At 43.4% G+C, this 463,729-nt stretch overlaps 2 protein-coding genes across 7 annotated transcripts; both read right to left on the bottom strand.

The window, feature by feature from the left end:
* Nucleotides 1-22,379: 22,379 nt before the first annotated feature.
* FNDC3B (fibronectin type III domain containing 3B) lies at nt 22,380-376,429 on the bottom strand. 6 transcript variants are annotated; one of them, XM_090051042.1, is made up of 27 exons: nt 376,265-376,429; nt 333,837-333,935; nt 322,556-322,694; nt 300,335-300,410; nt 195,980-196,056; nt 183,312-183,555; nt 178,873-179,232; nt 139,106-139,164; nt 127,109-127,266; nt 125,800-125,859; nt 119,025-119,163; nt 118,374-118,427; nt 106,099-106,223; nt 102,409-102,583; nt 101,247-101,333; nt 97,220-97,358; nt 95,261-95,332; nt 94,029-94,147; nt 93,161-93,266; nt 89,300-89,472; nt 87,750-87,863; nt 86,727-86,876; nt 82,767-83,047; nt 66,770-66,982; nt 44,970-45,136; nt 41,577-41,704; nt 22,380-24,723 (listed from the first exon to the last, which is right to left on the bottom strand). In XM_090051042.1, the coding sequence occupies exons 3-27, from the start codon at nt 322,664-322,666 to the stop codon at nt 24,412-24,414; spliced, it is 3,699 nt and encodes a 1,232-aa protein (XP_089907168.1). In that variant the 5' UTR covers nt 322,667-322,694; nt 333,837-333,935; nt 376,265-376,429; the 3' UTR covers nt 22,380-24,411. The 6 variants fall into 6 exon arrangements, with proteins under 6 accessions (XP_089907168.1, XP_089907166.1, XP_089907171.1 ...); XM_090051040.1 differs by lacking the exon at nt 333,837-333,935; XM_090051045.1 differs by lacking the exon at nt 333,837-333,935 and having other exon boundaries at nt 94,029-94,144.
* A 74,507-nt stretch (nt 376,430-450,936) lies between these two features.
* Nucleotides 450,937-463,332, bottom strand: TMEM212 (transmembrane protein 212). The gene is made up of 4 exons (XM_090054169.1): nt 463,174-463,332; nt 455,509-455,568; nt 454,607-454,930; nt 450,937-451,511 (listed from the first exon to the last, which is right to left on the bottom strand). Exons 1-4 carry the CDS (start codon nt 463,330-463,332, stop codon nt 451,494-451,496), a joined length of 561 nt encoding a protein of 186 aa, XP_089910295.1. The 3' UTR covers nt 450,937-451,493.
* Between the last annotated feature and the right edge of the window lie 397 nt (nt 463,333-463,729).

Below are 463,729 nucleotides of genomic sequence, written 5' to 3'. Positions count from 1 at the left end.
TGACCAGCTAGGATCTTTCCCTTAGGCACTCTGCTGTGCAGCATGCCGATCTAGAAGTTGGTCACAACCATTCTCTCCCAAAAAGCCCAGACCTTTGTCATACAGAGAATATCATCAGTTTGTTCATAATAATACAGTGCCTATGAGACAGTTGCACAGATCCGATTCCAGACAGAGAAATGACCCGCCTTAAAACTGTGCTAGTTCATTACACCGTGAAATCCTGCATCAGTCTGACTTACTTTCTGGAACAGTTTTAAAGAATAGGACCTTGACATTCCACCCAAAATCTCCATTAATGCACATACACACATGCAGTTTCCCACCTAATCTTTAACACTATTCAATTCCATTAATTTTTGTAACTCAGGTCTCTTTTTCTAGTACTGTCCATCTTTTACGCATGTCTTATATTGTATCAACATACAGGTTTTATTACCCATCTAATACAACCGTCCATGTAAAATAGTACATTTCTATTTATTAAGTCCTCGTATTTATTGCTGGCTGGCCCACAACATGTTCTAGCTAATGGATTATCTGTTTTGTCCAAAATTCCTATAGATCTGAACCGCATCTTAAAGGTAATGGGCCTTCGCCGTTCTGTTACACGGTCAGTTAATGGAACTGCTCGTGTAGCACTGGAATCGGAAATTGGCCTTTTCTGTATATACTCTATGTTCTATGCTTTATATTGCTTTGTTAGGTCTGTAAAGTTAAAATGGTTTATTTTAAATGTGGAACCTGAATTTATTTTGTGGCCTGATCATGCATTTGCTGAAGTGAGTGATCATAATGATGTGTAGGGACTCAGTGCAAATGTGTAACTGGAGGGACAAAGTCAGTTTGGGTTTATAAATAATTATTAGAGATGCAAAAGGTTAGCAAATTAACAAGGCAACATCATTTAAAACTCAGAAGGGAAGCAAGCCTCCAACTGTCAGACACCAATGTAAGCTTCATTTGTCTGAGACAGTAGCACATAATTCAGACTGCAGTACAGGAGTACCTCCAGTTTGCTCTCTAACAGCATCTGTGCTTTTTTATTGTCTTCATTCCCATTTATTCTCTTCATTTTCTCTTCACCACAAACAGGGTTCTGATTAGAGGCATCACACAACTCAGGGAAAAAGGAACTTGGGAATCTAAAAGAGATATGCTCTGTAAAGATATAAGCTCACAAATGGTGTTACCAGTACTCTGTATATGAACGGAGCATGCACCTAACATTAAATGTTTCAAAAGTTAATTGTGTCTGAACCATGACCAGAGGTTTTAATAAAGCTATGAAAAAAACTTTACAGTTCTGCTGCTTACATACTTTCTACTGCATTGCTTTTACATCCAGGATAAAATGTAATTATTTTGGGACTAGTTAAAGTGATACCATTTTGCACATGTATGAGGCCATTAAACCCTTCATTTTTATCACATATGTCTTTCAAACAGTTGGACAGGTTCCTTTTGTCTTCCTCTCTTTGGGTGGCTCTGTACATCGCCCTACGGTGTTGCTGTTATGGCACCGTGCTTTCGTACTTCCTTGTGGAAGTACTAAAGCGCGGTGCAGTAACCACTCGCACAACACGACACATGGTTAGATTTCACCACTACTTTGCTGCACTAAAACGAGGGAGTGCACCACTATGGCAAATTAGTTGCTGATCACGTGTAGACTCATGTGATCACTATGTCACCGTAGTGCACTGTATGGCGACGTAGTGTGTTGCTACAGAGACATAGGGCGATGTGTAGATGCGCCCTGTGTTTCTTATAGTTGTGTGTGGCACGGAGGCCTTGCTTCTACAAGGCACTGAGCATTTAGGTCCTAGCCTACACACAAGCACGTGTACTTCTATTAATTAGACAAGTGAGAAGCTTGATCTGAATCTACTTGGGCTCCTGAAAATATTTACGTTCCTCCTGGGCACTTCTGGATGTTTAACACACACAATAGCATAGTCACTTCCATACTAACAGTAAACCGTCTCATCAGCTTGGCCACTCACTTACTAGTAACTTGGCCACTCACTTACTAGTAACTTGGCCAGCTGTTCATGCAGAAACTCCAAAGTCAATGACATCAGATTATAGTCTTACATGAATAATAAGGTCATGTCTTTTTCATGGAGCATAACACAATTTTAATCCAAGGAAAATTAGATCCTTCACGCTGAATGAGATCAGATAATCCTTCAATCCTGTAGCCTGTGACCAGAAGTGGCCAGAAAAGGTTCAAAATCCCTCAATATGCATAAATATGGAATAGCTTGCCCATAAAGGAAGTTATTGCCTATGTTGGGTCAATTAGGTTATTCCTTCACTGCAAAAAAGTTGTGCTTTTGTGGTAGTTCTGCCAACATAAAAGTCTAATGAACATGGTTTTAACCTCAGCATGACTAAAGTTGAAGTTAGCCCCAAATGGGGTGGAAAAGACTGACCTCAGTAAGATATACAGGTAAAAACTACTGGTGTGCCTTCTCTCCCCAGTGTAGGATTTTACACTGAGGTGCTGATCCCGTGTCAGCATAACATCCCATTCATTTGTACAGTAAAGACAAAACATTACTTGTTAGGCTCAATCCTGAAACATGGAAGGTTTTACCTAAAATCAACTATGACATTAGATAAGAAAACTGCAGAGAAATCTAAAGCTGAGTTTGTTTCAAGTACCAGTCATTATTAAAATTTGATTTAAAAATAGCACCAGTTAAGAGTGAACAGCCAGTACAGATATACTTCTGAAAAAATAAACAGTCCCAGGGTTAGTTGCAAAGATGTTTCTCAGCGACGGGCAGAATTACGTATACAGAGAGGATGGCAGTCAGCAGTTTCAGGCCTGCTCCTTGCTAGCAACAGCTCCCAGCATAATGAAATCGTATCTACAGAACAGTCCTTCTGCCAGTGTAAGTTGTCACTGGGAGTACATGCTCCACCGGCAAAAGCACTGCCCGTTGACCATGTTCAGATGTGCATTGTAATATTACCAGTGTTTCAGCAGTTGCAAAATACAGTGCTATAAAGGGTGCTCAGATAACCAGAGCCTCTGGCTGGAGCACTACAAAGCCATGCTCGCCAGTCAGCGGGTGACAAGGGATTGATCCTCTGCCCCCCACCCTCATAGGAAAGGGGAGCTTGTCAATGCACCCAGTCAGTGGGCACATCTATGGTGCCATTGCTACTGCGCCATCTTTTAGTCATTTCCTTTTGGAGGTACTAAAAGACGGTGCAGTAACAGCTGGTACTGGGCTGGGCGCACCACGCACAGTTATTTTTAGACACTACATCACTGTAGCGATGCACTATAACGGGGGAGCGCGTCACTACGGTGATGCAGCTGCGGCACCACGGGTTTTGCCCGTGGGCGCTGCGTTGATGTAGTGTCTCATGCAGATATACCCACTTTCCCCTGCTAGGGAAGTGGGGGAAGTCTGTCACCGATTGGTGGGCAGCCCCTGTCCTTGCCACGGGATGGCTCTGCTGCAGGGACAGCCGCAGGCCCTGCTACCCCAGCAGCTAGAGCTGCAGCCACCGGTTTGACTGGACTCCCCAGCCACGCGCCCAGTGCCTATTCAGGACTCACTGACCGATTGGCTGGTTCTAGAGCAAGCAACTACCCCCGAGCCGCTGCAGCTGCACACTCCCTCTCTCCTACACTGGAAAGAGCAGAGCACAGTGGAATGGCTTGGAGAACAAGAGGTCCCCTATAGCGCTACCTGGCACTGTTCAGATATTACAAGTGGTACAACAAAACGTAGTGCTATGGAGAAGTGCTTGTTTCATCCAGGAATGTCCCTGTAGTGCTTGAGCCATTTTTGCAGGGCTACAAGTGAGGTGCATGTCCAAACACCCACTTTCTTACAGTGTTACAAGGGCAGGCATAGCTACAAACATAATGTCTGCACACAGCCTTTGCTTCCATTAGGGGGATTTACCGATATCTGTCTCTACTGGTGCACCCAGCATACTTCTTCTTGTGGAGACAGGCAAAGGAAACTTCTTGATGGTCTTCCAAGGTGCAATCCTAGCTCCCAGTTCCTCTGGAGTCCTCACTCACAAAACTCAAAGAAAGTGCAATAAGGTTTGCTGCTTCTCCCAACCGTCTGGCAATACCACCTGGCGGGTGGTGTAGAGCTATAAGAACTGAGGAGACTCCTACCTTGTGTGACTTCAGTGGGCTTTTTGCACCAGGATATCCAGGAATCAGTGAGGAGCAATAGGGTAGGGCCGTCGTACAGAAACAGGACATTGTAGGGGCAGCCTTCTGCCTACAACTGCTCCACAGGCTGAGTTGGCAATGCTGCATCTTCCATCTGAGAAACAAACTTGGCCATTCTCACTGGAAAAAAATTGCCAGAAAATCATGCAAGCTGAAATGCGAAAGTTTTCTCACTTCTCTATGTGAGAAGAACCCATGTAAAGCATAATTTGACCATTAGCTTGAAGGTCTATTCATTAACTGATCTAGATTTTAAAAGCTTTTCTCACTACATTTTCTATCATGATTTCATAAATAAGCAGGTACAATTTGGTTGCATTTTATTTCTTGGCTACATATTAAATTGATGATGGATTAAGTCAAAAGCACTTGTGAAGTTTCATTTATTTGAGAAAAATACCTTTAATGGAGTCAGCACATTTGGAAAAATGAGGTCCCTTTATTTTTTTTTTGCCAAAAAATAAAATGTTCTATAAAAATAGTGTGTACACATCATTTGTGTGTGTAAATAGATATTTAAAAGTTATATAAGTGTTAGGTCAGAGGGGCGTAAGGTGTGTAGGGTTAAGATTTTTACATATCTATATGTAATATAATCATGAAAAAAATGTAGATTTTTTTTAATACAAAAATTGGGGATTTTTTTCCTCCAGAAAATAAATAAGCTTGGCAGAATCCCTGGAGATAAGTGTCTTAATACCTTTAAAAAAGGGGTGTGCAATTATTTCAGCTGGCACGCCACTTACAAGTTTTGGTGAGCTGCCCGGGGCTGTGCACATAAAATCTTTCCAAAGATACCATTTTAACAAATTATAGATACAATGCAAATCATATACTAAAAATCAAACATCTGCTGTTAGATATTTTAATTTCATTTCAAAAAATATTTTTTGTCCTGATTTATAGGTTTTTTTAGTAGTTTATATAGCCGTGATTGCATAATGGAGTCTTACTCTTGTATAAGTGTGTGGGGGTGGTGGGTAGGTGTGTCTTGTGTGTAGGGGGCTGCCGCACACTAGGTCCCAGGAGCCAGCTGGGGGTAGGGCAGGGCACATGCAGCAGAGCCCAGTGTGGTGTAGCGCAGGTGCAGATACAGATGTGGTCCACCCCCCTCCCCATTACACGCTGCCTGCTGCCACCTGGGGCAGGCCACACCCTGCTCCTGCCTGCACCCACCGATTGCCATGGCACTGACTGGTGCACACAGCTTCCTGGCAGTCACCTGGGGAGCCTCCAGCAGCCCCTCCTCTTTCTCCCGCCCCTGCTGCACTGCTCCAAGCAGGGGGAAAGCTGCAGCTAAGTGACTCCTGCCCCACTGCATAGGGCTCCAGCTTCAGCACCTGGATGTCTTTCACCCACTTGGCCGCCCGCAGGTGGTGGCTCATCGCACTAGGTGGGCAGGGTGGGTGGAAGGAGCCAGATTCCCATGCACTGGGGTAGGAGCCACCCAGCTGCAGCTTCCCCCCACCTGGTTGGGAGTGTGGTGCCTGGTGTGTGCCCCATATTCACTGCCACTTCCTCCACCTACCTGGTGCCTGGAGCAGTGCAGCAGGGGGAGGGGGAGGGGGAGCCGCTGGATGCGGGGGCCACCAAGCAGCACCCAGGCTGCTGCAGCAGTAGAGGGAGCAGCCTCACTGGGAAGCTGTGCACCTGGCCAGGGCTGGGGCCATCAGCAGGCACAGGGTGGGGGTGGGGGTGGGTGGGAGTGTGGTGCGGGCTGCCCCAACGGGAGCAGGCAGGGCTCGGCCCCATGCGGAGGACCACAGCATGAGCTGTAGGCCAGATAAAAATCAATTGGCAGGCTGGATCTAACCTGTGGGCCCTGTTTTGCTTTAAAATGTGGCCCTTAGTAGCTGCTTTCCAATTGCAATTCTAAATTCAGTTGAATGAAGGCAAAACTCAACCTGATGGCTGATGGTGAGGTAGCTAGAGCTGCATTTTCCTGCATTATACATTTGTACCCAAACTAAAGTATTTCATGCTTCTGCACAAACAAGCAGCTGCCTTTTAGCTCATTTTTGTTGTTAGGATTCATCTTTTCCTATTTAAGAAATTGAATCGGAATAAGAAGGATGATCTGAGACTTACTTGTTTCCATGTTCTTCTCTTAGGTACCTATATGACCCCTGTTGCAAGGGCCTCGGTATCTCCAACGTCTTCAGCTTCTACACTCCTGTAACACAGGGCAGTCACCTAATCTTTGTTTCCTAGATAAGGAACAGAGGCGCAGCTAGATAAAGTGACTTACCAAAGCTCATAGGAAAAGTCTGTGAACCTTGCTCTCCTGAAGTCCATGGTAATGACCTAACTACTGGACCACGCTTCTATATCCAGGCTCTTTAGATGAATTGGAGAGTATAGGACACATCTACACCTTCTATTAATGTGCTTCAGGCTTGCTGCACAGTAAACTTTCCCTGGGAGCACATCTACATGTGCACCCTGTTGGGAGAAGATTTGCTCCCACCGTGTTTTGCCTCCCCTGCAGCAGCCAAGGGAGCTCCAGGCTCCCCTGGGGGCTGCCAAGGGACATGGGGGCTAGTCCTGATGTGCACGGGGCTAGGAAAGCTCTGCCAGCTGCAGTGGCAGCTGTCTCCTGGCCCCAAGCACATTGGAAGAGGACCTGATGTGTACACTGCTAGGAGCCTGCTATCACTGCAGCCAGGCACATCAGGATACACAGCTGCCAATGTGCCCCCTTGCCGAGCGGGGTGGGGCATAGGGCTCACCAGCAGCTGCCCTGCTCGTGTGCCCAGCCCCGCTCGCTCTCCGGAGCAGCTCTGTGCGGTGCGGAGCTGGGTTCCTGACCGTACTTGCTTTCTGAAGCTCCTAGTCCTGCACTGGGAGCCAGGAGCTGGCATGTGGGGCAGAGCTCTTCAGTCCTGGCACTGATCAGCTCCTGGCTGCTGCAGGGAGCCAGAACCGGAGCAGCACCAGGACCAGGGACAGATAACTGTGGCCCTGTGGGGCCCTGCTGCCTAGGCTATAGGGAGCAAATTTACTCCCAGTCAGCATCTACAGGTGAGTCCAGATGAGTGGGCATGTGCTTTCCTTGGGGGCAAATAGCATGAGCACATAGTTGTGCCACTGCTACTTGTCCCCAGGGAACACCTGGTGCATGTATGCTCTGATGCAGGGCAAGTTGCCCTGGGTGGAGTAGGGGAGGCTGGGTCCAGCCCTTGGGTGGCTGCAGCAGCCTTACCTGGGACCCTGGGGCCTCCTGGGGCTGCAGTAGTGGCAATCTGGCAGCAGGGAGCTCTGTGACTCCTGCCTCCCAGGCTTCAGTTTCAGGCAGCACATGCTGCTGCCACATGCACTGCCCTGCTTTTTTGACACAGGGATCTCCCCGTGTCAAAAAGAAACAAACCAAAAAACCCACCCTGCACATATAGGACAAGTGTGCGGTGCCTGCCAGGTTTGCAGTGCCACATACTGCATGTCTGTGCTCATCTGGACATGCCCTACAAGTGCAATAATGCACAGTGTTTATAGGGACTAGCTCACTGCGCAGTAGCTTAATTTACTGCACAGTAAATGCCCCACGTGTAGATGGTGATGCTTTACTGCGCAGTAGATTGGTTTACTGTGCAACATAGAGTCTCATGTAGATGCACCCACACACGACCAACTAGTACATATTAAACACTTGCTTGTTGTCATTTCGTCAAAATAACTTGAAGCCAAATTTTCAAACAACGGCCACCCCAAGCTGGCACCAGAATTTCTCTCATTTGAGACAGTTAAAAAAAAAGAGCGAGATTTTCAAAAGTATTTGGTACCTAATGTTCAGAGATCTTTTCTAACATGGCCACAGATTTGGGACTCTTAGTGGGAACTAAGCATTTTGAGGAATAATATTATTACAGGTAAATTATTAAAGGATTGTCTTAAATAACTCGATATGGGCAATTTATTCTTGTTTACGATGGAAGAAAACTCTTTGCTGCCAGCCTTGATTAAGATCATCGGAGTGAAAATTGCATTAGCATGTCAGGGTATCTAGCTACACGGAAACTATTTTATTTCACAGTGCAGGGAGAGACTGGAAGCAGCCGCCGTTGAGATCGGTCCTTCAATCTGCAAAGATGGGAGCAGCTGGTTGGTTATACAGAACTGCTAACTTTAAATAAGAATGAAGCAGCCCAGACAACATAATTAATGAGTCAACATAACCAATGTCTAAAAGGGGGTTTCAAGGCTCCTACGCCGACAGTCCGTCATACTGGGCTTCCTGCGGAGTCAATGGGTGTGCTGTGGGTTTTGGTCACCCATGGGAAGACTCTGTACTTTCTAGGGGTGGATCCTGTCCTCTCATTGTTAAAGAAATCCATGTACTTAAGTCAATGTATGGAGCAGTTGCCTCTTCAGTTTGGAAGAGAGAAGGCTGATGGGGGAATATAATAGAGGTCTTTAAAACCATGAGGAATGTGAACCAGTTGTTCATCAAGCTCCAGAATACTAGAACAAGGAGGCACTGAAATGAGTAGGTGACAGGTTTAAAACTAGAAAGAGAAAGTACTTTTTTTATACAACATGTAGTTAACTTGTGAAATTCATGGCCGTGGGAGATAGTGAAGGTAGATAGCATAGCCAAGTTCAAAAAGGGACTAGATAAATTCATAGATGATAGATCTATTTATGGCTATTTACCAGAATGGTTGGAAACGCTTCCCCTGGCCTTTCTGAACCAATAATAGTGGAGAGTATTAAATAGGGGATAGGTCATTTTAGAAACATCTGGTTTAGTGCTCTCGCTCTATAGCATCCACTTCTGCCACAGACATAGGATATTGAGCTAGATGGACCATTGGTCTGACCCAGTATGGCACTTCTTATGTTTAACTTTTCACATATACATCATTTTGCCACATAGGTAACATAGATAATGTTTATAACTATGGTATGGAAGGCCTCATGATCATTGGGGAATCATTAGCTTTTAACAAAAGGAGAAAGTGGTAGATCAAGTAACTTGCCCAAGTCTGGAGTCTGTGTCTAGGGCAGGGGTTGAGAGCAGATCTCCTCGCTCCCACTCCAGTAATCTATTTACTAGGTCATACAGGTCTATTCATTGTTTTTGTGTAGACATCTGTTTCATTTTTAAAGGTTTGGCCTCTGGCTACAGACTTCAGCTTTTAGCACATAGACATGAGCACATTTGAATCTATATTTACACAATCTTTTGTCTTCTGCTGGCTTCAGTCTGACTTCCCAGTAGAAAAGAACCATTTCCAGCCATTTCTTTAGTGGTCATTAGAACCAGTATTGATGGTCTGAGATAAGCATTATGTGAGAAGTAAGTAAAAAAATAACCTTTGGCTAACGTTACAGGCTCCACATATCTTAGCCAGCTCGAGTCTGATGAAGACGCATGGTATATAGGCAAGATTTACAAAAATATGCATGTGTATGGATATATTTTTTACCTACTACTATGCACACCCTACTAAACAGAGGTGACATGTAGTAGGTGCCTGCACAGTCTTACAAATTCACACCTAGCTGGGCACATGGACATCCCAGGGCTCACCAGATACCTTGTATCCACACATACACTAAGCAGCGACACATGCACATACATCACATACCTCCAAAACATCTGGCCTGATGTACAGCATCTGCTTCATTTCTCGTCTCTGAAACCTGCTGTTCCAGTCAGTTACACGTTGCCCAGCAATAGCGTAACCACAAAGAGTGCTGTGAACATTTTGAATTCAAGGCAAAGGCATCAATGGTACATAGCGGCATCTTTCTCTGGGCTGCTAAGGTTTTTTGGGGGATGTGGCATTTCCTTTAAACATGTTGGCACGTCAAATCCACCAGAGGACAGTCATACATGCTTCATACATGCACTCGCCCCGTAGCACCAGCTCCGCACAGAGATTACGGAGTTCACGGGAGTGAAACTGTCCACTCGGGCAGAGACGGTCCTCCGGCAGGAAAACAACGCGCGGCGGGAGATGGGCAGAGCCAACAGTGGTCTGGATCTAGATCCCATTTTATCTCACTGGACGGGAGATTTGTTGGATGATTGGTTATGACTTTGCCTTTGTGATCTCATGGTAAAACAAGTGCTGTTCTAGTTAGGAAAAAAAATTAACTCTAGGGTGTTTTGGGCGCCCCTTTCACCAGAAGCGTGTAAGAGGTCAATGGGATCTTTCAATCCTAATAAAGCCATTGTGCTATTTGAGCCGTGGGACATCTCCATTAGTTTCCCTCGAGACTTCTTTCTGAGAGTGAGGCAGCCCCTAGAGAGCTGGGAAAGTGGGGAGTGCAGCAGGCCTGTAGGAAGCAGGGATCTATGCAAGATACTGGATACACTGCCGTACGTTCAGGGAGGACTAGACAAATTGGAAGTTTAAACCAAAAGCAATCTCACGAAGTTCAAACAGGACGAAGTGCAAAGTCCTGCACTTAGGATGAACAAGCCCATGCACCAGTCCAGGCTGGGGGCCACCTGGCTGGGCAGCAGCTCTGCAGAAATGGACCCGGGGGTGATAGTGGACAATAAACTGAATATAAGCCAGCAGTGTGTCTTTGTTGTGAAGAAGGCTAATGGCGTCCTGGGCTGCATTGGTTGGAGCGTTGCCAGCAAATCAAGGAAAGTCATTATTCTGCTCTATTCAGCACTGATGAGGCCACATCTGGAGCTGGGTTTTTTTGCCCCCCTCCCCAAAAAGATGTGGATATTGGAGAGAGTCCAACAGAAGACAACAAAAATGGTTAGGGGCTGGGGGACATGACTTATGAGCTAAGACTGAGGGACCTGGGCTTATTTAGTCTAGAGAAGAGAAGACTGAGAGGGGATTTAATAGTTTCAACTCCCTGCAGGGAGGCTCCAAAGAGGATGGAGCTGGACTGTTCTCAGCAGCGGCCGATGACAGAACAAGGAGCAGCGGTCTCAAGTTGCAGCAAGGGAAGTTCAGGTTAGTTATTAGGAAGAACGGTCTCACTAGAGGTAGTAAACCCCTGGAACAGGTTACCCAACGGGGTGGTGGAAGCTCCATCTTTGGGGGGTTTTAAGACCCAGCTGGACAAAGCCTTGGCTGGGATCATTTAGTTGGTGTTGGTCCTGCTTTGAGCAAGGGTTGGACTAGATGACCTCCTGGGGTCCCTTCCAGCCCTAATTCTCTATGATTCTAAGTATTCATGTTTTAAATCTTTTGCCCCCCTCCATGAGAAATGGATGTACTGGAAGCCATTTTATAGATGTGGAAACTGGGGTGCAGGGATCAAATGTTTCCTAAGACAGAAGTGGACATGAGCCCAGTATCTCCCGACTCCAATTCTTTCACCAGAAGAGCCACATGCACACGAGTCCATGGAGTCAGTCAGCACAGGGTTTGCTTTGGCTGGAGCGAGACAACCCGGGCTCAACGCGCTTCAGTTCAAAAGATGGCTGTGGCAAACGTGCAGCAGGGATACTGCAGGGGAGCGTACCAAGTCTCATCCTTGCTCCGTCCTGTGTTGGGAGGCACGCTCCCTGCTCCAGCGGATGCTTCTGACGACATGGCACCAAACAGCCTGCAGGCTCAATCCGACTCGCTGATCAGGACCAGACGTTTCCCTCGGCCCCATCGGGGGTGCTGGGGCTTCCTGCAGCAGCAGCTCGTGCCCCAGCGGGAGTAGCCCTGACCAGCACTGGGGCAGCAGCTGTGCCAAAGACCTGGCTCTGGGTGGGTGGTGGCTCCAATGCCACTGTTGCTGCTTGTGTCCCCAAGCTCTCGCCAGAGCGCTGGCTGCTGCTGTGGGTAGCGACGCCACCTCCCAGAGCCCTGCTTCTAGCCACGGGGGCTGGAAGTGCTCGTGGGACCGCCGGCGCCCTGGCCCTCCCCGGGATGTGGCCTGTTGCTTTGGTTACTACCCAGGTTTCCAGTGCCCAGTCCTCCCCCCATGGCACCGTAGCCAGATTTGGCCATGGTGGAGGAGTTTTTGCTTGAGGTGCTGGTGGAGCTGCCCTAACCCTGACAAAAGCTGGGCATCTTCCTTGCAATACAGAGAGATCGCTCCGTGGCGATGGATCCTCTGAACAGGACAGTGTGGGGCCTGCCTGTGCCCCAGCTGGCAGCAGCCCTATCCCTGCCCCATGAGCCCCGTGGTGGAGCTTTGACCCACGGCGCTGCTTGGGTTGCCAAAGCCCCAGCTTGCATCAGGGTGCTGGCTACCACCACAGGAAGCGTGGCCATCAAGACCACAGCTGGGGCTTTGCCCCAGTGCTGCCAGCACCCAGCGCTCATGGGCTACGGGCCGCGCCAGGGCACATTTTGCCCCAGGCACCTGAAAAGGAGGGAATGTAGCCCCCCGGCCTCTTTGACTTTGACACCCCTGGTGTAGAGCATGCTTTCTTCAGAGCTAAATTCAAGTTAAATAGATATTTGTCAAGAATTATCTATGAAACACCAGTAGTCGCATCCTAAATACTTTTAAAACCTATTGCCTCTGGAGTTCCTCGCACAAAAGAATTGGTTACAAATTTTCTCCAAGCCAGGGAATATATTGATTTGGTTTCCACTTTGCTGTTTCCTGTCTTACGTCTTTGTGACAAGGCCTTTAAGAGGATTCACAGTTTCATCAGCATCTGACAGCCCGGGCCAGGAACGCTTCTGCAGCCCCCTGCTTAACCCGGAGAACGTGGCGTTGCAGAGAAATCCCAGCAAGTGTCCTCTGAAGTAAATTGCCAGGGCCTGCTTGATTCTGGGTCATGCTTTCCCATTCAATATGGTTTCACTTTTATTATTTATACAAGTTCCCTAGAGAGCTGCATGTCATGGAGTAGCGCAAAGGGACGGGTTTGGGCTGGCCACGAGCCTTCAGGACAAAGCAGAATCAGTCCCCTTCAATCCACAGCCACACAAAGTATTGCTGGAGAGTTAGAGAAGCAGAGATGTTTGTTCGCTCGCTCGGACACGTTTCCAAGTTACTTGCATGCCACTGTGACAGGAGAGGTGCAAAAACCTAGAAAGCCAAGGAGGTGAATATGGAGGATGCATGAAGCACAGGCAGCCGCAGCTTCACGCTTCACTACCACGTCCTGCCAGCAGGCCTCAGACATACCCAGCGCAGCTTGGTCTCCAAGTTCATTTAGCTTTTGGTGCGACTTCCAGCAAGGCAGGGAACCTGTAGTTTTTTGGGATGTGGAGCCCCATCCATCAGAAACAGGTTAATTTGCAGAGAGCAAGAATGAACAGTTCTGATGAAAAGCTGTATCTATAATTTAGGGCCTTGGCTCTTTGGGCCAGGTGCTCTCTCCTGGCAGGCACAGCCATAACGCAAATACTATTATTGCCAGTACTGGGTTCTTCACACAAACAAGTTGGGATACTAGACTTTGAAAACTAGCAGCACAAAGACAAATGCAGAAGATACAAGTTGTGCAGCGACTATAATGAATATTGCCAGTGCTTGTTCAATGCTGACGCGTGGTACATACGGGAAAAAGTATAACCAAGCAGCTAGTGTTCTTCGGTGGGATCTGTGGCCCATGCCATATCCCCCAGGGGTCAAAAGTGGTGGGAACAAAATCTGACCCAGTAACAGAAAATGATTAATTGAAGAGCACTTGGGACTTTACCAGAAAACCAGAGAGCAGTGGCACTCGCCCTCTGGCCTGAGGGCTGAATCTGGCTCACAGGGCCGTGTTATCCAGGTCGCAGGGCTCCGCGCGGGTCTGGAGGTTGGTCAGAAGAGGAGCACTCATTGCTGCAGCTTCCCTACATGAAGCCCACACTGGCACGTGGAGTCGCTCTGTGGCTAGGTCCTGCCTGCGGGGTCAGTGTGTGGCCAGATGTGGTGGGCATAGCCGGGCTGGCACCCTGGATTGCACCTGCAGATAGATCCCTCCTGCCAACCCCTTGCTGGATCAAGCCAACCCTGCCTACAGATTGGCCTCAAGCTGGTTACCCAGCCCATAGGGCCAGAAGTTTGAGCACTGGGATGGACTATTTAAAAATAGAAAAAAAGATGTTTGGAAGAAGCAACCAGAAACCTAACTTGCTAGAGCAGGTCTGAGCGCTGCCTCAGCAGCATTCACCTGCATTAGTCTGGCATGAAAGGAAAAAACAACTCAGCAGCCTGAGGAGAAAAAGAAGAGTATAGCAAACTAAATCTGTGGCTCTTTTTCCTTTTTCTCACATTGATATCGATTTTCAAGTTATTTCATAGACATAGGCATCAACATCATCAGGGCTGGAAGGGACCTCGGGAGATCGAGTCCAGCCCCCGCCCAGAGGGCAGGAAGTCAGCTGGGGTCATAGGATCCCAGCAAGATAAGCATCCAATTTACTCTTGAAGGTGTTCAATGTAGGTGCCTGAACCGCCTCCGCTGGCAGACTGTTCCAGACCTTGGGGGCTCGGACAGTAAAGAAATTCTTCCTTATGTCCAGCCTGAAACGGCCTTGCAGGAGTTTGTGACCGTTCGACCTCGTCCTCCCTTGGGGCGCTCTGGTGAACAAACTGCTGCACATCAAAATGAAAGGCTCAGAGGACTCCGGAGCAGTCAGTCATGCCACCCTTCTCTTTGCCATCTCATTCACGGAAGATAGCCAAGTTCTTTGAATCACCCTTAATTAGAAAAGAGATGAAGAAAATCTATTGCTTCAAACAACTGCTGCTGCTAGTACATAATATGGAGAGCAATAAAGCATATAAGTAAGTAGCATTAATATTCTGACCTTAATATGAAGATGCACGGAAGAGCAAAAGGCAGCCTGCAAAATTCAATTCTCAATTAAAACGAACTAAACCACTGATGAACTTGGATACTGGCTTAGATCCAGTTTGGCATCACCAGTCAGAGTATGGTTCGTTATGTGAAGCCAGCTAAGTTACGGCAGAGTCTGCCAGGTGAGGGTGTTTCGTGCCATCTTCTGATTTCTTTCCTTTAGCTTAAGAACAAGTTCTTGTTTAGGGAAGACCTGCTCTGCGTGACGGTCGGGTGTCATGCGAAGTTCTCACCAGAGGTCTGTGACCAGCAGGAGGGTTTCCTGCGCTGGTCTGACTGGTGGCCCTTCCTGAGCCAGAGCTGTTTGCTCTCTAGAAACCGAGCATTTCATAGTTTCATAGTTTGTAGGGTCGGAAGGGACCTGAGCAGATCATCTAGTCCGACCCCCTGCCACGGTAGGAAAGAGTACTGGGGTCAAACGACCCCAGCAAGATGTTCATCTCACCTCCTCCTAAACACCCCCAGGGTAGGAGCCTGCACCACTTCTCTTGGAAGCTGGTTCCAGACCCTAGCCGCCCTGACTGTGAAGTAGTGCCTCCTGATATCTAACCTAAACCTACCCTCTGCCAGCTTGTGACCGTTATTGCTGGTCACTCCTGGCGGTGCTCGGGGGAACAGGGACTCCCCCAGTGCCTGCTGATCCCCCCATTTGCGCTGGGCGAGTTCTGGAAGGCACGCGGTACTGCGTATGTACACTCGGATAACACGTCAAGGATTTCGGCCCCTCTAGAAAACAAACCTGCAAGGCTCTGGATGTCTGCTATAACTTTCAGAACAGTAACAGCTGGTTGTCCCTTTCCATGGGACAGCAGACAGATGTTCACTCGCACAGTAAAGAAGGCGGACAGCTCTTGCTTGCAACATCAACAAAGGCTATTATTACGTCATCACTATTAAAACTTGATTGTTTGATCCTGATTTTATTCACAGCACTGCAAATCCAGAGCAGCTTTGTTAAAGTTAAAGGAGTTGCATTGGTATAAGATGGTATGAGACCAAAAGCAAATTCAGTCCCCTCCGGCCAGGTTTGGGGCAGGAGCATGTTTGTAATTCACTGTTTCTGCTGTACCTGTTCAGAAAATAAATGGGGGTTCCCCACCGTTATCAACACACCTTTGATTTCTAAAGCACCAACTTCATTTCCTTTGTATGGGTATTTTAAGAGTTGGGAGGAGGGGATGGGAGATCTCCAATAGAACAACAGGATTCGAGAAGTAACTAACCCCAAATGAAAACCATACAGTGAATGGCAAGTCTAGTTATCCCTCACACACAGCAAACCAGAGCACCCACATTTTTTAATGCAGCTGCCAAAAGCTAGAGATGAAATACCGTCATATACCTGTAAGCAAACATGCAACCCATGGCACTGGACGGACCACAGATCCAGATTTTCTTCCTCTCTCTCCCTTTGCAGTAGGCTTTATGCGCTCTAGTAACCTTTAATGCGCCCTGTACCCAGGTACACGCATCTCTTCTAACCCATAAACACACACTGTTGAATTCAGTGGCATCACCTTTAATTCAGAGCAGTTCTGCCAGCAGAGTTTATTATCTACCAGTAATATTGGAATATGCAGTATTAGTTAGTCATCCAATCTGAGGAATTTTGCAATGAGCTCACAAACATTCGGCAGCTAGAAAATGGAGTCACATTTAATACATAAATTATTCATTCTGAATTAGTTTCTCAGCTCCATTCATATATTAATTAATTCTCACAACACTGCTGTGGAGTGTACTGTTAGTCCTGTTTTACTGAGGGAGACTAACAACTCCCTTAAGAAATTCAGGGAGGGAGAAAAGCCAGGGCAATTGCCAAGGACCATAATTGCTGAGCAGGTTGGGCTGTGTATTAATTTACTACTAAAGTTAATCCACTGTAAACCTTGTTGATTGCTTCACTGCCAAGAAATTTATACTAATTACTAAAATAATGACAAGAAACAATTACACAAGTGAACAAGCAGCACATCACTAACCAATAGCCCATAAGCTAGAGCATTTGGGTTTGGAAGCTACAAGTGCAATTTAGCTTTTTTATTCTTTCATCCAGCCAAGAATCTGCAGATTGTCAGAAGAGTCCGAACACAAGTGGTAATTTAAACCTTCTTTATAGGTAGGAAGAACCAGCCATTTCAAGGGTTTCTGATGAGCTTCTGCTCATCCTAACAGGATTCAGAGACTGTCCAGGCCTTCCTTTTTCTATCTACATCTGGTCCATATCTACAGGGAGAACTATAAATGATATCTGCACCATCGCTCTGCATCTAGGCAAATGCTAAGCATCTGGAATCCACACAAAATTTCAAAACCAGGTTTGTTTGTTAGACAGATTGAGCAAAACTGCCAGATTCGGATGAGGATCAATGACACTACAGGGGTTTTGTTGCATCTCTACAATAAATTAAGTTGTTCAGGCTTCACTTATGCCTCGAGAAATGTCCCAGTTTTGTTCTGGGTGAAAGGCTGTTGCCAGGATCTGTTTTCTAAACCTGGTTCACCTTCAAACCCCATGGATTCACTCTTGACTATGCAGATGGAAATTCAGCATAGGAAATAGCTAATAGGCTGATGGCCTTGTTGCTGCCAGAAACAGCATGAGCACCATCAGTTTCTTTTCACCACCCAACTGCAGAGCTGCACATGTCCAGTGGAGTTTAGTATGCTCAGCACCTCTCTGGAGCTGCTTAACACTTTGCAAGGTTGGGGACTGTCTTACCATTTAGCTGTTTAAAAATTCACTTCCATGCATGTGCCAGCTATATTTTTAAGGCTCGCCTCTGACAAGTGTCAGACACAAGTACGAAAGTGGTTAGAGAGAAGTGCCAGACAGCAAACCCAGCTCATGAAAACATAATGGGGGTGTTAAGGTCTTCAGAGCCTCATTGACATCTGTGATTTGTGCATGGATTGTGTTTAAAAAGGAAGTGGAAATTTGCATGGAAAAGTCTAACGGGATTCCCTGCTTTTCCAATCACAGGTATCACTTATCACAAAGCTATAACTGCCTCTTAGAAAGACATGTCCCCTGACCAAGCAAGCCCAAAGTGGTCTGCTAAAACAGCTTTGGCTGAAATTGCCTGTTGGAGATGGAAACACAGTCCGGCAGTACTTCTCAGACCTGTTTCCCCAGCTCTTACGCAGTGGCAGCACGATGTACTGTGTAGCCGTGGCAGCAAGATGTAGTCTGGACAGTGTGGAAGTTTTCCAAGTTCAGTTTTACTTCTTCAGAGCATTTCTGACCTCAGTGGACACAGCTGCTGAAGCACCAGGCTTCCACTGCCGTTATACGGCCCCACGCATCAGCACTGTGAGGACAGCTGAACTTTTATGACTGCTGATATACTTCAAAGAAACCTTTTCTTTCTTCTCTTCAGAGGGAATGAGAATACTTGCATGGAGATAGTTTCCTGAGCTCAATCCAAACTCTGGAATAAAAGGGCTGCTCTGAAGTTATTCAACCTGGTTTTCTTCTGACTGAAAAAGAACCACTTGTGTTAAAATATTGATCCAGCCCTGATGGGTAGGTGAGTCGATGCAGCTTTGCATGTCACATCGGTGACTGGCTTTTACTAGGACTGCACAGAATAGCCTGCTTCATTTCTGGATCCTCAAACTATCATATAGATTAGCTGCTGTTCGGTTTGGAAACGCACTGCATCTGCTTTAAAAGGTCTCACAAGAGAGCAGAGCATGCTGTGATAGGTTACTCTGCTTTTGATTAAATGATCTTCCCAGGCCTTCTCTAGCCAATGGGATGCCACCTTAAATTGCCCCTACTTTGGTGAGAGAGTATGGAAAGGTTTCGGAGTGAAGGACTGACCAGGCAAAGACAAAGTAGTATTCCAGAAAAGTTTGCAGTATCAGCTGTAGTTTTGAAGTCCAATTTCCCATGTGGGTTGCTGGCCTTGTGCACCTGTGAGTCTCTGAACTCCTGCTAAGGGCCAGCAAAAAGGAGCTATGCTGCTGTGAGGGACCTCTGCTCCATTTTGAAACTCTCAGAGGTCACTGAGTCTTTTCTCCCAGTCTTAGAGTACCAAGAGCAGCAACTTTATGCAACACAACTAAACAACTACAATTTGGTTAGTATTTCCATACCCAGCTCATATTTTCTTCTATCCTACCTGCTCTCTATTTCCTGATCCACAGGGAAAGAGGCTTAGAGCTGCTAAAAAAGACAGTAGCAGCACCATAAAACATCATACCACGCCATCTTATTAGCAAATCAGAACCTGCCATTTTACCCTAAGCCCTCATGATAATAATGTAATGCAACGTTGGGATGTATGTTCAACAAAAAAGAAAGTTTGATCCTTCCTATAAAATACAATGATTATTATCCAGTTGAAAAATCTGAGCCTTCATTGGTACCATCTTGGTAACAGCTGGGGAAAGGAACAAGGAGAAAATGCTGAGAGGTCGAATGAAAATAAGTGGTTAGTTTTTCTTGAAAAGGGCATACATATTAGGTAAATTGCAGTAATGAAAAAATACATATAAAATAAACCGTAGCATTTATATAGTGCTTTTGAGCTTCAACACACAGTGTAAAAGATGCATAAATTATTTCAAAACAAAGCACAAACATTTATAGGGAGTTCTTTATAACAAATGAGCTAAATTCTATTTAATTGCCAATTCAGTGGGAAGATCCAGCCCTTCTTAAAAACACCTCCCCCCAAAAAAGTCACAAATACCAATGTACTTTCATATGCCTTGTCTCACCCATTCTTCAGTATTTCAGAAAAATATTAAAGCAAATAAAAATATTTATGAACTTGAGTTTTAAGATTATTTGCCATCAGCTTTTGATTCCTAGTGGTCAGCATTTACTAGAACAGAATGGCTGGGGCACTGGCTACCAAAATATATAATCGATGGGAAGAATTTAGCAGAATTCATAAAGAAGGTATTATGGGTAACAAGAACATCCAGAGTCTGAGATGCCCTTTCACGTCAGAGATAAAACCAAAATTTAACTTCAAGGGATCCAGGAGAGACTTTCTGCAAGGACAATTCTCCAACTTTCTTCCACTCACCTAATTCTGACGAGGAGACCGGATGCTGGGCTGAACGGACCGATGGTCTGACCAAGTGTGGTAACGTCCATTTTCTGGTGCAACACAAACTAACCTTGCCCTTTAGTTTGCATCCTCCTGCACACACAAACAGCATGGATGGTGTGACAGCGGCCCTACCGCTGGAAAAAGGTTTCATAGTAATTTATCTTCCTCCCTTAGTTGGCAAGGTATCTGGCACTTCTGGGACAGGTTTTGAGTGCGTTTGGTGAATCGTAGCACTTGTTCAGCACTTCACAAGCCCAGACTTCATGACACAGGTCTGTATCGCTTCCAGTTTCACACAAGGAAGCAGCACAGCGGTAAGAGCCCGTATTTTAAATGTGGATGTATAAGAAACGATATGCACCCGAACCCATGCTTCTGAAATTAAGGGCCTAGCTTTAACACCAAATTTCAATATTTTGACACGCCCATATTTAAGGCATTTCAAACTAATCTGACTTCTTGACAAAGCCAGCTGATGTCAATGGCAGGCCTTTCACTCCCATTAATAGGTGTATTAGATCAAAGCCTTAAGGCACCTAAGAGTCATGATAAAGAATGAAGCCCCATTTGGAAATCTGCCAACAATTTGCTTTTCAGTGGAGAGAAGGAACCTGCAGTGTGTTCCAGGTTAGCTTGAGAAAGGAGATCCCATGCTTGGAAACGAGGCTTGACCCCATGCTCGGGGAGAGGTATCTGCATTTGCTCAGCTACCAGAGCCCAATACACCTGCTGCTGATTTGTCTGATTCATAATCACGCCATGTCAAGCACGCTGGCCAACTTTCCAGCAGACTGGTCAAGAAGATACAAGAAGGTGGAACTCTTCTACTGGGAGAAGCAGTACGAGAGACACAAGGGGATGGGACAGCATTCGCTGAAAAACAAAGGAAAAAGGCCAGAGTTCATCCAGGTTGCTCATTTTTATTTTAGTGAGGCTTGATTAACCCAAGGCTGATTTTAGTGATCTGGTGGGGTTACAGGATCCATTAGGATACTTACAGAAAGCTAACGGCCTCTGACAACCACTTAACATGTACTCTCCTAATAGCTGGTAAAGATAATCCTGATACGATCACAGGAGAGGCTAACTATCATACTAAACTTAAAAGGGGAACATGAGCCTTGCTCAAAAATGGAAAGTCACTGAATTTTCAAACCAGCAATCTACGTAACTTGATTTACAGCTCTTTATGCTAACTTTATGAAACTCCATTATCTGATGGGAACAGCGGGAAAAAATGTGAATGGATGGAGAACTTAGTCAGAAATCATCTCTGCTAATGTCAGAAAGAATTAAACCATTTATTGGGCATAAATATATTACATATACACTACAGATACAGTTAAGTCTTACATACATAGCGTAGTATTTGCAAAATCTATACATTAAAATTGATATGGCAGTTTTAATACAATGCTTATGAAATAGTCTAAAATTTACAATACAAGAAAAACTTATGATTATTTTTCTCTTAGAGTTGAAAAGCTTGGAATGTATGTTCCCATAGTGAGGTAAAAACATTTTATTTTATTTTTTTCAATTTAAAGAATTGTGCAAGGATAACATTCATACACATTCAATTAGGGCACTTCTCAATTGTGACATTGAATACTGAACTACTGTAGCCAACAAAACAGATTAGAAAACTACATTTCAAGTTCATAAAGAAAAAAGGCAGATAATATAAAATGTTTCTTTCCTTTTTAATAATTTTTAAAATACTTATTTTTCCTTTTTTTTTCCTTTTTTTCCTGTAACAATTTCATGAAGAGCAGAGGGCTTTGGAATTTGGTTCATATGATGAATATTTACTGGGCTGAGGAAGGGTATAGAGACAGAGGAAAACCTGAAGCATCAGTAAACTGCATTAATTGGTAATGGAAGTACAAAGAGGAAAGATTTAAACCTGTAACACTTTATTTTATGTTTACATTAAAGATGAATTATAACAGAATTGCTATGGCAGTATATACAAAGTCAATAAAGATTTAAAATTCACTTATGCTGGGCCTGTTCCAAATCCCATAAAAGTCTTTCACCACTACCTTCAATGGGAGTTGAGCTGGATTTTTTGATTGTTGTCATTACAATGAGATACCAAATGAATCAGTCGTGTCAGAAACACTTCACATAAAGTGTTACAGGTTTCTGTTCTCTACACTTCTGCTTGCTGCTACACCCTATATATGCAACTTTTTGAAACAAATTACCTAAAACACATTTTTAAAAAAAAGTATTACAGTATTAAAAAAAAAAAAAAAAGACGCCAGGCCTGGATTTTGTAGCAGCACTGCTAAAAGAGTATTCCAAAATAAAAAAGGGATAAATAATTCAAACGCGAGTTTCCAAATCACTGTGTTTTTCATTGTTTTAAAAAATACACCTGATCTCCCCCTGTTGAAAACAGTTGCGTATGCTTTGCTCAAAAAATGTAAGGCAAGGTCACAACATTTCCATATCACAAATAAATTTAAATAAAATGTAAATAAATTTGACAAGCCATGACTTTGGCAGAAACAAAAAAATATATATATATATTTAGTTCAATGTTATTAGTTTGCAAGGCTAAATTAAACTAATTATAGTCATTAACAAAATACCAAACATTTCTAATATTTGCTACATCTAGAGGCACACAGAAGAATTCATTGATCTTAGCACTTTCTTTCAAGAGATGATTATGCTTTTTGGATACATGTAAACGTTTCAATCACTGATAATGGGGTTTTTTTGGCATTGAATGCACTAGATGCTCCCATCTTCAAAAACACAAGAAAACATAAGAAGGTTAATAATACTAGGAATGCTGTCGGGTGAAAAAGTGGACCTAAAAAGTACGACAGTATAAAACAGACAAAATATAACATGCTACAAGGGGGAAAAAATTAGTACATAAGTACACTTTTTATTTTTTATTTTTTTTTACAATAAATAAAAGATTGCACTGTAATTGGCATTTAAAGTACTGTATGCAGTATATAGTATAAATAAACCTAAAACAAAATAATGTTGGTTTCCCCATTACTTTGGTTAAGGGAATAGTATGCTAGTACAGGACACTGAGTCTTAGACAACATAGAGCACGAAATAGCTATGACAAAAGCAAAATCAAAATATAGCAAAAATATACAAAAACAAGAGGCAGGGAAATACATGGTGTGTGTCTGTTGCACCCTTTTGGAATTGATTTGCACCTCCAGCTCATTTAAGTCCCTGAGGTACTTGCACATTGTTGACTTCAATATAAATAACCCAAATGACTGTTAAAAATCTAGTATCTCCATGAATTAAAACATGTATGTCTGGGCCACTGCCGCCAGAACAAAAAAGATAAATCTGGATCACTCTGCTCTGATTTTTGCAATGTATCCAATATTTTGATGCAATAATAGGAATATAGGCATCAGATGAATTATCTGGTCTTATAATGGATACCGCCAAGAAATGGAGCCTTCTTCAAACGTGACTGATTGACTAAAATGCTGCTTGTGGGTGTAACTCTTACATGATCAGTAGAGGCAGTAAGCTGTCACCAGCTCCAATTACATAAATCAGGCTGAACGTAATAGAATACAATAATATCTAGCGATTAGATTAGGAGTAGTTATATACAATGACAAATAACAGGGTCAAGCAGCTTTTAACAGCTGAACATGGGAATAACTAACTATTGCACAATGCCCTCTTAAAGTTACTGCTATGAATCAAAATGATTAAAAAAACCTAATGCTTCATAATTTATATGCAGTTTGGCTTTGATTTCTTACATAGACAATTCATAGTGTTGTAACTGTAAAAGTAACAGATCATTAAAAGGTTTTAGACTGCAGTATACTGTTTGATTTAAATGCACTAAGCATAGTTAAAGTGAGTGTACAATGCATCTTGAAAAAAACTGGGGCAAATGTATTGTAGTGAATAATCATAGGTAACATTGATAATACTGTTCAACGAAAACCTGGTACTGCTGACTAACACTTCATTCTAGCCTTACCACTATACACACTTGTGATTAATGTTTACAGATAAAGAAAAGTAGTGACTGATGATTATAATTTGCTAAAAAGTAACAGTACAAGAAAGACTGTAAGGACTCCTGTGATAAAAAAATAAAACAATGTAACAGCAAATTGGTGACAATTCTGAAACTGTGAAGGAAAAAAAAAAAAACGTTGCTTTTATTATCTGGTTCATTTCTCCAGTTTGACCACTTCCAAGTTTTGAATTTCAAAAAGGTGCATCAAAACACTGATTTATCTCTCTCTTAGCTAGAACTGTAAAAACAAGAGAAATATATAAAATGCATGGTAGAACAAAAAGATTTCAAAAAGGAATATCTGAATAAATGTGTGGATTATAATGCGTAGCATTAGTTAAATTCATACTTCAAACTGTCATTGGATTCTCTACTTCATAAAGAAGTACTGTAATATAAAGGCAAATACAATTGACAAAGTTGCAAAGCCAATAACAATTAGGGCTGCAAACTGTTCATCAGTAGGCATCATGCTCTTTATCTTAGGATCATCTACACTTCCCATTTCCCCTGAAAGCATGAGCTCACTTCGCTGGAGTAGAAAGGCAACAGATGGGCTGAAAGGTCCACTAAGTTCCTGTGAGGTATCCAAGCATCGGCGGCATATGCAGACACGGAACCGGTAGTCTGTGTTGACCTGAAGGCCTGAGATTTGGAATGTCGTCTCATCTCCCTTGTACACCTTCAAAAACATTTAAAAAAAAAAAGCGTCAGTCAACTACAGAAAGCAGCAATAGCCTTTCCTGTGTTAATGGTTTTCTCATCTCACCATCAAAAATACCATGATGCTATCCGGGACAGAACATCATTTGCGAGAGCTCCGGCTTGCAAATATTTGATTTCAGATGCAATCATCAACGTTTTATGAAACCTACTGCCTTGACTCAAGACTCAGTCTACACCCTCACGTTCAAAGAAGACAGGGAACTTTTTGGGTCTGCCACAATTTTGGCCAGAGCTTTGAAGGGGACTGCAAAATCTGAACCCATTTAAAAAGCATTCCAACTACTTCTATGGAGATTTCAACATGCCCCGAGTAGGTTACAACACCGAGAACGTGGAGCATAGGGGAGTGCATAAGAAATGACCAAATATGGCAATTCTTATACTATGCTACCCAAGAATATATTTTTAAAAACACAGAGGAAAAAAAAAAACAACACGAGGAGAAGAGATTTCAAGCAGTAACTCGGTCTCAGGAAGCAACTGTTTGTGCATGAAGGAAATAAAATGAGCAACATTAAAGTCAGGCTTTAACAGAACAACAATATAAATTCATATTTGGGACATGTTCTACCTACCAGGCATCTGACTCACAACTCTGATGGCCACACTTGGCCAAGAAATGAAGAAAAATCACAAAACCAATTTACTTAAAAATAGCCTTAGACAAATCCTAAATTTGTTACAATGCTTGCTTCCATGCAGTCATTTTGCAGTCACTTTCTTCAGATTTCCCTTAAGAGCCAATGCTTGACCTAAACGTAGCATCTTGAGAATCAGCAAAACAAGAAAAATCTCCCCTCCACTGCACTGTATCCAATCTCGTAACGTACCCAACACTTCACCCATCTATGCTAATATGATTCAGGGAATTCATGACTCAGAGTGTGTGAATCACTGCAAGAGAGAATACGTGAGTCATGAATCTGCACACATACCTAGGAGCAGGAACTGAGACAGAACTGAAAAAAGTGAAGGGATTTCTTTGTGACCTCTCCAAATAAAACAATACATGTAGAAAAATTGGTAAGACTGAAATTTTATTGAATACTGAAATACAATAAATATGTTCCATGGTGCTTAAATCTGAACAACTAACATGTTTCCTTCTCCTCAGCTCTTGAAGATCTTTTCTTGCCTCCTTTTTAACCAGTTTCCTTTTTTCCCCTAAAACAGGAATAGGAAGCTGCTAATATCCTCTGTTCTCTTGCAGAGATGAGTTCTAGTTTCTCGATGGAAAATAAGAAGAAAAAAATGCAAAAATGGACATTTTCTTCCATGTAGATTTAGAATATGAAATAGAACATCAAACATCCAAAGAAAGGGGAGTGCTCAGGCGAGGAGGCCTTCATTTCAATAGCGCTCTCATCCTCCAATGTGTTCCCAATCCTTCTGTTCTGAGCTGTCTGCAAACTTGCCCAAGAAGCTGTCTTAACATCCAAATCGTTAATAAAAATGTCGAACAGCACTGGGCTCAGAACAGACCCCTGTGGGACTCCACTCAAAACCTGCTGCCATTTTCACATTGGCCTATTAATCATTAGCCTTTGCTTACAGCAATTGAGCCAGTTATCTATCCACTTCGTAGTAGTTTTATCCAGCCTGCATTTTTCCAATTTGTTTATGAGGCCATGCAGGATCTTGTCAAAAGCCTTGCTGAAATCCAGTTACACTATATCCACAGCATTACCTACCCAAGTAGTCACTTTATCAAAGGAGGAGATCAAGGCTTGTTTAACATGATGTTTTTCATAAATCCATGCTGGCTGCTTGTGATCGGTCTTTCCTCCTCCAGTTACTTGCAAATGGCCTTCCTTTGGATATGCTCCAGTAACTTCCCTGGTATTGAGGTGAGGCTAACCAGTCTGTAGTTCCTTAGGTCCTCTTTCTGGCCTTTTTGAGAGGTACTACATTGACCCTTTTCTAGTCCTCTGGTATCTGGCCCATCTCCCACAGCTTCATGCAGCTCACTGTAAGGGCTCCGAGGTCCCCTCCATCAGCTCCTGCAGGACCCTGGGATGAGGTTCACCTGACCCTGCCGACTTGAATTCATTCAGATCCAAGAGAAGGTCTCTGACTGTCTCTTCTGTTATCTCTTCCCTCAGCTTGCCCCCTCCCTTATCCAGATAATACCTATTAAGTGTCTGGCAGCTTAATTTTTTGTGAAGACTGAGGCAAAGTACTTGCTGAGTAACTGCCCTCTTTGTGTCTTCAGTTAGGGGTTCCCCCAGGTTGTTAACAGAGGACCCACAGCTTCCTTCATAGGTGGAGGAAGAAAATATGATGGGGGCGGGGGGGGGAAGCACAAGCACATCTCCAGCAAGCAAGTCTGTCATGGGGAAGGGGTGTGGGGGGAGTGTGAAGGGGCAGACCAAGGCCCCCCGTGGTGAGGGAATGGGTCAGGAGCAGAGGCGAATGGGGCCCTGGGGCCAGGGTAGGTTATGGGGTACATGGAGCCCAGGCACCTTGTCTGGGGTGTGGGAGGGCTCCCACCACTGCATGCACCCCTGGGGCAGGCACGGGGGGGGGGCATGTGCCCCTGATCTGTGCATGGGGTGGAGGTGGGCTGCTGCTGAGGGCTGCACTCCGCACCCTGCTGCTGGTGCCCCAGGAGCAGTGCAACGCCACGTGCCTCCCGTGCGCTGGCTGTGCCGCTTGCCTGGCAGTGGGAGGCATGGGGCATTGGGCCGCTCCTGGGGCACTAGTAGCAGGGTGTGGAGTGCAGTCTGCAGTGGCAGTCCACCTCCACCCCATGGACAGCAGAGATTGGGGGCATATATCCCCTGTGCCTGCCCTGGGAGTGCGGGCAGCAGCAGAAGTCCCCCTGTACCCCTGGAAAAGCCGAAAAGCCACCCGGGCAGCAAGCATCCCATGACCCACCCCACAGCTCTATTCACCACCACCCCATGGGAGCCTCAGTTGGTCCCCTCCCCACCCCGCACCTGTTTTCGTCCACACATTTACTTGCTGGGCACTGATCGGTACACAGCCAGGCCGGACCGATTACCTGGCCGCCTACAGGCTCCAGCTGCTGGTCTTTGTTTGTACACCCCCCCACCCCACACACACACATATGCAGCCACCCGAGCCCACGCCCAGGCTGCCTACATTTGAGGGGGACTAAGCCCCATTAGCCCTGGCCTTCCGTCACCTATGGCTTCCTTGGTCCTTCTTTTCTGGCCAACATACTTATAGAAACCTCTTGTTGTCTTTACCTCCTTTGCCACCCGCAGCTCACTCTTTATCTTTGCTTTCCTGACTTTGTCCCTGCGGGTTCTTACTATTTCTTGGTACATGTCCTTGATGACCTGACCATTCTTCCATTGCCTGTATGTTTTCCTTTTGCATTTGAGGCATTTTGGAAGCTCCTTGTGCAACCACATTCATCTCTTGCCTTTCTTCTTATGCTCCTATCATCCTGCAACAGTTTCTTGTTGGGCTTCCAATACTTTGCCCCTTAGAAGTTCCCAGCCTTTCTTGGAACCTTCATCCTTCAATATATCCTCTCATGGCACCATTCCTATCAGCTCCTTGAATCAGATGAAATCAGTCTTTTGAAATCTAGCACCGTCATTTTGCTGACCTCATACTTCCCCTGTCTCAGGATCTGGAATTCTAATGTATCATGATCCCGACAGATTGAAAAGTTGGGCCAACACGATGAAGTTCAATGAGGACAAATGCAAGGTGCTACACCTTGGGAGGAATAAACAAAAACACAAATACAAAATGGGGGCCACCTGGCTGTATGGCAGCTCTGTGGAAAAGGGCTTGGGAGTCCTGGTAGACCACAGACTCAATATATGTCTGCAGTGTATGCAGCTACACAAAAAAGTGAACGTGGCTTTGGGCTACATCAATACAAGCATTGCATGCAAGACATGGGAGGTGATGGTGCCTCTCTACTTGGCACTGCTTAGAGCTCATCTGGCGACCTGTATGCAGTTCTAGGTTCCACATTTTAAAAAAGATATGGAGAAGTAAGAGAGGGTCCAGAAGCAGGCAACAAAGATGACCAAGGGCTTGGACGACAAGTTATATAAGAAGAGGCTGAAGGAGCTAGGAAAAGTTCAGCTTGTGAAAAAGGCACTTGAGGAGACATGATAGCAGTCTTCAAATACTTGGATGGATGCCATAAAGAAGAGAGAAAGCACTTTTTCTCTTTTGCTGCCGAGGAGGATGAGGATTAATGGCTTGAAGTTGTAGCAAAATAAATTTAGATTGGAAAGCTGGAGAAACCATCTTCACCATGAGAATAGAGAGGCAGTGACCAGACTCCCTAGGGAAATTGTGGACTCTCCAACCCAGGAGGTGTTCAAGAAGTGGTCAGCCAGAAGGAGCTGCCAGTGCCTGGGCTACCTAGAAAGCCAGCCCAGTTGCGGAGCTGCCCCTAGCCCCACTGCGTGCCCAGGGGTGGCAGGATGCGCCACAGCCGGGTGGTGCCTGGGCCAGGCAGGACCAAGGGAACTACCGTGGGCTGGACAAAGCCCCTCCACAGGCTGGATACAGCCTGCAGGCCTTATTTTGCCCACCCTTGTTCTAGTTGCTCTTGCCATTAAATTAACCACCTTGAAGACATGGCTGAAACAAAACAAAAATCCAATAAAATCCCAACGTGAAAACAGGAATGTTATGTTGAAATAATGCTAGGGCTTGGATACAAGCAAATAATCCTAATTTTTAAAATAATATACAATTAAATGAATTCATTTGGTTGCTTGTCTCCTCCAATAAGAATGGAGTACGCTGAGGCAACTAGAGGCTAAATATGGTTAAATCACAGTTAGAGAAAGACTCAGATCTTCTTTAAGGACTAATAAATATAGATGACAAAGAAAGTTCAGTTAAGCTGGATAAATATTGGCATTTCCCAGAAACAAATAAAGGACCTGGAAATGAAATGAGTACTTCTTTAAGGAACATTCATTAGGGGAAAACACACAACTCTGGGTCAGTATTAAGTTAAAGACAGAGTCCTCTTTTGATAAAGACAATTAACTGGCATAAACTGGCGTAACTTCACTGATTTAAATGCTGCTCAACTGCAATGGAGCTATGCCGATTTACACCAGCTGAGGACCTGGCCCTGTAAACATGACAACAGGTGTACTGACAACTTTTGCCTTTGCACAGGGAAAGGAAGTGGCAAGTTTGACACAGAAGCTAGTCGAGATCTCATCAAATGCAGGATGTAATGAACAAGTGCACCGGTTTAAGAGCTAATATCTTAACATTTGTAAGAAAATTAAAACAATGTAGATTTAACCTTCCTGATTAGCAGTTTTGCCTAATAATCTTCTAAGAGAATAAAGATAGGGTTAGGGTATTAGCTCTAGAGCTGAGGGCCAATCTCTCACTTTGCTACAGACCATATCCAAGTGCCTCAGCTCCCAGTATGTAAAATAGAGTAACATCATTTTCCTGCGTCTGAGGAGACGCTATGGCCATGTAAGTACCCGGGGTGTCTGTATGTGAGCGTGGAGGCTGCTCTGACGTGCAGCACATTGGAGCAGATTCGATTAAGCCAGACTACTGGAGCGTGGTAATGACTGTGCTCCAGCAGGCTCTCATGTATCAGCATCCCCGCACTTCAAAATGGCAGTGGGGGCACTTGGACTAAAGCTCATTTGGACTAAAGCACCATTCTGAAGTGCAGGCACGCTGATACGTAAGACACTGTGGCACTTTAATTAGAGCAGTTCTCAGAGCCACTCTAATTAAAGAGCCACCCCTCACACTCTTGGAGCAAAGTGCCCTAAACCTAAAGCTTTCACAGGTATTTGTACACTATGTAGTATAGTGCCTCAATCTTCTACAGGAGTCTTTGGCACTACTATAATATATAATAGGGGGTGTCAAACGGGGGCATGCATACCCCTGGGGGTATGTGGGAAGGCCATAGCAGGTACACGCGGGTGGGCAGAGACAGAGTGCCACCGCCTCCCAGGAGCGGCGGGGGCGACAAGGGCAGCGGTGCCCCTCTGTGGTCTGCACAGGCGCTGCCCAGCCAGACACAAGGAGGGGGTGTTGTTTGAACCCCCCACCCTGGTCATGCTTGATGGGCAATTTGCTAGCTTGGTAATAATGCCCCTCTGTGTGTTCCTATGCTCCCTGACTACCGCAGCTTTTAGGTGTGGTTTTGATTCTGGCTGAATATTAGAGTAAACACAAAGCACATATCCTCTCTCCTTGCAGTGGGCAGGCTATTACTGTGTGCCCCATTAAACTGCACGACTGCAGCATTTACGGATAGCTGGAGTCTGCATATAGACAACACATGTCACCGACTTGACTGGAAGTTTGCCCAACTTCCTTGGGACTCAGAGAAGTCCATACACAGCTTCCTTAATAACAGTGATATGTATTTAGTTGTCAGTTTTGCCATTTGTTACAATGCTAGGCAAACTGGCACCACCTCTGGAAGGGATTCCCCAAAAGCTTAGTTGTCTCCACTAATAAAATGAGGGCCATATTTCCCTTATGGAGGACAGACTAAGTACTGCACCTTACCATTTCAAATTGGAATGAGTGAAGTTAAAGAACATTCAGGGTTCAATATGGTTAATAATCAGGCCCATATTTGGACATAATTCTTGCTGTCATTTAGGCCTCAAGGGTCATCTAGTCCACTCCTCTCTCTCTCTACCCTGCCCTGCATGCAAGTGTAGGATGCAGTACTAAATTACACTCTCTAGTTTAAAGCCTGTTCAGCATCTTGAAAACCTCTAATGAGGATTCTACAGGTTACCCTGTGTAGCTTGTCCAATTCATCCAACGGTAAAGAAGTTTCTCTGAGATTGTCTGAGGTGAAGAAAGATGAAATGCAGCAAGAGGAATGAGATATGGAATGCTAGCCAGGGACAAGGATATAACACTGGTTGCACTCCTACTTCCCCCAGCAAAGGGGCATTGAATCATTAAGCAGAGCCTTCATTTTTTTTTTGGCACCTCTTGATAGATTTTTAAGACTAGTCTTGGAAGCTTTTTTCCATACAGAGGGATCACTTGGTAGGTAAGGTGATGTATGAGACCGGAGAACTGGTGGAAGGGAATGGCCAGCTCCCCACTCTCTCTCCCATATACACCTGAAATACTTCCCAGGCCCAGTTTCCTATGCATCCAAGTTTTCTATTTAGGGGGAGCACCCACCCTCATTAGCATGTTGGAAATAAAAAGTGGAGCCTACTGAAGATACAGGTTACAAACGATTCTGAATAGAAAGGTAACATTCTTCTGAGACTGATTAGCCGTGCTATTTTTAACAATTTCAATTATTTTGCTCCTATTTACCGCATATTTCCTTGACTTGGATAATATTATACAAGACATAAATCACATGACAGAACAGGTATTTTAGATAAAGTTACTTTATTTTGGATAGCAGCACACAAGGGTGTTTTTGGAGAATATGCCATGTTTGTGCTACCCTCATTAAGATAATGCAGGAGTAGAAGAGCAGCCCAAAACCAGCGGGGTCCCCAAAAGCACTTTTTATATTCTTCAGAATTATAATTTAATACTTTTAGTATGCAACTGAACTGTTTTTATTCTATAGTCAATGAAAAAGGTTTCTGCATGGGCTCATACAAAGATATTTCTGATTCTGGTACAGAAATGTATGGAGCACCACACTTACAGAATATAAAGAATACCACATACAATACCAATAAACTTTGGCATAGTGCAAAAGCAAGTTGTGCCTTGGAACTACTGAGGAGAAATGGCTATTTTTGATTATTGAACTTGACAACATTGAACTTGACAACATTTAAACAAACTGAACTTGACAACATGGAACTTGACAACATTTAAACAAATTTCACAAGGTTACAAAAATGCACTAGGGCCCTAGGACAAGACTGCATTCTACACTTCAAAGTCCTGTAGACCACAATAGAAATATTTGGAGTCTAATAAACGACGGCAAGACCTATTCATAAACAAAAAGCAACATGGGATGGTGATCAGAGGAAAACCTGTCTCTGAATTTCTTTTTAGAAAACATGCTCATTCGTGAAAGTTTTATTTCTTCTAAGAGGGCCAACAGACCTCTTGCTGAGAAGCTAAGCTCTGGATTCTTATTATTTCATTCTTATTATGTCCATTCTTAATTAGTTTTACCAACTCCATTGCCAAGGTGGTCATAAACAAGCAAGGCTGTCCTCAAGAGCCTTAATATTTAACAAACCAGATAACAGTCTTACATATAACCAAAAATATTCATGAAGTCAGTCACACTGTAAACAAGTCTAATAAAAATGAATGAGTATTTCCCATCTCATTAAGCAAAGCTGTAGGAGAGGAAGAAAAAAAGTCAGGCAAGGTAGCAATGGTGACAGAATTTTAGTGCGTACGGATAGTGCTATTATATTGTATATTGTCATCCAAGCATTCCAGTTCAACTGAGTGTCCTGACTTGCTATTTGACAAAAGAAAAATGAATGTCTGCCAATTAAAAATTTACACAAATTAAATTCATCCTTAATATAACATAATGTTTTATGCAACTATAGATCCTGACACACAAACATAACCACAGACATTCAAGGTTCAAAAGAACAATTCAAGTACCTCAGTCTTTTACCAAACGAGCTTTAGCTCAAAGATCCCCAACACCATTTTTCAGTGAGGGGACACTGATACATGAGACGCTGGAGGCTGTTGAAGCGTGTTAATTCCCACTCTCCAGCAGACTCGATTCTGCTCCAACGTGCTAGAATTGCAGCGCATCGGAGCATGCTCCCTGCATGTGTGTAGAAGCCCCACATCCCCATTCCAGGTTGAAATAATCAAAGTGGCAGACCTCCTATTACCTCTTTTTAGAGACTATACTATGTTCTAATCTATCATTTATTTTCCTCTCTCATAAACTGTATTATAGGGTTGCAAATTAGAACACTACACCCAAGATGCACTTTTGATGGCACATAATGAATAAGCATTGTCCCCCTAACTCCCAAGAGCCTTAGAGGTAGTATATTTTGCTTTGGTAGCAAACAGCTCCCATCAGCACATGCTACTTGGATTACATGAATATGCATGCAACCTCAAGTGGCAGGGCACCAATGTACATAAGACACTGGTGGTTAAAAACTGAACTGACAAACATCAAAGCCCTAACTGGCAAATTTTGCTGGAGGGCTGGGGGTAGGGTGACATGTGTTGGGAAGTACTGCGGATCAGAAAGTGGGGAAGGAGGATAGAAATAGGGTGTCATTCTTACTTGCCCAAGGACTCAATGACTCCAGCTGCTGCTGCCACAGCATGATCTCCCCTGCTCCCAGCTGGTGTTGCTGCAGCCCAGCCTCTGCAGGGTCCACCAGTCAAGTGCTCCCTCTAAATCAGCATTCAGGCTGGGTGCCCTGCTTACCCTTCCCTAACTGCGCTACTGAAGAAACATCACCTCCTACCTCAGTATCTCCAACTCCTGTACCCTGTTTATTTTAGTAACAGAATTCAAGTGCCAGACTTCAGAAAACAGTCACATTGATGGCTCCTCAGTAGCCAAGTACTTTAAGTAAGTGAATTAGTGACCTGACCTGCAGAAGTCCTTAACCCCTAGCAATTGCTGTTGAACCCAGCTGACCCCTCAACAATTTTAAAAATCAGGGCACTGAATTAAGAACCTAACTTTTGGCTTCTAGGCTTGGAAAACCTGGCCCACATTTCTATCACTGTTGCACTACAGCTACTGAAGTACACCCCGAGTTCTCTTCTGCTCTGCACAATTACCAGACTACTGACAGCTGATTTCCAAATGCAGATTTATCACAGCTGAGGCTGGAAGAGGCGGCAACAACAAGTTTTTGACTGTCAGCTCTCAAGCTGTTTGCAGCAGTTTACCTTTTTACTTGAAACAAATTTGATAAGCAACATCATAAAGAATAAATGCAGGCCTTGTGGTGTCACTGACTGCCACTCTTCGAAGAATGACTGCTCTTTATAGTCACTGAATAGCAATGCTCCATTATCTTCTTGAAATGGGAAAAGTAAATGCTTCACTTTTATTGCATGGTTTTCAGGCACCCTGAGGACCTCCAGGAAATAAAATGCTCTGGATAAAATTCTAACTGGAGGAGTACATAAATCCTGAGCCCCCTTCCACTTGCCAAGGGAGGGGAGAGCATGGTCACGCAGGTTCCTGTCTAACTCGTTTGTCACACCCTCTGCCGCTACAGGCAAAGTAGACAAGAACTTGGCAGACCCAAGCGTGAGAGACTGGAGAAGAGCGTACTGTTTCTTCCTTGGTTCCTTTTGCTTTCTGTCAGATCTGCCACGAGGTAAAACTCAGTTTGCTTCCATATGAAGGAAGACTGGTCCTGGTGTTGTTAAGTTCTGGGGCTGGCAAAGTCTGGCCTGCGGGCCAGATCTGAATTGCAGTGGACTCCATTTCCCAGCAGCCCCTCCTCACATGGCTGGGGCCAATCGACATGGAGACCCCAGCCACAGCTGTGCTGTGATAGCACAAGGCTGGGGTTGCCACGGAGCCCAGCCCCAGCCGGGATGGCAGGACACACAGCGGGGCAGAGTGGCTGCTCTCGAGCTGCTGGGATCTTGCGGCAGCAGTAGCTTGGTCCGGGGCCAGGGCAGAGCCGCGATCTGCAGCCTGCATGCTCTGGGCAGGGGCAGGTATGCAGCGGATCACAGCTCTGCCCCAGCTCCTTGCAGTGGTGATAGCATGGTCCAGAGCCAGGGCAGAGCTGCCACCTGCTGCCTGCGTGCCTCTGCCCAGAGCATGCAGGCTGCAGATCATGGCTCTGCCCTGGCCCCGGACCAAGCTGCTCCTGCTGCAAGATCCCAGTGGCAGCAGAACAGCCTCTCTGCCCTGCCAGTGTGGCTGGGGCCAGTCCCCACGGCAACCCCAGCCTTGCAGTACAGCTGCAGCTGGGGTCTCCATGTAAAGTGGCCCCAGCCATGCAGGCAGGGGCTGCTGGGAAATGGAGTACAGCTGCTGGCCAGATCTGCCATTTTGCCCACCCCTAACCTAGAGTAAGATTTTTTTCTAGTAATCTGAATACAGTGAAGTTACTCCACCGATAGGAATGTCTACCTCACAGGATGTTAATGTGTTCTTTCAAAGATAGGGTTTGGATATGCAACACTTTTACACCAAAGTAATCTGCCTTTACACTGGCTGTAGACACAGACTCTACAGATTCCACATTTGTAAGTCACTGTAGTCTTGTGTAAAGTCACATCATAAAAAATGTAGTAACTATATACCCATGTAAATTATACTAGTAGGATGTGCTGAAGCAGTACATAAGTAGTACATAAACTGCAGTGGTGTCTGCAGCTCTAATCAGTTGGCTCTTTGCTCAAGCTAAGGCAAGGCACAGTAACCTCTCTTTACCTATGGGGAGCAGGTGCTCTCAGCAGCTACAACCTCAGGATTTAAAATGAGCAGCAATCCTACTTGGCACACTTCCTGAAATGCCTCTCTCTGGAGAGATGTTTCATTCTGGGATGCAACCAAACGCTTGCAGCAATAGCTCACAGTTAATGCTAATACCGAGTACAAGTCTTAAAAGATTTCATAGAGCTACAACTGCCTAAAGGATAATGCTTTCTCTTATTATATCCCACTGATAATTTGCTTCACAGCCCATTTGCTCTATTGAGTCTTGCTGAAAAACACACTGGGCAGGAGCTGCAATGTCCCTGCCACATTATAATGCAAGACATCTAGTCCACTGAAGTCAATGGTGTTATTCACAAATCCTAGAACTGTTCAAGATGAGGAAGGGAGGCAGAATTGATCCACTCTAATTCTGCATATGTGCTCTACTTTTGTCCTTGTGGCACAATAGAAAGTACATTGAAGCAGAAGAGCCCTTAAATTGCCTAGGTAATTTTGCTGCTTAATAAAAAATAATAATACTGAGGCAGCAGCAGCAGGCCGCATGCTGCCTCCTCAATGCAGGTTCCTGTATCTTCCTGACAGCTCATCTCAAATGCAGCTTCATCTGTGGAAGCTGATTCTGTCAACATGGAGTAGTACTCCATCAGCGGAGTTCATGGAGACTGTGTGTGGAATGATGCATCACTCATAAGAGCCCAGAAGAGACAAGGGGGAGGAAGAAAATTCCTTACTTAAAACAACCATAATCGTTGAAAGTTTCAGATGCGGATGCATACTTGTCCTACTTGTATTCTGTTGATAGTCGAGTCTATCATTTTGTTCAACCCTTTTTTGATTTTTAGAAGATGCAAATCTAAGATGACAAACTGATGCAAAAACCAAACCTAACAAACTCTTACTGTAAAAATGATCAGGACCATTTAAAACAAAGTGAATGCCATCCTGTTTTGGAGCCCAGTGAATTTTTCATAATGTATATTTACCTGCATAGTAATGTTTTTACCAGAATTCCTGAGGAGCAAAGCCCCCGTATGTCAGATCTCAAACTTGCTCCCATTTGCTTAAATTGTGATCTTGCAAACAGTTTCCCATAAGCATGAGGAGGTAACAAGCACTTTGCAGTCCAATTTGGTTTGTTCTATGCCAGCTGAAGGCGTCTCTGCATGAGTTCGTGTACATGAGCTTTTTATTGTCTTTTTTCATTGAAAGCAAGTCCTTGAGATTAAAGTTAAATGAGCAAGGATGTTTTGGTCATCTGCTAGTAATGCTCACCTGAAATAAATCAATTGGCAGCAGCCAGACAGCTGCTACCCCATGGACTTACACCATGTTTTCCCAATTAAAATGTCCAGATCCTGCAAAATGAGTGATCTCCTGGCAACTGACAGCATTGCTGACTGGTGTCACAGGGAAACAGTTGTACTTTGGTTGGTTGAAAAAACATAAATAGGTGTTATCACTTTAAAAAACTGTTATAAAACGTTTACTACTCGTCTGTTTCAAAGGTTGTTTTACAAAATAGATTTCCGTCACATCTTTATGCATATACCACAATCTTGAATATTTCTCTGCTTCTGTGATCATCCCTAGTAATATTTTTCTTTAAGCGAGAACTACAAAAAGTGCCATAATCAAGACTGAAGACCCCACTATGCTCCATAGACTTGAGGAGCAAACCCTTACAGTCTGCCCAGTGTAAAGGGATGTGGATGGCTCTGCTTCTTCCTTGTGCCATGAGGGAGGGATAAACCATTGCAGACCACTTCCAGGCGCAAATTATTTCTCCCTCTGCTCTAGTTCAGCACACTGGAGAATGAAGACAAGGCTCTGATTATCCTTGCTCATCCGTGTGGGAGGGGAAGGTAGTAATCTATTTAAGCAGGTAACCATGAAAACTGTCCTTGCTTCAGGGAGCTTATAGTAATTAGAGGGTTTGCACTGGAAACAGTGAATCTTGGTCCCCAGCCCCAGGTGTGCATTACTGAGTTATGAGGACCACGCACGCTTTGTGCGCGAGGAGGACTAGAGGGAAATCTTTCAATGGTGCTACTTCAATTGCTTATAGCAATAGTGTGAACATGAGTGTAGACCAGCAGCTGACATGTTTGCCAGGCCAAAACAGCTTAATGCTTGTAACTAAAACTTTACTCAAGTGCCCACTGCACAGAAATGCCCTTAGAAATCCCATAACAATTCAAACTTAACATTTCTCTTTGAAATGGGATTTCCTGCTTGCTTTTTCGCACCTAGAATCCTACTGTGTAGGGTAACTGACGGATGGCTTAAAATAATCAGAATTTAGCTCAGTAGCAAGCACTTCCAAGGGGATTTGCTGGACTCTGTTCTGATACAACTCTGCAAGTTATTAGATCCCCTTAACTCAACACCAGAGATCAGATTCTCCGCTGGAATTCACAGCACGAGGTAGAAAACATACTGCATTGGGCTGGGGAGTCTTAGTAGTTTTAGACATGGCATATTCCTACACCAATCCCCTGCAGAGTGCACAGAATAGGTCATGTAAGAAATATTATCAAAGTGTGTTGTGCTCTGCCAGTCTGGTCTTGAACAATGTCCCTTATGGACACCTAGCATAGTGTAGATAATAGCCAGCCTAAAAATGGTCTCACGTCTACTTGGGCTAGTATAAAACCAGTCCCAGAACCAGAGGATTGATTACCAATGGTTCCTCTGGGCTCCCATCCTGACTCAGACTGCATCCTGTAGGCTAGGGACAGAAAGTGCATACAACCCAGACCTGCATGCATGAACAAAAACCAGTTCAACCAGTTCTGTAACACAAAAGAAGTTCAGTGCACATAAGCTACTTTCAAAACGGCCACCGAAACCAGTTTAAGATTAAACCTGGATGGATACAGTATCAGACTTTACTGACTTAAGTTAAAATCGGTTTATTGAACTTTTGTCTCAGATCCCCTCCAGATTCACGTTAACTCACAGTCCCCCAGCATCCCAGGATGCTTTGCACTTCTCCCCCTAGCAGGGTATGCAGGTTAGCTTTGGCTCAAGCCATCTGCTCCAGCCCAGCAGGAGGCATGCTCTAGCGAGCCCTGCCTTCTGATCTTGGCCAGTGCAGCATGCAGCTGCACCTCTGGAATCAAATGTGAATGCCTGTTCACTTGTTTTATCAGTTCAATCTATGTAGCTTAGATGAACCTGCAAAGATTCAACTGACACAGGCTCAGGCTTTTTGACTGTCTGTACTTAGCTGCAGAGCCTGGACACAGCCTAGAATCTGAGATCACATAGGCAAGTTGAACAAAAAGAAAAGGCTCCACAAAGCATATAGTCAGCTTCAAAGCTATAATTAATATAAAAACAAGATAAACAGAAATGGGGCCCATTCTTTGTTATAGTTATTTCTTTGCCAACAGACCTTAAGTTCACTTAATGCTGTTACTGATCTGTCTCCCACCTCCTACACTATTCACAATTCTTGGCAAACACACTGGGGGCTGCATATTAGCACCCAACAGTTCAGGTATGGTTGATTTCTATGGATGTTTTTAGCAGTCTTCACTTCTATAGTGCCTTTCATCTGTGTATCTTCCAAGCAGTTTACAAAGCATTTCTTTATAATATGCCCCTGGAGTCAGAAGCAGTCACACATACCTAATGAATACTGCACTTACAAGAGTGAGTAAAACAGATTACTAATGTAAACTTAGAAAGCAAACAGCATTTGTGGTGAGGGTAAAGTGTTTTGAAGAGTAAGGTTGTTTTCTGATTCATTAAGGATGCAAAATTCACCCTCATTTGTTGCTTATTATTAGTCATTCATAATTACTTAATTCAAAGTTTCAAAATATCAGTTTTGGAACCTTTGCCAGGAGCTTTTTCCAGTGCGTCAGCTGTGAGCACAACAACTGAATGCTCTAAGCATCATCAAGAGCCTAGATTTCATGTTTGTTTTATTAATGAGAAATGAAAACCTTAAAACATAAAATGCCTGAAAGAGTTTTCTAGTTTCTCTGCTTTCTTATACTTCTGTCTTTCAACTATAACAATTGAATTACTTGATTATCACAGAAACAAGAAGTTTCATACTATTCTCCATGAAGGTGACCAACACTATGGTTAATACTCTTTTATGCTGAGGCCACTTCAGAAAGGATGGTAGAGCAGAATGAGATAAACCGTTGGTTAAGTGTACTATAACACCAACAGTAGCACTGCTCTTGAGCAGTTTCTGGGAAGATGTCAAACCTTTGGCTTCAAACATCTGAAATGACCCAAATGTAATGTCTGTATATGGCTACATGCATTATTTTTAAAATAAAAAATGATAAAAACATTCATTCTGCAGCAATGGGCAGAAAAGATGTGGAACAAATAACAGCATTTTCACAATGCAAGTACAGCCTACAGGTAGATATGCATGAACTTTACTTATCTCATTTTTTAATATTTTTGTCCATATGATAATGCAAGAATAAACCAACAGAACAAAGTAGACTGGATACCCTTGTGATGGGTAAGGTAGAAGACCTTAAATAGAATGGACTCACTGTTTGAATCCATTTTTTTAAGGCACAAGATTATCAAACTCTTGCATAGAATGTCTTGCAGTCTGCCATGGAAATCCAGCAACTGTTCAAGTAGGTTAGTTCTGTGGCTTAACATGCCCATCATCTTGACCCTAGCAACAGTCAGCACCAGCTGCTTTACGCAAAGCTGCAACAAAACCCAACTGGTAGAAAGAAGTAGGGGAATCTGCTTCCCATTCCATGAAGGTCTCATTACAGTTCTTATTCATGATGAGCTAGAATTATTCTATAGAGGAGCACAGAATCATGGAAAAGAACTTAAATAGGCCCTTATCTGTTTATTGGGAGAATATTATAGAACTTAAGTACATCAGCTACCAGCATAAAGATTCTATTAGTTTATGAGATCAGTTAGTCAATGGTGCTTCTCCTTGGTAAGTATAGGTCTGCATCACCCAACTCTTTGGGGCTTCCAGCTAAATGCTCTTTTCCACCCCACTGTCTTTGGTCTAGTTCTAAATCAGGGCTCCTGAGGCAAAGGTGATAGGATACTTTCAACACAGAACTACATTTCTCAGGCCTGATTTTCTATTAAGTTCAGTACTCAAGCTGCTTCTTTAAATGCAGTTGGCTGGGTTTTTATGCTTGTTTTTTATTTTGTTTTTAAGAAAGAATCAAGGACATACAGAATTATTTCAGTGCTCATAAGTGTTAACAAACAATAGGACCTTTTTACTTTAATAAATATTAGATTGATATTTCCATGATTTTAATCAGAATGGAAACGTAATAGATGTGCTTCCTCTGGTCATCATAAAGTGAACAGGAGTATACAGTAAGTGATACGCAGATCCAACTCAAAGTACAGTGAAGGAAAATGTTAAACAAAAAAATCCCATCACATTATCAGTTAGTTATCTTAACATCAGGTCATTTTCCTACCTGTTTATATTCAGATTCTCTCCCAACCAGTACCTGCAGAACATAACTGATAGGGTCTCCTTTCATAGGCGGAACCACTTCCCAGGTGATTTCACAGGCATTTCCCTCTAGCTGCGTCACTCGAGGGGCTAGAAAAAACATGTATACATCAGACATATACTACTGTAAAATGCATTACAAGAGAATTATGTTCCTGCTTTATACACCAATTACAAAATGCTTTTAGAAAGAGAACTGCAGGACTTGGTGAGCAATAACAGTATTTTGGCAATAGGAACACATTTAATTAAACCAGAGGTCGAGGGAGTCTTTATTTTTTGTAAACTTGGGGCCTGTTCCTTTAATTTCAAAGGGAGTTTTCCCTGAATAAGGGATGGAAGATGGGACACTTAGTTACAAAGTGAAATCTGAATTGGCTTCTGATGCCCTTTGAATTGACCTTCTGAGAACAGCAAGTAGTATAAAAGAGACCAGATCCTTGCTCAGAACTATATGAACTACTGAAGCATGTAAAGTAAAAGCTATCAACTTTGTAACTCAACTGAAATGGTATCTATTGTGCTTCCCAAGTGGAGAGTTATGAGATGATTGACTATGATTGCAAGAGCTGAATTGTCACAAAATCCTGTAACACAGGACTGAGTACTCTTTTGGGCTAATAGAGCCATTTTCATGTCACGGCCCACTTGTGAGGACCCCAGAACATAGGCACAAACTACACATAATTGGAGTTTGACATGGAAGGGAACAAAAGAGAAGACAAATACAGATTTTTTTGCTATAGGAATTGAAGTTCAGACTCCACTGAGAGCAGTGGGAGTCTTGCCATCGACTTCAATACAGAATGGGTTTCATTCCACATTCTGGTTTCCTGAAGCTTTCAAATACTGGGATTAATATCTAATTAACACTTCACAGTTTGTTGGGGATCAGATTTGAACTTTCTGGTCCCATCGCAAAGCTTTCACTAGCATTTACGGAAAACTGATTCATCAGCAGCCAAAACCCATCTACCTTGCAAAGTGGTTTTTTCATCAGCTGAAAGCCAACAGATATTCTCTGCCCAATGAGAGCAAGATGGTGAGTCAACAGTCCACAGAGTTTTAATTGACTGCAATATGTTTACATGTACAACTGAGCATCTGTCCTGTGTGGATATCAAACCAACCAGCGGCAGACTATGAGAGTCTGCTGTTTGCCAGACAGGGAGCGAGCATGCAGCTGAAAAGTGAAACTGTGGAAGGATCTACAAACACGTGTTGCAAAACACCTCAGCAAGTGGTTAACGTGCACGTGCAAGGACACATGCATTTGCAAAACAATGTTTCACAACCTCAGGGATTTCTAGAAACAGGACAAGCCATCAAAGAAACAGTTGTTGCTACATATGCTGCATTAATCCCAAATTAATTCGCCACCACCTAGAAAGCCACCTGTTTTAGACCAAAATTCTCCACCAGGGTGCCGCAGCACCCTTCAGTACTGGGAAATCCTTTTAAGGATGCCACAGGGTGCAATGCAATAGTAGCACTGTTACGTGTCAAAACCATTCTGTTGTGCTCTGAGTGGTCTGCAACAGAAGAATTTCCCAATTTTTTTTTTTTTTTTTTTTGTGACTATGGAAAAATAAGTGAAAGGTAAGTGCTGGTTTTTTCTGAGCGGTGCCTTGAAACTAAAACAAGTTAAGGACCCATGGACTAAAACCTAGGTCAGGAAAACAAACTGTCCTCCTCTGAGTGGCTCTCAGCACTGAAAGGTATCAAGAATGACCCGTTTTGTTATCTTCCTGACAGGACACAATTCTCTGCTCTCCTACACTGCTTTCAGATTGCAGGGTTTGCTGCTACGGTTTGGGACGTATTGCTACTATTATGCCTCCCACTCCTTCCCTTCCCCTATACACCCCGATGTTTGTCAAATACCATAACTGCCTTATATTCAGCCCAGAATGTGAATCACATTTAACAGGGATTGAAAACCTAGGTAAGGTGGTCATTTTCCACTTAGTGAAACCCCTACTCCCCAAAGAGCTGTGAGCCAATTACACAGTATATCACAGCAAAATAAAGATGTCACTGTTGTATGTGCTAGCACAACGGTTCTCAACCTTTTTTGTACCAGGACACATTTGTAAACATTGGTGGCCAGTCCTGACCCAGTGCCCCTCACTCCCAACCTGCTGCCCCCCACCCCCAGCGTATGGGCCAGGAAGGCCCCAAGCAGCCCCTCGCAGGCTGGAACTCTGCCAGCCTGCAAGTGAACAGCCACAGTTTCCCACGTTTTTCTCCTTTAAAGGAGAATCCATTTTTTAAAGTTTGTTTGTGACCCTTTCATATATTCTTGTGACCCACTTCTGGGTTGCAAGGCATGGCTTGAGGAATGCTGTGCTAGCATACCTGTGGAAGCTTCAGTCTACCCACCCTGGGTAACAAACAACTACAGTGACGCTGCACTAGGCTTGACCACATACGTGTACTCGGGGTCTCTGGACAGTTTGCACTTTGGTTGCTACCATTAAACATTCAGTTTGTTATACAGGCAAAAACGGCATGCTTTTGCTAGAGGGAAAGGGCAAAAGTGGATAAGGAGAACTCTCCCCTGGACAAATATTGTTTACACTTGAATTCTGTGTCAAATAAACATAGAAATCTGTTTAAAATAATGCAACCATGGTAAATGTTAAAAAATCCTGGTGAAGTCCTTGAAAAGGTACCCAATAGCCAAAGGTTATGAATCAAGATATCAGCTGTATAGAAAAAAAAAGTTAAAAACAATATATAAATCTTCATTCATTGTATATGGACTTCACAGTTTTATTTCCATTTAAATTAGCTCTCTCTCTCTCTACCTAATTTAAATGGAAATGAAACCGTGAAGTTTTCATATTTTATATATGTATATAAAATTAGAGGGACAGTGTTATCTAGAGCAAACCTGTGGAATTTGGTTGTCACTCTGCCTTTTTCCAAAGCAAAACTTCTTAAAATGCATCTGGGTATTGTCTTCCATCACATGCATGCAATATATCAATGACAGTTTTAGGAATGGAAGGAAAACGAAACTCCTAAGCATTCAGTGAATGCTAATGACTGAACACAGACTACACAGCAACTTAAAAGGTTATGCAACTCACTCCTTTCCAAGTATCCTACGTGTACAGATACATTCTAGAATCTCTTTAAAAACATTCTCCATTAGTTCACAGCAATGGTCCCTGTTTCTATAACAAAGTTACTATAAGTCTCAGTGTTCCTATGTTTCTGTGGAATATGGGATTTATTACAGTTAACATGGGACTGTCTTGGGAGACAACGATCTTCCTATTATAGTTTCCTCTTACTAGTCCATGGCAACACACAAACATGTATACATTATCTCCCTGCTACTACATACCTTTGATGGCAGGTGGGATAGATTTGGTGGTGCAGAAAGTGCACAGTTCTGAGAAAGGCCCTTCTCCAGCATCGTTGACCGCTTGTATTCTAAACGTGTAGCAAGTCGATTCTGTCAGTCTTTGTACCTTATACGTGTGACTTGGTCCTCTGTATATCGGAATAAACCTAGAAGCAAGTACAGACAGAACCCAATTACTTGTGCTTTGCCATAGTAATAGCTGTTCAGTTCATATAAAGGCCCTTTCTTACTCAGCCATAGGTTTACTCTTACTGTAAACACCTGTAGATAAATGTCTTGTCCAAAAAAAAAATCAAACATAACTACAAAAGTTCAGTATGAAAACAACATATAACCAGTCTGTTATTGGATATTAAGACGATCCACAGCTCAATAGATCCTCTTCAAAAAATCCATAACACTCCAACTGTATTCAGCAGGAACTTTAATGATGTTTGCTTACTATTTATCTAATCAAAAAGGATTCAAGTTTATTGTGATACACTCCTTCAAGTCCAATGTGTTGATAGAGTACTTCTAATTTACAGCACCTAAAAAGCACAGAAGTGACCCAGAAAATCTTTGCTCATGTGCATATTTTTCCTTATGTAAAACAGCCCTTCGAGCCACCTTGCTTGCCATCTTAAATTCAAGATAGCTTTATTTATATCAGCTTGCCAGGATTTCAAGTATTGGATCCCTAGATCAGACATTTCTCATAGATCTGAACACACCTTAGACAACACAAAAATAAACCATTCAAAAAAGAATTGGTGGAAGGATACTGACTGTTATTATTGATTATTGGTTTAGAAGAAAAAAGTGGAGAAAGTTTAAAGAGACAGGTATTAAAGAGAGGAAGTACCTGGTGGATGAAGGTAGGAAGCACACTGGAGTGGAGGCCAAAGACGAGAATGAAGATAAAGTGCTTTGGAAACGACTTCCAAAACAACGGCTCTGGTAGGGCCAAGACATACAAGAAAAACCCCACATTTGACAGTGTAACACAGAAAATAATCAACTCCATTTAATCCCAAAAAGCAAACAAGTTTCCAGCTGAAGAGAATCTGAGTTCTGCTTTACGCTGCCGTGTTGAACAGGTGCGTTTCAGTAACAGTCATGGCAGACAGTAGGGGACAAGAGTGCACAGAGCATAACAGGAAGCGCTCAGCATCTTGCTTCAAAGGAGGCTTGGACTCTTTGGTACTTCATGCATTTGCCATTGAAATCAGCATCAGTGTAAAGTTTCAAATGGCTAAAGACAGATCCTACTGTTCCAAGGTAATAGGACAACTGTTAAAGAACTCAATTGTGAGAAACAGATTCAGTACATGACAGCTGACAATTTGAAACTGCTGTAGTGTGCACATAGGGACAAAGGGTTTCTTAGTCACACTGTGCACCCCAACCAGAGGGTGAGCTCTGGGAAGTACAGGGATTGGTGGAGCTAGTAGCTGGGTGTGCCAGAGTACCCGTGTTGGGTGCCTGCTACTGTGGCGATACAGGTTCCCCCTTCTCCAACTGGGGTGCGTATTCCCTGGAGCCAAAGGGCATCTCCCCCAGTGCAGGCTGGACTACAAAAATCACACAATCTTCCCCTTCAATTATGGGTAAAAGATGCCAAAAGTAAAGTTTGGAGTAGCATTAAGAAGTGATCCAGGAAAGCACTTGAATGTGTCGCGCTCCAAACAGTTTGCATTTTGGCTGATGACTCACCAAATCTTGCTGCACTTTGGCTCTAATCCCTTCCTCCCATAGGTTAGAGGGCCCTCAGCATTCCTATGTGCAATTTTTGATTGTGAAAAGAGAAGGTCCTGCAAATGTTCTTGCAAAAGTACATTTGCAATGATTTTTATCACCCAGCCCACAACAGCTTTAGTCAGTCAAGCAGGGAAGAGACCGAATTCCATGCAACTCGGGTCACGCAGCACTGACGGCACTTGCCAAACCGATAGTGCAACAAGCAGAGGTCCAACTGGATACTGAATTTTGTTTGCAAAGAACGCCTGCATAATTTTAATTCAAGCCTATATTTGTCCACTGAAAATTGTAAATAATTGGCAATGAGAAAGAGGGTCCTATATATATGTTGAAATGATTGGTTTTTGCAATTTCACCCAACTATGTTCAATTCTTGGGCTACTCTGGAAAACTCTTTGGGAAGTTAACCTCCACATAAGAGTGGGTTTCTACTAAGGGTTTAAATCCGAATGTCAGTATTTGTTCCAATTCTATTTCTTGCTTCCATTTCTATTCTGAATTTCCAGGAGTGCTCCTTCTTCCGTTTCTCCGCTGTCATCTGGAAACCAACAATCATTCCAGTCACTCCTTTCTCCATCCCTACTCTATTCTTCTTTTATGTCTCTCTCAAGAAACATCCATCACAGAAAGCAAAAAGCATTCCAGGAAAAGCTGGCATCCTTGATGCAATGCACCAGGCTGTATGGCAGCACATTTAAACCTTTGATATGTTACCATCTTTTCTTATGAAGATGACTATTCCAATCCTAGAAGAAAAAGGCTGCTTATTAAGTCAATCAAATTAAATTACCGCTCAAAACTACAATGACAACAATGGATCTTAATTATGTTGGAAGATGCATACTGTGATTTAAGAAATGAAAACGTTTCATCTTGATTTACAAACATTTAAGCTTCAAAACACAGCTGACTTTGGTAATCATGAGGAAATCTATTTGAGCATGCAGCAGCCACTTTCTATTTCTGGAAGAGTTACATTACAAGTAAAAGCAGCCTGTTTTTCATACAATGCCAAAGATTCTGGGGACCACAATCTGTACTCCTTACTCAAGCAGAACACCTGCACAGAGCCTTATATATCAGGAATCATACAACAAACATGGTATACTGCAGGGGTTGGTAACTTACAGCCTGCAGGTTATAGCTGGCTGGTGAAGTTGTGGGTCTCTGGTGGCATTTTTGAGGTGGCCTTTGCCTATGTGGCAGCTGGATGGCAAGGAAAAGTGATGGCAGCTGTTGGGGCACTGGTGACTGCAGCTGCAGTAGCGCAAGCCAAGTTGGAAGTGACACGCTCAGAGCTAAGCTCTGTTAAGCAAAACAATCAATGATTGATCAAGGGAAGATTAATTCCTTTCCATAGGATTATTGGAAGTTAATTCTCAGAATGTAGAGTCCTTATCCCCCCTCTGTTCCTTCTCCCTCGGGAGCTTCACGCCACCTCCAGCAGAAATTCCAGCCCTCATCAGCTCCCGTCTCTGCTACTTATACAGAACCTCACATGCCTCTTTCCACACGGCTTATTAAAGATAACCCAATTTTGAGCTCATCTTCAATTCCCCCATCTTCTTCTACCTTTTGCCCACACATCAGTCTGTCCTTTGACTGCCCAGAGATGCTTGCTAAACATCTCCCCATCTCAAATGGCTATATAGCACTATAAACCAAATATCACTATGAAAACTCAAGATCAAAGGATGGCAACTTTTTGGCAAGTGCGCCAAAAACACCCGCAACCAGGGGCGGATGGTGGGGGAGCTGTGAGGGGCCGATCCTTAGTGTGGTAGTACAGCTCCAGCCCCTTCCCTGCTGTCCTCCCCAAAGAGCACATGTCAAGCAAAATGCCTTTGCATGCCATGCTCTGGCACCAATGCTAGGAGTTGCTTACTCCTGCTCCAGGTACCACTATAAACCAGCCTATACCAAATCTACCCTTGTTTTTCTGTTGTGTATGAAGACTTCACATTCAAATAAATGCACTTAAAATTGTTTGTTTGTTTTTTAAATAATACTTTATACCAAGGCAACAATTTTCTTTACAATTTCTGGTGGCTAATGAGTCAGCCAGGAGAGGTGAGAAGCTCATGCAAGCACACAATCCTACAGGTTCTTTTCAGCTCATTCCCCCTGCGTGACTCCTCGCAGCAATGAGTCGTTCGCATTTGTTTCTTCTCCGAGCTCCTATCCCCGCACAAAAATGTCACAAAATGAATTCATTAACCCAAAGCTTTAGAAATCCCAGCAAAATGTGCTCACTGCCTGAAGGCTCTTCCCCTCACCCACTCTTCTTTGTCATGCAAGAGTTAATGGCTGAATGGAGTGAACTGATACAAGCTCTCTGGATATCAGTAATGCATGTTTCTCGGAAAAATACTTGTGTATATAATTCCTACAGGTTAAGTTATGAACAATGCCCCATAGGGATTCAGAATTGGTCTGAAGTAACATAACCACCAAATCCTACCCTTTGGAAAATGTGTGGATTTAAATGACAGTGAAAAATGGTCCAGCTTCTCAGAACATTTGTGGGAACCCAAAAACTGGTGAATGAGGTTTGGAAAGCTTCCAATATTGTGAGAATCGCCCCCCTCAATTCATAAGGGAACAGATGGTGCAGTTTAACATTAGTCTTTCTGTGCAGATGACCAGCTTTTCTGGGATTTTGTTCAGAAGTTCAAGAGAAATTCCAAAGAAGTTCACCGTGGCAAGGTCATTACAGCATGGAGGAGTGAACCTTAAATATTAGGGTTACTTTTTAACAGGGTGTCATACTGCCCTTAAATGCACAAGAGAACATGAAAAGTAAAGTGACTTTCTGTGGAAATGTTTCCTAGAGAACTTTTCTCTCTTCTCTTACTTTAGTTGCTTTTATTATTCTTTGTTCAGGGTATGCTACCGTCATAGAAACATAGAAGTCGGGTCGGAAGGGACCTTGTAGATCTTCAGGTCCGACCCCACGCCTGGGCAGGAGAAAAACTGGGCTCAAATGACTCCAGCCAGGTAGGCATGCAGCCTCGTCTTAAAGACCCCCAGGGTAGGAGCCAGCACCACTTCCCTTGGAAGTTGGTTCCAGCTCCTAGCCGCCCTGACTGTGAAGTCGTTCTTGCGGATGTCTAATCTAAACCTCCTCTCCAACAACTTGTGGCCGTTATTCCTTGTCATGCCAGGGGGCGCTCGGGGAAACAGGGTCTCTCCCAAACCCTTCTGGTCCCCCCTAGTGAGTTTATAGACGGTCACCAGGTCCCCCCTCAGCCTTCTCTTGCGGAGGCTGAACAGGTTCAGGTCCCGCAGTCTTTCATTGTAGGGTCTGCCCTGCTGTCCCCAGATCATGCGGGTGGCCTCCTCTGGGCCCTCTCAATGTTGTCCACATCCCTCCTGAAGTGGGGCGCACAGAACTGGACGCAGTACTCCAGCTGTGGCCTGACCAGTGTTGCGTAGGGGGCAGGATCACCTCCTTGGCCCTACTTGAGATGCATCTGTGGATGCACGACAAGGTCAGGTTAGCCCAGCCAACCGTAACCTCGCATCGTCGGCCCATGTTCATCTTAGAGTCAGTAATGACTCCAAGATCCCTTTCTGCCTCCGTGCTCTCAAGAAGGGAGTTTCCCATTCTATAAGTGTGCTGCTGGTTACTACTGCCCAAGTGCAGCACCCTGCACTTGTCAGTATTGAAACGCATCCTGTTTTTGTTAGCCCACCCCTGTAACCTATCCAGGTCTTGCTGCAGTCCTTCCCTCCCTACTAGCGTGCTCATCTCACCCCACCCCAAATTTTGGTATCATCAGCGAATTTAAACAGGGTGCTTTTCACCCCATCATCCAAATCACTGATAAAGAGATTGAACAGCACAGGCCCAAGGACCTAGCCCTGGGGGACTTCGCTGCCCACTTCTCCCCAGGTTGAACATGACCCGTCCACCACCACCCTCTGAGTACGACCCTTCAGCCAATCCGAAACCCATCTGACTGTATAGGCATCAATGCCAGTCACCTAGTTTTTTAATGAGGATCGGGTGGGAGATGGTGTCAAAGGCCTTGCTGAAGTCCAGAAAGACTACATCCACGACGACACCTCCAACCAATGCTTTTGTGACCTGATCATAAAAGGCAATCAGGTTGGTCTGACATGACCTACCCCTAATGAAATGGTGCTGGTTACCCTTGAGCATCATCCCTGAAGCTGGCCCATCGCAAATGTGCTCCTTGAGGATCTTCTCAAAGAGTTTCCCTAGAATTGAGGTAAGACTGACGGGCCTATAGTTGCCCGGGTCCTCCCTCCTCCCTTTTTTAAAGATGGGGACCACGTTGGCTATCTTCCAATCATCTGGCACCTGGCCCAAGCACCATGAGCACTCGTAAAGCCATGCCAAAGGCCCTGCAATAACCCCTGCTAGCTCCTTCAACACCCTGGGGTGGGGAGCATCTGGACCCGCTGATTTGAACACTTCCAGCCTCTCCAGAAGCTCTCCAACCCGGTCCTCCCCAGCCTGAAGTCTGGAGGCGTTCCCCTCGAGCCTGTTTTGCATCACGGTGGGGAAGCCCCGGTCCCTGCACAAGAAAATGGAGGTTAAAGAGGTCTGCTTTCTCCTCTGGCACAACTACCAGATTGCCCAGAGGATCTTGCAGGGGCCTCACATTTCCCAGTGCCTTCTTCATCCTCCCTATATATTTGAAAAAGGACTTTTTATTATCTTTGATCTTGGACACTGGTCCTAGGTCTATGTCCGCCTTAGCTTTCCTGACAGCACCCCTACAGGCCCGAGCAGTGGAGGTATATTCCTCTTTGGAGATAGCAACCCGCTTCCACGGGTTGTATGCCACTTTTTGGCAATCAGGCGTTCCCGGACACCCTTGGTGAGCCTGGCCCGAGCACCACGGACACTCCTGCCCCCCTGGCTTCTTGTTGGAATGGCCACCCCTTGGGCCTTGAGTATCGTCTCCTTAGGGAACGACCACTCATTTTGGGCACTGAGTTCCCCTGCCATTGACAACCCCAGTGCCTCTCCCACTCATCTCCTCAACTCGTTGAAGGTGGCGCTCTTGAAGTCTAGGGCTACCGCCTTGCTGCAAACCCTTGACACCCTGCGCTGGATGGTGAATTTCAGCAAGTGATGATTGCTATCACCCAGGTGATCAAGGACCTGGAGGCCTCTTACCAGGTCGTCGCCTGTCAAATACAGAAATAATGTAATTATTTATACATGGTGGCAAGAGAGAGAGAACAGAGTGTCCTAGAAACCTTGTTTGGGAGAGACCATTGCTGTCATCAATACCCTTTTATCCTCAATAAGGATCTTCTTGGAAATGGTTTGCATGTCACAGCTATTTTATTCCCTTGACTTAAAGCCCATCCTCCAATCAAACACAGGATTATGACCATGCCTCAACTGTACCTTCATTCACTAGTTCTAAACATACGTAAAATCAGCTGGCTCTGCTCTTTTCAAACTCTTTCAAGTTTTGTTTAGATTTTGGAAACACATTTTGTTCTCCCAACAATTTCATTTAAAAGAAAAATCTCATGTGCACAGCACTAAGACAGACAGCAAATCTTGAGTAAAAGTACAATGGCATAAATAGGAACCTGAATGATCCCCTTCTGTCACGCTGAAAAATGCGGCAATCTGTGACTCCATTAGACTACAAAGAAATCATTAATATACCAATGATTTAACCTGCTGACCTGAGGCTTTTCTCTCCACAACACGGGCAACTGTATAATTTAAAACCAAGGTTCATACTTTTCATGAATCAACAGCTGTTAATATTATTATCCTAACAGTAAAAATGTCCTTGTTTTTTGTACTCAATTATGGCCCCCGCCTCCTATCTATTTTTTACAATCGCTCTTCTACTGTGTTTACAGAACACATCAAACCCGCATCTGTTTATGTGATTTTCTTCCCCCACCAGCAGTTCTGCACACTGAGACAGCACCCAGGGAAGTAGAAGCTGCAAAACAGGAATATAATTCACTGAAGGAGTTAAAGAACATCAAGTTCTTTGCAGTGCTTCAACTGGAAAAACAGAAGGCTGGATCCTCAGGTAGTGCAAGTGGAGGCAGTGCAGCTGCTGCTATTACACTCACCAAGATCTGACCCCCAAAACAATGAAATGGTCCTGCTTCCATGCCGCCGGTGCGAAGTCCTTCTTTAAGGACACTTTGCATCATGACGCTCACACCCAAATCCTGCTCCTGTCATACTTGATCAAACAGGCTTAACCCTTTTCATATCTCCTCCTGCTCATGTGAAGAAGCGCAATTTGTCTCTCCTAAGACAATGGGACAGATGTACCAGACATGATTCACTCTCGTGGAAGGGAAGCAGAGGACAGCATGTGTCAGCAATGAAGAGCAACTTCAGCTTTGCACTTTATGCTCTGGAAGTGCCCTAAGAGCAGAGGCTGGCTGGGAAACATGCTGAATCAGTCATGCACCTGGCATCCTCGTCACCAGCAGCAGAACTGTGGGAGGGCAATCAGGGCATGAAGCCCAGGTGCCCACCTGGAGGGGGGATCCAGACTGGAGCTGTTGCCACAAGAAACCCAGCTTCCTGCTGCCGTTGCTACCACAGCTGGCCAGGACATAGGTTGTTCTTTAAAATGCACCCCTGCTAATCACATCTCTCTCCCCTTTCAGTAAGACCCAGATGGATTCATGCATGACAATCCTACACATCAGACTGGCCAACCATCTGGTCAATAACAATTTAAGAATAGAAGTCAACATATTACATAAAAGAGATTTCCTCTCAACAGTTCTGTCCGAGTTCATTGTCTAATTGTTTTTTAAATGTTTGGCTCCTAAAGAAAACCCTGAGGTCAGCAGCGGATTAACTACACACACATTTTAATTTGGGCTGGTATCATCAGTGCTATATACAATTCCTGAAGAAAATAGTTCCCCCATCTGACCGGAGTGACTCCAACACTACATTTTCAATTCTAGCGTACTCTTGTGCTCTAATTTAATGAGCAAAATAAAACAGCCTAAAAGACTAACTTCCTTCTTAAATGACCCCATGAAAAATATCGCACCCTATTAAAATAGGCAGGTATATCAAACATACTGTTCTAGCTGCCTAATGTGAAATCCTTTTTCCTTCAATGATTTAGTTTTTCCTAAAACCAAATTAAAAGTGTAAAGGCGGAGCTTTCTTTCTTCTGCTTTGTAATTCATTGCGGTTTGGGGGGGGGAACCCAATAATTTGTAGAGCATCAATCCATTACTTGCATGGTCAGGGGGCAGCAGGGCAGGCCCTATGAGGACAGGCTACGGGACCTGAACCTGTTCAGCCTCCACAAGAGAAGGCTGAGGGGGGATCTGGTGGCCTGTTGCAAACTAGTCAGGGGGACCAGCAGGCACTGGGGGAGTCACTGTTACCCCATGCACTGCCAGGAGTGACCAGGAATAACGGTCACAAGCTGGCAGAGGGCAGGTTTAGGTTAGATATCAGGAGGCGCTACTTCACAGTCAGGGCGGCTAGGGTCTGGAACCAGCTCCCAAGAGAAGTGGTGCAGGCTCCTACCCTGGGGGTGTTTAAGAGGAGGTTGGATGAACATCTTGCTGGGGTCGTTTGACCCTAGTATTATTTCCTGCCATGGCGGGGGGTCGGACTAGATGATCTACTCAGGTCCCTTCCGACTCTAGAAACTATGAAACTATAATATCAATAGGCTGTAAAGAGCTCATCCATGCTGCCAAAAGCATCAGCTCTAACTTGCATTCACTAAATCACCCTTTCAGGTGCAGCTGAACAGGACACCAGTGTGATCCATATTAACTATGAACAACAAACAGCAAGTTGTAATATCCTGCAAAAGGAGAGCCCCAGGGGAGGAGGATTCACCCTACCGAATGACAGCCTATTAGAACTAACATCCTCCCTTGTGGCTTGAGCTGTTTGAGGGACCTTTGGTTTCAAGCTCATAACATAATAAAAAGTCCACAGGCAGAAGCTGATGTGGTGCAGTGACACAAAGCATCATCTAATTGCCTCAGAACATAACTTCCCAGGCTAGTTTCTTTAGGACTGTTCGTTCTTTTTAGGATTGCTCTGTATGGGCGGCCTGACAAAGACGCTTGCAGCTTCCCTCTTACGCTGAGCCTTCTTTCCCACAGGACTTTCTAAGGCTGAGATCCCATACAGACACCGATGCTTCTGGAAACTGCTACAAAGAGGATGCAAACCCCACCTTCGACACTTCCTAAAGACTCGGCCCTTTACATGGAGGATACAGTAAGGAATATAGTATGGGTTCCAAATATTTCAGTTCATCAATTACTGGAATAAAGATGGAATTATGATCAAAATATAAACACAGTTTAACTGATGTTACGAGTACAGAGCATAGTGTTGATGGACTCTGGGCCACAATGAAAGTCATTGGAATACCCAGTGTAATTATTTGAATAGTATAGACCCATGCTTGCAGGTAAAAAGAAAAAAAAATACAGAAAGAAGTAGGAGCAAAATCTCTGCTTATCCATACAGGACTAAGGCAGGGAGATGCACTGTCTGTGGCACTTGTATGACTATGGAAAAAAAGTAGCGCAATCACTACCAAATTCTCAGGATGGGGTGAATTTAATCAGTCTGCACCAACTTGCTAATGATTTCACTATCATAAGAGAGACAGCAAATATGGAGCAGAGGATGTTTGGGATTTTGAAAGAAGAGGCCAAGAAAATGGAACTCAATCAAAATAAAATCATATACACGAACAAATGACAAGAAGATCTCGGGTAAGGTACGTAGCAGTTGGTAACCACAGATATCAATAAATTAGCCAGTTTAAACAATGAGAATCATTAATAACTAACAACAGTATGATAAATTTAAGACGTGCACACAGTAGAAACGCTAATTACTTTATATAAAAGAACTTTTAGCCCCAAACAACTACTGAGAAAAAGATGACCGGGGACACTGGTTCCCAAAAACTTGTCTAAGTCTCTCTCAACTATATAGATGGTCCAATAAAAGAGATCACCCATAAAAATCCTTGCTCTCACATTTCTATTGGACCATCACAGCTACTACATTACCTCAACACTACTGAAAAAGACCACATTACAGACATATAAGACCATTTAATAAAGCCTATTGTAAATGGATGCAAAACCTTATTTAGCACTGAGAAGGAAGACAGACAATTTCTTATCTTTGGAATAAAAAACTGAGATTAATTTCTGAGAAGTAAGGGAGAACGATGCATCAGGAAGAAGATTTAATAAGGAGCTGTGGAAGGTCAAAGAACCAAATGCAATAAGCATAGTGAAATTCTAATGATTGGTGGGCAGGATATATAGGTAGGATAGCATAAGACAAATCAGCCAAACCCATCTTGAAAGGGCATTCCTAGAGTGCTTGATCTCTTGGACAATTGAGAAAATGGAAAGGTAATACTGAACATAACATAATTACCAGCTAAGGGGAAAATATGTGCTTGACATAAAGAGATAGAGCAAAATTTTCCAACCACAGGCTAAGTACAGACAGTCAAAAAGCCTGAGGCTGAACCGATTCAGTCTTTGCAAATTAGTCATACAAAGATTGAACCAATAAGCAAATGAACATTCACTTTTGATTCTGGAAATGCAGCCACATGCCTGCAGTGGCTCAACCCACTAGAGCACAGCTCTCTGGAATGGGCTGTGTGTTTGCTTCCTCTTCCTGCTGTCCCTGAGGTCTCTGGGATTTGCAGTCCATACTCACAACGGCAGGACTCTGCAGGGTTGCACATTTCCTCTTCCTGCTTCGCAGGTGTCTCTGGGATTTGTAGTCTACAGTCTCCACCACCTCTAAGTAAGCAGAGCAGGACAGCTCCGTACTCGGGGGAAGGGAAGTTTAACCCCCATCCCTGGCCAAGGGGGGCCAGGAAGCCAGCTAGTGAGCAGAGCGGCAGGGCCAGCCCTGCTCCCTGGAGCAGACAGCCCAGCCCAGCCTAGGACTGCAAAAAGCTGGGATGCTGGGGGACTGTGATTTAACTTGAACCAGGAAGAGGTCTAGGTCAGAAGTTTCATAAACTGGTTTGACTTCAATCAGTTAAATCTGATACTGCATTCAACCAGGTTTATCTTAAACCAGTTTCAGCCATTTTGAAACTGGTCTATGTGCACTGAACTTCTATTCTGTTACAGATTTAGACCAGTTTCTGATCACTTAAACTGGTTAACTTCTGTCCCTAGCACCAGCATTTAGGGAGCCAAGAAGTATTAAAGTACTAAATAAACAGTCAGTTTGGTCAACAGTAACCCGATCTGTGATGCTGAAGGACTGATTAAAAAGTGAAAAAAAAAAAAGTTAAAACAGACTTATTCTTTCATTTCACTAACAACATTTGGAAACATTCAAGACTCATAATACGGAGGTTGATTTTCAACTGTCACTCTCAATACTGGTAATCATTTTCCTAAGATGATAGCAACTGATAGTTTTATAAGCCTTTAATTAAATCTCGTTAGCATGCCACGTTCATACTTATGAGCTGAAATTATATTGTTCCATGGTTTGGATCAACAACTTCACTCAGAAAGCCAAGCTGGTCTCTACTAACAAGGCCAACACAAGGATTTTTGCTGCCTTAGGCAAGAGCCTGAGCCCAACAGAGTGCTGGCTTCCTCCCTGCCCAGAGCACCATTTTTGCTGCCCCCTATAATTTGCCGCCTGAGGCAGCTGGCTGTGTTCCCAAATAGTTATGCTGACCCACCTAGGACACCAGTATCTGCAGAGTGAAGTTAGCGCTAACTGAAATAAAGATAACTCTAGATGTGAATCTGCCTGATTTGCACCTCACACTGCTCTTGAATGTGAACGTATCTGAATAAAACACTGATATGAACAAGATAGTACTGAGAGAAGGAGAGACACCGTCTTGCATTGTCACAGTAGATTCTTTTCACATTTAAAATTCGGTGCACCAGCACACTCAGTTGTACTGTTATAGTATATGACAGTGCAGACTGCACAATATAAGAAAAATCTGTGCCTGGACATGCATTTTTATTGGATTTGGTGGTGGAAATGTATTAAATGTGCGAGTCTCAAAGACTCCCACTGGGAAAAGCTATTAGGACTTCTAAAATAGAGGGCATCTTATTTCAGGCTTTTTACACACCTCTCCTCTCACATTGTTTCAAAGTGAGGAACCCAATGGTAATTCACATATACTATAAAATGTTCACAAAAAAATCTAGAAAAGAAAAAGAAACCAGCCCTTGATCTGTGAGCCTTCATAAATTTTGCATCTGAACAGCACCCAGCACAGCAGGGTCTCAGTCTTGAGCGGAGCTTTTGGATGTTATCGTAATATAAATATTTACTTGTACTGGGAATAAGAGACACAACTTGGTTCAGTGAATCATTACATAACCAGAACCAGGTGTCTTCCACTTTAAAGGCTTTCTGAATGTTAACTTCCTATTTAGTTTAGGTAGTGCAGGATAAACAGAAAAATGCCATATGCCTCAGTCCTAATTATGAATTTCCTTTCATCATCATCTTTCCCAATCCAGAGGACTACTCATGCAAATTTTTAGCATGAATATGTTAATGGAACTATTTTTAAATTTTTTAAATAGAATTTTACAACCCAAGAGGCCAGATGTAAATCAGTAATTGCTGTTAAAATGGGTGCAAATTGTCTTGATTAGATTTAGAGTGTAAACACTTTTCTAATTAGACAGCTTGAAACCTGTAGTAACTAGATAATGATTGTATTAGTCATAAAACACAGGGATTATGTCTAGCTATTCCTCCTTCTGTGCATGTCTATGGCTATAATATTTCTATTCACCTCATGCACACTAAGATAAAACATGTAAGTTTTACTTTAAAGCTCATATACTGTAGAGGAAAACTGGCTATTCTCTAGTGGAGAGAGGTAGTTAGCTGCATTAGTCTGAAGTCAGGCAGAATCCAGGGCAGATCTGCACCTTTGTAGACTAACTAAAGTTTTTAAAGTTTTGATGTCTAGGAACAGCCCCTATTCTAATTACTGCTTTCTATTTAGCAGTTCTGCTGCCTGCAGTCCCTTCACAGCATCTGATGAAGTACGCTGCTGCTGAGGAAAGCTTATGCTATACACCTCTGATTTAATCTATAAAAGGTGCAAGTCTTCTACTCCCTAGTGGACAAAGATCTTGCATATACACCAGACACTATCAAAGTGCCTCACTTACAACGGTGCACACTTTTCAAGTCAGATAGAGAAAATTAAGTGGATAGTTATACAAAAAAATCAATTTGCAGGAAGTCAGTGTAGCCTTGTTCTACCTGACTAGGACAGAGGGAAAGAACAGAAGGAAGCTCTGTGACAGCCTTATAACAATTAGGAAGATACCAGAATACATCCAGGCAGGCCAGATGCTGCTTTCCAAGCTTCAGCCCCTCTTTAGAAAAGCTGAACGTAGCTGCATCTCTCCTGTGCTCTTGTCACAGATTTTTAAAAGGACATCTGTTTGAATTCATACGTGTCCCAGGGACTTTCCTTTCTGGGAAGGCTAGTGCTTCATGTCCCTTCTACTTCGATAACATGAACATAGGTCTTTTTAATGATTCCCGCCCTCCCCCACCTTTCCTTTGTAACAAGCTTTTTTATGAACAGCGAAATACCTGACAGAGACACTGAAAGTACCATTCCTCAGCAGCTGAGTTAGCACTTACTGAAGTAAAAAGGGCAATTTGCATTTCTCAGGTATCATTTTAGACATCTCTGTATCATTTACACTTGCTTTATGCTTTGACAGTTTTCTTTATCAGTTTAATAACTAGGGATTTGAAAGAATGCTGAGACTAGAGAATAACCATGAGGTCTGCCCACATCCACCAGCGTGCTCTCTGTATGTGGACAGATGTTAACTGGTTAGCTACACTGGCATAAGCTTTCTGATATATCTGTGGCCCCTTCTACATGTGCAGATAAAGGGACAATTCGGATGCATGAATTGTGGGATCGTACATTAGATGCAATTGCGCCTTATTGCCGGTGAAACAGAAGCCTCATCATGGGCTCGCACCGCACTGGCAGGAAGCAGGCTCCCACATGTGCATCTGGGACAGTTGCATACCTGACAGGGCTCTCAGTCCCAGCTGCACTGCACCAAGAGCCCCATCAGGCACAAGACTCTTGGTCTTGGTTGCACATGTGGGCAAAGGCATTTCACACACATCCAACCTTGGGGATTGCAGTACCTGTGATCCCCCAGGCCCAGGGGTTTTGCCCTGGGCATGGTGCAACCCTTTGGCTGAGAGCCCTGTCACAGTGGTGGGAGACCCTGCTACATATGAAAATTAAAGCTCAAAAGCAACTTGCTACATAGTATGCATTTTTGAGGTCTAACTTTATAGTTGGTTGAAGCTTTTTATCATGCGATAAATACTTTGCACATGTAGCTGCTCTTAAGGTAACTGAACAATTAAACAGTTAATTTCACAACGCCTGTAGAGGGGGCCTGTAATAGGAGTCATCTGTGCCAGCAGAAGTGGATCAAAACTGGTGCAATATTAAACTCGTTTCCTTATGTTTTAAAGTTACAGCTACTTAGTTCAATTTCTGTGATTATGAATGTAATAGTTCAATTGAAACAGCTGATGGCAAATTCTCCATCCCCTCCTAAAAGGTTTAAAGTTAGATCTGTTTACAGCCTCTCAGTATATTGGGTTGCTACTCCAAGTAGTGCTTTTGTTAGGCAGAGCAAAAGATTACAATAGCTCTTTTCCCCCCTTCACCACACAAATGGCACTTATTACTACCTCTTCACAAGTCCTACTGCTTGCATTTAAAGTTATGTATAACACAGCACCATCAAAAAATGTTCAGGAGAAGCACCAGCCCACTTGAAGTAAATGGGCAAAACTCCAACTGACTTTAACAGGGGAAGGATTTGGCCATAGACCAATTTCCACCATGAAGCATGTCTCTTTTGTGAAACATCTAGATTCCAGGCCCCTTAGCAAAAGAGGTATTTAGACAACAATAACATTTTATTTACAATTATAATTACAGTTGTTAGGTGAATGGTCTTTTATATGGAATTACTCATTTTTCATTTCTTAAAGATTATATATTCATTAGGCAGAGCAAACATACAGTCTAATTATGCACACCAAAAATAATAGATATGAATCATTTCTGTATGTTTTTTAAATAAATACTACATTATTCTACTTAATGCTCAAGGCTATAACTCATTTATTCATGATATTGCTCACAATAAATTCATTACAATTTACACTATCCATTAATAGCTTATCTTTTAGTTCAAATGGTCATCTGTCTCCTTATAAGTTTACAGACCTTTGTTCCAGAATTTGATCAACATTTTTAACCAATCCTTGCCAATGATTCTCTTTTAAAACATGTCTATATTAGTTTAGAGGTTTTCACTATCTAAACTATCTGAAAGGTATAAAATGCACATGTATTGTTTCATATACTACTAGAAACAAGCACCCAGAGAAATAAGTAAGTGTTCTGCAATTAATGTATTTGCTAATTCTCTTATTTCAACACTAAATCATGTAAGCCTTTTAGGCAACCAGGAAAAAGAATAATTTGCTGTAGGACCAGCTGCAAAAACTAGTAACGGGCAGTAAAAAAAAAAAAAAAAAAAAAAAAAAAGATAATCAAAGCACTGCTACAATAAGATTAATTTTTTGGGACTTGGGGTAAAAAAAAATATACAGAATTTTGGGAATTCATCAACATAGTGTTCTTGGCATAACTAAGTTAGAGCTGTGCACAAATAAATCAAGTTTATTTTTTTAAAACAAATCTTATATGTCTATATACTTAAAGGCCAACTGCTCCCAATTTCCATGAAGTACTATACTTAGTAAAAGCACACTTTCCCTTATTTCCACTGAAGGCTGACCACAATTTAAAGGACAAGAGACACTAATTTGATCTTCCTAAATGTCACACAATGGACAGTAAATGAGAGATGTAGCAGGCACATTTGTGGTGTGCACACCTTCAACATTAATCAGTGCCAGAAGATTTCCAAGCATCTTGTTTCATCAAGTCTTGCAATCAATGAAACTTTTACTCTATACATCTTACCTCTCATGCTTCATTTTTGCTATGATGTATTTAGAACAATACTTAGTGAACGATGACAAACAAAAGCACTGGTTATTAGTGAATAATAAATATAATTTATTTTTAATGACCATCAAAAACAAGTTTTTACCAAGGCTCAGAATCTGGGCCACCATTTTTTCAGTTTTCGTACCAGTTTTGCTTTCCTACACGTTACTTTATCTGTCAAACCAAATGCTTCAATGATCTTAAATTATTTTGTGCTGGTGGTCACAAGCAAGCAATCTCACAGTAAGCAAACTGTATGCAGGCTTGCACTGTGGATGAGAAAGGCATAACACTGAAATCAGGAGTTCCCTTTCAAGCATCCAGGAGACCAATAATAGTTATTTTCCTCTCAGAAGAAGAGGATTTTATGGTTCTGCAGAGGGGACAAGCAGCAGTATTTTTTAAAAGGCTGTTCATGTGAGCAAGTCAATCCCCAGCCTCAGGGGTGTAGGGAACTCTGTCCCATAGCCTCTCCAGAAAAAGTTGTGCCCTATCCTACTTCTGAAAAAGGGGAGAAGCCATACTTTTACAAGTCATTCAAAAGATAGCCTGTCCAACATACAGAGATCCCTTCCTCCCACCACAGATTCAGTATCTATACAGGAAATTATCCCCAGATTTGGCTATTAGTAATCAGTGATGTGGGTGCACAGACTGTAAACCGTGGTCTAGATGTGGAGGCTGAGCCCTGTCTGTGAGTGCAGCCTGGCTCGGCGTGCATGGGCAGTGCCTGGCCAGGCAGTGGGCTACCCGGGCCAACTCGGAGGTGCTGCAGGGGCTTGTGGGTCCACAGTGAGTCCCTGTGGCAGGTGGCTGCTGGGCTCTGGGCCTGTCAGTGCCTCTGTGCCAGCCTGAGTGGCCCGCTGCCTGGCCACCCACTGTGCATATGCACAAGGCCATGCTGCACTTACTGACTGTGCTCAACCTCCCCATCAGTAAGCCGCAGCCACTGGGGATGGCCCTGCAGCCCAGCCTGGCCCTGATGTGCAGCCACCTTGGGGATGGGATCACCCTCAGCGTAGGTGAAAGCTGCTCCCTGTACCCAGGGCCGGGCCAGGCAGCACCGCACACAGTCCCCTCCCTGCACTGCGGTGGCAGGGGAGGAGGAGGAGGAGAGGGAAGAGTCCCCCTGCAGCACTACACAGAGCCACCCTGCCCACCCCACGGTGATGTGGGAGAGAGAGGAGTCCCCCTCTAAGGCTGAGCAGTGCCGTGTGCCCGGGTTGCTCCCAGCTGTCAGGGAGCCACTGGGGCGGGCAGAGCTCTCCCTTTCTGCTCCTCCCCTGCCACAGGGACTCGGCAGCGCTCCCTCTTCCCCACCCTCTGAACCTGGCAGGCCAAGGTAGGGGTTTAAACCCCTCCTCAGTCTTACTCAGGCCTGCTGAAGCCTGACCATGCCCCCTCTCCCCCCCAGCTCCTCAGCTCAGCTTCCCTGTAGAAGGGAAGGACTGCTTTAGTGCCCCTGGCTTCTGGGCCAAGCCACTGCAAGCACGTGCCTGCATTTCCAGAATGAATAGGGAATGTCTGTACACTTGCAAGCCAGTTCTATCTCTGCACATTAGACTAATCTGCAATTCAGTCTTGGGCTTTTTGAATGCCTGTCCCTAGTCTTAGAGCCCCACTGTGCAGCACAGGAACCCAATGGAGCTCAGACTGCACAACATTATTTTTCACACCAGCACACACCATTGTGAGTGGCATCTGGCAGTTAAGGGGAAGACCTTATTTTATGGGTGGAGTTTAGGAAACAGTTACTGCTTCCCCTAGCTGAGGGCTGCTTATATTGGACCAGATATGGGCTGTCATCTCTGTTCATCAGGAATGATATCTTCCCTCAGCTTGCCAATCTTTTTCATCTGTCGGAGGGATTTTGCTCTCCTCACCATGGGGCAACTCACTGTGGGGGAGCATCATTAGGTGATGAATATAGGCAGCTTGTCAGGAATGGAAAGCTCTGACAGCCGTCAGAACCGACAGTACAGCAATGCTCAGTTGCATTGCATCTATGTTGGCCGACAACTGATCCAGGCTGAGGGCTTAGCCTCACTCATTTCAGATGTCAGATGAAAAAATTGCCACATCCCCCCCATCAACCTGCCCAAATCAATCAAAGCATTTTGGTGCAAAGGACCAGAGTAATTTTCACTTAGTTGGGAAGAAATAATCGGTTTAACTTTCTCCAGCGCAGACAAGGCTTGAGTAAATCCTGTAGCAACTAGAAAGCCCCCCACACAGAAGCTATCACAGAGCCTGAGACTGTAGGATTAAAAAAACCTCACCACACAAGAAGGAGCAGTGCAGGCAGTACCACAGTGACCATTTGCAGTGGGAGGGATCAATAGAGGGAACAGGACCTGAAAACCTTTCTTCTCATTCTCCCTGCTGCCAGGGGACTATCATGCATTTTATTCTTACAGAGCAACTTCTTATTTCTCTTATATAGGAACAGATTTAAAACAAGCTGGAAGATGATAATCCTTTTACCTGCAGTGCTACATGGAAGGAAACAAAAGCAGCCTGCTAGACACCACTTCCTTCACTGCCTACTTGACTGCACACTGCTGCAGGTGATGGGCTGCTGCCACGCACCGTGAAGCTGCCCCATCATCAGACACAGATTCAAAGGGGCATCTGTAGTCCCCTTTGTTTATGTAGTGGAAAGCATCAACCATGCTGCCACAGACAGGGAGTAGATGCACACTTTCACAAATGGGTTTAATCATTCACAAATGGAACTCCAAAAAAACAGATCCTGAGCTGACAAAATCAGCATCATGCCATTTCAGCGGATGGAGTCAGTCCGCTTTGAACAAGCTAATTAGTGAAGTCCTGTAAGAATTATCTACTCAAAATGTTTGGGTTTATTTTAATTAAATTAGTGAAGGGCTGGTGTTATTAACAAATTACGAGCCAGTTGTGGGTAATCTGTGTGTTGTCATACAGATTTATTAATTTTACTAGTCTGTTATGCAGCATTTATATACTGCGTGTCCTGTGCCTTTCCACCATTTCAGAGCCCACTGGTTTTATCCTAGTCGCCAGGAAAAACTTCCTGTGGAACATACTGTTTAACACCTAATTCTTCATTTCTTGTTGATGAAGGAAAGTCCCTTACAGACAGGAGACAGGAAGCTAATAATGGACATTTCAGGGAAAGGTAAAGTGCTTAATATTTTTAAACTTCAGTCTTCACAACTATCAGATGACAAATACAGTTAGCATCAAAAACAAGCAGCTTGATACTCAGTCTAAAGCAGGAAAACAACAGATTAGAAATTAATTTTCAGCAAGGCCTGATGAGATTTATCCTACAGGACTTAAGGAATTGGGCTAAGTAATTGCAGAGACACTGGCTATTATCTTTGTGAGAACTCATGGAGATCAGGTGAAGTTGCAGAAGATTGGACAGAGAGCTATATAGTGCCTGCTTTTGAAAATGGAAAAATGAAAACCAAGGGAATTACAAACCAGTCAGTCTGACTTCAATACCTGAAAGATACTGGAGCATATTGTCAAAACTCATTGAGATAAGAAGACAGATTTTGTGAATGGAGGGAAGCAGAGGATGCCATACTTGTCAGCTTCAGTAAAGCTGTTGATATCATCTCCCACAACATTCTCATAATTAAGCAAATCTGAACTGTGGAGCTGTCACATCCAGCCCATGAAGCTTCACATGGGCCAGGAAATTTGGCAGCAGGGAAGCAGTGGCAATTAATGCCGCCAACCCTCCCCACCTGCCAAATTCCCAGCCCTGCACAACTGGATCAGGGCTGGGCTACCCCCAAACCCCCACCTGCACAGCTGGATTGGGCTCACCAGTGGGATCCGGCCAAGAGGTGGACTGGGCACTGCCCATCCAGCCTATGGGGCAAAAAAGGTCAAGCACTGCTGCTCTAGATGACAAAAAAGGGGATGCAGAACTGATTTGATAAACATGGATGACACTGTCCTGAGTGGGGAGCTGGTCTGGATTAGAGGTCACAACATTTTGCAGATAGGGGCCCACTTCAACAGAGCTTAGGTCTGAGTGTGGGCCACTTGCAACCTGGCCCATGCTGCTAGATAGTCACTGCTTCCCCTGCAGTGCTATCACCTGCATCTCCCCGCTGCCTGAGCAAAGCTCCCTACTGACAAAATGCTACTGAAGCCCTCTTGGCCCTGTGGGCTAGCTAGAACAGCTCTGCAGGCTGCATTCAGCTGGTGGGCCATAGGTTGCCAACCACTGGACTAACTGACACCTCAAGTCCCTTCCAGCCCTATCTTTCTAGGATTCTTATTCAAGCTCCTAGCTGACATTAAAGGATGCTGGATAAGACGCACAGGAATTACAGGGTAGCTCCAGAGAGAGGCAGCATTTTGCATTGTTTGTCTAATGTCCAAAGAGAAAGAAAATATAAAAGAAATATATAAAAGAAAATAAATACAGACTACGGCACTACCCAGAACTTTCTTTGCTTATTGTGTCATTCACACATTTGTTCGGCTTGTAGCTAGTTTAACAGCACTGCATGCAAATAAAAATGTGTTATCATAATACATAAATACCACTTTGGCAACAATACCACACTACTTTCTCTATTTTATGCTACATCCCAATGAGGGCAAAATAATTATGGTTGTAAAACTAACATACCGAGATTTATGGGGAAAAGTTAGGGCACTTGCTAACTGCGACTATAAACCAATTCTTCAACTGTTTTGACTATAAATTCAATTGTTCCATAACAACAACAGTGTTTGATGAGAGGCAATTATTTAAATTACAGATTAAACTATATATATGGGATAGAGCATTACTGAAGCCACACTACAGCTGTATTTTTATATTCCCATAAGTACAGGATATTCTGGAAAGCAATATTGCCTTGATTGTGATTCACTCTCATAAATGCCTTACAATTCATTCACTTCTCCTGAAATTTAAAGAAAGAACCATGCATCTCTTACCTTTTGTTTCTGTCTTCTATCTGCAAGATATAGACCATGTCATCAGTGGCATGCAGTTTGGAGCTGCTCTCTCCCCATTTCAACTTGAGGCTCTGAGGGCCCGCTGCAGCACACTCTAGCCGAGGAGGTAAGGGGGGCAATGGCCTCGTTTTTGCTTTAATGAAGTGACTAAATGGCCCAGCTCCGATTTCACTGACAGCCTGAATTCTGATCCTGAAATACACAATACAAATAAAGCCTATTTAAAACAGCATGCTTTCAGAGGGCGTTTGATCTAAAAAAGCCCGAAAAGGAACAAAAATTGTTTTTGGTTGCCTATGCAAAATTAGTGTAGCATCAGTTCAATACTTTTTTTTTATATCCATTCTCAGCCGTCTGTATCTTTCCCATTCAAACTGAAGCACTCCTTAATCTAAAAAGTCCTTTCAGCTCTAACTAGTACAGTCCTCTATGCACCACCACAACACTAAGATCCAACCTTTGCAAAACTTTTGTTTGCATTGAATAGCACCTGACATCTGGAACCTGCCCGCTGAGGTCAATGGAACTAATCTTGACAGAAAGATACCATACAATGGGCACATCTACATATGCCACTATGGCACCATTATTACTGCGCTGACATTTAGTACTTCCTCTTGGAAGTATTAAATGACAGTGCAGTAACAGCCTCTACTGCACCATACCGACAGCACACAGTTATTTTTAGCTGCTACATCTCTGTAGCAATACGGCAACATAGCTGTGGCATCATGGTTTGTGCCTGCTTATGCTACAGTGACAGAGTCTTGTGCAGATGTGCCCAAAGTGGAGTAGTGGAGTCGCAACCTAATTTTTATATTTTTGGCTCTTTTCCATTTAAGGCTACCCTAAAATCAGAGCAAGCAGTACTTTACTTGAAGAACAGTCAGGTTTTTTCATTAGGGCTACTTACAGAGTAAGATACTGCTCAGTGCCAGTAAGAATTTAGCTTGTGGCAATTTGGGAAGCATACAATATTAACAGCCTTCAAGACAAAAGCCTAGTTTTCAGCCACAAAATGTAGACAATTGCTGAATATGCATCCTCACTATGAGGAATGGAGGGTCAAACACAAGCCAAGTTTAAGAAAACATTTCTCATTGAATTATGTTGGAAATAATAAAATGCAACAGCTTTTTTTTAGGTTAAAAGTCACTAGGAGCAAGTTATAAACTTACCCAAGGGTATAATTGTCATAAGAAGAAACATATAGCCGTTCCTATGACTCCAGCTGACTTCCTGCCCCTAGGGCAGGGGGCTGGACTCGATGATCTTCCGAGGTCCCTTCCAGACCTAACGTCTATGAAGTCTATGAAATCTATGAAATCTATATAGTGAGCGATAAGCGATTCTAATCGTTTTCAAGACTGTAGGTTAGGTATTAGCTCTATTATCTAAACCAAAATACTGAAATCCATCTTCTTCCTTCTCTCCCTTCCCCACCCAATGATATCCAGTTGTTTATACTTGTGAAAGAACATCTCCTTTCGGTCAAACTAAATTAATCTTAAAAAGCAAGGATCACTCATAATGGGACTTTCCATCATGATCAAAGGACTAAAAGACTGCCCCTACAAGATGACTGTGCTGCCATGACACTCCAGAACACATGGATTCAGCTAATGCAAAAAGACATACATTCTGGAAGCAGGAATTGGAACTTACACTGTATCTGACACTTACTAAGAAGCTAACAAAAAAAAGTTAAGCAGAACTCTAGTAGTAGTTAGACAGATTGTCAATTAAACCTGCCAGTGTTGCCTGCCCCTTGAATTCCATCTGATTAACATTTTCCATCAAAGCTTAGGTATAACCTCACACAAGAACCACTCTTAAAAAAAATTAGAGGGACAGAAAAACCTTCCTGAGCCACCCGAATCAAAATGAATAGCACTGGGGAGTAAGAGAAAGCCTAATGCACTCTGCGGCCATACATGGTAACATCTGGAAAGCAACTGAGGTGGGTTTCTGCACGCTACAGTTGTACTAAGTAGAGCAATCATGACTGTCTGTTATTGTCATGTTAGTTATTCACTTTCATGTGCCTCAGTTTAATTAGTTATATGATGGGGATATCACTATTATGTAACAAAACGTGAAAATTAATATTTGAGACCCTTGAATTTAAAAGCCCCATCTCTGGAGCAAATATTAACACTGCAGAGCGCCAGACATATTCAAGTCACTGCAACAAGTCAGACGTAGGCTTCAAAAAGCTGTTTAATCAATGCAGAAAAAAGAAAACCTACTGGGCTAACAAAATAGTTATGTTTTAGCATACATTGGCATAGTTTAGATGGCTGGACAAATGCCATCTGCTTGGAAAAAAATTGTGTGTGGCAGTCTAAATAGTTTCTCATGGGAAAAGAGTCTCTGAAAGAGACACTGCTTCTTCTCAAAACTACCAGCCATCAAGAAAGCCAGTAACCACCAACAGAAAAACAGCCTCTTACAGAACTGTAACGACTCACTAGAAAAAAAGCTGGAACTAAATGTAACTAATCTCTGCTCGACAATCACTTACTTTGATTAAAGACATGTAAAAACAACAAATTAAACTTTCAAGGGATTTCTGTCTGAGAGGGGACATGGCAGTCTGTCATTATAAAAATCAAGAGAAAAATCATATCAAGTGTAAGGTGCAGGGGGAACAGAACACAAGAAACAAGACACCTTAATTCTCAAGGTAAAAAAGGTCGAAACCCTTAATATATACATCAGTAAAGAGAAACCCTCACTTGCAAGCAGGAGCAGATGTTACTCCATGTATAATATCTATTTGGAGCATTATGCAAGGATTTCTATGGGTTTGACCCTTAGCTTACAATCTAGGCCAACAGTACTCTATCTTTTTGATCCTGAGGCCTAGTACAGAAAATTGTAGCACAAAACCAGAAGTTGAGTACTGTAGCCACCTTTATGACAGGTGGAGGCAGCGGTTAGTGCTGTAGCAAGGAAGTTTTGCATCTGGACCAAAGCCCGCAGAGGTAGCCTGCCCTTGCCCCATGCACAGATCCAAGGGGGCACATGCCCCCCCCCCCACACACCATGCTTGCCCAAGAGTGCATGCAGTGGCGAGAGCCACCCTCCCTCCATCCCTGTGCCCCCTCCCCATCAAACGAGCCGTTCACAGCTCCATCCCGCACCCTGCCTCAGCTGGGGCAGCGCCTGTTGGTGCCACTTTGCTTCGGCGCCCAGGGCAGTCAGCCTGCTTGCACATCCCCCGTTTGCTACAGCACTGGCAGTAGTTATAAGCTTAGGTCTAGTACCATGTGAATGCAGCCACGCTTCTCATTCAGGAAGTACCTAATCTAGCTCTGCATGGTTAATGCTGCATGGCACTGTCTATGGCAGGGGTGGGCAATTATTTTGGGCAGAGGGCCGCTTGCTGAGTTTTGGCAGGCCATGGAGGGCTGCATGACAGGCAGCCAGAAGCAGATAAATATTAATTTTCTAAATTTTTGGGGCCCCGCGGGGCAGATAGAATGGCCTGGCAGGCCGCATCCAGCCTCCGGGGCACATTTTGCCCATTCCTGGTCTATGGGTAGAAATGCACATACATAGTATGTTTGGAATGGTTTCAAATGGGGAACATTTGACAGCAGCTGGTAGATTGTAACTTATGTGCAGACAAGCTACAAATGTAGCAAAACTGCTCCAACTTTCATGGATGATGAAGCAACCTTAAAGTTTTATCGTTCCTAGCTTACCTGCATGTAATAATTAGAACATAACAGTGCTGCCGTTTTGAAATGACTTCAAACATACCTGTGGCCATACCCTATGTCAGCTCTAAGGGGAGAACCTCCCAAATTACCGCAGCTAATTAGTTATGCCTCTCAGAGAAATGCACTTAAATCCTGAAGTATTTCTTTCTGTACCAGTGACATATATTTTAAGACCCCCTCCACTTTACTGATGGGACATCAAATACTAATAAGTTAAATGACTTGCCAAAGGTAAAACAAAACACAGACAGAATTATAATACGGGATTTACTATTTTCCCAAGATGTGCTCTCTCCACAGCTTCTCACTAGGCAGTCATACATAGACAACCTTGCATTTCTTTGTAAACATGTTATTTCTCATTTTCTGTGATACAGCAATACATGGCATTTGTTTTGGCTGGAAGAATTAATGACAAACATTATGCTTTACTAAAGAAACATACTACCTTCCATGCATCGGTGTAAGTCCTACTGACTTCAACAGAAATTACGCGTCTTAGTAGGAGTGACATAAACACCTAAATAAATATTAAACATGCTAAGAAAATGTTCAAATCCCTGCTTTCCAATGCAGCATTGTAAATATATAAGAACATGCCTGATGCAAAGAGAATGCCAAACTCTACCCCCATATTCACTTCTGAACCCTCCCTTCCCTTCTCCATACCCATTTACATGACAGCTTAATTTGGTTTTGAGCCTTTTCCTATGCAGAGTTATAGAATCAATCCAGCAAGGTATCAATGTTTTTAGAGTCTGGGCACTCAGAATTAATTGGCATCTTTACCGTTTATGTGGATATTCTAAATAAGACAAAAATAAACATACTGCATATTTACTGTGCTGCTTCATTTGTGTATTTTAAATCTGTCCTTTGCTGAAACGAATGTTCCATTGCGTAAGCCACTAAAAGATGGTCGAGAAGAAAGTGAAGAAAATGTGCCAGAGGAATATTTTATTTCTTATTCAAGTGTCTCATTACTGTTTTAAAAATGCAGTGTTTCTGACCAGTGCTCATAATATTCATAAATGTTCTGTTGCTATTCAAAATGCATTTAAAAAGTGGGCAGCTTAAGCCTCAGAAATATTATTTCCATATCCTTTCACTTTGTATTTCAGGACAGGAGTTTAAATTAATAGGCCACAAACTGTATATCAAACCTTTACGTCTAAAGGCCTGTTTTTTTACACAACCATAATAAAGAAAAGCTGATCAACCACAGTCACCCTCCATACACCAGTAGTGGTGCGCAAGATGCACGCACACATAGGGAAATGAGAAGACTGGTGAAACCCACACTCAGCCTTGAAAATAAAAGGCATTTTCCCAAATGAATGACCTGGAATGGCAATAGCTGGTAGCTTAAGTCTACCAAATTTGAACTTGTTGGACAGGTCCTCATAGATTATACCAAGGGTTTTTTTCTTCCCAAAACGTTACTGTCCTCATTAGAAGCCAGTACTTGCAACTTCTGGATCAATGTAGTGATGGACATGGGCTTCCTTTCATGCCCATACTTATGTAATAAGAGGCAGACTGCCAAGGACCTTTGAGAAGGTGCATATGAGGAAGTGAGGGCTCATGGGTTTCTTTTTTCTGTCTAAGTCCTATTTCGTTATTATTATTTGTGTGAAGACGGGCAGAAGAAAGGAAAGACTTAGACTAACCGGTTCAGAGAGGCACAAGGTTTCATAACCTACTTTGTCAGATGCTATGAAATGCTACCTTCTGCCTACCTTTAGATTAACATAACTAATTACCTCTCTGCTTTTGTATTAAGATAAAACCTAGAAGCCAGGAACCCATTGTGCTAGGTGCTGTACAAACATATGACAAAGAGTCCCTTATCCAAACAGCTTACTATGTAGCCTAAATAGTCCTTTGGGGGACAAAACGTGCATTGACAGCTTTACCAGGCTCAAAGCTCTATTCTACCTAAAGTATTTACGTGGCCCCCATTACTGAAGAACATGACTGAGCGCAACACAACCATCAGATGCATTTATCCTTACAACTCCCCTGTGAGGCACCACTGTTTCCATTTTACAGGTGGGAAATCGAAGCAAGGAATGATTTAATGATTTGCCCAGGATCATGCAGGAAAGCCTGTAGAGGAGCTGGGAACTGAACTCCTGCCTCCCAACACAAGCCTGGGGCTAGCACTAGATCATTTTTCCTTAACTGTATATGCTGAACTTTCCACCGTCAGGCCACTTCCAAAAGCCCACTGGAGCAATGGGGAGTCTTGATTTAAGTTGGTTTTGTCCAAGGGCCTTAGAGACGTATGACGTTTGTCCTTAGACCAAATTCATATCGAAACAAAGGAGAAAGAGAAGCATAGTCTGTACAAGATGCTTCATGGATAAATCTGATTGAACTACAACCACAAACATTTTCAAAATAATCGTGGGCTCATTTGTGACCACCAACTCCAATCCTGCAGACCGTTACTTAAGGAATGGACAATCATAGGAAGTAGGGTACTCATGGGTTGATAGCGTCTTTCTGGCAGTGCTCACATGAACAGTGAGCGATAGCTAAACTACAGTAACTTAGCCTCAGTAAAAGGTTCCTCTAGGTTTTATTCCTCCATTAAACCTGTTCCAAAGCCCATAGCAATGAACTGGAGTCTTGATTTCAGCTGGTTTTGTCCAAGGCTCTACGAGATACAGGTTTTTCATTAAGGACGAGTTACGGTGGTTTATCTTTTACTTACCGTGAGGTTAAGTACATGCACTTGCCAAAGAGCAGTTTGGGCAGTCACTAAAGAGCAGCTAATGTGCAGAAATAACCTGCTCCCTTTTAACTAGATGTAATTTGTTTTTTGTTCATACCCCCAGGTAAAACTGCTTTGGGGACTCTTGAACAAAAGGACTTAATTCTACACTCTAAAATTTATTTTAGCAATTTTGTTTTATAAGCTACTAAGAGAGATTTCCGTGAACATCCACATGCATTTTCCCTTCCTCGTTTAGAAAGATCTTTACTTGAACATGGTTCTATTTATGTAGATAAGCCTGAGCAAAATGTAATGTAAATCATCATACTATAACAAACATGACTACAGCTGCTCAGAATGATAGCTTACAGGAAAACAAAACACTCCTCAACAAGTCTATCAAGTTGTCCGGGGGGGATGAAATAGTACAGCAGAGAATGACGGAGAAATAGTAGGACAGCACTTGAGAACAAAGTGTATTGAATAGAAAAATAATATAATTGGTTCCCTCACATTCAATACATATAAAAATGTGTTTTTCACAGTTTTCAGCTGGTACATTGTGTCATATCTAGTTACACTCACAGGAAAAAAGAAGTAGAGGAAGTTGCTTTGGCAGAAATTATACCTTTATTGGATAAAAACATTCAGGCTTGTCATTAAGGTATAATGAAGAAGTTATGCATGGTGTTCTATGGTCTCTGATGCAAGCCAGAAGGTGCAATTATAATTGTGTAAAATTATAATTCTGAAGTCTTGAAAATCTATCAATCAAGTGTATAAGCTTTATAAACTGTTGCTATTTAATTCAAAGCCCCCTTTAATTATTGGCTATTCAATAATTGAACTTCAATCAGAATCTTGCTTGGCAAAGTAGTACAAGAAAATAATTCTACTTATGGCTAAAAAAATACTATGAGGAAAAAAACAATGTTTCTGCTGTATCTTTCAGAACTGTACAGCTGTTGCATCATATAACAAGCTAGTCTCTATCATATTAAACACAAGAGTCTAGGACTTAGCTATAAATGGGTCACTAGAGCGAACAGAGCCATCATGTATTGCCTTCTTCAATTAACAAAAAAGCAACCCTCTATTTCTTGAAATCTGCCTATGTGCTTCTGGTGTCAGTGGGATTACTCATCTTGAGTAACGATTACTTGTAGGAGTAAAGAATTCACAAGATGAGATTTACAAATGAAGAGACTTACTTTTTCAGTATTACTGTCAGTGTCTAGTAATTTTCTTTGGACAATATAAAAGACTCACATTTACCCACTTCTTTTTAGTGGGTACTAAACTAAACTAACTGTTACACCCTGAATTTTCTCAAGAAAATATAAGATGTTCAGGTTTTTTACAGATTAAAATATAGGATGTAGAATATAAATATACTGCCTGGTTAGCAGAGCTTCATAATGTTGCTGAAGGACAGACACTTTATATATTACTGCAGTTGGCAAAGTCAAAGTTGACCTTTCTATGTTTTTAATGAACAAATTAGTAAATTTGCAATTTAATGTGTTATGGTTAATACAAGCCACCAGTGAGATGCTGGCTCTATTGATGTCTGTGATAAAGAAAACTATTATTTCCATTCTGCAAGGATTTTACCTCGGATGTTACATGGTATTTAACAACAGATCAACTCAGCAGAGGAGGGATGTGTAAAACTCAAGTACTTTTGAAGGTCTCAAGAATCCTTCCTGGGAAAAACTACTTAGAACAGGGCTGTCCAAGTGGCAGCCCATGATTCACTGCCCCCAGGATCCCTCTGATCACAGGTGCCCTCATCATACCAGCTGCTGCTACAGCCTAGGTATCTGGGCTCCTCCTTTCTCTGGCTTTCAGTTCCCACTCCCACCCCAGAGGGAAGGCAGTGTAGCTCAGTGCAGCACGCAGTGCTAGGGAAGCCTGAGGTTAACCAAGGCAAGGGCTCGGGGAGGAAGGCATCCACCAACCCAAGGGTGCTTATAGCTGGGGAGGTGATGGATGGCCATGGCACCCAACGGTGCAGCCCCCAGCCACTAAGTTGGACAGCTCTGACTTATAAGATGAGGCGGCCCATCAACCCCTAACATTTTTTACTTCTTCAGTAATGATCTTAATCATAGTGGGAGTAAGACCTAGAAACCCCTGTGGGGAATCTCACTCAGTCACAGGGAACGTACGGGCTCACTGATGGGTTCCCCGGAGCTAAGGAGGAGCACAAGAGCTGGCTTCCTGGCTGGAGAGCACACCTTGGAGGGGGAGCTCTTTAGTGCTCCAGCCAGTGGGCTGTGAACACGTGCATGCCCCAACAGCACATCTTTTTTGTAGCGCTACTAAGTGCACCCATAGCTCGGGGGTTAGCAACCTATGGCCCGTGGGACTGTGGAGGGAGGTTTCTGTGGCATTTCAGTGGCAGGGCATTTCTCTGCAGCGGTGGGGAGCAGTGACTGACAGGGTGGGAAGCGGCCTGCACTCAGAGTTAAGATCTGTTAAAGCAGTCCTTGGCTGGCTCCAAAATGTCAGCCCCTGCCATAGCCTACAGTGTGTCTCTTGATTTCAAAGCAATTTTGGCAGAGAAGGCTGCCCTGACAAACTTGTTGTAATGCAGACAGTTTCATGTTGGGATAGTAGTGGTAGAGGCAGCAGATGGGACTATTTCCAACATATTTTCACTGGGAAACTGCAGCAGTTCTATTGCTTTCTACAATCTTGATATGGTTATTCAGATTAGATTCAGAACAAAAGGAAAGCTATTTAATCCCTGACATCTGTGGGCAACTAGTAGTGCCAGAGGAATTAATACACAAACTTTTGTTTGCAGATCATTATGCTTTTATTGCCCATTCCTAGGAAAATATGCCCATTACTGTGGATCATTGCAGCTGGATGTCTATGCTTTGGATTGACTATTACTGTAAAAAGACAGTGGTACACACACACGCTGCCAGATAAAACACCAGTTATCACAGGGGAGGCGCTACAGGTCCATCCCTCCCCAGAGATTACACCCTCACATGAAGTTTACATCAATAAAGTTCCCCCAACAGAATTGCTAAAGCCAGCGCAGCTTTTGGAAGCTTTCCAGACATATAACATTGCAAACAAAAATGAAGTCTAAAAAGGTGGTTCCCTCTTTTATACCTATAAATCCTGGATCATTTAAAGCCAACAGCTGAAGTAGTTAAATTTCACTGGCTTTCTTAATTAATTTGGCTGTCAAGATAAAAACATAAGCACCTAAACCAGTTTTAGCATCAGGCCCAGCCCTCTCAGTCCACTACAGTTAGTCATCAGTCCAGTCTTTAACCGTATGTTCTGGGGGAGGAAGGGTGGTGGCGTGGAACAGCCACAACACAACCTTGTCTGGATACTTCTATCTTGGGATGACATGTGGCCTCCTTTAACCATGAAGAACAAGATCCATGACATTTAGTTGAGTGAAATACAATCATACATCTAGGCATGATAAATTAGGGTCTCACAGGCTGAGAGACTATATGCTACAAAAGTAAGAAGGACACGATGATGATGATGATGAATGAGCTCCTCCTGTGATTCTAACAGAGCTAAAGCAATCCTTGGATATAGAGGGAGCAAAATAACATTGAGGAGGAAGAGGGTGTGTATATATTACCTGGTAAAACCAATACTGCATCCAGTTCTGATGCCCAGGCTTCAAAAAGGATGTTGAAAATTTAGAAGTGTTAAAAAGACTACAAGATTGACTAGAAAAACCTACTTTACAGCCAAAGAGTTAAGAAATCCAATGTATTTAGCTTATTATATAAAAGATTAAGAAGTGACTTTGCTGTGATCTGTGATACCTACTTCAGGAGACTTTTAGTACGGTTCTTTAATGTAGCAGGTCAAAATCCAGTGGCTGAAACTAAGGTTGAACAAACTCATACTGAACAGAAGTGTAATTTTTTTTTTTAAGTGAGGGTGATTAACTTACAACTGAAATAACCAATAAAGAAACATAGTAGGTTTTTCCATCATTTGAAATCTTTAAACAAAGATCAGATGCACTGGTCTTAAAGATCTGATCTAGCTCAACCAGAAGTTAGGGGCTTGATGCAGGATTGCTGAAATTCAATGACCTGTGAAACTAAATTAAATCATAAAAACCCCATATGGGCCCTAAAATCTATTAATCCAGAATTTGAGGTTAGTTATAACTGAAACAAAACATGAAATTTAAAAAAAAGTGCCATGTTTTCCATCCTGCTGGTTACATGTCTAATGTTGACAGATAAGGACTATTTCTTGTAAGGCACTGTGTGTTCCCAATGCCTTATAAGATCAAGCTACAGAAGCCTCCACAAGACAACAATGCATTTATTTATGCGAGACAATAATGCCATTTCCTTTTTAAAAGAAAAGTAGTTATGGGAAGACAACATTATCTGCTAAAATAATTTAAAAAGAAGCCACATTTTTTTTTGTGCCTGAATATTTACAATTACCTATCAATGTTTATTTTTATTCCTGTCTTAACTAGGCCTCCATTCTTGCTTGCACCTTTTCTTCTGAATACATGCAACTTATACAAAGCACCTTGTTGCAGCAATTAAATAATCTACATTCTGGTTACAAAAAAAATGCACGGTAATGAATTATGCCTGTAAAAATGAAGGTTAGTGCATGAAATCTGGCTGTAGTTCTTCAGTAATAACCAAGTGAAACAATGATTTCTATTTATATCGCACAAAAATGTGACTTGCTTTTTTAGATTAGAAGTTCTTATTTCTATTCTTTGTAGAGAAGAACAACATAATATATTACAAGCGCTTTAGGGGTATTCCATTTTACATCTTCTTTCTGTGATAATGGGAAACAAAATATCATATTCATTTAAGCCACCCATTACCATGCAGAGTAAATCTAAATGGTTGACCATGGATTTGCACAGTAAACAAGGGGTATAAAACCATCCATTGAGGTCACAAAATTATCTGGTGCTTAGTGACAAAACACTCTCCTCTAGCTACAAAGAGCTGCACTGAAGAGGAGTAATTTACTCGTAGCTGGCACAACCTATATACGCAAAACCCATAAACAGTTGAACAATGAGAGCCCTTGGAATTGAAAAGTAGTAAAATAAATACTTTTTCCCAGACTGGTACAATCTATATAAGTAATTCAGTGACAAGATAGGTCCGAATCTTCCAAAATCCAATGAGAGGACTGGTCAGAGTGAATGTATAGTGAAGTATCTGCTCATTTCACATGACCAAAAAGTTATTATCAGCAAAGCATACTTTAAGCAGCTAAGCTTGAGACATTCACAGATCTTCACCTGGCATAATGTGCTGCACATCCTCTTGGATTACATTTGTGCCATCTGTAGTGAAGTTATTCCCCTGTCTAATTAGTTTATATTTTAATACATTGGGCAGTATTGTTTCAATGTATAGGTTTATTTAGTAAGCTAGAGCAATAGCAAAATAGCCATTTATTCCAATTTTAGTTCTGGTAGATTCACATCATCTAAAATTTGGTTTGAAACTTTGGGTTCAAACAAACCTAAAGCACTAACAGCAAAACTCAAACAAAACTAAATAACTGACTTGAAAACTAAGACCAGCTTTAATCATGGTTTGATAACCTCAGAGAACATGCTCAACCTTTGGTTTTGTAATACAACCTAACACCAGGGGACTTCCACTTGCTTTTGCTGTAAGATGGCTCACATGGTTTACTATAACCCTATACCCTACACATCATAAAACAGCCCACTTCACAGCAGCTTCAAGGGATTTGCAAATGGTAATTAAACCATTTCTGCTGCCTGCCCTGCGCTCTATCCTCACTCTGCTGTTCTGCTCCCTGCTCTGCCACTCTGCTTTCCTTATATGCTGCTGTGTTCCCTGCTCCCTCTCTGCCCCCCTCCACGATCTGGTGCATGCCACTCACAGAGGCTGTGCATGCCACAGGCTGACTACTCCTGGTCTACGTAAATACAGTACACAATATTGTAGGGCTGGGCAAAATGGTGGATCTGGCTGGGGGCAGGACTCCATTTCCCAGAAGCCCCTGCCCACATTGCTGAGGCTAGTTTCTATGGAGACCCCAGTCACAGTGATGCTGTGACAGCGAGGGGTCAGGGTTTCCATGGAGACTGGTTCCAGCAGCGCTGGCAGGGCATGTGGCTGGGCGGGGAGCAGCTCCAGGGCCAGGGCTGGGATCTCACAGGGGTGACAGCATGGTGCGGAGCTGGGGCAGAGCAGCAATCTGCTGCCTGCAGACCCCTGCCCAGGAAGTGCAGGCAGCGGATTGCAGCTCCGCTCCAGCTTTGGACCTCACTGTCGCTGCTGCACGATCCCAGCTCCCTGCTTAGCTGGGTGCCCTGCCAATGCTGCTGGGGCTGGTCTCCATGGAAACCCTGGCCCTGCACTGTCATGGTGCCATTGCTGCTGGGGTCTCCATGGAAACCAGCTGCAAAGATGCAGGCAGGGGCTGCTGGGAAACGGAGTACACTGCGGGCTGGATTTTGCCCACCCCTGGAATAATGGTGGGGGAGGGGGTGATACCCAAGAGCAGAGGAGACCACATAAACTCCTGCGAGACCGTTTCAGGCTGGGCATAAGGAAGAATTTCTTTACTGTCCGAGCCCCCAAGGTCTGGAACAGTCTGCCAGCGGAGGCGGTTCAAGCACCTACACTGAACACCTTCAAGAGCAAACTGGATGCTCATCTTGCTGGGATCCTATGACCCCAGCTGACTTCCTGCCCTCTGGGCGGGGGGCTGGACTCAATCTTCTGAGGTCCCTTCCAGCCCTAATGTCTATGAAATCTATGAATTAAAGGAGTACAAAAAAATAGTTTCTCTTGTTGCAATTTTGAGAATTACATCCTACCTACAAACCATGGGCAGCACAACCTGATCTGCCTCTGTATTTTAGCTTTGGTCTCTGGCCTTCCAAGACAGCCTTGAGATATTTTCTGAAAATACAGGACAACTGCTCTGCCATTATATTTTCATACCATTTTTAGAAGCCTAGTCCAACAGCAGTCTTCGTGATCCGTTAGTCTGTGCTTAAAATTTCATTTTTTCATTCACATTAGAAGACATGCAGCCTCCTAGCCTAAAACCAAGTAATTTAATACGGTGCCTTAGGAAAAGTACAGAAGTTAGAACATAAACTTAGACATAGGGCATAAATCATAGTAAGAGTACTATAAAAAGGATGGTATTGTGTAGCTGGCTTGTTGGAGTGGTTTGCTTGGTACTCATAGCTTTTTTATTTGTTTTAGCTATTTCAACAGCTGATTAATCACATAATGAAAAGGAAGACAGCCCAGACCAAGCAGGGATAGTACTTGGGGAAACAAAGCTGCAGATCACAAGAAGTCAACTTTTTTCCATCCTCCATTTGTGTAGTCTCTTAAAATTTGCAAGTGAATTTTGCCAAACAAAAAACTATTGGACAGACAGCCCTAGAAAAAACAAGAAGAAAATTCCACTGTCCTGCCTTTTCTATGGACCACCCAAAGGCCAGGTGTATTCAGTCCACATACTCATTCAATGGTTTTTCTTATTATTGAGACAGTGAAGAAAAACACCAGTCCTAATGGTGATGTCTGTATTATTGACATGGTCCATACAGGATTCCTTTGATGTTGCAAGCTCATTTGATAAAAGTCACTGAGATGCCTTTAGACAGCAATTGTTATTGTCCACTCCAGCTGGATTTGAACTACCTACCTGAAAATGAAAAGTTTCATAGTTTCTAGGGTCGGAAGGGACCTGAGTAGATCATCTAGTCCGACCCCACGCCATGGCAGGAAAGAGTACTGGGGTCAAATGACCCCAGCAAAGTGTACATCTAGCCTCCTCTTAAAAACCCACAGGGTAGGAGCCTGCACCACTTCTCCTGGAAGTTGGTTCCAGATCCTAGCCACCCTGACCGTGAAGTAGCGCCTCCTGATATCCAGCCTAAATCTACGCGCTGCCAGCTTGTGACCATTATTCCTGGTCACTCCTGGTGCTCGGGGGAACAGTGACTCCCCCAAAGCCTGCTGGTCCCCTCTGACTAGTTTGTAACAGGCCACTAGATCCCCCTCAGCCTTCTCTTTTGGAGGCTGAACAGGTTCAGGTCCCGTAGCCTGTCCTCATAGGGCCTGCCCTGCTGTCCCCTGATCATGTGAGTGGCCTCCTCTGGACCCTCTCCATGCTGTCAACATCCCTCTTGAAGTGCGGCACCCAGAACTGGACGCAGTACTCCAGCTGCGGCCTGACCAGTGCCGCATAGAGGGGGAGGATCACCTCCTTGGACCTGCTTGAGATGCATCTGTGGATTCTTCAATGGTGTAATGGGGGGGAGGTACTAGGGGCAACTGTGCCAGGCACTGAATGGATGGGGAAGAGAGAGAGTGAAAAAAATGCAACTGCCACCAGCAGCTACATCTTCCAGCTTGCAATTGCAAGCTGGAAGTCGCCACTTCTGCTTTGCCCCTACATCCCTACTCTGCTGAGCTCCATATCCCAGTAGCAATCACTGAATCCCTCAGTCTCAGGTTTCATTCCCACTTAAAAATTTACAGAAGGCTAGAACCTTATTTATGACTTGTATTAGTTCTCAGCAGTCCAAGACACCTGGCACACAGGATGGCCCCTTCCAAAAGTAGCTTAAAATCTATTTGTAAGACAAGCAGCAATAGCACAGGTGCCACTGTGCTAAAGTTTTAGAGGTGGGATCATTCTACTTGAACTCCGTAAGCCTTGCATGATTGTGAAATCAAGCTTGTGAACCTGTACCAAGACTAATTTCTTCAACTGTAGCACCAGATTTCTCAGCATCATGTCTCTTTTAGAATAATTTTATAAAAGAGCTTTGCTTGCCACGTTTAATTCCAATGTATACGCTGTCCATCACATCTGCTTCCTACTGTTTAAGTTAATTTGATTCTTGCAGCAGTTAGAAAAAGACAGAAGCCTGAAAATCAGGCTAAAGACCTGGAGAAACCGTTTCAGAACAAAATTTGCAGCTTATTTTATTTAATCCAATATTTCCTTTCTAGATTTTGCTTTCACGTGACAATAATAAAAAAAATTCAGAAGTACTTAAATAAAAACAAAATTGTTAGCAGTATACAATGCATTAGCAATGCAAAGGAAACACCATAGTAAATGCCATAGAATACTTAGAACAATATAGACTGATATGGGGAAAAATAATACATTGCAAGAAAATAATGATAAACTCCTATTTCTTGAATGTAGTTATATACTCCACTCAGACTAAACTTCCTATAAGAGCTAACAGATTTTAAACACAAAAGACAAGAACCCAGATAAAACTTGCAGGAAAAAAAATAAGTTGATAAGGGACATAGGAAGGAACCAAGTCTTACAACCTGAAGTATTCAAATTCACTGCTTAAGGCATTGTGATACAGATAAGATACTTAAAGGAAAACGTTTGGGTTATTTTGGTAATATCTTAAATAGGCTCCCCCTTTTAAAAGTAATTTACGTGATATCATGCATTTCTGATGGTGTACTAAGGAATATTAGAGGATAATGACACTCACCGGTATGAGGTTTCTGGAAGCAGATCATCAATAACATAAGTTGTAACACTGCCCACGGGAATGCAAACGTCACCAAGGTCAATGTTGTAAGACGTGATCTCAGACCCATTATTGCATGGCTCTTCCCAGTTCAATACAAGGCACACAGAGGGTGATATCTGATAGGCATCCATGTGCTCATCCTCCAGTACAGAGAGGGTAGAGACTGCATCAGGTACTGATGCTGGGGTTCTGCAAGTTACTACATCACTATAGGGTCCAGCTCCTGCTTGATTTATAGCCTGTGGAACAGAGAATTTTTTTAAAGAGAAACTAATACTTGATTTCACATAAGAATCAAATAAAAGTTTAAAATAATGAAATTCCCAGTCAGTAAAAAATAGATACTTATCCCTTCAACAGCTCATTACTTCATGATGTGTGTTCTCTCTCTGCACTCAGAGGACAATAAATACCTTTCTCCATTACCCTAAATGTCACACACAAAGTTTGAAGTGTCTCTAAAGATTATTTATCTTTTCCTTGCATAAGCATTTCATTCAAACTTAACAGTAACTTTTATATTTGCAAGAAACTTTTTTTGGAAAGAAAGTGGCACATAATCATGCTGCCAGTGACTGTTCTTAATGAACAAACTGGCTCTTCCCAGATTCCAAGCCCGTCTCCATCAAATCCTCAAGCCCGCACTTACTTCTATACTGTTTTGATTCCAAATTCTTTACTCGGGCTGAACCACCCTTGACATCAGCTGAGACTACGTCTGTTTAAGGATGACTATACTGAGTCTTAATTTAGGACAGGGGTTGGCAACATTTTTGGCCGGTGCACGAAAAACATCCACAACCTTGATGTGTCAGATATTGTTACGCCAGGGGTGGATGGTGGGGGAGCTGCAAGGGGCCTGACCCTTGTTGTGGCAGCACAGCCCCGGCCTTTTCCCTAATGTCTGCCGCAAGGCATACATGCCAAGCAAAATCCCTTCGTGTGCCACAAAGGCATGTGTGCCAGGGGTTGCCTACCCCTGACTTAGGAAGTTAATTTGCTAATTCCATATTTAAAAAAAGAACTTTGTTAAAAGGAAACATTCACTCAGCATGGTGTATGCTTCCTCCCAAAAATCACAAAAACCATCACAAAGAGGAGCAGGCCACTCATTACGTCTAGCCTCTCATCCAGAGTGTGGTCTCCAATACAACACCAGTACAAAAGTCTAAGGTTCAAAGTTTCCAGACTTACTAGCTGCTTTAATTTCAAGACATCCATTTCTAATTGTGTGCAAAATATTGAGGTACAAGTGAAAAAGACAGAGAAAACTGTGGTAACAAAGTAGTTAGGCTTCGTTTGTATCACAGTTCCGATTTCATTCAGTGGAGGGCAGTTGTGTGCCATAGACAGTATGCAGAATTAAATGAAGGACCTTCCCTGTTAGCCAATGTTTCTGCAGAGGCACAATGCCTTTTAGGCACAGGGCTTTGAGCACCATATTTCTCTCATGGTGGGGTAGGAAGCGCAAAGCCAGCACTCCACACCAAAAGCAGGATCTGCAAAGGCAGAATTGGCAGTCTGTTAAGGGGGAGCAGCATAGCCCAGGGAAGGCAGGGCCTGCAGCACTTTGTTTTGCTGTATCAGAAAGATTTTGTTTGCCGTGCAAGGAATAAGCAATTTTTCCACGAGGTGTTTTGCTCAGTTAGTAAGCAGGGGGAGCAGATGATAAAGCTGGGTTTGTTGAGCTTTTAAAAGCACTTCAAAACAAATCCTGCTCCAGGGACAGCTTTTATCTAATGAAGCGCTCTACAGCTGTTATAGTGAGCCTCATTTTGTGGTCTGTCAATGATATTATTTGTCTGCCTCTAAACCAGCGTTTGGTGCTCAGTATCTTGCCCTGAGCAATTTGTTTTAGTGGTACTTATAACTCTTTCATTGGACAGCCCCATCATTATAACTGATGGGCACTTCATTCTTGCTTGATTACCAGTTACATGTCTCCTCCCTACCCAGAACAGTATTTCCTTTGGTTAAAAGGATAGAGCTTTTCAGGAATTTTCATTAGTGTTACTGACCTTTTTTCCCTTCTCTGTAAAAACAAGCTGGTTTCCCTCCAGTCACTTATGCCTGATTTTCTCTTTACTTAACCAATTTGTATAGATTGATATAATGATACCAAGTGTTTATTAAAGGAAAGAATAACAGAGAAAATTCTTTATGCTTACAGTGTTTTAAAAACAAGGCTTTTCTGTTATTGTCTTTAATAGTCATGAAAGAAAGAATGGATTTGTTTCTGGTTTTTCCACTTTGTTATTTTGTTTAATAAAAACACATTCCCTATGCAAATTTCTATTAATTAACATTTCCCCTTACCTGTAACCTCACACCTTATTCTCTTCCTTATTACTACTGAAAATTCTGGCATATAATTTTCAAGACAAATGCTCCTTTATACAAGGAGAAGTCCAACTCCCATGACGCAGCTCTAGATCTGTGATGCAGAGATTGCTGGTGGATGTTTAAAAAAAAAAAAAACTTATCTGTGTGGATACTCTGTATTTTTCTTAGCTTCTCTCTCTTGTCAATGGCTTAAACTACAATGGATGTGTTAAAATGTTTGTGGAGCTGTAAAAAGTTTCCGTAGTGGGTAATCTAAAATAAATGTCTGTTCCCAAGCTGAATGTACTATGCAGCTGCCTGTTTCCATTTTTAACATTAAAAACTTGAGTTCCCCTTTCGCCACAAAACTGGTACTACGGTCTCTTCCCAGGCCAGTGGACTCTAAGCACTTCCCTTGCTGGGCAAATGGAATGTGCTTTCTGGCTTGCAGTTCCTCTCACACATGCTCCTCCAGTGAGTTTGCCAAACCACTGACAATACAAAGGATAGGACCAGTGCTAATGGAGTCTGCAGAATGCAACTGAGTATGCCTGAAGGCAGGGTGCAGGCATGATTTGAGGCTCTCTGGCTTTGATCCAACTGCTAATGAGCTACAAAAAATGTCTTACAGGAATCCTGAATTTAAAAGCTCAAACAGAAACACTTGAGCATGAGGTCTCTGACCAGAGAGAAGAAACCTTGGGTGGTCCAAGCTAAAAGACTGCGTGGGGGAAGAAAGGGGAGGAATTTTCCACACCTTGCTAGCTGGATGGGCACATGAATTTTTGGCTGGATTTACTGCATATGTTCTGCTTTTGCACATAAATAAGCTGTGTGGAGGAGCACCCAGACCTACGCAGTTTAGACACAAAGTTCAGCCTCACCCCTCCATTTCCTGTGCCCCCCAACCCAGGGGTTTGATCAGGGAAACATCACATTTCAACTATCGCATTTATATTTTAACTTGCTTTCCTTCTATTGAAAAGAATAGGTGAAGCATAAAGATGAAAGAACAGGTGATCATCGCAGAGCTACACAACAAGAGGTACACAGCAAAGGGATGAGGCAAAGATGATGAGTACATCATCCTGGCAGCTGTAGCCTCCTACATACACAGGAACCTTTATCAGCTGCTCAGATGGTTTGCTTTACTTGATCAATGTTGAAGATTATTTAAGCCATGGGAATTCTTCAACATCCATTTGGGAGGTAAACAATGTTTACATACCATTTCCAAGTTTGGGGCCAGTGGGAAAAAGAGAGAATAAGGATTTTGAAAATAGTTTTAAAACATTATTATTCTATTTTAATACCAGAGGGCAGGGAGGCTTGTGGGCTGTTAATGGTGTTACTCGCTGAAATTAAAGCTTGTGACAAATGGGAGCAATTTTCAAGAGCTTAAAGTTCTATTAACTTCCTCTGTTCATCAATTTGAGTTGTTTAGGATCTAAGCTGTTTGATTATATCACCATGCTAGGCATGACATTACTTCTAACTTACAAAACACCTGCTTTCATAGCAGTTATGATGGAAATAAACAAACAGTATTTACATCTTAGACTGTAATATATGCAAAAAATTAATAGACTTCTGTACCTGCAGTCTGCAGCAGTAATGTGCTGCTGCCGACAACTCTCTTATTTCAAAACAGGTATCTGTGCCATTATACACAAGTTCTAGAGTTTTCTCGTCTTCTCCCCACTCTAATCTGTACTCAGAGATGTCAGCACCAGAGCTTTCAGGACTCTGAAAAACAAGCACGGGCATTTTATAGTTCAGTTTAAAGATAGGAGCTCTAGTTCATTATGCTTGACTAGTGAAGGAAAAATGCATAAAAATGAATTAATTTCTTACTGATAATCAGGACCACTGAAAAATATGCACACAATTAGCTCACCCATGTAGACTCCAAAAACCAGACCTGTTAAGCAGAACTATGCCAAGATAAAATGAAAAATTACTGACAGAAATGCAGTTTCAAACATTTACACAACACATACAATATGCCTCAATCCCACTGGGACATTCGCTATAAAAATATAAAAATCCCTTGTCTCTCTGCTGACGCGCTAGCAACACTGCCTGGGTTTAGAACAGGAGAGAGGAAAGCAGGGAAGATTACTTCCTCCAACTGACAGTAGTTATAATGTATTTTGGAATGGCCTTATATGTAAAAGCCGCGTTATCCAGCACCTTACAAGCCAGCATGCTCTACTAACTGGCATACTGGCTTGTAAGGTAAAGGGAAGCCGGAAGCGCCCGCTGTGGCACTTCCAATTTCTCTGAGCCCCCACGGCCCAGGGCAAAGCAGCCTGAGCTGCTGAGCCCCAACAGCCTGGGGGCATAACAGGCTGTATTGGGCCTGCCTCCATGTCCCTCGGGAGGGGCGGCGATGCCCTGAACGCGGCAGGAGAAGTAGCGGCCCGAATGGGCGAGGACACCTGTTCAGGCCGCTCAGTTAACTGGCATATTTTGTTATCCGGCATCCCCCATTCTCAAAGGATGCTGTATAACAGAGCTTTACTGTAAGTGGTCTTGAATTAGCTTCCATGTACTGATGATGTGTTTTGTTTGAACAAGCAAGAGAGAAGTGAAATGTACAAAGAGCATTTGTCTTACCTCCCAGCTTACAAGTACACATGTATCAGAGAGAAAGGAAAGGAAAGGTGCTTTGCACTGCGCAGGTGGTCCTGCTGCTGTGGTGATTTCGGTTGCTTCAGAATATGGCCCATACTGAGGGAAAGACAGATATATACATACGCACATATTACACATTATACAATGTTGAAGGTTTTCATAAGATGCTCACAGAAACATTTTTAGAATAATGAATTTTCTTAAATATAGACTGAGTCTTCAACGTTAAGCACCTATGATTAATTTACTGGCATACTTCACTCCACCTCCCAAATTATACTAGCAACTTTGCTTAATAGGAACACATGCTCTCTCAAAATTGAGGGCAATATAACGGCCTTTTTAACTGGCAAATCAAACCTTGATATATGTACACAATTAATTTTTGATGATAAGTAACAACTGCATATCCTAGAAAAATAAACAGAACTTTCAAATTGATCAAATACCTAATCCAATTTTTAATACATTTTTCCCTGGGATCTGAATTATTTAAAAGCTTCACATCATTAAGCTCATAATGAAGATTGCTTGCAAGCACTTTGACAGTCAACTAAGCAATGTGTTGTACGAGTTCATACTACAGAGACCATGGTTTCAAAGTGCTGGGAGTGATGAGCACACAACGACAGTCAGAACCCAATTCAACACCGATTAAAGTCAATAGAAACCCTTCTATTGACTACAGTGAGGCCTGCATCAGATTTTCAGTGCTCTCACCAATGCAGGTAGGTCTTCCAAGGAATTAAAACGAACAAAAAAAAGTGACACTGGTGAGTATTTCTACATGTGCTCCAGGGGTAGGGAGAGGGGAAGTGCAAGAGCCACTCTACTTAAAACATCCGCTGTGTCTTGTGTATCAGCGTCCCTGCACCTCAAAATAGCATCAGGGTCACTTTAACTAAATGAGCTTTAGCTAAAGCACCCCCACCACCATTTTGAAGTGTGGAGACCCTGATACAGAAGATGCAGAAGGTGGCAGGAGTGCATTTATTATCATGCTCCAGCAGACTCAATTAATCAAGTCTGCTCCAATGTGCTGTAACTGCAGTGCATCGGAGCAGCCTCCCTGCGCGTGTACAGGCACCCTTAGAGACTAACTGGTTCACAGTGGCATGAAATTTTGTAGGCAACAACCTATCGTGTCAGCTGCTATGAATGCTCACAGGAAGTAGCTCATTTCCTACAACAGTGCATGCCTCCGAACCACTCTTTCCAATGTGCCACTGCTCTGTCTATTGCTTGACTTGAGACTAACACAGCTAATCAACTCTATGACTGCAGCATACGCTGGCCAGCCAAATCACATTTAAAAACAGCTTAAGAGAAACTGTGTTTTAAACAAAATGCTTCTCTCAAGTGTGCTTTAAACAGTAGTCTTAACTGGTCCTTTTCAAAATCTCAACATTGTATCTGTTCTTTGCGTTCATCCTACCCCTTTAGTAGTACTTTAGTAATACTGAGGAATATATTAGGACAATAAAACTTCCAGAACCCTCTCTTCAGATGCCGCACCGGACATTACATCTTACCCCTCCATCATTCAAAGCCCTCACTCTGAACCGATATGTTGTTCCAGGAAGAAGGTTGCAGACTGTGCACTCTAGATCAGGACCGTGATACACTTCGGACGTGACGTCTGCGGGTTCCATCATTTCTACACTGTACTCTGAGACTTGACTCACACTTTCTGATACTGGGACATCTAGACAAGAGATATATCATATATCACTGTTGAGCGCCATAAATAAGCATCAAGGATTAACAGGCATTGATTTACCTTCTACTGCAAGTATGCATCGTCTTAACTGATTTTCTCTCAAAGTGTCTCTCACCCACAATATATATCAGTCATGTTGGGATTTACTCAGGGTGAGTAAAAGTACTTGTATTTTTAGGTAATCACAGGATCAGAGACAAAAAGCTTGGAGTAACAATGGATCAGATGCTGCAGTGCTCTAACCATTGTGGAAGATTCAATACCTGAAATAAGCCCATTCATAGCAACAAGCTATTCATGGCAGTAGCAAGAACTAGCCCCACAAAGTTATTAAACGATGGTGGCTGGTATTACCTTTGGAGAGAATGGGTACATCTATTTAAAGAAACAATAAAATGGTGATAGCATTTCCATTCAATAAGGAAAAATCCCACAAAAATATGGTTGAAAGAAAACAGACATAGGCTGTCTTTTTAAATAGCTTTAAAATAGGAGAATGTTTGTCAAAGAGCTCTGTGAGACTTACTCCACTGTCCAAACGCATGGCTGCGTAGATCAAACCACAGAACAGACCCATAAATGATTATATGTAAGGACCTATTCAATTTGTGATTTCATGAAAATAACCAAAATCGGGCAATCTCCACATAATCCACAACCTCTCCCAACTTCCTAAAAATAAAATGCTGGCTCTCCAGTGGGAGCCAGAGTCCTCACAGCTGCTGCAGCCCAGCCATGCAGCATGCGGCGGGGGGCAAGTGGGAGGGGTCCCAGTGCCCAGGGGGAACAGGCAAGATGATGACTGCCCTCCCTCCCGCCCTTCACCACTGATTGGCTGACAAATCTGCCCGTCAAGCAGCCCTGCCCCTTTCTGCCAATTGGTAGCAAGAGCGGGGCCACACAACTGACAGCCCCCTCAACCAATCAGCAGTGAGGGGCTGGGGTGCATGACAGACAGCCCTCTTGACCAATCGGCAGCATGCAGTGGGGCCACCAGAACTCTGCTGAGATAAGCCCATAAAAATGGCATCTGGCCCTCTGCTCGGCCTGTGAAATCAGCCACCTGCCCCCTTGATTTCAATCGGTCCCTAATTATACGTTAATCAAAATAATAATAAGCTCTTCTGGCACGTTTAGATTAAAGAGGTTTACAAGCAGATGTACTATCAACATAACCCCTTTTCAGTTGGAGACGAAGGATCGCTTCTATGCTGAACATTCAAAAAAATCAGAGGGAAGCCAATACCACTTTTGGATGGAGAAAGACTACAAGGATATCCTATCAGCTGCTTCTTTCAACAACTCATTAATATCGAATTCTCCAGTGGAAATTCAGACCTTTGGAATGGACTGTTCTGGGCTAGTTTGTTTCTGAAAATGTTGCATTTTTGACACACAAGAAGCATGGGCAGAACGCAAACTTTTAAAGCCTAAAATTATACTTATTCATCCACTGTTATGTTATTGAATTTCTTCAATTTCATCATTTTAAGAGATACCCTGTTACAGTTTCAATTCAAACAGTGATGACAGACTTTCAGGAAACATATAAATAGGAGGAAAAAACACAAAATCAATAATAAAATTGTAGCAAGTAGGGGTAGAATGAGCCTTGGTGCACGGGTATAGGCACCCATTATTCCTTGTCTTAATCTCAGTGGACGCGGAGATCAACTTATTACCTTCCACTTTACAACAGCTCATTCCATATTTAAAGACTTAACATGACTTTAAATCATGCAGTCTTCTCTAAACTAAATACTGTATTTTCTTGCATACAACACAAATTCCCCATTTTCTCCACAGGTTATCACTGATGATCATCATCTGATCATTGCTGTTGCTCTCTAAAAAGTGCTTTAGGAGGAACTGAACTTTTTGCTGGAAATAGAGGGGGCAGAGTCAGCGGCTTGTAAAAACATAGTCACTGGAACCCCACCCCTCACCATGCCCCAAAGACATCAAGACATCATCTGAGATGAGAGACCTGGACCTTAATTATATCTAAGAAAGGGTTGTACATTTATGCAGTCTATTTCTATTTAAAAAAAAAAAAAAATCAAATTTTTATAAAGCAGGAAAGATAAGAAAAGAACAAATAATTGAACCAGAAAAAGATTAAATGGTACTCTCAAATAACAATAATTGAAGTGTCTCTCTCTCGAAGGAACCAAGATGGATAAGGACAGAGGTCTAATAAAGAAGTACATTTCAGGGAACAGAGAGGAATCTTCTACTGAGATGTTACCACAGAGACAGAAAAAATTGGAGAACAAAAATAGCCATATAAGAGGGGCCGATCTGTCTGTGCAGAGCTGCCATGGATGCCTCAGTACAGGCTGGTGGGGTCTGAGAGGGAAGGGCTAAAGGGCAGAGTCTGTCTTTGTCTCCCCACCATTCTGGCTGGTACATGGAGCATGTTGGCTGAACCAAAAATAAGGCTGATGCTGGATGTCCCTTTTGAACCAGGGGTATTTACCCTTTTGAATAACTCCACATACATTAATTCTGGTAAAGGTCACAACTGAGAGGCAAGGAAGATGGAACTAACTGCATCCCTCCCAACAGCCTTTACTACAAGTGACGCACAGTAAAACAAAGGCAACTCTAACATTCAGACTGCACTTTTTCAAAACCTACTGCCATGGGTTATCCAGGCTCTGCCAGGGTGGGGCTTGGCAGGGGCATGGGAACCAGTAATGTGGTGCTACATTGCATTTCTGTGTGCTGCTTTGGGCTGTACCACGTGGGTGCAACTGGAGCAGCTAGCGCAGCCCCTTGCTGACCCCAAGTCACTGGCATGCAGCTATATCAGGCAGTACCCACACCAGCTGCCTCCCACATGACCCAAAGTGGTACACAGTTACACAGTGCAGCACCAGCTCAGCCCAAGTAACCCATAGCTCATGGCCCCCTTCTCCCTGCATGCCCTCTCCGACTGAGTCCCTGGCACACAGCTGGGCCAGGCCAGTGCTGCACGGTGTTCCTGTGAGCCACCTCGGGCCACATGGGCGCAGCTCCTGCCTGATGTAGCTGCATGCCAGGGACTCAGGGATGGGTAGAGAGTACAGAGAGGAGGCGGCTGGGAGCCACAGGTTATCTGGGCCCAGCTGGGCCAGCGCCACTTTGCTCGCTGCTTTTCCTTGTACCCCTTCCCCGAGTCCCTGGCATGCAACTCGCTCAATTAGAAGCTGCTCCAGCTGCGCCTACGTGGCCAGAGGTGTTGCTTGGGGACACAACTCAGTGCTAGCTTGGCTGTGTACTGAGGACTCAGGCCAGAGGGAGTAGGTGCAGGAAGGAGGAGGGAACAAAGGTTAGGTTTGCCTAACCCAAGGGTGGGCAACTATTTGGGCCAGAGGGCCATTTACTGAGTTTTGGTGACTCGGCCCACAACAGCTGACCAAAACTCCCTAAGTGCTCCTCCATCCCCAATAATTGCCCACTCTTGCCCTAAGAACACCTTTTTGTTTGTATTAGGTTGACTACAGCAACTTCAAATTCTGGACTATATCATGTATCCCCAAAACTGTTTCGCTAACTTAAGATTGTATCTGTACTCCTCATACTTTGGGGCTCTTTACATTTACATATCTGAACCACAAACACAGGTTCCCAATCAGCTTTAACAACAGGTGGTAAATGTAATTCTTGTGGCAAGTCTTAGATCACTCACCCCACTGTAGCTGAACTTCTTTGTGTTTGGGTTTCCCCAACACTCGCGGTGGCCGACAGTGACCTGGTGCAACACTTAGCGTACGGACAGGTAAACTTTCAGAACACTGGAAAAGAACAGACAAGCTAAGTCTTAGGAATCCTGCTGGAAACACATTTCCAACCCAAGACAAGCAGGGGAGAATGGGCCAAGTCTACTGCAGCAGCCAGTAAGTTAACTACAAAGGGTCAGGATCATGTTGGTGTTATGTAGAGAAACTAATATAATAAATAGCACGTTATTGCCAGAGTTCAGATGATACCTGTCAATCAGAAACACACATAGATACAAACGGCAACCAGCCAAACAGATTAATCCATAATGTTTTTTGTCAGGGCTTAAAGCATCATCTCGTATACCAGGAAGTTGATAAGACAGATTACTTTGAAAAATATATATATTTTAATAAATAATAAACCTAAATAGGCAGGCTTCTGAATACAAAGGAGAGCCAAAAACTATTATGCACGAAGAACAAAACTTAAAATGGACTTGATATTCAATTAATTAAGTCAAATATTATGTCAGATGTCAAACTACATAAGCAGAAAGGGCCATAATTATATTATTCTCTGAATATTTAGGATGTTTTTCATCAGAACAACATTAGTTTTATTTTGCTAATAAGTTCTGGGTAATATATATGTCCAAAAAAATCAGTATACTACAACTGAGCATCAGTTTATTAATTTTATCACACTCAAAATACTAATGTTTAGGTAAAAACATCAACTCTTTGAAGCAGAAGCAATTTAGCAGATCTAATATGAAAAGCTAAATGAGGCTAACATAGCAGTTACCATCATTTTCACTACCCAACAATTCTTACCTGACTGTGTCCACCAGTGCTGATACAGCATGCCCGGAGTCTATACAAAGTGCCTGGTTTCAAGTGAGTACAGGTATATTCTGTAGCAGACCCACTATAAGCCACTTCCCATTGACCTGCTGTTAAATGAAATGCTGCTCAAAGTAAATGTAGTTAGAAAACAACACACACTTGTATGGTATGGTGTTATTCTTTAAGGAAGTGACATGTGGTACAGAAAAATACCATAGAAACAAATTAACCCCTTGTCTGAAAATACATTAACCTATTACCCTTTTTATGCATTTAATATTATGACAAAGAAAAAAAATATAGTTTTCCATTGGACGGTAAATATAGCCCAGGAAGTTTATATTTCATCTATCCTAGAGAAAGGAAGTGGAAGGGTGCTTTAACCCTCCCCCTGACAAACAAAAGTCAATATAATCTCCTCTGCAGCGGAGGAAATACCTTCCAGGACAGGTGGAATTTTAAGGCTGCACAACAGCACATATGCATGGCTCTTACACAAGCTACAGAAGTGCAAGAGATGAAACTCTCAGAGATGCAGCTCTTGTATCCTTAGTACCTGCCCCATAATCACTCATAAAAGGTGGCAAAATCTAGTTTTGCTAAACAATTACTGAAACAGTCCAAGTATTTCTGCTAATAAATTGTGGTATAGTCTTTCATAAGTGACTCTACTTCAGTTTTTCCATGAAAAAAAAGGAGTTTAGATCATGTATCTTAACACTTGAAGATTTAGGATAATGATACATAAGAAACACTACACAGTAGTAGCAAATCTTAGTAATAACATTCTTTCATATTAGTAGCATTGATTAAATAGAAACATCTTACAGATCTGCAAGTTTGAACTAGGCACAAATATCACTTCTATTATGAGTGGTTTGGAAATCCAAATTAAGAGCAGTTATTTTTGTTGTCACTAATGAAGTAAAATAAATAAATAAACACAAAGATTTTGACTAAGGTTTCCCCTAGTTTGTGCTTTAATTTTACAGAATGTAAACTGTAGTACTGGATGTTGCATTAATGAAGGGTACATACAGGAAAAATGTTTAGACTAAACAATTTAGCTAAAAAACCCCATCTCTGATATTGGTGTGTGATCAAAAAATTATTACATCAATACTTTTTAAAAACACGTAACACCTGAGTAAGTCACTTCTCATTGTTGAAAATGTATAACTACAAGGGATTTACAATACACAGAGCAGTATCTAATTTACCTTCAGAACTTCCTTCAGAAATCTCTAAGAGATATTTTAGAATTTCTGAACCACCATTGTCCTGTGGAGGATCTGAAAAAACAAGCACACTTCTGTTGGAAAATCAGGTGACAAGAATAGAAGACTTCACCAGATCTCAAAGTGTACAGTGACTGAATCTCATCCTGCCAAGCCACACATGCATTTATGGAGGAAACAACCCTGTGGTCAGCTGCACGGACTCAATACTTATCCTGTGAGACGGTGGGTGTTTTCAAATCTCACAGAAGCCAGTGAGAATTAAAGATACCTGCCCAAATTTAGCAGATTCATTAGGGCACATGTTAATTAAAACAGAGTTGACAGCAAATATTTAGTCTGTAGAAGAATTGCTGCTTGGCTGAATCAACAGAAGTAAAGCAGAAATAAAACACCATTTGCCAACATACTAAAGATGGTGTTTTTAAGATCCACATTCTGCCTCTATTAATTGCTTTCCTGACAGCTTGGTGTTGATTTTTTTTTTTTTAACCAAAGAACAGCTGGTTTTTTTAACTTATATTTTACTCTTGCTCCATAAATGAATTTAGGAATGAATTCTAGAAATATATAGAATATTTTCACTCAGTATGAATCTAGGATTTCAAATATGATGTCTAGGATCCCTCACCACTATCAACATCATAACATATTATTTTCAGTTGCTCAAAAATATACTCTCGGCCATATAGATAAGTCAGGTAAAGACACGATTCCTGTCTCAAAGAGCATATAACCTACCTGCAAAATGGCACATTCAGAGAGGACGTCATATTACACATTCTGGTGTGAGCACAGCACTGGGCAGAACAAGGTGACAGTAATAAGACGGTATGGATGTGCTCTAACTATTGCTTTACATGATTAATTTAATCTTTTGTCCTACCTGACTTCTCATAGCAGGACAGCACAAATGAATATTTAGAAACATCCACAGTTCTGGCTCCAGAGCCTCTGCTCTGTTTGAGAGGGAACCAAGGCAATGGGGCGACAAGGGACATCTGTACTGAGCAGAGAGGGGCAGTGCTGTTTTCCATCCCACGTTCCTGACATTAGGCAGCTAGGTACTTTTGGCCTCTGACGCCCTGTGAAGTTCTGGCCTGAAGATGCCTCCTTGTCAGAGCCCATCACCCCGCTGCAAAGTGGACAGAGTTTTTCTTCAAGTGCCCCTTCCTCTCCCTTTATTGCAGTGTCATTATTTACTGTGGTGAGATGAGCTCTCTCTGGCCTCTGAGACCAGAGACTGGCTTCTGCAGCAACTGGGATTACCAGGTTTCTAATGACCCTCTCTACTGGCATACAGCTTCCTCCATTAAACCTGACATTGGTGACAGCTATTAATATTGTAAATTCACTTTGAATTTTGAATTCTGGAGCTCTAAGTTTTACTCCGAAATAAATGTGCTCATTCCAAAAGAAAAAAAAACAAACGTAAACCCTTGGAAGAGATCTGAATGAAATGGAAGAGGTGATGCTGTAACCAGGTACATCGCTGTAAACTCAAGCAGAGCAGAGCATGAAAGATGTCAGAAGGATATGTGTTGCAGGTATTGAGGCTGGAATCACTGACAGAGCAGACAGGACGGAGTAAAGAAAGGTTACTATTATGGGACCTTCAAACCTAAGAAAAAGACGTCACTGCTACGCAACAGGCAGTTAGTGAACTAGCCAAAAATGTATATGGGGTGGTGGAAAGAATACAGAGAACCCACAGGAGGTGAATTTTGTTGCAGCCTGTAAAAAGATCTTAGATTACCAAAGGCTTGGGGCCTTTTACCACATGCTCAGGAATCTCAGAGTGATCAGATGCAAGGTTGTTAGACTCCAAACCCCTGAACTGAGCAGCAGCATAGCAAACACTGCAATATGATGTGTATTCACATAGGTTTTAAATACACTTCATTTACATTGTGCCAAAGTAAAATAAACAAGCAGCCTTACCCCATTTAACACTGAAGCCATGAGACGTTATTGGCCCTTTAATAACAGGTCTGGTAGGAGGTCCTGGCCGGTCTGGGCTTGTTGTACAGACCAAAATTTCACTTGGACAACTCTTCCCTTCCACATTAGAGGCGATCAGCTGAAATAACAACACAACACGACTACTTAATTATTTTGTATTCTCCTTTCTAGGAGTTTTAAATGAAATACTCTAACAGTTCATTTGACTGTTATTTCTTAAGACAAAAGTGCGTGTACGTCAAGTCTCAGCAAGTTGTGCACAATGCCAACAACAGGCGTTCGATCACAGCACTAGTCTCATCTGTAAGCACATTCTGAGTTTCTCTGTGGCCCACCAGTAATGTACTGTGGTAAAATCTGATAAAGACAATTCTCAATGCGCTTGTAAAAGAAAGTGTCACATGCCAACCCACTGCTGTTTACTCATAAAATATGTAAATAATGGTAGCCAATTTATAAGCCCATTTTGGAGGATTTTCCAGCTGCTGTTCAAAAACAAAATACTTCAGAAAACTAAAAGCAACACAAACTTCAGAAAGATTAGAGGCAGATCAAGTATATGCTTCTGCTTCAAAAATTGCCGATTTGAGATACAAACTCCGTGGGCCAAAACTTAACATCTGTCGTGAGGAAAACCTCATCTTGACCCTAGTGGAAAGCATTAGACTAAGTTTAGGCTTCAGGATTTGGCCATGTGCTTTTACTACGGGATTGTATATGGTATTAGAACAGCAAACCAAATTCAGGGAATCCCTGTAACACACTAACATTTACAGGGTCATATTAATCCTTGTGATACTCAGGGACTTTTATTCCATCAGTCTTAACACACTGCTCTAAACACAGTGCCTAGAAACTAAATATTGAATTAATAATTCTGAGAGCTACTGGTTTATACAAACAAGCAGGTGTCTTTTCTCCTGGAAGTATCAGCTATTCCAGGTAACCCATTTCCATCTTCCTGTCCAACAACTGCCTTAGATTCCCTTGCGACTAGATAATCTGGGCTCCTACAAAATACAAGATGTATTAATTCCTTTATGAACTATAGTTTCTCTGTTGGAAAAGCATCAATCCTGATTTAAATATTGCCGGTGACAAATAATCTGTAAGAATCCTTGGTAAATTGCTTTTAAGGTTAATTAACCCCAAAAAACTGTTTCTTATTTTTGGTTTGAGTTTGTTTAGCTTCAAATTTACAGTCAGCAGAACTTGATATGCGACACTGAAAAGACCATTATCAAAGTTTTGGTCCCCACAGACAAACTTGCCATTCTAAAGGCTTCTCTTTACCTTCTCTCTGATAACCTAAATAACTTCAGGCTCCTAGAGTTTTTCACAATCAGGAAAGTTTTCCAATCCTTTAATCAACCTCACTGCTCTTCTCTGAACCCACTCCAAATAATCATCATCCTTCATAAGTGTTAACACTAGCATGGGGTGCAATATTCCAGCATGTGGTAATATCAACAATGCTAAAGACAGAAGTAACAGAAATTCTCTACTGCTGTGACAAGCCCTCTCTTTAAACAGTCAAGGACTGCAAAAGCCCTTTTAGCTAGGGTGACCAAATGGGACAATGTGAAATCTGGGACACCCCCTCCTTCCTCTTGCCCCCCCGCCTGGGACAATCATTTTAATTTTTACTGGCTGGTCGGGACTGGCCTCTGAAATCTGGGACGGTCCTGCCCAATCCGGCATGTATGGTCACGCTACTTTTAGCCAACATAGAACACCAGAAACACGTCCAGTTAATCATCAACCATTCCAACAATATCTTTTCAGCTTCCCGGGATGCTTTCATCTTCTAATGTCTTTCATATGTACTGTTTGTAAATTGAAACCTTTACGTATTAAAGCATGTATTCTTTGTGCGTATCCAGCTGACAAAAGTAATCCAGGTTGCTCTGAAACAGAGGCTTGTCCTCTTTACCCCTTTATCACTCCCCTGATCTTCATGCCCTCTGGAAACATTATTAATAAGCTGAAAGAAAAGAAAGAATCCTCACTGATGAGTGATCCAAGAACTGATCCCTGGGGACCCAACTAGAAACACTGCTACCTAGACTTCCCATTTAATGTGACATTTTGGAACCTGTGTGATAGCCGGTGTTTAACATGTGGCATTCTCATCTTTCCTTAATCAAAATATCTGAAAGAAACAAGTCAAATGTCTTTAAAGAAGTCTATTATAATGCTAATCACCACTACCAACCAAACTTGTAATCTCACCAAAAAAGACAGCAAGTTGGTTTGGCAGCATGTATTTCTCATAAATACATCCCGACTAGTAGTAAAGTTATTACCTTCCTTTAATTATTTACAAGCTATACCATCATGATGCTCAGGGTCAATGTCAGCCTGACAGACCAACAGTTACCCAGATCATCCTCTTTACATACTATTCACTTTCTTTAATGTCTTCTGGAACCTCCCTTTGATCTCTAGAGCCAATTAATGGCATTCCCGAAAGACTGTGCGCACATGTAAATGTGCCCGTCCTTCTCACAACTGACATCAACTCAATTCCGGACTACAAATACTGCCACCTGATTATGAAGAGGTGGCCAAGGTCAAAATTTGTCACACACCTATCCATCACTCCCTGTTGGATTGTGTCAACTGCTCTGTCAGTCCATCCTTGAAGAGTCCACATTCACAACAGAAAGTGACTTACTTTTCCAGGAGCTTGAGTTTGGCAACAGCCGTCCCCTTTATTTATTTAGAGAGAAGGAGAATCTTAAACTGTGCTAAGTTTAAAAAGACACAATATCTTTCTCTATACTGTCTTACTCTAAAGTTCATGACATTTCACATATTCTTAGACAGCATCAAACAATCTTCTGTAAGATCTGAGTCCTTTAATGCGTGGAACTATTCTCTGTACAATAAAGTTTTGTTTGTTTTTTAACCTTGACGCATCTATCGTGTATGTTCTTGAGCTGAAGAAATTTCACCCATGCTCAGGGCTTACAATATCCATATAAAAATAAGAGATATTTTTGGAAAACTAATTGTTAAATAATAATTGCGTTCTGAAAGTACAATGGTTACTAACTTTACAGGTAACAGCTTAATTCTAGTAATATATAGGATCCCTAATAAAAAATGAATGGAATGATGCCACCTTGTGGAAAAACACTAAATTTACAAGCAAAGATTTTTCAAAGGCCTGACAATCTATACAATGAGTTGGCCAACAGGAATTTAGCTCCTCTGTTGCTTAAACTTGCGATTCTGGGAATGTGATGTAAACTCCATCAGCTTGATCTCTCTAAAGCACTCCCCATCCTCATGTTCATGCTGATAACTAACAAGCGACTTTTCTGAATTTTGCAAATTTGTTAATAAAAGCTGAAAAAGATTTCTTAAGGAGGATTACAGTCACAAGAAAAAAAGAACATTAGCTGTAGTTTTCTGCTGAAAAAACAGAAAATTCACTGAAGCTTCCAACTAGGTCAGAAAGCCTTATGTTAAGGCAAGTGAATACACACCTATTCTCAAAGCTTGTCTCAGTGTCCTTATAAGCTTTTAAAAAAAAGTGATTTTCATAACAGCTGAAGACTGGCCACTTGGGGGAGCCAGCAATAGGTGAATGAAATGCATCAAGGACCAACCACTGGAGTCCTAGAGTACGCTGGCCTCAAACCATCGTAAAAGGCCTCTAAGCATAATCTATCCCCTCCACAAGTCCTTAATTCAGCACCTCTTCCCCAAACAGAACAGAAGCTTCACAGTGAAACCTCCAAGACAAGTCTATGGCTCAATGTACTCCACCTGTCTAACACAAGCTAAGCAATAAATCATCTTTGAGGTAACCATATTTTCAATATAGCACTTGCATGTGTCAAACAAAAGACATTTCACATTAATGGGTTTTCATTAAAAAAAAGCATTTGCTTGTATCAAAGGCAGGATTTGTTTTTAAAGAACTTGATTTTTAAGGTACAATTATACAGAGTCCTCAGAGTGTACATGATGAAAGTCCCTGGGGAAGAAAACTTACCCTAAATTTGTATTGTGTGCTTCTTCTGAGATTTTTCACAGTACAGGTTAGGTCTTCTCCAGTGTACTTTGTGTGAAACACACTATCCTAAAAACCAGAAAAAAAAAACACCTATACATTTCCAGGTATCATCATCAGTATGCGTATGTACCATTCCTATCATACAGCGAAGCTATATATACCCAACTTCAGTGTAGTTTTTAAAGGTTTTACTCGCTCACTTTTTTAAATCTCCTATTATCATAGTACTTGTTTTGTAATTCAGACTAATTGATCTGAACAACATGCTATTTTACTATACCAAAGCAAAATATAATCTAGAGTTTGTAACATTCTCTTTCTCTTGCAGTGGTGCTCAACCTTTAGACCCCACAGGCCAGATGAGGGGCACACAGCTGGTCTATGAGATGTCTAGGACTCCTCATGCCAGGACAGGGCCTGTGGGCCCTATGTTGCCTCTACACACCAAGATTGGGACTCCAGGGGTCCCACACTGCCTTCTTCCAGTCCCATGTGCCAGAATTGGACCCCGCACTACCCCGTGTACTCAATCTAATATACAGGGCCTTGGACCCATTGGGAGCCCCAAGTGTTAGAAAACAGAGCCCCAGGAGCCAGATCTGGCCTGTAGGCCATGGGTTGAGCACCTCTGCTCCAGATTATTTTTCCACACATACATTTATAGTGTGCGTGTCTGTCCAGTACATATAATCTTGAGTACTTATCTTGGTAATATAAACCTACGTTTAATACAGGTTACAATCTATCCCAGAAAACCAACTTTGTAAATAAAGTTAAGTAGAACATGGCAGACCAAATTCTTTAAAGACAAAATACTTCAAGTCCTTCAAATCTTTGTCTGGCAAAACTCTTAACAAGTTTCTGAATATCCATACATCACAGACTTGTGCCCAACTTTGCTATGAGCATAGGGTTTTCCTTCTGGTGTGAAGCAAAACTGCAAATCACCCTCACTAACCTTCTGAACTTTGAACAGATGAGCATGAACAACTCAGCAAGTTGTACACTCTTGGGAATTCAGTGAGTTCTTAAATACCGGTACAGGTATTTCAAGAACTCTTGAGTCACAGCCTCAACAATGAGTTAAGCAAAAAATTATTTTGGTCCACTTTCTGCTTGATCAAAGCAATAGAGAACTTACATTATCCTCTTCTTGAATTTCTAGGGTGTAAGAAATAACTTCTTCAGGCGTACATCCTTCTACCTTATTCCACTGCAACGTGATCCATGTAACACCTGCTCGAACAAGTCTTGGTGCAGAAGGGGTCTGAGGAATATTACCTGCTGTGTAACACACTACTTCCTGGCTGTACCCGCTGCACAGAAAGATAGAAGGGAAAGAAATGTGCAAAGTAAATTTAAATTAATTGCTTGAATGTATCCCGATCTATACAAGGCCTATAACAACGTACAAAACACATTTACGAAGCGTCTTGGTTGCAAAATAAACACTCAAACTTAGGAAATGGTCAAAGGAAGGATGCCATCTAAAATTCAGACCACTGGGGTGCATGGATGAGTAAATGTTTAAAAGGATTATATGGATTTTTTTCCCATGGAATCCATCTCATTCTGTACACCTAGGGCTGACATTGCTCAAAGAACAGGCAGCTATCCTACAATTTGCTCTACCCTATTTGTGCAGTGTGTGGCTCAGAGCATAATTTCCCTATTGCGTATAATCCAAACACTCCAAACTGTGGGATTATAATTGCCTTATGGACATTATTTAATGTTGCTCATCTCCATAATTTTAGAGCTCCTCAAAGAAAACATGAATTCACCTCTCACTGTGAGGAGTGGAAATATCATTATCCCTATTTTACAAATTAGAAATGAGACACAGATAAAATTATGCCTAAACTCAAAAATGTGCCCTGCTTAAAACATGCAGTGAGTGATTTTGTAAAGGGTCTGTAATTCAAACACAGTGATAATTTCTTTTTGTTATGCTTGTGAAAGCTCAACTGTTCACAAATTTGGGTAACTCCAGATGGGCTTTTTGGACAAAGTCATGAATACAAACGGCCAGCTGTGAAATCATGGTTAACAGGTTCAGCATCACGTAGGAATTCTGTGGCAGAGGTGGAGATGACATCAGTTTGGTCCTCCAGGACACTTAACTACCGTACCCACGAGCACATAGCGAGCTGTATTAGTCCCAATTTAAGCAGAAGGCAGGCCAAATTGGTATTTTAGGCCCCCTCTTCATGTCATGTTTATACCATGATTAATACATTAATCACAACATAAATATGCTGGGTGCTACATGTGCACCCAATTTAAGGCACCATAAAATAGGAAATGAGCCATAAAAATGTTGCACATTAGGTAGAACATTTTTATGGCGGACTTTCATGATGCACTGAATTTAATATGAAGCTGTGGCCAACAGTCAGCTGATTACTGGTTTGGTCAAAGGCTGGAAGGATGGAGACAGAAACAGCTTCTCCCACTGAAGACTTTAAACTCTGTACACCTGGCAGTTCTGGTTAGGATGCCAGGCACAGAAGGAGACGAGAGAGGCTCTTGGCAGGGGAAGATTTCGATCCTCAATAGAAACTTCTGCCATTTGAGCAATGGGATAAATGGTAGAAGTAGTCGTCTGTTAGCCTGGATGTGAACCAACACTATAACACACACTTGGCCAAAAGGTTTCAGAGCTATCTGCTACCAGAAGAAGAATGCTCATACTCAGGAATGCTGGGGTCAATCCAGAATCTGGATAAGCCTTTCCATTCCCATCCTCGACATGTATTTTCCTCCCTAGCTCCAGCTGGGGGAGCATTTAGCTCAGAGGACAGACTGTCTCTCTGCTCTTAGGTTCAGCATCCAATGACAGCAAAACTCAGAAACAGTTGTAGAAAAAGTTGCAGTCCTCCCCAGAATGGAGCATGCTCAGTAGGCTCTAAGAAGGTGCAATGTGCTCAGTGGAGAGGGAGTGTCTGGTAAACTCTGCATTTTCAGGGACTTGTAATTCCCAAATGTTGGGAGATTTTCAGCAGAAGGCCTCTGAACCCCAAATAACCACGTGTTAATATTCAAGATTCAGCCCCAAAGCAAGTAGGTGCTTAAGCTTCTCCACTAACTGACTTCAATACTGTATGTGCAAAATACAGCCTGAGATAGAGACCCAGCACAGAAAATATCATCCTCAACAGTTAGTCTGGCAAAATTACAAGCAGCTGAAAACAGGGTCTTATAATGGGAAGTGTTAGGTAACTTTAACTATGGGAAATGCTGCCAGCATTGCCTATAATTATATATAAATATAGACCCTATGTTCTTGGTGCCTGTCCCATGAATTAAGACACAAAATAACATAACAAGATTGACCATGAATAACGCCACCCAAACCTCAGCCCATTCCCTCCCCTCAATAGCCTGAGAAAAGAAGGGTTTGGTAGCATGCCCAGAAGTTAAAAAAAACCCAACAACCCTGGGGTATGGCAAACTGTTGGAGAGGTGGGAGGTTATTCCAAAAGGCTTCCAAAACCGAAGACCCTCGACACACCCTTCTATAAGCAGCTCTGCCTCGTTTACACGGACTAGCTCTGGTGCAACCACCTCTGCTAACTACAGCCGGGGAATACTGCGCAGGTTGAGAAGGAATCCCAGGACGTTTGGGAACCCAAATGACTGCATAATAAACTTTGTAGAATTGGCCCACGTTATCTCAGAGGAAGCAGTTAGACATTAAACAAGCTTTATTAAGCTGCAGATGTTGCTAGGAATTTTGCATCTTTGGGACTCTTACATCTTTGGAAGAATCTCCCATAAAACTGTACGTAAATCGCTCTTCGTACAGCTGTATTTTCTCTTTCATCCTGTTATTTCTCTTTTAGCTAAGAAGAAGATAATGAATCCATGAAAGAAAGGGCAAATTATTTTAATATTTCACAGCAAATCTTTGCTGCCCTTCATTCAACCAAATGATCACTCAATTATCAATCAACCTAAAATCCCCATGAAGAAGTGGTCTTTGGCTCTCTAAGTCAGGTATTGTATCATAGCATCTAACAAAGTAAGCTGTTGCACATGAAAGCTTATGACTCTCTGAATTAGTTAGGATACAAGGTGCCACTCTGCCTTCAGCTGATATCATCACTCCAGTGCTATCTAACAGCCTGCAAATCAAGGGAAGCCTAGTAACCTTATTTTTCCACTATCTTCACCTCAAGCAGTGGAAAGACAGGGAGCATTTTGAACCTGATTTGCACAGGTACGCATTTAAAGCCAGGTGCAAGCGGTAGAAAAATCAGGACCTGCCTTGCTAAAACGTCCTTGAGGCCTAGTTACCCACTCTTGCCCCTGCTTTTCCATTTCCTTTTCTCTACTAATGGCGGATCATGAGTCTTGCCAAAGGAAGAAGTGAGCACAGATCATACTATGGTGCTGAAAGACAGAGGGACATCACTTCAATGAAAGAGTACCAGGATTCCTTTCAAAATCTGCAACTCTTAACTTCCTTTTACTTGTTTTTCTTGGTTCATGGAAATCCCTAGTGGGGATTTTACATAACAGATGTGTTCTTTTTGTATTAAAAACAGGCCACAAAACAGCATTTAACACCTCCAAAGGGGCCCATCATCTTAGATAAGTCTCTTCACTCTGAAAACTCCATGTTAGTTCCCTGTGAGGTGAGTGATGTTGCCAGGAAAGTCCTCAGGGGATCTCTAACACACTATTTGTAGTGCAATAAAACTTTAGTCATTTAAATACCCAGCCCAAAGGAAAAAAAGAGCAGCTTCTCTATGCAGTCTGTTCTGTAGTTACATCTTTTGAATGCCATCACCAAACTAGTGATTTTGTTGGAAAAAAATTGACTTACCTGGTGCCTATGTCATTCTGAGCTGCTAACCTGAAGGTGTACCCCATAGCTGGACAAAGCTTAGTCAACTTGCAATGCTTTTGACTCCCAAAGTAACATTCTCGGAAACTGTTGTTTCTTTTTCCCTACAAAAAAAAAAAATTCATCGTTTCTTTTCTTATCATAGCTAATGAAACAAATGCATACACTTCTTAGTGGTTACTTTAATGCTTAACTTCTTAAATTTTTTTAAATTGCAGATCACTGACAGCAGGGGAAAATCAACACACATTCAATCAGCTGTCAGACTCCCTGAACTGTTGCAATTTTATTTTCATAATCTATTTCTTCCAGCTTTGTCTCTCCACTTCACTTTGCAGCTTCACTCCTACAGCTACTCCTATAATATATCCCTTTTATAAAACAAAATTTATATTAAGTATGAAGCCAGTTAAACATGCAATTTCCCACCAGTCTGCTTCTTCAACTGAACAACTACACAGAGCCTCCATCTAAGGTTCCCTGTTGACCGTACCTTCTGATCTTACCTACAGCTGTCATCCCCTCTCTATCCCCTAAAACAGAGGTATCAAACATGCAGCCTGCAGAGCCTCCCAATCCAGCCTGCGGGGCTACCAGTGGGCCACCGGAAGCTGGGAGGCATGGCCTGCCATGGAGTTCTGGGCCCTTTGGTCCTGCTGGCCATGGCCATTGATGAACGGGGCCCACTACTGCCGGACCTCCTTCCTGAGACCTGTGGCCACTCCCTTTGTCATTGCTGCTGCTACCACAGCTGGGCTGGAGCTTCACAGGCTGGATTCAGCCTGAGGCCCCAAGTGACTTAGACATCTCTGCCCTAAAAGAATAATTTTCTCCAAAAGTGGGCTCTTGCTCCTCATGTTCATGATGGCAGCCCTAGAAGCACACTAGTCATAGTCCAGAAGAAGCACCAAGGACACATACTGAGGCTGAGCAGCACATAACAGAAGTCTGCCCTAACAACGGAGGATACATCTACCACGGAGGATTCTTTGGTGGCACAAAGTTTTTAAATCTGGCTCTGAATCACCCATCTACCTCTCTTCAGAATGAGACATATAATGTATTCAGATGAGTGGCGCAGAGCATAGGCAATGATACTCCAAGACACTAATGTTACAGCTGAAGGAACCATGATTTGAAGCACTTTTGAACCTGCTCCAAGCATTGGCAGGGGTCATTTCAGACTCTGAACAACCCAGGATTGCGATGCAGTAAAAGGATGTTTAAAGAACTCTTGCCACTCATGTTTCCCCTCACTACGTCAAGTGTTTCACTGCAAATGAGAACCGAGTCCAGAAGCCTTCTTTCTTCCATCCATACCTCTTAATTCCAAATCAAAACCTCCCCTTAAATACTCAAGTACATGAAAAAAAACACAGCTCAACTTTATACAGACTGTAATGCCTTGATATCCTGGACTTTCCCATCGTAAGCAAAATTATTTGCACACCTGGTAACAATCTTCTTAGAAATCTTTTAGGCTCTCAGCGCTTTAAGTGGACCTGAAAGAGACTGCTCAGCCCTAAGTAATGAGATATGTCTGCACTAAAGTAGTTCTGAGAGGGCTTTTAAGCTCTCATAATCCACAAAACAGTATTCTTGATGAATTTTACCTTAATGTATTGAAGCAACAGTACTCAAAAGTATGGAAAAGCTGAATCCCCTACCTAGGGAAAGAACAGTTAAGCCACTGCTATAAACCTAGCCCACGAACCTAAATTATCCCAGTTTCTGCAAGTACTGCCATTCTATCACCTGATTCTAGGCACTTTAATGTATTTTTTTCTTGAGATAAAAATTCACTGTGCAGAGGGAAAGTACAAGATCTTCACATGCAACACAACAACACGAGAGCTCCACGCTTCTAAAAATCATACTGACTCTTGAGAAGGGAAACTGGTTTAAGAGATGTTCCAAGTGCAGCTAGCTTTCAAACCATGTGCACACATGCTGACTTCCTGTGCCCTCTCTTTCAGAGCCACATTTCTTATTCATGGCAGTCCACTCTTCAAGTTCAAGGTGTCATTACGTACCATTTAGCTCTAACATAAGGTATATCTATCTTCTGGCTGGCAACTCTGCAGGTGGGTGAATTTCCCTCTCTTTTCCTTCAAGTCTCCAAACACAAATTAAATCATGGGAAAGAGAAGACCCAGAATAGCAATTTCTCCCTTGGTATAAAGGCTAAGTAGGACTTAGTACAGGACCTTGCCATAATAAAGTCACAGGGATAGAAGGCAGACTGTCTGCTGGATCTAGCTGTAGGTCCATCCATCTTTCATCCATTTCTCTGGTTCCAGAGTCAATCTTCTAAAGTGCGTCCCAGGCAGAGAGAAGCCAAAATTTCTGCCACACGGGTACAGTCTCTATGCAAGGAGTTTCCCTATGGAGTACTCACTCCCTACTAGGATAATTAAATGCTACATTTAACTATAAAGACCCAAGGTCTTTGCAATTGTGGAGAAAACTAGGTTTTTCCTGGAAGCAATGAAAACCCATAAAATTGTTAGCACTGGAGTCATTCTTTCCAAAGAGTCTACAAATTTATACCAGCAGTTTCCTCAGTTGCTGAATAATACTGAATAATAGCTGACTATTCTTCTACTACCCCAAGTCACAAGGATCTGTACAGATTAGTCACTGAAAGAAATGGAACGTCTTACACATGCTGACCTCACAAAGCACGTCAATTGTAACCAACTTATTCACAGAGCTATGTTTGCCCGCTACATATTTGCATAATCACAGCAGCTTTCAAGAACCACCTTTCTGGGGTGATACAGGATGAGGATTGCAGTCCCACTGTAGAGAGACGGCCTAATTTCTCAGGATTTTTTTGAAGTTATGAGCACTGCAAGATTAGAATAAATCCACACAGAGTATTTACACCAAGCTGAAAGAGTCAGCCAGATATCTTGCATTGCCCTGCATCTTAAAGTCAGGAAAGGGGCTCTCAGCCCCTGACAAGCAGCCATAACTTAATTTTTATTTGTACAGTGCCATTTTCCACTTGCTCTACAACTCAATTTTGTGTAATCTATTTAGACTTTGCTCAACTGCTCTAGCTGTCATTCTGCAACAGCCAAGAGAAATCAAGGAAATAAATGTTTTAGGGTTCACAATCCCCCACCCCACCCACAAACTAACACTTAAGAAAAAAAAAGACACTTCTAAATGAAAAGTCATTTATTAGATATTAGATCCTTTGACAAGGACAGTTCTTGATAGAAAACATTATCTTGGAGAAGAAAGGGAGGTAAAAGCTCAGAGGCAACATGTCTCAGTATCCAGGTTTCACAAAACCCATTTCCCATATCCATCCTCTTAGCAAAGTGGTAGTTATCAACGCAGCATTACTAAGACAGGGGCTTTTTTCTTTTTAGACAAACTCATCAGCTTTGAATTATGATGATTTTTTTTCTATAACCTTTTTAACTTCCCTTACTTTACTACTTTTGATGAAGTGCTTGCAGCAATAGTGCTTGTCTCCTTTCCTGCATGTGCTTCAATGACAAAAATAATCATTATGATATATGATTTATTACAATTTTTATTATTATTCTATACTCATCAGTAACAATATTGACATATGGAGCGTTACACAAGCTTTGGTTCCATTTGATACTTAGCGCTGCTGTGTCTGCTTCTCTCCCAGGGACCTGAGGAAGGGTACGGTGACACCTGAAAGCTCCCCTGTCTATCCCAAGAATACAGTGGGTTCAATTAAAACAGGGGTGAGCAATTATTTCAGGCAGAAATAATACTGAGTTTTGGCAAGCCATTGAGGGCTGCATGACAGGCAGCCAGAGGCAGATAAATATTGATTTTCTATATTTTTAGGGGCCTCGCAGGCCGGATAGAATGGCCTGGTGGGCCACATCCAGTCCGCGGGCCGCATTTTACCCACCCCTGAATTAAAAGATAATCACCCGCAAGAATTCCTGCCTCTTGCATACTTCCTGGACCATCACAGCAACATCACCTCAATACTAGCATTAATACTCATATCTGATTAATCGATGAGAATAGCTAATTGGCTACTAGAAAAACTAAGGCCTGAATACAACATTCTACCTCTTGTATTACCCACCACCAACCCCACATAACCCCCCTACCCCAACCAAACAAAAAACTAGTGGCTGCTGTGACCACAGACTGAGCTGATTAACATCTACAGTGAGGATGACAGCTGGCTGAAAGCAGAGTTGTGGGACAGTGTCAGCAGCAGCCTCTCTTTTACGGTTTCTGAACTAAGACTAGAACAAGAGCATTCCATTGTTTCAGATCCAGGCTGCCCAACTGCATCTAGCCCACGGTTAAAATGTGCTATCCAAGCGGCAGAGGAGAGCTGAACTGCTTGTGTTGCTCACACAGCTGGAGAGAAGCAAGCCTGTCTGCATGGCTGGGGAGAAGGGGGGAACCCACAAGGTGTGCATGGGCTGTGGGCCTGCAACCCTCTGCTGTCCAGAAGTTGGACAATCATGTTTTAAGGTGATGAAAATAACTGCATAACATTTAGTCAAGTAACTGCAAACATTTGGTCAAGCAGTATCCCAAGGACTCCAAGAATCAATGACAATTTTCAACTTTCTAATAAATACGAATCTGTTACTATAGACACGTGTTAGTATTGTACACCACCTTGGCTTAGTTGGGGGGCTGGCTGGTATTTAAAACTACTGAGTCTGGCTAGTATTTCAGATTCGACTGGCATTAATTGGAGAGGCTGGCTGATATTTCTAATTATGCTGGCATTAATAAGCCTGGAAATAGTCTTTTTTCCCCCAAGGTTTATGAAAGCTTTAATGTTGGCATATGAACAACTGGCATGCTAGTACTGGCTGCTACCCAGAAATCTCAGAATCTTCCCAGAATCCCCCTTGTCAGTCCCTTAAATATTCAGACCCCCAGGTTTTAATCTTATAAAGATTGGTAAATAAGTTACTGGTGACATACCCCATAATTGCCTTAAACATCTCCAACCCATATAGTTTCACACAGAGAAACTATAACTGGCTCTGATAACTGGGTGTGATGTCTTCCTGACACCCCCTGTTCTCTTGTCTTTCTCCAGTCCTTGCATACTCATATCTGCTGCTGAGCTTCCTAGTGGCTCTCTCTTCTGCAGTTAGAATTAGGGCCTGCTCATTGAAAGAGCAACTACAGAGCTCTAGCAGAAACTGCAATACTCATTTATAATATCAACTAACTGACAGAAGTCAAGGATTTGTTTGCCTACTATTGCATTTATATTTAAAATAAACATTTGTTCCACAAGCAGGAGTGCCTGCATCTGTCAAAATGCAGCAAGAAGGCCATAATGAGATTTTCACTGGACCCTTTTCTTCTGGGCAGGACCCATGCAGCAGACTTTACAGTATTAAGGCTGAGCCATGGAATAAGCTCAACAGAAAGTACGTGTGACGGACTCAGCCAGAACTACAGCAGACTCTCTCAGAGGATTCTTCACTGCAGAAAACAAACACGAAGTAAAGCTGCCCGAGGACATGCTAGTCTTGTTTGCTCTCTCTTTGGCTTGCATTAGGAAAAAACAGGGCACATTAAACAACAGGATAACCCAGGACCTCAGAACCTAAGGGAGATGGTTGTTAAAGCGTTTATAATTTGGAACACTGTTGTGGGAGCCTCATTATTGTTTCCTTTCTCTTCCTCTTCTCACCCTTATCTTCCCCTTGGGGCAGGGACTGTGTCATCTTATGTGCTTGTACAGTTCTCAGTACAAGTGGGTCTCTGAACACCACTGAAATATAAATACTGAATAGAAATAACAATGACAATGACCCTTCTCTTTGTGGAGGCCTAACAGCCAGAGAAGAGACACAGTAACATCCTCTTTGAAGCTTTGGGTCTGCACAGGACAGCAGAAATGAACCCAGCAAAATAGCGTAACATTAAAATAAATGGGCCAGACCAGGGGGTAGGCAACGTTTTTGGCTGGAGTGCTGAAAAAACCACAATGTCTACCTTGTAAGGTGCCGGAGTGTCGGCATGCCAGAAAAACAAAACTGGGTTGGGGGGTACATGGCAGGACACACTGCATATTCATATAGTTAATAATCATAAATGTTGCATTTTTGAATACAGTAAATACCAGGTTTTCTAAAAACTCTAAAATAAAACTTTACATACTATCTTTGTTGTGAATTCTTTTTTGTTAAGCATGTTGTGATGAGAGAGAAAAAAAGAGAAAGAGAGAGAAAGAAGAAAACAAAGAAAAAAAGAAAAAGGAGAGGAGAGAAAAAAGAGGTAAAAAAAGAAGAAAGAAAAGAGGAGAGAGAGAGAAAAAGAAGAGAAAAAAGAAAAAGGTCAGAAAAAGAAAAAATAGAAAAAAGAGGGGAGAAGAGAAAGAGGAGAAAGCAAAAAAGAGAAGGTGAGAAAGAAGAGAACAAAAAAATGAACAGAACAAAGAAAAAGGAAACAGGAGGAGAGAAAAAGGAAAAGGAGGGGAGATAAAAAGAGGAGACAAGGGAAAAAGAGAAAAAAAGAAAGAAAGGAAAGAAAAAAGGAAAACAGGAGAGAAAAGGAGAAGAGAAAAAAGGAGAGAAGAGAGAAGGAGAGGACAGAAAGAAAAAAGGCAGAAAGAAAAAAGAAAAGAAAAAGGGGGGAAAAAGGAGAGAAGAAAGAAAGAAAAGAAAGAAAAGAGGAGAAAGAGAAGAAAAGAAAAGTAGAAAGAGAAAAAAGAGATAGAAAGAAAGAGGAGGAAAAAAATGGAAAGAGAAAGAGGGTGTGTCCTTTGCCATCCATGTCTCCCACTGCTACCGGCTGCAAATCAGGCCTGCTGGTCCAGGGCACTGTCCCATGGAGGGAGGCAGCAACAACCCAGCAGCAGCCGCTAGAGCCAGGTCGCTCAGGCCTCCCCAATAATTCTGCAGCAGGGGGAGCCCAGGCGCAGGGCTGGGAGGGCGGGCCTGACCCGAGCGCTGGAGAACCCCAGCGGGTGCGTGAACCCTGGGCTGAGCCAAGGCTCCGGCAGATGGATGCCCCCATCCCACCCATAGCAGCACTGGGGCACTGAGTGCTGGGACCAGGCGCTCGGGGCAGGAGCTGGGTGGCATGGGGAGAAGCAGGGGTGAGGGGAGGCACCATAGGTAAGCCAGCCCAGCTGGGCCCTTGGGAAGATGGCAGCTGGAGGAGAGTGGGAGCAGGTGGGAAGCAGGGGCTACCCCAGGGCTCCACAGGCTTGGGCCGCGGTGGTCAGGAGGGGGCACTTGGCCCAGCCCACACAGCTCTGTGGGGTTGAGCCACAGTCACCGTACTTGTAAGGGGATGCTGCCTGGCTAGGGCAGGACACCGGGCTCAGGGAGGCTCAGGGGTCTCCCGGGTTGGCCTTCCTGTGCACTGGGCACAGTGCAAGTGGGGTGAAACCGCCCCCGGTATGAAGGCCTGGATGTAGAAGCCCCCCAGACCCCAGGAACAGCAATTGTTAAAGTCAGAATGATCACAAATCATTTAATGTCCAGTCAGCTACTTCAATCAGGCCCTGCGTCTTACAGCAAAGTCAACAGGAGATGGAAAAGGCCATTACTCTTGGCTTCTTTAGGGTGAAAATGAGAAAAAATCCTTATGCATACAGTAAAAATCAGCAGCACTCAGCCCTTCTTTTGTTTTGGATTCTTTCTCTGACTACAATATCATCCCTTAGCTTAGGGCTGTTAGCCAATCTTGGGTGAAAGTGAGACATAAGAAAACGTGAGCCAGAAAGAGCTTCTCTTGATACTAGCGATGGCTGTTAACCTATCTTACAGTGCCTACCTCTGGTGGTCAGAAATTCAGTACTTCATCTGAATTTGAAAGCAGTTGAAAAGCGGTCCCCAATTCCGATCCTCTTGAAGTCTGTGTAAGCTTTGCCACCAAGCAGAATTGGGTACAAGCTTGGAGCAGCACCTAGTAAGACGCTCCGATCTAGCTAACTGTTCATTCATTATTAACTCTTCAGCTACTTTAGAAAAAACAACTTGCTAGCCAGACTTTAGAACCTGAAAGCACTGAAAAGAAAAAATAAAGGTGCCTCCCTAATGTCTTTTACTCTTTTCTACTTTCAAAATTTGTTAAAAAATAAATCTTAACACCAGCCTAATCTAAAGTGCTCCCCTTCCCAGTTAGTTATGGCCTACCATAGAGACCGTGAGGCTATTCTTTATATACTTCTTGTTTGTCATACTGATAGTAGAGCCTGCTTAAGATCATCCAATCAAGAAAAGAGCAAGAGGAAGGTAAAACAAAACTGGAATACCAAAATATTAAGGAGAATAATGACATCCATAAATTTTTAACAGGCTAGGACAGGTCTCTTGACCTACTGATCCAAGGACACTCAGCAAGCTCCTTCTAATGAGACAGCAATGCCTGAGGCTCCATTAAAGAAAAGAATGTGCCTTATTCGTGCTTTGTCTAAAGCCGATGATACAACAGGGTTAATGGAAGTGTTTCTGGGAAGATGTAGAAAGCCAGATAATAAAAAAAGGCTTCTCAAAAAACCCTGGGAAAATTTGTCTCTCCCCTACTACACCTCTTATGCAGAACCTCAGGTCCCATGCTGGCATGTCTCCCAAGACTACCCCATTCAAAAAAACCAAATATTGGGCTGGATCCTGTAGTCCTAAAATATCCACTAAAATGAAGCATTAAGCTGCAGGACTGGCCCTTTATGTAGCACCTGTTGCATTTATTCTCAGTCCTAGTAAAATAAAACATGCTCCCTGCATAGTTCTTTAAGTCAGTTCTGGAGACCATTGGGATATATGACAACATACATCCCATGCAAGGGTATGCCCTGTATGTGCTGCATCCTGATGATGTGAAAATGTTAACCTGAAATACTTAAACGACACATGCCTTGAGGTTTTAAGGACTGTGGCCATCAGTGGATTAGAGCAGAATCCTCTTGCTGCAGTTTATAGTACCATCTAATCCCACAGCTAAAGAATGTCATATCCATTCCACTGTCCTTTTACAGCAATAGTATATTTTTATACTTGAAAACTGGGTTATTTACATTCCAGGAATCATATTAAAAGCTAAGATGTGCAAGGCTAGCTACCCTGTAAATCAAAAAGGCAGCATGGCTGTGGGTCATCTACACATTGACATTATACACGCCACAAGGTCTGAAACATATCAGTGACAATACCCATTACTGGCTGCTGCTGTAGAAGGCTAGGGACAGAAATTACACATAAACTGGTATAAGTTATCAGAAACTGGTTCAAATCTGTAAGACAAAGTTCAGTACATATATAAACTGCTTTCAAAATAGTTGATAACCTAGATGGCCATAGTGTCAGACTTAGCTGCTTTAGGTTAAATCAGTTTATTGAACTTCTGTCCAAGATCCCCTCCAGATTCAAGTTAGCTCAGTCCTCTAGCATCTGAGTCTGCACCTCCCCTGCAAGCCCCCTTTTGCAGGGTGGGCTGACTAGCCTTGGCCTAAGCTGTCTGCTCCAGTAGAACAGGGAGGCATTCTCTAGTGCCCCCCAGCTCCTGGCCTGGGCCACCACAGGCATGTGGCTGTACTTCCAGAATCAAAAATGAATGCCTGTTCACTTGCTTATTGGTTCATTCTGCACAGCTTAGAAGATTTAATTGATTCCGCTCGGGCTTTTTGACCGTCTGTACTTAACCAAAGTATTAATGGCCTGCTGAACAAATCATTGGTGTGAACAGGCTGTGCGCTTCGGTCAAGAGTGGCTGTGGCAGTCTCTTTCATTTTCTAGGAATGTTGTGCCAGTTCACATGACTTGTGGCCCTGTGGCTTCTTACCTTTGCCCAATGCTGATTCTGTTCCAGCAGTGGGGAGGCTGCAGTCTTCTAGAGGGGAGCTCTACAGGATGCAAAAGTATTCTGAGAGCTTTTCATGGTCTACTCTTCCCTCTATCCCTTCTTATGAAGAGATACAGTTTTTCCAAGGTACGCTCCCAGTCACAGGGCATTCTCCTAGCTTTTTTTACTGGGTGGAAAACTGGCTCTTCACTCACACAAAGCTGCTTCTGGTTTACAATCAAAGGAATTTAATTTCCTTCTGATCACTGATTTTCCTGCGTTTATATTTTATCCTGTGCCCTATAGCTAACGAATGTTGCTTTAGCTGAGAGCTGGCTAAACTTTTTGCTCTTGACTGGAAAGATATCTCGCCTTCTTTCCCTCTGTATTTAGTTTCTTGATTTTGCCAGGACACAGTTCATTACTGTAACAAAGTTGGTGTTTTCACTTCCATGGATTTTATATAATTATGCAAGACGGCAGAGACTACTTGGATGCCATACCTTAAGTGTTGAAATGTATTCCTAACTACACATAAGAGGCACAACTATTAATGTCGCACACAGAAGCCAGTAGCATACAATAGTGGGATGCATTTCCAAAAGCAATAAAGAGACAGATACAAAAACTGGATCCTGCTGAGACAACTGGTTGCTTCCTCCGCCAACCTGTTTTTTAAGGGACCCCTTTCAACCATAATCCTACCTGTAGTTCATACATTTGCTCAGAAGTAAATTTCTACCTCAGAGTATTACAGAAAGGTTTCTTCCAACCAAAATACGACTTAGATCAATGCATTGGCTACTTCACAACTAGACTACTACCATCTTGTTCTGTTTCCCACTTCTATAGTCTTTAAAGCAATCGGAGTTATGTTAAGCCATTAAAAGATCTGCCTAATTAATTTATTGGGCCTTTCACTTTCACAAGCTGAAGTTATATTTGGGGAAATCGCACTTCATTACTGGGAAAGAAAAGGAATCTAACACGTAGGTGAAGGGACCGAGAACCAGGCCTCCGGAGTTCTGAAGCGAGTTACTTAAGCCTCTCTGTAATCCGAACATATCACTACTTCCTTTCTGAAGATGAATAATACTACGTAGATGCAAAGTCTTGTTGTTATTCTACTTTGAAGCCTTTTGTTCTTATGTAATTCTCATGAAGTCATGGGACTTTGGATTCATCTCTAAATGATCCGATACAAGTTTCCTACATCTGTATTCTAATAGGGGTTCCCTGTGGTTTTCTTATGTTGGAAATAGCCTATATTTTTCCTAACTCACATTTGTTTGGTGACATGTTCCCACTGAATTTGATAGGAATTTTTCAGGAGAAAGAACGGAAAAGGTCAGGGCCACCCTGCATAGGGGTGATGTTTTTTGAGGCCAACGGATCAAACTCTCCTGGATTAGATCTTTTCAAAGTAGTGTTTTTTCCAGCTCACACTTCCCCATTCTTTCCCCAGTTGATAACCTTTCCTTTAATTGTCTGTTGTGGGCAACAAGCCATTCCAAAGCTATTGTTTGATTTGTTAGTCCAGTGGGTCTCTCATTATATAGGACCCATTGCTGCAACAGTGCACAGAATGAATGTTTGCACAGTGCGTGGGTCCAAGTGCCACCTGCTAAGAGTGCTGTCATGCAGCAGTTGAACACTCCTCACCAAAAAGCCTTCACTGTGGTCAGCAGCAGTTTTCCCCGCCTGCACAACCGAGCACCCCTTTTCGGCTCTCTAACTCCTGCCTCAACACCTTCTGCCATGCTGGCCTTGGACCTGAAATCCCATAACACAACTCTGAAACTGTTCTCTCAGCCATAAAGCCTACATTCCCTAGACCTAAGCTGTGTTGGCAAAACAATGCTGGCATAAAGGAAGAAAATATAAAATCATAGCACCAGGAGAGTCTTAGCATCTCATACCTTCCCTTCCCCCCAGAACATGCTGTCTATTTAGAAGGCAAGGTCTTTGAGGCAGTGACCTCATCACCTTTCCTGTGTTTGGAAGGCAACCAGCACACTGCTGCCAATACATAGATGGCATTCATTTAAATCAGTGGGAATTTTTTTTTTTAAATGGATTTTTGGAATGAGGTCCTAACTCATGCGAGACAGGGATTTGCTCTGTGTTTGTACAGCGTGTATACAATGGGATCACAACTGGGGCTCCTAGATGTGGCTGCAATACAAAGAAAGAAACAGTAATTGGCAAAGCTCATTAATAAACTTTTGACGCTGAGCACCTGACTGGAAAGCCATTCATCTAAAACAAAGCAGACAAACTGCTGTGCATAAGACCTACAGATGAAAATTAATTCCTGTTTCCTAGTGCATGCTCTACCTATGCCAGCCAGCTTTCATTTTCCCATTTTTAAGTTCCCCAGCATTTAATTGTTTTCCTTCACATGGCAGTTACTTGTAAAAATCAGCATATCATTTTACAAATAATTGTTGTTTCTGTGGCTAGTTGCTGCTTACCTCATCCCATTCTAAAAGGTAGCTGGTGATTTTTGAACCGTTATCAATGGGTGCCTATAAACAAACAACAAACAAAAGGAACGCTTGGAAACAAGTTTAAAAAAAACACACATTTACTCTCAGCCAGATGACTGCAGTTTAAAGTGAAACCAGAGCTTGTGTTTGCACAACACTTGGCAGACTTTACAATGGATAAGAAGAGAAAAAAAGGGAAACTAATTACATATATACACTTAAATATATATGAAGTTAATTCTTGGCAGAGGTTCCTCAGCCCAGTGACCTCAAGCCACTTAGTAGAAACCAAAGGTATCACAGCACTCGATAATTAATGCAGAGGGTCAAAGGTCTGCTGGATCCTTGCAGCCAATTGGGCTAATGGGGTTAAGGCATACCAGCTTCTGTAGCTGACAGCGCAGAGGGGAACAATGTGGCCAGCATCATATGTGGCTGCCTCTGACTTCCCAGCCTGAAAAGCTCAGGTACATTTCAGCTGACTGGGGAAAGTCTTTGGCCTGAGTCTGGCCCCAAGTCTGAACTTGTAACTCTGGAACTGTGAGCATGCATCTTTAAGTGCCCCACCACCAGCCCCATCTATTTAATACAGGGCTTTTACTTTGTTTTTCTAGATTTGCATTATTTGCTACTTACCTTCCATTGTAAAGTTAGTGAAGTTTTGGTCCTGTGTGAGGGTTTGGGTGGGAAGGGACATTCTGGTGCGCAGCTGTGAGTGGTGAAGCCAACTGGCTCTGAACAGGATCCCTTTACTGAATTGTACATTGCATATACCCTGAAAGTGAACACGCATTTACACAGGTTAGGAATTTGCTGACAACTAGAAAAGGAACTATGGACTGCCTCAGCTAGTCTCATTAGCAAAACATTCATCATACAATACACATTTATGACCATTCTTTCACATCCCAGCCTCTCTCTCGATGTTTCATCCAATATGACTGTTCAAAATAATACACAGCAGAAGATGGTGTTTGGTAACTGCTTCCACAGATGGCTGATTTATTGTGTTTTCCTTCCACTGATGGAAGATTCTGCCATGATTTTTCTTGGCCACTGCTTGACACTTTGCCCATGGTGCTATAATCTCCTTCAAAATAAGACTGCTCAGAAAAAGATGTGAATCTTATTAACCCATTCACTGCTGACTAAACATACAATTCTGTTACTGGGTTTCTGTTCAGGCAATGATAATCTGAATATTAGTATCCTTAGAAACACTGCCCCACCAGCTATAAAACTATCATCTTCCTTATAAAAGTGAAACTGCTTTAATGGTAACCACCAGGCTCACCCCCACCCTTTCCCAAGTGACCCCGGAAGGATAATCCCCACCACCGAGATCAGTTTAGGGCATGCACAGAGAAGAATGGTAGAGGGTTGCTACAACTCCTCTCCCCCAAACCAGACTTGCAGACTCTCATCAGTATGGAGGCTGGACTAGAAGACCTCTGGAAATCCCTTTCAGCACCACTTCTCTATGATTCTATGATTTCTGGGTTCATCTTGAAGGTGCTGATATCTAATTTCAATTAATTATTTTTCTTTCCAAAGCTTCAGTGTACAAGATAAACCTTTTACTTCACAGAGCAACTTTTCTGGGGGGAAAAGACTAATACAACAGAACAACAGTACATGGGGCTTGGACTAACAAGCAGAACACTGGAGTTGCAATTCATTACATTTTGTGTACTTGGGAGGAAGACATTCACTTTGCACTGAAATCAGTTCCTACAAAGCAGCTTAATTTACCACTCCCAGACAAGATGCCTCTGCACAGGGAGCTACTAATTCTCCAGGACCTTTCAGGGTCGCTTCATCCGTTACTTTTGAAGAACCACCACCTTCTTCAAACTTAAGAGATTTCTTAGGTGGCCAGGGTATGATCTGAACTTCCGTAACTGTGAGAACGGGGAGCTGTCTCTCTTGCTGCAAGTCTACTACTATGCAGAGCCATATAGAGATACCCAAGCTAGTTCCATAAGCAGAAGCCATATCAGCACAGTGCTCCACATAGACATATTAGCCCTGCTGAGAAGTAGGCTCAGCCTAAGAAGGAGGAATTAACCCAAGTGGCGTGCCTAACTATTATGGTTATATAGAATCAGGGACCTGGGCTAGCATTTCTGTATGGCACAGCTCTAGGGTTTTGGACTGGAGGTGTACTAGCTCACTCAGAGCTAGCACAGGTACCTTCATATAGCACTACACCATGCAGACATACGCTAGCAAGGAACCTTCAGAGGACCTTCATTTTGCTAGACCTTAGTGCTGATTTTAGGGATGCTTTCCTCACTGGGTTAACATAGAAGAGTAAGGATTTGATTCTGTCTGTGAGGATTGAGAGAGAGGGACCATCAGGCTGTCCTGGTACCCACAAGAAACCAAATCAGATGTACCTTAATGCAGCTAGGATCTACTTGCAACTGCCAAAGACAGAAGATGAGGCATTGTTACCTTCCACATCAAAAGCCCAGATAACTGCCTATAGACTTCAACTAAAAAATGTTAACAGAGGTTGCCAAGGATTGGTGAAAAAAAACACAGTTGGATAGTGCTGCAGATTTTCATGTCTCATAGTCAGATTTTCCCCTTTAACTTCACTGTATTATTTTTCCTTTTATGTGCTCTGTATAGCTGTGGAAAAAGAAAATAAAAAAGAGGAGAAAAGAAAGGCAGAACTACAGTGCTTTCTGCTCTAATAATGTTTATCCTGTGACCAGACACTGACCTTGAGGCTGGCTGTAGCTATTGTGCATTTGAATGTGGGGGTTTAAAAATGGGCAATTTCTAAATTTGTTTTTAGCAGATAAGAGCAATTTATGCACAATGGCCATCTACACTGTATTCAGCCTCTGGGAGCAATGTACAAAAACCACTCGTGCTCCTGTGTAACCGCCTGATTTATCTTCAACTAAGAGTGAGAACACATTACATTTAACGAATGGAGTCCCTACCTGGCAGCTGGATTCACTTCATGCATGTATGTGTATCCTGTATAACACTGGAGCCAAGAATCAAGCCAACTTTATCAGCAGCAGCAGACAGCAGTATGGACTAAGTTGGTCCATGAAAAGCATCTTTCTGGACAAGCTAATAAGCAACTGCACTGCATTTCCCCTCTAGTTAGAAACTGTTCTTTGCCTACTTGCAGCTTGCTTCGTGGGTGAACTTATGCCATGGCGAGTAGCTTGAGAGGCTACTATCTACTGTGGCTGCAATGTCTCCTTTTGTAAGATGAGAGAAAGGCAAAGATGTAGTTTCTGAGTGAAACTATGCTGGCAAGACACTGAGCCATCTCTGGGCCTAATCTACCAGGAAAAAAAAACTGTTCACAAGCACTGTGTCTGAGTGAGAGCATGAAAGCCTTTAGAAATACTGCTAGGACTAAACAGCCTTAGGACAGCCTTCAACAGCCTGGGTGTGCAAATGTATTTACTTTACATATTTACTTCCAGATACTTTAATACATGTACCCCATCTCACCAGGGAAAACAGGTAGAAGAAAATACATGTTATTTGATTTTTTTTTAAATGCCACTTGATTCCCCTATTATTTTCTGTGTTGCCACTGTCAGGGCCTACTTTTCTTTTTGGCAGCCACTGATTTTCTCTTAATCAGAGTTTTTCCAACTGTCCACCAGTGATTTGTAATTTGGCAAATGGGCAGGGAAAATATAGAGAAATTTCTGCATCCAGAATGGAAATGACTGGGAACTTAGCCAGGGCACTGGGGCAAATATCCACAAGGGCATTTAGAGCTCAATACTGCTTGTAACACTATCGCTGTTTTGCAAGTGAAGTTTGCTTTACAAATAATGCTCACCTGCTGGCAGCAGGGAGCTCTGCAGTAGTTGATGACTTTCTTCTTGCTACTATCAGAGAGTTTGTATTCCTGGGATGGCTGTTTGGACCCTGAATGACACACGTTCCAGGGACTGAGACAGTATTATTAGTTATTTAACCTCTCGAACCTCACAATTTTAAAAATAATTTTGAGGTATTCCTAGACCCCGGCATTTTTTTTTAAGGAAAGCTATATCACTTGCAAAAAATTAGTGCTTGACTTTTTAAATTCAGAAGCAATTCTTTGCTTATTAGGGTTAGGAAACTGCATGAAACAGCAGACTTGATAGGGGTAAAACATGCTAAACTTTGCCATTGTCTAGAAAACAGAAGGAAACAACATCCATAAAGTGTGAAAGGATATTTTTATAAGGATACGGAGCTTAAACAGACAGGATGTATATTGAAGGCCTATGCTTTTGCAAATTTAATAAAAACACTGATAATAAAAATGGTGTTAAAATAGTGTGCGAAACAGAAGCACATATTAATAGTTCTAAATTGTGCAAAAAAAACAAAAAACCCCATACAGTTCTAAAACCCAGATTAAATATGATGCACCTGAACTCCGGTGCTAATTCAACAGTTTTAAAGCAATGTATATAAACATACTGCTCTGTAAAGTCTTTTATAATACCAAGTCAGCTTTACAGAATATATAGAGCTGTTTGTACAGTGTGTGTCACCCATTACACGGTAGTGTGTGAAGTCTGCATCCTTTCACCATTTCTTGTATGCATCACATACAACACTAGCCCCACAAAAAAGCTAATTTAGCAATATGAGTAAACAGATTCAAAAGAATGTAGACTTAAAAAGAGTCATATTTTTCCTTATAACTGTGTTTCCACATAAATTGTAATATTTCAGATGCAATTTTTTCCTCTCAGTATCTCAGTGCTCCTAATTCTCCATCTCTTCACTCTGTTACTGATTTACAGGGATTCTGGTTTTCAATGATAAAATTGTAAATTCTCTGATTTAACTCTCCCCCCACTAGCTCTGATAAAGACCTCAAAATCCACAATTAAAATGAAGCAACATTATGTAAATATGTATCAACTGCTGTTTTATGGATATATTTACAATTTTAAAACAAGGCGGAAGCCTACCAATGACTCAATTGCTGTAATAAAATAAATTCTAAATACTTATAAAGTTCGATATTTGATTTTGGGTTTTTTATCATGGAAAAAATCAGAGCTCCCCCTTAGCTCACAGAACACAGGTCCAGGCCCCTCACTCCCCCCCACATCCAAAAGCCCGTCCAGCTCTGCTGATGCCCCACACTTTCCCCACGCCCTCACAATCCCCTGGCCCTGCTGATGCCCCTCACTCCCCCCAGCCCCCCACAATCCTTTGGCCCTGCTGGTACCCCCCCCCCCCAGCCCCACTGGTGCCACTTGTCCCTGACCCACAGTCCCCTGCCCCCACACCCCAGCCCTGACAGAGTGGGCTCCAGATGCCTGGGTTATGGGGCCAGGGACCTGGGTATCATAGCCCCCTGCAGCAGTGCCCAAGCCCCGGCTGCCCCGTGGGAGGTGGCAGCTGCTGCAGCCTAGTAGAGCATGGAGCCCTGCCCCGGCTCTGCTCCAACTGTACTGCCCATGGGGAAGGCGGGTGCGGGCTGCTTGCTGCGGGCTCATTTGGGGGGAGGCAGGGAGGGGTGACTCCCTGTTCCTGCACACACTCCCAAGGTGTGTAGGGTGGACCGGTGCCTCCCAGATCTGTGCATGGTATGGGGGCGGGCTGCTTGCTGTGGGCTCAGGCACTCCATCCTGCTGCCTTCTCCTGGGGCCTCCACAGCCTAGCGGGCAGGACCTGGCACAGCAGGGCTGGGTGGGGAAGCCCGTTGCTCCTGCAAGCTCCGCGCTGCCCCGACGACATGCCCCATTTGTCCCGCAGTTGTTTGATAGTTTGTAGGGTCAGAAGGGACCTGAGCAGATCATCAAGTCCAACCCCCTGTGAGGTAGTGACTGCCCCCCCTGCTGCCAGGCAGGTAGGGGACATGTCGTCAGGGCAGTGTGGAGCCTGCAGTGGCAACAAGCTTCCCCACCCAGCCCTGCCACACCGGGTCTTGCCTGCTGGGCTGCAGAGGCCCTGAGGGAGGGCAGCAGGACAGGGAGCCCAAGCCCACAGAGGGCAGCCTGCCCCCACACTCACCCTGTGCAAAGATCTGGGGGGCACAGGTCCCCCCCGCCCTCCCTGAAAGTGAATGCAGCAGTGAAGAGCCAGCCGCACTCCACTGTCACCCAGATGAACTGGCCGCAGCCCCGACCCGCTCCCTGCCAGGGCCCTGGGCCCATGCATTCCAGCTCCAGGCCCCAAGCCCCAGCCCTGCCCAGCTCCCTCCCTCCATCCCTATGGGGGGCCTCAATCTCCACTTGCCCCCCGCCAATCTTACCTGCAGGAGCTGCTCTCCAGGTGCCTGGCGGCCATGTGCATATACATGCACGTGGTACCCTGACTGCCCTCCTCCCGCTCCCCCCAGCCCCTTACAGGCTGCAACCCCGCCAGCCTGCAGGGAGCTCTTTACAAAAGTGCAAAACCTACACGTTTTTCTGTTAAAATGAAAAATCCAGTTGTTCCTCACGTAAAAGGGGAAATACATGGGTTTTTTTTCCATTTCCCCATGGGAAACAGAAAACCCAGATCCCTGATGATTTATCACAGTTAAGTTTTTTTATAGCCAAATGTCTACTATTAGAACATACTTAAAAAAAATGTAATTCTCACTAGTAACCTAAGATCTAGGTATAGCCATAGCCTCAGAACAAACCTAAATTACATGGATACTGGCAGGGGACACACATTTTTTAGCAAGCAGTAAACGTGAAAGAAATATAGGCTGATAGACTGAGAATAAGACATTTCATTTATAAGGTAACTTGTTCTGCTTAAAATAAAACAAGAGAGCAGACTGGTTTATTTTCTACACAAAAAACCCACCATGCTAGTCTGAACACATACCAATCATTTTCTTTAAACTTGAAGTCTCCTACTTTTGCGCACAAGCCCCACCCTTGGTTCTTATATAATCTCTGTTCAGTTGATAGAGTTATTTATCCTTGTCCTCTTCTTTAGTAATGATGGTATAAAATACTTATCTTGAAAAATCTCTCTTAAAATCTATTGCCTAAGGGCGTCTGTACATGAGCTCAGAGGCTGCTCCGACACACTGTAATTACAATGCAGACTATTAATTGAGTCTGCCAAAGCATGGTAATTACCACTCTCCAGCAGCCTCTCATATCTTGTGTATCAGCGTCCCAGCACTTCAAAATGGGATGAGCTTTAGTTCAAGTGCCCCCACTGCTATTTTGAAGCATGAGGGCACTGATACTCGAAAAACTATGGCGCTTTAATTAGAGTGGTTCTTAGAGCTACTCTAATTAAAGCACCACCCCTCCTGCCCCTGGAGCACATGTAAAAGTGCCCTAAGAGACTAAAATAATACTAACGATTATTTAAGGACTTGTGGAGTTAGACAAGAGACCCCCATATTTTCTTTTTATAAGCTTGAACAGATTATTTTTAAGAGGCATTCAGAATTATACCAGCTCACCTGACATGGTAATCTGTTGCTGGCCTAAGGTCCTTCAGGTTATATTCTAATTCTTCTCCACTGCAGAAAGAAATCATCAATAAATCATGAAAAGCAGAACCATACTTAGTACAAGCTATTGAATTTATGGTGATTGGGAACTGAACCTTAGTCACTTCCATGCTAGCTTTGTTATTTTACTCTCATTATTGGAAATTACCTACGGTACTTAAAAATGCTTAATAATCAAGCTGGGGTGACGAATATTATATCAAAAGATTCTAACAACTGTGTGTGGACTGTTGCATCTTGCACTGATATTTCATTTGGGCCCTCATTTCAGCTTCTCTTGCCAATATATGCCCAACTTCAGGACCATAACAGGGTCTTACTACTAAGAACATCATCGTCCTAAGAGCATCAGCACAGCAGCAAAACTCCAACCGATTCCAGCCTCAGATGCTGAAATATTAATTTAAAAAAATCCTGTAAGTTAACTAATACATCCAGGGCCATGTTTACTAGAGGTGCATTGATATATAGGTTCATATCAGATCAGCACTGATAAAAGGAAAATTTACATCATCAGCAATTGGCTTTTTTTGCTCAGCGTAGCCAATAATATCACTGATAAATGCTGTGTGCAGCCACAACATGCATGCAGCCAGAAATGCAGCCTTGTAGCTTGGAGAGGAGCATCTGGTGTGTGAGCCTGTTGGGGCAGGGGGGGAACACGATGACAACAACTCACTCTTGCCCCACGCACAAATCCAGGGGCCACATGGCCCTCATGCCTCTCCTGGGGGTGCATGCAGTGGTGGGAGCCGCCCCTTCCCCACTCTCCTATGCCCCCCAGATGAGCTGCCTGTGGCTGTACCATGCCTTGCCCTACCCCAGCAGGGCAGTGCCTGCCCGTGCCTCACTCTCTCCCTCACTGTGGGAGCCTTCATCACCCATGCCCCCCCACTCCTCCCTACCCATGCCCCTTCCCCCCACAGATCTACCAGCAGGATGCTGGTCTCCAAGCTACTGGGGTGCATATTGGCTATTGGATTGGTATCAGCTGATATGGCTAGTTAATAAATCAGCAAAAAACATCTTTATTAGTGCACCCGTAATCTTTACAGTTTATCAGGCCACAAGTGGTAGGGACTATAACAGACAAGTTTGGCCGTGCACAGCTTGCCCTTCTGGTCACCTGCTCCATAAGGATGACTGGATCTACTGGGAGACTGCACAGTCTATGAAGTTTTCATCTATTGCAAGACAGGACAACTTTTTTAAAAATCAAGACACAAAGAGAAATACATGTGAAAAAGTAGGTTATTACCTGTAAATTATCCTGTATTTTCCATCCCTCCCTTTATCTGATAAGGCAACTTCATAAGTACAGGTGTAAGGCAAGCCATTATTGTGTCTATCTGCATTTAAAAGGCCAGTAGGAGGGGACCATGTGAGTAAAACAGTTCTTGCTTGAATATTTGTAACCTATAAAAGAAATAACAATTACTGGGAATTCTCTCATTAGTATACAAAATATATTTGCTCTTTACAAAGAAAATTACTTTTAAATACCAAGAGCTAATCATGAAAGCTAAATCTCTATCCTGAACAAGAAGCTGGCTAAGAAAAGAGGAACAAAGATCCAGATAGTTTACGATAGCTGCAGACAGCATAGATTAACTCAGGAAGTGGCAATATAAGCCTTCTATACAAGGATGGCCAACGGATGCAGCTCTATTAGACTAGAGACAGAAATTAATATAGTGATCAGAATCCAGTTCAAATCCATAACACAACAGAAGTTCAGTGCACATAAGCCACTTTCAACATGGCTGAAACTGGCTTAAGATAAATCTGGATGGATGTAGTATCAGACCTAACTGATTTAGGTTAACCTCAGTTTATTGAACTTCTGTCCCTTCCATATTCAAGTCAACTCACAGACCCCCACCACCCCAGGATTCTTTGTACCTGCCCTGCAGAAAAACTCCCCAACTCCTTCCCCCCAGCCATTTCATAGATTTCATAGACATCAGGGCTGGAAGGGACCTCGGGAGATCATCAAGTCCAGCCCCCCGCCCAAAGGGCAGGAAGTCAGCTGGGGTCATAGGATCCCAGCAAGATAAGCATCCAATTTACTCTTGAAGGTGTTCAGTGTAGGTGCTTGAATCAACTCCGCTGGCAGACTGTTCCAGACCTTGGGGGCTCGGACAGTAAAGAAATTCTTCCTCATGTCCAGCCTGAAACGGCCTTGCAGGAGTTTGTGACCGTTCGACCTAGTCATCCCTTGGGGCGCTCTGGTGAACAAACGTTCCCCCAGATCCTGGTGGTCACCCCTGATCAACTTATAGGTGGCCATCAGATCACCCCTGAGCCTGCGCTTTTCCAGGCTAAAGAGTCCCGTGGCTCTCAGCCTATCATTGTAAGATCTGTTTTCCTGACCTCTGATCACGTGCGTGGCTCTCCTCTGGACTCTCTCAAGCTTCTCCACATCCTTTTTGAATTGTGGAGCCCAAAACTGGACGCAGTACTCCAGCTGCGGCCTCACCAAGGCCGAGTACAAGGGGAGAATGACGTCCCGGGATTTGCTCGAGAAGCATCTATGGATGCAAGCCAGCGTTTTGGTCGCTTTACTAGCCGCAGCATCGCATTGCAGGCTCATGTTCATCTTGTGGTCAATCATGACCCCCAAGTCTCTTTCTTCTGTAGTGCTATCCAACGTAGCACTGCCGAGCCTATAAGGATGCTGCAGGTTTTTCCTCCCAAGGTGGAGAACCTTGCATTTTTCCCTGTTAAACACCATGAGGTTCTCGTCTGCCCATTTGCTGAGCTTGTCCAGGTCAGCCTGGATCACCCGCCTATCTTCTGGCGTGGATGCTTTGCCCCAAAGTTTGGTGTCATCGGCGAACTTGGCCAGTCCACTCCTGACTCCAATGTCCACATCATTAATGAGGATGTTGAACAGTATGGGTCCAAGGACCGAGCCTTGAGGGACCCCACTGGTCACAGGGCACCACGATGAGTGACTGCCATCAATTACAACCCTCTGGGTCCGACCACGGAGTCAATTTCCCAGCCAGCGGATCGTGGTGGAGCCAAGGCCACAACTGGCCAGTTTGGCCAAGAGGTGATCATGAGCCTGACCATGGTGGGCAGGCTAGCCTGGGCCCACACTGTCTGCTCCAGGCCAGCATGGAGGCATGCTCTAGCAACCCCCTCCCTACTCCCTGGCCAGTGCAGGCATGTGGCTGCATTTCTGGAATCAGAAGTGAATGTCTGTTCACTTGCTTATTGGTTTAGTCTTCAGGGTTTAGACTAATCTGTAAAGATTGAATAGATTCTGCCTCAGGCTTTTGACTGTTTGTTCTTAGCCTTAGTGGACTCTTTACTGAAGATGAGGTTTGGAAAGCACTTGGAGTATTGCACTAACAATGACTCAGCTTCTCTACATAAGGTCCTCCACTACTGCCCCTTTTGACAGAACAGACTTCTGAGAGCATGCCAAGAAAAAACAAACAAACATTTGAATGCTTCTAAGAATCTCTACTTGCAGTGACTATCTTGGAAAGAAAAGTACTGTACTTCTGTGCATCTCTTCTGAAAAAAATTCCTGATAATCACTTTGTGATCCTTGGGGCTCTGCCTCATAACCTCTTGACCTTAAACTTAAAAAAGCAGCCATTCCCCTAAAACTGAAATATCAAAATGTAGAGGTGAAAAACACAACAGCCTAGAGGAAGATCTGAAATTACATCCTACAAAACAAAGTTATGGGTTTCTTATTAATTATTCCTACACTTCAGCTTTAAACTAGTGTTATCATTTTAGCAGAATTCTCTAAAATTCTTGCATAGCAAAAAAAAAAAAAAAAAATCACTGCTTTTTCCAGGTGAGAAAAGACAAATGGTTAAGAAACTTAGGCTCAAATGATCTGGAAAAATTCTCCCAGGTTTGTTTCCCTGGTAGACTTACTCAGAGACCTCTGGAAGAAACATTTAAACGTTAAGCCCCTGAAGAACAGAGAGGTTGCAGTTCTCATGCTGCACAGCCAACGTGCCCCCTTAGTCTGCCCAAAGACAGATGGCAGCAGTCCACAGGGCACCCCGATCGACTGACCCAGACTTCTGGGAGGTGGGGGGCAGTTTACAAGAGCAAAGCTCCTTGGGATGCTGGAGGACTGAGCTATAGTTTCTCTCATAGGAGAACATATCTAGACCTTTGCTCTTCTAGGAGAAACTCACGTCGTTTCCAGGTTATTTTCCTCCTAGAGTGGCCATTTTTGCTCTGGGAGAAAATCCTGGACACATACACAATGTTTTCTCCCAGAACTCAAGGAAAAACTGAATGTCTTTATGTGACCTCAGTTATAAGTTTTCTATACGGTTACTCGAGAATGTGAAACTTCACCCAATGGCAACATTAGTTTCAAGATTAATTTGTGCAACTGTGCTTGGAATTTAACTTAAGAACCAAAATTGTTTGAAAAAGATTAAGTTTCAGTAAGAATGTGGTCAGAATATCAGAGTTTAAATACCTAGGCTTTATACAAGAAATAATTTTGACTATACTTAACATGGAATATTTAATGTCTCATCTGAAAAATGCCTCATTTCCACCTGAAAAGTTCCCTATTTTTTGATATATCAATACCACAAATTCCTTACGAGACCTAAAATCAGAGCTTTTTAGTACTGTTAAGGAGGTGAAAACACAAAGTCTCTCTCATCTTCACTTGCACACACCCTTACCATTTTCAACATTTTAATTTATAGCTGTAAACACAGTCTTGCCAAAATGAAAATCTGTTCCATACCACATGAAAAGTGGTAAAACAAGACATGCTTGATATATTTTTTTTCTTTTCTTTTTTAAGTTGTTGAAGTTTGTCTTATACCAATTTTCCTAGGATTTACTGGTTTATTAGCAATTTTTTGGCATGTGTTGTAACTGTTTGTTTTAAATACCTGGGCTTATTAAAGCTCATGTTAAGATTAGCCAAACTTTTATTTGAAAAAAGCCAAATATGTTAAAGCAATTAAAATATCATAAATGCATGAACAAAATGAAATGATATAAATATTTTATACCTAAAAATGTATCTTTGATATAAATTATGCACTTAATAGGCCAGGACGACCATTGAAAAAACAAACCAAAGGGGGGGGGGAAATATGGACATACATTACTACTATATACCAGATCAACCCATCAACATGAGATTTCTTCTGTTATTATGGACATACGCTTGCATAACTGTTTTTCATAAATTCAGACAGGGACTTGGAACCTGATGTACAAAATATCCTGCCAATGTTCTACTGAAATGTTTTCCTTTATGACTACTAGCTAGGATACACGTATATATGCTTTGCATATGGTAAAAAGCCTGGTCCTTTCATAAAAGTCAGTGACATGTGGAAAGCCATATCTTTTCCTGTTTCTTAAAATAAAAGAAACAGTAAATCTTACTTTCTTCTGGAAAGCCCTTATGTGTATTATGCTAAAAACAGTGCAGCTCTGTGCAGGCTGGTTCCACAGAAGAGAATTTACTACAGCTACCAACTAGAGGAGCTGTTACCTTAAGTCAGACAATTTTGACCTTGTACTAAAGATCCAGGATTGCTGACCCTTGGTGATACTGTGCATAGAAACCGGCTCACAAAGGAACTGTTTATATTACAGTCCGCTCTTGTGAATTCTTTCAGTTGGCATGGCAGCTAATTCAAGGACAGTGGGTCCAATTTTGTTCCTGCAAAAGTCAATGAGAAGTCAATACTCTGTTCCACTGCCTGTCCAGGCTAGAAAAAATTCTTTTGGGACATTTCCTTTCCTGGTCTTAGATGACCGACATCTACTCCAGTCATCTAAAACCAGGCTGGAAAAAAATTCTTAGGGTGCTTGTGGTGACCATATGGCATCCTCTGCCGTGAGGCGTTCATCAATCGGATGCTGGAGAAGACTTCTAGGACTGTGGAGGAAAAAATGCCAGACACAGTGCAACAGAAGAGAAAGGACATGGACACCCAAAAGGGCGGAAGCTGGAGGCTTGTGACTTATGGCAGCAAGCCAAGATCTCCACCTGCAGTCATTCATCTGGAGAACAGATATACAGCCCTAGCAGAAGAGGGAGGCGCACGTTCCATTGGTGGAGAAAGACAGCCCAGACTTCACCAAATCAGGAAGAATCAAGATGACCACCACCAAGAAGCAGCAATGGGTGGTGGTGGTTGGAGACTCTCTTCTGCAGGGAACAGAAGGAGCCATCCACTGACCTGACCTGTTGTCTCAGGAGGTCTGCTGCTTGCCTGGAGCCCAGATCCGAGATGTCACGGAGAGACTACCAAGGCTCAACTGGTCCTCTGACTACTACTGCATGCTGCTCATCCATGTGGGCACGAATGATACTGCCAGAGTAAAGACCCTGGACTTCAGAAATGAAGACTTCTGCTCACTCAGGGAACTTATGGGCAGGAGAGGAGTCCAGGAGAGCTGGCTGTAGTTGAAAGAAGTGTTACTGAGAGTGCAGGAACAAACCATCCTGATGTGCAGGATGGTTGGCGAGTACAGCAGAAGACCAGCTTGGCTTAGTAGGGAGGTCTTCAGTAAACTAAATCACAAAAAGGCAGCTTATAAGAAGTGGAAACTTGGACATAGTAGATACATTGCAGGGTAGGGCTAGGATTCAGAGTGATGCAGACAAATTGAAGGAGTAGGCCAAAAGGAATTTCATGAGGTTGAACAAGAACAAGCACAAAGTCCTGCATTTAGGATGAGCAATCCCATGCACCAGTACAGGCTGGGGACTGACTGGCTGGGCAGCAACTCTGCAGAAAAGGACCTGGGGGTTACAGTGGACAGTAAGATGAGCATGAGCCAGCACTGTGACCTTGTTGCCAAGAAGGCTAACAACATACTGGGCTGCGTTGGTAGGTGTGCTGCCAGTAGGTCAAAGAAAGTGATTCTTCCTCTCTATCCAGCACTGGTGAGGCCTGTGTTTAGTTTTGGGCACCCCAATACAGAAAGGATGCGGACAAATTAGAGAGAACCCAGCAGAGAACAACAAAAATGGTGAGGAGGCTGAGGGACATGACTTATGAGGAAAGACCAAGGGACCTGGGCTTATTTAGTCTTAGAGAAGAGAAGGGGGGCGGGATTTAATAGCAGCTTTCAACTGCTTGAAGCGGGGTTCAAAAGAGGATGGAGCTAGACTGTTCTCAGTGGTGACAGATGACAGAACAAGGAGCAAAAGTCTCAAGTTGCAGCAAGGGAAGTTTAGATTAGGTATTAGGAAGACCTTCCTCACGAGGAGGGTAGTAAAACACTGGAAAAGGTTACCCAGAGAAGTGCTAGAAGCTCCATCCTTGGATGTTTTCAAAACCCGGCTAGAAAAAGCTTTGGCTGGGATAATCTAGTTGGAAATGGTCCTGCTCTGAGCAGGGGGTTGGACTAGACCTCCTGAGGTCCCTTTTCAGCTGTAACTTCCTATGATTCTATGTCCCAGACTGGCTGGCAGAGTCCTGGGATTTTTAGGCTGTCTCAACATCCTGGCTGCTAGAGAAAATGTAAGCAAAATTCTTGGATCGGCAGGAACCTGGGAGCTGCAGTGTCGTGGGGGTAGGGCTGCACTTGTGCAGACACACGGGATCGTGGTGCCTTTGTCACTGGCGCCAGGGCTGCAGACTGGGGGCACTGCACAGGTTCTGTCTGCCTCACGCTGTCTCATGGATGTGACCCCATCCCAGCACCTGCAGAGGCATCTTAGCCATGCATCACTGGGCTGGCCTAGCCACATCGCAACCCCTACACAGACAGCCTAGCTTGGCCCAGCCACATCCTAATCCAGGGGTGCAACACTGGGGCTGGCTGTGGCTGCCCACCCAGAGGGCACATATCCAGGATGTGGCTGTAGGTGCTGGAATGGGGCCAGTCGTGAATCAGGCAGAGTCTGTGCATTCCCCTCAACCTGGGCTCGGAAGTACATGCATGTGCATGTACACACGTGCACACTCCCTAGCTCCCCTCCCCCCTCGGATTTCCCTAAAATATATATGACCACCCTAGCATATGCAGGATATTGTCAGGAAGACGATGCTTTTATTTTATTTCACTGCAAAAACTTACACTAATAATAATGATCAACATTAAATTTATTTTTAAAAGCTGTCCCAATTCCAACCTATCAAAATACAAGATGTCTCAAAACATGTACATGCATTTCAGTCTTCAGGAATACAGAGACATATTGCTTGACAGTGCCAACTCCCTTAGAAATCAAGGAGCATAACTTACAACGTGCACTACCTACTATAGGTATTCAATGTATCTACCACTGAGATCAAGGCATTTATTATAGTAATTACCAACACAGTGATATGAATAGGTATAAACACTTTTGTGAAACCCTTTATTGAAAACTGGAACGTTTCTTTTCATCTACAGGGATGAGTCCCCATTGTGTGCTTATGTAGACAGAAAGGTCCACTCTCAGAAGTATTCTTTCTAGTTGGGTAAGCTGAGCCACTTTGTCCTACAAGCTATTGTACTCAACTTTGTAGATTTTTTTTTTTTTTTAGATTGAGAAGTAATAGCAGAGTCTCTCTCAGAAGGAGTTTTGTATAGCTAGTAAAAAGCACAGCTAATTAGTTTCTGCAAACTTCTCAGCTTACACAGTCAGTTTCTGTTTTATACACACTTTTGAGAAGATGGTGGTACAAATAATTATTTTATGAAAGCCCTTACGAAAGAATCCCAACCTCTGTACTATAATAAAGTTCCAAGACTGATTAGTATCAGTCCCTCCAGTCATTCAGGTAATGAACAAAGTTTCTGTGCAAGACTCATTATCTTCGAAATTTTGGGTTGGCATTCATCAGGCTTTTGTGCTTTGGGATTTTATTGCGTGTGTGAGAACAACACTGAAAGCAACATTCAAGTGTTCCTTAGAGAAGCATTTCTAAACCTGTGGGTCGCAACCCAAAAGTGGGTCGCAGGATGTACAAGGGGGTTGCAAACAAACTTTAAAAATGGATTTTCCTTTAAAGGAGAAAAATGTGGGAAGCCGTGGCTTTTCCCTTGCAGGCTGGCAGAGTTCCAGCCTGCAAGGGGCTGCTTTGCCCTACCCCCCACACCTCCCACCCCCCTCCACCCCATACATGGGGGCTGGGGCCTGGGGGTGGGGGGTCAGCAGGTTGGGAGTGAGGGGCACTGGGTCAGGACTGGCCACTGATATTTACAATTGGGTCCTGGAGCAAAAAAGGTTGAGAGCCACTGCCCTAGAGGGCAATGTTTGAAAAACTTGTGGGTCAAATGAATTCAAGGCTTTTGCTAGGTCAAATTTTCTATTTCAATCCTCATAACTGCTAAGTCAGTCAAAAATGCCAAACATTTCCACACCAGCTTTGCCTGAGCCAGCAAGAACAGGATCATTACTGGAATAAAAGCAGTCTTCATTTGAACTCAGACCCAACACACATGTGGATCATTTCTGGTGTCATCAACAGTAGTGGAAAGGCTTCAATGCCCATTTGAATGTTTCAATAGCCCCTGGGGTATCAGTTGTAGCCATGTTGGTCTGAGGACACAGGCAGACAAGGTTCTTTGGGTAAACCTGTTATCTTTTATTAGACCAATGCATATAGTTGGAAACATTCTTTGCGAGCTTTTGAGTATAAATACCCTTCTTCAGGCTGAGGAAGCACCTGCTGTTTCATTGCAGTGCAATTGAAGCGTGGCACTAGCAGTTTTTTTGAAGGCTGTCTTCCAGCCGCTCTTCTCTTATGAAGTTGACTGGTTCTGAGAATAAGCACTTGGTTTGTAACCTTGACCACTAAAAACTCACCAGGATTTGAATTTAAACAAATAACCTTGTGTGTTTTAAGACACAGAAGCATCAGTGCCTTAAATTGTTGTTGTATATGAGAGAAAACCTGATATGAACATTTCCACCTGAAGTTCCCTAAAACAAAAAACAACATTAGATACTTCAAAATGTAATTTTAGGTATATACACTAGTACTGAAAGGGTGGCATGACTACCAAGCACATACGTATACACTAGTTAGGTTCAGTAGCAATACAGTGAATACTGAAATATGGATTTTAGCATGGACTGTACAAACACATCCAGGACTGTGGCCACTTGCCTATGCTGAAGTCTGATGACTTCACTGCTTTTGTTTCCAAGACTAGCTAGATTAGAGCTAATTTCAGTATATATACTACTATTATACTGCAGAATATAATACAGACATAACCTTAAAACTGCTCTCAACTAATTCACTGTTTCCTCATTGCCGTTATGAATACTATATTTCTTTTAACATTTTTATTTTTCTTCCTCTTTTCTTTGTGTTCTACTGGTCTACTGTTTCTATGAAGTACTGGCAATTAAACAACACATTCTCTAACAATTATGTGTATGCAAACAGATATGCACACATTAAATGTTGAAGGCTCACAACAAGGTATTATTTGCCTGAATCTGGGACAGCTGTATTACTTATGTATGTCAAAATTACAGTGAAGTACCTTTTTTGTACACCACTATGCCTCACTATATAATCAGAGTGTTCTATGTGCATTACCAAACACCTATACAAATATATTTGGACTGTTTCAGAGAACTTTAAATTGGTATTAATATTCTTTGCATCCTTCTGCCTGTAAATATAAGTACCTTAGTTACCATGCATGCAATTATACAGGGCTCAGAGGAAACCACAGACAATTCTAAAATTAACCTCCACTGTCTCTTTTCAATATAGAATATTTTTACAGTTTTCAGATCAGAGATCTTAAGATTCTTAAGTTAAACATTTTGAAAGGTATAACTACCTTTATTGTTTGTCATCTTGAAGTCTTCTAAATACTAATACTGTCAACCCTGGAGACCAAGTTAATGTAATTGTGGAATTCCCTCTCTTCCACCAACATACTCGCATTTGCAGGGGGAAGAGATGAAAGATTTATATCAGAAAAGTTTCTTTTAAAACCGGTGGCATTTGAGGCTAGTCAGGGGTTTGGAATCTTGGCAACAGTCTCACCAGTGATGGACTATCAGACAGGTGAGGCAATCCTTCAAAACACGTGATAAATTTTATTTTAAAAAAAGATAATTCATTACATTTTCATTTTGCCAAACATGACCACTTGAAATGTAGTACAATGTGATACGAGCCTAACAGTTCAGTCTATTTGTACTAATTGAACAAATAATCATTCCCTGGGAATGCTACAACGTGGGTGCATCTACACATCACCGTACAGTGCTGTTGCTACGACACCGGGCTGCAGTACTTCCTTTTGGAAGTACGAAAGCACAGCACAGCACAGGCAGCTACTGTCCCACATGCATGGCACAGTTAGATTTCGCTATACTGGAGGAACGCACCATTACGGCAATGTAGCTGGCTATCATGTGTAGACCCATGTGATTGCTATGTTGCTGTAGCACGGCACACAGTAACATAGTGTGTTGCTACATCACCGTAGGGCGATGTGTAGATGCGCCTGTCATCTAACCTCCTGCTTCATTATTTTACATGGTGCAGTTATCATAGTTGCTAGGCTAACTACATCTCTGATCCCATTCTGGTCTGTCAGAGTACACCCCCTCTTATGCCTCAAGCCTCAAATTGTCACCTGTCTCTAGGTAGAGAGATGCAATTCCCTTGCTTTGTGCTACTGTCTCCCTGATACTAATTTACCTCAGCAAGTCTGATTTAGGCTCAGGCCACGAAGTTCCCCGTTATGAAACGGGCTTCTCAAGGTAGAGTTTTATTAATTTAGAACTAAGCACTTAGGAGATAACAGTTCTTGCAGACAATACACCAGTTTATATGCACACCTGCTTTTCCCTAATTCCTATATCTCAGGAAAGACACATCTCCCTAGAGTCACTTCACCAAACTGCTGTGTTAAGCTGTCTGGCTGATAAAAAGTGTACCCCTTCTGAGAAGAGGCTTTTAACTATTTAATTATTTTAACTTTTGCTGTCTGGACTCTCAATCTGGCAAAATGAGGCTTACATCTCCCTTAGAGACAAGGGAGTCTCAAAGAGAGATGCAAAGACCCTCAAAGTAGAGTCACTTTAGTTACATTTTAAGCTATAATGAAACATCCTTACAGACAAAACTTACAATATGTAATCACTTCACTAGAAAGTTAATAAATGTGGTCTTCATGAAGTTATTATATCTCATTATTCCTACATTATACTGCAATTCCACATCCATTACAATAGTGGACCAATTTTCTTCTGCAGAACTATCCACTGCTCTTCCATACCCACTAATGGCTCATTAATTGCAATAGTACAATGGCGAGGAGCTTGCCAAAGAACAGCAAGTCAATCACGTTCTGGACGCAGCTGTTGCTCACCGGGAAAAATTGTTGTATAAATCACTAAAAACATCAAGGCAGCAAGGACTTAGGACTCCTTATATATTCTGTTATTACTAACGGACTCGTCTTGCAAAGGCGTTGATCAGTGCAGCACCTGAAGCGAGTTGAGTACCTAACTTTACAGAAGCACAGCATCTACACTGGTGCATCTGTTCTAAAGGATTGAGTCTTCACTGCAACCAAAGCATGTTTCCCACATTTGTAAGGTGTTATTAAAAACCAAATTAGACCTGTTCTTGCCAAAGTAGTGGCTTCTAACATTCTATTCATTTTTCAAATTAACGCTCTAAAGGTGAAGAAAGAAGTGATATTAAAGGAATGCATTAAATATATTAAATATAAATAATAAATACAATATTATGAAACTAAATACTACATGCTTAGAATCAAATACTTTCATTGTTGTAACAAGAGTACGGGCAATGAAATTATCAAAATTAAAACATATGTCCAAGAATTTCAGAGTGCTCTGGAAACAGTTTCTAATTAGATTCTACAACAGCTTGCAAAGACACCTGAAAATAATGGCTATTGCATGCAGTAGTGGGTTTACCTCAGTAAGGATGCTGTGGGCACATCTACATGTTCATTAATGCACCTTGGGTAATACTCATTAAATTTAGTACCTCCATAGAAAAAGGCACATTAGCTTATTTTAATGCACATTAATTAAGAACGCTTTTTTTGGGTGATGTGTTAATGCACATTAAAATAAGCTAATGCGCATTAAAGCACACGTGTAGACGCGCCCTCTAATGAAGCATGTGCAACTGCATCCAATAACAATGTTTTCTGATAAAAATATCCTGTCAGCACACTAGCTTAATATGATTCCAAAACACTCCCCTTACTCTACCACCAGACTAGATAAAAAGGCACTTGTCATGCAAGTTATTTTTTTTCATAAATGTGGATCACCTACCTGTGGCTTCTCCATTCCAGAAAGAATGTCTTGAACCCTTTTTGTTTCCGAGTCATATTCTGTAAAACAAAGGAGAAATACATTACCAGGTGACACAAGTGTACCAGTCCTACATTCCTCCATCATGAAGTTTTATCTGGGAAAGAGATAGACCACTTGTTCCTCATCAATTTACTAAAAAAACAATAAAAAAAACTATACACAGGAACTTGGCCATGAGTAGAAAAAATATTTTATAGTAAAATGAGAAAGGGAACTTCCAAGTCTTAATTAACTCAGGTATGGGGCTGGTCTGTATAGACTACTTTCTAAACTGACTATGTTTAGTTTAAATGTAGCAAAAACAGTTTCATTAGAGGCAGCGACAACCCACAAGCTTCCATAGCTCTTTAAATATTAAACTTGTTCCTTATTTATTAACCAAACATATCTTCATTCACCAAAATGTGGATATTGGGTATCCCACCCTTTTACCACAGTGCCAGACTTCTGGGCTAAGCATAGACAGTCAAAAAGCCTAAGGCTGAAATCAATTCAATCTTTGCAGTCTTTTTCAAACAGACTGAACTGACATTCACTTTTCAAACAGGAAAAAGTCCTGTGGTGGCCCACACCTATAGCCGGGGGGAACTAGAGCACGCCTCCCAGCCTGCTGGCCACTGCAGAGAGCTGGACTTCCCCAAGCAATGCCCCCTCCTCAGCCTCCCCGATCACTGAGCAAGTGGGTGGGGGACCCCACCCTGCCGACCTGGTGCCAAACCTGCAGCTGGGAACAGGCCAGGAGGGGGGCAGGGCTTTACTCTGCCCCCTTCTGCCTCCCTGCCCCCAGCTGGGAGCAGGGCTGGAGTCTCTTATCCACCCCCCTTTTCAGCCTCCCAGTCAGCTGAGGCAGCAGCAGAGGGAAATCTGCACCTAGGCTTGGCTCTGCCCCCAGAACCAGGAGCCATGACCTCTCCTCCGCCTGGGACTGGCTGAGGGGAGGGCAGGAGGGAAGCCCAGAACAGGGGGCTTAACTCTGCCCCAAAAGCTGGAAGCTATGCCTACTCCTCAGCCCTGAGGCTGAATGGGGGGAAGCCCACAGCTGGGCTTGGCTCTGCCCCCCACCTCCAGAGCTGGAAGCAGGGCTGGAGTCCCTTAGCCTGCCTGGAGGCTGAGAAGAGGGTGTGACTGAGAGGAGAGGGGTGGAAGGGGGAGGGGGGCTTAGCTCTGACATCCCAGAGCTGGGAGCCATGCCCCTTCCTCAGCCTCCAGGCTGGCCGAGGGGAAGGGGAGTTGGGGGAGAAGCAGCCTGCACTGGGCCCTAGAACACTGAGCCAGAAGCCTTGGCTCCATCCCCCAGAGCTCCCCCTGCCCTCCCCAAGCTGGCAGTACCCAGCTGGGGGTCTCGGCCCCCCCCCTTTCCTACTGGCAACACCCAGCTCAGGTTTTGGTGCTGAGCCAGAGGAGTGAGGGGTTTTTTTCCCCCACCCCCTGCTCAGCCAGCCAAAGGAATGATATCCTGCTAGGGAGCAGAGGGGCAAGGCAGACTCTGTTTGCTGGACCAGACAGCACAGCCCAGTGCTCCAAAGCAGCATGGGATGCTGGGGGACTACGAGTTAACTTGAACCAGGAGGCGATATGGGACAGACGTTCCATAAACTGGTTTGAGCAAAATCAGTTAAGTGTGATACTACATCTAATCATGTCCATCTTAAACCAGTTTTGGGCATTTTGAAAGAGGTTTAAGTGCACTGAACTTTTGTTCTGTTACAGGTTTAAACCAGTTTCTGATCACTAAGGCTAGGGACAGACATTCAAAAAGCCTGAGCCTGAATTGATTCAATCTTTGCAGGTCAGTCTACCCTGGCTAGGCTAAATCAGTTTAACTGCAGACATCTCAGACACGCCTGCAGTGGCTCAGGCTAGAAGCTGGCGGGTGCTAGAGCAGCCCTCCCTTTCCTTCCGCATAGTGCGGAGCTGAGGGGAGCATGGTCAGACCTTGGCTAGATGCTATGATCACCCCTAACTCAGTGTTTATCACCCCATTAAGAAGAAAACGGAGGGACGTTACCAGCTACCTGTTGATTCTACCCGTTGGTTCAGCACAGACCGCAGCCAGCGTGTGGGCTGCTAGCTAATACACAGACACCTCTCAGTGAGGCAGAGGGGAAGGGGGAATTCCTGCTTAGCAGGGAGTAGTGGGGAGAGTTGGGGGAGCAGCCTGCAGTCTGTGCAGGAGCTGCAGCCAGGGAGTCTGATACTACATTCAACCAAGTTTATCTCAAACCGGTTTCAGCCATTTTCAAACTGGTTTATGTACACTGAACATCTGTTCTGTTACAGGTTTAAACCAGTTTTTGATCACTTAAACCAGTTTATGTATAATGCCTGTCCCTAGCCCTAAACCAGTTTGTGTGTAGCTTCTGTCTCTAGCCCTGAAGAAAAGAAAAATCTCTCATGCTTCAGTACCGATAGTAATGCTGGTAAGCTAGTTGAGCAAAGTGGAGACCTGTGAGCTCAAAGATCAGACACAAAGTAGACAAAGATGTCAACTAACCATACAACAGTTGTCTTTTAAAATAAAACATGCAGGCTATCATTTAAGTCACTATCAAGGCTCAAGTCTCTCAAGTGTGAAAGGAATGACTTTTGTCAACCCGCTTCTCTCCATTACTTGTGATAAAAGTCATGCAATCACCTGCTTCCCTTCCAATTTTGGGTCCTGTACTACACTCTTTATATTCATGTTCAAGTCAGCAGAACTACCGAAATTGTTATAGAGAAGCAGGATGCAAAGACCCACCCTCAAAATTGGCAGGGGTCCCTCTGAGCATTGAAAGTGCTACAAGAGTCATCACCTGATCATTAGAGTCAAACCTGAACAAAATAAAAGAAAAACCTAGGGAAGTTAACAGCTCAGAGGAAGGAGGCGATACAGAGTAACTATTCTATGCAGGCCATAGCAAAGTTGTCTTCTTTTTTTTTTTGTCTAGATACTCCTTTAGTGGAAAGTTTGGAGATTTTATTATTTTAGTAGAAAGTTTGTTGGCTAAACATTTTGTGAAAAGGAAAGAAACAAATAGATAAAGTGAATAATAATACCACAGATGAACAACTGCAAACAAAATAACCAGAAACCTTTCATCCTAGGAGAAAGAAACTCTGGCACAACAAGAAAACTCAAAGAAAAAAACTGGCAGGTTCAGATTAAAACTTTCAAAAAACGATAACTCCCTAATACCCTGACCTACTTCTAGTAATCCAAGAATGTGTCTTTGTTTTCATCTACAAACTGCCTTAAAACCCCCAACCCTTTTTCAAAGTTCCACGTGCTAGCATGCCAAAAAATAAAACTGGCTGAGTACTGACAGGCAACACTCCAATATAAACGTCCATCTTTTGCTAAAAGAATGCACCTCAGTGTGTAGTGGGCCTGCGGCCTCCTGCATCTTGAAGTGCTTTTCAGTCTCAGCCACTTAGCAAAAAAATTACTTAAGCTAATTCTCAATAGGAAGAAGAGGGTAATATGACCATTTTTTCCACAGCTAACAACTGGTAGAGTGTGCAGTAAAGTGTGCAACAGGGGCAGGCAATTATTTTGGGCAGAGGGCTGCTTACCCAGTTTTGGCAGGCTGTCAAGGGCCACAGGGGTAACCCCGCCCCTTGACAGGTGCCCCGCCTCCTGGTCTCCATCTTGGGACCAATGGCCCAGGGCCAGCACCCGTGGGGCCCAGAGCAGGACACAGGCTGGCAGGGGTCTGCGGAGCCCGGCTGGGCTGCACCAGCAAAGAGAGAGAGAGAGAGAGAGAGATGGGAGCTGGCCCGGCTCCATAGAGCCCCTGCCAGCTGGGACACGCTGGCACTGGCCTGGGACACCAGTGCAGGCCTCATGCTCCCGCTGGCTCCCACACCTGCTCACTCCCAGTGGCCCCAGCCCCATGGTACAGGTGGGGGCAGCGCACAGCCCCAACCCCCTCCTCGCCAGCAGGGAAGAAGCTGCTGCTGAGCGCAGAGAAAGCGGCCCCTCCCCCACCCCATGGCTGGTGCTCCCTGCTGTAGGCACTCACAGCCCACGCGGGGTTGTCTGGAGCAGGCACAGGCAGCCCCATGCGGGCTGCAAGCAGCTACGGTATGCGGTGCCAGTCCCCAGGCGGGCAAGGGGCCGCTTTTCCCTGCATTCAGCACCAGCTTGTAACCCGACCCTGCTGCCAGCCTGGGACCTGTGCTGGGTCCGGGTTCACCTATCGGGGCTGTGCCTGGTGACAGCAGCTGCAGCCCTCCCGCTTGCCAAGCTGGGCAGTGTTGGCTGCTGCTGCCCACCTGGAGCTTGCGTGTTGGGCAGCCCACAGGTGGCAGTGGCACACACTGCCCGGCGCAGCAAGCAGGGGGCCACAGCTGCTGTCGTCATGCACAGCCCCAGCGGGCGACCCCAGAGCCGGCCACGTGGGGCCAGGTTACAAGGTAGTGCTGAGCAGGCGGGAGGGGGAAGCGGCCCCTCTCTCTCCCGTGGCTGGTACCCTGCGCTGCAGCCGTTCGCCGTCTACACAGGCCTGACCAGAGCAGGCATGGGCAGACCCACATGGGCTGCAAGCGGCTGCAGCACGGGGCGCTGGCCATGGGATGGGCAAGGGGCCACTTCCCCCTCCCTGTGCTCAGCTTTTCCCCAGGCTCCTTCCCTGCCCGAAGTCCTCCCCCACTTCCCCTACCCCTTTCCTGAGTTTCCAGCTGAGGCAGCCATGTGGTCCCAGGCCAGAAGCCCTCGCTGGGGCTTCCGGATGGGGGGCAGGGCAGGGCTGGGCAGGCCCTGCTGATGCAGGAGCCCGCCGGGATTCCCCTGGGTCCTACTGCCCTTGGTACCTGTCATTTTTGACAGGAACCAAGGGCAGATAAATATTAATTTTCTAAATTTTTTAGGGGCCCCGTGGGCTGGATAGAATGGCCTTGCAGGCTGGATCTAGCCCACGGGCCGTATTTTGCCCACCCCGGTGTACAAATTGACACAATCTAAGTATAAGATAATGCTAAATTGAAACCTATAAAGATGGGCTCAAATGAAGAGATCCACATGTTGATCCCAGCAATAAGTTCATAAAAGTTCAGGGGCTTTCAGAGTTCAATGGGCCTTCTAGTCCTAGAGACAGACTTGCACCCCAACATTTGTATCCAGATCTGGAGGTGATGCAGCCTCATTTCTGAAGGATGTCAACATAAAACGGTTTCTACATTTACAGTGTGTAACAGAATACTGCTACTATGCAATTGAAAGTGTATGGTTATTATGTCACCCCTAATTACAGCCCCCAGAAGCTAAGTCTGAATCATTCCTGACCTTAAATCCCAAACATGTGGACTGAATTTTCTCTTCGCTCTCTGCTTTCTAGCAAAGGTTCTACGTCACACCAAATAAGCGATGAAAATAAACCCTAAAGCCCAGTGAAATTTCACTTCCCTCTCCTGTGAAAAATAATGGCTTTGTAAAGTAACTAAGCTTTTTTGACCCCTTGCAGTGCATGGCTAAAGGTTCAAACTCCCCCAAGAAGTAGAACTGAATAATGAGACTTAAGAAACTACAGCATCCCTGGCAATAGACGAAAATAAAGGCATCAGCTTTCCAAACAAAAAATTAACAGATTTCTGGTCCCAAGGAAAACTTCTAATGTCACTAAATAGATAGCACACACAGGTCCCCTACTGCAGGACCCCACAGTTGGAGTGTGCCTGGTGCACAAGTGCTCATAGTAGGCCTGTGCGAGTAGGAAAGTATTCGATTTGGATTTGGCGGACAGTGATTTGATTCAGAGATCGGCTTTGGAAGATTCAGCAATTCGGATCGGCCACAAACAGGAAGGCACAGCCAGGTGGCTGCAGGTTCTGCACTCCTCTGGTGCCTGCCTCTCCCTGGGCGGGGTGAGCTGGGGGATGTGCCCCCTCCCCATGGCTGCCCTAGCGGCTGCATGCCCGCCCAACCCCAGCCTAGTCCTAGCATGTAAAAAACAACAAAACAAAAAAAACCCCCGCACTTACCAGCTGCAGCAGCAATGATTGGGGCCTCTGGGCACTTGTGGCAGAGGCCCCCCCTCCCTCCCGCACAGTGTGGGACAGCAGGGATTGTCTCCCCCCCCACCTGGCACCCACGCAGCAGCTGCCTCATGGCACAGGGTGCAGCGCAGCTCAGCAGGGGGCTGCAGGCTGCCTGGGAACTGGGGCCACTCAGGCTGAGCACTGCTGGGCCCCAGCTGACATGTGGAGCCACCTCAGCTCCCTGGGGAACTGAACCAGGAGCTGGGGAATTGAACTGGGGGCTGGGGAAATATTCAGGTACCTGAACATTCCCCCTGTTCCCAGTTTGACTCCCCAGCTCCCCGATCTTTCCCCCAGCTCACTGATTGCTTCTCCCAGCTCTTCCCGGGGGCCATGGCCCCCCAGATGATTCAGGATGACAGCAGGCTGCCACTGCCAGCTAAAGATGGTGGTGGCTCTGTGCTATTTCCCCAGCTGCAGCAGCAGCCTGCTGAAATCCCAGTCAGATCCAGGGGCTGCGCCCCCCCAGGATGAGCTGGGGGAATAAAACCGGGAGCTCCAGCAGACAGGTGGAGCTGCCCCAGGTCTGGGAAAGCACATGGTGCCCTGCTGAGCTGTGCTGCACCCACACCGTGGGGCAGCTGCCATGCAGGTGCCAGGCGGGGGGGGGGGGGGCAATCCCCACTGCTGCCCACTGCACAGGGGTGGGGGCTGTGCCATGAGCACCCAGAGGCCTCAATCACCGCTGCCAGAGCCAGTGAGTGTGGGGCTTTTTCTTCTTTTTTTTTAAGTGCTTGGAGGCTGGGCCAGGCAGGGGATGGGGCGGGGCAGTGCAACCACAGGGGTTTCTCCTGCAGCTCCTCTGGCTGTGCCTGGCTCTGCCCTGCTGCCACTTGCCCAGGCAGCACTGGGGAGGGGGAACATGACGCAAGTGCGGCTCGCTCTGGGTGGCAGAAGGACATAGCCCCCATTCCCAGCACTGCCGCGCCCACATCAGCACCAGGAGCGACAGGCTCTGCCCTGTCGCCACTTGCCAGCTGGGGTGGAAAGTGAGGGACACGCGTGCGGCAGCAGGGGCTCTGCCCTGTCACCACTTGCCAGCTGGCACAGAGGGTATGGGTTGTGGGTGCACCCACATCCTGCCCCCCTGCTGCACCATGGCTGGGCAAGCAGCAGCAGGGCAGTGCCCCTGCTCCCAGTACTGCCACACCCACATCCCATGCCCCCTCCCCCAAGTAACATGCTTACCCTGCTCCAGCTGGGCAGCTTGTTTTAATCCCAGCCCCAATCCCTCCCTCCCACACATCCCTTCCCTCCTCCCTCCCCCAACCCCAACAGACTTACCAGCTGGAGGCGGGTGTCAGCTGCCTGTTTAGTCTATGGCTGAATCTTTGAATTAGTTAACTCTTTTCCATATTGATTCAGATTCGTCAAATCGATATGGAGCTTTTACTTGAACTCCCAGTTTGATTCAGAGATTCGGTCCCCAAATCGGGCTGACTCTCCTCCAAATCAAATCAGCTACTAAAGCTTCACACAGCCCTAGCTCAGAGCTATGACTATCCATTCCCAGTAAAGGTCAATTTAGAGTTGGAAGCTCACAGAGACTATTTCATCAGGGAATTCAGGGAAGTAAAAAAAGGACAGTATAGCTAGGAAGAGATGAATGAAAGTCTGCAATGCGAATGCAAAGGAAATGAGCTGTGAACTTGGGTATGAGTGAACTTAATCTCTCTGGCCTAGACAGCTTGCTTTTAGACAGCTTGTCTCTATCCCTTCCCCCAACCCTCCTCTCCCCCACTTCCCCCTTCACAAATGTTGGCGACTGTAGCATTTTGAACAGTTCACAGGGCAAAATGGTCTTCTCACTGTAGGAGTCCTAAGAGAAAATTAAAAAGCTAATTTATTTCAACAAATCCCTTACCCCACTGCTGACAGACATTTAACAATAAAGTAAATTCACTTGGTTTCACCAGCATTCTAGAAGACACTGCCCACCACCTCCCCCAGGGTCCTCGCACACCCATTTGGTACCGGATGAGAATGGAGGCTGATTTGCCCTTATAGTTGCTTTCTCTGTTCCAGAGTGTAGGAGGCGACTGGCAGGATCTTGTGGGGAAGGTTGCACTGCCACTGCCTGTGTAATTTGTAGGACCACCAATCCAATCCAATCCAGAAATGACAAACCCATATAAAATCATGCTTTTATCTCTGTTTAATTATCAAAAAACAAGACGCTTCATATTTGAACTTTAAATATTCAAAGTTCTTCTGAAGATGATTAAAACAGATATAAAAACAGGATGGAAAAATGAATTGAAAAACTCATTCATGTCTTTAGTAACTGAATCCAGGATCGTGCAGGGATGAAGCAAGACCCAGGAGGTTAATGCAAGAAGCATGCAAGTGTCACGCCTGCTTTGGTTTTTGGTTGTAGCTGTGTTGGTCTAAGGCAAGCAAGGTTCTTTGCGTAGATGTGATATCTTTTACTAGACCAAATGAGTAGTTGGAAAAAAGTTCTTAGCAAGCTTTTGGGTGCAATCACGAGTCTTCAGGAATAGGAAGTCTCTGCTGCTCTGAGACTTCTCTCATTGCTTGAAGTCTCAGAACCTCCCTAGGCCTGAAGGAGGGTGACTGCACCCAAAAGCTTGCTAAGATTTTCTTCCAACTCCTCATTTCATCTAATTAAAGATATCACATCTAAACAAAGAAACTTGGCCTGCCTATGCCTAGCTCAGGACATTTACATATTCCATTAATGAATTTTACATTAGTCATGTGTGATCCTTATGTTTCTGCAAGTCTCAGCTACTTGAGACTAGTACTCTTACTAGTCTGCTAATACCACAGATGATACTGCCAAAATTATTTCCTCTCTCAAAAGACAACTTAGACAGAAGAGCTGTTCCTCACTTAAACTTAGAGAGCGCTGTAGTATGCACCTTTAAGCCTTACAGGCAGCACTGAATTCTAACGCAAAACAACAGCATTAGTAATTATAACAATCATAACAGGTAATACACCACAAAAATGAAGGAAATGTGCAATTAAAGAGGCAGTAACAACCTGAGCAAAACAGCACCATTTTTTTTAAATCAGGGTAGAGAAATTCTTAAATTATTTCTCCAGGTTTTTGGTCTCCTGTTCTGTGAACCAGATGAATTTTGATCAAGCTTCAACAAATTGTTGTTGCCCGTTCAACCGTAAACAGGAATACCTGCAGTCTTGTCATTTATACTACTGTACTCTGTATTAAAACTAGAGAAGTCATGCAACTTTGCCCAAGCAGGAAGCTGGTTCAGCTGAGCCCCAGACTGAACCAGAATGTCAAAGTTGCTGGCCCTCACTTCAAGCTCAATGCCCTTTCTCCCAAGATAGCAACAAATGGGAGTTTCAAAGACAGCCTGTGGAGGAGGAGAAACTCACACCATTCAACAGTGGCTTCCTCTGACTTAGAAAAGAACCTCAAGGGAACTCCATACAACAGGCTTTCTGCTGCAACTTGGGGCATTAGAGAGAGCAGTGGCTCTACCTAGGTGGCAGAGATCGCATGAAAAACCCTGCTCTGAGCCCAGGATATGACATGTGGAAGCCATCCTTATCACTGAACACCTATTCTAGTACATTAAAATAGCTGCTCTGATCTTTTGGATGGGATATCATACAATGGATTGCAAGAGGGCCAACAGTCAAGCTCTGCTTCCAATAGTCAGCAAACTTTAGAAACGTTACCTATGATTGCTTGGGGAATTGGGAATTCATTTATTTGTTTAAGGGCATCGGGCCTCTAATGGCCAGTTTTGTTTGTTTTTAATCTTTGACCTTTTCTCATTCTTCCCAGCCTGCGTGACCCTGGGTGCCTCAAGTCAGCCAATGAAAACTCTGTGCATGTCACTCCCTCCACATTACAACCAGGAATTACAGAGCCATGGAGCTGGCACATACTGCTCCCCTTGTTTGACACAGGGAACAGAGTCAGGGAAGAGCCCACTCCAACACTTTGGGTTATTGTCCCTTTACAGCTTTTCCCCCTGTAACATCTGTTCCCCACATCTGCAACGGCAAAACTTTTCATCATCGGAGGAAGTTGGGAGTGGGAGGGAAATTCCTTGTGAATGCTCCGTGGAGTTCTCTGGGGGAAAAGTATAAAAACCTCAATTATTCCGTACATAAACCCCCAATTATCCTCTATTTCTGAATGCCTAATAGGTATTATGGATTGTCCTGAGCTATGAAATTTGGTTTTCACGGCATATCTTGAACCATCTCCAAGTTCTGCGGTGTTTGAATCTAGCAGTTTCAATTTGACCTTTTACAGTAAAAATATCAACTGGAAAATCTGGTATGTAGCTTGAGCCATGTTTTTATTGCCCCCTATCCTCCTCCTGCTTTCCAAAGTTTGGCTATTGGTTCTGACCCATCCAGAATCACCAAGGCTGAACTTCCCTGGAGAACAAGGATTATTCTTACTCTGAGAGGAGCACACAGGCAGGGTGACTACTCCAAGATTTCTCCTAGCACAAGTCTCTCCACTTCATCCTGCATGTACAAATATAAAATTCTTCTGCCCTTCCTATATTTTATAAATCATAGAAAGACTAAACAGAAAAACATGAGCCACAAGGTGAGTTTAAAGTTTCCACAAATAATAGTTCACATTTGCTCAAGCAACAGCTGCTTATGCAAATAGTCTGAAACAGTTACAAGCCCCAAATTACAATCTTCCCACTGTAAATACAGTTGACTGATTTTAGGTTTCTTGTGCGTTTTTCCTTTCACAGAAAAGGAAGAGATTCAGCTAGACACTTCACTGCTGGCTACAGAAAGTATTTACTGTTTCAACAGCCCCTCCATTCCAACGCACTGACATCAGCCCTGCTGCCGCACAAACCCTACGTCTAACTCTTAAGCAGAGCTCCGAAGTTGCAGATAGGTCAGTCATAACATAAAATGCTTTCTCAGAATTTGTTCCAGATTTATTGGGGCTGGGACTGGCTCAATAACTCAGATCTTATCAGTCAAGTACAGTGAACTTGTGACTTGAAAGACGTTGAGTTCTCCAATATAAGGAGTTTCCTTGACAAATTCCTCATTATTGCTAAATACTTTAAACAATACAAAAAAGAAGGGCTTCTGAGAAAGTATGAAACACACCATTGCACATGTGTTCACACAGAGGTCCCCCCCCTTCTTATCTTTGAGATTTTTAAAAAATGAAATGCACAATCAGACCCTCAACCATAAGTGCAAAAAATATAGTAGTGACACAGCAGGTACAATGAAATGAGAGACATCTTTCCAGCTATACATGCACAGCACAAGAGACCAGAAATTCAGCCAGCAGTTTTTCCTCCCATGACTACTCTTCAGGTCTATGGGGAATAAAAGAGGTGCACCCCAAACCAGGACGGGGGAAGAGGACAGTAGCAAGCAGTCGATGTACTTGAGTGTATACACCCCTTAGCCTAGTGTTGGTAATTATAACTTCAAGCTAGGAAGTGGATGCCTGCTGTTGGCTAGAATCAGAGTGACTGAGGCTCTGTGATGATAGGGGCATACCACGCGGTGTGCATTCATGTTGTGTTCACTGTGCCTCTGTGCACTTTTACCAGAGTCATTTTCAGAATGGGTCAGACTTGTGATCAATACAGATTGATGTTTAGGAAGGAAATAAGCAGAACCCTTCACTTCTGTGCCATCCTAAATGGTAAGCAGAGTTAAATAGGGAGCAAAGATTATTCCCAAGTTTCTAAAGTTGTATACGCATTTATTTCCAATACTCACGCTTAAATATTCCCGAGCTGTACAAATGACACCGATGCTAACCCCAAAATAACAATACGCATGACTGTAGCTGTCAAGTTTCAAAGCTCAAAGGTCAACTACTCAATCTGCTTTGAAGAATCAACATAGATGGCTTGATTTTCAAAAGCACTGAGCACCCCCATTTCCCATTTCTGGGAGCTGGGATCTCAGAGAAGCCATGAAAATGTGGCCACTCCCTTTGAAGACTAGAAGCCTCACATTAAAATCACTCTGTCTGAAAGCTATGAGCTGTTTAGATGAGGCTCAAAATACAGACACTTCCTAAATGGCACAGGCAGCCTGCATGTGTGGTACACGGTTGATTAGGGAGGGGACTGGCAGCACAATGGCAGACGGGGCAGAGAGGAAAAAACAAAGCAGCAGATCAGGGAGGGAGCACAGGGCAGGAAGCAGAAAGCAGAGCAGCAAATTGGGCGGGGGTAGAGAATCGAAAGGGCACTCATGGAGTGTTTGGGACTAATTTGTGGCATGCCTGCCAGAAAGGGATGGCCCCCACTGCCCTAAGTGTTAGGAAGCATCAAGAAAGCAATGTGAAAAGTGGCAGCAAACATTTTCAGACTGTGATGTGGGAAGAAACTGATTACCAGGATGACACTCGATGACAAAGCTCAATGGGACTTAAGCACTTGCTTATGCACCATCTTGAACACAGATGCCTTTAAGAATACTCTGCAGCTCTTCCTTGGAGCCCCAGTGCTGCTCTTGTTCCTCCTCCCATCAATATTTTGCCACTAGGTGGAAACTGGATCAGGCCCCAAACTGCTTTTTCAGCTCACTTCATGCAATTTATCCCTGTGTTTGAAAAGATATTGTGCATTTTTAATATAAAATTCCCTGCCACAATGCAGGCAAGCAGCAGGCCTGTGAGCAAGTGGGAATTTAGTGAAGTCAAAACAGCACAATTGAAGTGAATTAATCTGTTTAAACATATTTTTTATTAAGAAGAAAGAAAGAAAATTGGTTGCAGTGGAAAGAAATGCTGGATGCAAGGGACAAATGGAGTGTGCAAGTGACGTGTTGGTTTTGTTCTTTTCCATTTTGTTGCTGTGTTCCAGCAGCAGCAACAGCAGCTCCTACTTCACTGGCTGAAGATCTGAGTAAATTCCTGCTCTGAACATGCAAAGGGGCCATCAGAAAGCAGAAAAGGGCTTTCTTACTAAAATGGTGTGAAAAACAGAAGTAGGAGATCTACATGGCAGGAGTTCTATATCGTACTTGTCTCTCACCAAGAGCAACAGATGCACAGCACCACATATGGCTGCAGCTGGTTGTTTTTTTTGAAGGAACACCAAATTAAAGTGACATAACCCACATACATGGATAAAGTACAAGTTAGATCAGCCTGTATGGCTGAATTCAATTTACATACCAGTCCCTTTCTTCTGCTGTAATGAATAAGTACACTTCGCATGTTTGACCTCTCTCAGCTACTTTTCAGAGTCAGAAACAGTCCTTTTATTTTTGGACAGCTTCTCTTATGTTACTCTTCAAAAGCAGTCTGCTTTATGCTCCCTGGGTGTGTAATAGAAAGGTAGATATTTGTTAACAAGGAACAAGGACTTGGAGGAACATGAGGTCATGTGCTTGGTGTGTCAAGCTTTATGAAATATAGCCATTAGTTGTTCTTAATTTTTTTTTAAAATCTGGCTGTATCTGGTCCTTTGCAAATGGGGTAGCTCTCACAGTAAGAGTATATACAAACATTTTAGAGAAGCCACCCACAAATAAGACGTGCCGTTGACTGACACGGACATAACTTAGGTACCAAGGGCTACATTTTCAAAGGACTCTTTTCTATTACGTGTGCAACATCATACAGGAACCTCTGTCTGAGCCATCAGACAGGCATCCGCAGGTATACGGCAGGTAAAAGTCTGCTAAGATGTACTTCATACGACAGGAAAATACCTCTAAATTAAATTGCTCATATAGAGTTGTTCCTAATATACAGTCACTATACTGTACCTCAGGGGTGACACCCTCATCCATCCACCTGGGCTGGATGAGTGGTGCAGGGCCAGAGTGCAAAGACAGCCCAAGTGCCACATCCAGCATTCAGGGCTTGTCTGGTGCGGGTCTCACATGCAAGAGACCAGCCCTGCACACCGGAGGCACCATGAAGCAGTCACAGCCTGTATGCGCTACAAGGTACACAGGGTGGTATGCGGCGTGTACTGCACAAGGTGTGCAGTGTTGGTCTGGGGCATGGACTGCATGTGGCACCTGTGCCAGACCAGTTCTGAGCACTGGATCTGGCATACACAGCCAGTCTCTGTGAGCCCAATCCAGCCCAGCTCTGGATTTAGTGTGCAGGGCCAGTCTGACATGTGCCCAATAAGCTACGGCTGTAAGAGGGTTAACAGGCCTCTGCTCCTTCAGCTTGCGGGGCCAGACAAGCAGCAGCTCTCTTGGCAGCTGCAAGACACGCAGTGTCTGCAGGTGAGCTTCTCTGCCAGTGAACAAAACAAGTTCTCTGCTTAATACATACACCCTCAATTCCAGGGGGTTGATTCTCGGGGAAAAGGTAAGAAAAAGGTATCATCACAAGACACTGGACTCCTAGTCCTGAAATTATAAATGTTCTACCCCTGGGGGGCAAAACATCCAGCCCACAGGTTGGATCCAGCCCGTGCAGCACCATAACCTGATCCCCAGTGCTGCCCGCTGACCCACAGACTGGCCCCATATGCGGTACCTGGGCTGCATGCCACCTGTGGCACTTGCTCTGCGCTGGCCCCACTGGGTGCCAAATGCTTGCAGGCGGGGGTCCGTGGGTTTGCCTTGGCCTGGGGACCAGCCTGTACCACGTGCGTGTACCACACCTGCTCTCCCTGCACGTACCATTCATGGTACAGTACTTTCTATTGCCCAAACACTAAGGAACCGCACCACCTGGTTTGACAAAGACTGTGATGTCTTTAAGTGCTCTTTTACTGACATGCAATCCAGTTTATAGCATTTAAAACATTTGGGTGACCAGACAAGAAAAGGAAAAACCAAGTTATTTTAAACTCCCAGCAGTCATCACTGTCGGGCACTATTCTCAGCATGCTGAAGTAAATATCAACGGTATCATCGACACCCGACTGCAGAATTTACACTGCTCTGACAATCACTGCTGCTCAATTTTTTTTTGTCACACAAGAGGTGAGTGACTATTATTGCCATATGATAATTTGGAAAATAGAGGCACAGAATGCTTACGTGAATTGCCCATGATTACACAGTAATACAACTGGAGAGATAAGAACTGTGCCCAGATTCCCATTTCTCTGCAGGAGACTTTTTGTGTCATTTCACTTATAAAACAGCAGGAGATAACCTCCTGCTAAGAGAAGAAAAGTTCTCAGAAAACCCTCGTGCCCTTCCTTCTATGGCAGCTGGGATGGGTGTCAAAGCATTACACTCGCCTTTAATGCCCATAATTTATTTCTAAGCTATTCCTTTCTTTCCCCCTTCTTTCAGTTCTTCTAATTTATTTTCTGTCACTTTAATCTGTGTCCCCCATCTCCTTCATTAGTATTCAAAAGCCATAGTACAATCTGGCACCAGAACCCCCGAGGCAAGCCTGTCAGTCTGATGAACTGAGGAGTCATTCATGGAGAAGTTAACTTCTGCAAAGATCACTACGTTACTATTACTGGCTGCCTGCAAACAAACAGTCACAAAAAGCCTACAAGTTTCCCCAGCTTCTAACCAGCCTAAGAGTGACAGCTGTGTGGCTAAGATACTGCCGTTTCTTAAACTTGCCAACGGCCTCAGCAGCGACCCACAAGAACTGCTCATTGGTGCTGCCATGAAATGCTGTTGTTTGAACTTACCGACGCAAGATTTCCTTGCTAAAATAAAAGATTCCCTTAAAGCACGGCGACTGGCTTCTCTGCTGCCAGGAGGACAAGAGTTTGAAATCACACATATAAACAGTAAAAGGAAGCATCGACTCCCTGCTCCCCTAGCTACATTTAAATGTTGATGAAAATGAGCAGTTTTCAGTACCAGACTGAAGTCCTCCTTCCTTCACACAACCCTCACAGACAGTTCCCTTGTTGCTTCCTCAGTGTTGGCTCTGCGGGCAGACAGGGAGAGAGCAGCTTTGCCTTTTGACCCATTTTAATCTTTGATTTCTCTGCTGTGGCAGCTGGCAGGAATGCCAACTGCAGTTTTGGTCTCCGTAGCCCCATGGGAATAAGCAACGACTAACAACTTGCAGAAGCAGCAAACTTGCAGCTCTCTGTTGTTCGTGGTTTAGGTGAGAGTCAAGCCTGCAACCCAAAGGTAAAACGGCTCTGTACCCTAGCACTGATATCCCACATTAGCCAGGAAATATTTCCCCACCTCCAGAGGGAAAAGCAAAAGGACATCCATACTGAGCCTAAAATAAAACTTAATCTTTTTTTTTTTTTTAACTCTTCAAAAGCATAAACGGCCCCAAAAGGGCCTTGATAATCTGCCCCATTATGCACAATAGTAGTATGCTATGATCACGTCAAAATAAATTGCAAAATAATCTGCATATCTGCACAGGAAAATGATCAGACTGCACAGTCTAATGAATCCTGGGAAGCCCACTACTTGGTCTGGAGTAAGAAGGCGGTGGTGGCAGCCAAAATTAACAATCTGCTTGGCAGTGAACCTTGCAAAGCCAAGGAGTCTGCTACAAGAACATGGAAGGCATGGAGTACTCTGCAAACAGAAAAGCATGAGCTTGCCTGTTAAAGGCTAAAAACCTTTAAGAGAATAGTCGGGGGTTGAATTCTGCTGCAAGGCCCTGATAGAGTCAAAGAAAAAAAAAATAGGGGAGGAATTGCCCTCCTTGGGTTTTTGATCTTCACCAGTGGAAAGCGCCACCTTGGATGCTAGAGTCTCTCTTTCTTGGTATTTATGCTTGGTTGTTGATCACTTGTTAGAAAGCTGAATGGAAATACAGCTTTAAAAAGCAATGCAGGTCAGTATTGTGGAAAATATTCACTCTTTCCAAAATATCTTAGGCTTGAAACCTAATAGGTTTGCCAAAAGTTCATCTAACAGCACCTGAGGTTGCTCACAAGGCTGGGGTATCCCAGAACTAGCCACACTCACTTCTTTCCAATGAGTGGTACTTCCATGGACATCCAAGTTAAGAAGAGTGTCCCTGGGGTTGGCTACAAAAGCCAGAATTTTTTTTTTTTTGCTCATTTAGTTGGTTCCCAGCTTTAGTAGAACCGTGCAAACCGAACGCCACTGATGAGACAAGCTAAGACAAAAGCTTAAACTATGGAGCTCCATCCAGCCTGCCAGGATACAAGAAGCTGAGGACATAGCCAGCAAATAGATGTGGCCTACTGCAGAAATCGGGAGCCTTCTGGCCTCAGGGGACATGACTCTCAGCAGCAGAGCCCTAAGTGAGGCCCAAGTGATTAGTTGCCCTGTGGTGACCTGGCTTGAGACTATTTGTGTGGCTCCACCATGGCAAGCAGCTGCCTGGCCCATGGCCACTGCTCTACGTTGGATCCCATCTGCAAAGGAGCCCCATGCTCTGGATCAGGCCTCAGGTGAGTTTGAAGCCCTGCTTTAAGCTAATAAAGAACATTTCTATACCATTATTTGCATGAGTTTAATCAGAATCCAATAGTTTTGATGGAATAACCTGTGAGATAAAATGGGCTCTAAAATGAGGAATATTGAAAACATACATTTCAGCAACACTCCTACTTACACATTAGCAGCAATTGCTTTGGGCTTCATGTGGAAAGAGCACATTTCTTACTCATTTTGAGGGCGGGCAAGCAAGCTAAGCAAAGTGAGCTCTGTTATTACAGAGGCTAAGGAGTTATGTGACTGCTGTTCCAGTGAAGATGTTTATGGAAAAATGCTCCCCCCTTTTCTTCTAATTTCTGAATGTGACATTTGGATTACTTAATGAGTGGAACAGCACACTTATTGCAGCTGACAGTCTCTTTGGTGCAGGAGAAACACTGGCTTCAAAACTCTTGTGGTTGCAAAATGAGGACAATGATATAGATGGGATTAATTACTACAGTTGTTGGCAGCAGCCGGCCACTACACCAATTTCTCCGCTTGCCTGGAGTCAGTTTCTAGAGGTCTTGCTTACTTGGTAGCTACCCTCACCCCTTTCAGACCCACCGCAATAGGTCTTTGATGGTGTGTGACACCTTCTGGGAGGTGTCTGTTGTACATACACCTATGTGGGTACAAAACTGTTTTCTTCATGCTTAGACTACAGTTGAGCTGATTAGTAAAATGTAGGAGGCCACCAAAAATATTTACCAATTAGATCAACCCAGAACATGTGAATTTAAAAACACTGGATCTATTTGCCATACTAGAAGAAACAAAAGGCAACAAAGAATAGAAAAATGAGACGCATAAAGTGCACTATATATTAAAGACACTTATTACAATTTGTCCTTCTGGAAATGCTAGTCATGGGTTCTAATTTATACTTAAAACAGATTTCTCCTGTTTGAGTTATGTATGAAAAAAACCTAACCTCTTCAAATTTAAGGCACTGACTATTTGAATTAAGTTCTCTGAAAATGTGCAACTGCATTTGGTAGTGCTGGGCCTGAAAAAGAAAGCCTTAAAGTCAGAAGTCAGTCTAACTTCATCCCAACCATGCAATTAGTACAATAAAAGATTTCGTTAATTAGTTCCAAACTAAATTAAGACCTGTATCTTGCAGTAAGGCACCCATAACTATAGTTCTCTAATGATGCCAACACAACTAGAAGGTACATTTAACCATATCCTGAACTGTTTTTAAAAGGGATAAAGGGCAGGAGGGGCAGCTATGCAGTATGCATCAGCTATTACCATGTAATTGTTACATCTGAATGATCCTTTAGAGAGTACAAGCGAGCTAAACCATTCTACTTAAACCACGAATGAAGCAGGGTTAAAAGTTGCAGCGGCTTCAATACGCTGGTATTGCCGCAGAATACAGATGTAATAGTGCCATCGTGCCAACTGACAGGTATCTTTTGATATGGATACAATCAGTGACATACCGTGGGTGTCCGGGGGCCAATACTTGCGTTCCCCCCGGTCCTTCTCATAGCAATGCTTAAAGTTACATCGCGTGATAAGAACTTTGAAGGGCCCAGCCTGGCGCCCTCCCTCCCCAACCCAGCCAGCGCCCAGGACTGTGGCCTCCTCCCGCCCCGTCGGTCTGCCACTGGATACAGCTGCACCATCCATTTTTTACCCTAAATGTGCTTGTAAGCGAGATCACTCCAGGATGGAGTTAAGCCTGTGCAGATACCTGCACTGTGAATTTCTTATGCTTACAGGAAATCTAAATGCAAGCAAGTAACAATACTTTACATCTAGATTTATAACATTTGAGTTTCAGATACTTGCAACATCCTGGTAAATGTTTTTATGTGCCCTAATAGTACTGATATGTATGTTCAAAACTTAATTCTGTTTAAATACAGTATTCTGTCTGAGATCTGTCTCACAGTAAGGCGAAGAGGTCTGGACCACGGCTCTGATGTGTTAAACCAGGAAACGCAGTTAAAAAGAAGCCATTTGCTAAGGATTGTGAAGGATTTTTTAAATAAACCTGGAACTGACTTATAGGTTGAATAGAGATAATTTGTCCCTTTTCACATGAAAACCATGAGAAATCTCTGACTTCAGAAAAGACAGGGTCACAGGTCAACCTAACTTTGACCAGCTGAACTCATTTAAAATCAACGCAGATTAAATTCATGACTCAAAAGAGATGAAAATGTGCCGCTGGGGCACTATGCAATGTCAGATTTCTGGCAGTAGGGATGACACTACAGCAATGGACACAATACAAGAGAGATGCATTAGAAACACAGGGACAGTATCCAAAACAGCTTGTCCACTGCAGTCATCACACTAATGGTCTATTGAGAGCACAGAGGGGAGGGTTCTGGGGAACTGCCCATTTCACTCAGCCCAAACATCTGGAGATTGACAGGAGGATAGACCCAACTTATTCTCCTATTAATGGGTGACAAAATGGTTTCTCAAACAGTATTCCAAGCATAAATTAAATGCATTCCTGCCTGAATGATAAATGATGACTACTTGAACTAGAACCTATTAAGCGGACCATGCCTCAACAATCAAATTTGACTAGAGTTATGAGCCCAGGAGGAGAAAATGAAATGAGTTAGTTAGAAAGCAAATAGGTTTTGTTCAAAATTTGGTTTATGGCTGAGTTCGACTTCTGAAATTGCAAGCATTCCATCTGCTCACCAGCTGTGTCCCATAATCCCCTTTAATAGCTACAGCTCGCGCTGGGCCATGAGAATCCGGGACGCTTCAAAACTTCACTCCACCCTCCGTGCCAGGGCTGATTTTTAAACGTGCGCCTTCAGTGAGCGAAGCATAAACAAACTCTGCTGACAGGTGCTAGTTTGAGTGTACCAGAGGAAAAAGGGTAACAAATTATGAGGTTATCAAGAATATCACATCTGCACAAAACGGAGACTCCACCAGAACATACGGGTGCAAAGAAACAGGTCGCTGAGTACATCGTTGATTTCACATGTCTAAGCTCGGCCACCAAGCCACGAGTGTGATAATGCAGCTGGCATACTTGACCGGACCAACTGAAAATCCAAATGTTGAATATATTTGCAGATATGTAAGAACCTTTACAGCCATTTAAAGTATTTCGCAGAAATGGACTCCTGAGCACCTAAATTACCAAAAAATTCATTAAAGCTAGGAAAATTCCAGCTTGATATAGATTCATTACATATGTGAAATTCGAACCAAATGTACTGAAATGTCTGTTGAGGGTTGGGGATCTTTCCAGTAACTGTGGGCTTCTCAGCCTTTTGGGTAGGATCAAGTTTTGTATCAATTCAGCTTTTACTCAGGTTCAGCTTGAGTTTTCATGTTCAATTTGCTTTTAAAGTTCAAGTGTTTCTCATTCAAAATCTCTTTGTGAAGCTCTGAGGATGTAATCCCATTAATAAGTTCACATGAACAGATGTGAGCTAGGCTAAGTACAGACATGTGGGGGCATTAGGGGGAGATTAAATCAATTCAAAACGGCTGCCTGATATCAGGTAAATCAGGATGGGAGGGAGGTGCTAACCAAGGGCTTGGGAGTCCAGTAGGCTGGAGGGGATCAGGGATCCACCGAGAGATGGGGGTCAGGCATGACCTGCAAGGGCGGGGGGGCAGGCAAGACCCATGAGAGGGGTAGTGGGAACAGATGCAACCCAGGGGTGGTAGTAGGGAGCAGGTGCGACCTGCAAGGAGTAGGAGGACATGTGATGATATGTCTTAACCAGCAGCCACCTGGATACCACATGAAGAATTGCTTTGGTACAGAAGGAAACCCCCCATGAATCCATTGGTTATGACATCTCTCTCCCTGGAACCTATATAGAAAATCCTCAAACAACTGCACCAGAATGAACAAACACTGACAATCTATCAAAGACAAGAATACCCAGTTACTAGCGGGGGCACGTTTCTCACAAGAAATATCACTCTCTCTCCAATCTCTCAGTTCTAATCCTCAAAGGGAATTTATAAAACACCTTTCACAAATGGGCCTACGAACTTCATTTCATCAACCTACTGGATACAGAAAATCATGGACTAAATTTAGACGTTGGATTTATGACATATTACAATCTGCATAACATCTGACTCCCCAGGTAACCTGTCTGCATTTTACCAGATATATTCATTCCCCTTCTCTCCCCACCAGTCTCTCGCAAACTGACCGCCTCAACTTACATTTTCACTGACTGGCTCTCTCATACATACTGGCTTCTGGCTTTACTATTTCATCCAGGAAGAGCACACACCAACTGCAGATGCTTCCTCAGCCTGATGAAGAGTATTTGTACCTGAAAGCTTGCAAAGAAGATTGTTTCCACCTATTTGAGTTGGTTTAATAAAAAATTATGGATTTACCCAAAGAACCTTATCTGACTTGTGTTTCGACACTTCCTGCTGGCCTAACTCCTCCCACTCTTCTGAGAGCGAACAAGGAGGAATCCCTCCTCCCACACACAACACCCAGTGATCCTGGAAACAACAGAAGGACCGAGGGGCAGCAGTGGGAAAAGCAAAGTTGCCAACCATCCAAGTTTTACCGACATCTCAGTAAGTTACAAGTGCTTTTCCATCAATTGTATAACACTTTTTTTTTAAATAGACAATTGGCAGCTCTGAAGGGAAGAATCCAATAACAAATTAGAGGAAGGGCAAAATAAGAACCATGAATCTGAAAAATCTATGCCTGATTATAATTTTGCTAGTCTTCTTTTTCTCAGATGCTGGTATCAGATGCAATACCCACAAACCAAAATTTGGTGTCTAACCCAAATCAGGTTATTCAAGCCCTTCTGCATCTAAAATATTGTACATTTTTGCTTGAATCAAAAATATTTAAAGTTCAAAGTAAACTTTCAGCAACTACCCAGCGGGGCAAATTCTGCTCCAATTTACACCCAAGCAACCCATTCATTCTGTAGGATTGTACACATATGAGACTAGAATTAGACTATAACCAGAATTAAAAGGTATAAATCTGGATTAATTTAATTAAGCTTTGTCACTCTGCATAGAGTCAGGCCCAGTAAGCTGCTTCTAGTCTGAAACTGGATGAAGAACCTGAAAATCAAAATGAAGCTGCTGAGTTTCTTTTTAGTTCGCACTGTATTCTGTTGCCTATAGGTTTGAGACAAACAACTGTCAGAAGAGCTTTGTACAAAGGCAAAAATAAGGCATGAAATTCAGCCTCCAAAACTTTGTGCTTGCCTACGGAGAGATATTTAGATTTTCAGCCACCATTTCAAAGAAGCTGCACAACATCTGGATGTAGCTCTTCCAGTTTTTCATGTTTATGTTTAAGTGTAAAACTACCCAATTCTTGCAGGATGGTTGGCTTACATACCAAATATTAGAAGGAGCATCTTAAGCCAGGGATCCAGCTTAAGAGTTGCAGTTAATTTCATTTACCATTCTTGCTACCATTTTTGTCCTTACAATGGGGATAATGTATGATTTTTTTTTTAATGGTCCTTATTCCAGAGAAGCAAGCATAATGTAAGGAGTCTGTCCTTCTTTTAAATTGTTCTGTAAAATAATCAACTTAAAAGAAAATAACCAGTGATAGTTAGTAAGACTGAATCCACATGGTCAGACAAAGCCAAACACATTTGTGTCTGGGGTAGGATAGAGCAATATACAAGAAACCAGTTACAAGTATTGGCCCTATGCGTACACCTCTAGGTGAGTACCACTGGGATACTGCAATATGCCACAATTATCCTCTTTCACAAGAATCAGACAGAGGATACTGCTATGCGTATTCTCCAGGATGTGTTCCTCTGCACAGTGTCTATACTAGCCGTTTCAGAAAAACCTCTCAAATAGTCTTCTTGCCAAAACAAAGCTATAACTTAAGTCTGATCTTCAAAAATAGTTGCATGCACGCAGGCTTTGATACAAACTTGAGTGTGCCCCATGTCTGAACTCTGCATAAGATCAAGATATTTCTAATACTTTTATGGGAAGACATGAGTGCACTCAAGTGACTAATTTATGTGAGAGCTACACTAAAATATTCTTGTGTACTGAAGTAACCTAGCGGATAAAGTTGACTTTGAAACATGAAAGCATGCATTTGCAGCCTGTTAGGGTTCAAAAAGTTCTCAATAAATACAGGCTCATTAAAGAAAACAAAAGAAACAATAGACTATTAAAAACAATATGTAGAAAAGCAGCCAAATTTGAAAACAAAATGTGAAGGGCTCCTTAACAATCTGAGGCTTATTCTAAAAAGTAAGGACCCAATGAAGGCACTTCATTAGCATGAGGAATGTTTAATCTGATCAACAACCTCAATGACTCTTATCAATAGTGATCCAGGTTTCCTCTTTCCCATGGAAAAATGGACAAAAATACAGATTTTCCCTTTTAACAGACAAAAACATGGATTTTATTTTAAACGGAGAAATACGCATATTTTCCATTTTTGCAGAGCTCCCTGCAGGCTGGCAGAGTTTCAGCCTGCAAAGGACTGGGGAGGAGTAGGAGGGGGGGGTGGTCCGGCAGGGAGTGCCACGTGCACTCACACATGCATATGGCCACGAGGCAGTCTGGAGAGCAGCTCCTAAAGGTAAATCTGGCGGGACAGGGAGGAGGGATTGAGGCCCCCATAGGGAGGGAGGGGAGGAGTTGGGCAGGGCTGGGGCTGCTGCCCAGCTGGGGCAGTGCATGGGGCTTGGGGCTGGAATGAGCAGCCACAGGGCCCCAGCAGCGAATGAGACAGAGCCGTGGGTGGCTCATCCGGGGGGCAGAGGGTCCACTATGGGCATTCCCAGGGAGGTGGGGGGGCATGTGCCCCCAAGGTCTGTGCACGGGGTGGGGACAGGTGTAGGCTGCCTGCTGTGGGCTCAGGCTCCCTGCCCTGCTGCCCTCTCAACAGGGCCTCCACAGCCCAGAGGGTGGAGCCAGGCATGGCAGGGCATAGCAGGGCCAGGCAGGGAAGCTCCTTGCTGCTGCAAGCCACACACAGCCCTGATGAACTGGCTTCTGCCTACCCGGCAGCAGCAGGAGGGTGCCGTGGAGCTGCTGCCAGGTGGGCAGGTTGCGGCTCGCTACAGTGTCACAGAGCTCCCAGCAGCAGCAATAAGCTTCCCCACCCAGCCCCACTCTGCCCTGCCATGTCCCACATGCTGGACCACAGAGGCCCCGTGGGGAGGGCAGCAGTGGGGGGTGCCCAAGCCCGCAGTGGGCACCCTGCACCTACCCACACCTGCCCCATGGGCTCTACTTCGGCTATGCTGCCCATGGGAGAGAGGGAGCCAGGCTCCATGCCCTGCTGTGCTGCAACAGCCACTGCCTCCTGCGGGCGGCAGCTGGGGCTCAGGAGCTGCTGTGCGGGACAGGGGATTGTGGACCCAGGTCCCTGGCCCCATAGCTCTGGCAACTGGGAGTCCCCTCTGGCACAGCTGGGGGGTCAGGGGGCTGTGACTTGGGAGTGAGGGGCCTGGACCTGCATCTGGGTGAGCAAAGGTTGCAGAGGAAGCTCTGATTTTCCATGATAAAAAACCCAAAATCAAATACCAAAATTTATCGGTACTTAGAATTAATTTTATTATAATGATTCAGGCATTAGTAGGCTTCCAAATTGCTTTAAAATTGGAAATTATCAGTAAAGCATTATGTTCAATTGATACCTATACATAGAATGGTGGTTCATCTTAATCATGGATTTGGTGGGTTTTAAATCAGAAAATTCACAGGCTTTTAGCAGAGAATTTGCCTTTTTTAAACAGAGAAAACCGGGATCCCTACAAGTCATCAGCAAGGAGGATGGAGCAAAACCTTAGGCTTTCAATGTGCTCCATGTAAGCAGACCTACAAGCATGCATAGAGCCCTGCTGAAGTCAGCAAAGCTCTGTCCATACAGATCTAACTGCAAGATCACAATCTACTTAGATTCATAAATTGTAAGGGGCTGGAAGGGACCTCGGAAGATCATTGGGTCCAGCCCTCCCGCACCAAGCAGGGAAGACAACTGGGGTCAGGTGACCCCAGCAAGGTGATCGTCCAGTCTCCTCTCGAAGGTTCCCAGGGTAGGCAATTGCAGCACCTCCGGAGGGAGCTTACTCCAGTCTGGACACTAGTTATGAAATAGTTTTTCCTAACATTGAGCCTGAAACAGTCTTCTAGGAGTTTGTGACCATTACTCTTAGTTTTCCCCAACAGTGCCCTGGTGAACATAGGGGAAGCAATAAATATGTGGAGTGCTTGTATTTATTACAACTTCAGTTTGTAGCTGACCATGGGCAATTTCTTTCAGGCTACACTGAAGGAAGGGGTTGTGAAGCTAGTTGGCATTAAAGTTTCATGCAAAATTAATCATTACCCCTGATTAATATCCTGTGTCTCAGCTTTTACTCCTTGAATAAGAATGCCTAATTTGGGAATAAGGAGGCTCTACACAGGAAGTTAATCAGGAATAGCTATTCTAGAATAGCTCTCTGTAGAGACAAGCCCTAAATATATCCAAAATCAACCTAATCCAAAATCATATCACACACTATTTGTGGGCTAGGATTCAAAATGAGACCTTAAGTTTATGCTTTTCACAATTACAAATTAAAAGATTCCAGTACTTCTTGATCTGCATATTCTTCATTTCCTGTGCATATATGACTGCTATCAGCGTACACTCCAAGTACCTATAAGTTTTAATTTACTAACACAACAACCAGAAAAAGTAGGTATCCAATTTTACAGGTGAAACACTGAGATACAGAAAGGCTAAGTGACTTGACAAAGGTTTCTTTAAAAAGGCAGTTTAATGCTAGTGCTCTCACCACTAGTCCATCCTCCTCCTTACTCTTATAAAACATATTTATCTTTTTTTTTTGTAAAACAAAGAAGAGGAGAAAAAATCTACATGCCCAGTTTTTCTGTACTATCTGCCACACAGTCCATTCAGACATCATTCTTAGCAGAGACCTATTAAGGCGAGTGCTAAGAACAGAAATATTACTCTGGTTTCCATGCTCAGTACTATCATCTCACATTCAAAATGTTTCCTTTATATTTTGGATGAAGATTGTGTTTCTTAGTTTACTACTAAGGGTAAAACTGAAATGGATACGAACTGACATGTTTATTTAAAACCCCAGAGGTTGGTTTGCCTTTTTCCCTCTCGCAATATTAATATGAATCTGTTAGCTTTGACAGTTTGTCTTCAGCAGAGAAATCTGCTATGCCTCATAGTTTCATAGTTGGTAGGGTTGGAAGGGACCTGAGCAGATCATCAAGTCCGACCCCTGCCATGGCAGCAAAGAGTACTGGGGTCAAACGACCCCAGCAAGGCGATTGTCTAGCCTTGTCTTAAAGACCCCCAGGGTAGGAGCCAGCACCACTTCTCTTCGAAGTTGGTTCCAGATCCTAGCTGCCCTGACCGTGAAGTCGCGTCTCCTGATATCTAGTCTGAATCTACCCTCTGCCAGCTTGTGACCGTTATTCCTGGTCACTCCTGGTAGTGCTTGGGGGAACAGGGACACCCCCAATGCCTGCTGGTCCCCTCGGACTAGTTTGTAACAGGCCACAAGATCCCCCTCAGCCTTCTCTTTTGGAGGCTGAACAGGTTCAGGTCCCATAGCCTCTCCTCGTAGGGCCTGCCCTGCTGCCCCCTGATCATGCGAGTGGCCCTCCTCTGGACCCTCTCCATGTTGTCCACTTCTCTCCTGAAGTGCGGCACCCAGAACTGGATGCAGTACTGCAGCTGCGGCCTGACCAGGGCCGCAGAGAGGGGGAGGATCACCTCCAACACAGGAGTTTAGTTTCCCTTAAAACTTGAAGTTGTTTAAAGAAAAACCTGTCAGAATTTCTTATGAATCCCATGCATCATTATTTTATAGAAGGAAATATATTTAAGGGGCATTAACATACTACTGGATATAATATTTTGCCCATCTATGTTGCTGCAACAGACGTATAGTTCTCATTAGCAGGCCCCTAGCCAAGCGAACATCATTTTGTTCTTATCATGGCATTTGCCTCAGTGCTTAAATGGTACACAACTGACTGGGGGCAGGAGGAACTCCTCTTCTGTTAAGCTCTTGTGTATTACAACACAGGAGTTTAGTCTCCCTTAATACCTGAAGTCGTTTAAAGAAAAACTTGTCAGAATTTCTTATGAATCCCATACGTCATTAAAGCCTGACTAGTTACAAGGACATTAAGATGTGAAAATGTATTCAAATCCACAACAGCAGCAGCAGCAGCTCACTTCAAGACCAGATTTGCTTCCATGTAGATTTGCCAAAAAATACCACAAAACCTTTCACAATCCAATGCGACTGGGAAGTTTGGATTCAGGACTGGAAGAGCAGAGAAAGATGAATTGGAGGAAGTTTGCTTGCCATCTGCCTTCCTTGCTTCAGTCCTTCATTTCCCTCGCATGTCTATTTCCTACCAAATTTTCTTTTTACACAAAGATTTATGATTTCTAAAATTCTCAGCTGCCACCTTTAAAAAGTAGTGAGAGTGAGGTGCCTGTACCAAGCTGCCTATTTATTTTTCACTGTAGCCTCCAATGTACATTAGGCAGTAATCATGTCCAATTTTGCCCTAGAGTACAAAAAAAAAAGTGATTAGACTCTATCCAGACCAGTGAGCTTAGAAGTACATGGGACCCAGAAGATAACACCACTTGCAAGGGACTTATGTCTGTAATAAAAGTGCAGTACTGGACCAGGTTGTGATCAAAACATTGACTTAAGAGTTTTAAAATATTTGCAGTTTCATTTGTGTGTGCATTCTATTTGATTGATATTTTTTCACTTTTGAACTGGAAAAAGGTTAGTCTCTCTCTACGAGGCTATGGTACGTTCTTAACTTGCTGGTGAGAATCACTGCATACAGTTCAGTCCTCAAACAAATGCCACTTTAGGTCAATGCATGAAAACTGTGAGATGCAGTTACTTTTTCTTCTTTGAGGTAAAGCAGCTGACCCAGTTCTGCATTTAACTTTATCCTCCTTTAGTTGGCCTGGTGTACTTTTCAGCAGCTACCAAAAATGAAAAAAGTGCAGTTTCCTGTGACATTTTGCTAAGGATATGGAAACTGTCTTAGGCACACTATTTTAATGCTGAAGTAAGAGTTTACCCTAGTATATTCAAATGAATCCTCCGTGTTTGCAGAACAAGCATTTTCTCAAAAGCAAACTTTATATCTGTGCTAATTTTACAAAGAATGTTTTTTATATATAGAGTTTCTACGTCGTGCACGTGGAAAAATGTGGGTGTACGCAAAGCTCACACGAGTAACAAGGAGGTAAAGATTAGTTGTTGCATGGGTGAAACAACTTTGTGTCCACAAATCTAAGATGCAAAACCTTGGTCTGGAAAAATGACTGTTGAGACTAGAATGAAGCTTTTAGCAATCTGTCTCACTGTTAACATTTTAAGAAGCTGAAAAGCTTAAGTCCCATTGACTTTAAAAACAAAGACTTAGGCTCTTACATTATTTATGTGTTTTTTGAAAACATTACCCTGCAATCTCTCGCACAGGTATTATTTGTATGTAGCTAATAGTAAGGTAGAAAGCAAAATTTGAAAACTACCACCTCATCTAATAAATAACTGAAACAATTAGGTGTGAATATATTTTATCAATAGTACATGTACATGCATGTCTAATGATGGAATAGAAAATCTATTGATCTATTCACTGTCTACACATATACTGTACTTTAACTACTAAGGCGCAAATATATTCCATCAATGCTATGTGTGCATGCATGCCTGGTGATGGAATAGAAAGTATACTGATCTATTCATTGTTTCCAGGTACACTTTAAACTACTAAGTCAACTATAATCTCACCAAGTTTTTTTCCTTCCACCCCCATATCGGAATATAATCAATGCTATTTACAAGATACCACCGCCTTACAGCACAGAGTTAGTAGAGTGGTATCCCCAGTAATTTTTCTGCTGTATTCATTACTCCCATGGCAGATGCTAGGGCCAAGTTTGCCTGCCTAGTACGTCTAAACAGAAAATTGTATGACAAGATGCTAGAAACAGAACTATCCAGGCAATAGCTTATCTAAACCAGGTGTCTTTTAAACCATCTGAGGCTTACAACACTGTCCCCCTACTCCCCAAAACAAGTTTATTTGATCTGGCTTCCTGTTCCAGTTCCCAGCGGGGTAGTGGAGGAGGATGTATGCAAGAATTCCACTTCCTGGTTTCTACTTTACTTACTGTAGGTGTTTATTTTTGGCTTCGTTAGTGTCTTAAAATCTTAAGGAAAAAGAAGCCTGCTATTACAGATCTATTTGGCTTACAGTTGCATCAAATCTGAGCAGAAATTGATTGTTTTATTAGCAATGATATAAACACATTATAAACCTTGTAATCAGGTTAGGTTCCCACACTGTCCACTATGCATGCAACTTCTCACAGCCTATCAGATCACTGCTCTCCAAGACCAAGGGGGGGGGGGGGGGGAAGGCATTAACACAGATTGATATAGACTATAAATTACAGAGGGCTGAGAACAGAGCAGGATTTCCCCTGCCAGTCCCTCATACATATTTATATACATAGTAAGGGTCTGTTAAAAGTTCTTCCAGCATTTGAAAAAAAAATCAAAGACCCTACAAACACCTGCCTAATAACATTTTTTCATGCAAAGCAGCACTCAGTCTAACACAAGCCTTTTGTATTTTCAGCATTCTGTACATATTAAAGTAATCAATCATCTTACCCTGCCTGAAAACGGAGAAGACCAACTCCCAGCATAAACGACGTACTTCTCTGTCCCGACAAGCAATGCCTTCTACCATAACACCATGATTTTGCCCTTTGCATCTGCTGTTCATAAGAGACTAGGAGGAAACAATTTAGCATCGCTCTTTAGCCATGCAATTGTACTCCCATATTGCAATTTTTATTTCCCTGCTGGCAAATGCAGAAGGATCACAATGCATCACAGATCTCTGCCACCAGGACAGCCTGACATAGGTTTTATACTAGAAGCACTGACAGATTCTTAACATACCAACGAAGTATGAACAGCAATGTAGCCTGTCATGTTTAATAAAGGTCATAACTACCTTGAAAATCATAGTAATGGGACAGGATTAAGAGAGATTTTCAGGTGCATATTAAAAAAAAAACTCCTCTGGCATCTGTTCTGCATACTCACATTTCCATCACTAAGCTGTAACCTGGCATGTCTCTGAAGGTTCATATTAATGATAATTTTAAGCCTAGCACCAGCGTGTGTCTGCTGTTCATTTCAATGTAGTCAAAAAAACAAATCACAAGAAAAAAGTCAATATAGCTGAAATTTTTAGGTATGTGTTGTACATAACAAAACTCAGATCTGTCGTTATTTCTCACAAGACTCGCAACTATTAAAAAAAAAGCCAAACAAACCTCAATGATGTACTCTCATCAGCATTTTAGTTCAAGCAACATCACCAAACTGGGTACACAAGGAGAAGCTTATCATTTAAATTCAATGCATTTTAAAATACATTCCAACAAAACCATTAAGAGATATGCTTAAAAGACAGCCTGCTCCCCAAAACAAAGCATTCTCATTAGTATGGTCATCTTTCTCTTCAGTTCCAATCTGTCAGGTGGTCAACTGACCTCATGCTGATTTAAACATTTTTAGGTTAGGATTGGGTCCTTCCCGCCCACCCACAAGACATCATCATGATATAAAAGATAACACATGTATAGAATACAGCATACTACCCAGCTTATATACTGTTCATAGAAAAATGCAGGGGGCAATATTAATACAATAAATTAATTGTAGAAGTTATAGTGTACTTTGTAGGACTGTACAGAATGTAGCACATTTGGGGCACTAAATTGTTATTAAAAATCTCCCTTTTGGAAAAGTTACATCAATTTATCTAGATAATGCTGCACATTTTTTTTTTTTTTTTAAAAGGGGGAAAAATAGCACCCTGCAGAAATGATATCATGGCCATGGTTTTAATATGGAATTTTATGGTAGTTTCTACAGAATTATTTAAACTCAGATTCAGGAAAAGAACCCCACTTTAAAAAGAGCTTCCATAATCACATGCTTTCCTGAATTAAGGATATCACTTTGAAAGAAACCAGCAGCTTCACTCCTATCAAATTATAAGATTTTCCACAAAGACTCTCACCATTTCTTTTACTTTTCACACACACGTGCAAGTCCACTTCCAGGTTTGCTTTCGAGCACGGAGGCAGCCCCCCACGCTCCTGTTGGATGCTCCATCTGCCCCAGCATCACAGCATTCACGAGCTGTGCCTGGTACCTCGAGGTATGTAGAAAAACCATTTAAAGCTGCGTCCATGTACTAATTGTTGATTCTCTGAATCGGCATTGAATCTTCAGATTCGGATTCAGCTGAACCAAATCACGGACAGTGATCTAAATCAAGGAATCAAATCACCGTCCCCGATTTGGGCCGAATCCGAATCGAACGCAGTCCGTTTCTCATACCTCTACTGCTCAGTTTCCCTGGCCTCCTGCAGCTCCTCTCCTCATTCTGGCACCTTCAGCTGGGCAGGAGCATGGAGCTGGGGATGGTGGGAGCACAAAGCCCAGGTGGGCAGGGTGAGAGAGAGGGTGAGGGGGTGTGGGCACTCGCCCCATACACTCCCCCCTGCTACCGGTGGCAGCAGCACACTGGGCCTTTGAGGTGCTCATGGCCATGCAGGCACTGCTGCCTGGCAGCCCAAAGCTCCAGCTAGTTCCAGGAGCTGCACATGGCAGCAAGAAATGGAGCCAGGCTGGCCTTCCTCTATCATGCGGGGCTCCCTGAGGTGCACATGTAGTTCCCGGCACTTGCATGCCACCTGGGAGAAGCCCTGAGCGATGGAGTCAGCGGCTTGGCTCTGCTCCCTGATACCACGTGCAGCTGCCGGGACTCCACCAGGAAGCTGTGGACAGGGCTCTCCTCCACTTCCGACAGTCCCAGCAGCTGCACATGGTGACAAGGAGTGAGGCCAGGCAAACGGCTCCATCACATGAGGCTTCCCCCCAGTGGCGCGAGTGCCAGAAGCTGCACATGCACCACAGGAAGCCCCGCACAAGGGGGGGGGGGGCAGCCTAGATCTGCTCCTAGCTGCCACATGCAGCTCCTGGAACTGGCTAGAGCTGTGCTGCCAGGTGGCAATGCCCGCACAGTCTGTAGGGGTAGGAGGGTGGAAATGTGTGGGGGGGTCCCCACATCCCTCTACCCTTCCTCACACCCCACAAACTCACACCGGGTCCCCACAACCCTCCCACACTCTGCAAGATACCCTATACCCTCCAAAACACACAGCCACACCCCCTCACACACCCCACCATACACCCACACACCCCCACATACAGCCCACAATACACCGACAACCCACACACCATATACAAGAGTAAGACATTACATTTTGAGCTATTATGTAATCATCTCAATATACACTATGCAAACAAATCATGACAAAAATATTTTTAAAAATAAAATGTTATAGCAGATGTTTGACTTTGATTTGGGGTTTTTTTGGTTCCAAGATGGCAACCCTTCCCCCCCGCAGGAGTACTTCCGGTGGCCAAGTTTGGGGGTTAAAGGACTTCTGGTCCTATGATGCTGACTAGGGGTGAGGCACCTGTTAAGTGGCAGGGCTACCCTTGTGGCCCTTCACAGCTCACCAAAATACTCATTAAGCAACCCTCCAGCTGAAATAATTGCCCACCCCTGCACTAGAATAACAACATTTGCACAGGGTGCCCTTTGTAGAAGTCACTATACACTGTACAGCACGCATGCGGTGCCATGCAAGGCAAAAGTCTTCACATGGACCTGCCGACAGCCCAAAAAGTGAGCAACCCGGGGTCTGAACTGAGAAGGAGCAGGCAAAAAAAAAAATCCAACTTGAATTCCAATGTAGAACAGCACAGTGCTCCCAGAAGCCAGGTCCCTCAAAGAAAATGACTGTTATTTCACAGACTGCAGCATGGGTCTTAAACAGTGTTGTTCTGGCTCAAAACGGCAGAAACATTCAAAATCCAGCACCTGTGAATTTCTGCACCAGTTATGTATAGGGATCCTAAAGCACCATTCCTTGGCAGCCAGTGTGGCAACAAGACTGTTGCTGTTTAAGTGACAGCAACATGCCTGCCAAAATCACATCACAGACGCTGGCTTACCAGATTGCTTTGAATATCCAAAAAGAGCCTGCCAGCTACCACTTCATATGCACATCAACTCAACTGTGGGCCTAATCTACAACAGCAATAACACAGCACATTTGTAGCTCAGCAAGCTGGTGTATAGAAACCTATGATCCATGGTACTTCTTTTTTAAAAAGCTTCTCTTATTTAAGCTTATACGTTTCTGCCTGACTTCTAGAAAATCAAAGACTAGCAAATATTTGCTATGTCATGACTGAGAAGTATTCTTCTTGTGTGTTAAATGCTTTGCATTTTTTTCCAGGATTTGCTGTCTTCACCCAAAATTACAGCAGTCTCCCAATCAAACGTTTGGCCGGTCACGCATAAGCATCCTGCCACTATCTACTTCTGGCTACCTGTTTTACTTTTGTATGGTGGTTCTCAAGCTTTTTTAGACTCAAGGCACCCCACCAAAGCTTTTCAGAATTTAGCAGAAATCCATTAAAAAAACCTAAATATATTATGAATATCAATCTAAATACTACAATTCCATTATTAATTGGTATGTTATTAGTATTAAGCCCTGGAGCTATAAGGGGTAGAGTCCGGGCATGCCTGATCAGCAGGAACAAAGTAAGGAGGGTGCCGAGAGACTGGGAAAGTAGGGAACGGGCAGGACACAAGGCCCCTGGGAGGATGGACAGGGTATGCCGCACACTCGGTGCCACAGCCAGGTGGAACCGTGCCACACGCCTCCTGCGCAGACAGATCGGGAAGTGGCTGTGGCAGCGGCACGTGCTCTTGCCACAGCCCTTCCCAGTCTGACACTGCAAGGGGTCTCCTACAAAAAGGTGCAACGACCCGAGGGAAATCGCCCTATGCTTCTTTTCAGAAGGCTGATCAAGGCTGCACTAAGAAGTGGCCGCCATGGAACATGGTGCCTGCCTGCCTTACGGTATCCAGGCAGGCACACTGCTTCTGTTGCAGCCCTTCCCAGTGTGGCTCCGAAAGGCCAAGGTACGCAGGGCAGTTTTATTCTAGTGACAGCAGCCTGGAGACAGATGCCACTGCCCTCAGGTGAGCTGTGCCACACACCTCTGTTTTCAGGAGGCATGTCATTGCCAAAGCAGGAAGAGCTGCAGCAGACCCAGAGGGTCTGCCTGCGTCCTGAAACGTGGACTGGCACACCTTTCTGCAGTTTGCAGCACCCCAGCTGAGAACCACTGCTTTAGACACCAAGTTAGTTCACACTAGTCAATTAAGAACTACTAGATCCTGTTTCCAGTTTACTTTTAACTCTCATTAGCTACCGAGAAAGATCATATTTGCAGTATTATTGACAAGTGACTCCCAACAACTCAAGCTGAAGTACAGTGCCTCTAGACATGAAACAATGACTGAAATTAGAGGGGTTTCTTTTACAAAAGTAAATAAAGAACCCAATTTGGGACTCTGTTCATTGTAACTCATTCTAAGGCCTCCATGACTGTCCTTCTGCATCTCTTGCCAGACCACCCAACTGAAGGGGGTGGGTAGGTGTACGCACGCACACACATTTTTGTTGTCCAAACTCCCCAGAAAGTGCTACCATGAGCTCAGCAGTTTCTGTTCCCTGTGGAAAAATACTCCGAGTTCTGTGGGGTTGTTTTTCCTTCCCTTTCCGTAGTGCACAAGTGGTATTTGGTCCATGGTGTTAACCCCAAGTGAATCTCAGACTCACTCCTGAGCAGCTGCTGTTGGGAATGGGCACGGTATGCAAGTTCACAATGTTAGGTGGTTGTCTGCTTTATCGAGTTGGCGTGGTGGTAGTGGGAGGAGTTGCTGAAGAACAATATTTATTATCTACATGGTCTCCTGCCAAGGTTTCCCTCCCCCTCCCCACCAACACACACACACACACACACACACACACACTTTGGTGGAAGGCTCCACGTGGTGCTCCATCATTTGGGCCATTTCCACGTTTGGAGACAGCCCCTGGCCGAGAGTGGACATTCCACGGTCCCGACTTCACGAGTTTCCTTGGCATTTCAAGTGTGCTCATGCTCCTCAGCAGGTCTGAAGCAGCGCAGACCTTCAGAAGCAGAAAGAGGCAACTGTACTGGGAAGAGGCCCTGTGATGACTAGTGCAGATGGGACATATCAAAAAAACTCTCAGAGAAAGGTCCATTTGTCAACAACTTTGGCAAAAAGCGTGCAATTCCCACTGGCCGTGCTACAGTTTCCTAACACAACAGCAGCATACCTATACCAAGGCAGCTTTCTGAGATCCTTCTTTTTCACAAACAGCCCCATTTTGCATGGCCCCCAATAAAATAGTAAGCCAATTAACATAGAGGTCTTCATATTCATTTCTGAAGATCTGTCTCCTTCCAAGAAACTGAAAACTTTTCAATTCTCTCATTTAAAAAAACAAGACACTGAAACCATCTGTTGAAGTCAACGGACAGAGAAAACCGTTTCAAAACAAAATGAAAGAAAGGCTTTTGTCTACAGCCATGGCATGCTACAGCCTATAGTAATGTTAGTCACCGCCATGGAAACAAAGGAAACCACTGTAAGGACAACACAGGTGTGCTGTTTCATAAGCTTTACAGAGTCTACAAATTTGTGTAGGAGGAATAATTGTGTTATGGTAAGACTGAAGGGCTAACAGAACCCAGAGTTCAGCTGGGTGTGACACTTGCACACACCATGTGTATGTGTGTCTAATTTAAGAAGTACTTCAGATATTTCCTGAGCCAAAAGATAGCTAGTAAAAAAAAATGGAGGGGTAAAACTAATTATGTTTTCCTTAGAAACAAAACAGATATCCCGGATGTCTTCTAGCATCCCCTCTTGTTATTTTTCCACCATTTGGGGTCTTTTTTTTTATGCCCGTTGAATCTAGCAACATAGAGGTCACAATAGAGAGCAATATCTAGTGTATGCTCAGACTCCTAAGCCTCTAATGCTAACAGTTCAGCATAAGTATTGTATTAGTTACTCCAATACTTGCTTTGCAGGGAGGTTGGCAGCAGAACTGGGGAAGGGCTGGAATTTTCCCATTCCTCTTGAAGATCTTCCCTGGAAACTTACAGCACTCTGCGGTAATAATGTTCCTGTCTTGTCAGCAACAACTACAGTAGTTATCAATTTGAGATACTCCATATGAAGTAGTGACATGTGATATTACTTTGCCAGCCCAGTATCATGAAGTACTTACTGAATGTGTTGTTCTGCAATAATAGCAGCAGAAAAGTTTCTTTTCCATTTCTGTTGAAGACAGCTGTACAAAATTAAGGGGGCAGTCTGGCAGTCATTCAGCACATGGAGTGACCATTGGCTTCAATGGAAAATTTATGAACAGCATGGTGTGCAAATCAGGCTCCAAGACCAGAAGTCCTATAAGAAAATCTTTCCATATGCTGCCAACCTAATGCACACTAAGCAACGGCTATAAAACTGACACAGAAGTGTCCCTCGCTAGGGATCCATCTGCTACTCCCCACATTCCCCATCTGCAAGCTCTGATGCCTTGATCTAGACCAATTCCTGGTTCTGTTGCTTCCCTCTCTTGAAAGCAATTCCCTTCAAGTCCCGACAGCATGTGCTGCTTCTGCCGACCAGCAAACGGCTTCAAAGCAGAATTAAAATGTCTGTGACAGTTTTCATTGCTGTTCACACAGCACCTGTTTCCCACGAAGAAGAGCAAGTCAGTGAGTGGTGGCAGTAATTTAAATTTAGGACGAGAAAGGATCATCGTAGGCAGGGTTGGAGAAGGGAAACCAAAGCAGACAGGAGAACATAATCCAAAACTCCCTCCATTTCAAGCTAAATCTCCCTCAGGTTTCTCTCAGGTATTCTGGATGCCTTTTTCACTAAAATAATAATCTTCAAATAAGAATCCTTGATGTATTACCCATTCCAAGACACTAGTAAAGCCAGACTAGCTGAAGCTTGTGCATGAACTTTTTTCTTGTATAAAGAGAAATCTGAAAATTGAACTTAAATGCAATGGTCTCAGTTTACCCAATAACTAAGCTAAGAAAACAAATAAACAATCAACCAACCAACTAACCCAGGCCAAGAAAAGTTAAAACATTTCTAATTTTTTACATGGCATATATAACCTCAGTAAATGTTACTTATGTATTTTGATTTATGCCAACATGCTTATTTGGGGCAGTGGGGGAAGCTTTGAACTTTTAATCTTCAAACACAGGACATGCATAATACTCCAACCAAAAAGCCCATCAAGAAACCATCTCAACTCATGTAACGAAATAATCAAGCAACTTCATATGCACAACACAAAGACCACCCTCTGTCCTCCAAAGACCCATGGCTATGCCACATGCTGTGTAGAAAAACATCTGATTATTTACAGTTAGTGTAAAATTCAGCCTCTAAAACAGCATTTCAGTCCATTAACAGTTTGTTGTAGTCTAAATGCTAACACTACCTTCTATTCCAGGACCGATGTCCAAATACAGACTCATCTCAAATTTCTGAGAAGACAAATAGTCATTTGACATCAGAGTTAGCTGCAAAAACTATATCTAACTATCAGTATTATTTTACTGACAATTAGAGGCACCATAAACCTATCAGCAAAAGCAAAATTTAAATTTAGAGGCACTAAGAGGAAAACCAGGCTGTAATCAGTCAGTTCTCCTCTGACTGATAGGTGTTAATGAAACCAAGCAACAAATACCATGCTCCAAGTCTTTCCAAGAATATTAAGACGATCTCACCCAGAAAATAAAAGGCAAACAAGCTAAATAATGGAGCAGTTGCCCTTGGTCAATACACAAAGTAATTCATAACTACATATAGCCTAGTATCATGAACATAGTAAAACAGATCCCTGCCACAAATGAAACTCTCTTCTCAGTTCCAATGGCAGATAAGTATTGTCCAGTTTTTGCTCTGTTACCACACTCTATTGTTGTTATTAGGTTTTCCTCTAAGGCAAAAGAGTGCCATTGCTTCAGTGAGAACTTTTATTTTAAATTTCCTGTCTTAAAAAAAAAAAAGCCCCAAATCACCTAGGTCCCCAACTATAAATGCTGAAATACTTCTAGCTCTCTCCCTTTTTATTACTCTGGACCAACCCATGTTCTTAATTTAATACAATCCCATAGTTTCCATATCTTCAGCATAAATGAGAGCTGTGACTATTTAGCCAAATGCAAGTACGAGGGTGTTTCAGAGAGTAAAAACAATTCTGGATGCAATGTTCTTTTGCTCTACACAGTTGTAAACAATGGGTACATTCAAACAGTCACCATTAGTGTTCTCCATTGCTTAGTAGTTTCTCCACTCACTGCACACAACATGGTTTTATTTTGAAATTGCCATTACTTTCTGAAGCATCTCCTATATACACATAATACAGGGAATATACATGTATGTTATATAAGATACACAGCCACACGCACTGTATTGATGACCCTGCACGACAATCAGAGCTGCCGTTCTATAGATTATTAATACTGCATGTTCACTTGGTTACCAGGATGTTTATTGATAAACATGCTTGCTTAGTTTAACTAGGAGACTGAAAGGAAAAAAAAAAAGGAAGGAAACAGGCTGGATGCCTCCCTCAGCAAAAACTGTTAGAGAAATGCAAGATATTGGGCATGATTTAAATATAACTGTGCGAAGTTTAATGGCCTGTGAAACAAGTCAGATGTAAATGTTCTAATGACCTGTTTTGGTCTTAAGATCTCCAAGTAGGAGGATTCCAGAAGTGGCTGAAAAAAATTAGTGCTAGAATGAAGATTAGCAAATTGTGCCCTTAAATTGGCCAAGATGAAGCATTTTATCCTAGAACCTTTTTTCAATAGCAATTTTGTCCACGCCACACTCTACATGAGACATATGCTGGAACATTTTTGATGGTCTAATATGGCACTCAAGTCTAATACATTTACATACACAGATGCACTGTTGCCAAGACTACTCTTTTTTTTTTTTTTAAAGAAGCCAAACAAAATCAAAGACAGAGTCAAAAAGATATCTAAACAGCATTCTACAAAAGAGAAGACAGCCACACTGTGTCTACATAGCAGATACTCATGAAATCTAGGAAGAGGCTAATTTCCTCTTCTAAAGCAAACCCATCACATCACAACTTAAAAACACACAAACAATATATATCTAAATTCACACTGCAATGACAGTCTTTATATGTGGGTGGTGGGGTGTTTTCTTGGCATATTTATTGCACACCATAGAGGTTTGTGTAAGGCTTGAAAAATGCAATGCAAAGATAAAAATAAGAACCAAAACATATTTCACGTTACCATGTGGGTCTTGTTCAATCGACTTTGGGCTGCTTCTTGCTCTGCGCTCTGGTTTCTTTACTCCTGGTGCTGCTCCTCCTCCACTTCCACCACCACCTCCTCCACCGCCACCACCTCCACCTCCTACTCCACCACTACCACCGCCGCCTCCTCCTCCACTGCTTGCTCCATTGTGGCTCTTTGCATAACCATTGTATACAGTTGTGCAGTTGCTCAGGTGGGTTTTATAGATGGAAGAAGGAGGGCTATTCAGCCGGTTCTGACGGTCAATCGGTCTGTCTTTGAGTTTTTTGTGCTGTGGTTTGCTGTACTGATCTTCCCTGGTAATGTAGCTGGACATCCCATATAGTGGTATGATTTCTGAAATAAAAAGGGTCCAGCCAAATTAATTAAAACTAGAAATAGTCTGCCATTCACAGTATTGCCTTCTCAGCCAGGTCAAAATGGACTTACATAATATTTGTCTCATTTGGGTCTCTACACAACTTAAAAATTAATTTTGCTCATTGGCAGAGTTAATAAAACACCTGCATGTTCCTGCCTGGTCTATTATTGTTTCAGGTTTATGCAATCAAAAGTTTTATTTGACTTCTGCATAGAAATTGAGTGCTTTAAGGTTTCAGACTTCACAACAAGTCCCTGGTAGAATAAAACAGAAGAAAAGATTTCACTCAAATTCACAGCAAGCCTTTTCAAGGCACTGGTTTTGGCAGAAAATGTTTCCATGCAGTGGATTCAAGGTTAGTTACTGGCTACATCTGTCAAAATCCTTTAGTACAGATAAGACCTTGTGCCATGGCCTCAAATGCCACTCCCAAAGGCTGAAATACAGTTTCAGTAAGAAGAAGGTCAGAAGAACATGGGAATTAAAGGATGGAAAGCAACAGATGAAAAGAAAACATGGTTGACAAGAAAAAAAAAATCCAAGAGCAGTATTTTCTACTGTTAAAAATGAAGTTTCAGATAACTTTATTAAATACAGGAATTAATGGACAGGGCGAGGAAGTTCCACAACATTTATGTTGCTGTACAATACGGTTGCACTCAAACTCTGTATTATGCTTGGAGTTTTTAAAGTTGGTTCAAACTCAGGCTCAAAGCAACACTGAACTGAAAATACAGTTTTGCTCAGTTCTACCAACAAGCCACGACATGACTCACATTCCTTTAAGTTCAGTCAAGATTCCTTAAAAAAAATCCTGGCTGCAAGCTTCCAAATACTGCAGCCAGCTCTAGTGATAACACCTGTTTTCTAAGCCGGTATTGCCATGCACACTTTCATTAGAACTTGTTGAATTTTCAGCTGCTTAGTCCTTTCTTTTTCTTCTCATTTAGAAGCGTCTTTCATTTATCTTTCCTTATCTAGTAACATGATCACACTGAAGTGCTAGCATCAAGTGGCTGTCTATATATAGTATTCCAAGAATGTGATTACACTAAATGCAGTCAATGGTATATTGGGGATCTGAGAGAGCTGATGCAGAAGACTTCAAAAGAAGTTGTGGTTTTCAGAATAAAAACAATGAAAAGTAATTATTTCTTGCTAATGTTGGTATTTAGTGCAAAACCCATTGTGCAAAGTATTCTGGGGACTGTATTAAGCATGAATTCATTATGTTGTACAAGTAAACATTCAAAAAATTATTTTATTGCAAGCACATGATGCCACTGGCAACACAGTTATTTTTGCACACGTGCATCAACTGACTGTTAACTTAAAGTTGCAGAAATATACACTATCTACTGTACTCCCAGCTGGTAGCTCAGTGCCTATTTAATATACTGCAGCTTTCACATTAGCTTTTTTATTAAGCAACTTAAGCCTTTGGAAAAGGGAACAAATAGAGTTCCTGTCCTGTCTGATCGGATACTATCCTACTGACTTATACCTAAAGGCTGAGGCAGATCATTTATCTTTAAAAAATAGAAAGCAAGCAAGCAAGCTTGCTCTTCCCCACCCCATAACTGAAATTTTAGTGGATAATTGTTTTTTTGGACCCAGAAGAATGGATTTTGCCAAAAACTCTCAATTTTCTTGGTCAACAACTGAAATGTGCAGTTTTAGGTTCAGACCTAATTTGCATTTGCCTAAATTAGTGGTTTATGGCTGTAGCAGGGCACTAGGGTGCCTGCTACTGGCACTAGGAATAAGGGCTGCTGAAGCTCCCTAAGACAGCACAGGTGCTGGTCGCCAGAGCAACCAGGCGGGTCATATGACCAGAAAGGGGCAGGGCTAGGCCTTTATAAACAGCCCAGGCCAAAGCCTAGCAGCAGGTCCCTTCTGGCAGCCTGAGGTGCAGGAGCTCTGCAGAAGAGCTCAGCAGAGCAGAGATGAGCGGTGCAGCCTGAGCACCTAAGGGGCCGCAGCATGGTGAGGGCAGAGAGAATCCTGACGGAGATGCCTTTGCAAGAGGGCCAGTTTGGGCCTGGACCCTTATGTTATAGCCGGTAGGCTTATTTTGAGTTAGAGCCGGTTGGCTAGTAGTTTGCTTTGCGGTAGGGCTGTTTGTGTGAATACTGGAGGACCGGGTGAGGCTGTAGGGGTGTGAGGAGGCCTCACGGGAGCTCCCCAATAATCCGGGAGTTCCTGGTGCCCAGTAAGGGCACAGCAAGCGGTGCCAGGGTAGCACAGTGATTGGCGCCATAGCTGGCACAGTGGGTGAGCGCCGGAGAGGCGCGGTGTGTGGGGTGTTGAGACCCCAGCCCGTGAGGGCGGTATTTTGCCCAGTAGGGCGTATGACCCAGGAAAGGGGTCTGGGGCCAGGTAAGGCTAAGGGCGCCTGAGCCCCGACCTTGGGAAGCCCGAGTGTGGGCCAAGAGCGCGGGCAGCGCGGCCTAGGCCCCAGGGAGGGCAAGAAGCGCGGCCTAGGCCCCAGGGAGGGCGAGAAGCGCGGCCTAGGCCCCAGGGAGGGCAAAGGGCACGAGAAGCACGGCCTAGGCCCTAGAGAGGGCAGGCATATGGGAACAGGAAGCCTGCTGGAGGCAGCCTCCCTTACAGAACCATATACGAACAAGACATGGCGGGCGAGATAAGAGGGTGCTGGCTTGCCCATGTGACACGGTAAGGGGGCGCTAAGGGAATCACGGCCGCCCCTAGGCCCCTGCCCCGTGACAATGGCAGTCACGCTTTAAGAGCCAGGTGCTATCAATCTTCCTTGCTAGTCAGGTTTTCTTTCTGGAGCACACACCCTGGGATGAACTGCAGTCTCTCCTCTGTGGCTGAGTGGCCGTGGTGCATCATAAGACCCTTCAACTGAAACATTTTAAAATGGAAGTGCCAGAAATCTCAATGCCATTTGTAAATAGACATCTTTTCTTATATAAAAAAAAGAAAAAAAAAATCAGAATTTTCTACAGCATGAAAGCATCAATTAGTTCAACATAAAGCTTGCATATTGTTTGGCAAGAAATCAGACGCACAAGATCTTGGACTCCGTTTAAATTCAATCCTACATTTTTTTCACCACCCTGCTGAGGATATGACCTCTAAGAAAATGTCAGACATTCTACTTCAGCTGTAATTTTAGAATATGCTATAGAAAAATTCTATAAATCCTGGGAATTTTCATAATATGGGTGTACAAGAGAAAAATAAATGAATCTGTGAACATTTTCATGATAACCACCTCACACAGTAATACCTACATCAGCAAAACTATCTGTGTTCCTTTATGATTAATGCACTCCTTCAGACGAAACAAAAGCTTATCTCAAGGGTAGAGGAGACACAATAATGCATAGTTCAGAAAGAAATAAGTTGCTTTCTCTCCTTTACTAAGCTATTTACTTATCCTTTGAGGATTAGGGTGACCATGTTACCCTTGGGAATGAGATAGTGCTTTTCAGTGACCTACTGCAGCATCTTAAGAAACAGATGAACTCGAACATCCTTTAGTTCGGAAAGTCCACTGCAGCTCTGATCTGACAAGAGGCAGAAAGGAGGACTATCTCCATCTGCTGGTGACAAGAGAAAGCCTGCTACTAGCTTATGATGACACTGACTGAAGTAAAACCCTGTCAGACCTAAACCCCATCCCTAATCCTGCCCCACTTCTGCTCCTAAAGGAAAAGTGGCAGAATATAAATATAATGTACACAGTCACAATGAGGAACTTGAATTCAAGCAAGTCATTTGGAACACAGGCTGGAGTACTATTCTCCTTTATAGCGAAAATGAATTGGAGTTAACTTTGTATCCTATAACTTAGAGGTGTAGGACGTAAGAGGCTTGAGTTATTTCAGCCTGGAGTGATTCACTCCCCACCTCTCCCCGATTCTGCAGATGAAAGGAAGAAATTCAGTTCAAAAGACAGTGCCAGAGGATGGGGTGTGTGGAAAAAGAAAAATCACTTACCATTAATCCAAATCCCTTTGCTCTTCCCACTCTGCATACCCATTAAAATGCGCATTTAAAGACAACAACATTTTTTTCTGCTCACCTTGTTCACCATATATTGTTGGGGGAAGATGATGCTGTTGGAAAAACTGGGGTGGTATGTCTCCAGGTCCAGTGACAGGAGGGTAAAAAGCTGTATGAGAGTTGTGAATAAAATGGGGGTGGTGTGTCAGGTATGGAGGTAAATGATGGGTTGGGGAGATAGCAGACGGATAGCTGGGAGGATAGCACTCGGGAGACTGGGGCGTGACCACCACCCTACGAACGCCCGTGTTGTCTTCTATCACCTGCAAAGGAAGGGAAGGAGATTAGGACACGTGTAATTTGAAACAGCATTTTGAAAAACAATATTGTTTATTCATAGTTATGTCACTTTTCCCATTAGAAAATGAGTTCTCCTTGGCTAGAATCAAAACACTCATTTCAAAATGTAATATCACCACACGTCATCTTGGTGATAATGCGGTTTCCAGTGCAGACTCCACTAGCCACACTAATTGCTGGAAGACCAATTGTAGTTAGCTTGGTCTCTGTGGGCAGAAGTGGAAAAAATAAATATTCTGTATTTAGAGCACAAAACAATTAAGAAATTAGCAGAAAGCACATCTCTTACAGTAATGAAGTCAGCATGGCTATTTGAGTACAATTTAATTATAGAAGGAAAACTGACTGGCACTGGAGAATAAAGTAGAGAGTTGATACATTATTGCAAAATGCAACCCAGTATACTGTTAAATCCACAATAATGACTTAGCTCCCTCTGTGAAAGGAGTATGATAGAATAACTTACACTGCTACAGCTCTGTCAGTAAATTTCCCCGCGAAGATGTAACACAAGATGTGCAACACTTGACCCAAAAACATTATAGGCCAAGCCTGAGTCAATTAAAATAATGGAAGGTACAAATGTTTTTAGACTGAAGAATAAATTTTAGGATACAACTTTCTCAATGTAATACATAAGAGCAAACAGCAGTCTAAATTCCAACCAACCAAGAGTTAAAGATCTCCCCCCTTAAAATGTGAACAAAAAAGGCTCTTGCAATTGCTGGAAACAAGGGCTTAACAAAAATCAGTTTTCATTTGAAAAGAATAGATATTTTCAGTTATATTCTAAGGGCAGTAGAAGCGCAGTTGTATTTGAAAAAAGGTGACAGCTGGCAGGGAGACTGTCCTGTTTTATGACCTGTCTCAATAGGTCATAAGCCTGGTGTTAGGTACAACATGACTGCAACCTGTCAAACGTGTAAGCCTTTTAAAGTGTGCTTTGCGGAGATTAATACAATCATGCAGCAGCTTCTTGTGTTCCTCTGGCTCTGCGCAAGCACATGCATATGGCTGAAAAATTCATAGAGTGCTGCCTACTCCCACCTAACACATGAAGGAGAAATCCACAGGAAGCTCAGCGCCGAATGAAATTACAGTAGGAAGGAGATACAGTATTGGACACACAGCACGTCCTGGACAAGTGAATGCATACTGAAGGCAGGGCTCAGGGTCCTGCTACTTAACACAAGTAAAGGAGGTATATCGGAAGGGAGCCAGGCCTGATATCCATCGACTTAAGTACAATACTTGGCATCCTGAAGATACTACATGATGTTGTTCATACTTGTACTCTACACATTATCAGAGGTCAAACAGGTTCATGCTTTAATCCATACAATACCCCTTAGACCAGAAATATGTCCTTCTAATGAAATTTTCACATTTCTAGCCTAAAGCTCTAATCTAAAGCACTGGTGGGAATCAGAGTTCCTTATAGTTTACAGGAAAACTAAAAAAGTAACTTCTCTTATATTTAGTAAACCAAAATGGTATCTGCTTATTAACTTTCTATCAAGCATTGTGGGGCTACAATTTGAAAACTGTTGGTTTTAAGATTTGAGATTTATAAAGCCCCAAGGCAGACAATGAACTTGATCTCAGGCATTTATTTATAACATATAATTTTAACTCTGGTAACTGCAGACCTCTGCTATTTTCTATTATGCTCTCTTCAACTTCCCACCAGCCAGCAGCTTTGCATCAAACTTGGTGAAGATACTTGAGAAAATTTGGGGTAGGGAGCAATCTTCTAAACTGCCCAGGTTTTAAACAGAAATACTTATTTGTGTAAAGGCTTTGGGATGCGATGTTGGATCTATTTATTTCAGGCTTAGATCATGTTCTAATCTAACTGGCTTTTAAAGCCCAAAAACGTTAGTTTGGGGAAAAAAAGTCCTTTCATTACTTGGTTTAAATTAAGCCAAACCTGAAAGAAAACTTGGAATGTCCTCAGCAGGCATAAGTCCTTATCCTCATACTCAGACAAAAACTAATCAGATCCATAACATTATGTTTTAAAGATATTATATTTATGACTATGTATTCATGCATGCATGCATGCAAGCAAGTCACGTTGACAAGTAACCCTAAACAAAGACTGCAGTGTCTTTTTGTATGGCACATGCATCAAAACTTAAACTATGAGCAGGCTTCCAGAAAATGCGTCCTGGAGGCGGGGGGGCGGGGAGAAGGGCTCAAGTCACTTTGAACACCTTCACATGATTTTTACTACTGGATAAGCTAAGATGCATCAGCGCATGTCAACTGCAGAAAAGTAATTTGGGAGGTCAGAGGGGTCAACTTGGTTTCCACCCTGACTCCCATTAAAAGGCTAAGAGAAAGTCTCTTACTCGATTCATCCAAATTCATAAGTGCTGACTATTAAGTGGCACCGATAAACTCTACATGGGCACATACAAACAGATAACTGTTTACAAGGACTAAAGCTCCTCTGTCAATTCAGATAAAGGATTTGCAGGTAAACACATACATTTTTACAGGTAGAACCGAGATGCCTACTTATGACATTTAGTCTTCATTAAAAATACATCTAGCAAATTGATGCAACAGACACAGGCATGGCAGGATTTGATTTTTTAATTGATAAACTTTGATTTCACCTGTCACTCACAGACTGACAGAAAATATTTAAATATTCCTGTTGGTAATCATCAACATTTACAGAAAGGGGATGTTAAAAAAAAAAACAACAAAAAACCAAATTCATCTGGCAAGCCTGGTCCAGCCCCTGTGCTATCAGCAGGGATCCAGGTCTTCCATTTCTCACAGAAATACAGAGAAAACTGCAGATCTTATCTTTTACCAGAGTCAAACACAGATTTCTCATTTTAGTGGAAAAACTCGTGGATTATACAGTTTTGCAAACTGGTCTCTGCAGGGCGGAGGAGTTTTAGCCTGCAGAGGGCTGGGAGGGAGCCGGAGGGGGGCAGTCAGGCAGGGGGCACCATGTGCATATAAATACATGTGGCCACCAAGCTCCTATAGGTAAGTGGGGAGGGGGAACTAGACCCCCATAGGGAGGAAGGGAGGGCAGTGGGCAGGGCTGGGGTTGCCGCTGAGCTGGGCAGTGTGTGGAACTTGAGGCCCAGGGCCCCAGGAAGGAGCAGGATGGGGCCCTGGGCAGCTTGTCCGGGGGGCAGGGTTAGCTCCCAACACGGAGTGCACTCCTGGGGGGGCAGGGGGACCCATGCCCCCCAGATCTGTGCACAGGCAGTGGGGTGCAGGCTTCCCATTGCAGCCGTGGGCTCTGACCCTGCTACCCTCCTCCAGGGCCTCCACAACCCAGTGGATGCGATCTGGCACGGCAGGGTCGCACGGGGATCTCCTTGCCGCTGGGAGCTCCGCGCTGCCCTGGCGACATGTCCCCTGCCTACACGGCTGAAGCGGGAGCAGTGGTGCAGGGTTGTGCCACTCACTGCTGCTGCGTACGCAGGGGACGCATTGCCAGGACAGTGTCGAGTTTGAAGCGGCAGCTAGCTTTCCTGCAGGGGCAGAGGCTTGTAGACCTAGGACCATGGCCCATAGCCCTGGCAACTGGGGGCCCCTTCCAGCAGGGCAGGGCAGGGGTGCAAGGGGCTGTGAGGAGGGGCGAGGTGAAGGGCACCAATAGGGCCAGAGGAATGTGGGACAGGGAGGGGCCTGTCATTTTAAATCACAGATTTTGCAGGGTTTAATCAGAGAATTTGCAACTTCTTAATCAAGGAAAACCAGGATCCCTGATAATCAGAGCTTGCCAGGAGTTTGGTCCCACCCCAATCACACAGGGGCAGCCAGGCTGGGCAGGAGTTCTGGGAATACGGGAAGACAAAGTGGCCACCCTGCCCAGAGTATATGCTCCCTGCAGCCACTCAGGGGTGAACTCCTCCTGGTGGGCACCAGCTAATGGGCAGCCCGGCCTCTTGATGCCCCCAGCCTCCCACCCCTTTGGGCAGTGTAGGGGAAGAGGCTGGGCCCCACACACCTTGAATTTCCTCTCCATCTGAACCCTCAATGTTTAAACCACATCTAGTTTTGATCTACTTCCACATGAAATCCACATAGCATAATGGAGAAAATTAAAGTCTGCTCTTTAGATAAAGGCAATAGTTGCTTTGGTTTGTCAGTTTTGTCTTGCAGGTCAGGGCTATCAAACTTTCCAACAGCTGGAGGCCATATGCCAAACTGTCCACAAGAAACATGGGCCACAGACTGAGTGCTTCTTGCTGGACATGTGATACCCTCCACCTCCCCATGCTCTCTCCTGCCACGCAGGCAGCAAAGCACGTCTCTCCCACTGGCGCACAATGCAGACAGCCTGATCCCCCATTTCCCAGCCATGTGCACTGTGCAGGGCAGCCCAGCTACCAAACACTTGCTGGCCATAACTGCATTCACTGGACTCATTCAAGCCCTTCTCTCCCTCCCCAACCCCTGCCAGCACTGACAGCCCAGCTCCCCCTTACCTTTCCTCTCCCAACCATGCAGCCTCCTGCAGTGCCAACAGTCCAGATCCTGCCTCTGGCACAAATGGCTTGGCCCTGTCCCCTACCACATAAACAGCATGGGCATCCCACAGAATCGTAACAAATTAGGGTTGGAGGAGACCTCAGGAGGTCATCTAGTCCAACCCCCTGCTCAAAGCAGGACCACCCCTAAACTAGGTCATCTCAGGCAAGGCTTGGTCTAGCTGGGTCTTAAAAACTTCCAAGGAGGGAGATTCAAAACCTCTCTGGATAACCTGTTCCAGTGCTTTCCTGCCCTCCTAATTAGAAAGTTTTCCCCCATATCTAACCTCAACTTGCTTTGTTGCAACTTGAGACCACTGCTCCTTGTCCTGTCATCTGCCACCCCTGAGAACAGTCCAGCTCCATCCTCTTTTGTACTCTCCTTCAAGTAGTTGAAGGCTGCTTTAAATCCCCTCTCAGTCTTCTCTATTCCAGACTAAATGAGCCCAGTTCCCCCAGCCTCTCCTCAGAAGATGCCCCAGGCCCCTAACCATTTTCACTAGACTCTCTCCAATTTGTCCGCATCCTTTCTGTAGTGGGGGCCCCAAAACTGAATACTATACTCCGGATGTGGCCTTACCAGTGCCTAATAGAGGGGACGCATCACTCTCTCAATCTACTGGCAATGCTCCTGCTAATGCAGCCCAGTTTGCCATTGCAAAGAAAGCTAACAAGGGCATGCTGTTGGCTCTGCCCCGGGGAACAGGGGCAGGAAGCAGAAGCCAGGGGAGCCTGAAAAACATGGCTGTCGCAGCTACAGCACTGCAAGGAGTGGGGACAGCAGAATCTGTGCTGGGAGCCTATAAGCCACATGCCAACTCATTAGGGGCTTCGTGCAGCCTGCGTGCAGCCAGTTGGACAGTCCTGCTGTAGACCATAAGAGCAGGGATGTTCTGTTAATCTGGTGTCTAGCATAATGGGGCCTCTTCAACCCTGCTACAGCTTACAAGTACTATTAGATAATAAAAAGCCCCCCAAAATTAACTGTTATCAATTCATGTAGATCACAGCTGCTTATTATCTAGGAATACTGTAAAGTCATCATTTGGCACACAAAACTATACTTTTTATTATTTAGCCTGTTTTCAAATTATAAACTAGTAGAAATGCCATTTGTTATTATTTTTGAAAGCCTGCTGGTCTAGCTGGCATGATGCCTCAATGATAACATCATCATCACATAATTTGTGTTCGTTTCATGTTTCATTTTGGGAGTTCAATTACGGGCTGTGGACTTTCAATGGACATTATTTTGACTTAATTATTTTGTCTTCCCATTGGTGTCCCACCAATCAATTTGCCACATTCTTGACAGCAGAACAGCTTTTAATTTTCCACTGCTTTCACTTATGTTGATGATCTCATTCCAGCTCTATGGCAATGGCAGTTCCATCAGGTTGGTATTGTTAACCTATTCTGAAAACATAACAGCTCTGGATGATGACCCCTGCTTTTCTCCACCATACTTCACCTATTTAACAAAATTCAAAGATGTTAATACTACCCATATGCTGTCACATGTTCCAACACGAAATACTGAAATTACAAACCACAAAACAAATGACACATCAGAAAGGGCAACTGGAACTGGCTGACTGGGCAATATTTTACAATGGGGGTTAAACAGACTGTTTGTCAGTTGATACTTTGGGTGCTTCACGAACCAATTTTAAGAATCAGTTCATAAGTCATATATGAATTTGTAGCCAGGAAAAAGGAACAAATGAGCTCATCTCTAAGAAACTTGGTGATGTTTATTCATTTTGATTTACTGAAAGTGCTAAGCCAGGCTCATGCCAGTCCTGACAAATTTTGAGGCTAAAACTTTGGCATGTGTAATTTGAAAGCACTCAACATGACATTTGGACTTCTCATTTGGAATATATGCATGATGATCATGCACATTAGCTGAAATGGCACATAACAAATAATTCTGACTTTAAAGAAGCAGGGTGCACCAAAGTGAATATTCATGAACTAAGAAAAAATGTCTGTATAGCTGCTTATACAAAAGAGAACACAAGAGAAAGATGAGTCAACTGATTTATCACACAGGATAAAGGGCAATTTGATCATGATCTGTAAGTACCTATATTAAAAGAAGATTGGCTAGTGGATAGCCTTTCAGTCTAACAGGGAAAGACATAAGAGATCCAAGAGCTGGACACCAGACTAGGTCAACTTGTCTTCTCTTTGTTATCGGCCATATATAACTAACCAAGCAGAACAAGTGATCCTTAGAGATCTGGTTGATTGTGTATATCACTTAAAAAGTCTTCATTAAGGAGATTCAACTTAAATGTGTCACATTTCCCACAAATGTTAGTTTGATGCAGGAATGAGCAAGTTTCATAGATTTCACAAACATTTGGGCTGGAAGGGACCCCGGAGGATCATCGAGTCCAGCCCCCTGCCCCGGGGCCAGGAAGTCAGCAGGGATCATAGGATCCCAACAAGATAAACATCCAAAAGTGTCTTGAAGGCGTTCAAAGTGGGCAGCAGTCTATTCCAAACCCTGGGGGCTTTTGGACAGTAAAGAAGTTCTTCCTTATGTCCAGCCTGAAACGGTCGCAGAGGAGTTTGTGACCATTCAATCTCGTCATCCCTTGGGTGCTCTGGTGAACAGACGTTCCCCCAGATCCTGAACGTTGAAGTTGTAGGGTCTGTGTTATGTAGAAGGTCAGACTAAATTAAGATAATGATCTAGTTTGGTGTTAAAAAAAAAGGAGAGACCAGGAAGGTATGCACACCGTGTCAAAAAAAATTAAAAAAATATCAAAACTAGTGTTTAATAGCCTTAAAGTACCTGTGGCAAAGGCCCAACCCTAAAAACGCACTAAACAAAACCAAATGGAAGTTTCATGTTAAATTCTGCTCTTCCTTCGAAACCAGGTTCACCTGGAACAATTCCCTCAACGTCAGTGGAGTTATTTTAGTTAAGTAGCTAGAGTAAGAGATGTCAACCACTGACCTTAAGATGGCAGGTTCAAAAAGCTAGTAATATTTTTTTGTCCATTTACTTTTTCATGTTTCCTTAGTGACCATTTTTCCTCATTTAAGAAAGCCACTCCAAAAGCAAAAGCCAAGCACGTCTCAACCCTTAAAAACCACAGTTGGGCCTGGTTTAAGTGATAGACGGTGCTGAAGGATGCAAAAGCACTATCAGGCAACAAGAATTGCCAGAGAGGACCCTGGCCAACTTAGTCACAATGTCACATAGGGAGTGCACTCTACAACTGCAGCAACCCTACGAGCTGAGAGGAGTGCAGCCTGCTTCAGACCTGCGGTAAGCTTATGGACTAACGGACAGTGCAGCAGAGCCTTTCAGCAAACCTCATACCATTGGGTGGTGGCCCAAGTGGTATGAAAAGACCAGGGCCCACGTGCAAATGAAATGAAGACAAGACCTTGCTTTCTCCCCTAAAGTAGGGCACAGCCGAGTCCCTCAATATTTGACGTCTCACAGAAATTATATAAAACTGGTTGTAATGCCCTGCTTTCATGTTTTGCATTTCTATGATAGCGACAGATCTCATGAAGAAGAAATCACAGTGAATTTTTAAAGACCGAATTATAGCTGAGCTTTGGTCTCTCACTAGTTATGCTACCCTTGTGTATATAACTCCATAGCTGACCCAGGTAAGTTGCAGTACAATATGGAATTAAATAGGGCAACATTTGCTCTCCGAAATACTCTTCTTCTCCAGCCCTCACTCACCAAGGATCATATGCATTATGAATCAAGATGACAGCATTACCCTCACATTAAAGGGATACTAGCAATTCAGTAAAGGAGACAAGTAATGAAAAATAAACTACTCTATTTCCCCCAGTTATTTTCCAAGTAAAACTGCGACAAAGGCCATATTTACCTGAATATAAGATGACCCTGGATACAAGCCAACCCCCCAATAATTAGATTCTGTATATGGAAAATGTATATAGCTGTTATAATTTCTGAGGTATAGAATCTAAGTATTGAAGGTCTGCCTTGAATCTGCCCCTTCCAACTATGACAGCAGGAAAACAAATCTGGGAAGGTCAAGTGACCTCCCTACAGAATCCCAAAGTCTTGTGACATGCCAAAAAGTGCACATTTCATCCAAGATGTAGAGATTTTCCTCCGTGTGAGGATCAGACGGGGTGTTTCCTTGGGGGCGAGGGGAAGAGACAGGATGGGGAATGGCATGATATGCCAGACAGATATTTCTTTTGGGTCATGGCAAGAGTAATTTTTATTTGTACATCTCTATTCCAAGCTGGTCTGTTAAGTTCCCATTAATGATGCTTTTTCTAGTATTCATGAGTGCTTATTTACACTGGACACAGGTTATACCCGAATTTGTCAACTTTTTTGCTTTGTGTATCACCTGCTTCCTAAGGCATGTGATAATATAAAATCCAGATAACTTATTCAAGGAGGTGAAAAGATTCCAGCAGCCATCTTCAAGAATGGCAACTCTTTCCATCAGTTTAACTAATGACAATAAGACGAATCATTGCAGAAGTTGTGTACCTAGTTAATTCACTGACAGCACGGGTAAAACTCACCATGAAGGGAAATTTTAGGAAACTAACTATATCTCCGATCCATAATAGTAAAACACATGTTTCATGCTATGCAGGGGCTACTTTCCTGAGCCGGGCTCAACTGATTTGCTGTCATGAGATTTTTTTTGTTTAAATTTACTAAGTTAATTTATAGCAACCAGCTGCTGCTGTCTGTGGTAATATGTCAAAAGGAAGAACACACCCAAGAAAAAATTAAGCCTTCAAGAAATTAGTAGCATAAGCACAAAATAACTTGGCTCAACTCTTCATTTAATCTTGTCCCGCTACGTACAATCCTCTTTTGGGAATTAAACTAGGCCAGGTACAGACATTACCCTTTTACTAGCATAACTGATTGGAAACTGGTCTATACCCATAACAGAACAAAAGTTTGGCGCGCAGACTGGTCTAAGATTTGCACCCCCCAAGGGCAAATGCACGTTCAGTTTGCTACAGATCTTTATAGAAAACTGCACAACTTAGAGTGATTTTGCCTCAAGCTTTTTTGAACATCCATACCTACCCATAATCTATAGTTCATTTGACCTAAACATCAAAAAGATGCAAAGGAGTACATGAGGCAAAGTGATGCTGGCAGTGTGATTCTCTGCCTCTCTCACTTGATCTGCAAAAGAGAGATGGCATTTATTCCTCACCTGAAGCTCTTCAAGGCTTAAAAAAGAAAACCAGCAGAGAAGTATAAACACTAATTTCCATTCTGCACTATCTGTCCCTTTTATAATTATTTGCATAGTACAACTCAACCCTGGCAAAAAAGAACCTAGTAGAGATCTTGTGATACAAAGTGACATGCCTAAAAATACATAAAACTGAATAAAAACACTGGTGATGTAAATGACTTCCGTGATTTTCCTGGACTGCTTCTCTGTACCACCTCATAAGCGTGAAATATTTTCTATATAACGGAGTCAAACCCCACTTCCTAATCAAGGCTTCTCACATAGTCTGTCACTCTAGAAATAGAGTCCAACTATTTTACTACCGACTGCCAGCAAGGTCAATCTTGTTGCGGAACAACGTGCTGCCAGTTCTCTTCCACTGATCATTTGCACTATGCTGAAGAGGTAATAAAGCATCATTTTAATCCTGGGTGGCAGTCATCAGATAGTAAATGTAAATGTTCAAGGCTCATACGTGCAGCTCCAAAGGTTTGGCAATGAAAAATGGAAAAAGGATTCAGTGGCTCTCAATAGGCCCAGAATTCTCCAAAGGGGTATCCACTTTCTGCTCAACTAAGACATGCACTTTGGGGACAAACCAAACCAAAATGAGACATATTTTAGTCATGTCTCAGAATGCACTAATTTGCCTTCATTGTGCCACAAACAAACAATTTAAAATTATTACACAATAAACCTGTTAGTTAACAATACAAAAGAACAAAGGCAAGAGTACAGGAAGGCAAGGAAAGCTATTACAACAACAATTACAAGACAAAACTCACTTGACTGCTACGTGCTTTCAACTGTTTAGCATGGTGTCATGCATAAGGCAAATATTCATTTTCTACATGGCAGAAAAGTACATTCTTATGCTTTAAACCTTTTAGCTTATAGATTTTCCTATAAAATTTTACAACATGCATTTTAATTGCCGCCTTTAAAAGATATTTAAAGCTTCCTGGGGTAGATTATTATGGGGTTCTAAGGAAGTATTTGCAAGCTCAAGAAGGCTAACTGGGTTCAGAAATTACTTGCATTTTGTGGGTCATTACAGATACCTTAAATTTCAGCTGGAACCCAGCCAGAAGCCACAACAGTCTACAGAGCGTCAGTGTAACAGGTTTGGTCCCCCCAAAGAGGGTATAGTAGTGCTTAAGTGACTACGGCTAGATTTACAGAAGAACAAAACATGGCTCTTAGGCATAGGTGCTACCTGAACATCTGGGACCAGCCAGGATTGAAGGCGGCCCCCAAATTAGAACCTGATTACAAAGATCAAGTGCAGTCCCAAAAGTTCTGATCCTGAAAATGGAGCGACAAGGACCAACTTTCCCCCACAGAGGCGTGTGCTTCTGAATCTCTGCAGTACTAGAATCTAACTCAGTACATCCAACAAGCTTGGAGGTCTAACAGAGTGGTAAGGAGCGAATCAAATAGTGCCCTAAAACTTTATACCCACCACAAGCCTAGAATCCAAAAGAACTGGAAGGAAACGAGCTCGCCCACAAAAAGCACACTGATCTATATGGCTAGGCCATTAGACTAGCCTTCAATCAAGTCTTTCATGCAGATCCTTTCAACCACCACACTGATAATCATTTTTCCTGCATTTATGGCATTTTCTCTTTGTACTTGAAAATCAAAATGCCACAGAGCCATTACAGTGATTTGTGGGATGTAAGTGTAATACCATCAACAATATTTCAGACACACATGGCTATTCAAGATTCCATTTAAACTCAACCCACACATTTACTGGAGAGGAAAATACAACATCCAGTCTACTACTATTCAAATATGCAAAAGGGTTTGATAAATTAAAAAATTAAAAGCATATTTTTGCCATTTAATGACATTTTTTAAATTAAATAATTTTAACATGGATCCTTTGATCAGGCTCAAGTCCTGTGAAATGGCCACAGAATAGGCTTAACATATCCCAGCCAAGCAAGGCTGCTTGTCTAACCATTTTAGTTTACAGAAGATGCAAAGAAAGTCTACCAATAAGTATATTCAACCATCTTACAAAGGCCTTATGTGAAATCTAGAAATGACTGTTTTTAAGTGACCACGGACCTGACACATCTTAAACAGTAAAATTTTCTTTATATCCTTGCCTTCTTATGGCTTTTAGCATCACTAAAATAGGCAATTAAATCACACTAATTTTTTTAAACAGCACTTGTTATCCTGCAGCTTTCCCTACTCTAATGGCAATAGATAAGTAATCGTGTCTTTTGTAAATAGTATTTGAGTATTAGCACATAGGCACAGAGACAAGTTATTGGAAGGTAAACTAGGATACAAAAAATGCAGTTGTTACCTAATTCATAGTAACTGTCTGCATGTATGTTTTTAGCCTATGGTAAAACAAGAGGTGCCTGGGCCCTTGTGAAAAAGTAGAGTAAGCTCCCTCAGATTTACCATTGGGTAAGAGCCTACATATAGACAAGCAGGTGACACACTACAAGGGCACCCAGCTTCCCTAATACTAGTCTATATGTCCATACCCTGTATGCCCTGGATCCTTCTCCCAATAGGAAGTAAAGAATATCTTTGGCCAAATGAATCAGTGCTAATGACCTCAGATGCAAACCTACTTCTTAAAAAAAAGAATTAAATTTTTTTTTCTGGATGCTGCTTACCTGCGAAATATAACCTGGAGGCACATGGATAGGTGGGATGGATCCATTGGGTGACATCATGGGAACCTCTGCTGGTCCTAAGGGAATAAAGAAAAGACATTTTTTACAAAATGAGTACAATTGTGCTAAAATAGTGTCACATTAGAAACCTGCAACAATTGTAACTGAACAACCCACATCATTTCCAGTGTATAGCTAATTTCTCTTAAAGCAGTATATTCAGGTTGAGGACACCACTGTATAGCAACTTCAAAAAGTTTTTGCTGAATGAGTGTTTTCACTGTTGCAAAAGAGCTAAAAATATAGCCTCTCTCTTGTTATCCACTGAGCAGCGCAGATATAGTCAGACAGAAACATTAAATGCCTTTCATGGACCACAATTTCTACATCAATAACGTGAATAAATTTCTCTCATTAGAAATCCAAGGAAATTCAGACTGCATAGTTTCTGCCACATTCTAGGCAGTTTCCAAGTAAAGCCTCCAATTGCACTATATTTCACATATATGTGAATGACTGTCTATTTAAGAACACATAAAGACCAAACTAATTATTTCAGCAATTCAGATGAACCTTGCAATTCAGTTACTAATCAAGACGCTTATGGTTTCCATTTCAGAACGTAGCTCTGGATGTGCAAGTTCCATTTCGAGGTACGGGAGTACGACAAAGCAAGTACCATAAACATTAGGCTATTGCAAATTGAACCATACAACTAAAAAAATTCTTAGGTAAAACGGAAAAATTAGGACTCACTTACTCAACATTTTGAATTAATATTTATATACAAGCAGTTAAGACTAGGACAGGCAAGTAATGGCCATGCAGAACAACCACAAGACAGGAAGCTACCCCAGTCAATCAAACCTTCTCAAAGGGGTTTTATTGGATTGTTCTGAAAAAGTAAGGTGAGATGTAAGAATCGTTCTCTTAGGTGAGCAACAAGAAATACTGTAAGTAGTTATCGTACTGGCACCTGCTAGCACTGCTAGAACAGTGTCTAGTATCACAGTGTTTTTAATTCCCAAAAGAACCGAGCTAGCGGTTCTGAACCTTTTCAGATTCTAGGCACCCCTCGGAAAATGCTAGCTCTAGGTTTTCACTTGTTTTCTGACTATGGAATAATACTAGATGAATTTTTCTGTTGCAAGCATCTCAGCAAGACAACAGAAGAGGTTTGATACTGCAGATTCCTATTTTCAGTCTCTGGGTTTATCTTGTGAATCATGTTTCACAGCTAACAGCATGAACATTGCATGGCATCCCACGGCAGACTTGCTTCCCAGCCTTTCTGAGATGAAATGCAGTGGTCATTTAACAGTGCACCCCCAGACTACACAGCATTCTAGAGAAGAGCACTGCATCCAGTGACGATCCACTGCCTGTCAGCCACCAAAAGTGGCCAAGACCTTACTTTCTCATTTCACCCAGTAGCTGAGACCCTCAGTGGCCTCTGATCACCCATTCTTATTCCTCTGTAGCTTGTTCCTGTGTGTCACCATACGTGAATGGAGGAGAAAGTTACACATTAGTGAACAGGTGCAACACACTTTCCAGAAGGTAAAATGGGAACAGCTGGCTGTTGTGCACCTAATAAATGTACAAGTGAAACACTATGTCTACCTTTTGCGCTTCCCTACAGTCTGCTTCTGCTAAACCACAGTCCTGTCTTCTAGTTTTCTTCATGAGCAGAGTTACACCAATGGGCCAGTATGCATCATTTATATGTTTTCCAAATTTGGCATGTTTGTCTTCAATTACAGTTACTGTTATCTGTTTAAACTACCAGCTTACCTTAGGCATAGAAAGCTTTGATAGTTTAGCTATTAGCAAGTTGGCTAATGGTTAAGAATGTGATAAATTAACTTCTGAAAGGGTAAACGTGTGGTAGCCCCATAAAAAACAAGAATTTAACAGAGGGAACTTCAAACATCACCTCTTCTCACCCTTTTCTGTACTTAACCAAGCAGGGGATCGGAAATGCAGCACTTTCCCTCCCTCCCCCAATTAAGACCAAATTCTGATGAAGAAAGAAAAAAATAAAAATAAAAAAGATCACCCATTTAACTATGGCACTATATACAATTTAAATCTAATGCACTCTGGAATTTCTATTTAGGTAACACAACACACAGTAAACTTCTTTTCTTTGATATGTTTCAGGGAAAATGGAAAAAAAACACATGGTCAGTGTGCAATTAATTTGAAGGAGTTATTGCAACCTGCAAACAGCTCCATTTTAGCTCATCAAGAAACATAAAATACTTCATACTGGTATTTTTCAGAGTTGCCATTTCAGTATCTATATTCTTGTTATCTAAATTCTCTATGAATTTTGGGAAATATAAATTTCAATTTTTGTCCTAAACCACCGAGGGCTGCCAACTCTCTCCCCAGAAATGCGTTTATTACAGCGTATCTATAACTACACATACCACCTAATACATACAAAGTCAAATTTTGATCTGGGAATCTGAATCGCACTAAATTACAAAAATGTTACTGAACCCTTCAAAATGAAGCATGTTTAAGTATATAAAAAAAGGGGAAATACCTCAAGTTACGTGAATCCTTCTTTGGTTGTTTTTGCAAGTTTTTTTTAAATACCTGAACAAGTGTTTAAAATATTCCAAATAAATGGAAAACTTCATAATCTGGCATTTACTTGACCAATAATATAGGTGCTGCATTGGATTAAACAAACGTTTCTTAATACAAAAAAAAGTGCATAGCATTTCAAGCAACTGAAGCCCTCTTCAAAACTGGTTTAGTTCCTAATCATAAAATATATACTCAGACTTTGAACTAAATTGAAAGAGCAACACAGTAGGTTCTAATTACTTCTCAGGTAACTAAAAGACAGTTAAGACTCCACCTTCTTTAGATCCTGTTATACTAAAACATCTGCCAACTGCTCATATGGAAGAACAATCTTCTTTCAGGAAGAAATCAAACCCCCCACACTGATACTGTTGACTGTAACACTTCCACTTCAATAAAAGAAGATTGTGTTTTATCATCAAAATGTGCACCATGCAGTCAGACTCTTAGCCTCAGGCATGACCTTAAACTCCTAAAATCATCTGGATAACAGGTTTTAAAGGACTTGGGACAGGTGAGTGATTTACAGCTCGGAAAGGGTCTCTTCAATTCCTTGATTTCAAGGCTGGCCAAATTGCTTTAGCATACATTATTCTCCCATCATCGCTGTTACCAAAACAACTTCAAGGGGTACTGCATAATACAGGGAAACCATCTCCGGCGTGTGATAAGTCCTGGGAACTCTTAGGAGTCCGCTATCTGCAATAAAACTAGCCTCGGTGACCATTAAACACACATGAGGAAACAAAACAACGTTATTTCCAATCAGCTTAAATATTTATAGAATTGTTAAGGAACAAGGGACTTCCAGACAGAGCTCTGCCCATCTCCGTTTTTTAGGATCACACCCACATTTCCTTCCGGGATTTGCACCCCGTGGGTTTCATTTCAAGTGGGTGGCTGGAATCAAACTCCCAAATTCAAAGCAAGGCTTAAGCAAAACAGTCAAATTTCATCTTGTTTCAATCTAATGGCGTAACCTGGCTTCAGGTTGGCTTGAACAGTCTATGACCCTTTCATTAACAAGCTACGGCTGCATCCAGCCGTTCTAGCAGGACAAAGCCAGGAGACTTCTGCACATCTCTGCTCGGAGCACCAGAGGCCAAAATCTCCTCTGAGTTATACTGGTGTGAATTCAGACTACCTCCACCGACTTTCAAAGGTCCGTGCACAAAATGAAAAAGCCAGCCCTGTTCAAAGTGGAGAAGGAACTGGACTCTATATTTTAACTGTGCAGGCCGGGGAGTTGCACAGCAACCACCAGACCGAAGCCTGGGGTGTGTAAGGGGGTAAAAACAGCGAGTGCTCTCCCTTCGGACAGTCACCAAGTGAGGAAGGCGGCAGGTTTATCATGCATCGTAATAAGAATCCATTAAACGTCGGCAACTCAGAGCACGATCCAGTGATAATACCCTTGCAAGCATTCCAGTACCCGCCCCTTTTATAACATGTGGACGCAGGACCGAGCTCACGAGGCTGCGGTCCTATTTGGCTAGCTCTCCTTTCCCATCCATTTCTTTTGCACTCCCTATTAACCGGTAGGTTTAGCCCTGAGGCAAAAAGTTGCTTGGTAAAGTTCATAAATCAGGCCCTACCAAATTCACGACCGAAGTGGGCCGCACGGTGGCTCCTTCCATCTTGCAGGTTCACCTGCGTGTCCCTTCCCCCGCCCTCAACAATCACAAGGGCCACTGGGGCCACTCAGCAACAGGGGGGAAAGACGGGGTACACAGGGGAACCTGCAAAATTAAAGGAGCAGCCATGCAGCCCACTGCTGCCATGAATTCAGTAGGGCCACTATTTATAAACCTTCGGTACTTACGCTAATAGCATCAGAATTTCTACTGCCCATTCTGTTGCTTACGTATTTATTTCCTATAAAAGCACACGTGTAGCTATGGTATAGCATATGTTTCCTACAACTTCACGTCATTTTTTGAAGCTATGTAAATGATAGGTTAATAGCAACACATTCCCTGCTTCTACTTCTTTCCAGAAATGTGTCCAGCTCTATCACAGACAGACAGGCAGAAAGCTTGTCAACTTTCCCGCTCCTCCAAGTACCGTATCATGCCTTGTTTAAGGAAATTCCACCAAATTGCTGAAATGCTAATAACCTCAATTTCAGCCCATGACTCCTTTTTCTGAATTAATTACTGTACAAAAGACTTTTTTGGGGGCAAAAACAAGATCCTTCTTTCCTGTTCCTGTGTGACCTTTTTTATATTCACAAATTAAGTCTCTCCTTAGTTTACTTTCTCTAAATTTTAGAGACCAATTATGGCAAGTTTTTTTTTTCCCCGTTTTCAGTTGCTTCATACTATGCCATTGTACCTTGCCAGCTTTTCTTCCAAGGTAGCAACAGACAGCGTGTCTCAAATGAGGCCTCTCTACAATGGCACTAATTTATATTTAATTTCCGCCCCCCCTCCCATTACACCTAAATGTATTGCTTTCTTCTTTGTAGTGCTGAGTAATATTCCATTATTCAGAGTTAGCTCCAGAATCTGGACATATGTTCTGGTTTGTGCTTCCACTAACCATTTTACTTTGGCTTATTATCAGGATTTGAAACCCACCTGGCTTCATTATGAACTTCACATTCAGACCACATCCACTGAAAACTCCACTAATAAGTTTTATGAATCTCTCAAGAGAATCTAGGCCCAGCCTCAGGCAAACTTGGCCCAATACAGTTTCATGTTGCAATTACTGAAATTAACAGAAAAAATTAAATGAAACCTGATCACTTCAGCTGAAACCTAGGGCTCAAAATATAGGGGAGAGTGTGAGCCTACATGCAATTAGTTCAGTAGACACTGTAGTAAATCCCTGCATGGTGAACTCACCAGGTTTTAGCTTTATAACTAAAATCAGAGCACAAAAAAACCCGCTGAATCCCAATATTCAAATTAAAATTAATACACTCTCCTCCTAGAACACTGAACACATCCCAGGAAATGTATCTGCACTTCTTTTGAGTATCATAAACAAAGAAAGATAATTAAAGGGTAAAAACAGCCTGCAGTAGACAACTGCTTCCCTAAAACAAATGACCCAGGCCTTTTTCAGCAAATGGATCACTCCAGGTCTTGCTGACCTTGGCAGGAATTCAAGGGCGTGTCATTTTAACACCAATTAACAGCTGTTGGAGAACCACTTCCTCAATGAAGCAAGCACAAACAGGCTCTTCCCTCCCTCATGCACACACCTTTCTCTTCCTCTTTCATTATTCTCAAGCGAATCTATAATCTACTCTAAGGTAGACACTGCAGAGAATAGGACTCTTCCATTTCTTTCTCTAGCCTCCAATATGAAGTTGTGTTAAACAACACATTTGCCATGGCATGCCAAGCAATTTAAGTAATTTGATCACAGTTTTGTAGAATTGGTCTGCTCCTCAAGTAACTATCTAAAAAAGGTCCTTTCATATACAAAGCATACCACTATCTTATGGTGTAATTAACAGCTTATCTGACTGAAGGCTGATGGGAGGACACATTCTGAAAACCATGAATTGCAGATTTCCAATACTCGACTGCATTCCCCCTTGGCCCACAGTTGTGTAACATCGCCGTGAAGACATCATACAAGCAGAATGGCAACCCTTTATAGCCACATATTCTGTAAAGACCAAAAAGGCCATGCAAGGCGCAGGGCAATGTCAAAAAAATACTCCCCCAACACTCTTTGCAAAATTATGGACCTTTAAAAAGATCACTGCTCCAGGACCAAAAGTTTGGAGTCCTCAACCTTAGGTGAGAGTAAGCTGGTGTAGGAAGGGAACTTCACATTTGGGAGAAGGAGTAACTTTTGACAGCAGGCTCTGAGGGGCTGGAAGCGTGTGCGTGTCTGGCGGGATGGGGAAGAAATTTCTGATGTTTTGAATGTTAGAAACAGTCCTGTGTCTGCTGAATTAGTGTTAGTGCAGGTGAGGCAGTAAAAGTGCAGCTAACTGCAGTAAGACAAGAGAGACAGAGAGAACATATTAAAAAACCCTCAAAGACAGGGACAGGAGCCTCACAAGCCCCTGGATATATAATCATATAAGCACTTAACATACTAATACGGCACCTATAAGAAGCAGCAGGGGTAAAAGTACATTTCTTTTAGGATTAAAAAGTTATTATCTATCATAATATAGTAACTGTTGGTAACTGCTGAGTTCATTATAAAGAGCTCTGCACACACATATATAAAGTATGCATGCCTACTCCAATCTTGCATACAATATGCATCTCTTCCCCAAAAACTAGATGGCAGAAATTGAAATATGGTAAGAGCAGGTTGTGCTATGTCAAAGTACAGCCCTGGTCCAGCCCAGTGCAGAGGCAGCCTGGGAAGAGCACAGCGCAGCCTTCAGCCCCCACCCGCAGAGGCAGCCTGCCCTCATCCTGAGCACAGATCCAGGGGGCATGCACCCCCCATACCTCCCTCGGGGTGCGTGCAGCAGCAGAAGCCATCCCACCCCATGCCCCCTGGACAAGCTGCTCATGGCTCTGTCCCCCACCCTGCCCAGCTGAGCAGCACCTGCCCCAGCCCCAGCTCCTGCCCCTGCCTCCTTCACCACTAGGGCCCTCAATCAGCCCGGCCCCCTCCCATTTCCCTTCTTATCCAAAAGACTTACCAGCCAGATGCTGTTCTCACATACTGGCAAATCGGATCGGCATCGGCCAATATGGCTCATCAATAAATCCACCAATGGTATCGGCCCAAAAAATCTTTATCGGTACACCCCTACCCAGAACATACTACGCATCTTGTTTCTAATATGCATCTTGTTTCTGAAAGACGGTATGAAGAAGAAAAAGATCTTCCCTAGTAATGCTGATAAGTAACTAAGAACAGCTAGGGGACTGAATCTACTCTACTGCAGTAAGTAGCACAACCCACTCTTACTGTATTTCTCATATATAACATGCACTTCCATTTGCACCAGCTATTTTTTTGGGAAAAGATGCATATTATATGCAAGACATATGCAATATTATAAAAATAAATTAAACCAAAAGTAGTGTTAGAATTAGCGTTTCATTGCAATTTGTCTCTGAAAATTACCATGCATCACTTAGGCATGTAGATTTAATTTACCTGTTCAAACCTTAGATCAGTGGTCTCCAACTTTTAACCTTTGCATTTAAAAGCAACCCAAGATCTACCATGTGTTGCCACCACCACCCCTCTCCCCCACCCAGCAGGTAAGTCTGGAGGAGGGAAGGGGGGTGTAGATCAAAGCAGACGGAGAAAAAATTTAGGGGTGCACCTCTCCAGCAAGTAAATTCCACTTGGCCGGGGCCTCACTTAATTTACCCCTGCTCCTGCCTCTGTGGCACTGTCCCTCACCGTGGGGGCCTCAATCCAGACCCCACCCCTTTCCTCCCCCACAGACTGACCTGCTGGGCTGGGGCACATGCATGCATGGACGCGGGCACAAAGCTCCCCATCCCAGCCTTGGATCGACTCCAAGAGGCTCCAAGATCTACTGCAAGAGGCCCTGAGATCTACTGGGGGATCAAGATCCACTGGTGGGTGACCACTGCCTTAGATGCTATGCATGAGATTTAACAGATAGTCTTGTACATGTGTGTAGAGAAACTGAAAAATCAGGGTAAACTCACTTAAAATATACCAAGAATAAAGACCAAGTGCTTTTTCATCTCTTTACTCCTAATAAAGTATATTCTTTGGCTGTGTGTGCACACTTTTTGGTCGGTGCTATTTTAATAATAATAACTACTTTAGCTGCCTTGGTTACCTGACCTGTCTAAGCACAATAGAAGGTTCAATCACCCTATACAAGAGATGGCCCCAATTTGGAGTTATGCAGTGCTAGGCTATGCAAGTCTATTCTTTTTATAGAAACAAGTGGTTCATAGAAAGAAAGGCATAATTGCTAATACTCTGCTGCTCCCAAACCAAGAACTTCCTTATTCAGCAGAATACTAACCCACAAGTAAGTGCCCTGAAGATATGGTCATACAGTTCAGGATATGTTGTAGCAACTATAATAAAGAAAGCACATGAGTTAACTGGAATAGCTCAGCTTCACTGAACATTTTGCCCCAAAATATCACAATGAGGTGCTTGCTATAAAGAGTCTATACTGCATATCGCAGACAAGGTTCTTTGGGTAAAGCTGGTATCTTTTATTAGACCAACTCAAAAAGCATATCTATACTTAACTGAAATCACAAACTGTGCTCCCCAAAATAGTGAACACTCCTCAGCAGTCACAACACTTACCAGAAATGTGGGAGACCAAGTCTGTCAGTAATTCTCAGTAGGGACCTCAATCCCCTTCATCAAGAGTGCCATACCCACCACGCTATGAGATCCTCTGCAATAGTCTCTTCCCCAGATCTTTTATTTAAGTTGCTTCACTTTGTACAATAGTTGGATATTCATTATTCAGAGCAAAATAAGATCAACTAACTTCTGAAAAAGCAACAAATTAAGGGAACTGGCAGGTAAGGTCTCTTGAGAAAAAATTCTAAGGGAAAACACATTTACAACAGACAGCATTTCCTACAATAGGGCATATTAAAGGCACAACTGCAAGCTATTCTGAGAAAGGCAGAAAAAGCATAGTTAGAAACTAAGATGGCTATAACAGAAACTCTGATGACCTGAAAAAAATTTTAAAAAAAGAAAGGGGACTTGTGTAAAATATTAAAACAAGGCCACATGGCTAAGAGTAGTACAAGAACATAGCCACAAAAATCAGGCTGGTAAATGAATTACAACATTGAAGGAAAAGTTCTATAAATACTTTAGAAATAAGAGAAAGATCAACAACTGCAACCACTAGCAGGTAACATAACTAAAACAGCCAGATGAAACAGAAGGCAGAGATATTTATTGCTTCAACTCCACAAGCAAGTAGTAAAATAAATAAATAAAAAACGAAAATGCTAACTGTCTAGGCCAGAGTACTGCAGAAAAGGATTTAGGGCGTACAAACGGAATACGAGTTAACAAATGACAACAGCTATTTCTATGATGTATTTTTGGTATAAACAGGAAAAAATTCTATTACAGACTGCCAAGGACTCAGCTGGAGCACTGTGCCCGGTTTCTGTGCATCATCCTTGTAGAAAAAAAATAGAGAAGAACAACAAAAAAACCCAGAGGTTTACAGATATGTGACCTGTGAAGGAAGTTTGAATGAACTGGGTTTTGTCTACCCTAGAAGGAAGGGGGAAAAAATTGAGGTGTGGAGATAACTTCAAAAAACTGAAAGGTTATAAAGAGAATATAAATCAACTGTTCTCCACCATCACCAAAAGCAAGAAACCTAGTAATAGTCCTAGTTTGCATCAAGAGAGACAAAGATAAATATTACGAAAAACTTTCTAATTAGAGAGATAATAAAGGTGGAACAGGATGCTCTAGGCCAGTAGTTCTCAAATGGGGTGCTACGAGCCCTCCCACCCATGTGTCCCAGAGCAGCAGCTGCCAGGTAAAAAGCTGTCCTGTACACACTCCTGCTGCATTAGGACTGGGATGAGCTCCCTGGACCACAGCCCTTTCCAGGCCAGCCCCTGCCACATTCCCCCAGAAACAGAGGCACACAAGACTCCCACCTGCCTGCCTCTGTTTTGGGGAGAAGCTAGACCAGGATGGGAACACGGCACAAGGCAGAGGCTTGCTTGCTTTAGGCTAATCCCAGCCTTCACGCAGGAGGAGCACGTGCATGTGTCCCAACCCTTCCTGGACTGACCCTGCAGCAGGCACAGGACAATTTTATCAGGAGGCAGCAAAACCCAGTTGAGAATCACTAAGGTAAACTGAAGCAGCACCAACTATGGTACTCAACAGGGGATGGCACCACATTCAAATGTGGTGGAGTATGGAGTTCAACTTCCTGTAATTTGACATTTTCAAGAGCAAGCTAGACAAACACTTGTTACGAATGGTCTAGATGGTCTGAATCCCCCCAAGAATGCTTGAGGTGTCCTGCTCAAAACAACAAAATAGAGCAGATGCTGTCCGTCAGTGCCATATGTTTCTAGGACTGGTGCAGGGACTTTATTCTTGATTTCCCATGCCCCCTGGCTATTAGAGTGGAGGACTGGGTTGGTTATTCTTGTTTTTAAATCAGAAATTCCACTCTGGTCAAAACTAGAAAGTTGCTTCGCCAGATATATATTTTTTCCTGATGAAAATCTCTTTTATTGGAAAAATTCCCACCTACTCCTGGTGGGGATGATATATTTTGCTGCCCTAATCTGCATAACAAGTTAGCAGAAGTCAAGATTTCTTTTCAACTCCTGCAATAAACCCCTTCAGATGGTTGGCTCATCAGTTGCCACTGTGGAAACACTTGCAAATAATATGTTGCAATCCTTTGAGCATTGAACGATAGGCATAATCCCATGGCATTTCACCAGATGGGTTGCAGGTCGTAAATCACGGCTGTCTAGACTACAAGACAAGAGACAAACATCTGCCTAAAAATCAGTTAACCAGAACAGCTAATACTGTTAAAGAAATTGGAATTACTATCGAAAGAAATTACAAAAACAAGTCAACTGAAAGACATCTGAAATTAGCGAATTATCATGCAAAACCACAGTTGTGCCTGATCAAATTTTTCTCAGCAACATGAAACCGATGAGCTGTTAATTACACGGTGAATGTCAGTACAACGACGTGCTGACTTCTCAAGTAAGGGTGCAGGCTTATTCAGGTACTTCTGTCACCTCATCATCACCATCAGAGAGTATCTAATCGCCACTTGGTATTCATGGATACATCTCAGAAGCTCTGTGTAGAAGAGAAGTATCATCCACATTTTCTCATGAAGTTAAATGACTGATAACAGGTCATACAGGCAGTTTATGGGAAGAGTCAGAGAGAGAGAAGGGAAAATTTGAAAAAAAAAACCCACTATCTGGAGGCTTCTTCAAAAGATGGAGTCCACAGGCACCATCAGTTCTCACACTGCAATCCCCAATAGGTGGTCTTTCCCAGTAATTTTCAGACAGGTAAAGCTTTAAACACCACACAAAGATTGCTGGCTCTGGAAGATTTTACACCAGCTGTAGAACTTTTGTTCTCATTTTAAAAGAAATGGTATTTTAGAAATATTCACAGAGTTCACCTGGAAAACTTAACACATGGACTTTCTGAATTTTGACTGTATCAAGAGGAGCTCCTAGCTCCACCTGTTGTTACACACTGCTTGACTCTTTGTATAATAGAGGCCCTGGTTTTTCAGTTGCCAGTCTATATCAGGAAAAATTGGGACTGACAGAGTAAGGAGACTGGAACTGGATACTCAGGGTGAGTCGAGTGCAAACAATTGGGCAAGGTGACCAGAACAGGGAACCAGTGAGGTGAGAATAGGCGAGAGGCTGCAAGAAGAAAAAAATTCAGCCAGCTGAGCAGTAGGCGCACACACTAGTGATTGGACAAAAAGTCCAGCATACGAGAGTTTTTGCCCAGTACAGCACACCACCTCCAGGTGCTGGGGGCTGTCTGTACATGAGCGTGGAAGCTGCTCTGACACACTGGAATTCTAGCACGTCAGAGCAGATTCAATTAATCGAGTCTGCCTCAGCATGCCGATTGCCGCACTCCAGCTGCTTCCTGCATCTTGCATATCAGCACCTCCACACTTAAGAATGGCAGCATAGGTGACTGAACTATAGCTCAAACAAGCTTTAATTCAATTGCCCCCGCTGCCATTCAGCGCTTTAATTAAAGCAACTCTCAGAACCACTCTTATTAAAGTGCCGCTTCCTCCACCCCCAGAACACATGTAGAAGTGCCCTGAGATCCTTGAATCGCACCATTCTTCTGCTGTCAGCAAATGCCAATAAAGTAGGCAACCATCGATCCCCTAGATCATGGTGTACACATAAGAGGTCCAGTCAGGTGCCTGATGAATCCACTTGTACCTTTGACGGGTATGCCTAGGCAAGAGTATGGAGGGGTGTCGGTTGCCCAAGACCTACCATCCTCCCTTTAGACTATTGAGACTAAGTTCAAAGGCCAGACCGAGTCCAGATGTTCAGTGCCTTGATGGTTGCATCTGTTGCTCTCTGGAAGTATCCAAGAACTACTGCTCACTGTTTAACACCTCAGCAAGGACACGTTTCTGTCTTGGTGATGTTCCTGAGCTTTTCTCCAGCCAAGGAGTACCCACAAGACAGTGGGGGATAGGGTTTTCTGGCACCCTATGTTTGCCTTACTCTGAAGATTACAACATTGTGGTATTTTATAGGAGCTACCATGCCATGAGTAGCCCTGCCACATTGCTACCAGGCCCTCCAGTAGAATGCAGTTTACAGTCACACCCAGGATCAAATATCAATAAAACTCAATGATAAGTGTGCATCTCATCCATCTCAACTGCTGATCCACACAGGAGACAATCTACTACTGCTATCACTTACTCCTTTAACTCAAGGGGTAGAGATCTGAATGATGTAGATCTACAAGACTGCAGATGCTAGTGATGGTTTGTGGTAGAATCTCTTGGGGGGTTTATTATTTTTAATTTTGCTTTTAAAATCCCAGGAAAGTACATAGACATCTGTACCAAAAGAACACTTTTCAGCTTGTAAAAATCAAACAGCCAAAACAAAAAGACAGAGGAAGTGCCAGAATTAAGGTTGCCTAAGCAACATTCATTTAGCTCCCTTGTGTGTCTGCATTATGATAAGTCTTTAATTACATGATCACATATTATTTTTTCCACAGACCCCCTGCCTCATTCAGTGCACAGAATGGAGCTACTTTAGTAAGAAATCAGGGCTGAGAAGCAAAGACACCTGTTGTCCAAAGAATTAGACTAATTTGTTACTTGCACTGTTTACGAAGCAGGGGAAAGGATGTAGAATGTATCGGTTAAGGATACTGAACGCAGCCTCAAGAAACTTCTTCCTATCCGTGCCTGAGCTAGAGGTCTTACAGGAACCTGACCAAGTCACATAAAAGTCACACTTTTCACTAGGGGCACTTTTACACATGCTCCAGGGGTGGGAGAGGGAGCTTTAATGAGCGTGGCTCCTGAAGCTGCATCTCCTGTCCCAATGCCCCTGCGATTAGAAACTGCAGCAGGGTCACCTGAACCAAAGCTTGTTTGATGAGCTTTAGTTCAAGTGACCTGCTGCCCAGGGCCAGATTAACCCTTTCCTGAGCCCTAGGCAAAAACTCATGGGGCCCTTGTTTTTCTTCACTCAATAATTATAATATTTAAATAAGCAAAACTGGGCCCCTTCTTCACTTAGGGCCCTAGGCACATGCCTAGTTTGGCTGTGCATTAATCTTGGCCCGCTGCTGCCATTTTGAAGCGTGGGGACACTGACACGAGACACAGGTCACTGCTGGAGTGCAGTAAATGCCACAATCCAGAAGACTTGATTACTGAGTCTGGTCCAACGCGCTGGAATTCAGATGCGTTGGAGCAGCCTCGACGCTCATGTGTAGGAGCCCCAAGTGAGCACCGTTTTCCTGAAGCGTAATTTGAGATGCTTGGATGTTATTGCCAAAGTGCAGAACACCCATAATGGAAGTAAGTGTGCTTTGAATGCACAAAAATTCTCTAAAAAGCTGTCCTCCGAAAAAAACCTAGGCTTAAGTGCCTCAAATGGAGCATCCAAACTAGATACCTTGGACCTTTAATCTCTGTACTCCCGTTCCTCTTCCGTAAGACAGGAGACCAACCTGGTGGCCTTCTATGACTAGATCACCAAATCCTTATATACAGCGGTAGCAGAGGACAAAGTCTTCCTGGACTTTCGGGAGGCCTTCAACACTGTCTCTCACCCCATTCTCGTTAAGAAACTGGGGGACTGTGGTGTCGATACCCACACAGTGAAATGGGTTGCCAACTGGCTGGAGGGCCGCACCCAGAGAGTGGTGGTAGACGGGTCATTTTTGACCCGGAGGGATGTGGGCAGTGGGGTTCCCCAGGGCTCGGTCCTCGGGCCCGTACTGTCCAACATCTTAATCAGTGACTTGGACAAGGGGGTAAATAGCACCCTGTTCAAATGTGCTGATGACACTAAGATGTTGGGGGATGTGGCCATGCTAGAAGGGAGGAATAGGCTACAATCAGACCTAGACAGGTTACAGGGATGGGTGGACGAGAATAGGATGGGATTCAACACCGACAAGTGCAAAGTGATGCACCTGGAGAGGAACAACCGACACCATACCTACAGGCTGGGGAACTGCCTTCTTGTCAGTACAGAGGCAGAAAAGGATCTTGGAGTCATCGTTGATGCCAAGATGAACATGGGCCAGCAGTGTGGGGATGCAGTCAAGAAGGTCAACCGTACCTTGTCATGCATCCACAGATGCATCACGAGCAGGCCCAAGGAGGTGATCCTCCCCCTCTATGCGGCCCTGGTCAGGCTGCAGCTGCAGTACTGCGTCCAGTTCTGGGTGCTGCACTTCAGGAGGGATGTGGACAACATGGAGAGGGTCCAGAAGAGGGCCACTCGCATGGTCAGGGTTCAGCAGGGCAGGCCCTACGAGGAGAGGCTATGGGACCTGTTCAGCCTCCACAGGAGAAGGCTGAGGGGGGAAATCGAGTGGCCTGTTACAAACTAGTCAGAGGGGACCAGCAGGCACTGGGGGAGTCCCTGTTCCCCCAAGCACCATCAGGAGTGACCAGGAATAACGATCACAAGCTGCCACAGGGTAGATTCAGACTAGACATCAGGAGGCACTACTTTACTGTCCGGGCAGCTAGGATGTGGAACCAACTTCTGAGCGAAGTGGTGCTGGCTCCTACCCTGGGGGTCTTTAAGACAAGGCTTGACAATCACCTTGCTGGGGTCGTTTGACCCAAGTACTCATTTCTGCCATGGCGGGGGGTCGGACTCGATGATCTGCTCAGGTCCCTTCCGACCCTAGAAACTATGAAACTATGAGAAATATTACACCTTCATCTCACAAGGCTGTTGTGAAAATAAATTCATCAATATTTGCAAGGCACTCAGATGTTATAGGAACAAGCACCATAAAAAAGTCCATGAGAAAATTAATACTTCATTCTTCGGAGTGCAGTTTAAATAGCATGCAGAAAATAAGGCACAAGGCTATGTATCAAACAATAAGAAGAAAACAAAATACTGAATAGCTACTCGTTAAAATGACCTCGTCTATTCCTTGACCTAAATGAGACGGAGCCTAGGGAAAAAGGTATTTGCTTGTGTAATTATATACTGTAATTTAATACTGCCCACACAATTATAAGTCCAGCATTTCTTAAGTTTGACTAGTTTATTTTAAAACAACTAAAATAAAAAGAACATTATCAAGGTTTTGTGCGTTTCACTACAGCTGATACACTTGCAAATCTATCTTGTATTGATCCCAAAACAACCGGACTTCTAATTGCACAAAATATACGGTTGAAGGCATGATTGGGTAACATCATAATCCTTCCCAGAAAAATTAATGAGATGGCGCAAATTTAAATACCTACCACATGCATATATGAAAAACTCCAGCCTTGAGAATTTATGGGTTGTTTTTTCTTCCGTTAAGTCCCGGCCTGTTTTCATGAAGAATCTTGAGAATAATTAAACCTTGCCTGTAACTGAGGTTAGGCAAAATGTTTGGTTTTTTTTAAACAGACCCTCCCTTTGGTTACTTATGATACATTAGCAAGTTCCCCATTGTCACAAGCATTTCATTTGTTAAAACTGTAATGCCAATTGATGAACAATATTTGTCCCTGATAGGCTTGGTGGGCTTTTGTTTTGCCCAAATTAGCAGTGGCCCTAAAAGCGTATCTAAGGCTCACATGCCTAAGAAGAGGTCAGGACTCTAAAACCATATAAACAGTGTGATGGAAAGTACCAGATATATATTTTTTTCATTGGGAATCTTAGGTTGAAAGCCACATCTGTGCACTGGAAATTAATTTATTACTACTGTTACCTGATGCCATGGCAGAACAAGATACCCAAACTATGGATAGGGAACAGAAGTGTGTAGTGATGCAATAGTCTTTGTTCTGGGTTTTCATTTTGCAGCATGCTATACAAAATGCTTTCATTTATAAATGTTTTGTTCCCCCTAATGGGCTTAACGTTTGTATAAACAGTCGGCTTTGATCCCACCCCTTTTAAAGATGGCTATAATTATCCTAATACCCATGCTCTGCTCTATTAACAAAACAAGAGAACTACTGCAATTATTATTTCTTCATAATGCAATTATTACATTCCCATGGCAACAATATGACTGTACAATTAGATGGTATATAGTAAAGTAGCAGATACGCTACCAAGAAGATAGAGTTATAATTCCTATGCTTTCTTTAGGTGATAATTAAGTAATGACAGTTATATTATACTCATCTACCCACAGCAGAAAAGCACGCTTCACAAACAGCTAAATCTATAGTTGACTGCCAATCTAATACCTACCTAGCCCAGAAAAGGAATGACTAGCAACTGGAACGGGAAGCTGGGAGCCAGGATTAATGGGTTCTATTCTTGGCTCTAGATGGATCATTTGAAATCCCTGGGACTTACTTTACTCATTGGAAAAAATGAGAATATCTACCTACCTAGCCACCTACATAATGTCATAGAATGAGACATTTAGTATTTGGAAACCACATGTTGAGACCCTACATAAGCATAAATAATTCTGTCAGTGATTACACCAAAGTCACCATCCCTAGAGGAGATAATAAGGCAATCGTAATTATCTGATGCATTGCACCAATCCAAATTCCACAGGAGTTTGATCACTTCTACATCCTTATCTGCTTGCTAGAACAGCTGTTTTCAAAGGAATAGCAAATCTTTTCTCCCATAGGCACATGCAAAAAACTGCTGCTTCCAGACTTGAAATAAGAGGCAGATGCCAGGCACTAAGTTGTTTTAATGCAAAGAATGCATCACAAAACTGCATAAACTCAAAACACTAGAAGCTACACAATGAGAATATCAGAAATAACTTGATTCATGGCACAATTTTCCTGAGGTGCAAGCACAAGTCTCCCAGTATATGCTCCCAAAGTAGGACACTGTTTTTTAAATGTCATTTCACATTTTGTGTGTCACTGTTGGGAGTTCAGTCTCGCAGTTCCATGTTGGGAGTTTAGTCTCGCAGTTCCATGAGAATAATTAGGGAAAAATGCTAAATCAGGATTCGAAGTGAAAAAAGAAATCTAGTGTTCTGGAATCGCAGTTGTCACGGCTTCTAAGACACTGCCAGCTAATTTCATAATTGTCTCTTTCCTTGCAGTTGCAACAAGAAACTCCTCCTCTATTCCAGAAACTGGTTCAATAACTGAGGAAAGCAAGTGCTGAAGCAGTTCACGTGCGACACAGAGAGACGTGATAACTCTCCCCCAATCTGGTCACAGAAAGCAGTCTATAGCCATGACCAATCAAGTACAGGGCTGCAAACCACTTCAAAAATGGTTGATCAGGTGAAAATCTGAACCCTCATTGTACGAGGGGTCAGATGAAGAAGTTTCAAAACAGCGTCTTCTGTAAAACTTGGGCCTGCCTGCCTGCCTTCCAGCCTCTGAGCTGATTTCTGAATGGGTGGGGGAAAGGGAGCAAAGGGAGTTCAGTACGAGGGTTTTTTCAGCCACCGCTGAAGGGTGGGACAGGTGTACTGGAGCTCTCCCAAGGTGGGGGCTACAATTCTAGGGAACCCCTAGGACAAGCTCCCTCTACTCCCTTCCCCCAGCTCCCACGCTGAAAGCCACGTGGGCTGGCAGGGAGGAGGGGCAGTTGCTGGAGGAAACTGGCTGCAAGCTCCCAGCCAGCTGCTAAACTCCCGTCCGACCTGGAACCAGCAGTGAACTTCTGTTTGGTCCAGGTGACCGCTGTAACTCAGAGCAAGGACCCGCGTAAAGACCACCAAGACCTGAACTGGCTGATAGCCCACCAAGCCCTCCCAGTGAGGGGCAACTGAAGCAAACTGCCAAGAAGCCACAGAGAGGCTCTGCTTGTACACCAAGGAGGTGTGCAAGAAGGTAACGTGGCTCTGCAAAGCAGTGACGGACCAGACAGCTGTCAAGAGAGGTGGGGCTATACGGGCACTTCACTAAACACCAGGGGAGTACAGGCACACGAACCTCAAGGTGGTCGACTGTGTTAAATTTCAGTGAACTCCAGGCCTGCTACCAGAAAACTGGCAGCAGAGGAGGCTGGGAATGCAGCCAAATCCACCTGCCAGAGGAACACTTGGCACAGGATCTTTCAAGACTGTCCTCCCCTCCCCCGCCCCCCCCCGCAGGGGAACGGACAGTGACAGCAAAGAGGATGTCGAGACAACCGGATCATAAGACGGCAATAGCAACAATAGCAGTGGGTTCTCAAGTGCAAGAGACAGCAAATGAACTGAGTTTTAAACCCTATATTTGGTGAAAAGACTAAGAGACAAAGGGTTGGAGGGAGAATATGCACTGCGAACGGGTGCGTGGGAGCACCATTACGGGGGTGTGTATATTGTAACAGGTGCACGGGTTTCTATGGTGGGTTAAGGAGGCAGTGATCAGTGGCTGGAAGGTGTATATATGTATAGTGTGCGTGTGTTTGCCTGTGCATGCACTCATGCACGCACACACCACACATGCACATATATAAAAAAAACTTCCTGCAAAGCCTTCTTAGTTACAGTGGAGAGCTACGCTTCTGTCTGCATCCTTAAACACACACACACACACACACAATTTAAAAAAAGTGCTCGGTGTACCATACTTACTCACATATAAGACAACACTGATTACAAGACGAGCCCCCAATCATTAAACTCTGTATAAGGAAAATTTATATAGTTATTATAGTTTTCCAGGTACAGAATCTTAACTATTGGAGATCTGCCTAGAATTTGTCCCCCTCCCACAGCTACAGAGCAAATATACATCTGGGGGTGTCAGGTAGCCCCCTTGTCCTCTGCTCCCCCCTCTTCTCCCCTCCCGCCCCAAGTGTCAGACCCTGCTCTTCCTAAGCGCATAGAAGAGGAAGACAAATTTGCATATAAACAAATTACTAAAGGCTTTGTTCTTCCAGAATTGCAACAGCTTACATTATTTTGAAACTGCTGCGGGTTTTAGCACAAGTACTCCATTAAAACACTTTTAAGCAGCACTTTTGTACCTACTTATATATAATACAAACTATGAGTGACATTAGTCCAAAACCAACAGGCTCTCAATACTACATAGTTCATTGGGTTGGGCCCCAGCAGAGTCCACAGCATTTCCAGCCATGGTGACCCCACAGCTCAGTATGTGCGTGTGTTCCAAATACCCCCCACAAAGGATCCACATGCTAATTAGTTTCCCCCCCACTCACGACTGGAGTCAGATGTTCTCCAGTAAAATGAGAAATCCGTGTTTTCCTCCGGGAAAGAGGAAAGTCCATGGGAAACAGAAAACCTAGATCCCTGCTTATTGGGTTCTGACAGGATCCAAAAACACAGTTCTACCCCGTGGTCCAGCTTTCACTTTCCAGTTCAACATGTCTTTAAACAATACCTTAATACTTACTTCTAATGCCACAATAGTACTAGGTTCTTCACAAATAAACACGAGCACCAAGCATATAGCCTCATTCTTTTCTCACCCTTACCTCTATCAAGCACCCGCTACCATGAACCTGACAGCAAAAAAAAAAAAGCAGCCAGTACAGAATGTGATCATATCCCTTTACATTTATCTTCAATACAGAGAACATGAAAGAATTAACTTAAAAAAACCCAACAAATATTGTTTAACAGTTGCCAAAATGACATGTTTTCAGATCAAAGCTGTGGATCCAGAATATCATTCTCTAGTGACACTTCCAAAAAGTTGGAAACACTCAAGTAGAGAAAGGAGAATCACTTGTCAGCTAGTATAAAAATTAAATATTGACTAAAATTCACTTGTTGTTCCAAAACATTTATCACCTAAGCAGCTTAGCATACATGACAGCTTTTATCCTTGAGAATAAAATTTTTTATAACAGCCTGTAACCTCGCAATCGTTCTTCAGATGTTTACCGCTGAACAGTTTTTAGGAACACAATATTAGTTGGGGTAGGTTTCCTGGGGGAAAACAAGTGTGATAGGTATCGAGATTGATTGATTTATTTATTTTTTATGACTGTATGAGAACAGCAGCTTTCACTCAAGGTTTGTTCATTTTCATCTGAGAAGAAACAACTTTTCTTTTCATGAGAAACTGCGTTCAACTCAACTCGATGGTTTACGCAGAGGCAGTATCATGGAAGTATTGTGTTAATATGGGACTCCCAATATTAGTGAAGTTTCTTGGAGGGATCACCCTTTAAAAGTTACAGACTCAGCTATGACTACTAACAAGGTTAGAGTCTAGAATTTGTAGTAAGCAAACCAAAGGAGAGAGGGAAGAAATGCATCTACTCAGTAAATATTCAAGGAATGTTTGCGACTTCATTATAAAGCATCTCGTTTCAACAATAGGCTGGAACTTCACCAAATGTTTGCATTTCTCAGTATTTGACTTCCATTGTTAAGATTTAAGGTCCTGGTTACCCACCTTAACAAGATAATCTTGAGCAGATAAATGCTAAGAGCCAAACTTTGCCCTGGTAAAAATAGCAAGCAAGGGCCTTTTGATGATATTATTTTATTGGACCCACTATATAACTGGAAGAGGTGTCAAACAAGCTGACCTAAGAAAGGGCACCTCATACCCAAACGCATATTTAACATCTCCCAACTATCCAGATGATAAATAAAACAAATATCACCAAAAGGCCCTTGCTTCTCACACATTTTCAAGACCACCACAACTACAGCACCACTCCAACCACAGTAAGGCCAGACAGGTTGCATCTCCCTTACAGAAGAACTGCCAGAGGCTGCATCTGCCATGGGTGCAAGCTAGCAGACTTTATGAATGAATGAGCTAGCAGACTTTATGACTCTCTCCAATCTGTTCACATCCTTTCTATAGTGGGGGGCCCAAAGATGAACACAATACTCCAGATGTGGCCTCACCAGTACTGAAGGAGGGAAGATTCATTTCCCTTCACCTACTGGCAACACACCTACCAGTGTAGCCGAGCATGCCATTAGCTTTCTTGGCAACAAGGGCACACTGCTTGCTCACATTCAGCTTATTGTCCACTGCAACCCCGGGTCCTTTCCTGTAGAACTGCTGTGCAGCCAGTCAGCCCCCAACCTGTACGGGAGCATGGGATTGTTCTGTCTTCAGTACAGGACTTCGCCCTTGTCCTTGTTGAACCTTCTTTTGGCCCATTCCTCCAATTTGTCTAGGTCACTGAATCCTAGCCCTGCCCCCTAGCATATCTACTACTCCCTCCAGCTTAGTGTCATCAGCAAACTTGCTGAGGGTGCACTCTGTGCCATCTTCCAGCTCACTGATGCAGACATTGAACAGAACCGGCCCCATGACTGACCCCTGGGGCACTCCACTTGACACCAGCTGCCAACTAGACATCAAGCCATTGATTACTACTCTGAGCCCAATGCTCCTGCCAGTTTTCTATCCACCTTACAGTCCATTCATCCAGCCCATACTTCTTTAGCTTGCCTGCGAAAATGATGTGGGAGACTGCATCAAAAGCCTTGCTAAAATCAAAGTACACCACATCCACTCGTCTCTCTGCATCCACAGAGCCAGTCACATCATCATAGATTGCAATCGGGTTGGTCAGGCATGACTTGCCCTTGGCGAATCCATGCTCACTGTTCCTAATCACCTTCTTCTCCAAGTGCTTTAGAAGTGGATTCCTTGAGGATTTTCTCCATGATTTTTCCAGGGACTGAGGGGAGGCTGACTAGTCTGTAGTTCCCCAGATCCTCCTTCTTGCCTTTCTTAAATATGGGTACTATGTTTGCCCTTTTCCAATCATTCAGGGCCTCTCTTGATCGCTATGAGTTTTCAAAGATGGCCAGTGGCTCCGCAAACACAGCATCTAGTGCCTCTTAGTATTCTAACCTATTTTTCTACTACTTTAGATTGTCTGTTTCCCGATCTCTGCTGCCAGCTGCACTCATCATGTAACTACACCTGTGTATGAAGACTGAAGTAAAGAAGGCATTAAGTATTTCACCCTTGTCTGAATCATCTGCAACTACATTGCCTTCCACATTCCAGGAGGGATCTCTAGTTTCTCTAATCTACTTCTTACTTGTAACATACTTGTAGAATCCTTATTTATTGTCTTTTATTGCTAGCTGCATCTCAAACTGCACCTTGGGCTTCCTAATTTTCTCCCTGTGCAATACTATTATATTCTTCCCTAGTACTACAACCAAGTTTCCACTTTTTGTAGTATTTCTTTTTGAGCTTCAACTCCCTGAAGACTGCTGTTGAGCCAGGCTGGTCTCCTATTGTACTTTTGATTCTTCCGTCACATTGGGACAGCTTGCTCTTGCACCCTTAAGAGGGTCTCCTTAAAGTACAAATATACCTCCAAAAGGGACCCGGCTACCCCCTGTGCAATCGCTCGAGGTAGCCCTGGATCCACAGGCGCCTAGTAAACAGAGGCCCGAGGGCACTGGCCCTGCGTTAGTAAGAGGCAGTCCTGAAATGGGAACACCGAGTCCTAGTCCTGGAATGCATGACTCCAGGACAACATTTGTCCCAGATTCCTAGCATCATGCTGGGATCTGGGTTTTCTGGTCACCACAGACAAACGTGGGAAACAACAATTTTCCTTTTGCAGGCTGGCAGAGTTCCAGGGGCTGCAGGGAGCACGACGCACCATGTGCACACGCACACATGCACGGGGCTAGGAATACAGCCAAAGGCAGCAATGAAGAACAGCTCCCCCAGCTGCCTGCATGTAAGTCTATGGGGGGGGGGGGGGCAGATTGAGGCCCTCCACAGTGAGGGAGGGAGTGGGGCAGGGGCTGGGCCTCGAAGCACTGCCCAGCACGGTGGTGCATGGGAGGGACCCTGGGCCATGGGAGGGAAGAAATGGGTGGGCAATTACCCCAAAGATTCGTGCATGGGGCAGCCGCAGATGTGGGCTGCCTGCTGCAGACTCAGGGCTTCCTGCCCTTCTGCCCTTGCCCGGGGAGCCTTGCACCAGCCACGCCGCCATGGCAAGTTGTCCCCTGCCTGCCCAGCAGCGGGGTGGCGGTGCCGAGTTGCATCCCCTGCTGCTACCAGGTGGAGAGGGGGGCACCTCACCATAGTGGTGTTGGCCTCTCAGTGGGGAGACAGCAGGGCAGGGAGCCCCGAGCCCATAGCAGGCTGCCCACATCCAACCCTGTCCCCTCCACGACTCTGCTCTGGCTGTGCTGCAGGGTGAGTGGGAGGGGCCATCATCTTAGGCCCTCCCCCCTCCCTGCCACCAGCAAAAATTAAAGTTGGCGCCTCTGCCTGGATCCACGCAGTCTGAAAGGGAGCCCAGCACACGCAGCTGGAGACGGGCAAGTTCCACTACGGCAGCTGCAAGCCCACTGTTTGAAGGAGCACCTGGCATGTGCAGCTGTGAATCAGGAACCTGATCCCCAGCTGCATGTGCCAGCAGTTGCACTACTGGGATTGGAGGAATTTTATGCCTGATCCTAAACACTGCCCTTCTGGCACAGCAGATTGCACAATTTTGGGGCCAGGCATAAAATTCCTCTTATCCAAATTGTACGATTATTTTAAGTGAATATTGTCTAAGAGTCCTCATTCACTCCCATGGACATGCAGGGAAGGTACATGAGGAGTTAAGATCTTGGGGTAGTTCAGCATTTGGAAGGAAGCCTCCGGACTAGGCCAGAATTCCAAGATTCCCAGTGCTGGCTGAACACGTACTAATAGCACCTTGTGCAACAGTTAGCAAAACAATACATTGGGTCACACAACTCAGCACATCAGCCCTTCCAGCCAGCAACTGAAACAAAAGAAAAACAACCAGGGCCAGTGACTCAGACTTCCCATCGCCAGCACTGGACAGGCATGTTGCTGCAATAGCCTGTGCTGCTGAAATTGTGAAGAAGTATTATTCTCAAGAAACTCTCCAGGGCTTGTGACTCAACCACTTCCACTGTACATGGTTGTGCAACTGCAAATCGAAGTCACTTTTGTTGTGTGACCATCATAACTTAATGTAGTTTAAAGAGAAAATAAAATAAAATAAGGTGAAGTAGAACAGGGCCAACACTAATGAAGGGCCCACTTCACTGAATTAGAAAATCTACAGAAAGGCAAATTTGACCATATTTTTCATTCCATTTGAAGTTTAAGAGAGTTTGGACTCATTAACTCTCCTGTTTTAAAAATCTCTATTCTTTAGCACAATTTTTGATGGAAATTTATTATTAAAACAGATGTGCAGGAACTGCTGCTTAAGTACTTAAAATGTGCATGAAGAAAGTGCATAGAAACTTCTGGTCTGTATTTGAACTGCAGCTTAACTGCAGTATTACTGAAGTCCAAATGCAGGGTCTTCTAGACACAGAGGTCCCTAGTTCTGACCACTGAACACTAAATTTCACCCACAAACACTCATTAGAAAATTGGAAAGCCACAACAGCTACTGCTGTGTCGGTTTAAGAGCACGTTTCACAGGAACAGTTGACTCTACACTACCTCTTTTGCCCCAGTTCACCTTCTAGACTTGGGAGGCAGGCAAGCCTTTCCGAGACAAAGGACATTGCCATGGGAAGCATAAGCAAGTATGACAACACCATTTGCTCATCAATCTTGATTCTTCAGATGTTTGGAAAAGACTGCACAAAAAACTGTTCCATAACCTCTTGAATGACCAGCAGCATTGAGAATAGACTCTCTGGCAAGCTTAAGGAGGTAAGTGAAGCAAATAGGAATTGTACTGGAAATAACAGCTCTCCTGGAGGTCATCAGAGAAAATAAGGAAGCATTTCTATACTCTTTTAATCTGTCTCCACTTCAGCCCTTATTAGAATTCCCAGCTCTATGAGCCTCCCAAGATTCAGCTCCAAAGTTATTCGCCTTTAGCAATGCTCTCTCTGCTCATCTTGCTGCTGGCAGGCCACTTTGAGCAGTACTCAGAATATATTTTTCATGTTTCACTATCATTTACTTCAAAGTGCAGAGGAAAAGTGAAGCTTAACATTTCCTTTATCCTTTGAACCACCCCTGATATCGCACTGCATCCTCAAAAGACCAGACAAGCCAGAAACCAAACATTTCATATTAAATTTAAAACCTCAGCTAGTAGAAAGGCCCCAGCACAGTAAAAATTTGCTTGTAGGTTTAAATGTAGAAAAAAAGTTCTCTCACACCATGTTAACTTGTGGAACTCACCACCACAACATGTTGTGGACGCTGAGAGCTTAACCCACCTAAAAGGGGATGGAACAATTTCAGCAAATATTGAACTTGGCCTCTGAATCAGATCTCCCTAAATCTCGGCATGCTGGCAACTGCACTGGGTGAGGAGCAGGGGGTAGACAATTCTAGACATGCCCAGTTTACTCTCCTTTCACCATCTACTATGCCAATGGGAGAAACAAGGTACTAAGCTTAATGGATCTATGACCTGACAAAGTAAATGACAGTTCTTATGTAACGACTTAAACTGTGGATGGAAAAAATGATGACTACAACTGGTTTGAACTTTAGAGCATCCAACAATTACTACTAAAACTCTCATGAGTTAGGTAAGTGGTATTACCTACTTTTGTAGCAGAGGAAGTTGAAGAGGAGGGAACCGAGTTGCACACTCATACAGGAAAAGTCAGTGGAAGACCCATGAATAGAACCAATACCACGACTCACACCCCCTCTGCTCCAACATCTGGGGAATAAGTTCTTCAAGAAATGAGGAAATCTTTGACGTCTGTGACCTCTGTACCCAATCAAGAAAGCTGCAAAGAGCCCTTCTGGAGAATACATGTTGCTATTGTGCACATTGCAGTTTTTTTTTTCTGAGTTCTATTAACTCAGTAGAGATTCTACTAGAAAAAAGGTGTTTTCCAAACTTAGTATGATGATGCAATGGAAAGTTTACTTTATGCCATGTTTTAAAAGGACTTCCACCCCCCATTCCCATAAATTATGGGAAACTACCATTAGTGAAGCTGTAGCCTGCAAAACCAAGATTGTTAACACAATACATCAAGGTCTCAATATATTCTGTTACTGATTCCTTTGCTTGAAACAATCTTTTGCAGCTGAAACCATTTTGTTGTTTTACAAGTCTAAAAAGCACCACTAACGTCAAAACTTCTCTGCTCTAGAAAGCAAAAACCACATAGACACTTTCCAAAGGTAAGCTAGCACAAATTACATGAACATTTTTAAGTCAGTACAAACGTGATTAGCCCACTTACAGGGTTATATTCAAAACAGTCTCTGGAAAAGTATAGATGACTGCTCTTGAAATGTGGATTTGGTTGGGAATGATACCGTGCACAATTAAACAGTGAGCCCAGTTTAAAAACCTGTACATCATAGATCCTGACACATCCTGTTCACTGCAGGATAGGGTATTTTCATTGCAGGAACTTTAGATTATCATTATAATCAAAGGTAAATAACGGCTCCGCTTCCTGTCCTGCTCTCCTGTTTTCCATGGAGTGTTTCAGACAGGAGTATGTAGAATTTGTTGATGGAAAAGACAGCACTTCAAAACCGACTTTTCCAGCAGATAAAGGATTTCAAAATTGACCCAGTCCCGATGGAAAGATTGTTGGCTGCAATAATGTGCTTCAAGACACGGTCCTGACCACTGGCACTCTCAGGATAAGGCCTTGAACGTAAATTTGGCTGTCATACACACCTAAGTCAGGCAGGTATCCAGAGCTATTTGTGTTTTTGGAACTGGCCTGCCAGAAAATAATGGAAAATACAACACACTCAGCATATGCAAATACATGTCTTAAAGGCATACTCTGAATTAAGATTAGAATTATCTGCATGTACTAGAAATCTGGACTTTAGCCAAGAGGGTCCCAGAAAGAAAGCAAGAATTTTATTTCATGAAACTGGAGAGCTTGTTCAAAACGTAGCAATGATTCTACAGTGCAGATTCAGGAGTGGGCAAAGTACAACTGGAAGGCCGGACCCAGAGCCACCAACTGACTGGATCTGCCCCACGAGCAGACAGCTGCCAATTGAATGCATCCTGCCTGCAGCTGCCCCCACGGCACTCCACATGGGGCCGATCCCCACCCACTCCTGCCTGGGGCATCCTGTACTGCGCTCCCACACACTAATGGACCTGGCCTAGGCCAAGGCTGCTCCCGGTGCAGCTCCAGCTGCCCAGGTACGGCTCTGCTCCCCCTGCCTCCAGCAGCTGCTTCTCCCGCTCCTGCCCCTGCTGTACTGCTCTGGACGGCAGGCAGCGTGGAGAAGGATAGCACCCATGGGGATGGGTCCCAGGCACCATATGTCCAGCCAGGCAAAGAGGAAGCTGCAGCTGGGTGACTCCTGCTCCAGAGTAGAAAGCTTGGCCTCCATCCAGCTCCCTGCCACCTTCCGCCCACTCCACTTGCCCAGCACTATGAGCAGCCACTTGCAATGGGGCAGGAGCCACCTGGCTGCAGCTTCCCCACTGCCTGGCTGGGTGTGTGGTGCCCAGCATGCATCCCCACAGCTGCTGCCCTTCCCCATGCTATCTGCTGTCCACAGTGGCACAGCAGGGGGACCGGGTGCAGGTGACAGCACAGAAAGGGCTTCCCAACGTGGAAGTGGGTGGGATTCAGCCCCATTCAGAGTGCTGCAGGGACAGCCGCAGGCCAGATAGTGGGGGCAGTGTGCAAACTACACCTGCACCACCCTGGCAAGCTCTGCTGCCCGTGCCCCTGCTCCCATGGCCAAGTTCCAGAACCTAGTCCACAAGGCAGCACCCCCCTGCCCGCACCCCCCATCACGCCCGCACCCCCACAACATACACAAGACAGACTTTATTTTCAGCTATTATGCAATAACCTCTATACACACCACTCAAAAAATGTAAACTCAGGACAAAAATACTTTTTAAAATAAAATTAGAATGTTATAGTACTTTTTGGTTAATACACAATTTGTTTTTATCTATAATTTGTTAAAATGACATCTTCTGAACGATTTTATTAGCGCAGCCCTTGACAGCTCACCAAAACTTAAGTGCCCTTCCAGCCAAAATAATTGCCCACCCCAAGTCTAGACAGACTTCAGTGCAATTTTGAAAGATACAGGAAACGCTAGAATTAGATCTGGAGAGCAATAACTTTTTCCACTGTGCTTTTAGCTGCTGTAATTTCTGTGTTTCTAACATTTACCCTAAACAAAGGGTGCTGAAGTTTCACACCAATGAGAGAAGCTAGTCAGAAATTTTCCAGAAGAACCCTTTCCCCTTCAGAACATGTCACTGGGTCAAATGTGAGATGTTCCACAAGAAAACCCAGCGGTTTGTTTCTCACACAAACTTGCCTGCGTTCCTGTCCCTCCAAGTTGGCTCCCAGGGCTTTTGTGCTCCTAGCAGCCTCACTTTCCAAGGCTTACAGCAGATCTGGCCAACTGGCAGCCCGTGAGTCACATGGTTAATTTGCAGTCCTTGGGCTTTCACCTGGCCCCCACTCCCTCCATTGCTCCAGAATCCTCAGGCTCCTTCTCCGTCCTCCACCCGCTACTTCCTACCCTTGCCCCAGGGTAGGGGCAGTGCAGCAGCATGGGGGAGCCGAGGGCAAGTCCAAGTCATGCATGGAGGGAGGGAGAAAAACTGATCCCATACCAGGGAGGGGGAGCAGCAGGGAGAAGGCAAATTGCACCCACATGGGACAGCGGTGGGGAAGAGGCACTCAATGCAGCAATGGGAAGGGGGTACCCACACAGAGCAGCAGAAGGGGAAGCATCCACACATGCACAGACATGGGGCAGCCCTGGATTCCAGGACAGCCTAACAAGCAAGCACAAGTACCCCTGGACGCTTTGGAAACTCATGTGGTGGGCTGCCGAGGAGTCAAACAACTAATTCCCTGGCTGCCTGACCCCCCAGGGTGCCCCATTCTTTGGCTGGCAGTGACCGAAAAAACAGTTTTTCTTTAATTCTGCTCCAGAATGAAGCTGGTTTTTGAGAACTTGGAAATTTTCACAGAAGGGAAAATCTTGCTGCTCCACAACTGAGCTCATGTAACAGAAGTACGGCAATAAGGTTCTACACCTTTGCTGGCATTCACTTCCACGTACCCCCAGAGCAATGTCATTTACTTCTGAGTATTCATCATGTAGCTTGAGTTGTAGAAGATGAGAAACAACAGGAGCCCCTGTCCCGAGGAGCTTACAGTTTGCATGGCAACAACAGAAAGGACCAGATACACTAGCTGTTTCCTTTTCAAAAATCACTTTCTGGGTTCAAACAAATAAAATGGTCTTAGTATAAGTTTTTTCTACAACCTTGCCTCTGATATTATTTTCCATCTGTCCTAGTTAACACTGGAAAAGCCATTTGATTGATATGTCTGCACGAGATGCAAGTTGAAACGATTGATGAAATGATTCATTTTTATCAATGGAGAAACTGGAAGTCAAATGTTTTTCTCAGGGTTATGACAGACTCAAGAATAGAAATAAAAAAATCCAGTCCTCGCTCAAATGATATAATCTCATTTTAAGTCACTTCTTATTCTATAATACTTATCACAGCAATTATGTAAGTTCCACTTAGATTTTCCTGTTTATAATTAACTCATCTCCAGGAACTAAGAGATTGGACTGCATTTTCAAAAGGTACATCTTGTTATTACATAAAAAAAATACTGCTATTCTATCAGTCATACGCATAGAAAATTTGTCCTCCTGCTACTGACAAGTGACAATATCTATTTTCAGCTTCCCATTTTAATGGTGGGGAAAACAGTATTTTAAAAGCACCCTCCTTCATCCCGTTATTTCTACTCTGTCCCAAGTTTATAAATGCAAGGGCTAACAACTAAGAACTTCTCCTTACACCAAAAAGTACTATCTGCAGCTTTCCCTGGTTCTTTCACTCCTGAATTGCAGAGCTGAAAGAAAATTTAAGCAGAGTTTCAAAAAAAATGAATTGCACTTGCATCATTTTCAAGCTATCATACCGAGCCAAACACTAGCACCATTTTCCAGCCACCATACTGAGACAAATGCACAACATATACCCAGACTGTGTTTCAGTAACAGACTGTTTAGCGGTATGCTGCAACACACGGCTTCCCTACACCATGAAGCTTCTAGGGTACAGTGCAAGCCATCACCTTCTCTTCCTACCATGCTCAGAAACTTCGCTACGTTAGGGATATTTTATACCCAAGTATACAACACTTACTGAAAAACTAATCACATCTTCAGTTATTTTATTTCACTGTACACCATAAGTACATACAGTACGTACAGTGTTACATGGATCTAAAATATGTATGAATTCCCAACTACAATTTATATTGTCCAGTGACACACTAATAAACTTGTGCATTCATGTGACACAGCAGAGTCTTTAAAATTAATGCACAGTATTGCAAGGAAGATAAAAGGCATGTGTAAATGCAGTGTTTTCACTGCCTGGACACTGAGCCACGGTTCAGTTTCTTCTCTTCAGCAATAAAATTTAAAGAACTGGCTCTGGTTTATGCCAATTATCTCCTCAGGATCAACTGTAATTACAGAAACAATAGACTTGTCAGGGCAGCGTCTTTTTTCCACAGGCTTCCCTGTTATTGCTTTTTTCCATAAGAGCTTTAAGGTAGCATCCTGAGCCTCAAAAACCCCCCAAAATTTTAATCCCAGCTTTAGGAAGTTTCCACTTTAGCCTTTATTTATTTAGATTAGAGAGAGGTAGTTAGCCATGTTTGTCTGAAGTCAGGCACAAGGCAGGGTAGATGTGTACATTATGGACTACCTGATGCTCTGATGAAATGAGCTATTGCTCACAATCTTCTACACATCTGGCACATGTTCACTTAAAGGTGCCATGGGATCTGATTCCCAAGATCATGCCTCCTATATGCCACTCATTCATGACAGGAGGTGAATTTTTCAGTTTGAGGATCAGATCATAATCATGTGCTTTCTACTGGCCAGTGTCCAAGGAGTCCAAAATTATGATCCCAGACTCCCCCCTGTACCAGCAAGTTGACAGCCAAATCCCTGCAGGTCCAAGGCCATGGCTGACAATCAGTTGATTACTGGCTCCAGGGTCTTGAACTGACCCAAATGTAGTCCAGGGTTGGAGCCAATAATCAGGTTAGTTCAAGACCTCGGTGTGGTTTTGTGGCCAAAGCTAATCCAGATCTGGCCTAGGGCCCCAGACGAGTTTGACACCCCTGCTGTAATGGGATCAGGATGAGGCCTGCTACCCAGTTGTTTCTGAAGAAGCTAAAATGCCTGGAGTACACAGAGCAGGTCAGGTTTAGGATCAAGCTTGTATCCATTAGATCCTAAAAGGACCAGAGAGCCCAGGGGGGCTCCAGATCAGAGGCATCCTTTGAGGGTAATCATGCCAAGGCTTGTAAAACCTTCTCTAGTAAAATTCAACTTAAGCCATCCTACCATTAAGACCAAGAGCTGAAATCCTTGAGTGGCTAGCAAATGCCTTGGGATCTGAAGGAGTTATACTACCTGAACTGCTGACCTAAAGAGTTGAGTGGTCTAGCAACCTGATGAAGGTCAGTGGTGACTACGAGGCAGCATGACCTCCCACTGGTGTCTCCTGAGCAGCGGCAGAGACCCCAAGGTACAATACCACCGGGAGATCCTGACAGTGACCCAGAAGTGGAAGCCAGCAACACAATCTCCGCCAGCAATCCCCAGGGAGACTCCCCTCCTTCCTGGACTGGGAGAGACATCAGCTCCCAGGGTAAGGGGAGTTTCAGACAGAGGCTAAAACTGAGACCAGGGGTGTTTTAATAGTTTAGGTATGTAATAGTAGGGGTGTCTGATAAGGTTTGGATGCTCTCATTTCCCTTTAATAAGGCTTTTATTTTCTGTTTGAGTGAATGGGGAAGTTGTTCCTTTAGGTCCCCAAGTAAAGGTTATTTCCAGGTGGGGGCTTGAACCAAAATCCCCAAATTTGAACCTGGTCCTTATAATCCTTCCGTCAGGCCCTAGATAGCAGTACATGTAGAACATTTTTATGGCTTGTTTGCCATTTTATGGCACTTGCCGTTTAAGCCATGATTAACATGTTAAAATAGCAGTATAAATGTAAGGTGTACAGGAGGCCTCTGATTCAGTTAGTCTAGAAGATGCACATTTATCCTGCCTTCTACCTTATTTAGATTAGATTTGTAGCGAGTCAGAAAAGTAGAAGAAAAATCACTTTTCACTATGTGGGTAGAAACAGTGACATGGAATGAAAAACTCTTCTCTTACTCCTGTCACATACTAAGTTACTGGAGCTATTCATTACAGTGACTATCAATTGTGAACAACTAGGCTCACACAGAGTTCACCAAGTCAAAGGGACAGTCCAATATCTTTTGTATCATAGGATAAGAACATTACTGTAGTAGCTGCACAAAATAAATACATCTGGACACAAAAATAATACTGGGACACCATATTTGGAGCATAGGTCTACAAAGATTACTTTATAAAATACACTCTACCTCAGCTGCTGCTAACTCAATTTCTAAAAGAGTTTATTGATTCTAGAAGAATGAATTCATGATCTCATTTGTTAGAGATATTGAAGGAATTAATTCTGAAAATAAAATGAATGAAAATAAAATTAATAAATATACAGCGCCTGTTCAGGGGAAAAAAATGCAAGACTCTCTGGGTTCTTCGCAGGAGTTGTTTCACTTAAAATCTGGTAACCAATGGTTTAAAAAAGGCATTCCCAGAGTCCCTTCTTTTTGCTTTTTCCCTTCTCTGTGGCCCCTCTGAGAACGTCGCCTTTCGTTCTTATTTGGTCACTAAAGGTTTGGTGAAATTCAGGATGGATCAGTGAAGGCTGAAAGAAATATTTCTTTCTTTTCTTTTTTTAAGTCAGAAAGTCTGAACACAAGGGAACCCTTTCAAGCCATGATGGAGTACTTCACAGAGAGTGCAATATGTTCACAGTTGGCAAACACAGATCTGTTTGGACAGTAAGTACAGCCATCTACTCAGCAAACATCAGCATTCCTATTAGTCCACAGCAAGGAGAACTGTGGGCCCTTCTCTAGGACTCTAGCAACCCATTGGGATAGGCCTCTAAAACAAAAATGTCTTTGTCTGACACTTAGTATTCAATAGGCCCAACAGCTTTTAAAAAGCCATCTCAGCTCGGCATCCATTTTTTATCCAAAAATTAGCAAAAAAGCTAAAAAAAAAAAAAAAAAAGTCAGATATTGTGAAATTATATTTAAGTGCACATTCGGTAACTCCCAACTTCTAGACATCAGTATCAATTTATCTAGGTATGTATCCGATCCTCACCGCTACAGTATTGGGATGTCTTCGAAGCAACAAACAGAAATGTCAATGAACAACTAATATACTGGAGAACACTAGGCCTCATTACAAATTATTAGCTCGTTTTTTAAATCATCTGCAGCCAAAACAACAGCAAGTTTCACTTTCAGAGTCTCTTAAGGAAAGAACAGCTGAAAGTGTTTGTAAGAGCTGTAATGTCCATAAAATCCCCGTTTCTTGTGATCACATTTGCTTCACAACCAAGTGCCCATGGTAACATTCACATATCCTAAAGACTGCAACACAACTGTCAGTCCACCATACTTTATACTCCTATCACTGACAGGTATTAGCTGGCTTTTCAGGCAATGGAATTGCAAAAGGCCTTTCACTTCTGGGATCTGTTCCTTCTCTCCTTACAGAGCATCATGTCAAATCAGCCTCAAACCCCACACCAACCCCTCGGGCATTTGTTAGCACAGAAATGAACCAGAACTTCATCCTGATTTGAAGCTATGAAGCTGGCTCGTGTCACAGAGAACTGAAAACTGTCCTCAGCATAAAGCAAATCCACAGCATAAAACTGTGGATCACTAAGCTTTCATTCACCTCGACAGGAAGGCCCCAGTTAATGTAACACACCTACCATTTATCTCACTTTGAGCAAAACTGCCTTAGGATTTGAAATTCAGGTGGGGAAGGGTTTGGGAGGAGTCAGAAGCAAGTCTGCTGCTTTAGAACAGAGATGCTCAACCCCTAGCCTACCAGTCAGATCCAGCCTACAGAGCCATGTAATCTGTCCCACAGGCCCATAAATTTGGCAACAAGTTGAGAGAGGCAGTGACGATTACCACCATTACCACTCCCCAGTGCCAATGTCCAAGCCCCTCATGGCTGGGTCGGGCCCCACTCATGCCAATCCTATATAAAAGGATTTGGGACCCATTCCTATATGGCTGGATCAAACCAGGGCCCGATCCAGCTGCAAAGGATCAGCTCTGACCGGCTGTTCCCATGGCTGGATCAGAGTGAGTGGGCTCCAGCCCCCTTCCCTCCTACTCACACAGCTCCTGCCCCAAACATGTGTCAGGAAGTGGCTGCTCGCCCACGAGTAGGTACGCGCACTGCTGTTGCTGTTACTAATGCTGCGACAGACTGGCCAGGGCCAATTCCAGACAGCTGGATCAGGCCCTAGCTGAGCCAGCACTAGGCTCCAAACTGGGCACAGGGGCTAGATCCAACCCCCAAACTGGTCTGGCACCAATCATGTGGCCCAGGAGCCACAAAGCTTGGGCATCACAGCTTTAGAAGAAAGTTTAGGTTGCTAAGTTAAGCCCACAGGCAACTTTTTGAAACACTACAGGTAAAAGCCTATTTCCCCCCTTAATTCTTCTCAAAAAGAGACTGAACTATTTCTGATGAAACTGGGAGAAAAAAATCCTGATGGCAGTCATTCAGCACTGGAAAGTTTAGCCCGAAAGGTCAAAGTTTGGCAGCTATAAGTTAGTGAAAGCAGCTGTATAATGGAAAGTATCAGGCCACCTTAAATAGAGGTGGTGCTAACCACTCAGTGTAATTTTTTAAATGAGGCTCGTTGCCAGAGGTGCTATGCTGAAGAGGTAAAAGGGCTTGTGTTTGATGCCTGTGTGTACCATCTCAGTCACACTGTAAAAACTTGGGCTGGGTGAAGCTGATGCAGAAAGAAGGGGAGCAGTCAGCCCCCTAACTTCATGGCAGGCCTGTATGCCAACCAACACTGCCAACTCCTGTGATATTTTAATTGAGTACTGCGATTTTCAGCACTGCTACTGACCTCCCATGAGCTTGTGAGAAGTTCCTTAAAAGTGAGACTTCCCGAACGCCCCAAGTCCTGGCTGCAGCTGCCACGATTGCAAGTTTGGGGCTGGAGTTCCAGCTGCCACCAGCAGAAGCCACTGGTCTGCCAGCTCCATCTGACGTACAGGAACAGACGGGCACTCGTGGGTGGGCAAAGAGAAGCAGCGAGCCAGCTCCTTCCCAAGCTTTCTTTCTAAAGTATTAAATGAGGATGTGAGAATGAGAGGTTGACAAAGAGAGGGAATTCCCAGGCAACTGAGCACCCCCTAAGGTCTCTCATCAAGCCTAGCTGCCCTTTCCAGTATGCCTGGGGTAGCACGGTGAGCAGATAGGGAAAGGAGTGATTTGGAGGAGGGAGTTGGCTAGGACAAGAAATATTGAGGAAAGGAGTGTGGAACTGGACTTGAAGAACAGGCAGTGCTGGAGGAAAGAAGAAGAGGAGCTGAGCAGGGATTAGGTAAGAGCCTGGATAAGGATTCAGGGAGAGAGACGGAATAGAGCAGGGGACTTTGAACTCCCCCTCGGACCCCTACTGTGTCTGAATGCATGTATACAACTGCATTTTACTAGGAGCTTCCTGAAGCACACATCTGATACCAATCCAGGTACAGACCAAAAAACCAGGGTGAATGGAAGAAACCCAAGGAGCCTGTAGCTCATGGATTTCTGTTGGTCTGCTTCATGAATTTTTGAGTGTTCATGACTGGCAATGCTGCTGCTCTCCTGCTCCCCCAGCACAGGGTGGAGGGGTTTATCACTACCGCTCTACAGGAATTAGAGCTCTTTTGAAATGTTTTTTTTTATTTATGGAAAATATCTAAAACCATACTGCAATAAAATACCACCCAATATAAAATTTAAAAAAATATATAATTCTATCTTAAATATCTTTCTCCAAGTGTGGGTTTTGGGGTATTTTTTTAAACATACAGTATAACAAAGTTATTTCCACAGAAATGCTGGAACATTATTCAAACCATCCACATGAATAAAACAGCCCATTTTAGCCAAGTTTTGTTCAAGCTGACTTCAGCTTTCTGTTTAAACAAACCTTAGGCTATACTGACATCATCATCTGCACCAGGAGGAGGCGTTTTTTAAATTAAAACCTTGGGGTCTTAGGTAGAGTACCAAATAAAAAGCGGATTTTTCATCCGTTCGATCCTTTATGACCTGGCTTCAAAGGGTGGATTTAGGCTTCCAAAGCCAGTGGAAAACAAACATCTTTAATCTCTTCACCAACACTGAATAGAAAATAACCCTGGGAAAAGCCTTTCACCCTCATGGCACTACATAATAAAAGAGGGAGATGGGGAAGAAAGCTATTCTAAGTAAGCAACACGGCTCCACTTGCAAAGTTGCTTTCTCCTTCCCCTCCTACTGCCTTTTTATCATTTCCCTCCAACCTTTTCCACCCCCTCTTCAGTATTATACTAGGCAAAGGGTCTCGATTGACAAGCCTGAATATTAAGCATTTGGCTGAAACAAGTTACTGTGAGGTAAATGAAGATAAGAAGATATACTGCCCTAGTGATTCAACAGTAACTGCCTCTAGGCACACTCCTACCCTGCAGTAAGTGTGAATTTCCCTCAGTGAAAAGTGGGGAAGCTACCTTGGACCACTGTGGGGGCAAGAATAACAGGCAATCAGCATATACCCAGGAAGTTACTGCAGAGCGACTAATACACTGGGAGTTCACATCCTAGCTTGCCTCCCAGTTGCCTTTTCATGTAGCCAGAACCCTCCGAATTCAGTCCAAGACAAATTTTCATATGTGGATGCCAACATCCTTATCTAAGGCACCTAAATACCTGTTTTGGGCACTGATGCCTGATTCAAGCAGATAAAAAGAGGACTGCTGCATATCCCATTGGAGTGACAGGCACTCTCCAACAGCAATAAGCACCAGCTGTAGCCCTGGAGGGGAACGGTATTGGACACATTAAATCTTGTGCTAGTCCAGGACTTAGCAGTATGCATGAAAACTGCAGAATAAATGCAGGGGGTGGGGGGGAGGAAATGGTCAAGAGAGAGATTGTAAGCCATTTGTTTCACACACTTACGAAAAAATACAAGTTGGTACTTGACTTTCTCCCTTGAAATAATCAAGTAAATCATTGCTCTTCTACAACAGGAGTATCCATCAGGAAGCTGGATAAAAGTAAAGGAGCCATGACATTGTTACCATCTTAACTGAGCCTGCAGATTTATTTTTACAAATAACCTGACCTTGCATGATGTTGCTGACCCTCAATTTCTATTTCCAGGTCTTGATAGCTCCCAGCAACTCAAAGGGAACACTCAGCATCTCGCAAGCATCAGGTTACATACCTTGGCTCAGATGTTAAAAAACCCCAACAACAAAAGCAGAGGAATTCATAGCTGAGGCAACTCTGAGAACCGTTTTTGTACTTGGGTGTTGCAGTATAGGCAAAGATCACTTCTTCCATTCCCTCAAGAATTAATATGAGGAACAGCACTGGCATGTTCTACATGTCTTCTTGGGGAAACTGACCTAATTATCAAGTGGCGAGGTAAGCACCTTCCATGTATAGAGTTTTCCAGCAGTGTCAATGAACAGGGACTTGCACTTCCCAAGTCAGAACCAGCCCCAGAGTGAAGCTGAGTCAAGTTTAATATACGGAGGATAAAATCCTTCCTTCTGCAAAAGACCTGAACAAGGCATGGGTCTTCAATGGACCTCAAGTTCTGCAAAGGCCTTGTGCTGGCGCGAACTCACTCCTAGCTTCTTAACATACTGGAGATACAAAGCTACAAATATCGGTTCAGGTCCAATTAAAAGCACCCTAGGCTCTTTTGAAAGGCAAGTGAAGCTCTACAGGGCTTTGGATGAAGCCTTCTTGTAGGAGCACTCCTCCTACAACTAGGGTGGCCATCAGAGGACATTCTGGTTTTCTCCTACTCTGTCCTGTATAGGTATGAAACCCGACACCTTTATGTCCTCCATTTTCCTCTTTTACTCACTCTTGTGGGTAGGGTGGCCATCATAGAGGACAGTCCAGTTGCCCTCTATTGAGCGAAACATAGAGGACAAAGGCATCGGGTTTCATATCAACACAGGACAACTGGACTGTCCTCTATGATCGCCACCCTACCTACAGGAGTGAGTAAAAGAGTCTCCATGCATGCAAGAGCAGAGAAACCATTACTCAGTCAAATCAACTCAGTAACACAATGAAAAAGATTCCTTAGCAACACAGCAGCAGGATTAATTCACCTTCCAGGCTTGTGAACAGTTTTGGGAAGAGATCTAAATTGCACTTGCCAAATGAGAAGTCTGAGAACACACGTCAAAGTGCATACAAAATCCCTAAGTGGGAAATTTAAAAAAGGATTGAGCTGACTAGCCAAACCTTAACCAAGCCAGGAGATATTTATGGACTACATGTGTTACAGACATACCATGCATTAGAATGAATAATAAACCTCTAACAGTCTTGAGATTCTAGCCCTGTATTTTGTGATGTATACCATCAGCCATCTCTGCATTGAGATCCACCCTTGTAGTTGACCATAAACCATATATTTGTCCATACTTAGGAAAATCAGATTATAAGTATGGAGAATTTTAACAATCGTTCTAGTAAAGATTATTTAAAATTATACTGAAAAGGGACTAGGCCACAAGTGTTTTATCCAAGGAGTTTTTTTTAAACCCCATAAAGAAAAATCCACAAAGTAACCCATTAATTTGATGTTTACAGCAACATCATACTAACCCACTTAGAAAATGGCTAACATAATACATGGTTTCTACAGTTGCTTCTCCTAGAGTAAGTTGTTTTCTGTTAATTATTTTATCTCGTGGTAGTAGTTGATTTGAAGTAAGCCAAGCATGAAAAGAAGTTAAAGCACATGAGGCAGAGAACACCTGGAACATACAGGTCCTTCTGGTTTCAATTTGCTTCAGCCCTTTTTTTAACGATAGATAAATCATTATACCAAAAAGCAGAATTCCATGCCCCCATCAGAGGACAATGAAAATCACTGTGTCTGCAGGAGTCATTTCTTGTTTTTTGGATGCATAACCCTCTTACTAGCTTACAAATGGGAAGGAGGCAACAGTGAAAGTAAAACAGCTTTCCTATGAAACTTTATTTTAATACTTGATGTCATTAACAGAAGCTCTTAAAGACATGTAGTTCCTGATGTGGTCAACAAAACATTTAGTCGTGTCAGTCATCCTGCCTAGCATCCTTAAATGCTAAACTCTCCCATTTTAAAAAGGCTCTGGAGGGGACACAGGGAACTACAGGCCAGTGAGCTTAACTTGTGTTCTTGGAAAACCGGTAGAAAAGATAATAAAACAAAAGAATTGTTCAGCACATGGATGAACATGACTTGCTGGGAAGGAATATGGCTTTGTCAAAGAGAAGTCGTACTCACCAAGGGTGTTAATAAGCATATGATCCAGTTAACGTAGTGTATGTGGACTTCTAAAAAGCCTTTGACAAGGTCCCACATCCCAGGCTGTTAACTAAATTAGGCAGTCACAGGTTTACAGCAAACATCCACTTGTGGATTAGAAATTGGCTCCAAAATAGAAAGGAAAGAGTGACTAGAAACGGTCAGTTTTCAGGACAGAAAGTAGTAAACAGCAGGGTCCCCCAGGGAAGTGTGTTGGGACCAGTATCTGTTACTTCATCTCTATGTAATTGCTGTTACTGCCTGCTCAGTCTTACATCTACAGGCTTCTTGGAACTCAAAGTGGACTCCTCAAAATCAGAAAAAGGGGAGAGAGCAAAGAAGAAAATGACCATTTATAAACATCTTTGCACCTGCTCAGATTGGGGCAGATTGCCTACTTCAGAACACTGTTGGTTAAATGCACAGAGGTGGCTGATGATGGCATAAACACAGGGGTGGCCAACCTGTGACACTAGTGTCACAAGTGGCACATGTAGCCCCTGTGTGGCACATGGCAGCTGGGGGAAGGACTTGCATGGGGAGGAGCTAGGCAGCACAGTGCCAGATAGGGCAGAGAACAGAAAACAGACCTGCTGAATAGGGAAGGAGCACAGAGCAGGAGGCAAAAAAGGAGAAAGCAAGGAGCAGCAAGATGAGAGGCAGATCAAGTAAGGGGAAAGGGACTGGAGTAGCAATTGTGGAAGATATGGGACTAATTTGTGGCATGCCTGCCACAACTGTTAGTTCCCAATGGCGTAACAAATCTTCCCATTACCATTTTTTCCCCAACTGGAATGTTTACCCAGCAACAGGGGTAGGGTAGATGGTCTGACTTGCTACTCGCTCCAACATAAGATTCTCGGAAGTGGCTGAATATCTTCAGTAACCCAACAGGATAAGTCTATGCCGCACAAGGCAGCACCATGATAGGTCTGAAAAATGCTAGCACTAGGACAGAAGCAGCATCGCCATGATAGTGCAAGGCCAACAAACATACCGCTGAGAAATATTGCACTAGCACAGCTATATCACTTTGACTGAAGAGCTAATGCGCATCTCAGAACAGGACTTCTTTGTGCCACAGACATACTCGTGGTGTCTATTACCACAGAAGGAATCACAAATACAGACTGGGGCAGCTCTCTTTTTTGCTGTTGTGGTACTTCCATAGCCATGAAACCTGGAGAGACAGCCCACGCAACTAGGCTTTGAGTGACTGACGGAAAGCAGGACAAGCACTAAGGGAATCATAAAAATACCATTAAAAAACTAAAAAAAGGGAAAAACACCATGGTAAGAATATGGAATAAAGATGAACAGAGGAAGAGTGGAGGCAGAAGGGGGAGGGAAAATAAGGATACTGGTGCAGGCAGCAGTTTAGCTCAGGCAGGACTCAGCAGGATAGAGCAGGTAGATCCAACCCCAAATCATGAGACAGATGCTGATTTTTAAAAAAGGCTGGAAACTACCGCATTAGCCACAGAGGGCACATCCAGACAAGCGCACACGTGCCTCTCACCCCACCTCAAACCCCTTTGAGGTGGGGCGAGAGGCACGTGCGGGAACAAAAATAATGGTCCCTGCACTGTACGTCTAAAAAAACCCGCTCTGCAATACAGCGGAGCAAGGCACAGCTCACAGCTGTGCCTGGAGCCAGCAGGGCGTCAGTCCTCCACTGGTTTCAGCCAGAGCATCTCTTTGGTGCTCCTGCTGCCCCCATCACTGTCCAAGGTAAGTGGTGGGAGGAGGGTTCGTGGGTGTGGGTGGGTGAGGGGTGGCATGGGGATATGGGGGGGTGGGAAGTGGCAGGGGGGATGTCCCCGGGGCTGCAGGGGGTAAGGACCTGGCCCAGATCCCTGCAGCTCACTAGTCCGGCTTTCCACCGGAGCAGGTCACATGACTCCGGGAGGCACGCACAGGAGCTGCACCTCCCAGAGCCGTGTGACTCACTCCAATGCAAAGCCAGACTAGAGAGCGACATGGGGCTGGGCCAGGTCCTCTCACGCCATGCACAGCAGGGCAGAGGCGGGAGCCAGCCCGGCGCATGGTGACAGGACCCAGTGCAGCACATGGTCCCCATGTGCCACGTTGCGGCCTGCTGCCCGGCCGAGCCCTTCCTATAGTGGCAGGACCTGGCCCAGTGCATGGGGACCATGTGGAGCCACGCCAGATCTTGCCGGCTCTGGGGCTGCTTGTGACGCCTGATGGCCAGGCAGCACAAGCAGCCCCAGGGCCGGCAAGACCTGCCTCAGCTCGGCTCGGTCCCTGCGCACAGGGCCAGGTCCTGCCACTATAGAGCAGCATGAGCAGCAGGACCCAGCTCGGCTCCACCCAGACCCCGAGCTGCTTGTGCTGCTCAGCCTGGCACGCAGCGACCGCCCAGAGCCAAGTTGGATCCTGCCGGCCCTGGGGAGGCTATGCTGCCTGGCGTGGGCAGGCGTCACAAGCAGTCCCAGGGCCAGCAGGACCTGGCTTGGCTCCATGCAGTTCCCGCACATTGGACCGGGTCCTGCCACTATAGGAAGGGCCCAGCCAGGTGGCAGAGCAGGCCAAGAGCAACAGGACCCAGCTGGGTCCAGCATGCAGGGACCGCATGCCACGCTGGATCTTATTGCCATGGGCCCGGCCTGGCCAGGTGGCAGAGGGGCCCCAGCTGGGCCCGGCGCTGGGTCTTGCTGCAGTAGGCCTGGACTGGCCAGGCAACAGAGGGGCTCCAGGACCTGATTGAGCCCGGCACGTGGTCCGCCCACTGCTGCTGTGAAAGGTCAGTTACAAACCCTGGGCGGGGGGGGGCTGGGGCCCTCTAGGTTGGAGCTGCGATGGGAGGGGAGGGGCTCCAGGGTTCCTGAGACCCTGGGCAGGCAGGCTGGGGCCTGTGGGGGATAGGGGCTGTGACCCTCCAGGGGCTAGCTGGGCAGGGCAGGGGGCCTCCAGGATGCCTGAGGCCCTGTGAGGAATAGGGGTTGGGGCCCTGCAGGGGCGAGCTGGGACCCTAGCCGGGGTGGGTGCATTTTATCTGCTGGGGTGGGGCTGCACCCTGTGGGGGCCAGGGGACCCACCCCTCCTCAGCAGCCCCCTCACAAGGTCCCCCACTCCCACAGTCTACCCAGCAATTGCCTCACACCTACCCACAGATCAACCCACATCCCTCCACACACCCACCCACCTTCTCACCCCCTTTCTGCAAATACTACATCCCCACCATGACACACCCATCATATGTGAAGAAAACAAAAAGCAAAAGATAGAACTGAATCAGAGCCAAAGCTTATTCCAGGTTTTCCTTTTGAATTGCAATCAAAGATGGAAAGTGTCTGGTTCTACGGGCCTTGTCCAGATGTGGGTGAAACACTGCATGAAACATTACAGGAACTTGCACTCTAGATTTTACCATATTTTGAATCCAAACTCTAAAACACAGCCAATTTCTAGTCTTATTCAGGTGCAAATTAAAAATATTATTTCTTCAAAAGCTAAATGCTGCAGTCTCAGTTTTTTATGTATTTATTATAATAAATAAAGTTTTTATATACTGCTCACATGCAAGTCACTTGAATCCTTAGAGATGAGGTCAGCAGTTGCTGGATAGATACAGTTCTCAGGCATAGACTTCAAGCCAATAGTTGACAAATTGGCCAGATAGTGTTCATGTATTGATTCATCATGAAAAATGCAGACCAACCAACCACATGGATTATACACTGAGTAACACATTATTGCCATCTGTCACCAAAAATGCTTTCCGCATATGAATTTTAGGACCACTTATATTTTTTACCCTTGTAAGATAGGAGTACAGAGAGTTACAACAGTTAGAAGGTATATTTTTGGGTGTGTAGAAAATATGAAGTCTCTTCTAAGCTTTTTTTTTATACTAACTCTGTAAAAAAATTTTTATAAGAGAACTGATAAAAATAAATTCTTAATTTGCAAAAGGTTAGGCTTTCACAGGTTCTGATTTCAGAATCTGATCTGTACCTACATCCTTCTGAAACTAGTATATCAGTCAAATGTAAAACACTTCACGAGGAAATTTTCCAAGTATGGTAGAGGAGTTCTAATTTTAGATTTTTTTTTTTTTTTTTTTACTTTAAACAGAGCTAAGAACTAACTCATAATTCATTTGCTAGGGCTTTCACAATGCAAAAGGAAAGCTGGGTGTGTTCATGTCACATATAAATGTTAATTTTTTCCTGTAGTCCAGGGTACAGATAGAGTCTTTTACCCTCTAGTCAAATATATTCATGTCTATAATCTCAGATTAGCAAGCTTGATTTTTGTCCCTATTTTTAATAGGTTAGTATCTCTCAGATATTTTAAATAACCAGGTTATCATCATCATATAAACATCTTTTCACAAAACAGTGGATTTTTGCAATTTCTTAACAAATGAAAAGTCCTAGGCTAATCTCTTGGTCTCATCAGAATATGCAGCAATGCACACAAAATTACATTAAAAAAAAAATGAAGGGTAAAATGCAGGGAGCACGGCTGTCAGCATCTGAAAAAGGTAATGAGACACTGAAACCTGATGAATGATTAATCATGTGCAGTAAGCATAGCAGAGATGCTGCAGGGGGAAGTTAACTGGACAGATTCTATAGCAGACGGGTTGAGAGATCCATTTTACAAAGTTAGAAAAAAGGCAGTACTAACAACAACACTTACACCAGCACCTTCAAAGCTAGTCAATCTAGTTAACTGAAAAAACGTAGTTGCAGTAGGTATCAGAACCATCCCTGAGATTTCCAGCCATTTTTTGTCTTTCTTTGTAAATGTTCTTTAGTCTTCACTGCTGTGAAAGATGTGCACACAAACAAGGAAAAGGAGCATCTACAGTTTTATATAAAAGGGGATTAGCATAACCAGATAGGTCATAAAGTAAACATAGCCAAAAACTCCACCCTCTCATTAATCCCTTTCAGCTGTAATATTCTCAGATGCTATTTGTAGCAGTGGTAAATAACGTGCATTTTCAGAGAAATATAATTTCGAGTAGACTAAGTCCCTTCAATCTTGCTTAAATACAATTACTGTCACTTTTCAAAAATAAAATAGGCCTAGCAAAGAGGTACATTACAAATACGTACAACATATATAGCAAATGCTCAAATAAGTAGCGATGTAAGCATCTTCAATAAAACTGCAATAATAGTTTCATAGTAGCTAGAGTCGGAAGGGACCTAGGTAGATCATCTAGTCCGACCCCCTGCCTTGGCAGGAAAGAGCACCGGGGTCAGATGACCCCGGCAAGGTGCTCATCTAACTTCCTTTTAAAAATCCCCAGGCTAGGAGCCTGCACCACTTCCCCTGGAAGCCGGTTCCAGGCCCTAGCCGCCCTGACTGTGAAGTAGCGCCTCCTAATATCTAATCTAAACTTACCCTCCGCCAGCTTGTGACCGTTATTCCTGGTCACTCCTGGCAGCGCACGGGGGAACAGGGACTCCCCCAATACCTGCTGATCCCCCCTGACCAGTTTGTAGCAGGCCACAAGGTCCCCCCTTAACCTTCTCTTGTGGAGGCTAAACAGGTTCAGGTCCCGCAGCCTCTCCTCATAAGGCCTGCCCTGCTGACCCCTGATCATACGAGTGGCCCTCCTCTGAACTCTTTCCATATCGTCCACGTCCCTCTTGAAGTGTGGCGCCCAGAACTGGACGCAGTACTCCAGCTGCGGCCTGACCAGTGCCGCATAGAGGGGGAGGATCACCTCCCTGGACCTGCTCGAGATGCATCTGTGGATGCATGACAGGGTACGGTTGGCCTTCTTGACTGCCTCCCCACACTGCCGGCCCATGTTCATCGTGGAGTCAATGACGACTCCAAGATCCTTTTCCGTCTCCGTGCTGGCAAGAGGGGAGTTCCCCAACCTGTAAGTGTGGTGCCGGTTCTTCCTCCCCATGTGCAACACCTTGCACTTATCAGTGTTAAACCCCATCCTATTCTCATCCGCCCACCGTTGCAACCTGCCAAGGTCAGCTTGTAGCCTATTGCACCCTTCTAGTGCACCCACATCCCCCCACAACTTAGTGTCATCAGCAAACTTGAACAGGGTGCTTTCTACCCCCTCATCCAAGTCACTGATGAAGATGTTGAACAGTGCGGGCCCGAGGACCGAGCCCTGCGGACCCCCACTGCCCATGTCCTTCCAGGTCGAGAAGAACCCATCCGCTACCACCCTCTGGGTGCGGCCCTCCAGCCAGTTGGCGACCCATTTGACTGTGTGGGCATCGACACCACAGTCTCCCAGCTTTTTGATGAGGACAGGGTGAGAGACAGTGTCGAAAGCCTTCCGGAAATCCAGAAAGACTACATCCACAGCAACCCCTGCATCTAATGATTTGGTGACCTGATCGTAAAAGGCCACCAGGTTGGTGTGACAAGACCTGCCACTGATGAACCCATGTTGGTTGCCCCTGAGCATGCATTCCCCCTCAAGTCTTCCTTGTTTGTTAATGTTCAGCTACAAACAGTAAATTCTGCAAAAAGAGAAAAAAGGTGTCATAAATGCTGTAGTTAGACATTTATAAAATCATGGCCTTAAACTACATATCTGAGCAGGTTTTGGTGCCAAAATAGAGCACCAACATAAAAAATGTCTATTATATAGCTTCTACACAAACACTGAGACTCAGATCCCTGAGTCAATATACATATAGACCACTTCTGGGAGGTGTGAGTGGGTTACTTTTAATATGAATAAATAAATAAAAAAGATTCCTAAATCACCACCTGCGACAGTCCATGAGATACTGTACTTTGCAGTGGTTTTCTTTAAAGACAATGTACTTCAAGAAACAAGTGATTCTGCAGTAAGTCCACTTAAATATAAATCATTCAAACATTATTAATCAATGTTATATTAAACACCATTTTTACTACTGGTACCCCTGTCAGCTCTTAAGCACTCCCTTTATTACCAAGACAGCAAACATGTTGGACAGACAGTATATAAGGGGTCCAAAAGGAGGTTTGCAAAGCACTTTAAAACATAGGAGTTTTACTTTTACACGTTCCCCATGCACAGGAGAAAGAAAAAAAAATACCTACGTACCTAAAGGGAAGTTTTATAAATGCTTTTTATTTAAAAAGTGTGTTTGTTTCGCAATTACCCTCCTTTACAAAATACAGCTTTGTCTCTTCTTTGGGTCTCATCCAGGTGAGTAGTCTGCAAGAATGGCAGCTGTGCACCAAATCGATTAACTATTCGCCACTTATTCGTAAGCACTCTTATGCAAGATATATTAGGCAAACTGAAATCTTGGTACTGGTACATCTTTGAAAATCCTCTCTAGTTCATTTCATATTTTAATGGAAATTCTGTGCAAGCTTATGATGGTAACATTAATGATACACAGGTTCACCATGTAATCACACTGAACATTAAGCAATCAAATTACTGTTGCACTGTCCTACATAAATAGTAAAATTCCCTGGAATGACACGTGTATCATATCTTGGATTCCTAGAATTCTTTGGCATCACCCTGCCAGTATCGCGGCAACAGTCACTGAACTCATCAGCAAGTCTGTCAAAAATCTGCTGCAAGCATCACTGTATATCAGGGGAGGGCAATTATTTTGGGCAGAGGGCTGCTTACTGAGTTTCAGCAAGCCATCGAGGGCCGCATGACAGGCAGCCCAGAGCAGATTAATACTAATTTTCCAAATTTTTTTAGGGGCCCCGTGGGCAGGAAAAAGTGGCCTGGCAGGCCGCATCCAGCCTCCGGGCCCCATTTTGCCCACTCCTGCTGTACATGGTAGCTTCTCAGACCGCAAAATTACAAGAAATGAGGACAATCTAGGGCCTCCAAATCAACAGATTATTTCATGGCACAATAAGAAATACCACACAGTCATCTCATGTCAAAAAAATTCACACATTAATGCTTACACATTTTCTACTAATCCTGTGGAAAGCTTGCATGTCTCCTGTTTTCTCCATACAACACAAAACAACATCCAGCTGAAGGAAAAAGAAGTGCCAAGCTGAATGCATGCCATTCACTTTCCTCAACTACTCACAAAGCTGAGAGAGCTGGACAAAGTCTATGCAATAAAGAGTCAATTGGCTGAAAAAACACTGTCATCCTAAAGCTATTCACTACTGCTCTACGCTCTTTAATACTGTTCCCTTTTTATCCTACTCCTCATTGATTAGAGCACAAGCTCTCAGTGAGGATATTTAGGTTCAGCCATCCTTTGTCATCTCAGTTGCGTTCCCCAGGGGCTGGGACTGAACCCATGCATCACACTGCCCTAGTGAGTGCTAGAACCAGCAAGACAGAGGAGCGCTCTCTCCCACTCACTAAATACTATTTGTTTTTCATATGAAGACGAAGAGCTTTCAAGTACCCCACTTCAGAAAATGTTCTCATCGGCACCAACTTTATTTTTTGCTGCTTGCAAACAAAACACAAAGAACAAAACAAAAAACGCAGCACTTTACTTTCAGCTCGGTGCGCTTCCATGCCGAGCCCCACGCAGACCCAGAAGAGGCCATACATTACTTCTACCCAGCTCTGCAGCACCTGTAGAGTTGGTCTACCCTGTACGAAACATGTAAGTTGCAACTGAGACAGAACAGGAGAAAATGAGACTAGCTTGGCGTCTGGTCCTTTCTGGGAAATGGGAGCGCTAATGCCCCTGAAACACAGGAGACTGAATTAACGCCAGGTTTCATATACTGTGGGAGCACCCTAGCAACTCTGCAACTGGATTTAAAGCAAGGCACTGCCAGCACTGGCAGTTTGATGCATCTAGACTTTTCATAGATTTCATAGACATTAGGGCTGGAAGGGACCTCGGAAGATCATCAAGTCCAGTCCCCCGCTCGAAGGGCAGGAAGTCAGCTGGGGTCATAGAAGCCCAGCAAGATAAGCATCCAATTTGCTCTTGATGTAGGTGCTTGAACCACCTCCGATGGCAGGCTGTTCCAGACCTTGGGGGCTCGGACAGTAAAGAAATTCTTCCTTATGTCCAGCCTGAAATGGTCTTGCAGAAGTTTATAACCATTCGACCTCATCATCCTTAGCTTTGCATCTTAAAAAATATCCTCAACAATGTTTTGGGGCAAATAGAACAGTACATGTTGAAATAGATAACATATTTTGGTATTTTCTTTCAGAAAGGAAAAGAGAGTCAACATTTTCTATTTGATCCAGATCAGTTGGGTTTTAACTGCTACAACCTCAGTTCAGACAAAAATCACTAAAAGGTTTGCTAGTGTCCATTTTCATTTCCAACAAACCTCGACATACCTACAGAGTCACATGATAATCCTGTAAAACTCAGGTTTCACATGGCTTGGTGTACATACAAGTGGAATTTCACCATGAACTTTTGTATTTGTCTGTGAATCTTGGTGGTGACTGAAGGTAGGCAAAAGCAAAGGAAACACTCTAATTAAAAAAATCCTATGACAACACAAGGCATTAGAGTTTAAGTCCAAGAAAATGAAAACGTCAAGTCCAAGGAAACAAAACAGACATCTTTTTTTTGGATCAACCTAAGATCTGTTGCTGTAGTGGAATCACCGGATCAATTTAAACACCTAAGCGGACAGCAAAAGAGACAGCAAGATTTGGGCCTAACTCTATAATCCTCACTCACAGATGCTGATTTTCAGAGAAATACACCAATGTATTCAACTGACAAAAATAACACCAAGTTGTATAAGTAACTTTTTCCAAGTTGTGCCCATTACCCTGGCAATGCATAAACTCTCTCACAGGGACTCAGGAGACCCAAGTTCTGTTTACAGCTCTGCTACTAGACTGATGCATAACCACGTGTTCCATCTGCGTGCCGCTGTATCTCCAACTCTAAGTTTGGGATATTAATACAGATTTCACAGACGTTTGACCCTGGAGGATCATCGTGTCCAGCCCCCCACCCCAGGGGCAGGAAGTCAGCAGGGATCATAGGATCCCAGCAAGATAAGCAGCCAAATGTGTCTTGAAGGCATTCAAAGTGGGTGCTTGAACCACCTCTAGCAGCACTCTGTTCCAAACCTTGGGGGCTCAGACAGTGAAGAAGTTCTTTCTTATGTCCAGCCTGAATCGGTCACAGTGAGCTTGCAACCATTCGATCTGGTCATCCCATGGGGGGCTCTGGTGAACAGTCGTTCCCCCACATCCTGATGAGCACCCCGATAAGCTTATAGGTAGCCACCAGATCACACCTGAGCCTGTGCTTTTCCAGGCTGAAGAGCCCCATTGCTCTCAGCCTCTCATCATAAGGTCTGTTTTCCTGACCTCTGATCATGCGCGTGGCTCTCCTCTGCACCCTCTCAAGCTTCTCCACATCCTTTTTGAATTGCGGAGCCCAATACTGGATGCAGTACTCCAGCTGCGGCCTCACCAAGGCCGAGTACAAAGGGAGAATGACGTCCCAGGATCTGCTTGAGAAGCATCTATGGATGCAAGCCAGCGTTTTGCTCGCTTTACTAGCCGCAGCATCACACTGAAGGCTCATGTTCATCTTGTGGTCAACCCCCAAGCCCCTTTCATCTGTAGTGCTAACCAGCATAGTACTATCAAGCCTGTATGCATGGTGCAGGTTTTTCCTCCCAAGGTGGAGAACCTCGCATTTTTCGGTGTTGAACACCATCAGGTTCTCGTCCGCCCAATTCATGAGTCTGTCCAGATCCATCTAGATCATGATGTTTCCAAGATGTTCTTGGAAAAGTATTTTGAAACCCACTGAGAAAAAAGCACAGTGTAATTATTTAATCAATACTATACTTCCAAAAAACCACTTTTGGTTCATGCCTTTACATTCCATAAAATAGTTCTTGAAATGTCTTTTTAAGAGAAAGGCTTAATTAACAATTAATCCTTCAATATAACATGGGATTTTTGTGCAATAATTTTAACTCAGAATGCATGTACTGAATATGCAATTATATGGAGTTCTACATGCAGAAATATGCAGAAGAGACAAATAGCAAGTACACTCCCCCAAAATGGAAAAAGATCATGACACAAATAAGTTAGTGATACATCATGAGTTCAGCTTCCAAAATCCATAACCTGGTGTTTGTTTTGGGGCGGCAAAATTATAAAAACTGAGTAGGTGACCTCACAGTGTTCCCAGGTTACCGACTGACTAGTAAACTTCTGTAAACTTACACTTTCACTGGAGAAGTCTAATAATTCATTTCAGTTTATAGGATATGTATACCCAATGGCCTCAAAATACTGTAGTGAGATTCTAAATCATTCAAAATAACTATTAACAAACAAGAATTCAACAACTTCATTTGACTGCATCTAGTTAAAAACGGTGTCCATTAATGACAATTTTAACTAGTTAGCCTCCATAACTACACATAAATAGGTATTCCAGCACACAGAACAGAATGTGATGATGCCTTCTTGGTAGGTACTTTCCTAATGAAATTGAGCCACCAACAAAATGTGAAATACGGTATGTACAAAGCAGGTTCTCAGAATTTAAAACAAGTTTGTAAGAAACCTGTGACACAGAAGGGAAAGCGACAGACATTTTGTCCTCATTCTGCACTATAGACTTGTCTTGACAATTTATAATGCAGAGAGATTTCAAAATGTATATATTAGGGAGCAAGCAGGAGCTAGGCAGTCCACTTGGCCCTCGGGGTCTGGGAGCTGAGCAGACTGAGCAGCACAGCAAAGCCTTTCTCCTCCTTCTGGGGACTTCAATGTGAGGAGTGGGCAGGGATGCAGCTTCCCACCCCACACACACCTCCTCCAGAGTGGGGTGACTTTCCCAGCAACTTGCCTCCACCCAGGACCACGAGGCAACAAGCAGCAGTTTCTTTCCCTGACTTTCTAAGACCAGGGTAACCCTGGCCTCAGAGATGGAAGGGTGGTAGGGGCAGGGGAGCATGACAGAGGGAAGAAAAGCATTTCCCAGCTGTCCAACCTCTCCACATCCCCAGAAAGAGAGTCAAGCATTGGGAAGTGTACAGGCATTCTCTTCCCCAGAAGAAACTCTCCCTGGAGCATGTTCTACCTGGTTGGAGATGGGCTACTTTTCTCCCAGCACAGCCATTTTTGTTCCAGGGGGAACAGTGTGAACTCTCGTATGCATGGTTTCTACTCAGAGAGCTGCAATTCTCCCAGTAGAAATGTCATGCTGGTTCATAGCCATGGAAACATTTCACTGGCTCCATTGTATGAAATCCCAGTAAAGGAATGTATGCTTGGACACTGCATACAATTAGTATAACTGATGTTACTTAGTAAGCATCCTAGTAGCATAAAAGTTGGTCCCCAATTAATATGTAAAACATCTTAGTACAATGGTTCTCTGTTTCAGCTGGTTTTGGTGTCATTGTCAACCTCTGAAGTAGAACCCTTGAGTCCCAAACCCAGGATTAAGTTTGTTCTGTTACAGATTCAGTTAAAAACCTGGATGATTCAGTTAAAAACATGGATTTATATTTGGTTACCAAAACACATGCAGCTGACTTTTCCATGCATTTATCCCCCTATTCTATGCTATATGGAAGTAGTACAGATGTTGTACTTCTTCCTTTACGGTTAGTTATGAACAGGGATCCTGGTTTCTCTGATTTAAAAAAAAAATCTCAAAATTTTCAGGTTAAAAAAGCAACCCAAAATCCACATCTTTCTGTGATTAAAATGAAACTCCACTAATAATATACATACACATATAAATATACATATGCATATACATATACCTAGTGGCATTTCATTTTGATCACAGAAAAATGTGGATTTGGGGTTATTTTTTTTAACCCGAAAATTGATTAGGGATTATTTTTTTAAAATCAGAGAAAACCAGGATTCCTGGTTATAAAACACTTCAAACACTGCAACAATTCTGAACATTCAATTTGTAGGGACCCAAGTAAGGGAAAAATTGTGAAACTTGGCCAGAGAACTGCTGTTCATTCGCCAGTCTAGCGCTCTCAATTTTGGTCAGTCTCTACCAGAAGGTATTTGTTGGCACAGATGCGTTTTTTTTTTAGATTATAACAAGCTTCCTGTAGGAAAAGAAAAATCAAACGTGTAAATAAAACCACGAACATTAACTGAATGTCTGGTATTCTAAAGCTGGTCTAGCTAGAATGCCCTTTCTTTCAACACTACTTTCTTAACACTTAAACTTGTACTGACAACTTGTACGCTATGCGCAAGTAACTGAGGCTTCCACTTTTCATTTTGAGCTGAGACTTGCCTGGTGAAAAAGTGTTTTTAAAAAGATCTATCAGAGTCCTTTCAAGGGTTTTCAGTCCTGATCAAATCTCACAAAAACACCAGTCATTCTGCTCTGACCTCATGGCTCTTATTCATGAACATGACTAAAGCACAATATGGCTAACCAGTATCAGAGTAAGATGAACACTAACGGCTATATCTGTCCCAAACTGATTTACCAAAGAAAGCGGTAGATAAATGTATGAATCATCACCACCAAATACAGAGGGCCAAATATGGACACTCAAATGTGCATCAAAAGTCATGCACATACATTTTCGCAGACTCGCCTCATTTTATTTTGAAAACTGTGCTTTATTGTCAGCTATTAACAGTAAAACAAATTGAGAAAAAATGTATAATGGCAAAAATGCGCAATAGGTTTTAAAAACATTCCAGTATATTTAGGGAGTACTATATGATGTGTATTTTGTGCTGATAACTCATCCAAAAGATTATCTGAGGTCAGCATCAGCTGCAGAGCCCAGACTCTGAAAGCTGACAGGCATTGCGAGCTCTTTCTTATATGCTTCTCAGTGAAGAGGTCATGCTAATGTAATCCAAATAGACAGGAAGAGCTGCTGGAAGAGAAGCAGACATGATCCAGTTTTCTCTCTACACTACTGGGTTACCAATTTTTTTTCTAAACAAGCACAGGGCTGCCTAGCATTTCAGAACAAACACTTCATTCTATGCACATTCATTAAAGCCCCCCCCCATTAAATATTATTATTATTATTTGGGGCCCAGCAAAAGAAAATTAGCTTTGAAAGTAAAATTTGTTTCCAGGCATCTGTCCACTTAAGTACGTGCTGTAAATAGGATATAGGGTACTTTTACATTCTCATTCAGCAGTCGGGCCAAATGCTGTTTTTCCATTCATCTAGTTTCTGTAGCCAAAATGTTCACCACATGCTCAACCATGAGCCTGATTTCCCACGTAACCTAGGACTAGTCAAGCTTCCAAGATCAGTTCAACATAGCCCCAGGCAAATAGTGTATACAGTGTAAACAGTAATCATCACTGTGTCCATCCTGATATGGAAAAGCTAAATAAAATAGATATTTGGCTGTAATATCCCAGCACATATCAGAAAGCAAAAAAAAAAAGACCTAACCCACTTCACTTTGTATATAAAAGTAAATATAGGTTGTTTAAACAGGTGTTTAAATAACGTAGTCAACATTCTTGCCATGATGGTCCCCAAGGTTAATATAACATTTACGATATGTTACTATAAAGAATATAGTAAATCTGTAGAAAGACTTACAAGAGGCAAGTAGTTTTTGTGATATCTTTCAGTGGACTAATTATCTAGTTGGGAGAGCTGTTATAGAAGCTTTCAGGTGTTAAATGTCCTTCCTCAGGTCCCTATGGATGATGACCCTAGAACCAAGGTAGGAAACCTTTTCTGGCTGCAGGCTGAAATAAGCCACCCCAGGTCAGGGGCAGGCAAGCACCCAATGCTGACATTTGTTCCCACAACCAAATGCCACCAACACCCATTTCTGCAGTGTGGATCCAATGGTTTTGCAGGTCTAATTGCAACATCTGTCTTAGAAAGTTAATATTTCACTCTAGTAATGTTTCACTCTACCTTAATGACAAAATAGAGGCACAATGGCCAAAATCTGTCCACACAGAGCATTTGCGTCCATCTTTTTAATTTTTTATGCTATTCTTGAAACCCAGAAATAAAAACATTGAAGTGTAATGCACTTAAACAAAAACAAACAAAAAAGAAATTGAGTGGCAGTTCCTTCCTTTTATTCCTATCTCTGGCCAGAGGCTAAGGCAATTTTCTGCGTTCAACATTACATTACACATCTGTTACAGAACTGAAGTGTCCCAAAAGTGAAAGCCATTGTATGACGACTCGATATGGCATTCTTTCTGTATTTTAATATTTGAAGTACAAGAATTACTGTATTTCACAGTGTACAAGTCAGATTTAGGACCAATTTTTGTGTCTTAAAAATAAAACCCAACTTCTACACCGAGCCACTTCAAAAAAATAACTGCTGGCAAAGTGCTGCAAGTGTGGGGATGGGCTCCAGATTCGGCTGGGGATGAGCCCCTCGCAGGAGACAGGCACAAGGCTGGGCTTGGCTAACATAGTGCCATTCCCTCAGCAGCATGAGGCCCGCAGGGGATGGGACTGCGCCAGCTGAGCTCCAAGCGGCGCTGCCAAGCACCAAGTCCGGTGCCACCCGCAGGGGACAAGCCTAGTCTCAGCTCTTGACAGTGCCACTCACAGAAGACAAGGTCAGTGGCACAGTCCCATCCCCTGTAAGCGCATGGGGCTGGGCTCGGCTGGCACAACCCAGACAGCACCACTCGCGGTGCCTGTTACACTCACAGGGATGGGGCATCATCAGCCAAGCCCGGTGCCACTCGCAGGGAATGATGCCGTGCCAGCCGAGCATCGAGCCTAGCCCTGACTTACACACTTTGCCTATGCTAATCCTAACTCTTTGCATTGGAAAACTGGAGTCAACCTATACACTGTGAAATACTGTAAATGAGTTTTTTAGATGGCTTTGAACCCAAATTCTGGAGCAGTACTTCTCCTGTAGTTTGGGAAAGGATGATGTATAACTGTTAAAACAGGCAAGACCAAATCCTCAATTCGGAACACCTCAATTCTGGGGAAAGACAAACTAGATGCGAGTTTTGTAGCTTGCTGCCATCTGTAGTAAGAACTCCTATCCTTTAGCATTCCAAAAGGACACGATTATATGTTGTAAAAGTACAAAGTAACAGCTTAGTAGATTTATTGGCATGGCTTTAAAAAAAAGCCATTGGAATGAATGTAATGCAGGATATGCAACAGCCTATAAAACAGTGAATTTTTAAAAGTTATATGGGCAAGTAATAATAAGCCTTTAGAAATCAGTAACATTGCTAGGAATATAAAGGGCCCAACTTTCAATGGACCTGCATGTCTCTGCAGTGACTTAACAGCCTGAACTTCAAATCTATGAAACTGGAACATTAAATAACTTACAATAATCATGGTTTAACCTCATGATGACAATCACGTCAAAGGAAAAAGGTATTCTTTATTGAGATACGTTCAAGCAGGTAAAGGATTACAAGTTTGAGTGCTATTATGATTGCCAACTATTCAGAAACTATTTTCTTAGTTTTCAACTTAAGTGTTTGTGGAAAAATTCTGAGTAATGAATTCATGCCATTGAGAGACACTTTTCTGAATTGACACCATTTGTAATGTAGGCTGATTGTGACAACATGTGCCGTTCTTGGAAAATGCTGCTTCTACATGAAGGTTATAGAAAACTATTAGTTTGCTAATGTTATAAAAAGAAAGTTCATAGTCTGATAAACTATGATGATTTATAATAAAATGGTGAATTATTTCATAGACATCAGGGCTGGAAGGGACCTCAGGAGATCATTGAGTCCAGCCCCCTGCCCAAAGGGCAGGAAGTCAGCTGGGGTCATAGGAGCCCAGCAACATAAGCATCCAATTTACTCTTGAAGGTGTTCAATGTAGGTGCTTGAACCACCTCCGCTGGCAGACTGTTCCAGACCTTGGGGGCTCGGACAGTAAAGAAATTCTTCCTTATGTCCAGCCTGAAACGGTCTTGCAGGAGTTTGTGACCGTTCAACCTCGTCATCCCTTGGGGCGCTCTGGTGAACAGATGTTCCCCCAGATCCTGGTGGTCACCCCTGATAAACTTATAGGTGGCCATCAGATCACCCCTGAGCCTACGCTTTTCCAGGCTAAAGAGTCCCATGGCTCTCAGCCTATCATCGTAAGATCTGTTTTCCTGACCTCTGATCACGTGCGTGGCTCTCCTCTGGACTCTCTCAAGCTTGTCCACATCCTTTTTGAATTGTGGAGCCCAAAACTGGACGCAGTACTCCAGCTGCGGCCTCACCAAGGCCGAGTACAAAGGGAGAATGACGTCCCGGGATTTGCTCGAGAAGCATCTATGGATGCAAGCCAGCGTTTTGGTCGCTTTACTAGCCGCAGTATCGCATTGCAGGCTCATGTTCATCTTGTGGTCAATGATGACCCCCAAGTCTTTTTCTTCTGTAGTGCTATCCAATGTAGCACTGCCGAGCCTATAAGGGTGCTGCAGGTTTTTCCTCCCAAGGTGGAGAACCTTGCATTTTTCGGTGTTAAACACCATGAGGTTCTCGTCTGCCCATTTGCTGAGCTTGTCCAGGTCAGCCCGGATCACCCGCCTATCTTCTGGCGTGGATGCTTTGCCCCAAAGTTTGGTGTCATCGGCGAACTTGGCCAGTCCACTCCTAACTCCAATGTCCACATCATTAATGAAGATGTTGAACAGTATGGGTCCAAGGACAGAGCCTTGAGGGACCCCACTGGTCACAGGGCACCATGATGAGCGGCTGCCATCAATTACAACCCTCTGGGTCCGACCACGGAGCCAATTTCCCAGCCAGCGGATCGTGGTGGAGCCAAGGCGGCAACTGGCCAGTTTGGCCAAGAGGTGATCATGGGATACCAGATCAAAAGCTTTTTTGAAGTCAAGATATATGACATCAATCTCTTCTCCCTTGTCCAGGTGATAGGTCACCCGGTCATAGAAGGAAATGAGATCGGTCAAACAAGACCTACCCGCAACAAACCCGTGCTGGCTGTCCCTTAGAATGTTAGCCTGGGCCAGTCCCTCAAGGATGGCCTCCTTAATAAACTTTTCTAAGATCTTCCCCAGGTTAGAAGTCAGGCTAATGGGCCTGTAGTTAGCCAGATCCACTCTCCTCCCTTTCTTGGAGATCGGCACCACATTGGCCTTCTTCCAGTCTTCGGGCACTACACCAGAGCGCCAGGAGTTTTCAAAGATCCGTGCCAGGGGCTGGGCTATGACGCTCGCCAGCTCCTTGAGTACCCTGGGGTGCAGACTGTCAGGGCCGGCTGACTTGAAGGTAGCCAGCTTTTCAAGATGTTCCTTCACGAGGTCAGCGCTGATGGAGGGTAGGGGATCCCCATCACGCGGATCTCCCTGTCCCATAGCACGCATGGGCGTCCCATGGGACTGATGAAAGACTGACACAAAGTACCTATTTAATAGGTTGGCTTATCTAATACTTAAGTAGTTCTGTAAAAGTCATGTGCGGAGTGCACAAAGACAGATCCAATACAAGCAGCAAAACTATCTGGGCACACAATTTAAATGCAATTACTGCTATCTGCCCTCTTTCTGCCAGCGTAATGACTTCACAGATTTCGTAGACATTAGGGCTGGAAGGGACCTTGTAAGTTCATTACTTCCAGTCCCCTGCTCAAAGGGCAGTAAGTCTGCTAGGGTCAAGAGATCTCAGCAAGGTAAGCATCCAAATAAGTCAAACACCAAATATTTTACATCTAAAGAGTGGTATGGAAATCCCAGCAGAATAAATTCTTACATACCCCCTACTTTTAGCCACATAAGAAACATGCAGAGAGAGTCTCCTAGCACTTTGGCATACCCAGTCCTATTCAACCCCCAGAACTGCGAATTTCAGAACCGGAGATCAACGAAAAGTATTAGGAGACTAATTCAACCCAAGTGCAAATAGAATTTGAGGATGGCTGGATTTCTTAAATTTTCTGAATTGCTTCTCACCTTCTATAATTGTAACAGCCTTCATTACAAGTGTGACAGTATTTTATATCCATACCCAAAAAGTACTGTTGATAAGCCATCATCTTTGCACCTGTTGGACACCAACAGAAGGTGGAGAACATCATACAAGGCAGACATGTACCTAGTTAAGCTAAAACGTGAGCCATTTTTAAAATGCTGATACCACTCTTTAAGAACAATACTTGACACAGGATACCTCTAATCCCGTTTTTACAACTAAATTTATTAATGTAAAGGTATTGACAACAAGATTTTTAAGGGGCCTACTATTATAGATAGGACATTTATATTCTCTTTTGAAAGCCTGGGTATTTCAAAACCAGAATCTAAACAAGATGCAATACCTACACATTTTCTCCCGTAACCTTTTGCCAGCTCTAAAAATCAGTAGCTTGTGAGATTAATGCATTTTCAAACCTAACAATAGAAATGTCCACCATGGTCCTCCACCACATACATGCAATCTGGGTTCCATTAATTAATACTGAAATTTCCAGAGCAAATACAAGGAGGTAGCAAGTTAATATGATTACTAAATCGGACTAATGAGTGTATAAGTCAGTTTTTGAAAGCAAATTTGTGGGTCTTAAAAATCAAAAGAGGTTTATAACACCATGCCACATCAAAAAAATTGAGGACAGGGCTGGGCTCAGAGCTCAGCTGCCATGACCCCATCCCCTGTGAGCAGCACTGCTTGGGCTGCACCAGCACTGCTCACAGGCGATGGGGCCACACCAGCTGATCACCAAGCCTGGCAGTCTCCCGCAAGCAGCAGTGGGCTCAGCGTTCGGCAGCACCACTCACAGGGGATGGGGCTGACCTCGGCGCTTGGCTGGTGCAACCCCATCCCCTGCGAGCCCAGCACCACTCGCAGGGATGTGGACAGGGATGGGCTTGGGCTCAACAGCTCTTGGCTAGCATGGCGTCATCCCCTGCAAGCAACACCAGCAGTGCCACTCACAGGGGATGGGGTCATGCCAGCCAAGCACCAAGCCCAGCCCCATCCCCATCCCCTGCAAGCAGCACCGGGCTCTACGCTGCTTGCAGGGGATGGGGCTAGACTCAGTGCCTGGTTGGGGACACACCACTTGCTGGGGACAGGGATGGGCTCAGCACTTGGCTAATGTGGCTCCATCCCCTGTGAGCAGTGCCAGCAGCACTGCCTGCAGGGCATGGGCTGTGCCAGCCAAGCACTGAGTCTGGTCCCAACTTATATACCATGTCTGTGAAAATCCTTATCTTTCAAAATCAGAAAGCTGCGGGTCAACCTATACACTTGCCTTGACCTATAAACCGTGAAATACAGTATATTTATTTTAATCTAGTTGACTCAGTCTCAAAAACACCCAAACAAGGTTTTGTTCATTTGTTGTGTTTTGAAATTGATCACTTGGAAACATTTGTATTAAAAAGACTTAAAAGTTTTCAAAGGTAACTGAAGATGTTTGGAAGACGGGGAAGGAAATGAGTGGTTTAAAAAATAAGTTTCCATCAGACTTCTTTCTTTACAAGGCTTCTTGCATTCTTTGGCTTTGCCCACACCGTCAGTCAACAGCATGCAATAGATTATGATGGAAATCTTGGTATCTCTGCTGTTCTGTGGAAAAAACATCTCATTTGATCAGCTAAGAGTTTTGCCTCAGTAGTGTACTATTGATTCAATTCTACAAGTTGAAGCAGCTTCGCTTGTAGCTCCCGTGTCCACCATTTTCCTGTAAATCAGCTTTAGGCTGCAATATGACTCCAAACTTATGCCTGAAACTGCTCTCATTGTAACCAGGGCATAAATACTTCAACAAAGGGAAAGAGTGTCAAAATAATACCCATTGGCAAATGCAATTTTAGCTCCTCATTTTGCTTTCCACTTTACATAAAGTTAGCTAACTGTGTTAGTCTGAAATGAGTCAGAAGGCAGGGTCAATATGCTCCTTTAATAGACTAACTATATGTTATGACCAGCAAGTCATTCAGAAGGTCTTGCATAGGCCAAATCATCAACACACCATTTCTGTTGGTTAGAAAAAAGTTAAAAAAAAAAATAATAAATTTTTCTCCTTATTCATTATATTTTATTTTTAGCTTTATGGCAACTTTGTGCATGGGTATTTCAGTATTCACTGAAGATGAAAGACATATCTGGAAAAAATGAAATGCTTTATTCAGATAACATCCTAGGATGAAGGAGGGAACAGAGTGATTTTCCCATAAAATGTTACCAGTGTCCCTATGCACTACCCTAAACTAATCACAATCAGAAGGGTAGAAAATGTAGCCTCCCATCCTGTTCAATGCTCCTGTTCGCTGTCTCAACCCATTGCATACAGGCCATCACGTGAAATAATTCATTCTAAATGGACAATTAGAAGAAAAATGGTATGTCCCACAAGCAAGCCCTTTAATTAGGCTTATTTCCTATTTTTCTGCAACAGCACAGGATTGTTTTTATTGTCAAATTTATTTCTACTGAGGTTCTTTGGGTAAACGTGGTATCTTTTATTAAACAAACTAAATAGTTGAAAAAACAGTTCTTTGCAAGCTTCTGGGCACAAACACCATTCTTCAGGTATTGGAGAGTGTGTGCTGTTGTCTTGGGTGCTCTCCTGGGTAGATTAGAAGCCAAAATGCAAAAATGCAAGTCTGTGAAAATGCAAATATGTGCGGGGGGGGGGGGGAAGAGATGTTGACCTGGTGAAAGAATGCAGCTACTAAACAGTAGAGAGGTTACTTGGGGTTCTTACATGTCAGGCACGTTCTAAGTGCCATAAATCCTATGTCTGTATTTAGTCCATGATATTTTGTATCCAGTAGATATAAGTGAAGTTTGTAGGCTCGTCTATGAAAGGTGTTTTATCAATTCCCCTTGAGGACTAGAACAGCAACTGCGGAAAGAAAATGGTTATCTTGTGAAAAGTGTGCACCCACAGGTAACTGGATATTTTTGTCGTTGATAGATTTTCAGTGTGTGTTTATTATGGTATTCAGTTGTTTGGTTTCTCCTACTACATATTTTCCAACAGGGCATTTGGTGAGCTGGATAAGATGCATTACATTTCTGCAGGGCAGGTGTAAGATTCAGGAATGGTGACGGTTCCATTATGGGGTGATTGTGGGAGTTATGGAGATGTGTTAGCAGGTTTTACATTTCTTATCCTGGCATGATCTGGATCCATTTAATGTAGTTTGGGCTATGGGAAGTTTGCATCGAGTGATAAGGTTGGTGAGGTCTGGTGCTTGTTTAAAGGCTATGATGGATGGTTCTGGAAATATCTCTTTGATAACTGGGTCTTCTTCTAGCATGGGTTGCAACTGTTTGAGGATTTTCTGCATAGGTACCAGGGAAGTCATAACAAATGGTGTGCAGATTTTCTCTGTGTACTACAGCAAACTCTTCACATAGTATCTGGGCAGCTCTTTCAAAAGTGCAATGTACCTCTCTGGAGGAATGTCCTCATTAGGTGAAAGCCCTTTTGAGATTACAAGGTAGTGATCACAGGTATTCTCGTCGGTGCAAATTCAGTGGTATCGGAAGGCTTGGCTGTAAATTACAGTTCTCCTGGTGTGTTTAGGGCGATTGCTGATTCTGTGTAGATAAGTATATATGTATATTTTGGCCCATGGGTTTCTTGTATATGGTGGTTTGTATTTTACCATTCTGGATATTTGTTATAGTGTCTAAAAAGGAGATGTTGATGCTGAAGTATTCAAAAGATAGTTTGATGGAGGTGTGATGATTATTGAACTTGTGATGGAAATCAATCAATTGGAGACTGCAGATTTTTCCAAATGATGAAGCTGTCATCAATATATCTTGGGTACAGCATGGTTTTGATGGTGCAGTTCTTGAGGAATTCTTCTTCTAGGTGAACCATAAAAAGGTTGGCATATTGTGGGGCCATTCTGGTGCCCATGGTCTGGAGGAAGTGTTGGTTATTGAAAGTGAAGTTTTGGTGTGTGGGGATGAATGTATAAATTCAGTAATATCTTGAGGTCTGTACTCTGAGATGTAAACTTGTTCTTGTAGATATGCAAGGCAGGCTTGGATGCCATGCTGGTGTGGGATGTTAGTATATGTGCTGGTAACAGCCATGGTGGCTAGAAGGGTATTCCTGGAAAGGCAGTCTATGTTCCCCGCCATCACAAAAAAAAAACCAACTTAAGAAACAGACCAACGCAGCTACAATGTTATTTCTATTGATGCATTTCTTCACTTACTTTTGTTGTTCTTCAAGCTACGGCCCAAGCAAAGCTTTTTTAATGTCAATCACATGACAGGATGACATTGAACCAAACACACATTTCTTCCCTCTCTCTCAGATATGAAGGATAAACAGCTGAAAAACCTCTTCCAAAATCAGAGATGTAGAAATGGAGCAAGCATTACCTGGCAAGGCTACTGTGAAACAGATGACCTAGCGACACTGGAAATCAAGCTGTTGTCTCCTCTCGTTGATTTTCAAGCATTATACAACCTTCTAAACAAAAAAAAAAAGTCCTTTTGATCACATTAAACTATTCAAATTTGTGTTATTCCATCTTTAAGACAAAAGATTCAGAAAAACTCCAGTAATGAAGCCCCTGTGCTCCTATAGGTATTATACAATCCATGTTTTCCCTCTACTTCTTCCTGTCTTGCCCGATTCTTCAAAAAAAGAGTGCTTTGATAGTTATTTCCCTAATTTAAGATGTACATTGCAATGTTATTTGAAAAGCAAATATGGAATCACGGAGATGATATATTTTTGCTAGACCCGGGAGAAATTAATTCTCATTGCCAATGTTCTTATGTACTTTCTGCTGTACAATACATATTTTCCCATGTGTAATCAGAATAAAATAGTTCCACTTCCAGGGAAAGCCTGGGAGGTGTGTGGCCAATTGTAAATCATTTAAGTCATCTGTTTACCAACCAACAGTAACAAAATCCTAGGAAATTATTTAGAAGCGCCTGGTACACGTTGGGAACAGAACATGTGTTTGCATCCACCAAATGTTTTATTATTAAAAAAACATAAAGCACCAACAAGTCAGAAACATTTTCTTTCAGGATGTTAAAATTTTCCAGCTGACAGATCAGCCTGAGTCACAACATAACTATTCCATAATACAGTTGTAACGAATGCATCCATCCTTCAAGGCTATAAGGCAAACACCACACCTACGAAGTCCACAGGAGCATTACATGGCTTGCTGAAGGTGCCAATATGGGGGAGGGGGATAGCAATCTACTGTCCACATCTGTTTGTTATGGGAAACGTCCATGCTGATGTTTTGTCAAATTGCCTCCATTAGTAATGAATACAGCTGTTTTGCGTTGGATAATCATCAGTGTCGCAACACTACTATGTAAACTGACTCCATAGAAAACCATGCCATGATGTTCATGCTCAGCTGCAACTCTGATTATCAAGGGAGATGCCACTGTGCTTTTAGAAATGTTTAATGCAGCTGTTTTTATTTCAAGGAATGTCAAAAGAATTTGTTCCTCCTCTCCCCCACACAATTTTTCACTCTAATCGAATGGGGGACTAACATGTTTGCCCATTCACACAGCGCAAAGAAATGTCAAGCTTTTATTTTACTGGATAAAGTAGCGATGACTTGGGTTCTAATCTTAATTCTGCTGCGGATTTACTGCCTACACCTACACACTTCTGCTCAGTGCCGCAGGTTCTCTCCAATAATGTGGCAATATGATACTTACCTGGCCCATTTTATTAAGTGTCTTGAGGTCTCCAGACAGAAAACCATCATAAATTAAAATTACACATTCATTTGCCAATCAAAAAAATAAAACAGCACAGGAAGTTCCAAGATGCAGAGAGAAATTAAGCCACACTAGTTTCTCTACCAAAAGTCTCAGCTCTGAATGAGGTTATCCCTCACAGACACTCAGAAAGCATTTATCAAGTACTAAGCCTATTGTCAAGATAATCACATGATTTTTAAACCAGGTAAGTAGGCACATCACTGCTTCCCTTTGAAATACTTGAGTTACAACCTAGGCATACAATTTTCATGTACTTCTACCACAAAGCTCAGTTTACAACCTTTGTAAAAGTTACCCAAAAGTTGAACACAGAAGCCTTTTGTACACACGTTTCAGATGGATATCTTTGTGTTTCTGTTGGCAAAAACCTCCAAGAAGCCTCTTTCTTTATTGACTGAATGTAACAAGAGTTTTATCTTACAGAGGCTATAGTAAAATATTTAACATAATAGCAATACTATTTGCAGCACTAAAACAAAGCATATGGCAGTATTTTCAAAATCAAAAAATCAAAACATCATCACTTCTCATTTGCCTGTTAACATTTAGGAAAAAAGGAAGTTTTTGTAAAGGACTAATTTTTATAAGTAAGAATAATGAAGGGGGTGTTGAAAGAAAAATAGGGTTTTCTACCTTTTTTCTTTTTCTCCAAGCATTGTTTTATTCCTATCATTCAAAGGCAAGACCATTTACCACCTTTAGAAAGACAGAAGCAGGTCCCACAGACTAGGAAGGCAAAATCTATTTACATTTATTTATGTATTTATCTGTATTTCAAAAGAACAAGTCTGAGGTGGGTACCTTTTCCTAGAATGGACCTGAGTCAAGAAGGAGGTAGGGGAAAGCAGCACAGAACGCTTCCAGCACACTGCTGGGGAAGAATGACAGACAAGGTTGATTGCTGGTCACAATTACAGCCTGATGCTCTCTGATGACTACTGAGTTCATGAACACTCAACCTTTATTTTCTAAGCTGATACACATATGCAACCACAAGCTCGTACAAAGGCATGTTCAATCCACTTCCAGGACCACTCAGGCATGGACCATCCAAAACAAGAGCGAGCTGCAGCAATGATTTTGGGGCTTTCTGCATAGTCAGGATGTCACTTAAATAAAGGTTCATCATAACCAGATTGTCCATGTAAACGCTGCAATGCACTGTATCGGATATATTGCTTGGCTAACCAATCAGCACCCATAGAAGGAGCAATGACATAATCAACTATTGGCATTTTTTGGTCACTGTAGACAATAATTACCAGAGCACCCTGGCTAGAGTAGTCTGGTCCCCACACCCTTCCCGTGGCAGACTACAGGTTCTGGTGAGCAACAGGAGGGGGAGGGGGAAACCGGGGAGCGGTCACAGGGAGTCATGCTCAGCACCAAAGGGGCCGTTACCAACTTCTGCTACTGCTACTGCTGCCGCTGCCACGGCAGTGCCACGCATGCAGCAGGGACCCGAGCACTGGAGGAATACACATCCTCGTTAATTAGCAAGGTGTCAGAGAAGGGGCACTCTGAGGTGCTTTGGGTTAGAGTACAAGGCTGTCAAGGGGTGAGAGATTTAACGGTGGGGGTCTACTACAGACCTCCCAACCAGGGAGAAGAGCTTGACCAGGAATTCTTAGGTCAGCTCACAGAGGTGGTGAAGGCTAAAGATGTGGTAGTCATGGGGGACCTGAACTTCCCAGACATCTGCTGGGAGGAGCAGTCAGCCAGGTCTGACCATTCATGTAGGTTCTTAGAGTGCAGGACCTCCATCTAACCCAGAAGGTGCACAGCCCCACCAGGGGAGACACCTTGTTGGACCTAGTGCTGGCCACGGGTGATGACCTGGTGAGGGGGCTGCGGGTGCTCGACCACCTGGGCCACAGCGATCATCGCCTGCTGGAATTCACCATCCAGCGCAAGGTGGCAAAGGGCATGCAGTAAGGCAGCAGCCCTAGACTTTAAAAGGGCAAACTTCAGCGAGCTAAGGAGGATAGTCGGGGATGCACTGAGGTCCCAGAGGGGAGGGAAGCCAGATGTCCAAGGAGAGTGGTTGCTCCTTAAGAGGGCGATCCTCCAAGCACAAAGGAAGGTAATCCCAACGAGGATCAAAGGGAGCAGGAGAGCACACAAGCCTCCGTGGCTCATCAAAAGCATCCGAGAATGTCTCCTTGCTAAAAAGGAGGCGTATACCCAATGGAAGGAAGGGGTCATCACCAGGGATGACTATTCTGCAGTTGCTCGGGGTTGTAGGGGGGGCAGTTAGGAAGGCCAAGGCAAAGATGGAATTAGGACTAGCTTCTCAGATTAAAGTCAATAAGAAGTCCTTTTCTGAATACATAGGGGGCAAAAAGAAGGTCCTGGGTAACGTGGGGCCCTTGCAGGACGTATTGGGAAATTTCGTCATCACACCAGACAACAAAGCTAACATGTTTAACAATTTCTTTGCCTCTGTCTTCCTAAGTAGGGACCAGAACAGCCTCCTCCCTGCTGGGCCCCCCTCGGGCCCCAGGGGAGGCACACCTGGGCCAAAGGTTAGCATGGAACTAGTTAGGGGGCTTCTGGAGGGGCTGGACGTGTTCAAGTCAGCCGGCCTGGACAATCTCCACCCTACAGTCCTTAAGGAATTGGCTGAGGTCATTGCAGGACCCCTGGCACGGCTCAATGAGCACTCGTGGTGCTCTGGTGTGGTCCCAGAGGACTGGAAGAGGGCCAACGTGGTTCCAATCTTCAAAAAGGGGAGGAAGGAGGACCCAGAAAACTATAGGCCAGTCAGTCTTACCTCAATCCTAGGCAAGCTCTTTGAGAAAATTATGCTGGCACACATCCATGAGAGGCCAGTTGGGGACTGCATGCTTAGGGGCAACCAACACGGGTTCATCAGTGGCAGGTCCTGTCAGACCAAGCTGGTGGCCTTCTATGATCAGGTTACCAGATCATTAGATGCAGGGGTAGCAGTGGATATAGTCTTCCTGGACTTCCAGAAGGCATTCGACACTGTCTCTCACCCTGTTCTCATTAAGAAACGGGGGGACTGTGGTGTCAATGCCCACACAGTCAATTGGGTCGCCAACTGGCTGGAGGGCCGCACCCAGAGGGTGATAGTGGATGGGTCCTTCTCAGCCTGGAAGGACGTGGGCAGTGGGGTTCCGTAGGGCTTGGTCCTCGGGCCCGCGCTGTTCAACATCTTCATCAGCAATTTGGACAAGGGGGTAAAAAGCACCCTCTTCAAATTTGCTGATGACACTAAGATGTGGGGGTACGTGGTCACACTAGAAGGTAGCATCACGCTTTAATCAGACCTAGACAGGCTACAAGGGTGGCCGGATGTGAACAGGATGGAATTCAACACATACAAGTGCAAGGTGATACACCTGGGGAGGAACAACCGGCACCATACCTACAGGTTGGGGAACTCCCCTCTTGTCTGCATGGAGGTGGAAAAGGATCTTGGAGTCATAATTGACTGCAAGATGAACATGGGCTGGCAGTGTGGGGAGGCAGTCAGGAAGGCCAACCGCACCTTGTCATGCATCCACAGATGCATCTCAAGCAGGTCCAAAGATGTGATCCTCTCACTGTATGCGGCACTGGTCAGGCCACAACTGGAGTACTGCGTCCAGTTCTGGGCGCTGCACTTCAAGAGGGATGTGGACAGCATCGAGAGGGTCCAGAGGAGGGCCACTCGCATAATCAGGGGACAGCAGGGCAGGCCCTATAAGGAGAGGCTGAGGGACCTGAACCTGTTCAGCCTCCAAAAGAGAAGGCTGAGGGGGGATCTAGTGGCCTGTTATAAACTAGTCAGGGGGGATCAGCAGGCATTGGGGGAGTCACTGTTCCCCTGTGCACTGCCAGGAGCAACCATGAACAACAATCACAAGCTGGCAGAGGGAAGGTTTAGGCTAGATATCAGGAAGCACTACTTCACAGTCAGGGCGGCTAGGATCTGGAACCAACTTCCAAGAGAGGTGGCCCTGGCTCCTACCCTGGGGGTTTTTAAGAGGAGGTCAGATGAACATCTTGCTGAGGTTGTCTGACCCCAGTATTGTTTCCTGCCATGGCAGGGGGTCAGACTAGATGGTCTACTCAGGTCGCTTCCAACCCTAGAAACTATGAAGCTGCTGCAAAATAGTTGGGCTGCATTCAGGGTGTGTGTGTGGCGGAGTGGGGGCTGGTGGTAAGACAGCACACAAGGGACATTCTGCTCTGCCAGGCACTGGGCGCCTTTGCAAAATGGCTTCTCCCTGGTGGCCACGGGAGCTCAATTGCATGGGGCCCACCCGCGCTGAGGCAGCGGCATGCTCTGGGGCTCGAAATGTGCCCAGCACTGCCATCTGCACCAGGACAGCAGTGCTGGACTATCCTGGGTGGGTGCTGTTCCCACCCACCCAAGATAGCAGCACGAGCTGTGCAGTAAGCAGGCCTGTGGGTAGGAGCCATGGACAAGGAGGTGATGTGCATGCAAAACAAACAAACAAAGGTTTATGTATGTTAGTAGTTTAAAATGCCTTGCACTGTTACTAAATATCAGTTATCAGACCAGCATCATCTGATATGGTTAGTTAATCATCAATTATCAGTATTGGTCAAGAAAATCTTTATTAGTGCACCAAGCATGTAATAAGCATGTTCTACCACGTAAACCTGTTTCTACTTTATTCAAAATGAAGATACTGATGTGCAAGTTAATATGCACAAGAACCATTAAAGCTTGGCTTCTCCCTTTAAAAGAATAGGGGGCTATAAAAAAGTGGGTGTGCACACACCTTCATATGTTCCTTCTCTTCCTTTTTTTATTTTTCCCCCTACAAGAACTGGTAATGGAACTTCAGTGCATAAAGACTGCTGCATGCATACAGAAGCTACATTAGCATGCCGGACAGAGGTATAATTTTCTAGCATATCAATGATTTCCTGAAACTAGCAAATCAGCATAAAATGGATCCATGTTTTTCCTTTTGTGAAAGGAAAGTTTAAAGCCTTTAATGCACAGAAGGATGGAAAGTAAAAAAGAAAAAGCGTATAGGTATTTTTAAAGCATTCTAACAGACTATTAATCTGTATAAAAAAAGTCAGTCAAATTCAACACATGCAAATAAAATCAGTTCAAATATTATTAGGACTCATCAACAAAATGTCACTGTCTATATCACCAAAACTTCATATTATGAAACTGTGTTTCTAAATTCCTTTCAGTTATTTCCCATATTTTACTCCACCTTAACAAGGAAAAGTCAAGGCAGTCAGTCTCACTTTCACATTCTGAAACATGCAAATATGGGGGAGGAGGGGGAAAGAAAGGGAAGCAGTTGGGGACAGTAAGCCAACCCCCCCCCCCCGGCCATTCCACCTTTCCTTCTGCTGCTTGGGGGGAGGGGGAGGGAACGGGCCTGGACCCGATACAGGGGAGGACCAGGCCTGAGGGTGGGGAGAAGCCGGGCCACCGTTGGGGGGGGGGCAGGGAACAATGGGCCCAGGACTGACTTGGGGAGCATGGCTGGGGGAGGAGTGGGCCCCGGCCCGACAGGGGAAGGAGGCTCGCTCGTCTCCCCGCCCTGCAGCTGCTGTGTTGGGCTGGGCCAGCCTGGACTGGGCCCACTGTCCCCCCACCCCACACTGCCATGGCATGCCAGTTTTCCCCTGGCTCGAGCTGTAGCAGGGAATGCAGGCCAGCTGTGGGATATGCCCTAAGGAACTTCAAGTCTGGTACAGGTAGAGTAAATTTTCCTTTCTTTGGAGTTCTTGCCCACTTCTGGCAAACAAACAATTACCCGACACAAAGAAGGAGCATGTGTGCATGAATCTATTTAAATAAAGGATTGCAGAATTGTTTGGCATGATATCACCTATATCTACAAAACACATTAACTATTTGCTAGAGGCATACACTGATCTGCTCAAGATCACATTTCAGCAACTAAGACACTCTGAGAAAAAAGCAGCAGAAGCTGCCTGATTTCTGGTGGAGTGACCTTTTGAGAGCATTTGTTCTAACCAGATAGGCCATAGGGCTTTAAGGATATCTAAAGTACGAAGCTTGGAATTAATGTAACATAGGGGCAAAACTGGTCAACACATCACTGATTTAGGTGACAGGCTGAAACTATTTTAGACTCTCCAAGAATTACATTGTTTAAGAAAATCAGTAGACAGCCACAAGCCTTCACTGCTCCCCTGTTCTATAGGTTTAGAAGACTGCTGCTAGAGAGACTGCCTTCACAGGCCACGGCAATAAGGGAACCCCCATCAAAACTGACATTCTGGAGGTAACTGGCTGGACTGCTGCAGGACATAGCGAAACTCAGTAAGTCCAAGTACTAGTGTTGCCTGGACCAAGCCAAAGCTAAGAGGATCATCACTGGCAATTCCCACTTGATTTTGCTTACTCCACTTGGAACCATACATTCATGGGTACACATCAGCACCCTGAACAACCCACGATAGAAGTGCAGCTGCCCCAATTTCTCAGAAAGAAAAAAATTGCATTTTATATTCTTTTTAAAAATGTAAGTATGCCTAAACATTGATGAAACTGCTTCTGTAACACTCCTTGAAATCATGGAGACTTTGTCAACCTTTTGTGATCTTAAAGACACGGACGCCCGAGATGGTCTGCTAATATATTTGATAACTCTTAATAGCTAGAGGGCTTTTATTGTCACTGGGTGATAGATGCACCAGTTCAAGGGAAAGAGAGCTTCCAAGCAGAGGAGAATATCTGTCTTCTCTCATCTCTTCTTTATACAAAACATCTTTATGGTAGTACAGGCAGTCCTCGACTTAAGATGTTTTGAGTTGCAACAAATGGCACTTATGATGTTTATAAACTGACACCATGTTTCAACTTTCTGATGTCGGTTTCAACTTTCTGGCGCTTGATCCGATGCAATACCACACCAGCAAACAAGTTGGCTGTGTCACCCATCTCCCTGAAGAACACCTGTCCAAACTTCCTTGGAAACTTTTTTTTTTCTTTCAGAAAGCAGCCAAGACTCCAGAAAAACCTGCAGCCAAGACTCCTGAGAAGACTCCAGCCAAGATCCCTTCAAATAGTCCAGCAAAGTCACCTCAAATAAGTCCTTCCCAATCAATGTGATAGCTATTTACAATATAATTACATTAATGTAGCTATATTACTCATCTATAATTGACTGAGTACAAAATGTTGGGTTATTTTTGGTGAAAATAGGGTATTGGGCCTTGGTTCAGGAACCAATCCCCCATTTATAACATTGTTGCTATGGAAAATCAGTTCTGAGTTACAATGTTTCAATTTAAGACCTGGATTGCAGGAACCAAGTGTGTCGCAAGTCCAAGGACTGCCTGTATACATCGTTATATTAAAGGATGTACAGTCCCTTTGACAAAAAGGAAGAACACTTCATACATCAGGCATACTGTCAACATACAGGCAAATTTCTGCATATCTTCTAAGACTTTTGATAATCTCTCTTAAACTGGAAGTATCCATTACTCATAGCTTTATAGGTAGAGAGATAAGGGAAGGGGGACTTGTAGAAACTGCAGTTGCCAGAATCTCTGTAAGAATCTGTAGTTTCTGTGGGCATTTGTATAAATGAAGAAATATGCATCAGCACTGAGAAAATGGTGGTGGTGCATTTTTGAATGAACACACAAAGGTGTTTTGAACGAACACACAAATCTCAGTTACAGGGCATTTATACATTTGTCTGCTCCAACATGCCATGTGCATCAGAGCAAATTCGACTAATCAAGCCTGCTCTGCACGCCAGCTGATGCACCCAGTGCTGCATTGCATAAATGGCGAAATGCACATCAGTGCTGAGAAAATGGTGGCAGTGCGCTTTTGAATGAAAATACAAAGGTGTTTTAGTTGTCTCTCACCTTAAATCCCAAAGTGGTGAAAAACTTAGCAACGTGATGTGTGCTATCCATGAAACACTGTAGAATTTTTTTCAGATCAGCCAGCTGTCAAGGTATAGATAAACTAAAATACTTTGCCTTCTTAAAATGTGCTGCTACTGCAGCCAACGATTCTTGATGCTGTTGACCTGAGCCAAGAGGCAGTGCTCTGCACTATTAGTGCTTTCCTGCACAATAAGTCTTAAATATTCATGTGTAGTTCACACATCCTGAAAGCTGAGCTACAAGCCAACCTAGACAATTTAGTGCAGGATTTATAGAAGTTAAGGTCACCATTCTGAACTTTTCTCTAACCTAGAGTGAGGCCAACTTGTATATACCAACTTGGAGATTCAAATCCCTGCAATCTGAAAAATTAGAAACTTCAAACACTGTCAGATTAGAACTCAATGTTCTTCATGTTCAAAAAAAAAAAAAGAAAGAAAGAAAAAAAGGTCACAACCATCACAGAAATATAAGTAAAAAGTTAATCAACTGAATGCAAGGTAGATGGTACAAGTCTACAATTATAGCTCTTGAGGAGAAAAGCTGTGACTTAAATCTGTTGTCTCTGTTCTATTAACATGCAGTGATTAATAGAAGCTCTGAATAACTAACTAAGGGACCAGCAGTTGGGAAAGATTTGTGCAGTGCAGCTATCTGTAGCCAAATTACCAGGAAAAATTTACTGCTTTACAGACAGATCCTTTGCTAGAAGCAATGGCAAAAAGAACAACATGTTAAAATTAAAATAATCAAGGCACATTACACCATAAAAACAAGGCTATTTATTTCTAGGTCCCAGAGCAGCATAGGAGAAAAACTAAAACTGGGGTAAAAATAGAAGAGCCTGATCCCCAACAGCCTTGCATACTCTTTTTACTTGCCCTGTTCAGAAATGCAAAGGAATATAAAAACCACCTTTGGTCTGAACCAACACGTTTGAGATTATTTCTGTACCGGCATAAAGGACTACATCACAGAGTGCAGCATAATAAATGCAGCACACTATTAACCAGCAAAGCCACAGAGGTATTTTAGAGGTGCTGGTCACGTTGGCTGTTTTGGTTTTGTCTGAAAAAAAAAAAATCTCTGCTTTAAGGCTGTTGGCAATATTAACATAAATCTGATCATGAAGATTTGGAGGTAGACAGTGATGAATATCGGCAAGTTGATGCTGGTCTCAAAATTAAAACAACCAGGCATGACTGAGCCACAATATAAGCAAGAATGATTAAGGTGTATGTGCAACATATTAAACAGAAGTCATTGTGAGATTTAGTTGATCTTGGCTTCCTCCATGCATAATGCAGAAACATATAGGGTAGGACAAAAAGGTCTTTTTGAATCAACAGTCAAACAGCCAGTGTGAAACTACTGTACTGGCTCACTACAGCGCACAACTTCTTGCTCATCTATTATGATGCCTATCCTCTTCTCACACACCACTTAACTGGAGTATAGACTGAGGATAGTGTTTTCATCCTAATTCATTGCATTCAGACCTATTAATGAAATATTAATATTTCATATAAATTAGTTGCCACCCCTTCATTTAAATATATCTTACTATATCTTTTGATTTTTTTTATGCCAGTGAAAATTATTTTGATTCCATGCTAAGTTTCTAAAGAAATATTCATACCTACTGCATTTTAACAACTTCTTCAAGAACCTTCATAGCAATGAAGGTCCTATTGAAGCTATTGGGAACAGCAGAAACTCTTATCAAGAGTCATGGGACCTCCCTACTGAATTGCTTTGGGTTGCTGCAACACTCCAAACACAGCTTAAGGTTGCCTTATAGCATCCAAGGAAATTATTTATTTGAAATAATGTAAGGAAGTTACTGAACACAAAAAAATGAGGATATGGAAAAGAACTGGGCCAGGCTAGTTGTGTTTACAACAGGAACTTGCATGACATCTTGTCCCTCTCCCCCCACTTGGAAAGGTGGTCAGGATGAGTCAAACTTCCTGGCTCTGAAGCCAAGATAAAATAATTAACAACAATTTCAGGGACAGAAATTCAGACAGAAAACCATTTTTCAGAAAATTGATTTATGCCACCCACACAAACAGGAGAGTTGGTTTCATTAAATTGTTCCCGCTAGGATCCAAGCCAGCAAGTTACCAGATACACTGCACTCAATCTGATAGCTAGTTCAAGCCATGCTTGTTTCTCTTCCTACCCCTACTAACAGTTTAAGGCACCAAAAAAACCTGGACATAACATACAAACTGAGAAGCCAAGAACATATAAACAGAGGGTAAAAACATAGCATGGAAAGAGTTACCCCATAACGTAAGTGTCTCTGCATGGCCCCTAGAGCAGTGGTTTTCAACCTGTAGGCCATGGACCCCTGGGGGTCCTCAGACTATGTTTAAAGCATCCGTGAAAGAGGGCTCCAACAATCAATAAAAAGTATGTGAATGCCCACACTTACAATTCAAAGGCACCCGCACACCCATTCAAAATTTTGTAGGGGTCCACAAATGAAAAAGCCTTAAAGACCACTGCTCCAAAGCAATCCTAGGCATACCACTATGATACAAGCCATACACACTGGCATCTTCTTTAGACAACCATTCAACCACTTTGCGGTGTCCAAGGAGAACCCATCTGCACTTCTTACCCTGCCAACCTTTTTATGGGACTTCAGCCATCGATATCTGAATGATCACACTTTGTCCTGGGAGAACACTGTTCCACCCGGGACAAATGCAATGTCCGTTGGTAGCTGCTTATGGAATTTCCAGCCCCTTTCTCCTGGGTTTTGTTCCACTTTAAACCTCACAGATAAAGGAAACTTCTAAAACAAAAGTTTAAACCTTTAGCTTGGGGATTGTGACCTCCAGGGATCTGTTAACAGGTGCCAGGCAATCAAGAGGAGGAAGTTTTTGGTAGCTAGCTAGATCCCCACTAGAGGAAATGGAGATCTCAGAAGTACATTGCATGGGAAGGCTCTGATGTAAAGGCAGAAGTCTGTCACTTTTACTTTCTAATCAGAACTCTACTCAGATTGTAACAATTTATTTACTAAAGTAGTTTCAAGTTAGGCCAAGTCTAGAAACAGTAGTTAGCATTTATTTCACTACACACAGAGTCAAGTAGAAAAGTTCGTTATGACAACTGTTCTTTACATGAGGCCCCAATAACTAGCACGTTAAGTGATTCTGCACTAAAAACAATTTCCAAGAAAGAGAGCAAAATGCTCTGCCTGTGGGGAAAAAACCTCCAGCATAGAAATAACCCCACCCTTTCCAAAAAAGCATTTTGCAAGCCAAGATTCCTTGGATGGGAAAGCATGACTTTCTAACTGTCATTAGAAAACCTCTCAGCTAAACAGAAGAAGCCAATCACCAACAGCCTGTTTATTACTCGCTGAACAGTTCTCGTCTCTTTTCAAAAATACTATCAGGTAAAACAGACTTTAAGTTCTACCACAGGTGTCCCAGGCAGTTCCCAGGAGTGCATGTTACTGAAAAGAAGCTGCACGTTGCTCATGAATACTTCTGGATGGTGAACAGCAGGGAGATCCTCTTCTAGCAAGGCGCCACATGGGAATAACAGCATTTATTTGTGAATATGCATAAGTGCTGGCTGTGACATCTGCAGAAATGAACTGAGAAGCAAAGGATTTTTTTTTTTTTTAAATGCTAAGAATGAGAATAAATAATGAATGGGCTTAAGTGGAGTGACACAATTCACACACATATCCATGTCTTGATTCAACCAATCCCAACCGCATTGGTGTACAGCAGCGCAGCCCGTGGGCCAAATCAGGCCCGCAGCAGATTCCATTTCCCAGCCACCCTTGCGCACATCTCTGCAGCTGGTTTCCATGCAGACCCCAAGAGGGGCAGAGCCATGACATTGCAGGGCCTGTGTTTCCATGGAGATCTGCCCAAGCAGTGGTAGCAGGGCACCAGGCTGGGCAGGGAGCTGCTCTGGGATTTTGCGGCAGTGACAGTGTGGTCCACCGTCTCTGCCCCAGCTCCAGGCCACACTAACACCACTGCAAAATCCTGGCCCCAGCCCTGAAGCAGCTCCCTGCACAACTGCACACCCTGCCAGTGCTGCTTGGGCGGTCTCCATGGAACCCCCATGTTGTCACAGCCCCACTCCTCCTGGGGTCTCCATGGAAACTGGCCACGGACATGAGCAGGGGCTGCTGGGAAATGGAGTCCAGCCGCAGGCTGGCTCCGCTCTTTTGCCCATCCCTGCACTAACATGTACACAACTGGTAGGCACCCTCATGTAAACTTAAAAGAAAAATAATTAAAACTGCAAAGGAGCTGCACAGCAACCTCATGCACTTCCTCCACACAAGACACCCACATGCTCCTATTAGGAAGAAGCAGTAAAGCCACTGGGGGAAATGGGCTAGACAGGATATCTGATACACGGAGAAAGCACACAAGATTTTTAGGTGTTTCAAAACACTATAATATATGATTACTACCACCAAAGTCAACACATTAAAACAAGTACTACAATCAGCACTACCAACACTGCACTGGAAGGTACTAGTTGAAACAAAGAGGCCCATCATGGGAGACAATGAACATCTAATGCCTCAGCTAAGATAAACTGTAGGGTTGTCACTGATTTTATTATAGATCATGCCTTGGACAGGAGGCAAGTATAATTTACAGATTACTGCAGCAAATGCTTTTTGTGTGTTATAATGTACAACAAAAAGAGGCATCCAGATTATGTTAAACAATATGCATATTGATCCTAGACTGAGCCTATTGTTATATTTTTTTCCAACTATTACTTAAGTGGATAATGCAATTTTGCAAAGTTATTCCTGATATTTAGGTCATCTAAGTTTACAAGAGGAAAGCTGAGATGATAAAATCCCTAAACTCGAAAGAAAACTTCAAGAACACCCTAATTAAACAAATTGCATCCTTGACATAAACAGCTTCCTTTATGACAAGCTCCCAAATGGAAATTTTGGAAATCAAGCACAGAGTGTTTATTTACATCACAGAGGCGATTAAATTCTTAAACAGAGATCAAAGTAAGGCATTAGGTGAACTGTTCCTTAAACTGAATGCATTTGTGGTAGCAGCTTGCAAATGGTTATGATAATATCAACTGTATTTTTATACTAAAAATATTTGTATTCGTATGACATGTAGTGCATTACACAGCAAACCCCATTATCTCACCAATATTACAAATTTAGACATTTCAATTCTGTATTTTATTAAAAATCAAATCTGCATGCAATTTTCTGAAAATTAAGTTTGCCTACTGCCACTGTGGATGAACAGGCAGCTGTGATTTCTACTCTAGAAACCACAAGATCACTTTTCTTAGGAACATATTGGAACTTAGCTATGAGGTATTTCTGGGAAAGAAAAGGACTTAATAGTTTTCTTACCATTCATTTAGCCCAGGAAAAACACGAATAATATAATTAAATTCTTATCCCAGATTAATTTACTCCCTTACCTATTAATTTACCCAAACAGGCTTCACTGGGGCAGGAGGGGCGGGCAGCATAATATTGAGATAAAAATGGATTATTATGATTGGGAAGATTTTCCTTTTCAAAGCTAGTCTCCATCACATATCACTGGATTTCCTAGGGAATTCTTCCACCTATCTTGTGTCTGTTTTTAAGGAGACATTTTTTTTTCCCCCTAACCTCTGTCGATACCTATTAATTTTGCATGAAGTCCAGGTATTAGCCAATTGAGGTCCACATGGTCATAGGTGCTTGTATGGATCAGATGTCAAAAACAAAGGGTTTGTACACTCTCTGGGGCAGAATTTTATTTTTTATTACTGTAGTACAAAGCATTCTGTTAGTTCTGGATGAAAACAATAAGCAATGCCAAGCAGCACCACAACTGTGCTTCACTGTTTATTTAAAAAGGGAAGAATAAAACTTCCGCAATTGGTACAAAAGCTTAACCAAGTTCTGCATCTCAGTAAATACCTCCAAAGAGAGCCACTTTCCCCATAGCTGGTTCATTTTGCTTCAAGCTTTTCTTTTAAATTTTCCTTTATGCAGAATTTGCAACTGACCCCGAGGCAACAAAAAAATATAAACGGTAACTACAAGCAATTAATATAATTGATAACGCTCTATTTATAAAGCTTTGTGCCATAATTCCACCACAAGCTAAAATGGGTCACGCCAGGTCAGTAACTGAACGCCCTAGGAAAAACATGGGTTGCTGAAGGAAGTGGTGTGTTCACAGATCCACAGACAGAATCGTTTCTTCCAACTCCACAACGACAGCAACCCAGCATGGTACTGGAGTCACAGCTGTGAGGTTTTTGTTGAGGCAGGTAATGAGCAATTTGTTTTTTGGAGGTCATACATAATTAAGATCATATACCACTTCGCAGTAGCAAGCTGCTTCAATGTCCAAACAAGTTACAGATCACCATTTTGCTTGCCTGTCTGGGCTCCCCAAGGATATATACCTGGAGGACAGAGTACTTGTATTTGGGTTTTTTTGTCATTGAATGCTGTATAAAGTTGTACATTGCTATGACTCAATCCCGCTCTCACTGAATTTACAGCCAAACTGCTACCGATTTTTATAGGGGGTGGAGAGGAAATCAGGCATTTAAAACGGCTGACTTGATGCAGCCTGGAAAGTGCAGTAGCAGAGGAAAAAACTATCATTTAAAGAAATCTTTAAGTGAAACACCATTTTCCAATTGTAGATGAAAAACACCATTGAAAGAATCCACAAGTCTTTCCAGTTCTTTCTCTGGGCTTGACAACATAAAATAGGTCAAAAGGTAAGTGGCAGCTGAAAACAGAAATCAGCTCAGCTCAGCTTCCCTATGCCTCCCAGAACTGTACTTCACAGCTTGGCTTGCCAAGTAAGGTACTGCTCATAGTCAAGTGCAGTAATTATATTAACTGCTGCCACAATAGGACAGTTGTGACATGGAAGTTGGAGTAATTTTTCCAGTCAATATCCTTTGGGCCTCCTACATGTGAATGCCATAAGTAAACACAGTCATCTGATAATTCTTTTAGTACTAAATGCAGAAGGCCCCACCTGACGGGATGGTACAATCTGCTCTAGCTATTTTAAAATAGAAAAAGTGAGAGAAAGAGATGTCAAATCATTCAGTCTGCAAGAAAATTAAAAAACAATACTCCTAATTATACTAATCTTGTTCCCTGATATTCATGAAGGATAAATGTAAGGTTTTTAAAAAACTGAATTCCATCCATAAATACAATTGGTTTCAGCTTAACTGTTCTTCATCACTGTATTTCAGAGTTCCTCAACTACATTAAGCAAAAGTTATGTATATTCCATTTTGCAGTTGACTAATAAATGTTAAAAATATGAGGATTCTCCTTCAACGGATTCAAATTACTTCTCACTTGTTAAATAACATTAACAAGCCCCAAGTGAAAATCCTGCAGGCAAATCACCCAATAGTGTTTCCTTGTCATTTTCAAGTTGCTACTAAAGACGCAGAGTCTGTAATGCAGAAAGTATCATGCTTAACACCTCGTGAAATAAGCATTTTAAAAGCAGAGTAATGTAATTTTAATGCACATGAGAATTAGCGATCTCATTTGAACGTCAGTACAAATATACTGTACTAAACATCCTTTTCCTTTGCCATATAATTCTCAGGCATTATGGTAACACAGCTTGAAGCAACAGGTAACAGGGGACCTGCAATGGAAGGGTGGTATTACTCCTTCACTCCCATCCTTCTTGACAGTCTCTTACTCAGGTCAAAGCCTTTGGCTTGAACAATTGAAAATGACTAGCACTGTTTTTGTTCCGTCTCTAGGCACAGCTCCAACATGTGAAACCCAGTTTAGCTAGAAATTTATAAAAATGTTATGATGAGATAGTATCTTCAAGCTAGAACTAAAATAATATTTTACATGTGGCAACAAATTCATCTATGGAGACTTAGTTCTGAAGGCATCTTACAACAAGCTTCGGAAGTGGTATTATTTAATTTGTGCTTATAAAAGAGTATAATTCTATAGTAACACGTCTGCATCCTAATGGTTCTCAGTGCAATACAATGGAAAGTTAAAAAGCTAGGTAAAAGAAGTCTCTTGGTTCATACTTCACCTGGCAAAACCGATCATGATTTTATGGAAGACTACATGTAGAACAGCCTCACCCACTCTGCCCAAGTCATAGGCAGAGACAGAACTTGTAGACAAACATGGAAGTTTAATTCAAGGTTGCCATTTCTCAGAAACTCAAAAACTGATTTTGCTCATTCACGTTTTCCATCTCAAAAAACTGAGTTTCCAGGTTTTCTGCTAATTCTTGAAAACATGCTCAATTTTGTCAAAGGCAAGGAACTTTGTGGCAAGGATTCTTCACCATGCCTTGCATTTGAAAGCTTGTTTAACTTTACCCCAAGCTTGCAGCTGGTCCAATAAATCACCCACAAAGAACCTTGCCTCTCGTGTAATTCCTTGACTATGATGGCTACATGACTCCAGCACTCAATTGTGTCACACACTTTCTACATGTCTCAAAGCCAAAAAAAAAAAATCCAACAACAAAAATCCCAGAGAGAACAAGCCACTTTTGGTCACTAAAGCCATTTTTAAGACTGGAAATATGCAGCAAGGATATAACAGGAAAAATATTGTTCTAACACAGGCTGAAAGAGAAGTGGAACCAATGTAGTCTAAATCTCTGTGCTTGTGTGCAGTTTTGGAAAGAGAAAAATGTACACAAGCAAAAAGAAAAGAGCAAAGCTTTTTTTCACCATAACATCTTATTAATTTTCCTCAGCTCCTTTCATTCAAAGTTAAAAATATGTACCAAAAACCAAGAAACTGTCTTGGACTGGATGCTTTGTTCCAGGGGTGGATCCAGAGTGGGTAAGACGCACAGGCTGTTGATGTGGAGCGTGACTAGAGCCCCTGGAGTGAACGCTGTCTCTGCCGCTCAATCATCCCCTCCTCCCCCCGCTGCTAAATTCAGTGGGAAGGAGATCAGGGGAAAGGGTGACTAGCAACAGCGTTTGCCCCACTTCGGAGCCATGCACAAGTGGGGACTACTCCGGCCAGACTCCACCCCAATCAGCTGCTGAGCTCGGAGCTCGCTGCTCACCCAGGGCTCCACCAGGAGCCCACGCTGACCTCAGTGCTCACTGAACATGCCTGGCACAGCCCCTTGCCCCATTCCTCCATGTGGTACTGGCTGCGTTTAAGAGAAGTCAACCCTACAACATAAAGAGTAAGCAGAAGTTTAAAAGAGTAATTTTTGGTCAAAATGATTAAATTTGAAGAGAACATATAAAACTTTGAGCATTAAAAATGTCTTCCCATGAAAATAGAATAAACATCTAAGTCAGTAAAGAGATTCAGGCTAAAACGCTATGCAGCATACCTTAAAATACACAAAAACATGGGAAATTGGGAAGACATGGCAGACTTGCAACCTCTCTAGAAAGCTGCAGAAATTTAGACGACAAAACACGTATCTGGAGTGTACAAGAAATGACGGCAAAACAAAAAGCTAAAAAGGATTTTAGAGTCTTGCCTGGAAAGCAAAGGCTATAATGAAGTCCCCCTAACTATGAACATGTCTGAACAGTAATTATTATTCAGAGTGTCCTCTCTACCAGAGTTAATTTGACCACTTGTTCCATACATTTGGGGTCATTCCATAAACTCATGGTTTGTCAGCAGAAAATAAACTCCAGTGGGGTACAACTCATTGTGGAGATTCAGCACAGCAGGAGGTCAATGCATGTCGCGGTGCCTTGCAACCTTGTTTAAAACCCTCTTTGGGGACTTTTACAGGGATTAACAGCAACCCTGAGAAAAACATCCCTGAAAACAGGCTTGCTCTGTTACACGTTGTCTTTAATTTAAAAAGAAAGACCATTCTACCTCTGTTTTTAAAAAAACAAAAAAAACAAACACACACACAGGGAATCTGTTCATGTGTTTTCCCATTTAAGAGGTATACGTCAATAACCCTAAAGGAACCATAACCCAGCTAATGTATATATTGAGCTACACACACCTTTCTGGAAATAACAGGGAAATGCATAGAAAAAAAACTGACAAAATATAAGCTGTGCGACTTCAAGAAGCTAAATGAGACAGCACATCTCCCATCATAGCAAGGATCTTGTAAAAAGAATGACCCCACAGGTTGTTTTTTTTATGCAATCACAAGTAACTCAAGTGTTTTGGTGAGTTCCATGATATATCTCTGTATTGCCAGGGAAAGGCAATTATTTTGGCTGGACGGCCATTTAATGAGTTTTGGTGAGCTGTCGAGGACCACAAGGGCAGCCCTGCCCCTCAACAGGTGCCCCGCCCCCTGGTCACCATCTAAGGACAGGAAGCCCCACCCACTAACTCTTGACCTTTGCCACTGGAAGTCCCTCCCCTTGCTCCAGGAGTACTCCTGGGGGTGGGGGTGGCATTATCTTCAAACCGAAAAAAAACCATATTGTATACTAAAACTCACATCTACAATAACATTTTAATTTCAAAAAATATTTTGTCCTGATTTGTGTGCATTTTCTTGTGTATATAGAGGTGAATGCATAATAGCTCAAAATGAAGTCTAACTTGTGTACATTGCGGGGCATGTGAAAGGGAGCAGGGGGTATGGGTATGGGGTTTGTGGGAAGCTGTGTGTGTATGTGGGGTGTGGGAGAGGGTACCACGTGGTTCCCAGCTGCAAGGTGGGGCTCACAGGGCTCTGGCTCTGTGCCTCCATATGTGGCTCCCAGCTAGAGTGCCAGGAACCTCACGAGCCAGCACAGCCTGATGGTGTAGGACTCCCCACAGCTCCTGGCACTAACGCCCCATTAGGCCAGGCTGGGTCCATGCGGGTCCTGGCTTTACAGCCAAGAATCATCCGCTGCAGGGCCGGTCCAGCCAGCTCCATATGGCACCACATGGGTCCCGGGCATTGCAGCCAGGAACTGCGTGGTGCCTGGAGGGGCTGGGCCAGGCCAGACCGGCTCAGGGCCAGGACAATGGGGACAATGTGGTGCCAGGAGATGCCTGGCCAGTTCTGTGCCATGCCACATGGTTCCCTGTTGCAATGCTGGGACCTACACAGAGCCAGCCTGGCTCAATGGCGTGAGAACCAAGGGAACTGAGTGCTGCTGTGCCAGACTGGCCAACTCTGCTGTGCTGTGCAGGTCTCAGCATTGCAGCCAGGAGGAACCGTGCAGCACAGTAGAGCTGGCCGGCCTGGCCAGGCACCTCCTGCCAGTGCGTGGTTTCCGGCTGCAACACTGGGACAAGTGGCTCCCAGGTGGTTCCTGCTGCTACCAGCCCTTGCCCTGGGGCCTCGCGCTCCTACCTGTTGGCACTCCCCCACCACCTCCTGCCGCTGCTGCCTTTCCCCTGCCGCTTCCCTTCCATCCCAACCTGCTACCACCACCACTCCCCTCCCCACTCACCCCACCTGCCCAACCACCGCTCCCCCACCCCACCACAGGAGCCAACTGAAAAGTGTGTGGTGCCAGTTGGGCTGGGCTGGCTCCTGCTGTGCTGGCCATCCTCCCCCATCCCGCCAAACCCCCCACCCATTCTTATTTGAGTTTCCCACTCAGGACAGAAGGAAGGTGGGAGAACAGCCCAAGGGTCGACTGGCCAAAAGCCTCTGCTAGGCAGAAGCTCCCAGTTGGGGGCTGGGAGTGGGGCAGGGCCAGGCGGGCCTTGCTGCTGCTGTCTGCCACTGGCTCCTCCTTGGTCTTGCTGCCGCTGGCACCTTGTCATCTTTGACAGGAAACCACGGAAAGATGGGAATTAATTTTCTACTTTTTTATTTTTTTTAGGGTTCCCGTGGGCTGGATAGAATGGCCTAGTGGGCCAGATGCGGTTTGCGGGCTGTATTTTGCCTGCCCCTGCATTAAACAAAACTCTAAAAAGGTGGAATAATCAATTCAAAGTCCCTTTGCACTTGGAGAGAATATTGTAGGAGTGCATTTCAACAATCTGACAGCCTGTACAAACACGGGCTTCCAAACTAGCTCCCTTGGCTAATGTAACTACAGTATCCAGCTGTAGCTCTCCCATTCTGTCTTTTATTTTTCCATGACCATGTCTTGCAACAGTACTGCACTGCGGGCCAAAAGATTTATTTAATGATCCCAGAACTACAAGCACTTGTTTCCCCTTTGTTGTATTTCTGCTAAGATATTCCTGAATAAAACCTGAACTCCATAACTCATATTTACCATAAAGTACTGTCATTACCAGTGTTCTCAACTGGACTCTCTTTGGGATGATTTACACATATTTTAATATATGGCGGAGGCACTTTCCCTATTCCTGTCAGCACTGCTCAAAATTCAAAATCTGCCCTTTAGTTACACCGAGTTGATAAGATCTGCCTTTTACAACCTTACTAGTGCAAACAACAATTTTGTTCAGTTATAGAGACCATTCAATCAATGCCTTACAGCTACCGTAAACCTGAAATGCCAAGATTGCATTGTTGTTACCAAATGAAAGCTTAGGTAGGCACATGAAGAACAAATCAGACTTTGCGGAACATGACTATACGGTGCAATTTGTTCAAATACAAAGAGGTTAAGCAAATATTCTGAGAATGAAAGTGATCTGACCTAAAATCTGATAAGGGCCATTTCATCATCAGGACCAACAGTAACATTAGAAGCTTTCAATATGCAGCATGGCGTACACACAAATCTCACTCTTTAAAATCCAGCAAACAGGCATTCTTTTTCTATCAAGATGTTTTCAAGTTGATACAATTCATGCAGAAATGTATTATGGGCCAGAGGTCCCAGATACAAGCACCATTGCTAACTTCCCTATAAGAGTCTGTAAAACAAAAAACAAAAAAGTCCCACAACACTACCAAGTGACATTGGATGTCTCCATGCCTCAAATCTGCATATCTTAACTGTTTTCCATAAGCTGAAATTTCTTGCTTTGGTCCCTGCTGCCTTAAATACCACTGAGGCACTTGCAGCAATATAAATCTTGCCAAGATGAAGCCATCCTTAGCCCCCAACATTTTCTGGAAGCACCCCAGAATTTCACCTGCCAGTCCCTAATTGAGGCTTTGGCCATAAGCCTTGATTGTCACTGGAAAGCTATAGCAACTACTACCAAGCAGGCAACTTTTTAGGCACACAAACATTAAAATCTGTCCTCTGCTGAGCTAAAGAAAGAGGAATGGTGGCTTAGCCATTTGTATAAAAGTCATAAAATAATGCCTCATAACAGTGTTTCACAGACAGTTGCAATGTAACATGTGATCTTAATAAAAGTTATAAAACTGGCAAAACATGTTAATATTGCTGTGTGGAAAATATAAAGTTTCATTTCTACACGAAAACATTTCTTAATATTCTAAAATAGAGAAGTCCTATCACTACAGCACATGGAACAATGATCCTCCTAACAGGATTGGTTTTCCACTCCCAGATGCTTGAGTTTGGAGCAAATGCATACACTTTAGACAGTCCATAGAAGGCTGCAGAATCGGGGGGGACGGGATGGACGGACACACGCAGGGTCAGAGATAACATTTTCTCCTCTGGAATGTCTAAACCAGAGACTAGTTCAAACACAAGACATAGGCTACTGTTTGTTTCATCCTAACCTGAAGTCTTTGTTTACAGTAATTTGAGGGGTTTAGTGAAATCCTAATGGATAACAGACCCCTTTACAAATAAGCCAACAACATATGGCACAAACTTCACAGAAAGAGCCCATCGCAGAGCTGCCATGGAGCCTGACTCGTTCCCAATATCTGCAAAAGATTCTCTTCAGGTTTTACATCAGTTTGCATGATCGTTATCTGCACTGGTTTTACACCTGAGGATTACGCTAGACTTGAGCACTAATATTGCAGACCCATACAATCTGTAGTTATAAAGTTCAAATCTCAAGCCTTGTAACCGAGGTGAGCTTATACACACTTGATGCCTGTGACAGACATTAGCCAGATTGTAATCAAGCCTGTGTGCTGGCATGTGTACGCAGACACCACACACACCCACTTTATTTTCCTATACAGAAAAAAACTCTGCTGGAGACCAGGATATTGAATAAACCTCTTCCTGTAAAACAAGTACAACTCTTCATAGCAGCTCATAGTAGGTGCATTGCATCCTATACAAAAATCTTTTTTCCCCATCCCACTTCTCTCCAGGATGTGTAACATACAGAATTTGTATTTCAGTAGTATCTGTCACTTTCTACACGCTAAACAAAAAGGCACAAGAGTACAATGTCATGGGAAATTAGACATCAATCTATGAGAAGGAGGCAGGTGTTGGAACCTAGTATAGCTGATTGGGTCATTTCTGGATCTGGTTTACAGTTAAATAATTGGAGTAAGTCCTGCTTTACTGACTAGGAAATATAGCTGCATAAAACTTTATTAAGGATTTTTAGCACTGACTAATGCATTAGCAATGTTTGTAGACCACAGCAATAGTGGGTAAAGAATGTGGATTTTGGATGTCAGAATACTGACACTATTGATTGGAATGTAATGGGTCTACAGTTGGAGAACAATTTATATTTAACCAGATTCTTATATAGACAATTCTGGCTTTTCTGCAGAGTGGGATATGCTTTTCCCGTTAAGGTCACACTGCAAGTACATTAAAAAAAAATGTTTTTCCCAAATATTTAAAGAGCACATTTTCAAAGAACCTCTGAAAAGTGCATGTAGACCCAGCATTTCCTTTCCTTCCTTCTTCATGTCCTTGTGACAAGGTATTCAGCAGAATCCGCAGATTCATTGGAATCAAACAGGCCACATCACGAACACTTCTGCTATGGCCTCGAAATTATGACACATAAGCTGTCAACCCCGCACTTTTATGCCTACACCACCCCAGCCCCTGTAAACCCCACACATGGATTCAACTAGGATCCAGCTAGCTTTATTGATCCAACTAGTGTTAGCAATAATAGGGGGCGGCATACACATCCTTAGCTACAAATCGTGTACTTTTACAAATGCAAGGATTTTTGCAAATGCAACCTTACTGTACATCCCAATACTAGTCCTTTGAAGTATGCTGTTCTATGCACAAGTGATAACCGGTTTCTCAAGGCGTAAACTACTAGAGATAACACACACCCAGACAACATAAAAGAACTGTGTTTGAACTATTAAAGTTTAATCAAATCCTTCTCTACTTTACTGGATCATTTCCCCCTGAAGCAACGTGCCATGTTTTTATATGCTTGCAAACTTGAATAATCCAAGTTTGAGTCTTCATTTATTTTTCATCCTGCTGATGAGTCATCCTTTGCCCCTCTTCTCCACGTTACACTGAAGCCGCTCTGTTCTGCTCCTGTTGTGGAAGGCCACGTCAGCAGGAAACAGAGCTGGTTGCCAGGTCACATTCATGACTGTCTGGAGCAGACAGCACACAGCACATGCAGCACAAAGTCCATTTCTTTGGTTTGCACAAGTGAAGAGAGCTCCGAGCCTGGAAAAAAGACTAGCCTCTGAAAATACAGATCACTAAACAAGGTCCAAGTTTCATATTTACTGCAGATTTAAAGTTTCCATATATCAAAGTGTTCCAAAAATATTTCTAGTTACAGAGATTTCTCTCTCTCTCTCCTTGGAGTATGTACTGTATAACATACAAACTTAGATGGTTGTAAAGGATTAACAGAAGCCAAATCAAACTTCACAATTTTTTCAAGGCCAGTCTCAAGAGGACTGCATCAAATAAAGAATTATTAAGTTGCCATCCTTCTATTGAAATGGATTAAAAACCTACCAGGCTAGATGTACAACATTCAGTAAACATAATGCTGGTACAATAAACAATACCAATATACAATATTCATTCACACAAAACAGATCTTTAGGTTATTATTTACTCATTAAAGTCCGATTTGAAATGGAACGGAAGAGCTAAGAGTTTATTCTCACAGCAAACAAAGCAGTCTACTGTTTACTTCTGGCTTATTACACAGCATCCTACACTTACGTTTCATTTCAGCACACTAGCCTCTCCGATGAATAGTGTTTTTTTTCCATCAAATTAGCGTGCTATAACTTCATTGATCATAACATCAGAAATTCTTCGCTTCTGATCAAACTTTTCCTCCAGTTAGACAGGCTTCAGTTCAAGCCATCGAAGAAGTGCTCCTGAAATACTTTTTATGGGATATGAGGGAGAATAAATATGCTGAGCAGGAGACACTTTTCTAATGGGAACTTTGTAAGGAGAAAAGGCATTCAAAACTGCCTTCTCTCAATGGGATCCCCAGATATTCATATTAAATTTAGATTAATACCATGGAAAGGAAGGATATAGGGGAAGAAGTTTAGATTTCAGATTACTGTACCTTTTGAGTAATACTGTGGGCAAACAGTAAGACAAACAAAGCACTAAATAGTTGCCACACAACTGTAAGGGACTATCAAAATTGCTGACTTCCAGCTATACAAATTCTCAGAGAGTAATAACCCAATGAAAGGGGACATGATTGAGTAGGGAACTATACATAGGGATTTTTAGAGGCCAGGAGGCAGAATTTACCAAAAGAATAAAGCAAACAGAGCAGAGGGATGGGTGGCTCTCTCTCTTGAAAGATGATATTGAGACTCCACAGTGAAGACTAAATATTTTGGCTAATGCAGCAGACACAGTTAAAATAGGGAGTTAAGAACAATAAAATGTCATATGATTTTTTCAAAGGGACCATAAATGTCTACACTAGTTTTGTCCAAGAGAATGTTTTTGTAGATAACTCCAGGGCAACAGGTTGATTAATATGAGAAAGTTTAATTAGTCGGATTAAAAGTTCTATAGCCACTTGGAACATCACAGGTGATAAGTGATGCAGGCACTTTTTGGAAGACTGAAGTGACATCTACGCAGACAAGTCTGGGAATAAAAGACGACCATAACCGAACTGCAGGTTTGGAAGGGTGTCAATTAACTTTTGGGCAGTTACAAGGCTATAAACTTAAAAAAATTAAAATTTCTGAGAGCAACCCCCACCCCCCCACCCCCAAGTTAAGATTATACAAGCAGGACCTGTATATTGTGCATTAACTACAAATATATTTAAAGCACCACCATATACCCAAGATGCATCAATGACACCCTCATAGTCACATAGCAAGGCATCTCTTAAGAAATTCCACAAGTACTCTAATAACTTGGACCCCTGCATCAAATGACTCTGGAATATTCCACCCAGTGTATGCATTTCTGGTAAATCAACCAACTGCTACAGCTACCTCCATGACACCAGTTTTCATCCTAACCATATCACCAGATCTACAGCCAAGCTTGATGTTACAACTGTATCTGCTCTGATCCCAACTGGGATGCGTACCTTAGGGATCTGGAGCAGGGATTCCTACACTTGCAATTCAATCCCAAAACCATAGTTGCTTAAATGAGCACAGCCAGACTAAGACCCCACTCTGACCTGCTACAATACCAATCTTGTGACAGGGACAATTGCTTCTCTCGTATCTCGTATCAGTCCCCTACATTACCTAGCTTGGACATATTAATGACCTCCAACCCCTTCTGTAAACTGATGACCACCAAGGTAACTACTGGGGACAAACCTGTCCTGCCTAACAGGCAGCCCCCAACTCAAATGACATCACTCCAGCAGACTACCTAACTCCTATTCTAACCAAGCAACTTGCTACGGATGCAAGCACCAGATAAGCCCCCTTACAGACCACAATCACTGGACAAATGTTGATTATAACATCCACCATTATATTAAAACCCCACAAAAACCTGGGGCAGAACACTAACCTCCCTGGACATTTCATCACTGACCTCAGGGTGGCTGTTCTTAGCCAACAAAATATTAATAAGCAGTTTGAACACAAAACTGCAGCACACAGAGCCTCTGAGCCAGTTGCCAACCCACTTCACTTGGTCTAGGCCAGTACCCTCCAACCTGGTTGAGAGAATTTCATGGGAAACAGTATCAAAGGCCTTGCTGAAGCCTAGGTAGATGATGTCCACCTCCTGTCCCACCTCTGCCTGGTTAGTTACCTGGTCATAAAAGGACACTAAGTTTCATAGTTTCTAGGGTCGGAAGGGATCCAAGTAGATCATCTAGTCCGACCCCCCGCCATGGCAGGAAACAGTACTGGGGTCAAACAACCCCAACAAGGTGTTCATCCAGCCTCCTCTTAAAGACCCCCAGGATAGGAGGCAGCACCACTTCTCTTGGAAGTTGGTTCCAGATCCTAGCCGCTCTGACCATGAAGTAGCGCCTCCTGATATTTAGCCTAAATCTACCTCTGCCAGCTTGTGACCGTTATTCCTGGTCACTCCTGGCAGTGCTCGGGGGAACAGGGACTTCCCCAGTGCTTGCTGATCCCCCCTGACTAGTCTGTAGCAGCCAACTAGATCTCCCTCAGCCTTCTCTCGTGGAGGCTGAACAGGTTCAGGTGCCATGGCCTCTCCTCATAAGGCCTTCCCTGCTGCCCCCGATCATGCGAGTAGCCCTCCTCTGGACCCTCTCCATGTTATCCACATCCCTCTTGAAGTGCGGCGCCCAGAACTGGACGCAGTACTCCAGCTGCGGCCTGACCAGTGCCGCACAGAGGAGGAGGATCACCTCCTCGGACCTGCTCGAGATGCATCTGTGGATACACGACAAGGTACGGTTGGCCTTCCTGACTGCATCCCCACGCCGCCGGCCCATGTTCATCTTGGTGTCAATGATGACTCCAAGATCCTTTTCCGCCTCTGTACTGACAAGAAGGCAGTTCCCCAGCCTGTAGGTATGGTGCTGGTTGTTCCCCCCCAGGTGCATCACTTTGCACTTGTCAGTGTTGAATCCCATCCTATTCTCATCTGCCCACCCCTGCAACCTGTCTAGGTCTGATTGCATCCTATTCCTCCCTTCTAGCGTGCCCACATCCCCCCATGTCATGCCTAAGGTTTGTTAGGCATGACTTCCCCTCGACAAAGGAATGTGGGGGCACGTGTACGTATGCCCACGCACACACACATTTTCAGAACTACCCGTCATCTAGGTGATCCTATTGAGAGCAACAGGTACCATGAGGTATGCAACATCTGAAAAATCAGGCCAATTAACTCTGTGCCATGGAGAAACTGTTGAGTACAGACTTCTTTTGAGACTCTGGACCATGGCTAATTAACTGGGGCTGAGCATTAAAGGCATATTCTGGACACTTGCCCAGGTGCCATGACCCCCCCCCGGCGCCGTGGTGCTGGCCATTCCAGGTACATTCCAGAAACCCACTGGCATCAGCAAAATATTAACACACAATCACTGCATCTGCTATGCTGCCAAGTATAGAACGTAGTTCTCTCTCCAAGTTTGACGAGTTGGGCTTTAATTAAAAGTTAGTTATGGCCTTCTGGCAACCTCTCTCCAGTGGTATGACTTGACCACTGCTTATTCATCTGTATCAAAATATGCTACACAGGTGATGCAGTAGCCATTTCTTCACCTGCACAGCAGTGGAAAGACTTTCCAGAAACAAAAAAACCCCAAAAGACTCAGCTGTACAGTCATTCCCACAGTTTGATGAAACAAAGCTAGCAGTTCCTTAGAATTCTCTGATTCATACGTTTCATTCCACCCTTTCAAACTCCCAACAGATTTGCTTTGTACTGCATCTCTAACCCAACAGCCACCAATTCCCTGGCATCCTCCCTCCCTTGCTCTAATTGTCCCTTGGGAATCCACCAGAAGCACTGAGCTGTTAGCAAACACTTAATTAATTTGCATGACAGTCAATCTATTTACAACTCTCTCTCTCTCTGTCTCCAAGAAACTAAGTCCCTTCCTCTATTTCAACCTGGCACTGTTAAATTTTCCAGTTGCTTCAGACACTAACATGCTCCCATCCCACTACAAACATGCACTTCATAGAAATCATAGAAAATTAAGGTTGGAAGGGACCTATGGAGATTATCTAGTCCAACCCCCTGCTCAAAACAGTATCATCCCCAAATAGATCATCCTAGCCAAAGCTTTGTCTAGCCAGGTCTTGAAAACCTCCAAGGATGGAGGATTTCACCAGCTCTCTGGGTAACCTGTTCCACTGTTTTACTATACTTCTAGTGTGAAATTTCTCCCTAGTATCTAATCTGAACTGCCCTTGCTGCAACATGAGACCATTGCTCCTTGTTCTGTCATCTGCCACCACTGAAAACAGTGGGAACACAAACAAAATTCAAGCTGTGCCGAAGTAATTTTGTCCATAATATTCATTTCATAGTGCAATGTGCACAGCAACAATTTGGCATTGATGGCTTCCAGGAAGAAAAAGCACTGAATGAATATTCTAACTATGACTTCCCCACCCCAAACTAATTCTCAGCACTGGACTTTTTAAATGCACCTGAGCATTTTAAGTTACTTTAACAAAATACCTATGTTTCTACTAGAGATTATATTAAAACTTTAAATGCTGAACTAAAAAAAAAAAAAATCAGCCTTAGATTAACTGCTAGGGATGAGGAAATATGTTTGGATAAAGTCAAAAAACTCTAACCAAAGGAACTTGCACCAACTTGGGTGTTAATATATTTTTTTTTAAAAAGGCATACTAGCCATACCCCCACCCCCCTCCTCTGGTAATTTCTGCTTCTACTGCTTCTCAGTTCACAATTAATGGATCTCCCAAAACAGAATTCAAATGTACTCAAGGAAATTATATGATAAAGCTATATTATATGACAAAGATATAATAAAGGACTCAAAGCATGAGAAGATGAAGAGGATTATAAATCCCATTATGAAACGCAATGATTTCATTTAAAAATTGCAGCTCAATTATATGTTCGTTTGGTGGGCTTTTTCTTTGGGGGAGCTAAACAGCAGAACTGATGCAGTGCTTGGGAATAAGAAAGTGAAATACGGAATCATTGCTAAGGGCCTTCAAAAAGGTAACCCCAACCACTGGTCCTGCTGCGTGCGCTAAAAGGATGCAGTCAGGCTTGCGTGGCACAACAACAGCAGGTCTACTATTTCTGAACCACAAGTAGTGCTGCACACAGACCAGCTAATTATCTTTGCTTCTTAGTTCTTAGTACTGTGTGAATGCAGCGATGCTAAATCAGCTCTGGTGAGAAGCACTGCTGCTTAGCCTGGGTGCAGCAATACTGCTTTTGGGAAAGGATCCTCACACTACAGTTAATTAGGCTGTCCTCATGACTTCACTACAGCAGCTACAACAATCCAGAACAGGCATAAACTAGGTCTGGTTGGAGGTCTACAGAGGATTCAGGACTATACTTTTAGATTTTTTTTTCTCCCAGAACTGCCAGGCATACAAAGAAAGACTTCATGAAGTGTAGTAAATGCAGTGGACCACTTCGATGCCCACTAAGGAATGAGAACACACCATACCCTATCTCCACCGTGTTCCCGTTGGTGTGCCAAGGCTTGAGAAGTGCACCAAGTGTTTGTGCAAAGATACATACAAGGCCTATAATTATGGGCGAGCAATGACTGCAAAGGAACTTTGGGGAATAGAAGAGAGGGTTGCTTGTGCCTTTCTTTTTCCTTTGCAGTTAACAGGCTGGTCCCAAGTGAAATTGTTAAAAATGAACAACAACAACAAACAATGAAAAGTCAAGTCTAGTGTTACAAAGCACCCATTCGTGCTAACATATAAGGTAAAAGATACAGTTTATTGGGTACTAAAGATGCTTAAGGTGGCTTCAGATTTCGAACTCAGCGGAAAGTATTGTTCTCTCCCTCAAAAAGGGAAAATGGCATGTAGCTCACGTACAGGACTGAGAATGAGGTTTGTAGACAGGAACCTTAAGTGGCGCAAAATGCAATAGTTCCAATCAATACGGAACTGATGAGGCCAATTTACCCAGCAGATAGTTACAGGGCAGGACTAACAACCGTGGAGAACTAAAGTTACTTGTCTGAATCCATGTTTAAACCAGCTTGGGCTGCTTCCATTCATTTCAGTTCAGCTAGTTAACATTTTCTGTCTTCCTATAGAATTACTAGCATATTCTGTAGGAAGTATGTAAAATAGTTTGTTGCCGCTATACAGAGGTTTTAAAGGGAACACTCAATGATTGGTCAGCTATGGTTTACAAACAGAAAAATAAAAGGATGACCGTTATACTTTCTATAACACTTAGTTCAGGCCAGTTAACAAGTCTCACTTTGTAGCCAACACACAAATTCTTATTGCTATGCAATGAAATACAAAGGAGTACCTCAAAGTTAGAATTTACTACTGAGTATTTATGGTTCTTTATTTCACTTTGTTTAAATCTTTTAAATTAAATAATCTTACCAGGTGCCCCTTTTACCCTTTTACTTACTGCACTAGGAACCAGTTTAATTTTTTACATTCAAATCTCAGATTTGGACATAAAAATTGAGAGGTGGAAGAATGCAATGTTTAATTTTATTTTTTACAGCCCGCATGCCATAGCTTTATTATTCTGTTAACTGCTAACAGGGGCAAGTCGTAGGAGTGCGCTGCATGCAACACCCGTGCAAGACAGCCAATACATGGAGTCGGTCTATGGGCCTGATCTAGACCAGCCCCAGAAACAGCACTTCAAATCATATAAAATTAAAGTTGGAAGGGACCTCAGGACGTTATCTAATGCAGTGGTTCTCAATCAGTGGGATGCATCCCATTGGTGGGACTTGAATGTCATGTAGGTGGGACTTCAACTCATTGCCCGATTGAAAAATATCAAAGTTGTTTGAACTTCAAATAGATGAATCAACGGATAGCTTGAACAGTGCAGTTTTGTTTTTATCATCGTGGGATCAGGGTTTTTTGACAAAATGGTTTGTGGGATGTAAGGTGTGAAAAGTTGAGAACCGCTGATCTAGTAAGTCCAACCCCCACCTCAAAGCAGGACTATCCCCAACTAGATCATTCGAGCCAAAGTTTTGTCTCATTGGGTCTGGAAAACCTCCAGGAATGGAGAGTACAAAACCTCTCCAAGTACCCTGTTCCAGTGCTTTACTACCTTCCTAGTGAGAAAACGCTTCCCAATATCCCACCTAAACTTCCCTTGCTGCAACTTGAGACCGTTGCTCCTTGTTCTATCATTTGCCACCACTGAGAACAGTCCAGCTCCATCCTCTTTTGAACCCCCCTGCAGGTAGTTGAAGGCTGCTATTAAATCCCCTCTCAGTCTTCTCTTCTCTAGACTAAACAAGCCCAGTTCTCGCAGCCTTTCCTTACGAGTCATGTGTCCTGTAGCAGGGGACCCAAAACTGAACAGTACTCCAGATGTGGCCTCACTAGTGCTGAACAGAGTGGAATAAGCACTTCCTTTGACCTGCTGGGAACATTCCTACCAATGCAGCTCAGTACGCCTTCTTGGCAACAAGGGCACACTGTTGGCTTAGGGGTTCTCTGGTGCAGGTGCCACATGCAGAGTGTGCCCCTAACCAGCTGTGTGTGCTGGGTACAGAAGAAGCTAGGTCCAACCCCATGCACTTCATGCAGCAGGCACCAGACAAGCTCTGCACACCCAAAACAACATATGCCCAATCCAGACCACAGTCCAGTCCCATGCCCTCATCTATCCTGCTAGGCCAGATTAGTTTGATTCCCATAGTCTAAACTGTTTGAGAACCAAAGAAGGTATGACGTCTAGACACAGCATAGCTAATCAGCCCCAAGTAAATCCCCTATTTTAACATTCCTGTGAATGTTAATAGACAACATCAGCACAACCATAGGACCAACAGCAGACCAAAGGGACACTGACATTTGTTTGTGCAACTGTATCCATGGCATATATTATCCTAAGTATAACAAAATTTGCCCTTGCAAAACAGGGCACCACAGTGTCAGTACCCCAAGATAGCTTGTTAAGTTGAATATGGAATAGGTTTACACAGAGGAACTGGTTTCAGTTTAAAAAAAAAAAAAAGTACAAGAAACAATGGTTTTACTATATGTATTTTGGAACAGAAATCCAAAATCCCTTAGTCTTTCTGGTCAGATCCAACCACTTCAAATGTGTACACACACACACACACACACTTCTTTAGCTTCTATAGACCTTTATTAATAAGATCATCACTTTCCATTAAAAGGGAAAACCTCCAACAGACAAAGTATTGGAGAACTAGTCTAAATTTTAATCAAAGAACGAGGTTTAATTAAATTTTGTTATTCAAGACGCTTCAGCAACTGCCACCTCCCTTACTGACTGCTGCAAGCTACTACTCTTAACATGAAACACTTCTGTTTCTAAAAGCATTTATAGGTTCATTGTTCAATTACACTTTCAGCTGTTTTTATGGAGGACGATTTCAGACACCCAAGTTCCACAAGTATAATTTTTTTTTCCATACAAGCCCTTTGGAAAAAAAAATCTTAGTTATGTTAAAAGTTAGAAATAAAAAAACTGATTGACACGGAGAAGGCTTTGATGACGTTGTTCAGCATGGAGAAAAATAATGATGATAGAACTCTATGTGATCACGGATATAAAAATCAATGGCTGACGGCTCTTTTCAGTACTGCATAAAGCATACATTTCTAGAATAAGATCTCCAAGCATAAGATGAGGATTCTAAAAATCCTCAGAAAGCAATGCAAAATATTTTTCCATGTAGAGAAGAACTACTCTATACAAATCAAATTAGATGCAGCTGTGGAAGGGGTGTAATGACTCAGTGTAAACAAAAGCGTTCATATAGCCTGAATGATTTAATGCAACTAAGCTATGACAGTTCCACATCTCCTGAAGTATTATTGAAACTGCTCACCCAATTTAAACTCATTGAGAATCATACAGTGTATAAGACTGTTCTTCATAACATGAAAGTTGGTTAAACATGAATGGATTCCATTTATAAATGTATCTTATGCCATCCCTGATCATGCAGCAGCCCAGCAAGCAAAAGTAAACAGCCTCAACTTGTCTTAGAACTATGAAGTCATGCATTATACACTTATAAATGGGAGCATTTCATGGTGCTTTACGCTATGTCAAACTTATTCCATAAGTAGCTGCATGCGGTATACAGCATGGCAGCGAAGACTAGTATTATAACTAGTCATAATTTCTGCCCTCACTAGTGGAAACATCACCTTCAAAGTCACCACCTACTTTGAGTTTCCTGTCATTCCCAATTAAAAAAGAAGAAGAAGAAGGTTCAAGGGATCAAACAATGAGCAGCTGAATAGAAATCCCTTGATATGCCCTCAGATCAATTGACTACTATTCTGCAGCTAAAAGATCAAAAGGCACATTCTGGAAAGGTTAATTTCTGAAAGCTTACCGATACTAAATAAAATGTTCTAAGATACCTTAGGTTGTCTCTCAAAATTAAGATCAAAGTTATATAATTATCATAAGGACAAGATGCATCATGAAAATAAAAAGAGAATTTCCCAACTATATTCTCCGAGCATGGAAAAAGTGAGGTCATGATCAATATAGCTTTAAAGGGCGACTGTTCAGAACCTAACAAAAGGATCAGGTGTTTAAAAATACTAAATGTTCTAAGCACTATTCTATTTCAAGCCTCCATTTTCAAGCACTCATTGACAAAACAGTTCCAGTAAGAGAAAATGGTTCCCTATAGCCTAAAAACTGCAATCACAGTAACTACATGACTGCTGTACCAAACCAAAGCATGCTACATATGGTCTTCCATGAAGCCTCAGGGATTTTACTGTACCTTTAGAAGCACAGGCCTTTTTAAAGAAGAATCAGCATATATCGGGCATCGGCAATGTTTTTGGGCAGTACGCCTAAAACACCCACAACCTCAACTTGTAAGACGTTGGCGTGACTGGGGCGGATGGCAGGGGGGCTGCAAGGGGCCTTGATCCCTGTTGTGGCAACACAGCCACAGCTCTTCCCCATCATCTGCCCTGAGGTGCACGTCCCAAGCAAAACGCCTTCGCATGCCACACACTGGTACCCATGCCCCGGGTGTTTATCAACTACCTAGCTGAGGCTGCAGTAATGCCATAAGTTTACCTTTTAATTGATAAAAGGAACAGGCATGAAATATTTTAGTACTGAATTATAAGTTCAGTTCAAAATAAGGCCTCAGTACAGTTGGGGAGACAAATGAAGTAGCAAGATGAAGTATCTGACACTATGACCCAATTAATTAAAATTGGTGACCAGGAAAAATGAAGATAAAAAACCCCCAAAAGTGCTCAATCCTGTAAGACTTTTACTTATATGATTACTTATGAGAGTAAAGATTATTCACTCAAGCAAGGTTTTGAAAAAATTGGGCTCAAAGGAAAAAAAAAAAAAGGATTGTGACAGAAGGGAACAAATCAGCCTAGCTTCAAGTGCTCCTAATGATCCCTCCAATACCACAATTTTGAACAACAGACTATGTATCAAATCACATTCAGCAAATGAAAATTGATTATTTTCAGGATTGAAAAAAAAATCCATATTTCAACCCAAACATCTCAACAGGATTTGTAGCACCCACAATAAATTGAATAGGTCTGGAGATGGTGTAATGGTGGAAATTGGGGCTTGGCTCATTTAGTTTATGTTAAGTAGGTCAACAGCTGGCCTTTATCTGACCCACCCACAAGAGACCCTGGAAGAGAGTGCTGTGTGCACACCCTCGTGCCATGCGCAGAGCCCTGGGGTGCCTGGTGCACTCCCCCTATAAAGGGCTCTTGATTGACAGAAACTGTGCATGTCTGGGTGTGTGTGGGACTGAGAGCATCTGAGCTTGCTGTGTAGGGTGCATGCAAGTGGCTGAACTGAGGTGGGACTGCAAGAGGGAAAGAAGTCAGGGTGCTTGTGGACAGAGGGGGGGGGGGGGGGGCTGGTTAACTATGTGGACCATGGAGGTTCCTGGTGCTGGGCCCAGTCGCCGTGAGAGATCTTCCGTCTGCCACCGGAGGAGGAAGAGTTGGCTCCCCAGGCTCTTCCCTCCGGGTGCTTCTTTCATGCAAAGTAGCGGCCCTCTGTTCTGTTTGGTAAGCGTTACCCCATTCCCCTCTGGCTGTTAAGGTTCTTCTTCTTCTCGGTGGGTGTCCGAAGAAGATTAGAAGCCACTGTCGGAGGCGCAGTTGTCTCCAGTCCAACAACCAGAGCCGAACCGAATAAAGCTCTCCTGCCTTTTATAATAAAGTTCAGTCCTCATATTTCTGTTGTGGTACTTAATAATAAACCGCCTTGTCTGTGTACTGTTATCAATTCTCTTAGTTATTTATTTAATAAAAGCAGGGATTAGATGTGCTGTGGGCAAAGAACCACCCCACCTCTCGGAGGATTAATTGACAGAGAGTGCTGCTGTTTGGGCAGGGCTGGATAATTAACAACTAAATTGATAATTAACCCTCAACAATGGAGACCAAACCCCTGCCACCCACAGAAGGGTTCTTACCAGAAAAGTGGGCATAGTGTTAATGTGGGTATTTCAGTACCTGCTGTTCAATGGGTAAATGGAGGAGTCTATTTTTCTCACCTCTAAGGCTGGAAACTGATTATTTTATTGTGAGAAACATTTGAATGTAGATGTGTTCAATTAGTTTCCAATTCAATCCTTTTCCAACCCAGTTTCCACTCCAGTACTCTGACCTCTTCTCAGCCACTCTAGAACCAGTAGGTAATCCTCATACTCCTTGACTATCTTCAACAATGAAACATTATTCTTAACCTTGTCCATTGCTGACTTCTGTGAATCCTCCTGTCTTGGTTTTCTCCCTCTTGCTCCAGTTGCTCTTTCAAAGAACCCAACTTGTGCCCCAACAATTTTCTGTGGCATTTCCACAGGACTCTCTCCTCTTGGTCAACTTCTGTTCTACTTCTAGTCTTTGTTCCTCAGTGTTCAGTTCTACAAACGTGAATTCCTACTGGCATCTCCAGGCTGAGCATGTGCAGATTCACCTCTGTACTCCAGACCTGCATCTCCAATAACTCTCACAAACGTGTAATCATCAGCTGAAGCATAGCTCTTGAAACATGTCTATACAACTCCAGTATGGTTCAGAGGTGAAACTAATGAGATGCGATACACCTGCCCCATGCATTTCATCTCCCAAGCTGGAAGTAAAGTAACTACCTTGGTATAGCACTAGATGCATGCCAAAAAAAAAAAAATCTCACAAGATGCAGTGTTCACTGGCTCCTACCCAGGTGTCCTATTAGTAAGCTCCATTTCTCGGGAGACCTTATTGATAGAACCCAGTTGTGCATTAAGCCAGCAGGAATGGGCACAATGTATCAAAGTACAGCTTTCCCTAAAGCCACACTGGGCTGATATAGATCTGCCTCATCCTCCCCTTGTCCACAAGTCTCCCTACTACATCCTTTCTTCATTAGCTTTCCCCTCACCAAGACCCATAACCTAGGTGTCATCTTCAGCCTCGCATCTCTATAAAGTCTTTGCAGTCAAGGTACATCTACCTTTTCTTTCCTGTCCAACACCACCTCTATGGTATCTGGACAGCTGTCATCCCCAGGATGCAGACTCATCTTTTCACATTTCATTTACTGCAATATCCTTTTCCCCGCATTGACCAATTCAGTTTTACACCCTTCAAATTCATTCATAACATTGAAGGAAGTCATGACCCAGCCTGTCACTTGTCTACTCTTGTACTTGGATTGTAAGCCATTTGGGGCTAGGACCACCTTTTTAAACATGTGCACATGTTCAGTCTAGGAGAGAAGCATTTATTATAAAATCATTTAGGCTAGTATACAGGAAACTGTAATCAGATGCATCATAGAAGGTATGAAGAGCAGTATATTCACAACGTATACATGGGGGGGGGGTTAGCATTTGCAAGACAAAAGCCAAGTGGAATTTCCAAACCTCATACAATATAAATAGCAAACGTATTTCAATACAAAACTGCTGATAAGTGTTAAATGGCAACCAAGGACTGTTAGCTTAAACACAAAAACAAATTACTGAATGTACTTTGTAAAATGCTTCAAATTATCCCATTAAAAATGAATGCATCTGAACAATACTTTGAACATAAAAAATGCTGAGTAAATACTTAGTATTATATTCAAAATGGAAAAGATCTAACATATCAATCACTATAACCCAAATGAAAGGGTTACACAGCTTTATCAGCCTGCTAATTCTCATGTGTGCCCACCCCTCGTTCATGCACAGCAAGGTGACTATAAAGCTTAACAGGCAATTTTAAAATACTGCCAGAAATGTGAATTTTACAGTACGTTCATTCATAACATTAATCTAATTAATCTGAAAAGCATTATCCATGCAAGTATTATAAGCAACTTTTAGAACAAAAACCGACAGCACATTCTTTAATTCTACTTCTGGAAATCTCCAATAAGTACTTAATCATCCTTAATTACAGTTTTTTGAACCCAATCATTTTAAAGAGTCAATGACAATAGGACCTTATATAGTTTGTTCTACTTCTCTTTCTTATAAGACATCTTCAGTGACAAAAAGCTACACACAATCAAGCTTGGCCTATTCAGAAATAAGAAAAGCATTTATGGCCATATTGGCAAGGATTCATTGACTTCAGTGGACCTATACTAATTTATACCCACCAAGACTCTAGTTTTATTAAATTCAATTGTGCTAGTTCAACTAGCTCCTAGACTGTTTGCCTCTACAGATCCAAAGGTTAACACCTAACTGACAGCACAAGTACAGTTTAGTGGTCCCAATATGGTGTACTGTACTATGACCACATGCATTTCAAAAGCAAAAAAAAAGCCCATGCAAAGTAGCATGATTGATAGGATTGGAGTCAATATTACAGATCAAGACTGAACTGTACCAACATGACTGTTTGGGAATACCTTCCTATTAAGCAAGTCAAATTTATTATTAGTTCGTTATTTCTATAAGCATTACCTTGAGGCAAACAAAAGCCTTGGTAGGTAGGATTGGCATAACACTGCCCTTCCCTAATCACAGCAGCACCTCACCAAACTTTACCTGAACACATTTCTCCTGTGTACTGTACTAAGAACAAGTATGCTTTCCCTTCCGTATTAAGCATGAATATTTTCTTGATCAAGCCCTCACTTGACAGTTACTTATGTTTCCAATATTGAAGGCAAACATTATCTTGCCAAACACTGAAGGCCTAGAAAAAATTGGTAGCACCATATTTTAGCAATGCACTTGAGTCTTTTTAGACACTAGAGTTGGTGACCTTCATTGTGTCACATGGAAACAAGACTGACACCCTAAACAAGTTATCCATGTATGTGAACTATCATGACCGAAAGAAGCTACGGAGGTACTAAATAAGATGCCATCATTTTCAAAAGTTAAAAAAAAGTAGAACATAATGGGGGGAGGGGGGAATAAAAAGTGATGGGGAAAAAAAAACAAAACACCTTTCTTCCTCCCCACCATCTTTTTTTTTTGTGCGTGTAGGTTCCTCTGCAAATTATGACTTGACCTAATATTTTACAATCAAAGGAAAAGGCTATGTTTGGTTCAAATTTAAAGGGGCCAGGCCAGCCCTTGTCCAGTGGATACTAGATACGTTATTTCACTGATTCTATTAAATAATCAGCATATTAAGGCTGCTAAAAATCATGAAGAAAGACTTCTTAAAATATTGGTATGTACATGCCAAGTATTGATGAAAACAACATGATGCAACTTACGCTAGATATTTTTCCTTTGTCTATTTTTACCACAGCATATTTCCTGGTAGACAATTCTTATGCCCTAAAGGAAGAAAAAGTCTGCATTTCTTTAGGTAATGAGTCAAACTGACCAGAAAAAACCCCAACTTTTTTTGTACTTCTATAAACAGTCATAATAGTTTTCAGAGAAAAAAAATCACCCAAAACATTAACAGACAGGGGATGGCAAGGGAAACTATTTTTGGCCTTTTTACAAAATTATACATTGGGCACAATGGACAATAGACAATGTTCTTTTTTACTCTAAATTTCTGTCACGGAACATTTGTTAGGAACATTTATATAAAAACCAAAAGTATTGCTCAAGTCACATCCATCTGAATCAAATGATAATATCCCACTTGATCCATACATATTCTGTTCCTGATTTCATATGGGAAGCTCCAGAAATTATGATACAGTAAAAAATGATTACTTCAGGTAAGGAATTTGATGTTAAAAACAAGTTCACTCTTATGAAATGGAATTCCTGATTTCATATAAACCTGAAAGTATCTGGCCTTCATATACAGATCAGTTTCCATCTGAAAACATCAGAAAATAGATTCTTGTACTTTTAACCTTTTGATTTTTCATGTTTAAACTGAACAAAGGTTAAGGATACCTAAATGATAGTTCTGAGTGAAAACATTTTTTTAATGTCCTTTGTTAAGTTACTAGGATAGCCTAGACTGGTAAACACTGTCCTGTTTTGATCTTGCTTTCTTCTGTTTGGACCATATCATACACTAATGCATTTAATTTTATGTGATCATTTCCACAGTTTTAGACCCCGTTTCTTTTGGGGGGGGGGGAGAGAAGAAACAGAAGATTTTTTTTCCCACTTTTAGTTTCTCTACAATACCATTTGGGGTCACTTCCTACCTATCTACAGTATCCATCAAAATTCACTGGCCTTACAAAATTCCAGTTTATTCTGAGATACCAAACTAAAACAGGCACCTAAGTCAGTCCTATAAAATATATAGTCACATATACAGCCTCACACACATGCCAAAAATGTGATTTAATGGAATAGCTTTTCCATTAACTTTTCACAAAGTGAAACCAGGTACACCTCAGACTTGTCATCACAGAAAAGGTAATCCATTGTGTCCATGAGTTCAAGGATACTCAATTAATTGGAATGTTTAAAAAGAAAGAAAAGAAAAAATAACTCTTACCTTGAATGCACTGAAGTGTTCCATCCTCAGCCCTTATTGTAAAGGTTTCACCTGGATTAACTTGAACCAAAATGACCTGTGAAAACAACAGATTAGACTTCAATCTAATGCTCCGAGATCTGCCTTATTCATTCTAATGTTCATATTACTTACACGTCTGCAGTAAAACAAATGCATTGTAACATTTATATTAGCTACACACATGCAGTAAACTAGAAATCACTACAGCCTTGAGCATCAGTAGAACTCTAGAATCAATACAGATTTGAAGTTTGCTAGAAAATTATATTTGTTCTCATAATTATATTCCAACCCTTTCAGGTATAGCTAAATTTAAGCCTACTGTATACAGTTAAAGGCTACAAATTTCAAGCACTGCTCCTATAAACACTTTTTTTGTATGTCTGCATAACTTTGTGCTACCTATTTAAAAAAATGAAATGGATACATCTTTATAGGGCTACTGCCTATAAGGCTCAGAGTGAGCCTTGCACAGAAAGCTTCTGCATGACATCTTGGGCCAAATTGTGCTTTCACTGCGACAGCAACGCACTTTGCCCCATCAAACTTAGGGCTGCATATAGTGAAACAAGATGTTAGACATTTGTATTTGTTTTGCTGGATGCAAAGCATCCAGCCATAACTAAACAGAGTGTACTGAAGTGCACAGAAAAACAATGTACTGTTAACAGTAGGATCCCAGATCGCAAGAAACTGAGGCGAGTATATAGCAGATGGAAATAGGAAAGATACTTTCCCTTAGGCTGTAAAGGGCAGGACTAGGAGCAATGGTCCCAAACTGCACCAGAGGAAGTTTAGGCTGGAAATTAAGGAAGATTTTTCTCACTATGAGGGTGGTCAAGCATTGGAACAGGCTATCCAGAAACGCTGTGCAATATCCACACCTGAAAATTTTCAAAAGCAGCTTGGACTGAGACTTGATTGGGATGATTTAGTCATAGATGATCCTGCCTTGAGCAGCATGCAGAACTAGACTTTACAAGGTCCTACTGTCCTATAATCATCTAGGAAGACTGAAGTTAGAGACACAAATGCTTCATCCTCCTATACATAGTGAATAATTTATAATGAACAGTTAGATGTCACTCCTATTATCCCACATGATGGAAGAGCTGCAGGATCTCTAAAGCAGTGGTCTCCAAACTTTTTTGATCGCGCACCCCCATCAGTAAAAAAATTTTTGAGCACGCACCCCCAATACATATGTTACAATACGCTGAAAGTGAATGAACGAGTGAGGGTGCCACTGTCAACCCCTCCATGTTGTGGAACTCCCACCCTTCCCCCAGGACACCTGGCATACTGTACATGACATGTGACCGTCTGATATACAGACCGAGCAAGGGCGCCAGTGTCAATCCGTATATTAAATATTAGCGAAGCTGAATTTCTCTCTTATTTTTTCAGATAAAAATAAATATAAATAGAAGTTCTAATATTTTCTTCCTGCACCCCTATGAATCGTCTTGCTGTGCGCACCCCACTTTGGAAACCACTGCTGGAGACAACTGGCTGAAAGATATATTACCCCATCCTCTCTGAAACCACTTTCACCATACAATAGAAAGTGTGATGCACTGTTTAACTTGTTTCCAGACATCAGTGGGGGATGGGAGAGACTATTTTTAGTGAGACTGCAAAATTATGTTTATACTGTATGACTTCACAAGCAGCAATATCCTCATCACAATGTGATCTGTCTGTGTTTATTTTAGTCAGCATTTAGTATGGGCTTGATCCTGATGGTGCTCAGAATACTCATCAACTTCCAGGCAGTCCCTACAGCTGCAGAGTCAAACCCCAATCAATATTACTTATTACTACTCAGACAAGGTTCTCTGGGTAGATGTGATCTCTTTTATTAGACCAACTAAGTAACTGGAAAAGATTGTTCTTTGCAAGCTTTCGGGCAAAAACACCCTTCTTCAGGCATTACTCAGGGCACTCTCATGGTTTTAAACCAACACATTGTCTGAAGTCTGTTTACCAAGTAATCCAGGACTTTCATCTGCACAACTCCTAGTGACATAAATAAAATTCACATGGCTAATACCTTGTGTCATAGTTTGATAATTCACACTCCCAAGTCCCATCTTTAAAGAGGTGTTTTATTTGGAATAAGTATTCATTTCATCATATGCTATTCATTACATGTGCAAAATGCACAATAGTTGGTTTCAAGCATCATGCCAAATAGGCCAAAACAATTGTTTTTGTTACAAAAATAAGAAATGTTGATTATATTGGAGCCAAAAAAAAATTCCATATTCACATCTGGAACCCAATTTTGATCTACTTATAAGTTAGTACCAAGCCTGGTGCCCTGTGGTGTTTAGAACCAGGGACTTTGTCTTTAAATTCATGTCCACATTGCAGGACACCATTTGAAAGAGAAATGTCATGTTTTCTCAATGCAATATAAAACTATATGGCAAATAATTACTGCCTATATAAGCCTACAAAGTACAATACTGTGGCAGAAGCCCATTGTCATGGTTAAATTTTTAACACAAATTATAAGCCATGAGAGGAAATTGACAATAAGAATACCATTATTTTAGGTCTGTTTTTTCACAGAACATTGATTAGCATGGCTTTAAGCCAAGAGACACAGAGCACAGTAAGTGGTTTAGACAAGATAAAAATAAGAGACAAAAGCCATTCCCATCTCTAACCTCTGCACAATCAACATTTAAGGACATTTGCTCTTCTGCCTATGAATAACTATGAATTATTCACTAGAGGGGATGGATACACATTCTTTTGTCAAAGGAAACATGCAGAGCAAAATGATAGGGTTGAACAGAGGAGGGGGTGGTGGGGAAGAGGCCTGGTCACAAGGGCACAACAAAATCAAGGCAGCAGGTTATGGGTCTGTAAAGTCACCTAATTATTCTTTTATATACAGCTTTTCAAAAGCAATTTCTGGACTGGCTATTTATCTGATGATATAACATGGTCAGTGGTAAATTATGACTAATCAAGTCTAGGATTCATGAAGTCTGAGGGGAGAAGAGTGCTGAACAGATACCCCCAGGCTCCCCATATGCTCCTAAAGGCTTAGCTTTTTCTCCTCCTTCCAACTTCTTGATCTTCCTCCCATGCCAGGCAGCTTACACAGATCAAACCTGCCTCAGCATGCAGTCCTCTTGTTGCAATCAGCTGTGCACTGCACTCTGCCTGCTGCTGGGGCTTTAACTCAGTTCTGTGTCTAGTCTTGTTCTGACCCAGCATCCCCAGGATCCTACACAAATCCATCCTTGACTGCAGTTCCTTATCTTCTGCCATTAACCTTTTAATTTCCAATAGTCACCATCAATCCACAGACACACTCACAAATATTATATTGGATGCCGGGTACTTCCAACCAGTCAGTTATTAAAAAGCAAAGGTGTTAGACAAGCTTTTGTGCACCAGAGTGCCCTCCCTCAGATCAACCATGCATTGGCTCAGTGATGTCTACAGTAACAATTTTTAGCAATTTAAAGTTACTGATTGGAGCTGGCAATTTTAACCGTTAAAGGAAAAATTGCCAGGACCATAATAGCCAAATGCATCTCTAAGCTATGACGGCCTTTAAATAAAACAGTGGTTTTCAAACTGTTCCACAATCAGTCACCAGGGGGTTCTGCAAAGAGACTGGAAGTAGTTTTGGTGGGCAATGTAGAAGTAGATGGCAACTTTGGACAGAAACTATCACGAGAGGATTGAGTTCAGGACCCTGAGGAAATGAAAGGAGAAGAACAGCAGAGCAAGGACCCTGGACTTCAGAAAAGCAGACTTTGACTCAGTCAAGGAACTGATGGGCAGGATGCCCTGGGAGGCCAATCTGAGAGGGAAAGGAGTCCAGGAGACTTGGTCCTATTTTAAAGAAACCTTACTGGGGACACAGGAACAAACCACCCTGATGCCAGGAAGACTAGGAAGTATGACAGAAGACCAGCATGGCTTAGCAGGAAACTTTTCAGTGAGCTAAAACAAAACAGAAGCTTATAAATGGAAACACGGATAAAGGACTAAGGAGAAGTATCATAAAAGAAGGGATGAACTCAAGAAGGCCAAAGCACAACTGGAGTTGCAGCTAGCCAGGGACATGACAGGTAACAAGACAGGTTTCTACAAGTATGTCAGTAACACGAGGAAGATCAGGGAACGTGTGGGTCCCTTAGTGAATGAAGGAGGCAACCTAGTGATAAATGATGTGGGAAAGGCTAAAGTGCTCAATGCCTTTAGCTCAGTCTTCACAGGCAACATCAGCTCCCAGACTACTGCACCTGGCAGAACAGTTTGGGGAGGAACCAACTGTGGCAAAAGAACAGGGTAGAGATCATTTAGAAAGCTGGACATATACAAGTCCACAGGGCTGAATGCGATGCATGCAACAATGCTGAGAAAGTTGACCACTATGGTTGCAGATCCACTAGCCATCATCTTTGGAAAAAAAAAAAAAACTCATGGTGATTGGGAAAGGTCCTGGGCAACTGGAAAAAGGCAAATACAGTGCCCATCTTTTAAGAAAGGGAAGAAGGGGAATCTAGGGAACTACAGAACTAGTCAGCCTCACTTAAGTCCCCGGGCGGGGGGGGGAAAATCAAGAAGCAGTTTCTTAAGGAATCCATTTTGAAGCACTTGGAGGAGAAGGTGATTAGGAACAGTCAGCATGGATCCACCAAGGGCACGTCACGCCTGACCAACCTGACTGCCTTCTATGATAAGATGATTGGCTCTGTGGATGCAGGGAAAGCTGTGGATATGATGTACTTTTGACTGTAGCAACGCTTTTGATACGGTCTCCAACAACAGGCTTGCAAGCAAGCTACAGAAGTACAGGCTGGATTAATGGACCGGACGTTGGACAGAAAACTGGTTGGATCATCAGGCTCAGAAAGCAGTAGTCAACAGTTTGATGTCCACTTGGCAGCCGGTATCAAGTGGAGTGCCCCAAGGGTCTGTCCTGGGGCTGACTTTGTTCAATGATCTGGAAGATGGGATGGAGTCTATCCTCAGCAAGTTTGTGGATGACACCAAGATGGGGAGAGTAGTAGATATGCTGGAGGGTAGGGCTAGGATTCAGAGACCTAGACCAATTGGAGGACTGGCCCAGAAGAAAACTCATTAGGTTTAGAAAAAGACAAATGCAAAGTCCTGCACTTAGGACAGAACAACCCCATGCACTGATACAGGCTGGCGACCAATTCACTAAGCAGCAGCTCTGCAGAAAAGGACCCAGAGATTACAGCAGACAAGGTGAATATGAGCCAATAGTGTGGCCTTGTTGTGAAGAAGGCTAATGGCATACCGGGTTGCATTATTAGGAGCATTGCCAGCAGATTGAGGGAAGTGATTATTCCCCTCTTTGTGGTACTGTGAGACCACATCTGAAGTACTGCTCCCCACTACAGAAAGGATGTGGACAAATTAGAGAGTCTAGTGGAGGGCAACAAAAATGGTTAGGGGGCTGGGGCACATGATTTATGAGGTGAGGCTAAGAGAACTTGGCTTATTCAGCCTGGAGAAGAGAAGATTGAACAGTGATTCAATAGCAGGTTTCAACTTCAGAAGAAGATGGAGCTGGACTGGTCTCAGTGGCGGCAGATGACAGAACAAGGAGCAATGGGTTCAAGTTGCAGCAAGGGAAGTTTAGGTTGGATATTAGAAAAAAACCTCTCGCAAGGGGGATAGTTAAGCACTGGAACAGGCTACGCAAAGAGGTTGTGGACTCTGTCCTTGGAGGGTTTTTTTAAGATCTGGCCAAACAAAGCCTTGACATGACAGAAAATGTTCTGTGATCTTAGGAAGTTAAAAAACCACTGAAATAAAGCAACGTCATCCTGCTTTTCGTATGTGGCTCTTCAAATCAAATTATAAAAACTGTGCTGCCAAAGTAACTTCCTTCAGGAAAGAGGATACAGCAGCCTCTTACTTCCCTTTACTGTTTATAAAAGCCGCTTGCCTCACGATAGGAAAAATACTGAAAACGTTTTTCTTAACAGTCGGATAGAAGGAAGAAATTCGAATTGTGCAGGAGGCCTGGTGAACTGGACCCACAGATTTTATAGAGAGGCTGACTGGATAAGAAACTCTGACCTCTTGTTTAACTATTCCATGTCAAGGTTTTATTTTCTGTAATACTCACTGCTGCTGAGTTACTGTGGTAACCGGATAGTAGTCCAGCAGGCCACCTAAGATATCAGCAACATTTCAGCATCCCAATGTTCATTCTCACTTAATAACTGAATGCAAATTTCAACACCACCCACATTTCACCAGGTCACTTTGACACCCAGAAAGGTGCTATCCACAGCAGACAGCTTATGGTCAGACTGGGGGAGGGAAGGCTGTTACAGACTCATCACCTTGGTTGTAACTTAAAGTAGAAGGGGAAAAAAGCCTAATGACTGACTCTTCCCTGACAACCGACATCAGCAAGACAGCAACAGGCCTTGCATCATGCAGGCTTGTAGGGGAGTGAGTCAGACACTGGCAGGATCTGTAGCACTTAACCTATTGTATCCTGCAAGCCCTTTTCTTTTTAAGCTGCAAAGCAGACGTCTGTATTCATAAGAGAACTTTTATCATTGAGCCACAAAACCCAGAACCTGACTAGACCAAGCTGTTTCTTCTAAGATTCATTCAGAAAATACGACTCTTCCCAACATCCAGATGGCAGGCAATAAATCCTAACACTTGCAAGGATAGTCTGAAAGGTAGGGCTTCGCCCCCCATGTAGATTATAAGAGAGACATGTGAACTAAAAGACTCAAAACCAAGGAAGGAAATGATGATGGAATCAAAAGGTGCATAGGCATAATGATATGATGATTTGTAAATCTCAGCCAAGTTATACACACACTTGAAAACAAGCCCTTTTTAAATCAGTTGTTTCAAATTAAATCTGACCAGAAATCTACTGAATAAGAAAACAAGAGATGAAATGAGAGAGAGAAGACATTTTGACATTTCAAATTTACAAATCTTGTCTATTTTAACTTATCATCGCTAGAAGAATTTTCCCCAAGACTATGCAATTATCCACACTTCTCAAAAGGATAAAAACTAATGTACTTCTAGAAGTTATTAAAATGAATTTGAAATAACTGTTATTATCCTGACATACGCAGGATTCTGAATGTGAAAAACAAAAATGTTTTCTATCCATTACCATAGGGCAATCATTATTTCTTGTATGCAGCCTCTTCAGAGAGGCTATCATAGATTTGTTGTTCGCAGTACTGGTCACTACAGCCAAAGCAGAGACGATAAAATGCTTTTGGTGGGACTTTGGCTTTGGGTTAAATATCACGCAAAACACACACAGTGCCTCTTTTATATCAAAAGAGGAGTGAAAGAACAGTCTGAAAAGAAAATGATCTTTTCAAAAAGGCTCAGTATGTTGCAGAACAGGGTCCCTATTCTCTCAAGAGCCCCTACTATCCAGAAAAACAGCTACTTGAGCTACGAAGTAGTCCCTCTAACCAGATTCATTTTACTCCCAGCTGAGAGCAGCAGGCATGCATGTTCTTTCTTTTACTCACCACACTCATTTTATGTGCCTTGGTACATTAAAAAGTCTAGTGTGAAAGCACCACTAAAAACTGATAAACCGAATTGTGAAAGATTTAAATATTTATTGTAAAATAGACAAGCAGCCTTTAGGACTGGCACTGAAGATCAAATAAGGACAGCCAAAGTACCCACTTACTGCTATGACTCTTTCTCTGCAATTAAATCTTACTTTTTTAGGACTCAGAGGCAGTATGTATGATATCACTCTTGGGTCATTTTAGAGGTAATTCTGCAATGCTTTCACGCTCTACCAAACTGCCTCATCATCTGGCACAAAATCTGGCAGACAGTCAAGCAGCTTCCACACACACTTGCATCTGGTGTTTCGCATTTGATGATTCGACTCTGCCTATATGAAGTCACTCTTGTTAGAAGAAGCGTAATGTTTTCCTGGAGAAATTCGCTTCCTCTCTTGAAAGTTTCCAGTGCACTTTTAGATTCACAACAGCTTCTGACAAATGCAGTTTGTATCATCTTCACCAGCCCAACAGCAGCAGCCATTACTGCCCAATTATAAATTCAGGAAATGTCCAGAAGTCAAAAGTGACTATTTAAGAGCCTTCATGCCTTGAAAATCCCTCACCTTAATGTCCAAATTCAGTATCACAAGTAAGCCTTGGTAATTTCATTTCCAACTTATAAGACTCTTACGTTAATTCCATTATCTGTCTGCCACAGACTTAACAGTGCAACTTTTTTTTTTTTTTTACTTTAATTATATTATTAAAAACAGGTGCTTTATTTTGTAGCCAGCAGTCCTGAAAAGGTCCTAATATGGTTTCTGAGTTAGAGCCAGCACATATAAATCTCTCTTTGCCTTTCAAGTCCTCACACAGATTTTTCAACTTTGCAGTCAGTGGAGATCTGTCATCCTAGGATCTTAAAGAACATTACGAGTAACACCTAACAAGACCATAGCATTTGTAGGATTTAGAGAGAGAGAGAGATCTTAAAAGGTATTGAGGAACTTACAGATATGTACAGAGGAATTTTCAAAACGTCCAGGTATCCGATTCTTATGGAAATGAGATGAGAATTGTGCAACTAGGGACTTTTGGGAAGGCCTTTAGGCGCATATATACATGCTGAAAATTCTGCAGTTACTCCCCTGCAGCAGATGATGAAACTAGGCACATAATAAGGGACATCACTTACCCCTCTAAGGAAATCAGCACCAGAACCAGGAACACACCAAGTCTCTCAATTCTCAGTCTTCTGCTTGTAGGGGCTCACACTTCCTTCCTCATTTATGAAAAATCTTTCCATGCATACAAATTCTTAGGTTACACTAAGGCACGACAAGTTGTAGCAAAAGCTGTACCTCCTCCTAGCCATCCCACTCAAGAAATCTCATCTTAAAAAAAAAGGGGGGGTGGGGGACCAGGAGGGGACAGACCTCTGCACTTGCCATTTCTGAAAACAAAAAGTTCAAGTACTAAAGCAACTAAAATACATTAGTGCTCTGCCACTAAAATTAATCAGTCACGGTTGGAGTCACAGAAAGAACTCTTACAGTACGGCTGTCCCTGAGGAGAAGCACCTGCAGCATACAGATCAGGAGTACCAAAAATCATTGGAGATTCCTTCCAGCCACACAAGCCTAAGGGCACCAAGCTCAAACCCTCTTCATCAAAATCAAGCATACCAGGACCATGCATCACAGAGGTTTCATAGCAATCACAGGAAAACAGGGCTGGATGGGACTTCTGGAAAGGGACTTCATAAGGTCATCTAGTTCAGCCCCCTGCTCAAGGTAGATTCATCCCTGACTAAATCAACCCAGCCAAATGTTCATCTAACCTGCTCTTGAAAGTTTCCAAGGATGGAGACTCCACAGCTCCTCTAGACAGCCTGTTCCGGTGGCTTCTCTAGATAGCCTGTTCACTGCATGCCCACCCTCATAGTCAGGAAGCTCCTCCTAATCTCCAGCCGAAATTTCACCTGTTGCAGCTTGAGGCCATTGCTCCTAGATCTGTCTCTTATAGTCCCAGAGAAACGTCCATAAATCACCCTTCAGGTATTAGAAGACAGTTATCAAATCCCCGGTCAGTCTCCTCTTCTCCAGATGAAATAACCCTATTAGCTCTTTCAGCCTTTCCTCATTCGTCTCATCTTCAAGGCCTCTAATTATTTTTGTCACGCTCCAAAGCACTCTTTCCAAGAAGTATGTAGACAGATTGAAGTGTGGGGCCCAAAATGGATCCTGTCCACCAGGTCCCCAAGTCTGTTAAAATCTGCTTCTCTCAAGTCCATTGTCTTTATTCTGCCTTCTTCCTTATTCCTTACTTCTTCCCCTTAGGATCTTGAACTCTATCATTTTGTGGTTACCGTCACCCATATTACCTTCCACCTGCAAGCTCCCAACCAATTCCCCCCTCTTTGTGAGCAGTAAGGTCGAGAAGATCTTCCCCACCTCATTGGCCTCAACCACCTGAATCAGAAAGTTCTCCAACACACTCCAGGAACTTGTAGGGCTGCTTGTGCACTGCTGTGTTTCCCTCCCAGCCTGTGTCCCCCATGAGACCAAGGCCTACAATTTAGAAGCTTCTGTCACTTGTTCTTGAAAAGCTCCAGCAAACGAGCTAGAATAAGAAGAGTTCATAACCTCCCTAGGTGGCCTTCTCCAGTGCTTTGCTACCCTTGAAGTTCATGCTTTCTCCTAGCATCTAAAAAAAATTCTTTTTTTGCTGAAAGTTGAGCTGATTTTTTTCTCATCTTACCTGCTCAGTGAACAAGAAATCATGGCCATTTTGTTAGGCAAGGTACAGGAATAAGAGCCACCAGGAAAAGATTTCAGGGCTGTTCTGTACCCTGCACTGATTATCAACTGAAATCAATTGCTCCTGCCATTCCCATGCACTGATACTATATTCTGCACAGAGCATCTTTAGGCTTTGTGCTGTAGAGCTGGGAATTTCACTAAGTGATTTAATCAAGTGATTTGCTACAGACCTTCCTCGCACTCTGGACAGGGCCGTAAGAGCTCAGAGTCGCACAGTACAGCATTGCTGTAGCAATGCTATAGTTCAAGTCAGGCCATTACAAAGAACACAGCAGTTCTATTTCAGAGGCTGAGCTTCTAATCAGGAACAGACAGCGAAGATGGACACATTCTACAATGCATCCAACAGCCAGTAAAAATTTAACACCATTCCCCTGTATATACACAGGTGGACAATGACTATTGCATTGCTTGCCTTATCTGGCATCAGTTGCAACTTCTTTAATTAACGCTGTTCTTAGCAGACAGTGAAGGGAAAGACATGAAACACTTTTTCCAGCAAACCCCCCCTCATTCTCCTCCACCAGTGCAATCACACAGGAATAAAATGGATTCTATGCATGCCTCCAATTCTGGGCTTACTTAGGCACCATGACATCAGTGCCGTATAATGAGCCAAGTTTAGAACTCCATCTGGGACAAATAACATCCAGGCACTTTGTGACTTCTTTTGTTTATATACACTGACTAAGTATGTCTTGGTGGTATGGGAACTAACTCTGAGACTGAGAGAACCTGGGAAATCAAACAACAAAACAATATTCTGCATCCTGGAGCAACCCTAGAGCTTCTTTTCCAAAGGTTATGCACAGGTAATGTTTAAGAGGCCACCATTTCTGAAACCTGTTAATTAAAATCTGTTGAGGGGGGAGGGAGAGAGAGATGCAGGGATAGTGTCCTGACCAAAAGTCTAAGAAGAACTGGGAGGTTACAGGAAAATTATGAAGTATTATATGCCAAAGTTTATCATTCTGTAAAATTTTCCCTGAATTTATAAGTGTACACTGCTTATTGAATCAACCAAGAGTCAGTAACTGATAACCCAGTCTGAAACCAAGCAGCTGCATAATGGCCTCGCTCTTGGCTGGGCTGCATCAATAGGTCAACTACTTACCAAAAAAGTTAGTCATTCTGTTTGTTTTCCAATACAGTGCAATCCCCAAATTAAGAATGAAAGCAACAGTGCAAAAAACTGTGCGTTACACTGAACTAAAGAAGAAATTAAGAAAAGCTTGGATCACGTTTTCTCAAAAGTATTAGTGAGAAAGGTTTTGGTACACAACAAAACATCCAGCTACTCTTCTAATACAATACAATGTAGGTAGCAGAATTATCATCAGCTTGAACACGTACTATCCAACTTCCCAGTTCAGCAATGCAGTTCACTTTTTTAATTCCCAGGAGCCTGGTTATAGTTGCCAGACTGCATCTTAATGAAGAAACCTGTGTTATTCTTTTGCTTTACCACAAGGTCCAGTAAACAGCGCTAGGAGTCAGATACTTGGCTACCGATCTTTTCTAGGCTGTTCATGTATGAGGTCTTAATCATTAGAGCTGTGCGAAGCTCTGGTCGCTGATTCAATTTGGTGGAAATTCAGCGGCCAATTCTGAACCTAATCAGGAGACCCTTTAATCTCTCCAAACTGAATCCCAACCCTCTGAATCGATTCAGAGACATTCAGCATTTCAGACATACACACGACTTTAAATGTTTTTTCTACATGCCTCGAGGTACCAGGTGGGTCGTGAATGCTGAGACGGTGGGGTGAATGGAGCATTCCACAGGAGCGCGGGGGGAAGGCCCCTGCACACTCAGCAACGGACCCAGAAGTGGACCAGAAGCGCTTCCGGTCCACTCCCGGGTCCGTTCCCCAGGCTCCTGTGGGATGCTCCATCCACCCCACCATTGCAGCATTCATGAGCTGCGCCTGGTACCTGGAGGCATGTAGAAAAAACATTTAAAGTTGTGTCTATGGCCGAATCACTGGTTCTTTGAATCAGCTCTGAATCTTCAGATTTGGAGTCAGCCAAATCCTATCGGGACAGTGATCCGAATCAACTAATCAAATCGCTGTCCTCGGATTTGGACTGAATCCAAATCCAAATTGAATACAGCCCATTTCGCACATCCCTATTAATCATGTCTTAACTGCTAAAAACTCCACATAACCTATCTAAAGTTGTAGAACTATGTTAGCATGCATGTATTGTACCCAGGGTCAGATCCAGTTCCCTTTTCCCCCTCTGGTTACTTCAAATTATTCTAATGAGACTCTGAAGAGCAGAGATGGCCAATATGGCCAAATGAAAGATAAAAAATGTAATATGTTAAATATTAAAAAAGAACTAAACCAACGTTTTTAGAAAAGTGTTGTTAATCTCTTCTCAAATGCCTTGCAATTTCACCACTAGAAGGACCCCAGATTTAAAAGCTGGAGGGTATAATATAATTTTTTCTTACAGATATCAACACAATCCTAATATAATACAAATGGTATTGTGCTTAATATAATGGTCTGATTTGACAAATTAATCTAGTTGCACAGTATTTAAGTCTACAGTTACCTAGCAGACTATTCTAGGACATTTGCTATCTTAGTAACATGTTCTTTGGCAAGGCATTCATTTTTACATTTAGGGAAGTAATTATAGTTTTTAACAAAGATGACTATGCTTCTGTTAAACTCTGTTCTTAAGGTTATAAATTACACAAGTGTGATATATATTTTGCCAAGCTTTACATACACATACATACATGCATATCTATACGTACATGTGCACATGCGTGCACGGATGCGTGCGCGCGCACGCACATACACACACACACACACACACACAGGATTAAAGGACCAGACAGGTTCATAGGGACCGTGCAAGACAGAACCAGTAATGGCTCCCCATTACTTCAAGGGGACAGCAACAGCAGAGTCCCCCCAGATGGAGGATATCACTGCATTTGATGCTTTGGTTGCAGGAAATAGGCAGCCAGAGGCTAGAGACTATGAGTGCCCACTGCAACACTATGTGCTCTCCTACAGGACAGCAGGCCAGAGCACTCTTTGGCAACCAGGGCACTGCCAAGGGAGACAGAGAAGCAGTTGCAAGCTGCCCTGAGAAATAAGCATCAGGCTCTAATTAGGCTCTAATTAACCCCTGCAGGTGGGTGGGGAGCAGCCTCACCAGAAGGGGCAGGGCTTGGGAGGCTTATAAGCTCAGTGCCAGAGCCAGAAAAGTCAGTCTGGCCATGCTGGGGCAGGGAGAATAGTTATCCTGAACCAGAGCAGAACAGAGTAGTGAGAACAGCTCCCAAGGTGAGGGTTGCTCTTATGGTGGGGGGAGGTTTCTTGTTAAAGTGGTAGCGTGTGCCTTGGTTTTGCCTAGAAGGGAAGGTTTACGTTAAAGTGCTTGGTTGCTTGTATGTTTTTATTTGTACCGGTGGACGCGGTTGGAACAAAACAGGAAAGGAGGAGGTGCCAGTAAGGCATGTCAGACAGCCCGCCAGGGGCATGGATTCAGGATACAAGCCAGAAAAAGTTAACAGTGGGCCAGGAGTCCAGATGTCTAGAAGACAACCTTGAGAGGGGCAGCAGCAGGCCTGAGGCCAAAAGGACCAGAACAAAAAACTGGCAGAGGCCAGGAAGGCTGAGGCCCTAACAAGACTGCAGAAGCTTGCAGTGGCCTAGCACTGGCTTGGGGGCAAAATGCCCCACTGAAGTGATGACTGGCAACACCTGTGAGGCATGGTCATGGCTGTAGGGGAAGCTGGAGGCCACAAAATAAGCCCTTAAGGCAACTGGTGCCCTGGGGGTACAGAAGGGATCGGAGGGCAGGACAAGCATCGAAGGGTCAGGAAGGACTCACTTATAATAGCCAAGGGCTCACTCTGGGACCCTGGGCAGCCTCCCTTTCTCCCAATTAAATAATATCAATAAGGCACAGCAGGAAAAAGAAGAAGGGTATCTGGAGAGCTAGAGCAGGGCAGGAGCTGCGCGGCTACCAGGAGGCATCACAGCCACTCCTGTGGCTCAAACCTGCTACAGAACAGTTTAATAAAATCCCAGTGTAAAACTGTTACAAAGTGCTCCAACTAATCAGGCAATTCTAAGCATCCGGAAGCTAGAATGCCACTTACACTGCCATTGTTGCAAACAAAGGGAACGTTAATTGTGCAACAGAATGGGCTTGCAGAGTTCTGTCATCAGCATCTGGGTTTACAGGCACTATCAGCTGGGAAGAAAAGATTAGATTTGCAATGGTTTAGAAAAAAAAGCCTTTTATTTTTTCTGAGTTCCAGACAGGCTTCCCAGATAACAGACATCAGCTATGGGTTACTTCTGCCTGACTTTCATCAGCAATACTATTTCTCATTTCTTTTCCAAGATGCATTGGGGCCATTTGAATTCCCCAGTGCTTAAGTATATTGATTTTAATCTTGCTTTAGATTACACCCATCTTCTCAGACTGATTAAATTTGAAAATACCTCTCAACTAAGGCAGCTTAGATCTATTAGCATCAGAAACCTTTGTGGCTCCCCCTCCTGAATAACTGCATCTCATCCTTTTCTTATAGAAAAGAGGATATTATAGCATAGCTTTGCCAATTCACAGAATGTATGGGTCCTTCTTCCGCAGACATTACTGTTACTTCTGCTTTGAGTAACTCCTGCTTGCTTTCAACTATTGCTTCCGATTACTTTCCTGAACTCTTCTGCTCATAAGACATCAGAAACCTGACCTGCTTTACAGAACTTTGTCTACTGGTACAGAGAAGCCAAAAAGTATTAAAAATGTATTTGATAACAAGAAACTACAAAAAAACTAAGAAATAAGGAAGGCAAGTAGCCTCAAAACAGGGAAGGTACCTTTGACATGATCGGAGACACCCTTCTGCATTAACTGTTGCTATAAAATAAACATGCACCTTGTGGAGAAGATGGTTTAAATCTCCAAGTAATATAGGCTTGGTGTCTGACACAGTCTAGAGAGTGACATTTGCAAGGAGCTCGAGTCTTGTTTTATAAAAACCTTCCAATCTAGCTGCCTGGGATCAGTTTTTGAGGCTATAATGTAGAACCAACTCAAAGGAATAAATTAATCCAATAATTTTTTTCATGAGTAGCTTCTTAGTTAACACAGCTTTTAAGGAAGTCCTATAAAAAAAATCCAACACACACACAAAAGTAGAGATGCTTCTCTTTAAACTTCAGTACAGACTCAAGCTGTTAGAAGCCTTTAAGTTCTTGTGAGGCTTCGGGTAAAATTAACTCCCCATTCTAAATCAAGAACAAGGAAAGTTAGACTCTAGCCATACAGGCAAAGGCAAAAAGCACAGCTGAGCACTGAAAACCCAATAATGAAATAAGACTCCAGCACACTGGATATCCAGTCTACTTCATTACTTGCAGAATGCACAAGGTAAAATGTGTCAGTGTGGGCAATGCCATCTCATCATGTTTCTATCCGTCTTCACTTAGGTTATGCCTACAGGGGGATGTTATATTATGCTAGATACATATGTCCCACACAGACATATTAAAAGAAGGAGAAGTTGAAGAGGGCCAGCAGTTTCTAAAAGGAATCAAGGGACACAAACAGGCACAGACAGACACAAGGGTACGTCACTATGCAAGTACATAAAAAAACAGCACAAAGCACATCAGGAAAATAAAAGCAAAAGATAAGGGAGACAAGAGGAAGGGATTCTGCAAATGTCAGACAGAAGACTAACAGGGGAAAATATGGGTGGGTTGCTCAGTGGAAATGTGAGCTATTAACAGAAGATGACAATAAGGAAGAACTGTTCAATATCAGTTTGCTTGATTTCACAAAAAATAGCAAGCTGTAAGCAGAAGCCTCGCAATATTAATATAAACTAAGGGAAAGGAATAATAAATATAATGAAAAATAAAGAAGTACAGCAATGGAATTCTGACAAATCTGAATGAATTCAGTCAGGTAAGTGCTAAATCCCACTATACAACTACATACGCTGTACGACAGCACCATGTGCACTGGAAAAAAAAAAAAAAAAACTGTCCGCTGCAGGAAATTCAGGCTGGCTGCTAGTACAGCTCTCTACCACAGTACGTTCACTACGACTATCCATATTTCATTACATAAGACTGCATAACCTATTTGCTGGGTCACACAGTTCTTGGCTGCCATGATAAATCTCCTCCTGGTCAATGCCAGGAGAAATGTGGGGTCATGGGAACATTCAGTAGGCTCTGGGTACTTGCCATGCTGTCCTAGGTACTGCATGCATAACTATTTACCATACAGTTCTCAAGTTCAGTGACACAGCTTGCAAAAGCAAAAGAAAACCAAAAAAAACCCCAACAAGACCCAATAACAAGAGACATGCACACAACACAGCTACATCCCTATAGCAAAGGAAGTAAAAGAAGCTTTGCCAAGTGCCCTGTTATAACAACAGAATTGTAGGAAGTTGGGGTTGGAAGGGACTCTCAGGAGGACATCTTGCCCAACCCCTGTTCAAAGCAGGAGCATCTCTTGTTCTCAGGAAATAAACAGGGTTCGAATTACAGGGGGGCAGGGAGTCGGGGGGGGAGGGACTGAGCCCCCCCAACAGCTGGGCACAAATTGCTGTTTAGCACAGGGCAGGGGTAAAGGCGACCCCTCCCCCCTGTTGCTGCCAGCTGCGTTTTGCTGCAGCTGCCCAGAGCCCGCACCCAGGCTGCCCTGAGGCTTCTCGCCACCCCCCTCCAAAAGTCAAAAGTGTAATCTGAACCCTGTTAATAAATACCACTGGTACTACTTTCCTTTTAGTTCAATACCAAATAAGACTTAGAGTGCCTCCTCTTCTTTGCTCTAAAACTATCTTGTAGACATCTGCATTCCAATGATTCATCTCCAGACAGTACTGAACAGGCAGCTCTCCGAAGGGGACAAGCAACTCTAGGACTTTTGAAGGGATCCACAGGGCAGCACCAAGGAACATGTGGGATACCAGGTCTCTAACTCAGCACTACATACTCGGTACTGAGAAAGCAGCTTCCCTCTCCGTTTTTAACTGTTGGTGAACAGAGATGCAACACCTTGTTCATGGTTATCCCAGAGCACAAATCAGGCACGAAGCAGTACATTAGGGGATACCAGTAGGAAGACTAACAGAAGCAAGGCAGGTAAGGTGTCCTCAGACTTTAGACTGAACGTATTTACTGCAAGGGTGAGTTCTCGTAGTGCCAAAGAGAACTCCCAACTGCAAACGAGACGCAACAAATCATCTGGACAAAAATAAAAATAAAAAAAGCTGATGAAGGGTTGGGGGAGGGAGCAGACTTACCAAAGGTGAGTTGTTCTGCAGGTTTGGTATGTTTGCTCCTTTCCTGAAGTAGGAAACTACATTTAGCTTACCCCATTTCATTCTTTGACTTCACTGGGAGTTCAGACACCCAAACACTTTTTTAGGACCTGCCCCTTAGAGACTAAAAACTCCTTATTAGTGCAGAATGAGGAATTCATGCCTGATCTCCAGCTCCTTTTTAAAGATGAGAAATTATACGAGGATGGACAACACTACGTGCATGTACTATTTTAGAATTATCATCTATGGGGGAAAAAATGGCTCAACAGTAGGTCTAAATCAGTGGTGTTCAAGTTAATCTGCCCTGCAAGGCTAAACAGTGGCACCTGGCTGCTCTGTGGGTCAGATCAGGCCCTGGAGTCCACAGACCCGCTGCCTGCCAGGATTGCGCCCCTGTGCTGAGATCAAGCACCTGTGTTGAGCTCAGGGATCCCATGGGTCCAGAAATCTGACAGCAGAGGAGAGATGCCACCACTTCCCCACCACTGAATTTCTGGATTTGTGGGGAGCCCCATGGGTGAGATGACATGGGCACCACAGGCTGCATCTAGCGCACAGGCTGGGGGTTGAGCACCTGTGGTCTCTAGGTAACACCGATTCCCTAATTACAGAACAGAGTTGACCGACTGCCAAACTGGTCAATCGAAGGAAGGGGGTTGGGCAGGAGTACGTCTTATAAAGAAAACTGTCTCAAAACAGAAATTCTGGTCTTTCACTTTAACTCCTTCTCTGTTTTTGACCCCCCCCCTTTTTCTAAATTTCCAAACTTCACACTTAACTTCAGCAATGAAAGTTTAAATTGTATCCTCTCTAGTTAGGAAACACAAAAACTCTGGCTGGCAGTCTGCCTTAGAATTATAGCCAATTCAATCCAGTTTCTAGAAGGACAAACATATGCACAGAAAGAAAGAAAGAGAGAAAGAAAGAAAAAGTTGAGACAATTTTTTCCCTTCCAGTTTCTTTTAACTATTAAGTGATTGCATGAACTGATAAAGGAACTGAATACAACGTACATTGTAATCAATATACACTGTTGCTATATACAGCAGCTAACTTGATCCTTAAAATGCTAGAAGTTGTTATGCGGCAAGGAAGTTCTGAAGTAAGTTAATTTTCTCTGTGCATTTGTTGCAGGACTAAAAGGCAGCTTGCCATTGGTTACAGGCATCAAAATTAATTTTCCACGGAAACAAATGTTTGTTTAAATGATACTGGTCAAGTATTCAAAGAGGAAAGCATAGCTAACATGCTTATCTAAAGGATATTATCTTTTAGATTCATGTCACACAAGAAGGTCTACTTACCACTGTTGCTTCTTACCACTGTTTTTTGACCAATTTTGCCCCATTTCACAAGTCAAACGCCACTAGGGAAGCGTCATCCTGAGAACAGGACCTTTATGCTTCAATGGCCCCTAAAATCTAGCAGAGAAGTTGTATGCCTTTTCTTAGATGGAAATAATCAATATTTCTATATCGGGAACCAGGCTGCAGGTCTTTTGCAGAAATTCTTGTATTACTTTGGGCTTGCATACCTTTCACTGCTACATCTCCAGCTGCTTAAAGAAAAAAAATCATTGCCAGTAACCTTGCCAATCACTGCCTTTTTTAAGCCTTTGTTTAAAGTACCTTGGGGTCTGACATCAACAATTAGATGCAATATAGGATCCATCAACTTAAAATACATTAGGTACATTATTGGGAAGACTAACGGGACTGCTGACTCCAGGATGAATGTGAGCCACCAATGCGAGGAAGCGGTCAGTAAGGTTAACCGCACCTTGTTGTGCACCTATAGATGCATCATAAGCAGGTCCAGGGAGGTGATCCTTCTCCTCTGTGCGGCATTGGTCAGGCCGCAGTTGGAGTACTGTGTCCAGTTCTGGGCGCTGCACTTCAAGAAGGATGTGGCTAGAATTGAGAGGGTCCAGAGGAGGGCCACTCGCATGGTCAAGGGGCAGTGGGGCAGGCCCTACAAAGAGGGCCTGAATCTATTCCGCCTCCACCAGAAAAGGCTGAGAGGGGATATGATGGCTGTTTACAAACTCACCAGGGGACCAGCGAGAACTGGGGGAGGCTCTGTTCCCCTAGGCACCACCGAGGGTTACTAGGAATAACGGCCACAAATTGTTAGAGAGAAGGTTCAGGCTGGACATCAAGAGACATTACTTTACAGTTAAGGCTTCCAGGCTCTGGAACCGGCTCCCAAGTGAGGTACTGTCTCCTACGTTGGGGGTCTTCAAGAGGAGGCTGGACAGATATTTGGCTGGGGTGATATGACCCTGGCACTCGTTCCTGCCCGGGGCACAGGGTCAGACCTGATAATCTGTTTAGGTCCCTTCCGATCCTAAGCACTACGATACTGGTCTGATATCCTGCATCTTCCTTCATTCTTTTTAGCCATGGGCAAGGCGCCAACTAAGACGACTGGCAAGCTCCTCCTCTACATGGACACATTTTAAAGAGTGTTGGCAGTCCCGGATACTACTAACCAGAAGGTGCCGACAAACCATTATGCACCCAGTAAACTGGAAAAAAAAAAAATGGGATTACTTTATGGTTTTCTTTCTCCAGGAGTTACTTCTCTTTCCCATACACTCCGCTCACGTAATTCTGCAGGGTCCTATTCTGTCACCCTGCACACCCTGGAGGGGAGACTGAGAGACTTACTGGACCATTTTACACACAGTAGGCTCATTTTTCAGCACGTTCCCCATCACCACAGGAATTCAGATGGGGCAATCATCTTTGCTCTGAATTTCTAGCGAAGACTAAGATTTGAATATTAATCAATCATGACTCAATCTATCCAAGACAGACTCCAGTAAGCAGAAGAAACATTGCAAGCAGTTGGTAAGGATGAGGTCAGCCTCATCCCCTTCCCTATTTAGAATGAATATAAGTACCCTTTATTAAGAAGGAAGAATCATTACACTGAAGATACCAAGTAAAATTCAAAGGGTGCTCTTAATTTGGAAGAGAGATGTCTCACTAAATATTTTGAAAGAAGAAAAAAAAAAACCACATAAAAATTAATTTCTCTCTCATCTCCAATCCAAACTTTCTGATGTATGCTAAGGGACATTTACAAAGGCTAAGGTAATTTTTGCCATATTCAGATAACAAAATAAGTAAGTAATTAGTTCAGTCATTTCATTCAGAAACCACATTTTAAAAAAATGTGGAAGTGAACTGAGTCCAGAGAACAGAGTGAAAAGATCATGTGGGGAGGAGATTAAAAGAAAGACCATAGTGAAAAGTAGTCCAGGGGAGACATGTGTTCCAACTACAACAGATAAAAGTTCAGGATACATTTTTTAACTCAAGCCTGGTCCCATAAATGTCTCTTTCACCCAATTTCTAGCAGAGACTAAGGTTCGAATAAACACCAGTCAACCATGACTCAACCTATTCAAGACAGACTCCATAAGTAACTCGATTCATGAACATAATACCACATAATTCTGTTCAGGCCAAGCAAGACAAAAACTAGAAGGACTTACCTCAGGAAATATTACTTAAAAAAGAAAAAGGGGGTAGGGGGTGTGAACAGAAGAGCAACTGGAGATTATGGATTCATCACCAGTGAAGACGTACAAGGTTAAATTAGATGCCCACTACTTATGATGACAGCAGGAATACTTTATTATTTCCAAATGCAGATGGTATGATAAAACATACTGGAAGTTCCAACCTGAATAATTATGATTTCCAGAGATGCAAAGGATATATTTAAGGAAAAATATACTGATAAAGCATAACAGCACTATAAAAGAAAAGGAGACAGAAAAAAAAAGAAAAACATGGCGCTCTCTCCTTTTCTTAAGTTATCTATACACCAAATACAGCACTAGAGTGTTTAAATGAAAAAGGGAGAAAAACCCCACACCTTTGAAGTAAACCAGCATGGTAGCTTGACACCTGCACAATCCAATACCATACTTAAAAGCCACTTCTAAACAAGGTTAAGAGGCTTAGGGTAAGGTAGGAGCTCTTCATCCCAGGGCTATCATAGCCTAAAACAGGGGTGGTCAACCTATAGCACAAGTGCTAGAAGTGACACAGGCAGCCTCTATGACAACAGATCAGGGAGAGGACAAGCAGCACAGTGGGAGATGGGTCAGAAAGCAGACAGCAGAGCAGCAGATCAAACAGGATGCACAAAGCAAAGCAGGAAATTGGGCAGGGAGCACAGAACAGGGAGCAGAAAACAGAGCACGTGACTGGGCAAAGGAAGAAGATCAAATGGCACTCACAGACTGTGCAGCAACTTATGGTATGCCTGCCAAAAAGGCTGTATCCAGTGGCCTAAAACAACGAGGAGGGGGAATGCGGGGGAGAGGGGGGAGGCAAGTCAGGACTTCCCCCCCACCCCCTTCTGGCTTTTGCTGTCTGCCTCTACCCTGCAGGTAGGGTAGCATGGTGTGCAGTAATTGTAACCAAAAAAACATGCTCATGTTCCCAAATGCTGCTTTGTGGCCCACTGACAGGTCATTCAGTATTCTCTTTCCATACAGCTTACTGACCTGCTGCGATCCGTCTCCATTCACTATGTGAGGCATCATCGCTACCTCGCCATTCAGCAATGGTGGCAGTTCCAGCGGGATTTGGTCGGTCATCATCATTGTGACATACATTCATGGAGAATTTTCCTCAACCGGCTTCCTGCAACAAAGACATTTCATTGTTTAATAACCACCTCAAAATCCATTTGTTCTTCACAAAGGTAATAATACCCTGCCCGCTAACTCTATTTAAGAAAGTAAAAGTTGAAGATTGAGGAACACTGAATGCATCATTAATAACTGTCAGATCAAGATTATGGATAAATCTGTTTTTCATGTAACAGGTCAGAATTAGCACCATAGCGCTAATTTTATTTTTACACACACAGGACATCAGTCTTCACTCTTCCCATAATGTTTTCCAAGAATAAAATCCATGAGCTAAAGCTTTCATACCCATGTTACAGCAGGATCTGCTTAGAATTTAGTCTGTAACACAAATGCTTTCTTCATACAGTAGTTCTTGGAACCAGTATCCTTTGAATATTTAATATTTGTAATAGATGCTATTACTCTTGACATCCAAGGCACAAGCCAAGTGGTATTAATCCTTAATAGCATGTCTACAGACAACCCGCATTTTTGTAAGCGCATTTAAAAATCCAATTTCAGGAGTCCCCAGTTATTCACAGTACAAGCCATCAGAATGCTCCTTACTCAGAAAACAAACCTGCAAGCAAAAAATTGGAGCATGATGGAAGACATCACTTAAGAATCTATAATGAAACATAGACCACTTTCACAGTAACCCCACCCCCTAGCAGCTAATTACCTGAAGTGTTATATAAGCCTTGCTAAAATGAAGAGGAGAGCACTTTGTAAAAACAAGTCTTATAATTCAGTGTTAATAGTACCATCAAGCTGTTTTATGAGGCAATAATCCAGTTTCTTAATGAATAAACTACAGGACCTAATGTCAAGTAGTTTATCCTAACAAAGACAGCCGATTTTTGCACAAAACCCCAAATAAAAAAGCCGCATGCTGACTAAATAACAATTTATCCACTCACAATCATTCATGAGTATTTTGGGATCCTCTGGCATAAAAGGTACCACGTGAGACAGTAGTGGAATTTCGGGAGAAAACCAAGAAGTAGCAACAACCAGGTAAGGGGCACACACAATACCAAAGAAGTGTCCAGAGGGGAATTTTTGGCAAAGAACAACAGGGCAAACCCTATTTGTGTGGAAAAAGTGTGGTGGGATCTAATATTTGTGTGCAACAGGCAGGACTTTGCTCTTTAAAGTCAGGGCCAGAAGAGCCATAAAAGAGAACTGCATGGAATTCAGTTTATATATTATGAGGGGTGAGAGTCTGATGAAACCATTCCAGGATTAGACACTCTGGTTCCACGGAGTCTATATACTGCAAACCTGATACTCAGTCCACTAAGGCATCCCCACCCCTCATGATGCAAGTGTTTAAATTTAGATTTTTAAGAGACAAATTTGAACTGTAGACAGACAAAAAACACTGATTTATACCCCCTCCATCCTTGTTGACTTATCTATTTAGGATTTCTTGAAAATGAGCCCATCGAGAGCTCACTATTCTGCAAGTAACTAAATTGGAATATAATAAATCTGAATAAAAAAAAAGAGAGACCATAAGTGAGCAATCTGATTAGCTCGGAAAACTCACTTGGGTAATAACAATAACCACAGTTCCCAAATACTATTTAGTTTCAACTCTTCATTCTTGTTGCATCAAGCACCTTTATATGTACAGGAAGCAATGTTTAACCAAACTATGCATCTAACCCTTGAACCTGTCAGGCTTACCCTTATCACCCTCATCAGTCAGGACATCTACACAGACTCTGACAGCTTGTGCCAGATCTAGCTTGAATCGCATACCTCCCTCTAATGCTATCATTAGCCTGAAAAATATCATTTTTCTAATTGTTGCTCGACCTAGATATAAATAGAGAGCCTCTACTTCCATCAATTTTTAAATGACAGGACTCTTCTCCTTTCACTTGAGGCATAATTATAGGACACATTTTCAGCAAGTCGGAAAAGGAGCATAGCTTAAATGACAAACAGCAACTAGCAAGTGACTGAACTCTGCACCCACTTCTGTAAGTTTGGCCCTAAACCAAGTGCTTAGCCATACAGAACTCAACCTTGATGTACATCTAATACTACAGAAACCCCAGAACATTTGGCTACCTCTTCAGCTTACAGATGTCTACCCTCTGATTTAAGGAGATTAAAGCTCCCAGCTTATATTCACCCCCTTGCCCTTCTACACTTGGTGGCTATTGAAATTTGCCTAAAATGCCCACGCTAATTCATCAGTCACTTTTTTTGGAGGTTTGTTACTCGAGTCTTGTAATATTAAAGCATCAACTCCTATAGTCACACAAGCATCTCATCTTTCTTTTATAGAAAAAAAACACTCTTGGTTTTGGAGAGAAAGTGTTTTTCAAAACAACTTCCAAAGATGATTCTAGCCGCTTCCAATGACAGTGGATTAATTCAGGCAAAGGTCTGCAGTGACCTTGCAAAGTCTTCAATCTTACAGAAGGGAGAACTTCACAAAACCAAAGCCTTCTCTTGCTTTTATGGGTAATCCAAGCTAGAGCACACATGTCCTCAATTCATTCCTGGCCTACTTCTCTAACTTCATTAAGGAAATTTGAAAGGATTGCAAGGCTGACAAAAGCCATTATAAACACATTAAAAGTACATAAACCAATAAATGACACATTCATCCAGTCTGAACCTAGATGTTTGAACTTCAATTTATATTCAGTTTAAAAAAAAAAAATATGGCAATGCCAATTTTTTTCCTTTTGAGGGAAAAAATGTAGGCTGTAGCTGAAGCTATATTTTTCCATAGTAATATTCCCAGTTCAGACACAACACACCAATATGCTGAGATTTATTTGCTGTATGCCATTCAAGTTTTGCAGTTACATTCTTTTTACTGTATTAACAATTTCTGACTCTGGTCATGTTTATACTTATTCTTTTTAAGAAAAGCTCTCTCATTTTGCTGCTACTGGCATCAGTGAAGGACACAGTAGTATTGACATAGTTGGTCACTGGCATTTTTTTTTAACAGTGTGCACTGTAGACCTACTATGTGCATGGTTACATGGGATGGTGTTAAAAGCCACTAAAACAAACTTTTCAGGTACTAAGCCCCTAGAACCAGTTTCAGAGACTAATCCCTCACTCATTCTTCAACTGCAGTATTTTTGCAAATATAAATTAGAGAAAACGAAGTATCACATCCTTTGACACTCTTCCCCTTCTCCCTCCTTCCCCCCCCACCCCACAAAAAAACAAAAACAAAAAATCAAAAGCTGGGATGAAACAGTTCCTCATACATAAATTAGTTCTGTTCATTTGACTGACATGCACTGTTTTAGTAGGGGAGCCCTGCAACCCCTTCTCTCTCCAAGAACCAAGTAAATTTCCCACTGGGAAAACACCACCCAAGGAAACAGAACAAATTTAGACTGGAGAACCTCACTTCAGTGAATAAAATACGAACGGCATGATACTAACCTAGCACTTGACTCAAACAAAACCCCTAATATTTTTCAGGTACCAAGAAACTGACTTTTTCCCCCTCCATGTGTCTATTCCTTGCTTTTGGCTGTAACAGGACACAGAAATGCCAGTGTTCAACAAGAGTGGTTGTTGCATTTTCAGTCTAGCTACATCCAGAAAATACTGGAAATTTCTTCAGATTTCCAAGCCAGATTCTAGATCAAAGACAGGTATAAAGCTTCCCTGATTTTAGATGCTTCATTATCACCCAAACCAAACTTTTCAATATTTGCCAGTCACTTCCAAATCTGATCTTCAGCTTTGTAATACTTGGTGAGCTGTAGGACATTTGTAAGATGATGTTCCTAAGTTCTTAAATTAGTTCAATGTGTGAATTAGTAATACATAAATTAGTTCAATATGGCAAGAGATGAAAAAGTTAAAAACAAGGAAGAACAAAGTTTAGCCATCTAAAACAAGTTTCCATGTATAGAAAATTAACATGACCCATTGTGTTAAGTCGGTTATCCCCAAATTCCAAGAAGAGTTTAAACCACATTGGGATAAGCCGGGCCATCTAACTTTTCCTAGGTTTCTGACTACACTTCTCATTACAGTAGAAGTCAAAAACATTCCCCTTTCTCCCCCCTCCCGTTATGTAAAAGGTACAAGGCAGAGAAGTCATAACTAATGAGCTTCTTCCAGCTAATACAGGCCACATTTCAAACAGAGTCTGGCAAAGTGACAGTATTTCTCAATATTTAGCTTCAACTCTTTTTCATAAAGGTTAATTTTTCATTCAGCTGTAACAGACTACTCAAAGTTACTAAATAAGAATTCTTACTTTTAATGAAAATCATTTAAAGTATAATGTTACTAAACCACAACAATGACATCTTGTATATGTACATCTCTATCAAAAAAAAAAAAAATCAGTATAAAAAAGAAAAATTCAATGCTTTAAGGTTATGGCATCTTACCCTTTCAAGTACATACACTGCACAATCAGCCAAGTCTTAAGTGTACAAGAGTCTTTGACTAGTACTAATCAAAAAGTTTCCGGCAACAAAATGGTACTTCATAAAAAGGACAAGTTTGTATCTACCTAGTAACCTGACCATTTCACTTCAGCCAGGCTTGCAGAAGGTTATCCACATCACCATTAGACTCCTTAACAACCATCAATTTCCTATGTTCCCAGTTGTTTATGAATAAGACTTCAGGAAAAGAGAAAACTTACAAGTTTACCTCCATGAAAACATTTAGTGCTTATATGAACACTCTTACATCTTGAGGCCTTTACAAATGTCATTTAATTAGTTTGTATGGTATCCCTGGGAAACAGATAAATAAGTGTTATAGTAACATTACAGCTGGAGAAATAGTAACAAATAAGCTAAGAGACTTACCCATGGCCACCCGGCAAGACAAAGCGGAAGTCAAGACTGACTCCCAGTCATGTCCTCAGTAAGTGAACATTTCTCAAACGAGGGTAAAAGAGGGATGAGACAGAAAAGGCTGAGGAGAGACTTTGATTTTACCAGGCTACCCATGAATGTGCTAATCACATATCAGGGGCAAGCAACCTAAGATCCATGGGCCAGATCCTGCCTATGAAGGGATTCATGCAGCTCACAAGGCAAGAGCAGCAGTGGCAATTAATGGCAAAGGGCAGGTAGGGAAACCCAAAGTGGCAGCGGTGAAGCCGTGTCTCAAGATGCAGTTGCCCTGGTACTGAGCTCCCTTGATTCAACCTCAAAACCTTAAAAAAAAAAAAAAAGAAAACGATTGCAGCTGAAGTCAGAGGAATGTTATGTGGCCAACTTCACTGCAGCAGGGCATAAACTCCAAAAGCTTGGAAAACGCTGCACTAGATCAGTCCGTCTCTCCAAATACCAAAAGAGATTAAGATTGTACTTCATTAGCACTTACACTGCAGCAAAAAATGAAGAGGACGATTGTTTCCAGACAATTACTTTTAACATACAGGGGTTTTGAACAACCAATTTTTAAAATGTTAAAAAAAAAGATCTCAACACAGAATCACAATTACCCTGGATCTCCCACACAAAAGAATTAATTTTATCCACAGGTTTCTACAACAAATGCTTGAGGGGCCTCTCAAAGTCACCTCTACCCTTTCACTCAAAGATAACAGTTATCTTGAAAAAAAAGATAATTCAGTTGACTCGCATGTCAAGTTCAGACACTGGAAATTAAACTGCACTTCCTGACCCACCTGGAGATGCAGTTAAGTAGCTTCCAGCAAGTCTTCAGCATAGAAAAATGTCAGCGGAATATTACCTCAAGTTAAAACAACTTTATCATAAAAGTCAAATAAATTTACTATAAAAACCCGAGCAGGGAAATATCTGCTTGGCTTCGAGTGGGAACGTATATGTTTTAATACACATGAGCTACGATACACACCTTTCCCACCCCGGCAACCCCCAGCATCCTTTACAAAAAGACTTACCTGTCATCCTCCTAGCTTGCTCAGTGCCAATATCTACCCAAAAGAGAACGCAAAAATATTTGGCAAATAGGAGAGAAAAGTAGGGGTGTAGCACCACAAGCTGCTAAGCACCTACACAGTTCCCAAGAGACCAAACTTTGAAAGGTCTCAGCTCTTGCCACAACATTTGGTCCATACATCAAACCACAAACGCTCGCAGCTCAGAGGTACAGGTCTACAGGACATACCACTGAAAAGAGTAGTGGCTAATATGGCCTTGTGGACAGCAGGCTCCAAAATGACTAGCACTGAACTACTTCTACCTACTTGCAGTTAAGGATGGAAATAAGGGACAGAGGGAAATAAGGGGGGAAAACACATATTTCACTGTCTTACGCTGAGCCGGCAGGGCACAGTAGTCTTCCACGAAAAGGAATGTTCCCGGTACGATTTCCTAGGCTTCCGGAAAGCATGTCAGTATCAGCTCTTTTAAATGCCTATGTACTGGTGTTAAAATGATTTTGTCTCACTAATTTGACAAGGCAGAAACCCCACCTGGTAAAAAGTTAGTACTTGTCAGCCGAGATGATTTTTAACTGCCTCTGCTGAAGTACGAAAACCTCCGAGTTATTTCTGCTTCTTCTCTGCAGGCCTGGTATATTAGCAAAGTGTGCTGCAAGCCTCCATCAATGAATACCGCTTTTCAGACACGCTTATTTAAAAGTATTTCACAAAAATACCTAAATTAAAACTAGCACTGTGCGATATTTCTATTCCACAGGCTCAGTGGACTCCAGCTCAGCAGCAAATACAGCTGTACCCAAGAAAACTGCTTGCCATGGCCTGCCACTTGAATGCAAAAAGGAGTGGTGATAATTGTTCATGTAGAAAAAGCCTCTCGAGACATGAGCAGTACCTGGAGGTATGCACACAGCTGGTTGGTCAGGGTACAAATAGTCTGGAATTTGTCTTCTTGTCTGATGTGTGTTCATTAGCCCAGTTAAAAATCACATCCGTCTGAAAAAGTACTTAAAACCTAAAAGCATTCTTTCTGTGTCTAATTGCAAACATGGTAGGTTAAACTGAAAGCATCCAAAAACATACAGTGATATTTGTAACAAAACTCCCAATTAATATTTTTAAGTTGCATTTTTAAGATTTAAAAGGATAAGGCACAGAATGCCCATCTGGAAAAGAAAACTAGCAACTGCCATTGTTCTTCAAAAGACTATCAATAGCTTCTTTTCTCTTCACTAACAGGAGTAACTGAAACACGCACGTTTATCCTGTCCAAACTGCTCAGCAGAAAACACAAATAGATGGAAACGAGAGTTGAAAGATGTACAAAAACAATAAATTGTAATATACCATTGAAATCTTAAAGATAAGCGTGCCAAAGCCGAGTCTGTCAAAAGAACAAGTTTAGAAACACAAGACCCTGCTAAAAGGATCAAAAGAATTTATACTGCTGAGTCAATTAGGCACACTAGAAAATCCCATGCTAAAAGACTGTTCTAAGCAGTGGGGTTGCATTCACCTAAATAAAGAATTAGACTTATTGTCTTTATTATTCATGCAACATGCATTTCTGCATTTCAGAAACAATAATTTCCAGTCCAATCTTATCCCAAAGAATACCCGTGTTCACTACAATATGGGATACAGCAGAAGCTTGACCCAAGAACAGCTTCATCTTTGGTCTGGCCAAGTGGCAGAATCTGGCTTTAAAATTCTACAGCTTTGGCCCATCTTTGACTGGGAAACTGACCATCTTTTAGCTCTGGGAAAGGCATTTTAACTTAGCTAGACTCGTCCATATGTAACAAATACAAAAAAACTTTTCTAACTCAGGGTAACCCAAGTACAAACTTCAGAAAAGCATCATTTTTGCAATTCTGGTTTCATTCACTGAACAGTTAGAAGAGAACCTCACATTTGATTAACATCTCCTGTGGGGAAAGGAAGCCTCAAGAACATCCAACACGTTGCTAACTAGCTGCAAACATCATGACTTAAACAGCACATCAGAAGAGAATTTTAGGAATGAAGAGATTAGGTTAAATACCTTATACAGGAGTGTCCTATTTCATGGGGCAAGTAAAACTAATCAATGTACGATACCTCTGATGAAATACCAGAACAAAGTCAGCAGGCACACACAAAGGAGTCTTTAACTATCAAAGGAATGTACCACTCCACTGGTTTTTTCCATGCTGCTTTCTATTGTCCAGAGAGAAACCTGTGCAATTTCTTGGAAAACTAGCCAACATTCCTCCCAAAGGGTATAGTGCTCTAATAATATTAAACGTGCCCCAAAGGGAGGTGAACTCAGATAAGACACAATACCAGCAAATGCATTCAAGTGAATCACCAGGAGTGAATTTGGCCTAATAAATTCATTTAAGACTCATATTAAGAACACCTGAACAGAACATCAGTGAACACCAGTTCAAAGCCTTGTCAAAAAGATGGTATTAGAGCTAAATTAACCTGCTCAGGGGGAGTTTTAAAAAACCTCAAAAGACTGCCCTAGGAAAGGAAGACATTGAACAATAGGGTCCAATTAAACCAACTTTTACAGGTTTATACTCAGAGGGAAACTAGAGAGCCAATCTACAACTTTTTTCAGACAACTCTCCGCTACCATTTTACATGGATTTTACACACCCACCCTCTTTCTCCTTGCCTATTTACAAGCCTTCCTCTTCTCCAAAACAATCACATTTCCCATGTCCTTCTAATGAACACAGGCTATATCATGCTGCCTCTTTAAAATGGCAACAGGTAGAGCTCAATCAGCTTCACTTGTTTAGGACACCTTTTACACATACACTAACTGTTCACTTTAGAAAGGTAATGGCCATTCATACTGTCATAACCATAGGCAGCATTTACTTTGGAGGGTCTACACCTACCGAGTTATTATACTGAAGGTATCTTAGCCATCATGCTTCCCCCCCTCCCGTAAAAAGTGCACAGCAATCTGCACTCAGGAGCCCTGCGCTGTCAAAACCAGACCCATAAAGGCAAGAAAGAAATAGGATCATCCTAGTTTGCAGCTGGCTACCACAAGAGAAAGTACACGCTTTGCCTTCCTGCTGGCAGCACAGCTGGTGCCTACCTCCTCCTCTCTGCATGCCGGAGGGCTCTGGAAAGCTCTGTGGTTCAGAAAAACCTGGTGCCTCCCAAAGCTTTCCCAACCCTCACAAGTGCCTTAAGGGGACGGTTTGTTTCTGTGCTGTTCTGAAAGGCAGCAGTCTGTGCACAACCCCAGTAAGGACAGAACTGGGGCAAGTTACAGATTTTATACCCTGCACTTTAATATTTGCTTTTCAAACACATGCATGCGTGGCTCCCTCTCTATCTCCCTCTCCTGTTCCCCAATTTTAAAAAGCCATATAATTTGGGGGAGGAGGGGTAGTTACATGTGCTCAAACTTTGGCTTCAATCCTGTAAAGGGTTATGCACTGTAGGTAGGCTCAGTGAAATCAGCACCGCTTATAGCTAGGTATGCATAAGTCTGAAAAATCAGAACCTTAGGCAGTATATACAGAAGCAGGTTTTCTCATGTAGAGATTGAGAGATATGATGCATGTTCCATGTGGTTTACTTTTTAAAATGTACGTTTAAGATCTATAGTTAGGGTTAGTCAGCTCGTGTTCACTGATGCAGAATCCATCCCTCTATCCCCTCCCCCCAGCTTTACCTCTTGAAAAGAAAATCAGTGGGGTAAAAACAAAGGTATTTCTCATCTCTAAAATTATTATGATTTCACATTACAGCTGGTTTACATTCCCTAGGTAATCTACTATAATTACCTACATTTCAGTGCCACTGACTAAAATAGAATACCTCCTTTACCCACACAAGTTAAACTTCCCGTATGTAAACTTTCCACACAAAAGTTACACTTTCTAGCAAATAAGCAATGCAAGGTAGATATCTTTTTTTTTTTAATGCAAGTTGCTTTCAGTACACTTTTTGTTGCAACCCAGGCTCTTTACTTCAGCCATAACTGTTAACCTGACCTGTGGCAGAAGTTGTATTGACAGGGAGCAGCACATTGTATTATTGTGGGAAACCACTTCACACAAATCTCCCATTCACCCAGAGATTCAACAATGGGCACTCACATCCAGAACTCTGAGTAATCACTGGAATGGAGCACCTCTGGATGCTAGCCGGAGGAATTTAACACAGTGGGAATGTCAAACCACTGTAAATGTCATGTTCACAGGCTCTAAATGTCTGGATTTGAAGATAAAACAAAAGCAAAAGGTTTTCCAACATGGTGGGGGAGGAAAGGGAATGGAGAAATAAGAATCTCTCATCCTTCTAAGGTGCTGTGCAAAACAAAAATGTGGCAACAACTTTAAGTCTCTGAACTGAATTAGGAGCATTTAATTCTGTTTTTTAAAAATGCCCCAAAGAAAAAAGTATCTTGAAAAAAATACTCAGAAAGAAACTAGCTTTCCAAAATATATCATCTAAACTGCCGCACAGGTCCTGAATTGGGCCCTTGACTGGAAACTTATTATGATAGACCACATCTAAACCATCAATACACATCACAAGGGTAGTTTAAAAATGAATAGGAGAGTAGATTCACTAGCATATAGCTCAGCAATGCTGCAATTTCTGGTACTCAAACTAGCTTTGCTTCCCACACACCACTACACTCGGCAATATAGACACAGCGCTACTATGCACCAGAATCAGACACTCAGGCATGATCATAATATTCGCCTAGAAGCACCAGCTCGATAGCAGTCCAACAGAATAAGTTCTCTTCCTGCCCATCTAAGCTAAAATAGGGTTAGCATCTACTCTGCTTTGTAAGGCTAATTCAGTACATGTACTTGAGGCAGTGGTTTTCGACCTTTTTTTTTTCTTCATTTGCAGACGCCTAAAAAACTTTGAATCAGAGGTATGGACCCCTTTGGAAATTCTGAATAGAGGCACAGACCCATTTGAATTGTAAGCATGGGTATTCACATGCTTTTGATTTATTAGTCATCTTTTCCTGACCCCTCAGACATAGTCAGCAGACCCCCAGGGGTCTGTGACCCACAGGTTGAAAAACCAAGGCTTTACCTATCAGTGTACCCCAGAGATGCTTATTCATCAGTGAAATGTGAGGCAGAGGTAGACTGAAAGCTGTTGTCAGCAGAAAGAAATTAGCAGTGTTCTGTGGTGATAAGAAGGATGGTCAATTAGCAGACAAGTTTTGATATTAAACTAGAAACTGACTCCACTGTTTAAAAAAAAAAAATTTATACAAACCCAGCACTGTTGGTTGAAAGGCAGCCGGGTGGCACTGAGCCAGGGGAAACAGATGCTCTTCCCTCTGTGTGCCCAGTATGCATTCAGAAGTCAGCGTTCCTAATAAGTGGGAGTCACTGGTTAATAAGTGATGAATTAAGTCTTTGTAAAACGCAGATTCCTTAATATTTCAACTTGTGCATTTACAAATCAGAATTAAGACAAGCAGAACATGAAGCAGCCCTAGGTACGACACCAGCAGCAAGGAACAGGCGGCCACCACACCGTATCCCAGTCGTTTTTCACACAATGGCTTAAAAGTTCCAGAAAATGTACTGGAGCTGTGCTGCACAAACATGAAATTAACATTTCAAATCACATAATTATTCAGAAAAACAACTGTATGGTTACAGGTAAAAAGAAAAAAAATTGCATTCATTTCTTCTTTAACTTGTACTACAGTAGTGCTTGGACTCTACCTCAAGTCATCGGCCTACTGGGTAAGGCTTTGGACCACACTGAAAGGCACCGCTGCCAAAGCCTACTTCCAGTCTCAGGCTAAACCACATTTGTATTCAAAAGAAAGGCGGGAAAGGGTGCAAAGAACCGTAATAACGAAAGAGCAGAATTTAACACAGGCCATCTAGATGCACAAATAAGTGGTTGCTGGTTTGTTTATATCTGGTAACTCAAAAATGGGGCAAGGGGGACAAACAAAAATCCTAAAAAACAAGAGAAAAAAAATCTATTCTGGCCACCTACATGGCATTATCAGTTAGCAACGTTTTATATTGGCAGCACCAAGAAGAGTAGGTTTTAAGGAAAGAATTGAAGGAGGACAGGGAAAGCCTTTTATGGATTAGCTGAGGTAGAGGGATAGAGAAGCAGCATGCAAGGTCAAGTGGGCGTGATTGGCTGGCATCACTGGCAAAGCAGGAAAGGCAAAGCAAGAAACTACAAAAATATGAAGAACCTCAAAGGACAAGAAACTTGTTTGAAGGGTGATGGAGTTGCTGGAGGGAGTCAGAGGAGAGAAATCTAAGAAGTACCCTTAAGACAATAAATAGGAATCGAAAGCTGAATGGGTGTTTGTTGTTCAAATCCATCCCTAGCTTAGGTTTCACTTTATCACAATATAGCTATCCCCTCCCCTTAAACAGCTCTGCACGACCTATGTAGTTACCCAGCTCTAATAAATTCAATTAAAAGCTTTACACTAAAATTAGTCTTATGAATATTTAATCTTAAATCAATACCTTTGGGACATAGTTGTCATTTGGCTGCCTCATCATATGAATTCAAGGGAATTAATTCAATAGCAAGAGGGAAATAAACTGATTTTCTAGCTTCATGAAATTGATTTCGGTTTTTCTTCAGACACTTGGAGAAGTTCATTTTTGTATGGATACGCTAAAGACTGGGGCGCAGAAACGTGAGACTCACTGCAAAACCCCCAGATAAATCAGTTAAAATAGGTACCACTTAAAGTCAGTTTCACAGGAAGGAAACTTTGGTAGGATCTATTGTAAAGCACAGTGTTGGCTTGGGCATTGGGATGAAACCTCCAACTTAAAGGGTGTTGGTGTCACATCATCATCTGACACTCCAGTTGGTGCAGAATAATTTCTTCACCCCATTCTAGATCTATATTCACTTCAGAGGACAAGTTCTCTTTGAACTGATAAAAATGCTTTCAAGTCCTCAGAAAAACAACATGTGTTTATCAAATGTCAGTACACCCCCTGTAATTTTAAGCAGTGAAGAAATAGGGTGGGGTAACTGTATAGCAAACAGTAGTTTTTAAAATCTACAGTTTATACAAATTGCTTCTTTCAATATAATTAACTAAAAATAAACACCTAAGTGGAATCATTTTTTAATTGTGTAAGCGAGACACTGAATATATTAACAGAGGCAGTAAAAGCCAGTAACAATGCACTCAAGATTTATGTTTGTGCCTTCCTCCACAACTGCAATATCTTTCTAATATAATTTTTAATAGTGTCATAGCAACCTAATATTCTAATGAAACAGCAGGGAACTGTAAACTTCACAATCTTCCTATTGCAGGGAGGATATTGCTGTCAAACTACCTGCTGAGAGGCCTTTTATCCTGAGACTCCATAAGAGCTCACCATGGCCGTGTACTTGGAGTATTTTACCAGTGCAGGAATGTCCTTATGCTATATTACCAAAGCTCTTTAAGCACGGATGTAGCTCAGCTGGCAAAGCTGCACTGCATCCCCGGTGCAGTAAATCACCTTCAATAAGTGCAACAAGCTGTATCCACAAGTGGATCACAGAGACTTCTGCTAACTACATCCATTAAGGATCACTCCCCTGCAAATCTAACCAAGGTAGCTGATGCTTAACACAAATGACAGTAAGGGAAGAAGCTACTAAACAACTGATTAACTGGTGGTTTGCCCATTTCCCCAGTAAACTTAAAACAACTGTAACAGTCTGCCAGAAAAAAAACAAAACACATACACTGGTCACCTATAAATACGCAACTTGAAAAAATGAAAAGATGACGACTGGCATGTTTAGAAGGCCAAAGAGTAGGTGGGGATAATACATAATGCCAACAAAGAGATGAGACCAAGATGTACGAGTTCTTAAAAACTATTTTCAGAACACAAGTTTGAACAGCCCCCAGCAATAAAACAGTGTACTTAGGAGTGTCTTCGTTTATGTGAATAAAAACATTGGGTAAATCTTTACAAGATTCTGCTTTCTGCAGTGTAAAGGGTTTGTTGCTGTTGTTTTGAGTCCCTGATATTTACCGTTCTTCTTCTCAACTTCATCTGTTCCCAGACATCCTTTCTGAGCAAGCAATGTACATGCGAACAGCTCCTGAAAGAGCACTGGATCTTATTCTACACTTTCCTCCTTAGAAGAAGAATCCCACCCACCACTTTCAACACTTCAAAACCTTCAAGCAAACAATACCTACTTGGTGACTTTCAACACCACAGAAGGAAGGGTAGATTTGCACCTTACAGACCAGGTGTGAGAAAAATACAACTCACGGGCTGGATCTACCACACCAAGGGATTTTATCTGGCCTACAGTAGGTCCCTCTGCCCTGCTGGCTCAGGAACAGGGGACAGCCCGGGCCATAGCAGGTGCAGCTGGTCCTGCCACCCCTGGGCACGCAAGTGGGACTGGGGGAGTACAGTAGCTAGACTCACTTCCCAGCAGTCCCCACACAGGTGGTACCTTCCAGCTGCCGCTGCCAGTCTCCACCACCGCCACTGGACCTGGCCCCAATGCCCAAGCACCTCAGCCCATCTGCCCTGCATCAGTGCCAGAGGTGCCAGACAGATCAGGTGGGTGGGCTCTCCATGGAGGCCAGCTTGGGATCCATGTGGGCAGGGTGTGCTCGACTGGGCAGATGGGCTAGGGCAGTGGGCAGGAAGCAGCATACAGGAGCAGGGGCCAGGATCACAGGGCAGCAACAGCACAGAGCTGTGGCCCAGGGCACAGCCATGATCTGCTGCCTGCATGCCTGTGACAGGCGCTGGTTCCACAGGCAGGGCTGTGCAGGCAGTGGATCATGGCTCTGCCCTGGGGCGCAGCCCTACATTGTCACCACCTCACAATGCCAGCCCCAACCCTGACCCTGACTGTCCACCCAACTCCCAGATGCCACTCCCTAGCCATGGTGCCATCCCATCTACCTGACCAAGGAATCCCCAGGCTGGTCTCTATCAAAACGCTGGGACCACTGGGTGGTGATAGCATGGGCTGGGACAGAGCTACAATACATTCCCTGCCTGTGGAACAGGTACCCGTCTCAGGGGCTTGTGTGAAGCAGATTGCGGCTCTGCCCCAGGCCCAGGCCCAAACCCTGCAATCCAGATCCCAGACCTGAGCCCAACCCCAGCATGTCCCACTCCCAGATGCTGCTCCCCATCTACCCACTGCCCCATCCCATCCACCTGGTCAAGTACAGAGCAGAGCCACTTAATGAGTTTGGTGAGCTGCCATGGGTCAATCAAGGGGTGCTGACCCAGCCTATGACAGGTCACCAAAGCTCCTCAAGTAGCCCTCCAGCTCAAATAATTGCCCTCCCCTATTACAGACTAACTAAACCCAGAGATGCATAAACTTTCATAAACAGAGGTTTACATCATCAGATGCTATCTGCTAACCAACTCTTTCAGTACCGCCACAGGTACACTCTTGCTGACTAAAACTATGAGGATTCTGTGCTGACATTTGAGCTTCTGGACAGAGAACTTTCTATAGCAAAAAATGACATTTTGGCAGGAGCTTATTTTCAGGTACCTAAAGTAGAAGCTGAAGGACCATCGACAGAAGATTCTGCCAAGGAAGTTTATTTGGAGTCACGAAGGCAAACTGATACCATTTGCTTTAAAAAGTACAAGTGAAACAGCACATGTTCAAAGTGTGTGTTAGAATCAATGAGAGTATATACTTTTCTAATAAAAGGTCAACTTCTTCAGAACGAAAAATACATATGGCATGTATTCACACAAAGGTGTAAAAGGCAACCAACAGTATTAAGCAGAGACATTGTCTATGAATGCATAGGTAGGAGTTGCATTAGCACCATAAGAATTAGAAAAAAGAACAGAAAAACAAAACAAAAACACCAAAAAACAAACAAAAACCCCATACCCTCAGTTTTCCATCTTCCACACAAACTCTATGTGGCACATTGGTTTGACAGCACAAGCTTCATGTTAATGTTTTAGGTCACTGAACAAAACACTCTTAATCCATTAAACCTGTATCTTTCAACTCTTCTCTCTCTCATGAGATTCACACATCTGAACAAAGAATGAGACATGGGTCCTACTTTTGTTCACCAAACATGGGACCCTTCTGTTCAAAAACATTTGTTCCCCCTTAAGCATGTTTAAAAATACTGGTTTAATTTCCAGTAAAAGCCAAACAGCATTATCCAATATTTGAACCATAATACATTACTTATTTACATTACTTATTTTTTTCAAGTACATCAAGGCCATGCAGGTGTCCTAACAACATTTTAAGTGCCAACTGGTTTCACAAGCAAATAACAAATAAAACCCAACAATCAATAAAACACTCCTCTCCCTGCTCCTTTTTAATTCTTTTAAAATCTGCTGATGACTATGTAAGCAGTGCATGGTGTTCCAAGGAAACCCTCCAAAACCTCTGTAGACAGCTGTATAACATCTCATCCTCTTCTTAAATGGTTACTGATGACATTCCCTCATCCTTAATGAATTCATACTAATATTTTCCAATTCTTGAGAAAAGCCCTGTGGTCAAACTTCACCTCTAACCCTACTTTGTGTTCCAAACTGCCACTATTTCACTTTATGTATTTATGTATTCTAAATAAAAGTCCACGAAGTCTATGAAAAAAGAAAAGAAAAAAGAATCCAACAAAAAAATAAAAGTTACCCCACAAATACTGTCTGTACTAACATGATGTGGCCAGAGCAATATAATCTATGTAGTACTGAAAGCTGTTTAGATCTGCCCTTGTACATTTATGAATGCTGTAGCCTTTCCAAGTAGTATTCCCCTTTCCCTGTCGTTTTAAATAGCAAAGAGCACAGATAAAATCCTATTTATTCAACAGCTAATTTTCTGAAATTCAACACTGTGACAATTCACTACACTCTCAATGCTTCCTCTGTCCAGGAGAGGGAAAAAAGACCCTATGACTTAAAAAGAGAACCCCAAATATGCCTTTATTTGTTTTTATATCTGAATTCTTATCGCCAGAAAGGCTATTGAAAAGTTTTCTGTTTTCATCTTACTTCTCTGCATGCTAGTCGTTACTAACACCCATTTCAAAAGAATACTTTGTCAAAAATAATGAATGACTTAATAGCATACCTAAAAGGATATCTCTGTGGTATGTTTAATAACTTGCTTTGATATGCAATCAATCAAGAATACCACTTTTGTACATTTATGACATGGATAAAAGGCAAAGTTAGCAACAAAGTGGCTTTCCTTACTTGTTGATCCTCTGTTATTTAACAGTTGTCCCTAGAAAGTAACTGCCTTGGTCTTATCAAACACAAAAGGAAGTTTCAGTACATTTGCCAAACTGCATTCAGGTTGTGCCTTAAGTGCTGCAGCATTTCTTGGTGAGAAGACAATTAAAATGTTCTTGGAGATTAGCAGGAAAGAGTACAAGGCTCTACAATTTCATAACCATCATAAGCATGCCGGCTCAACCTGCTGGGAAAATGACAGCATTTTTAGACTGCTCACAGAATAGAAATCTGCCATTCTTATTGCTCTTCTCCACAGACAACACAGCCACCGAGACGTCTGAGAGCATCATCCCTGGAAAAAGCACTAGGCCGTTGTACAGCAATTCCATGCAAGACAAAGACAGCAAGCCTTCCATGTTCCAGACCTACAGTGATCATCAAGTTAGTTATTTGTACTTCAGTAGCACCTATGGCTCCAACAAGCTGGGCTGCACAAGCAGAGCAAGAGCTGCTCTCCCCCACCCCCACTGGAATAGGAAGGAGTTGCCCGTGCACAGATCTACGCATCTATTTCTGCTTGATATTGAGGAAGTTAAATTTAAGGTGTATAGGCCTACCTGGGCGGATATAAAATTTTGAAAAAGGGGAATCTGGATGCCGATGGTATGATACATCATCCCATGTAACACAACAACACTAGAGCTATATTATTCAGTTTAAAATCAAAGCAAAAATAAGTATAACTTTATCAAAATGTGCATTTGTTCACTACATTATATATAATAAAAAAGAAACCACAAGCTATGCAAAATGTAAAACAAAAAATATGGTTTCTTTAGTCCTACATATTTAATTCTAATGACAACATCTCTTTTAGATTCATAAAACAAGATCTAGCCTTCTTGAGCATCTTGACAGAGCATTTAATGCTTCACTGAAAATTACTTCCATACCTAAGGTGATATTCACTTCAGTTCGTGTTTCCACACCTGAGTTAGTGCTCTTAGCTAGAGTCTACAACAGTCTGCAATGCTACTTAATAGGTGATACAGTACCAGGACTAGCTAACAGACAGAAGAATTGCAGAATAATCTGACTAGCAGAACATCAAAACTACTTCTTTAAAAGAGAGGGTTGTTAAACACCTGTGGAAGAAGGAAGAGTTTAGAAAGAATCAGACAGATTGAGTCATGAGGTCAAGTGACTCCCTTACTCCTTGCCTGAATAGAAATGCTGCTGCCACTGTCAGGCAGTTAGTTTTAAACTATGGGTAGACCGGGGAAAAAAAAAAAAAGGAGGGGGATGGACCGGTATCAGTGAATTCCTTCCCTTCCCCCACCCCCCACCACTCACCCTGCATGTCTAAGTTTACCCATCAATAAAATGTATCAAATTTCCTTTTATTACAGGATTGTTAGGAGGCTCACCAAATGCTTGAAGATGAGGCTTCAGTAGGAAGGAAAGAAAGGGCTATTTAAACAATACTTTGAATGTCTATAAAGTCTTATTTTATTTCTAAAATACCATGATTTAACCCCATCTCACTCTGTAGCCTGTTAAGGTACCCTTCATTTTTAAAGATAAAAGCATGTCTGTACATCAAATCATTTCATGCATTCATTTCAAAAGACCAACTGTACTGCAAGATTCAGCTCCTCAGTTGTTGCCCCTGGCACATACCAAAGATTCCAAATCTTTTTTTTTTCTTTTTGCATCAGAGTTACCATTTTCATCCAAGTCAGGTTTCTGTTTTAACATGTTAAAGTTTATACCAATCTGAGCTTGCTACCAACTTTATTTCAAACTATGATTTCAGGAAGATTTTTTTTTTTTAATACTCTATTTAAAAAAAAAAGGTTATCCTCCTTTGTTTAAAAATCAGAGCTCAGCTACAAGGTTTTTCTTTCCTTTGGAAAACACTTATCAAATTCCTTTACCCTGTCTGTTATGTCAAGCAAGATTGCAAAAGGAACAAAAAACACTTGATTAATGCCTTACCTTACCAATTGCTTACCCTGCCTTCTGTCTGCAAAACTGGATTGCTATATTTAAGTTACTAATAATTATTGCACGTCTTTAAGTAGAAGAACACTTCAAAAACACCTCTGCTGAAGTAAAATACAAAACAATTACATTACATAAACACAAGTGGGAACTTACTGAAGGGACCATGTCCTTGTCGGAAATGTTCTTTCCCAAAAAACGCAGGCGCACTGGCAAGATCAAGTGATTTTTAACTCAAGTTTACAGAAGAAAGCACACACCAGATCAGTCTGACAACAGGTATTTTCAGAGCAGGAAGCTACACGCACCTCATTACCACACCTGGGACTGCGTCCCAAGGTATGCCACTGTAATATGAGTGAACCATGCGATGAATGAGGGATAAGGGAAGAGAAGCAGATCAAAAGTCATAAGCCAAAACTTACTTTAAGAAAAAGACAGTGTACTGAACATTATCTTTTACTATAATACACAGAGAGAGAGATAAGATAGGCAAAGCTGTGCCTGGAAGCCAAGTTTGACCAATAAGCCTATGCAAAAAGCAGTTCTATGACAAATGCCTTCCCCACCTTCCTGAAATACTCAGCCAGTAGACGCTGACAAAACAGAAATAAACACTATATATTTATTGAAATAAATTCAAGGGGTACAGGTTGGTCTAAGGACACAGACAGACAAGGTTCTTTGGATAAATCTGATCTCTTTTATTAGAGCAACTCAAATAGTTGGAAAAATTCTTCTTAGCAAGCTTTCGGGTATAAATACCCTTAGATAGCCTGGGGCTTCCTCAGCCTGATGAAGGGTATTTATACCCAAAAGCTTGCTAAGAAGAATTAAAATAATCCAGAAATGCAAGTCATTATCTACACCGTATTTATGTTCAGTAACAGTGGAGGTTTCCAGGAATAAATGTAGAGGAGAGGGATCTTTTTTATTCCCCCAAAAACTAACCTTTTCCATTGCTTTCCTGGAACTGTTAAGTAAAAAGGGAAGGAAAACACCTACCATTTTGTTTTCAAGTACTAGTTTTCCCCTCGAGTTCTCTGGATTTTCTGCCAAAAAGATTATTGAAAAATACAAGTTTGTGGACAGGAAATACTCGGAGCAAAGGCTATACAGCTTCAGGACACTGCTATTATTGTAAATTCTTTCTTATCTGTGTCATTATGCAGTACAGAGGTTTGTTTTCAATGTACCAGTGAGTACATAATGCACTCACAGAAACACTGAAAGGGCTACTTTTCTCTATACATACTTTCTTTTTCACCACAGTGGTAGCCGCAGCATTGCAGTGAGTTTTAGTAAGGAGATCTCGAAGAGCTGCTTTTCTCAAAACACTCAACCCCAAACCACCACATTGCAGGGCAGAAGAAGAACACGGCCCCACTCCTAAGCAACGCCGACTGCCAGGAGTGCATCACACCAGGCACTCTGCTCACCACTGGCTGAGCAACGAGAAAGTGCCTTGTGCTGTGGGGCAGTCCAGTTTAACTTCATAGACCAATAACAGGAAAGACCACACCAGCTTGAAGAGCACCCCTCATTTAGCTTCCTTGCCACAAGAACAACTCATGAAAAAGCAGAACGCATGCAACAAGGGCAAAGAGAAAAGAAACATTTAAAAAATGAGCAGGAGGGAAGAGAATTCACTTCATAGACCCATCCTTGCTCCAGGTCACTTTTGCACTTGCTCCAGGTGCAAAAAATTGAAGGGGATCGTACACTACAGTAATGAACACCTAGATACAGACAGGGAAGGTGTGTCACAATAAAGTTCCCTGAAGTAACAGGCCTTTACTTACAACTCACTGCTGTCAACTGCTCTCAACTAGCTTTTACGGATTTGCCCAATTCAAGCTTTAAATATTTGGCATCTGTGTTAACAAATTCACAACCAAAGTTTTCTGACTTGTTGCAAGTTCGTATTTCTTAATTAGCAAAAAAGAAAAATCTTAATAAAAACAATCTATTAAAACCAGGACAAAATCTGTTTATTAAAAGACATTTTTTATTCTTCAGCAGCTTCCTGTTCTGTCCTATGATGAGAAACTCAAAATTCCTCAACGCAGAAGGCAGAGGAATATTTGAGGGAATGCCAAAGGAGCTAAATTTGGAAAGAGACCCAATGTAAAAAGTGCAGCTGAACTGAACTGAAAACTTTCAGTGGAAGGACAGAGGCATTTTGACAATAAAAGGTTACAACCATGAACCCTGATGAGCCAAGTACAGACATTCAGGGGCATGAGGGGGAGGTTACCATCTCAGATCAAAATGGCTGCCCAAAATCAGGTAAGTCAGAATGGAGGGAGCTAGCATGGGAGTTGGGGGTTCAGCAGGCTGGAGGAGGTCTGCTGGCAGGGGTGGGTGGCACGCATGACCTGCAGGTGGGGTCTCCCCCAAGCAAACCTACCCCCCATCCTTCCCACCCCTCCCCCCAGCAGGATGCATTTGCTTGGCTCCAGCAGTGGGGAACACCAGTAAAAAATGGCTGCACCCAGAGCGCTTGCAAGATGGAGGTTGAGAACAGTGGCTGCGCTGGATGGGGGAAGGGGGCGACCAGGGGCCAGTGGAGGTGCAAAAAATTAGCCCAGTGTGTGGGAGAGGGAGCAAAAACAGCATCCTTGGGGCTGGGATCAGTGGCTGGCTTTGCCAAGCCCCAGGGCTGCACTGGGGAAGTGGGCAGAAGGTCCATACACCAGTTTGACCTAAATCAAGTAAGTCTGATACTACATAGATCCAGGTTTATCTTAAGTCGGATTCTGCAATTTTTAGACTGGTTTGTGTACATGGACATTCTGTATAGTTACAGGTTTAGACCAATTGCCCGTCACTAAGACTGGGTGTGTAAGTGTAAGGTCGGCACCAGGACCAGCCAAATTTATACCAGATGGCCATTCTTAATCCAATTTAACCTCCCCAAATGTCTGTATTTAGCTTAAGTAAAGTTTAACTGCATTAAACATACGAAACATTTTTTTTTACAGTACAAAACCTCTTCCCTATGGGATGGACTTGCACTTTTTTTTGAAACAGGCATGTTTATTTCCCTGTTTTCTTTGACCCTTGTCCGTAAGCAGTGAGCTTCCATGAACATTCCCTCAATTAACCATTTGTGAATATGTTTGGGGTAAGTCATTTTTCACTAGATTTCTCAACTGCCAACAAGAATTTAGAAAGGTCTCTAACAAGTCTCTTTTAGTCAAAAATATTAAGTTGATTTCTTGTTAACATTATTCACAACAACTGACCAAGGCATGGTGTATTTGTGCATCAAAGATAATGGTTTCCCAAAAAGAGATACCCGGCCCCACAAAAAGTTCCATACATCTTTCATGAATACAATCCAATTACCCACACAAAACCTAAATTTCTCTGGTGTTTACAAAGCGATGACACTCCTCCTGCAACAACTGTAGTCAAAATGGTGGAATCCCAGCACACTTCAGCCATATCCTTCTGGATACAGTATCTCCAACACCTCTGCTCCCCCAGTGCCTTAATTTGAAACCACTGCTACAGTATGTGGCACTCGCCTTGCTTTGCACTCGCCTTGTCCCTTACCCTCAGTAGTTTGGGATCTTTGGATATGGACAAACACTGTGACAACATGTAAATGGAGCAGGGATTTATTTCACTTCACAAAGGGCATCTGTCTTTCTGGCTGCTCTTACCCTGCAGTTAGCAAAAGCTAACGCACAGTTAAATTGCCATATATTAGCTTTCATTTACCAAAAGGTACAAATGGGTACAAAGACAGTTACCCCACAGGAAGTCTCTGACTTAAATTATAGTTTGTTAATTTCTCAACCCCCTCAAGCTCCTGACCCCTATAATGAGTGCAGCAAAGCAAGGCTGTCAAAAGAATAAATTCCAGCCTCTATATTTTGGTGACAAGTGGTCCCATCTTCAGTACCTTTGACTGCTTTTTTATTACAATAGCAAGCCCTTCGTGTGTGTGTGTGTGTGTGTGTGAGAGAGAGTGTGTGTGTGTGTGAGAGTGTGTGAGAGTGTGTGTGAGAGAGTGACAATCCTTTATAAATACATTGGACATTGTAAAGTCCTCTTTTCTAGACATCAACCCTATTCCTTGAAATGGAATTCTGCACAGAAACAGGGCTATAAATATGGCACTTTCCTGCTCCACCAGCTATCTATACTTATTTGCAATCACATCTAATTACTTCAACAACAAAAGCAAGATTTTACTGCTGCTTACTTCTGCTAGCAATGCACAGCCAGCACAGCCAAGACCAAGCTGGATTCTATTCTGGCTCTCACATCACAAGCCTATTTACTAAGCTTCAATTACAATCAAATTCAATCTACTCAAAGTAATCATTCCAGAATAAGGTCTCTTTTGTCCTGGAACAGAGAACATATAGGTGATATGTTTTCTAGAATAACTCTAGCAGAATAGCTCCTTCCATTATAGCTAGGCAAGTTATTTTCCTTATATAGACAAGCCCTAACACAGCAATTTACTCAATTCAGTCCAATGAACTCCATTTGCTATCACATGAAAAAAAAAAATCACCGAAGCTTTGCCTCCTCCTTATGGCAGTTCCCATAAGAAGCATAACGTATGAACTGGTCCTCATGCTCAGAGTCCAAAATCAGTACTGTGATTTGAAGCCTATGGGCACGAGATCCCGACTCTTCTGGCAACCTCCTTTCTCTTTCTTTGCTTGACCCTGAATCCGCCTTACTGAGCTAGCTGATATAGATTTCAATGAATAGAGGATGGACTTATGACATTTTCAGTAGAGGACCTTCCATTTTTGACATTAGGTTACATTGCAGGAGAGAGAATTAGCATCCAGAAACCTGTATTCACACAAGCTGTGCCTGGGGTGGGGACTGTCTTCTGGTAGGAAGGAGAAAGATTGATGAAAGCAGCAAAGTGTCTCCTAATTTGTCAGAGTCAATTTATATGTTTTAAGCTTGTCATGCCTTTAATGCATTCTCAATTTTGTATGCTTTGAGAAGTTATGTAAATACAATTTATAAAACTGAATCAATTCCAAGGCAATCCAAGTAACAGAAGTTGTTAATATTCTATGAAAGTATTACAGTCTTTAATCTACATCTAAACACGTCAAGTGATAGCATAAAACTGAACAGAAACATTTAATTACATAATATCAAGTATTAAATGTATGATACGAATATATAACCTTGGAAAAAAGAACTATTTTCTGAGTTAATCAAAAGAGAAATTTTAATCAAGCACTGTCAAACAGAAAAGCATTTTTCTAATTGACAGCAAAAACCTAAAGCAGAATTAGCCAGCTTCTACTCCCCCAGGTTTTAAGCATACAAGTTGCAACAAACCCTTCTAAATCTTTACAAAAAGACAGGATCTAAGTCTACTTGACTGAACGCTGCATCTACAACAAAATTTCAACTCCATAAAAATAAATGACAACATTTTCATTGATTGCAACCAAGATTTCACCTTTCACAATTAAAAGATTTCATTCGTTGTTTGTATGAAACATAGAAGCCAGTTCTGATTTCCTTACATCAGCCATTGTTTTACTAATACTTGTTCAGTCAAACCACCATAAAAGCAGTCCACAAATAAATTTTAAAATATCAGTAAGAAAAACATGGATGCAAAATCAATACAGTTCACCTAAGTCACTGATTGTCACCATAATTCTAGTCTTGAAAAATTTTGTCCTTGGAGTGCTTTCACAATGCTGTAATTTTGGACATCTCAAATTTGGTTTAACCTCTTCACCCACATCCATCAGTAAAAGAACAAGTGACAGTCCTTCCCAGATGAGGCAGGTCATACACAGGAAGTTCAGCTCTCACACAGCTGAGTATTAAGTCCAAGAGTTTATTTTAATGCAGATATTTCTTTAAAAGGAAACACTGCTAGTTCTTTCAAGATACATTACACAACAAGTTTCATTTGTATTAAATCTCAATATCCTCATGACTGCTTATCATGCACAGTAAGATTTCTATCCATCGAAAAAACCCAAACAAACCATACAAGAAGTTTTTCCTCTCGGTTGACTCTTAAGCAGCATTCAAGGCAAAGCATGTGTTTATTGCTCAGCATTCTCTGAGAAAGCAGGCCTAATTATAGATGCCAATACAGAACTGTATTTATAAATATATATGAAGCTGTACTATAACATCTATTTAACTTCATATAATTAGATATACACAGTCTCAGAAGAAATCTGACCAATAAACTCATGTTTCACATGAGCATTGCTAGGAAAGGTTCACCTACCCTCCACAACTAAAATGCAGTAAGATTCCCAGTCCACAAATTACTAAAAGGAGGATTAAGTTGTTCAATAGTTTTTGGAGAGCTTAATTTTCATCCTCACTTCAATATTTAGAGGGGAGTAAGAAGGGGAGCTTATTTCCCAAACTGTCAGGAATAAATAGTTGATGTAGTTCACCACAATTAATTATGAACTACAAACAACCTATTCAGCTTGTGACAGCTCCAGACTCACTATATACACGAAGACGACTAAAGTGATGTTTCAACCTGTGTCTGGCACAACACCCCAGAAACCACACATCTCAGTTAAAAGCCAACAACTATCAATGGTTGACAAGTCTGTCTACTTAGGCATCATGCTCTCCTGTGCTACCCACACCAATGACAAAGTCAATGTGCAACTAGCAAAAGCTAGTGTGGTCTTCAGCAGACTCCATAAAGATGGTCTGAGACCGCACAGGCATCAGAATGACAACAAAACTAAAGGTATACAAAGCCACCATTCTCCCAAGCCTCCTTTATGCCTGCAAAACCTGGGCATGTCAAGAAACTAAACCACTTCCACCAGGGCTGCCCGTGAAAGATACTGAAGATCAAGTGGCAGGACAAGATTCCAGACACCGAGGTGGCTCAGAAGATCAGCTCTCCCCAGTATTCCCACTCTACTGACACGGGCTCAGCTAAGATGGGTCAGTCACCTTCCAAGCATGCCCAACATCCGCCTACCATATAAAACCTTCTACAGCAAACTGTCAAATAGAGTACGCTCGCGCGGTGCACCAAAGAAGTGGTACAAGGACACCCTAAAGGTGTCCCTAAAGAGATGCAGCTCTGACCCAGAGCTGGGGGGGGGGGAACACTGATGACCAGGAATCTGGGTTTTCCGTTTCCCAAAGAGAAACGGAGAAAACCACCGATTCTCTGTTTTAAATCAGCAAAAGTGCAAATATCTCTTTTTAGCAGAGAAATCCGCAGATTCTCCGCATTTGCAAAGAGTTCTTGCAGGCTGGCACAAGTCCAGCCTGCAAAAGCCAATTACAAACAGGGCAGGAAATCCCCAGCCCTGGCCAGAGGGGGAGAGAGAGAGGGGAAAAGCGAGGCCTGAGCCTCTGAGGCAGCTAAAGCTGGGCTCAGGTTCAGACTTGCCCTTCATGCCTGGAGCAGAGGGGTAAGTGGGGCTGTGGGGCAGGGCTGGGGAAGATGTTTGGGGGTGCTACGGGCCCCAGGCGGCACATCACAGCTGGGAGTAGGGCCAGGGGGTGAGGTCGGGGGTGCCCCACTGTGGGGTGGCTTTGCGGGCAAGCGATGTGGGGTGCAGTGTGGTGCTGCCCGCCATGTGCAGGCCGCACACATGCTGCCTGACCGCCTGTCCAGGAGAAGGGGAGAGGGTGGCTGGCATGCAGCTGGAGCACAGCTCCATGGCCGGCTCTGCAAGGGATGGGGGCAGGGGCTTAGACTCGCACACAGTGGCCACTGCCACTTACCTGGAGAGCTGTGACAGCAGTAACAGCCACTGCCTACAAAACCTTCTGCTGCCGCTATGGAGCCGTGCCCGGAGCTCCATGGCCAGCCACCAGGCAGCAGCAGCAGCAGCATGGTGGTGGCCAGGTGCCATGCAGCCATGCGCACCACCACCCCACACCGCGCCACTGCCCACACAGCTCCAAGCATGACTCTGCACCAGCAGCAGGAGTTTTTGTAGACAGCAGCAGTCAGCGTTGGCACAGGCAGCCACTGCCGTTTACCTCTGGGGCCACCTGTGCCAGCAGTAACTGCTGCTGCCTACAAAATCTCCCACTGGAGCCATGGCCAGAGCTGTGCAGACAGCAGCAGCAGCGTGGCACAAGGTGGCGGTGGAAATGGGAATGGCTGCGTATCACCTGGCCACCACCACCCCGCGCTGCGCTGCTGCCATCAGCTGCACAGCTCCGGGCATGACTCCACGACAGCAGCGGCAGGTTTTGTATGCAGCAGCAGTCACCGCTGGCAGAGGCGGCCCCACAGATAAACGGCAGCAGCTGCCCGTGACGGTGGTGATGGCTGCTGCCTACAAAACCTCCTGCTGCCACCACGGAGCCATGCTTGGAGCTGTGCAGCCGGCAGGAGCAGTAGCGGCGCACGGTGGTGGTGGTGGGGATGGTTGCCTGCCGCCCGGCCACCACCATGCTGCTGCTGCCACCCAACAGCTGCCTCCACAGCTCTGGGCACAGCTCCGTGGCAGCAGCGGGAGGTTTTGTAGGTAGTGGCCATCACTGCCATCATGGCCCTCCAGGTAAGCGGCAGTGGCCACATGTGAACGCAAGCCCCCCACCCCCATCCCTCGCCATGGCTGCAGAGCCAGCCACAGAGCTGAGCTCCGGCCACATACCAGTCTCCCTCTCCCCATCCCCTAGGCAGGCAGCTGGGCAGCATGTGTGCGGCCCACACATGGCAGGCACCACCACATTGTGCCCCGCATTGCTTGCCTGCAAAGCCCCCCGCCAGAGGGGCACCCCTGCCCTCACCCCCTGGCCCTGCTCCCAGCTGCAATGTGCCACCTGGGGACTGAAGCAGCCCCACTCCCTCAGCCCCCAGCCATCTTCCCTAGCCCTGCCCCACAGCCCCCAAGCCACACTTACCTCTAGGATCCAGGGGCGAAGGGCATAGCTCTGAAGTGGCAACGCTTGCCTGCAAAGCCCCCCCTGCCTGCATGCAGCCACCACCCTGCACTGCCGCAAAGCCACGCAGCCAGTTGCAGGGCATGCTGCTGCATGCAAGCCCCCTGCTTTACCCCCTGGCCAGGTGGCACATGTGGCCTGCGCACGGTGGTCGCCACCACACTGGTGCTAACATACCCTGCGCCACTTGCCCATAAAGCCATGCAGGTGGCCATGGGATGGTAGCACAAGGTGCAGTGGTAGAGTTGTGGTGACAGCCTCTATATGTGAACCTCCCGTCAAGCCAGCCGGCATGTGTGTGGACCACAGAGTGTCACCCCTGCCCTCACCCCCTGGCTCCGCTCCTGGGAGTGGGCACAGGGGCACACTCCCCGTCCCTTCTTTATCTACCCCCCAGCACCTTCCCTTTCCCCTGCCCTGCCTCGCTCCTTCCCCCCACACACACACACTTACCTCCTGGGGTGGGTGTCAGTGTCTGTGTCTGCATGTCTATGAGCCTGGGGAACTGTTGCAAGAGGCATCAGGAGGGCTGTTGAGACTGTGAGGGGAGTGTGGGGCACCAGCAGCGCTGGGGGAGGTGTGCTGTAGGGGACTTTTACTTTTTATCACAGATTTTGGGTTTTTAAAAATTGCAAATTCTCTGATTAATCATTTTTAATCACAGAAAGCCAGGATCTCTGCTCATGGCTGTCCATCCTAGAGGTCAATCCAGAATGGCGTTCGAACAGCAATGCAAGGCAGAAGCAATGAAGGAACCCATGGCCAGGAAAACGAAAGTGTCTCATACTCAGTCCTCATCGCTTTCCTGCCCCTGCTGCAGCGGATTGTTCAAGTCAAAGATGAAGCTTGTAAGTCACCTATGTACCTACGGGACCTACCCTCTACCCCGCTCCTTTCTCTTTCCTCTCTCTCTCCTCTTTTCTCCCTACCTGTTCTTTTCTCTCTCCCACTTGATACGGTAGTCTTCACCCATGAAGAACACCACCACAAACAACCATTTCATGCCTCTGAATTATGTTTAATTAAAATAAACTCAACTTTGATGCCACAGAAACAAAAACTACCCCTGAAAGCCTTCTACTGATTACTGTTAGCCTACCACTTTTAGTACACGTGTGGGAAAGGAATTCTTGGAAATGTGTGAAAACAAGCTGATGATGCCATATTAATTTTATTATTAAAAGACCAGGAAAATTTTGTATTTTTGATAGAAGACAGGAACTCATATTCCTGGGCTTAACTGTCAAATTTCTGGAAATCGCATTCATTAGTTCTAGGACCCCTGTCAGTCTGCGAACTAAACATGATACTAAGAAAGTACAAATTTAATCTGAAGTGAGCATCACTGGATTTGGTCACACCTAATGGTCACACCATTTCAGCAATTTTGAAGTTTCTAAAATGTATGCTTTGCTGACATAAAGCTCACTTGGTGAAAACACAGGAGGGCAATCTTGGTAGGTGCCGTCCCCCTCAAGGTCCACCAGACCCTAAGCTTGAATGGGTGAGGGTTGTTATATAGTTTATTTTAATACCATTAGTTTTCTTGTATGTTATTTCATTCTGTAGGCTTGTTTTATACGTTGTTTTGCTCTCTTTTATAAGCCAGCCTGAGTCTTAGTTGGGAAAAGCAGCGTATAAATCTAACAAACAAACAAACCAACCAAAGACACACTAGAGTCCGTAAAGCTAATTAAACTACCCAAAAAAAGAGAGTTATAGACATTTACTGAATACTTTGGTAGAGAAGGAATGAGTGACAAATCAAAATTAAACATCTCAGAACATGGAAAAATCCTTTCAGACACTGGTACCTTCAGTACCATTATAATTAGTACTTTTGATTTGCCTTTCCAAGAACAATAAAAAGCAGGCTGGTGTGGAGAAGAAATTAAATCAGTCATTGCACCATTTTAATATGCAAAAAAAGCCCAACCCATAAAAGCCTTTTTTTGTTTTCTGGAAAATAGTAGTAACAATGCTTTGGAAAGTTTGAATGTCGTCTAAGTAAGAAATGAACCTGATTACGAGAACATTTTCTATAGTCAGGCCCACAGAGTGAAATTCCACCTTTGTGTAAGCCAGCACCATTTCCACCAAATTCAGTAGGATTCTCACCACAACTAACTTTGCCTTACTGTAGCCTCCAAAAGCTCATACCTTTCTTAACAAAATAGTCTATAAGTTGCCACTGACCTGCCTTCTGCCCAACTTGAGGCTAACGTGGCTAAGTACCGCTCTCTAAACATATTATATTTAGACGAGTGCTACTAAAAAATTATTTGAGGCGCTAATAGGGAGCTCTTTTGTTATTGCTGTTTTTAAGCAAAACAGTTCATAGAAAATGTATGGATCAGATTTAGAAAACAGTTTTTAAAATAGCATAATTTCACCTTCAACCTGAAATGAATAACAAATTCTTCAATATGATGCTTTCCCAGATACAAAATTTTATCAACTGCCCACTTCTACTTCAAAGTATTAAGGCTTAATTTTATTTTGAACAGACTACAGTCTCACACTTCAACTCAGAAACAGCCTCTGAATTTTAGAGGTGTTCAGTTTCTGGTTCTTGTGTAGAAGAGGTGGCTCACTCCTCAGCAAGGCAAGCTTCCCAACTCATCACTTATTTGATGATAGACAAAATAGATAAAAATATTTAAGTGAAACAAAAATTCAGCCAATTCACCCATCTTCAACTGAAATCAATTATATTTAAGCCCATGTACGACAATACCCACAACATTCTATTATCCATCTATTTCAGAAAACATGATGCCACCCCAACGAATTATATTTTAGACGGGCTCCAACAAATGCTTTTTGTTTGCATTAAATTAGGGGCTTTCTTTCCGGCAAACAGACATGTGCTCTAGAGACAGATCACTTTTTTGATCATTTGTTTATAAACTGAAGTTTTAATATTCTGGAGCTCTGGAAAAGCTTCAGTGTACTACATTTAATTTCATGAGGAAGGCAAGTCATAAAATCCTGCCTGTTCAAACAGCATGCATCTCAGTATTTCATGCTAAGGATTTTAATGCAACTACAAGCAGATTACAGCTGTGTTGTTTTCCATGTCTGGTACTACAATAATTACTTCTAACAAAAAGCAGACAGAATTAATTAACAAAATGACCAAGCTTTATCTATGAAATTCATTCTTTGTATACCCCTGAAGTTTACCCTCTGTTTAAATTTCAAATAGCAATTAAATGCGATATTCTATTAATCAATATTCCATAGTCCTAACCCTACAAAGAGCCAGAACATGGCTTTTGAAGTCATATCTGCATTAGAAAGGTTAATAAGGCACAGCAACTACTGCCTCTCCTGTGTCCCAGCTTTGATTAAAATCAAACCATGCAACCTTTTCCCTGGTAGGCCATATAGGCAGTGGGTATTCCTAATATGATCCCCGAGGCAGACATGGGGGAATTCCATCCAGCTGCAGAGGGGCGTGGGGGGCATCAAAGTCCTGATTCAACCACGTGGGGGAAAAGGGCATGACCCAGCTGCAACCCAGCCCTACATGGGAAAGGGGCATGACCAAGCCCAACAGAGAAGGGGACATAGCCCAGCCCCAACCTGGTCAGGCAGAAGGAAAGGGGTGTGGTCAATTTTTTTTTTTTTGTCCCCACGGGCCAGATGAGTGGCTGCACAGGAGGGAGAAAGGGCCTGCTACCCAGCCTTGAACCAGATGCACAAGAGAAGAGGCATGGCCCAGCTCCGCAAGGGAAAGGGGGTGTGACCTGGCCCCGACATGGCTGGGCAGGGGGAAGGAACATGGCCCAGATCTGTGGGGGAAAAGGGGGCATGGCCCGACCCAACCTGGCTGCACCAGGCTTGGGATTTTGGCAGTGGGGAGGGGTGGCAATATTAAGTGCCATCGCTCACCCGCTGCCAAATTTCCCAATCCTTGCAAAGCCCCACGGGACAGATTCCAAGGCTCCATCAGCTGGAGATCGAGCACCCCTGCTCTAGCACACAGAGAAAAAGAGTATTTACATTCTGAAGACCACCAGAGCCAAAGTGCTATCCTCAAAAGGTGGCTACCACACCCTCCAAATACCAGTCGAGTCCTGTTCCCCTGGCTTCTGCTCCCACCCCTGTGCTCCCTGCCCAATTTGCTGCTTTTCTTTCTGCTCCCTGCCCTATCTGCCATCATGCTGCTCGTCCTCACCCAATCTGCTGCAAATCACCCAGAAGCTGCCTGGGCCACCTATGGCACCCATATGGCAAGTTACCCATTCCTATTACATAAATCTATTACATCTTAGGCCTTTTACAACACAAACTTTCCCTCCTCCTAACATTATCCCTCTGAAAATATTCTGCTGTGTTGGAAGAAATATCAGCAACTGTTCCAGCTTTGGAATTGGGAAGTTTTGTTGCTGAAAACAAAAAGATGCGACAGGGTCATGCTATACGTTAAGCATTCAATGATTCAAATGCTGGGGGTGGGCAGGAGGAGAGGCAGCCTGAAACATCTGCAGTTAGAAAGAGGGGGTACTAATTTAAACTTCTAGTTAACTCAGTGGCAACTACATGAATTGCATGAGGTGAATGCTGGCAAGAGAGTTGTTGTTATTTTTCATGTAAACAAATGAATGATAATCACGCGACTGTGGCCGCTAAGTCATCTGCCAAATTTGGCATTGCCTAGTGGTTGTGAAACAGCTTCCTTCCTCTGCTACCTTAAATAAATTTAAAGAAATGCATTGATTTATTTCACAAAAGAATAGTCTGCCTCAAAGAATCCCAGCATGGCTTTAAATCACTTGAACACACAAAAATACAAAGCCAATGCATTCCTTATGTTTAAAGGAAGACTGTTCCTATCCTGCAATTCTTGCACATACAATATTCTCTATGGCTGGGAGTTTTTCCTTCAGAAATTCACACACACATCAGCACCATGAAGATTTGGAAATCATGCCCATGACTATCAAATGTTTTTTATAAAGATATTAAGCTCAGTAATAGAAATAGTAGTGCTTCTAGAAGGCTAATTTCCTAGAAACAAGGAAAGTTATAAGCAATATTAAATGGGAAAAAAACAACTATGGAGAAGTATAAGAAAAAATGGGAGTTCCTTTAAAAGAAGAAAGAAAAAGCAGCTGAACAGCTGGTGCCCATTTTTAATAATTCTTGGTAATAAATCTGAGGCCTTTTCAGAAGATGGTATAAGAGAGACTGCTGATGTGTCTACAGTCAAAAAGGGCAAGTGGGATGACTCAGTCCATCATCTGCTCTGAACAACATGCCATATTTACTTGATCCAAGACAAGGCCATCAACATTCAGCATGGGGAGCTAATGGGAAGCCCTTCATCCTGGACTTGAATACAAGGCTGGAGGGGAGAACTGGGGGGACAGGCAGCTGTTGAGGCTCTGACTCTGGCACCAAGCCCAGGTCAGGGCCAGAACGAGTCAGAGCCACAGTAGCTGCCTGCCCTATACATCCTCTGTCTCCTCCCCCCACGCTGTCAGACACAGCTCCGGCTCCATTCCCTCCTCGGAAAAGGAGCACACGGAGGCTCTATGCCCTGCCCAGCTAATAAGCAATAGTGCAGCTCTTGCCCTGGGATGCTGCTGTGCACAACCAGGCAGGAGCTACACTCCCATGTGCTCCATGCCCCAGGAAGAAACACAGCCATAATGGGAAGGAGGCAGGCAGGCTGCAGAGGCAAGAAGTGGGGTGGGAGGTTGCAGATGACAAGGGGGGGCTGACTCCCCCTCCTTCCCCCAAACTGCTGCTCTCCCTGCTGTGCCAATGGCCCGGAGGGGGAGGGGGGTGTCCAATTTAAAAGACGATTCTCCAGTAAATTAGATTCTGTAACTGGAATATTATAACAAATTTTTAAGATGTTCCATACATAAAATCTAATTCTTGGTGAGATCATCTTAAAATCTGAAGTCATCATGGATGCATTCAGGTAAAAACAGTAATGGAGGACCTAATATAGGATTTCATAGATACAGAATTTAATTATACAAATGACAACAATGCAAGTCAATACAGTTTATAGAAAATGGGTCTTGTTGAACAGAAGAGATTTCATTTGTTGTAAACATTCTCAGCTTGACTCGCAGCAATAACCGTGGTCCACTACAGACTTGTGCTACATACAAACAAATTTAAAAAACTAGCACTGTATAATATCTATGAGGCATATGTTAGATGGACTAAGACGATGTCCATCTCAAAAAAATAATTGTCAAAGGAGTAATCATCAAATAGGAATGCTTCTAGCAGGAATCTGCATGGACCAGTGCTAAACCCACATTTTCAATGAATTACAAGTAAATACAGAAATTGCATCTGGCTGAAACATATTTTTCAGAAAGAACAAGGAATTGGGCTCAGTGCAGAAGTGCGTCAATAAAGTTTAAGGGGTCTAAGATACACAAGTGACCAGACCAGATGATTTAATGGACCCTGATGTCCTTAAACTTGACTTTAAATTCTTTATCTGTCAAATCGTTTTGAATCTAGATGGACCGTGGGTCTGGTCCAGAATAGTAAATTAAATTCTCATGTTACCATTTTCAGTTACAGCAAATAAAATATTGGAAGTGACAGAAAAGCTACTAGTGCCCTTACTGTTGCTAGGAAAGAGAACACGCGTACCACTTCTTCAAAAAAACGTAGTATTATTCCTATCTTGCTCATTTCTTTTAACTAACTAGAATATTAAATGAATACAAGGAATACCAGTCTCACAGGAAAATGCTGCAATCAATATTAACTTAATTAGTTTGAGCTTCAGAAACCAGTGTAAAAACAATAAAAGGGTGAGACAGCACAAAATGAAAGCAGAGAAAAAACAAAAAAGGCCACACAAAACACCATTTCCCCCTCCCACAAACATTTTGTCTCATCTCCTGCTAGCAGAAGACAGAACAAGAGAAAGCCACACACCTTTGCTAGCATGCGTATGCAGCTCCAAATCAGAGTCAGGTTAAGGTCAGGGCTAAACATTTTAAACCACTCAGACAGAAGCTGGACCCAATAACACTGGGGAATCTGCGAGCCAATTCTCACTTTTTGACAAAAGTATCTCAGCCAAGGTTCTGGCACCACATTCCTCCACGTATTATTGCTGCACTCCCTCATGTTCTCCACTTAGGCCTATACTAACAATGACACTGTCCAAATGTAAACAGTTGCTTTGTAAATGGCTAAATGACAAAGGCAGGCATACTCAATTCCACTGGTGGCCCATACCCAGAATCTGCCATTACACATTACGAGTGAGCTCTCACTTCATTTGGACTGAAATTTTCAATTTTCCTGATTGTTTCAGGAGAAAATGCTCAACCAATTGTTGTGTTTCCATACCGTAAGGGAAAAATCCAGAAGACAATATGCACAAGGACTTGTCCAAGGAACTAACTGTTCACTGACTACAACATTTCTGCTGAGAAACAAAAGACTGAAAGCTAATATTAAAGCAATTTTGGTTTGGCTAAGCAGACAATTAACTAGATAATACCTCTAGTACACACTGGTATATACTGATTTTCCATTTTCCACTTAGTGTTGGACAAGCAGACACAATGATTCAACATTACACATTCCCACTCTCAAGCTCTAAGTGACCTGATTTTATTCCACTGCATCTCACCAATCTATCACATACCAAACCTGCAGCATAGAGTCTCAACCTATGATAAACCATTAACAAGCGTGATATTTATTTTATTTTGTTTCAACCCATCCCAAAGATTTCAGTATGCTATCTTAGATTTTAGTACAGTTCATATATGCAGTAAGAAGAAATTCAGGCGTTTGATAATCACACTGACCTTATAAAGTAATTGGCCTTATAGCCTTTTTTAAAATAAAATGTAAAACAGAATTTATAGTATACTTTGACTTATCTTGGAAGTTCATACAATAAATGGGAATTAAAATATTCCTCCCTATCAATGTGACATTTAATAACTTTGGATCTGCTCCTCAACACTTTATTCAGGCAAGTCATGCTCTGCATTCAGGACTGTAGGATCTGTTTTACTGGGGAGAGGTGACAAAATAAACAAACAAACTTTATACTTTCCAAGTCTGAAAGTAATCTAAAACATATTATTTCTGAAGCTGTGCTTACACTAGAAGCATTTCACCATCATAGGAAGGGAAAAACTTCCCATTCAAGGAAAACGATTCTTCGACTCTAAACAGCACTAGTAAATCCTCATCTAATGCAGTGTGTTCAAGCAGATTAGAAAGAATTCATCAAAGAGCAATGAAAATGATTAGGGAGCCTGGGAAGCAAGACTTACGAAGAAAGGCTGAAAGACATGTAGTTATATTTAGCCAGAAGAAAAGAGGGGATTTGACAACAGTCTTCAAACAGCTGAACAACAACTGCAGAGGGGATGGAGATGTGTTTTTCTCCGGGACCATAGGGGACAGGACTCTGAGCAATGGCCTCAAGATGTAGCAAGGGAAATTTAGGTTGGAGATGAGGGTGGCCATACATTGGAACAGGCTACCTAGAGAAAGTGTGGAATCTCCACCCTTGCAAATTTTCAAGAGCAGGTTAGATGGACACTTGGCCAGGATAATTTAGTCAAGGATGATCCTGCTTTAAACAGGATCCTGCTTGATCCTTATGAGGTCTGTTTCAGCCCTACCGTACTTTCCTATATCCTAGCCTTCATAGTCTGGTAAATCGTTAGTACTGGGTGCATCTATACATGCCATTAATGCTCTTGAATAAACTCCAGAACTTATTGCTCAAGGTTATTGTTCCCAGGAGCGCCATCTGAACATGCACCCAGGAGCAACCGACTCCAGAGCAAAAAGCTCCAGAGTTTCTTCATGCACAGCACATGGAACTGGGCTGAAGCAGCCGAGCTGGTAAGGAGACCCAGCAGTCAGCCTGCCAACCTGGGGCTGTTCTCAACATGCTATGGAGGGGACGGCTGGCAGGCAGCCCACACACTGAAGCACCCTTGTGCCCCAGCCAGTTCCTCCAGGGTCTACACGGGCACTGCTGCAGAGTTCTTTACTCTGCAGCAGGGTAGTACTTGTATCTACAAGTACTACGCTGCTGCACAGTAAATTAGTTTACTTTCACCTAATAGGGGCACATGTGTAGATGCTGAGACATTTACTGGGCAGCTAATTAGTCAACTGCACAGTAAACAATACATCTTGTGCACACACGCCCACTGGGCATGTCTACATGTGCGATTACTGTGCACAAATAAATTATGGAACTTAGTGCCCTGGAGTTTGTGTGCAGCAGTGCGTGTGTAGACACTGCACCAACTGGCTGAGGGACAGGGTTTCTCAGTGCAGAACTGGCCAGAAGGCAGCCCAGCTGTGTAAGGCACCCTGCGCCTCGGGCAGTCACTCTGGGGCATGTGGAGATCCAGAGGGAGGGGGCAGAAAGAGGGAAAGCATATGCCGTCGAGTGGCTGCCTGGGGCTCAGGGTGTCTTAACACAGGGGCTGCTAGCCCCATGGTGAGACACCCCAGCCAGCCAGGGCAGCATCTATACATGCACTGCTGAGCATGAAAGAAACTCCACATCCGGGCAGCATTTGTACTTTGCAAGACTACAATACTATGGAGTTTATTAGTTTTGTGTGCCCCAGGAGAGGTGCACATGTAGAAGCAGATAAGTTTACTGTACAGCTAATTAGTCAACTGAGCAGTAAGTGTCTCATGTAGATGCACCCACTATGTACAAAACTTGATTAGAGAAGTAACAGTTTATAGCAGTAGTAAATAGTAGCTAGCCCTCAAATGAAACAAGCCATCTCAGAAAGAGTTGTAACTCTACCTAAACCAGGGCCCAGTGTAGTGCATTCTTTTAGCACAGGTATCACACCCCTCTACAACCTTTATTGACAGCTATGACAGCATAAGTCTATATTGTAGACTTAGCCAAACTGAATAAGCCTTTGGCATTAGGAATAAAATATTGACTGATGAACTTACATAATTTATTTACTGTATCTTGAATGAACTCACCATAAAAGAAACATTAGTTTAAAGCTAACTTCTGCTGCCAGGAGGGAAATGAAAAATAACCTATTTCTTCAACAAATAAAAGGTTCCTATTATGCACAACTGCACATGAAAGCAAACGGTTAGAGATAACTAATCAATAAGTGGAAAGCAAGTTTAAAAGGCTGCATTCTGGCCACATTAAATCAGGTGGTTCCTTTTTCCATGATCTATTGCTGACTGTTCTGCAATATTCATTCACGTTCTACAGTGATTGTAGTACTTCACGTGACAGTTCTTCTGCATTTGACTAATTCTACAGAAAGCAACTATAGGACAATTTTAACTCACCACAAAAGAGAAACTATCAACAAATATCTCAAATAGCGAGGGTTTAAGAATTTAATTATAGCCCAGTATTCAGTGTTCATGTACCCAGCCCTCTTTGGGAAAGCAGGAATCGTGGGGGCTGGGGAGAAAGAAGCAGAGCCACAGCAAGCTGACCATGCCCTGCTGGGATCATTTTATGTCATCAGGTATGCTAGTTTCCCACCCAGCATCATGCATATGTGCTCCACGTACATGTGAAAGTAAGTCTTCAGAGGACAGAAGAGGAAAAGAGTTGAATATACTTTGACTTGAGTACCAAATCTTTTCTGACCATCTGGAACTAGTTCAGGCACTGGGCCAAAACACTGTAATTCCTTCTCAAAGTAAAGTGACAGATGAGTAACTGCTGGGTTGCTAAGGTAAAGTCAGAAAGGAGTTGCCTCCTATCCTATGCAGCACGCCCTAGAGTTTTACAGATGCAGTAAAAACAAAGCACTTCCAAATAAACCTGACCAAAACTGAGCAGTAATAATGTTGCTTTTTAAACAAGCCCAATTATAATCACATATGAAAGAGGAAGCTAATAAGATGGTTCATATTTTGCTTACAGCATACTACAGGCTCTTGAATGATGACGACAGGTTCACAAAGCCAACCATCTCAAAATCATAATGCTCATCTGGTGCCTTAACAATTGCGTATGCACTGCCTACCTAGGTACACAAGCATTATCTCAGTATTCAAGCTCACCAGTGGACAAGCCACCTTTGATTCCAGCCCTGACAAGAAACAAACTGAAGAATCAGGCTTAATATTAATAGCACTGAAACAGGCAAGTCTGGGTTTTTAGCACCAAACCAGGCAATTTTGAAAATGTAAAACAGTTTGAGTTCCCAATTCCTTACTGTCAGATCAAAAATGCCAGTCCATGGTATTCCAAGTACTACCATGCTCATTCTCACTTTTTAAAGTTTCACCACACTTTTTCTTTCCTTTCCCATACCCTACCACTCCTACCTTGTTTCCAGTTTCAGCATGTGCTGTAACCAGTAATGCACTTCATCTGGCCTCCTCACAGCTAAATACAAAACTTGAAACAACATTGTGTTGAATAAGCTCTCTCTTGAACAACTTGAAGGAAGGAAGGAAGGAAGGAAGGATGGATAAGCTATGATGAAGTTAGCTCAGACAGATACTAGAAACAATAGATCTGGCAATACTGGAAAATTTTGCTGACTGCAAATTGGAAAAAAAACTGAAGCATTGTTACAGCAACTTTCTGGAGGTCTAAATCATTCACTTTACTGGAGGATCAAGAAAAATAAGAAGAAAGTAAAATTTTCTTATGCTTGATATTACCCTTAAAGACGACACCATTAGTTCCCAGTAGTACACGGAGGCAGGTAATTCAGACACAAAATGCAGTCCCTTCTACGTGTTACACAGGTGTGGTTACAAAACATCTGGATGCTCACACTTACATCATTATCCAGAACTAGAAGATCCTTGTTGGGGGAGGGGGGTGGGACTGGCAATCCCTCTATTTGGAGATTCTCTCTGTCACAGCTCATTGATGGTTCTTGAGGTCTTCAGAGTCCAATCCTTAAGCCACAGATGCAATCACAGTAGCTGAAGGTTTTTCTGCAAAGAAGAACAGGCTGGGATTCCTCTCTCTTTTTCCTTCAACCACTCTCTCTTCTCTGCTTCAAGGACAAGATGCTTTATATGTCAAGACGGATGCTGCTTGGTTGAGGCTGCAGTGCCACTGGAGTTGGTTACCAACCAGCTCCTCCCAGCTATTGATGTCAGTGTTGGTTTGCTTGAGGTAGAGATCCCTTTGGTTATAATCACCCATACAGTTCCTTATCCGCTCTTCCAGTAGGGCTGCATACCTTGATCAAGACTCATGCATTTTCTGTCCACTACACAAAATATTAACACATCTGGATGCTCATGCTGTAATTTAAGTGGAAGAGCGTGTGTGTGCGCATGCAAGCACCACCAATGTGTTGCTCCAGTGAAAGCTTATAAAAATATGACGCAAAGAAATGGCTTAGTAAATCATCTCGGGGCTTTCAGCAAGCACAATTACACCACCACCTAAGATAAGTCTCCATCTGACAAACAGATTTAGAATGAGTTACAGTGAATGTTTTGTGTCTAACCAAGGCTTCATGAGGCAGTTTGAACTGGGACACGTATCCTGTTTAGTTACGATAAACACTGTTGAACCAGTCAGGTCACTGATAATATAAACCTATTATAGCAGTTCATGGAGTAGTAAAGTAAGCCAGCCCTATGCCCAGAGTCCAATCAAACAAGCAAATTATGCAACAAGGACACACCTAAGAATTTAGCATCAAATCAACTTGCTTTTAAGCACAAGCATTCCTAAGCTGTTTCAGGTCACTTTTCCGCTTAGTTTGGCCCAACGTCTGGAAGAATTCTCTTTAAAAACCACAGAATTGGGCCCTTCGTTTCTTTTTATCCTAAAACTCCTGAACTGTGGACAATTTATGGTATACCATCAGTTACTCAACCCCAGGTGTTCCACTCTGAATCACATCAAAAGAATCTAATTCCTAGGACTTTTCACAAATCAAAACTAGAACACGCTGTGTGGCAACAAAAACTGAATGGAGCGTGAGTTTCTTGCCTGTTAATATGATTTATCACCCTAATGTAATAACAATGGCTTAGCGTAGCGCTGCTGCTGTCTTGCTGAATTCTTATAGTAGTAGTTACAGAAGCACAAACAGCATCAAGTTTGCCACCGTTTTACAATATAACTCCCATTTTTCTGGGGTTTGTGTTATAACTCTAGTAACATACTGCTGCAATAGGATTTTTTAAAAAACCAAAAAAAAACACAACCAAAAAAACCAAACCAAAAGGCAGCTTGGGAGAGAAACTCTTGAGATAAGGTAGTAGGCCAAGTTCTCTGCTGCTGTAAACAGAAGCTATCCTGAAGTCAATTAAGCCTTGTCTATTTATATCAGCAGCAAGTTTGGCCCATAACCAAATGTTTTTATTTGGGGGAAAAAACACAGATGCTTTACAAATTTATAAAAACCAATTTATTAGTGGCCTTCGGGAATGTAAAATAGTGGAGTCACTAAAATCCATTAGTTTTCAGTGGCACACGCATCAAAATTATCCAAATAATGCTTTGTTCTGAACATGGGACTAAGAGATCCATGTATTAATAGGCACTTCCAGCATGCATACACAAAAATACACGTAGACCCTGCAAGAATACATTTAAGGACAAACAGGTTGAACCCAAATGTGCAGCTGCAGCTTGGCACTAAACGTAAGTTTATAAACATAACCCTTTGCTTATGTAGTATCAGTTAGATGCTATATGTTTAAAAAAGGACTTGAGATTCAGTTATGTACACAATCATTACAACTCCTCAATTAATATTAAGGAAAGGCATTTTTGTAAGTTTTAGTTAGTAACTAACAGGCATTTGAACTATTTATTTACATTCTACAAAGCTGCAATTGGACAACAAGACATGGAAACAAACATACAAACAAGCAGTTAAAATAGGGCTGGCCTTAATTAAATTCACTATTAAAAGTTGAAAATTCATAATAAAAACTAATACTTGTTCTTTAGCTTGCCCGTTCACACCTTAAGAGCAATGCATAACAACCCTATATCAAGGAGAGCATCAGCACACAGAAATTTGATATCCTACCTTAAACTGTTCTAGTTCAGGTACCTGTATACAGCAGGGTGAACTGAAGTAAACCAGCTTGAATCACCAGCTTTACTAGAGCACTGATTTTAATATGCTAGTTTAGTAATACTAAAGCTGCATATCCAGAGCTTTCCTGAATCAGATTCCTTTATACCTCATGAGATTTTCTGTAAAATGTCTATGACTCTTGACATTTTGTGGATCTCTGTGTGACAGTGAGTGGGTGGATGGGAAGATGAACAAATGGGTAAACACTTCTACAAGTTTTGCAAGAGTTTGCACAAAAACATAACAAGAATCAGCAAAACATTCAGGAGGGGTGGGAAGCGCAGCACAGGATATACGCAGACAAGCAAGCAGATTCAATGAACTGAGGATCAAAACCCCACCAAACCACCACTGAGTGAAGAAACAAAATAGAAGTGCCAGTCCTCCTAGAAACATTGGCATCAGGATAAAGACTTAGAAAATAAAGGTAGTACCAAACTGAACAGAAGCATTTCAGAGATTAACAGAAGGCTTTAAGTCAGCTACCAAATCTGGAGTTCGTAGTACAAACAAAATTCTCACAGTTAAAAAAATTAAAAATTAAGTGGGGATTTGCAAGGTAAGAGTCTCAAACACTTCCATGAAATGTCATCATCATGACATTTCCTGAGCTTTAACCACAACCCTAGAATACACATAAATGAAATGTGCTTTTTTCATCTGCAACTTATTCTCTTTAGTTCCTTGGAAAACAGGCATTTTATTAGGTCTTTTATTGACAAACATATCCAGAGGGTGAGAGGTGTTAGATCAAGCTTTGCACAACGAAGCGACACAGGTAATCACTCTCCTATTATCAAGTTCAGGAAGACTCAAAAACAGGGACAATTCTCACCAAATTGTATCACTTTTGTTTGCGCTGAAGATATGAAGTGTGTTACTTTAACATTATTTGAAACCAACAGAACACCTGCAATATTATCAGGGATGCTCAACTTACGGCCCATAACCCCGACCTGGCTTACAGCCCCATGTTATTCAGCCTGCAGGGCTCCCATAGGTCCAAAAATTTGGTGGAGGCAGAACAGCGACACTACTTCCATGCCATCAAATTTCTAGACCTACAGGGAGCCTTAGGACGCAGGCACTGGATTGGATGCTTGATCCCAAAGTATAAGGCTGGGCAGAACCAACACTGGGCCCCAGGACCCAATGCCGGCATGCAAGGGAGTACGAAAGGGTGGCACGAGGCCCCAGGCTGAATCTTGGCAGGAGGAAGGTTGGATGGGGGTGATGCCTGGCCCCAGGGCCCAATCCAGGTGGGAGGGGGCAGTGCTGAACACACAAGACCCAAACCTGGGATGCAGAAACAGGAAGAGGCAATGCCAGGCCCCTGGGCACCAATCCTAGCAGGAAAGGGTGGTGCTGGGCCCCAGAGCCTGATCCCAGAACACATGACCACAAACTGGCCCTGAGCCACTCATCTGGGGACAACAACAAAAAACACCACTAAACTATCTGTGCCAAAAATTTGGAATTTTTTTTATAATACTGTTACATTCAACAGCCTAAAGAGTGATAGATCCAAATGGTAATGTATTCCATTTTAAAGCTAACATTTTCCTTTTATGCCCAGACTGTCTAAAAGTTTCTTCCTTTCAAAATAGAATACAGCCTGCATTTTTCAGAGTTAAAAGTGTGCAGAGAGGTGGCAAATAAAACCAGTTGCATCAGCCTCCTCATGAATTCACCAAGATTTAGATCCTGTTCTTACAGTAGTGTTTCCGTCTTTGATGCCCTGTTTATTTTCACTCCAATACCTCTTAAATAAGGGGCTTTAAAAAGTCTCACAGATTCCGTTCCACAGTCGATTTCAAGAAGCTTCTCAGTATCTTTCTGACAACATCATCCCAATTTCCCCTACAGATATTAAGCTTATGTCCAGAATAGAACTGCCTGCCCTTTCTTCATTCCTGTTGAATACACCACCTTTCTCCAGCTATCCATACCCAGCTCTTCTCTAGAGCCACATCTAAGCCAAGTTTTAGAGATCTTACTAAGAAAGAAGCAGAACCAAGACACCCTTATCCATCTGCAAACTGACCTACTATGATTCACTTCCTTGACTACCAGTACCTCCTCCATTCTCCCTGCCCTTGCATCAAGCTTGTTCTCCTGTAAATCCATAGTTGCAGAAAATATCTATTTCTTGGTTTACTCTGACCACATTGTTCTCCTCCTTTACATCAAAAGCTCCTGCCTATCTAGTCCACTTTTTTATCTTAATGCAGCATTTCCTATATCCTGTAACTTAATCAACAGTGTTGTCCACTTGGCCCACAACAACTTTCTGTACGTAGCATGGAAGAAAGCAGGCTTAACCCCAGTAAACTCCTCTGAAAAGCCACTGCCTTCTATTTTAGTACAATTTAAGTGATGGCTATGGGAAATATGTCAGCTGGTCATAGCTAAATGAACCATAACCAGACACTTTTTATATCACCAATAAAAAGAAAACCAACCAATCCAAAACCATCTAGCCTCTGCATCCTTCCAACTTGCTTCACCCACCTGTTGTTTCTTTTCTTCAACCCTACACATGGGACTTAGACTCTTTTATAGTCTTTTAGTTTTACGAAAAAATCCCCAAAAAATTGGTTTTGCTAAACTATACGTCATTGCATAGCAAGTGATTTGGAACAACTGGCCTTTGGGTCAGGTGTTCATGGACCTCTACCAAACTGGAGACATGACCAAAAAAAATGTGTGCGAAAACATCAGAACTGTACTTGGCTAATTAACTAGCCTGGTGATTAAATGAAACAACTGAAAAGCCCTAAAGCACGTTATGGTGCTACAGATGGCAAAGTTTTGCAAAACCAACATTTTGTTTGTTTGTTTATAGAATAAAATGCTTGCTTCTTTTAATACATTATTTGTCTGAAAAATGACTGCATTGCAAAGACTTGCAACCATTCTCTCTCTTGTTATTAAAGCAGACTTTCATAACAAAGGTCTTAGTCAACCTGCAAATGCAAAATACTTGACAACAGCAAGCAGTGCCCACTACTGAACTCAAGAGATGACTCAGTGGAAACTGGCATTTGAAAAACTTGTTGTCACCCTATGTGCAACTGAATGGGAACAAATTCCTCACCTTTACTGAAGTGAATTAAAGGGACTGCACCTCTCAGGCTCAACACGTTATGTAATACCACTTTTAAAACAAAATCTAAATTTGAATGAGTTATTATTCAACAATTGTGTCAAAAGAAAGAAGTGTTTAGAAAAAAGTATGCCCTTGAAGTTTTGGAAATCTAAATAGCACTGGATTAGCAAATGCTAATGGAACGGAACAGAAAAGGTGAAAAGAATCATTACATTCATTATATGTTCCTACCCAAGCTAATGTTCACAAAGTGGAATGAATAAAACACAAAGGAAAGCAAATCAAATGCAGTTAGCCATGCAACTGTTCCAATATTGCTATTATCATAATGTCGTTTTGTTTGTATTATACCCTCAATACAAGGGCATCATTAGCCAAAAAACAAAATTAAGAAAATGCTTCTAAGTATAGTCCAAATTTCTGATTTTATGATATACCATGCGCAACTGAGTAAATTCAGCCCTTGCTACAAGCCCAATCTGTCCACAGTGTCAAAGAGATCTAGTTTTTCCTAAAGTATTCACCCCTATCAGGGAATCAGTCCATATTTGGGTTCCAAGCTAGTAAGCATTTCTTGACTGCACAGAGAAAAAAAATCACTCAGCAGGTTTGGAAGACCTTTTAAGGCAATAGGCTACCCTTTGGAATCCAGCCACCACCAGCCGGCACCAATCTCTCCCACCACCATGGGCCACCACTCTCCTCCAAAGCACTCAAACCATCTGCTGCCACCTGAACCACATGCTGCTAACTTGCAACCCCAGCAACAATGCGGAAGGCCAAATTAGGCAGCAGTGATAAAACGGCCTGCTGGGGGGGAGGGAAAAAGAGCAGGAAGAGATGCAAAAGGAGGTACTGCAGTGGGAATCAGTGGCATGCCACAGGGTAAAGAGGCATATGCCAGACTGAACTTCATCCTGCTGATCTTCTGTGACACCACAGGCTGGATCCAATTATTTCATGGACCAAATCTGGCCCACAGGCTGTAGGTTACCAACTCCTGCACAACAGTATAGGTAAGGTAAGTAAATCAGTATTGCCATACAGCAAGGTACTCCTCCCTTACATCCATACCAGCATTGCCCTAAGCAGTTGACATACTATGTGCTATTTTTATATATTTTGAGAGTCACTGAGAAGGGCTCAGGGGCTAGCAGACAACACAAATGTAATAAACTGTCAGAGAAGGGGTTACACAGGGATTTTTGTCAAGGTTGGCAGTGAACATAAAGACTCAAAAAATGTAACTTCTATTTTTGGATTCTCTATTTCCTGATGAACCCTCAGGAAGAGGCTCAATCTTCCCTTTTCTTATCTTTTCACAGGACATAAATAAAAATTTAAAATAGCAAAATCTAAGACACTTTAAGAAGGTGAAGAAGCAAATCTAACAGAACTTAAACTGAAACATTTTACAAAACTACTCAAATACTTGGTGCACAAATTCCCAATCTAGAATCCCATTATGCACTTGATGTACAAGTTCACTGTGAAGCATTACGTGCTTTCTATCTCTTCTCATTACATAAACTGGTATCAAGCAGAGAAGAGGAACAAATCAAAAATAAGTTTTTGCTGCTAGTTTTTCACTTAACATTGTCATGCCCAAACATTTGAGGATCGTGTCTGATCGAATGAAAGTCATAAGAATGCTGTAAAAATCATGGTAAATTTGGCTTAGTCATAGTGTATGCATACGTGCATGTGCACAGTGTGGGGATACTTCAAGCTTCATTTTTTTTAATTATTATTATTTGAGCAAAAAATTGGGTTCTCATAACATTGCAACACTGCAGAACAATGACGATTCACACCCCAAACATACAAACATCAGCCCCTAAATCAAATCACCAGGCGCACAAAATCTAGGTTTGATTTTCAGGCTTACCTTCTGCACCAGTAAGCAACACAAGCCTTAACTCCGGGCATAAAAATCTGGAAAACAAAACATTAACATTTGGGGCTTTGTCACCTTTGCTCTATTGATTTGACCCAGTATGTCAACATTATTGTCCACTAGAAACTTGCTGTTCAAAGTTCCTGAAATCATTTTTCTTTTCACATGTAAGTTTGGACACCCTACATTGTTATTCAATTTCCTGGATCCTCTGTAAAAGGAAATCTATTTAAGGCCTTTAGATATCCATGAACACTGTGTCTTCCTTTTCTTCCCCATTCTATTACTCAACATTGACAAAGTATCAAGAATAAAGAGGCATGTGACACTAATGAGCCACTAGTGCCACAGCATAAAGAACCTATAACAATTTAGTTACTTTCCATGTTATGCAGGCTGCCCAATGCTGCTTATCTTTGCCATAAAAGCAAACATATACTTCCCTGACAGGAGCATGTCACACTACAGAAATACAGGTGCAGGAAGCAAAGCACTAGTGTACAGACGGCAAGAGAATGGAGTCCCAACATAAATCAAAACTGCTCTCCATCCACATGCAGATTCTGCATCCAAAGTTTAGGAGTTAGAGTACCACAGTCTACTACCAAATTCAACTTAACTAGACAACAAAATTAAAATGGTTTGGGCAGTGGGGCAAGTGGAGACTGCTCTATAATGCAACAATAACAATAGTGTTTCAATACAAGGAGCAGGAGGGAAGGTAGAAAAAAAAACAAAATGTTACTATAATGAAACTGTCACCACTGTGCAAAGGCTTCACCGAAGTGTGTCTGAAGGCGGATTAAGTGGGAGGTGCTTCAATTTTTGCGACCTACATTAAAAGCGTTAGTGAGTCTATTCCATGACAATCCAAGGTTCCAGGTATACTTGCAGGCATAAAAGGGTCATCTAATATTTCCACTTAATAGTCCTCATTATTAGCTTCTTGAGAGACATTTCCTTCATTTATCTTTCAGAATATGCTGCATGAAACATCCTCCTGAAGGCACAAATTCCATATTTTTTGGGCACATCCACACATTCATTAGTGCAATGTAATAACAGGTACTAATCTTAATGTGCTGTAATTGGCACTACCGCGCAGTAGCACCAGTGCATGCTTTTTTCTGACACTAATGCATAGTAGACTAATTCTACTGCACATAAGCACTGTTCTTGCCTGCTGCACTAATGCACAGTCTACTGTACTTCTAGTGTCTTATGTAGATGTGCCATTTAAAGAAAAAATATACTCTATCAATATATTTTATCATTTCTGAGACTCGAATAGAAGTGGTCACATGAACAGTTAAGATTGGAAATTTCAAGAGTGTTACATGAAATACTTCATCTCATATAGAGAAAAAAAAGGAGACTCATGAACTTCTATAAGAGAATATGACATCCTAGAACTGAAACTTCAGAGCAGAGAAAACAAGGTGTTTTAGTTCCCATCTATTTCATATGTTCAACTTTTATGATACTGAGCTAAAAATTCAAAGTGAAACACATTTTAAATTAATTCCTGGTGTCAACCCAAAATCTGGGTTCAATCAGGGGATGAATCAGAAGGGAGAGGGAGCAAGACAGGGGCCCGAGTAGCATGTCAAGATTAGCTGCTTTATTTGCCTACTCAAGAGAAAAATAAAACAAATAATAAAGGAACAAATTATTCCTAAAGTTAAATGTATATTTTCTGTCACATTAGTAAAGAAAGCATTCCTAAAACGGATATTTTTAGAAAGAAGAGTATCTGTAATGGATTACCGTCATTTGCTAATGACTGCTCAAAAACTGCAAAACAGAAAATATTTACTATACATAACTATCATATTTAGTTTTTTACAAAGTTAAGTGTTAGCAAACAAGGAGGGTAAGTTCTGGGACAGTGACTTACAAGTATCATAACATGAGATGTTGCACTATGTTATACTACAAAAATCTATATTCCTCTCCACAGTACAGTTAACACCACATTTCTTAATTCAGTAAATGAGAGAAAGACTGTTTCAGGCTTCAATACATATTTATCAGTAGAACAAATTTTAGTGCACGGGCAAGAGAAAACAGCACACATATTTGAAGGCAAAATTTGACCAACTGTATTTAACAGAGTTGTTTTACATCCCCAACAGAATTACTATGATTTGTACAAAGAAGCTGTTTTATGTACATGCTTCTAAAAGCATGAAGTCCTTGTTTTATACTGAGAGCAATGTATTAATGACAGTAGCAAACTAATAACTAACTAATTTTAACAGGTTGCAAGTAGTTTAATTTCCATATTTTAAAAACATTGCTGTGAAATTAATGTCAACAACTCAAAATGAATCATCCTTTTAACTGCCAATAAAAAGGTTTTCATATAAAGAATGTCTAGTTTCATTTTAAAGAGGTCCAATTCAAATACATGGACTTAATTGCATATACTCTGGGGGACAAATCTTGATTACATTACTCATTACCTCTCTCACATTCCTATTGACATCAGCACATTAGAGTTGAAAGGGCTGTCCAAGTATCAAAAAAAAGTAAGAAATTCAGTATTAGGCTTTTTTTACTTTGACTGTTTACACATTAATTTTACTTAAGTTCCAGGTATTTTTATGTATACATGTTTGCGTGCAGTTGGCATGACTTGCACAATTCAGAAATAAAATTATATTCATATAAAATGCAGCTTTGTCAAACTACTGTTGACCATGTTCCAAAAAAAAGAGAAAAAAAAAGCAAGAAAAGAAAAAGCAAGCAAGCATTAAAAGTAGCTAAAATCAGCATTTTTGCTGTTTACATATTACAGATGCAGATCCTGTTTTACAGTTACTACTTTTATCAATTTACTTGAGCTACTGAAGTGGTGAATTACATATAGACAATGTTGTAAATTGAATGCAAGTAGATGATGTATTGGTTTAAAGAGAGAAAAGATGCCACTCAAAAGTGGTTCGTTTTAACCTTTAAAACACGTTGGTACTGTAAGGCAATCTATCCTTTTACAAATTGAAAGGAATTTGAATCATCTTCCAATGCCATATCATTTGGAAAGTCTGTAGGATAATTCTGGACAAAATTAAAGTTTACCATAAAAAGAAACCACTCATCTTCAAGTGAGCAGCCTTACAACAACATAATCTAGAGCAGAGGCACAGTCTGTAGAGCAGCATACGCAGGAAGGTGACAAATCTCTCCACTGTGCTCAACAAACCCCACATTTAAAGCATATGTTAATTTTTTTCCCCTTTGATTAAACTGTAGTCCAATAAACACTCCGTTATTTAGAGAAAGATATATTTAGAAGCAGCTACTAACAAGCACATCTCAACTGGAAAACTGTTTAAGGAGTTATCTATTTTCAAGCACAAACATTCCTGCCTGTAGATGGCCTGTTAACATTGTGTATCTATCGTCTCCTATTTCTACTTTGTTGTTTAAAGAACTTCCCTCTTCCCACATACCTTCTGTCTCCAGGGACATATCACACAGTGACACTAAACCTTGGCCGTAAACAACCCTACTTTTGATATCCTTGTTTAAAAGGATTCCCCACAGTAGTGCCTTGGTAGCGTAGGGAAGATCAATTATAATCAAGTTAGCTGCTGGTTTAAAAAAAACTTTTTGGTTCTATGGTATTTTATGCCTCAGAAATGCAGCTTTTGGTGTGCTGACATCCTCTACTACATTCGCTGCAGATTAAAATTCCTTTTATTTAAAAAAAAAAAAAGACTTTAATCACTTGCAATGTGTGCCACCAAACAATTATGACCTTCTGGCATGCAGTCTCCCAATGCAATGCCCCAATTCTGAAGGATCCTCAACATTGGAAGTAATTCCCCTGCTCATCCAACTAAGCCTGAATCTGGTGGTCCTTATACTGCTCTCACAGATCAATTAACAATTCAACAGCATTTGCTTGGGTAAGAGGAGTAGTTAACTGTACTGAGAAACAAGGCATATTTTGCTGGGAAAATCCTTTGATGCATTCAGTATACATGACCCCAAATTTTTGTAAATATGAATAATTTATAAAGAGACCCCTATACAACAAATGTGTGTTTACATACAGGATTAGGACCTAAGTTTCTGGAAAAAAAGCCAATTTAACTGAACAGGTCCTAAATGAAACTAGACACGCAGACCAAAAATAACCAACCAAAAAAAAAAAACCAAAATATTTTTTGGTCGACATATGAATTCCATGAATTTAGAAAGGGGAGAGAGAGAGGAAAGACTTGTACAACTTACAAAACCCCATTCCTCTCTTTAGAGATTTTCATTAAGCCTATGAAGGGAATGGATTAATGTAAATTACATATTATGAAAAAAGAATGTGCACAAAGTTCCTGCATGCAGACTAATTGAAAGATATTAGGAAACTACTGTTTCCTAAGTCTTCTTTAAGGAAAAAAAAAAAAGGAACTGGAGTATAGTCATTTCATACTGAAAACTGCATAAGTTTCCCTAAGAATAAATATGCATAAGATATGCAATGGGGGTGTAACCTCAAGCTTCTTGGATACAACAGACTAGCAGTCTGTTTCGGAAGCTGACATTCTTCATTTATCTTCAGGCTAGGGATGGGGTAGGATAATAGTGTGAAAATCTCTCCATTGTCCCAGCAATGACCTCAGACCAAACCAGATGAGTCCAGACACTTCAAAAATGGAAAATGAGTCGGCTTCCATGCACACTCAGCCCTGGGCTACAGTAGGAATGTAAGCCAACCAAAGTGTAATGAATGATAGACAGATCCACTTAAGGGGAAGCAGAATCCTTTGTCACTACTGTAAGGTCCCCAGTATAATCACCAAATCCTAGTCACTTGGAAATTTATGAGGGAGAACCACAAGACACTGCAGACTTGAGGACACTGACGGGCTGCTCCCGTAAGACCGCAAATAACCCTGGGAATTTTGCCAGGACCAGTCTTCCTCTTGGGAGCTTGTGAGGAAGTTTGCTGCTGGTGTTGCCCCATCTTACCACCTAGGGACAGTAAGGAGGGATCAGGCGAGGAGCAGCGAATGCTTCCAAAACTACAAGAAAGTGTGTCACTCCACCTTATCTACTGCTAAGAGATATGGGAGACGAGAGTAAGAAAGAGCCTTCATCTTCCCAGGGAAGGTTTCCGGTTAGCGTTCATACATACTGCTCGTGTCTAGACTAAGACAAATAGGGCATGTTTAAAAATCTGGTAGCAAACATGTTGTGAGGCTCATGTTAGACAAGCTTAACACATTTTAAACGTGTATTGGCGAGCCCTGGTCAGGATGTGCTCCACCACAGGGCAAACAAGTCATGAGGTTCAGTGGAAAATCTGAACTCCATTCCCAACTCTGTCACCGAGTCTCCGTGTCAACTGGGGAAAAGTTACCTGATAAGTTTTTATGCCCGTTTCCCCATAGAGAGAAAGAGAAGGACCTAACTCTTCCCCTTTCTTCATGCAATTTCTGACCCTCACAGAAAAGATACTAATGCACAGCACATAACTGTGCCTGTGTGGAAAATTAAGCAGGGAAAAATCCTTATATGTGGATGGGATGAATTGTTCCTGCCTTTAAAGTCCAAACCACATAAACGTGAGCCAAAACCTTATTTTGGGAGAAGGTGGAAAGAGGCAAGAGGGTGTCCAGCTGAGCACGAAGGAGGAGAGGATTTAAAACAAAGAAGTTATATATTTCTCCATCTATATATCTACCTAGATGCACACGAGGGGAAAAAAAAAAAGACACACAGGCAACCGGTCCGCCCCATCCCATCCTCCTGACCCGATGCCACTTTCATCGATTCGCAGATGTTCGGATTGGAAAGGACCTCGGTAGGTCACCGAGTCCAACCCCTGCCCCGGGCAGGAAAGAGCGCCGCTCGGACGCCCCCAGCCAGGTGCCTGCCCACCCTCTGCTACAAAAACCCTGCAAACGTGGTAGTCATTTCCCCTGGTAGACAGCTTGGAAAAAAAAAAGGTGGCACGTTACCGGGAAATGGGATGCAGCAGAGAGAAAGTCCTTTTTAACCCCCTCTTTAAAAAAGTTGGACCTTTCATGCGAGATACGAGATAGACCCGATACGGAGAGAGGCCTCCCAATATCCGAAACATGATTTTTTTTTTTAAATAAAATATCCAGAAAGTTACATCTATAGAAACCCTCCATCCTAGGCTTCCCATCGCATCGCTTAAAACCGCATGAAGAAACCCGCGCACCTCTCCCCGCTCCCACCCTCTCCCTGGACACACGAGCAGGGGACGAGGACCCGCTTGCCGGCCGTGTCAGGACGGTGGGTGCGCGGGAGGGAGGCCGGGCCCGTGTCCGTGTCCGTGTCCGTGGCGGGGCCGAGCGGCGGGCGCGGCCGGGCCGGCGGGAGCGTGAGGCGGCGGAGCCTGCCGGGCTTGCCGGGCTCTGCTGGAGGCGCTCCCGGCCCGGCCCGGCCCGGCCCGGCCCCGCGGGCTCCGCCGCCGCCTCCTCAGGGACCCGCGCACGGAAACTTTCCCGCCTGGGTGCAGCAGCGGCGCTTACCTGGGCGCGGCCGGGGCGGCGTTGCTGTTGGTGGCGGTGGCGGTAGGGCGGCGGCGGCGGCGGCGGCGGACTCTAGCCGGAGGCGCTGCCGGGCGGCCGTGCCGGGGACTCCGCCATGTCAGTGATGTCGGGACCACATGGGGCGGGGGCGGGGGCGGCCGCACTACCGCTACGGCTACGACTACGGGTACCGCTACCGCGCAGTCTGGAGTAGGCGCTCCCTGCAAACGCCGCCGGGGGCGGAGCAGGGCGACGGGGCGGGGCGGAGCCGCCCTCCTCCTCCCGGCCCCGCCCCGCCGCGTCCTGTGTCAGCTGCATGCCGCCTCGGCCTGGCCGCTGGCTGGAGGCGCGGGGAAGCCGTGCCAGGGCGGCCGTGCGACACCTCGTCTTAGAGCGACTAGATGGTGGCCCAAAGCAAAGGGGAGCAGAGGGGCCGGCCTTGGGCAGGAGGCAGGGGCGAGGCGTGGGGCATGTGCACCCCCTGAGCGTGGCGGTGCCACCGACGGCGCCACTCGCCACTCACCACCCCGCTGCGGTCAGATTACCGCGGGGGGTGGTCGCCAAGCCTTGGTCAACGCTCGCCACCCTCTCCCCGCCACTGCTGACCACACCGACGGCGTCTGCAGGAGCTCCCCCACTTACACCACCGCCGGGGGCACGCACCGTTCATGGCAGGAGGGCACCTGCAAAGCAATCCCTGTAGGCTCCTGCCTAGGCTCCTGGCAGCCCTGGGCAAACTTCTAGTATCGGCCCCCTGCCCTTCGCCAAGGATAATCATACTAATAATAATTTTAAAATTGCTGTTTTCAGTCCCCCCTCTCATTCCGGGACTCAGGTGGCCACCTGGTTCGCCCACAGGGTGGCCATTCATTGGGTTTTATAGAGGACAGTCCAGTTTTCTGGTTCTCTGTCCTCCAGTGAACGCCTTGATGTCCTCTATTTTTCAGCACTCAGCACCCACCGCTAACACCGCCATGGCCACCCGCGGGAGCTCCCCACTCACCACCGCCGTGTCCCTGCTGCTGCTGCCACCGCTGCCTGCAGGAGCTCCCAGCCCCCCCACTGTCCTCTATTCTTGAGGTACCTCGATGCCACCCTATTCGCCCGTGCCCCTGTCTGGCCCTGCTTGCTGGTTGCACCCTGCCGTGCTGTGGGCCCTCATGCCACCCACCCCTCTCACAGCAGCGACTCTCCTTGCGTCTCTCATGATTTCCTTGCCTCTTGTGTCTTGTACATTGCCAGTGCCGTCACAAGCTTGTTGTCAAAAGCAACAGACCCTGAAGAGCCTCTGTGAACCCTTCTTTGCTCTGCAGGGTACAGGTTCCCCTCACTTTATGCTGTACATGCAGTCTTCGAAAATGGTGCGTAACTTCGCAGTGTAACAAATAGGGATACGTTCCAAGATCTTGACCATAGCGACACCCAGACCCATTTCTACCACTTTTACAAGACAATTTTGGTACTCACCAACAGCAGACAGTGCACACAAGCACAGGGTGGTGGTGAATGTTTAGTTGGTGTGAAGAGCGGTGGTGAAGGGTCTTCAGTTTTGTCTCCAGTGTTAGTGAAGATTTCTTGTGCTTCATTGAGGGACCAGAGAGAGGGGTAGGAGATAAGCTAGCGGGACGCTTAGAAGCCACAGTGGGGATGGCAACTACAGAAACACGTTGCAGACAATGAGCAAGGAGCACAGATCCACACAGGAGACTATATTTTGGCACACATTATTCCCACAATGCACAAAGCAGCTGATTGCCAGCTTCCACCACACCAATCTCATAAGAGTGAATTTACCTTGCATATAACAAATTTTTGGTATAAAAGGGGTCATTGCATAAGAGTGAATTCACACATACAGAACTCACATAAAGCAAGGGAAACCTATATCCCCCTTGCGCTTTATCATGCAGAGACCCCTGCAGTGATAGGAGCAGAGAAACCCTTCCCTGTTTGTCAGGGCCTTAGAGTTAAGGAACAGGAATGCCATGGTATGCCCTACGCTGGCGGGTCCCAATCTGTGGTACGGGTATCATCAGTGGTATGCAGACAACCTCAATGGTACACGTTAACAGATTTTTTTATAATTATATGACAACATTTGCTAGAGGTACTTAAGGTTGAACTGAAAAATTTGCTGGTGGTACTTAATAGGGCTGTGCGAAATTTCGCCAGCTGTTTCATTTTGACACCATTTCAATTAATTTTGAGCTCAAAACAGCAAAATCAAAACAAAGCAAAGGGCGTTGCCCTTCTTCCCAGGACCTGGACTTCTCCCTGTCCAGTACCTTTTGCAGTGGGATGGGAGAAAAGTTTGCTTTCCTGTGCAGGTATTTGGCACAGACTCAAAGGGAGCCACACTCAGTCCTTTACCTCTAAACAGCCAGTCAAGTAGCCAGGAAAGGTGTGTAGCAGAAGATGGAAATTTCTTCTAGGGTTTTAGTCTAACAATTGGAAAACCTTGAAGCAAGACTAGGATCCATTCACACTGCTATCTGCAACCAAGTTTGATGTAGTCTTCTTAGTTGCATTTGGGATATAACTGGGCCCTTGATTACTTAAAACACCAGCATTGCCATGTCTCCCATTCTTTTGTTTTCTTAATTGTTTTATATTTTCTTCATTATATTTTTTCACATTCTCACACTATATTTTCTCACATTCTGCCAGCTGGCTAGAAACATGAAAGTAGATACTGGAGCAGTGGAAATGAAGGTGCTAGGGTGGGGATAGAGTCTGAAGGGTGTGAGAGAGGAGTGGGAAGAAGGAGGAAAAGTAGAAGAAATGGATAGATCAAGGTAGATCAAAACTCTACATAGCTGGTGAGGCACTGAGATTAGCTTCTCTAGCTCAATTCACTACTGGAGCCTGGAAAACCATAAAAGTGTGTGCATTTGTCTAATCAAACTAAATAAAACTAGCAGCAGGGGCAACATAACCCCCTGACTTGTGATGTTTGATAAGCATTCACTGAGGATGACAGAAGGAGAGGAAAATTAATTGCCATAGGCTCTCTGAAGTTGACAAGTGACATTAAGGGGCACTATAAAGCTGCTGAAGATGATCTAGATATAAAAGGAAGAGAAAGACTAGTCTCCATTAGGCAATGGGAGCAAGGAAGGAGGATGTGAAAAACCACTCTCTCACTATCTGGAGGAGGGAGACTCCCTGGTCCTTATGGAATACAAGGAAAAAATACCATACTAGAATTGAAGGGGAACCCTTACAGTCCCTAGAGTCAGGATTGTAGGAAAAAACATCTGTATCTCCAGAAATGAAAGAAAAATCTAGTCCCATAAGATTTCTTCACTGCAGAAAATGGAAACCCTCCCTTCCATGGTTTCCTTGCCCCACCTCTACATTGTGGGAAGGATGAGAACATGATACACACCCAATTTACTCCCCTGAGCTCCAAAAGGGGAGAAGAGAGAAGGAATTCTCACAGACGGCCCATCCACTGTTTTCTCTACCTAAGGTTTTTTTTTCTTTATTTCAGGGATCCTAATAAGACACCCAAAATAAGCAAGGTGGGTAAAATGTTCTGCCTTTCTTGAATTTAAAGAAAAAACAGTGAATGATTCTCTTGATTTGGCTCCTGGAGCAAATAAAATAAAATAAGAACTATTTGCTAGCTACTCTTTCCTCAGCCTATGGACTTGGAAAGAGGAATTCAACCTTGTAATCTCATCACCAGGCCTGTGAGAGAGGAAGAAAGAGAGACGTTTCTTGAACCTTTCTTGCTACGCTTTGGTTCACCTTTTTCTGACCTGTAAGGTAAGAAACTTTCCATGACAAGGCTACATTTCACCATTAAATACTATTTTGTTTGTCATGCCACTGGAGGATTTACAGTTTTTTAAACTGATTCCTGGCATCTTATGCATTTAAACTGGAAGGTGGCAACACTTGTCAAGCAAAACTTTTCAGTAGAATCTAGTTTTTGCCTAATCAGCCCCTTTTTTCAGATTTCACTGATCAGAAATAATACATATTCTTAGTTATTCACCAAAAGAAATTATTTAATCTAAAATAAACTTATTCAAAATGGGCATTTTGTGTCAGATATGTTTTTCAACAGAAAATAAGCAGTTGCTAAAATAAGATATGAAATCTGAAATCAGGAAAAACGGTTTGTATTTTGCTGCAGACCTAAAGCATGTAGACTTTCTAAGTCAGGTTGCTTTGAGTTATGTATTTGGGTCTTGCGGATTAATTCCTGGCTGTGAGGGGGCCAAGACCCCAAAGGGCCAGGGCCGGGCGGGGAACCCCGGCGTTCCACCCGACTTCCGGGGCCCGACCCGGAAGTTGGGCCGGGGGCTTAACGTTTCCCAGAACTTGGACCGGGCCGGACCGGGACCGGCCCGGGAGAATAAAAGGAGCCCACCTACTTCAAGCAGAAGAGGACGGAGGCTCCAGCCGGAGCCTGCCCCGGGAGCTGCGGAGCCGGGAGCCGCTGAGCCGGGAGCCACGCGGCAGGAGCCGGCGGCAGCGAAGCCGGGAGCCGCGAAGCCGGGAGCTGAGGAGCCCGGAGCCACGCGGCAGGAGCCGGCAGCAGCGAAGCCGGGAGCCACGAAGCCGGGAGCCACGCGGCAGGAGCCGGCGGCGGCGGCACGGGGAGCTGCGGAGCCCAGGACCACCCCGCCGGAGCCAGCGGGGCCGGGAGCTGTGGGGCCCGAGGCAGTAGCGACCCTCGACGACCCAAAGGTAACCAGGGGGCCGGCGGTCGCCGTGCCGGAGGAAACCGGGAAGGGAGGCTCGGATGAAGGGACTCTTCTCCGGCGGCTGCGGGCCGTTTGGCCGCGGAAGAAGACCCGCGGGCAGGGAGGTAATCCTCGTAACCCCCCCCGGGTCTAGGGAGACAATCCATAGGGGTAAGGACACCCCAGAACTAGAGGAGCGAGCGGCACCTGGGTAGACTAGGTGCTGTAAGGACTCCTGGTGAGGGACCGGCAGTGCGAGGGTGCCTCCCCACTGCAGGACTAGGACACAGACAAGGGAGCCCCTGACGGAGGCTAACCCCGGAGGACCGGGCGAGGGTGTAGGGGAGGAGGAGCCCTCAGGACCCCTGGACCTTGGAGACGAGGTACCCCATCCGGACCGCCAGCTTCCCCGTACGGGTGAACCCCCATATTCCATCAAGTCGTGGCAGGCGAGATCGGCGGAAGCAGGGACGGTCCGTCACGTACCCCCTCCTCTCCAGGGGCCGTCCGGGGATAGGGGGGCTCACGGTAGGTGACGCACCCCATCCCCTCACACTGGCCAAGAATAGATAGCTCATTATGGAAGGAGAATAGATGACATAAATGACAAAAACATTGTAAAAAATACAGTTGAGAAGTAAATAATATAAAATAAAAGATTAATAGGGAAAAAGTGAGGGAGGTGGTAACAGATTATTATTTACTGAGTTCCATTCAACTGTATTGCTTTCCATAGTTATGTGTAGTTTGCCTTTCATATGGCGCTGAACTAAGCTGCAGAATTCAAATACAGGCAGTCCTTGACTTAAAACATTTCAAATTACAACGTTTATAAATTGACACCCTGTTTCAACTTTCTGATGCCAGTTTTGACTTTACAATGATGTGACACCATACCAGCGAACAAGTTCACTGAGTTGCCCACATCCCTGGAGTACATCTGTCTAAACTTGCTTTGACATTTCTTTAAGAAAGCAGACAAGACTCCAGAAAAACCTGCAGCCAAGCCTCCTGAGAAGACTCCAGTCAAGAGCCCTTCAAAATGTCCAGCAGAGTCACCTCAAATACGTCCTTCCAAATCAGTATGATTGCTATTTACAATATAAATGCATTAATGTAGCTATATTATTCATCTATAATTGACTGAGTACAAAATTCTGCGTTACTTTTGTGAAAATAGTGTATTGGGCCTTGGTTCAGGAACCAATCCCCATGTATAACATTCTTTCCTATGGGAAAAACGGTTCCAAGTTAAGACGCGGTTTTCAGGAACCAATTGTGTCGTAAGTCTGAGGACTGCCTGTACAACCTAATTTTCGGATAGTCACAACTGAATTTGTAGGTACTTTGTCTCCGGCTACACTGCCCTGCCCTTCTAGAAGCAGAGCAATGGAGTCTAGGGCTGTTCAAAACTTGACGCTATCTGAAGAGCTGTCCAAAGTGTTGTCAGTTCACACTTTCAGATTGGAAAAGGCTCTGAGAGAAACTCAGCTGAAAACACTACACCTTGCCATGTTTAGGAACAAAATGTCCATGGTGACTGTGTTTCATGTGATTTCCAGTCTCTCTTGTTAGCTTTGGTTTTTTTCATTAGTTTTTATTTCTCTGAATTTTTGTATTGCCTGATTCAGACTCCTGTGAAAGTTTTTTTCCCCCAAAATTTCCAGTACAGTTTTCAAATTCCAAGAAGTTTAAGAAACCTACCAACTTTAAGACCGGGGGGGAGGGGGTTCCTGCACTTGAATCCCACCCTTATGACTTAGAAACCAAGCTTTTTATTTATTTTTAAATGCTTTACAACGTGAATTTTACCTTGCCAACAATATATACTACATTCTTCATCCAAAAATGTATCCTTTGTATCCTTTATCCAAAAATTTATCCTTTATCCATAGTTTATCCTTTTTATTCACAGAATAGGTATATCCTGGACAGTAGCTGTGCAAAATCTCTCACATCCCTCCATCAATGTGCGTAAGTCTTCTTACAGAGAAGCAGGCTGAAAGGAATATATTAAGTTTCTGACATGTCCAGGCCTTAGTTAGCCTCCACCAATTATGGTGGTTTCTAGCTTTACACAGATAGTTACCCACCAGGACCTGGACTGAAATCACCAAGTCTTGTCTAACATGCATTAAACTGTTAGCAGATGGGTAGCAGCTTGCAGTCACTATTACTGTGGGCTGGATTTAAGCCAGTCAAAGGTTTTGTATTCTACTGCCATTCCCTTCAATCATCAGGCCCCCCTAGTTAAAAAACCCAGTGTTTTGGAAGATGAGGTCTATTAGTACAGCCATGACATGACATCTTAGATAAAATGTCTCTTAAAAGGCAATATGGGTTCTGAAAGACAATCTTTGTTTTTTCTAGGATATTTTCCCTTAGGTTTCTGGTAGGATTATGCATTTAACTTTGCTGTTTTAACAAACTGTATGCTGCACTGGAAATGCAAGTAGGTTGAGAACTTGGCATCCTTTCTGTTTAATAGGGTACAGAGAAATCTTTGATTAGTTTATTTGCAGAATATTGTTGTCTAACCTAGGGCATACTGCCCTCAGTCATTTTTTTTATATCACATAGCCCTGGAGTACACAGATGATAGCCCCAGCCAAACACTGTGGCCGCAGAACTTTTCTCTACGCTGGTTTTTCAATAGCCGTTGGGTGGGCTGGCTCCACATTCTAGCATCTGACACTTTACATTTTGGGAGCGCTGGGTTCAGGCTTTTACTCTCACACAGTTGGCAGTGGCTTGGATTGCAGAGAAGCAGCATACGTTGCTTCAGCAAGAAACACCTTGCGTGACCCTGTAGCAAGCACCCTGACCAACAGAAAAGTAGCACTGCCAAATGTCAGGTGTTTCTCTGTCAGAAGGAAGGCTTTTGTGAGGTTGAATCTTGGATACAAAAGCATACAAAGGTGAAGGAACTGAATGATTATTGGGGGGAATCTCCAGAACACATTATGCAGAAGGTGCTTTACGATCTTGGAACTTACTCTTCACATTGTGTCTAGAACTGGTTGCAAAAAGATCACGTTAACCTCCTTTCTTCAAGCCATTGTCTTTTCATGTACCACGAGCAATAATAAGAAAGAAGATTTCACAGTTTAAGTAATTAATTATATGGAGAAAAGCATATTTCTACTGCTGGCTATAGCAGCTCTGGCTTTAGTCTTTTTTTGTGACCAAATGATGAGTAGAATGTAGATACAGAGGAAATGACACATACTGGAGTAATAGTAAATTCCTTCAATTTTCAGTCTATCATGACCACAGTAGCAATGCCAGTATGGGTAAATGGAGTTAATAGGAAGATCCATTGACCTCAACAGAAGAAGGGTGGGCCTTCTAATTGCAAGGCACTGCAGCTTCATTTTGATAAAGATATTATTTCTGCAGCAAACAGGGTTGGTACTGTAGTCAGAGACATTATTCGACTACTTGTGCTTTAGTCTTTGCAAAGAGATCACAGAAATCAGATCTTTTCTGTTGCCATCCCCTTGATCAGAAGCACCATTGTCTTTGTAACATGATTTCTTGCAAGCTGAGGAAGTGCATTTTTTCATCTCCATCATTTTTACTAAATACTGTAAATAAGTTCCCATCTGCCAAGCGTTCCCCATGAGCACTGCCATTTCCTCAGTTGAAGAAGCTTGCCACATGCAAGTGGTGTCCATTCAAGACAGTAATGTCTGACCACTATGCCAGAATGAAATACAGTTTCATACCTGCCTCAAAATTGTGCAGCCCCACAGGGTTATCTCCACTTCTGCCAATAAGAAAGATGCTCTTTTGATTTCAGACACACAGTCAAGCCCAGTTCCCCTAACAGTATCCAATTCTTTTGCTCCCTGAGTTCTGGTTTGTTTGTTTGTCTGTCTGTCTGTGGAAAGCTCTTGTTGCAGTTCAGGCAATGTGTCATTAGTAAAAAAAACCTACACAATATTCCCTGCACTGTTAAAAACAAAAACAGGCCCACAAAAAAAATTCTTCCTGGAACACTTTGAAGACTGGTATTCATGAAACAGCTGGAGATAAAACATACAATACTCATCTTGTCCAGTTACTCCTGGTCATGTTGCACATTCAGGAAATTCATAATCAGGTGGTTATATCCCCAGTGTTTCCCCTGCAGCACTTTTTACAACTCTCAAATTTTTGTCTTCCTTGTTATTAAAGGCAAAAAACCCCAAAAACCCTGCAAAGAAAGGGAAGAGAGCAAAGATACAAAACAGGTGATTTAACATAAGCTTAATAGCCCTTACTGTAAAAATTCATATGTTGTCATTTCTATGCATACCAGCACTTAAACTAAGCCTTTGCCCTTGTTTAACACATAAGTTTTCCATCACACTATATCCCCTGCCTCCTTGTTACCTTCATTTTGTTTGCCAGCTGTTTTTCTCCAGTTATTCAGCCTCTCATATAAAAAGCAACCAGACATAACAAACAAAAACCAACATTTTAACTACATAAATGTTTATTTTGCTTGAGTAATTTATTGCTGCAGAGGAAGCATCACAGGCAGGGCTCTCTCCAAAATCATGGTTCCCTCCAAAATGTCTAAATAGTAGCTAAAAGATTTCTGTTCCTTTGATTTCTTTGGTGACATCACAATGGCTATTCCAAACACTTAGCTATCCTAAGACTACAATTTAACTTGCAGGCTGTTCATTCTTTTTGAAACTCAGGTTAACTTAAAAAGCAATCAGGATGCTATTTGAAACTTTCTTCCCAGTGTCCCTTAAATAGAGAACCGTTCCTGCTGTTAATTACATGCATATGCAATATGGAGACTTTTGTGTACAGAGCAATCAAAATAAAATGTCTTCAGCTTCGGATTTAAATTATATCAGTGACTCAGCATATCTAATCTCAAATGGCAAAGCATTAAGCAGAAGACTTTTCCCCAAGAACATTGTTACTAATTTTTCCCAAAGGTAAACAGAAGGAAACATTTTAGTCAAATAAAAAATGAGAAGCCCTACTGCTAGGCACTTGTAAAATGCTCTGAGATAAGGCCGAGGCCTGATGACTCCTTCCTTGCCAAACCAATGATTAGAAAGCCACAGTGATGGTTCAGAGGCTCTGGCTCTCCCCTAGGATCAAAAAGAGGCAATCTCACAGTGCTTACAGTAAACAGGTACAAATAATCCCCAAATGACAAAAGAGCCGTAAACCTCTTGTACAGGCCTGGCAACCCTACAGGATTTATGATCTAGCTTCAGACCATAGCGTGAGATAACAAGAGTAGGGTAAATTGTAGTAAAAAGTTTTTAAAAAAATCAAATGACTTCTTGTTCCAACCTTAAAATCTCTTTATCTAGAGAAACTTTGTCCCTGTTACTCTCTCTCAATATCTATGCTTCTAGAAGCCAGAGGGCACAAATGAGTCCTCATTCTCAATTTACCAAAGCGGATTTTTACCCCAGTCATAAAAGCTGCTGCATTAAACATAAATGGCTCTGATAATTATGTCCTGAATAGAGATGAACAGAGTAGAGCAAATTAACAGTAAACTAACAGTAAATATTAGAGGTCATTTGGATCCCGGAGGGCATATACATGATAGATGCACAAAACTCGCAGTATTTTAATTGAAAGTGGCTGCTGAGTGAATGCTGCTTGTGATAATATCATGGTTCTCTTGTGAGATATTCCACAAGAGGGAACAATAAAACAAGGGTTTTCTGAAGGATCTCAGATGGAAGGCCTGAGTCACAAAAGTTTATATCCAAATTTAATTACTTTAACTTTGAATGTATTCCTATGTAAGAGATACTTAATTTCCAATCTCATCTCTCATTGAGACTTTGGTGCTTCCCAATAGGTCTGTGGAAGCGGATAAAACATTGTTTTAAAAAGCACTTGGGTTTTTTAAACAAATTATTTCCTTTCTAACTTTTTCCAGTATTAAATAATTTTGTCTGTGGAAAGCTTGTCTACCTTGTCATGGTGTTTTTGGGAAGGCTGGATTTTAAATTTCTTGATTTAACCTTGGGTTGGGGGTGGCAATTTGCCTAACTGTGCCTCAGGCATCCTCAGCTGCAAGTATGTGTTTACTATGTTATTTTGATGGAAACAAAACAGACCAGTTTTCTAATCTCTGCATCTAGGCATACTAGATACAATTTAAATTGCTAATAAATTATAATCCCATCACTTTAATCTAACCAGAAATAGCCAGGCAGAAATTTCCACCATCTACCAGTGACTCACTCTTTCAAAAGCCTATATAAGAAAGGCCCTTGCAGCATGCCAGAATGATTCAGAAAATAAAGTAATTTTGGACCAAGAAAGGAGCAATTTTAAGGTCAAACAGCCATCATAGGCAGATAATCCTCTTGAACTCCCTGTTCTCTGTACTGAGGGTTTTTCTAGCTCAAGCGAATTGGCCAACTAAATCTATGAAATATGGGAAGTGAGGTGGCCTCTTCACTGGGTAGGTTGCAGGCCAGCTTTTGGCAACATTTTGCAAGTGGGAGGCTACCTTAACAGAGCTCAGCGCCAAGCATGGTCCACTTCCAACCTGGCCAATGCTGTGCCACCAACTCTGATTCTCCATGGTGCCCGGGCAAAGCCCCCACCACAGAAATGCCATAGAGGCCGTGTGGATCTGCTGGCTGATAAAAAGGTTCCATGGGCTGCTACCTGCAGACCAGAGGTTGCCGACCCCTACTATAGGCTATTTACTTTAGAGCTAGTATATGCTTCAAAACTGAAGCTCAGCCAATGTAGATCTGGGGACGAGAACCTGATGGTGTTTAACACCGAAAAATGCAAGGTCCTCCACCTTGGGAAGAAAAACCTGCAGCATGCTTATAGGCTCAGCAGTGCTATGCTGGCTAGCACTACGGAAGAAAGAGACTTGGGGGTCATCATTGACCACAAGATGAACATGAGCCTGCAATGCGATGCTGCGGCTAGTAAAGCGACCAAAACGCTGGATTGCATCCGTAGATGCTTCTCAGGCAAATCCTGGGACATCATTCTCCCTTTGTACTCGGCCTTGGTGAGGCCGCAGCTGGAGTACTGCATCCAGTTCGGGGCCTCACAATTCAAAAAGGATATGGAGAAGCTTGAGAGGGTGCAGAGGAGAGCCACGCACATGATCAGGGGTCAGGAAAACAGACCTTACGACGACAGGCTGAGAGCCATGGGGGTCTTTAGCCTGGAAAGGCGCAGGCTCCGGGGTGATCTGATGGCCACCTATAAGTTTATCAGGGGTGACCCCCAGGATCTGGGGGAACGTTTGTTCACCAGAGCGCCCCAAGGCATGACGAAGTCGAATGGTCACAAACTACTGCAAGACAGTTTCAGGCTGGACATAAGGAAGAATTTCTTGAACACCTTCAAGAGTAAATTGGATGCTTATCTTGCTGGGATCCTATGACCCCAGCTGATTTCCTGCTCTTCAGGTGGGGGGCTGGACTTGATACTCTTCTGAGATCCCTTCCAGCCCTAATGTCTATGAAATCTATGAAATCTATGCATATTACATTCACAGCGAGGTGTACAACTTAAACCAATGAATTCTCAATAACTCTGTTCCTGCTTTTAGTTAAGATTTCGCATCACATGGATCACATTGAATTAAAATAATCTTGAGGTAAGGTAGGTCCTCTCTACACATGCAAGTAAAGGCGCACTGTGATCTAATGTACGATTCACACAATTGCACCTCCTGCCATGCACATGCCATGCATGATCCCAGGCGCCCCCTGCACCAGTAAGAAGCAAGCTCCTGTAGCTGGGAATACCACACACCCCATTTGAGAGGCTCCCAGCCATGTGGGCACCCTTGCATCCTTGGAGCACGAGAAATGCTGCTGTGGTGATCCTTGTCCTGGGGATGCAGTCTTTCTGCCCTAGGATTTCACACACCCCGGGGATGGGGGTGTGGGATCACCATGAGGTACACTGTGGGGACCCAGCATCAGCAGCTGTGGGATTCTGGGTCCCAGCAGCTCTGGGGTGCTGCCAGGATCCAGAGTCTGCAGCTGCTGGGGCTAAGGACTCTCAGCCCCAACTGGGCAAGGTGCCCCCCTTTGGCTGGGAGCCCACAGCTAAAGAGGCTCCCAGCCATCTGCTACACGTGCAAATTAAAGCTCAATAACAACCAGCTCTAAATTTAGTACATATTTTCAAGGTCTGATTTTATAGCTGATTGGAGCTTTTTTATTGTGTGATAAGTACTTTGCATGTGTAGCTGGTCTCAAGGTAATTGCACAATTAACCAGTTAATTGTGTGACACCTGTAATGTGTGGAGGGGGTCTCAAGGACAGAGATAATAACTTTCATCTAATAGGTTCAAATGTTTTGAGGCTTGATTGATCAGTATTTACTATAAGGTGATTTGTGATGTTCAGAATTAAGATGCTCCAGATGAAAGGTGCCGTAGGAAACTGAGGTCCCATAAAAAATAAAGGTTCAATAAACATGAAAGACATTTTAGAAATATTGAAAGAACGGTCATGTTATATTTGTCCACCTTATGTCCCTCACTTTAGTAATGGAGGCACAAATAAAATGGATTTTGAATTAGAACCTCTAGGCAAAGTCCTAATATTGTAGTATTGGAATAAAGAGTAATCTGTTTTTAAGAATACAGGCCTGAATCATTCCATGTACTGAAAACCATATTTTCTGTTTCCCTGGATTGTATTCTACATCATTCATGGCAATTTGAATTGTGCTTCTTTATGTGCGTGGTGGTGAAAATTATTGTAATGACATTTAGCACAACAATTGTATGATTTGTGTGTAGTATTATCAGGGCATAAAATATGGATAAAGCCAACAAACAACACAGGCAGGGAAAATTCAGCACAGAGCAAGAGAATCATGTAAGGTCACTTAAGCCCTGCTGTAAGAGATGTAGCTATCCCTGCACTGGGATGAATTTCACCCATTACTGACCAACCTCTAGTACCTGGAAATCACAAAGTAGTCAATGTGACTATATACTCAGTGTAATCAGATATTGTACAAGCACACACTTCTGTTTTGAAGATAAGCTTTGAACTGAAGCATGTCACAAACTCTTTAGCTATAGGATGAGGCTCAAGGAAGTCTGAATTTCTATCCTGTTACAAGTCATATTGTCAGGTCACAAGAAGAACTAGGGCACATCCTTGATTTGCACTATTCTTTAGAGCAACTTTAAGCAACCAGCTGAAATATGAAAAAATTTTACATTTTACATTTACAACAGTCTTTTTTAGCATTCCTTTTTGTGTGTAATTATGAAATTAAGAATGCATGCAGGGCCAGATTCTTCTCTCAGCTATGTCCATGAAATCCCTTTGAGATATCTCTAAATAAATGGTTCAACATTGTAAAATAGGAGAAACTCATGCTGTAGCAAAACAGAGAACATTGGCGCAAACAAGCACATATGCTAGAGAACTAAACAAGTCCCTTCTCGCTCTTAGTCATCTATAGTTTGTGCCCTAAATACAAAATTAATTTGGATCTACATCCAAAAATCGAGAGAGGAAAATTAATAGTTCCAGAGAAATCTGTGTTCTGGCTTCTACTGACATTGGCTACAAATTTTCAGTAGTGAACAGCTCTGACTGAAGCTGAATTTGGAATCTTATACACAGGCTGGTCATTTCAAACAGTCCTACAGTTAAGCAATACTTTCAGCTCCAGGGAAGTCTTTCTTCCAAAGCTTTCCATCATTCCACATGAGCTTTCTTGCAGAGAACGTTTTGGCTGTTCTCAGTGATTTTTTTTTTTTTGTGGCCTTTTTGAAGATTTTCATGCTATTTAGGGAAAATGCTGCAGTCCTTCTCCCAGATGTTTCTAGTTCAGAGAAGCATCCACCTGCAACTTGTTTCACCCCCAGGGAAAATTTATTTACTGCAGGAAAAAGAACTTGTTCAAACAGAAGGATGCCCAGACTATGCCATTTGTTTTCAGTACTCTGATGCAACACTGCTGTAACATGGAGACCATTCTGGCTATTAGTATGTCTATGAGCCCATTAAACATGAGGATTTTACAAAACATTTGGAGAAAGCAAGTCTGTTCTTCAGTTCTGAAACATATCTACATTCCCTTTTTACATGCATGCATAAGTGGATCCAGGCTTTTTGAAAGGGTGGGGGTGCAGGAGCAGTAACTCATGCAGCCAGGGTGGCTGCACTCACACTCCTAGCCTCCCCCACCCAAGGATGGGCAGACCACACCACAGGAGCAACAGCCAGGAATGTTTTTGTAGGTGCCTGAATGAAGTGAGAATCTCCCCTCCCTCCCCCTCACACCTTTCATCATTCCTCCCCTCCTCTGTGTGCTCAATGGCACTTCATGCCCTTCCCTTTCATTCCTCCCTTCCCTTGCCCACCTCTGCCACTGTCCCCTGCTGACCCCGGGTAAGAAGAGGCTCCAGAACTGCTCCTGGCCAGTCCAGCCAGGACAACAGCGATGATGGTGGGCAAGGAAGGGGGTAGGTGGGAGGGGAGGGGATCTGCTGCTGAGCACAGTGAGGAATGGAGGGAGGAGTCTTACCTGCTTCGGGGACTCTCAAAAGTCTCTAGCTGTTGCTCCACTGGTGCAGTCCAAAAGTGGGATTTGCCCACACCACTGTACCACAGCACTCCCTCCAGATCCACCCCTGCATGCATCTTTTTGCATGGAATATTATCAGTAATGATGAGTTACTATAGCAGAAGGCAGAAGGGACTTCTTGGGTCACAAGACCAGTAATGGGATATGGAGCCCTTCATTTCCAGCTCACAAATTCTAATTCAGCACAGTTTGGTACAGGGGCTGATATAACATGTCAGGAGTGAGACACATAGATAGGCAGCTTGGAGGATACTTGCACTTTTATTTTAACTGTTCTGGGAATTAAGAGAAGACACAATCTCTTTTTGAACCATTAACACAGCGCTCCAGTTTCAGTGTAGAGCCCCATGACTAGGGTTAAGTCTTCCTAGCCATCTTGTTCCCAAAAGCAAATATCTACGTGCACAACGAACACGAAGCTGTCAACACTGAAGATAAAAAAAGGAAACAATGTTCAGCAGCAGTGTCCAGCTGTTACTTTGGAATTGTTCAGAAGCTCTTATCATTCCCTTTTTTACTGATTTTATATTAAAGTAACACGTGGCATGTATATTAGTATGCTTGCATGCACAGATACGGTGCAAGCCCTTGGAGCCATCATCTCAAGGCATGTGACCAGAAATAAATATGTGACTTGAAGTCTTATATCTAGTTTCTTTGTGTCTCAGGCAGGGCCAGAGTACATGTGTGAAGATGCAGTCTTAGGGTTAGAAAAGAGCCTGGCCTGACCTTGGCTTGGTACATCAGGGCACCCTGCAGTACTGCACCATACTACAGGTAAAACAGCTGGAAACAGATGCCATGAACTGGAGAAATCCTAGTGTGGGTCTCTCCATACCAAGGAGGCCATCCAGCAGTCCCTTAAGAATATTACTGCAGAGAATATGGCATCAACGGATGAGAGACAACTTGAGCTAAGCTGAGGGCTGGCAGTTTACAGAACCTGAAGAAAACTCTAGGATTTGGTTTCAAGAGAAAACAAAAATGGCTACAGGGGCAGAAGTGCCAGACACATTTGGGAAGCCTCTGCTGCCCCCAAAAAGTAAAGGCTTATGTTTATTCTTCAGCAGTGTCTACATGTGGGGTCATTACTTGAATTGGGAACCAACAAAAGGGAATTGAGGGAGTAGGCAAATGACACTTGGTGGAAGGAAGGCTGACAACCATAGTTATCCTAGTACAACTGGATTATCTGCAAACATCTGTCCACAGCTGGAGTCTATTTCCCAGAAGATGCATGCTGCAGGCATCACTAACCATTGTACATAATAACCAATCATCATTAGATGAACAGTAAAAACGTGTTGCAAGCTAGGATTCTTTGGCTGTCAGTGTGCTGGATGCTATGGGCACTCAGAAGTGAGCAGAAAAAAGAGTTTGGTTCTTCCTGATCGAGCACCACGAGCCCCTCTTGAATGAACGGAAGGAGAATGCTTTCTGTTCATTCACAGTATGCTAGATCAACACTCATTCCAACTGAATATCAGACAGGGCACAAAACTCCAGGCAGTAAAAGAGCCGATATGCCTTCTTTCATCTCAACTAGGTGGATGCAATAACATGAAGTGACAAAATAGAGAGAACGTGGGAAATGGAGCCTCAACTACAAAGCTATTCCCCACAGACCTGCTGCACCAAATTCACCTCTGCTGTAACTTTGCTGTGGTAAGTAAAGTTGCACCAGAGATGAATTTGGTTCATGTGACCAAATTCTGCTTTTTTTTTCATTTGTATTCCAGTTGCTCCCCAACCAATACTGTAGTTCCCATTGCACTAAACCAGTGGTTCGCAACATTTTGGGACTCGAAGGAGCCCCTCACTGGACTTGAAGCACGTCTCATTGGACTCAAGGCACCACTTCACATCTTTTGGGAACACCCAATTTCACCCAATTAAGTGACACCCCTTTTCAAAAACGACTGTATATATTGCAGTGCTCACTTCCTTACACTGGGTGAGGCTGTAGGGGTGGAAGACTGTCCAAGCGGGGACAAGGCTGAAACTAGCTCATCTCCTCGCACCTCACAGCATCCTTCAAAGTATTTGGCAGCACCCTGGTTGAAAATCACTGTACTAAACTTGTACAATCTATACTTGCTTTGAAGAGCTTACAAATCGAAAAGGACACGACAACAAAGGGGTGGGAAGGGGACACGTAGATGCAGAGAGACTGTGCAGCCAGCGAGCTGTGTATTTGGGAATAAAGCCCAACTGTTCCGAAGCTCAGCGCCCTGAGCATTAAACCACATTGCTTGACAAACGAACTTTTATTTATTTATTTTTACAACTTCATTTGAAATTACTATAACAGGAGAGAGAAATGAATAAACCACTTCAATTCAGGTCTGCACACCCCGCCAAAAAAGAAATCCACTTAATTCTGATGAGAAGCTCATTTCCATTAAAGGCATTAATCTTTGTTTTTAAAAAGTGGACTGCAAAAGATTATTTTGCTTCAGACGGCCTGAAGGGCTTAAAACACGGGTCAGGTCTGGTCTTCCCTGCTTTTGCTGGAGGATTTCCTGAGTGTCTGGGTTTCTGGAAAGAGTGTACTCTCATACATTACTTAAAGGCATTACCCTGAAAGAAAACCTCTCTAAAAATCAGCCAGTCAATGAAGTCATGTAGGTGTTAACAAGCAAATCTGAAGCAATTTTAGTAAAAATTCTTTCCCTTTTAATTATGTTCTTATTTTCCTAGGTCTCCAAATACTATAAGGTTTTTCAGGCTAAAAAAAGATGTAAATTTTTTATCACAAAGAGGCGAAGAGCACATGTGCTTAATTTACTTTTTCTTTTCCAATCACCTTTAAAGTACACGACCAACATGACTATGCAATCCTACACCATTTTCCATGGTTCTCCAGGAAAATAGTTATCACAATTTTAAAAGTAAAAATAATTTTGTGGGGGTTTTTTAAAGTCTTTTACAGGCATAAATGTGCCCATAAAACATTTTAAAAAATTACCACTATCAGAAAAGCTTTATTTTTGGTAAGTTAAGTCAATTATATTAATCTGTTTCAGAGACAGAAGGGGTTTTTTTAACAAAAAGAAACCAATTTTTTCAGCAGCAGCTGGAATATGTGAAAATAAATGAGTTACATGAAATATTTATAAATGACCGTCTGGAACCTAGGTTTTCCCCTAAGGAGAAACACGGCATTATAAAGATATCTACATAACCATTATTTAGCAACTCTAAAGAATACTAAAGTCATATCTTGGCAATATTTTTTTCAGATGTATCTAACACATATTTCATTTATCCAGGTATTAAAATCTAGTACCTTGGTTATGCAAGCATTTATGTGCTTGCTTGGCCGTACTATTGTGAGTTTAATGGAACTATGTAGGATAGAAAAATAAAGTACACGTATGTTTGCACAACTAAGGGTTCAAGCATACTGTTACACCAGGACACGGGCGGCCAGGCCCTGGACCATTCAGGGATCAAGGCATCAATCAGGACTGGGATGAGTAAGTGGAATCCAAAGTCGTACCAGATCAAGAAGCCAGGAGATCAAACAGAGAGCAAAGCCAAGGAGCAAGCTAGAAGGACTAGCACTCTAGTCCTGGATGAAGTTACCCTGCTATCCAGACACTTCCTGCTCTGGATCAGAGCTTTGTATGCAAGAAGTAGAGGGTCAGCTGAACCTAGCTGGCCACTTCTGTGAAAGGGAGGGGTGGAGGGTTAGGCCCTACTGGGGGTTTCACTCTAGCTTTGGCCAGTTGGGTATTCAGCCACAGAGAGGCAGGCTGAGATGAATAGCTGTGCTATCGGGTCAAGGTTCTAGGTTTAAGGCTGTAGCCTGATATGAACAGGCAATTTTCCCAGCCGTTGCATGGAGATAAATGAAATTATTCAAGTGTGTCATTTAAGCATGTATGTAAATCTTCTCAGAATTTTGGTTTAAGCAGTTTAGGTCCTTTTTAATGGATTTGCAATGTAATTGCTGAGCAATTATTGATGCACTTCCACTGATAGTTTCTAGTTGTTTGTAGGGTATTAGAAAGAGTAAATGATCTTTTGAAAGTATAGGGTTGCTCTGGAGGAGTGATCATGTAGGTGCTGATTGTGTGGGGAGAGAGCTCAGGAAAGCTGGGAGGGGAGAGGGTGTTGGCTGGCAACATGAGAAGGAACAGGAAATCCTGAGACACTCCCCTCATCGGCGCCTCTTTTATTAGTCTCCCCAGTTCAGTGCTTTCTCAGCTCCTCCATTCATCCCAGCCCCTCTCGTTCTCTTAATTCCTTACTCCAGTCATGTCCAGTCTATCCTCCCTTTTCTGGTAGGTTACTCCACTCTGGCCTGACCCCAGGAGGTGGAACAAAGTGAAGAGAAGAGAAACAGAAAAGCTTTCTGAAATTAGGCTCTACAGTGACCCTCGTGCCCATGGAGAAGAAAGAAGAAGGCAGCTGCTTGCCTTCAGTTTGACCCACTGGCTAAGATCTCAGGTGAAGTCCAGGCAGGTGTGACAGGACTTCCGGGTGTGCAAAAAGCACGTGAAGTGCCCAACATCTGGCAGCCCTAGAGACGGTGGGGTGACCATGTCTTTTCAGGACAACCCTGAAGGCAAAACTGCTCACCCAGACCACAGTCCTCTTTACCAGAGAAGTTGGTCACATCATTGGATTATACAAAAGACTGGGGTCTGGGCACTTGATACATTTGTTTTAAACGTGGTTGTATAGTTCATTCACATTGATTCAGAGCAGATTGTAGTCAGTTAACTGAGTTGTGCAGGTGAGGGGGACAGGTTTCAACCCCTTCTTTAAAGGGTTTTTTCAAGATGCTGCTTAGGAGGTTCCACAGGATCCAGGAAAGATGGAAGAGGAAAGGGGCCATACCAAGGAAGGGGCCAGACCCTCTTTCTCTTTTTTCCCTGCTCTCATTAGTGGTTTTTTCCCTCCTCCATTTTTAAAACTAAGAGAGCACGTGGCCTGCGATTGTATTGAAATTTTGCTTTTCTACATGAAAAATTATGCATCTATGTACAGAAAAGTCTGAGGATTTTTAGAATACCTGTGATTATATCTTACCTACCAAGAGGAGTAATATAGCCAAAGCACTGGTATTGTTTTGACACCTACTAACTTGTTTGGGTGTGTAAGTTCAAGGGAAAGCTGCAAGAGCAAAGAAATCATTAGCAACGCCTTCCTGACCTTCTATTATCTTCAGACATAGAAACACAAGGTTCATAAACTCCATGTTTAGCTAAAACTGTAACTGCTGGTATTTTTAAGTTGCTAATGAGGAAAATGAAGCAGTCAAGATTTGACTTTTATTGGCTTTATTTTCTTCACTTTTTTGCAATTTACAATTTGGTCAGAAGAAATGAAGTCTTTTTACCCTTCTCCCCATGATGGAGAATTATGCTATGAATTAGTTTTAGAAAGAATATTTGCATACAGAATAGATTATTAGACACAGAGTATAAAATTGCCTTGGAAAGTTGAACTCTACATAGCAATTGGTCTTAATATTTCTGATTTCTAGGGTAAAGGAGATTCCTAAACTCTTCTTCATTTATCCAAGTCCCCAGACTAACAGTACAAGGACTCTATTGGCCACACGTACTTATTTCATCACACTCATATACAGAGTAAAGCCAACACATATATTTCAAGGACCCTACTGTGGAGATAATGGATACACAGTATTGCTTTAATCATTACTGGCATGGATTGAAAAGTAAACAGCAAAACAGGAAAAGGGAGGTTCAAACTAGATTAAACAAATTGCAGTGTTCAAGAACGTGCAGTCATCAGGGAATTTCCCTTTTTTTAGTGAAAAAAAGTTGGAAGGGGGACTTAACACAAATAACACAGGTCTCTTGGATTTTTTTTTAATCCTCCACCGGATGTATAATTAAATTTCTTTAACAAATTGGCATGTGGCAGGAGAGTTATGGAATGTGCAGTGCTATCCCTTCATTCACTAAAGAAAGCAGAATACAAGCAGGTTAATAGGATGTCTCTGGCCTTGGGGGTTCAAATTAGATCTGTGTCATTCCAAGGAGGATGTGAGATAAGCAACAAATGAGCAATGCAGAAATATTTCTAAAGCTGAGTGCCTGCTATGAATAGGGATTTATAGTGCGTATGTAACCCATCCACACTTACTTCAATTATCTGTGAAAAGAGGTGTAACAATTAAGCTGTTTAAACTATAAATACTGGACTTCTACTAAAGCTAGCCACTCCCAAACACCAGTAGAGACAATTTATGTGGATTCTGGATTTGTCTCCTTCCACGTATTATAACTAACTAACTAAGAACCTGCTTGTCACAGGGCATTGGTGCTCCTAGAAAGAGTTACAGGTGCCGGTTGCCGGGGCAACCGCAGTTTGGTCAGCTGACCAGAAGGGGGCAGGGCCTGGCCTATATAAACAAGCCAGGCTCAGCCCAGAGTCAGCTCTCCTCTGGTAGTTGGGGAAGTAGGAGCTCTGTCAGAGCAGGGCAGAGCAGAGCAGCGCAGCCCAATGGTCTGAAACAGCTTCTGTGGGAGGAGACCCGGTGGAGGAAGCCCTGGTAGGGATTTGGGATGATAAATTGCCTGATGGTTTAGAGCTTACATTTAGCCAGGAGGCGTAGCTTTCAGCTGCAGCCGGTGGGCTTATGTTGTTACATTAGGTTGTTTGTTGTTACACCGGAGGACTGGGTGAGGCTAATAGGGGCTGGAGGAGGCCTTGTTAGGGGCTCCACAGCGGTGTGGGGACCCTGTTGCCAGAGAGGACACCGCATCTAGGGGTGCACTGACCCCAGCCCTGAGAAGGGGCACAGTGCATTGGCGGCCAGGTAAGGTCGAGGCCACCTGAGCCCCATAGGAGGCACAGACCTGAGGAGGGCATTAAGGGGGCCAGGCATGGCTACGGCCCCTTGAGCCCCAAGCGCACAGACCAGAAGCCCCAGAAAGGCGTGTAGATGAGAAGGCCCAGGGAGGGTGATCGTGAGAGAAGGGCCCCAGTGTGGGCCATGAGTAGAAGACAAGCCCGGAGGGTGTCCACAAGGGCACAGGCAACAGCAATTGACTCGACAGCATCCAGTACATCGGAGAGGCTTGGGGGCATGGTATTAGGGGTGGTAGGAGCCACGCATAGCCCTTGAGGCGAGAGTGCACAGAGTTACTGTAGACGGGGCACAGACTGGGATACATCCAGGGTACATGTCCAAGGGGTTGAAAAGGCAGCCTCCCACAACACTAATACCAGCAAAGACGTGGCGGACAAGAACGAGGGTGCACTGACACTGACTCGGCACGATAGGGGAGTTCATGGCACCCCTAGGTTGTGCCCTGTCACACTGCTACTACCCTCACACATCTCACAGGCTAACATTAGTAGTACCACAGGGCCTGTCAGTCTGTCGGGCAGTCCCCGGGTACAGACCTGTACCCCTACGTCCTGCTGACATTCACTGGCCCCTCGCGGTGGCTGTGCTGGGTGAGATCTGGTGCCATTTCTTTTCCCACTTGCCATGACTTTGATGATAAAGGAGATTCACAAAAGGGAGGTGGTGACTACCTGTCTCACACCTGGATCCATCGCAGGCGTTGGCCCTAACACCCAAAGTCCAAAACAGTAATCGAGGAAAGGTCCAACTTAAAACCAACCTTTTTACTTTCTTTCATTTTTTTTTTTTTTTTCTTTCACTGAAGTCCTATGACATTCGTTCTTTTCTTTGTCTGGGCATCTTCAAGGTCTGGTTCTAGTTGCCTAGGGCAGTTACCCCAGGAGTCTTCAGCGGTTTACTTTCCCCACCCTGGACTCCTTCCAGATACTTTAAATCAGGACCACAACAGGCTTAATTGCCGGCATGCACTGCTTAATGAGGAGGCGAATTCCCTCTAGAGCAATCGGCTGGGAAGGGGCGCTATTGTTGCTGCTCTGGGTTTTCTGCTTTTCCCCCATCTCGGCTGTGGAGCTCCTCTGAGTGCATGCTTCCCTTCTCTTCTTGGGAGAATGCCTGGCCCTGATCTGGGCTCTCTAGCTGGTGGGGAAACATGAAAAAGGGAAAGAAAAAAAAAAACCAGGGGGAAAAAAAAACTCCGTGGCGAGCGGTTTGGGTGGATCTGCCACCTCTGCTGGCTCCACCACTCCTAGGGTCTTTCTCTGATCCACCTTCCTCTGCCTGGCCTCTTCCACCCTCCTCTTCACTCCCGTGGTGAGGGTGCCACTGCCTCTTCGGAGTCTGACCAAGGGCTTACCTGATCTTCTCTGTCTTCGCTCCATGTCTCCAGCTCCCAGGCTCCTCTCCTCTCCTCCTCCATTGTCCTTCTCCCTCTCTCCCTGGTTCCGCCCCCAACCTCTGGATATTACCCACGCTGCAGGTTGGCCCCTGTCAGTGGGTCCGCCAGGTACCCCCGCCCCCCCTAGCCTTGTGATTCTTGCCTACCACGACTTGGATCTCAAACAAAATATAGGGAGGAAGTGGTTGTTATGCAAGGGAGTACCTGCAGGAAGTACCATGATGGATCCAATCTATTTCAGGTGCTTTTATTCAGCCGGTTTCGATTAGTTACAGGAGATACCCCTTTTTGGAGGATGCAATCCGGCAGATTGATCTTGGGGACCCCCAGGCCTCTTGGCCGGTCCCAGTCCAATAATACAATAAATGGGTATTGCACACAGTCCCCTGTCTCTGCTGTTAATTCTCCTCCTAGCAGCTTGTTACCTCAGCTGCCTGCCTGGACTCCGCCGGTAATTATCCCCTTAGAGGCTTGTTGCCACTGTTACCTGCGTCTCTCTCCAGCAGAGCCGGTGTGCAGGCCCCGTGACTCTTCCCCAGTCAGGCTTGCCCTCTCTCTCCTCCTGGGGTTCTGGACTCATCCCACCTCCTTAGGGGGTCTGGGGTAGGGGTCGTCCCTCCCGTTGTCCTTTCTGGCTTGACGTAACCTCCCTGATTCTTAATGCCAGCTGTGGCTCCAGCCCATGGCTCAGCTCCGCTTCTTCCCACACTCACTGTCGTTTCTATAGACTCACAGTAAGTCAAGATGGATCTGCATCCCGGGTTCTCCTTTCTCAGATCCTTCTCTCTGGTGAAATTCTCTCTAGTTGCTCCTCTCTCTTCCTCTGTGGTGCCCAAAGGCACCTTCCCCTTCACCTTCTCTCCCTCTTATCCTTCGAGTCGGGTCCTCATTGGTTCTCTAGGGGCGGGGCCCACCTCCCCGTTGTCATTATTTTCAGCTGCCCCCGCTCCTTTAGCAACAGGGTCTTAGCCAAGGACCTGTTACAGCCTCAATTCGCTTCACCTGTCAAGGAGGTAAAGCCGGGCAGGTGCAGATGGGGAGCTCCCATTGTAGAGTGGACGTCATAACGCGGTGCAGTCCATGTCCCTGGTCGGGGGTGCACTCTAGGTGAGTGCCCTCTTGGCTCTTACACAGTCAAGTAGCTGTAAAGCGATGTCCTAGCATGCTGTTGACAGAGGTGCCATTTTTGATAGATTGTACAGTAGAGCATATGAATTGAAATTGCTTTTAAGGTCTGTTACTTCATGTGCCTGCCCTGTTTAGCATATCTCAGTGGTAGCTGCATTTCCATATCCAATAGTAAAGTTTTGGGAAGCAAGGAGGGGAGGGGCAATGTTGGTAATATATTTTACTGGACCAAATAATAAAATTAAACAGCAACATTTATATATAAATTTGCTTAGGACTTGGCTCACAGGGATGACAGGCGTTCTAATTATAAAGTATTACTGTCAGGTGTTTATAACAGGATGACTCCTGTTTAAAAGCCACAGCCACTTATGGAATTCTCCATCCCTGTTCTCAAAAGCATCTCTAGTCTTCCTGTCTCTATGTAGCAAAACTTCATGCCTAGAAAAAGGAGCTCTGAAATATTCATCTAGCTGAGCAGTTTTACCACTGAAGGCCTTTTACATTTATAGAGTAACTATGGAGAGAAGTTGCTAATGAAGCAGGAAGTGGAGTTCTAAAATTCTAGTGGAGTGCTTGGTTACTGTGAATATGGCATGGGCCTCCAACATATGCCAGTAGTGCCTTGTTATACTTAACACAGACTCCCTTACACTGGATCACAGTTAAGGTCATTGGCAAGTTGAGGTCAGTGCTAGGGCAGTTTGTGCTATAGTTATCTAAACTGTACCTGACCTGTGAACAAACAGGGGATTTCAAGCCGTACTACCACCAGTATCTTAACCTTCATCTGCACAAATATTTGCCCTGAAAAGCAGGAAAAGCATTCTGAAAAAATACGTGCATGTTATAAATAGGCATGTTCTGTCTATATGATCTATAGATGCCAAAGTTCACTCCATTTAGATGAGTTTTTCCAATGCCCTAACTAAATATGAGATGATTGCAATGGAAATCACTTGTCCGTATGCAGTGACCAGAAATATACTAGTACAAGGTTTATCTGTACATATGAGAGAGATGTAAGGCAATGGAAAAGGAAAGATCAGATTAGAGATGACTGAGAAAAGTTGGATGTTTTTTAAGTGTGCAGGAACAAATGAGATTCATCCTAGAGTATCTCATAGAGGTTATATGAAGTCCTGGATGACTGAAAAAGAGTACATATAGGGCCCATGTTTTAACAAAAGGAAGAAGGAAGTCTAGGAAATTACAGATCAGTCAGTCTAACCCCAATACCTGGAAAGATTATGGAGACTGTCACTGAAAAATCTGTTTCTAAGCACCTGGAGATCAACAAGGCATCCAGAAACAGTCAACATTGATTTGGTGAGAGCAAGTCATGCCTGATCAACACAATTTCTTTTGTAGATGGGGAAAGAATAGTGTATGTGACATATTTCAACTTTATCAAGGCTTTTGACGCTGTCTCCCATGACGTTCTCATTAATAAGCTGAAGAAATACAGTCTAAATGAAACTACTGCAATGTAGGTAGATAACTGTTTAGTATGATCATTGTGCCAGAGAAATTTCTAATTGGGAAGAGGTATTGAGTGGGGTTTTCCAGAGGTCTCTCCTGGGTTTGGTACAGGTTAATATCTTCAGTATTGAACTGGAGGATGGGACCAAGCACACAATTAACAAATGTTCAGATGACACCACACTGGATGAGTTAGAGACATTTTGGAGGATAGAATTAGGATTCAGAGGGTACATCTACACAAAATGTTTACTGCAGAACTGACTAATTAGCTTCACAGGTAAATGTCTCAGCGTCTACATGTGCACCCCTATTAGAGCACAGGAAACTAATAAACTCCGCAGCAAGGCAGTACCTGTAAATACAAGTACTACCCTGCTGCAGAGTTTTTTCATGCACAGCAGCACATGTGTAGATGCTGTCCTGGCTGGCTGGGGAATGAGGGTGCTTCAGTGCAGGGCTTCCTGCTGGCTAGCCCTGCACTGAAGGACCCTCATGCCCTAGCCAGTCCCTCCACAGCACATCAAGCCCAGTCAGAGCAGCCCTGGGCTGGCAAGCTGATCCTCATATCCCTGCCAGCCAAGGTGCTCTAACCTGGCTCAACGTGCTGTGGTCCAGATACACATGTAAATGGCAAGCTTCCCAGAAGCGATAAACTCCAGAGCAATAAGGTTAACCTCCAGAATTCATTTCTGTGCATTAATGGCATGTGTAGATGTACCCAAGATGACCTTAATAAACTTAAAAGTAGTTCAAAATTAATTGAATGAAATCCAGTAAGAAGGAACACCATGTCCTGCATTTAAGGCAGAACAATCATATCCACAAATGAACTTAGGAACAATTTGCTAGGCTGTAGTACTGCAGAAAAGGACATGGGAATTGCAAATTGAATATAAGTCAATAGTGTGTTCTCAGTGTCAGAAGAAGCCAATAGCATATTGGGTTGTATTAATAAGACTGTCATTTGCATATCAAGGGAAGTGATTATTAAGCACTGAGCACCTTCAGTCCTGTGTCCAATTTTGGGCACTGCATTTCAAGACAGACAAACTGGAAAGAGTTCAAGAGAGGTCAACAAAAATGGTTAGAAGTCTACTCACAACATGACTCGCAAGGAAAGGTTGGAAGTAGACCTGTGCAAAGTGGCTAATATTTGCTTTGGATTTGGATCCAGCCGATATGGGGGACAGTGATTTGAATCACTGTTCTGAATTGATTTGGCCACCGCTGAAACATCCGAATCTCCAAATCGGCCTCATCCCCCGCCTGCTCTCCCAGTCCCGTCAATGGCTACCCCGCCTGGCCGCAACCTCCCAGCTCTTTGGAAAAAAAAAAAGCCTGGCTTTTACTGGCTACTGTCAGGTGAGGGGGTGATCATTGCTGTTCCCCACTGTCCCGTGCCCCCATCTACCGCCTGCTCTCCCAGCCCCCACATCCCCACTCTTTTTTTTTTTTTTTAAAGAGCCGGGAACTGGGGCTGGGTGGGGCAGACATGGTGGGGGGGGTGGGAGAGCAGGTGGGGGTTAGGGGCTCATAGCAGAGCCCCCCATACAGTGCAGGGCAGCAGCTGCTTAGTGGGGGCTTTTTTTTTTTTAAAGCACTAAGTGGCTGCTGCCCTGCACTGCGTGGGGGGCTGTGCTATGAGCCCCTAACCCCCACCTGATCTCCCACCCCCCCACCATGTCTGCCCCACCCAGCCCCAGTTCCCCGCTCTTTAAAAAAAAAGAAAAAAAAAAGACCCGCACTCACCGGCTTCTGCCAGGCTGCGGGGGGGCCACCTCCACTGCCTCTCGCTGCATGGTGGGGCTCTGCCATGAGCCCCCAGAAGCCCCAATGACCACTGCAGCAGCCAATGAGTGCAGGGATTTTTGTTTGTTTTTTAAAGAGCTGGGATACCAGGGCCAGGGAATCGCTCTGCTGCCTGGCAGGAGCCAGTGAGTGTAGGGCTTTGTTTTTTTTTTAAAGCAACTGGGAGCTGGGGCTAGGCAGGACAGCCATGGGGGGTTTGGAGGATCAGGCAGGGGATGGGGCCTGCTGGGGGTCCCCTCATCACCCCCTCTCCCCTCCCCCAGGCCTCCCCCCTCTCCGCCCCTACTTTCATAGTTTCATAGTTAGTAGGGTCGGAAGGGACCTGAGCAGATCATCAAGTCCGACCCCCTGCCATGGCAGGAAAGAATCCTGGGGTCAAATGACCCTGACAAGGTGATTGTCTAGCCTTGTCTTAAAGACCCCCAGGGTAGGAGCCAGCACCACTTTGCTCAGAAGTTGCTTCCAGATCCTAGCTGCCCTGACAGTGAAGTCGCGCCTCCTGATGTCTAATCTGAATTTACCCTCTGCCAGCTTGTGACCGTTATTTCTAGTCACTCCTGGTAGTGCTCAGGGGAACAGGGACTCCCCCAATGCCTGCTATCCCCTTTGACTAGTTTGTAACAGGCCACTAGATCCCCCCTCAGCCTTCTCTTGTGGAGGCTGAACAGGTTCAGGTCCCATAGCCTCTCCTCCTAGGGCCTGCCCTGCTGCCCCCTGATCATGTGAGTGGCCCTCCTCTGGACTCTCTCCATGTTGTCCACAACCCAGAACTGGACGTAGTACTCTAGCTGTGGCCTGACCAGTGTCACATAGAGGGGGAGTATCACCTCCTTGGACCTGCTTGAGATGCATCTGTGGATGCATGACAAGGTGCGGTTGGCCTTCCTAACTGCATCCCCACACTGCCGGCCCATGTTCATCTTGGCATCAATGATGACTCTGAAATCCCTTTCTGCTTCTGCGCTGACAAGGAGGAAGTGCTCCCGTTACCAGCATGGTGTCCGGGTTCAGCTCCCTAAGGCGGTGAGTGCGGACTGCCCAAATCTCCAAAGCCCTCCAAATCTTTTCTGAATCTATTTGGAGAGCTTTGAATCGATTTGGACCTTTTTATTGGTCTCCTGATTCAATTCTGATTTGGAAATTTGGCCACCAAATCGGTCCAAATCTCCTCTGAATCAAATCAGCACCCAAAGCTTCGCACAGCCCTGGTTGGAAGAATTAGAATGTTTTAGTCCAGAGCAGAGAAGACTGAGAGGGGATTTGGAAACACTCAGACACATGAAGGGTGGTAATAAAGGGGATAGGGATAGACTATTCTCTCTGGCTATAGAGGACAAGACAAAAATTAACACTCTTTAGTTACACCACGGGGAATTTAGGTTGGATATTAGGAAAAACTTCCTTGGGTGGTTAAGCATTGGAACAGATTCTCTAAAGAGGTTGTAGAAGTGCTATCATAGGACGTTTTTAACAGCAAGTTAGACAAGTACTTGGCTTGCTTATGTAGGGTTGATTCTGCCTAGAGTACAGTGTTGGGTAAATTACCTCCAAAGGTCCTTTCTGTTTCTGGTTTTCCCTAATGCTATGATATTATAATGCACTGCTTCTCAACCTTTTTAGACTTGAATCACTTCTCTATAACTTTTGTGAATTCTGTGGCACCCCATTTAAAAACTAATTTATTTATTTTTTCAGTTATTACTTCCTTGCAGAGGGGCCAGGTGTTGGAAAGGCAAGAAGCAGCAGGGAGAGCCTGAGCTTGCCTGTATCTGCTTATCTCTTCACACCTGGAGCTGAGCCTGTCCTTATCTGCTTATCTCCTCATACTGCCTGTGGCTCCCTTCAAAGGATCTCTTGGCATCCAAGGGTGCCGTGGACCCTGGTTGAGAATCACTACTACAATGGCTTCCTGGCTGCTATTATTTCTGCATGCATTCTAGTATAGATAATACAGAGTTTGCAATATAACTACCAGCTCTGCCCACAAGTCTTGCATTGTCCTCTTTAGACATGAAAATAAGATTTTCCTCCCATTGGCTCTCTTCCATAGAATCAAATATATTGTTTGTCCACTTGCATTATGGCCACAATTGCTTCCTTTCAAAGATCCCAAGTCCTGGAGTGAGTTGAACTTTCATGAAAAAAATCTAATTCTTTACATTTCTAAATCTCCTGGTTGCCAAGAAGTTTAAAGCAGTGGATAAGGTGTAATTGATACCATGCTGTCTGCCTGAATATGCAGACAACTTCCACTGAGCATCAGCATTTAGAGCCAGGGAATAAATGGAAGTGTTTAACATCTGGGTGTGCTCCTGGGCTCTGAAGCTTTCGTAATGAAGCCTATGGGCACTATCAGATTCCTCTTCTTGCACCATTTGATTTCAGAGATCAGACTGATGGAAATAAAAATGGTGGTGCTCTTCCAAGCATACTTGTGGCATGAAATGAGGCATGATTCAAAGTCAGCTGAGGAGATCTTTGATCCTCTCTTTGTGTGGTGACATTCTTCAGTAACAGTGAAACCATTAACCATGTCCACATTTCAGTTGTCCTCATCGGACATCTGCATTATTAGAGATAAATGAAGCAGTTCATATCTCTCCTAGCAGTTGTGCCTTGCTCTGAGAGATATGAACTGCTTCATTCATCTCTAATGGGCTCCTGCAGATGTAGGCAAGCAGTGTTAACACTCATTTCATTTATTCAAGATTTTCTGTGTAAACATAACCATTATGTTAGGTCACTGACTGGCCTGACTGGGCATCTACTTGCTGGCCAGGTTACCCTTTCCTAACAGTTTTTCTTTTATCTTTCTGTCTATTTTTTTTTACCTTACAAGTAGCGATCTAGGGAACAAAAGAGCAGTCCTTGAGATGAAGAGGTCACAGTGTGGTAGTGTGTGGGCTGAAGAGGACACAAGCTGCCATTTCACAAAAAGTCTATGAACTTGGGAAATGCGGGCAGGAAAGGCTTCCCAGCCTGTCGCCCAGCTAGAGAGACGCCTGGACAGGCTGCTGCAGTTCGTGCCTCCCCAGGAGAGCATGGTGGGAAAGGAATTGGGATAATAATCCATTCCTGTCCTTCATAATAGAGTTTGGGATGGTGATAGGGTTAGAACTAGTCTCTCTCATGTTCAATGCAGTTGTTCAGCTGAGTGAATTGTAAAGCATACCCATGAGTCCATAGGAATACACGTTACACACCATCTATAACCATCTGCATTTGCTTCAAGAACTCCAAATAGAGATGAATAGTAGCGAAGAGGTGAAATCCTGTTCCCATAGAAATCAGTGGGAGTCTTGCCAGTGACTTCAATGGGACCAGGATTTTTCCTGTGATACTGGAACCCCAAGGCTTACTTATACTTATTAATTTACTCCTGTTTTCCTCAGGTAGAAAGCAGAACAGGAGGAGGATACAGAGATATCAAACTAACTATCCCTGTGCTATAAGGAATGTTTCTGCTATCTCACGTAGATGAAATTATTTGTCCCAAAAAAGCAAATGAGTGGGAATGCTATCACTGCACCCTGTTGTTTAACTTATCATCTAGCAGCTAATCATAATCCCATGAAAATGCTGACCAGATATCCTGGAAAGCATCGACCCTGTCATTGTTGTGGAAGGTAATCCTGTAGACTGGACAGTTCCCTAAACCATTTCTGCAGGGCCTTATACACATTGTTGTACGGGATTTTGAAGCTTATCTGTTCTTAAGAATGAAATTTGATTATGGGTAAGATCTGTTTTAGATATGAACTTTGACACACACTACCTAGGGAGCTGACTGTTATCTACCATGCTCAATACTTTCACAAATCTGATACAATTGTAGCTGTGAGATGATAAATTATGCTTTTGCACTGGACAAAGAAGCTCTCTCCATGTGGTTCCCATGCCCCCCTCTGTGTGCTATTGCAGAAATAGTTTGCCATTGTGTTGCTCTGGTTCGGTGTCTTACTGTGCTCCTCTGCTGCAAGGATACTTATTCAAACCCTTTGCAGGAGGAGGGGGAATCAGCATGTAACATTTTCCCAGGCCCTCCCCAAACCATATTTAAACCAATCTCAGTTTTCCTTTTTGTTTCCTGCCCACTCAAACATTCTCGTCCTGTTACTGAAGGTACAGCGAGGTGTGCTCCAGCAGGCTGGACACAGGCCTTAGTGGCACGAGATATTAATTCTGTTCTTCTTTTTTCCACTGACTGAGTGACCTTGGGAAATCACTATGGTCTGCACCTTGAGAAGTGACCAGTACTGTTGAGCACTCAAACCTGAAGGGCCCAAATGAATGGAGATTTTCGAGAAGAGTGAATTGGAATGTCGGATGAGTCAAACAGGGTTGAATAAGTGCCTCCCTGTTCACATACAATACTTCAAGAGGTGCCCATGAAAAAACATGGTAAGTACAAGTATTCTGGTTCACTTACACTCACCTCATTAAAGCAGGCTCAGGCACCTAATTAGGAGGAAGCCAAGCCAATGGAAGCAGGGTCATTTCTCAGATGTTGCTCTATTCTCTGGAATCAGCACTTCCCTCTCTTTCAAAAAAATAAAAAGAGACTTTTATGGTTACAAAGACAGCTCTCACTGTGTAAGTCAATGTGCTTCTGCCTTGCTGAGTCTGCAGACAAACTCTCCCAGCCCAGGCAGAGGTGTGAACTTCCTCCATTAATCTTTATGAAGTGTTAACTTCAAAGCTGAGCGACAGCCATTTATAGGTTAATAGAACCCTATGAAAGAAACTCTCCACTAGAGTCATTACAAAATAGGTATTAGGGCATTAAGTGGAGGCTTGGTCAAATCTTGATTTTATTTCTGGGAACTGGAAACGGCCCCACTTCACACGCACAGGCTTTGCATGTTCATCATTTCCATTGCTGCAGTAGCATTAGACAACTGCAGGGCCAGGCAGTCAGACTGGGAAACCTGTGCTCAGTGATTTACGGAATGGGGAAGATATAGAGGTGATGATGACTAGCTGGACATAAGGACACTTTAAATGTTTCATATCTAGGACCAAATGATAGGACTTGGTATACAGTCTTTTAACGCATGCATGACAATGAAATGATGGGACTAAATTAAACCTGTATGTTTAAACTAAGTATATCCATCCACTAAGTACATGCCCAATTCTGATTTTGCCCTAGAAGCAGGGCAGCATGTTCATAGTTTATTCTATCATTATTATTATTATTATTACAATTATTATTATTACGCTACATATCAATATGGCCCTCAAGAATTATTGCACCCGTGCATGTCAGAGTGCCCATGCATTGATTTTATAGATCCAAAGTACTGGTCTCTGCAAATGGATGTTTTCCTTAAATCTGAACATCACAAAGATCCTCTTCCCTTGGAATAGGGCTCTGCTTCCTCAGCAGCACTGTCTGTCCTCTCTGTTTTCTGTGAAGGCTTTTCCTCAAGGTTCGGAAGCTGTTTGGAATGGTCAGATCATGGCCTTCTTTCATTGACATGCACCTCCCCTGTCCCAGTGAAAGAAGTCCAGAAAATAGGACAGCCAAGGCTCTAGTATAGGAGGCCCTACTTTACTGTCAGGGCGGCTAGGATCTGGAACCAACTTCCAAGAGAAGTGGTGCTGGCTCCTACCCTGGGGGTCTTTAAGAGGAGGCTGGACGAACACCTTGCTGGGGTCATTTGACCCCCGTACTCTTTCCTGCCATGGCAGGGGGTCGGACTAGATGATCTGCTCAGGTCCCTTCTGACCCTTCCAAACTATGAAACTATATTTTGTAGGTAGCCTCTCTGGGATTTTACAGGGCCACCATTGTCAGGTGTTACAACCTTCAAGAACCAGTGAAGTTTAGATGCAGAAGGGCTGAATGGATGCCTCTGGCTTCCTGCAGTTCTTTGAGAAGCACCAAATGGCCTCTTGACTACATCTAGAGCTTTATTTGATTTTCTTTTGGGCGGAGGGAGGGGTTGAGGGCACCCTATCCACCACCTCCAGAAGTTATGTTATATGTGTGGAACCTCGAGAAGAGGAATCCTCCCCAATTTTTCTCTTCAAATGCCTTCCTGTGAGAGGAGAATGAGTCATACCCTAAGCAGGTTCTGTGAATCCAGCTAAAAAAAGAGGAGGAAGGGTGTTTACGACGCTAGGTCACTGGGTGGCTCAAATTCTGTGCACTTACTTCCTTTCTCTGTCGCTGACTGACTGATTTATTCCTTTGTCCATTCCTCATCTGTAAAACAGGACAATTACTTCCTACCTTACAGGGCACTGTAATGAATGCCCGTGTCACCCATTACACTTAGTTAACATGTTAACTGCACTTGAAATACGAGCTTGCGAGTATTTGCATGTTCAAGCAACAGCTGTCTCTGTCAGAGGCAGATACCTGGCTCACTTGGCAGATCCAGTGACAGGAGCAGCATCCTCTCCCAAGCTTAGCTCCCTGCATCTCCTTCCGTCCACTGCCAGCAGCAGAGACCCAGCTTGCCCCAGTGTGCTGGGGCGGGCACTCCCAGGCTAGGCAGGACAACAGGGAGGGCACAGAGCACCGCTTATGGGTGGACGTGATTGCTGTGGTACCCAGGTCCTCATGGGTGGACTGCAGAGCTGCGGTGCCCAGTACTGGGGTCAATGTTGAGGGGTACGGGAAGCACAGCCAGCTCCAGCCCTGTCCAGAGTGCTGCTCGTAGTACGTATTGCTATGCAACTACTCAGACCATGTTCTAACTTTTAAGACAGCGTGAAATTGCTTACTACACCTCAGCTACAACACACGCTAAGTGTCCTTTTCAACAAAGCCCTAACTTTTGTGAGCCCCTAAGGTACCACAATGGTAGAGGCTCTATAAACAGGCCAGCAGACCACAGTCCTCTCCTATTACCTTGCAGGGAGGAAGATCTGTCACTCCCATTTGAAACGGGGAGGTGAGGCCCTGAAACGCCTTTTGCTGTGCAATTCACCTTAGTTAATAAAAACAAAACAAAACAGCATGTAAAAATAGCAAAGGAAGATACTTCCTGGCATTCAGTGACTAGATCCATTGAAGGTCTCCGAACCAGCTGGTCAGTAGCTGCCAAAACATGCCCAGCACAAAGGTCACTTTTGTTTGTATAAACCTGGGAAATATAAAAATGTGAGGAGGGGGAAAAAAGCCTTAACTAATTTACCTCTGTTTTGAAGAGTTACAAGTTAAATGGCCATGTTGCCATGGTTCTGCTCTGTGTTCTGTTTACAAGACTTGTCTTTTCCGTTATCAGTACAGTGACTAATGAGAAACAGAACTTCATTCCCAAACCTCCTTTGTGTCATAATGTTTGTTTCTTATCTATTTGAACTCCTTCTTTCCCTCAAAGGGCAAGAGCTGATACTTGGTGGTGCTCCATGTTGGTAGAAAATGTACGTTATAACTGCGACAGAGTATCATTATTTAGACAGCCAAATGTCTGGTGCTGCGGACAATAACAGTATTTACTGTATATCTCCAAGGATACACAGGGAACACACATGTACCTGCTTCAGGGTGTGAAACAGTTAACGGATGGGGTTAAGAAGCAACGTCTCCTCTGTGCAGTTATTACGTAGTCTTGATTACAGGGTTTCCTGAACTTTTGTCTGAAACATCTGGTACTGTGCACTATCGGACAGGGTATTGCATAAGAAATAACAGTGGTTTGTCCTAGATAGCAGTAGATAACACCCGTACCAATATTGACTCCTGTCAAATGAGTAGTTAACCTTTTGTAAACTAGCGTGTGGTGATTAGACACTGGAACAAACCTGGCATTATAGGTCATCTATACACACGTTCTGGGGTGGAGGGAGGGGGGTGGCCTTTAATCCGAGTGGCTCTGAGAGCTGCTCTAATTAAAGCACCTGCAGCATCATGTGTGTTAAGTGTCCTGTGCTTCAAAATGTCAGTGGGGGCACTTTAACTAAAGCTCTTTCAATGAGCTTTAGTTAAAGTGCACCTGCCACCACTTTGAAACATGGGGACACTGATTACTCATGCCGCGGAGGCTGCTGGAGCGCACTAATTAGCATACTCCAACAAACTCACAGCAGACTTGATTAATTGAGTCTGCTCTGACATGCTAATTAGCAGAACTCTGTCATGCGTATAGGTGCCCATAATTCCTATGTCCCAAAGGTGCTTTATGAACAGAGGCATAGCTCTACCGCTCTGTGCCTGGGGCAGGTGCATGGTGCCTGGGACAGTGCTAGCTTCTGCCATGCTGGTTGCAGTGGCATGATCAACCACTGTTGCAGCAAGGGTTGTTTTTGCACATCACCACAAACCTAGTTACCCACCCAGTAGCATCTTGTGTAGATGTGTTGACTGAGACCCCTGGCTGCTGGTGTCTTGAGCTACCTAGGAACCTGGTTGGTGACTTTGCATATCACCTAGGCTAGGGACAGAGGTTACACATAAACGGATTTAAGTGATCAGAAACTGGTTTAAATCTGTAACAGAACAGAACCTCGGTGCACATAAATCAATTTCAAAATGGCTGAAATTGGTTTAAGATAGACCTGGTTGACTGTACTATCTGACTTAACTGATTTGAGTTAAACCAGTTTATGAAACTTCTGTCCCAGACCCCTTCCTGGTTCAAGTTAAATCACAATCCCCTGGCACCCCAGCATACTTTGCAGCCCTGGGCTGGGCTGTTTGCTCCAGAGACCAGGGCTGGTACCACCCGTCTGCTCACTAGCTAGAGCAATGAGGGCTGATTGACAAAGAGACGGGGGGGGAGTGGGGTGGGGTGGGGTGGGGAAGGCAAGCCCAGCTGGGGATGCAGCCCAGTCTGTGGGTGAGGGGGAACTGGCTCCCAGGCAAACCCCAGCTGGGCTCTGGGGCCAGGGAAGGGGGTTAAACACCCCTTCTGCACTCTTACTGCTGGGTGCAACTGTGGTCTACAAATCCCAGAGGCACCTGGAAGCAGGAAGAAGTGATGAGCAACCCTGCAGAGTTCTGCTGTTGTGTTTCTGGACTGCAAATCCCAGAGACCTCAGGGGCAGCAGAAGGAAGTGAGCACACAGCCAGAGATCCCTGCTCTAGCACCCCTCCCCCCCGCCTTCCCCCAGCTTCTGGCCTGAACCACTGCAGGCATGCATCTGCATTTTGTGAATCAAAGGGAAATGTCTGTCCAATTGTTTCTCAGTTTAATTTCTGTAGTTTAGACTAACCTGCAAAGACTGAATCAGTTCAGCCTCAGGCTTTTTGACTGTGGTTAGCCCTAGAGTGCACTGTAGATCCTCCCTGTCCTGTTTGAACTGCATTCACTATCTTCCCAGAAACACTGTTCTTTGCTAACTCATTTCCTCACACCTGACTACGTCCAGCTGAAGTGCAGCAATTGGATGGAGCCCATGTCACTCATTCTAGGTCCTCTAAAGGCAGATTACCCCCCTCCACTTCAGCTGTCATAGCACAATGATGGCTAGATATTTAAAAATGACTCAGTAGCCAATATGGCAATCTGGGTGTTGGGCTGTTCTGAAAAGTCCAGCTTTTAAATGTGTGCATAGTGAAACAATGAAACATTGCTATTTCTGCTTGCTCTGAGTATGATTTCCACGTGTATTGTTTTAATTGTATCCCCCCAAAAGTTCTTGATTAAGTAGATTTTACAGACCAGAAGCTAATTAGCAAGAAAGAATTGCTCTAGATTTTACAGATTGATAGTTACATTCTAATAGCTCCTTCTAATTTCTTTTCTGAATGATGAAACTGGCTTTTTCTATTTTTCATTCTTGGTAGAGAAAATATAAGAGTATATATCATAACAGGAGGAAGAAGCACATACTACAGAACAAAATATGCATATTGACATGAAGGGAAATGCATCCCCAAATGCTGCTCTGCAAATCTGCCAAAACATTTGTAAATAAGTTATGTTGCTGTTTTTTTCTTCCTCCCTCTGATTTGTATAATGGTAGATTTTGCATCTGTTCAGACTTCAAACTGGGAAATATACTCTGTCCCTTTAGCTACCAAATCAGTATAGCCTCAGAGGCACAAACATTTGTGGGTCCTCTTCTCTACCCTCCAAATCAAACTCAGCACAAATAGATGGCTGTGTCTGTGTGTGTATACATATATATTTAGTATTTTCAGACATCACAGAAATATACATAAAAGTGTATTCATCAGTGACTTAGGGACAGATCCTCTGTATAGCAACTAAAATGAGCAGGCCAGTGACCTAAAAATGTTTTCCTGGCTCTAAGATCCATAAACATGCATGTTTTTCTCTCTCCTTTGGCATTTGGTTTGCTACATCTGCTTATCCTCTCTTCCTCTCAAATGTGAAGACACTAACATAAATATGAAATTAAACCTGCCCAGTTAAAATCATCTGCAAAAGTAGACAAACACTGACTGTTAATTGTTGCTAGAAAATTGGAGACTTGATAGTGCCATCCTTGCCTAGGAAAACCATAATCAGAGGATGAAGCCTGATATGCAAACCTGGAGGTGGGGGATCCCATGGCAGTAAGAAAACCCAGTGACTATATCGGGATTTTGCACAAGGCAAGTATTTGTACTTATAGAGCCAAGCATAGGATCACAGCCAACATTTTGCTTGGCTGTAGCATTACTCTTTCCCAGAACACCAATGACTTTTAAGGTAGAGAATCATTACCCAGAAATCCCCTATTTATCCTTTCTCTCCTGGGTTCTATTGGGATCCTACACGCTACTTTAAAAAGGCAGGAAAATATTAAACTATTTTTAATAGGTAGGATCATAGAAGTTAGTGGGAAGGTTCATTGGGTTGCCTGGTCCCCTTACAACTTACACACTAAGGGTTGTCAAACTTGCATCTGAACAGATTGTAAAATGAGGAGAAGTGTCCCTGTGAATCACCTCTCTACCCATCTGTGACAATGTAACACCCTGTGGTAAGTAACCACTACAATAGTCTACATGAAAAATAACGATTGTAGAGACAGGTTTACCTGGGCACTTCTGCTCCTTTGGTGGTGACAATAGTGGTGGCACATGGGGCAGTTTTAGTGGCTGGGCTGCTGGCTGCAGTGGCATTGGCAGTGGCTGGACCGGTATCACAACAGCTGCTATTTTTGCACCCCAGCTAAGTGGCCTGGTACTACTGCCCCAGGCACCCCCTCAGCTGTACTAGTGACTCTATGAATATATCTCATGTACTTAGCTGTCTTCCTAAGTGACTTAGCTGCCAAAAACAAGGAGGAGGAGAGGCATTTCTTAATGGACTATCAGTGGTCTACTGACCAGTTTTGGTACCATGGGAATGTACAGTGCTCTAATAAATAATGAGTCATTTAGATAGAAACATGTGTTAAAAAACTGAGAGCATCAATCTACTTTAATGAATAGCATTTAGAAGAATTTATACTGCTACATACATACTTCCATTTTAATACCAGCATATCTTAAATGTGTTTTCCTTTCAAAATGCTGCTTTTTGCAGGAGTCATGCATCTCACTTTCTTCAGTAAGGACAAAGTGATTTAGCTTAATAGGCCAAAGTAGCGTATGAGTAAATGTAAAAGCAGAAGAAATGCTACAGATGATTTTCTACTCATTGGAATGGCATACTTTTGATTACAAATATAACTGCCCTGGTTGTTACAGAATATTTAAACTTTTTTTCTCTTCCAGTTATGGTGCCTATGTTTTTTTATGGATAAGCATAAACAAGTGTCTGTAGGAGGGGACTTTTACACAGTGAGCCTTCAAGAAAGGCATCGTGTCAACAGCACCTAGCAGAGATGGACCAGGATCCTGGCAGTAAGTATCCTACCTCAAGTATTTGTAAAAGAGAAGCATAGACCCCTGAAACTCAACAGATCATCTTCATCACTAAGAATCTCTGCATTTCAGAGTCAAACAAAAAGGAGAGAGAACAATGCAGACACAGGAAAAACACAAGTACAAAAGGTGCTGCAGAAGATACCCTGCACCATCCTCTCTTCCTTCTAAACAAAGCTGCGAAGACAGCAACTACATAGGGGCAGAAAAGTAGTTTGGATAAAATAAGAAGGGACCTGAACTTTGACCCACAACTTGAACTGAATCCAAAGCAAAGATTTAATTCATACCTTTATGTAGCAGGGCACTAAGGTGCCTGCTACTTGAAAAGCAGCAGTATGGGCTCAGGGGCTGGTTGCTAGGGGCGACCAGGAGGAACCAATGGCCCACACCTGGGGAGTCAGCTGACCGGAAGGGGCGGGGCTGACTACTATAAGACCCAGACTGGAGGCTGTGAGTGCTCTCTGCTGGCAGCCAGAAAGGAGGAGCGCTGCTTGACTAAGAGAAAGAGCTCAGCCCTGAATGTGGGAAAGGGAAAAGGCCTGGATGTACCAGCAGCTAGTTACACGGGTGAGAAGGGTGGTGTGGTTTGGAGAACGGTTAGCCGTGAGGTTTAGCTTTGTGTTACAGTCCAGGGGCTTGTGTTATTGTTTTTTGTTGTTGTTACACTGGAGGACCGGGTGAGGCTATTAAGGGTTGGAGGAGGCCTCATAGGGGCTTCATGATAGCATGGGGACCCCGGTGCCAGAGAGGGCACAACATTCAGGGGTGCATTGAGCCCAGTCCTGAGAAGGGGAGCAGAGGATTGGGGTGGGGACCAGGTCAGGCTGAGGCCACCTGAGCCCTACAGGAGGTTTAAGACCTGAGGAGCAGATTTGGGGGGGCCAGGCACAGCTATGGCCACCTGAGCCCCAAGGCCCCAGTGAGGGCGGTGCGAGATTGATGAGTGCCAAGGAGCACGGTTGCCAGGCAAGCCAGAAGCGCTGGTGGGGCACGGGAGAGTGAAACCGACCGAACAACGTCCGGCACATCTGCAAGGTTGGAGTGTGGTGCAGGGGTGGCTGGAGCCACGCGTAGCCCATAAGGCTGGGGTGCCTGGAACCCCATTATAGGTCCAAGCCACAGAGGGGACCAGCAGAACCGCAGCCAGGGGAATGAAGGGCAGTCTCCCTACATAACTACAGAACATCAAAGACGTGGCAGGCGAGATTGTGAGGGTGCTTTTAACACGGACTTGGCATGGTGGGGGGCACTAGGGGAGATCACGGCCACCCCTAAGACCCTGCGCTGTCACACCTTAAATATTAAGTCCTGTTATTTCAGTACATTTTGCATAGCTATGCACTTCTACTTCCAGCCTGATCATGTATTTTCATAAGGAAAGGACTGTACAAGTGCAGACAGATAAAAACTGTGAGATTCTTGTAATATATGAACAAGGCTGTAGAACAGCTTTCTTTCAACAACAGCCACCTGCTGGCTCTTCTCACCAGCCCTGATAATTTCAGCTTCATCTCCAAGTTGTCTTTTACCCTAAGTAAAATACAGCTTTCCTATGTTCCTACAATTCTTACAGTTGCCATTTGTTCAAACCACAGCATACTTACCCACTACGCCATTATATTGGATTTAAACATCTTGGGACAAATCCCATTCTACTTATCAGGTATCTACGCGTGAGTCTGTTCCTCCCAATAATGCATCAGCTCTTGTAACACACCTTCAGCTTAGCCTGAAGACAATATATGAGGTAAAAAGTAGCAAGGAGAAGAAAGACCACCCACCTGCTGCATTAGCAGTTTGTCATTGACTTCAGCAGGGTGGAATAGATAGCAAATAGGTGGAACAAAATCTGATTTCTGGTCTTCATCTTCATGGATAAGTGGTTTAAACCTTATTTAGTAAGGCTAGGTACTGATATTCAAAAGCCCAAGGTAGAATCAATCTAAGTTATGTGGTTTTCTGTAAGTGGCATAGTTTAGATCAGTAGCAAACAGAACACAAGTTCTCCCTTTTGGGGATACAGAGAGTGAGGAGGAGCAAATCTGAGATCAGGTTCTACCATTTTTAAACCAGTCTATGGGTGCTGAACTTCTGTTCTGTTATGGGTATAGACCAGTTTCCAATCACTTATACCAGTAAAAGTGTAATGTCTGTACCTGGCCATGACGAGGAAAAAAAGTGGTCTGTGGTCTGAACCACTGAAGGGAATAATACAAGTAACAGATCTTGCCTTACTTCATTCCTCCCTGTTCTGCATAAAAGGAAGCTTGATGATATCCTGTGCTCACATCCATCTCCATTTTTCCATACACATGTGGAATTAACTCACAATATCAGTCCTTCCCACCCCCACATTCAAAGTTCTCTTAAACTCTGTTTCTACAAGACCCCAAAACACTGCACTAAAAGAACAGAAATATAACTGGCCCTTTTCTGGTTTTCCTTTGCATATTGCCTTATTTGCCTGTGCCTTTTGTGAGATCTTCAGAGAAGCACAAGCATTAATTTCTGAGTCCTGACCTGGCCAGTGTCAAGCATAACAACAAAAAGTATGTTTTTCACTATCTTACCTACCCCCTTCCCCGCATTCTGCACAGAAGGTATTAATGTATTCATTTAATAAACCAAATGCTATGATAAGCCCATGGTATTTCTGATGGGGAGGGCATCAATTCTGTATCTCTCTGATCAGGTTCCTTGTGAAATATTTTGGAACATATAAGAACGGCTTCTCCAGTCAGACAGGCTGCAGGGGTCTGGTGTAGAGAGATCTTAGTGCAGCCCGAGTCAATCAGTGGAGCACCAAAGCAACCTTCTGTAATGCTACTCATCTAAGCTACAGATTAAACCATATCTTTGAGTTCTTATAAAATACTTTGAAAGCATTTCCCCAATATAAAACTCCAGCAAAAATGAAGCAGCGGAGCAATTTTTAGCGCTTCCAGCCCAAAGAAAGAAAAAACACCATAACTTTCATGAGGGCTCAGTCATTCAAGCTGGGGTCAAGCTGACATCCATATATGTTGAGGCAGTTCAGTTCTTAGTGAAACGGAGTCAGTCATATAATATTTGAAATGACAGTGCATTTACCCTGGTTAAAATAATAATTACTGCATGAAATTGGCTTTTGAGATTGGTTATATTTTAACTAATATATAAAAGATATGAAAAAAAATGACGGACGATGGCTTTCCTTGACAGCATTACACAAGCTCAGGGTGGTGTAGTGATTTATTCTGTTTTCAGTAAAATGCTGACTGTAACTTATCCTCAGGAAGTGAGCCCAGTAAATGTATGTTTAATGTTTAATGTTCAGCTGTAAGAACAGAGCTGTTGGTGCATACAAAAGGCATGATTCTCTGGCTACATTTTCCTATCTATATGAATTCCCTGGAAGTCACACCCTGGAATTCCCTGGAAGTCACTCCCTGCACAGCAATTAGGACAAACTTCCTTCAGCAATGCAGTTTGAGGGCCTATATAAAAATGACACCTTTGGCATTAGTTCAGCACAGCTCTTAAGCACGTGGTGAAAGTCAGTGAAAAGAGTTGCACGCTTAGTTAAGTACGTGTTTTGCTGAATTGGGACCTACATCTGGTGCCTGAGTGTTTCCAAGTCAGAAACATATCTCTTACAGATAAAAACGATAAGAAGTGTGAATTGTATCCCAGGAAGTCAAATGCCTTACAAATATTCATAAACTCAGCCTTGCAATATTGTCATTGTTTCACCCATAATAAATCCGTTTCAGGAACGGAACTTGCATTTTCCGATTCAGACTCCTGTTCTTGGAGCCATGTCCTGGCTCCAAGGGCAACTATGATGCCCCCTGGTGACCCAGTGGCTCATGCCCCACTCCGGCTCCTCAGGGTACCCTGTCTTTTCTTATTTGCCTGCCCAACTTGATGGAATTTATAGTATCACAGGACGCAACTACATTCATTCAGTACCACGGAATAGGCTATTCAAGATGAAAACTATGTCCCCAGCAAATGTGTTCTTTGCAAATGGTCTGTGTGTCTGGACCTTCAGCATCAGGTTAACCATGAAACTTGTCATCTTTAAAGCATAATGCAAACCCACCTTTTCCTACCTACCACATATTCATTGTTTTACAATTTGACTCAAGTATCAAATTCAGAATACTTTCTCCCGGTGATGAGGCAGAAGAGGAAGGCTACCTTCCACCACTCCCAAATTTCAGGTTGAGTCTGCTTTTTTGGCAGCAGCAAAAGTAATTTTTTCACTTGTATATCTGAAAGATGTGATGTGGAATCACCGAGCATAAAGGCAGCGCTTCATTCAGCTAGTCCTATAGTCATTTCTCTTACTGTGGTTGCACATCAAACAACCCTGGTAGAAGTTAGCCAAGGGACTTCCTAAGGAAGGCCATTGTTTCAAAGATTCATAGGCTTGAATCAAACTAGAACTCATGCTTCATTGAACTTGGGGATACATTGGAGCTGTTTCCAAAATTTTCAGTTCGGGCTTGTCACAGTCTGAGACTTTTAAATCCAGGCAGCAGAGCTGCCATAAATTTGAGTGAGTGGACATTGTGTCAGAGTAACTATGATGTGATTAGTACAGCTGGAACATGGCACAAAAGCCAAAAATAAAAATATGAAACCACACATGCCTTCATACACATGCACACAATAAGGAAATCTTTGTGGCTCACTGTTCCTGTCAGACAAGGTAATGCGTCTGTAAATGTCACCCAGCACGAATACATCACTTTATTAGCAATTCTAAAACACAGAAACAACCAAAGGTGGGAGTGGAGGAAGAGACTGCCAAATACTTTTGAAGCCAGTCAGAGACTGGATGAAGCAAAGGAGAAATTATGCAAGAAAAATAAATCTCTCCAGCCAATAAAACCAAGAATCACTGAGGAAGTTGCCTATGCCAGTCCTGGCCCTGAAAGAAAAAGCTCTCTTCGTCTAGAAGGCAATCGTGACTTCTTCTCATGGTGTACTTTATCCTCAACCATACAACCCCAATGACTGAATTGTCCCATACCAGGTCCACCTATGCCCCCAAAATACTCTCTGTGAAATGCACAAGATGACTGGCTATGTATAGACCGAGGCGGGCAATTAGAGGCAGGTCCTGTCAGACCAACCTGGTGGCCTTTTATGACTAGGTCACAAAATCCTTAGATGTAGGGGTAGCAGTGGACATAGTCTTTCTGGACTTTAGGAAGGCCTTTGACACTGTCTCTCACCCCATTCTCATTTAAAAAACAAGGGGACTGTGGTGTCGGCACCTACACAGTCAAATGGGTCACTAACTGGCTGGAGGGCCGCACCCAGAGAGTGGTAGTGGATGGGTCATTTTTGACCCGGAGGGATGTGGGCAGTGGGGTTCCTCAGGGCTCGGCCTTTGGGCCCACACTGTTCAACATTTTCATCAGCAGCTTGGACGAGGGGGTAAAAAGCACCCTGTTCAAATTTGCTAATGACACTAAGATGTGGGGGGATGTGGGCACACCAGAAGGGAGGAATAGTCTACAATCGGACCTAGACAGGTTATTGGGGTGGGCAGATGAGAACAGGATGGGATTCAACACTGACAAGTGCAAGGTGCTGTACCTGGGGAGGAAGAACCAGCAGCATACCTATAGGCTGGGGAACTCCCTTCTCGTCAGTACAGAGGCAGAAAAGGATCTTGGAATCATTACTGGTGCCAAAATGAACATGGGCCGACAGTGGTGGGACGCGGTCAGGAAGGCTAACCACACCTTGTCATGCATCCACAGATGCATCTCGAGCAGGTCCAAGGAGGTGATCCTCTCCCTGTATGCAGCACTGGTCAGGCCGCAGCTGGAGTACTGCGTCCAGTTCTGGGATGTGGATGACATGGAGAGGGTCCAGAGGAGGCCACTCACATGATCACGGGGCAGCAGGGCAGGCCCTACGATGAGAAGCTAAGGGAACTGAACCTGTTCAGCCTCCAGAAGAGAAGGCTGAGGGGGGATCTAGTGGCCTGTTACAAACTAGTCAGAGGGGACCAGCAGGCACTGGGGGAGTCCCTGTTTCCCTGAGCACTACTAGGAGTGACTAGAAATAATGATCACAAGCTGGCAGAGGGTAGATTTAGGCTAGACATCAGGAGGTGCTACTTCACTGTCAGGGCGGCTAGGATCTGGAACCAACTTCCGAATGAAGTGGTGCTGGGTCCTACCCTGGGGATCTTTAAGAGGAGGTGAGATGAACACCTTGCTGGGGTCATTTGACCCCAGTACTCTTTCCTGCCATGGCAGGGGTTGGACTTGATGATCTGCTCAGGTCCCTTCCGACCCTACCAACTATGAAATTATTTTGGGTGGAGGGCCACTTACTGAGTTTTGGCAAGCCATCGAGGGCTGCCAGGAGCAGATAAATATTAATTTTCTAAATTTTTTAGGTGCCCTGAGGGCTGGATAGAATGGCCTGGCAAGCCACATCCAGCCCACGGGCTGCATTTTGCCCACCTCTGGCAAAATGCACTATGTGCATGGTAAACTGGATCATGTATATGTAGCAGGGGAAAATAACAACAGCACTCCAATGAAGTCCTACTGGAGGAACTCTTTTTGCTGTCATTAGTACTAAAATTAAATGTTTCCTTATTATAGATGAGCAACTAGAGGAGGAAAAATCACAAGCCCTCGAAGATTTTATTCCACTTACTAGAATGCATTAGCACATCTCAGTAGCACATTACAATTGTAGGATTAAGGTCAGGAATCCAAATGAGTGGAGACATTTACCCTGGATCAGATACAGGTAACAAATATAACAAGGAATTTTTGCCTGGCCTACTTCAGATAGGAAGTCTATTGAGGAAGAACTACAAGGGTCTAGCAGTGGAGAAAGTCTTCTTGACTTTTCTACTGCCGTTTAACAGCTACACTAGACATGGTATGGTAGAAAATAATATAAGTAGCACTAAAGATAATGAAAGCATGAAATACGAAGGAAATGTACCTGTTACACTAGTGGATTAAACTCAGTGGAGCTGCACCACTTTCTATGATATCTGAAAACATTTCAGTTCTACTGAAAAAAATAGGATCAGAAGCATTCCTCCCACAATCCTCTCATTTATCTCCTTATGTAAAACAACAAGGTCTTCCACAAATGTCTTCTGACATTTCAATTAAGCCTGTCAAAAACTTTTTTTCCAAACAGTGCCTATTTGGACAGGGCTGTCCAGCTTCTAATTGGTTGGGGGCCATATGCCCTGTGGGCTGCACCATGGTCCATGGGTAGACCAGAAGCCCCCTGGCACCACATGTTGCACCACATTATACCACCCTCTGGGACAGATAGAGGAAGTAGAATTTAGAGAAGGGAAGTGACCCTGGGTGCTGCTGAATCCAGAGCAATGTGGGGCAGTGTGGGGGAATGACAGCTGGTGGGACCCCCTGTGCGTCACATGTGGTGCATAGACTGCCAGTTGGACAGCACTTTGTTAGAACATGGTGTGGGATTGGTGACCCTAGACTGAGGTTCTCTATTTAATCATAGTATAAGTGGGAGGCAACCAGGTCAGGGAACCGGGTCTTTGAGGCAGGGCTGAGGGTCTAAGAACCAGATCCAGAGGAAAACACTCGAGCAGTGTCTATGACACAGGCCAGAGTCAAAATCCAGAAAACCAGCAACCAAGTTTCCACAGCCAAGAAGCAATCCACAAGGCAAAGTCCAAGCAGCAAGTCAAGCTAGGGGTCAGGACCCAGGCAACCCAGGACCCAGAAGGTTCAGGGGGTTCTTCACAGCAGACTGGGTCAAAACTGTTGGCTAACCTGGAAACCCATGGCCCCATCTGGGTCCTAATCGATAAGCAGAGCTCCTAACAGCTCATCAGGGCATTCACTGTTCCTAAACAGGGGCAGAGTTCATTACCTAGTGACTTAGTGCAGGTTTGACTGCTTAGGTACTTGGCCCAGGCATGCCAGCTTGATCTGGGTCCCTGACAATAAATGTGGAATGAACAGTAATAGGACAGCTTTTCCCACAAGTGTGCCCTGGTGGATCTGCCACAATGGTGAAGGCCTATTACTTTGTGGACTGTTCAGTCTCAGACAGCTCTGTTGACACTACTAACTGCCTTGCCAATACTGATGATCACATGCCTACAAGGAAATGAGAACACACCAGTAAAATAATTTTAGAACACCATCCATTGGATTCTAGTGACTGAAAGTCATTATCATTCAGGGATGGATTAGAATCAGTGACAACAAAAGTGGGAGGCTCTGTATCACATTCTGAATTCTCAGTGCTCCCAGTGGGTTATATATTATAGTTTATATTATAAGCTTCTCCAGATGTAATGAAGAAGGGCTTGTCTGAGTACAGTATTCATAGTTTTAACAGGTTAATTCTGACTGGTTTGCTTAATATACTTAGCTCAGTTCCTGTTGGCTAATGTTGATGTTGGCACTATTAGGCTGTGAAAACATTGTGCAGATGTCCTCTGGTGATCCAGTACCTCCCTAGTACTTGTAACTATCAAAAAATTAACTCTTTGTCTATGGTTGTTCTTGTTGGGTGATTAACCAGAGACCTTTTACTCTTGTTTGCCTACTTTCTTTTGCAGTCTGTCTAACCTGTTTATCTAACTCAGTATTATTCCCTTTGCAGGCTTAAGTGTTGGTCAGCATGCATAACCAACACTAAATTACCAAGACTAAGGCTTCATTTTGCTTGGATGGGAATGACCCCACAGTTCTAGACTTCACTGGGTAGAGCACTGACCAGATTTGGAGAAGGCAGACGGACCAGGACATAGCACATCAGTCAAATGGTCAGGGTGATAAATGGCAAACATCTTCTTAGTAGGGCTGTGCGAAATGGCACCGTTCCATTTCACCTTCAGTTTCAACGGTTCAACAAAACAGTGTTCTGTTTCAAATGTCATTTACAGTCAAAACAGCTGTTCTGTTTCATTCTATTGAAACAGAAAGGCTGTTTCAATGCTGTTTCGATGTTTCGCTGGGGATGGGAAGTCAGTGCTAGATCACTCAGGGGTGGGAGGCAGCGCAGCTGGGCTGCTTCTGCATCCCTGGTGCTAGATCATGCTGGGGGCCCCTCTTGCCCCCTGTGGGATCTAGCACTGGGGATGGGGAAGCAGCCTCCTGCTCCCAGTGCAATCTAGTATGAGGGATGGGAAAGTAGCCCAGCTGGGCTGCCTTCTGCTCCCAGCGCAATCTAGTGCCAGGGATGGGGATCTAGTGCAGGGGATGGGAAGTCAACCCAGCTAGACTGACTTCCCATCCCTAGCCTATGGTTGAAACATTTTGACTTTTGAAACATTTTGACTAGTCCCATTTTGTTTCAAGCCTATTTTGACAGCCTTTGTTTCATTCCAATTTTGCTGTTTTGACCATCCAAATTGGTCGAAACTGTCAAAATGAAACGGACAGTGAAATTTCTCACAGCCCTACTTCTTAGTTTTAGTTTTAACCATCTTTTAAAATAGTTATTTATTTCTTTTGTAGGTCTACATTTCAGATGATTTTAATGCTCGTCTTTTTCTCTATCTAGCTCTGAGTTATATTGACTTTAATTCTGCCTTATTTTATGCTAAATATTGCATATATATAGTGGAGTTTAGATTTGTTATCATATATATATGTATGCCTTTTTAAGCCTCTATCTATAATTATTGTAGCAAAGCATAGCATTTGGTATTTAAGTTCTATTAACCCTTGTCCTTTATTCTTTCATCTAATTCTTGCCTTTTTCCATCTGGTTGTAACCTTGATCAGTCATGGTTTCCCACACTTGCCGCTGATGTAAAGCAGATGAAATAGGAGGTTGGCACTTGACAGCCAATCCAGGCTGAAGATGCTGGTAGTGACAGCTGAAGGTGGGAATGTTAGATTAGACTGTAGCACAGCTCATGGTCTATGAAGGGGTACGCTTTGGGAAAGCTCCATTTGGAGACAGATGCTGATGATGGTAACATCTTGTGATAGGAGTCCTCTGAATTTCCAGCTTCGTAGGTGGATTCCCAGACAACGGGACAGAGCAGATTCTCCTTGTTCCTCCTCTCTCCCTATTGTTACTATCATGGCTGAGCGTAGCTTGGGTTTCCAGAGCCACAACGGGCTTTGGCATTCTATTCCCAATAGTTCTAGGGAAATAACCATAAAGATGTCAGTCATCTGCGGAAAGTTGGATGTTTAGATGGTGTTTAGATGGTGTTGGTTCCCCCCCTTATTTCCAGCTGCTAAATCGTAACAAATAATTTCTTTCCCAATGCCATTCTTCCATGTAATTACCACAGAGGTTCTGACTGGAAAGAATCTCAAGATAATCTCCTTCTGGAAATGTTATGCATTGTCTGAAGGAATGAGAATTCCCACTCTGGTATTTTATAGTGACTGCTAGAATCCAAGCAAATGAAGGGCATGGTTCATTTTGCTTTTTTAAATATTTTCCTGCAGGCCAATTAAAGCTTTATTTTGATTTCTTTTTTTAAAAAGAGATAGCATGAATCAAACCTAGAAACTCATTGTCCAGTATAAAAGTTGCTCTGTGGAGTTTATCCACAGTATTAGCATATCACATGAATTTCCAAGAGGCGTAAAGCCTAAGAGATTGATCTGTTAGCTGGGTGAATCAATGGCCTAATGCATACTCTTAAAGTACTGTCAACAGAATGGCATTAGGCATTTATAAGACATATAAAATGAGTTAGGTTGCCATCCACCCCTTGAAATGTACTGTTCTAATTTACAGAAGTATGTTCTAAGAGCCTTGTTCCCAAATCGTACAGAGGAACAATGGGTTCAGCTTGAAGTTGAAACAAGGGTAAATAAATGTACTATTTCATGGAAGACCATGCTCAGTACCTAATTCTAGACAGCCAGGAAGTTAATTGTTCCTGATTTTTAAACAAACCCTTCCAGACCGGTGTAAGCCAGGTGCCTAACCTTCTGTTTTTGGGGGGCGGGTTTTGCTCCCTACAAGGCCCTCATCCAGTCTTCCCAAATAAAACACAGGGGGTTTGTACACACCACAAAATTGGCCTTTAAAGCAGCTTAAATGCCATTTTCCACTGCTTTAATGGCACTGCTGTTTCTACTGTCCATGGCGTATTGCAAGTTGAATGACTTTGGGACTTAGCAAAATTAAACATGTCCAAGGTGTTTTAGTTTGCTACCTCACAGCCACAGGAAGCACTCGGCCCCGTGCAGCTCAGGGTCTGTGCAGGTAGCCCGTGCAGGCAGCCTGGAGGTAGCCCGTGCACACAGGCTCCACTGAAAGAAAAAAAAAAAAAGCTGTGAGCCTGATTTATTTTTTTTCCTCCCCTGAGCCTGCCTGAGCTGTGTGGGGACCCAGTGCTTCCCTCTGTGGCAGCGGTGCTCCCTGGGACTGTCTGGGCCAGATGCCTGCGGGTGGGTGCTGCCAGGGGGGTGCCACCCCAGAGGGAAGCACCCACCCCTGCAGCTCAGGGACTGCTCAGCCCACCAACAGCTCACCCTCCCGCCCTCCCTGCCACCGGAGAAGCAGGTAAGGATTGGGCTCGACCCGTGTGTACATGCCACAGGGGTTTATTTCAGTTTAATTTGAAGTGGTGGTTTTAAAAACCCACTGCTTCAATTTAGGGAGAATTAAACTGAAGTAAATAAACCCCCATGGCTTGTATAAGCAGCCACAGTCTTTAAGTACCAACCAAGCAAACAAATAACCAAACCCAATCCAACCCTCCTCTCAAGGACACTTAAGAGGGGAACTCTCTGACTCTTTTCCCGGCATAGCATCCTGGCCTTTCCATATAACAACCTGTTTAGCTCACAACTTGCTTCCTTTCTCCCTGCCAACTTTTCCTTCACAGTTTTCTTTTCCTAGCACTCTCTACTGGGCTTTTTAAGCTCCCAGTGGGACATTCCCTCATTATCAGAAAGCCCAAAGCCCAAAGCCCTTAACAAGGCTGGCTACCCCTTTGTAAGGGGACAGCTCACTCTGCTACACCAGGAAGATGGCATTAGACTCTCTCCCCAGATTATCTGGGCTCTTGATATATGGGTCCTCCTTTTGTTGTTGTATAGGGATAGGAAGCTGAAGGCGCTCCTACCTTATTGGTATGGAGGGAGGGACCATTCCTTCTGTCCAAATGACAGAAAAGAAAAGAAGTGATGTTGTCTTCTATAACAGGCACGTGGTAGGGAGGTCAGGAGTCAGGGAAAGAATCCTAAAACTGGAAAAGGCATGGGGGGGCCGGGGGGGCTGAATATCTGATGAGCTACCCCCCTCCCCAGAGCTTGAGAAGGGGTAGTGAATGGACCCCATTCCCTCCATGTCCCTTTCTTGCTAAAGCTACATGGATGACTGAGTCATATTTATGTACAAGAAAGGAAGGGGTCCTATTACTGATCAATTCCCTAATCCCATTGAGGACACAATGAGCATGTGAGTGGTGGGCCCTCCATGGTGAGGAAGAGGAATGGAGTAAAGAGCCTTCACACATGTTTAAGGTTAGAATTTTCTTCTGAACTGGTGGCAGGGCAGTGTTTCACTGTATAACTAGAGGAACAGATGGTGCAGAAGGATCACCACTCTTAAAAAAACAAAATTTTAAACCGTTTTCCAGAAACTGTCAAGGCCGAGTATTAAGGAAGATGCAAGGTCCAGGGTTGTCATCATATCCAAGGTGTCAAGGCCAAGTATTAGATGAGGGAAAAGATCATGTGTTATATTCACTTGCTCAAGGATTGGCAACATTGGACAGGCTGCAAGAGCTTGCCTGCATGCCCATTTAAATGGCTGAGTGGCTTCTTGCTTCCTTTGGGTCATGGGCCAATGGGGATCAAGGCCAACATAGCCCTAAATCAAGTGTGTGAGGGTGGGCAGTCCTCCTGCAAACATGGGAAATTCTCAATCTGTGAGCCCTCAACTATATGTGAGGGTGAGTCATCAGAGGAGCAGTTCAGCAAATTGGGTAGGTGGAGAGGATATTTCCTTTCCCTTGATCCTTAGAGTGCATCTCTCCTGCTCTTATCCAGTGGTTATTGCTGCCAGCCCTCCTTCCTCTAGTGGCAGAGACATCTCCATTTCTCACTGTCTGCTAGATGGTTTCACCTCTTTCCCTCCCGTTTTTCTCTTTCAATCTACCTGTTTCTCTCTTACTTTCTTTCTGTCCTATCTTTTTTGTCTCCCCCATTTCTTTTCTGCCCCACATTCTATCCCTCTTCCTCTCTTATCCCTCTCAATCCCCCTTTATTTTGCTTTTCCAGCTATTCCATGTTATTTGACACAAATAAAAATCTTATCTGCTAAGTGGATTTGAAAAAATAGGTAGAAAATAGGGTAGGTGAAAAACCAAGTAAAATGCTACTCTAATATCTCCTTTCCAGTAAGTGGATTTAAAACAAACAAACAAAGAAGTAAAAGCTGTGTTTCACACTATAGCAAATAACCAGTACTGTGCCAAAAATTGATAAGAATCACTATTACTGAAGTAGCTGTATATGCTTATGGAGTTTTGAGATGACCATGGACAAAATTAATAGTGATGTGTGTTTTGTCAAAGATAGTTAAATGGAAATGAAGAATTGCAAGTACTGCATGTCTGGGGAATCTGTCTTATCAGCATATCTCTCTTCATCTTGAATTCATTTTCCATTTACAATTCCCACTGACTTTAGATGCCAAGAATGTGATTTTTTAGTAACTTAATTTTTTCTCCACTGATTCAGGAATCCATTTTCTAAAATATTCTGGGACAGATTGTTATACTCTTATTTGCCTTGGGCAGCACTTTTTTCCATGAGTGATCATGAATTCACAGGATGTACTCCATTGTGACTAAAAATAACTCCAGATACTACTCACTGTGATTAAAAATAATAGAATGTGCCTCTTAGTTTATTAGATGTAAAGCCTATAGTTTAAACAGCACAGTTATAGCATGGCAACTGCTATGCTAAAACAGGCAAACACATTTAATAGTTTTCTTAGCCCCCTTTCATCCTTCAAAGGTAGAAAAAGTTGCATCAATCTATAATTTGCATTAACTAAAAATATTATGTAGTCTAGCTCTGTGTGTACTAGAAATTACAAATCATAATAATATGAAATGGTTCCCTCCCAAGCTTGTTATTATCAGAGACAACATAATTATAAAAAAGACTCCCTTTACTAATTTATATAGAATGTGACGTTTGAGAATTGACACATTAAAATATAACAGTCACACCTATGGGAAATAATGTAACTTAATACACTTAAAACTTAATGGGATTGGCATGTTCTGCCCGTAGTAACATTGTACATGATATTTTCTTGAAAACTGTATGGCCCTTAGTAAAAAGGGGACATTTAACTGAATAAACATTTGCACAGTGTTTGACTCACGCAGAGACAAAATTGTTCTCACAATTAAAGTCTGGGAAAACATCCTAAAACCCCTTCAGCTCAAGTGTCTGAGGATATCCAGGGCATGCTCAGTAAATGATACGTGGCTGCTAACCACAGAAGCTCAGCAGTTTTTTTTCAAATCCGCTTACATAGGATCAAAATAGAAAGCATTGTCAATGCAATATGACCTTCCATTGAAGAGACATCACTTCTTACCTAAACAGTGGTTTTACATTTTTAGGCCTTAGTTTGTTTTGATATATTTGATCTCTTGGCATTTTTTCATTACAGACAGAGTCCGGGAAACTGTGATCTCCTGATTTCATGTGTCTGTTTGTGCCCAGAGTGGACGTTTACCAGCAGCTGGTAGCTTGAAGATATAGAATCTATTCTTTTCTTTCCCATTTGTCTGGAGAGCTGTAAATGTCAGAGCTGTCTAAGTGCCCCTCAAACAAAACGAGTTCGTAAATCAGCAAATGTGGCACAGCACACACTCATGATGTGCATGTTAAGCTACTGTACTTCATTCAGTTCTATACCCAATGGCTCCGTGAGAAAAGAGAGCTTGCTGAGGCACCAAGATGCCTCAATCATCTTGTTTTTTTTCACATGGCTACTGTTTTCTTCAGATCCGTATCGGATGTGCTTAGCATTCAACTCTAGTAGGTAGACTGAATGAAAGGACTATTTTCTCCTCACCAGCAAAATATAATGGGACCACTTACAATGAACTTGGGTTACATGTAGTAAAGTTCTATTTATGAGACCAAAACTTAGTTTTGAACCTCCCCTGTGGCAAAAAACAGCTTTTCTGGATTTTCACCAGTGCAGCTAAGATTAGAATTTAGCCGGATGAGGGTTTTATTTGCAGTAAGAATGAAAAAGGAGCTGTATGAGATCTTCAGGGTCTTCATACCGTAGTGAAATAGTGAAAAGAATGATATCATTAGAGAACCAGGAATGGGATTAATTGGCAATTATTGCTATTTTCAAAGAGCCCCTGATTATGTGCAGTTTGGGAGAAGGATAATTCTCTCTCCTGTTACTACATAGTTTTTCCCCATTTTATCTACTCTCTTCTCTTCGTAGTAGTAATCCACAGTAGTACTGCCCTTAGTAAAACTCCCCAGGCAATGACTGATTGGGTGTTTCCTCTAGCTTTAGCTTGTCTAAAGTTGTCTACTGCAAATTTTCCAGGAAGCTGGCAATTCTGACACAGCCCTGTAATCTATTCCCTTGAAAACTATAAGGTCCTTGTTAACTAGTGAGACGGAATAAGACAAACATTTGTGTTGTGTCTGTGTGACTCCCATGGAGATAAAACTGTTCTTTCAGTTCAAATACTGGAAGATGTCACTAACCGTCTTATGTTCCAATGTTGGGGATAATTAGTGTTTTTAGGAAAGGAGCATGTGTATGACCTAATACACATATCTGGAGTATGTCATAATTTCTCACTGAAAGATAGGGAAGACACAGCCCTGGACAGTTAAGATGTTCAAAAAAGGAAGGACAGCATCAAAAATAAAAAATGGATTTTAAAGAAAAAAGCAGGCAATGTTTTTTTAACTTGAATGCCCTTCAGGTAGGCACCCGGCTGCAATTTTCAAAGGAGCTAAAGGAGTGAGGCATTGAGATCTTACTGAAAGGGCCTAAAATCCATACTTCGGCATCTAAGTGAGTGAATGGATTTCAAAGGTGCTGAGTAATCACAGGGGACTGGGGGGAGATGCAGTCATTTATATTTATGAGCCTGATTTTAAGACTAGAAGGTTGAAAAATGTTGTGCACATGCCGTGTGTGTGTGTGTGTGTGTGTGTGCGCGTGCATGCATGTGTGTGTACGCTGCATACACGATTTACATCAGAGCTGCCTGACTTACAAGTGGCTGGAAGCTGCAGGTGGCACAGGCCATTGTAGCAGGGCTACACGCCCTGAGGGCCACATTAGTACATGTGTGCAGGCAGCCCCCAGTCAGCTCCCATGCTGCACTGCACAGTAGGCTCCCCTAGTGCTGTGGGCTATCCTGGCCCACCTTCTTGGGCAGAAGCAGGAAGCAAAAGCTAAGATGGGGACAGAGGAGCCTAGAAACCCCCACTAGAGCAGCAACTGGAGTGTTTGGGCAAATGGTGGCTGGGTAGCAGCCTACGTGTCGCACATTAACCCCTCCAAGGCTGTACACAAAAGGTATATGAAAATAGCAAGAAATGCAGTGCTGGTGCTTCGTAGCTCAGGGGCTGGGTGTTGCTGTTGGGAAGCAAAATAGCCTGGGTTCAGGGGTTGCACACATTGCCTTCCTGCTTGGCAGAATGCCTGCAGGGCTTGCTTCTAGAGGTTTGTAGGTACTGCAGTACCTCAGGACCAACCATGTAAGTAGTCCAAGAGAGAAGGACGTGCAGCTTTGGAGGGGTATTTTCTTGGGGAGACAAAGGGGCATGTATTCAAGGCTGGCAGCCCCACAAGGGGTGGTATCTGGGGAAAGGACCAGGGTCTTGCAGTTGTAGCACTGTAGTGAGCCCACTGGCCTTCCAAGCCGAAACTCCTGTATTTAAGTCCCCTGGCTGCCTTGGCTAGGAGCCTTGCAGATGCTCATGGCTTTTTTTTCAATTTTAGGATGCCTGCAATCCCTCAGTCTATTCCACATAAGAAGCCCAAAAGAAAAGGGTAGGTAGGTATGGTACTTAGTAGCCTTGGGGAAGGGCGTTGTGCTGAAGAACAAAAAGTATAAGTTCAAGGCTTTCTTGCTGGGCTGAGAGCCCACTCAGCTGTGCAGACCTCTGTTTTTCAATTTTGGGGCAGCTGTAACCCCTGGGGCATTCAACATTAGGAGTGTGAGAGAAAGGGGAATGCAGCTGTGGTGCTCAGTAGTGGTTCAGGGGCTGGGCGTTGCTGTTTGGTGGGGAAAAGGTGCGAGGTCAAGGCTTCTGCTGCACCCTTCTTGCTAGCAGAGGTCCCAGCACTAGGGGCGTATGAAACGTGCCCTATTTGATTCTGATTTGGCTCCAATTGGGGACAGTGATTTGATTGGTTGATTTGGATCACTGTCCCTGATTCTGAATCTGAAGATTCAATGCTGATTCGGAGAATCAGCGATTCGGACATAGACACAGCTTTAAATGTTTTTCTATAGACCTTGAGGTACCAGCACGGCTCGTGAATGCTGCTCCCCTCAACCCAAGTGTTGCTCAGATGGGCTCCTGAGCCCATCAGAACAGTGCATGCCTGGGTGCCAGGTTGGACGGCTGGCTTTCCATCCCGCATCCCCTTTGGCCTGACCCATTTCCCTGTAAGACTGCTAGTTTAACAAGAGGTAGAGCATAAGGAAGCCCTAAGGCCCTGCTGCTATAATCCAGTAGTAAGCCTTTTTGTTACTCCACCCCAAAATCCTGGGTTCAAGTCCTCTGGCTGCCTTGGCTTGGGGCTCTTTCTGCTGCACATTTTATTTTGGGGAGGCTGTAACCCCCTGGGCCATTTCACAGGAGGAGTCTGGGAATGAAGGGTGTGTAGGCATGGTGCTTGGTAGCTGAGTGGCTAGGAGGGTCACAGACACAAGGTCGAGGCTGCCTTCATCCACTTTGTGCTGAGCAGAGGGCTCTTTGCTGAATGTGTTCCTTTTTCTTTTTTTCAATTTGGGGGCTCCTGAGGCTATGCTATGGAAGAAGCCCAAGAGAGAACAGTGTGTAGCCTTGGTGCTCAATAGCTGATGGCCTGAGATTTGTGGGTAGGAGATGAATGGCTTGAGGTCAAGTCTACCCATATTCCCTTTCCTTCTTATGGAGCAGAGGTGCTTGCTTTGCTTTGTGGAAGCCTTGCGTCCAGAGCCGCAGGAATTGCAATGTTGCAAAAGGTTGATATAAGATGGCCTTCGTTCTCTGAGTTACTAGCCTCATTCTGTACCTCCCTTTAAACGCTAAGGGATGCTGCCTGTATTAGTAATTCATCTTTCATAACTGTACTCCCGCTGGGGAAATCTGATGTAAGCTACACCTCTTCATCTCCTAGTGGCTCCTGTTGTCTGCTCAGATTATACTGATATGCCATTTCTGATGGTTCATCATAGGGATTTACATAACTCAGAGTATTCAGCCATGACTTAAAACATCCTCCCACTTTCTTGTGAGATTGATTGATTGTTTCTCTGATTACTTCATTTGTGTGTGCTTGCTGCAGTAAAACATGAAGAACTGACCTGAGGCCCTCAAATAACCAACATAAGGTACCAACTTCCACATGCTGCCTGGACTAGATTCAGCCTGACAAATCAGCATTGAAAGTCTTTAATCCAGGACCAATTGCTAAACCTCCCTGCCTTCGTGGGAGTCAATCATTTTGAGGAAAACTAGATAGTTAGATTTTATAATGTGCATGTGGATATTTTGTCTGTAAGTTTGGGGTGGGGGTGAACAAAAAGAAGAATTTCCCAGCTAGAGAATCTTTACATTTGCTTATTGCTTTTGGGGAAACAAGAACTGATCTTCGCCAACAGCCTCACAATTTGACCCCTTTCCTGCCACCCCTTTATTCTTGTTTTTTGAAGGGGCAAGAATAGACTCCAAATTTAAGTCTGGTGTATTGGCATTGGCATTATAACAGATGCCATCTAAAAATACATGCTCCAAAACCTATGAACTTGGTGGGGATTGTTTGAAATCTGAATCTTGTATCCTGAGACCATAAATGGTAGGAAACAATATCACAAGACCAACATTCTCCGGTCTTTTTTGTTAATAATGTCAGATCCAAAACGCCAGTGCAGAATTCGGTGATGTATTTCTGAGGAACTATAATTATTTGACTTTTCAAGTACCCTCTTGAAAACTTGTTAAAATTGGAAAGACCCATCCCATTTTAGGTTTAAATAAGAGAATCATATTAGCAAGAATGTCATGGCAATACTGAAGTGTTGATCTGAGCTGAATGTATTCACACAGCCCCTTTCACTTATACCTTACTGCTGGTATTTTTACAAGCGATTCATTTAACTCTCTATGGAAATCCTTTACCACTCAAAGATATGTCTAGATGCCTGCTATTAGATAGTGAAGTGAAATCTGACTATTCAATTTGGTGCCTTCTTGGTATGCATAAGCTAATAAAATCTGTAGATTCATCTCTCCTACTACATTTTTCCATGCCCTCCTTGCCAACCGCCCTCCTGTGATAAAGATACTTAACAATTAGCTTTCATACGGTCTATATTAAGGTTTCCAATTGCTTCTCGTCATTACAATATTTAGATATGGTTATAGCCCAGTATATATTACTGAAAGGATACCTATGTTCCATCCACTTCCTGATCCAGAATTTAGTACCTATGGTTGAAAGAGCGAACCACACAGTAAGACCAATGTGAATTCCTCCCAGAGATCCAGAAGGTTCCCAACAAAACACCCTCCTCTTGGGAAGAAAGGTATAAATTCAATGAGAGGCTATTCCACCAAATAAAACTAAGCAGCATACAGTTTTCAAGGGCTTTGCACAGCTTATGAACTCTGATTGCTACTGGGGACTCTGTGTGTTTCTGTGTCAGACTGGTGAACTCCATTTGAAAAGTGAGGCTTGTCCTTTGCTGCTGACCTTTACTTCCATATTGAGCTCCAGTCCAGAGGAGGAAACACAAGAAATTCTGCACAAGGTTAACAATGAGGGTCATTAACCATTGATGATTCCCATCAAATAGAAGGACTTTGAACAAAGAATTGGACCACTGCCCCAGGTAGACCAGTTGTATAAGTATGAACTCCAGCAATAGATCACCTGAGCTGGTTGCTGAGAAGATCGTCTGAAAAATTAATGTGAACGATGGACATATATATACATGCACATATACATGTGTGTGAGTATATATTTATCTCCACTAAAAAGTTTATATATATATAACTTTTTTAGTCTTTAGCCATTTTAGAGAAAGAAAAGAGAACAGGTACACCATGTTCTGAAGGAGAAGCAAGATGTAGGAGGGAGGAATTGAGGGGCACACATTTGTGGCGGAGGGGCTTTTATAACTATGGAACCACCTGAGGAAGGAAGAAACTGGCTGCAAAAGACAGGGAGAGGCCTTAGGATCCAGGGGAGAAACCATGTGTAGAAGGGGCAATCCTCAACTCCTTAGGAGTTGCAGAATGTGCACAGGTGTGTTTGCTGTATTGTCTAGATCTGTATATTCCTTGTACCAGCTAAAGTAAAGAGTGAATGGCTTCTGTAGCTCTTCTATACCATGTGTCTTGCTGTAATTCTCAACCTTGCTAAACTCAAGGTATCCAAATACCAGCTCTTAGCTTTCACTTGCTTTTTGGCCATGGAAAAGTGATAGAGCAATTTCTTGTTGCAAAAAGCTCAGACCATAACAAATCAGAATGTTTTTGATACTAGGGATCCCTATTTGAAATCTTTGGGTTTATCTTGTGAATTTTATGCAGGTGTTTGCACATCTAACAGTGCTAACATTGTGTGACGACTTTAAAAGAATCTCACAGCATTGAGGCATCCTGGTTCAGCATCACAGCTGTATTAGTTAGCTTCAACCATTGGTTGTACCCCTAAAGCAGTGGTTCTACATCTTTTTAGGTTAAAGGCACCCCTTAGAAAATGTCACCTCTTAGTTTCCAAAGATTTTTCACTACAGAGAAATAATAGAGCATTTTTTCTGTTACAAAGAACATAGAAAGACCACAACAGGGCAGGATGTTTTTATTACAGTGGATTCTGGTATGAAATCTCTGAGGTTATCTTGTGAATCATGTTCGCACATGTAATAATGTGTGACATTCCATGGCATCCTGGTTGAGAATCATTGCCCTGAAACAATTAATAGTAAACTCAGAGAGCTCTCATGATTAGAGGGAAAGGATTTGCTGAAAGCTAGCATGGAATTATCACTAGTCTTGGAGACTTAGGACATCTTGTGCTGTGAGATTTTACTTCTGTGAAGGGGTCCCACTTCTTCCATGCCCAGGAAGCATGCTAGATACGGCAAATGATGCAGTCTACTTGGACCAAGGGTTGGTATGGTGAGACTCAAACACAGCAGTTGTGCCAGTGTTGCACTGGGTAAGTTCGACCAGGACTTGGGATACCAGCACTCTGAAGAGGTTCACCACTTCTCTAACACAAAACTATCCATTTGTAAAGATGGAGCATATCCAACTTCTAGGGAAAAGAAATAGGCTGCTGGTAGCTTATTAGGCCTAGCTCTACTTAGAGTCTCCCAAAATAAAAATTACTTACTTATATCAGATGAAGTTCACAAAAGTGCAGCAGTTAAAGTAGTGTAAGAATGATGTTGTAGCTGCGATGGTTCAGAAACGGTGCTAGAGGAATGTTGGTGAAGAATGTCTTGCATTTGAAAGCTTGTCTAACTTTATCTCAGCTACATAACTGGTCCAGTAAAAGATATCATCCTAAGAAATCCTTGCCTCTCGAACCACATAAGGTCTCATTTAAGCCATGAAAATCAGGTCTTGTGCTGTCCCTCCACACAAGTGTGAACTTCACTTATTGTGTTTGACGCTGCTAAGAGCTGAGAGAAGCTGATCATCCTCAGGCCCAGCTGAAAATTCCCATTGTAAAGTTGTTTTCCTGCTGAAGATTGCAATTTAGGAAGCGAGCCAAATCCTGGTTACATTGAAGTCAAGGCAAATATCTCACTGATTGCAATGGAATGTGTTTAAGCATATAAAAACGATAGATCCTCTTCATACTAGGTTTTGCGGGGGGGGTTGGCTGTGTTTTTCATTTATGAAATGGCAGGTGCAAGGGGCTATTGGTGAGGTAGTAAGTCACCTTGATTGCGACCGACTTGCCTTAGACTTACATAGTGTTACTCGCAATACTTTGACTATATATGTACATTTAAGAATCCACATTATTTTTGTTCAACTGTTTATTACAAGAACCATATTCACTGGATTCCTCTTCTCCATTCAGCTGTTGTCATCTTCAAAGGGAGTTTTCTGCCTTGTTTTAAGAAAACGTTTCTATTAACCACCAGCTTTACATCTCTTTGATCTTTACCAAGGAAATTTTTTCAACTTTGATGATTTCATTGCACTTTTTCTTCTGCCTTCTCCTTCCACATGCAGCATGTAGCACACTCATTCATTTGTTCCTGGATTAGTTCCCAATTTATTATCAGAGACAGCTACAAAAAGTTGCCTTTCTGTCACACTGGATGGCATTTTTTTTGTATAGCTGTAAATGCAGACAAACACTGGCTTCTTTCATGTGGTTTGACTTTAAACTAAATTGCCCTGCAGGCAATAGATGAGAGGAGATGAATTGACTCTTACTACCGAGTAGCACTTGTAGTAAAGTCGGATGTTAAAACAAAGCAGGAAGTAGTTTGTCAATAATAAATCATCAGCAGGTTGACAGAGGACTTTAATGATGTTGTTTTCTTCCATGTTATTAGTACCTGCACAGTAGGATTAATGTCCAGTGTTTGCTAATGTAGGTCAAATGTAAGTGCTTGTACTTGAATGGAAACTTTAAAAAAAATTGCTGTGAAACCAAAAATATCAGCAGGGAGATCGGAAAAATAGAAAAGTTCAAGTTAAATAGGCATATGAGAATGATGGATTTTTTTTTTTAAAAAGGAAGAAGGAATGTAGGCATACGTAAACTTTCCTTGCACAAAGACGCACAATTATATTTTATGTACTTGAAAATGTGTCCCTTGCTTATCTGGTAGTTTGAGTCCACATTTTCAAGTGTTTTGTAAAAACTGTAAGTATTGCATATTTGGTAACCACAACTTCTTTAGCTGTTTTTTCTCTGTATAAGGACTATTTGGCTAGGTTTGTTTATATGATATACCTTCAGAATTGAAGCCCTCCCTCTGTGAGACAGGACGGGTGGTCTCAGTTCAGTTTGCAGCTTGTGTTTCTTCACTTTAGACCATCACAACTGATTCTAATTGTCATCTTTGTTGGCAGTGTCAGCAGCAGGACAAATAACAAATGGTCATGGGAGCAGAACAAGCCCCGCTTTCCTAAAGGATGGGGCTGAAGCAGGCTATGCCCACATTCTTCTGTCATAAAATTTCCTATTCCGATCACTCACGTAACTTTACCTTTTCGTAGTAACAGTGGAAATAGATTAGACCGGGGTAAGCAAACCTCGGCATGGGTGCAAGAGTGTGGCACATGAAGGCATTTTGCTTGGCACATGATGATGGGGAAGGGGCTAGGGCTGTGCTGCCTTGCAGCGCCCCACACCCGACATGGCAACAGCTTACAAGCTGAAGTTGCGGGTATTTTTGGCACTCTGCCCAAAAATGTTGCCGGCCCCTGAATTAGACAAACTACCTATTTTTAACTATCGCAGCATTTGACCTTGCTCAGTTCAGGTTTTGAGGGTGTACTCTCTGTAGGTGTGTTCACAATTGCTGCCATTGGTGGAACAGAACTCATGCCAGCAGTGGTCACCTCTCTAGTGTAAGCAAACATCTCTTCGTGAAAAGTAATCAACTGTAAACATGGCCATTGGAGGGTGCCATGAAGACACAGGGTATACTGCTGTTAAGGATTTTTCTGGCTTGGCAAGCAGAAGGTTTTGAACAAGACGGTTAATTTGGTGCCTCTTAGGCACTAGGGCCACATCCAGATGAGCGAGCACGTGCCTGTTATGGCATGTCAAGCAGATTGAGATGCTGCAGGAGGCATGCCAGGAACAAAAAAATGTTCCCTGTGCTGAAAATATGCAGTGTGGACTCTAAGTTTGATCCTGGGAAATCCCAGTATCAAAAGAAAACACGCCAGAAAAAAGCAACATAGGCCGTGCTCCTGGCGTGTGCCCCAAAACAACTGGAGGCTGAGTCCTCCAAAGAGATGCTCTAGCACTTGGCCAGAGCATCTCTATGCCTGCCGCCTGCTGCTCCAGCATGCTGCCTCAGCATGCTGGAAGAAGTAGAAGCAGGACAAGGCTAGCAGCAGTGGCACAGACACAGGCTTTGTCCCCAGTAAGCAGGGATGTGGGGGGACTGTGGGGGTAGTGGGGGACTGTGCAGGGGTGAGTCCCCCACCTGCCCCCCGCCCCACAGCAGCAGCCAGCAGAGGGCCCTCGTGTTGCTCACGGCCCACTGCAGGCACAGCCCCCCGGCAGCGTGCGGCACCACCCGAGACCCAGAACTACATGTGGCTCATGGAGATGGTCCGGTCCGCTGGCGTGCACCTTTGAACAAGACCAAACCGATTTCTGCTGCCACCTGGGGCTCCCAGCACATGCGCCATTGGGCTGGGCCAGCTTCTGCTTTGATGTGACGGGCACGTGGAGACAGAAGCCAGCCCAGCCCAATAGTGCACAGCTCCTGCCTGCAGTGCCAGGAGCCCCGGGTGGCAGCAGGAGCCAGCCTGGTCTTGCTTAAAGGCACATGCCAGTGGACCAGCCTGGCTCCGTGTGCCCCACATATCCCCTGGTCTCAGGTGATACTTCGCGCTACTGGAGGGCTGTAACTGCAACAGAGCATGAGTCCTCAAGGGCCCGCTGCTGGTTGCTCTTGCAGCGGGTGCTGTGCGCCATGGGGGGCAGGCGGGGGACCCAGCCCACCCCGACAGTCTCCCCATGAAGTCCCCCCATAATTCACCCACTAACCCCACGCCCATGAACCCCTCACACTCCCACCTACAAATCCCACAGTCCCCCTAAACCACACACCCACAACCCCCCGCAACCCCTGACCCTCATCCACAATACCCAACCACAAACCCCACACCCACGAACCCCCTGCACAGCCCACTCACAAACTTCACACACTCCCCCATAGGCCTCCCCAACCTCACCCCCCACAAAGCCCACACCCACCCCTACACCCACCCATAAACTCCCCCAAACCCACATCCCCCCCAGAAATCTCGCATCCTGCCACCAGACAAGATAGGACTCGCTGGCAGGAGCCATGGCCACAGGGGCAACTGTAACACTGCAACACTACCCTGTGCCCACACCAGTGCTGGGACATGCAGCCCTGGCTTGGGGGTGTTCCTGGTCCCAGGAACCACTTGTGGGTGTGATGAGCTGGGGGGAGGAATGGAGGCAGCAGCAGGGCTGGGTGATGGGTAGGGGGGATTGAAGTGGCAGTGGGTCTATGGGTGTAAGTGATGGGCCAGGGGTGGCTGCAGGGGTGTGTGTGAGAGAGACAGAGAGATGGGGGTGGGGGTTGGGGGCTTGGAGCACCCCTACTCCCCTTAGAACAGCCTGTGCCAGAGGAGGATGGCCTGGAAGGGAAGGGGCTTGCCCAGCCCAGTCCCTGAGCCCCAGTCAAGGGCTTCCCAGGAATGGCATGGGGATTGCTGGGGCCTGGGCATAGGCACAGGGAGCAGAACAGCAGGGGCTGGCACTGCTCAGAGCCACAAAGCAGCCAGTGGGACAGCTGTACCTGGACTCATGTCCTGATGCTGGGATGGAGCTGCTGCTGGGAGGGAACAAGTGGGGAGGCAGGCAGGGGGTGTGGGTCAGGAGTGAGGGGCACTGGCAGGGCTGTGGCTTGGGAGTGAGGGGCAAGGGCACAGGCAGGGCACTGGCATATCAGTGCTGCTCAGCGGTACAAAGAAGCTGCAGGTTCAGCTGCAGCTGTCCCCACATCCTGGTGAGTGAAGCTGCAGGGGCAGCTCTGTTTTTTCAATGAGAAAAAAAACCAAAAGTAAATGCCAAAGTGTACAGATATTTCAAATTTATTTTATTATGATGATAGAAACACTGGTAGGCTTCCAAATTGCTTTAAAATTGTAAATATATCAATAAAACATTGCCCAACTGCTCTCTCTCTCTATATATAGTGGTGTTTCATTTTAATCATGGAAGAATGCAGATGTTGGGTATTTTAATGAGAGAATTTGGGGTTTTTTAATCAGAGAATTTGCAATTTTTACATAGGGAACACCAGGATCCCTGCTGGTGAGGCAAGTGGTGGGACATGGGCAGAGGAGCCTGCCCAGGGCCAGCACTGGGGACCCAGCTGGAGGGCTGATGAGGTGGCTGACCTTCTGGCCATTTGGGACCAGGACCATGCTTCAACAGTTCAAAGCGGGCCACCACAATGAGCACATCTTCCAGGCAGCGGCTGCCCAGATGGCAGAGTGGGGGTACCAGAAGAGATGACAGCAGTGCCACCTGAAGGCCAACTGTGCAGCAATGGCGCATTGGTAGCTGGCCTAGAGCAGTGCCCATACCACAGCCCAGGCAGCTGTGTGGTCCCTGTTTGGGTGTGGCAGGTGTGCAGCCATGGGGCCACAGGTACAAGGGGGCGGATGCTGTCACAGGTGGCGACAGGTCACAACTGGCAGCCGATCCCACTGCTAGACTACTGCAGTGGGTAGAGGGTGCAGGGGCCACTCTAAATTAGGGCTGCTTCAGCAGTCCAGCTGGCAGAAGGGGCTAGTGTCCCCAGATACTAACTGGCCGGGCCTCAAAAGCTCTTTAGGGCAAGTAGCTTTTTACACTGCTGGGGCCAGAACAGGTGTGGCCCCAGCCTCTAACTCCACCCAGCTGAAGATCTGGGAGGAGCGGGGCGAGTCAGTTTGCCCCAAGTGGCACAATTTGCCCCACACCAAAGTTCATGGTCAGGCACGTGTGCTGAGGCACAAACCTCCTGCACAAATTTGTGTCACCGCTATTTGAGCTGCTGCAAGCGCATGTGCCTGCCTGTGTGGACTTGCACTAGGATTTTGTTTTTAAATAACAAATTGAATAACCTTTGTCAGTGCCATTTGGCTCAGCTCCAGTCTGCTCAGGGGGTATGCTGCTACTGGTGTACACTGAAGTGTAGATGACACCAGTGTAGTCGTATGTCACATGTGCAGTTGCTAGAAGATCCAATATCGGATATTTACTGGATCACCTTCAGAGCTAATTGATCTGAAAATCAGGTTGTGGGCTACAAAAATTCAATCAGGGCTTTGATCTGAAATAGGAATAACAAAATACTTGAAGAACAAGAAAGAAGCAAGGTTGGGGTAGGGGTGCAGGGGGGGAGAAAATAATGTTTCTGTTTTATGAGGAAGCAAGAAAACCAAGCTAAGAGATAAAAGGGCAACTGCTTTTCTTTTAATGATGTCATTCCACGCTTAAGGCAAACAAAATTTGCCCCTGGACTTGAGCAGGAGTTTCCTCGGAGGAAAGACTGCAGGATCAAACCTAATCCTGCAAGGTGCTCTGTGCATGATGGCAGTTTGCTGGGAAGGGACTATATATTCCCTTTTGCACTCTGAAACCTCTCTCAAATTCTTTTGGCTTGTTTTAGTAGTTCTCTATGTTTGAGCAAAGGACTGTTTTGACAGTTATGCTAGTACAAAGCAATGAAAGTAACTTCCAACAAGGGGGACATCTAGTTATTATTTGGGAAATCTTTTATGCCTGGGACTGTGGAGTCAACCATTTGCTGTCAAGAGCATGGGTCACATTGTTCCCAGACCAGAGACATAGTTGATTGTTAAGCCCTAAGGAGTCTCTTGTTCAGGTGAGAATCCCTTGGTAGAAGGAGTTAGCTGAAGCTGTTACTTCACTCAGGAAAAGGGAAGTGAAAAATCCCTGGCAGCGGGAGAAAGGTATGAATGTGGTTAGATAGACTGGGGAGATATTCAGCCACACAGGAAGAGGGGGTGATAACTGGTGTGTGTTTGGGGGAGAGGTGAGAGGAGTCCTGTTAGTGGAGGACCAGCTCAAGCCAAGCAAGCTGACTTGTAATGGAGAAATGCCTTTTTGGGGCAGAGCTATGCAGGAAAAGGCTTCTGGATACCTTAGTGGACTCTTATCTAAGCCCTAATCTCCAAATCTCCTGTGCTATCAAAGCAAAGAATAAATTTGATTTTTTTTTATACAGATAGGGTTTTGGCTGGTTATATGTTGTACCAGTCTTCTTCTGAAGCGTTAACATGTAAACCTAAATGTGATCTGCTTGTGCTGAAGCTACAGGGGTATTTCAGGGCTCACCATCAGTGTTGGGGCATAATGCCACATGAAGAGGTAATAGCAGCTTTGTGCAGGAAGTATCTTGATGCTCTAGGGGCCAAGGGTAGAAACAATAGCGAATCCCAGAGAACAATGAGAATAGAGCATATGGATCCAGTGGTCACCGACCCACCATAGCACTCAGGTAAGTGTTTAGTGACAGTGAGGTCTACCAGGGCTCTGACAAAAATTATTTTAAAATTCTTAAAAGGTGGGGGCAGTAAGTAAATCTTTACATTGCAGATTTGCCAATGAAGATGTCTTTCTGGGTTTCAGATAAAAAAATGAAGTAAACATTATTTGTTGGTTTCTTATCATTTACCTGCTAGGAGTTATAGTTTCACGCCCACTGGAACATAAGACTCTGTTTGGGCAAGTCACTGAAAGAAGACAGTCTGTCACTTCAAAATGCTTGCAGCTTTGATCTTTATCCTTAACAGCATATGATCTTGAAAAGGTCTGACCCCTACGTTTAACATAGACTGTATTTTTAACATGTGGCTAATGGCTAGAAAAGAAGGGGAAATAGCCCTGTGATGAAAAACACAGGTTTATTGCATGGTTGTAATTTGGGTCCACCCAGCTCCTTATTAACACTACAGCACCAAGCCAAATACAGCCCTGGTGTAAATTTGCCTTAGGTGTAGTGGGATTATTCATGCATGCTTACAGTTGGATATGTGCTTAAGTACCTTGCTGAACCAGGCTTCTAAGTTTGGAAAGAAGATTTATCTATATTATCTCTAGCTCAAGTTGCGGTAAGGCTCTTACCCACCTTTCTACCATCACCTCAACTAATATAGCAAGTAAGAGAAGTTTGATAGACATATTCCCCATTTCAGTAAAATAGCTGCTGCCCACAATCTCTGTAATACAACCAGGAAAGGTTGCTTAAGAGAAATACCCCAACTCTGCTGGCCTTGAGAGGACAAGTGTGTAATTTTATGGTTGCATCAGGGACATGCAGCAGAATGTGTATTGTTAAACATTTTCAGAAACCTCCAGACAGTGCCCCAAATAGTGTGTAAGCATTAATCCACTTGGCTCCGTTTACAACAAACTGGTGGCACATGGTCAGTCTCTAGTAACGTTTATGTAGTGGGTTATGAACTAGTCCCCTGTAGGTGCCGTAACTGAGAGAGTACAGCTGAAGCCTAAAAGCTGTAGTTGCTACTAATCAATTGATTTCAGAATTTTTCACGGGGCAGCATGTGCAAAGGCTTCCTCATCTTTTTGCCTTTCTACAGACAGCTCTCTGAAGGTCAATACTGGTGTGTGTAAGCTTCACTGGGGCATTGTCTGGAGGTTTCTAAAACTGCTTAACAATACGTGTTCTGCTGCACGTCCCTGATGCAGCCATAAAATTAATGGTTTCCTTTGTGTTTGCTAGAGTAGAGCACAGCAGGAGGTTAATGCGTAACAAAGACTTTTTAGACTTAAGTTATCAATATTTATTTTATCCTTAATTAGTCACCATGTTCAGAATCAAAGCAGTTTCTGTTCAAATGGGACTTGATCACAGACCAATGAAATCAATTGAAAGCTTTACCATTTCTCATTGGGATTTGGATGAGGACTACTGTGCTTTAGCCACATCAGAGTGCAGACCATTATGACCCTCCTGAGGTAATTTAGAAGTTACATTTAAAGTGATCAGTGTAGTACTTCAAAAGTAAAGTGCTGTGTAAAGTGCTCTCTGCTGGGATTTGGTTGCTCTGCCGGTTAATTCTGGTAACAACCAGGGTGCAGCCAGAAGGGGTTGAGCACTCTAGCCCCATCCAGCAAAACGCTTAAGCCCATGGTCGACGTTAAGAGTACGAATGGACCCATTAATGTTAATGTGACTACTTAGGGCCTTAACTTCACATGTGTCCTTAAGTGTTTCTCTGGATTTGGGATTAATAATGCTTTAAAGAATGCTTTTCCATAATGCTTTTTTTTCTAAAGAGCTGAAGTAGGGCAAATTAGTAAAACCATATCTTAGTAGGAAAACCTTTTCAGTTCATGAAAAACTTGATTTAAGAATAGTATGAAAGGAAAATGATACGCTATGAATGCTAAAAAATTAAGTCGCTCCAAAATATTCTCTTTTTAAGCAGCTTTCAAATATAGCTAGGATCCCCCAAATACCTTTGTAACCCCAGCTTTGCAGGTGAAGGTATAGGAGGCAGTATGCACTGACATATTTCTGTTCTCTGCGCCAGCGTTTGTCAACCCGTGGGTCGTGACCCAAAAGTGGGTCCCAAGAAGATCTCAAAGGGTGGCAAGCCACGGGTTGAGAAGTGTTGATCCCGGGAAAGCGCTGAGACTGCAGCAGGGCAGCGTGGCGGCAGGAAGGCGCTTGCCCCTTCCAGCGGGGGAAGGGGACGGGGGAGAGCCGCGGAGCCAGGCTGGGTGCTCGCGGGGGCAGGGTGCCTGGGAGATGCTGCTCGGGCAGTGGAAGGGGCCGTGACCAGGCTGCCTGGCACAGTGCAGCAGCCCCAGCCCAGGGAAGGGGCTGCCACAGGCCTCCCCTCCTCTTTCCTCCAGCCCATGCTGGGGCTGGACTTGCTCGGCTGCCACCCGCATGAGCTGCCACAACCGTTGCATGCCAGCCCGAGTGGGACGGGGCAACTGGGGGCCCCTCCAGCAGGGCTGGGGGGGGTAGGGTCTGCGGGTTGGGAGTGAGGGACACCATCATGGCCCTGGGGGTGGGGGAGCAGGGCAGTGGGGACTGTGGGTCATGGACCGGTAGGGCCAGCAGGGTATGGGTTGTTACAAGCCATGAACCTTTGCAAATGGGTCCCGGAAGGAAAAGCTAGAGAACTACTGCTCTACACCATGTAATGTCTGGTTTAAAAGTGTGTATATACTCCGTGGCTAGGGACAAAAATTACACATAAACTGGTTTAAGTGATCAGAATTTGGTTTAAACCTGTAACAGAACCTAAGTTCACTGCACATAAATCAGTTTTGAAATGGCCGAAACTGGTTTAAGATAAACCTGATTGAATGTAGTATCAGGCTTAATCGATTAGGGTCAAACTGGTTTATGCAACTTCTGTCTCACACCCCTTCCTGGCTAAAGTTAAATCAGAGTCCCCTGTATCCCAGATGACTTCCAGCCCTGGGCCGGGCTGTGCTCTCTGCTGCAGAGAGCAGGGCTGGCCTGGCCCCTCTGCTCTTTAGCCTGAGCAGGAGCAGGGTCACAGCCAGGTCTGCTGAGGCAAAGGGAGGGGCTTTATTCCCCCCCCCCCCACACACACACACTGGGGACTGCACCCCCATCACCCATTTCCCCCTTCCCACTCCAGTGGCAGGGAAGGGAGCATGACCAGAGATGGCCAGCGTGGCCCCCGCCATCCATCTGCCTCACCAGTGGTTGGGGCTGCAGGGCTGAGCCCAGACGGCGTATGAGCACCGCTGAAGGAGGTGGAGAGGCTAGCCCAGGCAGGGCCGCAGGGCTCGGGCCCTTCCCAGAGGGCTGCAGCATGGGCTGAGGCCACAGGGACTGTGTGGCTCCCCATGCCCATGGAGCCCCAGCTGACTGGGAAGGGCCCTGTAGAGCTGGCCTGTGGGTGCAGGTCCCTTCCCAGCTTGCTGGGGCCGCGTGACAGCCTGGTCCGACAGCACAGGCAGGGGCTGGCTAGGGAGTGGGCTTCCTGGGCCAGCTTGGAGGTGCTAGCAAGCCCCAAGCCCGGCAGCAACCCACGTACCCCCTGCCCTGTGCAGCACCCAGGGCTGCCGGCTCACAATCAGCTGTGGGCTGGCCCAGCTAGGGAGGCTGATCTGCCCCCCTCACCTCCAGCTGCTGCTGCCGCCGTGACCACGCCATGCTGCTCTGGGTGCGGGGTGGGAAGCTTCGGCCCGGCAGCTTCTGCTCAGCACACGGAGCTCTGGCTCCGGCCCGCAGCGGCCTTGGAAGGTGGAAGGCGTCTGGGAGATGCAGCTGGAGCTCCATGTGCCGGGCAGAAGCCGCTGGGCCTGGCAGGGCTGTTTTTCCTCTCTCACCTCCAGCTGTGGCTCCTGCTTCTGTCACACTGTGCAGCACCGCTCAGGGCAGGGGAGCGTCCTTCACCCCAGCTGCTTCAATCTGAGCTGGGCAGAAATGGTTTGGCTAAAGGAAGCGCCCCTGCCTCAAGTGGCCTTGTGTGGTGTGACACGAACAGGAGCCACACCTGCAGACGAGGGGAGAAAAATAGCCCTGCCAGGCCCGGTGGCTTCTGCCCAGCGCGTGGAGTCCCATCTGCAGCTCCTGATGCCTTTCACTCAGACACCTTCCACTTTCCAAGGCAGGAGCTGGAGCCAGAGCTCCACACACTGGGCAGAAGCTGTGAGGCTGAAGTTTCCTGCCCCCACATGCAGAGTGGCATGGTATTAACCCGGGTACACTCAAGGGTACGTCCAATAGTCAACACCACTTTTTCTCCTCAGGGATTTGCCACATTAACAAGGTCTCCTGGATGTGGGCTTGCCAAGCGTCAAAGTCCTCTTCTCCAGGGGGAATGGGGATACTTCCTGAAAAATTACGCAGTCTTTTATCAACAGCCCTATCCTTTGGGGATTCTGCTACGTCTGAGGACCTGCCGTAGGAGTAGAGACCCAGTCTGGAGGAGGCAGCGTCCCTAGTACCTGAAGCCCAGGAACCACTAGGGTCCAATATATCTCTAGGGTGGGACCTCTATAGAGAAGCACAGCGCCTATAGCAGCAAATTGCCTGCCCCAAGTCCCAGACGAGCCCCCAAAATGTAACCCAGGTACGCCCAAGGGTGTGCCCTATTCTCAATAGGATGGGATGGGTAGGCGAGAGGGGGTGCCATGAGAGGGATGCCAGAATCTCGAGTAGATCCCTTTTTCCTCTATAGAGTTAGCCCGAGACCAAAGTTCTTAACTATATCCAATTTATTGAGTTATAATATACATAAACATAAGACTAAATATCATATACATAGATTTACACAGCAAACATTAACCAATGTCAAACCCTAAATAACACTATTTACAACATCACAATACAACATTTCAATTGCAAAATATAAGGCGCAAACGTGAACATTCTTAGTAACATCTATTCCTTGATATAGTTCCTGACCCATGGCAAGAGATAGTCCTCCTTCCAGTGGGGCTCCTTGGGGCGGGGGGGCATCCAGGAAGCACCAAGGGCCTCTCCCGTTAGAGCCTTGAATGAGGGGGGCAGGGCTGCTCACCCAGCCCCTTTTCTGGGTTTGCCCACCCCAAATGTCTTTCCCCTGTGGGACCAAAGGGCCCAATGACTCATGCTCCCTCAGGTGGCGATGGTCAGGGCTCAGCTCAATGGGGTCTCCTCTGCTGGAACACCTCTCCAGGCCGCTCCAGGCACCTCTCCTCTGCCGCTGGGCTCCTCTCCACCCTGTGCCCCTCTTTGGGCACCAAGGGCTCAGCTCCTCTCAGCTGCTGCACCCTGCTACTGGCTCCTAGGTGCTGAGCCTCACGCTGCAGCACTACCATTTCCCTGTGCCCTGGCTTGGCACCGAGGGCTCTCTTAGCACAGGCCGGGCCCTTCAGGCTCTGGCCAGCCATCCTCATGCCAGGTGGCTAACCCAAGCAGGCTCCGCTGCTCCCTGGCTCCCAAGGCTCATGCACCACCCCGTGCGCCGTGGGACCTGGCCACTTGCTGGGAGATGAGGTCTGAGCCACCTCACTGCAGCCCCAAGGCCCTGCTGGGGTTGCAGGCTCAAGCTGCTGTTTGCAGCTCCCAAAGCCTGGACTCTGAGCGCCGAACTGTGCGCCATGATGGGCCCAAGCAGTCTCATGCTGCTCCCAGGGCTGGCTCTCCACATACCATCCCTGTGCCCTGTCAACAGGCCAAGCAGTCTCATATCACTCCCATGGCTGCTCCTCCAGTGGCAGCTTCAGGAGCCTTGGGCCTATTTCCCACTGAAGAAAAGCACCCCAGTTTTTCTTTGCTCCGCTCTTCTTCAATCCCTTGCAGCATCTCCCCTCGTGCTGCGCACGCAGCTCCTTTTATGCAGTCCAGGGCTCCGCCCCGAAGTCTTCTGGACCTGGCAGTTTACGGTCTTCAGTCAGGTCCGGGGGAGCTCGTTTCCCCCTCCCCTCAGGAAAGGGGCAAGACTTTATTTCTCCTGCTGCCTCCTGATCGGTACATGGGCCCCACCAATCAAAACAGCGGGATCTGAAGCCTGGGACTCAACCCAGGCTCTGAAAGGTGAGCCTGGTACAGGTGGTTGTGGCAGCCAGAGGTGAGGAGGGCAGGGCAGCCACTCCCAGCGCCAGCCAGTCCACAGCTGGTTGTGCGCCGCAGCCCCTGGTGCCGCACAAGGCAGGGAGGTGGCAGCTACCGAGCTCGGGGCCCCTAGTACCTCTGTGCTGGCCCAGGAAGCCTGCTCCCCAGCCAGGTCCTAAGCATGCTACTGGGCTGGGCTACCATACCGCCCCAGTGGGTTGGGAGGGGCCCTTCTCAGCTGGCTTGGGCATGGGAGCCATGAGCAATCTGGCCATACAGACCCAGCTTGGGCTGCCCACCGCCTAAGCAAGAGCAGGAGGGAAAGCTGGGCAGAGGGGTCCTGTGCCCACCTAGAGACAGGAGAATTTCATCCCCACCCCCTGCTCCCTCTTTGCCTGAGGTGCTGCCCCAGCCAGTGTCTGGCCTCAGGGACAAGCCTAGCAAGGGCTGCTTCCTTCTTACTCTTCCAGGCCTGGGTGGGGGTTTAAATCCCTCCGCACTCAACCTGCAAAGATTGAATCAATTCAGGCTCTAGCTTTTTGAATGTCTGTCCCTAGCCTCTTAGAGGAACATGTTTGCTGTAAAGGCTGAATGCATTTGGGTGGAAGCTGTAAGCTATTTTCCTTCTGAGTTGGCTGAATATATACTTCAGTCATCATTAATTGAGAGTGAGGGCACCTGTCAAAGAGAGAACAGATAGAGCAGAGGCAGACAAATACATGGATATGTATTTGTAGTAGTGGAACTTTAGTTTTGGTTTATTTGGTTGGGTTTTTTAAATCTCGGTGTAGATATTCAGTATTGTCCATCTACTTCGTAACCTTGGTTAAGGCTTAAAACTTTCACATTTAGAGCAGTGCAACCAACTCTTTATTAAAAAAAAAACATTTTGAGGGAGAAATAAAATAAATAACAGTATACTCACGTGTTAACTGAAAAGTGTACTACCAAAGACTAATACTATCATAGTCCAAGAGATGTGCAGAAATGTCCTAAAATGATGGTTTATCATACATGTCTTTGTCCCTAGAAAAAAAATAGGTAAAATTGACTTCATCATTTTGAACGCCCTTGGCAATTTAGAAAATGAAATTCTTTATGACTGAAGAATGTGTTGTTACATCTAACTATATTGGTACATATAAACTGCTAGATTAATTTTGCCTGAGGACTATTGAGAACAGAATGAGGGTTCAGTTGAAGTCTATTAGTTCCTGCTATTGCAAGGTCATGATTTTATTTATTTCGTAAGTTTTTAGCTTGATCTTAATGTAGCAATGATTTGCGTCTCTTGGGTGGGGTGGAGTTTCCCCAGGTGTGCAGTCGGGTGACAGTGCTGGCTTTTCTCCTCTGAGCAAAATTTGGTGAAGGAAAAAACAAACACTTGTGAATGCTTTCAAAACAAAACTACTGAGCTGTTTTCTCACCGGCTTTCTCCGGGGTTGGGGGATGGAGGAAAGGCTCAGGGCTGTAATAAATTCATGAAATGCCTGATATGTATTTTGAGTTCATTGTTGCCTGACCAGTAGATATCTATAGCTTACCTAAACTGAATGCTAGAGAACGTGCAAATAAGCGTTCAAAAAAGAAGAGGGCTGCAACATTTTGCAAGAAAATGTGTAAAATGTAAGGCTACCTGGAGCAGGAGTAGCTTGACCTGTGGGTGTTTTATATGGCTATTTAATTGCATGTTGCACAATACTAAATGAGCACAAATTATGAGAATAACCACCACAGCTACGCAAATGCTGCTGGTTCTGAGAAAGAGTGGGGGGCTTATTTGGGAAACAGATGCTTGACTGATAATACCGTAGACTTCATGTGCACCATTTTAAAGGCTATACTTAGATTACTTGGATCTCTTATAGAAAGGAAAGACATATTCTAGTTTTCATATACTTATCATAAGAAAAAACCTAAAGTATTTTGAAGAATACTTTCCTTCTGTTGTTTTTTTTGAGTTGCAAAAATAACATTCAATAATGAAATGAAAACAAGCTGAAGAGCTATATTTCATGAAGGAGGCAAGCGCTAGTTACAGACAGCTGGAGCGTGTCTGGGCTGGTGTCTCTGTTCTTTTCTTTCTGCAAGTTCAGTGCTGCTCCAAGAATGTAGACAGTGCTGGCTACGACTGTTTCATATTTGATTTCCACACTTGAATCTGTGCTTGTTAAATGAGATCCCACTGTCAGGTCGGCACGCTTCCTTGCTGTTCCTTTAGGCTATATTATTTCTAAACGATCTGCTGTATTTGGGTGCCGTGCACAGATACTGCTAATGATCTGGAGCAGCACTGAGTGAGGTACGGGGAGGCAAGACTGTTTTGTCATAACTGAGCTCATTGCATTGGTTTGGCATTGCACTTTTCAAATTTTCTTTTTCAGCCTCATCCATGAATAAAGCTCTCGTAACTCCTTGAGGGTGGATTCAGAAATGCAGGTTTTGGATGGGGTTTTGGACCTGTCTTGAGCCTGCTGGATCACTTAGGTGTTTGGTTGTGTCTAGTCTCCATGCAAAATACTGACTATGTGCTTGGGAGAGAATTTTTGGGCAATTGAGTCTTGATTCTGCCAAGGGCTTAGCTCTCTAGTCACGGTCCAGCAAAATGCTCAACCTTGCAAATAGTCCTCCTGTCTTTCCTGGGACCATTCATGTGCATAGATTTAAGCATGTGCTTTAATTGCTGGTTTGGGGCCAGGTTGCTCAGCTTTTACAGGAAGCTCTTGGTGAAGTAGTCGAGAAGTGGTTAACACTGCAGCTGAATGCAGGAACCAGGGGATGGGGAAATGTGCAATGGAAGCATGTTGGAAGGGAAGCTGCGTCTGTAACTAACAAAGAATCAATTCATATCCTCTGAAAAATACCACGGAGGGCATGAAAATGATGAACATTATTAATATAGCTCAGGGGAAATATGAAATTCAACAGCTGTCCAGCACTACAGATTGCATGCTCTTTTGGCCTTTCTACCCTTACTTTAAACTAGGCTTAGAGCTTCCAACTTTCTCATTAAGCTTGTAACCATTCAATACCCATTTATATGACATGATTTATTATTCACTAAGTGCCAATAGTGCCAAATAAGAAGGCACAGTCCCTGCTTCAAGTAGTTTACAATCTGCTTTTGACAGAGCTGAGACATGTCTGATACAAATATACCATGGTGTGCCTGAGGTTGACGGCAGTGGTACAGGCAATGATCATTTGTTATTGCACTCGATTTCCGTATGCCCCAAAGGAATCTATTGCTGCACCTGCTGAGACTGACAGAAATGTTGCCATTATTTCACTGGGAGCAGAACTGGCTCTGAATAAAGGTTGCGGAGAAGGGAAAAACAAAAGAGGTTTATTTGAAACAAAATGGGATTCTTTTCTTTAACAAAGATAAGGTTTTCTAATGTCTAATGGATCCCATCTGACCTCTCCCACTTCACCTGCATCTAGATATGATTTGGAAATCAGTGGAATAAGTTATGAAAGACACTTGATAGGTATGGCTTAGGGTGTTAGTATAGTATAGTCCCTATTACCCAGAGGTTTGTTCTGATATGGCTTGTACCTCAGCTTTGAGTCCTCTCGTGCTTTTCAGAAGCTGGTGCCTAAGAAAGCTCTGGCTAGGGTGGGGTGATACCTTTTAACTGATGACTTTTGACCTCTTGCTTTGTTACTCAGGTAACACATCAGTGTCTGCTCTGGCTTTAGCTATGTGGTATAGCCAGCCATCACTTCAGTCATAAGGGAGGATGAAAACTGAAATCTGCTATGCAGATCTGATGGGTCAGGTTCAGTTCCCATTAAAGTGCAAGGAAAGGCTCTGTTTGATGGAATGAGAGCCCTGTAATGAGAACGCCTTGCTGCATATACTAAAGGAATATTGCCATTAGCTGAAACAGTGTTTGGGTGCAAAGGATGCTGAAAGTCAACTTCTTATTTCCTTTCAAATGGAATAAGTATATACTATAAGTATATAGTTGCCTATATCTGAATTAATTCTACTGATTTCAGTACTGATGTGTAAAGCTGGAATAAAGTGAATTCACAATCTGGTTTCCCCTTGAGCAGGAGTGACATATATGGTAGCAAGAGTCACAGCATTAAATTAATCACTGATTAATACTCACATTTAAATGTCCAAACTGGAGTAGTCTTACAGTGAGCTTGAAGACAAAAGCTGAAGATGCACAAAACATAGCAAAACTGGAGCAAAGGTCTAGTATTTGTAGAACTAGATAGTACCACTCGTAGGACAATGGGTCCTTGCAGATAGCTGTGAATTTGGTGTAGGGAAAAGGGATGAGAACCACGTAACCAAGATAATTGGTTCCAGCAATCCCCGCAAAAGAATAGTAGCAGTATGGACCCAGGAGGGTGGCTGCAATGGCAACAGCAAATTGAATCGAGCTGCCTGTGATGCTCAGTACTCCAAAACTGAAACTAGCTTCCCACTGAAAAGAAGACAGAAACATGTTATTACTTTCTGACTGATAAGAGAAATCTGCTAAAAGCTTTTTAAATAGAAGAGTCAGGGAACCTTCCTGTTTCTTTACTTCCAACATGGAAAACAGACTTCATAAAAATTCTATCGTCTCTTATTCTGTGACCAAAATAAGAGACATAATGGAAGGGAAAATAAGCATACTAAATGTCATATAAGCCACTTATTAAAAAAATCAGTGAAACCAGATTTTGCTAAAAATACTCCAAGAATAAATTAGAGCAGATGTATTTTATGTATGCATTTGTCATGTACCATTACAGTGGGTGGCCTTTCAAAAAGTTAACTTCTATCCTTGAATACTCAAAAAGTCTGCATTTTAAAGGCCGGAAATATTTCTGGGACCAGGAGGCTCCTGGTAGAACGTTTAAATCATGCCCACAGTAAGCCATGTATGGTTTGGTTTGGTTTTTTTTTTTGATCCACAGCTTGAGTAGCAAATATGCTTTTCTTCTTGAAAGTATGATTTGGATTAACTCCTCAGTTCTACTGCATGTGACACCATATTGAATGACAGCGTACGTTTACCAGCGATCTTTGCGTGTGTTGTCTGTCAGCCAGAAGGACAAGCACGCCAGCAATAAGAGCCTGTGTGGGGGGAAACGGAGAGTTACATGTGGTGACTTGTAATGCTAATAGTAGTACTTCAGATTCTGACGTACTGCACAAACATCGTTTGCCACTACTCGGTGGGCCATCCTCTGCTCCTACGAAGCATATCACACAATGGAGGTTCTGGTGGGATGGCACATGTCTGAGGGGAGGGGAGGGGAGGGGTGGTAACTGCATATGGCATGAGCTGAATAAGTTTATATGGTACGATTTTGAAATTAGCCTGCTAGGATACACAAGTTTCTTCTGTTTTTTGGGGCAGCGCTAGTGAAGAGCAGATGGTGTGTTTAAGTCATCTTTTGTCTTTCCTAACCCTATAGCTGCAAGGGGCTGTTGCAGCACCCACTGTTAATGCCAGCTGGAGCAATTCCAAGGTAGCAGCTCTGCCAGCTGAGGAGCATGCTTATCATCCTCTCTCCTGCCGTGTGCTAACATGTCTCTACCTTAGAAGAGGGTTACGATAAAGCCAGCTACACTGGAAATCTCAGTATGGAGGAGTCTTTTCCCAGCAGGCATTTCAGAGTTGCTTTAAGGATATTTGGTCCCTGTAGCACAGAGTCCAAGGATCTCATGCTGTGAGAATAGAAGGGGTCCAGGTAGGAGAGAAGTCTGGTTCAACTTTCAGTGTGGTCAGACGCATCCAACTGAAAGGAACATTTTGTCTCCATTCCCCCAAAGCCAACATATTCAGCAAAGAAAACCTATTTCGAACATTACTTGGAGAATGGGTAAAATGAACCATTATGAGAATGACCTTCTTTTGTGCTAGTTGTCGTTCCTGTCATCCCTTCTCATTAGAATGATAATGCCTGCTCTGCTTGCAGAAGAATTGTAATAACACCAACACTTTTCACAATGGTTTATTTTGAATAGCTTGCTTGTTGTACTCTTCTCTCGCAGGGTACTGCTGTTACAATGTCATCTGCAGGAGTTATGTGCAAGATTTCCCTTGACGAGGAAGCACTGCATCACATAATAAGGAGAACTAGCATGTGGTCGCTCAATGATAGAAGTGTGGGAGTACAGTTAACTTTACAGGTTTCCCTTGCTTTATGCAGGCTCTGTATGTGCAAATTCGCTCTTATGCAACGACCTTTTTATACCCAAAATTCGTTATAGGCGAGGCAAATTCATTCTCATGCAATCAGTGTGGTGGAAGCCCGCAATCAGCTGCTTTGTGCAGTGCATTGTGGGAGTGGCATGTGCCAAAATATCCTGTCTGGATCTGTGACGTGTTTCTGTAGTTGCCATCCCCATTATAGTAACATTCACCACCACCCTGTGCTTGTGTGCACTGTCTGCTGTAGGTGAGTACCAAAATTGTCTTGTAAAAGTGGTAGAAATGGGTCTGGGCATCAGTACGGTCAAGGCCTTGGAACGTATCCCTATTTGTTACATTGCAAAGTGGGTTCCCTTTATGTGAATTCGAGTTATGCACCTTTTTCCAAGAATGCACGTACAGCATAAACCAAGGGAAACCTGCACTTTTCATGGACTCAGACGTAGCATTGTATTTCTTTCTGTGCAGTGTGACCACAATATTGGCGCGTATTGTTCATAATGAAATGGATTGATGCTGTGGTATCTCCTGTTCTACTTATGTTCTTGAATTATTGAAGGAAACCACTATGTAAAGTTCATTAGGAAGAAGAACTATGTAAGAGGGTGGAAAGGCTTTACCGTAAGCCACACTACCAGCAGGCATTTTCAGAACATAATAACTTTATGCTAAGACTCGTACCAGAGCTAGCAGATATGGCTCATTAAGTTAAGATACTAGGCAGGAGGATGTGCTCCTCAAAGGAAAGAGAACTAGAACAACAGGAGGTTCTTGAAGGTCTAAGAAGTTAAGTACAGAAAGAAAGCCAATCTTTTGGAAAGGGGACGACTTTGGATTCCACCAAGGGGCATTCTGCCCTTCTGGAGACGAAGGTAGCCACTTGGATTATATACCCTATCAAACAGGGTGAATGTGGGATAAAGGGGAAAGCTGGGCATGCTCATTTTATCTTTGCCATTGATCCAGGGCCAAATATGGTATGGGAGACAGCGCTCTTCCCTATTTGGGGTAAACAGGCACCACTCCATTCACGTTAAACCTACTGGCAGTGACTTTGGCTCACTGTTCTTAACTTTCTGCCAGGATACATGAATATTGGATATATTTCTTTGCCCTGAATAGTTTAACATCGGGGAGTGAGAGCATTGCTGGAAGATGTGCTTGAAATGAGTCTGCGCATGAGCAGATCGGAAAGCAGCATGATCTGGGCACTTGCACAAGTAGAAGACTGTGTCCATGAAACCCCAGAACTTTGAGCAATACAGCCCTGTGGTTTGCTTTCTACTTCTGGCATGCTGACTTTCCATGGCACTTTCTATTTTGAATTTTTGATTTAAAGAATTTTAAAATGCTTCTCCTGAGGCTGAGCCTGAAGTTATATTCTTGGCATATCTATACCATAAAGTTCCCATGGTCAAAATCAGAAACATCTGGAGTCATGAGTGGCTGTTGGCTAAATTCATCAGAATTAAAGCTTACAAGGGATCCTACCAGGTTCTAGCCAGAGTAAATAATACAACAAAATAAGAGTAACTATTAAGAGCAATTGTAATACTGAGGCTACACTATGAGATGAGAACCAAAGCTTTTTCACAATATGCTTTTCCAGCTAAGAGACCTTCAATTTACACTTAACGCACATGTGTTTGATGGAACAAAGAACAAATTGAAGAAGGATGAAAGCAGGGGAGGGATTATTCACCCCTGCTGGTTTAGCTCCAGGCAGATAGTTTAAGCTATTAGATGATCAGTTTCCAGTCTGTTTTTAAATACTCTGGCAAGGAATTTTATTTTCTATCCCAAAGTCTAAATTGCTGTAAGATTGACACTGGGTTTTTTTTTATACATTGCTATTTTGTTTTATTTCTTAAGGCAGAACTTTTTCACAGTTGTGCTTGAAGAGTCTGGTCCAGTGTAACCAATGGGAGGCTTTCCAGGGACTTATAGCCAATTTTTTAAAGGGAAGCAGGTATTTCTCTGCTCAGTGCCACACATCGCAGGCTGTTGGCTAGCAGAACCTCCAGAGCTAGCAAGCAGCTCTTTTCTCCCCTTTTCCTGCAATGGGGTCAATTAACTCCCTAAACCCTGGCTTTTTTAGAATCCTGTCCTGTCTAACGGGCAGCCCTGAATTGATGAGAGTTGGTTCAGGCCCTTTGCAACCTGAAACAATAGTTCTTGCAATTCTGTCTTGCATTTTGTTAGTTGTTACAGCTTTTAATGTTGCAAGGCCAATTGCCACTATCCCGTCCATGCTGGAGAAAGGGAAAGGTATAGTCTTCTCCCTTTGGAGTCTCCTTTTGGTGTTTTTCCTGTATTGTGGGGCCACTGGCAGGACAAACTGTTCCTCTGATCCCAGACAATGAAGTACAGCCACGAGAGATAGAGAATGGTGAGTCAAATTTCACATCGTGCCATGCAGTACATATACTTCCTGGCGGGACAGCCATCCATGGGTGAACTCGCACCAAGTGCACGATTCTGCTTTGGTCCATATCCTGAGAACAGTCTGTAAATTGTAGATGGTGGAGGGAGGATGGTGGATCCTCCCTTTACCATCAGCTGCTCAGCTTCCACTCCCAGCCCTGCTCTGGGCTGATTCTCTCTTACCATGGGCCACCTTCTGGTAATCCACCAGAAACTGTAAGTCTTGCAGCCTTACCCAGCCTCTGCATACCTTTTTCAGGCACCCAGTCCCTTCTGTTTCCTGCCCTGATACCTCCATTATGTCTAGTCTCTCTTCCAGGCATATGCAGCTTTGTGTTTCCAACCCCTTCCCAGTAATGCTCATAGTCCTCCAAATTGCACTGCTTCTGGCAGTGCCATTCCCATGTAGTCATGACCCCACTTTAAACGCAGAGCCAAAGCAGATGTGAGTCACACTAGCCCCAGCATGTCTTTCCAAGCTAGCCCTACCCCAGAGTTGAATGCCTGGATATATGTGACAGGCATTGTAGCCTTGCAGTCCCCAGGGAGAAAGTCTGCATTTAGTGGCTTGCACAGAACAGACATAATGCACTACCTCCAACACTGCCTGTGTCTTTATCGGCTCCACCAGTGACTTACAAACTATTTGTGTTTTCTAGAAAGCTCCCTGCTGTAGCTAGCCTTAGACTCTACAGTCCTGCACACCTCTGGGCTGCTGTTTTAGGCCTTCCTGGTGGCAGATGCCTGGGCAATCAGTGCTAGTCTTCCTCTTCCTCCTCATCCTTATCCTCCATGTTATCTTTCTTGCTCTCCTCAACATATCCAGCTCCTCAGGGAAGGCTATTCCACATGCCAGTACTATTTATACGAGGTTCTAGCAAGAGCTTATTAACCCAGCTGGAGCAGAATGGCAGTGTCCCACCTTATAGATGAGGATGCTGTTTGCTGAAAGCCACAACCAGTGCTTAAAGCACTTTGAAAATACCAATAGGCTCTGATTGGTAAGCGTTGTTGGGACCGAGGAGCACCTGATATGTCTAGAAAAGTCAGTGATATCTGCCCCACCTGGCTGCAGAGTACCCCCAGAGTGCTGCGTCTCTCCCCACTGTCCTGTTGCTTGTCCCAGGGAACAGACCAAGGTTAGCCCTGGGATAACTCCTTATCCCCATAAGCGTCCGCTCCACTGCCTTTATAATGGACCTCACAGCTGCAGCAGGGGAATTTCTGCCAGCCTTGCTTTTGCATTGTGGCAGAAGTCTTTCATTTCATAGAAGGGGTTAGCCTGGACTACCCCTTAGAGACCCCCCTTATTACAAGCAATCAGTAAGGAGACAAACAACAAAAGCATTTACTCTATAGAAGAAGAGTATTATACAAGGAAACTTGCTCCTGAGTTTGGAGAGGGAGAACAAAAATGCCATGTACAGTTTCTTACCCTCTCAATAAGCTAGCTTTCAGAGAGTCCTGCCATTATCTCCAGAAATCAGCCTTCCTTTGTGCTGATTTTTTTTTGTCAGCCTTGGCTGCTGGGGCCTTAGACCCTTTTCCAGCCTGGGAAAAATCCAAAGACCTCTGAGCCAGCTCCCCTCTATTTTCCCTGCTTCCCCTCTTTCCAAACTCCTCCTCCTCCTCCTCCCCCCCCAACCCCCAGCATTGTCTCAATTCCTTGTGGGTCTCCTCCAGAAATTTCTCTCCATGGGACACCTGGCATTCCTCTCCTTGATGAGCCATTTCTCTTAGATGCTTTTGCTATAGAGGAGTTGATTTCCCCATTAGTTGTAGACAGTGCCTTGGGTGCCCAACTCAATGATGTCTCCTTCTGCCTGCGTCTGGGAGTAGCAATTTCCTTGCTCTCATGTCAATAGCAACAAAGACTTAGCAGTTACACCTATTTTCTTATCTTTAATTATACATCCCTCTATTCTATTGATTAAACTATGACCAAGATACATATAGACAGCACAACATAATCTGTCTAATGATAGAATCAGTATAAATGGATGCAGCATAGCACTGGGTTTCCAACAAGACCACACATGCCATATTGGTGAAATAAACACCAGAAAATCTGCATGACACCCCATGAAGCTCCAGACCCTGGAGGGGCTTGTGACAGTATCTAAATGAATTAATCTGGCTCTTAATTCATGATGGGTAAATCCTGGTCCCACTGTATTTAATGGCAAAGTTCCACTGACTTCATCAGGAGGAAGCAAGCTTTGGACCTCAGATGCTAAATGCAGCCTAAATCTATATCTGTAATGCACAAAAAGCATGTGATGTGGTATTATTTAGGAAATTCGTTTCAACAGATCATCCTGTTCCTTGAGCTGCTGTCAACATCTGTCACTTCTATCACTGCGTATTCTTTAGCGCACACTGCTTGTGGCTGTACAATAAGATGAATGAGGTGCTGTTAGGGCAGTTGGCAGGTCCAAACCCAAGAATTCCTTGCATTACTTTCTATTACCATGATACAGTATCTTGCTAACTGCAGCACATCTACTCATTCATGTAACAATTCATTTCTTCATTTAAATCTGGCCATAGCATTGCCAGCTTCTAGACACAAAACTGTCTTCTTCCATCTGCTTTTTAAAACTGAACTCCCTTTTCAGGGAATGGGAAGCTCTGCTTAAATATTGCTAAAAAATGTGGTCTTTCAGTAGGAAAATGGGATAAGTAATTCAAGGAGCTGTGGGAACCAATGTGAGGCAAAGCTGGGGGGTGTTTAGAGGCTCAGATGAAATGGGATTTAGATTGGGAACACTTATTGGTTTTAATTTGCTAAATTGAAACTGCTTTCTGTTCTTGCACGTCTCTCTATAGACTGTACCAAATCCAAGAAGGGGTAAGCAGCTGAAAAAATAGGCATGGCATCTTTAGTGAACCAGATGCTATGTTAGAAATATCATTTGTACATGTTTCAGTCCTGTCAACGGCAAAGTTTTAAGGAAAGCCGTCCCTGGAATTGCAATCAAAAGCTGGTGCCAAGGACAGGATTATGCTAGCTATAAGGAATGGCATCCTTGGTCAGTCTGACCCACAGTTTTGATGTGTATGGTATATATATTTGGATCCAAGTATCTTCACTAATTTTGACAAATTTAAGGGAACCATGGAAGTAACATACTTTTGACTGAGTGGCCATAGCTGCCTCTATTCTGTAACATGAAGATTAGAAACTGGCGGGTGGTTTCACCAGCCAAAGTATGGAAATAAAGCTTCCAAACCTGGCTCTGTTTAAAGCCCTTTCCTCAGGGCTGGGTTATTATCCTGAAAACAATCATAAAAACAAAATCAAATGAACACAAAACCACTGGATGATAATTCCTGAGAGACCTTCCCCACTTCAACCATCCAGGAGGGGAGAAGACCCACCCTTCCCTTAATTCCCCTTCTGGCCCAGTTTCCCCTTCCTTTATACTCCACCCTAGCAGCAAGACCAGCTAGGTCTGTTAACCCTTTACAGACAACCTTACCGATATTTTGTGCACCTCTGCTCTAATTTACCCTGTGCGTTGAGATGACTTCAGTTAGGAGGCACATGTCAGGTCTGAAGCTAGATTCTTAAATGATGATGAAAGTTTCATTAGACTATAGCTGCACAATCTTTTTCCTTCTTAAGCTTTATCCCACATGTATATCTCTGATTTCATTGTTTAAAACATAAAATAGAAGGAGCTAAAGGGCAATGAACCTTTGGGGGGAACCCCCTCCCCAGCTGATTACTGGGAGAGAGAACCAAATTTATCTCAATTATAACAACACTGCTCTAGTATGTTAAGTCACATTTTATACAAGTGTAACTGCAATCGGAATTAGGTTCAGAGTGAATGTTTTGTTTTTGTTCCAAAAGCAAAAGTTTTTGACTGAAAACATCATGAAACAATCAATATGCCAATATTTACTGCAAAGTTAAATCTTTTGAAGCTCCTGTATATAATTTCATTTGACTCCAAGGACACCTCTACAAACAAACAAACAAAAAAGGGGAAATTATATTAATTAGAAAGAAAGAAGAAAAGGAAATAGTTTTTCTTTTCTTTGCATCTCAATAACTTTTTTTTCTCCGATAATATTTTTGTTCTGCCTACCACAGCTCCATTCCAGATGGGACAGGCAATTCGAACACTCCAGCCAACAAACCAAGGCTTGTAAGAAAAAGCAGGAAAAAAAGCCAAAACTCCAGAAAAAATGCTTGTAATCCCAAAGGAACTAAGTACCCATCCCGTAACCTCATATAAGCTCTTCATTCTTGGAGGCCCTCTCTGCTAGAGTCACAGCAAGGATTAAAAGTAAAACACTTTGTGGTAAACAGAAGTTTCTTAGAGACTGTCGTCATGACATGAGCTGATGTTTAATCATGCTAGGTAAACATTATTTGATTATCTAAATATCCCTACATATTGTACTGAATTAAAGCAGGCCCATAACCTGTGGAATAGCATGTATGTGTATTTGTGTGTTTATAATATTTTTTCTCCCCAAAGAATCATTCCAGTCCACTTTCAGCTGCAGAAGTTTCCAGCCAGTCATTCTGAATTCCTCCTCTCTTGTCTTCCCATGAGGAGTGACCACTTCCTATTGTATGGAAAGCCAGACACTTGCTGGCCAGGACTGTAGTTGTCATTTCCAATCCTGACCTGTCCG

This window comes from Crocodylus siamensis, chromosome 6, assembly GCF_052110815.1.
Source record: "Crocodylus siamensis isolate JL-2025a chromosome 6, ASM5211081v1, whole genome shotgun sequence".
NCBI lineage: Eukaryota > Metazoa > Chordata > Crocodylia > Crocodylidae > Crocodylus > Crocodylus siamensis.
The sequence above is the reverse complement of the archived record's forward strand: the minus strand, read 5'-3'. Positions and strand labels throughout refer to the sequence as shown.

Coding starts and splice junctions, on each gene's coding strand:
- TMEM212 (XM_090054169.1), bottom strand. CDS start 463,332: ATGAAGAGCTTATATGAGGTTACGGGATGGGTACTTAGTTCCTTTGGG. Junction 455,569..463,173: donor CCATCTGGAATGGAGCTGTG/GTAGGCAGAACA, acceptor CCCCCCACACAG/GCTCTTATTGCTGGCGTGCT. Junction 454,931..455,508: donor AACACACGCAAAGATCGCTG/GTAAACGTACGC, acceptor TCTTCTTTTCAG/TGGGAAGCTAGTTTCAGTTT.
- FNDC3B (XM_090051042.1), bottom strand. CDS start 322,666: ATGTATGTCACAATGATGATGACCGACCAAATCCCGCTGGAACTGCCA. Junction 106,224..118,373: donor ACCTTTTAGAATGGGATGAG/GTAAGCAGCAAC, acceptor TTTTTTTTGTAG/GGAAAAAGAAACAACAGTTT. Junction 95,333..97,219: donor TGGCTTCAGTGTTAAATGGG/GTAAGGCTGCTT, acceptor TTGTTTTTTCAG/ATCCTCCACAGGACAATGGT.